This window comes from Halichoerus grypus, chromosome 7, assembly GCF_964656455.1.
Source record: "Halichoerus grypus chromosome 7, mHalGry1.hap1.1, whole genome shotgun sequence".
Lineage (NCBI taxonomy): Eukaryota > Metazoa > Chordata > Mammalia > Carnivora > Phocidae > Halichoerus > Halichoerus grypus.
The window spans coordinates 60,988,632-61,565,347 of NC_135718.1; the positions used below are offsets into that span (position 1 = coordinate 60,988,632).

Consider the following 576,716-nt stretch of genomic DNA (forward strand, 5'->3'; position numbering starts at 1 on the left):
TATGCATGTATTTTCATCATACACTGTTAACTGTAGGGTAAAAATAAATTATAATGGCTACTATAATGTATAAACCATAATTAAATCTACTTCAATTTTCTAAGATCACAGATTTGCCCTACAGTGATCCTAACTAAACTGAATGAGTCTACAATGCCCATTTCCAAGTCTCAATGAGAGTACAAGAAAAAGGATGATGTGAATATTGGGCGCACTTTGTTTAGGGCTCTTTGGCTAAGCTGGGAAGGAGGTGGACTCTTCTCTGATACTCAGTGATGTGGTGCTGTCTCCTGGCTTCCTGGGACACCTACCACAACACTTGTTGGAGGGAAAATGGAAAGGAGAGAGACCCAAAAGTGAAAAATGAAGCCCCCAGTGAGAAGACTCTTGCTTCATTCAAGTAGAGGTGACTTAGTTTAGGGCTGTGGTGGTAATGATGGTGATAATGGTGGTAGAGATGGGAAAGAGTGAAGAATTTGGGATAGATTTTGGAGAATTAATAACATGTACCGATGAATTAGATTTAGGGGTTGAGGAAAAGGAGGAATCAAGGCCATTCTTTAGGTATTTACCTGAGCTGCTGGGCGGGTGGTGGTAGTGGTAACATTTATTAAGATCGAAAGGAACAGTTGGCTTTGATATTAAAGGGATGAAAATGAAGAGCTCTGTTTTATACATGACCTACTTCAGGTACCTATTAGCCATCCAACTAGAGGTGAGAGTTGGCATTTGGGGCTGGGAAGTCTGATATTTTGAGCACGTAGCCCTCTAAATATCAACTCAAATCCTTTGATATAAGATGTTCCCATGGCATGATGACTCTGGGAGAATTGAGATATCAGGTAGGAAAGAAGAGTTTCTCACCCATGAGTGCTTAAAGTAGAGACACCACGGCTGATATTTCCCACTGCTGGCTGTGCCTACTTGCCTTTAAATCACACAACACTTTAACAGTTGGCTTGGAATTTGAGGGTTGATCAACCTGGTTTCAGAGGGTAGAGGGCACCCAGATGGACCACTCAACCCTCTCTGATTGATGTTCTGAGTTCTGTGTAAATATTCTCGGAGGGTTTAGATTTTCCATATTGAATCTCTGTTAGGTATCATGGCATTTCCCTTTGTCTGGAGGAAGACAAGAAGAGATGTCAGACCTCTCTCACTACATATGTTTGGTTCATGATTATTTATTTATTTATATTTTTAGTAGGCTGTATTACCCACATGGGGCTCAAACTCATAACCCTTAGATCAAGAGTTTCATGTTCTACCTACTGAGCCAGCACGTGCCCTACGATTCATGATGCTCTAAATGATTGGAATTCACACATCAGCCAACTCCTCCTCTTCCAAGATGGTCTGCAATGATCTTCACCTCCTTGTATTTATGTCTTTGTGTAATCTCATCCTACATTTAATTAGGGCTGAGGGCTGCTCTGAGTTATCAATAGGCAAAGATGAATAATTTCTGAGGCTGGGTCATAACGGCATTGCAGCTTCCAACTTGTTCTCTTGGATTGCTCACTCTGGGAGAAGCCAGTTGCCATCTTCTAAGGACCCTCCAGTGGCCCTGGAGAGTTCACGTGGAAAGGAACTGAGGTTTCCCCCCAATAGGCAGCACCACTTCGCCAGTCATGTGAGTGAGTGCCCTTCCCTTAGAAGTGGGTCCTCCAGACTCAGGCAAGCCTTCACAAGGCTTCAGCTGACATCTGACTATAACCTCTTGAGGGACCCCCAAGTCAGAACCACATGTCCAAGCTGCTCTAGAATTTCTGACCCAGGGAAACTGAAAGATAATATTTATTATTATTATTTTAAGTTCTGGGGTGACTCAGTATGCAGTAATAGATAACATCCATCTTGTCCTTAAAAAGAGAGCATTGTTGTTGTTATGAACAACCTCATGAATAGAACTTTCTATTTTATGATGTTAAAAACAGGGAGAATAAATTCACCTGTGAATTTTCCAGAAGAGAAACAATGACACAATCAACTCACAGACTTTCTTAAATTCCAAGCTCCACACTAAGGAACCAATAAAGCAGAAGTTGTGATCATTTGTGGATAAAGAAGCCAAATAATCTAAATTTAAATTGTGGTGGTTTAGGAACTCAGCCTACATGACAAAGCACAAAAATATTTTGGATCTTTTGTTTTTATGTCACAAACAGTTCCAAAGTTCAGAGGAAGGAACTCTGGTGTTTCCTTTATACAAAGCAGACTGAGCTTTGCTATTTTATTTATCTGAGAGTGGGAAGTTATGTGATTTTGAATTCTGGGTATCAGTCAGAACTATTCACAGCAAATACCACCTAGGATGTAACTTCTAATCAAAACCTGCCAGAAAGTAAGTTTTTTTTTTTTTCTTGTTTTTTTTTTTCTGGAAACTTTTCCATGTTTAACAAGAATCTGAACTAGTAGAATTTGTTAAATCATAAGTTCATTTCCTGTGCAAGTCCCCCCAAAACTCAAAATGTTACACTCTGCTGTTTTTAAGAGTTGGGAGTCCTTTCTTAACTTCCAACGTAGTGTCTAAATGGCTAAATACTGACAATCCTGTACCATTTTAATCAGTTTCAAGTTTATTTTGCATCTATCACCACATTTGAATTTATTTATTTATTTTTAGAGATTTTATTTATTTATTTGACAGAGAGAGAGATCCAAGAGCAGGAACACAAGCAGGGGGAGTGGGAGAGGGAGAGGCAGGCTTCCCGTGGAGCAGGGAGCCCAAGGCGGGGCTCAATCCCAGGACCCTGGGATCATGACCTGAGCCGAAGGCAGATGCTTAACGACTGAGCCACCCAGGCGCCCCCGCATTTGAATTTAAAACCACCCTGTAGGTGGGCAGCTCATCCCCTTTAACAGATAAGAAAACTGAGGCTCAGAAAGATTATTCACCAGCCTCATCTCCTTGAACAATTCCTCAAGTTACTTTATCTCTGAGAAACTAGTGGGTTGGATTGTTTAGGACTGTCTTCCAGTCCTACATTTCCTTTATTCCACACGATTTGGCAAGATCAAGTCAGTGTGTGAGATACGAAAGCACAGACGTGGAGTTAGGTGGCCTGGATCTTTGCTCTACCGTTTGCTGGCCTTGAACACTGTGAGGGATCATTGAAACTTTCCAAATCTCAGTAGCCTTGTCCATAAAAGGGAGCTAACAAGATACACCTAATAGAATTATTTTGCAGGCCCAATGAAATGAAGCATGTAAGTCACTTACTTGCTCTGGAAACTTGATCTACTTACTCTCCCTGGGTCCCAGGTTCCCAGGCATAAAATACGGATCACAGGCAGGAAGCAAGTGCACTTTTGGTAGAATACAAGGGATGCTGCGATGCGCCGCCGCCCCCGCCCCCCCGGTTTCCCTTCAGGACTGCAGCTGCCTAGGGTTTGTCAGCTCACAGTGCTCATCTAAGTCCCTCTGGAGAATTGCTTGCTGCTGAAAGCAGCAGCCTCATCCAAGGTCGTGTCCCCTTCCCAGGAAGCATCTCATATCCAATGACTGTCATTTCAGGGCTATAAAGGACAGGCCCCCTTGCCTCATTTGGGGGGAAATAGGAAGGACTATCCCGACTCCAGAGCTCCTTGTGAGGTTGGCCAAGCCCCCTGTTAGGGCACAGAGCAGTTCAACCTCTCTCTGGACCCACTGCTGTTTCCTTCCACGCCCTCACAGAGGCTGTTTCTGAGAGCACTCGCCCCCAGAAAATTCTTGCATGTAAATTTCCATCTTAGACTCTGTTTTCTGGGAACCCAACCATCGTGTAGTAACATGACGATAGTGAGATAACAGATAAGAAAGTGCTTTGAAAACTGTAAAATTATCAGCAACAGTGGATACCACTTACCATAGCATAAGAAGGATTATCTAGAAAATACTGAACTGATTTTGTTTTTTCATTCTTCCCATAAATTGTGTTCCTCTGCAGCCATCTGATCATTGTGGCCCCAGAGAAGAGAAAGGGCAAATGTCGTCTTGCACACAAGTAGGATATGACATTAGGGTAGCACCTTTGTGCCAAGAAGGGAAAGTCTAGGGCCAGGTTCAGTTTCTGAAGAGGAGAGGAGAAATAAAAGGAGGGATTAAGGAAAGGAGGTTGGATGCTGGTATCCACAATTTACCCTCTTAGGGTGGAGTCTGTGTAGGGAGGTGATAGAAACATCCAGAGAGGTTCAGGTGAGACTGAGACCATTGCGGCTAGTGGCTTTCTCTTCTGGGACTAGGCAGAGGGAAGGTGAGCCATAGAAAGTGCTCCGTTAGCATTGTGTGGTCCTTGAGAGGGGAGAAAGAGCCTCGTCCCCCATGCTGTGCGTGTAGCTGGTGGAAAACAGGCAATGCAGAAACTTAAGCATGTCCTCCCCCTGCCCTAGCCAGGGAAAGGACAGGACATTGAGGATTTTGACAGGCTGGCAGAAGCCCAGGGCTGGGAAGAGGAGAAATGGACTAGCAAAGCACAAAGGCCTGCTGAAAATATGACAGGCTGACTTCAGGGAGAAATCTGGATGAGATAATGCCTGTCTGGAAGGTGGTTTGAAAATCGCACGGTGGTCAGGGAGGTTGGAAAAAAAAAAAAATAGCTGCCTGTTGCATTACAGAAATAAATGTTTTCCTTTAAAAAGTAATTATTAAAAACATAAATTTAGGGGCACCTGGGTGGCTCAGTGGTTAGGCGTCTGCCTTCGGCTTGGGTCATGATCCCAGGGTCCTGGGATCGAGCCCCAGGTCAGGCTCCCTGCTCGGCGGGAAGCCTGCTTCTCCCTCTCCCACTCCCCCCTGCTTGTGTTCCCTCTCTTGCTGTGTCTCTCTCTATCAAATAAATAAATAAAATCTTTTAAAAAAAACAACATAAATTTATAAGTAAGAGTAAAGTGACATATGTTTTGGTTTGTGGTCTGCTTATGTTCTATGTTTTAGAGATGTTACTTCACATCCTATTCATTTTTTTTTTTCTAGATTTTAAAAAAAATTTTATTTATTTGAGAGAGAGAGAGAGAGAGAGCACAGGGTGGGGAGTGGGGAGAGGCAGAGGGAGAAGCAGTTCCCCGCTGAGCAGGGAGCCCAGAGGAAGCAGGGGCTCGATCCCAGGATGCCGGGATCATGACCTGAGCTGAAGTCAGGCACTTAACTAACTGAGCCACCCAGGCGCCCCACATCCTATTCATTTTTTAACAGCATTAATGCTTTGGCCTTGCTATGTTCTATGTATTCTTTATTTGTAGCTCTGATAGCTTTCATTTTCTGGAAACTATAAAATTTTGCTATCTGTTGTATCCTGTGGTAAGTTTAGTAGAACCCATCATTAGTGATATAGAAGTTATGACTTGTTGCCATTTTCACCATAAGCTCTAGTTTTGAATTGTTTATGCATAACTATGGTTTTACCTTACATTGGGCTGAAAGTTGACAGAATTTCCGATAGCCTTTGTGAATGCTGACTTAGATTCAACATTGGGCTGAAAGTTGACAGAATTTCCGATAGCCTTTGTGAATGCTGACTTAGATTCATTATGTACATCAGAATCTTGGTTTCTATAAGAGCATGGGGCAAAAATTTGTAATCTGCTTTTGTATCTAAAAAACTTGGTTTCTTCAGTATAAAATAAGCTGGTAACTTATGTGAATCAGATGATTGTTTTTTGAAAACTTAGATTTCAAAAATAATTACTTATGTACAGTTGAATCATTTAGATATAATTGGAACATTAGCTGAGAATGTGATGCTTTGCTTTCTATGATTTATGTCCTCTAATTAAAAGCCTAAGAGAATAACATAATGTGCAAAATGCAACATGGCCAACATGCAGATTTTTTTCCAAACTGTATTAAGTAAAATAATTTGAGTGCTTATCTAATGAACCCTAACTCTAATAAATCAATAGATAAGAGATGTCTTTCATTTATAGATGTGTTCATATTTTCTCAAGGAATAAGGACTTCCAGTCATTAAATAAAGACTAAATAGTTAATTCCCCCAGCATCCAGAATTATAACTATGCCTTTCTAAGATCATTTGTGTGTAATGATATGTGTACCCTAAAAGTTTTATCTACAGGAAGGGGTGGTTCAAAATAATTTTGGGGAAAGTGAGGATGGTGTTGATTCTGTTCCTCTAACAAACCTTAATGGAAAGGTTTTTATAATACTAATATGGATTTAATCTGATTTCTTTGTTTTTTTTTTTTTAAGATTTTATTTATTTATTCGACAGGGAGAGACACAGTGAGAGAGGGAACACAAGCAGGGGGAGTGGGAGAGGGAGAAACAGGCCTCCCACCGAGCAGGGAGCCTGAGGTGGGGGGGGTGGGCTTGATTCCAGGACCCTGGGACCATGACCTGAGCCCAAGGCAGACGCCTAACGACTGAGCCATCCAGGCGCCCCGATTTCATTGTTTTTTGAATGTTAGACTTTTAAAACTTAAATGATTATATATGTGATCACTGTTTAGTGTCTTTATTGTTTTGTTTAGATAAGCTGATGCAGTTTTAATAAGGCTTAATGATTTTTAAAGATCAACTTTCTCTGCTATTGCTTTCAAAATCTAGTCTTGACCACGTGATTTTTTTTTTTTTAACACACAGCAATTTTATCAACTGCTATGAAAAGTCCATACTTGACAGATTGGGAGAAAACAGTAATTTGTGATGCTAAAATGTCCATGTGTTGATAATAAAAAGTAAAAATATTATACTGGTATTTATAGAATCATAAAATAATTTCTTGCCAAGGCTTTAATGTAGGGCAAATTTTGTATCTGGTTTTAGGCCATGATGTGGAAAGCAGCTAATTATAATTGCCTTAAATTATCTCTCCCAATGTAACAGAACAAAAGTTAATATTTGCATTTATGATTTTTAGATTAAGTTATCTATTAGGTTCATTATTAAGCTATTTTATTTAAAACAAAGAGACATACATTGAGAAGGGGTTATGTCTACAGAGGGCTTTTAAAATGTGCTATATTTCTGCAATGTAAGCATACATTTTCAATGCACACTTAAATAACAGTTAAGGAAATAAAACAAAGAAATGAAAAATTGTAGTAAAGTGCATGCTATCAAACTGAACCATTTGGGTGGTCTTGACATGTACTTTTGGTTGAATATAAACTTCAATGCAGTAATTCTTGAAGTGTAATTTTTATTTTATATATACATGCATAGACTAAATATAGCCAGAATGTACTCCAAATGTTAATAGGAGTTTTCACCTCAAGGCAATTGATTTTTATTTCCTTTTTTATATTTTCGTAGTTTCCAAATTTTTTATAGTGAGTGTATTAATTTTTGATTCAGAAAATGAACCAGTAAGTGCTAACAAAGAGCTTCAGAAGAACGACTGTCTGATTCTACTGGTGAAATTATCTTTGGGGCGCCTGGGTGGCTCAGTCAGTTAAGCGTCTGCCTTCAGCTCAGGTCATGATCCCAGGGTCCTGGGATCGAGTCCCACATGGGGCTCCCTGCTCAGTGGGGAGCCTGCTTCTCCCTCTCCCTCTGCCTGCCGCTCTGCCTACTTGTGCTCTCTCTTTCTCTATCTCTCTGTCTAATAAATAAATAAAGTCTTTAAAAAATTATGTTTAATAAGAAGACTGAAAACAGCCATGGGGAGACCACGGAGCCTGACATGCTATGGGGTGAGTCTGGAATCTTAAGTCCGGACGTTTAAGGAAAGCTAGTGAAGGATTTGCGTCTGACAAAGATCACTCTGGGTACGGTGTGAAGAATGGATTAGAAGGAAGTAAATGAGAGGCACAAAATCCACTTAGTAGGCAGATGCAAGGATGTGAAGGACAAAAGATGAAGTCTTTTTTTTTTTATTGAGACATAAACCTGTATCCTTTCTCAGATGCCCTGCCTGCCTCCTTCCTCTCTCTCTCTCTCTCTCTCTAGGTCAGAGCTTCACCTGTGCCAAGCTGCTGCTCTACTTTGGAAATCTGATAAAACAGCACATGTTGGGCATGGGATCTGCTTTCCTGGGAGCCACCAAGTGGCCAGATGATTCGACCGGGAAGAAGTTCGGGAGCATTCAGGGTAAACTTTCACCAATGACAAATGGAGCCAGGAGAGAGATCAGCAGATACCCTCCCCCTCTCTTGTAGACTAGTCGGAGATCTAGTTTCTCCTGTAACCGTTCCGGAGAAGTCTCATGCCTGCTGAGCGATAGTTATGTCATGGCCCAACAGTAACAAGTGTGGTAACACCGTGTGTCTCACTGGGGTACCTCTTCCCTTGCCTCATTCCTTTTTCCTCTCACTCTCACCATTCTGGGCTGGTGCCTCCTAAATAGACTGCCTCACACTCTGTTCCGGTAGCAGGGCTTAGCCTGCCTTTCCCAGCACTGTGACTGGGGAGCGAGTGGAGCAGAGGACAAAAATACAAGAGATATTTGAAGGTAGTATCGACACCAGTTTGGTGGCTGACCTCATATGTTAGGAGCAAGGGACAAAAGTGTATTTGAGATGACTTCTAGGTTTTCAGCTTGGACAACCAAGTAGCCAGCACTAGGAAAATTCCTAGCACATATTAAACCCTTGGCCAATATTTATTGAAAGAAGGATGCTGGGGTACCTGGGTGGCTCAGTCAACTAAGCGTCTATCTTTGGTTCAGGTCATGATACCGGGGTCCTGGGATCAAGCCCTGCGTGGGGCTCCCTGCTCAGCGGGGCATCTGCTTCTCCCTCTCTCACTCCCCCCACTTGTGTGCACGCTCTTTCTCTCTCTCAAATAAATAAATAAAATCTTAAAAAAAAAAAAAGGATGCTACCATAACTAAGGTAAAGACAACAGCAGGTATGTTTATTAATGAATCATATATAGAATACTCTCTAGGAGATTTTACCGGGACACTAGTAGGGGGTGTTTCTGATCCTTTTTTTTTTTTCTTTTAAAGATTTTATTTATTTATTTGACAGAGAGAGACACAGCCAGAGAGGGAACACCAGCAGGGGGAGTGGGAGAGGGAGAAGCAGGCTTCCTGCGGAGCAGGGAGCCCACCTGATGAGGGGCTCGATCCCAGGACCCTGGGATCATGACCTGAGCCGAAGGCAGACGCTTAACGATTGGGCCACCCAGGCGCCCCCCCGCCCAGATCCTTTCTTTTTTTTCTTTTTTTTTTAGATTTTATTTATTTATTTGAGAGAGAATGAGAGAGAGAGCATGAGGGGGGGAGGGTCAGAGGGAGAAGCAGACTCCCTGCTGAGCAGGGAGCCTGATGCGGGACCTGATCCCGGGACTCCAGGATCATGACCTGAGCCGAAGGCAGTCGCCTAACCAACTGAGCCACCCAGGCGCCCCCCCCCCCCACACCATCCTTTCTTAAGAGGCCCTGATACAGATCTGTATGAAAGAGTGATCAAGGCCCTGGGCAGAGTGGTGAAATGTTGAGCCCAGAAGAGTGCTGACAGACTGTTCACAGTTCCAAGAGACTTTATTCTTGTCGAATCTGATGTGAGCCTAGTCTGTTCCAGAGAATACAGCAGAGTTTAAACCATCTCCATTGTCCCCAATTCACAGAGAAAACAGGCACAGTTAGTATAGTGCTAAGTCCCGAAACTCTCTGTTAGGAGCTATTTTCATTTTCATGAAAACCCCAGAAAAACAGAGTGAAAGAAAAAGACTTCCAGAGATTATTCCCCTGGCATGCAGGTTTAGAAAAAGCATTGATACTTCTTCTGCAGGACTAACACTCAACTACCAAATAACAATATTATGTTATAGAAAAGCTGGCCAAGGAAAGCTTACAGAACCGAAGAGTAAGGAACATCTTTTGTTCAACTAAAATAGAGGGGATGACCCCCTGAAGGTACAATTTTTTGTGTGTGAAGTTAGGGAAATTTTGGCCCAAATGGAATTTATGCCTAGGCTAAATGCTAGAGTATTGTGCTTGACGCTAAAACTAAAATTACTAATTTAAAACATCATGGTGCTGGGTGTTTAGACATGCTAACTGTCTGCACAGCGTGGCCCCTGCAAAGCAAGTGGGAAGTGAGTTTGAATCCTCAATGCACCATGCTAGTGTGTGACCTTGGGCAACTTACCTTTTCAGTGCCTCAGCTTCCTTATCTGGGAAAGGGGCCAATAATACTGCCTCTGTATTAAGATTGTTATAATGATTACATAAATAATATTTGCAAAGTTCTCAGAGCAGTGCCTGGAACATAGTAAGCTATGTATGAGTATTTCTTTTTTTGAAAGAATGATGCTGGGGTGCCTGGGTGGCTTAGTTGGTTAATCACAGAGCAGTATCTTTTTTTTTTTTTTAAGATTTTATTTATTTATTTGACAGAGAGAGAGGGAGACAGAGTGAGAGGGAACACAAGCAGGGGGAGTGGGAGAGGGAGAAGCAGGCTTCCTGCTGAGCAGGAGGCCGATGCGGGGCTCGATCCCAGGACCCTGGGCTCATGACCTGAGCCGAAGGCAGATGCTTAACGACTGAGCCACCCAGGCGCCCCAGTAGAGCAGTATCTTATATTAAAGTCATTGAGAAGGGGTGAATCAAGTGCAGTCAAACATTTAAAAATATGTTCTCTTAAGAAATACTCATACAGGGGCGCCTGGGTGGCTCAGTCGGTTAAGCATCTGCCTTCGGCTCAGGTCATGATCCTGGGGTCCCGGGATTGAGCCCCAGGTCTGGCTCTCTGCTCAGTGGAGAGTCTGCTTTCCTTCTACTTCTGCCCCTCCCTGATGCTTGTGCTCTCTCTCTCTCTCTCAAATAAATAAATAAATAAATAAAATCTTAAAAAAAAAAAAAAGAAATACTGACACACAGCTTACTACGTTCCAGGCACTGCTCTAAGAACTTTGCAAATATTATTTATGTAATCATTATAACATCTTAATACAGAAGCAGTATTATTGGCCCCTTTCCCAGATAAGGAAGCTGAGGCACTGAAAAGGTAAGTTGCCCAAGGTCACACACTAGCATGGTGCATTGAGGATTCAAACTCACTTCCCACTTGCTCTGCAGGGGCCACACTGTGCAGACAGTTAGCATGTCTAAACACCCAGCACAGCACACTGATCGTACTATGAAAAGCACAGAGGAACTGAGAGGAACTGAGAAGAGAGCAGATTCGTGTCTCCCATCTCATGTTTATTTCAGTACATACACTTGCTGAGTAAAATGGTAAACTACCCACACTATTTACATTGTTTTCTTTTTCCCTCCCTGCTCAAGTGAAGTTTGATTCACATATTTATAGGCATGTAGGATTAAACTCCATTCTTATAGGCAAGATCCATCTTCGAGCAGGAGCCCATCAGGAACAAGCTCGTGAGATCAGGGAAGCATGACATTTTCTTGAGCTTACACTAACTGAGGGATACCTTGTTTTCCCACCGCTGTTCCGGGTGGAGACTTTGTATTCATCCATTCAGCAGTTATTTTTTAGTTGCCTTTTATAAGATAGGCACTGATTTAGACTGGAGATGCTCTTTTGAACAAGATCAACCGAGTCCTTACCCTCACAGAACATACATTCTAGAGGTCAGACAAACAATAATCAAGTAAACAGGTAGACATTTAAGAGATTTGATAAGAAATATGAAAGGAAATAAACTCGGGTAATTAGTGAGGGAGTGACTATGGTTACACTGCATCTATACTAAAAGGGATGATTCAGGGGTCCTCTCTTAGGTGACACTTGCCCAGAGACCTGAATGGATTAAGGGGAAGCCATGTGAAAAACCCAGTTGAAAACAGGGGAAACAGCAAATGCAAAGACCCCAAAGTAGGAGTTGGCTTGAAATTTTTTGAGGAACAGTGAGAAGGCTGGTATGACTTGAACAAGGACGAAAGTGACAGAGGATGAGGTGAGAGAATTAGGGGTCATTGGAATCCTACGGGCTGTCATTGGAAGTGTGGGTCTTACCCCAAATGTGATGGGAGCCTGCTAGAGGATTTTGAACAGGAGACTGAGCACATTTCATTTTTTATTTTAAAAGGACTGTTGTGGCTGCCGCATGGAGAATGAAAAGTAGGTAAAGGAGTGGTCACAGGGATAACAATTAGGAGGCTACGGCAGTAGGCTTGCCAAGAAACAGTGATGCTTGGACTAGTTGGTAGAATAGGAAATTTTAAGAAGTGGTGGGGTTTGCCATATATCTACATCCATAGCCATAACCACATGTATAAATTAGAGCGTCTGACAGGAACAGTTGATAGATTGGATGTGCAGTGTGAGGGAGAAGAATCTAGGGTGATGGGAAGTGGGGGGGAGTTGCATTATTATGAGGAAAATATCTCAGGGAAGATGATGACAGAAAATTGTATGGGAGACATTTTGAGGTAAAATGGGATTAGAGCTGTGAACATAAGGGCTATTGTCCTCCTTCTTTCTTGGGGGACTTTCTTGTTAACATGACAGGAGGCCCACAAAAGGGCACACTTTCCTCATTCAGTCAGAATCATGAACGCCCTCTGTTCCAGCCCATTCTGCTGGAAAGTCAGAGGAGTCATGGCCAAAGGAAGAAAATTCTATCTTTTTTGCAGGTGGTGGAAAAACTTACTAAAGGATGGATCTGTGTATATAGAATCTATGCTGTGGATATACTATAAATACATGTATTTGCTGTGGATATACTATAAATACATATATGTATGTACCTCCAATATTTAAAATAGATATACCAGGGGCGCCTGGCTGGCTCAGCTGGAAGAACATGCATGTGACTCTTGATCTCGGGGTTGTGAGTTCAAGCCCCATGTTGGGTGTAGACAGGACTTAAAAATAAAATTTTTTTTTAAATAAAATCTTTAAATAAATAAAATAGATATACCAATGTATATGATATAAATATATCCATCGTGTGCATAAAAATATGTTTGCAATTACCTGTTTATAGGTACTTTACCTTGCTTTACATACTGATCTGAGTTCCTACATCACCCTCCCTCATCACCCAGTGATGAACATTCTCAAGCCCAAAGCCTCTCAAAATCCCTTCCTTCCCCCTGTGAGGGCCCTGGGATACACAGGAAATATCACCTGGACACAGCAACCTTTAGAAATTAAAGAATGTTAGTGCAGGAAGGAAAGGGAAATCCAACCCCTTTGCTTTACAGTGGAGGAAACTGAGCCTGAAGAATTTAAGACTCAAATAAATTCCAACAGCTGCCTGTGTTCACAATAGCCTTGACTTTTTCACACTTATGTGTTATGTGCATCTAAAATATTTCTAAGTACCCACATTTTCATTTGGTACGGAGGGTGCCCTAATCAGATTCCAGATTAGCAAAGGGAGAAGAAGATGTGAAGAAAAGGAAAAGGAGGTAAAGAAAGATGGGTTTTGCACACACTTTCATCACCCTAGTGAAATTTTCTCAAAGAAGAGTGATCTTCCCTGGGAAGTGGTTTTAATGGGAAACCCAGAAATCAAATTCATGTTATAAAAAAGTCACATTATAAAGAAAGCTTATGGATCATTGTCATCATTTCATCTAATTTCCTCCTGGAGCTGTGACCAGAGTGTTGCAGGTTTTACTTGTTCAGCAGGGGTAAAGACTCATACTCTTAAAGGAGGCTACCTTTTCCAACTGCTCTCATTGATAGTGATAATAATAATACTGAATTCTCCTTATGCATTGGGCTTTGTGTTAAGCATTTGATTGCACTATCTCATTAATCCTCAATCCTTACACCATCCCTGTGCTATAGGTACAGTTACATTTTAAAACGGGGAGACGGAGGCAGCAGGCACTAAGAGGGAGAGTAACCTGCCACAGGCCACGGAGGTAAGCAATGGAAAAGCTATTACTTGGACACTGTACTCTGAGCACCTAAAAGACCGTATTCTTTTGACTGTTCTCAATGAAGCCTGGCAATCTTTGGGAAGAGGTAACTCTCTAAAGCTTGTCCAGTTTCAGCTGGTGACTAAGGTGGGACCAGAGCCCATTCATGCACTTTGCCCCTAACGGGGGAGAGTTGCCATACTTTGAAAGCTGCGAATAGAGTTACTTATTTTGGTGGAGAATACGCGATGACTGGGCTGTCAGATGAAACAGGTCCAACATCTTTTAACATTTTCCCTTCGGTTGTGAGTTTAGTTTAGGGTATTTTTCTCCTGTTTTTCTAAACTGTCACAAAACATTTGCGCCATGACCTGGGGGCGTTGTGACACCCTTATATGAAAATCTAAGGACAACTTGGATGAAGGAAAATTTTTAAGTAAGAACACAGTCTGCCTTCACCTTCGTTAAACAAATCGAATGGAAACAATCTGTTCAGATCGGAGCACCTTCGAAACAGCCCTGACTCCCTGGCAAACACCGTTGCTTAGACGTCAAAACTGCAGCGCGTACACAGACGTTCGAGGGGCGCGCCTGCCCGCGCCACGCAGCACAGGCACTCTGCAGGCTTGTGTAGCTCCCTCCTCCCCTGGTTAGGGACAGGGAGAAGGGAGAGGGTTAGAGGCGCACGGCTCGTTGCGGTCCCGGGAAGGTGCAGGGAAGCGGGGGCGAGTTGCTGCTCAGGAGGAAACGCCTGCGTCTTCGCGCTAGAGCGAGGAGGGAGGGGGGAACCCCGCCCTCAGTGCCCGTCCCGCGCACGTCTCTAGCCTTCATCCACCGTCTCAGCGCCCCTCCCCTTATCCCCCACTGTGGCTCCAGCACTCCCAACCGTTGCCTACCGCGGCCCCAGCACCCATCCCCCCCTCAAAATCCCCAGCCGCCCGGCTGGCCCTTCCCAGGGGCATCTCCCGAGTCCGGACCCCTGCTGCTCCGGCGGGGTGGGGGCGGGGAGGAGCTGCAGCCGCGGAAGCCCGGCCGTTCGCGGTCTTGGACTCCCCGGCCCCTTGAACATCTGGGTGCGGGGGTTAGCGTTCCAGATGTGGCTCCTGGGTGGCCAGATGTGCGCGCTCCTCCGCCCCGGGCCGGGCGGCCTGCGCGTCTGGACGGGCGCGTGGGAGGGGCTGGGAGTTTTCCCTCGGAGCCGACTTAAAAGCCGGCGGAACCTCAGCCCCCTGGGCCGCCCGCCTTGGCCTCAAGCGTTCCCCGACGCACTGCCAAACGGAACAAGTTTCTAACCCATCCCCGCTGCCTAGCAGCCCTCGGAACTTCTCAAACCAGCAGGGAAAAATAGAGCAGCTTTTGAGGATTCCCCAAAGAACAGCCCTGTGTTTTGACCAAGCGGGCGCAGCTCTTGCCGTGGGACTCCAGGTGCGCAGGCAGCAGCCCGCAGGTGTGGGAGCGAAGTTGCAGTAGGATTGCATCTGGGGCTTGCCCTAAAGCGCTCTTTGACCGGTTATGGATTCCATTTTTGAAGTTGGAGGTCGTCTTCCACCTGGTACAAGCAGTTCTGGACGGGAGAAAAGCCAAGTGAACCCTGTGACTCAAACCCCTTGGAATGTGCCTGGAATAGTAATGGGGACTTGAAAGGTTTTTATGGCCGGGGTAGCTGGTGGAGCCGAGGTTCCTGCTCCCGCAGTTGGCGGCCGGCCGAGGGGGGCAGTATTGCATTTTGCAGGGCTGCTGCATCTGCTAACTGGACAAAAATAGTCAGAACATCTGGTTTAAATCAACCACAAAGCATTTCCATCAGCTTAACCCACCGTCTTATGGAACCGACAGAGCAGGACAAGCCAAGTATCTTCCCGGTGCTCTTTTAACACTCCACTAATAGCTAAACCCAATCACGTTTTTACCGCTGGTATTTCTACGTGTCCTAACGCACAATTGTCGTGATTTTAATGTTGCAAATTAAACTTCCTTTTCTGAGGTTGTGTGTGGGCATGTGCTCAAGTATTTATATTTGCAAGTAACGTTCGGAATATGTTGCCTTTTATTTCTCTCTCTCTCAATTTATGTTGTTGATCGGTGAGGCCCTAGAATAGTAAAAAGTATCCCCAGGCCAACATATGGGTTGTTTACACTACTAAATATATGGCCGCATTTCCCTCCCTTAACGCCCTACTCAGAATTCCAAAGGCAAGTTGGAACAAAAGGAAAATGTGTCTGAGTGTAAAGAGAGAATTTGTGCCAAGAATTACAGTCACAGGGTAAATAACCTTGTTTTCTCCTTCATCAGTGGCCGCTACCAAATCCCGTTCTTGGAAGGGAGCCAACAGTCTGTCTGGTGGAGGGTGCTGCTAATTAGAGAGAGCCCATAAACCTCCCAGTCAAAGAGGGCATATGACCTTCCCTTCAAGTCTAAACAATAAAGCTGGCGAAGTGCAGACTGCGCTCAGCGCTGGCTGCCCTGCGGATTCCCTAAATAGGAACAGGATGAAGGCCAGGCTTAAGAGGTTACCATAGCTCTGCTCTCACACTTTGAGGAATCGGTCACTCCACTTCCCAGTATAACTTGTTTCAATTACTCTCTACAATCTATTTAGAGGAGAGCAGCTTGCAGAGAGAGCTCATTGTCTAATCTAAATGAGGAAGCAATTATTACTTGCTGCAGTCTAATGGGCTTTGAGACTCTTGGGTCAAATATCAACCAGATCTCATGTAACTGTACTTTGCACTTTGGAAGATATATCCTTTTAATGACAATTACTTATCCTTGCTTTTCCAAACCCCTTTTTCCTATTGTTACAATATTAAGGGTTTCCCCCTCTCCCTTCATGCTCCAGTGTCTCTTCTAATTTTAGAATGTAAGTTATGGTAAGGTAAAGACCACAACCTCTCCTATACATTGGTTAAATATTTTTTAAAATTACTTTTTCTTTTTAAATAGAGCACCCCAAGTCTTCCCTCCTTTGTCTCATTTACCTCCCTGGGAGCCCCCTGCAAGCTTTCCTTTTATACAACATGTTGTGAACTATAAATAATACAGTTCCACTTTCCTAGAACATATGGAAACTGTCCCCTGCTATATATACTAACTGTACTTGCTTTCAACTTAAAAGATTGAATAAAGTTCATCTCCTATGTAAAAAGGCATTTGGCCTTTTTTTGTGTGTGTTTTATTGGTTCCAACCCAATATGGAACAATGCATGAGAATTCTTGTGAACTGAGCACATAAAAGGGTTTACAAGGTGTGGTGTGAAGGGAGGAAGCCACAGAGCAAGTGCAGGTGGGAAAGGAGAGGAAGGAAGGAAGGAAAGCACTTCCTGACAGGATACTCCTCCCATTTAAGCTACATCCTCTCTTCAAATCTCTTCCTGTTTGTCTTAGCCAATAATTGATAGTAAATTATGTCTTTATTTTTCCTCTCCATTTGAAAAGCATCCTTCTTCTCTCCTTACTGAAGCTACGCTGAGTGAAATCTCTTAACATCAAATCACTCAAAAACTTTACTCCATTTAATCTTCTGAGAAATAATCTGAAATTTTTGTATAATACATACATGCTAAGAATCATTTCTATGTGAGCTGTTTAAATATTCTGTGATTGCCAAGATAACCAAGGGTAATGGAATTAACAAGAGTCTGAAGTCACGAATATTGTGGTTGGGTCCTAGGCTTATCAATAGTGAGTCCTGGAGGGTGCTTGGGTGGCTTAGTCAGTTGAGCGTCCGACTCTTGATTTCTGCTCAGGTCATGATCTCAGGGTTGCGAGATTGAGCCCTGCCTCGGGCTCCCCGCTCAGTGCGCGGAGCTTGCTCGAGATTCTCTCCTGCTCCCGCTCCCCTGCTAACATGTGCTCTTTCTCCCTCTCTAAAATAAATAAATAAAATCTTAAGAAATATATATATATATATATATATATAAAGTCCTGGTTTCTGTATCTGCAAAACAGGGTGATACCTCTTCCCAAAGTATGAAAACAAACTGATGTACAAATGTTAGTTATCATGACTGAATACAAGAGGCATTATAAGCCATGCAAAGTAGGAGTTTTTCTCTTCCAAATAAACCCCATGCTGCAACACTCCCTTTCTTTGTAAGATGAACTCATCAAACCCAAGACTTGTAATTTTTGCATTTAACTTTATATTTCAAGGTAAATATTTTCTTTTGGAACTTAAGAATACTGTAGTGGTTAATTTTATGTGTCAACTAAGTAGGCCACGGCATTCAGACATTTGGTCAATGGTTAGTCTAGATGTTACTGTGAAGGTATTTGTTTAGAGGAGATTAACATTTAGTTAATCAGTAGACTTTGAATAAAGTGTATTACCCTTCATAATGTGGGTGGCCCTCATCCACTTAGTTGAAGGCCTTAAGAGGGAATACCTTGGAACAGAAACATCAACTCTTCCCTGGGTCTCCAGTAAGCGACCCTGGCCTGCAGATTTGGGACTTGACAACCTCCACAATTGCATGAGCCAATTCCCTAAAGTAAGTCTCTCTCCCTCCCTCCCTATCTTTCTCTACATGCGCGCGCGCACACACACACATCTATTGGTTCCATTTCTTTGGAAAACTCTAATACAGACAATACTGTTGATTCTTGCCACTACCATGATCTGTTGTTAACACTCAAACTTAGAGTAACTTAAACTTAAAAATTCTGAAGGGGAAAAAAGTCTCTGCCTATTATCCCCAATTCTTTCTCAACACTTTGAGATAGCGTCATGTCAAAACACATTATAATTCAGCCAGATACTCTTAACCTGGCTCCATCAACTATTCTCACTCACTTTCTTCCCAAATTTAGCATTAAACAATGCTGGGAAGAGAAAAATTTCTCTCCCAAGGCTGATGTGCAAGACCATCTGCCCCTTTTCTTCTCCCTGCTCTCTTCACAACCTTCTCTTTTTGTATTTCCCAAAGACACCGGTTGAAAAGATAAGCTGTGACAGTTCTATGGGACTCAAGGTTGAGTCACCTTGAAACATTTGTAAGGCTACAAAAAATGTTGTAAGGTCTCAAGAACTTCTGCCTTAAATAAAGGTTATGCTCTAAGTATTCCAGGTGAGAGTTGGAGGGGAGGCGAGTTTAATAGTCAAATTCAGGATTTGGGCATACCTCATTTTATTGTGCTTCACTTAATATTGAGCTTTGCAGATATTACATTTTTTACAAATTAAAGTTGTGGTAACCCTGCATTGAGCAGGTGTATACACACCATTTTCCCAACAGCATTTGCTCAACTTTGTGTTACATTTTGGTGATTCTTGCAATATTTCAAACTCTTCCACCATTACTATATTTGTTATGGAGATCTGTGATCAGTGATTAATGACTAGCATTTTTAAGCGATGTTTTTAAAAATTTTTTTGTTATGTTAATCACCATACATTACATTAGTTTTTGATGTAGTGTTTGATTCATTGTTTGTGCATAACACCCAGTGCTCCATGCAGAACGTGCCCTCTTTAATACCCATCACCAGGCTAACCCATCCTCCCACCACCCTCCTCTCTAGAACCCTCAGTTTGTTTTTCAGAGTCCATCATCTCTCATGGTTCGTCTCCCGCTCCGATTTCCCCCTTTATTCTTCCCCTCCTGCTATCTTCTTTTTTTTTTTTTCTTAACATATAATGTATTATTTGTTTCAGAGGTACAGATCTGTGATTCAACTAAGCAATGTTTTTTAATTAAAGCATGTACATTGTTTTTTTAGACATAATGCTGTTGTACATTTAATGGACTACAGTAGAAGGTAAATATATGTCTAACACATTCATCTGCCTTGCTTTATTGTGATACCTGCTTCATTGCAGTGGTCTGGAACCTAGCTGGCAATTTCTCCGCAGTCTGCCTGTATATTTTGGACAGAGTCAAAAGCGCTTAGGACTGTATTGGATGTAAGAAGTAAGGAAAAGAAGGAACCAAGGATGAAAACCCAAACAAATAAGCAAACAAAAAACCTGCTCTGAGAGAAACCAAATGAATTATTCGATAACCTAGAAGAAATCCCAGCATAAATCCTCAAATAATCCAAACATTTTGTTTTTTTTAAAAAGCAAGAATTACTGCTTTTTGTTATGCTATCCCACTTGGATCCAGGCATTGTTGCTCTAAACAGCAGGCACTCAAGGAGTATTTCTACATGAAAATGATTGATGCTACTCTGATTTGCACACAAGGCCAATACACCATATTTTCCTTCTCTTTTGCCTTTAATCTGGGCTTGCCAGATAAACTAAGGCTAAGCTTGGCAATTTTCCTGCCCAGCAGTCTTTCAGTATCCTACACGCATAGACAGTTATCAATCTTGTGCTTTAAAATTTCAGTTCAAAGCATTATCTTATAAAAAGCAATTTAAAAAACACTACCAAAACCAGACCCTAAGGAGAGTGTTTCAAGGCTAGAATACTGATGGAGAGGTAAAAGGGAGGGAATGTTTTCCACGGAACAATGGATTGGTCTCTGACATGATTTTTGTTCCATGAATCTCTTTCTTAAGAACAGTGAACCACTTAAAGGGAGAATAAAACACTGCGGAAAATGCTGCAATTCATATATCCATTGTGTCCTTTTGAATTTTTATTTAAGTTTCTAACTTCTTTGGATCATCACAAGGATATACCTCCTAATAAAGATGAAAACATAACTCCATTTGGAAATACTTTAACACATTATATAGCATAATGAAGTAACACAAAAAAACTTTTTTAAACATAGGATTTCTCTCTAAAGCTTAAATGTGAGGCAGACAGACGTCTGACTTTAAAACAGATGGAACCCCAGAACATTCCCAGGATACATAAAACTGAATTTTGTGTTATATTTTATGTCTGAGACAGCTAACCAATACAAATTGATGGCTAGGGTTTCTGTACTAATTTTTTTTATATCTTCCCATTCCAACATCTGAATTTAACAATTCAGTGTTTCTTTTGTAATTCTATGACCATTCCAGAATGTATATGATTTTTTAATAATTTGCTCTGTGATTTGGAATCTTAAGTGTGTGGATACATTATCTATTATGTAATATGTACATAATACTATATACATACTCCATAATAAATAATATAAATTTATGGAACCCAACGTAGGTACTCTGACCTCTGACACACAAAAACAATACAAGCTGTCACTAATAAAATGAGTTTATTTTATATTAAAGTTTTCAAAAAACACATTTGTAAAATTACCCCCATACTAGGCCTCAAGAGAGCCTTTACAAAGAGTTTAAAAAATTACAAAACAGCTTTCTCTGAACTATGGAAGTACACAGATTTAAGAGGTGTTAGAGGAGAAAATGTTAATTCATGGTCAATTTTTATAAAAAGTTAATATACAACAAATCTGTAGGATACTACTAGAAGATTAAATCTTTAACCATTTAGAGGAAAAAGCTGTATTTTTCTTTCGGAAAGTTTTACTCTTACATGATGTTTACTAAGAAATATACACTGCATACCACAGTAACAATGATCTCAAAATTGCCTAATTGCTTTGCAAATGAATCGGCCTATAGGAACACGTAGGAAATTGCTTGTCGATACATATTAACTCTTTAATTTTCCTTATAAAAGAAAACCAAAATAAAAATTTAGTCCATTCCAATTAAACATACAAATTACTCATATTTAATAGGAAATAGCATTGGATTATTTTTAACACAAAAGTTCAAGTATTACAGAAGCTCAAACTATGTTATCAAAAAAGGAAACGAAAGAAGACATATTTATCTAACCAGTGTTTTACAGAAATTTGGAATATTTACATATTTTATAACACTGTAGGAATCTTTGGTGGTGACATATGGATTCAATTCCCTGAAAACACTTTAATAATTTTCTTCCATCAATCTGTGTAGTCAAGTATTTATAATTAGTAATGCTGGCAGTTACCACCTTCTAGCCAAATCCACATACATAGAGTGAACTGTGTGGAGGGAATCTTGTGCGGGACCTACATGGGTTTACATAATTAATTACTTAGCAATAAGACTTACTTCTGGCTCATTTTTTTATCCCAGAAAAAACATGGTAAACTAAAGAATAGATCAACTGTCACTTCCAAACAAACTCGGGGAACAGTTAATATTAATGCACAAGCTGAATGAATATATAATAAAATAAAACACCGGCTACAATTTCTGCATAAATTTTAACAGCTACCATTATATCGCCTTAAATAGGCTTGTGCAGCATCTCATGCGCCTTCACCAAATGGTGGCGTTGGGAAAACAAGGCACTGTGGTCGAGAGAGAAATTTACCTCTTTTAAAAGCAGTGGACTCAAAAGCAGAGAAACAAAAACTGACCTGTTCCACCTTAAAAGAGACAAAGATTTATAAGCTTATCACACAAAGTTCCAAGGAAAGGGCATGCTAAAACACACACAAGAGAAAAGCAGCAAAATGTCAGAAATGTAAGGAAAGGAGAGAAAGGAATGATGGAACAGCAAAGTGACATCCACTGCACATAAGGATATAACAGCAGAAACAGACCAGAGGAAGCACCGTGTGGAGAAGGACATGCGCCCTGTGCTGTCTTATTTGTGGAGAGGGATAAATAATGCTTCCAATTTAGAACAGTATTTATGAGTTTACTATAATTAAGGAATAGGTTTAATACTCAGATCAGACTTAGAAAAGATAAAATGGAGCAGAACAGCCCGCACAGGTAATGTTTTTAGATAGAGTCACTTACGTGACTTTGTCAGGCTACTTGAGATGACACTGCCTTTAGGCAGGAAAGACATATACGGTGTAGTATTTGTATTAATAAGTCTGGTACGAGGAAATATAAATAAAACTCCCTTCCAAGCATTTATAATCAGAATCCCTAGGAATTTTGAACACAAAGAGTTTTTCTCGAAACTCAAAGGCTACAAATTAATCAAGGTAAAGTAGATGAAGATATTCATAGAATTAAACTTTTGGAGAAAAGAAGTTGAGCGAATTTTTTCTTGATGTTATATATCAAGAATGTGAGATAGTCCAGAAAATGTTTTGAGACTTGTATCAAGAGCAATGTATTCATTAAACTAAGGTACTCTTAAACATTCTGTTCTCTGCCAACACTCTGAGGAGGTCCTGAATATACATCGCCAGCTGGTTTCATTTCTTAAAAAAGGTAGAGAAGTCAAAGATCTCACAAATCTCGCTCACTGCTTTTTCTTTTTGACAAACAGAACAGTCAAAGTAAATTATCTGAATTAACTGTACAAATTTGACTATGGATCATTAAAACCACCACCAGAAATAGAGACTTCAGAATGCATAGTTATCAATGCCACCTAAAAAAGCCTCCGTGTTCTGTAATTCAAAATCTCTTGGATTAAAAAAATATTTTTCTAATATCTATTCTAGTAGCTTCTAGTACATAAGATTAACATCTGTATTTTGCATTGGCACCTATCTTCAGGGAACGAACTCAGCCAGAAGACGGGAGATTTAAATGATTCTAGTCAATATAGATTTATAAATCAGCAGCACGTATCAGTGCTAGGCTTGTGAATGGACCAACTGTTGGGTAACTTCATGACCCTGTTTCACAAAAACTACTCTATTTAAATACTGAAAATGTAACCAGTGTTAACAGAACATGCTAAGTTCAACTATGATGTATGGAAAACTGGTTGATGTTTAAAACAGCTTCTCACCTACAGAGGAGAGAGTTAAAAATAGTTAAAGTTGAACAATGAGCTGTATTTTCATATTATTAGAATCTAATGAATTTAACAAATGAAACCCACAGGAAAAGAGATGACGAAATTCAAGGCATAAATGTGACATGTCGGGATGTGACAAATAACAATAAAGATAGTGTCAATAAAACTTAAATGTACAGTCGCAAATAAGTAAACAATTTTCAAGTGTGCAAAACTAGTCAGGAATAAAAAGTGCTATGTGGAGACCAGGCTTTCAAACACTTGTTTCGAAAACTTTCAGTCGACGGTGGAAAAACCAGAAAGTATTAAAAAAGTAAAAATTTAAAGGATATATAAAACATGCTGTTATCTTACATTATACCCTTGTCCTATCACTGCTGGATCAGAGGCCTATTTAATTACTATCCTCATGTGATAGAATATAAACGGAGGTAAACACAAATACAATAGCACAAAGGCTGATGTATCTTAAACCGTAAAAAGACTCAAGTATACTGTGGATTTGTGTTTCATCTTAATATCCCAGGCACTCAATGTTGTTGAGGAATTTGAAAACAGATAACACAATTTTCTATTATTTCTGAGATATATATACATATACATAAATAAGCTCTGCATAACTACCTTTCATAGTCTGGACATGGAAGTAATGGTGAAAGAAATAAAAGCTATTTAAATTGATGAAAATAAACCCTATCACCGCCACAATTTAAAGTATTACTTTAATGTGTAAGTCCTGAATGAATAATGTTAGCAAAAAAGTCAACGTGTTAGTGTAATTTGTCTTGGGATTCTTGAAGTGCAGATGACTAAAAATACACCTGTGGTCTCTTCTTCACTTTGTATTTTAGTGATCCATACCGTACCTGAAGAGAGAAACGTGTCATTGTTACAAATCAGATGATTACTTTTGAACTTAGATAGAACTGAATAGTTCATAATCACAGTAATAATTTTTTGTCTTTTCTAATATAAAGAACCAGTTATCCTAGAAGTGTGCTTCCAAACTCAGAAGACACCGCTGCTGACATACTGAAACATGGAGCTGGTACTCTGTTGGATATATGCTGCAGGCTATTATCGCTAATAACAAAAACATTAACTGTTGTTAGTTCTGCTCTGCCTGGTACGCCAATGGTTCCCGATGATCGGAGGCCATAGACAGACTGGATTCCTCCACTGCTTTCTGGACACAAAGACAATATATTATTATGGATAAACTTCTATTTAATCCTCATACAGGGTTGTTTCAAAGCAGAACTATGTAGTTATTTTTGTTAGTTGCTCTCTTTGCTTATGTGTAGGGCTGACACTGGAGTGCTCGTGACCACCGTATGACTTGCTCTAGGAGAAAACCATTTTCTACTCACAGGGGAAGCAGGGATTTACCATTTTGTAAATTTCCAGAGATCCTAATATATCTAATCTGAATAAAGAATTTTAAATGCAACTGCTGATCTCCCCCTCTGTTTTTCCCTTATGGATCATTAGTATCCTGAGTGATAATGCAGCAGGGAAAGGAATAGGAATCATTAGGAAGACAACTCTGTACCTGACTAACCTCTTTGCGGCCTTTCACGGTTTTCACAGATTTCATGCTTTGCGATCTTCGAAGCCCTTTGTGTGTTAACATCTCATCATCTGAGTATGGCCCCTCCGCTTCTTCATCAGTTTTCTCATCTCCGTCTTTCAGTGGAATTCCATAACCTAAACGAGCCGTCAAAACCAGCATGTTTTGGTTAAAGGACAGTGCTCTGTCTGAGTGCACTTCTCTGCCTGGTTTGCATTTGCCCCCACTCCTCTCCCTTCCTCATCTGGAATGTGCTTCCTTTTGTCATCAGTCTCTGCCCTGCACACTATTCTAGATGAAGCTCATCATTCATTGCTTCCAGGAAGTTGCCCCCGACCACTCCTATTTTTACTATGCATTTTTCAGAACAATTCAAAATAATTTATTTTTGAGTAGGTAACATCTTGTTCGAAACTCAAAGAGTATAAGCAGGTATATATTGAGACAGATCTCTTCGTGAACTCTAAACAATCTACGCAATTTTGTGTTTTATTGTGTTTGTCATTTGTGCCTTTGACTTTAATGAGAAATGAAGGGTTTCCGCCCACCATGCGTCAAAACTTTTGTCGAGATTGGGAACGGGAGGGTGAATTTAAGGAGTCAAATAATACCCAAAGGGGCTGGCACTTTGGGTGAGGTAAGTTCACCGGGGGCAGGTGATGGAGATGTTAAGCCAACACTGTTGCAGCTGCTGAGATACAACCCAGCTGGACGGCCTACAGTAATTAGACACACCACGGGCTGCGATGACAGATGTTAGTCAAAGAAAAGAACCAGCCTCAGGAAGGCAGCATGAGGCCGTGCGGGTGTGCCAACAGGCTGCTCCGTGTAGCTCCAGAAGACTTAACATTGGCCAATCTGCAAACATCCAGGTAGTCAGGCTGGTTACTGTCAGGAAGTCTGACAGCATTCCGACGCTGGGATTCACAGACAAGAACGCTCCCATTCCTGAAGCCGTGGTTCTCAAGCTTGGTAGACTTTATTAGTAAAGACTGATTAGCACACATTAAGAGTCACCTGGAGAACTTGCTAATACAAAGACTGCTGGGCCGAGGGTGGAGCTGAGAATCTACATCTCTAACAAGTCCCTAGGTGATGTTGGTGCCCTGGTGCAGGGCCTGCATTTTTGAGAGCCCCCGCCTGGATGGAGCAACACAGGGGCCCAAGTCTATAGCAAACCAGAGTGCTAGAAAAGCAGTCAGTTATAAAGACGAGGGTGAGGTTAGGTTACACGGCCCCATTAGGTTTCAAATTTTCCTTTAATAAGGATAAGGAGCATAAATATCTAAATCCTCAGGTGAGGAAGAAAGGAGTTTTCCCAGGTTCAGGAGGGGGCAAGGGATGGACTCCTTGCACGTGAAGAAAGACATACTGACTAAACGTTTATTAATCTGCTCTCCCAGGCCATGAATAACTTGAGACTCACGAAACAAACCATGAAGAGTTGTTAATAAGCTTCTTGGTCTCATAATAAGATACACACCTTTAATTGTATATTATGCAAGTACAATTTTATGCTGCCAGGCTTCCAGGCTAAAAATTGGAAGGATTTGGGAGTAGAATCTGTCATAATTTAGGCCAAGATGTTTTGTTCTCCTGCCTCAGTCCAAGGAACTGTGTTCTAGGTAGGAGAGAGCCCCTGCCGGGGGCTAGGGCAGGGGGGAGCCGCACTGTTTGCTGCGAGAAGGTGAGCGTGGCCCGGAGAGGGACTGGGTCAGTGGTCCTGGCAGGAAGCTCCTGATACAGTAGTAAGTGGAAAAAAAATGTACATACTGAAGCAGAGGAAAAACAATGAAACCATTAGATCTCTTGAAAGTGGGCTTTTAGGTGATTTTAAATTTTTTCTTTTTTTAAAAAATTTGCCCAATTTTATTAATTAAAAATTGTATTATTTTTATAATTGGGGAAAATAAGCCAGAAAAAAATTGTTTTTAGGTTGTCAATTCTAGATTTTTCTCTATCGCTGTTGCTTCCACAATATTCTCGACCCCAATAAAACTAAGGTAAAACGCAGAATGAGGAATCAAGGAAAGAGTCAGAAAGGAAGCAACTGTGACCAGAAAGTTCTCTAAGGTCACAGATGAAGCATAAGACAAACATGGCCCTTGCTATTTTAATCGCTCCTCACTTTATGAATATGATTAGGAATTGGAACTTCATTCAAAAGAGGATTATATATATATCTTACTTTCTTTGTTTCCTAATTTCAGGTAACAAATCTTGTTAGTTTTCTAATTATGGTTTCAGAGAAAGTGATGGTTTGATTCATTATTCTGCAAATATTCGAAAGATTCTATGTGTTTGGCAGTGTGCTAAATTATGGGGGATACAATGATGAAAAAGACACAACTGTCATTTTTTACATAAAGAAACAGTCCAATAGGGGAACCAGCCTTGAATGGGCATTACTGCAACAGATGCTATCAATCGAAGATAAGGATGAGGTACTGTGGGAGCCCACAGTGAGATGATTAACTCAGCCTGGGGGGGGGGGAAGTAGGCTGTGCGAGAGGACTTCCTGCAGGAGGTGGCGGGTGACCTCTGAGGGCTCGTGACTGTACAGCTGGCACGTGACGGAGTGGGAGAACAAGGCACCACATGCTACTGAGTTTGGACTCCATCAGAGAGCAACGTGGGGGCCACTGAAGCATTTCAAGCAGAAGGGTGACATGATTACATCTGGGGTCTTTCAAAGATTCTTTTTGAATCTTTTTTGGAATGCACTTTGGGGAATGAATCAGAAGTGGGTGAAGGCTGGAAGCAGGGAGGTTAACTGCAGTATGGCAGGTCAGAAATGATGGGGGTCCAGGGAGCAAAGACAGAGACAGTAGCCAAATCGGGGATCTATTAGAAGATGAAATTGACAAGTTCAACTTAGCAATTTATTCAGCCAAACTGTGCATCAAAAAGAGGAGTCAAGTCAAATACCTTCACTAAAACATGCATCTTCTATTCCACTTCAGAACCGAGAAATGAGTACATATGAACATTCTGCTGTGAGTGGTGGAAATGTTAATCCAAGTTGTCCAAGGACTCAGAAGTGTGGGGGACAGAAGGGAGAGCCGAGACGATGAGGGAAGCCCAGATTGGGTGCCATCCCGGAGCAGGCCCTCGGCGAGTGGGCTGAGTGCTTCACGGGACTGCCAGGCCCGGGCCAAGTGCAGCCGCTGCCGCCATTCAAAGTGGTGCTCAGGTCGACTGCTTTACATCACTGATCTACACTGGACAGAGCCCTCGCACGCAGATTCTTGAGGAGCAGTGACTGGGGACCCAAGGCTGAGGAGCCTGTGTGACCCTGGGCGCTGTCTCCACTTTAGAAACGGACCTGGGATTCACACAGCTCCTCCATCTTAGAGTTGGTATAGTTTAAGTTTCCCCCCTTATAGTAACAATAAAAGCCAACATTAATCCAGTACTTAGCAACCCACCGCTTTAAGCGGTTTCTACATATGAATCTAAGTGCGGAATCACAGGAAGTTTGACCTGGAAGGAGGCCCGGACCTACGTTAGGACACGGGAGTACTCGACCACCTATGAGCCGTGAGACCCAGAGTGAGTCTTGCCTCTCTGCAGGCCTGTTTTCTCGTACGGTAAGGGGGTGAGACAGATGAGAGGATGAACGCCAACTCTGACCTGGTCAAGCTGTGCGGGGTGTTATGTTGAGGGGGCCTGTGAGCCAGCGTGGGAAAGTGCCACGGTCCTTCAGCAATGGCTGCCACCGTGAGCATGGGAGCAGGCAGCAGGCAGGACACCCATTCGCCATCTTTGACTAAAGCATCGCTAAGGTTGCTACCTGCTCAAATTACTGGAATTCCTAGTTCCAGCCCAACCATACCACGAAGTGTAGCCTTTTTATAAATGAAAAAGAGAACCTTGGATACCTCATTTCTGTCATTGACTATGTAGTTAACCCCTGACAGGTATTTTAATCTCCTTATGCCTGTTTAATCATCCAAAAAATTAGGGGCGCCTGGGTGGCTCAGTCGGTTGAACATCTGCCTTCGGCTCAGGTCATGATCCCAGGGCCCTGGGACCGAGCCCCACATCAGGCTCTCTGCTCAGCGGGAAGCCTGCTTCTCCCTTTCCCTCTGCCTGCCACTCCCCCTGCTTGTGTTCTCGCTCTGTCAAAATAAATAAATAAAATCTTAAAAAAAAAAAAAAAAAGATGAAATACTTAAACTATGTAGTCATCTTAAGGATTAAATAAATATGTAAAGCACCTAAAGCAAAACAAAAAATATATGCTTTATTTCTTTATTTACTGGTATTGAAACAGAATATTGGGCCACTTTTAACTGATATGGGAGCAGCAGTATCTTTGCAGAAAAAATATTTCCACTTATCACAATGTGGTGTCCTTTCAAGGAATGTGAACATCATGTTCAAGGCGTCTATTTTCTTACAAAGAAGCATTTGGAGCGAGCTCTTTTTGCCATAGTGACAACATGCAGACTTAAATCACTTCATCAAAGTAGGACTTCTCTTGACCACTTAACCTCAAACCACTCACAGGAGGCCATGATGAGTTTTCAAACTGGATTCAAATTTCCAGATATTTGAGTTTGCTTGTGGGAACAAGCAGAGCATCTGAGGTAAATGTATTGATCACATGAAGCAGTAAACACTTTGCAATGTGGATGCAATTACCACACTGAAAAACTTACTATTTTTTCTTGAGGAATTCTGGAAGTAAATGAAATAAAAAATAATTCATGACATAAAAAAATGAGTACCTTATTTTTCAAAAAGAAGAGTACTGTTCTTTCTGATTTTGAAAATAGGTTGATTAAAAAAAAAATCACTCAAGTCCCATACTCAGAACTGAACACTGTTGATAATTTAGCAATACCCTTCCAGACTCTTCCCTATGTATACACATTTGAAAATTCAAATATGTTAATGCATTTCATCTATTTATTGTGTCTCTACAGCATAACACACATATTGTTTTATTGTTATTGTTTATTTCCCCATGATCTGGATATGTTTTCATGTCAGCAAGTATGGACTGACAGTATGAATTTTCATGGCTAATAAACCATGCTTCTGCTTAACCGTTTTTCTTAGGCATTTGGTTTGTTCCAGTATTTTGTTACTATAAGCAATGACATGAACGTTCTTGTACATACTTCTTTGAACACTTGTCTGATTATTTCTCTATAATATAGTCCTAGAAGTTTTTTGCTTAAGTTAAAGGGAATAAATTTTGATAATTATTGCCAGATTGTCATAAAAAAGGATTATTCCACTTAAATCTCTTAAAAAGTGAGAGTGTTTGTTTCCCAACATGCTTGCTGTGGTTATTTTAGAACATGTCCACAAATTCTGACACTTTTCTCTTCCTCCCTTAGATCTCTTTTTTTTTTTTTTACATCTTTTTAAAGGTCATCTTTACATCCAACATGGGGCTTGAACTCACGATCCCGAGATCAAGAGTTGCATGCTCCACCAACTGAGCCAGCCAGGCGCCCCTCCTCTTCCCTTAAATCTCGAGGATGTGTATAGGTACCTGTCTCAATAAACTGCCCTAAGGCAGAAGTGATGCTGTCTGATTCCTAACACTTCTCTTGGAAGACTGGCTGTGGGAGCTTTTAGCTGCCAGGTAAGAAGCCCCAGAGCTCTGAGAGAGCACGTAGAGAGACGTAGGGAAGGAGAGGCCAGAGAGGCCCCGCCTCTTTGAGCCATCCGCTGTGTGACTCTTCACAGCTAACATACCGGCCGTGTGAGTGAAGAAGCCTTTGACATTATGACTCCAGCCCTAGGTGCTGTCTCCCTGTGGCTGCATTAAGACCCTGAGCAGGAACTGCCTGCCTGAGCCCAGTCGCCCCCAGGTTCAGGAGTAAACTAAAATGACTGTGACTTTTTTTAAGGCCACTGTTTGTAGTTCGATATACAGAAATAGAGTACTAGAATAGTTACCAACACAGAACAGTGCTAATTAAAAAAATCCTTTTGCCAATCTGGTGAGCAAAAATTACTATGATTACCATTTTAATTTACTGTTTCTTTGTGAGGCTGACTGTCTTTTTCATGTATTAATTGGTCAGCTGTATTCTTTGGTAGATTTAACAATAATTGGCTTGCAAGAATTCTTTTTATGGTTAAAATCTGAGCCCTTTGCCTGTATCAGATGAGAATATTTCTTCTAGTTTGTTTTCTTATGGTGTGGAATATTTTCCCCTTATATGTTATACATTTTTTTTTATATAGAAAAATCTCTGAAGTTTTTCCTTTATGTCTTCTGGTTTTGATGTCATGCTTAAGAAGTCCGGCATATCCCAACGGTATAAATACATAGTCAGGAATGTCCCACTGTTCAGTGTCTTACATGTACGTCTTAACCTTTTAGGTATTTTGATGAAGGGCTTGAGACAGAGTTAGTGTAACTTCATTCCCTACCCCATCTTCTAAGTCTAGCAATTATTCTGACACCCTTATTTATCTGCCTTTCCCCCAGCGACCTGAAGGGCATCATCCTCATTTGATAAACTTCCATGTATATCTGGACTTGTGTTTACATAGACTATCTATAATTATCTTCTCTTCAACTATTCCTGTCCTGGAACCTTACTACTTTTTAAAAATATTTTCAAGAGAGAATGTTTTTGTTAAATTTCTTCCTTAGGGAAGAAAAGCTCAGAATATATACCATTCTGTAGGAAACTTGGAACTTGGGCAAAGTAATGCATATTAAAATTTTAATTTCATAACTGAACAAGTCCCTTTTTTTGTACTGCTACTACTTACTTCATATCTCTCTAATCTTAAGTTATTTTAATTTTCACGGCTTAAAATTTAACAGAAGAACTAAATAGCACCTTACTATCTTAAAATAGTCACATCATTTTAAGTTTAATAGATGAATATCATAAAGATAGCTATGGATTTTCATATTTATAATCATCTTTTCATTTAAATATCAGAATATCATTCTTAGCCAATTCTAAAGTATAATTATTAATAAACCGCTGATAAAGGACTCAGATAACTGGTCCAAATCCAGCAAAATATATACAGTAGACCCCATAATCAAAATCAGTATACCTAATTTTTAAATGTGTATTAAGAAAATGCCTATATTGGAAACTACTTTTACACTGTTAATGTATTGAGGATAATGGTTCAAAGTTCAGTGGTTCTCATTCTTGAAGATATTACTACCTTAATCAATGGCCAATGCTTAATTACTACCTCTTACGTAGCAGCCACCCACTTTGTAAAGTTATTCATTCTAGAGAGAACTCAGATGAAAGTTCACTATTTTTTCTATATAGGAAGGAACTGTTATTTTACTTCTCAAATTGGTTTCAATATAAAGGACGATTTTTAACCTCCCTCAAAAGAAAACTACTTAAAAAACAACATCGAATAGCCTTGTATCTTATGGACTTAACAATATATTAATAAGAAATGTCGTGAAGATCTTAATTTTTAGCTGAGCCTTGAACTAAAACTTTCTTACATGTGATAAAATGACTAAGGAGTGATGTCTTTTTATTTATGTGTATATATGTATTTTTTAAGATTTTATTTATTTATTTGAGAGAGAGACAGATAGTGACAGAGATAGCGAGAGAAAGCATAAGCTGGGAGCAGAGGGAGAAGCAGGCTCCTACTGAGCAGGGGGCCCGATGTGGGGCTCGATCCCAGGACCCTGGGATTATGACCTGAGTTGAAGGCAGACGCTTAACCGACTTAGCCACCCAGGCACCCCTATGTGTATATTTCTAAGATCAGAATAATTTGTTGAAGTTTTAGAACATATCACCTCTGCCATGCTCCTAATTTACATTAGAAATACCTACAAGTTAGTTCTTGAACGAGAATATGTTATTCCAACATATTTCCCATTGCAGTAATCCTATTTAGAAATGGAGTCATCCTTTGTCACCCACTTCAAACGTTTTATCTTGTGAGTCAATTATCCTTATTTGTTCACGGCATTTACAGTAAAGAGTGTTTAAAAAAAAAATAGTAAAGAGTGACTCCTTAGATGTCACTATACAGTTTGAGTTGAAAGAGGACTAATCACTCGTGCCAGGGTGAGGAGTGGGCGTGGCCACACCGAAGGCTTCTAAAAACTCATGATGGCACAAGAGGATACTGTTACTTTCTTAGTTGGATGATCTCTAGAGTCAACAAAAGGCAAGCATTAACTTTAGAGAAAACTGAGAGAAAGACAACTCCAGTTAAGTGTAAATTCACAAACATCAGCGTAAATCGTGTCTACTCAAATTCAGAGTTACCATGTATTATTTTAGTACCCACCTGGACTCAAAATTCCAATTGTGAAAGAAAAATATATCAAAACAAACAAGCACACCTGCTGATTCACCGGAGACTGATTTACTTTTCTTTTTTGTTTCTTGTAGAGGTTGGAATGGTCTTTGTCCCACAGGCTCATCGCCTTGGATAGCTGTTAGATCATGCATACTAAAACTTCGTAAACGTTCGGTTATTGCTCCTTGGCTCTATTTAACAGAGAAGTGATAGATCCGAGAAAAAAAAAAAAAGACTTTAAAATATTTCATATGCTTACATTTAAATTTCTCCCAACATTTTATCATGAGGCTGACTGATTTTATGAAACTTTCAGAAAAGTTGAAAGAATAGCACAGTGAACAGCCCTAGATTGTTTATAGTTTGCTTTATTTTCTTTACCACACATCTACCATCTATCCATCCATCAACCCACTTTTAAAGTAAGTTCTAGACATCAGTATATTGCACTCCCAAACATTTCAGCTTTGTAATTTGTTTTAAATGTAAAAAAAAAAAAAAACGTATGACGAGCGTACCCTCTGAGCAGACAGCATCCGTATTTTGCTCTCTCCTAAAACTGGCACTTTGGGGCTTATGATTTAGAAGTTTTTAATTTTTAAAAATTTTTTTAAAAGATTTTATTTATTTATTTGACAGAGAGAGAGAGAAAGCACAAGCAGGGGGAGCCCGATGTGGAACTCGATCCCAGGACCCCAGGATCATGACCTGAGCCGAAGGCAGCTGCTTAACTAACTCCCATGCGACACCCATGCGCCCGATTTAGAAGTTTTTAAGGTAAAAGACATACTGTTTAAATTTTTTTTTTAGATTTTATTTATTTATTTTATTTGAGAGAGAGAGAAAGAGCGTGTGTGGGGACGGAGGGGCAGAGGGAGAGGGAGGGGGGCAGAATCTCAAGCATACTCCCTGCTGAGCACAGAGCCAGATGCGGGGCTCCATCTCACAGCCTGAGATCATGACCTGAGCTGAAACCAAGAACTGGTAGCTTAACGGACTGAACCACCCAGGCACCCCAAAGACATACTGTTTTAAAGATAAGCTAAGTCAGGAGTGGTAATGACTCCACTTAGTACAAGGTACAAAAAAATAAAAAAAATTAAAAATTAAAAGCCAAAGAATCACAAAATGATATTTAGTTAATGAATTCACTATGTGGCAAGGCATATCTATTACTATGCAATTTGACTTTAAGTCTTTTTATTTATTTATTTATTTTAAAGATTTTATTTATTTATTTGAGAGAGAGAGAGAGAACGAGCAGGGGAAAGGGCAGAGGGAGAGGGAGAAGCAGATTCCTGCTGAGCGCGGGCCTGATGCGGGACAATCCCAGGACCTGGGATCATGACCTAAGCAGAAGTCTGATGCTTAACTGACTGAGCCACCCAGGCACCCCTGACTTTAAGTCATTTTAAAGCCTTAACAATATGATAGACACTGGGCACATGTGGGTATTTAAATTTAAATTAACTAAAATTAACTAAAATTAACAATTTAGTTCTTCAATTGCACATTTCAATGCTCACTAGCCACATGTGGCGAGTGGCGACTGTTTGGATAGCACAGAGAACATTTCCAACACTGCAGAAAATTCAATAGTTTTCATCACTGCCCAGCTCTGAAAGGGACATTTCTGAACTTTACAGACCTAACTACATTTCTTTCCCAAATATAAAGGAAAAATTAATTTCTAAATTACCGACTTAAAAAATTTGCATAGCATACAGATGACTCATTTCTTCTGTTTTAAAAATATTCTTCTAAAGGTTTTTTTACTCTTATTATTTCTTCTCACACATGTGAATTTATGATTGCCTCTAGTTAGAATTGTACTGTAGAAACTCATCCCTAATGGTGCAGCTCTCAGTTTCTAGATTTCAAAACCTGAGGCACTATAAACATTTGGACTTTACTGTATTTTATGCTGAAAAAAGATCTTGATTCAGCTACTCTGAGTTAGTGATATCATATTACGTTAAAACCAAATGCCATTTCTATACCCCACTTAGGCTCTGTATGTCTGCATTTTTTTTTTTTTTAAAGATTTTTTATTTATTTATTTGAGAGAGAGAGAATGAGAGAGAGCAAGCACATGAGAGGGGGAAGGGTCAGAGGGAGAAGCAGACTCCCTGCCGAGCAGGGAGCCCGATGCGGGACTCGATCCAGGGACTCCAGGATCATGACCTGAGCCGAAGGCAGTCGCTTAACCAACTGAGCCACCCAGGCGCCCTGTCTGCATTTTTTTTAAACTGTGAAAAGAAACTGTTAAAGGGTCTATATTCTCAATAAAAATAATTGGGTTCCACATGTCTTTATACATTTTTTTTTTTAATTTTATTTATTTATTTGACAGAGAGAGACACAGCAAGAGAGGGAACACAAGCAGGAGGAATGGGAGAGGGAGAAGCAGAGCAGGGAGCCCGATGTGGGGCTCGTCCCAGGACCCTGAGATCATGACCTGAGCCGAAGGCAGACGCTTAACAACTGAGCCACCCAGGAGCCCCTGTCTTTAAACATTCTTGTTATGGTTTAATCCATTATACTTTCTTCCTCTTAATCAGATATCATTTTAAAGATATAGGGGACAGAAGACATCAGAGATGCACTAGAAGGAAATGACCAGCGCCCATCTGAAACAGACCCTTTGTTTTCTCAGAACGGTCATTCTCTTTATCCCACCTTTGTATTTCTGTGCCCCCTCCCAGCAATTCTTGACTTTTTACCTTCTGCCAAACAGATGACAACTGGCATACACATCTGTGATGCCCGCTACCAGACTCAGGTGCAATTTCCAAGGTGGGCTGTGACTGCCAAACCCTCCCACTCAAGAAGGAACATCTCAGAATGCAAATAAGTCAAACTGCCACTGAATCAATCTAGCACTGTATCATCTACAAACTTTGGTATCTTTAACGAGTATGATCCACAAATTACTTAGAGCATACCTCACAAATGAACTCACACATTCTTGTCAGTTCCACTGTTGTGCTGTGTATACCCTGTCTACAGAGAAGGCATTTCAGAAACTAAAGGAGAGTGACTAATTTTAGGCTTCTCCCATTCTCCTAGTTTACTGACTGGTATGGCCCTGATAGTGAGCATTTAAGTAAACTAAATGTTCTTTTGATGCCTCTTCTTTTTCATTGCTCTTGACTGCTGGAGAGTTCTCCATAGACACTGGACTGCCAAAGCAGAGGCTGGGCAGGGAACTGCAGGTGTGGTCATGGGTTCACATAGGTAGACCACACCATCCACCAGGGGTTTGCTTCAGGTTGATTAAAGGTGAGCATTGACTAACCCTGAGGTATCTGGATTTTAATGGAGTATTATCAATATCCTCAAGGGTTCAAGGAAGGCCAAGTACTGTAGGGAACAGCGAAAGGGGGCTGTGTACACTCTTTGAGGACTCCCAACACTTCAACAGCCATTACCGCCTCAAAAAATTGGGTTTTCCACTGTATATTTTCTTTTTCTTTCTTTCTTTTTTTTTTTTTAAAGATTTTATTTATTTATTTGAGAGAGAGAGAGAGCACAAGAGGGGGTAGGGTTAGAGGGAGAAGCAGACTCCCTGCCGAGCAGGGAGCCCGATGTGGGACTCGATCCCGGGACTCCGGGATCATGACCTGAGCCGAAGGCAGTCGCTTAACCAACTGAGCCACCCAGGCGCCCTCCACTGTATATTTTCTTATGGGCCCAGAATAGAACGAATGTGGGAAGAGAGAATTAATACAGTATTGTGAACTTCAAAAACATTACATAAATTCTAAGTCTGTAACCACTTTATTTTTTTTATTGTTTTAAAGATTTTATTTATTTGACAGAGAGAGACACAGCGAGAGAGGGAACACAAGCAGGGGGAGTGGGAGAGGGAGAAGCAGGCTTCCCGCCGTGCAGGGAGCCCGATGCGGGGCTCGATCCCAGGACCCTGGGATCATGACCTGAGCCGAAGGCAGACGCTTAACGACTGAGCCACCCAGGCGCCCCAAGTCTGTAGCCACTTTAAAGTGACCAATGTGACCACTTTAAAGAAGTGTAATTATAAAATAATCACATTTAAAGGCAGACCTATTCCCTCCAATTTTTATATCTTCAGCACAAAAAACCCATTAACAAAGAAATTATGTTTAAAATAAAATGTTAAGTGGAAACCCCCCGCCGCTGACCTCAGAATTCTAAATCATATCCACAATATGGTTGCAAGTATGTAGTATGGTTTAAGCAGACAGGGAGAATATGCAAAAATGAAAACAGTATGATGTTGAGGCAGATGGGATGGGTGATTTTATTCTTTTTCCCAACAATTTTTTCAATATTACAAAATTAGAATTACAGATAGATGGTAAATTATAGATAGATGGTATAGTGAAGTTTTTGTTTTTTTAGATTTGGATACTGTTTATTATAAACTGGATAAGATCCTGATTTCCTTTCATTTCTTCCAATGCCTGGCTACAACTCTCCAAGTGAACATTTTCTATTTTTACAGTGAAGTTTTAATTGTAATGTGTGCACTGTAAGAATTTCTGATCTATTTCCTGCTCATTTCTCCTGTATCCAATCCCCTACTCCCATAATCAAAAGAAACACTGTTTCTCTATTTTGAGGGCACAAATAGGGCATTATAGTCACTTATCAGTAACAATGCTAAAATGTATTGAGGTTTTGCTTAAATTAATAATGCTTTATTTATTTTCTTCTATTTGGTTTATATAATATTAAGCCAAAAGTACAAGAAAAACGCAGAAAGGTTCTAGTTCGAAGAGGAAAAGATGTGTGGAAACGGCACTTTTGGTCATTAGTCAATAAGGAGGAAGAGAGTTCCCATCTACAAGGTAAGTCAATATTCCAGATTTTAGATCCCATTCTCTACAGAATTGTATGTACACTGCTTATGTTAAAATTGATCCTAAAAATCAAAGAGAAAATAACAGAAAAATTATGATGAGAACACAAAAATCAAAGTAATTAAGAACTATTTTGCAGAATATTTTACATTAAAACTGATTCTCAGTAGCAGGAGTGTCCTAAACCCTTCAGGTGACTCAAAATTCTTAGGGTTTGAATTTGGATAGGCCCAGATATCCATTTAAAATGGGAACACTTGTAGGAGCTGACTGGGTTGGGCCCTTGGGTTCAGATCTAACACATTCATGCTCTGGGAAAGATTCTTCAGCTGAGAAAAGGGACCTTGTATGTATGACTAATTCTAACTCTGTTACTCTCAAAGAATTCTGTCTTTGTTTAAATACTTCATTTCCTGGTTAAACACTACGTTAAAATTATTATATTTTGTGTTAAATAAGGGGAATTTACCATGCTTATCAGCATTTTAGGATAAAACATTCAACTGGGGTTCCTGGGTGGCTCAGTCAGTTAAGTGTCTGCCTTTGGCTCAGGTCATGATCTCTGGGTCCTGGAACTGAGCCCCAGGCCAGGCTCCATGCTCAGTGGGGAGTCTACTTCTCCCTCTCCTCCCTGCTTGTGCTCTCTCTCTCGCTATCTCTTTCTCTCAAATAAATATATAAAATCTTGAAAAACAAAAAGCTTTCAACCTATTCTCTTCATATTTTTAATTAAGAGTTTAAAAACAGGGGTGTCTAGGTGGCTCAGTCCGTTAAGCCTCCGACTGTTGATTTTGGCTCAGGTCATGATCTCAGGGTTCTGGGATTTGGAGCACCCAGTCGGGGCTCTGTGCTCAGTGGGGAGTCTACTTGAGAAATCCCCCCCTCCCCCGGAATGCTCTTTCTCTCTCTCAAATAAAAATAAATCTTAAAAAAAAAAAGGAACTTAGAAACATAATCAGTAGTCTTTGTAATCTTACAACCAATCTCCTACAGAATAATTCTTACTATACTGTTCAATAATGAATAGCCATTAAGCTCTATTTCTTGTTGATCTTTGACATATTACATTAAAATGCAGATAAGGTTAGTTTCAAGTTTTTAGGGAAATCTCCTTTTCCTCTAAGGACATTCGAGAATTAATCTGATTAAGCCCAGAATGGAACTGACTGCATTTGTATTAAGTGAATAATATATTTTAGTGGTTTTAAGATTAAAGCAATATATATTTATCAAAGGACATTTGTAAACAGAGGAAAATATGAAGAAGAAAATAAAATCATTTGTAACCCACCACACCAACACTGTCTATACATATTCATATATCCTTTTACCTTTTCTGACTTATACTTTTTTAGATTAAGCTTTCTCAGTCTCAGCACTATTGCTGTTTTGGGCTGGGTAATTGTTGTGGATCATAGGATGTTACGCAGCATTCCTGACTTCTAGCCCCTAGACACAAACAGCAGTGCCCCTCGCTGTCAGCTGTGATGACCCAAAATGTCTCCAGATGTTGCCAAATGTTGCCTTGGGGGCAAAAATCCCCTCCCAGTGAGGACCAACCACTGTTTCAGAGCCATAAGAGGTTTTAGAAATCAGGTGCTTATATCAATTTCTTTGATTTATAGGTGAGAAAATTAATACTTAGATATCAGTGCAGATGGTCTGCCCAAAATCTCATGACTAATGAGGGCAGAATTGGGCTAGAAAATGCAGGTAACTAGACTATTAATAAATTAAATATTCATTATAACATTCTGCTTCCTTAGATTGTAGGGAAAATAGTATGACCCTTCTTTCCATTGTCTGGACAAATGCATGATACAAAGCAGCTGAATATCCTCAAATCCTTTTACAAACAGAAAGCTATTAAAGCAGACAGCAAGATGTCAGGATTTTGACCTAATCATCGTCATTTATAGTTTATATTATCGTCATTTATAGTCTATTAGATTTTAGCAATTTTACCTGTAAGGCTCTAATTTCTGTGATAATTGATTTTTTTTTTTTTTAAACAGTATCTGCATTCACCAAGAAAAGGCTGCCAGAGAAAATTCAGAGATGGTTAATATGACTAACAGTACTTTTCTTCCTCTTTTATCTGTGTTGCTCATCTTAAAAAGCCACCTGCATTTCTCATGTGAAAGCTATGGAATGTTGAACATCCTCAGCAAAATCCTTGAAGGTCCTTCATATGTTTATGCTTTGCTCAGCCAAAATAAACTTGTACACTGACCTTGCGAACAGATGCCTGGTAATGAGGTCATAGAACTGAGTAACATTTTCAGAAAATTGCTTTATGGTGTAATAAATGTTCTGATTAGATTCCTATTTTCATCTTTAACATGCTCAGGTGGTTCAACCTGGGAATCCTAGTCAGGGGTATTACCGATCTTTAAAGGTCACAACCAAGAGTCCAATCATTTTTAGCCTGAAAGATATTTTTAACAAACTATAGGTTGTAAAAATCTTAAATTAATTCTCAAGCCTTACTATTGGCTTTCTTGAAGTTTCTCCTTAAACTTGACCTATTTCCTATTTCAGTTTCAATTTACTCATTAGTATAAGTGTCTGGTTCAGTGATTTCTTCCATCATAGTGCCTTTCTTTGACATCTCCAGAGATGAAACTAATTTCACTTACACGAAAATAGGCACAGTACAACTTGAGGCAAATAGTGTTAACGTAATGCTATGTTCAGCATATTTAATGACCATTTCTAATGAATAAAATCCAGGATGGCTGAAGCCAACATACACTGAGGATAGCAAGGGCTACCTCACACACAGTGATCTTGATAACAAAAGGACCACCACATCACAAACGAGAAGGGAAAGTTGCAAAATGAATTCAAATTATGGGACATGTGTCTGATTTGCAGTGGTAACTTAGATGATTCTTATGTTCTCTATTTCCAGCCTTTGAAGTGGGGAGGTGGTTTTATGATGCTAAATATACAGATAAAACAAACAATGAATCACAAAGAAGAAATGCTTTTATAGCCTTTCTGAAGGAAAGCATTTCTGTGAGCTAATGCTTATTTTAATAATGGGAGGGCAGAGGGAAAGCTCTTAGCAACCCAAGATGAGATACAATTTTCAGTTAATGAAAACAGACACTTAGCTAGAGAGCAGCCTGTGAGAGTAGGGACTGTGTCTATCTTGCCCACGGCTGCATGCCCGGCACCTGCCATATAGTAGGCATTAAACAAACCGATGTTGAACAAATACACAGGATGCTAAACACTGATCACAGCAAAGGAGAAAATAAAAATAGAAGAGGATAGAATGAGGATAAGATAATATAGTGGGGATTTCTGATTCCCCACATAGAGGGTATGGAAGTAGTAACCGTATGTCCAAGTAAAATAAATATCCCATGAAATGGTCATGGTATGTAGGAAGGTGTCTCACAGAATAGCAGGACTAGAAACGATATTTTAAGTGTTAAAGTGAGGAGGAGGGGCGCCTGGTTGGCTCAGTCATTAAGCATCTGCCTTCGGCTCAGGTCATGATCCCAGGGTCCTGGGATCGAGCCCCGCACTGGGCTCCCTGCTCCGTGGGAAGCCTGCTTCTCCCTCTCCCACTCCCCCTGCTTGTGTTTCCTCTCTCGCTGTCTCTCTCTCTGTCAAAAAAATAAAATCTTTAAAAAAAAAGTGAGGAGGAAAAACAGGATTTGTATGCTTTTCTGTTTCCCAGAACAATGTTCTAAAATGTCCATATTTTCTAAGCAATGTTTCAAGCTGAAATCTAATTTTTAGTTTTTATGCCATAGAATCATACTGAATGATGCTTTTAAATATGTAAAATTCAGAAAGCATCCTCTTGGGGGGTATAAGACCTGTACCAGTTGACCCCTGAACAACGTGGGGGTTAGGGGCATCAACTCACCGGGCAGTAAACAATCTGCGTCTAAGTTCTGACTCCCTTGAGATTTAACTAATATGCTTACTGGTGACTGGAAGCCGCACTGATAACACTTGATTAACATGTACTTTGTATGTCATATGTATTGTATACTGTCCTCTTATAATAAAGTAAGCTAGAGAAAAGAAAATGTTACTGAGAAAATCTTAGGGAAGAGAAAATACCTATATCCAGTACTGTACTGTATTTATTGGAAGAAAATCGGTATATAATTGGATCCAACAAGTTGAAACCCTTGATTGTTCAAGGGTCAACTGCACTTCATTTGTGAAGTCAAATAAAGTTAAATTTTATAACAAAAGAAAGCAATAAGCTTTCTTGTTCTCCTGTACACCCTCCTGCAGGCACCATTAAACCCTCTACTTTCCTGTCTGGCAGGTGAGGATTTTCTCTCTTCCAACTCCTTCTCTCCTTCCCCCACTTTCCTGATAGAGCAAAATCACAGTTGTTCAATCTACAGTCTGTATTCTCAGGATTATGATGTACATGCTGTTTGCTGCTGGGCCGAGTCATACTCCATTATTATATTTCCTTTCTTATATAACTTTATTTTCCAGAGCTAACAATTATCCCATTTTTTAAGTATTCATTTGATTAGTCGTCCTTTGCCCTCTGTCTCAACATTGCCTCCAGCACATTTTTCATAGTGTGTAGTGTGTCTTCTGACTGGTTGGAGCATGTACTAACTAGTTTAAGTATCATCCCTGCATAGGATTAAACCTATTAGATAATCTCCTCCCCGTGCTTTTCCCTGCGATCCCTGTCCTGGCACCCTGCACCCATCACATCCCATTTTGGCCAGGTGCACTCTGGACTTGCACGTTTGCACATTCATCCTGGGAAGAAGTCCTGTCACCTTCCTTCTGTGTTGGACCCCCTGTCTCCTAGATCCTGTGGGTTTCCTTTTTCATGAACTAGTCCCTAATTTTGGCAGAGCACATCTACCCTGACAAAGAACACACAGGAGGTCAATTTTGTGACTTTACATGCCTTAAAAAAAAAAAAAAAAAAAAGATTTATTCCAAGCTCACACATGACTGACAGCTTGACTCTTATAGAATCTGAGGGTGAAAATCATTATGTTTTCATGGATGGTATTATTCTTTGGTCTTCAAGCTTCCATTGTCACTATTTAGAAATTTAATTGCCATTCTGATTCTTGATCATCTGAATGTGACGTACTTTTTATCTTTGGAATCCTTAAAATTTTTTTCCTTCTTTCTCGTGTTTTGGAATATTCCAATGACCTTGCTCACAGCCGGTCTTTTCTTTTCATTCATTGCGCTGGGTACTTTACTTAGTGGGCCTTTTCAATCTAGAGACTCATGTCTTTCAGTTTTGTGAAATATAATTGTACCATTTCTTTGATAACTGCCATCTGTGGTCTCTTGTAGAATTCCTACTTGTTGAATATTAGATCTCTTGGATGCTCTTTTATAGTACATGTGGAAATCAGGCATGTATTTTCATTAAGCAAGAAATAAAAAGCAAATGAACTTTTTTAAAAATGGAAAACAGTTCTTCAATAAGATGAAAATTTTACTATTTAGTATTCGTTTATATCTATACTAATAAAAGAAAAAGCCTTTAAAAGCCAAGTAACAGGCAATCTACACTTCACTACAGTGCTGATAGTTAATAATCATTAATAATACAGTTGTCTTACATGGCTAGGGCTGCACAGTTGGTAAGTTTCCACTTAATTCTTAATGCAACACTTCTGGGTATATAATTTGAATATAATTTTGATTTTTAATTTTGTTGATCATATTAACTGTACTTGAGCCAAAGATCACTCTGAAAAATTAAGGATCATTCTGGAAACCCCATTTAACATTTGACATCCCTTCACCATTACTATTATATAGAATCACCACTTAATTAGAATATTTATTCCCATAGCATTGGTATTTTGGTTTAAGATAACCAAGTTGAAAAAGCCTAACTCAAAAGCTGGAATACTATTTAATCTCAATTTAACTTTTTTTTTTTTTTTTTTTTAAATTTTATTTATTTATTTATTTATTAGAGAGTGAGCAGGAGAGAAACAGCATGAGAGGGGAGAGGGTCAGAGGGAGAAGCAGGCTCCCCGCTGAGCCGGGAGCCCGACGTGGGACTCGATCCCAGGACCCTGGGATCATGACCTGAGCTGAAGGCAGTTGCTTAACCAACTGAGCCACCCAGGCGCCCTAATCTCAATTTAACTTAATAGCAACAAACTCAATGTCACTTGAGAGACAGAGAGGGAGAGACATGTATATTAACGTTCATTGGAGTTCTACTATATTTTGGCAACCACTGTGCTTTTGTACATCCTCTCACAGACAGGTATATTCTCCCATGTTATACATGAGCAACCGGTGAACACAGAGGTTAAGTAAATCACCAACAGTTATTTAGAAAGTCACACTCAGCATTTTCTGGATCTGAAGCCTGTTTTCTTTCCATATACTACAGACCAAAATCAATTATGCTACGGTATTTAAAATAAACCACATTAAATACTACATGCAAAGAAATCCAAAAGCCATAATGTGAGTTTTCACAGAAGGCATACATCTGATAACTTCACTTGCAAAACACAACACATGACATTAGTAACTGGCTAAAATCTCAAGTTTTAAGAACAGAATTTTTTCATGCCTTATTTTGAATAATCAGTTACCTCAAATTGGTCGAAGTAGGGGTGCAGGAGTAAGCCAGAAATCCTACCAAGATATTGCCATCGAGAGAGAAAGAGAGAGAGAGAGAGAGAGAGAGAGAGAGAGAGAGAGAGAAACACCAGAGACAGGGAAAGAAAGAATGGGTCATCTTTACTAAAGGTGATTTACTCAACCTTACTTTAAGGTTATAAAGTAGGAAAATTACGACAAAATGACATCTTCAGATATGTCTTTCTATATTAACTAGCTCTCATTTTGTGATCAATTAAGACTTTCAAAATATTGAGTAGTTACAAAATACATGCGTTAAAATGTTTTTTGAATTATCCCCTTGTTCTTTCCAGCTTTACAAAAATAAGCCGAAAGCAAAATTCTGCCAAAATTTTATAATGATCTGGAATATAAAGCCACCTGACTTTGTCCCTTGGCTTTAATGTGACACTGGGTAAAACACGGAACTGCACAGTTACCTTCACGGCTGCAGTGACCGCAGCAGTGGCTGCAAAAGCCAGTCCTTGCCGGCCGAAGCTGACCACCGTCTCGTAGCCCCGCTCCTTGGCTTGGACAATATAGTCATCTATCTCCTGGGGAGAGACAGACAGACTCACAGGTAGAAACTTTATTTGACAATAGTGTCAAGAAGCCAAAAACGACAACCCTCCCCCATGAAATGATAGTTTCACTCGTTTTATAGCACAAACCATGCAATGATGTACATTTCTAACGAACGATTTGTAGAAATAACTTATATATCTTACCCTTTCCTTGGAAGAAAGAAGCGGATGAAGGAATTTTCTATATATTAAACTTGCTCCTTTGGTATAGGGAGAGAGCAGCCACACGACAAAGGCAATCTTAAGCTCATAGTACAGGGGGAACCTAACAAGAATAAATTTGAAAAAACCGCGGATGAAACTAAAGTACAATGAGGAAATCTCACACGTGCGCACACACACACTCGCATACATGCACGCATGCACACAAGCTTTTAAGAAAGTTCAATCACCAAGTTAAGTTTTCACATGTAAAAGTGAGTGATTAACAAAAGAACTATGTTTGAATTGACTTAATTTCATTAACTACAGATGAGTTCTAAGCAAAGAGGAACCTGATTCCTGCAGAGATTCAGCAACTTCTAGTACAAGATTCTTCTGTTGAAGAGACCACAGGCAAGCTGCCAACGGACTGTAGCCATCCAGAGAGAACGTTAACAGCATGTACCCAGGGCGGTGAGGGGCACCCCCGACCCTTCCGCATGTCGGGACCTGACATCTGTCCACTCACCAGGGCTAAGCTTTACATGCTCCAAGGGCACAAAGTTACCCCATGAACACATCTCCTTCTCTTTCTCAGAAGCCCCCAAGAACTTCCCTTCCAATCTCATTTGGCCGGAAGTGCGACGCTGGGCAGACAATGATTCACTTGTAAGGGGAATGGAATTCCCATGCGGCAGACTGGGAATGAACGTTATCCACCCACGCACGCCCTTTTCCATGTGACTCTGCAGTGCTCTCTCTCCCTGTAGGCTGAGTACACTTCCTCGAGCAATGACTGCAGGTGTAGACATGTGACTTGCTTTGGCCAACATCATGGGAGTCTGACATATCCCATGCGCGCAGAAGCTTTAAATGCCCCTTGACTTCCTCACCCCGACACCCCCAACCTCTTGCTTTAAATTTTTACTTTCTGCCATGAGAACAGCTGCTTCTTCAGCCTTGGTCCTGAAATGAGAAGACACTTAAAACTGAGCTGAGTCCAGCAAAGCTGCAGCCAACCTTTTGCCCTTAAATAACCTGAGCAAGAAATATGTGTTTGTTTTTCTAACTCGCTGTGGTTAAAAGGTTTGTCCATTGCCACAGCAAAAGTGAACTAATATACCGTAGGGGACTAGCATTCTTGGGCCAGGAATTATTAAGATACGTGATATCTGAACAAATCTGGGCTCTCCTGATGAGGCAGAGGGGTACAGGGTGGTAAGGAATGACTGCTGTGGAGTCAACAAAGGGTCTTTGCCTGGTGCAGTTACAGAGGAGTTTCTGGACTTCCACTGTTCCTGGTAAACTTTTGCTACATTATTCGTTTTTTAATAATGTATATATGCTACATCTGCGATCAGGAAAAAATGAGGTCTTTAAAAAGAGAACCTTGAAACTTAAGAGAGACCTAGCATGGTTTGAAATCTGTTCTGCCCCTTAAAACCAAATAAAAAACCCTCCCCCAAAACTCCACACCAAATATTTAACAGGAAAATGAATGAGCTTTGGGATACAGTAAGGACAAGTTTTGTTTCAAATCAGAAGAGAAAGATGGGTGCAGACACAGAGAAGTTCATAAATGAGGGCAAGTGTTAAGAACATTTAAGTCTGATGACTTCTCTATTTTTTCTAGCAATCCAACGTGACCTAATGTGCTGTAAGAGTATGATGAGAAGAGCAAAGCTAGAAAGACAGTTTAAGGAGAGAACAGCAAATGTCTTAAACAGATGCAGGAGGGCATGGAGGTAGCGAGTAAAGGGAAAGCAAAGAGGTTCAAATCGATACCTATATGAGCAGCTGACTGATGTTCTGGGGGGCTGCCTTTGGGAGCCCAGGTAAAGAAGCAAAGTATTAAGTTCAGAGATTTTATTTTTTAATTTTTATATTTTTTAAAGATTTTATTTATTTATTCATGAGAGAGAGAGAGAGAGAGAGGCAGAGGGAGAAGCAGGGAGCCTGATGCGGGACTCGATCCCAGGACCCCGGGATCATGACCTGAGCCAAAGGCAGATGCTTAACCATCTGAGCCACCCAGGTGCCCGTTTAAAGATTTTAAAAGGAGGACTTCTCCAAGTGATGGTAAGGTTTAGATGGAAATGCACCAGTGAAATATGGCACAAGGAGATTCAAGTTGTTCCATTTGGTATTACTTCTTGGTAAAATGTTAAATCCTTGAGGATATAAACATGTTTTAATTTTGTCTCAGCTATTTGGAACAGAGCAGCCAAGGAGCTGGTGGTGAGTGGGCGTCCACGTGGATGCTGACGTCATCCGGTCTGAATGTTTGTAGTTGAGAGTTTTAAGGATGGGGAGGGAGTGCTAGAACCAGATGCTGTGGGCTTCAAAGGGGGAGTCATTTAGGAAGTGATAAAGAAAAATAGCCTGAAGTCATCGTGTGGAAAAAGGATAATGACTACCAAGTTTTTCTATTCCAAGATACTGGGACCTGTGTGGGAGGAAGGCAGGGAGCGACACATGGGGAGAAGAATGAGCTGCCTTTATCTGAGTGGGACCTGTAAGGAAAGTAATGTTCTTACAGGGAAACCAGATGAAGAAAATGAAACACTGGATAATTAGGTAACTTGATCAAATTCACTTGGTTACCAGCAAGAGCAGGGTAAGAACTCGGGACACCTGATACCTGATAAAGAGTCTATAGTCTGGCCCTTTCTCAGTGCTAGAACTTACCAAGCGACTGTTTGATCTGTTACTGTTTCAATCACAGTATAGAGAGCAAAAACAATCCAGTACATCATCCATCGGACCTGGAAATAATAAAAATGCTTATGAAATAACAGACTAACGTTATTTGCAACTCTGAATAATTACATATATATTTTTAGATATACAGCATGCTGGATCAAATGCAGAAGGTGATGGTTTAATTCTCAACAGATTTATGTCTGCGTTCCTCCTATCACTACATCAACAGTCTTGGGATATAAGACGAGAATCTAAGAATAACAAATCTCCACCCTGACACAATATAATGTAGGAATCTGAGTGAAATAATCAGAACAATAGGATATATTTTTCTTAAGTGGAGGAAAGTTCTTTAAAATTTCTTATTCTTACCTACATGCTTCTTTATGATGTCGATTAGCTATTAATTATATAATAACAGCATAATGATATGATCACTTTTAATCTTTATTAGTCTTCCAAATTTTGCATTCCTTAATTCTCAATATATAGAAACTGTTCAGGAACCAAAGAACGATCCTGTGTTTCTTACATCCATAAGGTTGGTACCCCAGTTTGGAAGTTGGTTAGTGTATTCTTTCCCCTGAAGCTCCTTGTACATCTGTAACCTCTCACACATCATTTCCTTCTTCTATCAACACCACAATGGTCACTGCAATCGGGTGAATGTTTGCGTCCTCCCCCTCAAATTTGTATGTTGAAATCCTAACCCCAAATGTGTACTAGGAGGTGGGGCCTTTGGGAGGTGATGAGGTCATGAGGGTGGAGCATGGAGTTAAGTGTTCTTCTAAAAGGGCCTCCAAAGAGATCTCTCATCCCTTCCACCATATGGGAACACAGAGAAAATGGCCATCTATGAACCAAGAAGTGGGTCTCACCAGACACCAGACTTGCCTTCATCTTGGACTTCTAGCCTCCAGAATAGTGAGAAATAAATTTCTGTTTTTTATAAGCCACCCAATCTACGGTACTTTTGTTACAGAAGTCTGAAAGGACTGAGACAGTTCAGGACATTTTTACTTCTTGCCTGGAATACAGCATCCTAACTGGTCCCTGAGACTCCAGTATCTCTTTGTATCAATCCTTTTCATAGAAAGCTGCCAGATTTTTTCTTGAACTCATTTCCCCAACTATACCTTTCTACTTACCTGAGCACATAGACTCTCTTCATCACAGGTTGGATTTTCATTAAGGATTAAAATCTCTGATCTTGCTCAATATTATAATAATGGCTAATATACAAAACCATGCCAACTATAGGTTAGGGATTGTACTAAGTGCATCACCTATTAAATCATTTACTCTCCACAACAATACTACAAGGAAAGAAACATAATTATTTCCACTACAGATAAGGAAATAGTGACAGAGAGGTAAAATGACTTGCTCAAGGTCACGTAGCCAGAATTTGAATCCAGGCTGCCTGACCCTGGATTTGGTGCTATTAATCAATTATACGATGTAGAGAAAGAATTTGTGAGGATTTGCTAAATGTGAGATCCAAGAATAACCACTACTTCGCTTGTTCTCATCCCAATGAGATGACAAAAAAAAAAAAATTTAGGTCTCTATAAATAGCTAGAAAATTGACCTAACTATTTAGTTTTAATATAGAAGCTTGTTTGGGTATTCCATAGACAATAGAAACTATAATTCAAGTGGCTTTTATGGTTTTCTCTTTACATGGACAATTCAATTCAAAATAGCCATGAATAACTTTTGAAGCAATGTATCATGAAACAGAAATAATACCAATTTATTCTAATTTATAGACTCCTGAAAGCTTAAAAAAATTTGCCCAAAGCAAGTAATAGGGTATATTATCTATATGTGAAATACAAGGCAACTGATTTACAATGATCATCTCAAATTAAAAAAGAACAAAACAGCCCAAATGTACTCTTTAATAAGTTTTTTTTTTTTTTTTGAACTTTTCATGTGTTCTCTTAAATTGCTCACTGCTGCCAATTCCAAACTTTTGTCCAAATATGGGGATTTTCTTCTAGGGCTCACATCCTATGTATATTCCCCCCTCCCTTTTTAAGGAAAGTGATACTCTTACATGAGTTGATTCACCCAGACCTTCCCGATCCAAACATGAACTCAGCACTTTTCCCTCTCAACTGTATTCAGAGGGTTAGCTTTCACCCCGATTGACTAAAAGCCTCCCTCTCCCAAAAAAGAAATGAAGAAAAAAGACTACAAACAGAATAATGAGCTTTTCCACAGCTACAAGGGATCTTAGAGGTGATGACATTTTTGAAAACTATACAACCCTTTACGGAGAAAACAGAAACAATCACAAGAGAAAAGCGCTCCCTCTGGGCCTCCTATTCCACCCACGGTGGGACTCTGGAGGAGACGCCAAGAAACCCGAGTGCTCCCTGGGCAGAGCTTGAAAACAAATAATACAGTAAACCTCTTACTATCTTGAGGGCCAAAATAAATAAGATGAACAAGGCCAGTGAGCTAAGAGATGGCTGGAGGAGGCACAGTCTTCCCTGATGCGAAGGACACAGCTTCTCAATGAACAAGGGGTGACCTTCAGACCCCTCTTGTCAGTCCTTGTCCCTCTCCTTGTACTCAACACAGGGATTTCAGCGTGACTATCATCTTTCCCAGGAAAGCGGAGGTTTAAATTTGGTTGTCTGTCTCATAGAAAGTTTAGGAAACTTTCAGAAAGGTAAAATAGTTAAGTCAGTGCTTGTTACTTTTCATTATTTCACTATTTCCTACCACTGTTACGACTGTGAGTTTCCAAATGGATAACAACTTCACAAGTAGTTGTAATTTACTGGTTAGCAGAGTAGAAGAGAGATAATGGGGACTGTATACATAGTTACTGGTGATACCCTGAATGACTAGTTCTCCAATGAATAAGAGCGGCTACATGTCCCACAGATTTTAAGGGCTTATTCAGTTTCCAAATGAAGTTATTAAATTAATTTTAAACCCCACAAAATAAAAGTGCTTTAAAGAATGTAATGTTTACCTCTTTATTTTTTTAAAAAGATTTTATTTATTTATTTGACAGAGAGACAGAGGGTGCGTGTTATACAAGCAGGGGGAGGGGCAAAGGGAAAAGCAGGCTCCCTGCTGAGCAGGGATTCCCAGGACCCTGGGATCATGACCTGAGCCGAAGGCAGATGCTTAACCAACTGAGCCACCCAGGTGCCCCATGTTTATCTCTTTAAAAACCCCCGTATACTTATTTAGGTTGTGAGACTATTTAGTAATGTCAAAAATTTAAAAAGAAGAAAAAGAAGGCAGCCATGCCATTGCCATTTTAGTTAAAACACAACCAACTATCCAATTAAGAGGGTATTCCTGGACATTTTCTTGGAGTATTGACAACAATTTTCTATAAGCAAAACTCCATGGTATAGGAATTTGTCTCTAATGAATAAATTCCTTGATAATCTGCTCTTAGGGATTTTTTGGTTGTCCTTATCAGAAATATGGACCTTAAATTATAATAGGCAGGCAATAATACTTAAATGAATGTAATGAGTGTGTGTTATTCGTGGGAGCAACCACAAAGAAAGTTAACCTTGAAAAGATATTGCTTTCTTTTTTCTATTAATGGATTTGCTTGGGATTTTATACCAAATGACTACTCAGCAGAGCTTTTATTAAAACTACACCTCAAGGCCACACAGCCTATGTTTAAGGTTCCAAGGAAATAGCAAGAAAGAAGTCAAGGTCAAAAAGGAAAAAAAAAAAAAAAAGAAAAGAACAAGTCACAAAACAATAGAAGTATAATTAAACGTGAAGATTAAAGATAAAATATTCTTTAGATCAAAAGAAAACATCAATAACAAAATGCAAAAATAAAACCAAAAATTGGTAGGAAAACAATCACACTGATAATCTTGAGAATGTATATAACCAAATATAATCACCTTTAAAATGTTATACAAATATAAGTAACTTAACTGGTAACCTTAATAAATTACAACCACCTTTTAAGTTGCTGGAAAAAAGGATACTGGCATTATCTTTATTTGTTAAAAATTTATGTTCTTGGGGAAAAAAATTCATGTTCTTGGGGAAGTAGAAACAAATAGTATACATTATCTTTCTAGTTCAGAAACAATTGGTAAAATCAGGAAACCATTGTCTAGGTATCTCCATGAGAACAACGAGTAATAAGAAAGCTGTACCCAACTCTTTCTTAAAAGTCTCTCTTTGGTCCCAGGGAACTGAATTATCCAACAAGGTGAAGCTTATTACCTATAAGCACTAAGATGGGCACACACACACCCTACTTTTGATAAATTTTCCTATCAAACATAATTTAAACAATTCTTAAGGACTCACGTGGCATCATTACGTATAACACTCACTAATACAACGGTAGCAAACCCTACTTACCTTATGTTATGAGAATAGAAACATGAATAGGATAGTTTCTGTCCTCAAGGATTTAACATTTCACTGGGGAAAAAAATGAGTAAAAAACTGTGATTTAAAAAAAAAGTGTTCTGCTGTTTTTACTACATTAGATGTCCTAGCTTCCAGTGTGAGTCAAGAGCACAAGAATCTGAGGAAAGCTTAATAAAGGGACTATTTATAAAGTTGTGAGCAAGGTTCAGGAAACCCAATAAAAGGCTACTGGTGTACCCTGGAGCTAGCAACAAAAGGAGCTGGCATTACCCCTAGATGTGAAGGAAGGAGGGAGGGCAGGGAAAAGTTTCCTGGAATCCAGAGAGGGCAGCTGTAGGGGAGAGCTGTAGCCGCAGGTAGACAGTCACAGTCAACCCACGGTGGCAGGGGAGGAAGGGAGGATGCTGGGAGGACAACCCTCTGACCTCAGGCTCATCCTGCCTTCTGATCTTCTGCAGAAGCTGCTCCTGGGCCAAACCCAAAGGGAGGCCAGAGGTGATGCAGTCTGTATGAATCAGCCTCCTGGGCCATAAGCAAGGGGAAATTCCACTGGAAGGGCGAATAAAAGGTCCCAGCACTACCTCGCCTGCCATCTCTTTGATCCACCCAGAATGGAAGTCTTTTCTCACCACTTCCACAGATCCCTCCCCAGCCCAGATGACCACCATCTCCCATCTGCATGATCCCCACAGCATCCTAACCGATCACCCTGCTTTCCTGGGTCTTTTCTGTATACAGCAGTCCGAGGCTCTCCTTAAAACAGAAGCCAAATCACGTCATTCCTCTGCTCAAACCTCTCTTAGGGCTCCCATCAGTATTCTTACCATGGCCTAGAAGACTCTGTGGATGTGGCACCTGCTACCTCTCTGGCCTCATCTGCTCCTCTTTGCTGTCCTGTTCTGCTTGTCACCTGGGCCCTCTTACTGGCCCTTGTGTGCGCAGATATACTCCTGCCTCAGGGCCTCAGTACATGCTTTTCGTGTTTTTTTTTTTTTTTTGCCTGAAATGCTCTTCCCGCAGTTATCCATGTGGATCACTTTCTCACTTGCTTCGGGTCTCTGCTCAAATATTTACCTGAGAGGTCTTCTAAAATATCAGTGTCCTCCTAGCTCCCTTATCCTGACTCATTTTTCTCTTTAGAAACATATCACATATCACTGACACATCTAGCAAATGTTTACTTTTTTTTTTTTTTGCCTTTCCCTACTAGAATGTAAACTCCAAGAGGAGAAAGACTTTTATTTTGCTCACTGCTGAATTTTTCCCTGTGCCCAGCATCAACAGAGCTCCATAAATGCATATTGATCAGTTGCTGAATGAATACGGGCCGTGCACAGCTCAGCATGCTCCGTTCTTTGAGGATTGCAAGAGGTTAGACCCTCAAGAGGAGATAGAGCAGGACGGGTGAGCATCAACTAGCCCTTTAGGAGACCTGGTTTTAAAAGAAAAAAAAAAGAGGAAGAATAAAAAAATAGCATGAAGCAAAAAGAAAGCGTGTTTACATTCTCAAGGATTGAAAATTTTACCAGCAAGATAAGAAGGTTCAAATGAAGAGAAAGCAGGTATACTTAATGGAACAAGATCCCACATGAGAAAGACAAGAATTAGATTAGGAAGAAGAGTGGGCTCAAGAAAGCAGGAGAGAGGCATGCTCTATACTAACAGAGTTCTAGTAAAACTGTTATGATCAGACTTAGGTTCAGATTAAGTTTAGGCGAGACTCAGCAAGAAAATAATATTCTAACATTTTGTCAAAAGACTGGCTGTGTTGGGAAGAGGACCAGAGCCAGGGACCTCTATCTTTACTCTAGAGGAGGAGAGCAGGTCACCCCTTCAGGCTGGGTGTGACTGTAAAGGAGGGTGGGTTGGAGGACAGTAGTAAAGGTTTGGACAAGCTGTTCATCTGGATGGGAAAAGCAGCAGCCTAGGGTAGAGATGTTCTAGATTATGAGACGAAGGATGGCCTCAGCTGCTCTGGAGGTGAGATCCAGGAGGCTGCCAGTGGTCTAAGTTGAAGACAGTGAAACAAGAGAGCTGGGAGGTGACAGCTTGCTGTCCGTCAAGACGCCTAACAGCAGAATTGTGGCTGTGGAGTGGCCCAGCCAGGGCTGGTGTCTCTCAGCCCCCCTTTGCAGGTAGGTGGGGCCATGCATCCAATTCTCCCCAGCAGAATGTGAGGTGAGGCTTTTGAGAAGTGGGTGTATCTCCCCCACAGGCTCTTCCCCCCTTCTTGTGGCCTGGGAGGGCAGGGAGCAGGGCAATGTTGGAAGCCATGTGTTGAAGGTAGGTAGAGTCCCAGTTCTTGAAGGATGGCATGAGGAGAATTTGTTGCCAAAATGAACACCCTGGACTGTTCTATGAGAGAGAGATACATTTCTATATTCCTTCAGCCGTTGCATTTTTATTACACATTATAATTATAGTAGCTTAGCCTACCCTAACATGAAAGGTTACGCTAAAGCAAGGCTGAAGTAACCACTGTTCCGGAATGAGGGAAGCATGAGTCCCAGTGTCCCAGTGCCATCATCTGCCATGTGTGACACGGTTAATGCCCTAGTTGGTGGTGAAGGTGATACCACCACAGCGATCTGGAAATGGGAAGAGGACTACCATGTTAAGAAATTCTGGTTGAGACACTTTCAGGGGACTCTCAGGAGGATCTGGAGGACAGGAAGCAGTGATGCTCTCATGCAGCAGATCGGGGAAGGGCTAGAGAAATACTATTTTAAACTACTCTTGTGATCCCTTGGCAAATGTGGTTCTGTCTGTGTGAATTTGTTCATTATCATCTGCCCTGTCCGTCTGTATGGCTTCAGTGGCAATCCCCTTCTATTTTCATTAGGCCAATAAATCAGATAAATTAGCTGGTTAGAAATATGAATAAAGTTTTAAAGTGGGTATATTCTGAGTGGGAGGCCAAGATATCCAAAGTATAAAGTACATAAAAGTCAGTGGGATTACTACTTGAAAAATGTTGTTTGATGCTCACTTTGCTTTGTTTTGTTTCCCAAGAGTATACCTGATGTTTCCTATGGTACCTGAAACAACATTCGCAAAGATATTTACTAAAAGAATTAATGAACTGGGCTAACTTATATACAAGACTGTACTTTCCATTCTTCCTAATTATTTGGTAATAAACCTCTTTTGAAAGTGGTCACAATGAACTGGTAGTCATATTTAAATCTTGGAACGCAGGGTGTCTGGGTGGCTCAGTCAGTTAAGCGTCTGCCTTCGGCTCAGGTCATGATCTCAGGGTCCTGGGATCGAGCCCTGCACTGGGCTCCCTGCTCAGTGGGGAGTCTGCTTCTCCTTCTCTTCCTGCTTGTGTTCCCTCTCTCGCTGTGTCTCTCTCTCTCTGTCAAATAATAAAATCTTTAAAAGAATAATAAATAAATCTTGGAACGCTTTATGTACTATCTTTTTTGTGACTAGAGAAATGTGAATATTTTAATTTACAATACATTATTTATAAGTAAAAGATTCTTCAAATGGAATCTTAGAATCATTTAAATATCAAAATGAATTTATATTCCAAGAAAATATACTCTTATAATTAGGCAAGTTCTTTTGGAGATTATGGAATCATCTGTGATATAAAACCATAGTATCTAAAATTACATTCTAGTTTATATAGTGCATGGATCAGATTAGCTTATTTAACAAGCCAGCACCTGCTTTATTATTACTCAAAATCCATAAGGCTTTTACAAAGCCTTAGCATTTCAGAAACCCAGACAGTCATGTGATGGTGTTCTTAGCTTTACTCTCTCAAAGGAATTAGAGGATATTTTAAGCCTGAGTGAATACTGTAAAATGAATATACCCATAGGCTAAATTTACTATCAAAAGACCATGCTCCATTTAATAGGTATGCATTTATCTACCCTTGATTGCAAAAGTAGGCCTCAGTTCATGATCTTTTAACATTTTTTTAAGAAAACAAGTTTTTATGATTTATATCCTTAGACAATGAAATTGACTGAAATCCCCAAACGAATAAAGCAAACAAAAAGTGAACAGCAACTGTGAAACAATCCTTCTGATTTCCATCACAGAAATTGAGAGCAATGCACAGGCCCTGAATATATAGGGGAATATCATGTTTTCGTGGAAGGAGGCATGTTGCTATAGATTTATGAGTCATGGTAATAGCAGTGATGGCATATTAATTAAAACATATTGGGGTGCTTGGGTGGCTCAGTTAGTTGAGCGTTTGGATTTTTTTTTTTTAAAGATTTTATTTATTTGAGAGAGAGAGAGAGAGAGAGAGCACGAGTGGGGTGAAGGGCAGAGGGAGAAGCAGACTCCCTGCTGAGCAAGGAGCCTGACGCAGGGCTTGATCCCAGGACCCTGGGATCATGACCTGAGCCGAAGGCAGACACTTAACCAACTGAGCCACCCAGGCGCCCCAAGCGTCTGGATCTTGATCCCAGCTCAGGTCTTGATGTCAGGGTCACGAGTTCAAGCCCTGTGTTGTGCTCCACGCTGGGTGTGGAGCCTATTAAAAGAAAAAAAAATTCTTTTTCTTTAAACTGTATCTTTATATAACTTATTCTCTCTATGCTAGGACCAGTGTGATATTATAACAACAGTGGTATTAACAGTATTATATATGTTAGAATATTGATATAAGTGCATAATTACACTTGCATGATGAAAAGAAAAATTATGTGATATATTAATTCGATAGATATTACTCAGGGCCTTTTAGAAACAAAGCCCTTTTACATGAAATAGGTATAAACCTGATGTCGAGGTGTTCCTACCACCAAGAAGCTTTCATGGGAGGGATTAGTAAAAGAAGACATAAAAGGATAAGAATTGGTGATAACCAGCATAATGTTTGCTCCACCATGTAACTACTAATATTTTATTATATGTTATTCATTTGCCTTGTATGAATTAAATTTCTTCACTTCCAAAGGAAAGCCTTCCCGAATTAACTCCTCCCCCTCTAAAGGTCATATATAATCTTTGTGCACCATCCTTTTTCTTTGTAGCATATCTGAGAAATGGTTTATATAACATCTACCCCTGCTGCTTAGAGTATAATAACCAACGGGGACAGAAACCATCGTGTTCACCATCATGTTGCCAGCACCTAGCACTCTGGGTCTGGTAAAGCAAGAACAGAGGAAGACTTTTGCTTAATAGTTTCTTTCTTTCCTTTTTTTTTTTTAAAGATTTTATTTATTTGACAGCGAGAAAGAGAGCACAAGCAGGGGGGGAGCAGGAGAGGGAGAAGCAGGCTCCGCGCTGAGCAGGGAGCCTGATGTGGGGCTCTATCCCAGGACCCTGGGATCATGACCTGAGCCAAAGGCCACCCAGGTGCCCCTGCTTAATAGTTTCTTAATTCTGGGGTCTCAGTCGGTTAAGCGGCTGCCTTTGGCTCAGGCCATGATCTCAGGGTACTGGGATCAATGCCCGCATCAGGCTCCCTGTTCAGCCAGGAGCCTGCCTCTGACCCTCTCCCTGCTATCCCCCCTCCCCCGCCACTCGTGGTCACTCTCTCTCTGTCTCAAATAAATAAATAAATAATAAACTCTTTAAAAAATTAGTTTCTTAATTCTAAGGTCTGGATTGATGCAAGACTCAAACAAGTAACTTTGGACTGCAAATAGCAGTTTGTAACATACAAAATAGTCTATTTTGTCAAAGTTGTTCTCAGACTTATCAGAGATTAAACAATTTTCCAACATTTCTTAATTTCAGATTCTTTGAATCATAAAGCAATTAATGCCAGTCTTTAAGAAAAAATGAAAAATTACATATGCCTAATGATTTCAATTATAACCACACTAAGTAAATCCAGATCATAAAATGCTAAAATATGCTTCATAGGGAAAAAAAAAAAATCTTTGCTGAGTCTGAAAAGAAATAAACATTGCTGAATTTCAGACCACCCAAAGAGAACTTTATTTTCTGACCATTATTATTCACTCAAGTCCATTCACCCAAAACATTCATTCTACACCACATTTCAGAGACAACAGAGAGACCTTCTAATATAGAATTCTTTAGAAATAGTATAGAGTTGAAAAGATTTCTCCCATTTCATTAACATTATGCAATAATTTGGTTACTTCATAATGATTTTTCCCCACTAAAAACAAAAAGGAACAAAATGTGAGAAATCAATAGAAAAACTCCCTCTTTTATCCAACCCAGATGGCTCAGTTATGGGATTTTTCCCACAGCTGTGCCAAGTAGAAGCATGCTTGAAAATAAGCTAGTTGAAGTTCAATCCAAAGTGAATAGAGACCATGGCTGAATAGAGTTCTTTTTTTAAAAAAGGGGCATGTGTTTGGGGTGAATACATGAGGCTAGAATTGATTTGGGCTTCCTCAACTTCTTCCCCCACTGCCCCATTTAAGACTATCTTAACTTTGTACAGCTCCCCCAAACTCAGATGTCTGGGGGTTATACTTTCAGATGGTGAAGCTGCTGCAACACGGTTTACCTGCAGATCCCGGGCATCACTGCCAAAGACCTCACGGATTACTTAGCCTGTAGGTTTGAAGGACTGTAACTAGAAATGGAAGCCTCTGTCACCCTACCTCCTTGGTCTTCCCCAGTGATTGTGAATCACAGAAGCCCCAAGTATCTCAACCCTGACCTCAGCAGTTTGAGGAACTTGAGAGAAGGCAAAAGTGCAAAAATGTTTAAAAACTAGGTGATAATTAATTTAAAAGGAGTGTTGGAAAGAAGATGTAAAAAGCAGGATCTGCTCATGGGAACTGTTCCCGGGAGCAGAATTTAGGAAGGAATGACCTCTTAGTCCAAAATAACTCTCTCCATCTTTACTGGCTGAGAATTCACAGTTCACTTTTTTATACTGTTTAAAGCACTATTGATTTATTTGGGATAATAAATATTTGTGAGAAAGACAGTTCCCTTAGAACCACACAGAATTTCTCGGGAGGGGCCCAGGGAGAGGGAGAGAATCTCAAGCAGACACCCTGCTGAGTGCGGAGTCCAATTCGGGGCTTGATCCCACCACCCCGAGATTGTGACCTGAGCTGAAACCAAGAGTCAGACGCTCAACTGATTGATCCACCCAGGTGCCCCTGAAATGCGCTACTTCTAACACTAAATTGTCACTCTACCTAAAAATAAATAAATAAATAAAAAATAAATGATCACTCTACCTTCTTCTTTCCCTAAGTGTTCCCAAAGCCTTGGCCCATCATGTTTCCCACGTGAAGTATTCTAAGGACTGGCACCATTCCTTAGGCACTGAGGTACCACCATTCCATCTATCTTCACACAGACAATCCCATCTTGCTATTTCCACAAGTGAGCTAACCTAGCTACTACCGGATAGGCTCCTTTCTCCAGGTGACAGGCAAGACTACGATGGACACAGAACAGGAAAAATTTCATTCTTAAGGTAAGATACACTCTTTTATATACAACTTGTAGTTTTATATTCTAGGCTCAACAGCATACTTTGAACGTACAGTAATCATTCAAACAGTAAGAATCAGCCTTTATACCACATGGGAGAACACAGTGTTCTTGAGAAGCAAAGACTGGTAGGAAAAAACTCCAGAAAGAATAAATCTCCGTCATGACTGAAAATGAACCTGGGATATCAAATTACTTCCCTTCAAAAGCCTGTGCAATCAACCTCACCTAGAGAACTGAAGTTCACATTTGCGTGAGTGGAGAGAGACAAGTGACAGGTCACAGGATACTTGGGGGTAAGAAAGGGCTGGCTGAGTGCCAGGGTGCAGGACAGCCAGAAGGCCCTGGGTAAACACAGTCAGAGGAACAAAGAGGCAGGAGTAAGGTGAAGAAAGGTGGATGATTCTGAAGGGAAATTTCACTGACGGAGGAAATTTTGTGTATGGCCAGCCCTACAACACAGGAATTAAGAGAAAGTCTAACTCAATATCCTTACCCTTATAATTATATCGTATAATTTTGTTAAAGTATTATTTTTCTACAAGACCTTCCAAGTTGTTAATTAGTCCATTTACATACAAATGTTTCTAAAACAAACTATTTGTTATTTGGTGTCCATCTGCATACCTAAACTTATATTAAAAAAGTACAGTGTGGTAAAAACTATTACTTTTCACAATAACATAAGATACCTCATAATTATTTTCACCTTGGCTGTAGATAAAAATTACTTGGGGATTAAAAAAACATATTTAGGGGCACCTGGGTGGCTTAGTCAGTTCAGTGTCTGACTCTTGATCTCAGCTCAGGTCTTGATCCCAGCCAGGTTCATGAGTTCAAGCCCTGCATTGGGCTCCACACTGGGCATGGAGCCTACTTAAAACAATAATAATGAAAGGATATAACATAATAAAACAAGTGTTAGAACTTCATTTAAAGAGGACTATTGGAAACCTTTGAAAATTAAAACAATATTTAAAAATAAAACTATTCAACTCCATCGACTTTTGTGACTTTTCAAGATCTTTTGAAGATTTTCTTCCCCATTTTACCTACAGAATTTGGAACTGTGGTTTTAAAAAAAAGGAATCAGTTTATATTTAATCTGATAGCCAACACACACCTGTCAGAATGGCTAATATCAACAACACAAGAAACAACAGGTGTTGGTGAAGCTGTGGAGAAAGAGGGACCCTCTTGCACTGTTGGTGGGAATGCAAACTGGTACAGCCACTGTGGAAGACAGCAGGGAGGCTCCTCAAAAAGTTAAAAATAGAACTACTATAATCCAGCAACTGCACTACTAGGTATTTACCCAAAGAATACAAAAACACTAAATCCAAGGGATACATGCATCCCAACGTTTATAGCAGCATTACCTACAATAGCCAAATTATGGAAACAGTCCAAGTGTTCATCGATTGATGAATGGATAAAGATGTGGTATATATACACAACGGAATATTAGCCATCAAAAAGAATGACATCTTGCCATTTGCAATGACATGGATGGAGCTAGAGAGTATTGTGCTAATTGAAATAGTCAAAGACAAATACCATATGATTTCACTCATATGTGGAATTTATTTATTTATTTACTTTTAAAAAAGATTTTATTTATTTGACAGAGAGAGACATAGCGAGAGAGGGAACACAAGCAGGGGGAGTGGGAGAGGGAGAAGCAGGCTTCCCGCGGAGCAGGGAGCCCGACGCGGGGCTCGATCCCAGGGTCAGACCTGAGCCGAAGGCAGACGTTTAACGACTGAGCCACCCAGGCACCCCATATGTGGAATTTAAGAAGCAAAACAAACGAGCAAAGGGGGAAAAGAAAAGAAAGAGAGAGAGAGGCAGGGGTGCCTGGGTGGCTCAGTCGTTAAGCGTCTGCCTTCGGCTCAGGTCATGACCCCAAGGTTCTGGGATCGAGCCCTGCTTCAGGCTCCCTGCTCTGCAGGAAGCCTGCTTCTCCTCCCACTCCCCCTGCTTGTGTTCCCTCTCTCACTGTCTCTGTCAAATAAATAAATAAAATCTTAAAAAAAAAAAAAAGGAAGAGAGAGAGGCAAACCAAGAAACAGACTCTGAAGTATAGAGAACAAACTGAGGGTTGCTGGAGGGGAGGTGGGTGGGGAGATGGGCAAAATAGGTGATGGGGATTAAGTAGTGCACTTGTGATGAGCACCAGGTGTTGTATGTAAGTGTTGAATCACTATATTGTATACCTGAAATGAATATTACACTGCATATTAACTGGAATTTAAATAAAAAGTTAAAAAAATAAAAGATGCCTATTGGAAACCTTTGTAAGTTAATACAATACTTTAAAATTAAACTACTCAACTCAATCTATTTTTGTGACTTTTCAAGACCTTTTGAAGACTGTTTTCTCATTTTACCTACAGAGTTTGGATCTGTGGTTTAAAAAAAGAATCAGTCTATATTCTGATAGCCAAGAGACAGACAAAATTTCATGTATTTGTATAATACAATTCAATATATTTTTGTAATTTTTCAAAAGAATTTCATCTTTTTACATTTGTATTATATTTCTGAAGTAACATCTCTCATGAGCTTTTATTTTTATTTTTTAAAGATTTATTTATTTCTTTATTTGAGAGAGAGAGAGAGAGAGACAGTGAGCGAGCTGTTCCTGCACAGTGAGGGTGGTGGCAATCAAGTGTTTTGGTAGCTGTAGCCTTTCTGATTTTCAGCTGTTCTATCACTGGGGATTGGGGTGGAGGTGGCTAGGCCTCCCTCCAATTTACTACTTAACAACATTTCCTTTAATGGAAACAACCGTTTCTGTCCCTGTTTTTAAAAAATCTATTTCCACTGGCACTACAGTTGGTCAAATTCTTCTTAGATATTAGCAAAAGCCCAAGTTAGCCTATTAGGTTTAAATGTTACTGTGAGAATTTTTTTTCTTTGTGTCTGTTTTCCAAAGCATTTGCATTGGAAGCTAGAAAAGGACAAGATAGCTGTGGTTGGCTAGCTATATCTTAGTGTGAAAATTGTAGGAATGCTTTTGTTGACTTCATAAAGGTCAAGGGGTACTGTAATTCACATTCTAAAATTTTTGAAGGAACTGTGCTAGACATTCATTACCACACACCTCAATTATATAACCTTATTTAAATTTAACACTTGTTTTCTAAAGTGGATTCATTGTAATGGTCATGAGATGATCATGAAGAAATTGGTTTTAGAAAACATAAGGAAGAGTATAAGTCACTTAATTATAACAGCATTAATTACTTCAGGAGTGAAATTACATACTGATATGTATTTAACATATAAGTAAACTTGGCATATCAAAGTTAGTTTATAAAAGAATATTCATCACCTACCTTAAGGTAAATGTAAGTAGATTTATTTATTTATTTCATTAAAGGATAATGAACTGTCCCAAGTGATTTTATTTAACTGTCCTAAGTGAAATTTGTGATTTTTATTTATCAGTACTTGATTGGCAAACCAAATAACTCAAGACAAGATGGATACACATGTATTCACTGTATGTCAGTTAAAATTAACTTTTAAAATGATTGTCAAAGATCTAAAAACTGGTATCTATTATTACTTTTTTTTTTTTTTAAGTTTTTTTATTTTATTTATTTATTTGAGAGAGAGAGAATGAGAGACAGAGAGCATGAGAGGCAGGAGGGTCAGAGGGAGAAGCAGACTCCCCGCCGAGCAGGGAGCCCGATGCGGGACTCGATCCTGGGACTCCAGGATCATGACCTGAGCCGAAGGCAGTCGCTTAACCAACTGAGCCAGCCAGGCGCCCTGGTATCTATTATTACTTTTAACCTATCTTCTATGCGAACACATTTTAAAAACCAATGTTAATGATAAAATAAGTCTTATTTGATATCACAGTGTATTTCAGCCAGAAGTAGTCCACTCACAAAGTCAATCTGGGAATCTGGGTAAAGATGATAAACTGAATTTAACTGCATCCTTACCACAAATCTCATTAAAACAACAGTAAAAGGGATGTTTTAAAAAGATATTAAGTCCAGAAGAATACAGAAGAGAAGACAGTGTCAAAATTTTTGGAGGTAGGAAGGAAGTGGATGAGTAGCAACTGACTCAGGGGGCCTGAAAAAACTGAATATTAAGCTGACAGTGGGAAAAACTGAGAAGCAATCCAACTTGACACCGCAGAGCTCCAGGAAGGCTCAAGAATTGGTGACACAATTCTTGGCCACTAGGGCAAAAGACAGGAAGAATGGCTGTTAAGTCTGCCTAAGGAGCAGGCAGGCCCCCAGATGCCCTCCCAATCTAGTGGTTTGGTGATGTGCCTCCTTCCTCCGAGAAGAACCTTGCGGCTGATTCTCTGGGAAGAGTGAGTCAGAGGAGCTCTGGATTTGTAAATCTCTGGCACAGTTGAGTAGGAATTAAGTTACAGTTTATAAATTAAATATTGAGAGCCCCCAACCCTTATTCTCTCACCAGAATGCTACCAACCAAGTACCTTTCAGAATGGAAGAATCTTCTCTGAAGAGTCTGACTTGCATGAAAGAAAATACCTAAAATTACAGATATTTTGATAATTTTCCAAGGAAACAGTTGTTATGGTTTGAACTGTGTCTCCCTCATATATGTTCAAGTCTGTTATGGACTGAATTGTGATCTCCCCAAATTCATATATTGAAGCCATAAGCCCCAAGGTGACTGTATTTGGAGACAGGGCCTTCATGGAGGTAATTAGGATTAAATGAGGTCATAAGGGGGCCCTCATTTGATAGAACTCGTGTCCTTATAAGAGACACTCACAAGAGCTTTCTTCACACTTGCACATAGAAAAGGCCACGTGAGGACACAGGGAGAAGGTGGCTGTCTACAAGCCAGGAAGAGGCGTCACCAAAAACCAATCCTGATGGCACCTTAATCTTGGACTTTCAGCGTCCACAACTGTGAGGAAATCAATTTGTGTTGTTTAAGCTCCTCAGTGTGTGGTGTTTTGTGATGGCAGCCTGATCTGACTAATACAAAATTCTAACCCCCAGGACCTCAGAATGTGACATCATATGGAGACAGGGTCACTGCAGATGTCATTAGTTAAGATGAGGTCATACTGGGATACAGTGGGTCCTGAATCTCATGTGCCTGGTTCCTTGTAAGGAGCAAAGAAGTGACTCTGAGTCACAGACACATGGGGGAGATGACCATGTGAGTGCAGGGGCAGAGTGTGAAGTGCTGCAGCTGGAAGGTAAGGAGCACCAAGGACTGGCAACCACCAGACGCTGGAAACAGGCAAGAACGGATTCTCCTCAACAAGTTTCAGAGGGAACGTGGCCCTGTCCACATCTCAACTATGCCCTTCTCACCTCCAAAACCATGAGACATAAATTTCTGTTTTTTTGTTTTGTTTTGTTTTAAGCCATTCAGTTTGTGGTATGTCCTCTCAGGAGCTCTGGAACAGATATAGTTGCCTCATCAGATCAGCCTACATTGAAGAGGACATTCAAGCCTCTTCATGGGCACAGGGCCTCCAGCCGGCTTGTGATTATCATACTCCAACATGAGCGGTGGACCAAGGACTATGAAACATTTGAGAAAATCAAACATGAGAGACAGGCTGAAACAAACAAACAGGAATTCAATGGAGAGACTAGGCAGAAAGAACACATCTAAAATACCATCATTCATAGACTCAGGCAAAAGGGAAGCTATTTTAAACAACATAAGAATAGGACACTAGAGGAAAAGGAACATTCATTGAATGAAAAGCGCTCTTAGAAATTCAACACACAGGAGTAGGAATTAAAAGATTAACTAAAGGGTTAGAAGATGAAACTGAGAAACCCATCATAAAACAGAGCAAAAAGAAAAAGTGACAGGAAAGAGAAGAAAAAAGATCAGAAAATTGCCTCTCACACAGCCTTCTTGGGAAGGATATATTTCATTTAAATGAGGAAGTAAAATAAAAAGGAGGAAAACAGGAGATTAAGAAATCTGAGGATCTAAAACAAGAGCCAGTCTGGAATATCTGATGGATGATAATGCACTGAGAAGAAATCTACACAACTGTGGAGAATTCGGGTCTAAATGCGCAGTAATAGAGAATAACACATAAGTGAAAAATCAAACAAACAATAAACAAGACAATGAAGAACACCAGGGAAAATAAACTACTGTGCAGGAAAAAAAAATGATAATGGTAGGACACTGTAGAGACCAAATGCAAATAGTGTTTTTATAGCGAAAAATACTATGTAACAGGTACTCTTACATGTCAGCTACTGATTTAAATGCTTTATGTTCATTAACTCACAGAATTCTCACAACCACCTGAGGAGGTACTACAACAGTTTTCATTCTACAGATATGAAAACTGAGGCACAGAAAGGCCAAATAGCTTGTATGACGACACAGCTAGTAATAGATAGGGCTGGGATGATAACCCAGCAGCCTGGTTCTAGGTGTTCTTTATCTCTTGAGTCTATTACTTCTTTCCAACTTGGCCTAAATAATGCAAATATTTAATACTGATCCAACCCAAATTACACTGTAATGACCCTGGGAGGCTATCACGGACAGGGAAATATGCATGTGTAGAGTGACACTGGGTAGCTACTATTAATCATCTTTAATAGAAAGAAGTCAACTGATAATGTCCATCTGAAAAATTAAGAAATAGCAATATAAGCCTGTTATTTAGATATGGAAATAAATACTAAAGGATTCAGATAAAAGAGCTGAAAGTAGTGGAGTCCAGAGAGAAACAGGGATGGGGAAGGTGGGGAACTGTTGTTTTTCATAATAAAAGCTTTACAAAACTGATTTTAAAATTATAAATAAGTACAGCTTTGATAAAAATAAAAACTAAATTAAAAGTAGATCAGAATGGTAAATAAACAGATAAGCATGTGGCCTGACAAAACTAATTTTCAAAAAATTCCATCTTAATCAGAGGGTTAATCTTTACACTTCCCAAATGAAAACCCTTGAATCAAATGACTATTTTTAATCCAAAATATGAAAAGATGGGGCACCTGGGTGGCCCAGTCGGTTAAGCCTCTGCCTTCAACTCAGGTCATGATCTCAGGGTCCTCCCTGCTCATCTGGGAGTCTGCTTCTCCCTCTCCCTGCTCATGCTGTCTCTCTCTCTCAAATACATAAATAAAATCTTAAACACAAAATGAAAAGATGCCTGGGGAACACTTCTTGACAATAAAAAAATGTATACTTTCTTTACTGTATTTTTTCCTCTTTTGTATCCACCCTAAAACTAGCAGACAACTTCAGATTTTACCAATTGAAAAGAACTATTAAGCTAGTATGTGGTGTATTTGTTCATTTTCAGGAAAAATTAGGTCACTTTCAAAACCAAGTCAATAGGGTTTTAGAGGGCTATTTCTAAGCCTTTAAAAGAGTAATCTCCTAGAGTTTTAACTGTTCTTTGTTCTTGCTCACAGTAAATCTCGGGACCAAATGTCTGATTTTGATTTTTTAAGTGCTGTCAGCCAATCTTTTCATTGCCACGTTCTCCAACATTCTTAGAATAAGAACACGGTTTCCTAGAAAAGCTACAGCAATTACACACGACTTGGAAGTAAACACTCTATTTTCAAGTCACGAGATGGTATAAGCCTAAAAAAATTTGCAAAACCATACTAATTCTTCAGTAAGTTTACATTTCAATTACTGCAAGGCTGAAAGACTTTAAGTAGGCCATATCAGCCACACTATACAGGAAATTATATCCTAGGAAAGCTCTGTTTTAAAAATAGGCAAAGGAAGAAAGGAAGGTTGCCAAAATACACAGCACTTTCCATTTGTTTTGATTTGAGCACAGCATCTGTTTTATCAGGTGCAATCTACTATTTGCAGGCTTAAGGGGAATGGTAGTAGTTAGGGTGGAAAGAAGTAAATTAATCTAAAATGTTTGCTTTCTGAAAACAATTTTGAAGTAGATATCAGTGGAATTTAGGTAATAACCAAATTCCACAAAGAAACTGAGCTTTGGGTAAGTCAGACTGGACTGACTACTCCTTAACCCAGCAGAATCAAAGCTGAGAAACTAGACCAATCCACTTAAGAAATGTACACTCTTCAACTCTTCTTCCTTTTCTTATTCTTTTTTTTTTTTAAGATTTTATTTATTCATTTGAGAGAAAGAGAGCACGAGGCAGAGGGAGAGGCAGACTCCCTGCTGAGCCGGAAGCCCAACACCGGGCTGGATCCCAGGACTTGGGAGATCATGATCTGAGCCAAAGGCAGACGCTCAGCCATCTGAGCCACCCAGGCGCCCCTTTCCTTATTCTGAATATTCCTTTAGTCATTCATTCAAAAAATACTGAGTACCTACTATATATACCATGTACTGTTCTAGGTAGGGGAACATAGTTAACAAAACAACAAAACTCTACGGAGCTGTTTCCGGTGGGGAGGACAAACACATACAAACAATATCAGGTAATATAAAAGGCTATTAAAAATATAACAGGGAAATCTGAAGGTTAACTTTGCTAAGAAACTACCATATGCAAAACAAAGCAAATGTGGATGGGATCACTATATATGAAAACTTGGTAACAGAGTTCTAGTAAAACTGTTATGATCAGACTTAGGTTCAGATTAAGTTTAGGCGAGACTCAGCAAGAAAATAATATTCTAACATTTTGTCAAAATTAAAGAACTGCCAACATTTTCAAAACCTTCTAACTCCATCTTTTTTTTTTTTTTTTTTAAAGATTTTATTTATTTATTTGACAAAGAGAGGCACAGCGAGAGAGGGAACACAAGCAGGGGGAGTGGGAGAGGGAGAAGCAGGCCTCCCGCCGAGCAGGGAGCCCGATGTGGGGCTCCATCCCAGGACCCTGAGATCATGACCTGAGCCGAAGGCAGATGCTTAACGACTGAGCCACCCAGGCGCCCCCTAACTTCATCTTTAATCATTTTGATCATAGTTGATTTAGATGCTTATGAGTCCTGTCCTGGTACTGACTGGTTAAGCGGCCTCAGTGCCCACCTTCTTAAAAAATATCCTTATTTTTGTGGCCCTGGAAGGTCTACTTTGGACGCACATCCACTGGCAGGTTGTGGAAACTTTCTACTTCTTTGTGAAGCTAGAATCCTCACCTACTTTTCTAAAGGTAGCATGGTAGCAGAGAAAGAATAAAACATTATAAACAAGATATCCAATCTGGTACCATTCCTGCCTTAATGATCCATGTGACCCTGGACGAGTTGATTTACTTCTCTGAGACTGTAATACTGAAATATTTTCCCTGCCTACTTTATTTATTGATTTAGAGTTGTAGTGAGGGCCAGTGAGATATTATGGTACACGGAATAATGTCTCCCTCCCCCAAAGATGTCTATGTCCTAATTCCTAAAACCTAAGAATATGTTAGGTTACATGGTAAAGGAGAAATCAGGCTGCAGATGGAATTCCGTTTGCCAACCAGGTGACCCTAAGATGGGGAGAGGATCCTGGTTTACTCAGGTGGACCCAATGTAATCACAAGCATCCTTGTAAGCAGAAGAGGGAGGCAGAAGAAAGAACCAGAGGGATGGAAACATGAGAAGTCTCAGCTCAACGTTTCTGGCTTTGAAGATGATGAATAGAACCATAAGCCAAGAATGCACGCAGCCTGTAGAAGCTAGAAAAGGTAAGGGAACAGATTTTTCCTTCGAGCCTCCAGAAAGAGTACAGCCCTTTAGATCCATGTCAGATTTCTGATCTCCAGGACTGTAAGAGAATACCTCTGGGTTGGTTTAAGCCAGTAAGTACGTGGCAATTTGTTACAGTAGCAATTAGAAACAATAATATATAAAAGTATTTTGAAATTGGTAAGAAATCATATAAATGCAAATGTTCTAATGTGCTATCTCAGCTTGGTCTCTCTAGCAGCCTTGACAGCAGATAACAAGGTCACCAGGTCTTCTGGGCTGCATCATACTTCCTTGTTAAAGGTAAATGCCCTGCCTTTTCTGTTCTAATGCCTGACCATTTCTGCTTTTAGGTTTCATTTCATTTGTGGAGAGATGATTACCATGTAACTATCAAACCAATGGCCTTTCTACCTCCCTAGTTTCTCTTCAACTACTCCTTATTCTGCTGTTCCCAAGAGGATGATAAGCGAACTTTTCAGTCACAATATTATAGCAAAATTATGGACAGATAATTCCTACTCTGTTAATGAGTTATTCGCTAAAAACTACAAGGCAATATGTGAAGTATATACCTAACTACACACATGTATGCATACATATGTATATATAGTAACATATATCAAGTTTTATAGTTTTTCCATCAGTTTCAATGTTACTGGATTCTCTTCCACAGGTTATCTTTAACTTATGAAGCAGAATTAAAATTTCAGGGTTAGACCATTCTTATTAATCCCAAACTTAGAGACAAATACAGTAATAAAAATTTGAGTATTAAGGGATTAAAACACACAAACCCATGTTTTTAAGTATCTAAAAATTAACACTAACAAAGTTAAACCGATGCACTCTAAGAAATAGATAAATACTTTAAAATGGTCAGTCCCTAAATAACACTATCTTTTTTGCTCTTTTACCATTAACTTACACATGACAGGCCTATTTCTTTCTTTTTTTCAAATTATTATACCTTCATATTTCTTACTGTTACTCCCTTTTTATTTTAGGGCATGGTATTTGTGTGCCCACTGGTAATATCTTCATATTACTACAGCTTCTCATATAAACTTCATTTTCGATTTGTACTTAATTTTTTTCCAATAAAATCACCCAGATTTAGAGGGAAGATAGGAGAATACCACAAATACATACACAAAGACACAGAGGCATACCAGTTATTGCATATCCTGGGTTTATAATGTTTTATAGGGGAAATACGTGCAAAGTTGAGAAACTTACCCTTGTATATTTCAATTGTAGTTAATTAGATTCAGAAAAAAAGATCTCCTTTAATAACAGTATGACAAATATTCCAAGTAAGAAGAAATGTTATCAGCTAGTACAGTTGACCTTGAACAACACAGGTTTGAACTGTGCAGATCCACTTATATGTAAATTCTTCTTTGATAAATATAGTACAGTCCTATAAATGTATTTTTTCTGCCCTATGATTTTTCTTAACATCTTTTCTCTAGCTTACTTTTTTTTTAAAAAAAAGAGCAGGAGAGCGAGAATCCTAAGCAGGCTCCATGACCCAGTGATCATGACCTGAGCTGAAATCAAGACTCCGATGCCAAACCGAGTCACCCAGGTGTCCCTCTCTAGCTTACTTCTAATGGAGTATTTAACATATATGTGTTAATTGACTGTTTACCTTATGGGTAAGGCTTCTGGTCAACAGTAGGCAATTAATAGCTAAGTTTTGGGAGAGTTAAAAATTATACGCAGACTTTCCACTGTGGGGGAACCCCTGTGTTATTCAAGCATCAACTGTAGAGGCTGATTTAAGAAGAAAAAAGACTGCAACTGTCAATAGTAATGAGGTATCTGTATATTTAAATCAATTAAAAAGCTATGAAAAAAGGAAAAAGGTTTGGGGTGAGAAAGAATTATGTTCTCAGTCTACCTATAAATTCACAGGCTAAAAAACAGATGCCCCCCCCAACTTCTTAAACTGGAACTTAGAGAAAATGAATAAGAGATCCAATTACCCATTTGGAAATCATACACTTACTCAAATGCCAACTGACAGTGAACTTTTTTTTTTGAAACCCTCCTTTGGAATTGTATTCAAAATTAGTTTATGAAGTTAATGAAGTTTAGTCTTTTTATTCATATAACATTTTTAACCAAAAACATTATCCCAGCTATTTCTAAAATAATGATTTTCTAGTCTTATATATCACAGATACATTAAGCTAGAATTAATCACTCATAAAACTATACTTACATATTCCTTCACGTTTTTGGTCTTCACAGCTTTGTATGAATAATATGCAGGATAAAGCATTCCAAACACCAACCTAAAAGTAAAAGTATGAGAAGACTAATCAAATACAATAATGCTTTTAACTACTTTCACCTAATACAAAAGTAGAAACTACATGGGAAACATACAATGGTGTATGTTTGTATGAATGCAAATTTGTGTGCAGACTAAATCCACTCAGAAAGCAAAGTAAAAATATTCTTTTTTTTTTTTTTTAACAAAGAGGATTTCAATATTCTAGGTACAGTATCATGGGGAAAAATTTATATTTTAAAAATCATCATTTAAAAAAACTTTCTCATTGTACACCTGAAACTAGTAACACCGTTAATTATACTTGAATTTAAAAATAAAGCCTTTGTCATCACAAAAAATGGTCTATGGTTCCTTGAATATTTGGAAAATGTAGAAAATCACCAAAAATAAAAATTGTCCCAACCCTACCAGAGAGAACTGCAGGCAACATTTTATTGTACGCAAATCCTACTTTTTGTCCACGTGTAATATTCCCAAACCTAAATATAACACGTGTGTACACACACACAACTTGTAATACAAAAGTGGTCCTTTACTCTGTTTTGAGACGTACGGGCTTCTAATGATAATAATGGTGCTGTCAATACTTGATATATTACAACATGCACTGAAACAGCTCTCTTTAAACATTTATAAAATGCCTAAATCATTAACAAGATTTAATTTAACACCATCTGTTAAGATTATTTTGCCAAATCACAGATCCAACAGATATGTACAATCACACATACCATGAAAGGACAGACCCAGAACTGGAACAACACCTAGACATGGCTTACAGTTGGCATTTTCAGGTAATACATCATGGAGTTTTTTGCCCTCAAATATTCTACAGTATGTATTCTTAATACCTTCATGACATTCCACATTGAGATTCCCTTAGTTTATTTAAATAATCCCATATAATAGGTTTTTTGTTCATTTCCAGGTTTTTTCGATTGCGCAGAACATAAAAACAGTTCTCTGCCCATTGATATTCACTTCCTCGTTAGGATGTTGCTGCTTCAAAGAGTACATACATTTTTATCTATCATCAAAATGCCCTCCAGAGAAGCAGTTCCACTTTACATTACTATACATGGCTGATCACTGGCATCATTATTTAAAAAACAAAGTTTGCCAGCTAAATAGGAGAAAAATTTTAATGTACATTCCTGAATACCAGTAAACATGATTTTCTTTTCAAGTGTTTACTGGCTTTTTGATGCATATGGTGTATGATATCCTGTTGTCTACTTTTCTGATCTATTTTAAAAAAATCTTTTGGAATAGTTTTAATTTTACAGCAACGTTGGGAATACACTATAGTTACCATAAACCCTAAATGTTTCCCCTCTTATCTACATACTGCATTAGTATGGTACATTTGTCACAATTCACAAACCAATATTGATATATTATTAACTAACGTCCATATTCTATTCAGATTGCTTTAGTTTTTACCTACCATCCTTTTTCTGACCCAAGATCCCATCCAGGATAGCACATTGTATTTACCTATCCTGTCTCCTTAGGTCCTCCTGGTTTAAAAAAAAAAAAAAATTCTCAGACTTTCCTTGGGAAATGACTTTGACAAGTTTTGAGTATTGGTGAATATCGGAGGAGATCCCTTTACTGGAATTTGTCTGATGTTTTTCTCATGATTAAACTGAGGTATGAATTTTTGGGAGGAGGACCACAAGAGGTGAAGTACCATTTCATCCTATTATATCAAGGACACACTATTGGGGCGCCTGGGTGGCTCAGTTGGTTAAGCAACTGCCTTCGGCTCAGGTCATGATCCTGGAGTCCCGGGATCGAGTCCCGCATCGGGCTCCCTGCTCGGCAGGGAGTCTGCTTCTCCCTCTGACCCTCCTCCCTCTCATGCTCTCTGTCTCTCATTCTCTCTCTCTCAAATAAATAAATAAAATCTTTAAAAAAAAAGGACACACTATCAACGTGATTTATCACTGTTGATGTTAACCTTGACCAGCAGGCTGAGGTAGTGTTTGTCAGACTTCACTGTGAGGTGACTTCTTACCCCAGCCCTGTCCACACTGTATTCTTGGGAAGGAAGCTGCTATGCACAGGCCATACTTGAACCAGGGAATTATGTTCCACCTTCTTGAGTGGAGTATCAATGCAAATTATCTGAAATTTTTCTGCACGGGAGATTTATCTATTCTCCATTTATTTATTCAATGATTTATTTATATCAATATGGACTCCTATGTTTATTTTACACTTTGGGTTTTAATACAGTAGTACTTCATTTTGCTGCTCAAGGCTTTGAACACTGAGATCTTTCAGTTCGCTCCTGTGTCCCTCTGACAGACCTATAATGGTGAGTTTTTTTTTTTTTTTTAACAATGTATTACTTTCTGGCACTATATAATGCTCCAGACTCATCCAATGTATATCCTGCATCGTTCCTAGAATCAGTCATTTCTCCAAGGGGTCTTGGTTCCTTTCACTGGAGGGTGGTATTTAAGACCAAGTTCTGGGTGCTATACATGCTGGTACTGGAGTGTTGTAGATTCTAGGTGCTTCTTTATTTTGCATATTAAGCAATTTTTGTCTAGGTTCTTGTTATCTTTTGATATTGTTTATAAGTTGTTTTGATATTGTTGTTTGATACTGTTTTGGTATTATTTACATATTGCTAAAAATACATGTTGAACTATGTTTGCTGGGCTGTCATTAAATAAATACCACAGAGGGGTGGCTGGGTGGCCACGGTCCTGTGATCGAGCCTCACATCAGGCTCCCTGCTCAGTGGAGAGCCTGCTTCTCCTTCTCTCCCTCTGCTTCCCCTGCTTGTGCATTCTCTCTCTGTCAAGTAAATAAATAAAATATTTTTTAAAGTTTTTTTTTAAAGATTTTATTTATTTACTTGACAGAGAGAGAGAGTACAAGCAGGGGGAACGGCAGGGAGAGGGAGAAGCAGGCTCCTGCTGAGCAGAGAGCCCAACGTGGGGCTTGATCCCAGAACCCTGGGATCATGACCTGAGGGAAGGCAGATGCTTAACCGACTGAGCCACCCAGGGGCCCCTATAAATAAAACCTGAAAAAAAAACAAAAAACCACAGACTGGATGGCTTAAGCAGTAGATATTTATTTTCTCATAGTTCTGGAAGCTAGAAGGCCAAGAGCAAGGTGTTGGCGGTTTGGTTTCTTTTGAGGCCTTTCTCCTTGGACTGCAATGGTCACCTTCTCACTGTGTCCTCACATGGTCATCCCTTGGTCTGTGTAACCTCCTCTTATAAGAACACCAGTCACATTGGATTAAGACACCTCAAAGACCTCATTTTAACTTAATCGCTTTCTTTAATCTTTTATCTCCAAATACAGTTACATTCTGAGGGACTGGGGGTTAGGACTTCATATGAATTTGGGGGACACAATTCAGCCCATAATACCTATATTTATGAAGTTTTATATTAAATAGGTGTTTGTATTTAATATTAAATAAGCTTTTTCTTACACTGAGAATGAATATCTATATTTCTATATTCTTTGTTCATTTATAGTTTATTTTTTGGTGGGGGAGGGATAGTAAATACCTGTTGACTTTGTTATTCCTCACAAAAACGAACCCTGAGTTTGGGGCTGTTGTCACCAGCTCAAAGGAATACCAAGTCTTCTGCTGGGGATTTATCTTCACCACTGGAAGCCACATTATTAACAATCTCTGCCTTACCTAACAACACTACCCTGTGAAGGCTACTTTAGCAGAAGCCAATCCACAGACTCTGGATACAGGATTTTTAGCCTAGCCACAGAACCCAGGGCTTTACGATTTAACACATGGCAACCCCTAAAAGGCACAGGGGTCATCCAGCCTAGTGAGTTCTGAGAAAGCAATAACCAAAACACAATTTCCAGGTCTGCTGTGTTCATCCCCACTGCTGACACAAGGTACAAATCCCACAGTTAGCCGTCATAGTTCTAGTTTACATATTCGAGTTAATTTCAGTCCACTTAGTATTTCCCTTTAGAATTTGGATACAATCGATTATCTTCTATAGTCCCATGTCCTCTTGTACCACTGGATTTAAATTCAACATGACACTCTTCATTTCTGTCACTATATGATCTTTTGACTCCTCCTTCCTCTGCTATACTTATCTATCCAATCTCTAACCCAGTCCTGTTGGTTTTTCCTTGGTGAGAGTCCAAGAATCTATCTTCCTATTTTATTTTCAAACCCATGGCCAGTGATACATTTAGGCTCATGCCATCTCCTCTGACTTAACTGTATAATTTCCTAACACAAGCCTCTGGCTCCAATGTCCAATCAATCTTCCTAATATACCTGCTGCACTGCCTTGCTTAAAGACTTCAATAGCTGGCCTCCTTACCGCCTTGTTGACCAGCCCCTGTGGCGGCCCATCAGAACATAATTTGAAAACCTCTTCCTTATATAAGCCATCTGTTCCAACATGGTTTCCTCAATTTGCCTTTTTTTTTTTCTTGCTCCATTAATGCCTTTTTTCCTTCAAGATCTACCACTTCTCCATAGACTTCTAATTGTTTTGAATTTTAGAATTTGTCAGGATTAATCATTTTGCCTTTAATATATTCTAGATTATATTTTTTTAATGTAACTGACTTCCAAAACATAATTTTCTCACATATAGTAAGGATTTGGTACTAGTTGATACTATGCTTATAGGTGCGGTGCTTTGCTTTATTTTTTAACCTCTGTATTGAATAGAATCAGTCAAATGAATAAACACAATATCCCTTAACACCTAACTCTTGTAAGAGTAGAAAACAATAATGCATTTCATTTGGAACATGGGAAAGATTAAATGTCTTAATAAACAGTAGGACAATTTTTAAGGACCACCACGATTATAATTTATTACTGCTCTAATGTGAATATTACGGAGTAATTTATTACTAACATCTGTAATCTTTTCTAGGTGTTTTTTTTTTCTGGTTTATTTTCTTTAATATTGAGTCTTACTCTGGATGTTTGCAACCTGGGAGGTCGGGCATAAAGCCAAAGCATGAGCACAGTGTATAAAATCAAGTAGTTTATTTTAAAAGGCCACCTACAAGATAAACTCATGGTTTGTAAAGAAAGTGTTTGCTACAAATAAAATTCACCTATAAATTTGAATACTGTTTCAGTTATAGAGGCAGGAAGAAATAGATACTCATTTCCTCTTAATCTTTTTTCTGCCTAAAGAGTGAAAACTTTGCCAAAATACTCATAATACCTTTCCCTCCCACTAAGGTAAAGTTTTCCATATGTACACTGGCTATACTGAAAAATTTATACTACTTTAAAAAGAAATTTTATGCAAATGTATAGTAGAGATGGCCCTTGTATCATATTTTATATATGAGAAATACTTGAAATGGCTATTTTCTGGACAGATGTTCAGACATAAATCTATCCTTCACCAAAATTGTCTTAGAGAAGAACAGTATTGTTCAAAGATGAGTCTCAGAAGCAACGAGTAAGAGTGCTTTTAGTACTAGAAGTAATAAAGTTCTTAATGCATAAAAGTTATCAGTATTTCATTAAAAACTGATTAAAGCTTTTCCTAATTAAGATTCTAAACACAGCTTACTCTAGAATTTTTAGAAGATGTAAAAGAGTAAAGAAAAGAATGACAAAATCAGTAGTAATTCCATTACTGAATGAACCATCTTTTTTGTTAAATGCTATTCCATACATTTACATATATTACAATTTTTATCAAATGTTCTCAAGTCTGACCTGCCATTCTCTTAACTGCTTTAAAAACCTTAAAGTACCAATAAAAGTTTAATAACAAAACTGACCAAGGGTTAATCTACATCTAAACAAGTTACAAAACACTAATTCTAAGGATTTAAACTTTTATTATTGCCTTTCTTTTAAAAAATGATTATGAAATATTAGTCTACGGTATAGAAACAGAAGCGTATTAATATAATCCCCCTATACCTATCACCCAGTTTTAAGAATTACTAACATTGATCCTTAACATTTTGGCATTATCTTTTCCAGTTTTTTCTACAATATCTTTAAAAAAGCACTATTTTAAAACATAATTAACATATTTAAAGACAATATTTTAGGAACAATATTTTATAACAGAATTAAAATATAATTAAAACATAATTAACTGACATCTTAGAGCATATAGATTTTCCTGCCCTTTCACTAAATGGGATATTATGAGCATTTTCTTACATCTTTACAAATCCTTAAAGAATGTCATTTAAAAACTGCAGGGTAGGGGCGCCTGGGTGGCTCAGTCGTTAAGCGTCTGCCTTCGGCTCAGGTCATGATTCCAGGTCCTGGGATCGAGCCCCACATCAGGCTCCCTGCTCAGCGGGAAGCCTGCTTCTCCCTCTCCCACTCCCCCTGCTTGTATTCCCTCTCTCGCTGTGTCTCTCTCCGTCAAATAAATAAATAAAATCTTTAAAAAAAAAAAACAAAAAACAAAAAAAAAACTGCAGGGTATAATATTCCCTCATATGGATGAAAATCATTCAAATCCTTTCCTGTGTTTACTATTTTAATGAATGCTATGATGAACAATCTTTCTATGATTACTTATAAGAGCAATTTTTGACATTTATACGAGGCAGGATATTAAGCACTTTTCATATATTGCTGTAATTCTCATAGTGATACCCAGAGATAGGTACTATTTTCATACCTATTTTACAGATGTGAAGACTGAGGCTGACAGAAGTTAAACTAATGTCATACACCTTGTAAGTTTATTGTCTGGATTCAAAGCATGCACTCTCATTCCAAAATCCATATTTAAAAATCAGTGTTTGTTTTCTAATGACATCCTACAAATGGAATTAACTAGGTCAAAGGGTTTAAAATTTCAAGGGTTTTGTTAACATTACCAAATGTTCTTTAGAAGAGTGGCATCAATTTATATTCTTACAGGGAAATACTCATTTAAGGACTACTTTTAATAGGATTAGAAAAATCAAACAGATAGTAGGCATGACTACACAGATGAACTGTGTTTCTAAGATATGGCTTAGAACAATCATGCAGTGTATCATTACTAAAAAAAAAAAAATCCCAAAACATTATAGCTAATGATATTAACATTTCTGAACTATTTTAATTTCCCTTAAGACTGTCTTTAGATAATAAATTCCCTCTTTAATAATATAAGAGAATTTAAATCGTAGTTTGTTAAAAGTAAATGCAACAAATAGCTGATTGCCGATAATCTAAACTATATAATACTAATGGGTAAGACAATGCTCCTATAGGAATTACTTGGCAAATTCTTCTTATTCCACTGCTTTTAGAATCATACTCCCAAACAAACAAATAAAAAATAGTAATGATAGTGTTCTATTAGACTAAAGAACTAAAAACAACTCAATGAGACTAGAGATAAACTAAAATGGGATACCAAATATTAAGATAACAAAATATAGAATCAAAAATCAGAATGATGAAAGACAAATGGATGAAGCTGTTAGGATGAGTCAGTGACAGTTAACATAGATACTGTATACACTCTCAAAGAGCAATACAAAATACAACACTCCAGGCCCTTATCAAAGACTATGGGGGTGAATGGCTGGCTTAGTCAGTACAGTGTGGCACTCTTGATCTCAGGGTTCAAGCTCCACGTTGGATGTAGAGATTACTTAAAAACACAATCTTAAAAAAAAAAAAAAAAAACTATAAACCCCATTTGTCTGTAATCCACTTTACATTAGAAACTGACTGAGACCAGTGAAATTTACATAAGATAGCCTGATCTAAGGATGGCAAAAATGCAGAAGTTTCTCTGCTGTTCTTCATTCCTGTGACCCAGACAGATAGCCAGTCATTCCCTATACTCCCCTCTGCTGACACTGGCCTCAGAATCCTCTTCAACACAGCACCATAAACTCACTCACACCAACAAAGGACAGGAGCTGAGTAGGCTTATTTGCCATGGTTTGTCATCCTTGTTCTAAATCTTTATTCCTTTAGGTGGTGTCATTCCAAATTTGAATCAAGCTTGATCACCTGTTTATATTTTATGAAAAATAGGAGGATAACAGTTTAGACTGTTATACCTATCTCCTTCAGGAGAAAAGTCATTTCAACTGAGATGCTTTTTAATATCACATTCTTTTTTTTTTTTTTTTTAAAGATTTTATTTATTTATTTGAGAGAGAGAATGAGATAGAGAGAGCATGAGAGGGTGGAGGGTCAGAGGGAGAAGCAGACTCCCCGCTGAGCAGGGAGCCCGATGTGGGACTCGATCCCGGGACTCCAGGATCATGACCTGAGCCGAAGGCAGTCGCTTAACCAACTGAGCCACCCAGGCGCCCCAATATCACATTCTTATTTTTTCTTGAAGTACAGGAACCAGCCATATGAACCCCATGGCTATAAATAGTAGAGGAACAGTGTTCAGGGCATTGTCTATTAGTATCCCTATATATGAATTTTCACGTATGAGATTTACTTTGGAACTCAGTACAATGCAATGTTTAGCATTCTTTGAGAAAATGATGACCTTCCTTCCCTCTAATAAAAATATTATTCCCTCTCTCTCCCCACCCCCCACTGATTGCCAGGAAGCTCAGAAGCAAAATCTGTTCTTCAACTTTATCGATTATGGTGAACTTTAAGACTGGCATATTTGTATTTACAAATTATGACTTTCTACTTTGCAATTTTCTTTCTAGCAGTAACTCTTATTTTTCTTTACATTTTCACATATATATTTGGCAAAAGATTTCTCAAATCATTTCAAAGAATGGAACAGCATATAAATTAATAGTTAGAATATAGTAATCACTGCTCTTTTGCACAAAAGCAGCTTGAAGGTGCCAGAGAACCAAGAAAAACATTTTTACTTTAGGTAGCTAGTAGCTAACAACCACTGGTGATTCCTCAACTTAGACACACATCAAAATCACCTGGAGAGCTGCTGCTTTAACACTGTTTTTTTGTTGTTGCTCATAAATTTAACATAGGTAACTAATTGAAAGAACATAAGAATGCAAATGCAAAGTAAAAGTCTTCCTCAATTTTGAAACACTCTAGTTCCCCAAAGATAAGCACGGAAATAGTTTCTTGGGTATTCTATGGTAAAATAATTTGAATATATAAAACATTAAAAGCCAACAGTAAATACTCAAACTCCTCATTTTCTAGTTATCTTACTACATTTTATATGGTCTTGGAAGTTATTTGCATCTATTGTGTGTATATGGTGGAAATGCTCTTTGTGGCGGGTCTCTCTTCCCAGCTCCACATTCAGTGACCTCACATTGGTAGCTTGAAATAGGCCATTACTGTGGGGAGAATTTACATCAGGGAAATTAGCAAATGATAGGAATCAGTCCTCTTTCCCCCAGTAGTTAAGCATTAGCAGCACACCAGCGCTTATGTGTTTCAGTCAAGGGAAACTAGAGTATCAGAAAAACCATGAAACACCGTATGTACAGGGAATTCACAGAATTTGCTGGAACAAAAAAAGGCAGGTTATTATGGCAACCAAGTTTATAAAGGGCTCCATGCGAGATAGAGAAAAAGGGCAAACGTTTTCTGCCCTTTATCACAATTCACTTTAATTCTGTTTGAATATTAGGTCTCTAATCTTAAAGACTCTCGTGAATTTTCAAAATAGGATCAGAATCTTAAAGGATAAGGTATCCTAGAAACCATGTATCCTACAACAATGCCTTCTTAGGAACTTCAAATAAAACAGATGTGAATAAAAGGCAAATATAATCAAGCTGTCCTTAGAGAACTTAATTTCATTGATTGTGGAATCCTCTGAGGAATCCTCAAGCCCTTCTGAACTATTTTTTTTTTTTTTTCCGAGGGAGAAAGAGATGGAGAGAGCATGTGCATGGAGGGGGGCAGGTGTGCAGTGGGAGAGGGAGGGAGAGAATCTTAAGCAGGCTCTACATTCAGCCCGGAGCCCCATGCGGGGCTCGATCCCAGGACCCCAAGATCATGACCTGAGCCAAAAACCAAGAGTTGGACTCTTAACTGATTGAGCCACCCAGGCACCCCTCCTTCCGAACTATTTGAAAAGCATCCTCTACAAATGGTTTAGCTCCCAAATGTGTCTATGTATAAGAACCAATTGGGAATGAGAATCTTTGGAAGTGGGGGTCCAAGAATTTGAATTTCTGAGTTCTGCATCTTCAGCAAACCTAAAGTGTGACAATATTCTTAGTTTGGTTTTGGATTAAAACTGGTTATGATTAAGCAATGTGCTGTCAGTATCGTATGCTGGTTTTGGTCTAACTGAATATTTTAAAGAAATGTGAAAATAACAATAGGTTATCTTGACTTTTACCAAAAATCTATCCTTGCTCAGACACTAAAATATAAGAGATTGTAAGGGAAAAGAGAGTTATAATACACTAAAATTTAATATCTAATAAATATTAAAATATTTAAGTTTAATCTTTGAAAATAATGAATTTATGCCTGTTTAAGGCCAAATGATTGCAACTAGTGCAAGGGCCAATAATAACACACTGTACCTGTGTATATTCTTCCTACTTGAGTCATTATGCCGCTGATTAAGCTGCCATTGTGGAGCTGAATTTTGCACATGATCACTGCCAAAATAAATACATAACTTCCGTCCTCCACAAATTTTGAGAAAGATCTGTTGCTAAGAATTTCTGCTAGTAGAGAATTCCCATTCCGTAAAACAACAGTGAAGTGGCCATCAGGTAACGACAGTCTTGAAGAAAATTATGAAAATTACATACAGAAACAAAAAAATCAAACCCATGAGAAAACCCGAAATCCTGAATTCTGTAACCAATGACACAAGTTTAAAACTGCCAAGGAGAGCTAAAGACAGTAAAAATTCCTTTGAAAGACCTTATGCATGTTTTAATTATAGTCATCAAGCACTAGGAAGCTTGGAATTTTCATGTTGTCAGAGCCGAACTTCTAATTTTACTGCAGAGCTTCTCATTTCTACTCTAAAAGGAGAGCTAAAGATAACAGTGGGGAAAGAAATTGGTCCACAGCAGATCAGACTTGTACTTCATCCTCTCACTCTCTCCCCTAGCCACCCCCATCCCCCACCACTAGGGCCTACTACGTGCTAGACCCAAAGGAAAGAAAAATGTTGAAAAACTATGCTGAACTCAACAGAGTACATTACAGAACCAGGGGCTGGAAACCCTTGCAGCCCTCAAGTAACCTTGCATCCTGTGGGCAGAGTTCCACAGAATGTGGGGACCATCATCTGTTAGTTATGTGAACCAATCTCCAGCATTCTCCAGTTTACCTGGTGTCACTACAAATCAACTCCTAGATGATAAACAGAAGGCTCAGAGACATTAAGGAACTTCTGAATTAAGCATCCAGCAAGCATCAAAGCCAAAACATAATAAGCACAAAACTTCTGAATTGCTTGCAATGGGTTATACATTATATGAAGTACAAAGTGTTGTTTGCTCTAAAGGGAAGAGCACAACTCTTAAAATTAGAAGTTACCTAAGTAATTGGGACCTGCCAATACACTACTGTCATGTGTAAAAAGATGTCTGAGACCCATTTTTTGATTGTGCACAAAGTCTACATGGAGGAATACCACCATCTTTAGTCAACATTTACATGCTCTCCAATTCCTATGAAACTGGTTAGGTGCCTATACTAAATGGGGTTAAGAATTACTCTCGACCATCTGACCAACCCCAGACTCCTGAGTTAACTCTGAACTCAGAGGAATTGCTTTCTTCATTTAGCCTCTTCAGCATAGGGTATGTTGAAACCCAAACGTAGCATTAACTCTGTGGACATTAAAGATAATAAGAGTTCAGTTGCAATCTAAGGTTTAAAAAAAGCTTCTGGGGAAGAAAAAATAACACACAAACCACTTTTGAAAATGCTGGGAAATTTTTCTCTTTTAAAATACATGCCCCTCACAAATAAATGAGTAAAGAAAGCCATAAATCTGGACTCTGTCTTGGTCTGTGCAGTTCATTGGGTACCACATGACTATGAAGTGAACTTCCCTGAACTGAACGCAGATCTAAAAGTGCTGCCAAGTCCTCCCATCGGACGCTTCCGTGTGGCTTGGGTTGCATGGCAGTCAACTCCACTCACCTCACAGATGAACGTGTCAACTCTTCCAGGCCCCACCCACCCTAATGGGAATTTAATATTCTCCTTTAAAATCATCTTAATTCCTCTCCAGTGCACAAGACCAGGTATCACTGATGACATACTATGCGCTAGGCACTGCATCTTCTAGCACTAAGGATACATCTGTCAACTCTCCATTGCTTTTTTTCTTTTTTTGTAAAGATTTTATTTATTTATTTGATAGAGAGAGACACAGCGAGAGAGGGAACACAAGCAGGGGGAGTGGGAGAGGGAGAAGCAGGCTTCCTGCAGAGCAGGGAGCCCAATGTGGGGCTCGATCCCAGGACCCTGGGACCATGACCTGAGCCGAAGGCAGACGCTTAACGACTGAGCCACCCAGGCGCCCCTCTCCATTGCTTTTTAATTAAAACTAAATTTGCAATGATTTGGAAATCAAAACATTCCACTTTCATATTTCTTAAACCACTTCATTTCATTTGTTCAAATCTTTCTAGTACCTACAGTATCTCCAACTTAGTGATTTTTTTCCCCCCTCATGCCTTACCCTAGAGCTAGAAGTCTCCCTCTTTTTAGGGGCACCCTACATGGTATGACCGCTCATTAATGAGGTTGAAAGGTTTGGTCTCCTTATTTTTTATAGCAAACAATTAATAGAAATTTTAATGTTCCGGTTATTTTTGTAATTTAAACGTAAAAGAATTAAAAACGATTTTTTTATGTTCTCCTCTCTTGGGTGGTCAACTGATTAGAGAATGTCTAAGCCCTTTTTTTGTATAGGAATATTAGAGGGGGAACTTTATACTATCTTGGGCAACTCACCAACAGAAAAGGAAAGCAAACATGTGCCACAAGAACTACACCACCACCTAATTTAATCCTGACATCAGTAATTACAGCACAAAACCAGCATGCTGGCTGGTTGGTACTACCAAGCCCTCGGCCTCTTTTGAAACATCAGACGTTGTTTCACGAAAAGCAGTTTTGGATGACCCTACTGCCATTTTTGAGAAATGTTATAGTCTCCACCAACTGACTTTGCTGATTTCCCTCCTTAAAAAAAACATACCGAAGTGATTAAACAAAGGGCAGTTGATCTAGCCATTGTAAAGAAAGGGGCGTTACAATTCCTCCTCAAGGGAATGTTGTATGCTAAGGAGACTGAAGAGAAATGACGAATGCAATGTGTCATCTTTGATTGGCCTTCTGCATTAAGAACAACAGGGCAGCTACAGGAGGAATCATTAGGGCAACTTGAACAATCTGAATATGAACTGTACTTTAGGTGTTAATATCTCATCAATGTTATATTTTTTAGGTGATATTAGTCCTGTGGCTATATAAAAGAATGCCCTTGTTTAGGAGACTTAATAATTAGGACTGAGTGTCACAATGTCTTCAACTTTCTAAAAAAAATTTTTTTAAAAAAGATTTATTTATTTATTTATTTGACAGAGAGAGAGACACAACGAGAGAGGGAACACAAGCAGGGGGAGCGGGAGAGGGAGAAGCAGGCTTCCCATGGAGCAGGGAGCCCGATGCGGGGCTCGATCCCAGGACCCCGGGATCATGACCTGAGCCGAAGGCAGATGCTTAACGACTGAGCCACTAAGGCACCCTAAAAATTTTTAATATAGATTTAGATTTACAGAAAAATTGTGACGATAGTATAGATAATTCCCATCTATCACACACGCAGTTTCCCCTATTAGAATCTTATATTAGAATGGAACATTTGCACAATTGATGAACCATTAATAATACACTAGTATTAATTAAAGTCCATACTTCATTCAGATTTGCTTAGTTTCTACATCTGTCTAGTCTAGGATACCATCTGGGATCCCACCCCATTTACCACATTACATTTAATCATCATGTCTCCCTAGCTCCTCAGAAAGTTTCTCAAGCCTTTCTTATTTTTGATGACTTGATAGTTAGGAGTGCTGGTCAAGTATTTTTTAGAATGACTGTCAGTTGGGATTTTTCCTTTGTTTTTGTCAGAATTTGATTGGGGATAAGGGTTTTTGGTGGGTTTATCACAAACATGGTATGACATCTTCATCACATATCAAGAATATGTTCAATTAGGGGCGCCTGGGTGGCTCAGTCGTTAAGCGTCTGCCTTCGGCTCAGGTCATGATCCCAGGGTCCTGGGATCGAGCCCCGCATTGGGCTCTCTGTTCAGCGGGGAGCCTGCTTCTCCCTCTCCCACTCTGCCTGCTTGTGTTCCCTCTCTCACTGTCTCTCTCTGTCAAATAAATAAATAAAATCTTTAAAAAAAAAAAAGAATATGTTCAATTAGCATGACTTCATCACTTATGACGTTAACCTTGATCACTTGATTGCAGCAGTGTTTGTCAGGAAAGTTACTAAACACCCCCCTGAAACCCTGCCCCACTTCCAATACCATATTTTTTGGAAGAAAATCACTATATATAACCTGCTTATGGAGTGGCAAGTTATGTTCTACCACCTTGAGGGCAGAGTATCTACATACATTATTGAGAATTCTCCTGCATGGGAGATTTTCTATTTCCCCCATTCATTTATTCAATCATTATTTATATCAGTATGAACTCATGGGTATTTATTGTACACTTTGGGTTCTATTACAATAGTGTTTTATTTTGTTGCTCAAATTGTTCGAGATTTGGTCATTGGGATCTCTTTCAGTTGGCTCCTATGTCCCTTTGACATACACCACCATTGTTCTTATTTTTATCTTTTTTGAGCACTTCGTTACTTTCTGGCACTACAAGATGGTCCAGGCTCATCCTGTATACTTTTTGTCCCATTCCTAAAATCAGCAGTTTTGCCAAGGAGCCCTGGTTCCTTTTATTGGAAATGTTTGTGAAACTAAGATCTGGGTGGTGGGCATGCTACTACTAGAGTATTATTATTATTATTATTTTTTAAGATTTTATTTATTTGAGAGAGAGAGAGAGTGCGAGCACACAAGTGGGAGGAGGGGCAGAGGGAGAGGGAGAAGCAGACTCCTCGCTGAGCAGGGAGCCCACAGCAGAGCTCAATCCCAGGACCCTGAGATCAGGATCTGAGCCAAAAGCAGACACTTACCTGAGCCACCCAGGCGCCCCCTTACTAGAGTATTATTGATTCTAGGCCCTCGTTGTCTATTTTATATCTTAACCAATATTTTTCTAGTATATTATCTTTTGATTTTGTTTATGAATTTTGTTAATATGAACATGTTTATTTGTGAACCTTTATATTAAATAAATATGCACTTGTATTTTTGTATTTTTTTTTTACCTTTTCTTATAGCGAGAGCAAGTAAACAGCTCTTTTTAGTTCATTTACAGTTTATTTAATTTCTCGTGGTGGGGGAATGGGCAATAAATCCCTGGTGACTTTGTTATCACTCACAAAGATGAACCCTGGGTTTGAGGCTGATGTCACCAGCTCAAAGGAATACCAAGTCTTCTGCTGGGGATTTCTCTTCACCACTGGAAGCCACATTATTAACAATCTCTGCCTTACCTAACAACACTACCCTGTGAAGGCTATTTTAGCAGAAGCCAATCCACAGACTCTGGATATAGGATTTTTAGCCTAGCCACAGAACCCAGGGCTTTATGATTTAACACATGGCAACCCCTAAAAGGCAGAGGGGTCATCCAGCCTAGTGAGTTCTGAGAAAGCAACAAACCTTAAGAACTGAGGTGTCAACCAAAACAGTTTCCAGGTCTGCTGTGTTCATCCTCACTGCTGACACAAGGTACAAATCCCGCAGTTAGTCGTCATAGTGCTAGTTTATATATTCGAGTTAATTTCAGTCCACTTTGTATTTCCCTTTAGAATTTGGATATAATCAATGTATTATCTTCCATATGCCTTACAACCCAGTACCACTGCATTTAAATTCAACACAAAGTTCTGGGCACCTGGGTGGCTCAGTTGGTTGGGCGACTGCCTTCGGCTCAGGTCATGATCCTGGAGTCCCGGGATCGAGTCCCACATCGGGCTCCCTGCTCAGCAGGGAGTCTGCTTCTCCCTCTGACCCTCCTCCCTCTCATGCTCTCTGTCTCTCATTCTCTCTCTCGCAAATAAATAAAAAAAAAAAAAAAAAAAATTTAAATTCAACACAAAGTTCTTAAAAAAAAAAAAACAAACTTTTAAAATCCTTATTTTATTCCATAAATTATAATTATGATGATGATGTTCTTTTGTAAAGCTGAAGACCTTAAAAGACATTTTGTATTAAGTTGCCATGAAAAAGTCTCTTTATATTGTTAGTCTGGAGTGGTTCAGCTCACTTGGTCTGTCCAGATTTGGTAGCAAGATAGTATTTTTCTTTTTTTTAAATGCTTCTTTCCTTTTTTTAAAAAAAACTGAGGTGTAATTTATCTAAAACATAATAGTTTCAGATATACAACATAACAGTTTGATACTTGCATATATTGCAAAATGATCACAGGAAGTCTAATTAACACAATACATAGTTACAAATTTTTTTTCATGTGATGGGAACTTTTTAGATCTACACTTAACAACTTTCAAATATGCAATACAGTATTATTAACTATAGTCAGCATGCTGTACATTTATATCCTCATGACTATTTTAGAACTGGACAATTGTACCTTTTGACCCCTTTTACCCATTTTTCTTTTTTTTTTTTTTAAGATTTATTTATTTGAGAGAGAGAGAGAGAGAGAGAGAGCATGCACAAGAGCCCAAGCAGGAAGGACAGAGGAAGAAGGAGAGAGAATCTCAAGTGACTGTGCTTAGCACAGAGCCCAACATGGGGCTTGATCTGACGATTGTGAGATCATGCCTGAGCTGAAACCAAGAGTTGGATGCTTAACCAACTGAGCCACCCAGGCGCTCCCCCTTCCCCACCTTTACCCATTTCTATCATGGATCTTTGACTCCTCCTTCCTTTCCATCCAATCTGTAACCCAGTCCTGTTGGTTTTTCCTTGGTGAGAGTCCAAGCATCCATCTTCATCACCTATTTTCAAACCAGTAGTGGTCAGTGATACCTTTAGGCTCATGCATCTCATCTGACTTACTGAATAATTTCCTAACACAAGCCTCTGGCTCCAATGTCAGATCAATCTTCCTAATATACCTGCTGCACTGCCTTGCTTAAAGACTTCACTAGCTGGCCTCCTTACCCCTGCCCACCAGCCTCTGAAGGGGCTCATCAGAACATAATTTGAAAACCACTGCCTTATATAAACCACATGTTCCAACGTGGTTTCCTAAATACGCCTCATGTATTTCTGCTTCAGTCTGGGGAGTGTGTGCTTCCAGCCTGCATGCCTCCCTCCCTCATCTTTCCTCTTCTCCACATGGTCCTCCCTGCGCTTATCTGTCACCATCCATTCCAACAGGGAGAAACATTTAATGGTTTAATTCCAGTAAACATGCATAATGGTTTCAAAATTAACCCGTACTTTCATGGGATACAACTTGACCAACTAGAGTACAGTGCCACTTACAGTTCTTTTTTACTTTAGTTTTACAGCCTCCAATTATTTCCCAAGTTACTTAGATCAGCACCTCTCTCCTCCACTCCCTTCAACAAAGTTGCGTAATACATTTATATAGATTATTTTGTCACATTTAGCATCCCATCCCAATTCCTCAGTCTCCTAAAATGATACTCTAAAATTTGCATTAAGGTTACTTTGTGCTGTAAAGTTGTATGAGTTTTGACAAATGTATAATGTCATGTATGTAAAAGTTCTACTGCCCTATTAAAACCCTTGGGAGTCATCTATTTAACACACTCCCCCCAATGCCTGACAACCACTGCTGTCTAAAATCTCTATAGTTTTGCCTTTTTCAGAATATCATACAAATAGAATCATATGGTATTTAGTCTTTTCAGACTTGCCTCTGTCACTTAGCAGTATTCATTTAAGATTCATCCATGTCTTTGTGTGGCGTGATAAGCTCATTTCTTTTTATCCTTGTAGTGTTCTGTTGTACGGATATCCGTTTGTTCATCCATTCACCTAGCAAAGAACATCCTGATTGCTTCCAGCATTTGGTCTACTATGAGCATTCTTCTATGAGCATTTGCATTTGGTTTTTGTGTGGACCTAAGTTTTCAATTCAGTTGGATAGATCTGTATGAGCATTACTGCTAGATTCTATGGTAAGATTATGTTTAGCTTTTTCATAGCCAAACTGTCTTCCAAAGTGGCTGTACCATTTTGCATTCTCACCAGCAATGGATGGGAGTTTTTGTTTTGCATCCTTGCCAGCAACTGGTGCTGTCAACTTTTACGATTTTAGATATTCTAATAGGTGTGTAGTAGTATCTCATTGTTTTAATTTCCATTTCCCTAATGACATATGGGATGTAGAGTGTGTCTTTTCACATGTGCATTTGCCATCTGTATATCTTCTTTTGGTGAGGTATCTGTTCAGTTCTTTTGCCCATTTTTAATTTGGGTTATTTATTTCCTTGTTAAGTTTTAAGCGTTCCTTGCATACATTTTTCTCTCAGTCTGTGGTTTGTCTTTTTATTCTTTTAACAGTGTCCTTAGCAGAGCAGGTTTTTAGTCCAATTTATTTTTTTCTTTCATGGACTATGCTTTTGGTGTTGTATCTAAAAATTCATCAAACCCAAGGGCACCTAGATTTTCTCTTACATTTTCTTTTGGAAGTTGTATAAAAGTTTTGCATTTTACTTTCAGGTCTGTGATCCATTTTTGAAGTCATTTTTGTGGAAGGCATAAGGTCTTTCTTTAGCTTTTTTTTTTCCCCCCCACAAGGACATGTAATTGTTACATCACCATTTGTTGAAGCAACTTTTAAAGGTTCAGTAAAACCAAGAGTAACAAAAACCTGTTGCTACTGCAGAATTACAGTGAGAGAAGGGGAGGGGTTAAGGGAGGAAAGAGGAAGAAAGAAATAAAGCAACTATGACAAATTGTTAACAAGCAGTGATTCTAGGGGCCCCTGGGTGGCTCAGTCTGTTAAGCAGCGGACTCTTCATTTCAGCTCAGGTCATGATCTCAGGGTCTTGGGATTGAGCCCTGCAGGTGGCTCCACACTCAGTGGGGAGTCTGCTTGAGATCCTCTCTCTCCCTTTCCCCCTGCTCACATGTGCGCTCTCTCTCTCAAGTAAATATTAAAAACAAAAAACAAAAAACAAACCAGTAAGTGATTCTAGGTGAAGGGTAAATGGGCATTCCTTATGCTCTTTCAAATTTTCTGTAGCTTTAAATTTTTCTATAAAAACAATGAAATAATTTTACAAAGAAGGTAGGGAACAATGAAATGCATTTTAGAAGTATTTTCATTAAGTTCTTTATTTCTCAAGGGGTTACATTTCAGTTATATAAAAGATTGTAATTATGTACAAAACTGGATTACCTAAAACTGAATTTACAAACTCCATATTCCTAAAGAAAAACACAGAAGAGGAATAGTAACAACTAAAGTCAGAAATATTTAAAATATTTTATATTAAAAAGTTCCTACCATAATTGTGGATTTATCTGTTCTTGTAGTTTAGCCCATTTTTGCCTAAATACATTCTCTTGTAAATATGTAACCAGATTTATTATGCTGTCTGAAGTCTGTCTTTTAATTAGAATTATTAGTTTATGTATGTTTATTGTAATTCTGATTTATGCTTAAATCTAACATCTTCTTCTGTACTATTTGTTCTACTTGTGTTCTCTCTCTTTTTTCTTTCTATGGAAGGATTGAGACCTAATTCTCTAGTTCTTGGTTTCTAGCTTTATGGTATTAGACTGCCTACATTGGGTGTTAGTTTTGGTCCCAATATGAACACGAGATTCTTATGTTCCCAACAGAACATGAGTTTACTGTTTTAAGCTCTTTTACCATAAGCATCAAATAATGTTAGGTACTCTCAAGTATAAGCAGTTTAGGTGATTAATTTACATAATTCATATCAGGTACAAGGAACTCCCATCTCTCAGCTCTATCTTCTAGCCCCAAAAGTGCTTGATAGAGACTGATAGAGGCCTTGATGGGCTTTTGGCCTGTGAGCAGTCTATACTTCCTAGTCACCTCAGTGGTGGGTGGGTGGGTATGTGTGGGTGTGTTTAAAAAGATTTTTAAAATTTATTTGAGAGACAGAGTGCTCGGGGCGGGGTGGGCAGAGGGAGAGGGAGAAGAAGACTCCCTGCCGAGCAGGGAGCCCAATGCAGGGCTCAATCCCAGGACCCTGAGATCATGACCTGAGCCGAAGGCAGACGCTCAACCGACTGAGCCACCCAGGGACCCTTCAGTGGTATATTTTGTTTTCTTTTAAATAACTCCAAAGGCATTTTTTTGACTGTTAGAGGAGATCACCATCAGACATTTCTAATTTCCAGCCATTATATAAAACAATACTTTTTTTTTTTTTAAGATTTTATTTATTTATTTGACAGAGAGAGACACAGCGAGAGCGGGAACACAAGCAGGGGGAGTGGGAGAGGGAGAAGCAGGCTTCCTGCAGAGCAGGGAGCCCGTGTGGGGCTTGATCCCAGGACCCTGGGATCATGACCTGAGCTGAAGGCAGACGCTTAACGACTGAGCCACCCAGGTGCCCCCAATACTATTTTCTTTACATAATATTGATAGGTTTTAAAGTTTTTGATTGATCATATTGCTAGCTAGTATTTTCATCTTATTTATAAGAATACTCATGACTTTAATAGCTTTCATCACTGGTACTTTTAAAAACATATCATAAAATATTTTATCTAGCCTTTTTTCATATTTTCAATATGAGGGCCCATCATAGTTACATTTTTGTCTACCAGGCTGCTCAAAATGAAACTCTAAACTGCTGTTTAAATTTACAGAGGCTTTGCTCTGAAAAGATCAGAACAATCCATAAGGAGAAAGGAAATCAGTCTCTATCAGGCACTTCTGGGGCTAAGAGATGGGAGTTCCTTGTACCTGATGTGAATTATGTAAATTAATCACCTAAACTGCTTATACTTGAGAGTACCTAACATTATTTGATGCTTATGGTAAAAGAGCTTAAAATAGTAATCTCATGTTCAGGGGTAGACTTTTTTTTTCTTGAAATGTACAACCATTCAAATTTTAGGCCAAATTTGAACAATTTCAATTTCTAGTCAATCTTAAAAATTTAATAGTATATATATATATATATAAAAAAACCCACTTGGAAGCTCTAATTCTTTTCCCAAAGATATATAAAGATGATAGAAATGCGGTTCAGCATTACATAATGTTACCACCCACTCCAGAAACAGAAATGAGTGCCTAGCAACAGTAAAGGGTCATCTCAGGAGAGTGCGGATTGCTCACTGGAGCATTCTAAACACAGATGCTTTTCTATCCTTATCACTTCCAGTCCCCACTAATCACACGCTGGTTACCTTGGATCCCAGGGCCATCTCATGAAAACCTTCCTTCTGTGACCATTAATAACTGCCACTCAGGGCAGCCTCTACCTTTAGGTTACATTCTTGAAAAAAAGACAAATTTCGAAACATTATAAGAAAATATGCATTTTGTGTATAGAATAGTCTCTGCATTCTTCTTCCCCAGAGATAATTCCTTTAAGATAGGAAATGTTCATTTTCATGTTGGTATTCTTTTTACCTGGCCCCTCATACCCCCAGGGCTGAAGAGCAAGGCCAAAGCACCAATTAATAACAAAAGGTTTAGGCAGGAGTGCGCCTAGTATTGCTGATGCTCATGGTAGGAGAACTCTTCTTGAAACAGTAATCTCATGTTCAAGAATTGGTTTATATTTTCTCTAAATAGCCGTTTTAGTATAATTTGAACAGTCTCAATTCCTATTCAATCCTAAAGATTTAGTAATACAAATAAAGACCCCGGAAGCTCGATTTTTTCCCCCCAAATATATATGAGGAGGATGGAAATGTGGTTCAGCATTACATAATATTGCCACTACTCCAGAAAGACAAGTGAGGGCACCTTTACCTATGTTTATTGGCTATTTGCATGTGTCCTCCTCCCCCTTGGTGTGAAGTCCCTTGTTCATTTTCCTTCATATAGTCTGAATATGAGCCTTCATATGTTACAAATATTTTTTCCCACTCTGCCCTTTATTTTCACTCTTAATCATGCCTTTTCATGAAAACTGTTTTAGTCTACTTTATCATTCTCAGTCTTTTCCTTTATGACTCATGCTTTTTGTGCCATTTGATTACTTTTCCTTATTTCCAAGTTGTAAGGATATTTTTTTATATTATCTTCTAGAAACTTTGTTTTACTTTTTACCTGTATTGAAACTGGAAATTTTGTGTATGGTCTGAGTTTGGGGCTATGATTATATGGACATATGATATCCAATGGGCACAGGACCATTACTGAAAATAAAAACCTTTCCCCACTGCTCTGTGGTGCCACTTTGTCACAAAATAAGCATCTACCTATGTATGGGACTCTTTCTAGATCCTATGTTCTTTCATTGGCTGATATTTGCCACAACATTCCATTGTCTTAATTACTGTAGCTTTGGAATCTTGATACCTGATTAACTCATCCCACTATTAATATCTGATCATGTATGTCATCTCACAATTTTTGCTCTTTGCTCTTTTAGTTCAAGACTGTCTTGGCTACCCTTGGTCCTTTGCATTTCCATCTTTGTTTTAGAGATAACTTGTCAATTTTCTTCACTTCTCTAGGTATATTCATTCCTTAAGTGAACTCAATTTCATCACTTTGAACATCCACAGCCAATCTGTCAAGCAATCCTTTGGGTTGTGTCTTTAAATCTAGAATCTGATGACTGCTACCAACCTGGTCCAAGTAACCACCCATCTCTCACGGGTTTATTAACATAGTCTCCTAATGATCAAACTTCCATCCTTGCCCCTTTACAGTCTATTTACCATGGTAGAGAAATCTTTTAAAATAAGATCTGGGGGCGCCTGGGTGGCTCAGTTGGTTACTCATCTGCCTTCAGCTCAGGTCATGATCCCAGGGTCCTGGGATCAAGTCCTGCACTGGGCTCCCTGCACAGCGGGGAGTCCGCTTCTCCCTCTCCCTCTGCATCCCCCCTTCATGTGCTCTATCTCTCAAATAAATAAAATCTTTAAAATAAGATCTGATAATGTCACTCCTGTGCTCATAACCCCCTCAATGGCTTCCTGCCTCCCTCAGAATAAATTCCAGTGTCCTTAACAATGGCCTCCATCTCTTGCTGCAGTAGGGCTCTGCCCTGCCACACTCACCTTTTGCTGAGCACAACTCTAGCTTGGGGCTGGTACTGAGTCAACTCTCTTCCTGAGAAGCTCTTCCCCAGGATCAGAATGGCTCTTGTCCTCACCTCCTTCAAGTCTTTGCTAAAATAAATGTCAACTACTCACCAAGGCCTTCCCTAACTACCCTATTAAAAATTCCAAGTCACCCTGAGACTAAATGGAAACTACCCAAACAAGATGCTTTATCTTTTAACAAATATAACATGATAAAGTAGGTCCCTTAATAAACGTAAGCAATTTTATTTTTTTTTTAAGATTTTATTTACTTATTTGAGAGAGGGAGAATGAGAGAAAGAGAGAGAGCATGAGAGACAGGAGGGTCAGAGGGAGAAGCAGACTCCCTGCTGAGCAGGGAGCCCGATGCAGGTCTCCTGCGACTCCAGGATCATGACCTGAGCTGAAGGCAGTCGCTTAACCAACTAAGCCATCCAGGCGCCCTAAACGTAAGCAATTTTAAAAGGCAAGTTTTATTTTTTTTCAAGTATCCCTTTCAATCTTCCTTGTATTTGTTAAAAATAAGACAGTCATTGGGGTGTGTGGGTGGCAAAGTTGGTTGAGTGTCCCACTCTTGGTTTCAGCTCAGGTCTGATCTTGGGGTTCTGGGATCAAGTGTGGAGTCTGATTGGGTTTTTCTCCCTCTCTCTCTGCCCCTTCCCCCCTCAAATAAATAAAATTAAAAAAAAAAAAAAAAGACCAAAAAAAGACAGTCATGGAGATTGACCTGACAATGATAACTACCACAAAATTGCAGAGGATAGTTCCTTCTGCTGGCCATTGATCCCAGGGTTCTTTTGTTTCTTAGTTTTAAATTTTAATGTGTGGAGAAAGGTCTAGGTAAATCAAATGGTCTTGGCTTTAGTGGCATTTGACTAAACTCTAATGCATATAAGGAGAATTGGGACATCTTTTCCAAATTTTGAAGTATTATTTTTTTCTAGAGCAGTTTTACCAAATACTACTTTTAAAATTTACTATGTAATATTTGACCTATACTAGAGTACATATAATATATATGCAAGTCTGAAGTCCAACAATGCATGTGAACCGAACCCCCAAATTAAAACGAGAGCATTGCCAATAACATCCCATCTACCTCCGCACTCCTTCCCTGTCTAAAGTGCTCTGACCGCCCTTCTTAATTCAACACCTTGCAGGTGCTGCTGCTGTTGCTCAAGCTTACTGTTTCCTTCCCTCTCTCAACCTGTTCTTCCTCATGTTTCCCATCTCACAAAATGGTGACACCTCCCACTCAAGTAATCCAAGCTAGACATCTGAAATTCCTTCCTCCTCGTTTTGTCAAATTCCACCCCCCAAATGTCTCTTGTATCTGTTGCCATGTCCCAAACACCTACCTCAGCCTTAATTCTGACCCATTTTATTTTTCCTGGGGACCACCTGTCCTCCTCACTTTCTCCAGGCTCCCTGTTAATATCATTACTTAAAATCTTTTACTGCTTTTCCTTGCAATAAAGAAACAACTCCTCATCAGGCTATCCAAGGTTAGATCGAATTGCTGTAAGTCTTTTCACTTCTCTCGTCTCATCTTTGGCAACTCTGTGCTCCAATGATATTGAACTACCTACTTGCTGCCCCCAAGACAGTCACGTTGTTTTGTTTCTATGCCTTGGCATACTTTTCCCCTCTGACTGGGGCCTCTTCACAGGGAGGATCACTTCAAAGAGGGAATTGAAAGACTATTTCCTCCCAGAAGATGTCCTTGCCTCCTCTAGGGGAGGAACCCCCCCTCCCCGTTCTCACAGCATCTTGTGCATGCTTGATTTGGCGCTACTAACAGTGCGACTTTTGGTAAATTATGAACTTTCCTGTGCCTGTTGGCTTTTCTGTAAGATAGAACAGTGACTACTTTGGGAGGATTAAATGAGATACGCCACAGGACAATGCCAGGCACATGGTACATAGTCCACAAATATCACTTGATTGTTCCACAATAGTATGTTCACAGACTTTCCCTCCTGCTGTCTGTGTGTTCGGCATTACTTTAGGACAAAAACTGCCGAGTTTAGCTCTTCATCCCCAAGGCCTAGAACACTCTGATACATGGTAGGTACTCAATAAATATTTGCAGAAAGAATAAAAATAAAAAACATCTTTACTGTACACAAAAAGGCAGAATGGAATCTTTTGTACGCAGTCTAAAATACAAATATAGCTCAAGCTGAGGCCAGAAAATGGAAAAGTGACAGAAGAAACTGATATAGTGCTATTCAATCTGATGACTGTATAATTTTCTTTTATGGCTTTAAAAAAAATCAATGGCCATTTCAGATTAAAAAATTATTACACCTGGGTGGCTCAGTTGATGAAGCATCTGACTTCAGCTCAAGTCATGATCTTAAGGTCCTGGGATCAGGCCCCCCAGTCTGGTTCCCAGCTCAGCAGGGAGTATGCTTGTCCCTCTCCCTGCTCTCTCTGTTTCTCTCTCAAATAAATAAATAAAATCTTAAAAAAAAAAAAAAAAGAAAATTATGACAGCAGTAGCATTTTTTTCCTGGTGGGTTAAGTATAATTATCACTTAAACATAATATATCAGCAATTTTAATTCTCAATTTGACACACATTATTTATCATAATTTATTAAACCATAAAGTCAAAAAAGCAGTGGGAGAGAAGTCTAATTTCCTTCAGTAGCAGAAGTCTTAATGTCAACATACATATACAAATACTCATATTTCCCAGTGTCATTATATTCATTTGGATTGGTAGTTTTCCTCATTTCTGATTCATCCCTATTTTGTGAAGAACATTTATACTCAACTTGTTTAAAATGTATCTGCTTCATTAAAAAAAACTCTTTTCATAGAATGTTTTTGTTATTGACTGATGGCCAAAGATTTAGTATGTATCTATTTCCCTTATTATTATTATTTTTTTTTAGTTTCCATAGCAGCACACTGAACTATACTTTAAATACCACATAGCTTTCCTCAGGGAAGGGATATAAAAGAGAAGATGGGCAAATTCCAAAAATTTCTTTTTAAAACACATACACACACATATCAGCTACAGAGAAACTAGATTCACAAAATGAAAACTCCAAGTACTGTTTGGTAGAAACAGTATCATAAATTGTGCGCCCATATTTGTCACTCAGAAAAAAAAAAAATCACTTCTAGAAAATTAAATTCTTTTCCACCCAAATGTTTAAACCTGTTAAATAAGGATTTTCATAAGAGATTTCTTCTTTAACAATCAAAGTAACCTTCTTAGTAAGCGAAAAGTTAGCTACTATACTAGTATGAGTCATGACCACCTAAGAATTGACAAATTACCTATTTTCCTCTTCACTTGAATCAATTCCACTTTCTTATTGACCAAATAGAGGCAACTTAATCAAATCATCCTAGAATCAGTTTATGAGGAAAAGAAAAAGTATGGCTTGCCTACGGGGGAAAAAAAAAACTGTCAGTTAAATACTTAAAAGATGACACCTGTAAATTTTGTTATCCTACCATTAAATTGAAGACATTAGGTCTACTAGTGCTAGGAAAAAACTCTAATGCACCAGAATCCTTCTAATACATGAAATAGCTTTACAAAAGAATTCTAAACAATAGCAACCGCCATGTGATCATAACATTAGAAAAGATTAAAGAAAGACAATTTCCCTTTTCAGGTGGAACAAAATCACGATAATGCTTTTTTCTTAAGCCATTAAGTTTTGGGGTGGTTTGTTACGCAGCAACAAATGACTGAAAGCAGCAAGGAATGCCAGGGGGCCCTGGTGTAGTGAGCACAGACTCCTGAGGGCATGGACGTCCGTGTGAATCAGTATTGTTTAGTGAATGGCTGTGGGGCACTGGTGGGCATAACGAAGCCCGGAGAAGGGGGGCATCAACAGCACCAGGCACAGAGCAAGAAGACTGGACAACTGCAGCAGCGACTGACTCTGCGGTGGCGTCCCATCCTCTTGAATGTAGCCAGAGAGACCCGAGGTCTTACCTAATTTAGATGGGCTAGGGTTAGCAATCTATTAGAGTCAGGGTCAACTGTTAAAGTGACCTTACTTCAGGTTCACAAATTGGTGGTGAGAGAATATTAAAATGTAAAATAAAACTAAACTAGTCTATTTTTCTTCATCTTTCATTTCTTTATAACTCTAATGACATTTTTTACAGAAGGGTTACCACTCTGTAATACTCATTAGTGCCTTGCTGTAATGCAAACGGACTGTTTTAAGGGGCAAGGACGAACAGTACATTTCTGTATAGGCCCATGTCAGTGTAAAAGACATTCACAAAGACGTGCCTCAAAGCAACCTAAGTTAATGAAGAACAGAATTATCTCCATTTTAGGGATGAAGTAAAGGCATACTACTATGGTTGACCCTCAAACAAAACGGGTTTGAAATGGGTGGGTCCACTTACATGCGGATTTTTTTCGATAAATACAGTACAGTACTGTAAATGCATTTTCTTAATTTTTTTCCTCTAGCTTCCTTTATTGTAAGAATATAGTATATAATGCAACATACAAAATATGTGTTAATTGATGGTTACTGGTGAGGCTTCCAGTCAATAGTAGGCTATTAGTATTTAAGTGTACGGGGAGTCAACTGTTATACACAGATTTTCGACTGTGCGGTAGTCAATGCCCCTAACCCCTGCATTGTTCATGGGTCAACTGTACTAAGGAGTGATGTCACTTTTAGTGACTCAAAAGGGTAATGATGATGTGAGGTTGCATTTTACAAAACTCCAAAGTCTGTAAATTAGAAATGACATAAAAATATTGATATTTTTACCTTATACACAAAACCTGAAATGTGTATCCAAAGAATTATTATAATTTCATAGTCATTGTAAAGCTGGCTGAAGAAAGGAACTGAACATTGTTTTTATAGTGCTGGCAACAAGAAATATCTATCCTTTGTTGAGACCTCATTATTATGAAATCCTGCAGAACTCACACTTGATGTAAAATGCTACCAGGTGAACTCTAAATAAACTAAGCACCCAGTGCTGTCCCCAGTCTAACTGGAGTTTCTTAACCTTTAAAAAATACTTTTCTGTATAATAAACGTTAGTATAAAGGCCATTAATTTCTGTTAAGTTACACTGGTAGGTGGTTGTACTTCTCTAGCTAACACATATTGCTATTTGGGTTTAAATGCTACCACTTAAAAGATTTCAGTCTTGGTTGGTATTAAAAGTTGAAATGAAATAAAGGCATTAATTTTTCTGTGGGAAATTGTATTAAAACTAGTCTTTGATTTAAAGAATAGGTTATATATTTTAAAGAGCAACATGCTTAAAGAATGTTTTTTAAATAAAAACATTCTCAAAAAAAAATGATTCATAGTTTTAATAGAAACATCACCAAAAAGAACAAAATAATCTAAAACTCACCCCCAGATTTATTCCTCAGAAATGATCAATAATAACATTTGATGATCCAAATATCTCTTTCAGTATTATTAGTGGAGAAAGAAGATTGATAAAAAAAAAGTATATAAAATGGAATCTTAATATACATATCATTTAAAATAACAATTTTGCCTAATTTAAAAGATGATAAATAAAACTGAAGGAATAAACATTTTATTTAAACTGCAGAAACGTCAGAGCCTCAAGTAATCCTTTGATTTTAAGAAAAGGATTAGCAAAGGCTGGTGCTTCAGCTCTGCACAGCATCTGTCCTTCTCCTATGAATGATGAAATTTGCCTTGAGCTTCTCCCATCTTCCCCTGGCCTCCAGATTTTCATTACCTATTATAATTTTAGCCAATTACAACACAATTTGATCTACAATATTAATACTATGGATACTTTAAAGGCATGGAATGATTTTGATGAATTTAAAAATAAACATAAATCCCCACACCAACAAATTTTAAAGTGATCTTTTTAAGGCAGTCTAAAGTATGTACTGCTGCAAATGTGCTATTTAGCCAATCTGACAAATGTGATATTTTGCTGTTGGCTAGACTTTGTTTCACATGCTAGCTGGGAATATGAAATGCATTTCCAAGGTGAATTTCATGAAGCACTACTATAGAGAATGCTGTAATAAAATCCAGACATTCCATCCACTACATTCCTTTCCTCTAATACTCCTGTAATTCAATCTAAAAAAGACCAAGCAAGTCTGTCTGGCTAGATCACTGCTTTAGAGACCACTAATGCTGCTTATTGCTAAGCTTCAGATATTTTCTGGGTACTCAAATATCCTGAAATCACTGAAAACCAAACTAAGGATATTTTACAATTTTTCTCTCCTTGTTTTAAAATGGTAACAATCCAACAACTCAATTCTGTGATGGTTTCCTGACACTACTATTTCTCAAAATCCTCACTAGGTTTTCTCTCTCATAATCTCTAGTGTGAAGATTTTCAAACCTGGTTGTACATTCTAATCACCTGGGGAGCTTTTAAAACTAAGAATGTCCAGGTCTTATTCCAGATCAATTAAGTCAGAATCTTTGAGGATGAGGTCTGGGAAAGTTGTTTTAAAAAGCTTTTAAATACCATATAGTGCCTTGTGAGTTTTCTAAATGAAGAATCCAAGGCATCTCTATGTCAATAGATACTCTTAATTAAACCCATGTTCAGAAACAGTGAAAATAATTTTATTAAAATTTTTAAGAGGTGAAATTATCATTCTATCAACCATATTTCTCATAAATAGCATCCATTTTCAACATTTGTAAAGCTATAGAACTGCTCTTCTGGCTCAATGCCGTATTTTTTTTTTTTTTAAGGTTTTATTTATTTATTTGACAGAGAGAGAGACAGCGAGAGAGGGAACACAAGCAGGGGGAGTGGGAGAGTGAACAGGCCTCCCGCTGAGCAGGGAGCCCAATGTGGGGCTCGATCCCAGGATCCTGGGATCATGACCTGAGCCGAAGGCAGATGCTTAATGACTGAGCCACCCGTGTGCCCCCAAAGCCGTAATTTTAAAGTATCCCATCATACAAAACTTCTTTTTAAAGGGTAAATAAGGTTAGGAAATCTTGTCTGGTTTATTGGGAAGTTTTAGGATTAGTTTGAAGGACTGACTGACAAAACCTTAGTAAAACAAGAATCTGGCAAAGAGTAAAAGGAATAAATGGTCACTGATTTCAGAGCTCATTTATAGGCTAACTTCGTTTTCTTGTTTGTTTTTTAGTTTATCCCAGCTTTCAAATCTTTTATTGTTTATATTAGGAGTTCATTTTATTTCATGAATTTCCAATCATGTTTCATAAGAAATGTTCCATAATAACCCACTTCATTTATCCCCCTAGTGCATGCTTGGGTTTTGAGCAGTATTCCTGCACTTGTTACAGAAGCTGATTGATTCCTTTTCTGATTTCCTTCTTCTTAAACCATTCTCACAAAATCCTCCAGGATTCCTCACTCAAATTGGCTAAAAGTCCTCACGTTAAAAAAAAAAAAAAAAGTGTTATTCAAACTAAGTTGGCCACCATGTTGGTATTTCTGGGAGACTGCAAGGGTAGTACAGAACTACGGATAACTTTTAAAGTTAAAGCTAATAAATTTATTTACTTTGCATTTCCAAACTAGAAATCTCTGCACACAAATCTGCAAATCTACTAGCTAATCATCTCCCAATCATGTTCCTGAGATGCTGCATGGTTCTGAACGTCTAACTAACCAAGTGAACACAGCACATGGATGACAAGGGAGCGAGGGGAAAGCCTAACAGGCCAAATAAATCCTGGCCATCAGTGGGTGACAGATGTCTCAGCCAGATCACCCCCACAGCAATGCTGACCACATGGAAAATACAAAGCTCTCTCTGATTTTCCATTTTCCTCCTTTTCTATAAATGAGGCTCAGCACGCCTAAGAAATCAGAGCTACATGTTGGTATAAAATGTTACTATTAGACATTATTTCCCATTGATAGGTTCAGACCCATCCCAGATTCTAGGACTAACCTCACTTCCTTTGCAATAGTGGGGAATTGCTCTGAAACACATAAACTGGAAGTTAATTTAGCCATTAGGGAGTTTCAAGTAATGTAATATTTCTGATCAACTAAGCTCTTCAAATGGACAAGCAACATCGTTAGGAATACAAAGCAGACTACAGAGTTAAGACTATTATTCTACGTTTCATCACTAACACTCTCTTAGGTCTGTTTTAGTCTGGAAGTAGCTATAGTGAAGGCACATGAATTTATACATTTTTCAGACATCGAGTTGCTTTTTATAGCAATATCCCACATATCAAATGGATAGACAAGAAAACCACTGTCATCTGAAAATAAGTGAGGGGAAAAAAAAAGAAAGCTCTTAAGTATTTATGTACCTACTTCTAGAACCTCAAAAATCCTTTGGATATGTAAGAAATTGGACATTCTTCATTGGACTCATACCAGCTTTGAGAAAAAGGACTACAGAGAGCCTGCCTGGTGATTTCATAGGGGTTCTGGCCTTCTGTTCACAAACTCTTCATGACAGGTGCAGCCCCTTCCCTCCCTCCATCTGGGGCCTGGCTAAGCACTAAAACTGGCCTCTGCACCAGCAAGAAGCATATGGGCTGGGACAGGGGCAGCATCTCCTTTCTAATGGTATCAGCTCCCCGTTGTCTAAGCTTGTCCCTTTAATTACTGTATCTTTGTCCTGACTTACTGTGTCAAGCATTTCTTCTTCTTCTTTTTAAGATTTAATTTATTTGAGAGAGAGAGAGAGAGAGAGAGAGAGAGAGAATCCTCAAGCGGACTCCCCACTGAGTAGAGAGCCCAACGTGGGTCTCAATCCCAGGACCAGACCCTGAAGGTCATGACCTGAGCTGAAATCAAGAGCTGCCACTTAGCTGACTGAGCCACCCAGGCACCCCAAGCATTTCTTTTTTTCTTTTTTTAAAATATTTTATTTATTTGACAGAGAGAGACACAGCGAGAGAATGAACACAAGCAGGAGGAGTGGGAGAGGGAGAAGTGGGCTTCCCGCGAAGCAGGGAGCCCGATGCGGGGCTCAATCCCAGGACCCTGGGACCATGACCTGAGCCGAAGGCAGACGCTTAACGACTGAGCCACTCAGGCGCCCCACCCCAAGCATTACTTAAATGTAATAGTTGATATGAAGAAAATATGACACATACTTCTAAGTTATGAAGCACAATGAAGTGAACCAGTCATCCAAAATCAAGGCAGAATACCACCATTATCATTGCTTCTGAGCTTTTTCCTCTGCTAGGGTATTCCCTCAGAGGTGACTCTGATCCTAAAATTTGTGTTTCTCATTCTCTTTTCTTTTTGGAAGAATAGATTTGCCATATATGTATATATCTCATATATTGTTCAGTCTTACCTTTGTTGGGGTCTTTATTTTTTTTTTTAAAGATTTTATTCATTTATTTGAGAGAAAGAATGAGAGACAGAGAGCACATGAGAGGGGGGAGGGTCAGAGGGAGAAGCAGACTCCCCGCTGAGCAGGGAGCCCGATGTGGGACTCAATCCTGGGACTCCAGGATCATGACCTGAGCCGAAGGCAGTCGCTTAACCAACTGAGCCACCCAGGCGCCCTGTTGGGATCTTTAAAATGGTAACCTCCTACATGTAATCCCATCTGGCTTGTTTTTCTTAAAAAACAAACAAAAAAAACCTCACTATAATTTCCCTAACAGTCATCCATGTTGATACTTGTAAGTGGTATCTCATTCAGCTTTACTGCTGTGTAATATTCCATTATGTAAATATAACCAACATTCAGTTACCCAGTCTCCTCTCCATGTAAACTAGTATTCTTGGTAGATTCTCCCTTTAAGAACTTTCCTATGAATATCCTTGTAAATGTCTCCTGCTGCAGGTAGAGGAACTGCTGGGTTACAGGGTATATGAATGATGAACACTGTAAGTTTCCAGAGCTGTTACATCTTCCTCTCATGCCATTCCCAAAAAATGTTGCTCTGCCCATCCTTGCCAACACTTGGCATTTTCAGACTTCTTAATTTTTGCAATGTAGAATGTGTGAAATGGAATTTCAATGTGGCCTTAATTTACATTTTCTTGAAAACTAATGAGTTTTGTGATTCTTTTTATATGTCTAGTTGCCATTGGTTTCATCTTCTAGGAGATGCCTTTTACTTTCGTCCCATTTTTTTTTTTAGATTGCTAACTTTCGTATTGATTTTAAGGAATCCTTTACATCTTCTATTATACTTTGTCATATATGTTACAAAACTGTCTGCATGCTTCACCCTCTCTGGGCCACAATTCTAGTGCTGGCTTCCATTACACCTTCCTTTCCAGCCCCCAAACTACTGAGGAATTGAGAAAACAGCAATATGGGTTTCCAAATAGAGTTTTAAAACACATATCCTAAAAAAGGATATTTAAAATAATGGGGTTTTTCACAGAGATTAGCAAAGATAAAATTGTCAGGGATGGCACAGGTGGAAGAAATACACACTCAACTACCACTGTTGAGAATGTAAAGTGAATCTTGATCTTGTTAAGGGTGGTGATACATGAGTATACATATTTGACAAAACTCACTGAAATTACTGCATGCAAATTCTATTACACAGGTAGGTGGTATGGCATACTGGCTCAGGTCTGGTTCTAGAGTTAGACTGCCACTTCACTCTGTCACTTAGTAAGTTACTTCGCTTCTCTAAAGCCTCGGGTTTCTCAATGGCAAAATGGGGTAACAGCAGTATCTGTATTATTAGGGCCGTTGTGAGATATAAATGAAATTGTGTGAAAGTGCTTGGAATAATGCCTGATGGAGGAGCAGTGTCAGATGTATGTTAGGCTGCATTTATCAATCATTTACAGTCTGTTGTAGGGTCTGAAAAGTTCTCTACCAAATCATAACCGTAATGACATTCTCCTATATTTTCTTCTAAAAGTTTAAATATTTTAGTTTTCACATACAGGCAGGTAGTCCACTTGTAATTTATTTGAGTTTGCTGTGAAATAAGGATGTAATTTCATTCTTTTTTCTGAGAGATAACCAAATTTATTGTTACCCATCCTTTCCCACTGATTTTGAATACTACTCTGTCACATCAGATTTCCACACGTGCTAGGTTAGTTTCTGGATTCTTGATTACGTTCCCTTAAGTTTATCATCAATCACTGCACCAATTCTACATTGTCTGAATTCCTACAACATTATAATCAATCTTGATATATAATAGGACAAGTCTTCCTTCCTTGTTCTTTACAGCTGTCTTGTTGATTGCTGGGGTTTTGCTCTCTCCTGTGAACCTTAGATAATTAGATTCCATGAAAACAAAAACAATAAAAATCCTGTTGGAATCCCACTGAATTTATAGATTTAGTTTGGAAGAACTGATAATCATTAGCTAATACTGATCCACTAGCATGGGCTATCCATTTAGATCTTCTTTTAACTTTCATGTTTTACAACTTTCTTTATAGTTTTGTCCCCAGTGTTACAGACTCTATTAACAGGAGAATGCAATCTGGGTACATTTACTGTCATTACTGACATATTTGAACCCATTTCCTGCATCTTTTTTTGATCCATATGTCCTCCATCCCCTGTCCTCTTTATTTTGGTCTTCTATATCCCAATAGCCTCCTTTTTCCCCCCTCTGTTGGTTTGGAAACTATAGATAAATAACCTTTTAAATTGTTGTATCTCTGCATGTGACTAAGGCCATACCGTTGTCTCCTTGCCTTTATTGACAGTGAAAGGAAAAAGAAGAACTAGAGAAAAAGGTGAGAGAAACATAAAGGGGAGAACAAGAGACAGTGAAGGCGTACTTTGAAGTGGGGAGCGGAACTGAACACTTGAAGGAATGGGGCTGCGTGATTTCCTTCCTCTTTTACATTTCTTAGTCATTCCAGGTAACCAAGGTCTGTTTTTATTGTAACTATTACTGTTAAAATGGCTTACCACTTTTGTTTTTCTGATTAGTTTTAGGTGAACTATTTTAGTTAAAGCACTACAAAAACTTGTCACTAGCAAAAATTTAAGGTAATGGGCTATAGATCTACTGGAAGACGGTACATTTTCTTTCTTAAACTTAGGAGACCATTTGAAACAAAGCAGTATTTGCATCATGTGTCACCACATAAAATAATACAAGACTTAAAATTTAAAAATTCCTAAAAAGTATGTAATCATGATAAGAAAGCATAAACTGTGTGTGTGTGTGGGGGGGGGAGTTTATCTCCAATTCGTATTTCTATCATTTACTTGGCAAGGAAAAGACCAGATATCCTTTCAGAATATTTTTACACAAAGCTTTCAGGCCACTTTTCTCACATAATTTTATTTAACACTTTAATGTTTTCAGGTTCTTTAGGATTTACACACTTCTAAGGCCCTTTTATATGGATCTAGGGGTGTATCTTTAAAGGGTACTTTTCCCTATCCATTAATGATCCATTAAACACCTTAAAACCACCATCATTTCTATTTGCAAGATTAACTTAGGTATATAAAGTGAAAATTGAAAGGACTTATATTTCAGAAAACCAGAAATAAAAACTAAGGTTGATGAAAATTAATGATTTAAAAAAATGCAAATAAACAAATACTGAACAAACAACAACTAGGTTTGTTCAGCAATACTGAGATTAGTTGGTGTCCCCAAAAGAAAACAAAAACCAGGAGGCACAAAGCAGCAAAGAACTGATCATGGAAATTATGACCTCCATTAGACAAATATCACCAAGTTCTCTTCTGTTCTCATATCTGCACTATCTTTAAATCCACACTCAAGAATGCCTACTGCCCACTGTTTGGGCCTCTGGAAGTTTAAACACAGAAAAGAGGGGCGCCTGGGTGGCTCAGTCGTTAAGCGTCTGCCTTCGGCTCAGGTCATGATCCCACAGTCCTGGGATCGAGCCCCGCATCGGGCTCTCTGCTCGGCGGGAAGCCTGCTTCTCCCTCTCCCCTCCCTCTGCTTGTGTTCCCTCTCTCGCTGTGTCTCTGTCAAATAAATAAAAATCTTTAAAAAAAATAAAAAAAAATAAAAAAAAAGAATAAACACAGAAAAGAAGTCAGTTTATCCACTTTACAGTTTTGGTGAAAGTGTATTCTAAATTTTGGGACTCCTAAAGATTGGTGATTAAAGTTTGACGATGAAAAAGTGTCACATTAGCAGAATCTTTAGCATATAATTTATTCAGCACTGTATACATTCATGTTATTTTTTAATGCCAAAGAACACCATTTATTAATCATTGCTGATATTCACATAATACAAGGATAATGTATTCACTTATTTAAATATCCAAGTTTTTTTTTTACACCTTAGTTTTTTTTTTTTTACACCTTAGATTTTTATTTTATTAAACTTTCTGAGTATAGTTGACACACGATGTTACATTAGTTTCAGGTGTACAAGATGGTGATTCAATTCCTCTACAGCTTATGCTGTGCTCACCACAAGTGTAGCCAACATCTGTCACCATACAACCCCATTACAATACCATTGACTATATTCCCTATGCTGGGCCTTTTATTCCTATGACTTATTCACTCCATGACTGGAAGCCTGTCTCCCACTCCCCTTCACCCATTTTGCCCATCCCCCCACCTTCCTTCTGTCAACCCCTCAGTTTGTTCTTTGTAAATATCTAAGCAGTTTTATTAAATACAAAATACTTCATAGCTTCTCACAGAAAAGTAATTTATCTATGGCTCTCCATAGGAAGCATACAAGTAATATAGGCAAGATCTTCAGTGAGGGTTCTACTCTCCTTTTCCTGCCCCCAGTGACGGAGAACACACTGCTCTCATGAGGTTGTCAGTGTCAATGGTGAACAACTCTGGGTATTAGAAAGCTTTCCCTTATATACTAAAATAAAACTGTCTTCTCTATAACATCCACCTATTGCCCTAACCTTATATCCACAGTAAGGGAAAAATCACTACTGTCTCTCCATGTGACAACCCTTAAATTAAGACAGTTATTTTCTTAGACATTAATTTTTCTCCTTTTCTCATCTAATCCCTAAAACTTCCCTGGCATTTTAGTTTTTCTTAGGATATGTAAAAGAGATTTTTTTTTAAACATTTCTTTCTTTATTTTTTTTAAAGATTTTATTTATTGGGGCGCCTGGGTGGCTCAGTCATTAAGCGTCTGCCTTCGGCTCAGGTCATGATCCCAGGGTCCTGGGATTGAGCCCCGCATCGGGCTCCCTGCTTGGCAGGAAGCCTGCTTCTCCCTCTCCCACTCCCCCTGCTTGTGTTTCCTCTCTCGCTGTGTCTCTCTCTGTCAAATAAATAAAATCTTAAAAAAAAAAAATAAAGATTTTATTTATTTATTTGAGAGAGAATGAGAGAGAGAACACGAGAGGGGAGAGGGTCAGAGGGAGAAGCAGACTCCCTGCTGAGCAGGGAGCCCGATGTGGGACTCGATCCTGGGACTCCAGCATCATGACCTGAGCCGAAGGCAGTCACTTAACCAACTGAGACACCCAGGCGCCCCAAAGAGATTGTTGCAAGCTGAACTGCGCCCCTCCAAAGACGATATGAAGGAGCCCTAATCCCCACTACCTCAGAATATGACCTGATTTGGTAATCACGTTAAAATGAGGTAAGTAGTGTGGGCCCTCACCCAAAGAGATTTACGTTCCTTATAAAAAGGGGAAATCTGGACACAGAGACCTTCACAAAAATGAGGGCAGAGATGGGGGTGATGATCTATCAGCCAAGGAATGATAAAGACTGCCAGCAAACCACCAGAAGCTGAGAGAGTCTTGGAACAGATTCTCCCTCACAGCCCTCAGAAGGGAACCTATTGATACCCTCACCTTGACTTTTAGCTTCCAGAACTGTGAGACAATAGATTTCTGTTAATCAGGCAACCCAGTTTCCTGTATTTTGTTATAACAGCCCCAGCAACCTAATACATTTCTCAGAAATGTGACATGATAAAAAGTTAAGGAAATTTTCCACAGCAGAATGCTTGGTTTTGTTTATGGGTAAGAATAATTCTTTCCTAAAATAGACTTACCATTACTTGGAAACATAAATGCTCTCAGCAGTAATATATTTGAATACTTCCTGAAATTATGTTTTGAACTACTGGTTAGTACAAACCTATTATGTTTAGTTTTTTCCTATGACTTTTGCTTTCATGATTTCTCCAGTATCTCTGCTTTTGCAGAGCTGATAAAACTGTTGACAGTAAGAATAGAAAATACTGGTAACCCTTGGCTCTTTGTTCAAATCCTAATACCTGAACAACTTATTGGACCAAGAAAACTATAACCTGTAAACTACACTTTATTTACAAATTTAGAAAATAAGGAATATAAGAGTTGATGGGCAGAATATATGATTATATAAATTATTTTCAAAGTATACTGTATCAGCGATTTTCATCAATTTTGGGAACTTCTCTGTAAATACTGAAATAGAAATTAATTTTGAAATACTAAAAAAATTTAAGATCAGCAACAATATTTCATATAGAAAATTCTTAAGCAAGAGATATCCTGAGATGCTTATGAATTCCCGAATATCATTATAGCCTGTAATTTCTCCCACAAAGTACATTGGAGCAGCAAACAAAGCCATTTTCAAATGGAAATGCTGAGCAGACTGTGCCTTGTAAGGGATCACTCCAGTTGAACTTTTTGTAATGATGGAAATGTTTTACTTCTTTGCTGTCCAATAAGCTCGAATGCCTACTGAGCAGTGAAATGTGGCTAGTGTGACTGAGGAACTTAATGTTTAACTACCTAAATAGCCACAAGGGTCTAGTGCCTACCATATACATTTTTTAAGATTTTATTTTTTATTTTATTCATTTGAGAGAGAGAGAAAGAGACAGAGAGGATGAGCAGGAGGAGGGGCAGAGGGAGAGGGGAAGCCAACACCCCACTGAGCAGGGAGCTCCAAGAGGTGTGGGGCTCCATCCCAGGACCCTGAGACCATGACCTGAGCCAAAGCCAGAGGCTCAACCAACTGAGCCACCCAGGTGCCTGTTGCCACCATACTGAACAGCACAGCTTCTAGGTTCATTCCCTTCCATACATATTTTTCTTCTCTTTTCATTTAACACAGTAGTTCTCAGCCAGTGGCAATTCTGCCCACTAGGTAACATATGGCACTATCTGGAGACATTTTTGGCTGTCATAACTGGGAGGTGCCAATGGCATCTAGTGAGGAGAGGCCAGGGATGCTGTTAAACATCCTACAGTGAACAGGACAGGCATCCCCAAGAAGTGATTATCCAGTCCAAAATGTCAAAAGTGCTAGATTAAGAAGCCTAGACATATTTAAAAGATCTTCAAATGAAATTAAAAATACTTTGCATATCAATATGAATGGCTGTATAATATTCTAACATTAGCTAGTCTGCTCTTAAAATCTTTTGCCACTGTTCAATATTTCCATCTCAACTGCTGTTTTGTCTGTCCACAATCTCTTAGCAAGTACACTACTTCAGTCATAGTGGCCTCTGTAAATTTCACATGCCTGAAGCTGATAACTTTACTTCAGTAATAGGGATAAGTATGCAGAAACCCTTAACTGTTTTGTAAACATGAAGACATTTATAACACAGTAACTTTTACTTTTAGCCTTTCATTTAACTTCAGAAATACATGAAAGGGCTAGTTTAGTGCAAAGGCATAATCGATGACATAAAGAGTTCATGTTCTGCTAACAAAGACTCAGCAGTAATCTTTTTCCACTCGACAAAACAGTAATATATTTAAGATATTTAAATTACCTATTTATGCCATTATTATTGTAAGATACCCTTTATTTGAACATTATAATCTATACCAAAAGCGGAGAATAGAAAAATCTCCATCCTTAAAGGGTTCAAAAATCCAGTGGAAGAAGAAATAGTTAATATAGCCACAGTCACAAAAAGTGAACAAAGGCAAATTGTTTCTGAAATGAAGGCTCATAAAGGAATCTTGTTGGAAGTTCTGGCCTATGCAATGAAAACAAGACCCAATAGTTTAGGATGTGTTTTCTGTCTTAACGAAGGAAACAGAAAAGATGACCTCTTACAGGGCGTTCATGACAAATTATATTTTTTAGATTTTAACATGTTCAATTTCCTTGAAAATGTTGCTCCTATTTACCTTATTTCTCATTGCCTAACTGCAATTTCTGTAAGTATCCTATTCTTAGATGCAACTCCTAAACATTTCAGTTATTCACATGATAAATCTCATCAAAACTGGAAAATAAAATCTACCTTAACCTAATTAAAAGATGATAAATTTAGCCATCACTGAGATTTTATAACCATTTAAAAGTATGTAAAGCACATATCAAGAAAGAAAAATATCACTTATAAATTGTGACTGCCCTCAAACTTCCACAAGGATTTAAAAATTACTCAAGATGTTTTTCATTAATCCTACATGATCTTAACACACAAAAGGGAGAAACAGGATGCTATTACAATAATGCATTTAGGAGATGATGCTAGCTTGGACTAGAGTAACGTAAGTAAAGCTGGTGAAAACTGTGGGGATCCTGTGTATATTTTGAAGGTAGAGCCAACAAGATTTGCTGTAAGATTCAATGCAGGCAATGAGAGAAAAACTGGAATCAAGGATAATCCCAGGGTTTTTGGCCTGACCTGCTGGAAGGACTAAGTTGTCATTAACTGAGCTGGTTCAGGCTGCCAGGGGAGCCAGACTGGGAAGGAAATTCAGCAGCTCAGTTTTGGATATCTTAAGTTCTAGATGACTTTCGGATGTTTCCAAGTAAAGTAGGCACCTGAAAATATGTATGATTGAGTTCAGCACAGAGGTCTGGGTTGGAGATGTGAATCATGAAAGTCCTCATAGAAAAGAGAAAAAAAATCTTGGAACTGAGCTCCTGGACCTGCCAACTTTAAGAAGTCAGGCATGTGGAGGAATGTGGCAAGGGAGACAGAGAGGGGTGCGGCCAAGGGAGTTATGAAGAATACACAAACAAGGTTTCTTGGAAACCAACTGAAGAAAGCACTTCAAGGACAGAGTGAGCAACTGTACCAAAAGCTCCTGATAAGTTAGATGAGGACCAAACAATTTGGTCACATGGAGGTCACCTCTTGACCTAGAAAATGGCAATTTCAGTGGAGTGGTTGGTGGCAAAGCCTACATGATGTGGGTTCGAGAGTGACTCAAAGGAGAGGAAGTGGAGAAAGTGTATATAGACTGTTCTTTTGAGGAGTTTTTACTTTAAAGGGGGGGGAGGTGAGAAATGGGATAATAAGATGAAAAGTAGGCTGAAAGAATTTTTTGTTAAATGGGAGAAATAAGAGCATGTTTGCTGACAAAGATCTAGGAGAGAGGGAAAACATGCTGGAAAGAAGGGGGAAAACTGCTGGAGCATGGTTTTTAAGGTACGTAATTTAGACTTTAAAGACACCCATTAAATATAACCAAAGAGGATCAATTTACTTCTGCCAGATAATAAAATTATGGTAAAACAAATATAAGTGTTATTAATGTAAAAAGGGAAATACAGACATATGGAATTAAAAAGGCAGTCTCCAAATTAATCCAATTCTATATGAGAAAGTAGTACTTATCAAATATCTAGAGTAATTAGTATTCTATATTTAGAAGTGAAAAAGAAATCACAAGGTAAAAAAAAAAGTTGAACTGTAAACTATAAATTCTCTTTACAACTAAAAAATAGTATCTAAAGAGAAGTGTAGATTGAGAAATATTTAAATCAAATAAGACTTAAGGTTAAGTAAGGAGCTCAGACAAACAAATTATCAAGTAACCAAGAGATAAATGGGTAAAGTACATACAGACTATTTGTACAACAGCAGATACAATAAATATCAGGACAAATATTAAATCTTGCTAATAGTAAAATGCAAAAGAAAACAATGAGATCTGTTACTAAATATAAAACACCCAAATCTGGCTACACTGTGAGACAGACAGTAATCATACATTGTTCGTGGCAATGTAAAATATTAACATCCTTTTGGATAGCAATTTGGCAATTCATATCAATAGTCAGAAAAATATTCATACCCTTTGACTCAAATACTCCCCTTGGATATTCAGCCTAAGAAAATACTTAAAGAAAAAAGTATATATAAATGATGTTCACTATAGCATTATAATTATATTAACATTAGTTATGATAATGAAATACTAAGAATGATCTAAAAGCAAAATTAAAAAAAATGAATGGCTATGAAAATTATGAATTTTGGGCTGATCACAGAAGAGATAAAATATAATTTCAGAGAACACAGAAGATGCTTACAATATAGTAAGAATAATATAAAACTTTTTTTTTACTATACTCTAATTACAACTATGTCACCTACAACGAGACAAAGAAAAATGTAAACTGAAAACAGTTTAAACATTCAGTATGCTGGGATTGTAGGGGAATATGTTCTTCCTTGTTCTGATAACAACTACTAATACTCACTGAATACTTACCATGTGTCCAATGCTGGACTATAAACAATTTTGTATATGGACACATTTAATCCTATGGGTAGGTTATAGCCAATAAATGGCAGAGCTGATATATGAATTCAGGCAGTCTTTTATCCTGATCTTAACCACATGATATATACCCAAATTAAGAAATGTTAGAAAAGTGGGATTTCTCTCATCCTGTTAAGTCATGTTTCAAAAGGTAAGGTATAGGTAATCACAAATGAACGAAATATCACATGGTAATCTCAGACTACTATCCCTTAATAATTGCTAACTAACTTTTCAATCTTGCGTGCAAAGTTAAAAATGACTTTAAACAGAATGGAAAAACAAAACAAAATAAAACCATTTCATACCATTACAGAATGCTAGAGCTGTACAGGAAAGTTTAGATTACCAGATCCCTTTACCTCTACAGAGAAAGAAACTGAGGTCTCTAATCAGTGAGGGGCTAACTCAAGGTCATTCAGGTGGTTAATATAACTAAAGCTAGTTCTAAATTCCAGGTTTCTTGATGATAGCCCAATGGTATTTCTTTCTATACTATCTTATTCCCCTCCCCCATAAAAAAAAATCTATATCCATTATGTTTTAAGTGCAGAATAAATGCCTGGCAGCACATCTGGTGTGTTTTAGTTAAACTAATCTCTACAATAGTTTTAATAGTGGTTTAATATTATAACCACATTAAGAAGAAGATGGTGAGAGGCGCCTGGGTGGCTCAGTTGTTAAGCGTCTGCCTTCGGCTCAGGTCGTGATCCCAGGGTCCTGGGATCGAGCCCTACATCGGGCTCCCTGCTAGGCGGGAAGCCTGCTTCTCCCTCTCCCACTCCCCCTGCTTGTGTTCCCTCTCTTGCTGTCTCTCTCTCTGTCAAATAAATAAATAAATTCTTAAAAAAAAAAAAAAAGATGGTGAAGCTCAGATGAGTGTAGCACATTGCCCAGCAGCATGCAGCTATTAACTGGCATCCAGATCTGATTCCAAAGCCAGTGTTCTTCCTCCGATATCTACCACAAGGTCTGGGGAGAAAGGGCTCATGCACACAGGGAGCTCTGGTTATGGAAGTTCCTTGTGTTCTCTGCCCATGCCACCAAAGGTTCACATTGAGAGAACTGTCTGATCTTTTTTCGGCTCAGGACTAGCTGGCTGTACCAGTGGGTTAAAAAGAATGTAAATAAATTCTATCTCCTGGCATGAAAAAAAGTTTCCAAGTGTGTGCTGATCCTGGGATTGGGCTTTTGTGTCCCTTTGGTACAATCAAGGGAGTAGAAAACATTTAGTGCTTAGAGACTGAGAAATTGAGGAGCATAGGGGCAAAATATAATGATGCTTGTATTCTTGACAGTTGTGCTTTCTAGTATCCTAATGGTTCAATGGCTCATGAAATACAATTCCATGACCTTTTTTCTCCCTCACATTTTTGTTTCTTTTCTTCTGCCTCACACTTCAAATTCCATAGATTCTAGCACTGCAGGCTTTAATCTCTTCTCTCCAGACAGGAAGGCCCCTAAGTGGGCTCCCTGTCTTCAGTGTTTCTTGATTTACAACCATCTCACTCAGCAAGGGAGAGAATCTTCCAAAAGCAAAGCCACCACTGCCTAACAAAATTTATCACTTTTTCCTTAAATTCCTTGAAAACAGCCCTACTCTACCTTTCCAGCTCTCTCTCTCTCTCCAGTCCTCAAGTTCCCTGTAACTAATCTGGGCTTTCCCTCCTCTGTGCTTTGGCTCACAATGATCCCTTTATCTGGAATCCTTTACTCTTTCATCTTTGGCTGTCTAAATTCAGACGGTCCTTTAAGGTCCATCTCAAATGTAATCTCCCTTGTTTTTTCTGATTCTCCAACCAGATATCATTCCCTCCTTATCTAACCCCTATAGCACTGGGTGTAACTCTTACAAGACTTGACATTGTCACCTGTATTGTAGGTATCAGTGTATCTGAACTGTTCCATTAACATCAACACTGTGTTACTAACTTTTGTGTTATAGGTAGCACCTAGAAAAGACTTTCATATTTACAATCAACGATCAAAAACAATTTGAGTTGAGTCATGCAAAGTACTTCACAATTTTCCGTTAAAAAAAGAAAATTGGTCAAAGGAAACCAGAGCTAAAAAAAAATAGTACAGCTACTTAATGGGGCACTTCATTTTCTAGGTGCAGACACAACACTTGATATACATCTACTAGGTCAAGAAAGGTATGCCTGTATTATGTAAATGACACTCAAAGGCTTAAAAAGGCTAAAAAAAAAAAATCTGAAGACATCTGTAGTATGCTTTTATTTCCCGACTTTTAGTTCTGTACGGATGAACGCAGGAAGCTCTGAAGCTTTAAATCTAGAAACTGTAGGGAGGTAGGACAAACTTCATTAAAACAATCAAATATAAATTCAGAAGGCTATTGCAAATCAGCTTGAATAGTAAATCAGGTTGAACAGAGCTATTAAGTGACTGATTCACTCTCAAATAAAAAAAACAAAACTCGCAGAAAATTTAGCTCCTTCTTCCCAGTGAAAAACAAAATTTGAAATTCTGGTAATGTTATTTTTTCCACATTCTAAAGCTAATCGGAGAAGCCTGCTGCCTCACAAAAACATTTCATAAAGGTACTGAGGTAATACTACTCCTACAGAGATCATGAATAATGAATCGACGGGCCCCTGGCTGTACCCACGTCATTGTTTACTTTGTGACTTTTTTTTTTGAAGAGCTGGGGGGTAAGGTGAGGAGGATGGGAGAAAATCAGTTTAAATTGTAGTCAAATACTTTTGGTGGAGTTGCGGTGTTTTGTTTTGTTTTTTTCCTTATGGACCTGTAGCACTTGTTGATAAGAGCACAATGAAATTAACCGATAATTTGAGAAAAGGCAACAGGCACCTGCAGCCTCTCAATCACTTAGCAAACATTTCAGACAAGATAGGGCCAAATTCTGCGATCTGGGCGAACAAGCGGGTGTCACCATTCCATAGGAGCGTCTTTCTAGGTAAGCTGTAAATCTTGGGGCAACTGGGACCTCTCCCAAGGATCTGAGCTAGGAGCGGTCTCAGGTTTTTAGACAAATCTCTCCTCCTACCACACGTGACCGAATGGCATTTGGCCGCCTAGAGAAACACCGCACCGCACCAACCGCGGGATACAAAGGCTCAACGCCGCCGCCGCCGCCGCCGCCGCCGCATCCTTTGGAGGATCGCTGGGCCTCCCGCGCTCAGCGTCTGCGGAGCCTGCGCAGGGCGCCGCCGCGAGGCGCGCCGCTCCCGGGCCCACAGGGCGGTGCCGCGCAGCGCGGGGAGCGGGAGCGGGAGCGGGGAGCGCGCGCCGCCTGCTTTGCGCGCCCGCCCGCCCAGCGCCTCGGGAGCAGGGCCGCCGCGCCGCACGCAGCCCGGCCGCGCCGCAGCCGCTGCCGCCGGGCCTTCGTCCGCCGCAGGGAGCCCCGCAGCGACGTGGACCAGGGTGAGGAGGCCGAGGGCCCCCAGCCCCCGGGCAGGCCCGAGGCCAGGCCAGCCCACCCCAGCCCACCTCTACCCACCTCTGCCCAGGCCTGGGCCTTCCCCTCTCCTAGCCCCTGCCCCTCCCTACGCCTTCCCCGGGACTTGCGCGGGCGGCGGGGCGTCGTGAGCTGCACTTACACCACGGCTCTGGAGATCATCCAGGACACCATCTTCCCGGGGGCTTGGACCCCACCTCGGGGGCGGGTGGGCGCCGAGCGTGGCGGACCAGGCCGCCAACGGCAGGCCGCGCGCTCGTCGGCTCCTCGCGCTCCCCGGGGCCGCGCTGGCGCCCTCGGGAGCCGGGCCGGGTGTATGCGCGCTGCGGCCCGAGCTGCGCGGCGGTCGGTCCCCCGCCCGTCCCCGCCCGTCCCCGCCCGCGGCCGAGCCGCCGCCGAGCCAGCCGGCCCCGCCCCTGCACTCCGCTGATAGGCGGCGGCGGCGGCGGGGCGCGTCGGCCGAGGCCGGGTCTGGGCGGCTGTGGTCCGGGGGCTGGGCGGTCTGGACCCCGGCCGTCGCCGGAAAGCTTCGCGGCCCCGGAACCCTGCGCTCGAACCTCCACCTTCCTTTTCTTTACATCCCTGGGACGCCCACCTGGCGTGGAGGGGAAGAGGGGATGGCGGGAGGCTGAGGCAGGGGACTTGTGGGGAGGGGTTGTGATTATGTGTGTGTATGTGTGTGAAAAAATATCAGGAACTCTTATGTCCGATAGACTCCTCTGAATCAGGCCCTAGAATCTGGGGAAGCAAGATTTTGAGATGTGTGTAGCCATATCCGGTGTCTCCACCGTTCACCGAGGCCCAGCGTCCTGGGCATCCTCAAAGTACGGCATTTTAAGGGAAGCGTCGGGAGGATCCTCGCACAGGCCTCGGTGTATACCGGGAGTCTCGTGGTGCGTGGTGCAGTGCAGGGAGGGGGCAGAGGAGCGTGGCTTTGGATTTCATGTTCGCAGCAGTGGGTGTATCGATATCACTGTTCTGGGCCTCTCAGAGCACCTTTGCCATCACGACATCTGCAAAGCCTGTTTTACGAACACACGTCTGAGCCTGCCAGATATTCAAAGTAAAAACTGGGCCTGGGATTCCTGACCTGCTCTGTTATTTACAGTTTTCTTTTTTGGGGGAGGTTGGGTTACTGCTTACTCCTTGCAGTTCTTGCCGATAGCATAATTTCAGGAGATAGGATTTAAAAACAGTTTTTTGGTGGCAGTACCAAATTGAGAAACTGATCTTCAAGTTTAGTCTTGTCTTTTTTTTTTTTTCCCAGTTCAGAGGACAGTAAAAGGTAATTCTAATATTCAGATGGTACAAAGAATAAAGGATGAAATGTCGGCTTCAAGCCTTTAATTAAAGTCCTAGAAATTAGCTTATTTTGTGACCATGTATTCTTTTTGTTCCTCAGTTTCCCCATAGTAAAAAGGGACTAATAATACTGTAGCTTACCTCTTGCCTTCCAGAGTGACATGAGGCACTGTTAAATAACATGTTTAGGAAGTTCTCCAACTTACTTGGAAGAAGATTGAGGGCATATATAAGATTATTAAGTTCCCAGGTTCAATAAATTTAGTAATATTTTTATTAAGACTTGAGCTCAGAAGTTGCTTTCTACTTTAGGGTTAGGTTCTTTTTGTTATTTACTCATATTAAGAATATATGTTTTAGTTTCAGGGATCTCGTTAATGAAAATTTGTAATTGTTTGGAATCTTTTATTTTTGGCTATTCAGCATTCTTTGGGGATCAGGTGTGTCACATAAGCACCAGTTTTCTGGAAAACTCTCTTGCCCAATAAAATTCAAACTCATATGAATAGCATTTAAATCCATCCATGAACAGGTCCTGAGATGTTGTTATAGCCTGAGTTTTTACTGCCTTCCCAACCCTTTTGGACCCCTACCCTTTCCCTAGCTCTCTTCTCTGAACCAAGTTGCATCTACATGCCCAGCACCTTTGCCCACACTTCATTTTTTCTTTAATAATTTACTCTCCATTCTCTACCTATCAGAATCTTTGTTTTTCAGAGTACTATGCCATGAGGATGTTCTTGATTTTCCCCAGTGAAAATTATTCATAATTTTTCCTAGGCTCCCATAATTTATTAGTTGAATTTCTATTTAATGTCTATTTCATTCTGCTTTATATTATGGCTATGTTTTACTGATGTCTAACTTACTGGATGGTAAAATGTTTGAGGACAGATACAGTATATTAGGTATCTTTGTGTTTTCCAAGTCTGTAGAATAGGATAATTGCCCAAGGAAAGTTTGAAAAGTTTGTTAGTACAGACACTCTTAAGTATTGGAGCTTTATGAAATTTCAGCCATGTACTGTAGAAGTCTCTTAAAGATGTCTTTCTTGTGTTCTTAATGTGGGGGTCATCATTCTGAATATTATTTCACTGCATTGACTGTAATATATGTCTTCAGGGGTTGCAGAGATATTAGGACTGTTGGTTTCTCTCTAAAATGTCCCTAGGCTGCTGTGTGTTAAATTTCATTTTGTATGCTTATTTTGTCTTCAGACTCTTCCATATTCATATCACTTTTTGCTGTTCTCAATCTGGAACAGCCTCCTTCTTTATACATTTCAATATGCCATGTGCTGGAAACCACCTGCCCTGTGCTAAGCACATGTTGTTGAATCAACCTTTACAACCCAAAAAGTGTAGGTAGTGTTTATCCCCATTTGATATACTGGAAACTGAGGTTTTGAGCGCTCACTGCCAATGACCTTATAGGTCATAGGTGACCCAACTGGAACTAGTCCACGCTTCCTGAGTGTTCTTGACATTATACTGTGATAGTCGAATTGTGACTAAGGAAGTGGGTCCAGATGGGGAGTGCCCTCTTGGAGGAAGTTGGGAGGCAGATTTTTTGTTTGGTGGTGATTGGGGCTAATCACTAGCATTTAATGGGTGGGGACTAGGGATGTTATACTTTTTGCAATGTGGGGGCTATCCCGAACAAAGAATGTTCCCATATTATTTCCACATGCAAATGTTGTGTGAAAGGAAGATTTGTTTTGTTCACAACTTGACCAAGAGTTGTTTTCAGTTTTGGAAAATTGTATTACAAACCATTTTGCTGTCATATTCATGTACTAATTACTTTTATATGTCTTCTAGTTCAGTTTTATTTCAGGATTAACATTGAAATACTTATAAATTATTTTCATTTTCCTTTTACATTTATATTTAGGGTATATGGCTTTGCTTGAAGTTGTTTGTAAGGAGGACTGTTATTAATTTCATTTCAGGGTGATAATGCAGAAGTTGGAAAATATTTTATGGAGGGGAAACACTGAATTTGATAAGGTTGAGAATTGTTAGGCTAAATTCATCTGATGAATCTCTTATGGAAAGTTCCCAGATTTTAGTAGTAGGTGTTTCTTTTTTTTTTTTAGACAGACTTGATAGTTCTATTCTCGTAATTTACATTTGTAATTACAGACCTTTGGTCAAAGAAATAGCCAGCCCCACATGATTTGGTGGGCAAATACTTTCAAACATTTAAAGAAGAAATAATGCTAAATCTTAAACCAAGCATTTAAGAAACAGTAGATGAAAGAACGTTCTCCAACTCAGTTTATGAAACCAACATTACCCTATCCAGAACCAGACAAGGGCAATTTCAAAAAAAAAGAAATGAAAAAGAATATCACAGGGCAATGTACCTCATGGATATAGATGTGAAAATCCTTAACAAATACTAGGCAAGCTGAATGCAGCAATGTCTAAAAGATACAATATACAATGACCAAGTAGATTTATCCCAAGAGTGCATGTTCAGTTTAACATTTGAAAACAAGTGATGTATGTAGTAGTAGGTGTTTCTAATCTGTGTATTGGGCGGGATCTTGGATGGTAGAGATCTTCTAGTAGGTGGCCATTGAAAAGTGCTTCATGATGTGAGGCAAGGCTCTAGAGACTTGGGAGCAAAGGAAATACATTACCTGCAGCCTAGAAGCTTTTAAAGTGTTGTCTCATTTGACGTATTTGAGATCACTTGTATAGAAAATAGAAAATTATTTCTACTAAATTTTTTTTTTTTAACATATCACTAGTATTCATTTGTTGTGCTGTGGAGTGCTTCCTTCATTGTATTATGTGAAGACACTTTTCTGTGGGTATTGAATTTAACATGGTGGGAAGCAGCATATTTAGGGCAAAGGACCTTCTATCAGACCTATTTCTGCTCTCGATAATGTGATGTTTGGCAAGTCAGTCTGTTTCCTTTTAAATAGGGTTGATAATGTTATCAAATGCAAGGGGTTTTAAAACTTAAAGCTAATTAGAGACTCTATTAAAAGAATTGCTTTTTCTTCTACATCTTCACTTAGTGTTCTACATCTTCACTTAGATATGTAGATTGTGCATCTTGTACATGTTAAAGGAGTTCATTTATTGGAAAAAAAGAGAGAGTAGGAAAGTACCTAGGAGAGCAGGTACTGAGAGCAGAATTACATGGTACAGAGATAGTATCTAATTTGTGTAATTATTGAGTATGCCAGTGGTACTAAATACTAGGTCACTTTCCCCTTCCTACTGGAGGAGTATTTTCAAGTGCTTGAAAATATTTTTTATTTGGAGGAAGGCTAAAATTAAATGAGTCTACCTTAATAGTTATTTAGAAATTAGTGTGAGGGAGAGGATCCTAAAGAGAATGACTTAAAAGGTGAACCTATTCTTTTTCCATCTCCTGCTAGATGAGTATTTCTTTTATTTTAGCCAGTTTGCCATACCATAGTATTATGGTGACTACAGAGGTCAAATTTGCCATCCGACATTGAAATAAAATTACAAAGAAAAGTAATATTCAAAATACAATAATCAGATTGCAGGAGAATGGAAAGATTAGATTCTGAAGAAGATGAAAGCAAAATATGTCTGTGATGGCTGGATCTAGGGAACACCCATAGTAAGGAATTGACAATATCTGAAGTTCTTATACATTTGAAGTAGTAGCTTTACTTACGATAATTAAGGATTTATACAGAACTTTTTTTCCCCTTCAGGTCATTTGTTTGACCGTGTTAAATGGCAGAGAAACACGTAGCGTCAGCCATATTTGGGGCACTTTCGCTATTCATTTAAAATAGAATAGATTAAATCATAGTTCCTAGTTTTAAAATTGAGGTAGATCCATGATTTCAAGTATTGTTCAGGTGCATACAGGGGTTGTGGTGTAATTTGCAGAAAGCTGAAATATTTGATAATTCCACCAGGTATATTAAGCAGACCTTAACAAATTTTTTATTGATGTTTTTGAGTGGTAATTCAAAGCACATGGAATAAAATTCACAAAGGTAAACAATGAAGTTAGTCTTTTACTGCCCATCTCCAGCTATTCAGTTCCCTTCACAGGCTGTCTGTGTTGCCAATGTTTTGTTTTTGTTTTTGTTTTTTGCAAAAGCAAAGTCTAGAAACAGACTCAACTATTATATATAGGCATTTAGTCTAAGATAAAGGTGGAATTTTAGATCAGTTGAAACATGATGGATTTCTTTGGTAAATGATTTTGTGACAGCCAGCCATTTAATAAAACCTGAAGACAAAGTAATTCCTGATGGATAAGAAATGTAAACATAAAAACTAAAAGTGCCATAAAAATGCAAAAAGAATATATACATGAAGGTAATATGATCTTGATGGTGGAAAGGCCTCTCAAACCATGTGATAAAATCAGAAACCAAAAGGGCAAATTTCATAGACTTGATTACATAAGAATTTAAAACTTCCTGCTTCCAAAAACGATATAAATGGGATTTCAAGACGAATGATAAACTGGGAAAAAATATTTGTAAAGCCAGACAAAGGGTTAATAATCTTACTATATAAAGTACAACACAACAAAACAAATAAAAAAACATTAATTAAAAATATAATCTCAAAACTTGGAATCTCTGGTTTCCAGTCTAGTATGTAAAGAAGGACCTTAGGAGTTGCCACTCTATCCTAACAACAAGTAAAAAGCTGAACTAAAAAAATCAACTCTTAGATTCTTCAGGGAAATGAAGTGACAGGGTAAACTGCTGCCCTGAAAATTGGAGTGACAGGAAGATACAGGGAATCATAGCTTACTAAAGCAGAAACCTCTGCAGCAACCAGGGCCCGGTAGGAAAACCTAAACTATAATTGATGAATCCGGAGGCTCAGTGTGAACAACTCTGAGAGTTAGAAACTGCAAGAGAATCTAGTCATGGGGGACATCCACACTTTGGTGAGTTTTACCTCCAGGAGTTCTATCAGGTCCTCACAGTTAATATTGGAGAAAAATACCCTGTGTTTTCTAGCAGAAGGAGGGGAAAAGGAACCATTTCAAAATAAACCAGAGTATTCTGCTTTTCTTAACAAGACAGGCTCTCAGGAGAAACTGTTTTACCAGAGCCTAACCTAAGTGAGGGAAGGCAAATACCCAACATCAACCAGCTCTAGTCTTCCACCTGGGGTAAGGGAAAAACTCTATTTGAGCTCATCTAGCCATACATGTAGGGAAAGGGAAATACATAACCCCTGCTATCCTGTCTCAACTCTGGGGAGTTGGAAAGGTAGGGACTGAGAAGCATTGATGAAATTCACAGAGCTCACTGAAACACTGACACCTAATCATAGGACTGGAAAATGCCTCCCCCAACCACCACCATACCACTACATTGCTAAAGACGTATTTACCACAGTTCTTTAACCAAGTGTATCATGTCTGCCTTTTCAACAAAAAATACAAGGCATACTAAAAGACAAAAAATACAGAGACTGAGCAATTATCAGAACTAGATTCAGATATGGAAGGAATGTTGGAATTACCAGACCAGGATTTTTTTTTTTTTTAAAGATGACTAATAAGATAAGGATTTTAATGGAAAAAGTAGACACATGCAAGAATAAATGGATAATGTAAGCAGAGAGGTGGAAATTCTAAGAAAGAATAAAATAAATATTAGATTAAAAATACTTTAACAGAAACAAAGAATGTCCTTGATGGGCTCATTACTAGACTGGACACAGCTGAGGAAAGAATCTCTGAACTTAAGGATATGACAATAGAAAATTTCAAAATTGAAGAGTAAAGAGGAAAAAAAAAATTGAAAAAAGCAGACCAGAACATCCAAAAACTGTGGGACAACTACAAAAGGTATAGCATACATGTAATGTGAATACTAGACGGAGAAAAAAGGAAGAGAAGCAATATTTGAGGCAATTACGACTGAGAATTTCCTCAAATTAATGTCAGACACTAAATCACAGAACCAGGAAGCTTAGATAGAGAATACCAAACAGAACTATCATTATAACTGACATCTACAGACTACTTTATCCAAGAGCAACAAATTAACATTCTTCTCAAGCTCATATGAACATTCATCAAAATAGACATCATTCTGGGTCATAATTAAAAGAACAGATATCATACAATATTGGTTCCCAGACCAGAATGAAATTAGACTAGAAATTAATAACATAAAGAGAGTTGTAAAGTTCCCATATATTTGGAGATTAAAAAGCATATGTCTAAAAAACACATGGGCCAAGAAAGAAATCTCAGGAGATATTGAAAAATGTTTTGAATTAAATGAGAATGAAAATATAACTTATCAACAAAAGCAGTGCTTAGAAGGAAATTTATAGCATTGAATGCATATACTAGAACAGAAGAATGTTCTAAAATCAGCCATTTAAGCTTTCATTTTAGGAACTAGAAAAGGACAAATTAAATCTGAAGTAAGCAGAAGAAAAGAAACAGTAAGAATTAGAGCAGAAAACAGTTAAACTGTAAATAGGAAATCAGAGAAAAGCAATAAACCCAAAAGCTGGTTCTTTGAAAAGATCAATAAAATCAGTAAGTCTCTAGCCAGGCTAACTTAATGAAAAAGGAGGATACAAATTATTGATCAGATATGAGAGAGAGGACATCACTAAGATCCCACGGATACTAAAAGGATAAGAAATTCTATGAACAACTCCATGCCCACAAATTTGATAACGTAGATGAAGTGGATCCATTCCTTGAAAGTTACAATTTGCCAAAACTCACACAAGAAGAAATAGACAATCTGAATAGCCCTGTATCTGTTTTAAAAACTGAATCCATTAATAACCTTTCAAAACAAAGCACCAGGCCCAGATGGGTTCATTGGTGAATTCTACCAAGCATTTAAGGAAGAGGTTATACCACATCTCTACAGTCTCTCCCAAAAGATAGAAGGAGAGAGAATAATTTCTATTCTGTGAAGTCAGCATTTACCCTAATACCAAAACCAAAGACATTACAAGAAAACTACAGACCAATTATCTCTCATGAACATAGATGAAAAAAAAACCCTCAAAATATCAGCCAGTTGAATCCAACAATGTGTGGAAAGAATTAGACATTACAGCTAAGTGGAATTTATGCCAGGTATGCAAGGCTGATTCAGCAATTGAAAATCACTTAATATAATCCATTACATCAACAGGCTAAAGAAAATCACATGATTACAACAAAATCTAACACCCATTTGTGATTTAAAAAACTCCGTAAAGTAGATTTGGAGGGGGAACTTCCTCAACTTGATAAAGAACATTTACAAAAATCCTACAGCTAATATTATACTTAATGGTAAGAAACTAGAAACTCTTTACTAAGGTCAGGAATGAGGCAAGGATGTCCCTTCCCACGATTGCTTTTCAACCTCATTTGGAAGTCAGAGCTAATGCAGTAAGGCAAGCAAAGGGGAAAAAAAAATTATACTGATTGGGAGGAAGGGAGGGAGGAAATAAAACTTTTTGTTAGTGGTTTTATTTCTACATGATCATCTATGTAGAACATCTGAAAGAACTGACAAAAAAAATTCCTGGATTAGAAATGATTATAGTAAGGTTGTAGGATACAAAGTTAAGATACAAAAGGTTACTGCTTTCCTGTATATATACCATCAGTGAACAAGAAGAATTTGAAATTGAAAGCTCAATACCATTTACTTTAATGCCCCCTCCCCAAGTGAAATACTTAGGTATAAACCTAACAAATTACGTGTGAGATCTGTAAGAGGAAAACTAAACTCTGAATGAAGTCAAGGAACTAAATGAGAGATATTCCATGCTCATGGTTAGGAAGACTCAATATTGTCAAGATGTCAGTTCTTCCCAACTTGATCTATAGATTCGATACAATCCCAATCAAAATCCCAGCAGATAATTTTGTGGATATTGACAAACTGATTCTAAAGTTTATATGCCAAGTCAAAAGACCCACAAATAGGCAACTAATTTTTAAAGGGGAAGGACTGTCAGAGAACTGACACTCTCTGACTTCAAGATTTACTATAGGGGCGCCTGGGTGGCTCAGTCGTTAAGTGTCTGCCTTGGCTCAGGTCATGATCTCAGGGTCCTGGGATCGAGCCCTGCATCGGGCCCCCTGTTCTGCGGGGAGCCTGCTTCTCCCTCTCCCACTCCCCCTGCTTGTGTTCCCTCTCTCGCTGTCTCTCTCTCTGTCAAATAAATAAATAAAATCTTAAAAAAAAAAAAAGATTTACTATAAAGCTACATTAAATCAACACACTGTGGTTTTGGCAAAAGCATACACAAGTAGATCAGTGGAATAGAACAGAAAGCCCAGAAATAGATCCATATAATTATAGTCAACTGACCTTTGACACAAAGGAGCAAAGACAGTGCATTCGAGCAGATAGTCTTGTCAACAAATAGTCCTGGTACAATTTGACATCCACATGCAAAGAAAGGAATCTAGACATAGACCTTATGCCCTTCACAAAAATTAAGTAAAAATGTATTATAGGCCTAATTGTAAATTGCAAACCTCAAAAACTCCTAGAAGATAACCTAGGACCAACCTAGGTGACCTTGGGTATGGCGATGGTTTTCTTAGATACAAAACCAAAGGCATTATCCGTGAAAGAAATAATAAGTGGGAATTCATTAAAATAAAAATAAAAACTTCTGCTCTGTGAAAGACACTGTTAAGGGAATGAGAAGATATGTCACAGACTGGGAGAAAATATTTGCAAAAGACACATCTGATAAAGGACCATTGTTCAAAATATACAAAGAACTCTTAAAACTCAAAAATAAGAAAACAAAACCTGATTGAAAAATGGGCAAAATTAGTGAACAGACATAGAACCACATAAGATATACAGATGGCAAGTGAGCATATGAAAAGATGTTCAACATCACATGTCAAGTCATTAGGGAATTGTAAATTAAAACAAGATGTTACTACATACTTATTAGAATGGCCAAAATCCAAAACATTAACAACACCAAATGCTGGCAAGGATGTGGAACAACAGGAGCTTTCATTCATGCTGGTGGGAATGCAGAATGGTGCAGCCACTTTGGAAGAAAGTTTGGCAGTTTCTTACAAAACTAAACATACTCTTACCATACGATCCAGCAGAGCCAGCAGTCACACTCCTTGGTATTTACCCAAAGGAGCTGAAAACTTATGTCCACACAAAACCTTGCACATGGATGTTTAGATCAGCTTTATTCATAGTTGCATAAACTTGGAAACAACCAACATGTTCTTCAGTAGGTGAATGGATAAAGCTTGGTACCATTCAGGGTCAAAAAGAAATGAGCATCAAGTCATGAAAAGACATGGAGGAAACTTGAATGCATATTACTAAGTGAAAAAAGCAAAAGGCTGTATACTGTATGAGTACAACTACATGACATCCTGGAAAAGGCAAGACTGTAGACAGTAGAAAGATTGATGGTTGCCAGGGGTTAGGGGCAAAGGAGATGGATAGGTAGAGCACAGAGGAATTTTAGGGCAGTGAGACTATTCTGTAAGTTACTACACTGGTATAAATATGTCATTATACATTTGTCCAAACCTGTAGGTAATCTATGGATTTTGGGTGATAATGATATGTCAGTGTAGGTTTCATCAGTTGTAACAAATGTACCACTCTGGTGGGGGATGTTAATAGTAGGGAAAGTTGTATGTTTGTGGGGACAGAAGGTATATAGGAACTCCTGTCCTTTCTCCTCATTTTATGTGAAGTTTATTAAAAATGAAGTTTATTTGTTTATTTTTTTTAAAGATTTTATTTATTTATTTGACAGAGAGGGAGAGCACAAGCAGGGGGAGCGGCCCGCAGAGGGAGAAGGAGAAGCAGGCTTCCTGCTGATGCGGGGCTCGATGGTGGGGCTCCATCCCAGGACCCTGGTATCATGACCTGAGCCGAAGGCAGTCACTTAACCAACTGAGCCACCCAGGCGCCCCAAAAATTAAGTTTATTAATGAAAAAATAAATCTTGGTAGAAAAAATGTACAAAGTCTATCAACAGGCAATTTACAAAAGCAGTACAAATGGCCAGGACATATTGTAACCCTAACTAATCTAGAGATAGACATGGTCCAAGTTCAAGGCTGGGTCCTGTTCAGGAAGCATAGTTCAACACCAAAAGTTATTAAAAAGGAATTCCATTTGTTCTCAAAGAGCATTATTGGGAATTTAAATCATAACCAGATTAATAATTCTTACAGGATCTCTTCTCCCCTCCCCATTTCTTTTATGGCCCTGAATCTGCTTTTTACTGGTCTGGCAATAAAGTTTTTTTTTCAAATCCCAGGTAACAAGGCCACTTCCCCCTAACATTTTTTGTTTTCTTTATTATGTTGATCAACTTAGTATCAGCAAGTCATTCCTTTTTAGGAAGGGAAAAAATAAGTGGAGGGAGTAGAGCTGTGGACATTCACATGTTAATACATTTTTCCATGTCACACTAAGGAAGTACTTTTGGTTTCACTGATTAAGGAAATCCAGATAAAAATTTTCTTATTGCCAAATTAGCAAGTATTAGAGTGTTATTGCTTAGTGTTGGTGAGGGTGTGTGGTACTCCCAAGTCTCTATTGAAATTTTTGAGGGAGAAATTGCACACGTTTACTTTTTTAAAGATGCCAGATCTTTATTATTGAGGTCCACTTCTAAGAACTAGTCCCAGGCCTTTTGGTTCTACCTGTGTTATGAGGCGGCCCATCAAGTATGTGTTTTAAAGGTATTTTCGTTTTCTCTGTTACATTCTCAAAAGTGATTTAGATATCCTGTATCTCAAAATTGTTTTTACAACCTATATTCAAATCATGTGTGATGCTTCTGAAAGGAACAGATTCTCAGTTCATATCCCAGACCAACTAAATCAGAATCTCTGGGTAGGGCCCAGGAGTCTTAAACAATCTCACAATAATTAGATATAAAATTAACTAACTAGTTATAATTTCAGAGCCATTTTTTCAGACTCTAAAGAACTGCTGCTCTCAAGCTCCAGTCCCGTCTAGCTTTAACCCTGGAAGGACTTGACCAGAATGCTTGTCCATTCCTCATTCTTTGAGTTTCTCTTCTCCTTACCTCGAAGTTCCTTTATATCATTTACCATCCTCCTCTTATTATTATTATTTTATTCTTGGTACTAAGAAAACATGTTACCCCTTGAGTGCAAGGAGCCCTTGATCCATTTTTACACCTCTTTCCAGACACTGTGCTCTTCCTTCCTTCTCTCCGTCTCTACTACTTTCCCTCCTTTATTTCATGCTTTGTTTTTGAGATTATCCTGTTATTTGTGACTGTAGTTCATGGATTTCCACTACTATGGAATATTTCATTATATGTATATACAACAATGTATTTTTCGTTCCATTTAAGGATATTTTGGATTTTTGAATTTTTTTTTTTGCTGCAGCTGCTTATCAAGGTTTATCTAAGGTATGTGATGTGGAAAGCATCATACTTAAAAAATAGTAGACATTTTTATGATTATCATCCTTTTTACTAGGTTTTAAGCTTCTTGAAAGCAGGAATTGGGTCTTATGCATCCCATCTAGCATTGCCAACCTTACATAATAAAATAGATAATAAATATTTGTTTCATTGAGTTAAATTTTGTTTTTTACTCTTCATGTAACACCCTCTTGAAAACTTAGCTTTCTCAAGCTTCGGATCTCTCAAGAGAACTGTCGATAAGCTACTTAGGCATTTATGATACATGAAAATTGCATAAAAATATCTCAGTAACTTGATCAAAATAAATATACATTAGCAGGATAAATGTGGAGAATTCTTAGTTCTTGTTTGACAGTTTTAAATTGGTATATCCTTGAGAAGTCTTTTAAAATATTATTAGTTTCTTTTTCTGCAGATGGAAATAACCTCTAGTAAGTTATGTAATATTTAGGGTTTACAAGAAGCTTTTCATTTTAGAGATCTAGGGTAATATGAATAATGTAATCAAAAATTCTAGCACAGAAAGGAAATCACTGTATTTTTAAACATTAAGGAGTGTTTGGCTTTATGATATGTTTTTATCATAGGACTTGTGCTATAATAATAACAATAATAAAACCTATTGTTAATAGGGCCATATTGGTGCTACAGTACTATGTTGAAAAGATTCTTGAGAGAAGTTCTCTCATGCTTTTTATTTACTGTCCTAGGCTTGGCCCAGTGGCTTTATAGTCCAGTTCACACCAAGCACTGCGCCAAGGAACCTGGGTTTATGAACCAAGCTCTTTCTTGTTTAATAATTTAGACCTGGGCAAGTCAGTTGATTTCATTTGACTTCTGTTTCCTCATCTGCAAAATAAAGGTAATACCTTAGATTGCTTGTCTTTGTAAGATTCTAGGGTAATACTTTAGGCTGCTTATCTTCACAGGTTCTTAAGAGAATTACTATAAGGAAATGCAGGAAATCTCTTTATAAAATGAACACTGAAATGGGGATAGTGGATACTATCTTTAGTAAAGGTCCAGCACAAATAGTATGGCCTTTTGCAGTGGGATAACGCTGAATTTGGGAGAAGCATACTGTTATGTATGGGAAAAAGAACGTATGTGTAGATAATGACCACAGCCCAGGGTAATGTCCCAGGCAAAGAACTTTTACTGATTTTGAAGAAATTTGTAGGAAAGAGAGAGATTGCTTTGTTTGGGGGAAAGGAGTCAGATGCTTTCGAGGATGATACTTTGGTAGTCTTGTACCAGTAGAAGGGAGAGAACACGGGCAGGAAATCTTGGAAGTGCAGTGTAAGGCTGACAACAAGTTGAAGTACTGTATTCGAGAAGCAGATCCTGGAGAGTGTGTCCATCACTGCCATGCTGTCCCATAATATGAGGAACCCTTACAAGGACATTAAGCAGGTTGAAGGATAGATTTGAGGAAATACTGAAGGCAGGGTGATCAGTCCCAAGGATATTATATTAATCTGGGGGAAAAATGATCAGGGGCTTAACCATGGGCTCTTAACCTGGGGTTTGCAAATTAGGTGATCTTGGATAGAAATCAAGAGGCCATGAACTTGGTGAAAAATTACATTTTTTCCTGACTAACCTTTCTCTGAAATTTAGCTTATCCTTCAGTTATGAGTGTAGGAAACAAACCACAATAATATTAGTAGTACTTTTAACTTTTTGCCAATAGAAATCTCACATTTTTCTATCACATTAAAGTTGTTGCAAACATCTTGTATTATTGCTTACACCACCTGTCATTACTCTGAACTTATGGTAGTTATGAGATCTGCTATGAGGTCTTTATTATTTAATGAGTTGGCAAAGAAGCATATATGGTGTTAATCACATTTTTTTACTATTTTGATAACTGTATTTCAATACAGTTGGTTTATTTTGTAATTCCATCCTTTAAAATTTATTTTTAAACTAAAACATTGAGTCCAAGCTTCATCAGATTAGTAGAGTGGTCTATGGCACAAAAAGGTTAAGAACCCTTGGTAAACTGAGGCGGTGTCTCTTCCAGAATGTACTGGTACTTTGTCATTTTTGGCAAGTTTGAGTCACTGTTTTATTTTCTAGAATAAAGTGGTCAAGTAAATGATCCATAATATCTCTTCCAACTCCAAAATTCCACTTTTACTTTCCTCCTTCAAGCCAACATCTTCCATAGCCTTCCCCAGCTCACTAAATTACACAGTTGGCTTTTCCCTTCATCAAACCCAACATCTTCTCTAGCCTTGTCTTCCCCACCTCCCTGAAAGACATCACTCTCCATCCAGGTCCTCAAGTCAAAAACGAGTTATCCTTTCTTTTTTTCGCACCTCTTATACCCAACATACCATCAAGTCTTGTCAGTTGTACTTCCTAACTTTCTGAATTTGTTCCTTTCTATTTCTACCACCTCTCTCTGCTGCACGATTGCAGGACTTGTAATGGAGCTCCCTATTTCTATTCTTGACCTGTAACAGTCTGTTGTCTGCATAGCAATGAGAGTGGTCTTTTTAGTCCACAGATGATAGGAATTTGTTAACTGCCTAGAACCCCTTCCAGGGGCTTTCCTTGCACGTGGATTAAAGTCCCTTTGTGAGCTGGCCCCCTGCTTGTCTTCTGGCTTCATCTCATGACACTCTCTTCCTGGCCTACTAAGCTTCAGCCATGCTGGCCTTTTTTTTTCTAGTCCTATAAACATGCCGTCTTTGTCTTAGGGTCTTTGCATTTGCTGTTCCCTGCTCCGGAATGAGTAACTCTTTTCCCTAGATTGGTTTCTTAATGCTATTCAGATTCCAGGGTGCCTTCTTTATTTATCACCCCAATAACCTGGATCATCATTCCAATTCTCTGCAGTACCACTCACTATTGCTGTTCTTATTGTCTGTATCTTCCTCTACTTAGAATGTGAAGTCTGTTAGAGCAGAAACATTGTCCGTTGTTTTTACTGTTTTATTCCCAGTACCTACAATAAATATGTACTGAAAAACTTTGGACTACATTAAGTCTTAGTGTAGTCCCAAATAGTCATTCATTAAGTGCTATGAGACTATTCAAACTGTCAAGGTTTCAAAACTCAGAAGGCTAGGGATATTTTGAAGAATGAGAAAATGTGCCCAAAGCAACTAAAATGGGGAATAAGGAAGAGTTAAGAGTTATTGATGATTTGATAATGTCATCATATAGCAAATAAAAATAACTCCTAAAGATTCCAAGGAAATGAGTCATAAATTATTTTATTCAGGGAGCTGGGGTTGGGGAGGTTGTGAGGTTAGCTGTGTAACATCCTTTAGGATTTTGAGTGTGTAACTAACCATAAAAGCACAGAAGTAATGATTTTATACATTGGGTGTGATAACTATACTTCTTGTCCATGGGCTGCCCAGCATTTTATGGAGTATACCTAACCCAGAATCAGCCATAATATAACAATCATTTATTTGTTTGTTTGACAGAGAGAGACATAGGGAGAGGGGGAACACAAGCAGGGGGAGCGGGAGAGGGAGAAGCAGGCTTCCCGCGGAACAGGGAGCCCGATGCGGGGCTCGATTCCAGGACCCTGGGATCATGACGTGAGCCGAAGGCAGATGCTTAACGACTGAGCCACCCAGGCGCCCCTATAACAATCATTTTAGAGTGTCATGGTAGAGTGTGGCTTGTAGCAGCTCAAGTGGAACTAACAAGGAAGCAGAATAGGGAAAACAGAGCGCTGTGAGGCACAAACATGTGCACTGATGGGATTAGATACTTCTTAATCTGTCAGAATGATCCGGATCCCGGGCGGGGGGCTAGGATGGAGATTCAGGGATTTGCATACACTGAGCAACCACCAGGAAGTTCAGTAGTTGAAGAAGCTGAACTAGGCAATCAAACAGAAGGTAAGTCAGTCAGCTAGTAGCCAGGAGAATCAGAGGAAAAAAAAAAAAGGAAGAAACCAGGTAAATGAGAGAAAGAATTGCCCAGGATTCACAGTAAAGAATAAATGTTGAGTCAGTGTCAGCTGCCTTTAGTCAGCTCATCCTACTGAGAGCTAATCTCAGAGTTTCCTAGCCTGCTTGTGATAACAGAAAGCAGCTGCTGGATGATGAGTGTGAGATTTGGAGGGAGGGAGGGATCAGAGTGAGGGTGGAGCAGACATATTTCTGGGTTAGAAACATTTGTTTGGCAGAGAATCAGATGTTGCTAGATCCATCACAGATCATTGAGGTCATTTGGTCCATTGTCTCCCCAAATTTTCATACAAAAGATCAAATTGTTTTTCCACTGTGAATCCCATATTACAAAATGTTTTTCCTCAAAGCCTTATTAATAATTTGTTTCCTCATTTTTTTTTTTTGCTTCCCCATTTTTAACCAAGGACTGTAATTAGAACAGCATATGCTACCCATACTGAATCGACATAAGTTCACCTAAAGGCAAAAAACTCCCTACAATTTGTAGCTAACTTGTAGCTAAATGGTTGTTTCATTTAGATTTTTCAAATATTAAAAATGACCTGTGACCTTCAGATTGAGGGTTTTGGAGCTTGGCCATTGAAGTCCTAAATTTATTTCTCATGTCCTTTGATTTCAAATCTTTGTCACTTAGAGCAGTGCTTTTTTGCATACGTTACTTTGCTCTGAGACTTAGTTTCTCCATCTGCAAAATGAGAATAACAATAATATCTACTTCAGGAAGTTATTTTGAGGATCAATCACCTGAGATAATGCCTTTCATCACTGGCATATTGCCTGATACATGGTACGTACAACCTCAGTAATTATTAGCTTTTATTCTGTTTTTTATAATTGTAATTGCTATTTAGAGCTTTGCAGCTCAGTTTCCTGGAATTGTATTTGTAGGTTTTGGATTAAAAGTTTGATCTTTTTATCCCCAAGAATTGATTCTCTCTCCTTTAACTCTGAGAAAAATGGAGTTGAGCAAAGAATTTATTATATTGGCAGTTATGGGTGGGTGGAGGGAGAATTGAGGAGCTGGCAGGTTTTTAAAGCCTCCATCCTATACAAAAAAAAAAACAACCCAAACAAACAGCTGTTCTCCATTCACTGAGCACAGGATGAGAGGAAACAGGCTTCAACTTCAATAATAAGTGGATTACTGAGATGACATAATGAGCTGCTGGTGATATTTTAGAGGTCACCTTATGTCAAAGTAAGAAGATAGATAAAATTTGCAAATTGACAAAATTTGTAAAAATGCCTCTGACCTTAAGTGTCTATCATGCATTCCATTTTATTGCAACACATTTCATAATTGGAATCACTATGAAGATGACTGTACATAAATGAATAAAGTATACTTCCTTGGTAGCCATTGGCATGTTATTTTAACATAAGAGGAAAAGTATTTCCCTTTGAAGTTATAGTTCGGTCTTATTTACTAATTTTAGAAAAAGATTATCAAGTGGTGAATTTGGCTGGATTTTAAATACTAAAATGTAGTCTTTCCCCTCTCCCTGCCTCCTTTTCTCTTTCCCTTTTCCTCCTAGTGCCACCACTAGTTTGTTCTCATGGTGATTTTGCTGGAGATTTCATAAAAGAATCACCTGGCAGAAATAGTAGTACTGTTCTTTATAAAATAATTTTTTACCTTGAAAAGAATCTTAGATTTAGTACCTTCTGAGAGTAAGTATAGGGAGAAAGCTGGAAAAACTGTGACACAGTTTTTTAACTTTATTTTTTTAAAAAGATTTATTTATTTATTTTAGAGGAGATGTGTGCATCTGTGCAGCATGCACAAGTGGGGGAAGGGATAGAGGGAGAGAAACTCTGAGGGGGCTCCCAAAGCGGGGCTCGATCTCACGACCCATGAGATGACCTGAGCCGAAACCAAGAGTCTGATGCTCAACCAACAGCCATCCAGGCACCCCAGTTTTTTAACTTTAAAATAAAAGCACAATTAACATCAGTACCATTGGTTTTGTCTTTTTCAGTGAATCACTTCTTTGTCTTCTGCAATGCCTTTGTGGGTAGTATAAAACTTAATGATATTGTACAATTAAATTTCATGCCTTTCTGATTTTTATAACTAAAATGTTATAAACTATTCATAACATCCTATAAGGTGGCGTTGGAAGTAAGCTGGTAATATAGGCCCATGTGTTCTGATTAAGGTACAGTGTCCAGCAGGTCCAGGAGCTAAGACCTGAGTTCACACTCTGACCCTACCTCTTATTGACTGAGAATCTTGGGCAAGTTAATCAGTTTTTTTAGTCTTTTCATCCTTATTGCTTCTCGGCCTTTTGGCTAAGATCAAGTGTAGTCTTTTCATCCTCATGCATAAAATGGAATTATGAAATCTATCTCATAGGAATATATTGATTCATATGTGCTAGAATTCTAAACCGCTATCCAGAGGGGAAAAGTGTTGTTTATTTTAAAAATACATTATGTTAACTAGGTTGGTGGTTCTTTACCAAACCACCTTTGATAGTCAAATATTCATTTGTTGTGGACAGTTCCAAATAACACATGAATTATATGCCTGGCCTTTATTACCCCTAGTTAAACCTAAAATATGACTAATTAAGGCTACTTTACTTAATAGGAATATGTTTAAATAGTCTAGGTACAGGAAAGACTACTAAACATTAAGTAGTAAAGTTCATTGGGGTGATAGCATTATAATAGGTAAAAATGATTTGTAAATGTCACAAAACATTTTAAAATACAGGGTGCAGGGGCGCCTGGGTGGCTCAGTCGTTAAGGGTCTGCCTTTGTCTCAGTTCGTGATCCCAGGGTCCTGGGATTGAGCCCTGCATCCATCGGGTTCCCTGCTCGGCGGGGAGCCTGCTTCTCCCTCTCCTTTGCTGCTTATCCTATTTGTGCACTCTGTCTCTCTCCCTCTTTCTGTCAAATAAATAAAATCTTAAAAAAAAAAATACAGGGTGCAGAGTTTCACCTAAAACAAATGATTCTACTTAATAATTGTTTTTTGAGGTATTTTAACATGTCTCCTTCAATCTCATATCATTTATTAATTTGCTTTTCAAAAACTGTCATAAACTATATTTCAGAAGTTTGAATTTATAAATTTTTAGGAACAGGGCTTGAGGTACCCAAGGGCTTGAGATTTAACCCTGAATTTTTTTTTGGTTGTTGTTGTTTTTTAGGTTTTTTAAAAAAGATTTTATTTATTTATTTGAGAGACAGAGTGTGAGTGTGTGTGGGCGGGGTGGGGGGCAGAGGGAGAGGGACAAGCAGACTCCCTGCTGAGCAGGGAGCCCAATGTGCAACTCAATCTCAGGACCCTGAGATCATGACCCAAGCTGAAGGCAGACACCCAGCCAACTGAGCCACCCAGGCACCCCTGAATTTGTTTTTAATGGATTTGATTTTTCCATTTTTTTCTTAGTATTTGCATGTGTAGCCTGCCTTTCAGCCTTGGAAAGGATACCCTTTAGTGTTTTCTGAATTGCTGTTTTCCTATAATATATTACCTGTAGAGACAATTCTAAATTCAAGTCTTTTTCAATTAACATGAAGGCCAAACTTGACATTAGTACATGGGTGTTGAATCAGTCTTACCTGTAGATTTTACACAAGTTTAGAAGTTCTGTTGTCTACTGGGGTGCCTGGGTGGTACAGTCAGTTGAGCCTGTGACTCTTGGTTTTGGCCCAGATCATGATCTCAGGGTTGTGGGATTGAGCCCACAGTCGGGCTCTGCCAGTTGTGCACAGAGTCTGCTTAAGGCTCTCTCTCCCTCTCCCTTGGCTCCTCTCCTGCTGCTGCTGCAGTGTATGCTTGTGACAGTTTTATCTTGGGAACCATTTAACTCCTATCTGTCTTTCCTCACGGTGTGCTTTCTAATCCCAATATTGACAATGTACTTTAAAGGTCATTTAAAGGTCATTAAGCAATGTAGCTTAATGATTAAGAGTGAGGATTTTAAAGTGACTGACACAGTGTGAATTCTGCCCTCACCACTCTGACTCTGTGATCTTCAGGCATGTACTTTCCAAGGCCTCTCTTAGGGTCTTCACAGAATTAAATTAGCTATTGTTTATAATGTGCTTATTATAGGGCCTGATGCAAAATGGGTGCTATTTTTTTTATTATTGCCAAACTCAGTGACAACTTTATACCATTACTTGATTGTTTAGTCTCCTTGACTAGTTTGTAAACTTGTTAAGAAAAGGAAGGAGGTATAGTTTCTTGGTGTATATGCCATTCTTCCTATTCTGGTATTTTGTATGTAAAGATATCTTTCCTCAGTTGAGCTATTTGTTTCAGCTGTTTGAGACCTGAATGTCCAGGAGGTAGTAATTTTTATAGTTTTGTTTAGACACAGATTAGAATTTCTCATGCTAGGGAGCCTGTGTGTAGGAGTGAGTCACTAACCTAGTGAGATGAGAACTTTACCTAGAGTATGTGGGGACTTTCTGCTCTTTTTCCCAACAGTGCATAAGCAAAATTAGGTTCCATCATTTTATGTCCAGATTTGGGGATTTGCAAATGTCTGAGAGATAACCTTTCTGTACCTTAAAGCCCACTGTACTCAGTACATATTTATTGGCTGATCTCTCTCCAAGGTGGAGAACAGTTTTACTGCACCTTTGTACGGGACTGCTCAGAGGGATTGGTTGCTTTGAAATTTAACAGAGGTTTTGGGGTTACTTTTTTTTTTGTTTTCTGAAGGCTTTCATTTTTTGAATCCATATCATCGGAAGGGTACATTTAGAATCAGTTTTTTTTTTAAGATTTTATTTATTTGACAGAGAGAGACACAGTGAGAGCAGGAACACAAGCAGGGGGAGTGGGAGAGGGAGAAGCAGGCTTCCCGCGGAGCAGGGAGCCCGACGTGGGGCTCGATCTCAGGACCCCGGGATCATGACTTGAGCCGAAGGCAGCCGCTTAAACGACTGAGCCACCCAGGAGCCCCTTGAATCAGTTTTTTAAAAAAAATTTTCTCTAGGCTTTTATCCTGAGCTTTTTCTAAAGTATGCTACTTCCTTACCTTTTTACTAGGTACTTAGAGCTTTTCAGTCAGGTTGTTATTCCAGTGATATTTTCCCAGTTTGCAAAGAAAGCTTGCACATCTTTAGAGCAGAAAAATGACTTACGTCATTCATAGTGATTTATCTTTTTTTATACCATTTATAGACTTTTATTTTTATTTATTTTTTTTAAAGATTTTATTTATTTATTTGACAGAGAGAGACATAGGGAGAGAGGGAACACAAGCAGGAGGAGTGTGAGAGGGAGAAGCAGGCTTCCTGCGGAGCAGGGAGCCCAACGTGGGGCTCGATCCCAGGACCCTGGGATCATGACCTGAGCCGAAGGCAGACGCTTAACGACTGAGCCACTCAGGCGCCCCCCATTTATAGACTTTTAAAAATGAGAACTTTGTTAAGGTATAATTCACATACCACGTAATTCACTCAAAGCATCAATTCTGTGGTTTTTAATGTATTCACAGAGCTGTGCAGCTATCATCACAATTATTTTTATTTTTATTTTTAATTTTAATTTTTAAATATTTTATTTATTTGACAGAGAGAGACACAGTGAGAGAGGGAACACAAGCGGGGGAGTGGGAGAGGGAGAAGCAGGCTTCCCGTCGTGCAGGGAGCCTGATGCGGGGCTCGATCCCAGGACCCTGGGATCATGACCTGAGCCGAAGGCAGATGCTTAACGACTGAGCCACCCAGGCGCCCCTCATCACAATTAGTTTTAAAACATCCAAATAAAAAAAAAATCCAAATCATCCCCCAAAGAAACTCCATACATTTTAGCAGTCACTTCCCATTCATATAAATGGAATTATGTAATATGTAGGGTTCTTTTTACTGGCTTCTTTCACTTAGCAAAGTGTTTTTAAAGTTCAACCATTTGTAGCATGTATCAGTACTTTATTCATTTTTATTGCTTAATAAAATTCTGTTGTATAGATATATACAACCTTTTATTATTTTTATTTTTTTAAAAGATTTTATTTATTTATTTGAGAGAGAGAGAATGAGAGAGAGAGAACACATGAGAGGGGATAGGGTCAGAGGACGAAGCAGACTCCCTGCCAAGCAGGGAGCCCGATGGGGGACTCGATCCAGGGACTCCAGGATCATGACCTGAGCCGAAGGCAGTCGCTTAACCAACTGAGCCACCCAGGCGCCCAATATACAACCTTTTATTTAGTCCATTTATCAATTGATGGACATTTGAATTGTTCCCACTTTTGGGTCATTATGAATACTGCTATGAACATACATCTACAAGTTTTTGTGTGAAAATATATTTTCATTTTTCTTGGGAGATAATTACTTTTATAAAGTAAAATAAAGAAGTTCTAAAGGAAAAGAAGTTGTGTGCTGCTTTTAGAAAAATCTTTTGAAGATATTTAAAAATTCTGTATCCCTTTTATTCCCATGTATTAGTTAGCTTCTGCTAGGTTTGCTGCACTAACAAATAACTTCAAAATCTCAATAGTTTACAATAGTAAAGGTTTGTTTCTTATGTTACGTGTTAGTTGCAGTTGTCTGGGGCTCTGTTCCACCTCCTGTCTTTTCATTCCAGAATTCAGGCTGTATTTGGGATATGCTATTCTGGTGGGAACATGCATTAAAAACCTTTGCTCAAAACTGGCATATGTCACAATTCTGCTCACATTATTTGGCTTAGAGAAATCCTGTGACAAACCTAACAATCGGGAAGGGAAATACAGTCTCACTGTAGGTTAATCACATGGCAAGTCACAAGGCATGAGGTGGGGATATATAGCCTTCTTACATGGAAGGAAGCACAGATGATTGGGAGCAGAAATTCAGATTATCACACCTCAGAAGAAAATAATGAAACTTATGGAGGAAAGATGAGAGGGATGGAGGTGAAGCTGCTGAAACACCCTGTCTTTTGAATTCAAGCTCTAAGGTCAGGAAATAGTGAACTTTAACCAACAGTATCTAAAAGTGAGCCACAGACCCATGCAAGAGGATGAGGATGTCACATGTGTTACATGTGATGTAATTTATGTAAGAGATGACTTACCAGAGAATAGAAAAGACTTCTCTTTCTTCTTAAGACTTCTGGGAGCAGTCCTTTGACCAGTCCCATTCCTCTTCTGACAGCTCATCATACAGAAGCTCATCCTCCTCTTCAGGCACTTCTTTGTTACCCTGTCACTTGGGAAACTGAACCAGAAAGAAAATTGAACGAAACCTATTTTCATTCTACCTACCCATTTTTTCTTTTTTTTTTTTTTTAAAGATTTATTTATTTATTTATCTGAGAGAGAATGGGGGACAGAGAGCATGAGAGGGGGAGGATCAGAGGGAGAAGCAGACTCCCCACTGAGCAGGGAGCCCGATGTGGGACTCGATCCCGGGACTCCAGGATCATGACCTGAGCCGAAGGCAGTTGCTTAACCAACTGAGCCACCCAGGCGCCCTACCTACCCATTTTTTTCTGATACCCCTTCCCGCTATAGGAGGCATCAAAAGAGCTTTTATTGATTGTCTTCTAGGTGTCCTGTACTTCCGACAGAGATTTCCTGACTTGAAAATTCTGAGATGGGGCTCACTGAAGTGAAAGTAGAGAGGGTCTCAAGTCCCTCCATAAATACATACTGTGCCTCCCAGCCCAACTATCTATTATTACAGTAGTTCTCAAAGTATGGTCCTGGGACCAACAGCATTAACATCACGTGGGAAATTGCTAGAAATTCTTAGGCTCCATGGCTGTGGGCTAGCAGTCTGTGTCTTAACAAGTCATTTTGATACACACTGAAGTTTGAGAACCACTGTATTATTTTATGCTGTCCACTACCCACCCCTGTTTTTAATCAGTTTGTCCTCTCAAGCCCTTCCCTCCGTGCTACCAGTATACTTCTCCTGTCCCAGGACTTGCACCATTTTTTTTTTTTTTCGGTTTTCATTATGGAAAATTTGGATATATAGAAAAGTAGAGAAAGTAAGGCATCCCCTTGTACTCAGTAAGTAATTTCAGCAATTATGAACGCATGGCCAGGACTGATTTATCATTACTTTCACCAATGCCTATTTTGCTTGAGATGATTTTGAAGCAAATCACACCAATTATTCTGTAAATATGTCAATAAATCTCTATAGAAGGTAGGGCTGACCTTCCTTCTCTCCATAACCAACATACCATTACTTTTCTCTTCCAAAAGAACCAAAACAAAATCAGAATCTCTTAATATCATTAATATCCAGTCTTCGTATTTCCCCAATTATATATTTTTATCTTTTAAAAATGTAGTTTGTTGGCTTGAATTGAGATCAAAATGAGATCTGTACATTGTTCTGTCTCTTAATGTTTTTTAATCTCTAAATTTCTCCCCCCCCAAATCCCTTGTACTTTTTGTTGAAGAAATTAGGTTATTTATCTTGTAGCATTTCCCTCAGTCTTGATTGTGTTGATTGCATACCCATGGTCATTTAACACGTTCCTCTGCCCTTGTGTTAGCTATAAATCGGTAGTTAGATTTAGAGGCTTAATCAAATTCAGGTTTGAGTTTTTTTTGGCACAACTATCTCAAAAGTTGTATTGTGCCTTTCCATTAAGAGGCATTTGTATTGTGTCTTTCCATTAAGAGGCATTTAATATCTGTTAGCAGCCATAGATCGATTACATGGATCCATTCACTAGGTGTTGCAAAATGATATTCTTTTTAAAAATCATTTCTTCCTCATACTTTATAACTAAATATTTTTTTATTTTTTATTATTATTTTTTTAAGATTTAATTAATTTATTTATTTGAGAGAGCGAGAATGAGAGAGAGAGAGAGCACATGAGAGGGGGTAGGGTCAGAGGGAGAAGCAGACTCCCTGCCAAGGAGGGAGCCCGATGCGGGACTCGATCCTAAGATTCCAGGATCATGACGTGAGCTGAAGGCAGTCGCTTAACCAACTGAGCCACCCAGGCGCCCCTAAATATTTTTTTAAAGATTTTATTTATTTGACAGAGAGAGAGAGACACAGCGAGAGAGAGAACACAAGCAGGGGGAGTGGGAGATGGAGAAGCAGGCTTCCCGTGGGGCAGGGAGCCCGACACAGGGCTTGATCCCAGGATCCTGGGATCATGACCTGAGCTGAAGGCAGACACTTAATGATTGAGCCACCCAGGCGCCCCTAACTAAATTTTCCCTGGTCAATTACTTATTACCCTGAGGTAAAATTTAAATGTGAAGGATAAATGCTTAAGTATTTCCTTTATTTATCTATTTTCAAATGAATGAATTGGTTTCTTGGGATCCTCCAAAGATGATAAATTAATTTTAGATTAATATTTAATGGAAATTTAGATTAAGATTTTAAAATATTAATTCATGGATTTAAAGATATTTGCTATTTCAACCCATTACTCTACTGATGCTCAAATTGGCCAAAGTTTCTTCAAGTTGGCTAGTATATCCTATAGACATGATCCTAGTAGTCCTTGATTGACTTCTCATTTTTTGGTATAAAATATCCCGGGATCATCTTGTAAATGTGTTGACCCAGACCAGGAAACAGCCACTTGCTTAAAGAACGTTGGTACTTAGAGACCACAATCTGGGTGCTAGGGGTGCTCATTGCTATTTGGCTTTTCAGTGAACAGATTTAGGAAGTGAATTTTTTTAATGCATAGGCACTGTGCTTGATACTTGGACAAATAGATCTAAATAATCCCTGTCATTGTTAATAATAATTAAAACATGGTGTTATGAATGCTAAAATGTTTGGCTTTTGGTATGGAAGCATATAGGAGGGTTGTTTCACGTAGAGGGAAGGTGGGGGTGGGGGGTGGTGTGTGTCAAGGAAGGCTTCCTTAAGGTGATAGCACTTGATCATAGCTTTGAGGAATAAAGTGAAGCAGAAATACTTTCAGAGGTTGTCTGTTTAGGTCATATATTTGATATGCCTTTGTCTTCCCACCAGTGACCTGACCAGGATGAAATTCATTTTCCTTTGCTGGAAATTTGACACTTACAAGCATTCACTTTGTCTCCAGGTTTTCTCTGTCAGTAATAATATAGTAATACTGCAAGAAATATCACTTTGTGTATACTCTTGTGCATTTGTCATGTATTTGATAGGACAAAATTCTTAGAAGGGCAGTTACAGAGTTCAATATATACATTTTAACCTTTGTTATAGATACTGCCAAATCACCATCAGAAAAGGTTATAACAATTTACAGCTTTTACCAACAGTACACTAGTGCCTATTTCTTCACACCTATGATAGTGGAATCTTAAAACTCAGTTTTTTCATTTGTTATCAGTTGTTTTGATTCTTTCCCAGAATATCAAAGGAAGCTCATTTTGATATGTTTGCTTCTTTTCTTTTCTTTCTTTTTTTTTAGATTTATTTATGTTAGGGAGAGAGAAGGAGCGAAAGTGAGCAGGGGTGGGGGGAAGGGGAGAGGGAAAGAGAAAATCTCCAGCAGACTCTGCGCTGAGCAAGGAGCCTGATATGGGGCTCAGTCCCACAACCCCAAGATCACGACCTTAGCCAAAACTAAGAGTAGGTTGCTTAACCGACTGAGCCACCCAGGCACCCCTGTTTGCTTCTTGAAGTACAAAATTAATATATGATTTTTAATTTAAATATTTTTAGTACTTTGGGAACCTAGAAACTTATTTTATAATGGAGCTTTCTTTTTTTTTTTTTTTAAAGATTTTATTTATTTGACAGAGACAGAGATAGCGAGAGCAGGAACACAAGCAGCGGGAGTGGGAGAGGGAGAAGCAGGCTTCCCCCCGAGGAGGGAGCCCGATGTGGGACTCGATCCCAGGACCCTGGGATCATGACCTGAGCTGAAGGCAGACGCTTAATGACTGAGCCACCCAGGCGCCCTATAATGGAGCTTTCTAATACTTTACTATGGATTAATAACTTTTCATGTTTTGTAAGTAACTCAAAGTCAGGATACCCAGAAATCATATACCCTTGTTTCCCACCAGCTGCAGGAAGAGAAGGCCTCCTGATTTCTCTCTCTGTCTTTCGTTTTTTTGTTTTGTTTTTTGGAATATGATCTGAAGGTTTGGGTTGGAAAGAAAACATTCTTCTTTATTTTTATTTTTTTATTTTTTTAAAGGTTTTATGTATTTAAGAGACAGAAAGTGAGTGAGCAAGAGAGAGAGCATGAGTGGGAGGAGGGGCAGAGGGAGAGGGAGAAGCAGACTCCCCACTGAGCAGGGAGCCCAACATGGGGCTGGATCCCAGGACTCCAGGATCATGACCTGAGCCGAAGGCAGACGCTTAACCGATGAGCCATCCAGGTGCCCCAGAAAGAAAACATTCTTGGGGTGCCTGGGTGGCTCAGTCGGTTAAGCGTCTGTCTTCGGCTTAGGTCATGATCCCAGGGTCCTGAGATCGAGCCCTGCATCAGGCTCCTTGCTTAGCAGGGAGTCGTCTTCTCCCTCTCCCTCTGCTGCTCCCCCCCTGCTTGTGCTCTCTCTCTCGCTCTCTGTCAAATAAATAAATAAATAAATAAAATCTTAAAAAAAAAAAAAGAAAGAAAACATTCTTAAAGTAGTTTGAGAACCTTCTAATTTTACCAGCTTCTTTCTACCTTTATATGATTTTATTACCTCAGTTTATGGTGGCCATGTGTGGGGTCTGTGAAAATGGCTAACCCATAAATTAATTTACACGTGAAAGCAGAACATTTGTGTTCTTTTTTAGGTGCTGTTGAATTTATTATCTTAATAATCTGTACTTTGATAAATTATATGTTTTGTTTGTCTACTTAAATATGGCCTGTGATTCTTATATATGTGTCAATCCAGATTTTAATAGTACTGTGTCTGTTTAAATTTTTCTGCTTTATTTATTTTTATTTTTATTTTTATTTATTTTTTTAAAGATTTTTATCCATTTATTTGACAGAGAGAGACACACAGCTAGAGAGGGAACACAAGCAGGGGGAGTGGGAGAGGGAGAAGCATGCTTCCCACTGAGCAGGGAGGCCAATGCAGGGCTCAGTCCCAGGACCCTGGGATCATGACCTGAGCCGAAGGCAGACACTTAACGACTGAGCCACTCAGGAGCCCCTAATTTTTTCTGCTTTAAATACACAATTTCATCAGGTCTCCGTACCCGGAGAATTTTTTGGAATTATGAGTGATATTGAGAAAAAGAAGATCAGGGAAAGAATAAACGAAAAAACGGGAAGAAATTGAAGAAATCCAGACAATTTAAGATCATCCTTTTTTCCCCCCCTTAAATGAAAGCTAACACTTTTTCATCTGACACTTCTCTTAAAGATGCAACTGTTATCTAGACTTGTATTTTAGTCTGAACCTCACAGCTAAAATAAAGTGTAAACTTTAATGTTAGGGTTATTCAGGCAAAACTGTGGTAGGTTATTTGAATTATTTTCAATTGCCTTGGTCCACCTCCCCCCAACGTCATTTAGGACTTGCCACTTTGAGCTTGATTTTTCTTTTTCTTACATTTTTAATGACCTTAAATTAGCCTTTTAAAAATGATCTTTTAAGTCTTTTTTTTTTTAAAGATTTTATTTATTTATTTGAGAGACAGCGAGAGAGCGCGCACAAGCAATGGAGAGGAAGAAGCAGGCTGTACATCGAGCAGGGAGTCTGATGCAGGACCCGATCCCAGGATTTTGGGATCATGACCTGAGTCGAAGGCAGCCTCTTAACCACCCGAGCCACCCAGGCGCCCCGATCTTTTAAGTCTTTATCATATATTAGAAGTTTTCTTCTCGTGATTAATTTTGTCAGACTTTGTTCATATCAGAAGGAATCTTTGTATTTGGAGATTCAGCTTGCCTTTCAAAGAAAAAGTGAGAATTATTCTATGTTATTTAAAAATACTCTATAAGGGCAAGGAATTTCTGCTAGGTTGAATTTTATTTTTCTTTTTTAGTTTAGAATGAATTATCTTTTGTGGTGACAAATAACTGTTTCTGAGGCTGGCAAGAAAACTCCCTCTTGGGACTCTCATAGAAGTGTTGTGGCAGCAATCTGATCCAGCTGCTTAGAAAGTGCTCTGAAAGTTGCCTTATTTGTCTGGAAAGAGTCTGGAACCCAAACTTGGCTTTTTCCCCTGAGGAAGATTGTAGCTCTAAGCCGATATGGGAACAACCATGAGAGATTCTCTGGTGACTGTGTGAAATAGAGTAGTATCAAGACATAAATTTAAATTTGTGCTCCAAAGCAAATTTTCAGACACAGTAAGGAAGGGGCTCTTTATAGGTAGGTTTGCATAGTATTTATATTCATATTCACCTTCTTAGGAGACCAAGAGGAAGGAGAGGAAAGAAAAAGGAAGTCTCTCCTTTTTTTATTCTTTGCTATTTTTTCTAAGCAGTCCACAACCAAGCTGTCTACTGTATGAGAGTCACTGTTTAAGAAAAGGAGGGTCAAGAGTATTGGTGCAGATTCCTTCTTATTAAAAAATAAAATTGTAGGGGATGTCTGCCTTCGGCTCGGGTCATGATCCTGGGATCCTGGGATCGAGTCCCCACATCAGGCTCCTTGCTCAGCGGGGCGTCTGCTTCTCCCTCTGCCTGCCACTCCCCCTGCTTGTGTGCTCTCTCTCACACGCAAATAAATAAATAAAATCTTAAAAAAAAAAAGTGTAGATCTTTGTATAATATTTTAATGAACACTAATTACCTTAAATTAAAATATGCTAAAGTACACCATCAAATTATTTTGAATCAGTTTAAGTGGAGCAGAGAAAAGGGTCAATAATTTAAAATCATCGGGGGTCGGGAGGAAAAGTATTGATGAAAAAGAAGAGCTATAATAATAAAGCAAGATCAGAAAGACAAGAGGAAAGAAGGAAGTAGAACAGTTAAGGAAAAGAACAGTTCCAGTTTTCTACATCTAATGTGTCGGTTCCTTTCTGCCAACTTTGGGGCTGCCCTGTAGAGAGGCCCACATACTAAGTTTTGTGACTTTTGGGCAAGGTAACTTAATAGCTCAGTGTCTCAGTTTTCTTATTTCTAAGGTTAAGTACACTAGTACTTTATCTGTAAATTGCTCTGTAGAGTACCTGGCAGGTGATAAGTGCTCAGTAAATGTTAGCTATTATTATTACCATCACTGTTGTTGTTGTTATCAGTACCTTCTATCATGTATTCAACAAAAGTGTTTATGAAGCTACTGTACTGGAAATTGGGGATGAAACAAGATGAGGTCCCTGTCCAAATGAAGCTTCCATTCTTGTGAATGAGACAAATACAAGCTAGTAAATAAGTAATTATAGGTTGTGCTAAGTGCTATGAAGGAAATAAATAGAGGCATAAGAAAGGAATAGTAACTGGCGAGGTTACTTTAGGTGATGGTATCTGAGAAGGCCTTCTTGAAGAGGTGGCATCTTAGGCTTGAAGTTTGACAACGAGCCCATTAGGTCAAGAGCCTGGGGAAGTGCATCCCAACAAAGGGGAGCAGCACATACAAGGCTCAGAAGTTGGAGGCAGCTTGGCCCATTTGAGAGACAAACATGAAAAAGGGTGCCTGGACCACATAAAGCAGAGAACAGTGGTCTGAGAGAGTCCAGGGCCCCATCCTGCTGTTTTCCTCAGCAGGCTCCTTCTGCTCAGTGCGTGTTGCCTGATGTCCCGAGGGAAGATCACCCCTGTGCACACACTGGAACTGGGGTTAGAGGACCTCCAGAGCTATCCCTTTCAGATTGATTAGAAAGCCAGTCATTTATTAAAAACTCTAAAATTTCAGTTCCAAACTTTTTTTTTTAAAGATTTATTTATTTATTTTAGGAGAGAGAGCACAAGCATGAGGGGCAGAGAGAGAAGTAGAGAGAATCTCAGACTCTGTGCTGAGTCCGGAGCCAACATGGAACTCGATCTCAAGATCCTGAGATCACGATCTGAGCTGAAACCAAGAGTTGGATGCTTAAGCCACTGTGCCACCCAGGTGCCCCTCAGTTCCAAAATTCCTTAAACTCAACCAGTTATTACTGGTTGTTTCAGAAAAGACATGGATGGTTTGGCTTTAGTTTTTTTCAGTTTAATCTTTGTTCTTTTTGGTTGTGCTGTCCATGGCTTCTCATAATTACGGGGTTAAACTTATTAATGGTTTTTAAATAACTTTTATTTAAAATTGTATTTTAGGGGGTGCGTGGGTGGCTCAGTCGGTGAAGCAGCTGCCTTCAGCTCAGGTCATGATCCCAGGGTCCTGGGATCAAGCCCCGCATCGGGCTCTCTGCTTGGCGGAGAGCCTGCTTCTCCTCTCCCTTTGTCTGCTGCTCTGCCTACTTGTGCTCTCTCTCTCTGTTAAATAAATAAATAAAAATATTTAAAAAAAAAATTATATTTTAGGATGATGGACATTAAGGAGGGCACTTGATGTAATGAGCACTGGGTGTTATACGCAACTGATGAATCACTTTATCTCAAACTAATAACACACCAAATGTTAATTAATTGATCAAAAAAAGTTCGAGTCTAAAGAACTAAAAATGTTTAAAAAATTATATTTTTTACAAGAAGTCATGATAGGTAAAAACAAAAACAGGAGAATAGAAAGAGGAGGCGAAAATCAATGGGATGGAGACATAAAAAATATTAAAAATTGATACAGAAATGTTTTGCATCAAACAGAATAAAATGTGTTTCTCCTTGTCTACTGTGAGTCACTTGTTATCTGTTTTGGGGAATTTCTTTTTTTTTAAAGATTTTATATTTATTTGACACAGAGAGACACAGCGAGAGAGGGAACACAAGCAGGGGGAATGGCAGAGGGAGAAGCGGGCTCCCTGATGCGGGGCTTGATCCCAGGAGCCTGGGATCATGACCTGAGCTGAAGGCAGATGCTCAACCAACTGAGCCACCCAGGCGCCCTTTTTTTTGGGGAATTTCTGACAGAGGAATAGTTAAAAAAGTAGTTCAGCTAAAATTTTTTTTAGTTCTTCAGGCAGTTTTGATCATCTAAATTTTTATTTTTCATGTTATTATTAAACATTTTTAAAAACTACTTTTGAAACCAGGGCATTAAAAAAAAAAACACTTCGGAAAAGTGGTTTTACTTACTTAGTTTTGTATTTAACCTTAATCTTAGGAGAGAATCCCAGGTTTCAGGTAAAAAGAAAATGAGACCAATATATTTGTCTGTTACGGACTTTTCAATTGAGTAGGATGTCTTTATATGGTAAGGTAGACTTATAATTAGGGTTTTTTTTTATGGTTTTGTATTGGGTATATTTTGCGTAAGAGGATTGTATCCTTTTTTGTTGTTATATTTAATTATCTTATTTATTTTATCTTTTTGATCGCTATCACATAATCATAATCCTTGGCCTACGGAAAATGACCAAGTTGAATTAAATCCCCAAACTTACATGTAATCTTTAAACTGTGTTGTGGAATGCTCAAAAATATTTTACTATAAAAATTAGACAGGGTCTTCTGTCATATTTAATATAGAATATATTGCAAATTATCTCGATGCTTTTAAAAATGTAGATAAGTTTGACTATTTCATTACGTTTGGTAGCCTAGTTTGTAGCAGAAGGCCATAAAGAAGTGTATTACCTTAAAAATTTAGCCTGCTTCTAGAGAAAAAAATATTTATTCTAATTGTAAATATTAGTTTGTCTTTTCCCAAACCTCCGTTGGCTTATACAGTTAATTTTTGATAAATTCTTTAAGGTGTTATTCTTTAGGGTAACACTAATGGCTTTTTGATCATCACCTTGCCTAACTGAAATTTGGCTTTCACGTCTTCTTATCATGCTTTTTTTTCAGGGTCATGAGGCACAGTGTCAAGTCTTCAATGCCTAGTGCCATTTCTAGAACATTCTTTATCTTCCCTCTTGTGACAATTCTTTGTTCTTGAGGTTCATGCCCCCCAGTCATACTACTTTCTTCTTCATTACAGTTGTCTGTGGATCTCCATTCCCTGAAGGACAGAGTTCATTTACTGTCTTGTCTTTTATTCTTGCTGTCCCTTTGTCTTCTGCATCCAAGTGTGTGGCTCATCCAACAACATAGTTTCTCGTTTGTTGACCTCATCTTGAGCAACTTTTATTTCTACTTTATTTCTTCCACTTATTTATAAGGACAAATGGTAGTTCGTAAGTCACCTTGAATGTTCCAGCTCTGAAATACTGAATTTGATCCCACACTGATCACAGCCTCCTATCCTTCTAGTTCTCTCACCCAGTTATTTCCACTACATCTTTATCTTTTTTTATTTTTATTTTTAAGGAATCCAGAATATGATCTGTCTTCCATCTACCTGTCAGGCTCCTCACACACAGTTTTTTTTTGTACTAGCTACAAATTCTTTTTTTATTGAAGCATACTATACACACAGAAAAGAGTATTATGTTAAATATGTATCTCAGTGAATTTTCACAACTGAACACACTTGTATAAGTAGCGCCTAGAGCAAGAAACAGCATGTTACCAGTGCTCTAAAGGCTCCTGAAGCTCTCCTAAAACACCCACTCCACTTTCTCAACTTCCATAGGGTAAACTATTTTATAGCATAACTATAATGTATCTTTAGTTACCAAATTATGGGAAAAGAAAAGTTAATCTCAACTTATTTGCATAAGACTCTATTCCTATTTTCTCTGTTTATTGCTGTCTTAATTAAATGGTTGTGATCAATTCTGAGAATGTGCTCCTGCTGTAGTGTAAGTAGTATTGTCTTTAAATACAGGACAGCAGGTTTTTTTTTTTTTTTAAGATTCACTTTCAACCCATTTTGAAAAGAACCTGGGCTTAATGGCTTTTCATGGAAATGTTAGGATAGTCACCTCTCTCTTTTTTTTTCTAGTGTGCATTTTATATTTTCTTTTAGGCACCATAGTTCTTTCCCACACTGGCCTTAATCTGAGATAGCTTTAGAACATTATTGCTTAAAATACCATTTAAAAATGCTGTTTTCTCGGCTCTAGGGAAGCTGCACCTGGACTACTCTTCTTGTCTGATGGGTCCCCACTTTGTTGTTTGAAAGCAGGGCATACTTCAGGGGCCTTCTGTCTAATTAAAGAGATGTTCACATATGAATTCATGCCGTGACTGTGATAAAGTACTGATATTATCAAACAAATGTGTGCAAACATATAAACCCATTTCTACCCCTCTCTTTAAAAAAAAGGTCGCACCTTCTAATATGTCAGTTCCTAAAAGTGGAAATTTAGAATCAGATCACTGTGGAGTGAGTCCCAGCTCTGTCATCCATGTTCTGTGACCATATGCACTTCCTTTCATCTCTCCATGTCTATATCTGTAAAGTGGGAATAATACACCTTTTTTTATAAATTTTAAGCAAGGAATAAATGATATAATGAATGTGACATATACTAGCATCCTGCTTGTTTCACAGTGTCACAGTAAATGATAGTTTCATCTCCTTTCTTACTCAAGGTTGAAAACTGTCAGAGCCTTTGTCACATTATTTCTAGATAACTCTAGTAGTCTTATAAATGATCTCTTTGTCTCCTACTTTCCCTGCCCTAATTCATCTTAAATGCTTGCCCCTGCAGATCTGCCTTCCTGAAGTATTACTTCCATCTTTCCTGTTCCCTTTTTTAAAAAAATCAGTAGATTTCTTGGCCAGTAGTATAAAGCCTGGCATAGAAGGACTTCCTAGATTGGCTCCAGAACTTCTGACCTTATTATCCATTGCTGCCTTTTCTAGGCTAACCATTTGTCTCCTTGGTGCACTTAGATTTTCCGGCCTCTGTACTTTACCCAGTAGGAATGTCCTCTCATTGATGACATGTCAGCGTTCAGGCATTTCAGATACAGAGGCCATTTTGCCCTTCCCATTGGTGATGCTCTCCAAGGCTTCTCACATACTAAAATTTTTCTTTACCTACCTTCATAATCTGTCCCCTTGACCAATCAACTGTCTTTAGTTCTCTTGTCTTGTTACATTTCTGTTGATGTGCCTAGAAAATCTGCCATCCTGGATTGTTCCCCAGGGTTTCACACCTGTTAACGCTTTGGACCAGATAATTCTTTGTGTTGGGAGGCTGTCTTGTGCATTGTAAGATGTTTAACGGCACCCAGTAGCAAGCCCTTTCCTGTATCTTGTGACAACCAGATTGTTTCCTGACATTGCCACATTTCCCAAGGGGACAGAATTGCCCATCCTGTCCATTTTTGTTGAAAACCATTATTCTAACTATATGCCTTAATTTGCCTTTTCACCTGTATTCCCGATGAAAAATCACATGGGTCATGGTTACCATAAATTCATAGTTTCTGATTCAGCTGGGGCCTTAATTGTGCCTGGCAGTTCTTTAATACTTTCCTGGATTATTTCAGACCTTCTTTATTCTCCTCAAATTCCTATCTCATTGCCTTTCTCTTAGTCTTAGTGGATGACTTTGTCTTCTCTTTGAAGAGATAAGAAAATAGAAGGTTTTAAATTTGTCCTCCCTCAATTTTGTGATACCGTGAGCTTATCTGAAATTGAATTCTGACTCCTACATTTAACTAATTTTGTGACCTTTGGCAAGTTAGCCTTTATGTGTCATTTTCTTCACCCATCTCCTGGCAGTCATGAACTTAGCATAGTGCCTTTCCCATAGTGTCAGATGGTGATGGGGGTTAGGAAATGTCAGAGCTGGGGAAGAGGGTACTGTTATATATGGAGTGCAGAGAGAGCTTCACGTTAGAGTAATATTTGGGTAGAGACCTAGGTAAAGTGAGGCGTGAGCCACATAGAGTTATTTGGAGAAAGGACTTTAAGAAATGTGACTATAATATAACTTGAGAGAGAGAATAGTAACTATAGGGCAATGAGCAGTTAAGGGAATGAGTGGGTGGTTTCAGTTTTAGATGGGAAAGACACGAGGATTTCTAAATGCCCATAGTAAGGTGTCATTAGAGGGGGAAACATAAAAGTTACAAGAAGAAATAGAATAAGCTAACTTACTGCAACAACCTCTTAATTATTCTTCTCTATCCATTTTCCATGCTGCGGTGGATTAATCATTTTAAACGCAAATCTGATTCCATTACTTCCTTGCTGAAAGTCCTTAAATGTCTCCACTTGCTAATAGTCTAAAACCCAAACTTTCATAAGATCATGGCCATTTGGTTGCTGCTAACATGTCCACCCTCAGCTCTCACTGCTCCATATCTCTCGCCCTATACTCACTCTGCCCCCAAATACCCCCTGCCCCAATAAGTGTTTCAAGCTTTAGTCATATTGTACTGAATTTCTCTCAGTTCCTCAAATATGCCATGTTCTCTCAAGCTCTTGTTTTTACATTTGCCTGAAATCCTTTACCTTTCTCCTTCTTTGGCTGACTTTCATTCATTCTTCAGGCTTCATCCATCCTATTGTTTCTTTCTGATCACTGCTTCAACTCGAAGCCTGGGTTAGTTGCCCTTTCTGTGTGCTGCCATTCATCTATCCATTTAATATCTTCTCTTGGATTTCTCATACCTTAACACCAAATGGTAAAGGTCTTTTTACTTGTTTGTATATCCACAGCTACACTGTAAACTCTGTGAAAGTAGAAAACATGTCTTTCCTGTTTACTTTTGGATCCCCATGCTAGGCAACAGTGCTTGGCATATGGTAGGGCCTTGACAAATGTTGAATAAATAGATTTAATTTTTGGTTAAAATGAAAAAAACATTAATCCACTTATATAACACTTAACAATTACTCTGTGCTAGGCGTGTTAAGTGCTATGGGGGATTCAAAGATCCTCATCACTGCTTTCAAAATGCTTCTGGTCCAGTTGTGGAAGTAAGACGTGTACAGTGATGTTTTTTTAAATATGAGTTCTCCTAATTTGAAATTTGAGTAAATTTCGATATATTTGTAATACCTTTTTGTCAATTGTGAGAATTTTATTTCTAGGATAAGATGTTGCTCCTCATTATTCTACGTTTAACTGTCACAGGCGCAGAAAGAGAAAGACATTGACCTTGAGAAAGGGAGAGCAGATAACTTCTCTCTCTTTTTTTCTCCCTGCTACTATTTTGTCCTGTTTAAAGATTTGTGAGGTGGGACGCCTAGGTGGCTCAGTTGTTAAGCATCTGCGTTCAACTCAGGTCATGATCCCAGGGTCCTGGGATCGAGCCCCACTTCGGGCTCCTTGCTCAGTGGGGAGCCTGCTTCTCCCTCTCCCTCTGCAGCTCCCCCTGCTTGCGCTCTCTCTCTGACAAATAAATAAAAATCTTAAAAACAATTAAAAAACTGAACCTCAATTAAAAAAAAAAACAAAAAAATTCAGATTTGTGAGGTAAAATAAGGTTATAAAAAATCTGTGTTATTTGAGGGTAACCCAAAACAAGGGAATTTTGAAAGAACAAGTATGGAAAGGGGAGAGCACAGAAGGTATTTCAGGAAGTGCCTTGGGCACTTTCCCCTGTTTTGTTTTGTTTTTTAAAATATTTTATTTATTTATTTGAGAGAGAGAGTGAGCAAGAGAGAGAGAGCACAAGCCAGGGGTAGAGGCAGAGGGAGAAGCAGACTCCCCGCTGAGCAGGGTGCCTGACCTGGGGCTCGATCCCAGGACCCTGGGATCATGACCTGAGTCAAAGGCAGATGCTTAACTGACTGAGCCACCCAGGCGCCCCTCCTCTGTGTTTTAAAAGTCTTTATACTAACATTTCCTTTTAACAACAATAAAAACGACAAAAACATAACATTTCCTGAGCATTTACTTTGTGCCTGGCACAAGTGCTAGTTGTTTTACACGAATTATTTCACTTAATCCTCACGAGGCCAGTGTTTTTGATATCCCTTTAGAGGATATACTTCTATTCCTGGATTTTTCTTTTTAATTTGAGCAAAGAAGAACTCATTCTGAGTAATTTTTTTTTTTTTTAAACCATTCACATCTGACTTGTCCTTCCAAAGAATGAGGGGAGAGGAGAGCAGCATGAACCCTAGCTTTGTCCTAGTATAGTGAGGATCCTCAAGGCTTTGTAGGAGTGGGGCCAGGAAAACTGAGGAAACTCGTTTCCTTTTTTTCTCTATTTTTACCACAAATCTGGCTATTGTAGGAAATAAGTCATTATCTCCAAAGGCCAATACAAATTAAGTGCATAGTAATCACTGTAATCAATTTTAGATATACAAGTTGGTATGGATTTTTTATTCTTGCCATTATATATGTATGTCAATATAAGTTGCAAATAAATATAAAAATAAGATTGTCATTGCTTTCATTGTTTTGATCCAGGTCTTAACGTTTTTCAACCCTATTTTCCCATAAAATCTTGAGTTCTTCAACTACAAATTCTTCTATCACTAAGGCCACTGTGAGGTTCAATTAAGTGCTGTGCTCGTTCTGAGGAGAGGGGGACTAAACATTAAGAAAAAGCTATTGTTCATTTAGAAAAGTTAGATACACTGAAAGTTGTATATTCAGAAATTTTTCAGTGAGGAAAAGCTGTACTATCTCAAAAGATAAGTTGTCCATTGATTGTTTTGAAGTGCTGGTTGGTAGGATCATTCTTTCTGGTATAGAGCATGTGAACACTGGTGGTGGTGACTTGCAATCCAATCCTGATTATGTCACTTACTAGCAGCACCTCTTAGTGATGTTATTCTTTCTTAGCCTCAGTTTCCTCATGTTAAAAATTGGACACATTAATACTTCTAAAGAATGTTGTTAGGACTAAATGAGGTAATACATGTTAAATGCTTATCACAGGCTTAATAGATCTCACATGCTGATAAGTCTTAGCTGTTCCCTTGCTGAAGTACTGTGTTTGTGATTGGCAATATATTGTGTCTGGTTTAAAGGGAACATATAATTAACATTTTCAATCCTAATGCCTAAGGGGAAAATTTTAAATGAATCATAGTTTTGAAAAATGTATTAAAGAAGAATTACATCCTTTTGGTTTCTGCAGAGAATCAACTAAGTGTAAAATAGACACCAGCTGCAATCCTATTTGCGAGTATTATCAAGATAGTAAAATGCATTGTCGGTTGATAATCCATCTTTTTTTTTTCAAGGAATAGGCCCAAAAGGGGGAGAATAGTGGGGAAAACTTGGTTGTTATTATAACTCCTGTTTGTTAAAACTGAAATAACTTTTCTCACAATCTAGAGCAACTAGGAGCAATTTTGCCCCTCAGGTGTCGTTTGATAATGTCTTCAGTCATTGTCACAAGGGGATGGAGGAGTAAAGGGTTGAGAGGGGAAGGTGCTGCTCACATCTAGTGGGTCAAGGCTAGGGATGCTGCTAAAACATCCTTTAACACCCAGGAGAGCGCCTCCTCCCCTGAAGAATAATCTGTCTCAAAACGTCAATACTGCTGAGGCTGAACCCTTTATCTAGATTTAGGCATCAGCTTACCTGGGAGCTAACATTAGGATATGTTATGTGAATACTTTGTAGAAATGACTGGATTGTTTTAATGTGTCATGCTTTATTTGTAACTGAAATAGTGGTTTACGTTCTTTAAATTGTGTTAGTTTTCATGGAGGAATTAAACTAGCAAATTTCTTAGGTAATCACTTCATTGTCTTCCTGAGGAATAGTAAGAAACAGTCCAGCTCCCAAAACCATAAGATACCTGGGAATAAATCTAACCAAAGAGGTAAAGGATCTGTACTCAGAAAACTATAAAATACTCATGAAAGAAATTGAGGAAGACACAAAGAAATGGAAAAACATTCCATGCTCATGGATTGGAAGAACAAATATTGTGAAGATGTCAATGCTACCTAGAGCAATCTACACATTCAGTGCAATCCCCATCAAAATACCATCCACTTTTTTCAAAGAAATGGAACAAATAATCCTAAAATTTGTATGGAACCAGAAAAGACCCCGAACAGCCAGAGGAATGTTGAAAAAGAAAAGCAAAGCTGGCAGCATCACAATTCCGGACTTCCAGCTCTATTACAAAGCTGTCATCATCAAGACAGTATGGTACTGGCATAAGGACAGACACATAGATCAATGGAACAGAATAGAGAGCCCAGAAATGGACCCTCAACTCTACGGTCAACTAATCTTTGACAAAGCAGGGAAGAATGTCCAATGGGAAGGGCGCCTGGGTGGCTCAGTTGTTAAGCGTCTGCCTTCGGCTCAGGTCATGATCCCAGGGTCCTGGGATCGAGTCCCACGTCGGGCTCCCTGTTCGGCGGGAGGCCTGCTTCTCCCTCTCCCACTCCCCCTGCTTGTGTTCCTGCTCTCGCTGTCTCTCTCTCTATCAAATAAATAGATAAAATCTTTAAAAAAAAAAAAGAATGTCCAATGGGAAAAAGACAGTCTCTTCAACAAATGGTGTTGGGAAAATTGGACAGCCACATGCAGAAGACTGAAACTGGACCATTTCCTTACACCACACACAAAAATAGACTCCAAATGGTTGAAAGACCTCAATGTGAGACAGGAGTCCATCAAAATCCTAAAGGAGAACACAGGCAGCAACCTCTTCGACCTCAGCCGCAGCAACTTCTTCCTAGAAACATCGCCAAAGGCAAGGGAAGCAAGGGCAAAAATGAACTATTGGGACTTCATCAAGATAAAAAGCTTTTGCACAGCAAAAGAAACAGTCAACAAAACCAAAAGACAACCGACAGAATGGGAGAAGATATTTGCAAATGACATATCAGATAAAGGGCTAGTATCCAAAATCTATAAAGAACTTATCAAACTCAACACCCAAAGAACAAATAATCCAATTAAGAAATGGGCAGAAGACATGAACAGACATTTTTCCAAAGAAGACATCCAAATGGCCAACAGACACATGAAAAAGTGCTCAACATCACTCGGCATCAGGGAAATCCAAATCAAAACCTCAATGAGATACCACCTCACACCAGTCAGAATGGCTAAAATTAACAAGTCAGGAAATGACAGATGTTGGCGGGGATGCGGAGAAAGGGGAACCCTCCTACACTGTTGGTGGGAATGCAAGCTGGTGCAACCACTCTGGAAAACAGTATGGAGGTTCCTCAAAAAGTTGAAGATAGAGCTACCATATGATCCAGCAATTGCACTACTGGGTATTTACCCCAAAGATACAAATGTAGGGATCCGAAGGGGTACGTGCACCCCGATGTTTATAGCAGCAATGTCCACAGTAGCCAAACTGGAAAGAGCCAAGATGTCCATCGACAGATGAATGGATAAAGAAGATGTGGTATACATATACAATGGAATATTATGCAGCCATCAAAAGGAATGAGATCTTGCCATTTGCAACAACGTGGATGGAACTGGAGGGTGTTATGCTGAGCGAAATAAGTCAGTCAGAGAAAGACATGTATCATATGACCTCACTGATATGAGGAATTCTTAATATCAGGAAACAAACTGAGGGTTGCTGGAGTGGGGCGGGGGTGGGAGGGATGGGGTGGCTGGGTGATAGACACTGGGGAGGGTATGTGCTATGGTGAGCGCTGTGAATTGTGCAAGACTGTTGAATCACAGATCTGTACCTCTGAAACAAATAATACATTATATGTTAAGAAAAAAAAGAAGAAGATAGCAGGAGTGGAAGAATGAAGGGGGGAAATCGGAGGGGGAGACGAACCATGAGAGACGATGGACTCTGAAAAACAAACTGAGGGTTCTAGAGGGGAGGGGGTGGGAGGATGGGTTAGCCTGGTGATGGGTATTAAAGAGGGCACGTTCTGCATGGAGCACTGGGTGTTATGCACAAACAATGAATCATGGAACACTACATCAAAAACTAATAATGTAATGTATGGTGATTAACATAACAATAAAAAAGAAACAGTCCAGCTGACCCATTCTAAAGATGATTTTCATTGATTTATAGTTTTTTTACTTTAGATTTTATGGTTACTATAATTTTGAGATGAGTTCCCTTATGAAAATAGTTACGTAGACTGGAGATGTTGAGACTTTACAAAATGATCATAGGTTATGTTATGTTAATCACGACCTGAGCAGAAGGCAGATGCTTAACGACTGAGCCACGCAGGCGCCCTTGTAACTATATTTTAAAATTATTAATAGTACTGAAGGAAGGTTGAATGCATTTATCCTATAACCATTGTGTTCACAGCTTTCAGTGCTAGTGTGCTAGGCTTTTGAGTTGTCCTGGCTTGTAAAATTACATATTAGGCTGTTTCCAAAGGATTCATTATTGCCCTCATTGAATATACACAGTTGGGATCTGAACTTGCTTCAGAAGATGGGCTCTTTTACTTCTCGATTAAATTTGACTCCTTCGCAGCTGGATCATTGGCCATAGAAAAATGCTCTCTGATTATACAGCCTCTAGAATAAAACTACTGTTTTTTAAGATGATTTTTTAAATTGTCAAAGAAACAGATACACATTTTTTCATAGTACTTTTCCACGGTCCTGTGTTTGGAAGATCCAGAAAAATAGAAGAAGAAGAAGAACAATAACAACAATAAAATCTGGTAATCCTACTACTAGAATGAAACCATTGATACTATTTAGTCTTCTAAAAAATCTTTTATCTTTTTGGTTACTGGGATCCTCCTTTTCTTAATACCCCAGAGGAGAAATCTGCAGTTCATTTTTGGTTAGTTACATTGAGTAAATCCTGATAATTCCGTGTCTGCTCTGGTTCTTAATTTGTCCAGCCCCCTCATCTCCTGACTCATTCCTTTTCACAGTCATTGTGTGGATATTAAAATAGTCTTCTGTACTTGGTCGTTCTGTTTCTGTTGTCTTTCCTCTTTTATTCTTCACATTATTAGTAGGTTTATTTCTCTAAAAACCAAATCTGATCCTATCACTTGGCTTAAAAACATACTGTGTCTCTAAATGCTTTAAAGAGAAAGTGTGGGCAACATACTATAGCATACATAATGTGTTAGTAGCGTTGGAAACGGTGGTTTCATTTATAGTGGCCTCTGACTATATTATATATGTGACTAATACCACACAACTTGATTATCCTCTAGATGCATCCCATATTTCCAAACACCGGTGTTCTCTTTTGTGATAGTTCTTCTGCCTTGAAATCTTTTTTCTTTTTACCTTTCCGCAAAAATGCTTCTTAACTTTCAAAACATAACTTGGATGTCATCTTTCCTGGGAAGCATTCTTCAGAATGGTCTGGTGTCCAGCTCAATTCTGGGGACCGGTTGGAATAGGGTCCCCTACTCCTCCACCATCTTTCCCCCCTCTCCTGGGAAGCATTCTTAAAATGTTAAGATACAATTACTTACTCAGGTGTTCCAGGGGGAACTAATTATACTGCTTTATAACACTTGCCCTGTTGTATTATACTTAGTTGTATATGTTATGTACATTTCTGCTTTCATTGTCGGTTAAGGGAGGTATAGATGCCCTGTGATTTGGAATCACAAGATGCTTTTGACTTTCAGAAGGTAATTCTAGGGAAGCAAATTTTGTTTCTCACATATGACTTTCACCTTTTGCTTGAGATATTTTATTATGTTGCCTTTACAGTTTTTCTACCTACCATATGCCTATAGTGTTCTCATTGACTTCCTGTATACATCCATGCTTTATGCCAAAAATATCCAAAAGATTTTCAAGAAGTTTTTAGGGCAGTGAGGAGTGTTTTGAAATTTGCAAAAAAAAAAAAAAAAGTCTAGGTCACACCCTTCAAATTGCTTTGGTTCTCCTTTTTTTTTTTTTTTTTTTTAAGATTTTTTATTTATTTATTTGAGAGAGAGAGAATGAGAGAGAAAGCACATGAGAGGGGGGAGGGTCAGAGGGAGAAGCAGACTCCCCGCCGAGCAGGGAGCCCGATGTGGGACTCGATCCTGGGACTCCAGGATCATGACCTGAGCCAAAGGCAGTCACTTAACCAACTGAGCCACCCAGGCGCCCTCGCTTTGGTTTTCTTGATGCTGCTAATTGTCAGTCTCTGAAAGTGGCCCTATTTTTGTTAAATTACTCCGTATATCTTTTCAGTGCTAAAAGTTCACAATACTTCACATTAGCATTCAGGAATCTGTCCAAAGAATTCCAAATATATTATCACCATGTCTATTTCCATAGAATTCTGCAAGATAACACAATTTAAAAGTTAGAAGGACAAAAAGAAATTGATAGTAATAAATAGGTATTATAGCTTTGGAAGGTGCTAGATCACCAATTCATTATTTTGAGAATTTATAAATGGAAAAGAATCAAGAATTTATACAGTTTTTCCTGTATAAACTGTATTGTAAGACAACCAAATAGTTAATTAGGTAAAGTCTTTTTTAGAAGAATTCCAGATAATAAATGCAGATGGAATGATAGAATTAGCAAATCCCATTTGGGCAACCCCTAAGTAAATAATGGAGAATGATCATTGAGTGAATCAGGCTGGCAACACTTGAATACAGTAAGCAATATGAACATCACTTTAAGTGGGACAGCAAGACATCATGTGTGTCCGAATGTGATGGATTGGGAAAGTACATGTATTACCCATGGAGTATTCTTGCCAAAAGGTATGAATCACGTCTCTAGATCTTATTACAGTTTACAGGAAATATGGGGAATGGAGGAATATGTTAACATCAGGAGGAAATAGCTAAATTTAGGATGTGATAAATTCTACAGGACAAATCACTTGTTGTTACAGATTAAAGGAGATTTAAAGAGATATATTAATCAGATATAATGTATGGTTCTTGGTTTTGTTCCTGGTTTAGAAAAGCCAACAGTTAAAATTTCATTTTTGAGATGATTGAAATTTGAATATAAAGTACATATTAAATGATTTTGAGGAATTGCTAATTTTGTCAGATGTGTTAATGGCATTGTAGGGTCAATTTAAAGAAAAGGCTTTAAATGATAGTGATGTATTCTTTACTACATATGGGTGAAATGATACGATGTCTGGGATTTGCTATAAAATACTCCAATCCTGCCTCCCCCCCAGAAGAGAGAAAAATTGTAGAATGGGAGAACTGAGATAATGAGACATTTCTGAGTTACGTGGGCATTTGCTCTACAATTATCTCCTTACTTATGTGAATGTTTGAAAATTTTCAGACCAAAAGTTAAAAAAATGAAAACCTAAAAAATGTGTAGCATGAAGGTTTCTAGCAACCTATGTAGGAAGAAAGCTGGGTCAATAACATAACATAGTGTCTATATGATAAAAACAAGCACCTGCTAGGGAAAAGCATGATTCTTCCTATTAAGACCAAAATGTTTTCCTTCATAGTGTTCTTGAGGACACCATATAATATATTGTTAAAAGCATTTAAAATTACATTTCTTCTATAAATAGAATCTATTTTTTTGTAGCGTTCATCAAAATGGCTAGTGGAACACCATCCATGGTTAATTCCAGTGAAACCAGCTTTATGGCAAACCATTATGATATATTTTAGAAACCTTACTTACTCCAGGCTGTGTAGGGTTCCCCAGTAGAATTCATTACAGGTCTTATTCCTCTCTTTTAAAAGCTTAGAGAAATAGGGCACCTGGCTGGCTCAGTCCGTGGAGTGTGTGGTGCTTGGTCCCAGGGTCATGTATTGAGCCCGATGTTGGGGGTAGAGTTTACTTAAAAAAATAAAAAATAAAAACTACAGAAATAAAACAAAAACTTAGAGAAACATAAAAACTTCCTATCCATTCGTCTTTCCTCCCCTCCATTTCTGTTACGACTTCTTTACCTAGCCCTCTTTTGCAAATTAGTTAATATAATAGATACATTTCCTTATAGCTCTTCCAGTTGGCCAAGAAAATTTTATTGAATTTTGTTTTCTGTGGTTCGTCTTAAAAACAAGTCTTTTTAAATGTAAAAGTGTATTAAAATAGGCATTTAAAATATTGTAGCCATTTATTCCCTCAGAGATATTGATATTAATTCCCTTTCCCTCTCCCCAGAGAATCTGTATTAGAGTGACTAGATGGACTGTATAAAGTATCCTGCGTACAGTTCTCCATAAACATTGTTTTATGTGGAGCTTTCCTGGGTATTGCACAGCAGTGAATTTGAGATATTTCCTGGCAACTGTCTGAAATACAGATCATCTCTGTAATTGATTAAATTTGAACCATTATTCAGTGAAGCTATGTTAAAGTTTACATTCTTTTTTGAAAATTGAAATGACTAACAAGAACAGGGCATTACCTCTAATTTGAGATGAGCCAAGGGAGTGCCTGTGGATAAAGCCAAGACTCTAGGAAATAATCTTAATTACTCGTTTAGTTTTCTATTGCTGTGTAACAAATTGCAATAGCAGTTTAAAACAACACAGATTTATTATCTCATAATTTCCATGGATCAGGAGTCTGGGCGCAGTTTAAGCTGAGTCTTCTACTTAGGGTTTCACAAGGCTACAAACTGAAGTGTTGGCCATGGCTGAGGTTTCACTGAGGCTCTGGATCTTCTTCCAAGCTCACATGGTTATTGGCTGAATTTATTTCCTTCTACTGGTAGAATTTAGGACAGCTTGCTTTTTCAAGGCCACAGGAAAGTCTCTGACCTCTAGACTCTCTTTTAAAGGGCTCATCTTTATTAGGTAGGTCCATACAGGAAAATCTCCTCTTTGATTAATTGAATGCCAGTTAGGGACCTTAATTACATCTGCAAAATCTTTTCACCTTTGCCATTTGGAATAATATAATCGTGGGAGTGATAGCCCATTTCCTTTGCCCTATTCCAGTGGTTAGAAACAAGTTGCCAAGTCCCACTTAAACTCAAAGAGAGAGGATTATACAAGGGCATGGGCCTTGGGGGTCATTTTAGAATTTCTTGCCTACCAGTATTATGCTATTACCTGTTGTAAAACATTTTTTTGTAGCTTATTTTGTTTGTTATTATACAGAAAACATTAATCAAAAATTGTCACCCCATAATCCTGGTAGCCAATGTATCAAAATGTTTTCCTTTGCCTGTGTGCATGCATAATTTTTATAAAGTATGATAAAGCAGAGATACAGTTTTCCATTGCTTTTCACTTAGCAAGGGCATTTGTCTTGTTGCTCACATAACGTTTGTATATATCATTTTTAGGAGATGAAATTGCTTCAGGTGAATGAATCTGTTATTACTGATTGTCTTAGGTTAATCAAGGTATAACTCACAAACAGTAAAAATCATTGTTCTGTGAGTTTTGATAAACACATGTATTTGTATAACTATCATCACAATCAAGAAAGAATGTTATCTTGTGCCCCTTGGTAGACAAGCCCTCCTCCCACACTGCAGACCTTGGCAATCACTGATCTATTTTCAGTCTCTGTAGTCTTACTTTTTCAGCCATATCATATAAATGGAATCATAAACTTTGTAGCCCTTTAGGTTTGGTGGCTTTCACTTAGTATAATGCATTTGAAGTTGTGCGGTAAAGGAATAGCATTCCTGTGACATAATAAGAAATACATGTTGGGTCTTTGTCCCTGGTTCCTTGTACAGAGTTCCTAAAACCCTTGTAATTTCCTGAAAGGAGCATCTTTTGTTATTCATAACAAACCATTTTTAATCATTCCTGAGTTTATACTAATGAGGTTACTCTTGATGGGCCCCTCGATAGCTTCAGGATGGTAGTTGGTTGCCAGGATGATAGTTGGGTGCCACATGGTTGCTAACCATGTGATTAGAGGGTTGGCACTTTCAGCCCCACCCCTTGACCTTCATGGAGGACAGAATGGTTGGCAATTGAGTTCAGTCGTCAGTGGCCAGTGATTTAATCAATTGTGCCTATGTAATAGAGCCTAAATAAAACCCTTTAAACAATGGGGTTTGGAGATCTTCACAGTTGGTGAACATATCCACTTGCTGATAGGGTGGCATAGTCCAACTCAGTGGAAACCAAAGTTCCTGTTCTTAGGACCCATATGGACCTTGCCCTATGTACCTTCTCATCTGGGTCTTTGTTTGTATCCTTTGTGATAGATTGGTAATAGTAAAAAAAAGTGTTCTTTGGAATTTTATGGGCTGTTCTAGCGAATTAATGAACTGAAAGGGGGATGGAGTTTCATCTCCAACTTGTAGCCAAGTCAAACAGAAGTATGTGTAACCTGGGGACCCAATACTTGTGACTGCCATCTGAAGTGAGGGCAGTCTTGTGGGACTGACCCAAAAGCCTGAGGAGTCTGATGCTGACTGAGTTGTTATTGTCAGAATTGAAATGAATTGTAGGATGCCTGGTGGTATCGGGAGAGTTAGAGAATTAGATGGTGTGAGGAAAAAAACTGATACATTTGGTGTCAGAAGTGTTGTTTTGAGTAAAAATACCTCAGTTGCTCAAAGAATAGGCAACTCAGCTGCCTAAGGTTTGGCCCTTGCCCATCTCCTGGGAGGTAACCTTTAAGCCCTTGGAATATCCTGCCTGATAAGAGAGTCTTTGCTTACTTAAAGGCCTTTGGCCACCTCATGTCGTCTATGCTGACAGTGTGGCTGACAAGGTGGTGGAGACTTTGTGCGGTGTGGTATCAGCTTGACCTCTGGGGGAGTTGGAGGCTAAGGTCAGCTGTGCAGATGGTCAGCCCTACCTACATGTCAGACCCCTGATAAAAATGCTCGACACCACGTCTCAGCTGCGTTTCCCTGGTTGCCAGTACTCCATGCATGCTGTCATACATTCTTGGGGGAAGATGTAAGTGCTATCTCTGCAACTCTGCTGGGAGAGAACAACTGGAAGCTTGGTTCTCCCGGACCCTGTCCTATACCCCTCTTCCCTTTACTGGTTTTAATCTGTATCTTTTTGCTATAATAAACTGTGACCATGAATAAAACGGCTCTTTTGAGTTTCATGAGTTTCTAGTGAATCATTGAACCTAAGGATGGCTTTGGGGATCCCTGAACTCCAGAGGTTCATCCATATTATTGCTAGTATCAATACTCAGTTCTTTTTTATTGTTGAGTAGCATTTGAAGTTTGTTAATTCTCCAGTTGAGCTGGTTGTTTCCAGCTGTTGACAATTATAAATAAAATTGCTACAAACATTTGAGTATAGGTTTTTGTGTGAACATAGGTTTTTATTTCACTTGAGTAAATAAGAGTCGGGTTGCTGGGTTATATGAAAAGTGTCTGTTTAACTGTGGTAGAAAGTACTAAACTCTTTTGCAAAGTGGCTGTACCATTTTGCATTCCTCCCAGCTACCACACTATGAGAGTTCCAAGTGGTTCTCATACTCAATATTTAGTATTGGCAGTTTTATTTTTCTTTTAGTTTTAGTCATCCTGGTAGATGTGTAATAGTATCTCACACAAATAGTTGTGCTTTGCATTTCTCTGATGACTAATGATGTTGAATGTCTTTTCATGTGCTTATGATGCCATTCATATATCTTATTTGATGAAGTGTCTGTTCAAATCTTTTGCCCATTAAAATTTTTATTATTGAGTTTTGAGAGATCTCTAAATATTCTGGATACCAGTCTTTTTATCAGATAGGTATTTTGCAAATATTTTCTCCCTGTCTGTAACCATTGGAGAAGAGTTTTTAATTTTAATGTTTAATTTTTAATTTTATAAATTTTATGGATTTTTAAAAATCTTTGCCTAACCCAGTGTCATGAAAAATTTTTTATGTTTTCTTCTAAGACTTTTTTAGTCTTATATTTTACATTTAGGTCTATCATTTTGAGTTAATTTTAGTATATGGAGTGAGATATTTTAGGGGGCACATGGATATCTAATTGTTCTAGAACCACTTGTTGATGGGGCCATCCTTTCTCCCCTGAACTGCATTTTTACTCTTGTCAAGAATCAGTTGCCCATATGTATGTATGGGTCTGTTTCTGGACTCTATTTTTTCTATTCATCTATTTATTCTTTTGCTGATGTCATGCTGAGTTGATTAATGTATCTTTATAGGATAGTCCTGAGATAAGATAGTATGAGTCTTCCAATTTTTTCTTTTTAAATTGTTTTGGCTGTTCCAGTTCCTTTGCCTTACTTACTTTGTTGATTTTAGAATCAACTCATTGGTGTCAACATAAAAAATAGCTGTTCTTTTGATTGAGATTACTTTGAATTTGTAGATGAATTTGGGGAGAACTGAGTCTTCAAATACACGCTCATGGTATATCAGTCCACTTATTTAGGTCTTCATTCATCAATACTTTGTAGTTTTTGGGATGCCTGGGTGGCTCAGTCGTTAAGCGTCTGCCTTTGGCTCAGGTCATGATCCCAGAGTCCTGGGATCGAGCCCCGCATCGGGCTCCCTGCTCCGCGGGAAGCCTGCTTCTCCCTCTCCCACTCTCCCTGCTTGTGTTCCCTCTCTCGCTGTGTCTCTCTCTGTCAAATAAATAAATAAAATCTTAAAAAAAAATACTTTGTAGTTTTCAGCATAGAGATCTTTCACATATTTTATTACATTTATACATGTTTTTATGTTTTCTGGCTCTATTATAAATCGTACTGTTTTTAAGTTTGGATTTTCCTTTTTTTCCCCCAGTGTATAGAGATATAATTGATGTTTGCATAGTGATCTTGAATCTTGCAACTTTGCTAAACTCACTTATTAGCTCCAGGAGTTTTTTTTGAAGATTCTTTGTGAATGGACATAGACAATCATGCCATTTGCGAATAGAGGCAGGTTTATTTTTTCCTTTTCAATCTGTATGCCTTTTATTTCTTTTTTTCTTATCTTGTTGCACTTTCTAGATCTTGAGTGTGTTATTAAATAGGAGTGGTGACAGCTGATGTCCTTCTTCTGAATCTTTAGGGGAAAACATTGAGTCTTTTATTATTAACTATGATGTTAGCAGTAAGTTTTTAGTATATGCACTTCATCAGGTTGTATAAGTGCCCTTCTATTCCTGATGTGCTGAGAAGTTTATCATGAATAGGGGTTGGATTTTCTTAAATGTTTAGTTTTTGCATTTGTTCATGCCATCATATTTTTCTTCTTTAATTTGTTGACCTGATGAGTTATACTGATTGATCTTTTAATGTTGATTCAACTTGTATTCCTGGGATAAATCCCTACTGGTTGTGATATTTTATCTTTTTTCCAAGTTACTGAATTTGATTTGCTAATATTTTATTGAGGATTTTTGCATCTGTGAAGGGTAATGATCCATAGTAGTTTTTTTCTTGTGATTCCTTTGTCTGATTTTGTTTTCAGGGTAATGCTGGCCTCATAAAATGAGTTGGAAACTGTTCCCTCCTGTTCTGTTTGTGTAGATTTTCTCCCACTCTTTTTCCTATCTAGTTTCAGCTTTGATAATCTCTCTTGACCTATATTCAAGTTCATTGATTCTTCCTCAGCTGTGTCAAGTCTGTTGCTGAACCTGTCAAAGGCTTTTTAAAATTTTGTTACTGCATTTCTCATTCTTTAGCATTTCAGATTGACTCCTTTAGCTTTTCTGTTCAACTCTTGTAGTTTCTACCTATGATATTTGCCATCTGATCATACCTATTTGTTTGCCTCTTCCATTTGATCCTTCATTATTAATAATTATTTTAATTCATTGGTTGATAGTTCCAACATTTTAGTTATGTCTAAGTCTGCTTCTGTTGACTATTTTGTCTCCTGAGACTATTTTGTCTCCTGACTGATTTGTTTGCCCTTGAAATTTTGTGTAGCTTATAATTTTGGGAGGGTGAGGGTGGTTTACCAAAGGAATGATGCAAACAAAAGAATTTAAGGAGATATTTTTATACAATTTACAGAAAAGGTAGTATAACCTCAATATGTATGCACTACCTTGGAGACCAGGGAAATCACCCCTGTGGCCAGGCTTATACTTTTTGATTGAATGCCAGCCATCATTTGCAGGATAGTAGAGATTGAAGTATATAGTATTTATGTTAAGAAAGGGGTATGACTCTTGTTCTGCTAAGTTGTTTGAGTTGTTTGTGCATGGGGTTGAATCAGTCTTGCCTGGAGTTGATTGGGTTTATGTGGGGTTTTTTTCCTTGCTTTGGTTACATGCAGTGCATCATCAATTTTAAATACTTGTATCATCACTTTGTGCTTAAGGGTGGGGGTTGATTTGCTGAAAAGTTTTAACTTAATGTTTTTTATTTATTTTTATTTTTTAAGAATTTATTTGTTTGACACAGAGAGAGACAGCGAGAGAGGGAACACAAGCAGGGGGAGTGGGAGAGGGAGAAGCAGGCCTCCCGCTGAGCAGGGAGCCCGATGCGGGGCTCGACCCCAGGACCCCGGGATCGTGACCTGAGCCGAAGGCAGACGCTTAACGACTGAGCCACCCAGGCGCCCCTAACTCAATGTTTTTTTATTCCATCTATATCTTTAGGCCTTACTTGTACATCTGTACTTCAGAGAGGCTCTGTCTGTGCTCTTTTGTTTTTTCTCTGTACTAGAAGCTGATTTGCCTCGCAGTGGTGGGCATGGAGCATATCTTTTGTCCTAGACCAACATTAATTGTAGCCAGGCTCTGTTTCCCTCTCTTCCTAGTAATCCCGCTTTTTCCCCACTAATAGTAGACCTCTATTGTTTGGGGCCAGGGTATTTCCTGTTCCTCCATCAGGGGTAGGTATTATCATCTAATTTTGAAAGAATTATAAAAATTTGAATTATAAAACTACTAGAAGAAAATATAGAAGAATACCTACATATTTTCTAAGCATGACTTAAGGTTGAAACATAAACTAGTATATTTGTATAAAATTTTAAAACTTATAAATATTAAAAGCAAATTGCAAGTGGGGACTTAAACATCCATGTAAATTTAGATATAAAATCAAATGAAACAATTGATTTTAAGGTAATTTTTGCAATTAGAATAGCTGAAAAAAGGACTTTTAGGTATTATAAACAAAGAATATAAAGGCATGCAAGGTAAAGGTTTTAGATATGAAGCTTATTTGTAATTTAGAGAATCTCAAAAATTCCTCCATTTGAAGTTAGTTCTGATAGATTAATATGATAGCTTTAAGAGCAAATTTGGAGAGCAAAGGAAGCAATTCTGCAATGCTGTTTAAAAATTGTTTAATTGGGAAGTCCTTTGGTCTGTTCTATTTGTATATATGTATTAATGATCGATATATTTATCTTCTGTGAGACCTTTGAGATAGAACCTTTCTGGCCAAACACATTTGTTTTCCTAAAGCAAGATTACTTTTGTCAATCCTTGAACATTTTTCAGCTTTGAAACTACCATGTGACAGGAGAGGATACTTTGCTACTTGATGAATTATTCAGAAGTCTTAATTGCAAGCTTTTAGGAACCTTAAAGATTTTATCAGCCTCTACATGTTATATATTATTCCTAGGGAAGCAAAGTGGTTTGTTCAAAGTTAGTGGTAGAAGTAACCTAGACTTGTTTGACTCGTGCTCTTTGATTATACTATATTACATGCCTGCTAATTTCTAATTTTCTACATTTGGGATATACATCTTAAAACATCCATTTGTAAAGGGCGATATGGAATGGGAATTGACCAGTTTTAGCCTAAGTGTTTGTGTATTTTGTGAAAAGTGAAGTTGGTTAGCCTTTTGAGTATTTCTCTTGGCCATTTAATTTTAGGTAATATAGAAGTGTGCCCTGGAGTAGCAGAATGTTTGGGGGATGTTGATTTCAATTTTAAGTTTGTAGTTAAGGTCTTTTTTTTGAAGTCTGGTTTTCATATGTGTCAGTTTTGATTTTAAGGGAAAATTCTAAGGCCTGTCCTCCTGTGAGCTTCTGTGAACACAGGCCTTGGAATTGGAACACTATTTTATACACTCTCTTTAACTGAATAAATAAATTATCTGTAGTACTGAAGCATATGTGGAGCTAGAAGACAATGCTTTCCTTTATATATAAGGAGTAATTTATTTTTACTGCATATTTATGTTTTGTAGTATGTTATAGATCTTATTATATGTAATCATGTGGCTTTTTCTAGAATGTGCCAAAGAAAAGAATGACTAAAGATTCCCTATATTTTACTGCTAGGTCTTGTTTTGTTTCTTTGAAGCGAGATGCCATTAATTTGAGAAATGTGCCTCAGAGCTGTGTGTTCTTGATCATAAAGTTCCTTCATTATGTAGAATCTAGCTGCATCTTTGGGGAAGAACATTGATGGAGTATTGATAGCATGCTGAGGTTTTGAGTCAGTATTTTTAGCTTAGATTTTACTTTGACTTTCCTTCGTTTATAGCTTAAAGGTAGGAATAGAGGCTCTTTTCCTTAATTTTCATGGACATGAACAGAAGCATTCTTTAGGACTTAAAGCTCTGCTACAACTAACATGTGGCTAAGTAAAATCTTATAACAATAGGAACATAACCCTTTAGGAACCTAACCTGTTCATATATGAAAGAGCTAATATAATAGTTGAAGATGCAAAATGCAGACTGCCATGTAGCATGTTTTAATAGTAGTTAATAGTTGAAGCATTTATGAGAGGGATGATGAAAAAACAAAAAGTTCTGTGGGACACCCTGGAAAGACCTTGCTGAATGCTCAATGGCAGCTGTTCATTTCCTTCTTGCTTGTAGCTCCTCATTCAGCAGATTAGGAACATTCCAATGTTTTTTGCATTCTTTCTAAATTTAAAAATTTTTTATCATTAAAAATTAGATTTAAAGTTTCAGTTTTTTAAGATTTATTTATTTGAGAGACTGAGAGAGCACGAGCTGGAGGGGCAGAAGGAGAGGGAAAGAGAATCCCAAGCAGACTCTGCTGAGCATGGATCCCGATGTGGGGCTCATTCCTACCACCCTGAGATCAGGACCAGAGCTGAAATCAAGAGCCAGGTGCTTAATGGACTGTGCCACCCAGGTGCCCCTAAAGTTTCATTTTTAAAAGAAAATGTTGAAAAAAAGTGGTAGGTTCCTGTGCAGACAGAATATAAATTGGAAGCTGGGTAACAAATGCAATTAAAAGGCCAAGTGGAGATTGCTTTTCGCTCTCTTCCCTGTCCTTTCTACCTTTCTTTCTTCATTTTCTATCCTGCTCACTCCACATGGCATTAAGAGGACACTGAGGAAATTATGTTTGTACGTTGGCTTCATCAAAGACATTATTTGAGATTGTTCTCTTTAGAATACTAAGAATAGACGGATGTTTTGGATATATACTCATAGGGTCATTTTTGGGTTTGCCTCAGATTGGTCATTTGGTAATGCAATGAATATTTTTCCTGTGAATTGTAACTCTTTATCTGTGTCTGTTCTTTAGAAATGATCCCTAGGAACAACTGTGCTTTTCTGGGAACCCCAAGTTTTATGAAGGCTTTATGTTGTACCTCCATAATGAAATGAAATAATGTGTAGAAGCCATTATTTTAAAGGCAATGAATAACTCTGTAGGAAGAACAAGAACTCATATTTATGAGTCTTGATTTAGAGATTCAAAGTTTCTCTTAATTTGGTTGGATTTATAAAAAGGTACATTTTGTTATATTCATTAATTGATTTGATGCCATTTATAGAGTATCTACTCTGCACAAAGCTTAGTTGATACTGGGAGTATAGTTGTGGAAAAGATACAATGTTCTTGCCTTTATTGGAGCTTATACTCTACCAACTGGAGACAAATATAAAACAATTATACAATAAATGGTATAAATACAGTTGTGATAAGCTCTAAGACAAATGGAGAATGTTTTGAAAGTCCGTAATGGGGGATTCTAAGGCTGGGAATCAGAGATGGCTTTCTTTAGGAAAGTGACATTTGAGTTATGTTATCATTATCATAAATTTGATCAAGGAATTCAGTTTAAATAAGTGTTTGGGGGGGCGCCTTGGTGGCTTAGTCATTAATTGTCTGCCTTCGGCTCAGGTCATGATTCCAGGGTCCTGGGATCCAGCCCCGCCTGCATTGGGCTCCCTGCTCAGCGGGAAGCCTGCTTCTCTCTCTCCCACTCCCCCTGCTTGTGTTCCCTCTCTCGCTGTCTCTCTCTCTCTCTCTCAAACAAATAAATAAAATCTTAAAAAAAAAAAAAAGTGTTTAGGGAAATACTTAAATGGAAGTTATTTAAGGTTTAGTGATAAACACAGCAACATAAACTTATTTCCATTCTATTCTTGGTCTTCCACTTGTATAATTCAGTTGAAATTTTTGGCTTCTTTCCTTTTATTTTTTTATTCTTATTTTTGATTTTTAAAACTTTTATTTTTCGCACCTAGAAGAAGTACTTTATTAAACATATTACCGTGGCTTCCTTCATTGTAATATTGACTTTAACAGTTCCTAGATGTGCCTGTATATAAAGACTAAGACCTCATAACCCAATCCAGTCATTACCCTTGACAATTAAGAAAAGCCTCCAGGTTATAATAGATTTGAAAATTATTTTGTTAAAATGCACTAAACTTATCTTTTATGCCATTCTGTTGATGCTTCCTTAAACAAACTGAAGCATTCTATTGTCTCTTTCCACCTACACTGTGAGCTACTCAAAGACAGGCCCTATCTCTAGAACCTTGCAGGATGTGAGACACATAATAAGTGCTAAATAAACAAATCAGTTATGAATAGCCTATGTTAATAAGGAGGTGGCAACTTGGTGACTGACCTTCATGTTTCTTTTAAGTGACAATTTAGCATAATGCAGACTGCTTTGGAATCATAAGGCCTAATTTTGAATCCCAGTTCCTGAATGTGTATGCTTAGGCGAGTAACTTCATCTTTTAAATAAATAAAGTAAGATTATAGGTATAAAGTACTTAGCTTATTAGTGTCTGAGGCATAGTAAGTGTCCTATAAATGATGGTTAATATTATTATAAGATATATGCACTAAACTTTTTTCCCTTTGTGTTTTTTTATGTTGTTTATAATAGACACTTATAGTGACACAAAATACTGGTATTTAAGAGAGTAGATAATTGGCCAAATCACAAAGTGAAAAATTTATAGCTAGTAGACTGCTTATTGAAACTAAACTTTATGAACTACTAATTATTGATAATTAAGTGGGTAATTATGACCCTTATCATTACAGTGAATACATATCCTTCCTTTGTAGGTCACGTTTTTTAAAAAATAAAACATTGTTTTTATGAATAAATTTTTTGTGGATTTTTAAAAAACAATAATCTCACAGTGTGTCTTTTATATAAAGATATTTGGGGGCGCCTGGGTGGCTCAGTTGTTAAGCACCTGCCTTCGGCTCAGGTCATGATCCAGGGTCCTGGGATTGAGCCCCGCATCGGGCTCCCTGCTCCGCGGGAAGCCTGCTTCTCCCTCTCCCACTCCCCCTGCTTGTGTTCCCTCTCTCACTGTGTCTCTCTCTGTCAAATAAATAAAATCTTTAAAAAAAAGAAGTTAAAAAAAAAAGATATTTGATGTATGAGGTTTGCTTGAATTGAGGGGGGTGTATGTATTTAATGTACATATTACCTGTGGGGATAGAAAAAGTATAAGATCTAGTCTATGTTTTCAATTTTTCAGCTTCTGTAAGTAAACTTAGTCATTTTAAATACTTTTGTGTCACTCTCTGCCTCTATAGTGAAAAATTCTATAACTTTAAAAAAAATCGACTAGTGCATTTTCTGAGGATATTTATAAAAGTAGAGGATGTAAAGGAACTAATTGAACAAACAAATATTCTAAGGTTTCAAATCTGACTTTAAAATTTATTTTAATTCCATGTTACTTAGAGTTATGATTTGCTGGCAAAACAGTATAAACAGTCCTTGAAACAAAGCAAAAAATGCCGGCAAGCAAACAAAAATCCTTTAAGGCCTTTTTATTCTACATTTAAAAAAAATATACTTCAAGTTTCTCTAAAAGCAAAATATCTACAAATTCGTGTTTTTTTTCCTTGTAATTCGTAGTCATTGGCCAGAGTCAGGGGATTCATAGAATAATATTTAGAATGCAGTACTAAGAATATAAGACATTTGATTGAAAAGGTTGTGAAGATATATGGCCTTCTGCACTTGAAATATTTTGATTGATTTGGTGGATTTACATGCTTTTCAGAGCACTTCCAAGGATAGCACTCAACATGTAGTGAGGGCTCTTAGGAGTCCATTTAGAAATTTACCTATAAAAAGTGAAATCAGGTGGCAGTTTTATGTAAGGCATCCCAACAATCAATAATCCAAATATATAATTTAGTGAGTGGGATTTATGTAATAAGAGTGTTATTTTCATCTCTTAAGTGACTATTTATATTTTCTCACTTGCTCCTAGAATATCACTGAGACTAGGAAGCAGGCAATTTTCGTAACAATTGTGTCGTCCTGAAGATGACAAAGCAGATCATTGATAATTTGGTATCAATGCAGATCTTATTTTTTTCTCCTTCCATATGTTAGGTTATTTTCACCAGATTATTTTACTGGCTCCTTAATTCAAGTTGAGATTTTAGAAATCTTAGTCTGTAGTTCTCAAGATGATTAAGTATGCACTAAAAGAGTGGGCCTGGAAATAAAATTGCATAAGTGAAATTAAATTTTTCTTTCAACTTGTCAGTATGCATTTCTGGACATGGTTTTCCTTTATCTATTACAATTTCCTATTTGGTCTTTAGCAGAATTAGATCATGATGATTAAAACCTGTCTTCGTTGTAATTTTCTTTTATAACCTATTTGCAGTGGCCATGTTTTTTCTACTTAAAACAACTCTGCTTGGGTGTTCCAAGAAAGATGAAAGCCTTAAGTTTATTTTAAACATTCAGATTACTAATGTAAACTCCTTTAAAAAGGTAATTTTGGGGAGGGGGGTGCCTGGGTGGCTCAGTCGGTTAAGTGACCCACTCTTGATTTTGGCTCAGGTCATGAACTCCAGGTTGTGAGATAAGACAGCGGTTTGGGTCCACACTGGACGTTTAGCCTGCTTAAGATTATCTCTCTCTCTCTCTCTCTCTGCCTCCCCACCCGCCTCTCTCTCAAAATAATAATAATTTTTTAAAAGGTAATTTTTTTGGAGTAGAGGTTTAGGAAAATCTCTAAGAAACCAAAGTTTATTTTTTTAGAAACCAAAATTTAGAATAAGTTTTCATTGGGCTAGAAGGATTTTTGGAGTTGATTATGATCATTAGTGGCCCTGAAAAACAAAACAAAACAACACGGGACTGGGATTTTTAAAACTACCTTTTAAAAACACTGTAATGTATGTCTGAAATTGAACTGCTCACAGACATGTAGAAGATAGCTTTGTTTTAGAAGAATTCAAGGATTGGATCTGTATGTGTAGGGACTACAAAGTCCTGTTGTGATTGGACGGGAAGTAAACATAATTTATTTTACTGAATTGTGATTGGCTAAAAACCTTTTCTTTCCACGATGGTCTCTAATAACTGAATCCGGAGCCTTTCCCTGTTGTTGTTTGTTTATGATTAGTGAGTATGAGGTATGTGCTAGTACTGAAAGAACTCAAATTGGCACAGAAACTAGATTTTAGGGACATTGACAGAAGCCCTCAACAGGGCGTTTGACATTTTTACCACAAAGCAGTAGCGAGGTGTAAGTCTCTGAAGAGTCCAACATGTAATTAGTATTGTTGCAAACAGGAAGGATGAAAGGATGACAGTGTTTTCTTCATTTTCATTTGGAGTCGTTCACTGTTCTGCAGTGACTGTTTTCAATGGAAAGTGTTGCTCTGCTTTGCTGCTAGGGCTGTTGTTTCAGGCGAAATTTGGGCTACCTCAGGTGGCGGGCACCATGTGTTCTGAAAAACGTCGCTCTGGAGATGCGGGGTTTAACTGGAGTTTATTTTGTGACCCAGGGTGGAACCAGCACGATTCACTTTCGCCTCCACCCCTTCCCCCACAAACACTTTTGAGGGAGCGGCGAATAGCGAGGTGACCCTCAAATCCTCTTAATGGTGTTACCAAGGGAGAGCATTCCTTTCTCCCACCCCGCTCCTTACTTCTTAGCCTGGCTGGTCCCACAGCCCCCTTGGCAGCGTCGTCGGGCACTACTTTCCGTCTGTGGTGGTTCCTCCGACCCTTTCCCGCGGCTCCCTGCCCCCGCCCGCGCAGGCGGAAGGAGACGCACGGCGCTCACAGCCTGCCAGTGGATGGGGAGGCGGAGTAGTACTGTCCACTGCGAGGTGGCGGCAGTGGCTGGGGCTGCCTCAGGGCCTCCGACGGCGACGAGGGGTGTGGGGATTTCTGTCCGTTTCTCTGTGTGTGTGTGTGTGTGTGTGTGTGTGTGTGTGTGACTACAGTCAGAGGCTGCTAGTCGGGGAGTCTGGGGGAGTGTTGAGGACTGAGAGACCGAGGTCGCTGTGCCCTTCTGGGCAGAGCGTCCGGTGCGCCCCCGAGTCCGCACTCGCTTGCTCGCGGGGCTGCGGCCGTCCCCCAGTCCGCTCTCCTCAGCATGGGCGGCCGGTAGGAGCAGGGTTTCACTGGTTCCCTCGCAGTGGAGGAGGCAGCAGCCGCTTCAGCAGTGATGGCTATGGCGGTGGAGACGCGGCTGGAACTGGTGGGGAAGCGGTTCCTGTGTGTGGCGGTCGGCGAGGAGGCTCGGCCGGAGCGCCGAGAGAGTGGACGCTGCTTGCGGGGCTGGCGAGCGGGGGTCATCCGAGCTGTGTCACACAGGGACAGCCGCAATCCGGACCTGGCGGTAAGAGAGCGAGTGCCCCTCAGTCTCCCAGCCCACGCCCGCACTGCTGTCTCTGGCAGCACCTTGTCTGGTTACCTCTGGCACCTCCCGCAGCCCAGCCAGCTGGCGGTCACGCCCCTCTTTGGAGCCGTCGTCGGCTTTGCACTCGTCCCCTGCTGGGGTCTCCCATCTCCTCGTGAGTAGTTTCCCCGGTGGGAGCGGTGCCGGAGCGGGACCCCCGGGGCTCCCGCACAGGCCCCGCCAGGCCTCTTGGCCGCTGCCTGGGAGGGGTTCAGCGCCCCCGCAGTGGCCGTGGAGACCTTACCGAAAGGCGGGGCTGTGAGCCAGTGCCGCTGGGGCAGGTGGGGGTGGCGGACAGAACACAGACCACTCATGGCGGTAGGGGGCCATCTTCACCAACATCTCTTTCCTTGAAAAAGTCTTACTGGTGCAGGGGTTAGAGACTTAAAACTTAGGCAGTAAAGGTTGCTGAGAGGGAGGGAGAAAAGGAAAGAGACACATCTATGGTGTTTCAGGCTGTCCTGGGATTCGTGTGTATTTTCCAGGCAAAGGCTGTGTGAGTGGTGGCATCTTGATGAAACCTCTTTCTACAGATGCTTGTATTTCTAACTGGAAGGGATGAAAATGAAAATTTTTGATTTGGAGGGTCATAGAATTAACCCATCCCTCCCTCCATTCCTTCCTTCCTTCCATTTGTTTTTTTTTCCTGTGGGGTTGTGGATTTTTAGAAAGTGAATAGTGTTTTAAAAATCATCCTGGGTTTTATACAATTTTAAATGAAGCAAGAAGTATTATAAATTAAAATGTTATGCCCTGCCGAACCTTAAGGGTCTTTTTCTTTGCTTTCTTTTCCTTTCATATGATACTGCCAATATTTTCTTTCAATAATGTAGGAATGTGCACCATTTCGAGACGGGATATCCTCTGATAGTGTTCCAAGGACATTTTCACTTGGGGACAGGTTGGAAGGGGTGGAGTAGAGGCTAGGCATTGAGTAGTCTTCTCAAGGTTGATTTGCGAGTACATAATCCACGAAATTTATTGGTAGTGCCTTGGGGTATTTAATTTTTTACTGAAAACTTCAAACATGGTAATATTTTCTTTCCTTTTGTGTATCTGCAGTTTACATTTCCAAATTCACTTTAATATCTATCTATACATGTGCATACCTATTTTAATATTTTTCTTGGTTTCCGACTGCTTTTGTAAATCCCTGTTTCATGACTGTAGTCAATGATATGGTTTCATTGGGCATGTACTAATGTTGACTTGATATTGCAAAATAGGCTTGTTTTGCTAATAGGTATTTCTAATAGGAAATAAGCAGAATAAAGGTGATTTTGAAGATTTTGCTTGGTTATTCTTACTGGAAAGAAGAAAAAGCAAATTTTAAAAAATTTCTCATCTTAATGGTTCTGCAGATCGTGTCAATTTAGTAAGTTTTTTTGTGTAAAAAGCATATGCTGAATTTATCTCTCTTCCTCTTATTGTGGTACGATGATTGTCTTGGCTTTTGTGTGGAAGCTAGTTGGATTATAGTTTAGCATTTTAAAATTATTTCAGAGCAAACCTGGAATGATATTTTGTTTTCCAGAGTATTTTGTTTTAGTAGATGAATGAAAATTGGGAAATAACAGTTTTAAATTATGAGTATCACTTGTGACAGTCAAGTTATCAAAATTAAATATATTAAAAACTTTCTTGCATGGAAATTTAAATGATATAAAGAATGGATTTATGTTTATCACATTTGTAAAAGGCAAAGTATTAAGCTGGGTATTTAAAAATGAAAAGTATATGTGGATGGTGGGAGAGACTAAAAAGAACAGGGATGAATTTTCTCAGGTGATGGAAATGTTTTGTATCTTGATAGTTATAGGGGTTTATGTATTAAAACTTGAATTGTGCACTTAATAGCTGCTTTTCACCATATACAAATTTTACATAAAAATGCATTTTGAACCATAACTATGTGAACCTCCAGCAGTTTCTCCTAATTTTAAAAAATTAATTTTATTTAAGTAGTCTTTACACTCAACGTGGGACTCGAACTCACACCCCCAAGGTCAAGGGTTGCTTGTTCCTGGGACTGAAAAACCAGCCAGATGCCCCTCCAACCATTTTCCTTTGTCTACAAGTCTTTATTTGAAAATTTTTTTATGTGGTGTAACTTGAGTTTTTTCAGCCTAGGACCTACAGTTTTAGAGTTATTCCCAAACTTTCTTGTTTTTTTTTTTTTTTTTTAGTTCATATTCCCTAAATTAAATGAAATGAAATGTAGAACAGGTTAGCATCAATATACTGTAATTCCCCTTTTAGACTTTTTTTTTTTTAAGATTTTATTTTTAAGCAGTCTCTACACCCAAGGTGGTGCTTGAACTCCTAACCCTGAGATCAAGAGTTGCATGCTCCACCGACTGAGCCAGCCAGGCACCCCTTTTAGACTTCTATTACTGCAGAATAAATTTTAAAGAGCTTTATGAATTATATGAAAAATGATGGTATAACTAGGGTATTTTTGTGTTTTTGTTTTTTTTTAAAAAAGTTAAATATATGTAATTTAGAACCTGCAAATGTATTTGAAATCTTAGTTGTATGTATTTATGGCACATGATTTGAAAGGGTAACTATCAGAACTTGAAAATAGTTTAGGGAATACTTTATCTCAAAAGTTAATCATTCTTATTTTTGATCTTATGTTTGAAGAGTTATGTGTATTAATGTTCTGTCACTGCTGTTAATTAACACAAGTTGGTGTTAAACAATACAAATTGATTATTTATAGTTCCGGAGATGACAAGTCTAACATGGGCTAAAATCAAGATATGGTAGAACTGTGTTCTTTTCTGAAGGTCCTAGACAAGATCCATGTCTTTTCCTTTTCTGGCTTTTAGAAGTATCCCACATTCCTTGGTCTAGGCACCTTTCCCTCTGATTTTCTTGCCCCTCCCTTCTACTTTTTAAGTGCCCTCGTGATAATATTGGGTTCACTTCAATAATGAAGAATAATCTTATCTGCGAAAATTGATTTACTTTTTGCTTGTTTTACTTCTCATCCATAACCTATCAGCCATTTATGTATGTATGTATGTATGTACTTATTTATTTGTTTATTTATTCAGCCATCTAGTCATCTACCCACTCACCTTAATGCTTAGGGTGATTGCATCATTATTTCAAGCTAACTCTGTTTAAAGTGTATTTTTTAAAAATATGTCAGATTTTTCAATACACAAAAGGAACAAAAATTGTATTTTGTTTCATACACCAAACACATATATTTGCTTGTTTGTTGGGGGATTTTCTGATGGTCACTTAGTGACAAGATTTTAAACTGTTCTAAACTGTGTACCTGCAGATGAAAGTTATTTTGCAGATCTTATGGGTCTTAAATATAAAGAAAATTTTCGTGTTTAGGAAGTTTAAAGTGACCTGTGATTTTGTTTATAAGGAAGCCTTTTCCATTTTTAGTCCTATTATGTTTTTGCTCAGCTATATTTTCATTTAAGTTTCATGTTGAGTTGGTAACATTTGATTCCCTTATAAATTTTGTTAGGATAAGTCTTTAGGTAAGTCTGAAATTTATAATGGTCCTGCGATATTGATAATGCTAATTTCTGGTCTATTCACAATGAATGAATGAGTGAATGATTTTTACTTCGTTGCTCAGTATGACCTGGATGAGTTAACCATCAGGAAAATTGGTTAGCTGGTAGGTAGAAGGACTTTTATGTCTGATTTGAGTACATAGACTATTTTTTTCTCCTCTCTTGAATTGTTGTAATTGGTCCCAAAAGACTTTGGTATAGTAAGAGGAGTATGTAAATTGTAGCTATCTGTGGAGGCTATGGTGGTACGTTGTAAACTGTGCATTTCAGTTTTAACCACTAACTTAGCTTGTTTTAAAAGAAGGTAATCACCCTATAAATGGTGTCATTTGTATGTTTCTTTGTAAAATTAATTAAATAAAGGTATTTTTCCCCCCTCTTTTGACCTGTCATATATATGTTCTGGCACATGATTTGGTTCCATTAATTTAAAATAGAGACTTTTTGGGGTGCCTGGGTGGCTCAGTCGTTAAGCATCTGCCTTCAGCTCAGGTCATGATCCCAGGGTCCTGGGATCGAGCCCTGCATCGGGCTCCCTGCTCAGCGGGAAGCCTGCTTCTCCCTCTCCCGCTCCCCCTGCTTGTGTTCCTTCTCTCACTTTGTCTCTCTCTGTCAAATAAATAAATAAAATCTTTAAAAAATAAAAAAATAAAAGAGACTTTTTAAGTTTATTTAAAATTTAATTTTATTAAATTTTTTAATTTAATTGAACTAAAGACATTTTACCGTGAGAACTCTGTTCTTACCTTCATATAGTGATATCATTGCATCTGAAAGTAAAAATGTCCAGATATTTCAATGTAATTGAGAGCATATAGGCTATGTTTATAGATTTATTACTTTTTGACAATTTCAAGTTATGTACAAAGAAGGTCTTCAATTCTCAAACTCATACTCATATTCTTTCCCCTTACATGTTTATACAGTATCTAGTATTTACTTAGGTGTTCACTGAATGATAAATAAATGAATGTCATAAATTTCGTGAATACTTTATACTAACCATCTCAATTACCTACTACTATTTACTATAAATTTTGAGTATTTCTTTTTTTCTTTTATGGTTTTGTATATCTTGGTGGTTATTTCCCCAATATCTATTATGTGTTTGACTAAACCGTGGGTCATGGTATTCCTTAATCAGGTAGTTGAATTCCTCTGGCTACAATAATTAGGTACAATCAGAATGAAGTTAAGTACAGTATTGTGTGGGTGTGATGCTGAAATTGCCGTAGCCATTTCCCTGCTTTAAGGTCAACCAGTTTGAGGACAAAGCTGACAAACAGATCAGATTGTTTTCTGAAGCCTAAATACATTGTTGGATTTTTCACCTACGGGATTTTTCATTTTGGAAGAGTAAATTTATTTTATGTCTCTTTGTTTTGTTTTTTCTGTGGAACTAAAAGCATTTTAACTGATACACATGGTAATATTCCATTCCATTTTTTTGGAAAGCACATGTAAGGAGCATTTTCATGACATTCTTGTCTTCTTTGTTATTTGATGTTAAGATGTTTATACCGTTGTCATTAACTTCAATGATGGTTTTCAGGGAGGATGATATATTCTGCTTTGTGTCTTGATGTATCCCAAAGCTTTGAAAAATTGTTTTAATGCATGTAGGACATAAATCTAACTTTCTAAATAATGAAAAATAAGAAAGAACATTTGAATTTTTATGTCAGGAAGAATCTATAAGCCCCTTATAGTTAAAAAGAAATTTCAGGGGGTGCCTGGGTGGCTTAGTCGGTTACGCGTCTGCCTTCAGCTCTGGTCATTGAACCCAAGGTCCTGGGATTGAGCTCCACGTTGGGCTCCTTGTTCAGCAAGGGAGTCTGCTTCTCCCTCTCCCTCTGCCTCTCCCCCTGCTTGTGCGCTTGTGTGTGCACTCTCTCTCTCAAATCAATCAATAAAATCTTTATTTATTTTTTTAAAGATTTTATTTGTCAGAGAGAGAGCACACAAGCAGGGGAAGAAGCAGGCAGATGGAGAAGCTGGCTCCCTGCTGAGCAAGGAGCCCAATGCGGGTCATGACCCTAGCTGAAAGTCAGATACTTAACCCACTGAGCCACCCAGGTGTCCCAAATAAAATTAAAAAAAAAAAAAGAGAATAGAGAAAAGAAAAAAAGAAATTTCAGGAAAGAGGTATCATTAATATTTCAGAAATTAACAAGAAATTAACTTTTAGTTTTTAGGTCATATACCATAAATGTTGTATATTTCTATTCTGTGTTTTTGTTGGCCAGATAAATACCTATCAGTATACTCTTCTTTATCCGTAGTTCTGAAATTCACATAGTTTTGTACTAACAGAATATTTTAATGATTCACTAGGAAAACCTGACTAAATGAATTTTTTAAAAAGTGAAACCTAATATGAACTGAATAGTCTTGTTTTATGAGAGAAATATTAATGTGCTTAATTTTAGGGTGCTTAGAAACTCCACAGGTTTACATGCAACATAGGTACTTTTACATGTAATATGTATGTCATATATGCACTGTTAGCATATTCAACTATCACTATATATGCCCTATATAACTTTATAAAATCCAGCAAATTTTGAACTCCACAACCCATCTAGTTGGAAGGGTTTGAGATTAGGTATTGTTATTTAAAAATTAATACTGATCTTTTAAATTTATTTTTATTTATTTATTTTTAGAGAGAGTGCATGCACGGGAGGGGGAGGCAAAGAGAGAGAGAGAGAGAATCTTTTGTTGTTGTTGTTGTTGTTGTTGTTTTTTACTATCAAAGGAGAGAGAATCTTAAGCAGCCTCCGCATGCAGCATGGAACCTGACATGGGGCTCAATCTAATGACCCTGAGATAATGACCTGAGTGGAAATCAAGAGTTGGACACTTAACCGATTGAGCCATCCAGACACCCCTATACTGATCTTTTTTAATGGTGGTGATTTAATGGTAATAGATGTTAACTAATTTCATTTGTTTCAAGATTTGACAATGATTATATTTCTGCCTGATGTTCAGATAAACAGTTGTTTTCAATGTAGATTTTTAACAAACATATTTTATTTGATAAAAAGTTCTTAATGTGATAAATCTTTAAGGATTACATAATTTGCCTTTATGATTGTTTACTAAAATATTAAAATGTTTCAAAATGTTGAAACATTCTTTGAAATTATCTAACTGGATGGAATCTTTAAAATTTTTTATATTGTAGCTATTTTATAAAATTATTCTAGTAAATCCACTGATGAAAATCTTGTGTTTATTTTATAATGTAGAACCTATTGATTTAATTATGGAATAAGTGGTTAATTAGTAGAAAACAGCTTAAAGTTTTGAGCTCTAACACAGTCTAGTCCACATTACTTAATCAGTTGGAACTAGGAGTCTTATAGGAATTTGTTGAATTTGAACAGGGTAGACAAATGCTTATACCTCTTATTAAAAAGTATGAGTACAGTGAAATCTGACTTTTGGGGTTTATTGGCTAGTAGATCACTTTAGAATTAATAAAAGTTTTGGATTACATATTTCTTAATACATTACAAATTTCAGGTACAATATTTCATCTGTATTCATTCAAATGAGCCTGACGAAACAGGTCTTAATAGAATGTCTTTTGAAATTAGTTTGAAAAAACAGGAACTGTGTATAAGTGTATATAAATACGTGTTACTGATCACCATAAAAGACCTTAAGTTTCATTGAAATATTTCTCAAAAGTAGTTTTAACATTTCACTTGATTTATAGTTTGGGTCTCAGTTTTCTCATTTATCTAGTCAGTGAATGGAATTAGTCTAGACTAGTTTTTACTGTTCTCTAATTCTAGAATTGTGATATTAATAGTTTCTATCTGGAATGTCCTGGGATAAAGTGTTTATTAAGCAGAAATAAATTTCAGATCCCTCCCAAAAGCTCCTAATTCTGAGTTAATGAAATTTTTCATTATGATATACCTTGTACTATATTACATGGACCACAATTCCTTACTAAAATAATGTGATTTCTATTTAGTGTTTTTTTGGATGCTCAAGATGAGTTCATAAGATTTGAATTTTTGTGATTATAGAAGTTGAGGTAGAATAAATATCCCAAGGCTACAATATTAGGCCTTGAAATAATTCAATATGTATTTTCTCATACACTTGGAGGTGTTTATCAGCTGTATTTAATATTTTTTAAATTTTTTATTGTTATGTTAATCACCATACATTACATCATTAGTTTTAGATGTAGTGTTCCATGATTCATTGTTTGTGCCTAACACCCAGTGCTCCATGCAGAACGTGCCCTCTTTAATACCCATCACCAGGCTAACCCATCCTCCCACCCCCCTCCCCTCTAGAACCCTCAGTTTGTTTTTCAGAGTCCATCGTCTCTCATGGTTCGTCTCCCCCTCCGATTTCCCCCCTTCATTCTTCCACTCCTGCTATCTTCTTCTTTTTTTTTTTCTTAACATATATTGCATTATTTGTTTCAGAGGTACACATCTGAGATTCAACAGTCTTGCACAATTCACAGCGCTTACCAGAGCACATACCGTCCCCAGTGTCTATCACCCAGTCACCCCATCCCTCCCACCCCACCCCCCACTCCAGCAACCCTCAGTTTGTTTCCTGAGACTAAGAATTCCTCATATCAGTGAGGTCATATGATACATGTCTTTCTCTGTTTGACTTATTTCGCTCAGCATAACACCCTCCAGTTCCATCCACATCATTGCAAATGGCAAGATCTCATTCCTTTTGATGGCTGCATAATATTCCATTGTATATATATACCACATCTTCTTTATCCATTCATCTGTCGATGGACATCTTGGCTCTTTCCACAGTTTGGCTATTGTGGACATTGCTGCTATAAACATCAGGGTGCACGTACCCCTTTGGATCCCTACATTTGTATCTTTGGGGTAAATACCCAGTAGTGCAATTGCTGGATCATATGGTAGCTCTATTTTCAACTTTTTGAGGAACCTCCACACTGTTTTCCAGAGTGGCTGCACCAGCTTGCATTCCACCAACAGTGTAGGAGGGTTCCCCTTTCTCCGCATCCCCGCCAACATCTGTCATTTCCTGACTTGTTAATTTTAGCCATTCTGACTGGTGTGAGGTGGTATCTCACTGAGGTTTTGATTTGGATTTCCCTGATGCCGAGTGATGTTGAGCACTTTTTCATGTGTCTGTTGGCCATTTGGATGTCTTCTTTGGAAAAATGTCTGTTCATGTCTTCTGCCCATTTCTTAATTGGATTATTTGTTCTTTGGGTGTTGAGTTTGATAAGTTCTTTATAGATTTTGGATACTAGCCCTTTATCTGATATGTCATTTGCAAATATCTTCTCCCATTCTGTCGGTTGTCTTTTGGTTTTGTTGACTGTTTCCTTTGCTTTGCAAAAGCTTTTTATCTTGATGAAGTCCCAATAGTTCATTTTTGCCCTTGCTTCCCTTGCCTTTGGCGATGTTTCTAGGAAGAAGTTGCTGCGGCTGAGGTCGAAGAGGTTGCTGCCTGTGTTCTCCTTTAGGATTTTGATGGACTCCTGTCTCATGTATTTAATATTTTGATGAAAATATTCTATAGTTCAAATTGACTAAAAGGAATGAAATGCTACTTCTTTAAATGATTAGTAATTTGGGGCACCTGGGTGGCTCAGTTGGTTAAGCGGCTGCCTTCGGCCCGGATCACGATCCTAGGGTCCTGGGATCGAGCCCTGCATTGGGTTCCTTGCTTAGCAAGGAGCCTGCTTCTCCCTATCCCTCTGCTTGCCACTCCCCCTGTTTGTTCTCTCTCTGTCTCTGTGTCAAATAAATAAATAAAATCTTAAAAAAAAAAAAAGATTAGTAATTCACAGACTTTCAAAGTAACAACAACAAAACAAAACAAAACAAAAAACCCAAGCCCCTTTATTGCTATAATAAATATTCTCCCTGGGGTTCCTGGCTGGCTCTGTCCGTAGAGCATGTGACTCTTGATCTTGGGGCTATGGGTTCAAGCCCCATGCTGAGTGTAGAGATTACTTAAAAGTAAAATCTTTAAAAAAAAAATTCTCCCTGAACCTTTGCTCTCTTTTGATTTTTGTTAGCCTCATGATTCAAGTCCTTTGGGGACTTCTTCCTTTCCTGATTATAGTTTCTCCCATCATCTTAATTTAGTATTAGAGATTCAGTCCTTTGCTTACTGGTTTCTTTTGTCTTGTTTGTTTTTTAACTCTTGTTATTCTCTTTAGAGAATTTACTCGTACTTGCTGCATCACTAGTCACAAGTCTGCAGCTTAAGCATTGGCCTTCTATTTGAATCCACCATCTCTACCTTTTTTTTAAGATTTTTATTTATTTATTTGAGAGAGAAAGAGTGAGTGGGAGCACAAGTAGGGGAAGCAGCAGAGGGAGAGGGAGGCTCCCCACTGAGCAGGGTTCCATCCCAGGACCCGAGATCATGATCTGACCCGAAGGCAGATGCTTAACCAACTGAGCCACCCAGGGCCCGTCTACCTTCTTCTTTGATGACTTTACATGAACGTCCCATCTTTGAGTATATATAATGTTTCTAAAGTGTTAATTTATTACCTTCTTTTGAAATTAGTGCCCCTTTTGAGACTTGACTTGAAGTAGACTCATACTGGCTTTAAAACTTTCATTCACTTTCACCTTTCCACCGCCTAGAATGTCGGTATTTACTGAGTTCTGCTAATTTCTTCCTTCAAATTGCAATCTTCCCCCCTTTCTGTGTTTTTCCCCCCCAATTTGTATTGCCATTGGCTATAATTTTTATTGCCCTACACGTATATTAAGTGGTCTTTTTACTTTCAAGTTTCTTCCTTTTCTAGTCTGTTCTATGCAGTAGACAGATTCCTCATACTGAGTTTCCCATTAGCTCACTTCAGTAGTTTTTCTTTTGCTTTTCCAATAAAGTCCAAACATCATTACCCTAGTGTACTTCTTCAGTCTTGCCCCTATCCTTTGAAATTTAAAATTCACTAATCTCTTACGCAAACTGTTCATGGTGTTAAGTGAAAGTCTTGTTGGAATTTAAAAACTATTATAATCAACTGTTTATGAAATCCTAAAATGCATTTCATGTTTACTTTCAAATGTCATTTGCCGATGAAATTTCTGATGTCAAACTAATAGGCATATTCTCATTTGTTAAAAATGGTATTACTTTTTATCTTGAGAAGTGCCAGTAGTTCATTTTTGCTTTTGTTTCCCTTGTCTCTAGGGATGTGTGTAGTAAGAAGTTACTATGCCGAGGTCAAAGAGGTTGCTGCCTGTGTTTTCCTCTAGGATTTTGGTTGTTTCCTGTCTCACATTTAGGTTTTTCATCCATTTTGAATTTATTTTTGCATATGATGTAAGAAAGTAATCCAGTTTCATTCTTCTGCATGTTGCTGTCCAGTTTTTCCAACACTATTTGTTGAAGAGATGTTTTTCCATTAGATATTCATTCCTGCTTTGTGGAAGATTAGTTGACCATATGGTTGTGGGTCCATTTTGGGGTTTTTTGTTCTGTTCCATTGATCTGTATTTCTGTTTCTGTGCTGGTACCAAACTATCTTGATTACGGCTTTGTAATATACCTTGAGGTCTGGAATTGTGATGCTTCCAGCTTTGCTTTTCTTTTTCAAAATTGCTTTGGCAAAAACTTCTATACAATGAAGGAAACAATCAACAGAACTAAAAGACAACCTACGGAATGGGAGAAAATATTTGCAAATGACATATCTGATAAAGGGTTAGTATTCAAAATCTATAAAGAACTTATCAAACTCAACATTCCCCCAAATAAATAATCCAGTTAAGAAATGGGCAGAAGACATGAACAGACATTTTTCCAAAGAAGATATCCGGGTGGCTAACAGACACATGAAAAGATGCTCAACATCACTCATCATCAGGGAAAGACAAATCAAAACCATGATGAGATACTACCTCACACCTGTCAGAATGGCTAAAATTAATAACACAGGAAACAACAGATGTTGACGAGGATGCAGAGAAAGGGGAGCCCTCTTTACACTGCTGGTGGGAATGCAAACTGGTGTAACCACTCTGGAAAACAGTATGGAGGTTTCTCAAAGTTAAAAATAGAACTACCCTGTAACCCAGTAATTGCACTACTAGGTATTTACCCAAAGGATACAAAAATACAGATTTGAAGAGGCACATGCACCCTGATGTTTAGAGCAGCATTATCAACAGTAGCCAAACTATGGAGAGAGCCCAAATGTCCATTGATTGATGAATGGGTAAAGAAGAGGTGGTGTATATGTATATGTACACACACACACACACACACACAATGGAATATTACTCAGCCATCAAAAAGCATGAACTCTTACCATTTGCAAAGATGTGGTTGGAGCTGGAGTGTATTATGCTAAATGAAACAAGTCAGTCAGAGAAAGACAAGTACCATATGATCTCGCTCATATGTGGAATTTAGGAAAGAAGGCAGATGAACATATGGAAAGGGGGAAATGAAAAAAACAGGAGAGGGAAACAAACCGTAAGAGACTCAAGGATACAGAACAAACTGAGGGTTGAGAGTAGGAGGTGGGCTGGGCATGAGCTAAATGGGTGATGGTTGTTAAGGAGGGCATTTGTTGTGATCAGCACTGGGTGTTAGATGTAAGTGATGAATCACTAAATTCTACACCTGAACCAGTTTTACCATATATGTTAACTAATCTGAATTTAAATAAAAACTTGAAATTAAAAAATGGTATTATTTTGGTGTTGTATGAACTGACTCAAATGAGAAAACCAACTCCTAATCAAATTATATATATATAGTATTATTAGTTATTCTATTTGTTTTTGAAAGACAAAATCCAATTTAACAGCATTTTACACAATATTCATAAACCTGGAAGTACCACTTTTCTTTGATTTTAAGATATATATATTCCACATTTTACTGTTTTTGAAATTAAGGCACAGCTTATAAGTAGTTCACATCAAAAATGATTTGTTTACCACTGTTTGGAATATCAAGTGACAATATACTGGTGGTAGTCTGCCTGCAAAGTATGTGACCTTGTGTAAAACTTTATAGCCTTAGTATCCCTTTAAACTCTTAAAAGTTTTTGAGGGTCCCATAGAGCTTTTGTTTTTGTGGGTTATATCTATTGACATTTACTGTATTAAAAATTAAAACTGAGAAGTTAGGATATACAAGTGGATACTCCATTACCTGTCAGAACAGTGCTATCACGCTGCATGTAGCCTGTAGGAAATTGCTCATACACTGATGAGAGAGTAAGAGTGGAAAACACAAATATAAGTATTATGAGAAGTTTTAGCCTTACTAACCAACCCTTTGAATGGGTTCAATTACCCTTGAAAACTTTTAGTGAAGAGACCTGTTCGTCTATTTCATTAGTTAGAATTATGTACACTGGTATAATGGCAGGTGCTTAAAGTTTTAGTTGAATTTGGCTTCTTCATCATCATTTCAGATATCTTTTACTATTTGCTATGTTACTACATTGCTGTGAACATTATGTATTTTAAACATAGAAGATTTCCCATCACACACCAGAAAATGTAGAACAGTAGAACATGCAGTAGAAACCCACTCCCTATTCCTAGAATAGATTTTAGAATTTTTCGAAGCTAGGAGAGGTCTGTGTGACTAATTCATGTGTTGTGAAAGACTGTCATTTAGGATCTGAAACATCTGATCCATCTGTCAAAATTATTAGTTTAAGTATGATTCAGAAAACATCTTTAGGCTCAGAGGAATGTCAAAGAAGGAAGTAGCATGGCGATGTGTGGATAGTTACACATTGCCGTTTAATGTAAAATAGCTTTATATATATTGAATATAGGATTTATTTCCTCCCTAAATTGTCATTGCTAAGATTAAATCTTGTCATCAAGGCAATATAAGTACTAAGTAAGATATTCGACTTTTGAAACAGTGTGTAGTTAGTTGATAAACTGTTCCAATGTGTTAAATGGCACCATACTATTATTTTGGTATTTTTTTTCAAAGTCATATGATGAAACTATAGATCATATTTATGGTGGTTTTCTTATTCCCTAGAATGTGTAATTGCCTTAACATTCAAAATTTCTTATATATTAATACAAAAGTGAATCTTTTAAGGGAAACCATTTTATTTTACATTGTACATGTGAAGAAAGGGAATAAATAATATGAATGTAGACTGTATGTGTCCCATCTTTCCATAATAATTTGAAATCGATAAACACACATATTTATGGAAATAATTATTAATTTCCCTTGAAATATAATGTTAAAGCTGTAAAAAAGGGAAAAGGTAAATTTGCTTATTAAGAGAGCTAACATAATATCGCATTAAATTTGCTTCTGAATTTCTTAGCTTTTATAGCCAAAATGAGAGTTATGATGATTAAAATACTGATTTTCAAAGTGATCTTCACTAAGCCTTACTTACTGGCTTTTTGGATTGCTTTCTGAGGTCTGTTGGAAAAGTGCAATGGTTAGATGGTTCAGGAGAAAAGGAAGTAGCCTGAGGATACTGAATTCTGGTCCTTCAACCCTTCAGTTAGAGCAGCTTTGATTTTATCATTTTTATTTAATAATGACTTTTCAGGTAAAAAAATTAGGTTATACAGTTCTTTTATCAGGGAGAAGAGAGTATGCTATTCTTAAAGAGAAACTTTTCCTCATAAATTCTGAAACTGGTAGCTATGCAAGAGAATTAAGTAGTATACAACTTTTGCTTTTTAAAGATTTTATTTATTTATTTGGGAGAGAAAGAGAGCGCGCGAAAGCACGAGCAGGGGGTAGGGGCAGAGGGAGAGGGAGAAGCAGTCTCCCCGCCGAGCCAGGAACCCAACACGGGGTGCTCAATTCCAGGACCCTGGTACAATGACCTGAGCCGAAAGCAGGTGCTTAACCACCTGAGCCACCCAGGCGCCCCTTCAACTTTTGTTAAAGACAGTGAATATTGTTATAGCAAATTAAGAACTCTTTTTTAGTAATTAAGGATCAAAGGTATAATTATAAAGTGACACTTGATGATGTATTTCTGCAAGAGATTAATGTGGTCTAGGTATGTAATATTTTAGTGATTAGTGGAACCTGGAGAAGATCTTAATACTTATTTAACTTAGTGTAATGTTTTAAGGTTCATCTCTGTGTTAGCAAGTTTTAGCATAACGTCACTCATTTTTATGACTGAATAATATTCTCTTGCATGTACATACTACTTTTTCTTTATCCATTCATCTGTTGATGGACACTTGACAACTCAAGTTACATCTTTTGGCTGTTGTGAAAAATGCCACTCTGAACACTGGTGTACAAATATTTTTCAAATTCCTACTCATTCAATTCAGAAGAGGAGTTGCTGAATCATATGATTCTATGTTTAGTGTTGTGAGGAACCACCATACTGTTTTCTTTAGCAGCAGCACCATTTTACCTTACCACCAGCAATGCATGTGGGTTCCAGTTTCTCAACATCCTAGTCAACACTTGCTCTTTTCTGAGCTGTTGTGTGTGTGTTTAAATAGCTATCCTAATGGGCATAAAGTGGTATATTATTATGGTTTTGATTGGCATTTCCCTAATGATTAGTGATGTTGAACATCTCTTCAGGTACTTATTGGCCATTTGTATATCCTCTTTGGAGAAATGTTTATTCTGGTTTTTTGCTCATTTTTGAATTAGGTTGATTGTTTTTCTTTGTTATGGAGTTCTTTATGTATTCTGGATAGTAATGCTTTATCAGAATGATGATTGGCAGTTATTTTCTCTTGTTCTCTGGGTTTTCTCATACTTTTGATAGTGTCTTTTGGTGCACAAAAGTTTTTAATTTTGATGTAGTCAATTTATCTTTTTTGTTGCCTGTGCTTTTGGTGTCCTATCCAAGAAATCACTGCCAAATCCTGTGCTCTGAAGCTTGTGTGTGCTATGTTTCTTTATAGTTTTAGCTCTTGTGTTTAGTACTTTGATCCATTTTGAGTTGATTTTTTAATATGGTGTAAGACAAGGATCCAGTTTCATTCTTTTGCATGTAGTATAGTTTTCTCAGTACTATTTGTTGAAAAGACTGTTCTTTTTTCATTGAATGGTCTTGGCACCCTTGGTAGAAAATCATTTGACAGGGTATGTGAGGGTTTATTTCCAGGTTCTCTATTCTGTTTCATTGGTCTATGTGTCTATATTCCACTACCACACTGTTTTGATTGCTATAGATTTGTAGTAAGTCTAAAATCAGGAAGTGTGAGTCCTCCAGCTTTGTTTTCATTTACAAGATTGTTTTGGCTCTTTTGGTCCCTTGAGATTCCATATGAATTTTAGGATTTTTGTGTTTCTGAAAAAAATGGCATTGGAATTTTGATAACTGTATCAAATCGTAGATCCTTTTGGGTAGTATCAATATCTTAATATTAAATTTCCAATCCGTTGAACACAGCATGTCTTTCCATTATGTCTTTAATTTTTTTCAGCAACATTTTGTAGTTTTCAATGTGTAAGTCTTTTGCCTCTTTAGTTAATTCTTAAGTATTTTATTCTATTTAATTCTATTGTAAATGGAATTGTTTTCTTAATTTCCTTTATATTTTACCTCATTGTTAATGTATAGAAATACAACTGATTTTTTCTCTTTTAGAGAGGGAGTAGGAGTAGGGCAGAGGGAGAGGGAGAGAAAGAACTTAAGCAGATTCCATGCCCAGCGCAGAGCCCAACATGGGGCTCAATCTGACAACCCTGAAATCATGACCTGAGCCAAAATCAAGAGTCGGACACTTAACTGACTGAGCCACCCAGGTGCCCCAAAGTGCAACTGATTTTTATGTGTTGATTTCATATCCTGCAACTTTGTTGAATTCATTTATTCTAACAGTTTTTTTAGTGTTCTACATATGTGATCATGTCATCTGCAAAGATAATTTTTCTTTTCAGTTTTGTCTTTTTTTTTCTTGTCTAATTTTCTATCTACAACTCCCAATACCATATTCAGTAGAAGTAGCAAAAGTGAGCATCCTCATTTTTGATCTTAGAGAAGAAGCTTGCAGTCTTTTACCATTGAGTATGATGTTAGTTGTAGAATGTTCATATGTGGCTTTTATTATGTTGAGGTAGTTTTCTTCCATTCCTAGTTTGTTGTGTGTTTTTGTCATGAAAGGTTGTTGAACTTTGTCGAATGCTTTTTCTGCATCAATTGAGATAATCATGTATGTGGTTTTTCCTTTCATTTTGTTACTGTAGTGTACATTACATTGATTTCTTTATGTCAAATCATCTTGTATTCCAGGAGTAAATCCCAGTTGGTTCTATGTATGACAGTTTTTATTGTATTTAATTTAAAAAATAATTTTGTAATTGTAATTTTCCCTCTTCTCCCATAAATATCCTGGTGTAATTTTGCTTGGAACTGTATACAATTTCATTATAGACAAATTTGGTAAGAATGAACACCTTTCCATTATTGAGTCTGTAGTACAAATAAGATGGAATATCCCTCTCCCTATTCAGTTTTTTTTTTTTTTAAGTTCTGCAGTGATTTTCTTCATGTAGGTCTTGTATTTTTTGTAGGTTTAATTTTTAGACACTATATATTTTGATTTTGAAATGTATGTGGACATATTCTAAGTCATTAATACATAACTTTATAAATGACTGATTTGTTTCCCTAAGCACAATTTTTGGACTGTCTCCTCTCTTTTTCTGTGTGCGTGTGTGTGTGTGTGTGTATTTAAAGATTTTATTTATTTATTAGAGAGAGAGGGAGAGAATGAGCAGTGAGAGTGGCAGAGGGAGAGGGAGAAGCAGGCTCCCCACCAAGCAGGGAGCCCAACGTGGACTCGATCCCAGGACCCTGAGATCATGATCCTAGCCAAAGGCAGACACCCAACAGACTGAGCCACCCAGGTGGCCCACCCCCTGTGTATATTTTTTGCTTACGTAGAGGCTATATGTAAGAAAATATTGTAAAGAAAAAGTGAAATGATAATACTACTAGCATCTTAAGCCTTATCTTGCCTAAGGTTTTCAATAAACTGTTGAAGATGTTATTTCCTTAACATGCCTTTCATTTTATAATTGTAATCAGTGGGAAAAGAAAATTTACCTTATAGAATTTCCTTTTAGATTAAGTGTATAGCAGTTCATCTTCAAGTAAAATTGTATCACAAACTTCTATGTTCAAAAATAAATAAAGATTACAGATATTTTGATAGTGGTTATTTACTATTAAAAAAAGTACATACAAGAATCCTTTAAATTTTAATTTTTAAAGTGTATTTAAATGATTTCATAAGGTATCAATTCCTTTTAGACACTACTTTTTCAAAATGCTATATTTATGACATAAAATTACAGTCTGTTAGGGATGGCATATGTATAGACATTATATAGGCTTTTTAAAAAATCTCCTCCGCAATTAGACTCTATTCTCAGTTGATTTTTCACGTTATATTTTATTTATTTATTTATTTATTTTAAGATTTTATTTATTTATTTGACAGAGAGAGATACAGCGAGAGAGGGAACACAAGCAGGGGGAGTGGGAGAGGGAGAAGCAGGCTTCCCGGCCGAGCAGGGAGCCCGATGCAGGGCTCCATCCCAGGACTCAGGGTTCATGGACCTGAGCCAGAGGCAGACGCTTAACGACTAAGCCACCCAGGCGCCCCTCACATGTTATATTTTAAAAAACTTATTTAAAAAGTTTCTTAAACTTTGTTTAATGAAGGTTTAACCTTCCTTAGAGAATAGGAAACTGACCTATGTATACTGTAATTTTTTTATATGTTTTTTTCAGGTTTTAGTATTTTGAACCTTGGTAGAGTTGAGGAAATAGAAAATCAAAATGTATCCGTTGTAAATAAATGGTTATACTTTCTGGATTCTTGACTGAGATAATTACTTGTAAAATTTTTAAATGTATGAGGAAAATGTTTAGTTTTATTAAAAATTCAAAACATTTAGTTTTACTAAATGCAGTAAGAGTGAAAGGATCATAAGTGCAGTAGGTACTGATTTATTGTCTAGTCTTTGTCATTACAACTTTTTTACACAGGACAAAATTTTAACTGTTAGTCTTCTAAAAATAAAAGTTATTTTACCAGCAAAAATGGGTTATTCAGGAATAGTAGACAGTTGCAATTTGGAACATGAAAGTTATGGCAAAGCCATAGTCAAGTCCAACAAAAGAGAGCAAAGTTATTTTGTGGAAAAGGAGGAGGAAGTTGGGAGGGTTGTTTTGAACTGAAGTCTCTTGGAGAAAAGCAAGAGTTCAAGGTGATGACAATTTCTCATTGATGACAATTGCAGGGGTAGTTGATTTCTTGTTGGAGGTACAATATACATCTTTCTCTTCTGGAGCCTGTAATTAATGATTCTTCCTCTTTCAGGATTCTTCTGTTGGGGTCTGTAATTGACCTAGTGGTATGGCTCCCCTTTCTGTCCTCATACTCCACTTTAATGAGGTTTCACTTTATTAATTTTCATATGACAAAACTTTTATTCAGACTTTGTTCCAGGGAAATTTTTCTATTGTTTTAAAGCAGTTTGACTTTGACAAAATTAACAATCAGTGGACACTTTTAAAAACCCTTAACTTTTATCTTAATATCTTCCAAGTGATCTTTTTTCTATTGTAGTAATACAACAAATATAGGTATTTTTCCCTTGCACCTTACCCCATTTAACCTATCAGAATTAGATGGACAGTGCACTTATACTACTGACTCTTTTTAGTTGTAATATTAATGCCACAGAGGCATAGAAAGTCAGATTATAATCTATTACCTTTTTTATTTCTGTCCTTCAAGATAATGTGAGATATTTTGATTCAGGTTAAAGTTAGAGTGCCCTGACGGTTAGGAAAATGTACATTCTGGGTGATATTTGCTCACTTAGTGCTGCAAAAGGAAATGAAAGAGGTTGGGAATATATTGACTTTGATTATAGGAAAAAGGGGGGGAGGGTATTAAAATCTATCTTGTACCCTTTAAAATTAGGGTTTTTTTCTTCCTCTGTTTTGAAGTCTTCCAGATACTATACCATAGTCTCCTTTTGACTCTGGTGAAGAAGAGGAGGGGTCTGAGAAGCTTTGTGGAAATAATGTGGGGCATGAACTGAGTTGAGGTGAGGAAAGCTGTAAACCTTTGAGAGCTTTTGTGATGTGCTGTGCTCTATGGGAGACTGTATAGGGTCAAGTTTAAGAAACTTGCTTGTTAAGAATGTGACCATTAACACTTAGAGTACCCTATTTCTGTTGAGTTTTTGGGAAGACCAGTTTTTATTTAAAAGTTGATTATATCTTGTTTCTCTGTTTATAAAATCTTATAAATATTTTGTCCCTAGAGTTCTACCAATCCCTTGTAGATAACCTGGAACATAAATGTAATGGTAACAGAAAAACTGTGTTGCAAAGGAAAGAATTTCCTGGTGTTTGGAAGGAAATTGGAATCCCTACTTGGTAAAGAAAGTGATCTGTACTGTATCCTTGGCCCTTTGACCATATAAGGTATATGATGTTAGGCAAACTGTTCCCAGTTTCTTGGCTCCTGTTATCCCTTGAACATACTCTAGTAAGCTTTTGGCCCCTCCCCCATTACTTGAGGGAAACTGCTGTGATCAAGGTCACAGATGACCTGCTACTTTCTAAATCAAATGTCATTTCTCAGTCCTCTTCTTATTTGACCATATAATATGGTTAATCACCCTCTCATCCTTCAAATACTTTGCTTATTTTGATTCTAGGACATTATGCTCATGTAATTTTTCTCCTACCTGTCTTGCATCTCTTTACAAGTTTTCTTTGTTTCCTCATTTCTACATCCTATTAAGGGCTCAGTTCTTGGACCTTTTTTCTATTATATCTGCACTCCTATCCCTGTTGATCACATATGTTCCCATTACCTTAAATAACCATCTGTACCCTGGTGACTCCCACATTTATACCGTAGTCTAGACCTTTCCCTTGAACCCCAGACTCATTTTGGAACAGTTCATTGATGTTCTCCATTTGAATGTCTAATGAGCATCTCAAACTCAACATGTCCACAACTGAGCTTCTGATTCTAACCCCCTAAACCTGCACTGTTCTGAGTTTTCAACATACAGTAAGTGGCAGCTCCGTCTTTCCATTTCTGGTCCCTTGAAGCCCTCCTTGACTGCTTTCTCTCACATCCCATATCCAAACTGTCAGCAAAGTCTTCTTGGTTCTACCTTCAAAATACATTCATTTACAACACATTTCACCTCTTTCATTACTACCCCTGTAGTCCAAGCCATAATCATCTTTTGCCTAGATTTTCTAGTAGCTTTTAGCTAGTTCCAGTACCCAGCTGGGGTACTAGTTACTAGTTACTAGTAAAAACTAGGTACCTAACTGGCCTCCTGATTAGTTCTCCTTTACACATAAAAGTGCCTGTAGTAGGTAGTCAGTCAAATCATGTCACTCCTATAATCAAATACTTTCAAAGACATTTAAATTGATTCAGAGTAAACGCTGAAGGCCTTATAATGGCTTCAGGGGCTCTACATTATATTTTGCCCCCCATCAGCCCACTTTGACCTCCTCTTCCATTACTCTCTGATTTATGTGTTCTTTTCCAGCCACAGTGGCCTCTTTGCTGTTTCTTGAACATTCCAGGTATTGTCCTCCCTTGTGGCCTTTACACTTGTTTCTCTTCCAGGTAGGTCTGTTCAGATGTCAGTATGCTTGCTTATTGTGCTCTTCTCTGTTCACCTTATCTAAAATCGACCCCTTCCCTCTTTCCTCAACATTTTCTATCTTCTATCCTGCTCTACTCACCTTGTCTCTAATTTCTATCAGACTAAACCTTTTACTTATTTTTCTGCCCTAGAATTGTGATGAAACTGGTTTTTGCTTATTTTGGTAACTGCTGTACTCCTAGTCACCTAGAACATTGCTTAGCAGCTAGTGTGTGTTCAATAAATAGATGTTTAATTAAAATACAAAGAAATGTTAAAATTTTCTGAAATTTAACTCTCATCCTTTTAGATACATTTCTTTATAATGAAAAACCTAATGAAGTCAATAAAAGAATTTTTTAATATGCATATGTAGAATCAGAACACTCTCCAATTACTGTTATGCATTGGCTCTCATTAAATGTTGAATAAATAAATACCAAGTATTTGGCAGTATAATGTAGTCAGCATTGTTAACTTACCCAAAATTTAAGAGGTGAATTTACTCTCAAGGAATCTGTACTTCTAGTGGAGGAAGATTATTAACATATTCAACTTTTGATTTATACTACAGAGTATAGTAGTAGCATAATACAAAGATTAAGTTAGTCACCAGTGACCACAATCATGCCTATGTAATGAATCCTCCATTAAAAACTCCTAAGCAGGGTGCCTGGGTGGCTCAGTTGGTTAAACGACTGCCTTCGGCTCAGGTCATGATCCTGGAGTCCCGGGATCGAGTCCCACATCGGGCTCCCTGCTCAGCAGGGAGTCTGCTTCTCCCTCTGACCCTCCTCCCTTTCATGCTCTCTGTCTCTCATTCTCTCTCTCGCAAATAAATAAAATCTTTAAAAAAAACAAAAAAAACAAAAACTCCTAAGCAATAGGGTTTGGAGAGCTTTTGGGTTGGTGAACACATCAAGGTGCTGGGAGGGTAGTTACCTAGGAAGGCGTTAATTCCATCTCCCCTTCACCTTGCTTGCCTTATGCCTCTCTTCCATTTGAGTTCCTCAGTTGTATCTTTTATAATAAACTGGTTATAATAAGCAGAGTGTTTTGCTTATTTCTTTGAGTCATTCTAAGAAATTGATGAAGCTGGGGCACCTGTGTGGCTCAGTCGGTTAAGTGTCTGCCTTCCGCTCGGGTTGATCCTGAGGTCCTGGGATCGAGCCCCGTGTCGGGCTCCCTGCTCAGCCGGAAGTCTGCTTCTGTCTCTGCCTGCTCTGCCTGCAACTCTCCCTGCTTGTGCTCTCTCTCTCTCAATAAATAAATAAAATCTTAAAAAAAAAAAGAAATTGATGAAGCTAAGAGGGGGTCATGGGAGCCACTGATTTATAGTGAGTGAGAAGTACAAATGCCCCCAAACTTTTGACAGGTGACTGAAATGATAGTCTTGTGGGACCAAGACCTTGAACCTGTGGAGTCTGATGCTATCTCCTGGTAGTTAGTGTCAGAATCAAATTGAATAGTGGGACCCTCACTTGGTATCAGATTGTTGGAGGAGTGGTTTTGGAAAATACACCATGTACTTGATACTAGGAGGGGAAAAGTCACTCAACAATTAAGGGTTAATTATATGATAATATTAAGTGCTGTAGAAATTAAGATAAGTGGCATTATTGAAAGTGTGCCATTATTATATTTTCTATGATAGGAAGGCCTCATAGAGGAGCTGGATTATAAAGGATTGGTAGTATTTGTGTTTGATGGAAAGACTACATTCCAGAGAAGGGAATTATGTGAATATTGCATTGGTGGGGGGCAAGAATAAGTTTGGTATGGAAACAAAAAGACTTACAAATTTTTATGTCATCTTTTTTAAAACCTTCTCTTCATTCTGTACTTGATTATATTTTAAATTACTGGGCATATACTTTATGCTCACCATATACATAACATTCTACTGAGTCACAAGAAATTAGTTTATTCTTTTTAAAAATTTTAAATTTTAATGGCTCCTTGAAATCAAATCTAGTAAAAATCCAAAAGGACAAATATGAGAACACACACACACACACACACACACACACACACACAACTGTCTTTATGTTTTTGTCTGTGCATGTAATGTAGTTTTAAAACTATGTTGTAACTTCTCTGTATCCTAGGTTTATTAAGAGTGACTTACATCCATTATGAGGAGAGAAACTAGGAGCAGCTTTTATGGCATGTCAAGCACTGCTTTTTTTCTCTCTCACAATCTAGGACACTCTGGACGTGTTCATGATGATCTTTAACATAGCTAGGGAAAACCTAGCTTTCTATTAGATCAGTCTCCCTGAATCTTTGGACAATATTTTTGGTTGCTTGTCTACATTATTTTACTCAAGTGTTTTCTTGTTGGTGATCTCACCAGTTACCTTGACCAGTCATCATTGTCTATGTATTATATCATCTTAGGTATGATGCCCAAAATAGTGCTTAACAAATAATAGGTGCTAGGTGAATATTCTTGAATATATAAAATGTTGGGTAGATTTATTCACCCAGTTCTCCCATGCTTTCAAAGAGAAGAAGAGGAAATGAGAGAAGCAGAATAACACCTATATATTAAAGGTGAGGTGACTAAATCCATAGCATAACTGAGGCCAAAGAACAAGAAGAGGTTAAAACAATGAGAATAAAAACAAAGGAAGAGAGTCAAGTACTAATAGTAGTACAAAAGGGGCAAAAGTCAGTTTTTTCCCACTACCACCTTACACTGGAGCTAACCTTTGAACTGGCAGCTGGCTACTATGTGATTTTATTGAAAATTGGGTGATGCTTGCAAAAGGAAAACTGAAAGAGAGCTTTTAAGTGAAACTTTAGAGATAGGAGAGAATGCAAAATGAGATGATTGAGAGAAGGAGGACTTCAGAATCTAAGGCAGGAAGAAGGGAGCAATGATTGGTTCATAGTGGTGATATTAGTTTCCACTTAACATAGACACCCTTGCTATGTGCCAGGCATTATGTTAATGTTAAGCCCTTTATATCTACTAACTTATTTCATTCTTGTATTAACTTTATGAGTTAATTACTACTGTTATTTCCACTTTACAAATGTGGCAGGCATTTTCTAAACATTAAGCACTTTACACCTATTAACTTATTTCATCCTCATACTAACTTTATGGGTCAATTACGGCTGTTATGTCCATTTTACAAATGTGGCAACTGTGGATATAGAAGTTCAGGAAATTGCTCAAGGTCATACGTATTGTAAGTGATGGTTAGTATTAGAACCCAGGCTTTGTGATTCCAGAGTCCACTTTTTGCATGTTAATGATGCCTCAATAGTAGAGTCCAGGGAATTCTTCAGGAGTTACAGAATGAGGTGTTTGCCAGGATTCAGCTTAAACCACATACAAAAGGAGGGTCACCTGAGCCGATGGATATTAAGAGAGCTTTTAGTTCGTCAGCACACATAATACTGTTTTCCACTCTGCCATTTAGTGTTTGTCCCTTTTGCCTGCAGTTCCTTTGTTTTATTTTTCTCCTCTTCATTGCCTGTTTAATTTCTACTGTATTTTTAAGGCATAGCTCTTCTAGGAAGTATTTCCTAACCCCCCAACCCCCATTTTCCCTCATCCCTGGTTGAGTAAGGTGACTTGGAACAGGTCTTCTTTATAACTATTATCTGTGTGTGTCTATGAAAAATGATTTAATCTCTCTTGGTTTTCTAAGGTATATAGAAAGTGTCATTATTTTACCTAAAAGTGTCATTATAAGAATTATGTAAAGCACTTACCACAGTGCCTTTTATGTTCCTTTTACTAAACCTAGTTGTGCATGTAACACTCTTTGGGGGACTACAGTAGATGGTGTAATAATAAAGGACAGTAACCTTAAGGTTCAGTCTTTAAGGAAGATATCTTGAATGAAAAGATACAGCAATAGAGTGGCAAACAGATTTAGTTGGTCACTGGGTTACTGTGATAGACCATAGAAACTGTAAAAGCTGTATCTACTATTATTTGGTAAATGCTCAGAGAATGCATTTTAACTTTATTAAGTAGAAACTTCTGCAGGACAAGAATGTAATTAGAATCTTAAAAGGTCTTATAAAAATCTGAATGGTTGGATGATTTTTTGTAATTATCTGCTTATACTTTCTTATTGGTTTGAATAATCCTTTATTAGCAGATTATCTTTAAGATCATAATAATTCTGATCCTTTCTCTGTAGTGTGCTCACCTTTCTCTTTGTTTGTACCTTGTGAATTAAGGTTGCTTTCATATATCACTGTCACCTAAGGTAAAATCATTGCATTTTATTCCCTTGCTTATTTCTGGTTAGTAGTAGTACCATCATCCTTGTAGTTGGTAGAGAAATTAAGTAATGCCAAATTACTTAAAAAAAAGAGATTGTGGGCCAGCAGTATTACAATATATATATATTACAATATTGTATTACAGTATTACAGTTTTACAATTTATTAATACTGTAATACAGTCTTATATAGTATATAGATACGTATATCACTGATATATCAGTGAAGTGATTTTCATGACCTATAAGTAATTTTTTATAATTTTTTTGTCTTCATATATGTGGTAGCATTAGATATTTGTCAATTACTTACCTGAGTAAAAGATTTTAAGGTGGCTCTTATTAAAGATAACTATCAATAAGATTGACAGATTACAAATAGGACATTTTAAAAAATCCATGTGAACTCAGATGGGCTCAATATAAATATACCCCCAAACTTAGATATATGAACTTAGTTGTTTAGTTTAATACTGAAATTTGTTATACGTGTGCAGACAGTGAGAAAGAGTCAGGGATATATTGTAGGCTAGAAATTTTTATTAGCTAATAATGAACAAATTTTGAAAGAATGATTTTCTGGGCTCTAAAGAGTTAAAAAATAAAAATCCTTTTCCTTTAAATAGTATGTAATGCCATAATGAATGGTGTCATTTATAATGGTTTTGTCTTTTATGTGGAGTTGTTCTTCATATGGCTTTTAAAAAATAATAATTCTCAATAAAAGCCATAGACATAACATTACACCATAACTTACTATATTATTTCCATAGAGAAAAAAGTGATTTAAAGATCCAGCTTATAAAATGATAGTTTTGAATATGTAGTAATAGGGTAGGGTTGAGTAATTTATCTCATAATTGAAGACCATTTTCTGTACTATTTTCTTTGAATATCACTTGTCTGCTCATCTTTGACAGGCGTTGGGTAGCAGTTAAAAATTGAAGTACAGGGGGTGGATTCTAGAGTTAAAATGCATTAAACAAATATTTATTGCATGCCTTGTACATATCAGGCACAGGGCAGGGGGTTACAGTAGTTAGAACAAAATGTTGTCCTTATGGAAATTAGTTTACAGTAGGAGAGACAAAAGATAAAGATGATAAATAGGTATGCTAAATAGTATGTAAGATGGATAAATACCTGAAAGGAGAATAAAGCATGGAAACTGAGGAGGGTGGAGGTGACATTTTAGGTAAGATAGCCAGGGAATGCCTCCATGAGAAGGTGACTTTTGAGTGAAGACTTGAAGGAAACAAGGGAACTAGCTAGGCAGATATCTAGAGTAAGAGTATTTTAGGCATGGAGAAGAGCAAGTACACAGTTCCTGAATGGGGAGAGGCCAAACTTATTTGAGGAGCAGTGAAGGTAATATGGCTAGAAAGGAGTGAAAAGGAGAGAGTTGGAAGAAGTAAGACCAGAAGGGCAACAGGATGGTAAGGAGGCACTTTTTGAAGGTCCTTATAGGTTATTGTAAGGATTATAGACAGCCTTTTCTCTGGGTGAGACAGGAAGGCCTAAGTGACTTGGTTTCAAAAGATCACCTCTGCCTGCTTTGTTCAGAGTATACTGTTGGAGTATCTGACAAGAACAGAAGCAGCAGTTAGGCACTTGTAATGTTCCAGTTGTAAGAAATTATGGTAGCTTTGGACCATGGTCATTAGCAGTGATAAGGATGGTGAGAAATGCTCAAATTCACATTTAGTTCAAACACAGAATTGATAGGATGGGTTGCTGAACTGCTTCTGATGTGAGAGAAAGATAGGAGTTACAGATAAGGTCTAAAGTTTTGGGCTCCAGCAGCTGGAAAGATAGAGTTGCCGTTTCCTCAAATGGGCATTGATGGTGGAGGAACAGATTTCATGGTCGTAGTGGGGATACTAAATTTGATCTTTATATATGTCAAGTTTGAGCTATTTATTGAACATTCAAATGAAGTGTAGGCAATTGGTTAAATTGTTGTGTCTATTAGTTTAAGAGAGAGATCTGATTGGGGAGTCTATCTGGGAATATTCAGTATATAGATAGCATTAAAAACTATGAAAGTGGATGACTTGATGTGGAGAGTGAATGTAGATAAAGATACCTAAGGATTGAGACCTGGAGTAATACTTAAAGGTTAGGTAAGAAAGAAGGGCCAAGGAGGTAAGGAAAACCAGGAGAAAGTGATGTTCAGAAAGCCAAATGGAAAAAAAAGTTTGAAAGGAGGGATTTATCTGTTGGTCAAGTGTTATTTAATATTTCTTGTAGAGCAAGCCTGCTGATAATGAATTATTTCAGTTTGTGCACATCTGTGAAAGTATTTTTCCACCTTTTAAATAGTTTATTTATTTATTTATAGTTTCTTTTTACGGGATATAGAATTCTAAGCTGATGGTTTTTTTTTATTTTATTGCTTCAAAAATGTTCTGTTGGGGGCGCCTGGGTGGCTCAGTCGTTAAGCGTCTGCCTTCGGCTCAGGTCCTGGGATCGAGCCCCACATCGGGCTCCCTGCTCTGCGGGGAGCCTGCTTCTCCCTCTCCCGCTGCCCCCACTTTGTTCCCTCTCTCGCTGTGTCTCTCTCTGTCAAATAAATAAATAAAATCTTAAAAAAAAAAAAAATGTTCTGTTGTCTTCTTATTTTCAGTGTTTCAGAAAACAAATTACATTCCTTTGTACATAACATGTCTTTTTTCTCTGGCTGTTTTTAAGATTTTCTGTTCATCAGGGATTTTAAGCAGTTTAGTTATATGATTGACCTTGGTGTTGATTTCTTTATGTTTCTTGAGGTTGACTTTAATTGAGCTTTTTTGATCTGCAGGTTTAGTTTCCATCAAATTTGTAAAAACTTTTGTCCTTAGTTTTCAAAATTGTTTTTCTCCCTTAGTTCTCTCCTTCAGGGAATCCAATTAAAAATATATTATTCAGCTTTAAGTTGTCCCACAACCCAGTGATGCTCTTTTTTTCCCAGTCTTTTCCTACTCTGTGTTTAATTTCATATAGTTTCTGTTGCTTCTTGTCTCTCCAATTTCACTAATACTTTCTTTTGTAATATCGCGTGTGTTCTTAGTCCCATCCAGTGTATTTTTCATTTTAGACATCATAGTTTTCTTCTCCAAAATTTCAGTTTGAGTTATTTATTTTAAAAAATACCTTGTTAGGTATATACATAAAGTGTTTGTTTAATCTTTTAACTTCTTCATCACGTGGAATATAGCCATTAAATGTTTAAATCTCATGTACTAATTGTCTACTAATTTTACCATCTGCATCCCTTTTGGGTTGTTTTTGATTGAATAATTTTTTTCTCTTTATGGGTCATATTTTCTACTTCCTTGGATGCCTGGTAATTTTTTTAAAAGATTTATTTATTTGAGAGAGAGCGTGTGCACGAGTCAGGGGAGGGGCAGAGGAAGAGAATCTTGAAGGAGATTCCCTGCAAAGTGCGGAGCCCACCCTGGGGCAGGGATGGGGGCAGGGGGTGGGGGAGCGGGGCTCTATGACCTGAGCCGAAACCAAGAGTTGGGCGCTTAACCATCTGAGCCACCCAGGCACCCTATGGATGCCTGGTAATTTTTGACTGAACGCCAGACTTTGTAAATATTACCTTGTCATATACTGGATTTTTTTGTATTCCTATAAATATTTTGGAGTTTTTTTTCTGGGATGAAGTTAAGTTACTTGGAAACAGTTTGATCTTTGGGGTCTTGTTTTTAAGACTTTTTTAGTTATAGAGTAGTTTTTAGTCTAGGGCTAATTTTTCTCCAATACAAGACCTCACGAGTACTCTCTCAATGCCTTATAAATTGAGATTAATCACTCTTACTATTGGGAAGAGGAACTGTACCAGGCTCATATGAGCTGTGGGAATTCCCCTCTCTAATCCTCTTAGGTTTTTGTTTTCTCCTACCTTTGTTTAATTTCTTAAAGCACATGGGCTGTCAGACCTTATTTAGCTCAATGCTTAGGGTGCTACTTTGGTGATCTTTCTCTTGGTGGCTTTTTGCTCCCTGGTGTTGTGTCTTGCAACTCTTACACCTTGGCCTGCCTGAATTATCAGCTTTATGTCCTCAATTTACAGAAACTCTTAGGCTCCATGTGGTTTTCTCCTCCTTTGCATGATGGTGTGTGACTCTCTTCAGTAAATAAGCTGGTATAACTGGAGAGGTTATGTAACCTGTGTCCCATTTTTGAGAATTCATTATCCTTTGTTGCCTTATGTTCACTGTCTTGAAAATTAATGTTTTACCTTTTTTTCCTCTGGATTTTTAGTAGTTTCAGACAGGATGATAAATGCAGACCCTATTAATTCATCTTGGCTCAAAGCAAAAATGGGTTCATTACATTTTTAGGTTTTTGCCATTAAACTATTTATAAAATGCATGTAGGAAGTACTTAATATATATTAGCTCAAAGGTTGCAAATTAGTGGCTTGTAGAAGTGTTTTACTGGTTTTGGGGCGCCTGGGTGGCTCAGTTGTTAAGCGTCTGCCTTTGGCTCAGGTCATGATCCCAGGGTCCTGGAATCGAGCCCCGCATCGGGCTCCCTGCTCAGCGGGAAGCCTGCTTCTCCCTCTCCCGCTCCCCCTGCTTGTGTTCCCTCTCTCGTTGTGTCTCTCTCTGTCAAATAAATAAATAAAAAATCTTAAAAAAAAAAAAAAAGTGTTTTACTGGTTTAAATGTCAAATTAAATATTGAGGAATTTAACACAAAAAGTTGGATTTGGGGGTTCTCTTAATGAATTGTACACTCTAGTAACATTGTGTCTGAAATTGTGATTTAAGCAGTTAGCTGGAGCTGCAAAGTTTCCTGCTTTAGTCAAGGCATACCTTCTTTAGATTGTTAGTTCCTTTTCTCTATTTTAGAATTCACTTAATTTATGTTACTTGCCTTGCTTCCAGTAGAGTTTGAGTTTGAGGTCTGTTTCAGTTATCCATCATGATTGTGAATGATACAATTGAATTAGTATATCTTCTGTTACAGTCAAGCCATCATTGTTGTTTTTTGATTTCCACATACTTATCAAAGTTAAGCTCTTACTTGAGATCTTTATATTTAGAAAAGTATTTTTATTTTTATTATTTATTATTATTTTTATTGTGTTTGTAGCCTCTGTTGTTTGATAATCAAATAAGAGTTCAGGTCAGTTAATGAGAGCATCACCTTTTCTTAATCAAGTTTCTTAGTGTAAGAAAGCATGCAGTTAGTTTTATGATTGCCATGAATTTAACTTAAGAGATGCTGATGGCATTTTAGAAGGCATTTTCTTAGGTATTCAGAGTCTGTGTATTTCTGTTTTGAGGTATAATTGAAAGCTCTAAAATTCGTAGCTGGCCTCATGGCTTTTGTTTTTGTATTAGAACTTGCATCTGGGGGCACCTGGGTGGCTCAGTCAGCTAGGTGTCTGACTCTTGATTTCTGCTCAGGTTATCATCTCAGGGTGGTGGGATTGAGCTCTGAGTTGGGCTCCGAGCTCAGCTCAAAGTTGGCTTGGGATTCTCTCTCTCTCTCCCTCCCCCTCTGTTCCTCAGCCTACTCTCTCTCTAAAATAAATAAAGAAAATCTTAGAAAAAAAAAAAGAGCTTCCACCTGATCCTTTAAAGCTTTTGTACCCTTCTATCTCATAATATTTTTTTTTAGTGCCAGTTATTATATGGGTATTGGGGATGTATAGATGACCCCTCTTCTTGGAGAGTTTAGAGGTAGTTTTAGTTAGAGATTCTTGGAGAGTTTAGAGGTAGTTTTAGTTAGAGATTGAGTTTGGTTTCACTTAACCATAATTCCAAGTAACAGTGGTTAAACAAAATAGGTATTTAGTTGTCTGTGTTTTAACAAGAAACCTAGAAGTAGACATTCCAGGATCGATGTGGTCACTTAAGGATGTTGCTTTTGAAGATAGGGCAGTTCTCTCAATCTTTTCCTCAGGGACAGTTACAACATAGCTGATGCTATGCCTTGCTCCGTATAGCTCCAAACAGAAAGAAGGACAAAGTGGAAAAGGGCAAAAAGGTTCATATCATCTATGTTTGCCCCTAGTTAAAGATCTTTCTAAGAAACCTCAGCTCAAGTTACCTCAAATCTTACACATATATATCTTATTATCCTGAATTATGTCACATGGCCATTTCCAGGAGGCTGGAAAATTTAGGATTGGCCTTTATTTCCCCTAACAAAATTTGTGTGCTTTTGGAAAGAAAGTGAGGTGTATGGATATTGGGTATACAACCAGAGGTTGTGGTACTTTGGGAAAAGCCTCTTACAGCTATAGGCTGGACCATCTTATTTTTCATAATGGTGCCGCTTCTGGCACAATAAACTAAATATATCATTCTTTGGTGTTTCAGTGCATTAATCTTACCCTTGTTTTTTCCCTATTCTTTTTTTTTTTTTAATTCTCTTAACCTCTTCAATAATTAATTTGGTCTTTTAGAATGGAATATAGTGGTAAACCTTTTTAAATGTTTTGTTGAAGGGTTGAAAAGTGATTGTTGTTTGTAAATCAGTATGCAGTTGGTCCTTAACATGGGTTTGAACTGTGCAAGTGCACATATATGTGGATTTTTTGATAAATACAGAACAGTATTATAAATGTGGTTTTCTCTTCCTTATGATTTTCTTAACATTGTCTTCTTTCTAGCTTACTTTATTGTAGGAATACAGTATGTAATACATATAATGTACAAAATATATGTTAATCAACTGTTATTGGTAAGACTTCTGGTCAATAGTAGACTATCAGTAAAGTTTTGGGGGAATCAAAAGTTATACATGGATTTTCAACTGTGTGGGGGTTGGCACCCTAACCCCTGTGTTGTTCAGGGGTCAACTATATAATTTATTTGAATATAATCTTTTATTTGTCTGACTTGTTTACTCTTTTAGGGTTCCCAGACCCAGTTCTTAGAGGGACACCTGGGTCGTTCAGTCTGCCTTTGGCTCAGGTCATGATCCCCGAGTCCAGGGATCGAGTCCCATATCAGGTTCCTTGCTCAGCGGGGAGCCTGCTTCTCCCTCTGCCTGCTGTTCCCCCTGCTTGTGCTCTCCCTCTCTGATAGATAGATAGATAGATAGATAGATAGATAGATAGATAGATAAATCTTTCTAAAAAATGGGAAAAAGTCTTGAATAGACATTTCTCCAAAGAAGGTAGTATAATAATAGCGAATAAGCACATGAAAAAGTCCTTGATATCTTTAGTCATTAGAGAAATGTAAATCAAAACCACCATGTACTACCACTTCACACTAGGATGGTTATAATTTTTTAAAAAGCAAGAAAAACCACACATAAGACAAACCAAAAAAACCAGAAAATAACATGTGTTGGTGAGGCTGTGGAAAAATTGGAACTTTCATATATTGTTGGTCGGAATGTAAAAAATGGTGCAGCCAATATGGAAAACTGTTTGGTGGTTCCTCAAAAAGCTAAAGAGAATTACCGCATGACTCAGCAATTCCAGTCCTTAGGTATATCTCAAAGAATTGAATGCTCAGACTCAGCAGATACTTGTATGCCCATCTTCTTTGCAGCATTATTTACAATAACTATAAGGCAGAAACAACCTAAATACCCAACAAAAGATAGATGGATAAATAAAATGTGGTAATAGATTCAGTGGGATATTACAAAGCCATGAAAAGGGATGATATTCTGATACCTACTACAACATGAATGAACCTTAAAAATATGCTAAGTGAACTAAGCTGTACACAAAGGGACAAATATTATGATTCTACTTATGTGAAATATTTAGAATAAGCAAATTCATAGAAACAGAAGGTACATTAGAGGTTACCTGGTGTTGAGGGGAGAGCAGATAGGGGAATTACTGCTTATGAATAGTTTGTTGTGGGACACCTGGATGGCTCAGTCGGTTAAGCGTCTGCCTTCGGCTCAGGTCATGATCCTGGAGTCCCAGGATTGAGTCCTGCATCAGGCTCCCAACTCAGCGGGGAATTTGCTTCTCCCTCTGCCCTTCATCCCACTTGTGCTCTCTCTAGCTCTCTCTCTCAAATAAATAAAATCTTTTTTAAAAAAAGGAGTTTGTTGTGATAAAAAAAGCCTTGAAAATAGATAGTAATGATGGTTGCACAACAGTGTGAAAGTAATGCCACTGAATTATAAACTTAAATATGGCTAAAATGACAAATTTTATGTTGTATCCTACAACAAAAAGACAAGAATACCTTTTCACGAAACTGCCCCATTTTAATATGCAATAGCAAAATCTTGTATTTTTTGACTGTTTTTTATGACCAGTATTTTAATTACCTTCCCAGGTTTCAGTATTTCTTTTCATGGTAATCACATTCAGGGGGCATATCATTGTCCAACTGCTCTCCATGTAGGGTGGCAGTTGGGTACAATATTTAATCTCATTTGACTAGTTAAACTGGAGAAAAGGGCTTAGACTGAATAAAAAATATTTCAGGTAGAGGGAATGTTGTAAGAAAAGTGTGGAAAGGATAAAATAAATCTATTAGTTGTTATGTTAGGGTGAGCAATTAGCAAGTGTTTCTTTTAAAATATTAATTTGTTGCAGTTAAAATAATTTTATTTAAAAAATTCTTTTTTTATTTTTTAAAGATTTTACTTATTTATTAGAGAGCCCAAGCATGTGGAGCGGCCGGCAGAGGGAGAAACAGGATCCCCGCTGAGCAGGGAGTCCGACCCAGGGCTCAATCCCAGAACTCTGGGGTCGTGACCTGAGCTGAAGGCAGACACCTAACCAACTGAGCCACCTAGGCGCCCCTAAAATAATTTTATAATAAATGGTTTCTACCTCCTCCATGGTACCCATGGTGACACCTGTCACCTTCTATTTTTTTTTTTTTTTTACCTTTCAAAATATAAAACATAACTATATTGATCTGCTAGGGCTGCCATAACAAAATACTGTAGACTGGGTGGCTTAAACAACAAAAATTTATTTCCTCATAGTTCTGGAGGTCAGAAGTCCAAGATCATGGTGTTGTCAAGATTGGTTTCTGGTGTGGGCTCTCTTTCTCGTATACAGATGTATACCTTCTTGCTGTGTCCTCACATGGCTTTTTCTCTGTGCTGATGGTGGGTGTGGAGGGGTCTGTTGTCTCTTCCTCTTTTAAGGACACCAGACCTGTGGGATTAGGGCCCCACCCATATGACCTCATTTAATTAACTTCTTAAAGGTCCTATCTCTGGGCGCCTGGGTGGCTCAGTCTGCCTTCAGCTACGGTCATGATCCCAGGGTCCTGGGATCAAGCCACACATCGGGCTCCCTGCTCCGCGGGGAGTCGGCTTCTCCCTCTTCCTCTGTCTGCTGCTCCCTCTGTTTGTGCTCTCTCTCTGTCAAATAAATAAATACAATCTTTAAAAAAAATAAATAAATAAAGGTCCTATTTCTGAATATGGTCACATTGGGGATTAGAGCTTCAACATCAGGAATTTTGAAGGTCACGATTCAGTTCCTAACAATAACACATACAGAAAAGTGTACAAAGTAGAGATTGTATAGCTTATTTAATTATGTAAAGCAAATGCCTGTGTAACCACCCTCCATCCAGATCAAGGAATAGAACATTGCCAGTACTCAAAAGCTCTACCAGTTCCACCCCCTAGTCATCATAACTCTTTTCTTCTACCTGGAAGTAATTGCCATCCAGATTTTCATGGCAATAGGTTTTTCTTGCTTTGCTCTATAGTTTTGCCATTGAAGTTTGTGTCTCTAAACAGTAAGGGTCTGCCACTTTGATGTCCCCACTTTCATTCTATAGTGTCTACCTTTTTTTCCCCATTAGTCTCACCAGAGGCTTATCAGTTTCACTAATCCTTTCAAAAATGCACATTTTGGTTTTGTCAATCTTCTTTATAGGATGTTTGTTTTGTACTTTATAAATTTCTACTCTGATCTTTATTTTCCTTCTTTCATAGAATGCCTGTTCTGTGATTTTCTTTCGAATTTCTTGCGATGGATTCTTGATTGTTATTTCCCAGCCCTTCTTTTTTTTTTTTTTTTCCGGAATTTGTTCTAAACACACGTGTTTGGTGAGTGAGGGTGACAGAAGGTGGAGAAGGTGCTGTACACAGCTGGTAGAGGCTTGGAGGCTGGACGCCACATCGACAGAGTCCGCCCAGCAGGGAAGCCCGGGCAGCATTCTGGGGCCTGTAACACTTGTTCGGTGGGCACACCGGCGGGGCGGGGGGTGGGGCGTCTCGTCCATGGCTCGTAGCGCCCAGGCGCCCTGGAGGCTCCCTGGCCTGAGGTCCTGGGCGGCGTCAGCAGGGGCGCCTGGGGTCAGCTCACATCATTGAGGGCCTTGCGCGCAAACTCGGGCAGGACGAAGGCGGCCTGGTGCACGTCTGAGTTGTAGTACTTCAGCTGCATCTGTGCTTCTGTGTCAGAGGCTGCATGGGCTTCCGGAAGTCTGTGCTGGGATTTTTGCTGCACAGCACCAAGCCTATCTGGCTGCTGGCGTAGGTGGGGATGGTGCAGTACGCATAGGCCACCACGAGGAAGAGCGACTTGCAGAACTGCCCCATCTGCTTGATGAGGTCCAGGTGCAGCCACTGACACTCGCCCTGGCAGCAGAGGACGCCATTGTCCTTGAGGGCCGTCTTCATGAGCTGGTAATAGGACTCCTTGAAGAGACTCTCTACAGGGCCCATAGGGTCTGAGGAGTCACTGATGATAACATCGAAGGCATCCTGGTTCTGTTTCATGAACTCAAAACCGTCGCCCACGTGTCAGGTCAGTTGGAGCTGGAGTAGCCCACGGCCATGCCCTGCAGGAACTTCTTAGAGACCTGGATGACGTCCTCATCGATCTCACACTGGACCACAGACTCCACGGAGGAATGCTTCAACACCTCCCGCAGGACACCTCTGTCCCCACCCCCGATGATCAGCACCTTGCGTGGGTTCGGGTGGCTGCAGAGGGGCAAGCTGGCTATCATCTCCTGGTAGGAGAACTCATCCCTCTCCGTGCACTGGATGACGCCGTCCAACACCAGCACGTTGCTGTAGCTCTCACTGCGGAAGATAAGGATATCCTGGTACCGCGAGTGCTGATGGTGTAGCAGCTGCTCCACCTGCAGCGACAGGGCTTGGCCGGGCCACAGGCTGCACGTCTCGTGGAACCAGCCCTCGTGGATGTCAGCGGGGACGAAGGCGCGGGGCCGTTGGGGCGGGGCTCCATGGTGGGCGGGCGGGCGGCACGGGGCGGGCTTGGGACTGCAGCCTCTTCTTTTTTAATACATGCATTTAAGCCTTTAAATTTTCCTTTTAGCAGTTCACTAGCTGCATTCTACAAAGTTTGATATGTAGTACGTTTGTTGGCATTTGTTTTCACAGGAATACTTTAATTTTAGTTCATTTGATTCTGCTGGTTTTTCTTCGTGTTGCCTTATCTTCTCATGCGCTTGGTTTTGTTTGTGTGCTGGGCTCTTTATTTGAAAAATTAGTTGTAGGAATAATTTAATGTTTAGGATAATACTGTCTTTTTCCATTGAGAATTTGTATTTGATTCACCCAGGTACCTGGTGACAGTAGTCCAGTTAAGTGTCTTATTCTAAGTGTCATTTGAGATTTTCTGACCGTCTTTACTCAAAAATTTTCTGACCGTCTTTATTACTTCAGACCATGCAAGAAGTGTTTTAATTCTGGGTCACTCTTGTTCCCAAGATATAGCCTTTCAGAGTTCTGAGCCAGTTAGGGGAGTTACCATGGTTCTTACCTTTGGTGGACTCTAGATTTGGACTTTGTTAGAGGTGGCCTTAGGGAGACCACCATGTAACTTTGCAACTTGGTGTATTGCTTGGATTTTGAACTTCAGGGCAAAAGTAGCTGACAGTGCTCCATCTGTCTGTGGGTTTTTTACCTCTTCAGGTTCTTGGCTCAATAATCCTCTCTATCTTGTTAGCATTAGCAGTCAGCTTTAAAAAACACAAACTTGAAATGTATTTTATCTAGCATTTTAATTGTTACAGAGATGGTGATATGAATTATACAGAAAGCAGAAATTCCTGCATGGTATTTTGATTATTTGTTTACATACACGTCTTTTAGTTAGAGGTAGCTTTTGCTGTTTATAACTCCACTCCTGGCAGTGCCTGAGAACGTAAGTACATAGAAAATATTGAGTGGTTTTAGCATGGCTTTAAAAAATATGTGGGGGGAGCCTGGGTGGCTCAGATGGTTAAGCGTCTGCCTTCGGCTCAGGTCATAGTCCCAGAGTCCTGGGATCGAGCCCTGTATCGGGTTCCCTGCTCCACGGGAAGCCTGCTTCTCCCTCTCCCACTCCCCCTGCTTGTGTTCCCTCTCTTGCTGTGTATCTCTCTGTCAAATAAATAAATAAAATCTTTAAAAAAAAATAAAAAGTATGTAGACAGACTTTCATTTTAGCCATCAAAGAAAAATGAGATGAACTGTTTAACGACTTTTCTTCTAATACCTTCAGTACTAGTCTTAATAAGTTTAGATGTTATGCTATTCCCCGTGAGAAACCATGGAGAGATTTCTGAAAAACTGTTTAATGCTTTTTAAATGTTGTTAAAGGAAGATTAATTTGGAAACTGTGTGCCAGATAGATTAGATAGTTTGTTAGGATGCATGTTACAGATACCCTTTAGTATGGCAATTTTCTAAGTGTGATCCTTAGAGCAGTACAATCAGCATCACTTGGGAGCTTATCTTTTTATGATGATAATATTCTTGGAAAATACTTAGCATAGATCCAGTATTAATCTTTCTTGGAATTAAATTATAATCCTATATAAAATAATGAAGGTTATTAGAGCAAAATTATAATCTAAATAGTTGAGTTCATTGAAAAATAAAAACTTGTCTGTATTAGGAAGATGGTGTAGTTCTAACTTGACCACACTTGTTAATTCAGTTGTTTTGCTGGGATTAGATTGTTTAAGGCCCAACTTTCCTTAACAATAGTCTTATTAGAAGTAAAATCTCTCTGAAACTCCTGGATGGCTCAGTTTTAAGCATCAGACTCTTGATTTTGGCTCATGTCATGATCTCAGGGTGGTGAGGTTGAGCCCTGCTTGCAGCCCCTTGCTGAACAGGGAGCCTGCTTGGGATTCTCTCTCTCCCTCTCTCACTCCCTCACATGCTCTCTCGCTCTCTCTTTTTTTTAAAGTTCTCTATTTTGCATTGTATTGTAATTTATATCTACAATATGATGGAAGTTCCTTATTAGTATATAGTATAATCACAAGCAGGGTTTTATGATTCATCTATTTCCTAGTAGCTTTACCATATTTTTAAATGAGAAAAGATTCCTGTGTTACTTAAAAATATTAACATTAAGCTTTTAAAAAAAAAAAGCTTCAAGTAGTCACTTGATCATTTATGTTTTGCTTACTAATTTTCTGAGAGTCTTTTGGCAAAGTGTTTTAATCTAAGATTTAAAACTGCCCATAATTGTGTAGGCTTATATAAAAGGGCACATTTTTATATTTAAAAATGTTTCATCATTTTATAGCTACAGTGTAAAACTTTGGCAGCAATTTGAGTGTTTAACACATAGAGTACTTTGAAGGGGAAAGTACTTTAACTTTTAATTTTAGCTTTAATATACTTTTCTAAAGATTTTATTTATTTGAGAGAAGAGAGAGAGAGAGCACGAGCAGAGGGAGAGGGAGAAGCAGACTCCTCGCTGATCGGGAAGCCTGATGTGGGGCTCAATCCGAGGATCCTGAGATAATGACCTGAACTGAAGGCAGATGCTTAATTGACTGAGCCACCCAAGTGCCCTAACCTTTATTTCTGTTCTTAAAAAGAAGATCCAATAAAGTAGTACTTCATAAATATGTACATTGACAATGCTTCTTGTAATATTTAACTATAATTCTTTGGTAACCTGTTGTGTTTCATTACTTGTTTAAACAATTGATCAAGTTTCCTTAGTTGTAGAGTATGAAATGTGTTCAAGGTGATTTGGATCAAAAATTTTTTTCAAAGTAACTGACATCATCAGTCTCTATGATCATAGAAAAATCTGAATGTTTCTATAACAAGTTTAGTTTTAACCATATAACTTCTTGTAAACCCAGTCATCTTAATGTGAATTAGTTGCAAAATGAATCACTCTTCACTGAAATAAGTGGCCTGCTATTATGTTTTCATACTTGTAAAAAAAAAAACAAACCTATAAATACGTATCATTACATTTAAATTATTCTTAAAATTTCATTTAGATGTATAGTGCTTTTTTGGAGTGTGAAATTAAAAAATTGATTATATAATTTTTTACCAAATGGAAGGTATGAAGTTTTATATACACACTTCATGGACATAATAAGCATAATTTTAAAATAAAATGCAAAAAGAATATTATAACCATGTTTTAAATGTATGAATTCTGTGGGGGAGGAGATAGACTTTGTTACAGTTTATTACGAAGCTAGGGTTATATTTTATTACTTATGTAAAATAGTGTTCTGTTTAGCTTCTTTTAGTGCTAGGAGAATTGTGTAGTTCCATTGATTGCTTCCATGCAATGGAAATCTGACCTTCAGCAGATGTTTGAGAAATTGCCAGCACACCATGATCAGATGACTAGAGAGTTTTCCCCCTTATTTGACAGACCTTTAGGTGTAGTAATATGCCAAAGAAATTTTAAACTTTTTTTTTGTAATATCAAAAGTTTTCTAAAATATTAAAAACATTAAAATATTGACAAAACAAGATAGATTATTTTTCTCAAATCATTGATTACAGTTCAGGTGATTTTTACATGTTGACTTATAAAAAATACACTAAGAAAATCATTATTGTTGAGTGAATAATATTTTACTTTCTTATTGAAAATATCTTTGCCTGTAAAATATCATTAAGGGTTGAAGTAAGTAATTTTTTTTCTTGGTCATATTTTTCCTTGTGCAGTTTAAACATTGCAGGTTTCTCTTATTTTAGTGTTCTTATCTAGTTCTTATTTAATTGTAAGTATCCTTTAAAAATATGGACTCCTTTATAGAAGTTAAGTGTATGATGGAATATTTATCTTCTGTGGAACTCCTAGCTAGGAGCAAGATGCTGCACAATTGTGTTAAAGCCTGTTCTCAGGACAGTATTTTTAGAGGATGTATGAGATTCAGCTCTATAGTTGTGGGAGTTCAGCATGAATACTCTGAGCTCTGTTTTTTTCAGTTTCATCCATTGAGTATACAGGAAGGCAGGGGAAGGGGAGTGCCTTGATGTTTGAAAATCAAGTAATGGGTTAAGTACCAACAGTTGCTAGACTGGATCTTTCCCTGCAGGTGCTGCTATTCTACAGGGCATCGCAGTTGCTTTTTATTGTGTGAGATGTGCAAAAAAAGATTTCATTTTAAGGAAAGTTAAAGTAATACAGTCTTTTATAGTTCCATTTTATGGTTTTGTAATAATTAGGTATGCCTTAGGTTTATATACTGAATTAGTTCTTCTAAATTTTTATGGTTTATGATTAAGTTATTAAATTATCAGTATGTGCTTATATGTCACCTTGAAAAATAAAAAGATGTTATTTTAAAGTCATATATTCAATGATTCAGTATCAGGAGTTCCAAGAACATGCTAAACCAAAACTTAAAAAATCAAACGTCTGTGCTATAGTTTTGCTGAATCAACATGAACCAAACTAATGGCCATATCCATTGCACTATAAGTGAGAACCAGCTTCATGTTTGTATATGAAATCATTAAAGAAAACAATATAGATCATGATTCCTCCAGTGATGTCATCATATTACGGTAACCTTTCATATTACTCCTTTCTTACAAAAGTCATGTGTAAGGTTTTATTAGGTGGGAAAGGTTATATAATTTATAGCAAACTGGTGGCTTTAAAATATATAGATAGGATACTAAAGTTTGTTTATTTTTAGGTCACTAAAGTTTATAGGTAAAATTCTAATGAGGTATATCTGATCTGTCTATAATACTGTGATATTACATACTAATATTAAAGTTTTAGGTAAGTCACTTTATGTGAAGAAAAATTGTGTTCTTAAGTGAAATTTGGTAAGTAACCATATTCTTACTTATACCCACACTGCTACATTTACTCATTTTCAAAAGCAGTGGAATGGAGTTGTATTTTAAGAGGGAATTAGGTTGTAGAGTTGGCAATAACAGGGAAAAAAATGCATCTAATCAAATTAACTCAACTTTTTATTTTTCTTCATGGATGTGGAATTTTCATTGCGTTTGTAATTTTGAAATCCTAATTTTCATCACAAAACTTTGTGACTGTCCTCCATTCAGCTTTTAATCTGACTTGAGGGAGAAAAGTTTAAGTGCTTGCTGAAGTTAAAAGAACTGCTTTACTTAGATTTCTTAGCATTCTTCTCTCGCTCTCTCTCTTATCCAGGCACAGGCTTGCATAGATCCTCTACCATTATCTCCTGATACCATTTTTTGTCTCCTAGCAAAGCAGGAAAAAATAGGTTCAGCATAAGGCAGCTGTGAAGGACTTTTCTCCCACCAGCAGGGAGTTTAGCTATTTTACTAAATAAATCTAAGATTTACTCCTTCCCAGTAGTTGCAACTGTTTACATAAAATGTTCCTACAATATGAGATTGTGTCTCTATTTTGTAAGACTCTGGTGAGGAAACTCATGTTAAAAATCTATACATATTAAGCTAGAACACGTTCATTTAAAAAATGTTATTTAACAGAGGTAAATTTATTTCATCCTTAACATATTTAAGATGGCAAAACATAAATCAAATAACCTATTTTGGTATTCAGCACCAAAACTGTTTAAGTCCCAACAGTGCTGTCAAATCAAAATATTGAAGAGTGCTTGTCTTTGACCTATTTTTCTATTATCTCTTTCATGTAAATACACAAACACATATATTGAAAGATGAGACTAAGTATTTGGAAATTATGTATCTTTCAGTGTGCCTGGTTACAATGGGTTAAGTCTTAAGATAGCTCTGAACTAGTAGTAAGTCTTCAATCATAATTTATTTAGCAAGTTTCTGTGATTATTATTTTGATAGTGTATCTTTGTGTTGTGGTCTTTTTCTTCTTTTTTAAAATTATATCATCCAGAATATACACTATTCTTTAGTTTAAAAAAATATGTTTTTATCTACTCATGTAACTACCACCCAGATCAAAATATAGAATGTTTCTAACACACCATCCTTACCCAGTTACCCCTTCCCAGTCTATACTGCTCCTCCTCTATTCCACTAATTCTGTCACTATGGATGAGATTTGCCTATTGTTGAACTTCAGGGGCACCTGGGTGGCTCAGGCTGTTAAGCGTCCAACACTTGATTTCAGGTCAGGTCATGATCTGGGATTGAGCCCCACATTGGGCTCCACACTCAGTGTGGAATATGCTTGAGATTCTCTCTCTCCCTCTGCCCCCCACCCCCTGCTTGTGTGTGTGCTCCGCTCTCTCTCAAAATAAATACATCTTCAAATAAGTGGAATCAGGCAGTGGCTTTTTTTCTTTTTTTAATGCAGTGGCTTTTAAACCCTATAATATCTGTGAAATTCCTGATCTTAGTTTTCCAGGGCTGCAGTAACACATCACTGCAAACTTGGTGGCTTAAAACAGTAGAAATTTATTTTCTCAACTCTGGAGGTCAGAGTATGAAATCAAGTTGTTGGCAGGGCCACGCTCTCTCCCTAGGCTCTAGAGGAGGAGAATTTTTTCTTACCTTTAAAGGGAAGCATGAGGGGCGCCTGGGTGGTCAGTTGTTAAGCGCCTGCCTTCGGCTCAAGTCATGATCCCAGGGTCCTGGGATCGAGCCCCGCGTTGGGCTCCCTGCTCGGCAGGAGGAATTGGTGGAATCTTTAGGGTTTGCTATATATATATATATATATATATATATATATATATATATAGTATCATATCACCTGCGAATTGTGAAAGTTTGACTTCTTCCTTACTAATTTGGATGCTGTTTATTCCTTTTTTTCATCTGATTGCTGTTGCTAGGATTTCCAGTACTGTGTTGAATAAAAATGGGGAGAGTGGACATCCTTTCTTGTTCCTGACCTTAGGAAAAAGGTCTCATTTTCCCCCATTGGGTATGATGTTAGCTGTGTGTTTTCTTTTTTTTTTTTTAAAGATTTATTTATTTTTATTTATTTATTTTTAAAGATTTTATGTATTTATTTGAGAGAGAGAGACACAGCGAGAGAGGAAACACAAGCAGGGGGAGTGGGAGAGGGAGAAGCAGGCTCCCCGCGGAGGAGGGAGCCCGATGTGGGGCTCGATCCCAGGACCCTGGGATCATGACCTGAGCCGAAGGCAGACGCTTAACGACTGAGCCACCCAGGCGCCCCAGCTGTGTGTTTTCATATTTATTATGTTGAGGTATATTCCCTTGAAACCTACTTTGTTGAGGGTTTTTATCATGAGTGGATATTTACTTTGCTAAATGCTTTTTCTGCATCTATTGAAATTATCAATCATATGGTTCTTATCCTTTCTCTTGTTGGTGTATTGTAGCACATTGATTGACTTGCTCATCTTGAACCACTCTTGCATCCCAGGAATAAATCCCCTGATTATGGTGAATGATTTTCCTTCCCTCCCCCCCTTTTTTTTTAGATTTTTTATTTTTAAGTAAACTGTATACCCAACATGGGGCTCAAACCCACAACCCTGAGATCAAGAGTCACATGCACTACTGAGTGAACCAGCCAGGTACCCCTCAGAATGATTTTCTTAATGTATTGTTAGATTTGGTTTGCTAATATTTTGCTGAGGATTTTTGTATCTATGTTCATCAGGTATATTGGCCTGTAGTTCTCTTTTTTTGTGGTATCTTTATCTGGTTTTGGTATCAGGGTGTAATGGCTGACTTTGTAGAATGAAATTGGAAGTTTTCCTTCCTCTTCTGTTTTTTGTAATAGTTTGAGAAGGATAGGTATTTAACTCTTCTTTAAATGCTTGGTATCATTTAGGGTGCCTGGGTGGCTCAGTCGGTTGAGTGTCTGCCTTCAGCCCAGGTCGTGACCCCGGCTTCCTGCTCAGCAGGGTGTCTGCTTCTCCCTCTACTCTTACCCCCTGCTCGTGATCTCTCTCTCTTTCACTCTCTCTCAAATAAATAAAATCTTAAAAAAAAAAAAGGTGTTTGGTAGAATTCACTTGTGAAGCCCTCTGGTCCTGGACTTTTGTTTGTTGGGAGTTTTTGATTACTGATTCAATTTTATTGCTGGTAATAGGTCTGTTCAGATTTTCTATTTCTTCCTGATCAGTTTTGGTAGGTTATATGTTTCTAGGAATTTATCCATTTCTAATAGGTTGTCCAGTTTGGTGGCGTATAAATTTTCATAATATTCTCCTATAATCCTTTTTTTTTTTTGTGGTTTCAGTTGTTATTTCTCCTCTTTCATTTCTGATTTTGTTTCATTGAGTCCTCTCTCTCTTTTTCTCTCATGATTCTGGCTGGAGGTTTATCAATTTTGTCGATCTTTTAAAGAATCAGCTCCTGGTTTTATTGTTCTATTGTGGTTTTTTAAGTTTCTATATTATTTATTTGTGCTCTGATCTTTATTATCTCCTTTCTTCTGTGGGCTTGGGTTTTGTTTGTTCTTTTTCTTAGCTCCTTTACCTGTAAGGTTAGGTTGTTTATTTGAGATTTTTCTTGCTTCTTGAGGTAGGCCTGTATTGCTATAAACTTCCCTCTTAGAACCGCTTTTGCTGCATCCCAAAGATTTTGGACTGCTGTGTCTTCATTTCATTTCTTCCCATGTAATCTTTCATTTCTTTTTTTATTTCTTGGTTGACCCATTCATTCTTTAGTAGCATGTTATTTAACCTCTAGTTGTTTGTGCTCTTTCCAGGGTTGTTTTTTGTTTTGTTTTGTTTTGTTTTGTGTTTTGGTGATTGACTTCTAGTTTCATAGCATTGTGGTTAGAAAAGATGCGCGGTATGACTTTGATCTTTTTGAATTGTTGAATCTTGTTTTGTGGCCTAATACATGATCTCTTCTGAAGAATGTTCTAGGTGCACTTGAAAAGAATGTGTATTCTGCTGTTTAGGATGGAATGTTCTGAATATATCTGTTAAATTCATCTGGTCCAGTGTGTCATTCAAAGCCAGTGTTTACTTGTTGATTTTCTGTTTGGAGGAAGGCTGGCCTGGGAGGATCCACAAAACGTGGGTGGGCGGGGCATGCAATTTTAACAAGGTATGCACAGGTCTTACTTAGGAGGGGTCCTCCACCACCCGGCTGAGATCCCACAAAGCACAGGGGTCAGGAGATGCAATGTTGGCAGGTTTGCTTTGGTCTTCCAGGTGAGGGACCTGCAGCTCCAGGACTGAGGCAAGTGTGACTGTAAAGGGCAGATCCACCAAAGTCTGGGGGGCGGGGCTTGGTGTAAGCAAGTTAAGTAGTTGAATGTTGGTATTGTGCTGGTTCCTGCAGGTGGCTGTGTGTTTATGCTGGTGGGCGGAAGAGGGAAATAGTGCCTGCCAGCTCCTTTGTTCCTGGAGGAGTCTCCCAGTGATCTCTTCTCCTTTGGGACAAGCTCTCAGATTAGTAAATCACTCTACCTCCCATATGCCCTAGGCATTTTTCAGACTGCTGCCACACTATATCTCTGTGGTTATTGTGCTTTTTAATGGCAGGTACTCCGCTTCCTGTTACCCTCCATGCTTTCCAAGAACTGAGCTGCTCGGTTTTATAAATTCTAGGCTTTAAGTCCCACTGATTATAAGAACTAAGGAAATTCGGCCCCTCTAGATTTCAAAGCCAAATGTTACGGGGATTTGTCTTACCCATGCAGGCTTCCCAGTGTCATAGTCTGTTTCTCTCCCTTCTCCACGCCAGTGGGTCCCAGACGGTCCTGCAGGCTGTTTAGCTCCCCACCCGTCTTGATGTGGCCTCTTTTTTACCTTTAGTTGTGGAGTTTATTCTGCCAGTCTTCAGGTCACTGGCTTATTTACACTGATGTTTGTGTTACCTAGTTGTATCCATGGGAGGAGGTGAGCTTAGGGTCCTCCTACTCCTCCATCTTCCCAGTTTCTCCCAGTATATTGTTTTTCTTTAGAAAGAAGGTGCTAACTGAAGGAAGGGCAGTATGATATGTTGGAAAGATTATTAGAAGTTTGGACTACTAATCTGTAGTCCTGGCTCTGTTATTAACTACGTACATGTCTTTGGATCCTTATGGAATATGTCTCCAATTTTTCATATGGCCCTTGGTATTTGCAATGATTGTCAAATTCACAAATACCATCAGTTTCATACCTGTTCACCTACCTTCCTTTCCTTCAGGAACACCCTGAACTTTCTTTTTTTTTCTTGGTACATTTTTTTATTTTATAAATGTTAGCCTATATTAGACTAAGTTGAGATTAATAAAAGATGTGTTGATTTAAGAGAGATTCATAATTGTGTTGAACTTTGGATGCTTTTTTGTTCATTTACCAAGTTCATTTCTTAAGTTCTTGTTTTTTTTTTAAAGATTTTATTTATTTGACAGAGAGAGAGAGAACACAAGAAGGGGGAATGGGAGAGGGAGAAGCAGGCTTCCCGTGGAGCAGGGAGCCCGATGCAGGGCTCGATCCCAGGACCCTGGGATCATGACCTGAGCCGAAGGCAGACGCTTAACGACTGAGCCACCCAGGCGCCCTATTAAGTTCTTTTAACAAGTAATTTCCTATGCACAGAAGCCATGAAGTATGTGTGATTAAATTTGTGCCTGGGTGAAGTAACCTGTTGTTTTATGTGCTAGCCTTTTGGAGTCATTCATTAATAGTTAAACATATTAAATCTGGAATAGGCCTACTGCTCATTGATTTCTCTGATAGATATTTGATAGTACTTCCAGGCATTCAGAAAGGGGGCTGTGAGACTTTTTACTGTTTCCTGAGGTTAAGACTATTCCTTATGTGATCTATTTTTTTTTTTTTCACTTATTCAGACAGTATTTTTTTTTTTTTTAAAGATTTTATTTATTTATTTGAGAGAGAATGAGAGACAGAGAGCATGAGAGGGAGGAGGGTCAGAGGGAGAAGCAGACTCCCTGCCGAGCAGGGAGCCCGATGCGGGACTCGATCCCGGGACTCCAGGATCATGACCTGAGCCGAAGGCAGTTGCTTAACCAACTGAGCCACCCAGGCACCCCAGACAGTATTTCTTGATGATGAACTGTGTGCCCAGTACTGTGTTCCTAAGCATCCCAGACAGTTCCATCATTCTTAGAGCATTCTGTCTGTAGTGTTTTTATATGTAAGAAGGTTTCAGTTATAAGTGAGTCCTCGATGGCCATGCTTTTGAAATGCTAACAATAGTTATTAAACTTTAGAGATTTCTGAAATTAATATGCATGAGAGGAGGGAACATTAAAAACAAACATATAACAATTATGTTTCCAAAATATCAAGAGTAGATAAAAATGTAAAAACTAGATAAACTTGTATCCTACCATACTTACAATACAGTTACAATATTGATTAGATGGATACCTGATGTTTGTATTATCATAAGTATATAAACACTATTTTTGACTACCTACTTTAGTATATACTGACTTAATTTTTTGAAAAATATTTTATATATTATATAATAATGGTCTTGCATTTCCTCCCTTTATTTAGTTTTCTATATACTTGTCACTAATTTAATCCCCAAATTATATAAAATCTTTTCAGTACATTCAAGTATGTATATTAGGTATCCTGTCCATTTTATCTTCTTTACGTAATCTTTCCTGGAGACTTTATAACTGTACTCTCCAGACCTCTTGTGATCTTGTTTTGCCATCATACTGGTGATTCCCTTGCCTCTTTTTTTTTTGATTGGATTCTTTTCCTGGGTTCCATGTCTTAGTGGAATATATCATTTAGTAATCTCTTTAAAAAGTATTGTCGGGGTACCTGGCGTGCTCAGTTAGTAAATAATGCAGCTCTTGATATAGGGGTCGTGAGTTTAAGTCCCATGTTGGGGACTTAACTTACTTAAAAAAAAAAAAGTATTGCCCCCAAAAAAGATACTTTTTTTTGATGGCCTGTTTATTTCATTGATTTGTAATTTTTTTTAAGATTTTATTTATTATTTTTTTTCCCATTTCCACTGACCATTTATTTTAATCCTGTGCTACAGCAAAGAATCCAGCTACTCAACATTAGATGCATCCTGGGTCAGGTTTCCATCCTGGTACTTCCTCCATATCTTTGGACTTTAGAGCAATTACTCTGATTTGGGCCAAGATAATGCCGCAGACCAATAAGATTTTATTTTATTTTATTTTATTTATTTAAAAAAAAATTTTTTTTAAGATTTTATTTATTAGAGAGAGAGCACGAGACTGGGGTGAAGGGCAAGGGAGAAGCAGACTCCCCGCTGAGCAGGGAGCCCCGATGTGGGACTGGATCCCAGGACTCTGGGATCATGACCTGAGCTGAAGGCAGACGCTTAACTGACTGAGCCACCCAGGCACCCCTTAAGATTTTATTTTTTAAGTAATCTCTACACACAATGTAGTGCTGGAACTTATAACCCCGAGATGAAGAGTCACATGCTCTACCAACTGAGCCAGCCAGGTGCCTTGAAAGGATCTGTATTTAAGCTCAAACTTGACACATATCTGATTGGATATAGAATTCTGGATTAGAGATTGGAAATGATTTTTCCTCAGAATTTTGAAAGCATTGATCTAATGTCTTCCAGATTCTGGTGTTGCTTTTAAGAAGTCATGCAGTTTTGCTTTTTAATCTTCTATATGAAAGAAGAAGGTGGGATCTTCTCTTTTTGTTCTTTGAAATTTCACAATGACATTCCTAGATCTCTTCATCTGAATGCTTATTAGCTTTTTAGGAGTTGCTTTTCAGTCTGGGAACTTTGAGTTTCAGTTCTCGGAAGTTTTCTTGAATTATTTCTTTAGTTCCCTCTTTTGTGTGTTTTTTTCTCTCTCTATCAGAACTTTGTTTTACGATATGGGACCACATTGGTCCTCTTTCTACAATATTTTTTTTCTCCCATATTCTTTTTGTTGTAGTTGGAAAATTTTACAACTTTATATTCTAAATCTTCTATTGAGTTTTTTCATTTCTGCCATCATAGTTTAATTTCCTAAAGTGTTTTTGTTTTCCAGCAAAGTTATTTTTTGATAGCTTCCTATTTCTGTATTTTGATTGTTAAATTTATCTTATTGAGAATAATAATATTAGGGTTTGGCGGGGGTTGTTGTTGTTTTCTTCTCCTTTCAGAGTCTTCTTGTCTTCCAGTCACTTTTTTCTCTGTGTATAATTTAGTCTAGAAAAATTTGGCATTTTTCTCACATGAAATGTATGATGATTCTGACTACTCAGATTTAATAGCTTTAACACTTAAAAAACACCTGGGGAGCTCTGAGCAACATGGGCAGGGTTTGTTGACTGTATTTTTACTGTTTGGAGATCAGACTGCTTTTTTAGGGAATAACTAATGTCTGTATTTAGGTGTCTTTTATGTTAAACTGGTCAGGTTTCCCAGAGATATCTGCCAGTCTTTTCCCTCTCAAAGTTTATACCCATTGAGGTAAACAAACAAACAAAACTAGGCATTGCAGGAGGGGTTTGGTTCTTTGTAACTTTCACTTGATTTTCCTGTTTCAGTAGCAGTCTCTGTCTTCAACTTGCTTTAATATGCTCCCTTATTCATAGACCCTCCAATAACCATTTCCAGGGGAAACAAACCTCCGTTTCTCCAAAGTGAAAGAGGAGGCAGTTGCTAGGCTAGAGCCAAGGAGAGATCTGTGTGTCTAGCTGCTGCTTAAACATACTAATATTATTTTTCTTATTAGTGCTTTCCCCTGAACTAATATTAAACCATTGTGGGCTTCTGGGGCGCCTAGATGGCTGAGTGCGATAGTCGTCTGACTCTTGATTTTGGCTCAGGTCATGATCTCAGGGTGGGCGTGGAGCCTCCTTAAGATTCTCCCTCAAAAAAAATAAAAATAAAAAACAAAAACATAATAAAAAAATGAATAAATAAAGAACCATTGTGGGGGGGGGCGCCTGGGTGGCTTGAGTTGTTAAGCGTCTGCCTTCAGCTCAGGTCATGATCCCAGGGTCCTGGGATTAAGCCCCGCATCGGGCTCCCTCCTCGGCGGGAAGCCTGCTTCTCCCTCTCCCACTCCCCCTGCTTGTGTTCCCTCTCTTGCTGTCTCTCTCTCTGTCAAATAAATAAATAAAATCTTAAAAAAAAAAAAAAAAGACCACTGTGGGCTTCTGTGTTGTAAATTGGAGTGTTTATCAGCTTTCCCAAATTCTGGCTTTAGCTTAACCTTCTTTTATTTCATGAAGTCAGCTACCACTGCTATTGCTGTTATTTAATATTAGTTGATTCTGCTCATTTTTTAGTCTGTTGAAATTTATTGGAGTCTTCATTTTATCATCCAACATGTTAATTATTATTCTTAACTTTGCATCCTGTTGAGTCAACTGAGTATCTTGATTGAAGTATGAGGTTCAAGCCCTGTGGATTACTTTTGAAGACATTCAATCGCTTTTACTTTAGTTCTTGGTTAATACTGTAAATTGTGTGTATGGTTTTTTTTTTAATCCAGCTATGAGTACCAAGTTATCCTATATTATTAATGAGCTTATATAGTTTTTATTTTATTCCTCAAAGTATGTTCAGGATCTTTCCCTACAATATTAGAATTTTAAAAATCTAGTGTATTAGTTACACTAGCCTCCCTAAAAAGAAGAAATTTATCAATAAAAAACTTAAGATCACTGTAGTGAAATAAAATTTGCTCTTGGTATAACCTTTTTTCTTTTTTTAGTGCTTATAAGCCAACTTACAAGTAATCATTTTTGTACTTTGGATATAGATCAACGTTAATGGATCGTCAAGAGCCTTTTCAACTCAAAGGGTCTTTGATACATAATTTTCTAAGAAAAAAGTTTCTCCATTTCCCAAATCAGTGCATTTTAGAAATTATTTTCTTATGATGTTTTACAGATTATACACATTAGAGTTGCATGTCTAATTCAGACCTGTGATTATTTAGGCTCTGTAGACAAAAACTAGTTTACAAAGTTAGCTAGGTATTCTCTTACTGTCGTCTTTTCTCATTTCAACTTCATTTACTTTTTAACTATGTTTCTTCTACCTTTTCCAGTTTTCTACTCAATTCTCCTTGGTGGAGAAGATGGATGCAAAAAAGGAGGTGTGAGTAGTTCTTTATTCTCTCTGCATCTGTTAACATTACATCATCTTTCCCATGCAGTATTCCTGTTTCTTCTTGGTTCGTCCTCTTACATTTATACAACCAGTAGGCCTGTTTGGTTTTCCTTTGTATCACTTATAAAATTTAGTCTATTCTGAAAATATTATAAGTAAATAAGGTTTATGATATTAATTCATAAATATCTTTAGTTACATTTCCCTCCTTCCATTATTTATATATGTCCTTTTAAAATCTGACATCAGAAAACTCTATATTAGCCATATTGTTTCACTCACTCATCAACTTCATTTATTCAGTCCACTGACATTTATTAAGTTCCCAAAGTATATCAGGCCCTGAGAAATAAGATATTGATATTACTTTTACTATTAGAGTTCATACTTTCATAGGTAATATCTCCTCCCATTTCTTATTAGAATTATTCATATTTATATAATTAAAATTGTAACTTTTGCTTTTTGGTCTCCAATTCACATTGTTGAGTACGCTTTTCTTTTTTGGAGCTATGTGTGGTATTATAAAAGTAGATTTAGGTTTGAGTTCTGGCTCTGCCAAATGTTAACTGTGTAATGTTGGATAAATCACTTAATCTTTCTGGATTTTACATTTCTCAGCTATAAGATGTACTTAGTATCTACTTCATAGGGTGAATTGAGAAGATTTAGATGTTAAAAATGAATTGAAAGGAGTGTATGTATATGTACTATATAAACTTCTTAAATTTAAGGAGCTATACTGTGGTATTTTTATAAGGATTGCTATCTAGATATTTACTGCAATCTTTTTGAAATATGGTTGTAAGCCTCTTTGGAAATAAGAACTGTATCATATTGATCCTTATCCATTGCAACTAGTAAATAGCAATGACTCATACTTTTGGATTGAATTTCCTAAGAAATGGACTTAAAACAGGGCTTAATAAAGTTCCTATATCTTTTCATATATATGTACTACCTCTTGGTCACAATTCTGACATAACAGTGACAAATATGTGTACACCTGATAGCATAGCTTCAAAATACCTGAAGTAAAATTTTACAGAATTACAGAAATTACATATAGGTAATTTTGCAGTCATAGTTGAAAATTTTAATACCCTTCCTATAGCAGTTGGTAGAATAACTACATAAAAAGCTAGCAAACACATTGAAGATTTGACAAACATTCTCGTTCATCTTGATTTAATTGATATTTATGGAACACTACACTTCATGCTGCAATAATACACTTTCTTTTCAAGTACACATGGTATATTTATCAAGAGACCATATGCTGGGTCATGAAATAATTCTAAATAAATTTAAAAGGATGGAAATAACACAAGACTATGTTCTTGGACCATAGTGGAGTTAAATTAGAATAATAAAAGTATGATGTCTAGGAAAAACATTCAAATGTTTGGATATTAGACAATACCCACAATTTGTGGGTCAAAGAAGAAATCACAAGGGAAATTAGATGTCATTTCGAAAATGAAATGACACACATATCAGAATGTGTAGATGCATCTTCAGGGTTTAGAGAGAAATTTATTTCTTTAAATGCTTGTATTAGAAAGGATGGAAAATAAAATCAGTGACCCAGGGATTTACCTTAAGAGAGAAAAATAAGAGCAAATAAAACTCAGCTATGAATATGGCAGGAAGTAAAGATAAGAGTAGATCAATGTGGGTCTCCTGGGTGGTTCATTCGGTTAAGCATCCAAGTCTTGATTGCGGCTCAGGTCATGACCTCAGGGTCATAACATCAAGCCCTGTGTTGGGCTCCACGCTGGGGGTGGAACCTGCTTAAGATTCTCTCTCTCCCTCTCCTCTGCCTCTCCACCCACAACAAAGAATACATCAATGAAATAGTCTATAAAAGGGAAAAAGTGAACAAAACTATACAGAGGTAATAGTTTTCACCTGTCAGATTCTTCCTCATTTCACCTTTCCTTTCAAATCGGCAGCATACTACCCATTTGGTGAGACTGTGGAAGATAGGCACTTTCTCACAGCTTGTCTATTAGAATACAAAGTAGTACAACCTCGTATATTGGGAAATTTGACATTATCTAGCTAAATTAAATATTCATTTACTCTTTGATCTAGTAAATCTCACTCCTGGGGATATATCCCAAATATAGAGTGGCATAAATACAAAATGACATATGAACAAGGCTACATTCATTGTAGCACTGTTTGTAGTAGCAAAAGACTGAAAGGACACAAGTATTAGGATTCTGATTGCATAAAATATTTATTATTATCCAGTGGAGTATTATATGGGTGTAAAAGCAAATGAAGAGCATCTTTTATGCCTTGATAGCCAATTAATATTATTATGCAGTAAAACTAATAAGGTACAGAAAAGTTCATAAAGTATGTTACTGTTTAAATATATTTGTATATATGCACATTTCTAATTTTATTTTTTTTTAATTTAGGAATTAATAAAAAAAAAACTATTCCACTATAGGGAACTGAAATAGAAGGAATAGCTAGAGTTCTGCAAATATATCTTATTTTCTAGGTGTGATGTTGAAACCATGTAAATGTTTTACATAACTCTAAAACAAGTTTTAGTTATTTAAAAAACAACCCTAAAAGTGAAAGCAAAATGAAACAAAGAAGCCTAAGTGGTATAATTGTAGGAAGGAACTATTTTAAGTGACTTTAAAACACCATAATTTGATTATACATGCCGGGTGGATTATACCCCGAGGACAGAAGAATAATATAAAAACCTTAAATGGTTTTCATTAATCGTAGTGTTGTTATTATTATTTCCAAATTGTTGTATATATATTGTGCAACAAGGGAAATGATTTTAATTATGTTGGTGACATTGTATAACAAGAATCACATATAGTATGGGAGAAGAAAGAGAAATACAAGATCACAATTTTTAAACAATCTGTAGAATTTTATTTGGAAGTATCAGTATAAAGTTATACTAACTTACCACAGTAAAAGGTGTAGATAAAATGCCAATTCAGGAGAAATGAGCACTCCTTAGAACCCAGACTGTTGTTTCTGAATGCTGTTTCCCATTGAAAAGTACCAAAGTTCCTTGGGTTGGGTATATGGTTGATTTCAGGTCTGGGGCAAGAGATGGACAAGATGATCCTGGGATATTTTGTTATACCAGAAGCAGGAAAGCTATTAAAGACTACTAAGGTCTGTCTAAAAGACTCAGAAACTAATTGAAGAGGCTCTCACTGGCCAAAGATGGGGAAATTTGACAATAATAGAAATAAACAACTGCAGTAATTTGGAGCGTGCTACATTTACTTAAATATAACAGTTTATAATGATCCCTCCCCTAAAAAACACATTCTCACTGTTTACCATTCTGGGAGGTTAAAATACTAACTCATTTCAAAAACTCATAAAAACCAAGTGTTTATTCTTCCTTTTCTAAACAAAGTACTTCTTGGAAACCAAAGATTTCATGAGAATTTTCACTTACTAGATATATTACAGATACTAAATAATGAAGGCATGATAAAATTAGAATGTCATTTCTTTGCAGCTCTCAGTGAAATACTGCATTTAGGCATTGTTCATCGTTGGCTGCTATTGTCTGTCACAGATACAAGGCAATACGCATATGCCCCTTGATGAAACATGGTACCACATATGAGGTTGTCTTCTCTATGAATTCTGATTTTGATTAAGACTCTAAATTCCACAATTACAGAAAATTACAAGGACAAGAGGAACATGTTTAAAAATGCCTCAGGGGTATAGTCAGCAAAATACAGGTAATTGAAGACTGCATGGGACAAGTGACTTCACTTTTTTAACAAAGACATTGCAGGAGGAAAAGAGGTAAAACCTTCATGTCAATGAGTTCCAGTAAGTGGAACTTATTATGATCTTAATTTGAACAAACTGAAAAGGAAAAAAAGGTCTATGCTGGGAAACTTGAATACTGACTGATAATATTTTTGCAGAATTAATATATTTTTTAATTGAAACAAGATTGACCATGAGATAAAAATTGTTAAAGCTGGGTAATGGGCACATGGGAATCCCATTATGTTACTGTCTCTACAAAAAAATTAGATTTTTCAAAATAGCTTTTCATATACAGGCATACCTCAGAGATACTGTGGAATCAATTCCAGATCACTACAGTATAGTAAATATTGCAATAAAGTGAGCCAAATGAATTTTTTGGCTTTCCAGTGCATATAAAAGTTACATTTACACTGTACTGTAGTCTATTAAGTGTGTAATAGCATTATGTCTAAAATAAACAATGTTCATGCCTTAATTTTAAAATCCTTTGTCGCTAAAAAATGCTAACCATCATCTGAGCTTTCAGCTAGTTATACTCTTTTTGCTAGTAGAGGGTCTTGCCTCATTGTTGATCGCTGCTGACTGATAAATAGGGTGGTGGTTTCTGAAGGATGGGTGACTATGGCAGTTTCTTAAAGTAAGATAATGAATTTGCTACATCTATTGACTCTTCCTTTCAGGAAGGATTTCTCTAGCATGTGATGTTGTTTGATAACATTTTATAGTAGAACTTCTTTCAGAATTGGAATCCGTCCTCTGAAACCCTGCTGCTACTTTATCAACTGAGTTTATGTAATATTCTAAATCCTTTGTTGTCATTTCAGCAGTCTTCACAGCATCTTCACCAGGAGTAGATTCCCCCTCAAGAAACCTTTCTTTGCTCATCCATAAGAAGCAACTCCTCATTCATTCAGTTTTATCATGAGATTGCAGCAATTCAGTCCCATTTTCAGGCTCCACTTCTAGTTCTTTTCCTGTTTCTACCACATCTGCAGTTACTTCTTGAACCCCTCAAAGTCATCCGTGAGGGGGGGAATCAACTTCTTCTGAACTCCTGTTAATGTTGATGTTTTGACCTCTTCCCATAAATTACAAATGTTCTTGATGGCATCTAGAATGGTGAATTCTTTTTTGGAAGGTTTTCTATTTACTTTGTCCAGATTCATCAGAGGAATCACCGTCTGTGGCAGCTATAGCCTTATGAAATGTATTTCTTAAATAAGACTTGAAAGTCAAAATGACTCCTTGATCCATGGGCCACAGAATGGATGTTATGTTAACAGATATGAAAACAACATTAATCTTGTCCATCTCCTTTAGAGCTCTTGAATGACCGGGTGCATTGTCAATGAGTAGTAATATTTTAAAAGGAAATTTTTTTCTGAGCAGTAGGTCTCAACTGGGGGCTTAAAGTAAAGTAAATGGTGTTGTAAACAGATGTGCTGTCATCCAGGCTTTGTTGTTCCATTTATAGAGCAAAGGCAGAGGAGATTTATCATAATTCTTAAGGACCCTAGGATTTTCAGAATGATAAGTGAGCATTGGCTTCAATTTAGTCACTACCTGCATTAACCCCAAACAAGAGAATCAGCCTGTCTTGAAAGGTTTGAACCCAGGCATTGACTTCTCTCTAGCTGTAGAATACGTCTTAGATGGCCACTTTGCTGTTTTGCTTACATGAAAATCTGTTGTTTAGTGTAGTCATCTTCATTAATTATCTTAGCTAGATCTTCTAGAAAACTTGTCATATTCTTCTAGATAAGTTCTTGCTGCTTCCTTCACCTTGTACTTTTATGTTATGGAGATGGCTTTTTTCCCTTAAACCTCATGGACCAACCTCTGCTAGCTTCAGACTTCTGCAGCTTCCTCACCTCTCTCAGCCTTAATTAGAATTGAAGAGAGTTAGGGCCCTGCTCTGGATTAGGTTTTTTTTTTTTTTTTTTTTTTTAAGATTTTATTTATTTATTTGTGAGAGAGAGAATGAGAGACAGCACGAGAGGGAGGAGGGTCAGAGGGAAAAGCAGACTCCCCACTGAGCAGGGAGCCCGATGTGGGACTCGATCCCGGGACTCCAGGATCATGACCTGAGCCGAAGGCAGTCGCTTAACCGACTGAGCCACCCAGGCGCCCCTGGATTAGGTTTTGGCTTCAGGAAATGTTGTAGCTGTCAGGGAATGTTGTAGCTGGTTTGATCTTCTATTCAGACTACTACAGCTTTCTTCATATCAGCAGTTAAGGATTTTTTGCCTTGATATTATTCATGTGTTCACTGGAGTAGCACTTTTAATTTCCTTCAGAGATTTTTTCCTTTGCACTCACAACTTGGCTAGCTGGCACAAGAGGTCTAGCTTTTGGCCTGTGTTGGCTTTTGGCATGCCTTTCTAGCTAAGCTTTATCACTTCAGGCTTTTGATTTAAAGTGAGAGAGGTGAGTGACATTTTTTCACTTGAACACTTAGAGGCCATTGTAGGCTTATTCATTGGCCTAATTTCAGTATTATTGTGTCTCAGGGAATAGGGAGACCTGAGGAGAGGGAGAGAGATAGGAAAATGGCTGGTTGGTAGAGCAGACAGAACCTACACAACATTTATTGATTATGTTCTCTATCTTACATGGTGTGGTTTGTGGTACCCCAAAACTATTAATGCTAGTAACATCAAAGGTCACTTATCGCAGATCACCATAACAAATGTAATAAAATGAAAAAGTTAGAAATATTCCGAGAATTACCAAAATGTGACAGAGACCTGAAATGAGCAAATGCTGTTGGAAAAATGACATCAATAGACTTGTTCCACTCTGGGTTCCACAAACCTTCACTTAGTTTAAAAAAAAAAAAAAAAAGGCAATATCTGTGAAGTGTATAAAATGAAATATGCCTGTATACAAAATGAGAGCCATTAATCTAGCATACTAAGTAGTTGAAGAATTATTTATGAACTTATATTGTAGGTTTCACTCTATTGTGGTAGAGCCATAGATTAAAAGATGAGATCAGTAAATAATAGTGATTTTCATTTGAAGGACTTTGTTGTGGTAATTTATTAAGTTCAGGAATTACATTTGACCTAATAAGAATTAAGAAATCAAAGCAATTCTTATTAATAAGGCTTGATAGAAGGAAAAATCCATTCCCTGAATTTGCTGAAAAAATGCATACATTTGAATCCAGTCTTGTAAAATCTTCTACTAAAAATAGAAATTTTATGAAATGGAGATACAGTATGCATACTAGCTGCTCCTCTCCTACAACCCCCCCCCCCCCCATCCTAGGGTAAGTCCTGAGGTGTAGCGGAAGACATACTTAATACTCTGTGCTCCAGTGCCCCCTTGTGCCTATTACGAAAGGCACCAATAGTTTCTACTGCAAAAATTGGGATATACATTCTAAGAGCTCTCTGGAAACAAAACATTGCAAGCTTATAGATAGGGTTCCATATTGTAAACTTTCTGGGCCCAAGAATTATGTCCTTTTGATTTCAGGATATGATCTTCTATTAATGCTTTCTCTTTCCACAGAAGCTGCTTCATTAGCAGTTACATGGCATTTGGGAAGTATGTAGTACATGTATATTTAATCTCAGTTTTCAGTGTTTTTATTTTATTTTTATTTTTTTTCAGTGTTTTTATGTATCTTTCCTTACCCTTACCTCCCTTTTAAAAGTAAAAAAAGGCAAGTGTGGAAATGGATATGTCAGAGGACTCGCTAAGAAGGGTTTTTCCTTCTCTCTCAAGGAAAAAGAATCCTGGGATCAATCTGTGCCATGATAATGTGGTATAACTGTAGACATTTTTGGCCTGCCAGCATATTAGGAGATAGCCTACATTTGAAGTTGCCATCTCATTCTTCTGTCCTTTACCCTTAAAGGCATATAAGACTTTGTAGTATAATTCCAGTGAGTATAATACTATTATATCATTGCCTTTAGGAGAAGGGAGTGGCTTGGTTTTTTATGATGATCATTTGTCCTTCTTTTTCAGTTAAATTCTCTACTTACAGCTTGTTTTTTTTTTTTTTTTAAGATTTTATTTATTCATTTGAGACACAGAGATATAGAGAGAGAGCATGAGCAATGGGAGAAAGAGAAGCAGACTCCCCGCTGAGCCAGGAGCCCGATGTGGGGCTCGATCCCAGGACCCTGGGATCATGGCCTGAGCCGAAGGCAGACGCTTAACCATCTGAGCCACCCAGGCACCCCTTACAGCTTGTTTTTTTTTTATGTTATGTTAATCACCATACATTACATCATTAGTTTTTGATGTAGTGTTCCATGATTCATTGTTTGCGTATAACACCCAGTGCTCCATGCAGTACGTGCCCTCTCTAATGCCCATCACCAGGGTAACCCATCCCCCCACTCCCCTCCCCTCTAGAACCCTCAGTTTGTTTCTCAGAGTCCATAGTCTCTCATGGTTCGTCTCCAACTCCAGTCTCCCCCCCCCACCTTCATTTTTCCCTTCCTACTATCTTCTTTTTTTTAACATATAATGTATTATTTGTTTCAGAGATACAGGTCTGTGATTCAACAGTTTCACACAGTTCACAGCGCTCACCATAGGGGTGTTAAAGTCCCCCACTATTATTGTAGTGTTGTCGATGTATTTCTTTGCTTTTGTTATTAATTGGCTTATATAATTGGCTGCTCCCACGTTAGGGGCATAGATAGAATTGTTAGATCTTCTTGTTGGATAGACCATTTAAGTAGGATGTTGTGTCCTTCCTCATCTCGTATTATAGTCTTTGGTTTAAAATCTAATTTGTCTGATATAAGGATTGCCCAGCTTTCTTTTGGTGTCCGTTAGCATGGTAAATGGTTTTCCACCCCCTCACTTTCAATCTGGGGGTGTCTTTGGGTCTAAAATGAGTCTCTTGCAGACAGCATATCGATGGGTCTTGTTTTTTTATCCAATCTGATAGCCTGTGTCTTTTGATTGGGGCGTTTAGCCCATTTACATTCAGGGTAACTATTGAAAGATATGGATTTAGTGCCATTGTATTGCCTGTAAGGTGACTTACTGTGTATTGTCTGTGTTCCTTTCTGGTCTATGTTGCTTTTAGGCTCTCTCTTTGCTTAGAGGACCCCTTTCAATATTTCTTGTAGGGCTGGTTTCGTGTTTGCAAATTCCTTTAGTTTTTGTTTGTCCTGGAAGCTTTTTATCTCTCCTTCTATTTTCAGTGTTTCTTAATTAGAGTAAAATTTACCTTTTCTTTGGTCAGCAGTTCTGAGGACAAATGCATAGTGATGTAACTATTACCACAATCAACATGTAGAACAGTTCAATCACTTGGCCACAAAATTTCCTTTTGCTATCACTCCTTTGTAGTCAAACCTTTAAATCCCTTCCATTCTTCTTAACCCTGGACAACTAATAATTCTCAATCGTTCTTGTTTCGACTTTCACTGAATGTCATATGAAGAGGATTATACAATATGTATGTAGCCTTTTGAGTCAGGTTTCTTTCAGTTATCTAAAAGCATTTGAGATTTATCCATATTTTCGTTTGTTCCTTTTTATTGCTGAGGAGTATTTCATTATATGGGCGTACCATGGTTTGTTCCTCCATTCCCAATTTGTGTTGTTTCTAGCTTTTGTCTTTTAAAAATAGAACTGCTATATGCATTCATATTCAGATTTTTGTGTAAATGTAAATTTTCATTTCACACGACTGAAATTTTAGCCACTCTAGGTATGTAATGGTATCTCATTGTGGTTTTTATTGGCATTTCTCTAACGACTAATTATTTTGAGTATCTTTTCATGTGCTTATTTGACATCTGTATATCTTCTTCGGTGAAGTATCTGTTCAAATCTTATCCCGTGGTTTTTGATTAGTTTTCTTTTTGTTGAATTTTTTAAGTTTTTTGTATATTCTGGACACTAGTCTTTTTTCAAATGTTTTATTATAGTCTGTGGTTTATTCTTTCATTTTCTTAAAGTCTTCCACAAGAAATTTTTTTTTTAAATTTTGATGACATCTAATTCATCACATTTTTTCTTTTATGGTCTGTGCTTTTGAAATCCTTTCTAAGAATTTTTTGCCTAACCCAAAGTCAGGAAGAATTTCTTCAAAAAGTGTTACCTTTTATGTTTAAGTCTGTAACTATTTGGGTCTAATTTTTGTATATAGTATGAAATATGGATTGAAGTTCATTTTTTTGCACATGAATGTACAATTATCCCAGCAGCATTTGTTGAAAAGAATATCTCCTTTGAATTGGATTTTCATTTGTCAAAAATCATTTACCAGTTTTATATTGATTCTGTTTCTAGATTTTATTGTCTTGTATTGATTTGTGTGTCTATGTTTTTGGCAATATCACACTCTCTTTACTATATTACTATAGCTTTATAGTGAGTCTTGAAACCAAACAGTGTGAGTCCTCCAACTTTTTGTTGTTCAAAATTGTTTGTGCCCTTCCCATGTAAATTTTAGAGTCTGCAAAAATTCTACAGGGATTTTGATTGGAATTGCATATAGATCAATTTAGGGAAGAATTTACTTTTTAATATTGAGTCTTTCAATTAATGAACACAGTGTATCTGTCCATGTATTGGGACCTTCAGTTTCTTTTATCAGTGTCTTAACAATTCTCACATACATATCCTAAACGTATTTTAAATTTCTCCATATATTGTCTATTTTTTATTATCTTAAAATACTGCCAGCTGTTTTGATTAGGACCAGGAGTATGCAGCATTATACATGCTCTTCCCAAGACTCCAGCAATCAAAGAACCTCTCTCAGGTTTCTGGGTTCTGGTGCTTAGTCTCAGCTTCAGTCAGAGGTCATTCTTTATCAAATTAGATTACTGGCCCGCCCTAATAGAAAGAATCCTTTGTATATTTTTTACTTCTTTTAAGGATATAGGTATATTTAGTCAGTATATTTAGTCAGAATATATATACAGCCTCAAAGGTACAGATTTTTTTTTTTTTGAGATAAGGGATATTCCTCATATATTTTTCTCATATTTTTAAACTCATACTTTTATCTGCAAGAGGGAACTAACCTTTACAGTTGAAGGAAGGTAAAACCATAACGGTAACCAGGTTACCATGGCTCAAAAAAAAAATGACTCCAAAAGAGTTATAATAGTGAATTCAGTTCCCCACCACTTGAGACCAAGCCAGTTCTGTTCTTCATTCCTTATTTTCTAAATTGGATCAGTACCATTAACTGACATAATTTAGTTGAAAATATACAAATAATTTCAATATAGACTACTAAATGCATTGGTAGACCCTTGAGTGCATTGCAAGATGATAGAGACCAGTGGCTCAGTTCAAGTGATAGAAAATTGTTTTTGAGAACCAGACTTCTGAAGTGTTTCTTGAAGCCAGGAAGTTCAGAGACCTGATAAGAGACTATGTAAGGTTCAGGTTGAGTTGAAAAAGAGGTGGACTGCAGATACTGAGTGGTATCCTTAATCAGTATTTGCTGAATGAATGAATGGTTGGTAGACATTATAAATGGAATGCTTAAGGTAAATGTGAAAGCAGGGACAGAAGGAAATAATAGATTGTTAAAGATTTCTGATGGGGCGCCTGGGTGACTCAGTTGGTTAAGCGCCCAACTCTTGATTTCAACTCAGGTCATGATCTCAGGTTGTGAGATCAAGCCCCATGTGGGGCTCATTGCTGGGTATGGAGCCTGCTTAAGATTCTCTCTCTCCCTCTCCCTCCCTCCCTCTCTAAAAAAAAAAAAAGAAAAGAAAAAGATTTCTGAGATGGAGTAGTTCTGGAGGATGATAAGGTCTAGAGAGATTATATAAAAGTGAAAAGTCACTGTGGTTGAGAAATTCAGAAAACTTGGAGGCTCAGTTATGGTATTAAAACTGTGAATAACTTAATAAAGGGAAACTTTGTCTCTTTTTAAAACAGTATTTCATCTCTTTTTATTTGATCCCTTTTGACTCCTGTTGATTGTAAAAGAATTTCTCAGTGAAGAAATCCTTGATATAGTCAAATAATTTGAGTACCAAAAATGGAAGTAGTTGATCATATCCCTTTCTGAGGCTCTCTTCTATCCATTGTAAAGGTTAGGATATACCTAAGTGGAGATTCCATAAATCATCTGTCCTATTTCAGAATAATCTTGGCATGCAAGATCCCCTGAAATGTAAGGCCAACACAAGTATGACTCTTTCAAGTAGATTCTAGGCATTATTTTTAAATACTAATAAGTTAAAAAAAATGAAAAAGGCCATCAGAATGAAATAACTTTTTATTCAGTGTCAGAATTCTACTAGTATTTAATTAAATACTACCAGTATATATTATTAAAAGGTAATTAGACCTTCTTTAATACTTCTGTACTTTTTTTTTTTTTTTAAGATTTTATTTATTTATTTGACAGAGAGAGACACAGCGAGAGAGGGAACACAAGCAGGGGGAGTGGGAGAGGGAGAAACAGGCTCCCCGCTGAGCAGGGAGCCCGATGCGGGGCTCGATCCCAGGACCCTGAGATCTTGACCTGAGCTGAAGGCAGTCGCTTAACCAACTGAGCCACCCAGGCGCCCCAATACTTCTGTACTTTCAGCCAAGTGCAATATTCAATACCTGAATTTTTATTTGGACAGTTATACATGGTTTTTCCTCCCAACCTGAGGTCTGAAGACAGTGCCAGCATAAAGTGTTATAGCAAGTATTGGGGAACAAAATTTCAGCCACCAGGTTCTTGAGACTTCAGTAGTACTTAGGCATTTAAGTCATCCAATATTATAATTTAACAAATTTTTTGTTGTGGTACTACAATATCTGCTGTCTGAATAAGGACATGTATACTAAGGTCAAGCACCCATTTTGAGGTAGATATTTATTTTTTCTATTTCAGAAAGAAAACTCTTGAGATTCCAAGTCTTTTTTTTTTTTTAATTGAGAACTGGGGCCTACCATTTTTGTCAAGCATTTTAGACAATTAGAATTACTCTAGGCTAAGGAGAATGACCTAATTATGTTTCATTCCTATCATATGCTTTGCCGATTTTATACTTGTTCAGGGATAATAGGTGTGACTACAAAGGGCCATTGCAAAGCCAAAGTTAGGTGTCTCACCCATATATGCTGTGTGCCAAGACACAATTGTTACCACAGATCCTTGGTGCTTAGCTAGGGGAGATCGTGTGGACTTCCTGACATCTCAGTTTCTTTGATCTTCAGTTGAATCTGAAACCATACAAATTTCCTGGGCCGCCAAATTGTCTTTCACATGTTTTTGGGAAGAGAGAGCTCTGTGTGTGTGCGTGTGCATGCGCGCGCACGTGTGTGTGTGTTACGTAGACATAAAGAGTATAACCTATGGAGAAAAGATCAAAATGTGGACCACACCTTTGCTTATTTGACCTAGCTTTAGGCCCTCTACCTATATTAGGCTCTAGAAAATCCATTGCTGGATCTGTATTAAAATGTAAAGACAAATTGTTGTACTTTTGGAGCTAACTAACTTTTGGCTTCAAAAACAAGGCAATAGATTTATAATTCTACTTCTCTTTCCCCATCAAGGGTACTGTGGCTATAGTTAGGTTTTATTATGAATAATGTTGAGTCTTAATGGTTTGTCTATACCTTGCATCCCTTGGATTCTTTAAGGATATTGTATTAGTTCCTTAATGTATGTAAATGTGCATTATGAAGGGCATTGACCTGCATAGAGCCCCTGTTCTGTAGTCATTTTCCATCCTCAGTTCTTTTCTTTTAATATATGAACTGATTATAAACCTTCTTGTGACACTAAAATCTCATTTTCACACAAGTAACTTGTTTCCTGATTACTTTAAATGAATGCATTACATGCAATATCACAGCCCATTTTTATAAAAAGAATACACTTTCTTTTTTTTAATTAATAAGCTTTATTTTTTTAGAACAGTTTTAAGTTCGCAGCAGAATTTGATGGAAAGTACAGAGTTTCTGTTTACCTCACCACGCTCAAACCCCTTCCAGTTTTCCCTTATTATTAACTTCTTACAACTGATGAGGCAATACTTATGTGTTACTATTAACTAAAGTTCATAATTTACATTATGGTTTACTGTTTGTGTTGTATAATTCTGTGAGTTTTGACAAATGCGTAGTGTCATTGGTCAGCCTATAAAGTATCATATACAGTTGTTATATTGTCCAGAAAAATCCCCTGTGCTCCAAATATATCCTCTTCCCCACCAGCAAATCATTGACAACTACTGATCTTTTTGTTGTCCCCTTAATTTTGCCTTTTGCAGAACTTCATATGGTTGGATTATAGTATATAGCCTTTCAGAGTAACTTCTTTAACTTAGCAATATGTATTTTTATGCATTCATGTCCTCATGGCTTGATAGTCTTGAGAGTCCATTTCTTTCTTTCTTTCTTTTTTTAAAAGATTTTATTTATTTATTTATTTGACAGAGAGAGCACAAGCAGGGGGAGCGGCAGGCAGAGGGAGAGGGAGAAACAGGCTCCCCGCTGAGCAAGGAGTCCAGTGCGGGGCTCAATCCCAGGACCCTGGGATCATGACCTGAGCCGAAGGCAGACGCTTAACCAGCTAAGCCACCCAGGCACCCTGAGAGTTCATTTTCATTTCTTTCTATTGCTGAGTAGTATTTATTATATGGATGCACCACAGCTTGTTTTTTCACCTGTTGAAAGACATTTTGGTTGCTTCCAAATTTTGGTAATAATGAATAAAGCTGGCAATAGATATTATAGAATATAAGTATTAGCCATTTACATGAGAGTTTTCTAAGATACATTTCTGCATCATCTTAGATGATTATTCTGGATATAAATTTAGACTTTTCCTGTGTCATTCATAGGAGAGATAGACATTAAATGTATACAGACCTATTTCATTTGTGTCAGATGGTGCAGAGACAAGATATATGTTGCTATGAAAGTATATATAGAAGGTTTTTAACCTTTTACATATAGTTTTTAATTAAATACCCATTGAATATTGAATTATAATATGATGATACTATGTTAGGACCAATTTTGAGTCCTAGGGTAAAAGATTTTCTAAAGTCTTTGTGAAACTTTTCATAGTTCTTAAGAGTACAATGGAAGCATGTCCTAAGAGTCTCTCTCCCTGTTTTGCTTTTATAATCTGCTTTGCACTTGGAAACTAGATAGTATAATTTATCCTTATCTGTATACTAGTGTCAGTGCATTCTAAGTGAAGATGAGATGATTCACCTTTGGGTAAAGTACATTTGCCTTTAGTGAATAGAATTTGTAACATCTTTCTTGACTCATTAGGAGCCTTTTGGCCATATTCATTCTACTGTATTTCAGATAGATAGTAATACTATTACCTACATGCCAATATTATATTTAGAACTCAGTATTCCCTCAAATATATTTGTTTCTGCCTAAAAATACACTTTTTTTTAGTATTTAGTTGTCTTCATTAATAAGTAGCATGTTTCTCTATCTCAAATAATAACTGTTTTATAAATACATATTTGAACAGTTACATCAAGAATCAGAAGCATATTTTCATCTTACTAATTTGTTACTAATGCCCAGTACTGGGTTCTTCGTAAATAATATAAACAAAGGGCATTTACTACTACTTTACAATATTATAAAAAAATCTTTATTTCTGTGGTAACTTTCTAAGAAACCTATTGCAGAAGGTAAATTGAAGGAATTAAAAATATAAAAGCTAGAAACCAGATGTAATTTTTAGTAGTGTGAAAATCAGAAACAAATACCTGATTTTTTATGTAAAATATCAAAGAAATATGTTTTACCTGTGGCCAGCTCTTCTTTGAAAAGTTATTTAACTGGGGGCGCCTGGTGGCTCCATCGGTTGAGTGACCAACTCTTGATTTCTGCTCAGGTCGTGATCTCAGGGTCCTGGAATCAAGCCCCAGCATGCTCAGCGGGGAGTCAGCTTGAGGATTGTCTCCCTCTACCCCCCCCACATGTGCTCTCTCTCTCTCAAATCTTTTAAAAATGTTTTTTAAAAAAGAAAAGTTGGGGTTCCTGGGTGCCTCAGTCGTTAAGCGTCCGTCTTCGGCTCGGGTCATGATCCCAGAGTACTGGGATCCAGTCCCACATCAGGCTCCCTGCTCAGCGGGAAGCCTGCTTCTCCCTCTCCCACTCCCCCTGCTTGTGTTCCCTCTCTCGCTGTGTCTCTCTCTGTCAAATAAATAAATAAAATCTTTAAAAAAAATAAAAAGAAAAAAAGAAAAGTTACTTAACTGGAATAGCAAATCTGTAAAGAAGAATATCAGTGATGGTTTTGCGTTGCCTCAGCTACCAGATGGATTAACTGCCTATTACATTGTCTTATTAGGCTCAATTAATGAACGACCACATGGCTATGCCCAGGAACATGGTATAGTCCCTGTTACATACTGTGGAAGGAAAGTCCCTAGTTCTTTTCCGCAGGCAGAAAAAGAAGAACTTGATATTTTTCTAATATGCTATAATATTTAGAAAACCTCCTAATGCAGAGGAAGGAGGTGGAAATGTTCATCCTTCTTAATTCATCCTCACCACTGATTTTTATCATATTCCAGTAATTTACAGTGTCTTAATTGTCCAATCCAGTGGGTTTTTTTTAAATTTGTCTGTAGCCTTTGAAGATGTTAACTTGCCTCTTCATATGAAACTTACCTTCTTGATTGGAATAGTACCTTCTCTACAGGTTATACTTTGTTTTCCTTCTCAGTTGTGTTCATTTGTTTCTTTTCCTTTGGTAGCCTGTAAGTTTTGAGATTTTATATGCTTTTATGTTCTTTCCTATGAATTTCTCATTCTCCACATTTTCTCTAATCCAAATTTCATTTCCTATAACCTAAACCCAGACAACCTTTGCTCTAGGTAAGTTAGAATATTCTGAGTGTGCTTGATTTTCATGCCTGTAAACGTAGTATTCCCCCCCCTTTTTTTTTCATCTGTGAGATCCTGCTTATTTCTTCAAATCCTACTTAAATGTCACTTACTGGGGCACCTGGGTGGCTCAGTCGTTAGGCGTCTGCCTTGGGCTCGGGTCATGATCCCGGGGTCCTGGCATCAGGCCCCACGTCGGGCTGCCTGCTTGGCGGGGGGCCTGCTTCTCCCTCTCCCACCCCACCTGCTTGTGCTCTGTCTCTGTCAAATAAATAAATACAATCTTAAAAAAAAAAAATGTCACTTACGTCATGTAGATTTTCCCAGTTTATCCAGGCTATATTTGTTACTTTCTCCTCTAAGCTATTAAAGTAATACTCTGCATATTTGTATTATCCCACTCATTACACTGATTTATCATTATTGAATGTCTATAGCCATACTAAACTATGAAATCTTAAAATCATAAATGGTACCTTATTCAATCTTTTATTCTTGTGTCCAGAATTACGGCTGACACATAGTAGGCACTCAAATACCTTTTCAAGAATTGTAAGCATGTGTGCATGAATGATTGCATGAAACAAAGATGTTTTAAGAACATATTTATAGTAATATATCAAAATAGGAACTGAATGTCATTTTTTATAGCCACAGTATATATTTGAGTAAATTGCAACATATATTTTTACCACATACATATGAAAACAAATGGTTGTAAAGCAGTTGGTAAATAATATATGTAATTAGAATCCTAGAGATCAAATAACTTATCCTAGATATTAAGAATTTAAATAACATCAAAAATATCAATGTTTGGCAAAACAGGGAGTAGAATCTATGAATTAGGGTTATTTTTTGACTCTGTCAACAGTGTTTGCCATAGACAAGCTGTTTAAAAAGACTTCTAAATTAAAGTCAGACTTTATCAGTTTTTGCTCAGTTTTTTATGTGTTCAAACATTATTCTCTAAAATGTGTAAGTATTTTGGTAGACATTTTACCTTCCTGATTGTGAATTTCTTAGAGCCCAACCTGTAATGGAAACTACACTTTCAAATTCTATAAATAGGATAATTAAATGGTATGTATTATAATATGCACATTCATTTTTAAAAAGTAAAATGTGAGTAGATATATTTCACAAATAAGTTTTTAAATCAGTTATCTTTTACTAAATTTAAGTTTTTCCATAGAAATAATGTTTTAAACATTGTTTATATTCTCTAGTCAGCCAGCCTAAAGTACATTGATCCCACAGAAATAAGTGAAGTGTAATATTAAAACCACATGTTGTAATATTATTGTAAAATATTATTCTGCTCTTTTATTCTGCACCTGTAACATTGTTTCATTGGAATTATATATTCTAACTTTAAATGGATGATTTTAGGAATACTTCTTTTCCTGTCTGTCATTCCTCTTCTCAATTCTTTTACAAAAGGAAGGAACAAAGCCTCTCGTACCTGGGACAGAAATATCTGAAAGGAGTGACTGGATCTGGAGTCAGTAGCAGTAATAGTGGCAGAAAAGATTTGTTGGTTGGGTGATTGAAAGTACAAATTTTCAAAACTGTGGAGCACTCGCACTGAGTTTAAGAGGCTAATAATCAACTGCTAGGAAAGAGAAGTCAAAAGCTAATATATACTTAGAAGATGATTGATATTCATGTTGTCTCATAAGATTTCCAACTTACTTTAAAAATTACTCCTAGGAACTGGAATTATATATACATTATGGGAGCTTCAGTATTTGACCTCTTTTCTATAAAAACAGTATACTTAGTATAATCTCTAATCATGCCTCAAAAGATCAAAACCAGAATTTGAGCCTTTTTCTAAATAAATTATGTTGGAGATTTATTAACAAGCATTTGTAATATGTAGGACTTTGCATTTAACTTGGATTTTTCTTCCTTAGATTTTTTAGTTGCTGTCCCTCTCCTTTAAACTCTCTAGTTACATCCTCATATCTTCAGATTTGTAAACTACTCTTAGGTATCCCTTTTTTCATAACCTATAGAAAACCTTTCTTCATTGATTTACTCTCATGCTTTAAAAGCATTCTCAGAATTTGAGTTCCTGGAAGGTTTTTTTCCTTTTTGTTTGGGCAAGCTGCTTCTCTCTCTCTTTCACTTTTTCAAATGTCTTGAAATTACTCTTCTGTCTGTCAAGCCGCCTTATGCTAAAAAACTGAACTGCTGATAGTTTTCTTCCTCCTGAGCCATTCAGCAGTTCTTAGTTTGTTTTGTGATGCTATTGAAAGAAACAGAGAACTAAACGAGGTGTTTTCATTTGTGTATCATTATTTACATTAATTGTCTAAAAGGACTTTACCGTGTTATATTCTAAATCTGATAAATTTAATGCCAGATTTAAAATTTATTTTTTATAGATTTTACTATTTATTTATGAGAGAGTGAGTGGGGGGAGGGACAGAGCGAGAGGGGAAGAGACAATCCAAAGCAGACTCTGCGCTGAGCGGAGCCAGACGTGAGATCACAACCTGAGCCAAAATCAAGAGTCATGTGCTTAATGGACTCAGCCACCCAGGCGCCCCCACCCCCACATTTAAAAGTTTTCAGTATTTGGGAAGAGATGACCAGGTTTTGGGCCCCCCACCCCATTGGTTATCACCAAATTATTTATATAGATTTGTAGATGGATAAATCTTATGGAAAAACTAGTCCATTTTTCTCCCATATTGCTGTTTTATAGAGCAATATTCTGTGAGGTATCTCATAATTGGAGATTTTATGGACAAATGGGGAAAATCTCATGGTATTATCTCTCTTATTAATAATGGACAATGAACATTGGCATTATTAAAAACCTTGAGAAGACTTCTGATAAAATTAGACATTTGTAACTTACTAGTCCATGATTGTTCATAACTTATCTGGCTTATGTAATGCCTTTTTATATGAAAAGAAATGATTCTATAATGTAGACTATAGTTTGAGGAATGTTAATATAGTCTAATGCTTTTATTTTTAACACAGAAGATTCTTTAGAGGCTAAGTTGTTTTAGCCCATCACCATTCTCACATGACATCATGCAGATCACTCTTACTATTAGAGTGCATAAAAAGGTGAGGCCCATGGTGTACCACGCTGGTGTGATAATATTAGTATTATTATTGATACCAAGGTAAAAATAACAATTTGTTTTTATCACTTGATTTTATAGTGGCAATAGTTGTGTAATTTTAATTTTCTTTATAAATATCAGTGAAAATAGTATATTGTGAGAGAATACAAGCTTTCTTAGTTATTGGTCATTGTTTTTATTTCATAGTTCTAGGAAAATAGGGATTTTCCTAGGACCTTTCAAAAATTTTGTGATAATTATTGATGAATTTTAGCTCCAAAAATGCCCATCATAGTAATCTGAAATATTTTTTCAAATTGGTACATAGTAGATTTTTATATAGCTAATATTTTTACTGTTCCCACATTACCTTTCCCAAATTAACTGCATAACATTTGCAGATAAAGATTGTGGCTTACTGAGAGGTCCTAAAATAAAGTGGCAGGGCTGAAATTACAATTTAGATAAAAATAATAATTCTCAGCTTTAATATGCTATTATTTTGGTATGTGTAAATTGAATGTAGGTGTCCAAGTGACCAGAATCCATTTGCCATTTTCAAGCAATCAAGCTATGTAGGAGAAAAGAGACATTCTCCATATAGATGATAATTGTGTTTGAAGAGTTTATTTTTTATTTTTTATTTTTAAGATTTTATTTTTATTTGAGAGAGCATGAACAGGGTGGAGGGAGAGGCAGAGGAAGAGGGAGAAGCAGACTCTCCACTGAGCACTTAGGAGCCAGATATGGGACTCTATCCCAGGACCCCAAGATCGTGACCTGAGCTGAAGTCAGATGCTTAACTGATTGAACCACCTAGGCGCCCTGTGTTTGAAGGGTTTCAAGGTTAGGTTAATTTTAATGGACCACATAACAGAAACTGCATCACATGACTGCTGCTTATACTTCCTTCATCTTGCTAGTGGTTCTTCTGACAGTCTAACAGCTTTTCTTTCAGTGTCTGCTTTATACATACATAAAACAGAGAATTTGTGCATGTTGAGATCTGTTGTAGAAGACATGTATTAAAAGAGATATGTGATAGTCTTTTAATTATCTAGCGACCAGTTCTTCAAAATCACTGTTCTGTATCTTGGGCTAAAAAAAGTATTTACCACATGTTCACTATGAAATAATTATTTTTAATGATTATTTTGCTGAGCCTTTTTCTCAGATCATATTCACTCTTATGGTAATCACCACAATATCCATAGTTATTAATTCTTGATGTATATCTCTTATTTCTGAATTCCCAGTGTTCATAATGATAGGCTCTAATATGCAATCAGAAGTGTTTACTGAGTGAAATCTTCCTTTTCTTTTTTTCTACATAATTATGAATGCAGTGATTAATTAGTAAATGAAACAACTGTATTCATGTTGCATTTAGGACCTTTTTTCTTTTCTTTTCTTTTTCTTTTTTTTGCAAATTAGTCATTTATTCATACTCATTATATGTTTTACGTGGTGCTGGGTTGTTAAAATATTTGCTGAGCACTTTAGTTTGTTAGGCACCATGCCAGATACCAGAGATGCAAAAAAAAAAAAAAAGATGAAGGCATACTAATCCTTACCCGCAAGGATCTTGTATCTTTAGTTAGTAAGAAGGAAATAAGCAGGCCGAAGGACCCAATAGAGGTGAACGAGGTGGGAGTCAGTATAAAGTAACATAGAACTAAACAACCAAGTGAGTATATACAGTGTTTTTGGTAGGTTTGCAGATTGATGGAAAGAAACTATGCCTCCCCAAACCTCACCCCACATACATACCAATACACCATAAGGGTAGATTAGTTACTCATTCAGTTAGCCAAGATACAAAGTCTTACCTTTATTGGTGTAGAGAATCTAGCATGAGCACTGAGCATCCCTGCATGTCCTTGCGAGATATACCAAGCATGGGAAACCCTGACCACTCTTTACCTGGGCCATTTCTCAGAGCTGTGTTTGCAGTGAGCACCAATGAAGTATGAAGTAATAACTTCCTCCAAATAGCAGGCTTGCTTCTATTTATTATAAAAGGGGGGCCCCTCCACCCTCTCCCGGCACAGATCTGTGACACAGCTGTCTGAGTGCATAGGTGTTCCTCTTCGGGCTCTGGGCATCCTTCCTCGTGGGTCTTAGGAGGCATGAGGGGTCAACACAAGCCACACACTTTCACTTGGCTGTAAGTAATAAAGTCCTGGGAGACTCCTGTCTTTTGCCAGAATCCATGAAACAATAACAGGCTAGCTTATTTTAGTGTCTGTCTGTCTATCTAACTATTGACATTCAAACACTTCACTGTTTTGATAATATGAAGGTAAGTTGGCTATACAGCAAAGGAAAAGAATTTCATTTCTTTGTCCCAAGGGTCCTAGTAGATTCCTAAAACTGTCAGTGACACTGTCCATGCAAGATCAGCCATGAGTTTAGAAAGTTCACTTCATGCTGAAAACTTTAATTCTGTTATCAAGGGTTTTGCATCTGGAAGAATATACATTGAATTAATGCCATTTATGATAGGGAAATGTTTAAAACCTTGGCTCTTCAGGTTCTTGACTGAAATATTTTGTCAGTAAGACCATATTATTGTCCATGAAGGGAAAACAAAGATAGCACTCAGGTTTTCCTGAGCATTGCCTCTGCTTCAGTTTTCTGTAGTTTTCAAAAGCCCATTTGCACCACAATTTAGTGATTACATACTCTTACAAGATTTCAAGTGGTAGAGAAAATGGTATAGTTTGAAACTTTGCATAACATCAGGTGGACCTCAGCTCAACCCCTTAGGATGCATTTTTAGAAGAAGCCAACAGTTTTGTTGGCTCCTTCCTTGACTTGGGCTCCTGCTCTGAGTTGGCATAGATAACTAGGAATAGGTGTTAACTCCTTGAACAGTGTATTCTTCTTTCCCAATTCTAACAGGTAAGTATATCTAACTAGCTTCCTAATGAGCAGCAGCAGAAAGACCTCAAAACCAAACATAATACCAGTTTGTGTCCATGTTTAAAAGTCAGCAATTTCAAGAGTCAGGAGATACTTAATATTTACTAAGTACTTTGCATGTATGCAGCACTGTACTGGATACTGTAACAGCTTTACCCTCAGTGAGTTTGCAGCCATAATATAAAAATAAGAATATAGGGCAGAATCTGATTATATACTACATAAACTATATGAAAAATAACTGCTTGTAGGAGTTCAAAGGTAAGTTTGAGTGAAAGTGGGGGTTATAAACATTCTGGAAGAACTTCGGTGAGGGGAGAAGAACAAACAGGATTTAAATGAGGGGAAAGTGAAACACTTCAGATGTAAGAGAGCAGAAGATGGGCGGAAGAAGAAAACAAGAATGCCTCCAACAAAACTTACAGTGTGCTAGGGAAGACAGCTCTATGAAGAGAGCATCTTAGGTAGTGAATGAAAAAGGATGAAAGTGGGAGAAGGGGTTGAATGAACGGGTGTAAGAGAGTCAGCTTCGGTTTTCCAAATATTAACATCCTTGTTTCTGTTTTAGAGGAAAAGCTTTCAGGCTTTCACCATTGAGTATGCTGTTAGTTGAGGGTTTTTCAGTATTACCATCATTGTGTTGGAGTAGCTTCCTTTTATTTCTAGTTGGAATATGTTTATCATGCAAAATGTTGAGCGTGTCAAATGCTTTTTCTGTGTCAAGCAAGGTGATCATGTAGTATTTTTTCTTCCATTCTGGTATATGGAGGGTATATATGGTATATTGCACTGATTGACTGTTATATGTTGAACCATACTTGAATTGCCACCTGTCTCTGTAAGTAAAGTTTTATTGGAACCAAGCCAAACCCATTTGTTTACATATTATCTGTGGCTGCTTTTGTACTATAAAATCAGAGGTAAACAGGTATGACAGAGACCATATAGTTTGCAAAGCCTAAAATATTTAATATTTCCCAACCTCTCCTTCTAGAATCATCAGTATCCACATAGTCTTTAGTATGTCTTTAGTAGATATCAGCCAGTCTGTACTAACATTGCGTAATTTGCTTTTCTTAATAAATGTATGGTTTATCTTCTTGATATACAACAAGTAGGGAGTTCTAATATGGTTAATGAGAAAGTTAGTTAAATAATGATTTTAAGAGAAATGTCAATTCAAATAATGTATTTGATAATGTCTTTTCTAATTCAACTTTGTGCCTTTATTTTAAAGTAACCTACTTGGGGGCTCCTGGGTGGCATAGTTGGTTAAGCATCCAACTCTTGGTTTTGGCTCAGGTCACGATCTGAGCATTATGAAATCAAGCCCTGCATGGGGCTCCGCGCTCAGCTCAGAGTCTCCTTGAGACCTCCCTGTCCCTCTGCCCCTCCCCCCCAGCTCTCTCTCTTTCTAAAATACATAAATAAGTCTTTTAAAATACATATATATATATATCTCACATTCTGCATTGCTCATGGAGTTTTACGTTTTTTCTTTTCTATAGGTTTATGTGGAATTTGATGATCTTGAATGGGATAAACGAGAGTGGGTTAAAGTATATGAAGATTTTTCAACTTTCTTGGTGGAATACCACTTAATCTGGGCCAGAAGGATCGACCCTAGCCAGACTCAGGGATCAAAGGGCAAACAAATTCAGTGGCCTGCATTGGTAAGATCTATACTTGTTTCATTAAACATTCTCAGTTGTTTGATTTAAAAGAACAGGAACTGAATGTAAGTTCAGATTTGTCTTGGTGATCATAGATTATTCCTGAAGAGGCTCTGAAGTATCTGGCAGAAATATCAAAATTTGGCTTTTATTTTGTTAAACAACTTTATGTGTCCTTTTTGTTAGTACTCTTTTAGCATATTTAGCCTAGAAATAGTTTAATCTATCCAGTTAGGAGAAACATATAAATTGGATTAAAGGTTACTAACAAATAGTTGACTAGTTTGTGTGTAATGTGGAACAGTTTTGTGAGATTGAGACTTTGTAGGTAGATAATAAGAGGATACTTTTTTAAAGCATTCAATAGCATGTAATTTTCCTTGGTTTATTAAATTTAATAAAAATTGACTGAATTCATTGTGGATGATAGTAGATATTTAATGTGAAATTATATGTTCACCTAATAGGTAAAATTACTTCATATTAGAAAATGTCTATTTAAGAAATACAGATTTCACAAAATTCTCAGCTAGTCTGAAGAGTTTTGTAAAAGAAACATACTAAGGAAGTCTGGCTGGCTGAGTCAGAAGAACACACGACTCTTGATCTCTGAGTTGTGAGTTCAAGCCCCATGTTAGGTGTGGAGATTACTAAACAAACAAACAAACAAACTTGGGAAAAAAAAAGAAACATACCAAATAAGATCGTTCTATTAGGAAGAAAGCCGTATCTGTTTAACCATTGGGCAGTATATGTTTGAATGAAATAATTTTCTTATGCTGATATCAAAGAAATATTTTTAAAGCCATTAAAACATTATTTCAGGTATTTGGTATAAATACCATGAGAGTAGGTACTTTCAGATTTTTTTCAACATAAATTAACTATTTACAAGAATAGTTTTTCTTGTTAATAATTGTAGTACTTACACATTTTCTCTTTTAGTGAGTTAGACCTTTAAAAGTCTGAGGATATAAGTGGTTAAAAAGAGAATGAAATGAACTAATTATATTTTTAAAAGAAAATATGTTTAATATCAAAAGATGGAAGATGATATCTTTGAGCTATAGTTTTGGTAAGATACTTTGAATGCTCTAGCAAAATAAGATAATTTTATCCATGATAGATTTTTTTTTTTTTTTTTTTTTTAAAGATTTTATTTATTTATTTGACAGAGAGAGATACAGCAAGAGAGGGAACACAAGCAGGGGGAGTGGGAGAGGGAGAAGCAGGCTTCCCGCGGAGCAGGGAGCCCGATGCGGGGCTCGATCCCAGGACCCTGGGATCATGACCTGAGCCGAAGGCAGACGCTTAACGACTGAGCCACCCAGGCGCCCCTATCCATGATAGATTTTAAGAAACATTTGTTGGATGAATATATTGAATTGTTAATATGAAGATTTTAAAGCCATGACTAACATGTTTTTTTATTTTATAAAATTTAACTCAAAAATTGGTTAAAACTTGACATATATGTGAATTTTGTATGAAAAGCCTCAAAAGCAGGAAGCAGTAACAACAATATCAGAAAGTATGCCTCAGTATCATAGTTAAAGAATAAACAGAACTTTAGAAAACCTTTGCCCTGTCTTAGAGATAATTATTAAAATCAAGGTGAATTCCTATATATATTCATAAATTACTGATTTTGGAGAAAATAGAAAATATTGTTTAATAATAATTTTTGTCATTATTTTAGAAATTTATTTCTGCTGAAAACCTTTTAACCTCATAAAATATTTGATTATGTAACCTCTTTTTAAAATTCAGCTTATTTTTTCTTATACAAAAAAAGGTACACATTAAAAAATTGGAAAATGCTAAATGGTTTAAAGTAGAAAATCATGAATCATTCTATTTTTATCACCAAGCATGACATATTTTGACATATTTTCTTATAAAGTATTTCTCTGCTTTTTTTTCCACCGTAGAATTAAAGAATTTTTTAAAAATATGGTAAATATGCTTAACATAAAATTTTCCACTTTAATCATTTTTAAGTATAAAGTTCAGTGGCACTGAGTATATTCACATTGTGTATAATCATCCATCTACAGAACTTATGCCATCTTGCAGAACTGAAACTCTATACCCATTGAACAGCAACTCCCCATTCCTTCTTCTTCCCAACTCCTGGAAACTACCATTTTATTTTCTGTCTCTAGGATTTTGACTACTCTAACTACCTCAATAGAAGTGGAATCATCTGGTATTTGTCTTTTCGTGACTGGCTTATTTCACTCAGCATTAATGTCTGCGAAGTTTATTTTTATGTTGTAGCCTGTATGAGAATTTCCTTCCTTTATAAGGCTGAATAATATTTCATTATGTATGTACCACATTTTATTTATTCCTTTGTCTGTTGAGGGACCCGTATGTTGCTTCCACCTCATGGCTATTGTGAATAATGCTGCTATGCACACAGGTGTACATATATCTCATTGAGACCATGCTTTCAATTCTTAGGAGAATTGCTGAAGAAGTGGAATTGCTATCTGGTAATTGTATTTTTAAAACTTTTGAGTAACTGCCATACTGTTTTCCACAGCAGCTGTACTATTTTACATTCTTGGCAATACTTGTTCATTTTAGTTTTTGATAATAGCCATCCTAATGGGTGTGAGGTAGTAGTACTTCCTTGTGGTTTTGATTTATGTTTCCCTAGTGATTAGTGATATTGAGCATCTTTTCTTGTGCTTATATGCTATTTGTTTATCTTCCTTGGAGAAATATCTATTCAAGTTTTGTCCATTTTTGAATCAGGTTGTTTTGATTTGCTTAGTTCTAGAAGTTCTCTGTATATTCAGGATATTAATCCCTTATTAGATGGAATCTGCAAACATTTTCTTCCATTCTGTGGTTGACTTTTTACTCTGTTGACAGTGTCTTTTGATGCACAAAATTTTTTAATATTCATAAAGTCCAGTTTATTTTTTTGGTTACCCGTGCTTTTGGTGTTATGTCCAAGAAATTATTGCCAAATCCAAATCATGAAGCTTTTATTGTATGTTTTCTTCTAGGAGTTTTCTTGTTTTAGGCTTTATATGTAGGCCTTTGATGTATTTTGAGCTAATTTTTGCTTATGGTATTAGGTGAGTGTTCAACTTCTTTCATTTGCTTGTTGATATCCAGTTTTCCTATTACCATTTGTTGAAAAGACTTTCCTTTTTCTTTTGAATGGTCTTGGCACCTTGTGCAAAAATTATTTGACCATTTATTCAAGTGTTTATTTCTGGGTTCTCTATTCCATCAGTCTATATGTCTGTGTTTATGCCCGTACCACACTATTTTGATTACCGTAGCTTTGTAGTAAAATTTTATTTGAGAGATAAAGAGAGAGAGTGCATGTGAGTTGGGGGGGAGGTGCAGAAGGAGAAGGGGAGAGAGAATCCCAAGCCGTCTCCTCACTTAGTACAGAGCCCGATGGAGGGCTCAATATCATGACCTGAGCCGAAATCATAAGTCAGCCGCTCAACTATGACTGAGCCACCCAGGCACCCCATGTAGCTTTGTGTAGTAAGTTTTGAAATCAGAAAATGTGCATACTCCAACTTTATTCTTTTTCAAGACTGTTTTGGCCATTCAGTGTCCCTTGGAATTCCATATGAGTTTCAGGATGGATACTTCTACTTCAGCCTGAAACTTTGGGATTTTGATTGAGGTTGCATTGAATCTGTAGATTACTTTGGGTAGTATTGACATCTTAAGCCTTTCAGTTCATGACCACAAGATGTCTTTCCATTTATTTATGTTTTCTTTAAATTTTTTTAGCAGTGTTATGTAGTTTTCAGTGTACAATTATGTCACTTACTTGGTCAATTTTTAAGGAATTTACTCTTTTTGATGCTATTGTAAATGGAATCAATTTGATAATTTCATTTTCAGATTGTTCATTACTAGAATGTAGAAACACAACTGATTTTTATGTGTTGATTTTATATCCTTTTGCTTAGCTGACGTCATACTCAATTGTGAAAGACTGCAAGCTTTTTCCTCTAAGATAGGGAATAAGACCAAGAGGGCACTTTTCTGGTCAACATAGTATTGGAAGTTCTAGCCAGAGCAGGTAGACAAGAAAAAGAAAAAAAAGGCATCTAAATTCGAGAGGAAGAAGTAAAGTTATTTCTGTTTGCAGACGATATGATCTTATATATAGAAAACCCTAAAGATTTTATGTGCCTTCCCATGTATTAGAACTAATAAATAAGCAGCAGGATATAAAATCTCTGCTTTCTAATAATAGTTTTAGCTAAGACTGCATTAAAATTGTAGATCCTGCTTTTTTTACTTGATATTTCAACATATTCATTCCTCCTCACAAGTAATAATTTTAACAGTTTTTAATGGCTAAATAATATTTCATCCTATAATGATCCATTTCCCTAATGTTTGGTATTGTTCCTAATTTTTTCATGATTATAAATAACTGATAAATATTATTGTGATAAATATGTAAATCTTTGCATCTCTGATTATTTTAAAAATTTAGATTCATAGTAGTAGAATTACTGGTCAGAGGGTATGAACTTGAAAAAAATATATAAAAATCTCCTGATACTCTCCACAAATACTTAACTGCCATTGCCCCCGGTCAGTGTGTGAGTGCTTTCATCTTCACCCTAATCCTAATCCCCCACCTCACTCCCACCCCTGCAAACATTGATTACTTATTTTCAGACTGTCTTGTTTTTAAAACCCAGACATTTAAAAAAGGATTTTTACAACTTGAGTACAGAAGTGAATGTTGTAATTTTTATATCTGCTAATTTGATATCTTAAAATACTGTTTCATTGTTTTAATTTGCATTTCTTTAATGGGATGAATATTCATATTAGCAACTTGTATTTTTGTGATTGTCTTTTTTCAATTACTTATTATTAGGATTTTGTGTTTTTCTAATATTTGTTATAAGCTTTATTTATATTATTAGAGATACTATAACCCTTTTGTATTTGCCTCATGGTTTGCTCAGCTAATTTTATGATAGCAAGACTTTTTGAACTGTTTGTTTATATTTAAAGGACATCTATATAATGAGATATCTTCCTTAATTCAGACAATCAGGATGTGTTTTCCTTCCTTTCTTCCTGTTTCCTTTCTTTCTTTGTATTAGGATGTAAAAATTAATGGAACAAATAATTGAAATGACAATGCTTGGTATACTTTAGCAAATAATCATTTTAAGTTTCATAAGACTTCTACAAACATTTATGTTTAGTACACATAGCTGAGATTGTATTTTTTCCCTGCTGTTCATTAAAATGAGGCTTATTTAATGATATCTACAAGCAGTTGTTATGAAATTCAGAATTTTTAAATTCATATAGCAGAATAAAATACTATATCTACAAATTTGAGAAAGTTTAGGGTTACATATGAGATGGCAATAGAATTAAACACAGTGGCGGGGGAGAATTAAACAGCAGAAACTAATATTTTTTAATTCTCTACAAATTTAATGTTTCTAATTCTGTGTACATGATACTTGCTTTCATGTTCTTTTGTACTTAAACATATGTTTGTATTATCCTCTTTCTAGTTGTTTCACCCCTCGTGTGGTACCTGTTAAATATTACATATTGGTTATATTGTCTACTTATTCTAAGAAATCAGTAGAAACTGGCAGTGTACCTGCTGGTTCTTGAAATCATGACATAACAAAAAAAGTCCTGTAGTCTCATTAACCTTTTCTAAAGTTTATTTTAAAAATTTAAAAATTAAAACTTCAACAAAATATGGGATAGTATAATACCCAGTTCTCTGGAATTGTCTTTTCATCTTTCTTCCCAGTGTATCAATAGCAAAACATACATTGGAGCACCACCTATGTAACATGCTGAAGTGGTGTCTTTTTTTTTTTTTTTTTTTTTTTTGGTTTGGTCCTGTATGATCAGGGTACCACCTGAGGCTATTCTGATGATGAAAGCCAAGGTGTCTTACATTTTTATGTAAGTTACTTAATATATTGTTAAATTTCATTTTTTTAAGTAAAGTAAAATACTCATTAAATCACATTTATTTGCACCAGGGAAAGAAAGTGTTGGCATTCATAATTGAAATCAACGAATAACCTACCTAACTGGATTAGGGCCCTGGCTCCATCTCCTTTAGGAAAACCTTCTGTGGGGAGTGGGGCTTCGACCCTAACCCAGCTGGGCTGTAACACTGCTGCATTTTCTAAGGGACAGAGTTTTCTACTACTTTTCTGCAGGCTCAGCCTTCCAGATCACCCCAACCAGAATTAATCTCACCATCCTGTGTTCCTGTAGAACTTTGTTTGTACCTCTGTTTTAACAACTGGCACCTCTGCTTTGTATTATACCTATTTGTTTGCATGTCTGTCTTTCCCTACTAGATTGTAAGTTCCCTGAGGACAGGAATCATGTCTTAGTCATCTTTGAATCGTTCCTAGAAGTCTAGCACAGTGCTTTATCTATCTTAGACAGTGAATAAATTTTAAAGTGAATAAATTTTAAAGTGATGAATTTATTCTATCTACCCCAGCTAGTGAAAAAGAATGTTATTGGGAATTACAGCAAGTTTTCTGGCTGTTACTTTACACTAAGATCAAATGACAGGAAAGCATAATCAGCCAGTTGTGCTAAAAATATGTAAGTTAGCAATTTTAAACATGGCAAGTAGTTAAAGACAAATAATAAAAATGCTTATAATAGATGCCCTCATTCTAATCAAATACAAATATGAGATCTTAAATTGTCATGGAGGAGAGGAGGGGATGTAAAATTACCCAAAATGGGTTATTTTTAAAATGCAGAAGGAAAGAACTTATAACTTTATTGCCAACTAAGTATTCTAATCTGTAATAATTTATCTAATTTTCTGGAGTGAGTTTTAGGAAACTCAGACTTCTCCTTCTTCCCAGTGCAACTTTTCAACTTCATTAGATAGATTATTCTGGTTTGATCAGGAATTGTGATCAGATTATAAATATGTAAATGTTTATCAATATATTGCCTTTAGATTATTTGCCTAGTGAAAGTACTTTTTAGTTGTTCTCTGTTCTGAAAGAAACCCTCTCAAATTAGAATAGTAGAATTGTTTGACAAAACTTGAGTGCCTACCCTGTGCCAGATACCGTGGTAAGCACTGTATATATATACTGGTAAATAAATGATATTCCTTGGGGCACCTGGCTGGCTTAGTTGATAGAGCATGTGGCTCTTGATCTGGGGTCATGAGCTCAAGACCAACATTGAGTGTAGAGATTGCTTAAATAAATTAACTTAAAAAATGAAAAAATAATTAGAATAGACTTCACTGTTCTTTGGGACAAAATACCTTTATATCTGGCTGTTTCATTGCCGAACTTTGTTTTTAGATTACGACCTCAACCAAATTTTACTGAAATGTAAACCCATGCCACATTCCTACTGTGAACTGAACTTTGAAATAAATTCATTTGAAGAGTTTTTATATATTGATAATTGAGTTTGCAGAGTTAGAATTATTAGTTTTACAGTTCTTTGGTAAATAATGAAGCGTTAGTAGAGACACCATATCTTCAAGGTTATTATTTCCCTGCAAAGTAAAACACTTTATGAGATCAAATTATGTGTAGTAAAGTATCAAACTTTTTAAATGATAAAAGCTAATACTGACAGACTGCAATGAATGAGCACATCTATCCTTTTCTTGTGGGTCATAAATGATACTATTTTGGGGGAAAATATTTTGTTGTAAGGACCATAAAGAGGTTCATCCTCTTGATTCATTAATTCTTCTCTCAGGAAATTATTTTTACAAAACAATTTTTAAAATAAAAATTAAATTCAGTTCAGCTAATGTTTATCAGACACCTTATGTGAGCAAGACAGTGTGCTAGGTCTGCAGATACAAAAAAGAAAGGCAAAATGTTATATGCAGAAAGATGTTCATTATAGTCCTATCACAATTTGTAAATATTGTTAAATTAATCAGATATTATGCAGTTTTTAAAAATTATAATTATGAATACTTTAGAGAAGCATGGACAAATAAAATTCAAGTAAAAATAATCTTGATTATAGTGGTGTCAAAATTATATACTTAGAAAGTATTACCAACTAATTAAAATCATTTTTTAGAAAGATGGGATTATGCCTGACTAAAAATTTGTCTTTTCATTTTTTTATTATTATTTTTTTAAATATATTTATTTATTTGACAGAGAGAGACACAGCGAGAGAGGGAGCACAAGCAGGGGGAAGTGGGAGAGGGAGAAGCAGGCTTCCCGTGGAGCAGGGAGCCTAATGCGGTGTTCGATCCCAGGACCCTGGGATCATAACTGAGCCGAAGGGAGACACTTAATGACTGAGCCACCCAGGCGCCCCTAATTTGTCCTTTCAATAGAAACAGTTATGATTTCCCAAGAAATTAGAAATTTATTATAATGACTTTATCATGTAGTTTTTATTTTGGAAATGATTTTCTTCAAATGAATTCTTTTAGATTTGTCTTCTGTTAATATACTTTGACAGCTACTTTTTAAGTTTTGTTAATACAGCATTTTTAATATCCTTAATAGTACAAAGAATTAAAGCTTTCTGGGGCGCCTAGATGGCACAGTCAGTTAAGTGGCCAACTCTTGGTTTCTGACTAGATTTCCTGGTCATGAGATCAAGCCCCATGTCAGACTCCATGCTGAGTCTGCTTGAGATTCTCTCTTCCTCTCCCTCTGCCCCTCCTGCTCATGCTCTCGCTCAATTGCTCACTCTCTAAAATAAAGAAATCTTAAAAAAAAAAAACAAAAACCCTTTCTAATAAAAATAACAATTCAAACAACAAAATAAATATAATGAAGCTTTATTTAAGGTTTGTTTTTAACTCCATCTGAATTACTATTTGTTCATAGATTTACATGGCTTGATGTGACCTTAGAGATGTTCTAGTCATAGATTTAGACAATGTATTTATTGAAAAAGAGAACCTTAGTCATCTAGGAATGCAGTGTGATATATTAAGAATGTAAGTCTTGATGTTGGATTTCCTCCTTCAAATTCATACTGTGCCATTTGTGGTTAATATCAGGATGAACCTGAGTTATTTATTCTCTGTCTCTCTGTCTTCATAATAGTAGTACCTACCATATAAAGTAATTATGAAGGTTAAACAGCAAAGTATATAAATAAAAGCCTTAGTATAGCACTGCAGTGAGTTTTGCCAACTGTACAGTTTTAGGGGAATCCCCAGAAAACCAACTTCTCTTACATCATTTGTAAGTTTGAGGGTTTCCCTAACCCATTTGCAGGCTTGGTAAGTCACTAGAAGGACTCCTAGAACTCACTGAAAACTGGGATGCTAGTGTCTACAGTTTATTGCAGAGAAAGGATGAAGATTAAAATCGGCCAATGGAAGAGATGCATAGGGCACAGAGTATAGGAGGGGTCCACAACATGGACTATGAAGTCATGGACATCATTCTGTCTTCCCAGCCACAATGTGCAACACTACACAGAGTTTTTAACAATCAGAGAAGCTCACCCAAGTCTTTGCTGTCCACAGTTTTTGTTGGAGCTCAGTTTACATACTGTCTACATACCTGAGCTGTAGTCTCTATTTCCTCCTGGACATCGGACTAATACCTATAGTTATCACTTCCTCTAGAAGTTGTAACTGACGATACTGAAATGCCCGAAGTCCCCATCATAAATCACATTATTAGACTGTTCAGTGGCCAGAGTCCTCAGGCAAACAAAGACCTTATCAAGCAGGACATTCCGAAGGCCTAGAGATCACGTCTTAGTAACTGACATCTAGGCCAGATCTCTTGGGTAGAGATGCTTCTTCACTATACGGGCCACTCCCTTGCCTTTGTCCTGTACTCTCCTACAGCAAAACAGTCATATTTGTCTGGCTATCTATACTTCGTATAGCATTTATATGATGGTCATAGCAATAGCAACATTATCAATATGCCCAACATTTGGAGGAGCTAGTGTGGAGTAGGAAGAGATATAAGTAAATAGTTAATCTGACTTATAGAGCCATTTCATACATTTTCATATTCTTGTACTAATTTTGTTACTCATTTACTCCCATGATTTACTGCTATTTGTAATTTATGATAAACTTATAACTTGATAAACTTATTTAGCATAGAAATTAACTGATGGCTAGCTAAATGTAGTTTTTTCTCAGGCCATTCTTTTTCTATCAGCATTGTATTCTGAGAAGGCTTTAACTCAATCTCCTGATACATTTGATTATCACCAGTATTATTTTTAGATTTTTTTTTATAAGTTGTGAATCTTACCAACAATGTCATTGTTACATGTTGGTTACAATTGCAGTATGTTCATAATACATTTCAGTTTCATTAAAGAACAGATTAGTCAGAATTGCAGAGGAATTTGCCTCCTCAACAGAATTAACTCTTACCCATATATAATTGTATTAGTTACAGTTGGCCCTTATTCTGCTATTTCTGGGTTCCAAGTCAGTTTTGAATAAAGCAGTTCACCCTGTCTCAGTTCACAAGCTTGTACTAAGACTGGTTCCCACTGTGTGTTGTATATTGTAGGACCCACCAATCTCCTACAGGGAGGACACAAGAAGTATTCAGAATAGTTCCTGCCTCTATTAGGTTATACCGCAGGGTGTGTTTTATTTTGATCAGTCGTGGGGGTAAGGGCAGTCATACATAGTTCATCGATGTATATTACAGGTGCCGCAGAAGAACTTCCATAGGTTTGGAGGTCCATAAGATCCCCTTAGGTGTGCCCCTTGAGCCTTAGCATCTAAGATGGAGGACCATTGTCCTATGGCTACTCGAGCCTCTGTATTAAAACTGTTCAGAGGCACCTGGGTGGCTCAGTCATTAAGCGTCTGCCTTCGGCTCAGGTCATGATCCCAGGGTCCTGGGATCAAGCCCCACATCAGGCTCCCTGCTCCGCGGGAAGCCTGCTTCTCCCTCTCCCACTCCCCCTGCTTGTGTTCTGTCTCTCACTGTCTCTCTCTGTCAAAATAAATAAAATCTTAAAAAAAAACAAAAAACAGTCCAGAGGCGCTTATAGGTCAGAGTATAGTTCTTTCTTGATGTTGGGAATGTTTCTTGAGTCTGCCTGACCCATTTCACTGCAACCCCATTATCTTCATAGGCTGATTCTCATCCCTTGCTTTTTCCTCCTGGAGGAGAACTCCCTCTAATCTGCTTATTCTCGTTAGTACGTCTTCTTCTTCTGAATGCCACTCCTCATTAAAAGCAAATTCATCTTGTCCTACAATGACTTAGACCAGTACCAATATCCTCTAAAGTCCTTTTCTGTTTTGTGTGCCTGTGTTGTTTAATCCACCATGCATTTTATTATCACTGTGTACTAATAGAGTACAGTTGGGATACATCTTTTTTACTCTAAAATGTTGGGTCCCTGTACTAGGATTAGATGAGTAATCACACCTAGATGTAATTTAGAGTGTGCCATAAAGCCTCCCATAGGTCTTGCTCCTTGTCTCAGGACGGACAAAAAACCCACAAAAATGGATGATATAAATTTGTGCATAGTATACTGTGGCATGTTGGATATGCCACTACTATGTTTTTTGTGTTATCAACAGGGACCCTTTTTTTAAGCATTTGGTCAAGTTATTTAGTGATCAGTTTGCCAGAAGTTATATACCACATGGTCCATTAGCCCAATAGGACCAGTACCCAGAGATTCTTTCCCAGTGGTATCCTTTATAGTAGATATAGCCTGAAAAATAAGAGTTGAAGGATACTGGCACTTGAGAGTCCTGTTCACAGGGCTGTTGTACAAAGAATTTGTCTAGCTTCCTTACTATACTATTTGAAATTAACTTGTGTAGTTTAGAGCATTCTTGCTGGTTCCCACTTAACCTGTCCAGGCACTGTTGCCCTTAAAATGGCTTTATAAGCCTTCTGTTTTATAGTGCTAAGTAGGAGAAACCTTCCCCAGTCAGGCATAATAAATAATCTTTGTAATACTTTCAGGTAAAGGAGATGCAACTACTTTACATAAAGTCTGTTCAAACAGTCTCATTGTCATCTAAATGTTTTACTTAATCATATTAACCTTTACATTTCTATATCCTGTTAATCTAACTGTAGCCTCCATTAGGATTTCACCAGTAGATTTATATCCTTGGTACCTGGGGCTCCCATAGCAAGGAATCCCAGAAACATCTTTTTTCTGTCCTATTTTACCCACTTAATGTGCCCCTGATCTTTGGACCCCAGCTGGGGTTTGGCCAGGGGACTCAGGCATTCTCATCTGTAATCTTGTTTAGATTGTGGAAACATTAGCTCAGAAAACTTGAAGTTCCTCATACTCATCTTCCCCTTTCCTGGTTCTTAAGGTTATCTCAAACTTAGAGTGAATAAAGCAGATTTATTTAGGGCTCATTAATGTTGGGGAACCTAACAGTTCCTCCTGTCAGTTCTCCCAAACTCTAAGAGTGCTGCAGTAAGATCTTTGTTTTGATATCCATCAATGTCCACTTCAATCATCCCATTTCTTTTTTTTTTTTTTTAAGATTTTATTTATTTATTTGAGAGAGAGAGAGACAGCGAGAGAGGGAACACAAGCAGGGGGACTGGGAGAGGGAGAAGCAGGCTTCCCGCTGAGCAGGAAGCCCGATGTGGGACTCGATCCCAGGACCCTGGGATCATGACCTGAGCCGAAGGCAGACACTTAACGACTGAGCCACCCAGGCGCCCCAATCATCCCATTTTTTAACAGCCATTGAAAGATTCTCATTCAGCAGGGATGAGTCTCTTGACTCTTGCCTTTCTCTTTCCCTGTTCTCTTAAAATCTTTATTATCTGTTATTTCAGCAAAACCTCCCCCTACAGAAGCAGATCTGTGACTAGTGGCTTTCGCTGGATCTCGCCAAAACCCAGGCTTGGCTCAGCATCAGGCTCTGCCCCATCACTCTCCCTTACTTTTTCTCTTTAGCTCTTAGAGATAACAATAATTAAGAGATTGTATAGTTAGTTCATTTTTAAAATTTTGCATTTCTTTATATATCTAGTGAGCTAACCCCTTAGGACTTGGATCCACCATTTCTAAATTCCATTGGTAAGTTGTATTTCTAGTAACTGATCACAGTACAGTTATAGTTCCATACCATGGATCGGCCCTGTGGCCATACAGAAATAAAGGGTTTGTCATCTCCTACCCTGTCATTCTTTTTCTTCCCAAACCACACCATTCAGTTGGTTAGCATTTATCTTGCTGATACCAGCTGCAGTGAGTTTGGCCATCTGTACAATTTGAGAGAACAGTCTCCACAAGACTTCCCTCATTTCTGACACCATTGTTAAGTTCAGGGGTTTCCAAAAACCACCCTCAGGTTTGATAATTTGCCAGAAAGATTCACAGAGCTGACTGAAAACTGCTATACTCATACCCACAGTTTGTTACAGAGAAAGGATACAAATTTAAATCAGTCAAGGGAGGAGTCCTAGGTTACAAAGTCCAATAGGGGTTCAAACATGAAGCTCCTGGTCATCTTCTCCTATTGAGTCATCAACAGTATTACCTCTTGGGGCGCCTGGGTGGCTCAGTCGTTGGGCGTCTGCCTTCGGCTCAGGTCATGATCCCAGGGTCCTGGGATGGAGCCCCGCATCGGGCTCCCTGCTTGGCGGGAATCCTGCTTCTCCCTCTCCCACTCCCCCTGCTTGTGTTCCCTCTCTCACTGTGTCTCTCTCTGTCAAATAAATAAAATCTTAAAAAAAAAATAAAATAAAATATTAAAACAGTATTACCTCTTTCCAGCCATAGTGTGACACTGTGCAGATTAATGCCAACCAGGAAAGCTCCATCAAGCCTTTTGTGTTCATTGTTTTTATTGGGACTTGATCACATACTGTCCACATGACTGACCTTTAGTCTTTAGCCACTCCCAGGGGGTCAGACTCATACCTTTATAGTTATCACTTCTATGGAGGTTACAGCTGATACTGTGTGGCCCAGAGCTCCCATCATAAATCAGACGGTTAGACTGTCCATTGGCCAAAGCCTCTAGGCAAATAGACATGCCTATTAGGCAGGACATTCCAGAGGCCTAGAGATCCCCTCCCAGTAGCCCAGGGCAGAGGGCAGACTCCTCTTTGGATTAGGTTAATTCTTTACTATACGAGCACATATATGTAAAACACTTTATAAAAGTCTTTTGTTATGGTGTTAATTATCATTATTCAGTTTAATGTCCTCCCTTTTCCAGCAAGAAAAAGGAAGATCTAGGGTAATTATGTTAGCTGATGTGTTTATATTTATTTTCAATTTAGTTAGCACAACTGGAAATGGAACCCCAAACTCCTATCTCCAAGATAATGCTTTTTCTTCTATAGTAGAACATATATTCCCTACCAGTTATTGAAACTTACTGAGAAAAATCACGGGAATAGCATTTGTATTTTTCAGTCAGCTTAGTTTCAGGAAAAGTCTTAGAAGGAAAACAACTTAATACTCATTTCACTTTTTTTGGTAAAGATTTTTATTTGAGCTAGAGAGAGCACGTGAGAAAGTGGGGGAGGGGAGGGGCAGAGGGAGAGAGAGAAAATCTCAAGCAGACTCCACTCTGAACACAGGGCCCAGCTTGGGGCTCAATCTCATGACCCTGAGATCATGACCTAAGCCAAAAATCAAGAGTCTGATGCTCAATCGACTGAGCCACCTAGGTGCCCCAGTAATACTCATTTCACTTTATTCCTGATCAGATAATTTAAGGCCTTGCAGATATAACCAAGAGTAAACTGAAAACTTTTGGTCAGGAAGTCCAGAGAGTAAGGAGAGAGACAGATATGGAGGTAGAAAATGAACCAATCAATGATACAATAAACGTTTATAAAAATGGGAGAAGTGGGAAAGCTGTAACTAGCTTGGCAAGGGAGCTAAGAAAAAGCTACACAGAGAATGATCCTTGATGTGATTTTAAATGCTGAATTGACATTTTCTGATTGGAAAAGGGTATAGAAGTCATTTTGTGAAAAAAGAGGTTCAGATTGGGAAATCCCAAGAATTTATGCCAAGCTGGAGCATAATTTATAGTAATTGTGGTGGAGTGGCAGAAAATGATGAAGTAAGGAAGAGCAAGCATAGAACAGACCATAAATAGTTTTGTGTTACAGTAAAGATTTTGGACATTTCCTCTTGTACAGAATGGAAAGTCATTGAATCACAACATGTGGATTGAGCACTTATCTATTTTAAGTAGATTACTGTAGCAGCAGAATGAAGTGATGGGAAAGAGACTAGGAGTTTGTCATTTATTGTGTTTAAATAATCTAAGTGAGACTTGGATAAATGTACCTGGTGGAACACGTTTATCTTCATTCCTCCAAAATTGCACCAAAATAACAATAAAAAGTTAAAAAGGACAGAGAGAACAGGCGATAACAGTAATAAGATATTAATAAAGTTTTAGGATGTAGAATGGATGAGAAGCCAATGACCCACTTAATGAGATTCAAGAAAACTGAAACATAAATGTCAGCAGAGAAGCTGGCAGATCCCAGAAAGTTTCAAAAATTGGAGTACCGTATGCTTTGCATAGTAGAAGTAATTGATGGGGCTAAAAATGGAGGGTAATTGACAGGTGATATGAAGAGAAGTAGCCTCTCAGGACCTTCCCCATATTCTCAGCCAGGCAGCCAACCCTTCTTACCTTATGGGAAATGGGGGGATACATTCTCTCGAGAATCTGAGCACCAAAGGTTTTGGCTTTAGCAGGACACTTGCATCAATATTTCTGGTGTGACAGGATAGGACTACATGATAATCCTTTTACTAAGTGCCGCAACTTTTTTATTTTCCTTCAGCTCCTTTTTCTTCATTCTGCACTTTGAATATTGCTAGCCTAAACCCCTAGGGAAATGATTAGAGAATTGTCTTCTCGGGGAAAGTGAAGGTCCCCAGAGAAAAGAGCAACAGATACTGTTAAGGATCCTCCAGCAGAATGGTCAAATTTCCACCCATTCAGTCTATCGTGAGGCCCACTGGAAATCCTACTAAAATCACGGCAAACCTGCAGTGATACTCACTAAACTAAGGTCACTCAGTCATCTGAGGATCACCAGTCATCTGAGGCCTGCTCATAGTTTTAAAATTATATGTAAATTGTATATTACTGACCTAATGAGATTTGTGGTTAACTTTTTGCCTGAATGAGGGCAACATTTATGCACTTAAATGTATTTAGTGTAGGCACAGGACCTGATAACAGTTACTGAGTTAACTATGAATGAATGAATGACACTTTAATGTGGTTATGAAGTGAAAGGAATTTCTTGTTTTCAATGTTAAATCTCTTCTTTCAAACTAGTAATTTTAATATATCAATATTTCTAAAATCATATGAAAAAATAATTGAACTTATATTCCAAATACCTTAATTTTTTTTCTAGGTTTGAGTACCTTTGACATGTAAATCTAAATTTTTTCTAATCAATAATTTTGGATTTTGCTTTCCATGTTTGTTGACTGGGATCAAAATTGAGCAGCATATGCTTATTGAGTCATAAATTTAAGATGTGCCATAAAGTTGGAAAGAAACCAACAAAGCAATTATGTATCAAACCCCAGAGGCATTTCTTCTTTTATCTGTTACTTTGTTACTCCTAACTTTAGTGTGCCGAGTTGTAGGTATACAAGTACCAAGTTACGTTGTTTCTTAAGACATTAAAAGAACTCATTTAATATTAAAATCAGAAAAGTTGTGGGAAAAGAATCAAAAATAATTATGATTTTAAGGCACTAGCCACAGTTAATGCTGAAAACAATTTTTAACATTTGAAATCATCAAAAGCAATTGAAAAGTGTTTAAAGGAGACTATTTTTATACAAATGTGAGTTTTTCCCTTTTAAAATCTTATTTTTATTTAGATTTAGATCAGTGGGACATTATATATTTCTGAATTTGCACAGTTAATTTTTTTTCTTTCTGCTTTTTTCCTCCTTTTCTAACCCTAATCCATGATCTAGCTTACTTTTTTTGTGTATGTTTTAGGTTGTTGTCACATTTCAATGTTTTAACCAAAAATAGCAGTTAGTAGCAATTAATTAGAATTTGTTTTTCAGAATAGTTAATTTTTCTCTGTAAGGGTATTCATATTTGGTAGGCCTTTTTGTTTTTGCCCTTTTCTTGAGCCACAGTGAGTTATTATTCTCAGGATATAATTTATGAAAAATCTCTATATACTAAAATTACTTTGGAATCATTTACTTGATTATTTGATCTTTCCATTACAGGTATTTCCCGTATCTATTCATCTTTTTTGTTATGTTTGGAATTGCTATGGATTTTCATTTTGTTGCTCTTATAATTTGAAGCAGCCAAAAGCAGCTAGCCATGTAAAATAAAGATGGGAGACTGTTGATTCTGTTTTCTTCCTGTCCAGAAATGTGGTTGCCATGTCTACCATGTGTTCTAATTTTAGAACTTTTTTTTCAGCTTTTGGGGGGAAAATGTCTGCCTTGTTGAGCAGTCTAAAAATGCTTACTTGTTTACATAAGTAGATTCTCTTTTCTGTATATATACTTTTTCTTTTAATTGATAAATGGTTACAAATAACGTAAAATGCAGCAGCATCATATATGTGTTGCATGATAATTTCATTCATTCAATAAATATTTTTTGCCATTTACTGTGTGCTAAGCATTATGCAAAACTGTGAATCTTAACAGTATGATCCTTGCTGTCTGACAGTTATTTAACTGCAATTGTGAAGAGTTCTATGAAAAATAAATATAGATTGGGGTGCCTGGCTCACTCATCTGGTGGATCACATGATTCTTAATCTAGGGCTTGTGAGTTCAAGCCCCACATTGGGCATAAAGCTTACCTAAAAAATAGATATCTTTTCTGATACTGTTTTAATGTATTTATATTTACCTTTTGAAAACATGATTTGTATTATGTTTTTATTATTTCATTGCATGTAATAAATAGTATCAGTAACAAAACATTATTTTTGAAGGCTTATTACTAAGTTCCAGGCATTTTTTTCAGTGTTTTGCCTCATTCATTTGAGGTACTTTTATTATCCCTGTTTTGCAGATCAGTAAACTGAGACATATAGTTATATAACATAGGTCAGAAGCAACTGTGTATTAGGAATTTTAAATAATTGTGAATTACAAAAGGTTAAAAGTGATAATTTTCTCTCGTTCTCTTCTATGTATTTCCCATAGGTATCTGTCATTAACCAGTTGTTACATGTCCTTTTAGATTTTCCTGTCCCACTTTTCTTCTTCCCTTCTTGGTAAACATGTATATTTTTTCAAAAAAAATCTTGATTTAAAGCTAGAGAATTATTATGCATGTGAATGAAATGTGATTTTGATATCGTAAGGTGATAAAGTTGAAGTGGATATATGAACCATGAAAGGTACCTGTCAAACCATTTAATATTTTGTAAACTGGGTAAACTCAAAGATGGTTGTGCTGATCCTGGAGCTCAACTAGGGATTTCTAGGAATAGAATGATTTGCAAGGTCTTTTCTGTTCTTCAGGGAAGGGCTAGGGGTAAAATATATGGAAGTAATCACTTTCAGAATGAAAAAAGGAGGTCTTACCTTTTTTGGTTGAAGAAATAATTACAGATTTAGAAATATTTTTATCATTTGAAATGTCTCTGTCTCCCACTTTTTAGTGAGTAAAGCCAGGAAATCTCTGGTATTCTGACATATGTTGTGTTTGCAGACAAATGTTGTCTTCTGTTTTGTAATGTGTGAAGTAGTGGTAAGGAATATGTATGTAGTAGTGGTATGTATGGTTTGGATAAAATCTTTTGCAATCCTTTTACTATGATACAGCACTGCTATGTACTACAATATAGATTGTGTAAATCTGATACTGTTATAATTTTAAATGTGAGATAAACCGTTTTTAAGCTTAGTTTTTCCTCTTCTCATTGAAGTACAAGGAGTCCTCTTTTAAATATAGTATATTTGAAGAACATATGAGTAATTTTGGAGTACCAGATGAGTTTTATTTTAGAAAATAGTGATGCATGTAGCCTGCTATTTCTGCTGAATTATTGTTTTATTGGGCTTTCAATCAGCTAGTCTTGAAACTTCATCATTCTGTAGTCCAAATAAAGCTGGGTGTGCTTGCCTCTTAACGCTGTACCCATATCATTATTTAAAATAAATGCACGTGAGCATATACTATCTTTTTTGAGTAAGTAACTGGAGAAGTTATGACAGAATGCTGAACAAAACTACAAAATCTTTACCTGTCTTTCTCCCGAACCAAGAGCTACTCTCACACAGCTGTTCCTCAAAAAATTCTTTTTTGCCTGTTCCACACCTTTGAGCTTTTTTACCTCTTCCACAAACTACCTGAATCTTTCTTTTCCAGGAGTACTGCTCTGTGCTCTTTCTTGTGTACATCAATTTAGGCTCTGTTTCAAGGTTTTTGTAAATAGTGTGAGGGTACTGGGGATTCCTGTGGTGATAGAATAGTTCCAAATCATGGTTGTGGTGGTGGTTACATGAAGATACACAGAGGATACAGTAAAATCGATTGTGTGTGCATGTGCACACACATGCACACACAGATATGAGTGCATGTAAAACTGGTGAAATGGGATTTGCAGTTTGTATCAATATCAATTTCTTGGTTTTGACATTATCCTATAGCTATACAGATGTAACTATTAGGGGAAACTGGGTGACTCTGTACTTTTTTTCTTTTTTTTGCATTTTCCTGTGAATCTATAATTATTTCAAAATAAAAGAAAAAAATAGGTCAGTGGGATGAGAACACATGTAAGAGAAATTAGAGAAATACTTCGTTTTTCATTTGTTTTTTAAACAAGATTTCCATCCTCAACAAGGTGTGGAAAGGCATTTACTTTTCATTTAAGTAGATTAAAATTTAAAAAATAGCCATAAAGGTTATTGATTCACACAAACAGCTAAAAGATTAGGAAGTGATAAAAATTATGGAATAAACTAAAGAAAATTCAAATAAAAATACTCCGGATAAAGGTGAAAAAAGTAAATGTAAAAGATTACTAAAATAGTTATTTTTTAAACTAGAGGAAAAGTGAAATATACAAATTTATGTAAAAGTGTTCAACATTCTCAGTTGTAATAAAATACAATTAAATTCAGAAAGCTTAAAAACATATATAAAATGGAGAAAATGGTCATCGGGGCGCCTGGGTGGCTCAGCTGGTTAAGTGTCTGACTCTTGATTTCGGCTCAGGTCATGATTTCAGGTTCATCAGATTGAGACCCACCTTGGTCTCCACGCTCAGTGGAAAGTCTGCTTGAGATTCTCTCCTTCTGCCCCTCTCCCTGCTCGTGTTCCCTCTCTCTCTCTAAAATAAAATAATCTTTAAAAATAATGAAGAAGTGGTTAATAATAAGAAAGATCCAGGGGCACCCGGGTGGCTCAGTCAGTTAAACCATCTGCCTTCAGCTCAGGTCATGATCTCAGGGTGCTGGGATCGAGCCCTGTGTCCAGCTCCGTGCTTGGTGGGGGGTATGCTTCTCCCTCTCCTTCTGCCTTTCCCTACTGCTTGTGCTCTCTCTCGCTCACTATCTCTCAAATAAATAAATAAAATATTTTTTTTAAAAAGATCCAGCTAGTTAGATATAGTAGCTAATGTAATATAATCAGAAATTTAAAAGTTAAATGGAGAAACGATGTCAAAACAATGAAAAAACATGAACGGTTTTAGGACAAGGAAATTAAAAATACAGAATTTCACTGGCATAAAAGAAAAGTCTGGTGACCACCTTTCTCATATCTCTCACTTAATGATATGAGGAAGTTCTCCACTGCTGGAACAGTTGATTCATAATGATCTTCTTTAAGCCGTTTGTTGCAGTCGTGGTTGTGTAACTGATTATATTATACTTTATAATTAATTATATTTATATTTATAGTTAGGCTCCTGATTACTATAAAATATTAATTAGGTAATGGATTTAGAAATAATCCCCAATGTTCTTTGGTTCCCAAAAGGAGAACAATCAATTATTATGAATATATTTACCAAGTGAGAATCTAATTTTTCACCTGCTTTGCTTAAATTCCTTCAGCATTTTCTGATTAATCTTATTAGGAAGAAGACCAAACTTACCAATTTATAAGACTTTTAAATGATTTTGCCCCTCTAACTTTATGAACTATCGACACCCCTGCCCCCTACCCCATTGTTCTTCATAGCTCATCCGTGTAATTTCCTTTAAGTTCTAGAAAAATAGCATTTTTTCCTATATTTCCATATTTTCTCCTGTCTCATGCCTTGCATATAACTGTTTTCTCTGCTTAGAACATTTTACTATTTAACTCAACTCGTATCTCAAATATTACTTTATGTCTTCATGGAAGGGCTCTCTAAACCACATGGTTTAAATTGAGGAAAGTACTTAGTAAATTTTCCTAATTTCATTTATCACAGGTATAATTTTATGCAATTATTTGGTGAATGTCACTCTTTCCTACTAGAGTCTATGTCCAGTGAAGACAGGGTCATGCTTGTTTTTGTTTGGTATTGTAAATTCTCTCCTCGATCAGTGGAACTCTGAATTAGACTTAATATAGACTTCATCACACCTTCCTCTCTTTATCTATATATTTTTTCACTGTTTTACTGCTTTTTCACTGTACTGTATTTCCTCTGATCTGACTTCCAGTTTACTTATTCTTTTCAGTGTTTTTTAATAAGCTTTTATCCATCTATTGTCTTTTTGAAAATTTTCAATAAATCTGTTTTTTTATACTTAAAAGTTCTGATTGTTTTCCACTTCTGCTTGCCTTTTTAAAAAACAAAAATTGTTTCCTACACATATTTCTAAACTTGTCTTTTGTTTAAAGATAATAGTATTCATAATTATTCTGTGTTAACTTGTATCCGTTAATTATCATGTCTAAAGTTTCTCCTATTTGTCTCTGCTGGTTCTCAGTAATTTTACCTTCTTTTCTTTCTTTTTTTTTAAATTTAAATTCAATTTAGTTAACATATAGAATGTTACCTTATTTTCTTGTATTCAGTTAACTTTTTACTCTTCATACCACTTCCCCCTTTTCCAGGCTGAGATGGTTGAGGGAGTTTTGTGAGGATATTTTGATGCCTAGAATGAAGGTAGCTTTCTCCAGAGAGGATTTGCCATTGAGTGTACTGTATATTTGGGCTGGCACTGTCATGATGGTCTTAGATGTTTTTAAATTTAAAGCTTGAAGTTTTTTGTATCACTAAGGTGATGTGAATGAATCCATATGAGGGCTGATTTGTAGTTACAGCTTCGAAGGAATTTTTTTTTAACTATATTTGCTTAGTACCAACCTAGTTTTCTTTGCAGACCCAAGAAGTGAAAAGGGGAAGTTTATTCTTATCTCAAGGTATGGTTAGTTACCCATTAATGGTTCCGGGTTTAGAAGGGGTGAGTTAGCCTTCTTGCTTTGAGCAGACTCTGGCTTTTGTGTGTTTGATACTCTTTCCCTGGAATCTCAAATTTGTCTCCATTCGGCAAATGCTCTTAGGGTAAAAGTCCCTATTTTTAATATGAAGACTTAAAAGTAAGTGAAAATGTTTTCTGGGAATTGCAGACACAAAATTAGTGTTGTCCTGATTTAATACATATATTGGAATTATTCACATGTAGATAATAATTGGTTGTGAGTTTTAAATGCCTTTGCTTATATAGAACCTTTCAATAAATTCATGGCATATGTTGGTACCATTGCTATGCAAATTACTCGACTTTGAAAAGTAAAAAGTTTTGAAACAATTGTTGGTGTATTTGTGGGAATTTTTTTGGATATTTGTTAATCATAAGTGAAATGGTGGAATAATTTTCAAGTTAGTATATCAGGTTAGATAATAAGGTTTTAAAATATATGGAAAAGAAACATAAGAAATAATTTATTGCAGAAAAGATTAAGTATTCATTTGTGGAATTCCATTGAAACAAATGGAGAAATCTTTTCGGATATATAATAAATAAAAATCTTTTTATTCTTTTTGCATGATTTTATAGTAGAAATTTTTATTGACATTGTAGGATGTTTATGACATAGAAGTAATAAGTGCTTTCCTTGTTAGTTATAAGCCAGACTGCTTTTTTCTACTTTTGGGAGGCAAAATGTTACGGGTTCTTAAACCCTGCATTTTTAAATAATATATTTATTTTGAGACTTTTTACCTACCGTCAGTTCTTACCACCTGAAATTTGTGAATTATTCTTTTAGTGAATTTAGGATATTATTAAATTTATTACCTTTCCCCTGTACCTACCAAATGCTGTATTCTTTCCATACTTAATTGCTTATGCTTAGCACTTCCAGGAAATACTGTATATTTTTAAATATCTCTGTTCTTTTTTTTCTTTTTTTTTAAAGATTTTATTTATTTATTTGACAGAGAGAGAGACAGCGAGAGAGGGAACACAAGCAGGGGGAGTGGGAGAGGGAGAAGCAGGCTTCCTGCCGAGCAGGGAGCCCAATGTGGGGCTCGATCCCGGGACCCCGAGATCATGACCTGAGCCGAAGGCAGTCACTTAACCGACTGAGCCACCCAGGCGCCCCATCTCTGTTCTTTTGTTCATGCTTTTTCCTCACCTGTAAACGTTCTCACCTATTTCTGCTTATTAGATCCATGTAAATTTGGAGTAACTCATATACCTTCATTTCAAGAATTCTATCAGTTTCGGTCAGAGAATCCTCTTCATAGGTAAAACTTATAAAAATGTTCAACATTTACATGAGTCCTTGAGCTATATATACCTGCCTTTCCAAGTACTTTGAGAACAGAAATTGGTGATATTTTATTAATATTTTTTATTTCCCTTTCCACAAGTATTAGAGCGTAGTATCTTGAACATCATTAACATATAGTATATGACAACACAAAAATATTATTGATAACTTTTTGCCCCATACCAGACATTGTGTAAATCACCTTTGTATCATCTAATTGAATCTTTACAACATCCTTATCATGTACATTTTGCATATGAGGTAACTGAAATTTATGATGTAAGCACCTTGCCTGTGGATTTGCAGTTTTTGAGTGGCAGACCTGGGATTAAAACCATGGCTATTCTGACCCAAGGTCCTTGTATTTAACCAGTAAACTTCCTAGAAGTGAATCATACCTATGGATTAAAAAGCTTCTTGTTAGTCATGTTGTAAGCTCTGGGCCAGTCTCAGTCTACACAGCTAGTACATCTCCATAGTTTCATGATCTGTGGAGATGACACTTACAAATTCTCATGGGTGACTCAATGGTACCTGCTTAGGATGTGTCTTGGTCAAATGTGGAGACTTTTTGGTACCTTGATGATACTTGAATATTTTCTTAACATTGTTATCATTGGTAAGCAGTATTTGGATTTCTTTGCTTAAAAAATGGATAATACTGAGTAAGTTTTATTTTATTTTATTTTTAAGATTTTATTTATTTGAGAGAAGGAGACAGAGAGCAAGCATGAGCTGGGGGGAGGAGGGCAGAGGGAAAGGGAGAAGCAGGCCAGGACCTCCGGGATCATGACCTGAGCCTAAGGCAGACACTTAACCGACTGAGCCACCCAGGTACCCCAATACTTAGTAAGTTTTAGATCTTTATTTTTGATAAAACTTGAAATATTTGTTTTTAATATACTAATTTCAGGATAAATGCCTTTGGCTCGGATTAACATAGTTTCCTTATTGAAGAAAAAAAATTTTTTTTTTTACAAGAAGACAAAGTTGAAGGTGACAAGAATCCAGGCTTTATTATAGCTTAAAGAATAGAATGTTTTTGTTTCCATCCCCTGACTAAATTTATAAGCAGAAGAAAAATTGCATGGCACCGTTTCTGGGTTTTACTGCTTTCTACTTTCTTTTCCTGTTTTATGCCTTGAGGAGGTGAGAATTGTGATAAGGTGTTGTCCATTTATGAAATATATTTTCTCTGTTCAGTTGTACATTTTTAGCTACTCCACCAATAAATGCTGCTGTGCTGAAAAAATGGAGTTTCCTGATTTAAATTTAGTAACTTTCATTTGTATACTAATTATAGGCAGGTTAAGTCTTGGAGTTGCCATGCTTGAACAAGGCCTTTTGGGATCTCACTAAGGTTAATGTTATACTGGAGATAGGCAAGCAACCTCAGCTAACTCCCAGTAAGTCCTGTTTCTCATTTACAGTTGTATAAATCATTAACATTTTCTTAATATAGTTTCACATAAACACTGCTGATGGCCTTGAAACCTAAAAATGTGAGTGTGTGTATAACATTTCATTGCAGGACTTTTATTTAGCCTTATATTTGACATTTCATTTTTATTCTTAGTACTTTAAAGATAATAATAATTGAATATAATGTAATACTAATTTCATAGCAGTAAAAAAAAATGTGGAGTTGTACTTACGGTTTTCTATTTTTTTTTGCAAAGTAAGTGTAAAATAGGTGAGAAAATACATAGGCTTATATTTGTTTATTTACACATCAAGGAACTTGACAAGGCTACAAAAGAAATCATTAATCGTGGCTACCTTCATGTGTGTGTTTCAGATGGGGATCTTTGGAGGAATAGATATAAAAAAAGGGGAAAAAGGAATGGAATATTCTCTGTATATGGTTTTATGTATTTTGAGAACTATTTGAAAGTATAGTCTTTAAAAATCTTCAAGCTACTTGTTGACCTCTGTGCCTTTCTTTAGCTGCAGTGATCCCAGGGCCCTGGGATCGAGTCCCACATTGGGCTCCCTGCTCAGCTGGGAGTCTGCTTCTCCCTCTCCCCCTCCCCCCTGCCTGTGCTCTCTCTCTCTCATGCTCTCTCTCTCAAATAAATAAAATAAAATAAAATAAAAAACTTACTTCCTTTGTTTCTGATTGAATGTTCATATATGAAAAAAACTTCAATCAGGGATTGGATTAAAAAATCTATATGCTTGTATAAAAATTTAATTTTCATTTCTTTTATTTCTGTTTTGTGGAATTATAAAAGTTTATTGAAAATGTCACCCACCGGAGCCAGCTTTACTGTTGGCATGATGATATAGTTGGTGTGCCCTATCATGCAGAAACACCTAAATCCTGAAAATTTTGGACCTACCTCTTTTCCTCAAAACTAAAATTCTCAGTAACAGATGAACTTTAAATTAGTTTTTAAAATTGCATTTTAATTGAGTTAAATTATGAAGAAGGGAAAATATACTGTGACACTGAGTCATACTCTATGGTATTTAAAAATAATAGCAAAGTAGAAGGAAATACAAATAAACTTGTTTATTACAGGATTTAATGCCTCCTCTTCATTTGATTTCTCTTTTATTTTTCTTCTTGCATGGTTTGATTTGGTTGTTTTTCAGCTACTCAGAGAAATTTTATAAGTGGTATGTAATTTCAGTTTTTAAAAATGGCATTTAGGGGCGCCTGGGTGGCTCAGATGGTTAAGCATCTGCCTTTGGCTCGGGTCATGATCCCAGAGTCCTGGGATCGAGCCCCACATTGGGCTCCCTGCTCAACGAGGAGTCTGCTTCTCCCTCTCCCTCTGCCTGCTGCTTCCCCTGCTTGTACACTCTCTCTCTGTCAAAAATATATAAAATCTTTAAAAAAAAATAAAAATAAAAATGGCATTTATTTCCTGATTATAAAGTAATATCCATTCTAGATTTTCGAAAGACAAAGTTGTAAAGAGTACAGTAAGTCATCTTTAATATTTTGAAAAAAAATAACTTATTATGAGTTAGATCCATTTCCTTTTAGTCTACATATACTTTTTTCTACTTCCTTTTTTTTAAAAAAAGATTTATTTATTTGAGAGAGAGAAAGCACAGCAGGGAGGAGCAGAGAGGGAGGGAGAGAGAAACTTTAGCAGACTTCCACACTGAGGGGGGAGCCTGAATAGGGGCTTGATCCCAGGACCCTGGGAGCATGACCTGAGCCAAAACCAAGAGTTGGACACTTAACTGACTGCACCACCCAGGTGCCTTTCTACCTCTTTTATGTAAAAGTAAATAGCTTTAGTAAGGTAAAGTAAAGCTATTTACTTTTATAAGTACTTGATTACAATTTCTGAAAAAAATTATTGGAATTTTAATAAACATATACAGTAAAATTCATTTATTTTTTCACATATAGTTTTGTGAGTTTTGGCAAATTTACAGACTCATGTAAATAACACCACAATCAGGGTACAGAATGGTTCCCTCACTCTCAAAATTTCCTTGTGCTGCCCTCGTAGTAAGGTTGTTTCCTACTCCTGATTCTGGAAACCAGTGAACTGTTCTTCATTTATAGTTTTGTTTTTTTCAGAACATCATATAAATGTAATCATATATAATTCTTTCAGGCTGGCTTCTTTCATTTAGCATAATGCTTTTGACATTCATCCGTGCTATTTCATGTTTAGGAGTTTGTTACTTTTATTAATGAATATTCCATTGTATAAAAGTATCACAATTTGTTTATGCATTCACCCATTGATAACTTTGGTTGTTTCTAGTTTGGGGAATTGTGAATAATGCTCCTAAAAATGTTCAAATGCACATTTTTGTGTGAATGTAAATTTTTATTTCACTTGGACAAATACCTAAGAGGAAGATTGCTGTGTCATATGGTTATGGTGATGTTTAATTTCATAAATAACTGCCAAACTATTGTCCAGAGTTGTTCCATGTTGAATTCCCACCTGAAATGTTTGAAAGTTTCAGTTGCTTTTTTCTTCACTAGATATTTTCAGAGTTGGATTTTGGTGATTTTAGATATCCTCTCAAGTGTGTAGTGGTGTATCATTGTGGTTTAATTTGTTTTTCCCTTATAGTAATGGGTGTTGAGCTCTATTAATGAGCTCATTTACTGTCTGTTTTCTTTGGAGAAGTCTCTGTGCAAATCATTTGCTCATTATAAAATTTTTATGTTTTCAGTTTTGAGAGTTGTTTTCTTTAAAAAAAACTTTGGATATAAGTCCTTTTTCAGATATGTGACTTGCAAATATTTTCTCCCAGGTTGTAGCAACAGTTTTTAATTTTTGTGAAGTCCAATTTATCAAGTTTTTGTTTTTCATTGATCAGAAATTTGGTGTCATACCTAAGAACTATGTTTAACTCATAGTTACGAGTTAATTTTTCTTCCTGTGTTTTCGTTTCGTTTCTTTTTTTTTAAGATTTTATTTGAGAGAGAGGGAGACACAGACTCCCCACTGAGCTCTGAGCCCTACTCGGGGCTCGATCCTAGGACTGCTGAGATTATGACCTGAGCCAAAGTCAGACGCTTAACCAACTGAGCTGCCCAGGTGCCCCATTCCTATGTTTTCTTTGAAATATTTTACAGTTTTGGGGTGCCTGGGTGGCTCAGTCGGTTTTGCATCTGACCCTTGGTTTCAGCTCAGGTCATGATCTCAGGGTCATAGGATTGAGCTTCCTGTTGGACTCCATGCTCAGCAGGGAGTCTGCTTGAGATTCTCTTCCTGCCTCTCCCTCTCTCACTCTGCCCCTCCCCCGCTCACACGCACGCTCTAAATAAATAAATCTTTTGCAAAATATTTTAAAGTTTTAGATTTTCCATTCAAGTTGAGATATTGATTGGAGTACAGCAGAGATATAAAGTATATATATATAGATAAAATCTTTATGCTTAGTATATTATTTGTATATGTTTTTGCTCTATTAATGACATTAGAAAAACTAATGAAATCACCAGCCAACTTCAGTAGTACATCATTAGTTATATATTAGCTTAAGTTGAAATCTATAATTTATAAATATGTATTCTTTGTCCCTGCTTCTACTCCAATCATTAAAGCAGCCTGGGATTTTTTTTTTTAAGATTTTATTTATTTTTTGAGAGAAAGAGAGAGAGCATGAGCAGAGGGAGAGGGAAAAGCAGGCTTCCCTCTGAGCAGGGAGCCCGACATGGGGCTCGATCCCAGGACCTTGAGATCATGACCTGAGCCGAAGACAGACGCTTAACCGAATGAGCCACCCAGGTGCCCCTGGAATGTTTTTTTTTTTTTTTTAAAGATTTTATTTATTTATTTGACAGAGAAACAGCGAGAGAGGGAACTCAAGCAGGGGGAGAGGGAGAGGGAGAAGCAGGCTTCCCGCTGAGCTGGGAGCCCGATGCGGGGCTCGATCCCAGGACCCTGGAATCATGACCTGAGCCGAAGGCAGACGCTTAACGACTGAGCCACCCAGGCGCCCCTGGAATGTTTTTTTCTTAATTTCTACTACCTTCTCACCATATATATATATATATGCAAGTCTTTTTTTTCTTAATGTATTTTACTTTTTTAGAGTAGGCTCCACGCCCAGCATGGAGCCCAAGGCAGGCCGAATGAGCCACCCAGGTGCCATGCACATTTTTTAAATTTAATTTTTAATTTACTTTATTACTTTTTTACTGACATATAGTTGACATGAAATGTTATATTAGTTTCATAGTGATCCTACAGTTATGCACATTATAAAATGCTTACCACAATAAGGGTGGTTACCATCTGTCACCATGCAGGGTTATTACAATTTTATTGACTGTATTCGCTACTGTACTTTTCATCCCTGTGACTTATTTTATAACTGGAAGTTTGTACCTTTTAATCCCCTTCACCTGTTTTGTCCATTGCTCCATCCCCTTCTCCTCTGGCATCCACCAGTTTGTTCTCTTGATATATGAGTCTATTTCTGTTTTTGTTTGTTTTGTGTTTTAGATTCCTCAGATAAGTGAAATAATACAGTATTAGTCTTTCTGACTTATTTCACTTAGCATAGATCCTCTAGGTTCATCCCATGTTGTCAAGAATGTGACATCGTTTAGTTCTTTTTTATGGCTGAGAAATATTCCTCTGTGTGTGTGTGTGTGTGTGTGTGTGTGTGTGTGTGTGTGTGTACCACATTTTCTTTATCCATTCATTTGTCATTGGTCATTTAGGTAATTTTCAAATCTTGGATATTGTAAATGCTGCAAGACATAGGGATGCATTTTTTTTTTTTAAAGATTTTTATCCATTTATTTGACAGAGAGAGACACACAGCTAGAGAGGGAACACAAGCAGGGGGAGTGGGAGAGGGAGAAGCAGGCTTCCTGCCTAGCAGGGAGCCCGATGTGGGACTCGATCCCAGGACCCTGGGATCATGACCTGAGCCGAAGGCAGACGCTTAATGACTGAGCAACCCAGGCCCCCCAGGGATGCATATATTTTTTTGATGTGTTAGTATTAGTGTTTTCTTTTCTTTTCTTTTTTTTTTTTTTTTGAGGGGTGTTGAAATGTCCAGCAGTGGAATTACTAGATTATATGGTATTCTATTTTTAACTTTTTGATGAACCTCCATACTATTTTCCATAGTGGCTGCACCAATTTATAGTACCACATTCATATGGTCAATTAATCTATGACAAAGGAGACAGGAATATACAACGGAGATAGGATAATCTCTTCAGTAAGTGGTGTTGGAAAAACTGGGCAGCTACATGAAAACAATGAAACTGGACCACTTTCTTACACATACACAAAAATAAACTCAAAGTATATTAAATACCTAAATGTAAGATCTAGAACCATAAAACTCATAAAAGGAAACATAGGCAATACTCTCTTCAACATTGGCCATGGCAACATTTTTTAGATATCTCTCATCAGGCAAGGGAAACAAAAGGAAAAATAAACTATTGGGATTACATCAAACTACAGGTCTTATTTCTTAATAAATAAATTTAATTGGGATTCTATTTCCTGATCACTCACTTTTCTTAATCTTATGTCTAAGAATAATCTTATATCTAATATATTAGAACAGGGGTTGGCAAACTTTTTCAGTATAGGGCTAGATAATATTTTAGGTTTTGCTGGCGGTATGGTCTCTGTTGCAACTATAGGCAACATGTAAAGAAATGAAAAGGATTATGTTACAGTAAAAGTTTATTTACAAAAGCAATCCTTGGACATTGATGCCTGGGTCCACCTGCAAAGGTTCTGATTCAGGTGATCTGAAATGAGATTCTAGCATCAGGTTAAAAGCTACCCAGGTGATTCTAATGTGCATTTAAGTTTGAGAACCACTGATTTAAAAGATACTTTTTTTAAAGATTTATTTATTTATTCATTCATTCATTTATTTATTTATTTATTTAAGAGATAGAGCACAAGCAGTGGGGGAGGAGCAGAGGCAGAGGGAGAAGCAGACTCCCCGCTGAACAGGGAGCCTGATGCAGGGCTCCATCCCAGGACCCTGAGATTATGACCTGAGCCTAAGGCAGAGGCTTAACCAACTGAGCCATCCAGGCACCCCTAAAAGACACTTTTATGTAGAATTAAGTTAACAGAGGGGAGCCTGGATGGCTCAGTCGTTAAGGGTCAGGTCATGGTCCCAGGGTCCAGGGATTGAGCTCCACATCTGGCTCCCTACTCGGCAGGAAGCTTACTTCTCCCTCCCCCACTCCCTCTGCTTGTGTTCCCTCTCTTACTGCGTCTCTCTCTGTCAAATAAATAAATAAAATCTTTAAAAAATAAAAAAAATAAATAGAATTAAGTTAACAGAAACCTTGTGAATTTAAACATGATAGAAATGTTTATATTGATTCAGTTCTTTTCAAATATAGATAAGCCAAAAGAATCTTTGAGGGCTATCCAGTACAAATTTGAAGGCCCGGTATGTTTCCTTTAATTTTATTGCCAAATCTGACACTTTTAGTGCCTTCAGTCTACCTTTCCTATTCAAGAAAACACAAAATTACAGGAGTTTTTCATAAGATCCACTTAACACTACACAGTTGCATTGCTGCATCAGACCGTCCTTGTTCTAGGTTAATTATTAGGCCAAAGCAAAAATTGATTTTAGACATGGTAGTGACCTTAAATATAAGGGCATAGAAAAGTGTCTGGGGAGATTAGAAAATGCTGTGTTCCTTGAGCTATTCAGTTGGTATTACATGTAATACAAACAAAAAGAAAATAGTAATAATTTTCCTTTAACAATATATTTTTTTTTTTTTTAATTTTTTAAAGATTTTATTTATTTGAGAGAGAGAGACAGCGAGAGAGGGAACACAAACAGGGGGAGTGGGAGAGGGAAAAGCAGGCCTCTCGCTGAACAGGAGCCCGATGAGGGGCTTGATCCCACGACCCTGGGATCATGACCTGAGCCGAAGGCAGACGCTTAACGACTGAGCCACTCAGGTGCCCGAATATATTTTATTTAATACATACAAACATTAATTACATTTCATAATCTGCTTATAAAATATATGCCAGCCCCCAGAATGCCAAATGCTTTCCTGTTATTTTGTAACTGTGCTGGAAATTATCTTCCTTGCTAAACGTAACACATACTCTCTGAGAACTGCTCCTTTCCACTTTCACTTTGGAGAACCTCAGTGGCTTACTTTTGTACTGCAGAACCTGCCCTCTTTCTCCATACTTCATGATTGGATCAAGGATGGACACCTACTCTATATAGTGCTAAACCCAATAACAGGTAAATTTGGAGTAATGTGAGTGGCCCTCTTCGAGTAGGTGCATATACAAAAGTTCTCAAGTTTTAGTTTGTCTCTAAAGATAGAATGAAGCCTCAGCTGTATAAAGAAAATCAGCAATGAGAAAGATGAAGAGAATGAAGAATTTTTAACAACTTTCTAGGGGTAGGTATAGCCTTGTGGGATCCAGATTTTTTTTCTTGCTTTTTGGTTTCTGAGATACCTTTGTAATCTTATAATTCTGCTTTTATCCTCATGCTTTTTGTTGTTTGTAATAAAAAATACTTTGTGTCATTTATACTACACAAACTCATTCCCATTTTTCAGGTGACTGGCTGGAAGAAACAAACTGGTTCTTAAAACATCTGCATCAAATAAGGAGGAAGTCATAATACTTCAAAATGAAAGCGAGTAATTACAGTCTTTTGAATTCAAAAGATCAAGAGAGAATTGAATGACTTATGGAATAGTCCAATTTTTCAGGACTCAGATCAGAGCTATCTCCTTTTTTTTTTTCTTTTTAAGATTTTATTTTATTTATTTGACAGAGTGAGAGATCGTGAGAGCAGGAACACAAGCAGGGGGAGTGGGAGAGGGAGAAGCAGGCTTCCTGCCTAGCAGGGAGCCCGATATGGGGCTCAATCCCAGGACCCCGGGATCATGACCTGAGCCAAAGGCAGACACTTAATGACTAGCCACCCAGGAGAGCTATCTCCTATCAAGGTTATGTTAAGTCAGGTACCCTCATGCCACTCTTGGCACCTCTGTCTTACTGCATTTGTCTCAGGGTATGGAAATTATTTTTACTTTTATTTTTCCTATAGCCTCTTAAGAAAATACCATAATTAGATTGCATGTGTTATACACAGTAAGCTTTTTTCCTAAAACAAAACTCTACTTTAACCTGTAGGTTTGCTTTCTATACCTGGACGCAGTTTTGTAAAACTTTTATCTTTTGAAAACAGTCCCAAACTAATCCCAAATCCTCCAGGTTCTCTTCTAACCCTCCATTTTCATGTATTCTCTTTTTTTCCACTATATTTACTCTGCCCTTTTCACTTAAAATCTTACTGTCTTTTATGTAGGTGGTCAAGGAAAGACTGAGAAGTAGATGAGGCCCGAATTGTTAGGAAGGTATAGAGGCTAGATGCCAGAGAACAGTTAAGCGTTAACTGTTTTTTTCCCCCTCATTTCATCATTCTCTGCAAGTAGACATTATCATTATTTTATCATACTAGCCTAGCATAATGGTTGTCATTTGGTAGGTATTCAGTAAATATCTTTTTGTTGTTTGATTTGGCATTCAAAATGTGTCCTTTATTTTTATTCTTATAGATGTATAATTCACATTCAGTAAAATTCACTCCATTTAATTATATAATTGGATACAGTTTGGCATAAAATGTTTTCATCACCCCAAAAAGTTCCCTCATGACCCTTGTAATCAGTCCACCTACCTGACCCCCAGATCATAGCAAGCGCTGATATTTCTGTCCCTATTGTTTTGCCTTTTCCAAAATGTAATTCTACTTACATTATTCTATTTTCATATTCTACTTTCATATATATATATATATGTATATATATATGAGAAACCTTTTGTGTCTGGCTGCTTCCATTTAGCATATGCTTTTGAAATTTGTATATAAAGGGGCACCTGGGTGGCTCAGTCGTTAATCGTCTGCCTTCGGGTCAGGTCATGATCCCAGGGTCCTGGGATATAGCCCCACATTGGGCTCCCTGCTTGGCAGGAAGCCTGCTTCTCCCTCTCCCACTCCCCCTGCTTGTGTTCCCTCTCTCAATCTTTAAAAAAAAAAAAAAGAACTTTTTATATATATATATATATATATATATATATATATATATATATATAATCAGTAGTTCATTCCTTTATATTGCTAGAAAGTATTCCAATGTATGGGTACACCACAGTTTGTTTATCCATTCACCAAATAATGGATATATTCGGGTTGTTTGCATTTTGTCTGTTATAAATAAAGTTGCTATGAACATTCCAGCACAAGTCTGTGCATGGATTTATTTTCATTTCTCTTGGATAGATACCTAGGAGTAGCATTGCTGGGTTGTATGAGTGCATGTTTAACTTTGTAACAAGTTGACAAACTGCCAAAAACTGTAGTTAATGATGAGCATATTTTCATGTGTTCATTTGCTTTTAATGTACCTTTTTTTTGGTAAAATGTCTGATTAAATCTTTGCTATATTTGAAATACACTTTTTATTTCTTAGTAATTTAGAGTTGCAGGAAAGTTGCAAGTTGGAATAAAGAATTTTGGACACCTGGGTGGCTCAGTTGGTTAAGCTTCTGCCTTCGGCTCAGGTCATGATCCCAGAGTCCTGGTGATTGAGTCCCATGTTGGGTTCCCTGCTCAGCGGGGAGTCTGCTTCTCTGCCCTTCCCCTGACTGGTGCTTTCTCTCTTTCTCTCTCTCTCAAATAAATAAGTAAAATCTTTAAAAAAAAAAAAAAATTTTTTTTTTACCTTATACCCCTCACCCAATTTCTCTCATTGTTAACATTTTACATTTCCATGATATATTTATCAAAATTAAGAAATGACATTGATACATTACTATTAACTTGACTTTCTTTAGATTTCACCAGTTTTTACATTGATGTCCTCTTTCTATTTTAGGATCAGTTCAGGATACTGCATTGTATTTAGTTGCATGTTTCCCCAGTCTCCTGTGGTTTGTGACAGTTTTCCAGAAAGTGTTATGGACTGAGTGTGTGTGTCCCCCAGAATTCATATTTTGAAATCCTGACCTCCAGAGTGATGGTAGGAGATAGGTTCTTTGGAAGATGATTAAGCTTTTAGGTTAGGCTCCAATCTATTGACTGGGATTAATGCTCTTATAAAAGCAGCCCTGGAAAGCTCCTGTCCCCCTCCACCATGTGAGTGAGGACATGGTAAAAAAGACACCATCTATGAACAGAAGTACAGACACTGAATCTGTCCACATTTTGATCTTAGGCTCTCCAGCCTCCTGAAGAGTGAGAAATAAATTTCTGTGGCTTATTTATTTAAACTAAAAGCAAAACCAAAAATAGTTCACCCATTTTTCCCACCCTTCATTCCTGCCTCTGGCAGTCACCAATCTTTTCTTTGTGTCTGTGGTCTCATTGGATTTTTTTTTTTAGATTCCATTTATAAGAGAGAGCATACAGAATTTGTCATTGTTTTCTTATTTCACTTATCATAATGCCCTTGAGATCCATCCATGTTGTCGCAAATGGCAGGATTTTATTCTTCTTTATGACCAAATAATATTCTAGAGTGTGTGTGTGTGTGTGTGTGTGTGTGTGTGTGTGTGTGTGTGTGTGTGTGTGTATGCGTGCCAGTTTCTTCATTTATCCATCCATGGACACAGGGCTTGTTTCCATATCTTGTAAATAATGCTGCAGTGAACATGGGATGCATATATCTTCTTAAGTTAGTGTTTTTGTTTTCTTCAAAAAAATACCCAAAAGTGGAATTGTTGGATCATATTTTTTGAGGAACCTCCATCATGTTTTTCATAGTGGCTGCACAAATTTACATTCCCACAAACAGTGCACAGTTATTCCCTTTTCTCCACATCCTCACCAACACTTGTTATTTTTACTCTTTTTGTTAATAATCATTCTCATAGGCATGAGGTAATATCTCATTGTGGTTTTGGTTTATATTTCCTGGATGATTAATGATGTAGAGCATCTTTTTATGTACTTGTTGGCCATCTGTATGCCTCTTTTGGAAAAATGTTCAGATCTTCTTGATTGGGAGTTTTTTTGTTTTTTAGTATGTTGAGGGTTGTTTTGCTGTTAGGTTGTATGGGTTCTTTATATATTTTGGATATTAGCCCCATATTAGATATATGATTTGCAAATTTTTCTCCCATTTAGTAGGTTATCTTTTCATTTTGTTGATGATTTCTTTTTTTTTTTTTTTAAGATTTTATTTATTCATTTGAGACACAGAGATAGAGAGAGAGAAAGCACGAGCAGGGAGAGAGGCAGAGGGAGAGGGAGAAGCAGGCTCCCCACTGAGCCAGGAGCCCAATGTGGGGCTCGATCCCAGGACCCTGGGATCATGACCTGAGCCGAAGGCAGACGCTTAACCATCTGAGCCACCCAGGCGCCCCTCTTTTTTTTTTTTTTTTTTAAGATTTTATGTATTTATTTGACACAGAGAGAGAGAGAGAGCACCAGCATGGGGAGAGGGAGAAGCAGGCTCCCCACTGAGCAGGGAGCCCGGTGGGGGACTTGATCCCAGAACTCCGGAATCATGACCTGAGCCGAAGGCAGACCTTAACTGACTGAGCCACCCAGGCGCCCCATTGTTGATGGTTTCTTTTGCTGTGCAGAAGCGTCTTGGTTTGATGTAGTACCACTTGTTTATTTTTGCTTTTTGTTGCTTTTTCTTTCTATGTCCGACTCAAAAGATCACCTCCAAGATCTATGTCAAGGAGTCTTTTGCCTATGTTTTCTTCTAGGAGTTATGGTTTCAGGTCTTACGTTCATTTCTTTAATCCATTTTGAGTTAATTTTTGTTTATGGTGGAAAGTCATGATCCAGTTTCATTCTTTTGCGTGTGACTGTCCAATTTTCCTAACACCATTTATTGCAGAGGCTGTCCTTTCCCCATTGTATATTTTTGGCTCTTGTCATAAATTGTCCATATATGCCTGGATTTATTTCTGTTTCAAAGCTATTAAGAGTATGGTATTTTTGTTATAGCAGCATGAACAAACTGACAGTCTTACACTGTTTTTCATGACTTTAGTCTTGAATTACTAATTTTGCACATTTTTTTTTTGTTCACTTGTCTTACCGAGTTGTAAAAGACCTTTTTATATCCTAGGTATGTGTTCTTTGTCAGATACATATTTTGAATTTTTTAACTATATTATTTTCATTTTTTTACTTTCTTTCGAAGAACAGATGTTTTGAGTTAGATGAGGTGTAATTTATTAATTTTTAATTATTTTTCATTTTCATTGTTTGGGCTTTTGGTGTCATCAGAAGTCTTCTCCCTAACCCGAGGTCAGATAGGTTTTCTTTTAGAAGTTTAAAGTTTTTGATTTTACATTTAGGACTACATTAGAAGGTAAGTTTTGTATATGGTACAAGGGAAGGGTAGAAATTTTCTGTTCTTGGCATATGAATGAATGTCCAGTTGTTCCAGCACTGTTTGTTGAAAAGACTTACCATTTTTCCCTTGAATTTCTTTGGCATCTTTATTGAAAATCAGTTGACACATATTTGCTCTATATCTATAATTGCTCTATATTTGGATTAATAATAAATGTCTTGATTTGAAGTAATAGCATGAATTCGATACTACTCAGTAATCTTACCCTAGCTTATCACATCTCCTTTTTCTGTTACATTGTTATTTTACTGGCCTCATTTTTATTTTATAGACTTTTTTCCTCCCATATTAACTATGTTCTATATAAATGAGAGTTAAGAATAGTTATAGTTTGCTTTAAAAAAAATAACTCTCGGGGCACCTGGGTGGCTCAGTCGTTGGGCGTCTGCCTTCGGCTCAGGTCATGATCCCAGGGCCCTGGGATCAAGCCCCACATCGGGCTCCCTGCTCCATGGGAAGCCTGCTTCTCCCTTTAAGAAAGAAAAAAAAATAAATAACTCTCCAGTACCAATTATGTACCTCAGGAAGTATAGCATTTATCAGTGCAAATACACAACTTTCCAATTTCAGCTCCCACTCTTCCCTCCAATGAAGTGCCTATTTTGTCACCTCTGATGTATCCTTGAATAATGTGTTTCAATCAGCATCTTTTTGAACTTTATATAAATGTTATAAATACTTGCTTATTTTGTTCAGCATTGATTTTGTTTTCATCCATGCTCATGAATGAATGGCCTCTGGGGCCATGTGATTGCTCTCTTTTTCCTGAGCAGTCCTGTGGGGATTTGGGGACAGAGACTGGGTCTCTTGAAATCCATTCTGTTTCTGCTTTTCTTTTCAGTGGAATCCTTGTAAATACATCTGCAGTCAAAGATGAGTTTTCTTCATACTTTCCTTAGGAGAACACCTCACTGTGTGCAGGGATAGAAGAAATCAGAGAAATCATAATCCACCTACAGGTGGTGAGCCTGAGATACAGAGAGGAAAGGAGCTGGCCCAGGGAAACACAGCAAGGCATTTAGTTTCTCCCAGTTGTAACATGTTGTACAGTTATAGTTCAGTATCACAGCCAGGAAATTGATACAGTTGCCAACTTTTTCAGATTTCAGTTTTCTGTGTGTATGTTTTATGTAATTTCATCACTTGTGTAGATTCATGTGACCACCACCACAATCAAGATACAGAAAAGTTCCATTGCAAGGGTCCCACATTCACCTTTTTATAGCCATGACCACTCACTCCCCAACCCTGTGCAGTCACAAATCTATTTTCTATCTTTATAATTTTAAAGATATAAATGGAGTCACACTATCTTTTTGAGATTGCCTTTTTCATTCAGCATAATTCCCTTAAGTTTTATTCAAATTGTTATGGGCATCAATAGTTTGTTCCTATTTATTGCTGAGTAGTATTCCCATGGCATAGATGTTCCACAGTTTGTTTAATCTTTCACCTGTTGAAGGACATCTGGATTGTTTCCAGGTTTTGCTCTTAGGAATAAAGCTGCTGTGTGAACATTCATGTACAGGTTTTTGTGTTAACATAAGTTATCTTTTTGGGGGGATCAGTGCCTGAGAGTGCAATTGGGAGTAATATGACAAGCACATGTTTAGTTTTATAAGAAGTTGCCATATTCTTTTCCTGAGTGGTATACCATTTTTCATTCTTATCAGTAATGTATGAGTAATCTAGTTTTTTGCATCCTTGCCAGTGTTTGAAGTCATCGGTATATTTTTATATTAGCCATTCTAGTATGTGTAAAATAGTATTTCACTGTGTTTGAGTTTGTATTTCTCTAATGACTAATGATGTTGAGTATCTTTTGATGTGTTTACCATCTTTATATCCTCTTCAGTAAAATGTCTGTCCATGTCTTTTGCCCATTTTGTAATTAGATTGTGTATGGATTTTTTTATTTTGTTTTTTTTACTGCTGTACACTTTTATTCATTATTATGGAAGTGATTGCATATACTATAAGGTACTACTAAAATTTCATTTTGGATAATCAGTTGTCTCAGCAAGATGGAGTCCATTCTTTTCCTGCCAATCTTGATGCCTGCTTTTGTCATTTGTTTCCATATATGTTTATATTTGGAGGTTTTTTCTCTTTTTTTCTTTTTCACCCCCCCCCCATATTACTAGTCTAATAACACACAGACTTCATTATTATGGCTTTATTTGTTTGGGTTTTTTTTTTTTTTTTCCTTTGCAGTTTTTTGGTTTTAACTTTTTTCCTTTCTTTTAAGCCATTTTTTCTCACGCTGTTTTGTTACTATGGCTTTATAATACAACTTGGTATCTAGTGGGACATCCCTCCATGTACTTATTCTTCAGGAATATTGTACTGCTTCTTGTCCTTTTGTTTTCACATATACATTTAGAATCTTGCCAAGTAAAGGTAATTTGAATCAACTCTGCTATTGAGAACAACCATATAAGGTGAACCAAATAAAAATAAGTAATTTTTTTTTTTTTAAGAAATCAGACAGTTGCCAAAGCTGTGAAGAATTATGGATCCAGCACTCTGGGGAATAAAAAGCCAATACACTGAGACTGATTTTTGAGGCCTTCTTTCCCCCTAATGGTGTACAAATTCCTGAAAAGGCCACTGAGAGGTTGAGAAGCTAAGCAATTGTTTTGTCATATTTACTGGACTAGGGAGACAAAAGTTGGAGTTCAGGACCTCTGAGGAGAGAGCTCTTTGCTAAACTTCTTTGGTTTTATGTTAAAACCTCAAGGGTCTATACTCTAAATCAAGGTTTCTCGGTTTCACCACTATTGATAGTTTGAATGAGATAATTCTTTGTTGTCAGGAACTGTCCTGTGCATTGAAGGATGTTTAGAAGCATCCCTGGCCTATACTCAATAGATGCCAGTACCAACCCCTCACCCCCACTGTGACAATCAGAAGTATCTCCATATATTGCCATATGTACCCTGGTTAGCAAAAACAACCCCTATTTAAGGAATATTGCCCTAAATGGTATACTTGGATAAACCAGGCTTTACAGGGATTGAAGCCCATTTTGAATTCAACTCTCAATCACTGATTGGATTAAGATGATCTGAGATATACTAGTTTCTTTTGCTTTAAGCTGCCTTTCAAAAGGAAATGTTAGTCTACCCCAGAAAAGATAATATTATCAAAGCCTCAACTTATCTCTTCAGTTTCTCACAAATAGTCTCTGACATTCAAAATCAATTAGAAGATCTGTATGCAGCCTAAAAGGATACAAGATAACACCTGATGAAAAACCAAGTAAAAAAATATACAGCAGAAACAGATGAAGAGAGGATCCATAAAATATAATAATTAAAACTCCAACTGTAAAATAAATATATATTCAAGGAAATTAAAGAGAAGATTGAACCAAGGAAACATTCTAGAACTCAAAAATACCACATTTTAACAGCAGATTATCTGGTCAGGTTCACAGTAATCACTGTTTTTGTTTTTATTGCAATTACATTAGTTTAGGAAGTAGTAACATCTTTACTCTGTTGATGTTCCTATTTAGGTCTGTGTTATTTTCTGCATTGACTTAAGTGTTCTTTAATACCTTTTAGTAATTTTATGCATAATAGGTTTACATATCTTTTGTTAGATTTTTTTCTAGATACTTTGTAATTTTTTTTTTTTAATTTTACTTTCAAAACTATTCCAAGAGATAGAGGAGGAAGGAAAGCCCCCAAACTTATTTTATGAGGCCAGCATTACCCTGATATCAAAACCAGATAAAGACACTACAAAAGAGGATGGCTGTAGGCCAAAATCTCTCATGAACACAGATGCAAAAATCCTCAACAAAATATTAGCAAACTGAATCCAACAATACATTAAAAAAATCATTCACCATGATCAAGTGGGATTTATTCCCAGGATGCAAGGATGGTTTAATATTTGCAAATCAGTGTGATACAGCACATCACCAAAAGAAAGGATAAAACCATATGATCATCTCAATTGGTGTAGTAAAAACATTTGACAAAGTACAACATCCACTCAGTATAAAAACCCTCAACAAAGTAGGTTTAGAGGGAACATACCTCAACATAATTAAGGCCATATATGAAAAACATATAGCTAACATCATACTCATTGGGCAAAAAAAAATGAGACCTTTTCTCCTGAGGTCAGGAACAAGAAAAGGATGTCCACTCACCCCATTTTTATTCAACACAGTACTGGAAATCCTAGCCACAGCAACCAGACAACAAAAAGAAACTAAAGGTATCCAAATGGTAAGGAAGAAGTCCAACTTATATGATTTGAAGGTGATATGATACTATATATAGCAAACCCTAAGATTCCACCGAAAAAACACTACTAAAACTGATAAGTGGATTCAGTTAAGATCACAGGATACCAAGTCAATATACAGAAATGCACTGAATTTCTACTAAATAGTAATGAAGCAGCAGAAAGAGAAATTAAGAAAACAATCCTATTTACAATTACACCAATAATAAAATATCTAGGAATAAATTTAACCAAAGAGGTGAAAGACCTGTACTCTGAAAACTATAAAACATTGGTGAAAGAAATTGAAGACCACACAAACAAATGGAAAGACATTCCATGTTCATGGATTGGAAGAACAAATATTGTTAAAATGTCCATACTACCCAAAGCAACCTACAGATTTAATGCAATCCCTGTCAAAATACCAACAGCATTTTTCACAGAAACTAGAACAGACTATTTATATGGAACCACAGGGACCCCAAATAGTCAAAGCAATCTTGAAAAAGAAAAACAAAGCTGCAGGTATTACAATTCCAGATTTCATATTTTATTATAAATAAACAGTAATCAAAACAGTATGGTAATTGCACAAAAACAGAGAGATCAATGGGATAGAATAGAAAGCCCAGAAATAAACCCAAACTTACATGGTCAGTTAATCTTCAACAAAGGAGGCAAGAGTATGCAATGGGAAAAAGACAGTCTCTTCAACAAATGGTGTTGGGAAAACAGGACAGCTACATGCAAAAGAATGAAACTGGATCACTTTCTTACACCATACACAAAAATAAACTCAGAATGGATCAAGGATCTAAATGTGAGACCTGAAACCATAAAAATCCTAGAAGAGAGCACAGGCAGTAATTTCTCTGACACTGGCCATAAGAACATTTTTCTAGATATGTTTCTTGAGGCAAGGGAAACAAAAGGAAAAATAAACTATTAGGACTGCATCAAAATAAAAAGCTTTGGCACAGCAAAGGATACAACTAACAAAAGTAAAAGATAACCTACTGAACGGGAGAAAATATTTGCTAATAACATATTCAGTAAGGGTTTGTATCTAAAATGTGTAAAGAACTTACACAACTCAACACCCAAAAGTCAAGTAATCTGATTGAGAAATGTGCAGAAGACATAAACAGACATTTCCCCAAAGAAGACATACAAGATGGCACATGAAAAGATGCTCAGCATCACTCATCCTCAGCGAAATGCAAATAAAAACAATGAGGTATCATCTCACAGTGTTCAGAATGACTAAAATCACTGTGGGTAGGAATACAATCTGGAATAGTCCTGTGGAAAACAGTATGGAGGTCCCTCAAAAAATTAAAAGTGGACATACCATATGATTCAGTAATTCCACTACTGGGTATTTACTCAAAGAAAACAAAAATACTAATTGGAAAAAATAGATGCACCCCTGTGTTTATTGCAGCATTTTTTACAATAGCCAAATTATGGAAATAGCCCAAGTTGCATCCAGAGATGAATGGATAAAGAATTGGCAGGAGTGCCTGGGTGGCCCAGTCGGTTGATCTCAGCTCAGGTCTTGATCTCATGGTCCTCAGTTCAAGCCCCCGTGTTGTGCTCTACACTGGGCAGGGAGCCTACTTAAAAAAACATAAATAAAAATAAAAATAAAGAATGGTATGTATGTATATAGATACACACAATGGAATATTATTCAACCATAAAAAGAATGGAATTTTGCCATTTGCAACTACATTGATGGATCTAGAGAGTATAATGCCAGTCAGAGAAAGTATAATACCATATGATTTTACTCATATATGGAATTTAAGAAACAAAACAAAGGAACAAAACAGAGAAACCAAGAAACAGACTTTTAACTATAGAGAACAGATGGTTACCAGAGGGGGAATTAGGTTGTGGGATGGATGAAAATAAGTGAATGGATTAAGAATACACTTATCTTTTTTTTTTTTTTTTTTTAAAGATTTTTTCTTTATTTATTCATGAGAGACAGAGAGAGAGAGGCAGAGGGAGAAGCAGGCTCCCAAGGAGCAGGGAGCCCGATGCGGGACTCGATCCCAGGACCCTGGGATCATGACCTGAGCCGAAGGCAGACGCTTAACCGTCTGAGCCACCCAGGCGCCCAAGAATACACTTATCTTGAGCACTGAGTTATGCTTAGAATTATTGAATTGCTATATTATACACCTGAAACTAATATAACACTCTATGTTAACAATACTGGAATTAAACAAAAATAATTTTCTAATAGATGCAATTGAATGAAATTAAATTTTTACTTTTGTATCCAACAACCTTACAAAATTTTCTTGACTTTCAACAAGAGGATTTATCATCTGCAAATAATGACAGTTATTTTTTAATCTCTTAAATTATTTTTTTAATTTTTCCTGTTTTTACTCACTTGGACTGCCATTTTATGTTGAATAGATGTGATTGTGGGTTTGTCATCATTAAAGTTGGTCTTTGCTGTAGATGTTCTTTATCAAGTTAAGGAAATTCTCTTGTTTTGCCTGATTCTTTTTTTTTTTTACTTTTTTTTTATTACGTTATGTTAATCACCATACATTACATCATTAGGGGGTTTTTTGGTTTTTTTTTTTTAAAGATTTTATTTATTTATTTGACAGAGAGACAGCGAGAGCAGGAACACAAGCAGGGGGAGTGGGAGAGGGAGAAGCAGGCTTCCCGCTGAGCAGGGAGCCCGATGTGGGACTCAATCCCAGGACCCTGGGATCATGACCTGAGCCGAAGGCAGATGCTTAACGACTGAGCCACCCAGGCACCCTGCATCATTAGTTTTTGATGTAGTGTTCCATGATTCCTTTTTATCATGCTTAGGTGCTGAGTTGTATGGAATACTGCATCTATTGACTGTCTTTTCCCTATATTAAAAAATTAATATATAATATTGCTTTCCTATTAATTTTTTAAAAGGAATTGATTTTGAGGGGCACCTGGGTGGCTCACTCTGTCAAATAAATAAATAAAATCTTAAAAAAAAAATAAAGGAATTGATTTTGAGAAGAAAAAACATAGGGCAGAGAGGTATGAAATAGGAAATAAATATAAATGCAAGCTGTTTTGCTACTTTTTTTATAACTACAACAAATGAGTAGAGAGTGACCTATACAAAACAATAGAGAAATGGCTCAAAGACTGAGGTGTTCCTTTAGCTAAGGCTGAAGATTTCAGTGACTGGTATTGGGAGTTTATGCTGTAGTCTTGTTTTTGGATGGATCACTGGTGCAGAAGAGTCCATGCTTTTAACCAGTTTTAAACAGAAGAATGACTATTTGGCCCCGGTTGAAGTAGATGAAGTTTGGTTTCATGGGTGAGGTAACTACCAAAGTTTCCCCCATAATGCAGTGTCAGGTGGAGTTGAACTTCTTGTCACACTATTTTTTAACATGGGCCACAGTGTCCTCTATATTATATTTCTCCAGTGTCTCAGAAGTATACTCCACTGAGTCCTTCAACATATTGGCATTTTTTTTTATCACGGCTTTTCAGTCTCCTTGTGAAGCGGGGGCTGTAGTACTGCCTACTTTCACTTGGGGGAGGGCTTGGCAATGCCCGGACCATGAGGCCCACTGTTGCTAATCAAAGCTGTGGTTCATCTCACTATTGTACTGTATTGAGTGACATTTATAAAATTTTCTAAGAGTAAGCATCCCTAGGTTTCGTGGGTTAACCCAGATTAGTTGTAATGAATTATCTTTTTTTATATTGCTGACCTGAGACTGCCAATAACTTTTTTCAGAAATTTTTTCATCTGTAGTTCTGAGTGAGATTGGCCTGCAATTTTCTCTACATTGCATCTGTAGTTCTGAGTGAGATTGGCCTGCAATTTTCTCTACATTGTTTACTTTTGGTCTGAAGCTTATGCAAGACTTATTTTTTTTTTTTTTAAAGATTTTATTTATTTATTTATTTGAGAGAGAGAATGAGAGAGAGAGAGAGAGAGCATGAGAGGGGGGAGGGTCAGAGGGAGAAGCAGACTCCCTGCTGAGCAGGGAGCCCGATGCGGGACTCGATCCCGGGACTCCAGGATCATGACCTGAGCTGAAGGCAGTCGCTTAACCAACTGAGCCACCCAGGCGCCCCTTATGCAAGACTTATAAGATGAGCTATGAAATACTCTCCCCTTTTATTGTGGAAGATGTTTTAAAGATTGAAATTAAAAGTTTCTTCATAGTAGAACTTAACGGTAAAGCTCTTTCAGCCTTCAAGCTGAAGGAAAGTGATTCTAGAGAAAAGCATATAAGTGCAGAAAGGAATGAAGAGTGCTAGAGGATTGTAGGTAAATACTAAAATACAAAATTTAGATAAAAATAAAAAATGCAGGTGAAGTATAAAGTATTGCCTTTAAGAAACTCTTTACTGTGGTCTGTAGAGTTTAAATCATAAAAGTAAAATATATGACAGTAATAGCACAATAGGTGATAGAGTGGGTTAATGAATTAAACTGCTGTAAGTTGCATTATTCTTAAAATTATTAATTAAACTGTGCTAATTATGGTAGGTAATACTAATTCAGGAATTTTTTGGTAATATGTTAGGGTAACCACTAAAATAGTTACTAACATTGTATAACTTGAAAGTGAATAAGAGGGCAGGTGATGTAATGAGCACTGGGTGTTATATACAACTGATGAATCACTGAACTCTACCTCTGAAACTAAGAACACACTGTATATGTTAATTGAAAAAAAAGAAAGTGGATAATGTAGGGAAAAAATGGAATAATAAAACATTTGACTAATCCAAGATGCATTTAAAAATAAGTAAACAGAGCAGATGGGACAAGATAAATAATCAGAGGATCGACCTAAACCCATTTATACTAGTCATTGTATTACATTGAAATGGACTAAGCAATTCAGGTAAAACCCAGTGATAGGCAGGCTAAATAGAGAACAAAACCCTGGGCGCCTGGGTGGCTCAGTTGTTAAGCGTCTGCCTTCAGTTCAGGTCATGATCCCAGGGTCCTGGGATCCAGCCCCTCATCGTGCTCCCTGCTCAGCGGGAAGTCTGCTTCTCCCTCTCCCACTCCCCCTGCTTGTGTTCCCTCTCTCGCTGTGTCTCTCTCTATCAAATAAATAAAATATTAAAAAAAAAAGAAAACAAAACCAACTATATTCTGTTTATAAGCACCATATTTAAAATACAAAAAAGGTTGAAAATAATACAGTGGAAAAAGGTAAATTATACAAAGACTTCACTAAAAGAAAGTTTGTGTAACTATATAGATATTATGCAAATAAAGAATAATATTACTAGAGATAGGGAAACATTTTATAATATTAAAATGGTCAGTTCAATAAGAAGCTATAACAACTCTAAATTTATACACTTTCATTAAGATTAGCTTCAAAGTTGTTAATGCAGAGACTGAAAAACCTAAAAGGATATAGATAAAAATCCATAATCAGTTTAACATATTTGTTCCATAAAGTGATGGTACAAGTCTAGAAAAGAGTAAGAATATTGTCATTGAAGAACATTAATCAACTTGACCTAGTTAACATATATAGGACATTCTCCACCCTAACCCCCCAAAGGTAGAATATACATTATTGTACTTAGGAAACTAGTTCATATGCTGGACCATAAAGCAAATCTCACAAATTATCTCACAGATTTCAAGGAATTGAATTTAATGTAGCATAAATTCTGTGGCCACAGTGAATTATATTAGAAATCGGTAGTAGAGAGATTACTAGAAAATCCCCCAAAATACTTTGAAAATAAGCAATATGCATATATATATATATATATATATATATATGTATGTATGTATGTATTTATATTTTAAAGATTTTATTTATTTATTTGTCAGAGAAAGACAGAGCACAGGCAGGGGGAGCAGCAGGCAGATGCAGGACTCGATCCCAGGACCCTGGGATCATGACCTGAGCTGAAGGCAAATGCTTAACGGACTGAACCACACAGGCATCCCAATAAGCAACATTTTTTTAAATAATCTGTGGTTTGGAGCAGAAATTGCAATTTACTTTAGAAAATATTTTGAAGTAAATGAAATGAAAATATATTTCATAACTGGTGGTAAACAGTTAAACCAATGCTTAGAGGGAAATTTATAGCTTGTAATGTATATGGAAAGAAGGTTGAAAATCTATTTCTATTTCAAGATGTTAGAGAACAGACAGCAAATTAATAAACCAAATAACTATAGAATGAAGGATAGGGGCACATTGGTGGCACAGTGGGTTAAGCCTCAAGTCTTGGTTTCAGCTCAGGTCGTGATCTCAGGGTTGTGAGATTGAGCCCCACTTCGGGCTCCATGCTCTGTGCAGAATCTGCCTAAGACTTTCTCTCTCTCTCCCTCTGCCGTGCCCCCTGCCCCCATGCTGTCTTTCTCTCTCTCTCTCTCTCTCTCGCAAATCTTTTTTTAAAAAAAGAATGAAGAATATGATAAAAAAAAAATAGAAGTAAGCAAAATAGGAGGGCGGCTGATTGGTCAGTTGGTAGAGCATGCAACTCTTGAACATGAGTCATGAGTTCAAGCTCCACACTGGGCATAGAGCCTACTTAAAAAAATTTTTTTGGGGGCGCCTGGGTGGCTCAGTCGTTAAGTGTCTGCCTTCGGCTCAGGTCATGATCCCAGGGTCCTGGGATTGAGTCCCACATCGGGCTCCCTGCTCTGCGGGAAGTCTGCTTCTCCCTCTCCCACTCTCCCTGCTTGTGTTCCTTCTCTTGCTGTGTCTCCCTCTGTCAAATAAATAATAAATAAAATCTTTAAAAAAAATTTTTTTTTTAATTTACTTAAAAAAAAATAGAAGTAAGTAGGAAACAAATGTATAAAAGTAAAAAATAAAATGCCAAAAATTGGTTATATCTGCAGATATTACAGATATTAAAAAGTTACTAGCAAACTATTTTGTACAACTTAATGTCAGTATATTTGAAATTTTTAGTGAAATGGACAGATTTCTTAAAAATCAGATGTTAACAATGGGCGCCTGGGTGGCTCAGTTGGTTAAGCGACTGCCTTCGGCTCGGGTCATGATCCTGGGGTCCTGGGATCGAGCCCTGCATCGGGCTCCCTGCTCGGCTGGAAGCCTGCTTCTCCCTTTCCCACTCCCCCTGCTTGTGTTCCCTCTCATGCTGTCTCTCTCTCTGTGTCAATTAAATAAATAAATAAAATCTTAAAAAAAAAAATCAGATGTTAACAAAATATACACAAAATGAAATAGAAAATTTTTTTCTTTTTTTTTTTTTTAAGGCTCTGCATGCAATGTGGGACTTGAACTCACAACCCTGAGATCAAGAGTAACATGCTCTCCTGACTGAGCCAGCCAGGAACCCCTGAAATAGAAAATTCCAATAATCTTTTATCTATGAAGAAATGTAGTCCACAAACCTTTCCTGACTATATGGGTGAATTTTCCTAAATATTTAAGAAGAAATATCAGAAATACTTTTAAAGAATAGAAAAACAGGAAAAATCTTTTCTAGCTCATTTTATGAGCCAGCATAACATTGATAACAAAACCTCAATAGCATATTACAAGAAAGGAAAATTGCAGGCTAATATATAGCATGCACATAGAATGCAAAAACCATCAAAAGTACATTACCTAATAGAATCCAGTGATACATTAAAAAATATATAATGCAACATGAACAGATGAGTTTATTTCAGAAATTCAAAGCCAGTTTAACATTTGAAAAGATAATGTGTAATTAATTAATAGAAGAAAGAAAAAAAAAAACCTGTGTAATAGAAGAAGAAAAATGTTTTCATAAAATTCAATACTCGTTTCTGATTTTTTTTTCTAATTGAGAAACTAAGAATAAAGGAACCTTTATTGTGATAAAGGATATCTACACTAAGTCTTCAGCTGTTAACATATTTAATAGTGAAATATTGAATGCTTTTTCACTGACATTTGGGAATGAGACAAGAATGTCCAGTGTCATTATTTACTTTCAACAGTCCTTGTATTATTCTATAGGTTGTTTAGAGGATATGTGATATGTTCAAATTTACAGTGTTAATGTGAGTAGCGCAGTTAGAGTTAAAACCAAGATCTAACTCTCATTGTTCTTCTTCATGTGATTTTTAGGTCTGCTGTGGGTAAATAAAGTGGATTGATATTGTGTAGTATGATGGGTACTGCCAAGTTTATGAACATTAATAGACAAACAACTTACAAATTATAACTTTACATTTTGTATTGAATTTATATTGAATTTTTAAAGAAGCCATTATGCATGTTCATAAATAAACTTTATCATTTTTCAAAGATTACAAGCGTTTTTAAATTATAAAATTTAACGTGAAATGATTAAGTATAGAGTTACACAATATTTGTGTTAAAGGGACCGGGAAGAGTTTAAATTCAACTGCCTCTTCAGACAGATGGGGTAACTATTCTCCTGTTGTATTTCCTGTGCACTCCTCTGCCTTATAATTTTTCTCCTGTGAGAAAGAAAGTTATCATAGCTGTAGGGTAATTATTCTTGGGGATTTTGGAAGAGGCAGAGAGGGTGCCAAAGTCACAATAGTTAAATATGGCCAGAGACACCTTTCTTTAAGGAACATTAGTTTGGGGGGTTCTCTTAGTAGTTTCTCTTGTTTATTAATTTTAAGAACTAATTTAAGGCTCCTGTACAAATTAGGATATATACATTCTAGACTTACAGGACTTTTTCTTTAAACTGTTTTTCTTTTTTCGGTTAGAGACTGAAATGAGTTTCCACCAAGCTGTCTCCAGAAAGTAGAGAGGTTACCCTCCCCCCACCCTTTGATATAAACCAGGACAACAGAAGTGATGATACTTTGAATATAAAGAGCCTGAGGGAGAGCTGTAAAATGAGTCACAGAGGAGTTAACAGCACCAGTGCTTGGTGTACTGTTCAGACAGGCTTTAAAGCACACTGTGAGACTCTTGGCCCAACTTCCAAGAGGAAGGAGTTAAGAATAGAAGGATCAGGGTGGTAGCAGAGGATGGGTACTAATTAGCTGTCCTTTCCCATCATTCTAGCTGGTTGCAAAAAAGACAAATCTTTCCATTTAACCATTACATCTTGTAACTATAACTATTTCTTAGACAAATTGAGACAACAATGGTATTTTCCTATGCTAAAGTAGAAAAATATAGTAGAGAAAAGAGAGTACATCTCTGTGAAATAAGGGAGAACTAGAAATATGGTGGATAAATTTCATAATGTATTTACTTTAGTGGTTTTAAATAGCAAGCAGAACTTTAGACATCCAAATTTAATTCTCCCCAGTGTACTAAATAGGTACCTCTTCATTATAGATCTTCTTACCATGTTCTTTGTTAAAATAGTGAAACCAACTAAGACAATTTTAAGGAGAAAAAGTACTTGAATAAAGAAATTTGGAACAGGATCCCAGCAAGATATGAGAACTATGCTTGGAGGCTATGTGGGAGCCAATATAGATGCAAAATCAAATCACAAAAGTGGTTCCATGTTGGACAAAGACACTATAGCAATAATATTGATGCTTATAGTAGCCATACATCTTGGTTTTTCTTGGTAATAATTTATAGTTCATTTCAATCTCAGAAGTGTCCCAGTTTGGACAATAAATTACATGGTCACCATTCTGGTGTTGGAACATTACTACCTCTGGAAAGCACATAAAGATGTTCCTACTTCCAACACTCTTGCCAGCATCGAGTTTACCTTACCTTTGCTTCTGCCCACAAGCAGGCTGGCTGGCTTGCTTTCCCTCCCTCTGTCCCTCCCTTCGTTTGTTCGTTCATTCATTCATTCATTTTATTTTTTAAGTAGTCTCTACACCTAACATGGGGCTTGAACCTACAGCCTTGAGATCAAGAGTTGCATGCTCTATCAGCTGAGCCAGGTGCCCCTCTCCCCGCCAGCCCCAGGCTTTAGATTCAAATGCTGGGGCAGATTTGTCTGAATGATAGCATGTAACTACTAAGGAGTCTGGAAATGTATCTGTATTTTCCAGTTTTTATAGGTAAGAGACTGCCTGAAAAGGGGGGTTTCCCCAAACATAAGAAAGACTTTCATAAGCTGGGCAGTCAAAGAATGCAGATATTGAGTATATTATGCTTCAGTGATTGTCCCATTTTACTCCTTTCCTTTTGGTATATTCAGTGCTCTCCTCTTCCTCTTGGGCTGGATAGATCTATTAAGCAGTTATTAAAGTGAGTTATGTATCTGCTCAAAGAGAATGTTATTAAAAGTATAAACTAGTTTTGTTCTTTTTTTCCCTATAAGCAAGGAAACTCCACTGGGATGAAGGAAATAATATTTGGCATTCTCCCATCTTCATTATGTGAAAAAATAACTTGTCCCATTATAAAAGATAGAGAATTAATCTTAATAAAAAGCTAAAAAGTTGAAAGATTATTTGTTCAAATTTTTAAAGTTTGTGGAGTTCATGTAGCATGTGTAGTCAACCCTTAAGCATCTCTAAAACTGTGTCATTACATCTAGGTCTGTCTTGGCAATACATACTTAAATTTTATCTGAATAACCTTTAGAAAAAATACAGGTCGTAGTTAGATCTTTTCTAAAGAGCTCCAGATAAGCTTTTTAGAAACAGTATTTCTGTTCATTTCTTTTGGTTTTGAATTTTTTTTTGCCTGGATAGAAAGAACACTTGGGTTATTGGTTAGACAACATGGATTTTATACATCTTAGGAGTTTATATATCTTTCAACTTCTTTCAGTTTTACTTGTCCCAGTTTCATTGGAAGTTGTTATGATTAAGTAAAATAATGAATGTGCAGGGTTTCTTTTAGGTTATCAAATACTTTTTAAATGTGAAGTGTTTCCTTATTGTAGTAGTTAGACGTGCAGAATGTCACTAAATATACTTTCTGTCTGGGAGAACAGGGTGGATGCCCCTGGCCCATCTGCTTACTGTTCCTCACATATCTAGAAAGAATGAGGGAATCCACATAAGGATGCCTCAAGGAACAGGATTGCCACTATAAGAGGATTACTATAAAGAATGATGGTGGGAACATCTGGAATGCACAGTAGGTAGAGTATATGACTCCTGATCTTGGGTTGTAAATTCAAGCCCCACGTTGTCTGTAGAGCTTACTTTAAAAAAAAAAAAAAAAAAAAGGTGGATTTTCTATGACTTTACAAAACATCTTTGTAGGATTTGAAAACTGAGGGGTTAGGGTCTAATGCAGAGGACACTAATTGGGAATTAGTTCTTCCAAGGTCCTCTTTATTTGCATTCTTCTGTTGTGGGGTTCTTCCTGTACAGTGTTCTCAAGGTCTCCTCTACAGGATTTGTGTAAAACCAAGGAGTCATGGTAGCACCTTGATGATAACATTGAAACACATTGTGCTGAGAACCTTTATGATAGTTGTCTTTTGTATTCTAACCATTATCATTCAGATTGAGTTTTTCATTCTTTTTTCTTTATTTGTGCCCTAGATTTTACTAAATATCCCAGGAAGTAACTCTAGGGATAGAGATGTAGAAGTCAATGGAAAATTAACAAATACATGATTAGGATTGAAATCTGGGTGTGTAGTTTTGAAAAGAACATTGCTTTACCTTGTGTTTTTAGCAAATTACACAGGATTTAGTCCTTAACTCTTTTTTTTTATTTAAAGATTTTATTCATTTGAGAGAGATAGAATAAGCAGGGGGGAGAGGCAAAGAGAGAGGGAGAAACAGACTCCCCATTGAACTAGGAGCCTGATGTGGGTGGGGCTCGACCCCAGGATCCGGAGATCACGACCTGAGCTGAATTAACCATCTGAACCACCCAGGTGCCCCTAGTCCTTGACTCTTTATCTCCTTATTTCATAGGAATATGAAGGAATATAAATAAACCTTATCAAAAACCTTGGAAGTTGTTTCCAGCCTTCTCAAGACTCATTTCCCAGTTTCAGAGGCACATTCTTCCAGAGTTTACTTTCTTTCAGATTTCTTCCTCACATAAATGCCTTCTACTTCCTTCTCCTAGCAAAACATAAAGTTGTTCTTTCCTCCATGTTTCTTTTCTGGAAAGAACATTGTTTCAGAACTTGTAAATTCCTAGGTGAGGTTTGAAATATAAGCAAAGTAAACTACTGAGATTAAAAAATTTTAGAGGCATACGTGCAATACCATAATATCTTACCTGATCTTAAAAATGAAGTCAGGGAGGCGCTTGGGTGGCTCAGTCTTTGAGTGTCTGCCTTCGGCTCAGGTCAGGGTCCCAGGGTCCTGGGATCAAGCCCCACATCGGGCTCCCTACTCAGCAGGAAGCCTGCTTCTCCCTTTCCCACTCCTCCTGCTTGTGTTCCCTCTCTCACTATGTCTCTGTCAAATAAATAAATAAAATCTTTAAAAAAAAAATGAAGTTGGGGACGCCTGGGTGGCTTAGTTAGTTAAGTGTCTGCCCTCAGTTCAGCTCATGATCCCAGGGTCCTGGGATCGAATCCCACATTGGCCTCCCTGCTCAGCTGAGACCCTGCTTCTCCCTCCACCTGCCACTCCCCCTGCTTGTGCTCTCTCTGTCTCTCTCTCTCTGACAAATAAATATATAAAGTCTTAAAAAAAAAAAAATGAAGTTGAAAGGCATTACATAGTAACCTGCTAACTTGATAAGTACATAGTTAACATAAACCCAGATGCATAGATTTTATACCATTCTTACATGGTTAATAAAGACTTTAAGATAGTTTAGATATTTCTATCCAATAAGGATTTTTTTAAACAATTATAATCATTCAAATTCCATATCACAATGAAAATGCCATGTTTTAAAAGAAATTATATTTGGAATTAAGTTTCCTTGTAACTGAATATTAAATGGGATATTTAGCTTTATACAGTATTGCAAAGGCCTTTATTTCTTGCATTTCATTGCTCCCACTACTAGATAATCATTATTTTTGGATAGATATCCAGTTGGTTGTCTTATAAATTTTGTTACCAAGGTTGAAGCCACCTAGAACAACAGTCTCATAGCAACATTTAGAGGCACTTTGTCAGACTGCTGTGCTGACCTTATCCTCTGTGAGGTAGTGTCTCCATTTTTCTGGGTCAGTTTGTCTTTGTAAAGGACTAGAACTCCTTAGCCTAGGGAACAAGATTTAGAAACAAAAGAAACCACAATTTTAAAAAAAGATCTTGGATTGTACTTAGCATATATATAGATTATAGTAACCTGTGTTAATTAATATTTTAATGCAAAAAAACATAAAATTGATACAATTTGATTTATTAAAGTGACAGCCAAATTAGGTTTTTCCACTAAATCTGAAAAGAGTAAAGCAGTCTTTTTTATTTTTCTTTTAATTTTTTTAATTTTTTTTTTAAAGATTTTATTTATTTATTTGAGAGAGCGAGAGAGAGCACATGAGAGGAGGAAGGGTCAGAGGGAGAAGCAGACTCCCTGCTGAGCAGGGAGCCTGATGCGGGACTCGATCCCGAGACCCAGATCATGACCTGAGCCGAAAGCAGTTGCCCAACCGACTGAGCCACCTAGGCGCCCTCAGTCTTTTTTAAAGAAACTTGTTTGAATACAAATTTATATTCAGAAGGACTAGCAAAGACCATGTTGTATTGATTTCTCCTTTATTAAAACTTTTGATGCCAATAAATCAAATTTGATGGTACTGAAAAGTGGTATAGGCTTTAGGATAATGGAATGTATAACAGATACCTCTTCTTGGGTCAGCATCTAATGAATTCTTTGACAGTAGTCTTGTATCAGTACAGTCCCTGAAGGTTATTTAAGAGTGCTGTGAATCACTTAGGTTCCTTCCTTTGCTTTTTATCAGTATACAAAATAATCTCTGATTTTAATACATTTTATTTTTTTAGTTGTCTTGAGAAATGGCTTTTGATTTCATTTTGATATTTGGCTTTAGAAGTCTATCTTTACAAATTAATTTTGCTGAGGGGTGCCTGGCTGGCTCAGTCAGAGCATGCAACTCTTGATCTTAGGGTTGTAAGTTCAAGCCCCACCTTGGGGGTAGAGATTACTTTAAAAAAAACAAAACCCTTTTTTTGGTTTTGTTTTTTAAAGACTTTATTTATTTATTTAGAGAGAGATAGAGCATGAGTGGGGAGAGGGGCAGAGGGACAGAAAGAATCTCCAGCAGACTCCATGCTGAGCATGGATCCCGACGTGGGGCTCAATCTCAGAACCCTGAGATCATGACCTGAGCCTAAATCAAGAGTTGGACGCTTAACCATCTGAGCCACCCAGGCGCCCCCCTGCCAAATCTTTAAAAAGATTTTTTTTTTTTGCAGAAAAATGTTGTACTTAAATACCTAAAATTCAATTGAGAAATGACATCAAGGTGAAGTGACCTTTAAACTTTTTTTTTTTTTTTTAATTTTATTTATTTATGAGAGAGAGAGAGCATATGAGAGGGGGGAAGGGTCAGAGGGAGAAGCAGACTCCCTGCCGAGCAGGGAGCCCGACGCGGGACTCGATCCCGGGACTCCAGGATCATGACCTGAGCCGAAGGCAGTCGCTTAACCAACTGAGCCACCCAGGTGCCCCAAGGTGAAGTGACCTTTATATACTTCATTTGCAAGGATTGAAAAAAGTCTAAGACAAAATAATAAGTGCTCAAATGAAAAGATTGTCAAGAGGCATTTCCTCATTTTTATAGCAGGATACTTGTGTTCTTTTCTTTTTTACTTTTTTTTTTTTTTTTTAAGGTTTTACTTACTGGGGCGCCTGGGTGGCTCGGCGTTAAGCGTCTGCCTTTGGCTCAGGTCATGATCCCGGGGTCCTGGAATCGAGCCCCGCATCAGGCTCCCTGCTTGGCGGGGAGCCTGCTTCTCCCTCTCCCACTCCCCCTGCTTGTGTTCCTGCTTTTGCTATCTCTGTCTCTGTCAAATAAATAAATAAAATCTTAAAAAAAAGAAGATTTTATTTGTTTATTCATTTATTTATTTACTTATGTGACAGAAAAAGAGAGAGAGCACAACCAGGGGGAGTGGCAGGCAAAATAAAAAAGGGAGAGGGAGAAGCAGGACCCTGGGATCATGAACTGAGCCGAAGGCAGACGCTTAACCGACTGAGCACCCAGGCACCCAGGCAGTGTTCTTAACACTCTTAGCTTTCTGCCTCCTAATTGTCAGTGGATTGCAACTAATTGGGAAAATTTTACAGGGCATTGAGCTCACCGCAGGATGGTAGTAGCATTTTTATTCAATGAGATTTATCCTTGGGAGAAATTTCTAGTAGCAGTATTTTTGCCCTTCTGATACGCAGGAAACAGATACTGTTTCCTGCATAATACACAGTACAGATACTGTGTTTTAGCTGTAAAAACTGCATTATGTAACTCATTATTTTAAAAAATGTATGTCTTTTAAGGCAGGTAGTTTTTTGTCACTATAGATGGAAAATGCTAAGAATCCTAAACCTTGTGAAACGTAATTGAAATATAATGTGTTTCTGTATATTGTCTATTTATAAACTTCTTGAACCAAAACCAATGCCTCAAATTAATTAAACGACCCTCTTTTTAGCAAAGTTAAAGTATATCAAAACTGGATTAGACATTTTGATATGACTATTTATTAGACATTTATTAGATTGTGTTACATCTTAAGCACATGTTATGTACTTGTAATACAAAAGATGACAAGATATGTATCAATGTCCTCAAGAGATAGTCTAGAAGGGGAAACATTTAGTTTTCAGTGAAAAGTATTGCCATATTTATGCATTTATATGTGTGTGTTGACTTACAATTTTGTAAACAAAAAATTATATCTGATATGAAACAGCCATGAATGACATTAAGCCCTCACCAATAAAAATTTAGAAATAAGCCAACACTTAATTTTATACATGTTCACAAATATAATATTATTTAAGTCATTTATGAAAATGTCCGTATATGTATTTGTAATAAACTTGGAGCAGAAACTTTTCTTTTCCTGTAAGTGTTTTGACTTATTTTTTATTATGAAAATTTTCAAATATACACAAAATCAAGAGTTATCAACATACATTTTTATTAAGCCCCTCAAATCTATTTGTTGGTGCTTACCTAGATATCTCAGCATTTTCATTACTTAAAAACTTCAGAATACTTAAAAAAAAAAAAGCCCCTTGGTTTAAAGAGCATTGGCGTGGCTCCTGGGTGGCTCAGTTGGTTAAGTGTCTGCCTTTGGCTCAGGTCATGATCCCAGCGTCCTGGGATCCAGCCCCACATGGGGCTCTCTGCTCAGAGGGAAGTCTGCTTCTCCTTCTGCTCCCCCACTTCCCCCCTCCCCCGCTCATGTGCACATGCGCGCTCTCACTCTCTCACCAAAATAAATTTTTAAAATCTTAAAAAAAAAAAGCATTGACAACACAATGAAAATCTGAAACGTGGAATCTCTACTGCATCTTTCCTTAACTTTGTGATTTAGACCAAGTCATTTACCTTTGTAAGCTTTTTGAGCTTTTCTTTTGGTGAGTTTCTTCCTTATTTGAAATTTGGGGGTATATAACTAGTGCAAAATTCACTCTTCTAAGCACGAAAAGGCTTTAGGTACTTGGGGGAAAAATATATATATATACACATACACATATCCATATATGTATATCTGTCTGTCTTATGGCAATAAAGTAACTTTTTGTTTGTTCCATCCTTTAAGAAATTGTTACAGTTGGGGCGCCTGGGTGGCTCAGTCGGTTAAGCGTCTGCCTTCGGCTCAGGTCATGATCCTGGAGTCCTGGGATCGAGCCCCACATCGGGCTCCCTGCTCAGCAGGGAGCCTGCTTCTCCCTCTCCCTCTGCTGCTCCCCCTGCTTGTACTCTCTCTCTCTTTCTCAAATAAATAAAATCTTTAAAAAAAAAAAAAAAAAGAAAGAAAGAAATTGTTACAGTTGATGAAACCATAGTTGTATAGGCTTAAAATTCATGAAACATAGAGATGTGTCTTGGCTCCAGATATTATTGTATTTTTATAAAATTAGTCCTTTTTCAGGTTAGAGGCTCCCTGGTATTTTTATAGAATCACTGCATAAATTAATACAGTGATTACTAACTAATCAATTGCTGTCATGTTTAATTTTCTTTAAACATGACTTTCACTGTGTTGTTACACTTTTTCTGAAACCTTCAGATTTCTACCTAGTACCCTTCCCTATCAATTACAAACTTTTCTTAGTTGTCACCTATTCATGTTACACATTGTTCTCTCATATGGATCATTCACTAACTACATGGGATATATGGCTTTGGTTGCACCAGAACAAGCAATACTCACATCTCTGCCTTCTTATATATTGCTGTTATCATTTAAAATAATATTTTGCAATTCTGTAACAAACTTAGCAGTTAATATGTACAAGCTACATGGGATGAGCACACTTACAGTGTGTTAATTTACATAGAATACGTAGAATACATGTATTAAGACATACTGGAGTGATGGGGAGAGCTGTGATATATGGCTCCTAAAAGCTTGGAAATATGATAGTTCTGTGAGATTTAAACTAATAAACTTCATGCTAACCAAGGATTATACTTAGCTGTCTACAATAAATGGAATATTTTTATGTTAATTATAACTTATTAGTTGTGTAAGTTAACTATCAAAAAGATACTTTAGGGATTTGGAAGATAGGACTAAATTGTAATCAGAATATGGTAAGCAGATATATTATCTAGTCAGTTGTATTTGCTCCTATTGAGAGATTGGAAGGGAAAAAAAAATTCAGTTTAGGTTAAAATAGATATAGAAAGGGGAAATACAAAGAGCCAAAGTTGACATTGCCATTCCAGGCACTGTCTGCAGTAGAGATCACCCTGTTTTACTATTGTGGCTGATTATTCATTCATGTTTATTTTACATCATTTGTGTTTATCAAGTAAACTTTTTATTATAATTTGATTTTTTAAGTAGCTTTTTTTTTTTTAAAGATTTTATTTATTTATTTGACACAGAGAGAGAGGGAACCCAAGCAGGGGGAGTGGGAGAGGGAGAAGCAGGCTACTCGTGGAGCAGGGAGCCCGATGTGGGGCTCAATCCCAGGACCCTGGGATCATGACCTGAGCCGAAGACAGACACTTAGTGACTGAGCCACCCAGGCACCCCTCTTAAGTAGCTTTTCTAAGGAAAAGATTACACTGTTGCTCACCATGCATTCCATACTGAGAGGTAATGTTAATCATTTTTAAATAATAAATTTGCATTGTTCTTTGTATCACAATCAATGAGCTTGATTAATGTCTGTCCCAAAGAGGAAGATGTATTCTCAGTGTGCATACAAGAACACATTTCTGAGTTTGTAACACTGAGAATTAGACTGTGCATTTTGGTCACTTTGCCAGCATAATGAACACCCGTGATGGCTTAGGGAGATAGCCAGCTGGCATTGCATGGTAAAAATAAGTGTTTGGTTTGCAGTCCTAAAATATGTATGGAACCACAAAAGACCCCAAATAGCAAAAGCAATCTTAAAAAAAGAAAAGCAAAGCTGGAGACATCACAGTTCCAGACTTCAAATTATATTATAAAGGTGTAGTAATAAAAACAGTATGGTACTGGTACAAAAATAGACACACAGAGCTATGGAACAGAGTAGAAAACCCAGAAATAAACCCACAATTATATGGTCAATTAATCCTCAGCAAAGCAGGAAAGAATATCCAAAAGGAAAAAGACAGTTTCTTCAACAAATGGTATTGGGAAAACTGGACAGCAACATGCAAAAGAATGAAACTGGACCACCTCCTTACACCATACCCAACAGTGATTTCAAAATGGACTAAAAACCTAAATGTGAGGGGCGCCTGGCTGTCAGAAGAACATGCAACTCTTGATCTCAGGGTGTAGAGATTGCTAAAATAAATAAATAATAAAATAATAATTTAAAAAAAGACTTCCCAAATGTGACACGTGAAACCATAAAAATCCTAGATGAGAGCACAAGAAACTTCTTTGACAAAGGCCATAGCAACATTTTCTAGATACATCTCCTGAGGCAAGGGAAACAAAAGGAAAAATAAACTATTGGGACTACATCACAATAAAAAACATCAGCACGGCAGAGGAAACAATCCGTAAAGCTAAAGCAGCCTACAGATTGGGAAAAGATATTTGCCAATGACATATCCAATAAAGGGTTAGTATCCAAAATAATAAAGAACTTACACAACTCCACACCCCCAAAAACCAAATAAACCAATTTAAAAATGGGCAGAAGACATGAAACGACATTTTTCTAAAGAAGATATCCAGATGGTCAACAGACACATGAAAAGATGCTCATCATCACTTATCATCAGGGAAATGCAAATCAAAACTCTAGTGAGCAATCACCTCACATCTATCAGAATGGCTAAGTCAACAATACAAAAATCAACAGGTGTTGGCAAGGATGTAGAGAAACGGGAACCCTCTTGCACTGTTAATGGGAATGCAAACTAGAACAGCCACTTTGGAAAACAGTATGGAGGGCGCCTGGGTGGCTCAGTCATTAAGCTTCTGCCTTCGGCTCAGGTCATGATCCCAGGGTCCTGGGATTGAGTCCCACATCGGGCTCCCTGCTTGGCGGGAAGCCTGCTTCTCCCTCTCCCACTCCCCCTGCTTGTGTTCCCTCTCTCGCTGTCTCTCACTCTGTTAAAAAATAAAATCTTTAAAAAAAAAAAGGAAAGCAGTATGGAAATTCCTCGAAAAGTTCAAAATAGAACTACCCTACTATCCAGCCATTTGCACTACTTGGCATTTACCCAAAGAAAAAAACATGAGTTCAAAGGGGTACGTACATCCCTATTATTTATAGTATCTAAGATACGGAAGCAGCCCATGTGTCCATTGATTGATGAATGGATAAAGAAGTGGTATACGTAGGTACATATATATCCATTATATATATATACGTGTGTATATATATATATATATATATATATATATATATATATATATAATGGAATAGTACTCGGGCATAAAAAAGAATGAAATCTTGCCATTTGCCACAACATAGATAGAGATGGAGAGTATAATGCTGAGTTAAATAAGTCAGAGAAAGACAAATAGCACGTGATTTCAGTCATTTGGAATTTAAGAAACAAAACAAACTAGCAAAGGAAAAAAAAAAGAGATAAACCAAGAAACAGACTCTTAACTATAAACAAACTGATGGTTACTAGAGGGGAGGTGGGTGGGGGTATGGGTGAAATAGTGGATGGGGATTAAGGAGTTCACTTGTCCTGATGAGCACCGGGTAATTAAAATAAAAACACTGCAGCAATCTAAGAATTTTATGACTCTGAAAAAAAAAAAAAAAAGAATTTTATGACTCTGACAATATGCAGTCTAACTTGAAGTTTTTCTCAAGACCTAATTGAACTTGTCTTTTCTTTTAAACTTTCTCTGATTAAATTTACATGCAGTGATTACCCAGTATAAAATACCACCCTGAAAATCTTTATTCTCCCTAAATCCTGTATTTTTCTGTAAAGCATTTATCACCATCTGATATATCTGTTTTTTTACTTGTTTGTTTATTACCATTTTCTCTCCACACATACACCCATACACAGTAGGACTGTGAGCTCCATAGGTCAGGATTTTGTTAATATATTGCTATATCTCCTTTACCATTACCAGTGACTGGCACATATCAGGTTCTCGAGAAACATTTGTTGAATGAATGAGTTTAATTCTCAATCTCCCATTCCTCCGAGCTTCTCTGTTTATAGAGTGTATTCAAAATAAAATGTTAATTTTTGTTGTGTTTGATGTGTATAAATTTTGTTGTCATCACCTTTAGAAACTCCTAAGGCTAAAGGCCCTATTTTGTACTATTACTGCCCCCACCCCAGAGTTTTATTATGCTTGATAGTCAAGTTTGGGCTCTTGACAGCTAGGATATGAATTTGACTTTGGGCTCAGCCATTTCCTTAGTTTTATGAAATTAGGCAAGTTTTCTGATCCTGTGCTAAAAGTGGTATCGTTTTAAGAATGTACTAGGTAGGGGCGCCTAGGTGGCTCAGTCAGTTAAGTGTCTGCCTTTGGCTTGGGGCCTGATCCCAGGGTCCTGGGATCAAGCCCTGCATTGGACTCTCTGTTCAGAGGGGAGTCTGCTTCTCCCCTCCTTCTGCTCCTCCCCCTGCTCACGCTCTCTCTCTCTTGCTCCCTCTCAAATAAATAAATATCTTTAAAAAAAAATACTGAGAATGTACTAGATAGTTACTTGAGGACATACAAGATAGTTTCCTTGAAAATTGAGAGAATGCATAACATGGTCCATCATCCTATGTAGTAAGCTTAATAAAATGTAGCCATTGTTATCTAGATGATGAAAGCATTTATTCATTCCTTTTTTTAAAAAAACAATTTTATTTATTTGAGAGAGAGAGTAAGAGAGCACAAAAGGGAGGGTCAGAGGGAGAAGCAGACTACCTGCTGAGCAGGGAGCCCCACGGGGGGCTTGATCCTGGGACTTGGGATCATGACCTGTACCGAAGGCAGATGTTCAACCAACTGAGCCACCCAGGCACCCCTATTCATTTGTTTTGATTAGTTTATATTCTTGTTTATATAATAATTTTCAAAAGGAAAAAGTCTCTACATCCATCATCTCATTTTATATAACATCTAAGTACACCACAGGTATACGAGAGGTTATTTTTAGTTTTTTCTTCCTAACCTTCTTTATTGTACTCTTATCAGTGTGATTTCTGTTTTATGAATGAATAACATTGTTTTCCAGCTTGTGCTTCAGGACACACCAGTGCAATCTCTAGGCTTAGTTTGTTGTAGCCAGCAAGCTTCCCTGTGTTTTGACTCTGGCACCTGTCCTTCATGACTATTGAGTACAGTTTTCTGATTTTCCTCTCTTGGTATTCTCTCATCGCAGCCCTACTTGGATCTTGGCCAAGTAGCCATTTCTATCCTGTTCTTTCCTTAGTATTATCTAATTTTTATATACATGTGAATTTTCATACATATAGAATATATTTTTCAGAACCCTTTTTCTCTAGTAGGAATCGCATACCATTTTTATGACTGGGTATGGAAACATATATTCTGTTCTCAACTGTGCTGTGGCAAACCTAGAAATTTTTACCAGTTTCAATAAATGTAAAAGATTAGGAAACACTAACATATCCTGACTTTAAATTCTTGTGATTTGTAGTTTAGAATCTAGCAATGTTAAAATCTTCATACTAAGTTAGTGGGAGTTCCCTCCCCTATGCTATTTTTTCTGCCTTTCTCTCAGAAGAGTACCACGTTTCACCTATACTTTCTAAGTAAGAGATTGGAGGGAGGTTCCTTCTTGTAGGAATTTCTAATATTTCAGAGAAGAAATACTCTGTGACACTTTAGAGTCCTTCACTAAAACAGTCAGCAGTTTACCTAATCATTTTTTAGTGAGGCTGACACCCACTCATTTTCCAATAGATTTTTCATTCTTTTATATAAACTAATAGTGAAGGAGTGCTGAATATTTGAGACCTTACCAACATGAGAGAGAACAAGCATAGAAAAAAAATGATAACCAAGAAATTGCAAGGAGCCGTTATGAAAACTTAAGGGGAAAAAATATACTAGAGATCAGAAAATATTTCATCATTAAAAACAATGTACTGGTTCAGATTCTTATAAAGATGTTCAAGTAGTGTGACTGTTGACTTCCTCACCCACGATCAGCTTCAGCAGAGTTATAAGGAAAACTAAATGGTGAAAGAGGGACAGTTTTGAACTGGTATGTGGGATGGGAGCTTTGTTTTGGGGATGGAGGCATCTTCCTTTGGCTTTGGGAAGAAAAATAGGAAATGAACTATTGGAGTTCTGCACTTGCTTCTCCCCTTTGAACCCAAATTGACTAATCCTTCCATACCTGCAGTGTCTCAGAATTCTTGTGCTGGTATCCTCAGGAAATGAAATCAGAACGGTGCTCTTTGCCTCTTAGGGGATGAGAAATATGGGCTATTGCCTCCCCACCTCATATTTATCAGATTCCTTGTACTGATAAATTATAATCTAAAGAGAATCTCCCTTTCATGATATTTTTCCATGTAAACAAAGAGTAAAGCTCCTTTCCCAAGGAATTGTTTTCTGGAAAAAGGAGAGATTGACTAGTTTTCTGCTGCCTGAAACTCTTTACCTTAGGTGTTTTCCACCTCAACATCCTGAGCTTACTGGGCCTCACAGAGGCTGTTGTCTGGCATTCTTCCATATGCATTGGTTTGAGTGAGTTTTCTTGGAAGAAAATGAGCAAACAGGCCAAAATAATAAGACATTCCAAAGAAAAGAAAAGTAATGTACTCAGTAATAGATTCTGTTTGTAGTAGAACTACAAAAATAAATGAAGAATGTAAAATTATCCTAATACTTATGCTAAAAATTTGGGGAGGAAGAAAGATTAATGATACAAAACAAAATGTAGAGACACCTGGGGAGCACAGTTCGTTAAGCATCTGCCTTCGGCTCAGGTTATGATCCCAGGGTCCTGGGATCAAGTCCTCCATCAGGCTCCCTGCTCATCAGGGAGCCTGCTTCTCCCTCTGTCTGCTGCTTTCTCTGCTTGTGCTCTCTCTCTCTTTCTGACAAATGAATAAATAAAATCTTAAAAAATATATAAAGGAGAAAAAATTATTCAATATAAAAAACAAAATAGCTGACATGAATACAGAAAATATGATAAATAATAATAAGTCCTCTGAAGAACAAAATAGTTAATTACAAGATTAGAGAGTGAGATTATCTCACAGGAAAAAGAAAAAAGGAAAGTACAAGGAAATTGGAAATATAAAGGAAAAATTGAGAGATACTGAGGACAAAAATAAAAGTATTAATATTTAGATGATAGGAATATCAGGAGAGGAGAAAAGTGATGAGAAAATATTTGAAGGAATAAAGGGGTAGAGTTTCTGGAATTAGAGAGTGAGGGGAAGAAGGGATGAGTATTTCCAGATAAAAAGGGCCCACAAAGAGTCCAGAGAGAGATAATGAAAAACCCACAACACATTAAAGTTAGATGTAGAACTTCTAAAGGGAAAGAAAAATCTAAAACCTTCCAGAGATGGAAAAGAAAGAAGTCACAAGGAAATGAGGAAGAATTAGATTTACATCACATTTTTTCAAACAGCAACTCTGAATGCAAGCAGAAAATGCATTAGTATTTCCAAAAATTTGAAGGGAAGAATTTGGAAAATTTTTATGTGTCCAAACTGTCATTCAGATATAAATTCATAATAATAAATGTTATTGTGCATATTAGTCTTAGAAAGTCTGCTGCGTAAATTCTCACATCAAAATTAGCTTTAGGGGCACCTGGCTGGCTCAGTTGGAAGAGCATGCGACTCTTGATCTTGGGGTCAAGAGTTCAAGCCCCATGTCAGGTATAGAGATTACTTAAATAAATAAAACTTAAAAAAAAAAAAAAGGTTCTACAAAATAACCATGTAAAAGTGGTACTTTAAAAAAAAATAAAAATAGCTTTGGATGAAAGTACTGAAATGAACAAATGTATTTTTTAAATGCTGAGAAAGATAGATGAAGTAAAGCTACTAACACACTTGGTAAAGTTTTGTTTTCCTCTTTAAAAAAATGTACCTAGTACCAAAGAATAGAGAAGATGTGTTCATGCAAACCTGAATTAAAAGCCTAGCTAATACTTTTCAAACTATGTTGAAGGAACATTTAAAAAAATTTTTTTCAGTTTCACACCTAACTTTTATGTATTATAAAAAATCATATGCATTGATGTTCCAGCAATGTCAAATTGGTGTAAAAATTTTTTGAGGTATATTCTTAGTTCCTGTACTTCATGGATCTGTAACAGGCTCTTCCAACAGGCAAACTGTCAGTAGAAATATGGAAGTAATGGCAGAAATGAAGTGGCAGACAAAGACATTAAAAAAGTATTATAAATTTAATATATACAGGAATTTAAAGGAAAAACGAACATAGGAGAAATCTAAGATACATAAAAAAAGAACCAAATGAGGGGCGCCTGGGTGGCTCAGTCGTTAAGCGTCTGCCTTCAGCTCAGGTCATGATCCCAGGGCCCTGGGATCGAGCCCCACATCGGGCTCCCTGCTCCGCGGGAAGCCTGCTTCTCCCTCTCCCACTCCCCCTGCTCGTGTTCCCTCTCTCGCTGTGTCTCTGTCAAATAAATAAAAAATCTAAAAAAAAAAAAAAAAAAAAAGAACCAAATGAACATTTATAGATAAAGAATACAGTAACTAAAATGAAAAAGTCATTGGATGGGCTTAACAGCATATTAGACATGGCAAAAGATGAGATCAGTGACCTTAATGTAACAATAGAAATTATGCAAAATGAAGCACAGAGAATAAAGACCGGGGAGGAAAGAAAAAATAAGTCTTAGTGACCTGTGGAATGTTATCAAGCATTCTAACATATGCTTAATTAAGTTTTAGCAAAGGGTGGATAGGGAAAATATTCATTGAGATGATGTTGGAAAATTTTCCACATTTGGAAGAACATTTTAAATAGGCAGATCCAAGAAGTTCAAAGAATCACAAACAAGGTAAACACACCAGAAAAAAAACCCACTCAAAAATCAGATACCAAGGCACATTATAATCAGTTCCCTGGAAGTGAGTGATAAGGAGAAACTGCTAAAAGCAGCAAGTAAATAGACCCGCTATTTCAGAGGAACAAATATAAGAATGACTGCAGACTTCTTACCAGACAACTTGCAAACCAATAGGCAGTAGAATAAACTTTTTAAAGTACTGAAAGAAAATTTTAAACCTAGAATACTTAGAGAACCTGAGTGTTTCATCATTAGCAGATATGAACTACAAGAAGTGTTAAAGGTCATTTGGCAAGAAAAATGATACCAGGTGAAAACTTGAATCTACATAAAGGAATGAAAACTGCCATAAATGATTAATTTTTTAGAAAACAGAATTTTTATGCTTTTTTTTAGTTTTTGTTTTTGTTTTTTTTTAAAGGCCATTGACTGTTTAAAGGAAAAATAATCTGTTGGTTTACGGATAAGTAAAATTAAGGGATGTACACTAACATAAGTACAAAAGAGAGTAGGAAGGAGTGGAAGTACACTGTTGTACAAATCCTGCATATACATGAAGTGGAATATTATTTGTAGGTAGACTGTAGTAAGGTAATGATGCTTACTGTAAACCATATTATCTTCTAAAATTCACTATTAGCTTTTGTTTTGTGAATGGGTTGTTAAAAAATAACGACTATTTTAAGAGCCAGGGATAAGGTACATTATCAGAAATTTTATTTTATATATATATATATTTTAAATATTTATTTGAGAGAGAAAGAACATGAGCGGGAGGAGGGGCAGAGGGGGAGAGAGAAGCAGACTCCCTACTGAGCAGGGAGCCCAATGCAGAGCTCCTCCCAGGACCCTGAAATAATGACCTGAGCCAAAGGCAGATGCTTAACTAACTGAGCTACCCAGGTGCCCCTTTATTTTTATATTTTGATATTGTCAAAAGAGCACATTTCCTTAAACCCAATCCCTCCCCTCACTCCTCACCGCATCCCTAAAGAATTTTATAGTCTTTAACTTTCATTTCTATAACATTATTATGTTTATTTTTTAAATGCAGTATGCTCAGAGCCCTTGAATAGCTTTTCTCTTTGTTATATACTCAGTAAGTGGCAAAACCACTATTCAAATACCTTGTCAGTTTAGCACCAGTTTATTTGTACTCCTTGTGGCCTACCAAACTGTTGCAAGAGAATGCTTATGCTAATAAGAAAAGCACTGAGAGGGGCGCTTGAGTGGCTCAGTCGTTAAGCCTCTGCCTCCGGCTCAGGTCATGATTCCAGGGTCCTGGGATCGAGCCCCGCGTCGGGCTCCCTGCTCCTCAGGAAGCCTGCTTCTCCCTCTCCCACTCCCTCTGCTTGTGTTCCCTCTTTCGCTGTGTCTCTCTCTGTCAAATAAATAAATAAAATCTTTTTTAAAAAAAAAAAGCACTGAGAAAGCAATCATCATTCTTATATGCCTTTTATGAGAAGATATTCTTGACTTCCTTTTCTGCAATTTGAGTTTCTAGGTTTTCAATCCTATAAGCCATTCTGAAATGCTGCAAGGTAGAAAAAGTTGGTGTGAGAAAAATAAATTATTGTCTTAGAATTTTTTTAAGGAAGTGATTAATTAGCAGAAGAATTAAGTATAAGGAGAATAAAAGAGAGAAAACTCAGGAGTTGACAGTATTGTTAAATTTAGAAAGCTCTTCCTGCTAAATCATTTACTTCACGTTTTACTTCTTGTAACTTCTAAAATATAACAAAGATTTTTTTCTATTTGAAAGCTTATACTTTGAATATATTCAGTTGAGTCCTTGTATGAAGATATTTTTATTTAGATTTCTTTATAGGTTAAGAAAAGATTTTTAGCTCAGATTAGGTTAACTCTATTCACGTTGTTTCAGGATTTTGACATTGCAAGGTGCACGGATAGTTTTTTTTTTTTTTAATTTTTTATTGTTATGTTAATCCCCATACATTACATCATTAGTTTTAGATATAGTGTTCCATGATTCATTGTTTGTGCATAACACCCAGTGCTCCATGCAGAACGTGCCCTCCTCAATACCCATCACCAGGCTAACCCATCCTCCCACCCCCCTCCCCTCTAGAACCCTTAGTTTGTTTTTCAGAGTCCATCGTCTCTCATGGTTCTTCTCCCCCTCCGATTTCCCCCCCTTCATTCTTCCCCTCCTGCTACATTCTTCTTCTTTTTTTCTTTCTTAACATATATTGCATTATGTGTTTCAGAGGTACAGATCTGAGATTCAACAGTCTTGCACAATTCACAGCACTTACCAGAGCACATACCCTCCCCAGTGTCCATCACCCAGTCACGCCATCCCTCCCACCCCACCCCCCACTCCAGCAACCCTCAGTTTGTTTCCTGAGATTAAGAATTCCTCATATCAGTGAGGTCATATGATACATGTCTTTCTCTGTTTGACTTATTTCGCTCAGCATAATACCCTCCAGTTCCATCCACGTTGTTGCAAATGGCAAGATCTCATTCCTTTTGATGGCTGCATAATATTCCATTGTATATATATACCACCTCTTCTTTATCCATTCATCTGTCGATGGACATCTTGGCTCTTTCCACAGTTTGGCTATTGTGGACATTGCTGCTATAAACATCGGGGTGCACGTAGCCTTTCGGGTCCCTACTTTTGTATCTTTGGGGTAAATACCCAGTAGTGCAATTGCTGGATCATATGGTAGCTCTCTTTTCAACTTTTTGAGGAACCTCCACACTGTTTTCCAGAGTGGCTGCACCAGCTTGCATTCCCACCAACAGTGTAGGAGGGTTCCCCTTTCTCCGCATCCCTGCCAACATCTGTCATTTCCTGACTTGTTAATTTTAGCCATTCTGACTGGTGTGAAGGTGCACAGATAGTTTTAATGTTTAGATTTTCTGGAGTAAATTAGTGAGAGATTAGAAATATTCCTTATTACACTCATAATATTCCTTATGAGCAGTTTTGTTTGCTTTTTATTTTGTTAAAGAATTAAAATTAACCTGGCTTTTGGGGCGCCTGGGTGGCTCAGTCGTTAAGCGTCTGCCTTTGGCTCAGGTCATGATCCCAGGGTCCTGGGATCGAGCCCCGCATCGGCCTCCCTGCTCAGCGGGAAGCCTGCTTCTCCCTCTCCCACTCCCCCCTGCTTGTGTTCCCTCTCTCGCTCTCTCTCTCTCTGTCAAATAAATCAATTAAATCTTTAAAAAAAAAAAAAATTAACCTGGCTTTTAATAGATATATAGCTTAATAATTCAAGTTTTTTCAAAATCAGAAGGAAAAATTAGATAAATAGTAAAAGCTTACAATAAATAAGAAAAACCTAGTAAGGGGTGCCTGGGTGGCTCAATTGGTTAAGCGTCTGCCTTCAGCTCAGGTCATGGTCCTAGGGTCCTAGGATCAACCATGGCATTGGGCTCCCTGCTCAGTGGGGAGTCTGCTTATCCCTCTCCCTCTGTCCCTTCCCCCAGCTTGTACTCTCTCTCTCTCAAGTAAATAAAATCTTAAAGGGGGGCGGGGGGGCGCCTGGGTGGCTCAGTCGTTAAGCATCTGTCTTCAGCTCAGATCATAATCTCAGGGTCCTGGGATCGAGCCCTACATCGGGCTCCCTGCTCCGAAGGGAATCCTGCTTCTCCCTCTCCCACTCCCCCTGCTTGTGTTCCCTCTCTTCCTGTCTCTCTCTCTGTCAAATAAATAAATAAAAATCTTTAAAGAAAAAGAAAAACCCAATATACCATTATGTTCATATGGAGCAGCTTTGTCATCTTAACAGTTTGCCATAGTTGCTCCAGATCTTTTATATTTGAATAAAAGTGTTCCTCAGGTACTTCTCCCTAATCCAGTTCTCTTCTTTCTCCATAGCTAATCACTATCGAAATTTGTTGTTTCTAATTCTTGTATGTGCTTCATTCATAATAATATGTGGTATTGTTTTTGCATATCTTAAACTTGACATACTGTATATGCCATTCTGTAATTTGCTTTTTTCATTTAACTTTGTTTTTGTGATTTAGTAGTTTTAGTTTATTTATTTTAACTTACATATAGTATTCAGTTATATGATTCTTCAAATTTATTTATCCATACTCTCATGAATAGTATTTAGGTTGTTTCTTATTTTTCTGTTAGAGACAGTGTTGTGGTGAACATTTTTGGTCTTACCTCCATGGTGAACAGTGAGACCTTTATGAGGGTATATTTCTAGAAGTGTTATTGTTGAGTTTAGGGCATACTTATTTTATTAGACATTGCCTAAGTGCTCTACAGAGGCATTGTCTTCATATACTTTCCCATCAGCTCTTTTTGAGAGTTCCTATTATTTTACATCTTCATCAACATTTAATATGTCAGTCTCTATAATTGCTGCTGATCTCATAAAATACCATCTTAATGTTGTTTTCATTTGTGCTTCATGGATAACTAGGAAAGTTTAATGTCTTTTCATACATTTGTTGACCCTTTAGGCTCCTTTTTACAGTCACTTCTCCAGTATTTTTTTCCATTGTTCAATAGGAGCATGTTTCTTTTAAAAGATTGATTAGTAGGCTCTCCTTGTATATTCTAGATCCTTATCTTTTATTGGTTTTATATTACCTGTGTCATCTCGCAGTAGCTCATTTTTTCATATGTGTTTATAAGTTTTAGTGAATAAAATCTTTAGATTTTAGAGTAGTCAATTTTGTGTATTTTATGAGGCAAGGATCAAAATTTTTCCATATACTGTATTAGTTTTCTAAGTAACATTTTTTTTCTAAGCAACATTTATTAAATCATCCCTTTCTACAGATTTTCAATGCAGTCTCTCTCTCTTCTTTTTTTAGGACTTTATTTATTGGAGAGAGTGAGAGACAGACCACAAGCAGGGGAGAGGGAGAAGCAGGCTCCCCACGGAGCAGGGAGCCTGATGCGGGTCTCAATCCCTGGATGCAGGGATCATGACCTGAACTGAAGGCAGACGCTTAACTGACTGTGCCACCCAGGTGCCCCCAGTGCAGTCTCTTTTATTTATTTTAAAGATTTTATTTACTGATTTGAGAGGGAAAGTGAGAGAGCACACGAGTGGGGTGAGGGGCAGAGGGAGAAGCAGACTCCCCTCTGAGCCTGATGTGGGACTCAATCCTGGGACTCTGGGATCATGACCTGAGCCAAATGCAGATGCTTAACTGACTGAGCCACCCAGGCACCCTGCAGTCTCTTTTATTTATTTATTTATTTTGAAAGATTTTATTTATTTGTTAGAGAGAGTACAAGCAGGGGAAGCAGCTGGCGGAGTAGGCAGAGGGAGAAGCAGGCTCTCCGCTGAGCAAGGATCCCGATGCGGGACTGATCCCAGGACCCTGGGATCATGACCTGAGCCGAAGGCAGATGCTTAACTGACTGAGCCACCCAGGCATCTCTTTTAAATAACAAATTTTCTTAGTGAATAAGTGTTTTTCTGATCCCTCTAATCTGTGCCAATTAACATTTCTTGCACCTGTAGAACACTATCTTCAGTGTTGTAGCTTTACTCTAAGTCTTCTTACCTGATGAAGCATGTGCTCATATTTTGTTGTCTTTAAGTTCTATCATGGCTATTCTTGGCAGTTTGCAAGTTTAGCCTGATATGTAAAAGAAAGAATTCCTTGGGGCGCCTGGGTGGCTCAGTCGGTTAAGCATCTGCTTTTGGCTTGGGTCATGATCCCAGGATCCTGGGATTGAGCCCCATGCTTCTCCCTCTTCCTCTGCTGCTCTCCCTGCTTGTGCACTCTCTCACTCTCTATCTCTGTTAAATAAATAAGTAAAATCTTAAAAAAAAAAAAAAATAGGGACGCCTGGGTGGCTCAGTTGGTTAAGCATCTGCATTTGGCTCAGGTCATGATCCCGGAGTCCCGGGATTGAGTCCCACATCAGGCTCAGTGGGGAGTCTGCCTCTCCCTCTGCTGCTCACCCCACTCTTGTGCTCTCTCTCTCACTTTCCCTCTCAAATCACTAAATAAAATCTTAAAAAAAGAAAGAAAGAATTCCTTTGAGATTTTTGTATTAGAATTGTATTAAATGTTATATATATTAATTGAGGGGAAATGTCTGTTTTACAATATTGAGTCATTTCCTCCATGAATGGTATATGTGTCCATTTATTTACAGTCTTGTATTATGATTTTAGATAGAATTTATAGTTTTTTCCATAAAGGTCTTCCTAATCTTTTGATAACTAATTCCTGTGATCTTCTAGAAGTTAATTGCTATTATGAGTAAAATCTTTTTATCCTATACTTTATAATAGATCCTGATATACAGAATGTCTGGGAGACTTTCTGAGCTCTTTCAAGTGTCCTAATAGTTTGACTAAGAAATTATGTTGGACTTTTTGCCTAATGACCATTTTATTCTTCTTTTTAATGCTTATACTTTTTTCAGAATTTCTTTTTCTTGTCTACTGTGTTGACTAAAACCTGCAGGTCTGTGTTGGATACAGTCATAGCAGGCATCTTTATGCTGTTTGTAGTAGGCATCATTATGTCATTCTTGATGGTAATGGGAATACTAACCTCTATGAGGAAAAGGTTTGCAGTACCTTTAAAAGTAAAATATAAATACTGAGTCAGCAGTGCTTTTTCAGCGTTGTTCATGTCATGGCATATATAGAAAATGTCACATTTGGGGGTGCCTGGGTGGCTCAGTCGTTAGGCGTCTGCCTTTGGCTCAGGTCATGATCCCAGGGTCCTGGGATCGAGCCCCGCATGGGGCTCCCTGCTCCACAGGAAGCCTGCTTCTCCCTCTCCCACTCCCCCTGCTTGTGTTCCCTCTCTCGCTGTGTCTCTCTCTGTCAAATAAATGAATAAAATCTTAAAAAAAAAAAAAAAGAAAATGTCACATTTGTATAGCACATTGAAATAAACTAAGGCAGCTTCTTGTAATTGGGGTTCCCATTGCCTTAGGCCTCAATCACCTATCTCAAAGGCTAAATAGAGCAAAATCAGGGTTACTACCCTGTTAGGTATTGAAGGCATTGTAGATGGAAATCTCTGTTCTAATGTTTTACTATTAAGAGTGATATGAGCCCTAAATTTTACATAGATACTAATTTATTAGTTTAAGGAATTCCTTGTTTCTTATATTGCTTAAATTGTTTTTGGTTTTTGTTCATAAATGATTATTGAACTTCATCAAATGCTTTTTTTGAATATACTGAGATAATTATATAGTTTTCTCCTTTAATATCTTAATATGGTGAATTACATTCATAGAATAGTCTTTGCATTCTTAGGAGAAGCCTGCCTTGAGCATTTCTAGATCAATTTAACAGAAAATTTTTTTATTTATCTGAATCATCATGTTTCAAGCTCAGGAAATGTAAGTATTTTTAAAATTGTGAAATGTATTATAAAAATAAAAACATGTATAAACATGTTTATGTAATATTTTATTTACATAAATTTAGAGCATTGAATGACCTACTCTTTAGTTGTCATGCAGTTTAAAAAAGCAGAACATTACCATTGTTCCTCAGTTGCATTTCTTCCTCCTTCCTCACTTCAGAATGGGTAACTAGTGTCATGACTTTTGTGTTACCGTTCCCTTGCTTTTATTTATAGCTTTATAACCCGAGTATGTATCCATAAACGGTTATTGTTTAGTTTTCAAAAACTGAGTAACAGATTTAACTCTATGGAGCATAATATTGCCACTACTGAATTAAGGCTTCCAGAAGAAGATACAAGCAGAAGAGTTTGTAGGTCATTATGTGACTTCACAGTCTCTTTTGAAGGAGATCATAATGACTCACTCATAAAGTGAGTAGTAGTGAGTGGTGGAATCCTCTTTACCACCACTGAGGCATCTGGAGGGCCCTTACTAGTAAAGATACTATATAGAGTGTAGTCAGAGGGAATGGGAATGGGAATCTACTTCATAATTCTAAACTCACTCCACTCACTCTCTCTCTCTCTCTGAAAGAAAGAATTTATTTTTGGGGCGCCTGGGTGGCTCAGTCATTAAGCGTCTGCCTTCAGCTCAGGTCATGATCCCAGGGTCCTGGGATCCAGTCCCACATCGGGCTCCCTGCTCAGTGGAGAGCCTGCTTCTCCCTCTCTCTCTGCCTGCCACTCTGCATACTTGTGTTCTCTCTCTCTCTGTCGAATAAATAAATAAAATCTTTAAAAAAAAAAAGAAAGAAAATTTATTTTTAAGTAATCTCTACACCCAATGTGGGGCTCAAACCCCAAGATCAAGAGTTGCATGCTCTACCGACTGAGCCATCCAGATGCCCCTTGTCTTTTTTTTTTTTTAAAGATTTTATTTATTTATTTGACAGAGACAGAGATAGCGAGAGCAGGAACCCAGTCAACGGGAGTGGGAGAGGGAGAGAAGGCTTCCCGCCGAGGAGGGAGCCCGATGTAGGGCTCGATCCCAGGACCCTGGGATCGTGACCTGAGCCGAGGGCAGACGCTTAACGACTGAGCCACCCAGGCGCCCGCCCCTTGTCTTTCTTAATAATAGTTTGTCTAGGTATTTAATTCTAGCTTAAAAATAAATTTTCTTCACTAATTTGAAGATGCAGCATTACATTTAAAATCTACGCCAGCTGTTGAGATGCTTGAGGACATTCTATTTCCTGATCCTTAGTATGTCACTTTTTTTCTTTATGGAAGCTCACAGAATCTTGTTTTTCCCAAAGATTCTAAAATTTTTCTGTGAGGTTTCTTATTATCAGTTTATTTTCATCCATTGTCGTTATGCACTTTTAATCTGGTAGCTTACTTTCTCAACCCTGGGAGTTTTTTTGTTTTGTTTTGTTTGTTTTGTTTTCCCCCCTTTGATTTATAGCTTTCCCTCCCTTTTTTTTTTCTGTTCTCTCCTAAAATGGATGTTGTTCCTTCATTTTTCTCCTGGCTCTCTAATATTCTCTCCTCTATTTTTTATTTCTCTATTTTTGTTGTACTTTCAATTTCTAGTTTCCTAGTAAGTAAATTTCCTCAGGGTGCCTGGGTGGCTCAGTTGGTTAAGCATCCAATTCTTGATTTCAGCTCAGGTCATGATCTCAGGGTCCTGGGATCGAGCCCCACATTGCGCTCCATGCTCAGTGGGGAGTCTGCTTGGGATTCTGTCCTTTTCCCTCTGCCCCTCCCCCTGCTCGCACGCACTCTCTCTCTCCTTCTAATAAATCTTTAAAAAAAAAAAAAAGAGTAAATTTCCTCAACTTTCCAACTTATTTTCTTTTATAGCATCTTGTTTTTGTTTCATGGATATCTTACTCTGAGAATATAAATTTTGGTTTTGTTCATGTTTTGGTCTTTGTTCTAGTCTCTATTTCCTACATGTTATGCTTTTCCTTTCATCTGTCTATTTATTTATAGACTCTGTCTTTTAAGTAAGAGGCTTTCAAAGATACCAAATATCACTGGCTGGCTGCTCATGATTGAGAAGGAAACCAAATTGCTGACTGGAAGTTTCAAGTGTATGGATACAGTTTATCTATTTTGAGCATATTTATTGGATGGTAATCTGGGAAGACTATTTGTGGGTCAAACTCCAGTGGTAGGATTTTCAGTTATTTCTCAGATTGGTTATTTTCCCCAGGGAAGAGTCACTCTCCTGCATATATGGTAAGGATCCTAACTTGGAGAAGAAGGCTGGATTCTCTGCCTTTAGATATTAATATGTATATAGTCACTTTTCCTATTTTGGTGTGGACAAGAGGGTAAAACCCAAAACTGAGTTTGTGTTATTTTTGTCCAGTGAGATTTGTTTTAAACTTTTCAGAGAATGAACTTTCAAGACAACATATCTCCCTAGTACATGGAGTCATGGAGGGGATTGAGGGATCTGATTGTTTTCCTAAATAGCTGTCACTGACATCCTTCTTACTTTATTAGCCCTTTACTCCTTTTACCCTCAGTTCCAGTGTTACCTGATACTGCCAATTCTTAAGCTTTTTGAAAGTTCTGTGGTGTAAAATAAGTTGGTTCTCACCTTTTTTCTCTCTTAGCCTGGAATTTAGCTTTCTCTGATCTAAGTCCATTTCCTTTCTAACTTTAAAAAGGTCATTGATTTTTCTACCTCTTACCCTTTTTTTCCTATCCTTCTAACGTATTTTTCCTTCTCCTTAGAAGGAAAATGATTTAGTGTTTAGTAGAGTTTTCAGGAGGGATTGAAATTAAATTCATGTATATAATTCTCCATCTTAATCCGGAAGCCTAAACCTACTTTTTAATTGTCCTACTTATTCTTATTATGTACAGTATTTATGATGAAGTGTTGAAATATCCTGAAAAGGGTAATACTTAGGTGTTCTATATATTTTAAAAAAATAAAACATTAAGAGTATTAATTGGGGCACTTGAATGGCTCAGTCGGTTGGGCATCTGCCTTCAGCTCGGGTCATGATGCCAGGGTCCTGGGATTGAGCCCCGCATCAGGCTCCCTGCTCAACAGGGTGTCTGCTTCTCCATCTATCCCTCCACCCTGCTGTGCTTGCTCACTTGTGCACATGCTCTCTCTCTCTCAAATAAATAAAATCTTATATTTAAAATAAATTTAAAAAAAATAAGAGTATTAATTATTTTTGTGAGTGTCAACATTTATACTTCCCCTTTTGGAATAAAAACTAGATAACAAGAAAGGACATATTAGGAAAATTCAAATGAATCTGCCAAATTATTCACGTGAATACCAGTCACTATAAAATATTGAAATAAAGAAATTTTGTATTCTTTTCAGATAATAGTAACTAAGAAGTAATGTCAGAAAAAATATTTTTTTTTATAAAGATTTTATTTATTTATTTGACAGAGAGACAGCGAGAGAGGGAACAGAAGCAGGGGGAGTGGGAGAGGGAGAAGCAGGCTTCCCGCCGAGCAAGGAGCCCGATGCGGGGCTTGATCCCAGGACCCTGGGATCATGACCTGAGCCAAAGGCAGACGCCCAACTGACTGAGCTACCCAGGTGCCCAGAAAACTTTATTTTCATTAAATTACTTATGGTGCTGTAAAGTTTGATTATAAGCATAACAGTATGTCTTTGAGAAAGACCTTCTAATAAATTCAGTTAATTCAGGGATGCCTAAGCCATGAAAAATGAAGAGGAAAATGACTGACCAGACTGAATGATGATTCTTATAACATATTGGAAAGTACTTTTGTTTTATATGGTAGTGAAACCACCCACGAAATTTATCTATTTATGGTGGTGCTTAAATGAATATTTGGAAAACAGAAAAATATTTTTCTGTTAGCTAAGTAATACATCTGATATTTATTAATATTAATAGGTTATTGATATTTAAATTTCTTATACTACCTCTACAGGCTTAATGGTGGGGACACTTAAAAGTCATTGCACTTGAGGGGCGCCTAGCTGGCTCAAACAGTAGAGCATGCAACTATTGATCTTGGGGTTGTGAGTTCAAGCCCTATGTTGGGTGTAAAGATTACTTAAAAATCTTTAAAAAAAAAAAAAAAAGTGGGGGGTGCGCCTGGGTTGCTCAGTCCTTAATCGTCTGCCTTCGGCTCAGATCATGATCCCAGGGTCCTGGGATCGAGCCCCGCATCGGGCTCCCTGCTCATAGGGAAGCCTGCTTCTCCCTCTCCCACTCCCCCTGCTTGTGTTCCCTCTTCTGCTGTGTCTCTCTCTGTCAAATAAATAAAAAATAAAATCTTTTAAAAAAAAGCTTAAAAAAAAAAAAGTCATTACACTTGAATATATATTTTCAAAGTATATTGGATACTTTTAAGATTATAAAAACGTGGAATAGGTAAGTCAAGGTATATATTTTATAAAAGAGTAGTCTTATCTCACATACAAGTAGTCCCTACAAAGTTTGGGGATGTAAACTGCAGAAAAAGATCCAAAAAATTATGTCAAAGTCAAGACAGAACTTAGTCATTAGTGCATCATTTAAAATTATTTATTTTACTCTTTACTATTAAGAGAGACACCTAACAGTTTTTATGTAACACGATATTCATGTTGTTATCCCTTGAAGTAAACGTAGAACTTATGCAGTATCCATTACCTAAAAACGTGTTGCTCTGCATATCAAAGCTCAAGTACTAAGATAGCCTTAGCCTATTTGAAGAATAAATAAAAGGGAAGAAGAAACAAACTGTTGTGTGACCAAGTCCTTTTTTTCTTTCGGTCATATAACATCCTACCCCAAACCCCTACTTCAGTGGAGGCTAGAATTGTTTAGTGTGAATTTTACTCAGGATATAGTGACTCATTCTGAGATTTTGCTCAGAAGACAAAATTCTGTGGTGATGGCATGTACATTGCTCACTTTTTTTTCCTATATGGGCTCCCTGCAGTTTCACTAGAACTTTATTTTGTGAAGTATGTTAAATGATAAAACACCTGCTATATTAGCTTGGTAGGGCTGCCATAACAAAATACCAGAGACTGGGTGGCTGAAACAACAGAAATTTATTTTCTCACAGTTCTTGTGCTAGAAGTCCCAAGATAGGATGTCAGTAGAGTTGGTTCCTTCTGAGGGCTGTGAGGAAGGGTCTGTTCCAGGCATCTCTCTTTGACAAAAATGACTGTCTTCTCCCTGCATCTTCATATCATCTACCCTTGGTACCTGTATCCAAATTTCCTCTTCTTATAAGGATACTAGTCTTACTGGACTATCTACAACCCTTATGACCTCATTTTTAACTTAATTACCTCTATAAAAACCCTGTCTTCCAAATATGGTCACATTTGGAGGCCCTGGGAAGTAAGACTTAAACATGAATTTTTTAGAGGGTATACAATTCAGCCCATAACACATGCTATTACAAAAGTGTATCTTCAAAATAGAGGTTATATCTGTCTGAGAAATGAAGTAATTTATTAAAATGTACTTGAATATTATTATAATCAATGTGAACTTAGTTTCCCTATTATCAGAAGCATGGTTTTGAAAGGGAAGCAGCAATGAAATCTCAGCAGTAGTTCTGGGTAAAGCCAACTCCCTGTTAAGTAGATCCTTTCAGAGGCAGCTTGATAATCATTTTTTTGTTGTAGGAACTGTAGCCAAGAAATAGATTAGTTCAGTACTGTCCCAATACTAGACACTCTACAAATGCTTAAACAGAGGATATTTTGCACTTATCTTTACCCAGATACCTTTGTCTATAGGATACCCACATCTTTTTTATTTTTTTAAGATTTTATTTTTAAATACTCTCTACACCCAACATGGGGCTCAAACCCACAACCCCAAGATCAAGAGTTGTAGGCTCCACCAACCGAGTCAGCCAGGCACCCCCAAGTCTTTCTTTAGTTAGGTATGCTAAACAGCTAAGGTTAATTGTTAAGGAGTATAGGAAAAGCTTATTACATGAGAATTTGGATAGAGATTTCTTACCATGTTTGAATCCTAACTGACTGTGGTTTAAGTTTTTGCATAAAAATGCCTCTTCCCCCCCCATTTAAATGAATAGCTTGATCAATATTAAAGATGTTTTTAGGGGTGCCTGGCTGGTTCAGTTGGTAGAGCATGTGAGTCTTGATCTTGGGGTCATGAGTCTGAACCCCATGTTGGGGATAGGGTTTACTTTAAAAAAAAGATATTTGGGGGTGCCTGGGTGGCTCAGTCAGTTAAGCATCTGCCTTCGGCTCCAGTTGTAATCCCGGGGTCCTGGGATTGAGCCCCGCATCGGACCCTCTACTGAGTGGGGAATCTGCTTCTCCCTGTCCCTCTGCCACTCCCCTTGCTTGTGCTCTCTCACTCTCGCTCTCTCTCAAATAAATAAAATCTTTTTAAAAAATAGATGTTTTTAGAAGATATCTTTGAGAATAAAGTAGAAGTGATTTCTTACTTCATACCAAATATATATACGGAGTATCCTTTACATTATATATATAAATGGAGTATACTTTCAAATTCTGTTAAATATCCTTTGCCAATAGATTTTTCATACAAGCAACTACTATCTGTTGTTTGGAAGTTTTTCCACCTTAACTCAGGACTCAGTGTTTTTACTAGACAGACTGCTATCATAGTTTGTATTCTTGTTGTGATTGATGCTACCAATAATAAAAGTTGATTTTGCATTGTAGAGAAAAGAAACTCACATTTAGAGTTATTCCTGTCAACCTAAAAAATAGTTTAATATGTGTCCTCAAATAAAGTAATTGAGTACTTTTCCATTTTGAAGTTTAACAGGCAGCTGTGGGTTTGTTGTTTTTGTTTTTTGTTTTTAATTCCTGGCTCTGAATCCTAAATTCTCATTCCCTCAGATGTAGCCAACAATCTGGATATGCTTGTGTCTAAAAAGTACAGACAACCTTCTGCCTAAACTTCCCTTACCAACTCCTGATACCTAATATGAGTTATTTTTTTTAATATGTTACTTTGATTGCATTCCTGATAATGGCAAAGGCAGTAGCTAACTATTATGCATATTTAAGATGGTTTCCAGAAGTTTGAAATTTTCATCAGTTTGGCCTTTCAGGGTCATAACAATTAAGAGATTTTATTTAGAGATTTATTTAGTACCACCTATATGAAGGATATTCTAATAGAATGATGCAGCCAGGAATTACAAAGATGAGTAAGGCGAGATCCTTGCTCAGACAAGTACATTAATTACTATAATTCAAGGTAGAGTAAGATTAGTGCCAATAGAGTGTATCATTTCTAGCATCAGTATATTAGAGAATATGACTTCTCAGGGATTTCCTGGCTGTTCTTTCTGAAACTGTTCTTTTGTTACCAGAAAAACTCCTAGTAAGAAATTAGAGTACTTTGTAATATAATCTAATGATAAAAAATATATATGTGTAATCTAATGATAAACAGAATTTTTGGCTTAGTGAAGTCAAATAACAAGCTCTTACTGACTGCTTTTCTGGGCAGAGCACTGTTTTCTACTGTGACAAGTTTTGAAGAAAATATGTTGTTGTTTTCCTTAAAGATTTATTTATTTGAGAGAGAGGGCCAAGTGCAAAGGGGGAGGGGCAGAGGGAGAGAGAGAGAATCCCAGGTAGACTCCCTGTGGAGCTTGGAACCCGACTTGGGGCTTGATCTCATCACCCTGTGATCATGACCTGAGCCAAAATCAAGAGTCTGATGCTCAACTGTGTGAGCCACCGAGGCACCCTGAAGAAAATATGCTTTTAAAAGGACCTGCTTTCTTTTTTTTTTTTAAGAATTTTTTATTTATTCATTTGAGACAGAGAGATACAGAGAGAAAAAGTAGGAGCAGTGGGGAGAGGCAGAGGAAGAGTGAGAAGCAGACTCCTTGCTGAGCAGGGAGCCCGACGTGGGGCTCGATCCCAGGACCTGGAGATCATGACCTGAGCTGAAGGCAGACGCTTAACCATCTGAGTCACCCAGGCACCCCAAGGACCTGCTTTCAAAGAGTTTATAGGGTATTAATCTTAGGTGCATGAAATACCTTATGAACCCAAAAAGCAACGTAACTGTATGGACAAATAACATGATATGAATTAAAATGTGCAAGCTCTAGCTAATAATTTTGGACTGATCAAAAGCATGAACAAAGTACAGTAGTTCCCTCTTATCTGCAGGAGATATGTTCTAAGACCCCCACTGGATGTCTGAAACTGCGGATAGTACTGAACCCTATGTTATTTACATATTTGTGATAAAGCTTAATTTATAAATTGGGCACAGAGATTAATTAACAACAACTGCCAAAAAAATAGAACAATTTTAACAGTATACTGTAATAAAAGTTATGTGAATATGGTCTCTCTCACAATATCTTATTGGACTGTACTCACCCTTCTTGTGATGATGTGTCTCACATAAAATGCCCACAAATGAGATGTGTAGTGGATGATGTATATAGTGTTAGGCTACTATTGACCTTCTTACCTCTCACTGGGGCACCTGGGTGGCTCAGTCGGTTGAGCATCTTCCTTCAGCTCAGGTCATGATTCTAGGGTCCTGGGATTGAGCCCCACATCGGGCTCTCTGCTCAGCGGCGAGCCTGCTTCTCCCTTTCCCTCTGCCTGCCGCTTGTCCTGCTTGTGCACGCTCTCTCTCTCTGTTAAGTAAATAAACAAAATCTTTAAAAAAAAAAAAAGGGATCATTTGCTTCCAACTGTGGTTGACCTCAAGTAACTGAAACTGCAGAAAAAGAAACCATGGATAAGGGGGGATTGCTGTGTAATGGAAGAAATTTTGAATTATACCTTGGTACAGGTATTAAGCATGAGTTTTACTCTAAAATAGTTTGGAGAGTGTATCTCAAACTGTACCCTATAAAAAAAATCTAGTGTTCTAAAAAAAAAAAAAAAAGTCTCTCGTTCAGTAAGATGGGGGAATACCTCTCTCCCCTAGGTGATTTATTCACAATAAAGTGAGGTTAATAGATAAGGAATCCTAGGCCCAAAGATTTTTAAATCATTAGGCCAAGAGTTGGTCAGTTAGGGATTGCGATAATTGTATTAAAGCATGCATAGTAAATGTTACAACATAAATTTTTTTCCTTCTGGCTTTGAGTTTTAATAAAGGTTTATAAACTTTAGGAAGAATATGGATATTTAACACTTTTAGTTTCTAAGGGGTAATTATTATTAAAAAAATTTTTTTAAAGGTGGGCAGTTTTTTTTAAGATTTATTTATTTTAGGGAGAATGAGAGAGCGTGCGCGCTCACATTAGCAAGCAGGGGCAGAGGGAGAGAATCCTCAAGCAGACTCCCCACTGAGCTCAGAGCCTGTCCCTGGTCTCGAGTCTCAGACCCATGAGATCATGACCGGAGCCCAAACCAAGAGTCTGATGCTTAACCAACTGAGCCTCCCAGGCATCCCTCGAAGGGGTAATTATTATTTGAATGTGACTTAAATCTACTTATTAAGAAGCCATAATTGTGGCTAATTCCAAGTAAGTCCTGACCTGACAAATCGCCTCATTACTAAATCTACCTAGTACTAGAAATTTCACTCTTGTCTAGATGTGGGACTGGTAGTCAGACTGCAATAGTCACAACTTGATAAACATTTAAAATGATGAATTGATTTGATTCTCATATGTGATTCATAATAGAAGTAAAAATACAGTTACATGTTGTAAAGATTGCTTTTCACTTTTTGTCCAGTCTTAGCAGTCTAAGAAGATAAACATACTTGGGGGCTCTTAAAAGAGGTTCTCATGCAAGGGAAAGCTATAATGAGATACCATTTTTCAAATACCACATTAGGAAAGATCAGAAATTTTGATAGCATCTTTTTGGAAAGGGTGTGGGGAAACTGCCACTCATTCATTGTTGGTATAAGTATGTATAGATATAACCTTTAAGGAGAGCAATTCTAGTTTTAACTCAGACATTTTTTTCCCCTAGGAATTTGTTCTACAGTCTTCATGCATTTGTGGGAGATGTTCTTTTTTAAAGATTTTATTTATTTGACAGAGAGAGCACAAGTAGAGGGAGAGAGAGAGAGAAGCAGGCTTCCTGCTGAGCAAGGAGCCCGATGTGGGACTCGATCCCAGGACACTGGGATCATGACCCAGGACGAAGGCAGCCGCTTAACCAACTGAGCCACCCAGGCATCCCGGGAGATGTTTTAAGTATGGGCTTCTTCTTGTGTGTAATAGCAGAAGATTGGGGACAGCCTAAATATCTATTAAATAAGTTATGATATATCCATCCAGAAGAATGGAATGCAGCCAGCCATTAAAAAGAATAAAGTATCTTTGTATATACTGATAAAGAATGGAATGGTTTCCAGAATATAGTAATTTCTTAATTTAATTTTTTATTTTATTTTTTAAATTTTAATTCCAGTATAGTTAACATACAGTATTATATTATTTTCAGGTGTAAAATAGAGTGACTCAACAGTTCTGTACTCAATCATGATTAAGTGTGGGGCGCCTGGGTGGCTCAGTCGTTGAGCGTCTGCCTTTGGCTCGGGTCATGGTCCCGGGGTCCTGGGATCGAGCCCCGCATCGGGCTCCCTGCTCCGCGGGAGGCCTGCTTCTCCCTCTCCCACTCCCCCACTTGTATTCCTGCTCTCGCTATCTCTCTCTGTCAAATGAATAAATAAAATCTTTAAAAAAAAAACCATGATTAAGTGTATTGATAGTAGGTTTTTTAAAATACACTACAGAGGGGCGCCTGGGTGGCTCAGTCGTTAAGCGTCTGCCTTCAGCTCAGGTCATGATCCCAGGGTCCTGGGATCCAGCCCCACTTCGGACTCCCTGCTCGGCGGGAGGCCTGCTTCTCCCTCTCCCACTTCCCCCGCTTGTGTTCCCTCTCTCGCTGTCTCTCTCTCTGTCAAATAAATAAAATCTTTAAAAAATAAAAAAATTTAAAAAAATTTAAAAACAAAAATGTACTACAGGGCACCTGGGTGGCTCAGTGGGTTAAGCCTCTGCCTTCAGGTCAGGTCATGATTCCAGGGTCCTGGGATTGAGCCCCGCATTGGAAGGCAGATATGCTCACCACTATACCACCAACGCCGGCTGAGCCCCGCATTGGGCTCCCTGCTCAGTGGGGAGTCTGCTTCTACCTCTCCCCCTCCCCCACGACTCGTGCTTGCGCATGCGTGCTTTCTCAAATAATAAAATCTTTTCAAAAATACAGTACAAAGTATATAGAATTTTTTTTTTTTTTAGATTTTTTTTATTTTTTATTTTTTGAGAGAGAGAGAATGAGAGAGAGAGAGCATGAGAGTGGGGAGGGTCAGAGGGAGAAGCAGACTCCCTGCCGAGCAGGGAGCCCGATGCGGGACTCGATCCAGGGACTCCAGGATCATGACCTGAGCCGAAGGCAGTTGCTTAACCAACTGAGCCACCCAGGCGCCCAAAGTATATAGAATTTTTTAAACCATTTGTTTTACATATGGTCTGTATATTACGTTTAAGTATGCATGTCTGAATATGCATACAGTATCTCTGGAAGGAAACATAAGAATTTGTTATAAAACTTGTTGCATATGGGCTAAAGAAATTGGATGTGCTTACCTGGATTGAAAGGGTAACTGGCGTTTCCCTGCATATATTTTAATTTTGTGTATCCTGTGTTTCTAGAGATAGTGATTCTCAAGCATTTTCCTTTATTGCCCTTTGTGTATTATATGCTTTAGTCACTATTAAGGAAATTTGCTGAGGTCTTTAAATTGAGTATGCAACCTTTGTAGATGGTTCTTTCTTAATGTTGTTTTCTTAGGTCTCAGTTTTTACCCTGAAAGCGATGCTGTGCTGTTTAGGTGATCTGCCTTTAAGATTTAGAAAAGAAAATGGTAAAGATTTTGTTCATGTAAGAGGAATGGTTCTATAAATGTACTCTTCCTGTGATGGAACATTTTCCTTTTTTCAATTTCTCCAAACTATATTCTCTTTCCTGAAGTAGTAAATTTGAAAAATGTACAAAATTGTTTTTTGTCTAGACAAAAGAAGGATAGCCTCCCATTCCCTGTGGTACAAATATTTCATCAGTAATTTTGTTGTGCCTTTGATCACAGTACTGAATTATTATTTTAGGGGGTAGTTTGTGGTTCTGAAACCAAACATCTATATGAGATAGAGTCCTTAACCTTGGCCTCGTTAGTACTATAATTAACATAGTTTTCCAACTATATTGAACTAGCATATTACCTTAGATTTTTGGTTGGATGTTGTATTCACTGAAGCCTGATAATGGCCTAGTGGAGTAGACATTTAAGAAATTTATTTAATATATACTTCTGTGTTTCTTTAGAAAATGCAGATCACTGGCAATTCTAATAGTACATACCCATTAACTCAGACATTCCACTTCTAGGAATTTATTGTACAGTCTACATATATTTGTTAGAAATAAACTAATATTTGGGGCGCCTGGGTGGCTCAGTCGTTAAGTGTCTGCCTTCAGCTCGGGTCATGATCCCAGGGTCCTGGGATCGAGCCCCACATTGGGCTCCCTGCTCTGCGGGAAGCCTGCTTCTCCCTCTCCTACTCCCCCTGCTTGTGTTCCCTCTCTCGCTGTGTCTCTCTCTGTCAAATAAATAAAATCTTTAAAAAAAAAAAAAAGAAAGAAACTAATATTTTATTTAAAAATTATGGACATCAGTAATAGGGTGGGTGTGTATTTGTAGGGTCTTTGAAACAGAGGTGAGCTCTGTTCAGCTGTGAAGTATCTATTTTAAAGTGGACTTGCCAATATAGTATAATAGGAAATCTAGTTTTAGTGTTTAAGAATATAATAATTCAAAGATCTTAATATTTTTTAAAAAGATTTATTTATTTGTCAGAGACGGAGAGGAAGTATGAACAAAGGGAACAGCAGAGGGAGAGGGAGAAGCAGGCTCCCCGCGGAGCAGGGAGCCCAATGTGGGACTGGATCCCAGGATCCCGGGATCATGACTGAGTCGAAGGCAGACACTCAACCCAACTGAGCCACCCAGGTGTCCCAATAATTCAAATATCTTAATCTCTAAACTTTTTCCATATTGCACAATTTCTGGAATGGTTCTTAACATTATAGATTGTCTAGAATATGTATTAGGTATGTAAATCATTGATCAATGATTTTAAAAGATTAGAACAAATAAAGCTGTCTTTAAGTGGTGTAGAGAGACCACATAGAAATGCTTGGAGGGTGCCTGGGTAGCTCAGTCGGTTAGGCATCTGCCTTTGTCTCGGGTAATGATCCCAGGGTTCTGAGATCGAATCCCACATTGGGCTCCCTTCTCAGTGGGGAACCTGCTTTTCCCTCTCCCCCACCCCTTTCCGCTGCTGGTGCTCTCTCTTGTGTGCTCCCTCTATCTCAAATAAATAAAAATCTTTAAAAAGGAAAAGAAACATTTGGAAATATCAAAAGATATTTTGAAGCCTTCACCCCTGGTTCTTGTGAATGTGCCCTAGTTGAAAACTGGGTCTTTGTAGATGTAATCAAGTTAAGATGAAGTTATTAGGGTGGGCCTAAATCCAATACAGCTAACATTCGTATAAGAAGAGAGAAATGACACAGATACACAGAGATGACAGAAACTGGAGTGATGCATCTGTAAGGCAAACAACACAAAAACTGCAAACAACATAGGAGGAGACAAGGAAGAAACTCCCTTACAGGTTTTAGGAGGGAGCAATGACCTGCAGACATCTTGATTTCAGACTTCTTTACTTCTAGAACTATGAGCCAATAAATTTCTGTTGTTTTAAGCCACCCATAGTACTTCATTACAGTAGCCATAGGAAATTTAAAAAACAGAACTTTAAAATATTTTGTTTTTATAATTTATAATTATAAAATTTGTAATTATAAAATGTTTTGTAATTTATGTCATATATTCTAATATAATGTCTCATTTTTAATCTTTCCTTTTTTTCTGGTTTTCTTACCTTCTCTTATTTCCTTATTTCCTTTGCCTTTTTCTTTCTGTACAGTTGACCCTTTAACAACATGAAAGTTGGGGCACTGACACCCTCCCGTTCAGACAAAAATGTGCTTGGGACTCCCCCAGAACTTAATTACTAATTGCCTACTATTGCCTGGGAGCCTTAATAACATAAACAGTTAACACATATTTTGTATGTTGTATGTATAATAACTGTATTTTTATGGTAAAGTAAACTAGAGAAAAGAAAATGTTTTAAAAATTCCAAGGAAAAGAAAATACATTTACAGTACTGTCCTGTATTTATTGAAAAAAAGTCCATGTATAAGTGGACCCATGCAGTTCAAACCCATGTTGTTCAAGGGTCAACTATAATCTCATTCTCTTCTCTACCTGAGGCTGTGTCGAAATCCTTTCATCCAGGTTTATCTATCAGGGCTATAAACTGAACCATTTTTTTCTTCAGACTGTGAAGTCTGTAGTACATGGGCATGATGAAACACTGAATCAGTCACCAAAGATACAGCACTGCTTGCCTTCATGGTCCCTAATAGTCTTTGTGAGAAACTTGGGCTCGATAGTTTTAGAGCAGTATAATGGACTTGAAAAAGTCATCTTGTCCAACCTTTTCATTTTGCAAATAATGTCTGTGAAAACTTTTAACTTAAAAGTTAACATTATTTGTTGTTATAAAAGTGTACTTTCCACATATGCACAATTTGTTCAAAATTACTAGTACGGCTTTAACTCTTCTGTGATGATAACTTTTCTGTAATTATAGCTGAAATAGTACCTCTAACCAACCAAACTTTTTTTCCCACTAAATTCAAGAATGACTTAAACCTAGTGACAGTTGAATTTTTATGTCAGAAGTATATTATTTCAGGGGTGCTTGGGTGGCTCAGTCAGTTAAGCGTCTGCCTTTGGCTCAGGTCATGATCCCTGGGTCCTGGGATTGAGTCCCGCATCGGGCTCCCTTCTCAGCAGGGACCCTGCTTCTCCCTCTCCCACTGCTGCTCCCCCTGTTTGTGCTCTCTTGCTCTCTGTGAAATAAATAAAATCTTTAAAAAAAAAGTATATTATTTCATAGGTGAGAAAGTTAGATAAGCTTCATTTAGACGTGAGTTATAGTGCTGTTGGCCTTGATTTCAATGTTAGTGATTCAACAATGTATTAAATAAGGTGTCTTGAAGCAGAAACACACATAAAAGAAGGTTATGTATTGATAGGTTGATTAAAATGTGACCCATAGGCTTGCAGGAACATACTCTTGTATTTCCACTAGGAGCAGTGTGGCTCAGTATTTGGTAATTCAGTGTTTGTAGTAACTTCATAGACCAGAACTACTGCAAATAGTAACAATCAGCTGTACTTACCAATTGTACTTATTAACTAAAACATTACAAAATTTGTCCTCGGACACTTTGGAACTAATTTTTTCTTGATCAACAGGCTAACTGGTGAACCTATATGGATTCAGTGCAAGAAAAGAATCTATGAGGGGCACCTGGGTGGCACAGTTGCTTAAAGAATCTGATTCTTGGTTTTGGCTCAGGTCCTGATTGGCTCAGGTCGTAATCTCTCAGTGTCATGAGATCGAGCCCCTGCATCAGGCTCCTCACTGAGCACAGAGTCTGCTAAAGTTTCTCTTTCCCTTTCCCTCTGCCCCTCCCTGTCTCACAGTCTCTCTTTCTCTTTCTCTCTCTCAAATAAATAAATAAATCTTAAAACAAAAAAAGAACTGAATTAATACAGTGAGGAAGGTCAGAAAAAAGGTACCTAGATGTGGCAATTTTCTGCGTGTAGATAATACTGAAAACCATGAGATGCTCAACTGGACTTCAAAATGATAGACTTAATCTTCAGCCATATCCATATTTAAGTGTTGAAAAGAAGTGGAGCCAACTGGGAAGATGGCAGAGAGTCAGGAAGAAGCATCAGAACATGCTATTTTCAGTCAGGGGAGGAATAAGTTCTAACAACATTAATGTAACATGCTTCTGAATACTGAAAAAAGACTGGGATTTGCCAATAAATGGGCCATTACTTTGAGAGAACATTTTGAGGAGAATGTAGAAATAGAAGGGTAGATTATATTGGTTTATAAAACTAGCGTAACTTGAAGATTTTATCTTGAGGCCCTATTTTAATGTCAAGGAGTGTGTTATGTGAAGTGTTTACCATAAAGGAAGGTAAATGACCTCTGAAACAAATAATGCAATATATGTTAAGAAAGAAAAAAAGAAGGAGAATGTAGCAGGAGGGTAAGAATGAAGGCGGGGAAATCAGAGGGGGAGAAGAACCATGAGAGACGATGGACTCTGAAAAACAAACTGAGGGTTCTAGAGGGGAGGGGGGTGGGAGGATGGGTTAGCCTGGTGATGGGTATTGAGGAGGGCACGTTCTGCATGGAGCACTGGGTGTTATGCACAAACAATGAATCATGGAACACTATATCTAAAACTAATGATATAATGTATGGGGATTAACATAACAATAAAAAAAATTAAAAAAAAATTAAAAAAAAAAAAAAAGGAAGGTAAATGAATGTTAAGTATTACCAGCTATGTTGTAGCACTGAGAGAGTGGTAGTAGTAACCATAAGTAGTAACTAAAAGAAACAGGAGAGGTTTTCACTTCAGAATATGGCTGGGAAAGTATTGATTGTTGTTTTTCCGCCCCTCCTGGAGTGACAGCTCTGTGAAAGCAGGAGATGTTCGTCTGGTTCTATACAGTGCTTCTCCCTGGATATTGGTTGGTTGATTTGATAGCTAGATGGATAAATATAATAGGGTGACCAGGTTTTACTTTATTTGAGGTTTTATGGCAAGGACAGGATTTCAGTAAAAGGTTGAGGGAATCATTTATTCTATGGGATTAGTTTTAAAATAACAATAGTGGAGATGATTATTCCTGGTTAGGGGGTTAGAGTGTATGATCCTGCTGGAAAAGATATCTTGGCTCGGCTGGAGGTAGACTTCGGTTCTACAGAAGAGATTAAAAATGGTGAGTGATCTTATGTTAATAATGAGGGACTATAAAGTGGATTTGGCATTAGAATGTTTGTGGACTATTAGCATGACATATGATGTTTTTCCTGTCTTAATTACTCCCACAGACTTAAGTAGATCCTAGGGCCATTCAGTCTGTGGGAATGACTACTAGGATGACTTTTTTTTTTTTTTTAAGATTTTATTTTTAAGTTATCTGTATACCCAGTGTGGGGCTCGAACTCATAACCCCAAGATCAAGAGTCCGCACACTCCACTGACTGAGCCAGCCAGGCGCCCTGACCACCAGGATGACTTTAAAACAATTCTTTATAACAAGTTATTAGGAGTGCAGTTAAAATACAGAATGGAAATATAAATATTTTATGTCTATACATATTTTCCCTTCTATTCAGCTTTCCCCCTCTCTCACACAAAAAAAGAAAAAAATTTTTTAGAAGATTAGTTTCTAAAAGGTTTTAGGAGCATCTGGGTGGGTCAGTCGGTTAAGTGTGTCTGACTCTTGATTTCAGCTCAGGTCTTACTCTCAGGGTTGTGAGTTCAAGCCCTGCATAGAGCTCCACACTGGGTGTGGAGCCAACTTTAAAAAAAAAAAAAAAGAGGCTTTATTAAACTAGAGAAAAGGGTAACAAAAGTAATGCAAAAGTTGTCATTCTGATTTTGGTTTTTCTTAATAAATAACTACTAGCATTTGGAAATGATCCCACAGATCATATAACTGATATATTTAATATTCTTTCTCAAAACTATCTCCCAAAAAAACATACTTCATACTTGTCATTCTCCTTGTCAGTTCACCTTGTCAGTACTCTCATGAGCTTATAACATAAATTTCTACAGGAATTCCTTATTTATTCATTTTTGTCTTTTTATTGCAAAATGAATTCCAACCCTGAATATAAATGATTTTATATTAACATCAAAATTGCAAGAATTTTATAACTGTGTACGTTCATCTTTTTCATAAATAAGTATCTCGGGGGAATCATGTATATTAGAGATGGACAAATACCATTAGGTCATTTTGTTTGTATCTTACAGTGGGATAGTCTTTCCCTATAGTATAACCTCAGTAGCTTTTGCTCAACCAGTTTTAAACGTTTTCCGAAATTTCATAAATTTTCAGAGTTTCCTTGCATTCTAATTCATGCCTGTAGACCATCCTTTAAGGATATTTTGTTAGTGTTAGCCTAAACTTTCTTTTACTGCTTCCTAGAACATTTATGTAATTTATGTAATTTCAGTATTATCCTGTTTGTCATCTCTTTATTTGAAAAAGGCTATATTATACATATTTGATTTTGTGCATCTACTGTTAATCTTTCCTTTTAGATATTTTTCTTTGATTTTCATACTCATGTTTCTTAGAATTTTTGCTCTGTAATCAGGCTTTTGAATAATGAATGACATTTTGAAAATGCCATGGTTTTTAAATATTTGTGACATCTATGATTTTATTTTTTTAAAGATTTATTTATTTGAGAGAAAGAGAGCACAAGTGCACACAAGCAGCGGGGCAGGGGCCGAGGGAGAGGGAACCTGACACAGGGCTGACCAGAGCCTAAGGCAGACTCTTAACTGACTGAGCCACCCAGGTGCCCTGACATCTGTGATTTTATATTTGGGTAATATTATAGTAAATACTGCTATGTTAAAAGCTATGTTTAAAAAATAGTTTTTAAGTTTTTATTTTAAAGTAATTTGTACACCCAATATGGGGCTTGAACTCACAATCCTGAGATCAGGAGTTGCATGCTCTTCTGACTGAGCCCCTAAAAAATTTTTTTCTTAAATATTCAACCAGTAGCCTACAAACTTTAATATCAGCTGCAATAATATTTACTTTAGAATTAAGGAATTTGTACAGTCTCTTGGAACTTTATTATAACAGATTTAACTTATAAATACATTTATTTAAACTATGAATAAATAGCAAATACCATCCATCAAGGAGCTTTAGTCACTATTCGTGAAAAGCAAGGCACTGCTCATTGTCTTAATTTATAAGCCAGAGCATTGCTGCTATTGCTAAAAAGAGAGAAGAAATATTTCTAAAGGTTCTTACTGTCCATCAGTTGTTTTTTTGCTGTTTTAGTTAACATTTCTAGCCATGAATTTACATTGTGGGTTTTGTTTCTTTACTTCAAATCATAAACAGTTTTTATCATGTGCCTAGAAAATGAGTAATTAGGTAGTAAATTACTTATCTTCCAGGAGAGAAAATGTTTAGTTTTCTCTTATGACATTCCTCTATGAATAAACCAAATGAAAGCCTTTTTACATGACTACCAAAAGAATGAACTGAGAAGAAGTACAATGATTTAAACTTCATTAATTCTGAATTTTTGATAGGTGAGCTAAAGTTTACTAGTGTTATATAGGAAATTACTCTGATATAATATACTTTTTATGTTCACTAACTGACAAAGTCTCCCAGAAGCTCTGCAACAAAAAGACCCACAGATCATGTTAAAATACTGGAATTAAGAGTTGTTAAATCAGTTTTAAAATATATAGCAACAAGTAAGGGGATTAAGAGAATGAGAAGACAGGCCACTGACTGGAAGAAAGTGTTTGCAAAAGTACATATCTGATTAAAGACTATCATCGAAAATATACAAAGAACTCTTAAAACTCAACAATAAGAGAACAAACAACTGATTAAAAAATGGTCCTGAAGAGACATCTCACCAAAGAAGATTTATAGGGGAGCCTGGGTGGCTCAGTCGTTAAGCATCTGCCTTTGTCTCAGGTCATGATCCCAGGGTCCTGGGATCGAGCCCCACCCACATCGGGCTCCCTGCTCCGCGGGAAGCCTGTATCTCCCTCTCCCACTCCCCCTGCTTGTGTTCCCTCTCTTGCTGTCTCTCTCTCTCTGTCAAATAAATAAATAAATAAAATCTTAAAAAAAAAAAAAAGATTTATAGATGGCAAATATGCATGTGAAAAGATGTTCAACATCAGATGTCATTAGAGAATTGCAAATTTATTTATTTTTTAAGATTTATTTATTTGAGAGAAAGAGAGTGCACAAGAGGGGGTAGGTCAGAGGGAGAAGCAGACTCCCCATTGAGCTGGGAGCCCGATGCGGGACTCCATCCTGGGACTCCAGGATCATGACCTGAGCCGAAGGCAGTTGATTAACCAACTGAGCCACCCAGGCGCCCCAAGAGAATTGCAAATTTAAATAAGGAAATACCACTACATACCTACTAGAGTGGGGGCAAGAATCCCAAAACACTAATAGCACCAAATGCAGACAAGGATACTGAGCAAAAGGAACTCTGATTCATTGCTGGTAGTAAAGTGAAGTGGGTATAGACAGACACTTTGGAAGACGGTTTGGCAGTTTCTTACAAAACTTGAACACTCTTACCGTATAATGCAGCAGTTGTGCTCCTTGGTATTCACTCACATGAGTTGAAAACATGTTCATACAAAAACCTGTCCCTGGATGTTTACAGCAGCTTTATTTATAGTTACCAAAACTTGGAAGCAACCAAGGTGTCCTTCAATAGGTGAATGGATAAAATATGGTACATCCAGACAATGGAATATTATATGAAACCATGCAGAGATGTAGAGGAACCTTAAATGCATGTTACTAAATGAAAGAAGCTGGGGTGCCTTGGTGGCTTAGTTGGTTAAACATCTGCCTTTGGCTCAGGATTGAACCCTGAGTTGGGCTCCCTGCTCAGCAGGGAGTCTGCTTCTCCCTCTCCCTCTGCCCCCAACTCCTGGCGCCCCCATCCTCTTTCTTTCTTTCTCTCAAATAAATAAAATCTTTAAAAAAGAAAGAAAGAGAGAGAGAGAGAAAGAAAAAGAAGAAAGAAAGAAAAGGAAAGAAAGAAAGAAAAGGAAAGAAAGAAAGAAAGAAAGAAAAGAAAAAAGAAAATCTATTATAAACTTTGTAAAGAGAGGCCCCTGGCTGGCTCAGTTGGTAGAGCGTGTGACTCTTGATCTTGGGGACATGAGTTCAAACTCCAAGCTGGGTGTTGAGCTTACTTTTTAAAAAAAAGATAGATAGATAGATAGATAGATAGATATAAAATTTTGAAAAGAAAGAAGGGGAAGGATATGAAGTTGATGAACACATTCAGGATATGGTACAGTTGCGATGAAAGGATCATAATTCTGAGACATACCAAGTTCTTTTGTCCTGTCTATGCAACACAGCCTTCCCTGCTGATAACATAACTATAAGGACCAGAGTTGGATATGAGCCTGGGAACTCAGCCAAGGGAAGGGGCCTGGAATCAATACATGCTTATTTTTGCAGGAGTAAGTAAGCCTGGTCACAAGTGGGTCACAAGTGTTATTTGCCAAAGACCTGCTGAGCAGCCATGCCTTTCATCTTTTACATTTTTGGCAGAGGTTGTATAAGGCCATAATGGGAATCACCAATGAATGACCATTTAGGGGTGACATCTGAGCTTAATGATTAGATTTACTTGGTGTTTCCGTATATTCTCTTTCTGTCTGTTCTTTTTTTGTGTCTACTGTGCCACCCTGGGTGCTTGCTGTCTATACTAACCACATCTTATGAGTTTCGTGTTTCCCATTTGTTGTTGTTGTTAGCTAGAACAGAGTTGGATATTATCCAAAAAAATACAACGTACATTTACAGCTATTTGTTATGTCATATACCTCCTACCCATAAGTAAAATTCTTACGTAACAGTGATTTTAGCCTCTAATACACTTTTGACAAATGTTGAAAACTCTTATGTTCTTAAATGATTTAGAATTTCAAAACAAATATTTTTTCAAATTAAAGCCCTGACAGATTTGAAAGTGTACCTACAATGTCTTATACCCTGGTATCCTATATAAATAAACACCCTCTGCATAAATGTTTTCTTTCTGAGATATTACTGCATTATAAAGTAGCTCATTCCATTACTGGGCAGCTTAAATTGTTACAAAGCTTTTCCTAACACGGGACCAAAATATGGTTCTATGTAACTTCCATTAGTGGACCTAGTTTATTTTTTAGGCACCAGTTCTTAGATCTGTTGGATCAGGGACTCCTTTGAAAATCTAATAGAAACTATCAATAACCCTTTTTCCAGGGGAAAAAAATGCTTATATTCACAAATTTTTATAAATAATTTCAAGGACTTTCTGGACTCCATAAAGGCTTTCGCTTTTCTTTCTTGCTTGCTTTTCTTTTTCTTTTTTTTAACCCAGGTTAAGATCCTCTGCTCTAGAACACAGTATGTTAATTTTTTCCTATATATTAAAGTATAGTAAAGACCTTAGGCTAAACATTTCCAATTCCTTTAACCAGTATTAATACGACTTGATTATAGACAGAACTTCCACTATCCAGATCACCTGTTTTTGTTTATATTCTAATGTGAATATCTTTCTGAATGGGATGCCTGTAATTTTCATGTGAAGTGATCTCAATATATTGAGACTGTTACTTAACATATTTGGAACACTCTATAATAGCATTTTTAGCATTCACACCACAGTACATTCTTGCCTCATAATGAGTTTCTGTTTAGCCTCATCTTTACATCATCCAAAATCTCTGGGACAATGCTTAACACATTGTAGATGTTCCAGTGAATATTTGTAGACTGAATAAAACTTCCTAATCCTTTTTTGCATCCAAAGCTGCCAAGCAAGTTTTACCACATATTATACTAATGTGTGCTTGTGAGGGATGGGGTGGGAGTGTGTGTTGCACCATACTTAAGTAGTAGCTTTTTGGAACCTAAAACTAGAGATTTAACATTTACTCTTGTTAAATTTCATTGTGTAAGAGCAGTTCCTTTGTTATCTCGATAAGTACCAGGGAAAATAAAATATTGGTAATTCTTACTTTCCTATGTTTAATACCATGCATAGTGAGTAGGTAGCACCTTATAGGTGCTTCACAAATGTTCGTTAAGTAATGAGTAATAAATGGCCATGAACTTGTAGTTATCAAAGCGTGTACTTGGAGAGTTTGATTCACGAGTAGTAGGTGTTTTATGCTTTATATATCAAAATGAGTAACATTTTGAATGTATTTTTTGAAAGATGAGCACCTTAATTATAACGTCATGTGTATTTTCTAATTCTAGATGTCAGGATAGGACACTTAACCTTAGTCTCCACCCCTACCCCACACCCCAAAATAGCTACAATTGATCATATGTGATAGAAACGTTCATGGTGTAATTTTGGGCCTTCAACTCCTTGGGCCACAGTCTTGAGCCAGGTCATTCTGAGTTCATAGTTCATGTGACCTGGGAAATTTTTTTTTTGCTTCACAGGCAATTTTAATCAGCTTTGAAATCTTTTGTTGAATGATTAACTATACTTCTGGCTCTTCATATCTTCTCTTGAGGCACTTCCTCTTTGTTCCTCCTACTATGAGTAGAAAGGGAACAGCAATGATTGGAAACCTCATCTTTTTTAAGCATCAAGAGGAAACTACCTTTGTGGTTATATTGTTTACTGTTTGGGCTGTGTTTTCTCTTTCTGTGTAATCTAGGGAAGCAGCATTGCCACTTTCTAAGCCTGCTGCTTTAATTGCTTGATATTTTTAGGAAGGGAAGGCTTCTTTAAATAGTTATCTCTCTGCATAATTTGAAAGAGTTTAGCCTCTCCTAGCCCTAGGTTACTTGAATCTGAAAACCTGATGAGTGAAATTGATCTCTGCATGGCTCAAATATCCCCACATTGAGAAGGAACAGCTTTCCAATGTAAGCTATTTAAAGATCCTGTGCTTCCTGAGAAAGTAGCAGGTTAAGTTAGCAAACTGACAAGGAGACTGATCTGATCTATCATGAGAATGTCTGAGACCTGGCCTGGGGCATTCTGTCCTGAGATATAGTCACTGTTGGCCAGGTGTTCTCAACCACGATTTGTGGTTCCCAAAGCTGACCGAACCTCAGATTTAACTCAGCATTTTAGAACTAAGGATTCCTGGGCTTGTCCTGTGTTCTCTTATGTGATGTTCAGTCAGGTGCAGGCGTAAGAGGAAACCATAGGAGAGGCACAGGAAAACAAAGTTTATTATACTCATAGGTCCTAGAGAGATAAAGTCACTTTGTGCCAGAAGGGAGTAGGTTCAACCAAGTAGGTGTGTAGCCAAGCGGAGAATACAAGGACCTGTGGGTTAGTGCCTTTGTTGGTGTGTCAGGTTGGAGTACACAAGAAAAGGAGCAAGGGGATTTCATTGGTGTGTTTGAATGTTGTTACTAGGTCACAGTCGGGGAGGGCAGGAAGGAGAACTTGTGGGCCAGGGGCCAACCTTATCATCCTGGTGCACCTGGTCACCTGGGTAGGATAATTAGAGCTTGTGGGGATGTTGAGGCAGCAGGGGAAAGATTTAAAAAATGAAGTTTTAAAAATGTTTACAAGTACAGTACCCCATCCTCAGAGTTTTTGTTTCAGTAGCTCATTAGTGTTAAAGCTTAGAAATGTATATTCTTAGGTTCTCTCCATGATCTTGGAAACCCCTGAAATTGTGATGCAAAATTATGTATTTTCATGTTTCTGAGGGAGCTATAGCTTTCATCAGACTTTGAGAGTTCCTTGACTCCAAAAAGGTTAAGAACACTTGCTTTGGGACACTTGGGTGGCTCAGTCGGTTAAGTGTCCGACTCTTGATTTCATCTCAGGTCATGATCCTCAGGGTCGTGAGATCGAGCTCACCTCCATGCTGAGCTTGGATCCTGCTTAAGATTCTCTCTCTCCTCTCCCTCTGCCTTTCTCTCTCTCTCTCTCATTTAAAAAACAAAAAGCACTTGCGTTAAATCACTGGGTCTCAAATTTTACAGTGCTTCAGAATTACTCAAAGACTTGTTACAACACAGGTTGCTAGACCCCAGCCCTGGAATTTCTAATTCGGGTAGTGTGGGGTGGAGCCTGATAATGTGTGTTTTTAACTAGTTGCTTATTATTGCTGATGCTGTTGGACAAGGGGCTGCCCATGGAGAACCACTATTCTAGGACTTTGCTAACACCACTCTGTGCCTTCAGCATCAAGCTCTGGAAGCAAAGGGAACCTTTCAGAATTTCTAACCAATTAATACAGTAATAAACATAATGCACCATAACAAAGCTCCATCTAGTGTACCACTGTTAAGAGAATGGTAAAGAAAACTGCTTTCTGGCAAAGAAAGTGGCAATGGAAAGTATACAGGCATTTTTAGTTGACCCACTCATTGATGAACCTGTTTCATAAACAATTGCTTTTCTATGTAGCATTTTTTCCTATGAGAGTAGAAAACTTCATAGTTCCATGACCACTTAAACTGTTCTTTTTCTTTAAATAATGTAACTTTTGGGGCACCTGGGTGGCTCAGTCATTAAACGTCTGCCTTTGGCTCAGGTCATGATCCCAGAGTCCTGGGATCAAGCCCCGCATTGGGCTCCCTGCTCGGCGGGTAGCCTGCTTCTCCCTCTCCCACTCCCCCTGCTTGTGTTCCCTCTCTTGCTGTGTCTTTCTGTCAAATAAATAAAAATCTTTAAAAAAAATAAATAAAAATAAATAAATAATGTAACTTTTTAAAGTATGCTCGAGGTGCCTGGTGGCTCATTGGGTTAAGCATCTGACTTTGGCTCAGGTCTTGATTTCAGAGTCTTGGGATCAAGCCCTGAGTTGGACTCCCCACTCAGTAGGGAATTTGCTTGTCCCCCTTCCGCTCCCCCCGACTCATGTGCATGCACACGTTCTCTCTCTCAAATAAATAAATAAAATCTTTCAAAAAAGTAAAAATAAAGTATGCTCATGTTCTCCAGGGCCAGGTAGAATATAGTTCAAAGTTAAAACATTGAAATATAAATTGACCTAAATGTGCCGGGAAGCAGGAAGTATAATCCTAAGGAATCCTGAAATTAGGATAACTTGTTCTACTTTAAGAATCTCCTGTAGCAGGTGGTTAGGTTATCAGTGCAGTGAAGCTTTCAAATCCCCAAGGAAAAAGCAACTGTTTGAAAAGCTATAAAGCACTACTAAATCCACAGGAGTTCCAAAGTTTATTTGCGCAGACTGCTTCCAGGCTGTCTGAAACTTTGAAGGAAACTAAGATCCTGGAAGGAATCTTGATTATCCATGAAGAGTCTAATTTTGAAACTTTCTTCTCTCTACAGACGTAAACTTAAGCAAGGCTTCTGGGCATCATTAGAGGGCCTCAACATTTTCTTCCCAGTTAGTCTTGGGATTTTTTGTAGCCTCATCCTTTAGAGGGAGAGTCCTCAGTGAAACAGGAACTGACCTGAATTAAGAAAACTTAGAGCTTTAGAGGGGAGGGACTTTGTTTAAAGGAAGTGTATCAAAATCGTATTAGTGGTTATTGACATGAGATTACATCTTCTCTGTACTCATTTGCAATATAACTTTTGTTCCAATTTTAGAATATGTGCTACCAAAGTGAGCACATAATATAACTTTCAATTATACTACAACATGTCATAAAAGAAGAAAAGTTCATTTTAAATGAATCATTAATTTGTTGATAATTGAAAGAAAACACTTCAGTATGAAAGTCTTTATGTAAAGTTTTCTCTTTCATTTTAGTTTTTTTAACTTGCATCGCAGTATTTTGATATATCATCACTGTCAAAATGGTGGCATAAATTAACAATAATTAAAGAAATATGGTTGAAACTTGGGTAATTTTGGGGCGCCTGGGTGGCTCAGTCAGTTAAGTGGCTGCCTTCTGCTCAGGTCATGATCCCAGGGTGTTGGGATTGAGCCCCGCATCAGGCTCTCCACTTAGCGGGAGTCTGCTTGTCCCTCTCCCTCTGCCCCTTCCCCCCACCTTGTGCTCTCGCTTGCGTTCTCTCTTTCTCAAATAAATAAATAAAATCTTTAAAAAAATAAAAGAAACTTGGATAATTTTGATATTAACCATATTTTAAATCTAAGTGGTACTTAGCATACATGATCATCACCACCTAAAAAGCAATAATTTTTTAAATAAGTAAAATAATTACCATATCATACTTAATGGAAATTGTGAATCCCCCTATTAGTTGAAAAATTCAGCTTCCAGATTGTTGCTGACATCATCAGAGTTTTTGACAAACAAGGAGGTAATGGGGAAATAATTGTAGAGCCTTGTTAAGTTGTGCTGCACAAGAAACAGATGTTTGCCATACGGAAATGAACAAAACCAGTAAAGAAATAGATATTCTATTCAGGTTTCCAAAAGTACAAACGGTGAAATCATTAAGAAAATTGGAAAATACACATTTTTAAATTAGTTTTAGAACAAAAAGTCCAGGAAATCAGTTATATGCAAACATATTAGTATATATACCTTACTTTCTGAGGATGGTATGCTTGTCAGGATTCGAGACTGTAAGACATATTTTCTTTTAGCTTAACTTTGAATTTCTTCTGTGATTTTTTATTATTATCCTTTTAACACATGCTTTGCATTTATGGTTGGGTTGATTTAATTTTGTAATATTTCTAATTCCCACAAAACTACATTTGCTTTTTTATCCTAAGAGATAAAGGATCTGTGGACTACAGAAATCCCATACCACAGAAGTCTCCTATGTAGTTTTATTTCTGCCCAATGGAACAAACCTTGGTTAACTTAATTTATTCTGATATGGGAGAAGTTACTTTTTACTTTTAATTCTGCCACCTTATCTGAATAATACATGAACATTCAGCAGGATTCCTTTTATGCTTTCATATATGCAAAAGTAGAAGCAATGTTTATGAAAAGTTTGATTTAATCTTCCTTATCTTAACTTTGCTCATAAACATGAAGTAAATGGCTTAAAGAAGACAGTATTAGAATCTTAGAATTTGAAAGAATCTTTAATATTTTAAAAATCACTCCTTGCCAAAGCCAGAAATGGGATCCTTCAATGACAGACTTGTCAAATGTTCATCCAGATTTTTCTTAATTGCTTCTAGTTATTGGACGCTCAGTACTTCATAGTAAATCGGATTTGATATGGTAATGTTTAATTATTAGAAATTTTTTAATTCTTTGTGCTGAGCTAGAATTGGCCTTTGAAATTTTACTTATAAGGTCCTTTCCAAATTATCTAACACTTTAAATAATTGTAAATAATTATTTGTCCTTCTCCTCTTCTCCAGGCCAGACATTCTCCATTCCTTTAAATGCTCCTAATAATCCATGATTTTTAAATGTCTTTGACACATCTCAGTTTGTAATTGTTTCTCATATTATGATTCCCCAAATTGAACAAGATATTCAGAGTTAGTATGACCAATGCAAGATCTCAAGGGACTATTGCCTCTCTTTTTGAATTGTTCTGTCATTTATTAATTCGCAAATAAAGATGGCCTTCATGTAATAGTGTATAAGACAAAAGATAAAATTTAGAAGCAGTACAGGTACAGGTTAAATGTATAGATTAAAAACAGTACTGTTATTTAGCATTTCTTTAACCAGCTTCAGATGCATCAAAAACTGTCATCCATATTTCATTGACTTTCCTATTGCAGGTTGTCTTGATGAAAGTAACCTTTGTGTTTATTAAAATAAAATTATTTTAATTAAAATTACTTTCAGTGAGTATATTTGGCTCTTAGTAATCACTGTGTATTAGTTTTTTTCATGATTCTAATTATCCATCTTGGAGTTTTGCTGGAGTTCAAGTTTACTAGCATGCAATTTGTTTCTGAATTGCCCCTTTCCTCCTTTATAAATATCAATAAATGCCTGTCTGTAATATCTTGATAATGCCTTGATTTGTGTTTTCAAAGACTATCAGTAGTGGCTCTGAATTTGTATCTATCAAGTTAATATGCTAACATGTAATTTATTTGAACCCATCTAAACTTGGGTTTTTAGTTAATAAAAGCATGACGATGTTCCTGTTTTTTGTAATAATAGAAAAGTGAAAAAAGGTCAATATATCCAGCACTAAGAAAATGCGTAATAAAATTCAGTGCTTATTTACTTGGTTTTTATTAGGTAGCTATTTAAAATAATGGCAATGTAATAAAATGAGTTTTAAGATACAATTTATAAGCTGCTCATTTTCAATTTTTTCTTGAAATTTGGTAACAAATACACTTGTGAAAAAAAGGCGCTAAAAGTCAAATTGCTTTTTTTTTAAGATTTTATTTATTTATTTGAGACAGCACAGGTGAGGGGGCGAGGAGGGCGGAGAGAGAGGGAGAAGCAGACTCCCTGTCAAGCAGGAAGCCTGATGGGAGGCTGGATCCCAGGACCTTGAGTTCATGACCTGAGCCAAAGGGAGAAGGCAGACACTTAAAATGACTGAGCCAGTTACTTCTCGACTGGCTGAGTAAATTGTTAAAACCAGGGGATCCTTTTTACCCGTTTCTTGGTTTTCCACATTATCTCTAATTATGTTATTTATAAGGAAAACTAATTTTGCTTCTTTTTTTTTTTAAGATTTATCTATTTATTTATTTATTTGATAGAGAGACACAGCGAGAGAGGGAACACAAGCAGGGGGAGTGGGAGAGAGAGAAGCAGACTCCCCACTGAGCAGGGAGCCCTATGCGGGGCTCGATCCCAGGACCCTGGGATTATGACCTGAGCAGAAGGCAGACGCTTAAGGACTGAGCCACCCAGGTGTCCCTGATTTGGTTTCTTAAAAAAAATCCTCTACTATCCTTTACCGTTTAGTTTATTTTTAATCTCTAGTTTACACTTGCCATATTAAAAATAATTTCCTTGACAGAAATAACAATAACAAAATAGGACTTAAACTTTCCTTTTCTTTTTAACCATTAATGGTTTATCATCTTCCCAAGTGTTCTTTTTAATGAACACAGCCTTAAAAACCCTTTCATGTTGAGTTGCTTTTTTTTTCCTAATCCTGCTTATTTCTTCTTTCTGAAAGGTGACATAAGTGTTATTAAAGCATATTAAAAATGTCTAAATTATTATGTTTTACCCTTTTTTCCTCAGGTATATGATTTTGTAGTTTGTTCTAGACTGGTTTCATTTTCCTCCATTTTATGTTCAAAGTTTAAAGTTTTATTCAGCAGATGGCAAAACACTTTGCTCTTTGCCACCTCATGCCAACAAGCATGAAAACAATACAGTTCTTTCACGCCATCCTAAAATGTAAAAATCATTCAGCTATGAGTTAGGAAATCCAGGTTCTAGTCCCAGGGCTTCTATAAACAAGGTTTTGGACAAGAAAATTCAGTCACTTATTCTCTTTGAGTGTCAATTTCTTCATCTGTAAAAATTAAATTATTACTCTCTAAAGTTCCATTTCCCTTTTTAAAAGAATTATTCAGTTTTTTCTCATTCTCTTTTTTTCCCCCTATGATATGAAAATCCACCTTTATTTTACACTAAATGCTCATAGTTATCTGATGTTATTTAGGGACTTTCTAAACTATCCATTGATGACTGTTGATTCATGCTCCAGTTTCACTCTGTTGTATTATTTGGAGCATTGAAATGTAGTATCTGTTAGGCTAGTTCCCTTTCATTGATTTTTTTTTTTCTTTTTCTTTCTTTTTAGAACTTTCCTTATTATATTTGCTTTTCCATAAAATTGATTTTTCTTTTTTTAAAATTTATTTATTTGAGAGAGAGAGCACACAGAAAGAGAGAGAAAGGGAGAGGGAGAAGGAGGCTCCTGCTGAGCAAGGAACCTGATGTGGGGCTTGATCCCAGGACCCTGGGAACAAGACCTGAGCCAAAGGCAGACACTTAACTGACAAGCCACCCAAGTGCCCCCATAAAATTGATTTTTCTAGTTCCAAAATATTATTGGTACTTTTATTGAGGTCAGATTAAAGTTATGGAATAATTTATTTAAAAATTACATTTTCATTGTTGACAGAGTTTTAAAGGAAAATATCAGGTATTCAGAATATTATATGAGCAAGGGAAACAAAGTAAATGATCAAATATCACTTTATTAATGAATTTTGAGGTATTTATATCTAAAGTAAGTAGTGATAGTACTTATAGTGGTTTTGAAAGATGTGTCGATAACTTAGGAAAGGTTAAGCATTTAATTCTAGTCCTATTTGGCTTTATGTGGTGACAGGATATAAGAATGATAATGTCCTAATAATGGTATAAAATACAGGTCTAAATATACAGTTTCGAATTATTTATTTATAGAAAGAAAAATTGGTTATCTTAATGGCACGCACCTGCAAACTTTTAGTGACAGAAGAGTAAATGGAACCTCATAATACTGGGAGGAAAGAAGTCTATCTAATCAGGGAGATTCTGAAAGAGAAGACATAGAGCTGACAAACTGAGAACTACTCTAGAGTAGAGTATGTGCCTTATTAGTATTAAGAAAGCCTAGAAGGAGAAAATAAAACAAAGGAAACTGAATTCAGCCATATGCTTATTGAAAAATAGGGTCTATTCGCATAAAGTGTTTTTATGTTGTTTTAATATCCTCAGTAGTGATTTTTCTTAGCTCAACTATATATCATTAAAATCTGTAAGGTTTAAAGAATGGACACATTCTGTTGTATTCCCCTCCTCTGATGACGGAGTGTGATATCAAAGATATAGTGAAGAAAGGAGGGAAAGGAACACTAATTCTCCCAATTATTAATTGAGTTCTTAACAAAGTGTAATTTTTTATTTCTATGATAATTGGAGTATCTGTTCCCTACTAAAAGTGTGGAATGTATGCTAGGGTAGGAATTTGGTTGTTTTTCCTCACCATTGTATCCCCAGGCCAAGCATAGTGCTTGGTACATAAAAGACATCCCATACCTGTTGGTTGAATGAATGTGCTGCAAGCTTGAAGGAGGTAAGAAAGTTTTAAAAATCCGCAAGATTCATGTCATCTGGAAATCCTTGTAGAACTCAGTCTATTCAAAGTAGGAAACAGTGCTACACAATCTTTGCAGTCCCTGGAGGTTCTGCACAGATTCATTTTTGTGAAGAAGTTAATCCTTTGGACATTACCACAATACAGTAGTTACACATGTTCGATTGTATATTTTCATAGATTACAGGTTAATAGAGCATATTGAAAAAATATTTTCAATGAATCTAGTTAGCCTTCACATAGGGCCATATCACGTTGAAATCCTCTGAACTACTATTGTTCATCCTCTTTTCTTAACTTTATGTCTACAAAAATATTTAAAAGTCCTAAGCCATTGAACTTAGAGGCTTTTGGGTTTTTTTGTAAAATCTATATACTTGGAGAAATCACTTGTTTCTTTAGGCTTCTATATCTTTAAAGATAAATTTCTTTCTTTCATGGCCCAAGATAAATGGAACCAAAATGCTCATTTATTTTAACTCTTAATTGCACATGTAAGGTTCTTACATTATTGGAAGAAACAGATTTTCTTTAGCTAGCCATACCGTGTTGCTTTCCTTTTAGTCTCTGTTTACTTTCTCACCTCTGTTGATTTATTCAGCTTGTAACCTAGAAACCAGCTAAAAAGGAAGGAAGTCAGAGATGTGTATTTCAGGGCAGTAACTGGAGTAGTTTCCTCTTCCTCTAGCCTGGTTTAGCTGCCAGAAAAGACTTTTTACCCCCTACCCTCACCCAACCCCCCCCCCCCCCCCCCGCCAATAAAAAGAAAGAGAAAGGGAAAGAAAAGAAAAATTAACAGTAACTATTCAGCTTGCTTCCTTAATCCATTAAATTATAAGCCATAAGAACAACCAGTCTAAAGGACTAAAATTCTGCTCTCAAAATGGTGCTTTTTGCTGTCTGAAAGGTGGTATCTACCATCCCTAAGGAGTTGTAAGAACAAGAGAGAATTAAGGAGACTTGATGTAAAAGCTGAGCAACTTATTATGCTTGCTACCAAGTGGGTTCTCTATATTGTTATTTCACTGTTTTTATTTGTATTAGAAATTTACCAGAGTACCAGACCAAACTCACATTCATATATTTTTAAAATTTTTTAGAAATATTTAAAAAGTATTTGTGAAGCTCAATTTATGAAATAAATATTAAAAAGGTATTTATGGCTTTCAACTAGTTCCATCTTTGTGCTCTCCTCATTTTCATTAAGAATTGACTATATAAGTATTTCTTTTTTAATTTAATAATTTAATTTAATTTAATTTAATTTATTTGAGAGCGAGAGAACACAAGGGAGTAGCAGAAGGAGAAGGAGAATCAGGCTCCCCGCTGTGCTGGGAGCCAGCCATGGGGCTTGATCCCAGGACCCTGGGATCATGACCTGACCTAAAGGCAGACACTTAACTGACTGAGCCACCCAGGTGCCCCTATATAGTATTTCTTTATAATAATGGAGAAGAATTTTAAATCAGCCATGATGTAGTATGAAATAAAAATGAATGTTTTTTCTTTATTGATACTACTTATTTTGATTTTTAAAAAATTACTGCATTCTGTGTCACTAGGAATATATAAATATTGTGGCATTTGGATTGTTAGCTAAGTGTAGTTCTATTTGCTGTTTGATTCTGTAGGGGACTGATAGTACTTGAGGAACAAAGACAGCTGTTTTTAAGTGTATATCATATAGTCATACTTGAATTTATGTGAGCTTGTAAGATGAATCCTGTGAAATATTAAACTCATTCTCTAATGTACAATAAATTATAGAAATGTAGTGTGGAATGTACTGAAAATGTGCTGTTTCATAATATAATAGCCTGCATCAAGCATTTGATGTTTCTTTGTTTTCTTTGTTGTTTGGGGGTTAGAATAAAGCTGCCATATTGACCCAGTTGTTTTTTTCTTTTGTATATTATATGACATTGTGAATTCTTTTATTTCCATGTATGTTTTACACTCATGTCTGAAGTGATTATGAATGAATTATTGAAATGGTGTGTATGATGTAATATTCACTTGAGTTATTATTTTTAAAAATATTTGTTCTAAAGTTACATTTTAGTACCATCAGTGTTCTAAAGCTATATCTTACTAACATTCTTAGAATAATCATTATCCATCTCTCATCCTTAAAACAAATAAAAAGATTGAGATTTTTGTAGATACAGTCCATCATATATACTAAGTTGAAAATATCTTTTCAGTGGTTAACCTGATGTTTCTGTGAAATGAAACTGATACATCTGGAATAGGTATAGAGAGACAGGGCATTGGCTGGTGGCTGGTTTTTCTCTGAAATGATTTGATGAATTGGTTGTGTATGTGATATTAAAAAAACATGAATTTTTAGGTTTATTAAAATTGAGATTGTGCATTGAGTCATATTTATAAAAGACCATTCACATCATTTAAAAATAGGTAAATGTTTTCTTACACTTACAGATATCTAGCATTGTTTTTTCATATTCACTGCATATATTATACATACAACACACATTTAAATCTAGACTAATCTCATTTCAGGTGCTCAGTACCCATGTGTAGCTAGTGGCCACCATATTGGACAGCACAACTCTTGAGGTTAGAAAGAAGTTACAAGCCTATGTTAGGTAACACATCAGAAAAATACATTTTATTATAGATTTTTTTATAACTGAATTGTGTAGATTAAATTTTTTTTAAAGAATAAAATTGTTTCAGGAGTATTTTTTAAAATCTGCCAAAGTAAATATCACCAGTTTTTCTTTTGAGTAAAGTGTTGTGGTTATGTCATTTGATTTCATTTGGACTGTTACTCCAAAAATGCTTTTAAGTGTTTTTTTCCTGAGTTTTTTTTTTTATATCAGTATATTTTTAGGGACAAATGATTAAACTAAAATAAGGACTTTAAAACACACAAAGTATTTTCAATAGTTGGAAGTTATGCTTCATTTTTGCCAACTTGAGAGATATTTACGTATTATTTGTTTTCTGCACTTTCTCACCTTGGTAAATCTGGAAAGCAAAAACTTTGTATTTGTATTTGCTTTATTGAAAGAGACAGTAAACTTGAGGTCTCAGTCTCACCACTAGTCTGTCTTTGTCTGTTGTTAAAATTATGAGCCAGTCTCTATGGCCGCAGCCAAATGAGTAATCACCAGTAATGTGACTCGTGCTGGAAGTGACTCCATCAGCACCTGTGACGGGGGATTAGTTACAGTTTACAGAGCACCGCCTCTTCCCTTCTCTCAGTGTGCCCTAAGCCAAGTAGTCTTTCTCATTTGGGTGTCTGCTCTGTTGGAAGCTACTGCAGTGTGTTTCCACGCAGACAGAGTACAGTGGGGAAGGCTTTCTCTAGCTGATGGATGGCTGTTCTCTCTATTTGGAGTATCTCACTGGTTATGTAAGCGACCTCGGGAGAAATTATCCTGACCCAGATCGGAGGATGCAGTAGTGCTTCAGCTGCAGGATTTCTTAGTCGTTAACACCACAGTGCTGATGACAAAGAGCGAGTTGTAATCCTCATCACTGCCAGGCTGAGCCAGAGCAGACAGAAAATCGTCATTTGCTCGTCGGAGACTTGTTAGGTTACAGCTCTGCTTCGTTTTGTGGTCTTGGCTTTTCTTCCTATACAATGACGACGCTGCAAGTGAGCTCAGAAATGCTTGGTTTGAGAGCCATTTGCCTGTGATTTTTGAAGACTAAAGAAGTATTTAGGCTAGATAAAAAATACTGCTCAAGAGTGAAATGGAAATGTCAGCTACTTCTTGACCTTTAAAGCTGTGTCGTGGATTTCTGAGATTTTAAGATACTTTAAAATTCTAAAGAACAAAGTACGGTTTGTATTTTTCTGCTTGCTTTTTCTTTTGTCTTAATTTACATTTGGTTTTACTTCTCAGCCTTAGGAATTAAGGTCACTGCCTTTTATTGATCTAGCCTTAGTGTTCTTAGTTTTAAGAAATTTTAACTCTTTTCATTTGTTCAGAAAGGATTGTGTGTGTAGTAATTTCATAACACTGTAAAAAGATTAAAAACTAGAGTTTAATTGTTTAAAGTATTACAGCAGAAATGTTTCAGATTAGGGTTTTCAGAATATAGTGTTTTAAGGGAAGTGGGGGTATTTGTTTTGTGAGGGTTTTTTTGTGTGGTGTATTCCAGTCCCCACCCCCAACTTGTTTTCTAACAGTATCGTGTTTTTCAATAGACCTGCTTGGGTGGGAATTTGGACTTTGTTCTTTCAAGTCACTCCAGTCTTTTTTTTTTTTTTTTCCCGTAGACTAAACCTTGACTTCTAAAATGTTGCTTAGTTTTCTGCTTCAGTATTTTCCTTTAGTGAATTTTATATCAGATTTTTGTAGTTAATGAGCATGATTTTTTTTTTTAAGTTGGAAAAGGAATTGTTAAATGTTAACTGGAGATTGTTAGAAACTCAGACTGCAGACATAAACTCCATGAATTTTCAGTTAAATGTTAAATGTGAGCTTTAACATGGTTTGTTTGAGCAGCTGAGTTATGTTTGAGAGCTGTAGCTGATTTATTTTAAAAATGTTTTTTTGAGGAGGGCTCATCTGTTCTCCTCTTCCTCATGTGAATGGAATGTGGTGCAGCATGGAGCCCCAAACAGGATACAGTTGTTCTAAGCATTCTTCCTATAGCGTGGTGTAGGCCCTACTAGAAATTCAGGCTCTCAACTATTTATTTTGGCTTTAGACTATTTTTAAAGTATGGTCAGACAAAGGACCTTGAAGAAACTGTTAATCCATTAATAAAATTGAAAAACTTTTTTTTCAATTATGAATATCAATTTTAAATTAGTAATTTTTATTTGAATTTTCAAAGGCTGTTTTCAGCATTGGAATAATAGTCTTTTTGTGATTAGGGCCATATTCTACTGTGACTTTCATCAGATGGTAGCTCATTGCTTCCCCTTAGGCTGTGGAAGTTCCTCATAGAATGATGTATCTTTAGTGTCTTGAATTACTTAGTTATGCATGAGTTCTACTTTCTTTACATTCCAGTACACCTAGACCCATGAAATATTTACTACAGATTCATCATAAAAGCTGTAGGATCTGTTCACTCTTATTTAAATATTTATGTTTTTATTTTTAAGTTAATAATAGCTCTTTGAGATGTGTTCAACTTGGATACAAATATGAATAATGGTTGTATCGTTGATTTGCCACTTTAGAAAGTCAATATGTGTTTTAAGTACTTAGTTTCATATGTTGTTTGTCTAAATTTAATTTTCCATAAAGTAGTAATAGTCACACATTTTCAGGGTTGTTTATTTAATACATATTGAAACATTTCTTCAACAAGTACTGTAGAAGTATTTATAAGCTCTTGCTGGGAACATATTTGTAGCTTAAATATAATTGCACATTTTAAAATTTGCACATTGGGCCCTATTTGCTATTTTAAGAGCATGATATACTCTTGACCTCCATTTGTACATGGTTATAAGTATTATTGTATCAGAAATAGCCTTTTATAAACTAACCTTTAACATTTCTGATAGCTAAATTCTCCCGGTGGCTTTCAATTAGTTATCTTAAAATGAGAAATTCTTTTTTATTTTAGCCTAGAAACTAAACTAACTCAGTAATTTAAATTATGATTAGTTGGCTTGTTAAAATTTACCCTTAGAACTCTGACCTACCTTAAAAAGCAGAGTTCTGAGAGGATTTCTTCACAAGAACGTTTTTCATATTATAAAATGACTAGGTCTCATAGGATATGCAAACCACCTGTATTATTTGCATAAGAAAGAGGCACTCAGACAGGAGTTTACTTCTTTTTCAAATCCTACTTAATTGAATTGTACCTTTAGCCACTTAGATAATAGCTTTTGTGGACCTTTTTGTTAACCTTTACGAGTTGACCTGACATGGTACTGTTTGAAAAGAAATAGATCATTTGAATAAAGTTCAAGAATTAAATCAAGTCTTCTTGAAAAGGTGCCAGTGTTTTCTAGTTTACTAAAAACTAAACAAATATATAATATGAAGAATATTACGTATATCATGTCAATCACATACTGGTAGACATTTTAAAGTCTAAATTAGATAAATGATCTTGAAAACTTCAGTCACTTATTAGGTAAAATAATATTTTATGAAATAATTTTAGGAATTTAGTCTTGGCAAATGGAAAATTCTAGTTTGCAATAGTTGCAGGAGATAGCTAAGTAATGGGGGAATGTCTGTTTTGAAAATGTAATTTCTCACCCATTAAATAAGAATACTCCTGATACATATGTAGTACTTAAAAGGTTAGCCTTAGGACTAGGGAGGGAGGAACTTACTGTGGTTAGATTTTTCTAATCATAAATATCGAAAATAAGTGGGGATGTAAGAGAATTTTTTCATGTTACATTAATTTAGGAAAGAAGATACTATTTTTAAGTTCATGGTATAGTATAGAAATAAGGCATGTTTAAAATGCTTCTCTATTCTCATGTGTTTAGCTTTTTCAAAAACACTGTTACAGACTCCTCAATAAATCGAAAGCTTTAAAAGGAATTTCCTAAATACAGAAATTAACTCCTTAAGAGCCACTCTGCACTAAAGAGCTTGAAAAGTTTTTACCCAGAGTACGTATTAGTTGTGATTAGCAAGATGTTAGATTTCTTTAAGACAATAAGAGAAGGGGGAAACACAATGGCTTTGAATCTCCTGGGGATTTGTACTGTCCCTGCCAAAACAAAAGCTTTGGTTTGTATCCAAATGGTCACACAAGTTGGCTTGTAGCAAGAAAGATTTCTCCGTGTTATATAGGTCATTTATAAACTAAGTTGGTTTTTAATTCCATTTTCCAAGCTTAGATTCTTAAGTTTTTAGAAAAGTACCAGGGACGTGACACTTGCTTTTTATTCAAGCTGCTTCTGCTTCGAAAGTGTGACAGTAATTAAAAACTGCATACATTGTACCTTTGTTTCCTTCCTTCCTCTTCCTCTTCTGCCTCCCTCACTCCCACCCCACCCCAAGATACGGGTATATAGTCCTTTATGTAAAAGATGAGGGAGTCTTCTTTAAAATAACCAAATGGCCATGGATCCCCACCTCCCAGCACCCATTTTTGGTTTGTCTCTTCGTTTGATTTTTAAAGTAGCAGAAATCTGGACTGAGAGGTGGGTTTTGTGTAATACTTCATACCTCCCTCTTTTCCTGTTCCCTTCCCCCATGCTGTTCTTACTGAAGCAGCTGGATTTTTATTTGTGCTTGGGGCAGGGGCGGGGGTGGGTAGTGCACGGGGTGGAGTTAAAAGACCAGATGCATCCTGATCATTTAAAATCCTTGATGTGAATGAGCTAGCAAAAAAGTAGTTCTGTGAACTATACCTGCTCTGTTTTTATAAAGATTGATACTTAATAATTTTTTAAAAAAAGAGTTGGAGTAAATATGCTCTCCTACCCAGTTGACTTTTTCAGAAACAGTTTCTCTTTTATTATCTTAGAAATTTTTATACACATGTATATTTGATTAAGTCTCTTTTCAAAAATAAACAACTTATAGATCTACTTCCTTCCTTTTTAATATAAAATATTTTATTGTATGGATAAAAGCATTTAGATTATAATATGAAAATATTGGTATTCTAAAATATCTATGATAATGACATTTATACATTGTATTCAAATAATACCCTTCGTATTTGAGTATAAAACCCAGAAAATAACCATTATGAATTTTTTTTTTCTCTTACCAGACTTTCAAACCCCTGGTTGAAAAAAGCATACCCAGTTCAATCACTGCGGTAGAATTCCTTGTAGATAAACAACTGGATTTTTTAACTGAAGATAGTGCCTTTCAGCCCTACCAGGTAAGCAATTTTAGGTTGCTTTTAAAAGTTAGCTAATCTTTAAACTTCAATGACATTCTTTTAAATATTCAGTTCAAGCTAACATCTAGGTGTTCAAGGAACCCAATGCATTCAATAGATTTTGATTATAGGATAAATGGTTAATTTATCCAATCAACAGATTTATGTACTGAGAACTTTCTATGAACTAGGCAGCATTTTGTTACTGGGAATACACAAGTGAGCAAAATTAAGTAACTGCCATTATAAATACTGTTCATCATTAGGAAATAACTGGTTAGATATTAGTATAAATCACCTTTGTCTCCAGCTCTAAAGGTTAAGAATTGGGTCAATTAATGTAATTAAATGAGATTAGTGTTTACTGTATGCATACAATAATAGTAGTTCTTTTTTCTTCTTAAGTGGGAAGTTTCTTTTAGATTGTCATTAATTGTTCATTTTCTAAATTTTAGTTCCCAGATGCAGTTTAAGTACAAATACATTTAATTGGAAAAATATTTTCTAGATTTAAATCATGTGAAGAAACTCATCAAAAATAGTAGGCTAAATGAATTTTTAAATTTCTAGTGAAGTTCTATCAGTTAATTTTTTAAGGTAGAAGTAAAAATGCACAGAAGTTTGTTTTCTTTGTATATTTGGATTTCAGATTGAGTTAAATGTCTTTCGTACATTTTTTACTTAAGTGTTTTAAATAATATGGTAATTGCATTGAAAGAAAGAATGAGTGAAATAGTTTGACTTTAATGGAGCTGAAAGTCAGCATCCTATTTCATTTCAGAATAGTTACTGTTTTCCGAAAATAAAATATAGAGGCATCGTTTCCATGGAAAGAACAAGAGCTTGAGTTAATGAGCAATGATTTGTTGTGTGTGGACTTATAATACTTAGGGAATTAGAGCAGTTATATGCCTCTTCTGTTAGATCTATCAAAATGAGATGATAGTTCCCTGAGTTAAATGTTATTTTGAAGTCTACATAGATGTGCTTTTGTCCTTTCACATTATTTTTCTTATTTCATTAAATGGCCTAGTTTTTGTACTGTTAGCTTTTGTTCTTTCTTTACAGTATTTATAACTAAAAATTCATAGCACGTCCCAGTTTAATATTGAAGGTGTTAGAGCTTTTCCCTCGGGTTTTGTTTTGTTTTGTTTTTAATTGTGAATGCCATTTAGCGTACTATAGGCCTTATTATAATTTGTTTCATTTCTGACCGTGTTTTAGTGGGAATTAGACTGGGTGAGTCTAGGTAAAAGCAAAGGAACCTTCCAACCCTTAATGTTTTAATTTTGTGGTTGCTGATTAGCAGCACTCTGGAAGTTTCAGCTTGGATTTGATTTAGAGAAGTGAAATCATTATGTAGAAATTACTTTTAAAAATAAACTCTTTTGCCAGGTGGCCTAAAACTCCACAACATGTTTATTAAAATTATAATGATTGAAAGAATGTGCTAACATTTTATAGGGTGTTTTGTTTTGTTTTACATTTTAAGCTTTTAGATTCTGATAGTTCTGTCATTTTATTTAAAAAATAAAGGCACAAGAGCTAAAGTCTTACTTGATTTTTGAATTGTATGATTGTCTTTGTTAGTGAGCCATCTGCATTGCTCAGTTAGTATAAGCAGGTTGATCTCTGGCCTGAAAACTATTCTATCTTCTAAAGGTGAAGTGATTCTCTTGACATTTTAACCATTTGTCTTTCACAAATGTGAGCTCTCAGTTCTAGAAAATCAGAAGGAATTACACTAACAGCACTTGATTTAGGGAGCCAGTATACCTTAATTTTAGAATTTCTTAGGAGTTTTAAAAGTAATTAGATGGTTTGCAACAGAGCTTTTTAATATGTATTTTAATATATTTAGTTTCTTATTAAGTTAGAAAAATATAAGGATATTTTCTAATATAGACACCTATAAATAGACACCTATTGTAACATTTTGAATGAAAATGTACTCCAGAGACCTAAGATGGCTCAGTCTAGTTTTTCAAATTTATTTATTTAAATGAGTTTATGAAATACAGCTACATTCTTGATAAAGGAAACAATTTTAGAGTTCATGTAATTAGAGTGGCTTTATCCCAGAATGCTTTTCTCTAACTACTTGTCCAAACAGTACATTAAATTCCTTGGCATCTTAAACATGGCAGCTGTTACTGGCATAGATTTTGTAAATAGTGTCTTGACATATCTCAACTTTAGGGTAACCCTATGTAAGTCAAAGGGAGTTCAGGGAAAATTGAACACATTTTTTAAATGCTCTCCCTGTTTTTTTCACTTCTTTAAATTTCATGAGGCAATTTCTTCTGAATCTAGATGTTAATTATCCTTTGTAGACTTCTTAAGTGTGATGGGGGAAAGCAGCTTTCTTCGTTAGAAATGGCCTTTGTGTATAGAGTGATGGGTACACATAACTTTTGTTTTAAAAATTCACACAAATGCTTTACTATGAATCTAAGAAAATGTTTTTGTAGTGGGAATTCCCACCTACCATCTTTCTCCTTGGTTCTCAGCAGTTCTGTAGTAGTACACCCCCTTTAATTTCCTTAATAAAGTTGTACAGCCCTATTTTTTAATATATCCAAATAGTATAATATTGTTAAGGTAATGGTTAGGAAACCATTGACTCAGGATTAATACAGATCATTTCACTTTTAGGTCACTGCTTTGAATCATACACTTACCTCTGATTTCAATGCATTGAATATCAAATGCCATGTATTAAACTTGATCTGATCACTTTTTTAGGTGGCATATAGTTGGGAAATTGGGGTGCAATCATCATTGTTACAGTTTTCAGTATTTTGGAAGGAAAGTTGAATGAGGAGAAAAGCCAAACCAACATTTTATAGATAATATAATCAATGTATATTAATTAGGTCACTGAAGCAGCTTGGTATTGTTAATTCTGTTTTTTCCTTCCTTATGCACACAAATGAGTTTCTGCTTCCTCCTTTTAGATTTCCTGATCATGCCTGGCTGTAGTTAACTTTCTTTGAAGTAGAGGGGGAAGGGAAGAGAGAGGAAGTAGGAGGGAACTCTGCAGATTCTACTATGTCTTTCAACTGACTGGGAAGAAAGAGGGAAAATAAAACGACAAATTATTGATTCTGAAAGGTGGCTTTTATAGTTTGGAGTTTTCTTAATTACTATGATTTTTGTGGTATTGTTTCTTTTCTTTGGAGCATGATTACAGAAATTTTAAAAAACTTTTCATTAAAACTTGAAGTTTTGATCAAGTTAATACAAAAAACAGTTTGGTAATGAAATATGAACATTGAACTTTTAGCATGATTTTGAAATCATCTTGTTCTGAATTTTGGCTTCTGGCCATGCACACACCTGCAGTTTTCAGGTTGGTTGCTTCATAGAGGATATAGAAGAGATTATTATTTCTTACCTGAAAATTGTACATGACTCATATCAACAAATCTGGGTTGGTCTGGCTTGTTAGTCCAGTATTTTCTAGGGATCACAATTCTCTTTGTTTTTAAATGTAGTAGAGGGATAATACAAAGGGCACTAGTTTAAAAAACCATTAGAGACTTGAAGCAGAATGTGCTTGTTCAAACTTATGCCTTATGTTTATCTTATTGTATATTAAAATTCATTGTAGTATTGAGATATATTCCCTACTATAAGGTAGAATCATTCTAGACCTGAAGGAATCATCCTTTTTAAAGTTATGGGTCATAATAAAGTGATACAAGCTTAGAGATAAGACCATTAATTCTACAGTTTCTATCATCATAGAATATAGACATTGAACTCCTTTACTAAATATTAGATATAGTACTCCTGTGCTATGAATTGCTGGTTGAAGGAAAAGGGAACAGGTGGAACAAACCTGATTATTTTCTTAGTACCTGGACTAAAAATTGCTTAAAGACTTGAACAGAGAAGAGTCTTAAAATATTTAGTGAATGAGGGCACCTGAGTGACTCAGTCGTTAAGTGTCTGCCTTCAGCTCAGGTCATGATCCCAGGGTCCTGGGATTGAGCCCCGCATTGGGCTCCCTGCTCCACGGGAAGCCTGCTTTTCCCTCTCCCACTCCCCCTGCTTGTGTTCCCTCTCTCGCTGTGTCTCTCTCTGTCAAATAAATAAGTAAAATCTTCAAAAAAAAATATTTAGTGAATGAATGTGTCTGGACTTCATCAGATCTGTGATCTCATTTCTGTATTCCTCGGTGAGAAAGTTGTTTTCCCTGTTTCAGTCCATTTTGACCCATAAGTTTCACATCATTGATGATATAAATTTATTGGCTGTGGTTTCAGAATATCCCTAAGGTAGTTGTTGCCCAACACATCTGGTTTACTAAAAATAACTCTAACGAATGCCTAGGATAAATTACCAGTAGTTTGGGAGTGGAGTGTAGCAGAGACCTGTATTTTTTCCTTCTAAATTTTTGTTATTGTCCTGTGGATTTTGGAATTGCTTCACAACCAGATTGAGATAATGCAGTGTGAGGTGAAATTTAGTCCCCAATCAACCAAGGTGAACAATTAACTACTGGTTTGGTTGTTACTAGCCAGATGTTGTATTTTGTTGAATTAAATATTTGATATAAATGAGCCACTGACAAAAGTTTAAAAATCTTGTTGGTAGTCATTCATTTTCTGAGCAAATTTGTTCCCCAGGGTACTATGGTGGGACCACTAATAGTTTACAGAAGGAAGTAAACAGAACTTCATGTTAGTTAGTATTGCTTTGATGGGTAGAGAAAAAACTTATTTTTTAAAGTTTTCTTTATTTTCACTTCACTTTGGTGTAGATCTATCATTTTAAGACTAATATTCCTGTAGAAGAAATGGGATTTTGACTTGGTACAGGATTTATTAGTATAGTTATGTAAATGTTTCTGTCCCTGAATTCCTCTCAGATTTGTTCTCTTCCTGGTATCAAATTACTATTTCCCATTAATTTAGTTAACTAAAATAAATAAATAAATAAATTGACTTCCAGATATTGCTCAACAAATTGTTGTTGTTTTAAAGAAATAAATTAGATTTTTAAAAAATGATAACTGAACTTTCTATAAAGACATATGTTTTGGGGTGCCTGGGTGGCTCAGTCTTTAAGCGTCTGCCTTCTGCTCAGGTCATGATCCCAGGCTCCTGGGATTGAGCCCCTCATTGGGCTCCTTGCTCAGTGGGAAGCCTGCTTCTTCCTCTCCCACTCCCCCTGCTTGTGTTCCCTCTCTCACTGTGTCTCTCTCTGTCAAATAAATAAATAAAATCTTTTAAAAAAGAGAGGTGTTTTATAGGAATTTATAAGAAACCCTGGAAGCATGCCTTTTAGGATATGAGAGTGGAACACACCTATACCCCCAACCCCCAAGAATGAGAGCTTTTGCAGTGTGGTTGAGACAGGGAGGAACAGGCCCAGAGCAGAACAAGAGGCTAGAGCTCTTAATTTGTGTTCCATTAATTGTTGACTCACTTGATTCTTCCCCAGAAGGGAGTCTTTAAATGGAAATTTTATGCTTAGACTCTACTTCCCTTTGACTTACGCTTAAAATTTTTTAATGTCTGACCTTGGAAATATCCCAACTGACTTCATTCATTTAACGTTATTTAAATTCTGTGGTTTCCCTATGCACAGCATCCTGCTAGGTGCTTATTGGTTTAAAAAATTAATATACTAAGTCATAGTACTTATTTTTTCCCAAGGACTTTATAATTCAGAACAAGAACTTATATTTAAAAATAGACTTGATTTAAGGAACCAAAAATACATAGTGAAGAGTAGGAATACGAAGAAAGGAGAAATCAGTAGAGATTGAAATGGTTAAAGTCTCATGAAGGAGGTAGAACTTGAATGGGATTCAAACATTTAAATGATGAAAGTGAAAGAGTAATGTCGGACAGGGGCGCCTGGGTGGCTCAGTTGGTTAAGCGACTGCCTTCGGCTCAGGTCATGATCCTGGAGTCCCTGGATCGAGTCCCGCATCGGGCTCCCTGCTCAGCAGGGAGTCTGCTTCTCCCTCTGACCCTCCCCCCTCTCATGTGCTTGCTCTCTCTCATTCTCTCTCTCTCAAATAAATAAATAAAATCTTTAAAAAAAAAAAAAAAAAAAAGAAAGAGTAATGTCGGACATTTGGCAGGAGGGTCGGCATGATCACTGAGGAACAGAGGTATATTAAGAAATAGAATATCAGCTAGAGAAGAGAGTCCAACTTTGAATAGTAGACTCCATACTACATAAATAAGTACTATGGGGTCAGATAAAAGAGGAAAAGGATTGCTAAGTACAGTTATTAAGTGAATTTTTTATCTTGTAGGCCAAATGAATCATTGGAAAATTTGAAGCAAGAAAATAACAAAATTTCTATATAACAGTGGAATCTGATTATTATAATACATGAGAAGCAACTAATTGATTGGGTCTTCATTCACTAGAGTCTTTTGTTCTAAGAGAGAATCAGTATAGCATAATGGTTAAGAATATGAGTTTTGAAGTCAATTCATGCAGACATGGTTTCAAATCCATGTTATTTGCTAGCTATGTGACATTGGGAAAGTCTCAAGCATTCTAAATAAATGGTTTCCTCATGTATAAGATAAAGCTGTTGTCTACCTCAGAGTTGTTAGGAAGATTAAATGAAATACTATATTGAAGAGTTATTAACTACATACACAGCTCAGTAGAAGATACCTATTTAGACAGGTTCTGAATTTCTCTTTTTGTAAATGGTATCTTAAACCTTTTTGGTGGATATTTGAAACTCCTTTCTCTTCCTATCATACATACATAACCATTGGTTATTTGTCTTCCACCATCTGCACTTCTTACTTTTAATAATCTGTCTTATTTGTTGTCTCTGGAACTCTTGCCATTTCTTTCTACAGCTGATTCTAGGTAATTTTTTGCTGTCTATACAAGCCATGATCAACGCTCCCTCCCCCACCAACCCCTTCAGGGAAGTTTATTTAGATAAGATTCAATTGGTGACTTCTTAAATTATTATTTTAAGAAAATGGTATTGGAAAAGATGCAGAACCCTCTCGTGTGATACTACCCTTCAGAAGATTCTTTTACTTTTTTTCCACAGGGAAAGTCAAAGGTTCCATTTGCTGCTGATAGTTCTTTTTATCTTAAAAAGCATAAGTGTTATTCAGCAAGTTACAGAATTATTTTTCTTTATTTGGCTCTGGTGAGAGGCCATGTGGATATAGTACTATGTTTTGGAAGACCTGTAAGCATGGAATAAGAGTTGGACTATATGACCTTTGAACTTGCTTCTCAACACTAATAATTCTGTGAACTTGCTCAAGGTGGAAAAACAACCATTTCTGACCAATATTAACCTAAACAAGTTAATCCCTGACTAATTATTTTAGTCTCAGAGATAAGAGACATTCGACCTAACTCTAGGTTTATTTCAAAAGAGAGAACTAATGAGTCAGGCGGTGCCAGATGCAACTCAAAATGGTTCAGGTTTAGAACAACAGAATTGTTTGTATTAATAGTACTTACTAAGAGAGCTCTATCTTTCAATATCTGTTTCTGAATTATATCTTAACAGAAGTTGAGCACATTCTCAATTAGTCCTTCAGTTTTTGTATGCATCTTTTTCCATTTCGTTTTACATTCATATTAGTATTTGATTGAAATTTAGAGGTGCCTTGTTGCCATAAAGTCAGTGAAAATGAGAACTGTGAAATTGTGGAATATACACTCTGCCAAGAGTGTAAAAAAATACAGGATCATAGCCATAGCTGTGAACTGACTGTTGGTGGATTATTGGCGTGGTAGGATCAGCATCTGTGGGCAGGCATTGGCCTGGGGGTGGTCTAGAAGATGAGGCCAGAGCAGGAAACTGCTGTTGTGTAGTACTTGGCTTTACTCCAATTCTAGTCAAAAGTGACAGCTTGCAATAGTGGAGCCAAGCTGAAGCCTAGAAAGTAGGATGGACTACAAGAAAAGGGAACCAGTAGTTAAAACAGTCATTGTACTTCCTTATTTAAGTAGGCTTTTTTAAAATTTAAAGTTGGTACATAATGTTTTAATATTTAGTAGTTTTGTGCTACATTCTGTTTAAGTTCTTTTTTTTTTATGTCCCACCTACCTGATTTTTATATCACCGTAATTTCAAAATAGTTATAAAATATGCTTATTAACGTTCTACAAATCAGGTATGTTGATTTACCCAAATGCATATCTCCTGGTATTAAAAAGGGAGTTCTTCATTTGTAAAAATTGGTTGCAAAACTTGGTGTGTTGAAAATGTATCTATGGAGTCCAGGAACATGTTATTTTGACTGAAATTTGGCCCAAGTATGAGCTGTTCTGCAATATTCAGATTAAAAACATTTATAAGTCACAGTCTGCAATAGTTCTCTCTTGGTCCTAAATCTGCTATGATCATATGCTGAAAAATCTGCCAGTCTCTTTGTAATTTTTTGTGACTGCTGTTATGAATTTAAAGTATGTGAAATTATGCTTGTAGACATCAGATTCAAAAGATTTAAAGCCATCTCAAGTTACCATTGAGAAAGATTTTCTAATTTCTTTCTGCCAATCAAAATAGGTTGATATTATTTATTCCTCTTACCCAATTGCAAGTTCTTACTAAAGCATAGCCATATTATTTTAAAATCTCAAAATTAAAATTTTTATTTCTTAGTGTGTTAATGTTTTATATTTGTAAAGCTTGACAATTTCCAAAATATTTCCATGTGCATTATTTTAGTAAATCCTTGTGTTATCCTTATGAGTAAAACAGATTGTATTATCTTAATTTTTTGTAATGTTTTCAGGGTATATAAATTTATTTAATTCACACAAGTCTCTGAGAAGTCTAACTTACAAATGCATAGGTAGCAAAATAGAAACCCACTTAAACTAGCTTAAATAAAAAGGTGGGGGGGGTATTATAAAGATACAATAGGCACTGTCAGGGATAGCTGTAGCAGAAAGTACAGCTGAACCTTATTTGGAATAGAATTAGGAACTAGAAAGTCAGGAACTCAAGTCACATATTCCTTGTTCCCCTCTTCTTCAGTGTCCTTTCTGCAGACAGGTTTCTTCTGCTTACTCATAGGTTTTGCTTCTCATAATACTAGTTTTCATGTGACTTTTGTGTGTCATTGTCGATTCGCCCACCTGCCCCTCCCCTTACAAGAACTTTCAGATCTAATATTTTTGTTTATTTGTAAATGTAGAGATAGAGAGTGCAGGAGAATGAAAGTCTAAAAGTGGAAGATGGAGGAAATATGAGGAAGGGAGAGACAATATATGATAGCAGTTTTTATGGGCAAAGAAAGTGAAGTTTAAGGAAGTTGTGACTTGGCATCTAGGTTCATACAGCTAGTGGAAGTGAGCTAGCATCATTCTTTGTTTGGTATTTTGTTGTTTTTCTTAGAGTTGACATCTTTCCTAAATATAAAATTAAATTTTTCCTTAATTTTATTGCCTGCACAATTTCCCTAGACTTTTCAAACACTGGCATCTAGCTGTACTCCAAATCTGTGCATCATTTTCAGACTCAATTTGTTCCATAGGCCGAGAATCCAAACAGATTAAGACATTTTGCACTCTCCTCATTTTCTCAGCTACCTAGTTTTTTTTTGCTGTGCATACAGGTATCCTGAATCCTAGATTTACTCAAGGTTAAAAGTGAAAAGTAATGGAGTCCTTGGGGCACCTGGCTGGCTCAGTGAGTAGAGCATGTGACACTTCGGGGTCATGAGTTCAAAGCCCCATGTTGGGTGTAGAGATTACTTAAAAAAAAAAAGTTTTAACATGGAGTCCTTTTCAGACTCCTGCCAAAAGGATTGTCTCTAAAATCCAATTCTTCTAAGCTTCAGACTCAACACAAAACAGCACTAGCCCTTAGTCAATAAATAATAAGGATTGGGGGCTGTTCATTCATATATTTGAGGGCCTTCTGTGTTGTATTCAGGAATACAAATAACTTGCTTTCATAGAGTTTATAATCTAATGGGGGAAGCACACATAAAAAAATGTAAATGTAAATATAGGCAAAATGTAGTCCGTAGCAGACACCAGAGATGTGTACAGAATCCACCCTGGTTGTGGGAGAGGTAGAAGGGATGCCCCCATTCTTAGAGTAGGTGACCCCTAAATTGTCTCAGGATGAATGTAAATTAGCTAAGTAAGTAGGACAGCAGGGCTCGATAAGTGCATGAAATCAAGTGGATAAGCAGAACTTGTGTTGGGTGGTCTACTTGCATACCTAACCATACCTTTCCTGTGAAAGTGAACTGATGATGAGAAGGAGCTTTTTAACCATTTTCATTTGGGTAATCCACCTGACTGATCTCAAACTCATTGTCCTCATGGAGTAGAAGAATAATGGATATTTATTTAAAAAGAATCAAACATTACCATTTTAACCACTTAAATATATACTTCAGTGGCATTAAGTGAATTCACAATGTTGTACAACTATCACCACTAGCCATTTTCAGAACTTTTTCATCACTCCAAACAAACTCCATTCCTTAAACAGTAACTCCCCATTTCCCAGTAACCCCCTCTCCCCAGCCTTTGGTAACCTCTGTTCTGCTTTCTTGGTCTATACTTTCTTTGCCTAGACTAGTTACCTCGTAAATGGTATCATAAAATATTTGTCCTTTTGTAATGAACTTATTCCACTTAATGTTCTTAATGTTTCACTTAATGTTCTTAATGTTGCAGCATGTATCAGAATTTTATCTTTTCTGTGGCCATATAATTCATTGTATGTATATACCACATTCTGTTTTTTCATTCATCTGTTGATGGACATTTAGGTCATTTACACCTCTTGGTTATTGTGATTAATGCTGCTGTGAATATTGGTATACAAATATCTGTTTGAGTCCGGCCTTTCAATTCTTATGGGTATATGCCTAAGAATGGAATGGATGAAGCATTTGGAAATTTATGTTTTACTTTTTGAAGAATGGCCAAACTGTTTTCCACAGCATCTGCACCATTTTATAGTCCCACCAACAGTGGTTCCATATCTGTAAGAACACTTGTTATTTTCCATTTTCTTAATAGCTATCCTAATGGGTGTGAAGTTCTTTGCCCATTTTCGAATTTAGTTGTTTGGTTTGTTGTTGAGTCCAGGAGTTCTGTCAATCCTTTATCAGATATAGATGCTTTCCAAATATTTTATCCCATTCTTTGGGTTGTCTTTTCTCTCTCAATAGTGTTTTTTGATGTACTAAGTTTTTAATTCTGATGAAGTCCGATTTACCTATTTTTTGTTCTGTTGCCTCTGCTTTACTATTCTATCCAAGAAATGTGTACCAACTCCAACATCAGAAAGAATTTCCCCTGAGAGTTTTGTAGTTTTAGTTCTTACCTTTAGGTCTTTGACTCACTTTCAACTAAATTTTTTATAGGACATAAGGTTAAGGTCCAACTTAATTCTTTTGCATGTGGGTATCCAAGTTTCCCAGCACCATTTGCTGAAAAGAATTGTCCTTTTCCCACTGAATACTCTGGGCACCCTTGTTGAAAATCAGTTGACCATTTATTCTAAAATCTCATTTCTGGGCTGTCTGTTCTATTTCCTTAGTGTGTATGTCTGTCCTTATGCTAGTACCACACTATTGATTACTTGGCTACCACTTTTTTTTTTTTTTTCACTTTTCTTCAACTGTATAATTTGTCTAAATGATTGTTAACCCTAAAGATAAATCATATTTAAAGTATACTTTTCTGCCTAACTGTTGAAATTTTCTGACGCACCTGATCAGTCTTTTTGGACTGTAACTCCTGTCATGTAAATTATTAGACATGGACTTTCCTTGTAGAGAAAGTATGTTTTTAAGATTCAAGAAAAAAAGATCAGTGATGGATGAACTATGTAAGATATAGTTATTTATTCATTGCTGTGTGCCAGTCACTTTGCTAAGTACTAGGAATTTAAAGACAGAAAAAATACTTGGTTCTTTTTTCAGGTCAGGGGGAGAGACATAATTATAGTAACATGCTGAAATTCCTAAAATTGAGATATGTTCATAGTGTTCTGTGCTGTGGACTCAACTGATGCAGTAAATACAAGATATTTGCCTGTTTCTTTTTCTTAGTTTTTTTTCTTAGAAGACCAGGGTTTAGAAGATGGGAAAGAGATAAGGAAAGCTAATATTATTTCTCAACAGAGTACTGTAGTAGGATTCTCTAGCAGAACAAAACCAGTAAGAGTGTGTGTGTATGTGCATGTGTGCACACATGCATGCTCCAAGAAGGAGGTGGAGGGAGGAGTTTTCAGGAATTGACTCATGTGATTGTGGGGACTGGCAAGTCTGAAATCCACAGGGCAGGCCAGCAATCTGGAAGTTCTGGCAAGAGTTGATTTTGAGTCTAAAGACAGTCTGGAGGTAGAATTCTTTCCTCTTTGGAGAACATCATTCTTTTTTCTTAAGGCATTCAACTGATTGGATTGGGCCCACATATATTATGGAGGGTAGTCTGCTTTACTCAAAGTGTACTGAATGAAACATTAATCACATCTGAAAAATACCTTCACAGCAACATCTAGACTGATGTTTGACCAAACAGCTGGGCACTAGAGCCTAGCCAAAGTAACACACAAAATTACCAGTCACGGGCATTACTGATATTTGATTGTTTGCTTTGTAGTGAATTGTAGGATGGTAGGCATCTCTGGCTTCCGCACAGTTAAGTGTCTTTACTACCTCTTCCCAGTTGTTATGCTAATGGAAGAAAAACATTTCCTTCCCTCCTCTTTATTTAGAGCTATTGGGCTGTAGATTAAGACAACTGGAAAATTTAGAAAATGGCCTAAATGTGAGAAAGTATCATTCCTTTCTGAATGTTACCATAGTTCTGCTTCTTCTTGAGTCTCGAGAGTATGAAGTTTTCTGGTGGCTATGACTGGTTCCCTACCAATCCAGTTTCATTCCAGATCACATTCTTACATCACTCACATTCTCTGAGACATAGTTTTTTGATAAAGATTATTAATCATAATGTGTAATATTTTTCCATCAGATTTGCAGTTAAATAAGGGTACCTATATATATCTCAAGTATATAGGTGATGTAAAATAGTAAAGGATTAAAAGAATCCAGTGTTTTTCTAGATATTCTTTGCTTGAGAGTCAGGTACTCTACATGGCAATAACATGTTATTGTTCCCAATTAATAACCCTTCACCCCTTTGCCATTTATGGAATAGCTATTTCTGGAAATAGAAAATTCTGTAAAACAGGGAAAATAAAAAATCTAGATAGGTAAGGCCTCTTCATGCATGTATAGACTTCAGACTTACAGCCTTTCAGACATGATATCCAGTATGTGGACTTCAAAAACACAATACCTCAGAAGGATTTCTTTTTTTTTTTTTTTTAAGATTTTATTTATTTGACAGAGAGAGACACAGCGCGAGAGAGAACACAAGCAGGGGGAGTGGGAGAGGGAGAAGCAGGCTCCCTGCTGAGCAGGGAGCTCGATGCCGGGCTCAATCCCAGGTCCCTGGGATCATGACCTGAGCCGAAGGCAGACACTTAAGGGCTGAGCCACCCAGGCACCCCAGAAGGATTTCTTTTTTAAGATTTTATTTTTGGGGCACCTGGGTGGCTCAGTCAGTTAAGCGTGGACTCTTGATTTTGGTTCAGGTCATGATCTCAGGGTCATGATATGGAGCCCCATGTCAGGCTCCATGCTCAGCACAGAGTCTGCTTGGGATTCTCCCTCTCCCCCTCCCCCCGCTTGTGTTCTCCTACTCTTTCTCTCTCTCTCTCTCTCAAATAAATAAATAAATACTTTTTTAAAAAAGATTCTTGGGGCGCCTGGGTGGCTCAGTCGGTTAAGCGTCTGCCTTCGGCTCAGGTCATGATCCCAGGGTCCTGGGATCGAGTCCCACATCGGGCTCCCTGCTCCGCAAGGAGCCTGCTTCTCCCTCTGCCTCTGTCTCTCTCTCTCTGTCTCTCATGAATAAATAAATAAAATCTTAAAAAAAAAAAAAAGATTCTTTTTAAAATAATTTCTGCACCCAACATGGGGCTTGAACTCATAGCCCCAAGATCAAGAGGCATATGCTCTACCGACTGAGCCAGTCAGGTGCCCCCAGAAGGATGGTTTTTAATCTTTTTTCTCCCACATCCACTTCTGTTTTCAAGGAATTAAGCTCCATCACATACTAATGATTCCTTCCAATGCTTAACAAAGCTCATTGCTGAAAATTTTTCTTAATGTTTACTGCACATGTGTTATATCAGTCAAGCAAATTCGCGTTAGTTGGTATCATCTGACTGGCATGTTGTTGTGTTGTGGAATATTATGAGACTCTGCTTTGGCCAAAAGTGTAGTTAATTAATGATGTGTTCACTACCAGCATGGTAAAGGAGTGGGTAGAACGACTGGTTTGTTTTTATTGGTCTGGATCACTTCCAGGGTATCCCTTTCCCATTTTCTCTTATTCACAGATAGACATAAGTATACATTATTTGTACTAAATTTTTTATGAATGTGGTTTGGATGATGGCACAACGTGGGTAACTGCCTTTTGCCCCAAAACTCCATGAACTTTACAGTATCTGATTTAGTGCCAGTATTACTAAAATCAGAAATAGTTCACAAATGAATCAAATTTAAAAGTAAAGAAGAATCAAAATCAGCATCCAACAGTTAAATGAGTTACCAAAGTTTTTGAAATTCTCTTTTAAGATACGTAGTCATTTGCATACATTCACATATATAAAATATATCTTATTATGGAATTTTGGCTCTTTGAGGGGAGGAAAAAGTTTACATCTATTAAAGTATCAGACTTTGGTAGTAGCACAACAGGCCAATTTGGACTCAGAGCCTAACTCTGCTGCTTATTCTGAAATGTTGGGCAAGGCATATAACCACTTCAGTTTATTTTTCATATATAAAATTAGGTATGTAATACCTGCCTCATGATAGTGTTGTCATTGTCTATGAGATAATAGAAGAACATTATGCCCTATAAAATTTGGGTGATAAAGAGAATAAATGTGGTAGGAGTTCAAAAATAAATAGGTCTGGTTGGGTAAATCTCAGTTCATGATATGTGTACTTTCAAGAAGCCCATTAGAAGTAACTTTTTTAAACCCTAAGCAGACAAAATAGATCTTATTCACAGACTTTTACCACTTTACCAGTGGGTTGCATATTTGGTGAATTTCCTGTATTCTAGTTTTCTCTTCATTTTTTTCCAGCCAAGATACTTCTCCTGTGGTATATTATTTCAGCCATTCTTACTAGCACCTTAACTCCCTTATGCCTTTGTCTTTCTGCCACATCTGCCTTTTAAATTTCTTAACCTGGAAGGAACAGTCCTATTATTTATCTTCTCCATTTTTTATACCCGAGAAATGCACTGCCCATTACTGGTAGCTGCTAGTCACATGGGGCTATTTTAAGTAAAAGTAAATTTAAAAGTTCATCAGTCAGACTAGCCACATTTCAAGTATTCAAATAGCCATATGTGGGACAGTGCAAATACATAACATTTCCATTATTACAGAAATTCTTTGGGAAAGCCTTGCCCCAAATGCTTAAAAGCTTTTAAGACTAAAAAGCAGGAGAAAATAACACCCAAGTATTTTGGTGTCATTGTATTGTCTCTGATCTCAGCTGATCCTTTAGTACCAGTTGGCATCCTTTTCTATGCTCCTTGAGTTTTCATTTCCTGAAACAGTTATTTTAAATTATCACTATTCTACTCAGCTTCCTCCGTTTCTCTTAGTAGAAGACCTTTCTCCTGGAGCACAATGGAAATGGAGGTTAGAAGCAGGAACCCCCTTAACTTCCTGTCCTTAAACCTGTTTTTGCACCTCTCCTTACCTCCTTTTCTGTCTCAGAGATGTGTTCCTTTTTTCAGTTTCCTGATTCAGTTTTACAAATATTTATTGGGCACCTGCTATGTCCCAGGTACTATTTCTGGTAGTTAAGGTGCAACCATGAACAAAACAAAACAAAATTCCTTGCCTTCATACAGCTTACCTTGTAGTGAGAAGAGATAGCAAGCAAAGTAACTAACTATTCTGGTGTATTAAAAGACTGTAAGTGCTATGGAGAAAAATAAAACCTGATAGGAAGTGTTAGCTGGAACAGAAAAATAGAAAGAGCCTAAAATGAAAGCATTCATAGAATAGCAAGAAGACAACTATATAGAGATTAGTAGGAAATGAAATAAGAAAGGTAGATAATGACTTTGTTTTTTGTTCCGGTTAAAACTGAAGTGGAAGCCTTTGGAGGTTTTTGAGCAGAAGTGTGATGTGATAAAACTTTTTTCCCCAGATAATTTAAAACATACAGACATAGAATAGTAAAATGAATTCCCATCTACCTGTCATCCAGCTTTAACAATTACCAGTTAATGGCCAAAATCATTTCTTCTCACTGTTCCTCGTGTATTATTTAATTTTTTAAAAATTTTTTAAAAGATTTTATTTATTTGTCAGAGAGAGAGAGGGAACACAAGCAGGGGGAGCGGCAGGCAGAGGGATAAGCAGGCTCCCAACTGAGCAGGGAGCCCGATGCGGGGCTCGATTCCAGGACCCCTAGGATCATGACCTAAGCCAAAGGCAGACGCTTAACCAATGGAGCCACCCAGGCATCCCTCCTCATGTATTATTTTAAAGCAAATTCCATATATCATATTATTCATCCTTAAATGTGTGTGTACATATGTAAATTAAAAAGTATTCACATATAGTGAATTCTAATTATTCATAGTAATGTTCTAAAAACTTACAAGTTCTCAGTAACATCAGGAATGATAGAATATCATGTTGTATATATAAATAAATATAAATAAATGGTGGTCCCAGTAGATGTCATTGAGCAGATAAAACCCATGTGTTCTACTGCCTGCTGTACTAAGTTTCAGCACTCAGCTCTTGTCATTCTTCCCAATCCTTCTGTATGCTGGCTAATGGCATGACCATGCTTTGTCAGTCAAATAGACACCTGGGAACGTTTTAGGTTCCTCATTGGCAATTTTATATTGGCCTCCAAAAATTGCTGATTCTGCCTCTTAGTCACTGTGTGCATCCTGTCCTCCTCATCTTAATTGTAAAGCTTTCATTCTCACCTAGCCTAGACTATTACAATCTCTCCAAATAGAGTGGTTAAGTCTTCCTACTTGCCTAATCTCCTGTCCTCAGTCCATACCAGTGTACTTACACTTCTCCACATATGTCATGTTGTTTCATCTGTCTGTGTCTGCACCTTCATTTCCCTCTGTTTTGAAAGTCCTTCTTTTCTGGGTGCCTGGGTGATTCAGTCTGTTAAGCCTCTGACCCTTGATTTCAGCTCAGGTCATGATCTCAGGGTTTTGAGATTGAGGGCCCCCCCTCCCAGGTCAGGGTCCTTGTTGAACGTGGAGCCTGCTTAAGATTCTCTCTCCCTCTCCCTTTGCTCCTTCCCCCTATTACCTCCCCTCCCCTGCTCTTGCTCGCTCTCTCAGGAAAAACAAAATAAATTTATTTTTAGAAGTCCTTCTTTTCTGATCTCCCATAACATGGCAGGTGTCCTTGAATCTTTGAAGTTCCAACTCAAAAATTTTTGAAGTTCTAGGTATCCATGCTTTTCTCAAGTCCCAGCTCTTGTGTGATACCTTTCCCAATAAACCTAACTAGATTATCTTTCCCACAGTCTTTGTCTCACCTTTCTACCCTATGTAAAACTCTGTTTTAACTTGTATTGCAGTGAATTGTGTGTTAATCTCTGTTCCAACAGGCCATTAAGATCCTCGAGGGTGTAAACTCTTATATGTATTGCCAGTCTCTTGGCACAGAAATAGACACCTGGTGTCCAAAATCTTATTGAATGAAATATATTCCCTAACATATTTTACTCATAAGGGAGCCTCTTAGTCCCACACTAAGAAACTATTTCAAACATAATTGCGTCAAGCTGTCTAAGCTGGTTCCCCTTTTCACAGCATATGAGAAGCCAAATGTGGGATGATGGTAGATTGGGAACTTGATAGCACAAGAGGAAGATACAAAAGAAACTAAAAAGTAGTTACAACTCAAATTTTGTCTTTATGGGCTGCGTTGGTATAGAGGCAACAACACTTTATATCAGTTAATAATTATGATTGAGTCAGAATAATCAATGATGGTGATAACCATGAGTATTGATGAAAAGCTTAAATTGTTAGTATGTTATTTAGTGAATGAACTCTAGAAATACTTTCATTCAGAATTAGTAGTATTTTGATAAATTTTCTTATTTCTATAAGTTACTTTTTAAAACTTCCTTTTTTGTAGACAAACTGTTGAATGTTTAACACACGTCGTTCAGTGTATGTTCTCTTCCCTTTTCTAATTAGTTTTTCTAGATGAGCTAAACAATGATTGGAAATCATTCTGAAGTTAATTGTGCCATATTGTCTTCCTTAACAGTACTAGGTAATTAAGATGTTCTTGTGTTAGGATACTTTGGAGCTGTAGTTTTAACTTCTTCCTTTTTTCTGAATAACTTAACGCATTTCTCATGTATTTGTATTTACTCTACTAGATGCTAATGAATGAACAGATGGGTCAGATGATAAAAGACTAAATCCTACTTGGCAGATCCAAGTCTGTCAAGTTACAAGTTTTGTTGATTATATCAGTTTGCACTGGATTTCTGAGAAGAGAAGTAGAATAGAGTAGTTCTTCAGGTTTATAGTTTATCATATCCATAGCTGGAAATAGTAGAAATTGAAAATAGTGAAAGTCAGCTCCAAATAGTGTGTGGTATGGTATTAATTTTGAAATTACATCCTTTGTATTTTACACTTCTTAAATATTTTATTAAAGTTAATGTTTGCTCTGTATAATTAGTATAGTCACTGGCACAATTGTATGTATACTCCAGCTTAGTATTAGTTTGTACCTAGGAATTATTTTTAGTAGAACACTTATTTAAAAATATTATGCAAGCATACAATTTTATTTCCTCCTTAGGTTGAAATCCCTGTCTTCCCAGGAAGGAAGAATACAAGGTAGAGTGAGACTACCATAGGTGGAGTGCTCATTCAGGACAAGGAAGTTGGGGGTTTTTTGTTTTGTTTTATTTTTTTAAACATGGGCTGTTCTGAAAGAATATTTTCAGTTGCTACTTTGGAAAACATTAAACAGTTCCTAGGCCTTCCTGAGTTTGTTCAGTTGTAAGTTTGAGGAAGCTGCAGTTAGTAAATTGTGGTTGGCAGATGCTGTAAGCAGGTGACTCAGTAGGTTGAACTCATGATGACTCAACTGCATAAAAACCATGCTGATAAATAGCTTGAAAGAAAAATTGCCTTCCAAACTTTTGAACTGCCATAAAAAGTTCAAAACTATTATTAAAGGTATCACAAAGAATATTAACATGTGGCTTTAGAAGGAAACACATTTTCCTTCAAGTAGTTTTAAGAGTTTTATTGTTCTGATTTTTGCTCTGTAGTAGATCTGAAAGGACCTTACACCAATGACACTTATTAGCAAGTTGTAGTTGAAAATGCAGAAATCTTGCAGGTCTGCATAAAGTTTATGCAAGAGAATACTTCTTCGAAAGGTCAGTTTCAGCTGGGAGATTAGCAGAGAAACCCAAATGGTAGTTGCTGTTGTTGTTGTTTAATTTTATTTTTAAGTAATCTCTACATCCAGTGTGAGGCTTGAACTCATTACCTTGAGATCTAGAATCGCATGCTCCACCAACTGAACCAAGCAGGCACCCCTTTTAATTAATACAATAAAAATAATTTAGTTAGCTTTTTTATTTAACATTGATATAATTGAACAAATAAAGCAAGATATGTAATCATTTTCTTATGTTTTGATGTAATAGGACATGTATATTAATATAGTATATCCCATTTCTAAAATGCTTTTGGATGACTTGATAAATTAATTGTATCTGATAAATCATATTCTGTTTGTGATATCCATTCCAAATCTTAGAATACCATATTCCTGTGAACTAATCTCAATTTAGCAAACAATTTTCTGTATTTAAAATAATAATTTGGTTCATTGGGGTTTCTTTCACTTTTTGTGATCATGTTACTACTATAATAAGTAAATTTTTGGAAACCCAGTAGAGAGTATAAAATTTTGATTCTAGAAGTGCATGGATTGGAAAAAGGTTAAGTGGGAAGGGCTTTGACAATAGGCAAATTAATGAATTTGCCTTCCGGCCATGTGATTAGGGGTAAATTACCTAATCTTTGAATATTTTTTCTCATCTGTAAAATGGGGAGAATGTCAGACTAGCAAAGGGGTTGTTACAATTAAATGAAATTAACATTTCTGGCAGTACTTTCCATTAAAAAATGTTTTTATTGTTTATACTCACAAGTAAATATGCTTATTCTTAAATTGATATTTTTTAAAGTCTGAAAATAAGTTTGTTGCATAAATCATACGCAGTTAATTTAAGATACAGTTATATTGAACCTAAGGATACTGCTCATCTAGGATGATTGAAGAGTGATAATGCCAACAGTTCAGAGTCTTTAAGTTTTAGTTGTGTAGTGTTTTGAGAGATAACAGATGTGACTGTCATCATACTGTCTTCATTTTGGTTAAATTCAAGTTAAGTTGCAAACCCTATTATTGAGCTTGTTTCAGGAGTGGCCATATAGAGATGAGTTTGTAAGAGTGAAGGGGCAAGCTGGCCCAAGATACATAAAATAGTAAACTTTACGAATAATTGGGAACTGAGGAAGTTTGGTTTTGTGTTCATTATATTCTTAAATTGCTGTGTTGGCTCAATACTTTAAAAATAGGCATTTAGGGGCACCTGGGTGGCTCAGTCATTAAGCATCTGCCTCGGCTCAGGTCATGATCCCGGGGTCCTGGGATCGAGCCCCGCATCGGGCTCCCTGCTCGGCGGGGAGCCTGCTTCTCCCTCTCTCACTCCCCCTGCTTGTGTTCCCTCTCTCGCTGTGTCTCTGTCAAATAAATAAAAATCTTTTAAAAAAAATAGGCATTTAATTCTCTAGCACAATATCTGAAATACCACCTCAAGTTTCTGCAGTGAATATAAAATATCTATTTTATTTTACATGGGTGCTTTCTAAATTACCTTGTTTATTTATTTATTTATTTATTTAAAGATTTTATTTATTTATTTGACAGACACAGTGAGAGAGGGAACACAAGCAGGGGGAGTGGGAGAGGGAGAAGCTGACTTCTGGCTGAGCAGGGAGCCCGATGCGGGACTCGATCCCAGGACCCTGGGATCATGACCTGAGCCGAAGGCAGACGCTTAACGACTGAGCCACCCAGGTGCCCCTAAATTACCTTTTTAAAAAAGTCATTTATTTGTGTTTTTGTTCTTGTTAGTTTTTTTCCCCTGAACGTTCACCATCAAATGCATTGTAAAGTGTTTCTTTGTACCACAACCTCTCAATTAGTGGGGAAAAAAAGTATTTCCTCTAGCTCCATGAAATTTGAATTTTATGACAATATTTATCAAAAATATATTGAATTAAAGATTTTTATTTTTAGGAGTGCCTAGGTGGCTCAGTCATTAGGCGTCTGCCTTCGGCTCACGTCATGATCCCGGGGTCCTGGGATCGAGCCCTGCATCGGGCTCCCTGCTCCGCGGAGAGCCTGCTTCTCCCTCTCCCACTCCCCCTGCTTCTGTTCCCTCTCTCACTGTCTCTCTCTCAAATATTTATTTGACTGTCTCTTTTTTATTTATTTGACAGAGAGAGACACAGTGAGAGAGGGAACATAAGCAACATACTATAAAGTTTTTTGAAAAAAGTTTGCATAGGAGTGCCTGGGTGGCTCAGTTGGTTGAGAGTCTGACTTTTTTTTTTTAATAAAGATTTTATTTATTTATTTGACAGAGGGAGACACAGCAAGAGAAGGGAACACAAGCAGTGGGGGAGTGGGAGAGGGAAAAGCAGGCTATCTGCGGAGCAGGGAGCCCAATGCGGAGCTAGATCCCAGGACCCCGGGATCATGACCTGAGCCGAAGGCAGACGTCTAACGACTGAGCCACCCAGGCACCCCACACACATATTTTTATAATAGATTTTGATAGTAATGGAACACATCACTCATTCTGTAATGTTTTCCTCTTCCTATGTCATAAGCTTCTTTCCATGTCAGTAAGTGTATGTCTGCAGAATCATTTTTACTAGCTGTACTGTGTTCTATTTGTATATGTATCTGACCAACTAAAAAACTGTTTTTCTGTTTTAAAACACATAGACTCTTCCTGTGCATGTATTATTTTGTTATTCATTTATTTTCTTAGATTCCTTTAAAGTTAATTGTGTGGACGAGTATGTATTTTAAATGTGTACATAGGTATAAATGACCTTATGTTTTACAAAATCTCACACTACAGTAACAAAGATTTGGGGGGAAATGGTGTTGGTGTAGATTGTTCAAAGCTAATGCAAATTTTGAATAAGGAACATAAGCAATAATCTTCTAACAGTTTATTCCTAATAATGTTAGGTAAATGTAGTACTTTAAGGAAAAGAGGAAGGTTGCTTGATATTAAGAATGTGTAAGGAAGAATTAAGATTGCTGAGTTAAGGTATCAAAAGCAAAAGAAGATTGGGGCAATCTAATAATATGAACTTCTGAGTCATCATGTGGTCACATTAAAAACTAAGAAAGTCGAATTGGATGAGTATTATGTCTAGTATTATGTTCAGTTTTATTTGTGTACTTAGCATTCAACCACTCATACTAGGCAGTGCAAAAAAAAAAAAAAATGGCATGTGAACCAGCATTACTTCTGTGTTATACTAACATCGTTCATCTATTTTTTCCACGTCCCTGAAAGCTAATTTGAGTTACAGAAACACCTATTGTTTCAGAATAAGATGTGTAGTTAAGCCACCTTTCAGAAAAGTTTGTCTCCCATAATTAGTGTTTATATATGTAGGCCTTTAATTTTTGCCTTACCAACCCAGTGTCATAAATTTTCTAACTTTTCACAATTGATCAGTGAAAATATTAGAATACATTTAAATTTTGTGGTTCCTGAATAATAGTGAAATGGACTTGTTTTTCAGAGTTTTTCTCACATTTTTTGTGCCATACTTTTTTATCATTAGCCCTTATGTCTAGTTGGGTGGTACTCCTTATGATGTGTAAGAACTTTTTACATATAAAAGAATATTTATTTTAATATTATGCTAATTATAGTATTATTCCCAGCTTGGAACTATCAAATTTTATTTTCACTTTTTAAGAAAATACTTTCGGGGCGCCTGGTTGGCTCAGTCATTAAGCGTCTGCCTTTGGCTCAGGTCATGATCCCAGGGTCCTGGGATCGAGTCCTGCATCAGGCTCCCTGCTCAGCAGGAAAGCCTGCTTCTCTCTCTCCCACTCCCCCTGCTTGTGTTCCCTCTCTCGCTGTCTCTCTGTCAAATAAATAAAGAAAATCTTTAAAAAAAAAAAAGAAGAAGAAGAAGATACTTTCAAATGATAACTTTATGAAATCAACTGATTCGGCCAGTAAAATTTTATTGACTTACTGATTACCTGGTTAATTCTAGGCAATTGAAATAAAACTATAAATGAGAAGCATCTGAAGATGCTTAGTAAATTCAAGGAAAAAGACAATATTTTAAAACAAGGTGATATTAAGGGCATCTTCAAGACTATGAAAGAGCACTGAGGATATAGCAAATAGTTGTCCAAAGTTAATCTTTCAGGAAAGATTTGTCTTTTTTTTCTTGTCCTTTGTATTTTTTCTAATGTCATTCACATATGCTCTCTATTAATAAAAATTAAAAGGAAAGGATAGTATTTAATCATAACTCTACCACCAAGACATAGCTACCATTTTTGACACATTTCCTTCCAGGCCCAGGCCTTTAAGTGTCTGGGGGATTATTTTATTTAGGACCTTTTTATGGTTTGTTTTAGAGAGGGAGGTCGGGGAGAGGTAGAGGAAGAGAGAGAATCTTAAGCAGGCTCCGATGCCCAGCCTACAGAGAGCCCGAGGCTGGGCTTGATCTCATGACCCTGAGATCATGACTTGAGCCAAAATCAAGAGGCGGATGCCTAACTGACTTAGCTACCTGGGTGCTCTATTTAGGACCATTTAGATCTGGGGTCAGCAAACTATAGTCTGTAAGCTAAATCTGACCCATTGCCTTTTTTTACTACTTAAAAACTTAAGAATGGTTCCTTTTTCAGCTGTTGGGGGGAAAAAAATCAAAGGAATAATATTTCATGCTGTGTTAAAATTAATAGGAAATGCAGATTCTAATGTCCGTAAATAAAGTTTTATGATAATTTTTTCTATAGTCACATGTTCATGTGTTAATCTATGGCTCCATTTTGTGCTAAAATGGCAACATTGAGTACCAGAATATTGCTGCAAAGCCCTAAAATATTTACTCTCCATCCCTTTACATAAAAAGGCTGTTGATCTCTCACATAGATTCTTTTTTGTTTTTTAAGCTTAACTTTAACTTGGCTTTTTTGTTTGTTACTAAAAATTATGTTAATGGCAATATAATTCCCACGTTGAAAGTACCATTTTTTTTAATTCCCTAATGTCTGACATTTAGATGTTTGATTTTTTTCTTTTTCCCTATGTAAGTGCCGTGGTAAATCTTTGTCTGCTTTTTGCATTTTCTTTTTTTTTTTAATTTTTTTATTGTTATGTTAATCCCCATACATTACCTCATTAGTTTTAGATGTAGTGTTCCATGATTCATTGTTTGTTGCTTTTTGCATTTTCATAGAAGAAAAATATTTTTAAGTAATCTCTACACCCAGTGTGGGGCAAGAACTCACAACCCTGATATCAAGAGTTGGATGCTCCACCAACTTAGCCAGGCACCCCAGAATTTTTTAGTAGTAGAATTACTGTATCAAAATGCATAAATACGGGCGCCTGGGTGGCTCAGTTGGTTAAGCAACTGCCTTCAGCTCAGGTCATGATCCTGGAGTCCCTGGATCGAGTCCCGCATCGGGCTCCCTGCTCGGCAGGGAGTCTGCTTCTCCCTCTGACCCTCCCCCCTCTCATGTGCTCTCTCTCATTCTCTCTCTCTCAAATAAATAAATAAAATCTTAAAAAAAAAAAAATGCATAAATACGTAAAATTATAACAAGTTAGACATCCACTGACGGATGGTAAAGTTACTACAGACCAGACAGAACAGGGATATGCAAAGGCAAGAAGATACTAAAGGAAGGTAGTATAATGTAGTAATTGAAAGTGTGAACTTCAAGTCAAACTTCTGCCGTTGTTCAAATCCATATACCACCCCACCATTTATGACCTGAGTAACCCTGGACAAATCCAGTCCACCTCTGCCTCGATTTCTTTTTTTCTCCCCTAAAGATTTTATTTATTTATTTGAGAAAGAGAGAGGGAGAGAGAACAGAAGCAGGGGGAGGGGCAGAGGGACAAGCAGACTTCCTGCTGAGCTCAGAGCCCAACTCAGGGCTCAATCCCAAGACCCCAGGACCATGATTTGAGCATCATAAGGTTATTTTGAGAATTAAGTTTATCACAGTGTTCATTTATAGTAAATACTGATGAACTCTGCAAATAATCTTTAGAATAATTTAGTAAAGTAAGTGTTCTTGAAAATGTTGTATTGGGCGCCTGAGTGGCTCAGTCTGTTAAGTATCTACCTTCAGTTCATGATCCTTGAGTCCTGGTATCAAGTCCCACGTCAGACTCCCTGCTTAGCGGGGAGTCTGCTTCTCCCTCTGATTCTCCCCCCTCCCGTGCTCTCTCTCTCTCTCTCTCAAATAAATTAAAAAAAAAGAAAACGTTGTATTAATCTCTTTCTAGTTAGAAAAATAATGTTATTGTGATTGTATTTGTGATCTTTTGAGGCAAGATACGGTATTTTTATTTTTTTAAAGATTTACTTATTTTAGAGAGAGGGAGAGAAAGAATGTGCATGCACACAGGCGGAGGGAGGGGCAGAGGGAGAGGAAAAGAGACACTCTCAAGCGGACTCTGTGCTGAGCGTGGAGCTGGATGCTAGGCTCAGTCTCAAGACCCTGGGATCACAACCTGAAACCAAGAGTCAGATGCTCAACTGACTGAGCCAGCCAGGTGCCCCAAGATATACAGTAATTTTAAAGCTGTATCCATTTACCTAGGTTTTCTTTGGGGAAATATTTTAATTCCAGTATATATATATATTCAGACCAATAATGATAAAAAATTATGTTACAATACTTTCATTTTTGTGAATTTTATTTCCGTTATGTTTATTGTGATTTGAGATTTGTCCTTTGATTAGACATGAAGTCTAAAGCTTGATTCTATTTTATGTAGTCTATTTCTTTTTTAAGATTTTTATTTGAGAGAGAGTGAGAGTGAGAGACATCACAGAGGAAGAGGGAGAAGCAGACTCGCCACTGAGCAGGGAGCTTGATGTGGGGCTCAATCCCAGGACCCCAAGATCACGACTTGAGCTGAAAGCAGACGCCCAACCAACTAAGCCACCCAGGCACCCCTTATTTAGTCTATTTTGATAGTACTGTTGTTATAAGCAGTTTTTTTTTCAGTGAAAATGATTATATTCTTACACCCAGAGAGATATATTTGATAAATAACATAAGTTATCATTATGCTGTGAAGAGTTTGAAAAACAGTAATGCTTGGGGTGCCTGGCTGGCTCTGTCAGTAAAGCATGCAGTTCTTGTTCTTGGGGTCATGAGTTCGAGCCCCACATTGGGTGTAGAGTTTACTAAAGAAAAAAATTAATAAATATTTTTTTAAAAAGGAAAAACAGTAATGCTGTTCAGTATATTTTAGTTTATACAGATAAACTGGACACATTTTTAACTATAATGAGTTAACTAAAACTATGGCAACCTTTTCTGAGTTGGGATTCTATTAAATGTACAGTTTGGGGTTTGTTTTTTCTTTTGTATTGATAATTTTTGGTGAAAGCCTTCAGGCCAAAGTCACTTTTGCAAATCAGAATATGTCAAAATTAGCTAATGAAGGAAATTACTTAAAATGTTCAGTGGAAGTAGACATCACTGTAGTTAGAACCTTTCTCACTTTAAATGACATTTACAGTAACATTTGAATTTCTCAGAATTATGAATTGCCAGATATTTAAACAGAGGAAATATTTTTTAAGTAAACAAAATGAACTTTGAAATTCATTTAATGATGAAGGTATATATAATGAAAATATTGGAATGTTGTTTCACATTATCATATTTCAGTTGTTACAAATTTGGGCAATCATGAAGACTAGAAAAACATAGAATTTATAACCATACATGAAATTAAAAAAATCTTGACTTTAAAAATTTAGAATCTTTTCACTGTTTTCTAATTTCTCACAGTATATACTGCTCTTAAATTAATTTTACCATTTCCTTTTTAGTTATTAAAGAAGCATATAATGGCAGATAGTACCAAATGGAAGTTTCAAGGGGAGATTCCTAAAATATTTGGATTGATCTATAATGATTGGTTGCTTACAGTGGCAAAAAGCATCAAGGTAGATTTTTGAGGATGATTCTTCTCACCCCGCACCCACCCCTTTCTTGGTTAAAACTCTGGAATCGGGCTACATTCAGGGTTTTATAGGTAAAGGTATATTATGTTATCATTGCAAAGAGCCACATACAGTTGTTGTATTATTATTTTTTTTAACATTCACTCAATAAAATTGCTTTTCTAAAACTAGGAGCCAAGAGATATGGTAAATATAGGCATACATAGGAGATCCTGCAGGTTCAGTTCCAGACCACTGCAGTAAACGGAATATTGCAATAAAGTGAGTCATATGATTTTTATGGTTTCCCAGTGCATATAAAAGTTATGTTTACACTATACTGTAGTCTAGTAAGTGTGTAATAGCATTATGTCTTTAAAAATGTCAGTATACGTAACTTAATTAAAAAATACTTTATTGCTAAAAAAATGCTAGCCATTGGGACACCTGGGTGGCTCAGTTGGTTAAGCGACTGCCTTCGGCTCAGGTCATGATCCTGGAGTCCCAGGATCCAGTCCCACATCGGGCTCCCTGCTCAGCCCGGAGTCTGCTTCTCCCTCTGACCCTCCCTCCTCTCGTGCTCTCTCTCTCATTCTCTCTCTCTCTCATATAAATAAATAAAATATTTTTTAAAAAAATGCTAGCCATCATGTTTGCTTTCACCCATATGTAATCTTTTTGTTGGTGGAAAGCCTTCCTCGAATTTGATGGCTGCCAACTGAACCCAGTGGTAGTTGTTGAAAGTTGGGTGGCTGTGGCAGTTTCTTAAAATAAGACAACAGTGACTTTTGCCATATTGACTGACTCTGTTTCATGACTAATTTCTCTGTAGCATGGAATGCTGTTGGATACTATTTTACCCACAATGAAACTTTCAAAATTGGAGTCAGTCCTCTCAGTTGGAGTAAACCCTGCTGCTGCTTTATCAGCTGAGTTTGTGTAATATTATAAATCTTTGTTGTCAACAGGCTTCAGAGCATCTTCACCAGGAGTATATTCCATCTCAAGAAACCACTTTCTTTGTTCATCCATAAGAAGCAATATCCTCATCCTTTCAAGTTTTATCATGAATTGCAGCAATTCAGTCACATCTTCAGGCTCCACTTCTAATTCTCTTGCTATTTCCACTACATCTGCAGTTATTCCTCCACTGAAATCTTGAACCCCTGAAAGTCATCCATGAGGGTTAGAATCAACTTCTTTTGAATTCCTGTGAATATTGATATTTTGGCCTCTTGTCATAAATTATGAACGTTCTTAATGATATCTAGCATGGTGAATCCTTTCCGGAAGGTTTTCTATTTACTTTGTCCAGATTCATCAGAGGAATTACTATCTATGGCAGCTATAGCCTTACAGGATGTATTTCTTCTTTTTTTTTTAAAGATTTTATTTGACAGAGACACAGCGAGAGAGGGAACACAAGCAGGGGGAGTGGGAGAGGGAGAAGCAGGCTCCCCGCTGAGCAGGGAGCCCAATGCGGGGCTTGATCCCAGGGTCCTGGGATCATGACCTGAGCCAAAGGCAGACGCTTAATGACTGAGCCACCCAGGTGCCTCACAAGATGTATTTCTTAAATAATGAGACTTGAAAATCAAAATGACTCCTTGATCTATGGGTTGCAGAATAGATGTTGTGTTAGCAGGCATGAAAACTACATTAATGTACATCTCCAGAGCTCTTGGGTATCCAGGTGCATTATCAATGAGCAGTAATATTTTGAAAGGAATCTTTTTTCTGAGCTGTAGATTTCAACAGTGGCCTTAAAATAACAAACCATGTTGTAAACAGATGTGCTGTCATCCAGGCTTTGTTCCATTTATAGAGCACAGACAGAGTAGATTTAGCATAATTCCTAAGGACCCAAAGATTATCAGAATGGTAAATGAGCATTGGCTTTAATTTAAAGTCACCAGCTGCATTAGCCCTTAACAAGAGCATCAGCCTGTTCTTGGAACCTTTGAAGTCAGGCATCAACTTCTCTAGCTATGGAAGTTCTAGATGGCATCTCCAATAGAAGGCTGTTTCACCTACATTGAAGATCTGTTGTTGATTGTAGCCACCGTCATTAATTATCTGAGCTAGATCTTCTAGATAACTTGCTGCAGCTTCTATATCAGACTTGTTGTTTCACCTTGCACTTTTATGTTATAGAGATGGCTTTTTCCCTTAAAGCTTATTTACCAACCTCTGCTAGCTTCAGACTTTTCTTCAGCTTTCTCACCTCTCTAGGCCTTCATGGAATTGAAGAGAGTTAGGGCCCTACCCTTGGATTAGGCTTTGGTTTAAGGGAATGCTGTGGCTGGTTTGATCTTCTATCCAGACCACTTAAATTTGTTCCGTATCAGTAATAAGACCATTTTGCTTTTTATCATTCATGTGTTCACTGGAGTAGCACTTTGAATTTCCTTCAAGAACTTTTCCTTTCCATCCACAGCTTGGCTAACTGTTTGGCATAAGAGGCCTTACCTTTCAGCCTGTCTCAGTTTTTGGCATACATTCCTCACTAAGCTTAATCATTTCTAGCTTTGGATTTGAAGTGAGAGACAAGTGACATCTTTTCACTTGAACCCTTAGAAACCATGGTAGGGTTGTTAATTGGCCTGATTTCAGTACTGTTGTGTTTTAGGGAATAGGGAAGCCAGAGGAGAAGGAAAAGAGACTGGGAGTGGCTGGTTGTTAGAAAAAGTCAGAACACACACATTTATCAGTTGCATTTGCTGTCTTACATGGGTGTGGTTTGTGGTGCCATAAAACAGTTAAAATAGTAACATCAGAGATCACTGATCACAGATCACTGTAACAAATATAATAATAATGAAAAATTTAGAAATATTGCAAGAATTACCAAAACGTAATACAAAGACATGAAGTGAGCAAATGCTTTTGGAGAAATGGCATCAGTATAGATTTAGTCGAGGCAGAGCTGCCACAAATCTTCAATTTCTAAAGCACGGTAAAAATGAGGCATGCATGTAAAACGATTTAGAAAGATTGGTAGGTTATTTTAATCAGAACAGCTTTTAAAAGGGGGCATTCTAGAAGGGTGATTTATTTTAATATATATTATAATATATATTGTAATGTATCGACAAGAAGATTGTTAAGACTATGGCAAAAAAACTTTAGAAGAAACAGTATAAAACTAAGCCTTAAAGTAGAAGAAAGATTCTATTTTTTGTTTTATGTGCTTGTAATTCATAAAATAGTCACCACTTCTGGATTCACTGCTGACCTCAGGCTTGCTCACAGATTTCTACAACCAGTCAATGCCTTTATTGTGTTTGGCAAGAATTTCTTAAGGCTACCCAAACTATTTGCAACAGGTCATTGCTTCTAAAGCTTGCATTTTTATTTTTATTTTTTTAAAAGATTTTATCCATTTATTTATTTATTTATTTTTTAAAGATTTTATCCATTCATTTATTTATTATTTAAGAGAGAGAGCATGAGCAGGGGGTAGGGACAGAAGCAGGCTCCCCAATGAGCAGGGAGCCCTACGTGGAGCTCGATCCCAGGACCCTAGGATCATGACCTGAGCCGAAGACAGACACTTAACAACTGAGCCACCCAGGCGCCCCAGAAAACACTCCGTTTTCAATCTTAACTTCTAACCAGAGATTTTAAAAATGCTTCCCTCGTATGTTTATGGTCCTGTAAACTACCATTGTGAATATAACTCAGTGTTTCAATTGTATTTACATTTTTCATTTCATGGAAAGGATAAAACATTTAGTTCTAGGATCCTATACTGTTTGTAAAGCCGAACCTTCTGGATATTAGATAATTTGTTATTTTGTTAAGTTCTTAGGTTTAAATGATGATGCTATGAGAATGGATGGTATTGAAAACATGAAAGTGTGGAAGAAAACTACGGTGGTGTTTTCATTTTATGCATAAACTTTTTTTTTCTTTTTAAGATTTTATTTATTTGAGAGAGAGAGAGAGCAGAAGCAGTAGAGAGGGAGAAGCAGGCTGCCCATCAAGCAGAGAGCCTGATGTAGGTCTCAATCCCAGGACCCTGGGATCATGACCTGAGCCGAAGGCAGATGCTTAACCGACTGAGCCACCCATGCTCCTCTGCAAAGACAAAATAACTTGCCCATTGACCTGCTGGGTATTGTCTTAAATGACTTAAAGTCATCAGTTATCTTTAGGCCACAATGTCTGATAAAAATACTTACAGAAAAGTTATTTTTAAATTTTTTTAAGAAGATTTTGTTTATTTATTTGAGAGAGAGAGAGAGCACGAGCAGGTGGCGGGAAAGGGAGAAGCAGGCTCCTGCTGAGCAGGGAGCCCCACATGGGGCTCTATCCCAGGACTGAGCCACCCAGGTGCCCCAGAAAAGTTATTTTTAGAGAAAAAAACATAATATACCAAAACAGTTCTAATTTTCTTTAAGCTGTTGACTGAAATTGGTTTGTTTGGATCAATGTAGGATAAAGAACATTCATCACTTTATTTTTTCTATTTTTGTTTCTAAGTAAAAATAAAACTAATGATGAGAATATTGCTTAAAAATATATATTTAAAAATTATAAATGTTGGAGTTCGCTATTTTCCCTTATCCAACAGAAGCATTTTTTAGCCAATAAAAAATGCACCTAAATGTCATTTAAAATTTCTGAACATCAATCCCATTTCGAGAACTATTTACCAATTAATAGTATGAATTGAAAACAGAATTTCGTTGTATTGACTATATCATTTCTATTAAGAAATTATTAAAAATTAGATTTTTCTTACATGGTTTCAGAACATAAATAGTTTAGCCAGAATGAGCGTGTATCACATTATTTCCTTGATTATATGAATGAGGCAAGAATAGTATGGATAATAGAAAATGTTAGCCCATTTTCTCTTTCTGCCATTCGAATCTTTATAATTTTGTTTTTGAAAGATAGAAATTCTTTTATTTATTTATTTATTTTTTTGGTTTAAATCATAGTCTCGATTCTAGGCTTCTGAATTAACCAAAACCAACCAGGAATTATGAAAACATGTACACCCAGGACTTAATTACCTATTGACTTTAATTATGTAAAAATTTTAAATATCTTAATATATATGTAGAGAAATTTAAAAATTCTTAATAAATCAGACATATGAAGCATAGGATTTTTTTTTAATTAAAACAAAATTTTATTCTCATTCCAGTACTTTTTTCGGGAAATATGCACATAAACAAAATATAAAGAAAATCCATCTCTGTTCTTTGCCTGGAAGTAAAATCAGAAATCTCCGTAGTAATTTTCTTCTCTACCTTCATATTTCAGTAGAAATTGTATTTTAACATCTGCCACAATTTATTATTTCACAGGAATATACAAACCACACTGATCTTTTACTTGGTGTGGACACAAACAGAATTCACATTTACAGCATCAGATTTTTTTTTCTTCCAAATCTTTTTTTTTTTTAATGCTACCTATAAGACATACACTTTTTTTTTTAGTTGACATATAATGTATTATTTGTTTCAGGGGTACAGGTCTGTGATTCATCAGTCTTATGTAATACCCAATGAAGCATAGGATTAATGTTGGAACACTATCTTTAGGGAAATTCTCATTTTTTGATGTGGATGGTATCAATCTTTATATTTGATGAGTATAATCCTCATTGACCTAAGAGAATAAACCTTATCTTTCAAAGTGGGTGATTTTTCTGCTTCAAAACCTGATACATTATTATATTTGGAAGGCTAAACATAGTACAGGAGGGTGCCTGGGTGGCTCAGATGGTTAGGTGTCTGCCTTCGGCTCAGGTCATGATCCCAGGGTCCTGGGATCGAGTCCCACATTCGGCTCCCTGCTCCTTGGGACAAGCCTGCTTCTCCCTCTGCCTCTCTCTCTCTCTGTGTCTCTCATGAATAAATAAAAATAAAAAAATAAAAAAAACCCATAGTACAGGAATATATCAGGGAAACTCATTTATTTGTGAAAGTCTTAAAAAATAGTTTATTTTAATATACTATTAATTTAATATAAATTTAGTTAAATTTATACTATTAATTTAATATAGTTAATATACTATTTAAAAATAGTATATTTTTTCTTTAATTATTAATGAAAGGATTTGGTCATTGAGTTATTTTCCTGTGCTCATGAATATATATATTCATAACATATATGTGTGTATGTGTATATATGTGTGTCTGTATATGTATGTACATATACGTGTGTGTATATAAAATGCAGCCATTTATAGAAATAGAGTTTGTAGTCAATTTGCCATCAAATTGCATTGCCTTGATTAGAAGTTTCTAATCTTGCTTTGTACCAGTAATTTATTTTTTTATTTTAAATCATGGGTAGGCAGACTACCACCACAAGCCTGCCTCCTGTTTCTGTAAGGCCTTTTACTTTTTTTTTTTTTTTTTCATTTTGCTGGTAAAACATTTAGGCCTTTTGCATTTTTAAACAGGAAAACAGTTCAAGAAGAATAATATGTCATGACACCTGAATATTCTGTGAAATTCAGGCTTCATAGGATGCCAGTAAATAAAGTTATTAGAACACAGCCATGCTGGTTCGTTTATGTATTGTTTATGGTATTCTTGGCAGCTTTTGGTACTACAATTCAGAGTTGAGTACTTGGAGTAGAGACAGTATGACCTTCAAAGCCTAACTTACTTACTCTGGCCCTTTATAGGAAAAGTTGGCAAATTTTTTTGCCAATCCTTGGTTTAAATAATGAAAATATATGGAAGCTCTCATTGGTAGATTTAATTAAACTGCAGATGGTTTAGACAACTGCTATTTGAAGATCTTTGTAGTAGCTCTCAGACTAAGTAGGTTTCCTGTTCCAGTAAATCCTTACTAACAAAGTGGATTCTTTTATAAGTTATACAAGAACTGCTATGATAGCAGTGGGAGTCATTCTTGACCTATATGGACTTAACATTCACGTTTTTAACTGTTAGCTAGTAACCTCAGGGATCTAAGGACAAGCAATCATTTGTAGTTTTGTTGAAGCATGAATTTAAATTATGACTGTGGGAAAATGGCGTGGCAATGCGTGTTTAATCACCTAACTTGACATTCAAGATATAGGTAGTTACTTTTATGAATAACTCTTAATAAAATACAGTCAAGTGTGATTTTTTATGGGGAAATTTATGTAATATGATGGGATTTAAGAGGTCATCACAAAGGTCAAGGATTTTATTGCAGGGAGAAAAATCAGTCCATTACTAAGCCACATATCAATATCAGTTTAAAAGCAGGTATCATTGTGTATCAGAAATTGTCCAAACGGAGAGAAAGCCGGTTTTGAGATACTTCTTGTATTCTAAAATGAAAAGTGCTATCCTTGGGGGCACCTGGGTGGCTCAGTCGTTAAGCATCTGCCTTCTGCTCAGGTCTTGATCCCAGGGTCCTGGGATTGAGCCCCACGTCTGGCTCCCTGCTCAGCGAGGAGTCTGCTTCTCCTTCTGCTCCTCCCCCCGCTCATGCTCTCTCTCTCATAAATAAATAAAATCTTTAAAAAAAAGTACTATCCTAGGGGCGCCTGGGGGTGGCTCAGTCGTTAAGCGTCTGCCTTCGGCTCAGGTCATGATCCCAGGTTCCTGGTATTGAGCCCCTCATCGGGCTCTCTGCTTGGTGGGAAGCCTGCTTCTCCCTCTCCCACTCCCCCTGTTTATGTTCCCTCTCTCACTGTCTCTCTCTCTCTCTGTCAAATAAATAAATAAAATCTTAAGAAAAAAACAAAAGTATTATCCTAGATATCAGTTAGGATTTTAAAGCAAATCTCTGACAGCTATTAAGCCAATCAGCTCAGTCACCTAGATAGAAACTAACAGCTGGTATATTATTCTCTAATTCAAGCCTCTGTGGGCTCTTCTGTCAGTAGTTACATCCAGAGTTTATGTGACATAAAGAAAATATTTGTTGAACCAGTAAGAAGTACTTTGTCATGGTAAGACAGATCATTCCCTTATTATCTTAGAAAATTTGTTACATATATTATGAACACTGTCATAATATTCCTATCATTAAACCTAGTCAGACATATCTGAATACCTTAGTGCCATAATCTTACTTTTTTATACTATTGTAATTGTTAGTTTTTTCCTTTGATCTGGAATGGAGTAGAGAACCACTTAAAAAATAAGGTTAGTATAGTAGTCCTACTATCAGAATACAAATTCTAACCTGATTTTAATTTTTATATTTTGAGAAATGCTTTTTTTTTAAAGATTCCATCATATTCTTCTTCATACATGAAAAAAATCGTGTTTTTTTTTTTTTTTTATCTCAAATAGTAATTTAGGGCAGTGTTTATCTAGAAATACAGCATTTGAGAATTTGTAGCTCATGACGAAGTCACATTGCCAAAGAGATTATATTCTCTTTGATGCTTTCTGATTGTAAGATTGCATGAGTTTAACATCCTAAGTGACCCCTGTCATATGAGTGTTAGATGGTTACTACCTATGGAATCTCACATAACTAATGTGAGGGGGGTTACAGCAATATAACTTCCTCCTGATGTTCAGTTCTTCACTTTTGACCCATTCTGACTAAATAAGATAAAGTCTTTTATTTCTTTTACTGCCCTTTACTTCTTACATATAATGTGAAGAAATGTATCAAATTTTGAAAGGCAGTTATAGTAAACAGTCTAATTCATTCCTTTTCATTGTACCAATTCAGGGGAGAAAGAGTAGGTGAAAGGAGCCTGAGCTCTTCAGAATTATAAAACTAGGTTCAAATGCTAGGTCTTTCCATCACATTCTGACTATATAGCCATGGACCTCTCTGTGTATAACATGTAAAATGGGCATAGTAATTTAGGCCTCAGAAAAATGTTAAAGAAATTGATTGTATGAAAGCATCTAGCATGGTATCTGCCATAGTAAACATGCGCACTAATGTTAGCTGTTGTTATATACATTAAGGTGCCCCAGTAACGTTCAATTAGAGTTAACCTCTATCTTTGTAAAAGGTGAACAGCATACAAGTGAACAATAAAGGTAGTCCAAAACCTCACTTAAGGCATTGTTTAAAACTTTTCCATGTTTTCTGTATAAGCTTCTAGTAAAGCAGATCTTGCTTACCTGATTTTTTTCCCATTAATCATTTGCTGGAAGTTATAATTCGCAGAATAATACATTGGATAGAATTTATGGAGAAGAGGAGATTCACAGAGGGTGCTATTGCTTCACTGTCTGGGTGATTTGTTTTGGGGAAATTGAAGAAATACATATTATTTCAGTTAATATAAAAATTATGTGTGTAGGTAACTTTTAGCTACTGAAAAGTGAAGTATTGTGTGGTTGATTTTTTTAAATCTCATACAAACTCGAGGCACAGCTGAAGTTCTTTATTAATCAATTGTATTCCAAAAGATAGTAAATATTCATATTAATAATATTAATTATAGATCCTTAGTTTCTCTTCTCTGTGACTTTGCCTTATAGCCTTGTATCTGATTTTTAGCACTTTCACAAAATCATTCAAATCAATAAATAGAAAAACAAACCCCACCTTATTTGTCTACCTGGTAGCAACTCTTAGAAGATTTGATCATTTATCCTTTAAAACGGGAATGATGACTACAGCAGAAATACCTACAGAAGCGTCTGGGTGGCTCAGTCAGTTAAGCATCCAATTCTTGATTTCTGTTCAGGTCATGATCTCACAGTTGTGGGATTCAGACCTGCATTGGGTTCCACGCCCAGTGTGGACCCTGCTTGAGATTCTCTCTCTCCATCTCCCTATGCACCTCCCCCCCATTTGCATGCTCTCTCTCTCTCTCTCTCTCTCTCAAATAAATAAATAAATGAAAAAAAAAATTTAAGGAAATACCTAAACTTACAGAGCACTATTCATAAAGAAGTACTTCAGCAATAATGTGACTATCATAACCAGACAGTATGTTCGGGTAATTTTCTTGGGTTTTAATTGATTTAGTAATACCATAAATAATTCAGAATTGGATGTCTTAAGAAAACTAGTTTCAGTTATTTTTTAAAAGTCTTACTAGGAAAACGTATTCATTAAGATGGAAAGAGGCAGATATTGGTAACTGCTTTATAGATGAGGAAATTGATATGTAGAAGCTTGAACTTCTATAAGGTCATTTCAGTAAATACATTCAAGTTACCAGTTTTGTTTTGTTTTTTTTTTGTTTTTTTTTTAAGATTTTATTTATTAGAGAGCAGGAGGGGCAGAGAGAGAAAGAGGAACAGACTTCATGCTGAGCAGGGAGCCCGACTCAGGGCTGGATCCCAGGACCCTGGGATCATGACCTGAGCTGAAGGCAGTCGGAGGAGCCTACAACTCCTGATCTCAGGGTTGTGAGTTCAAGCCCCATGTTGGGTGTAGAGAGTGCTTAGAAATAAAATTTTAAAAAAGAAAAAAGAAAGAAAATGAATGGGTCATTGTTGAGGAGGTATTTGTATGTTTAATGATCTTGGATATATGGCCCATTATCTTAACTTTTTAAATAAATAATATATAAATAAACGTTGAACAAATTTTTTATCCCAATAGGGTTTATTTTTTTTACATAAACTACACCAACATGGGGCTTGAACTCATGACCCCAAGATCAAGCGTCACATGCTCTACCAACTGAGCAGCCAGGCACCCCTAATTCTAATACTTTTAAACTGTAATATTTCAATACAAGAGATTGGTTTTATAGAGCATACTTGTACCTATCTACAAAGTATTGTCAGTGCTGCTTTAACAGCAGTTTATTAATGCCTTCCACCCTAGAGTATAAAAGCTTGAGAGCAATAGACCGTAGTAAACTTAGTATATAAGTTAGCACTGACACCCACATGATTTTGTGGTTTTCTAGACAAGTGCCCATCTTTTTGCCAGTTAAATATCTAGGGTAAGAGAAGAGTGGTTGTAATAAAGGTGAGTGTTTAGGGAAGACTCACAACTACAGAAACAAAACCAGAGTGCAAATGTTTGAAGGACTATAGGGTAGGAAAGTGATTGTTTGACTTCAGGTAGTTAAGCTTGGATCTGTGTGTGGAAGTTAAAGAAAGATTTTAAAAGAACTTGATAGCTGTCAGAGCTATCTGGAAATTGTAATGGTTTTCCTTGGGAAATAGAATGTTTCCTGTGTTTTGTCTGTCATAGACACACCTGGTTTGCATCGTTTAGAGTCTGAACTTTCCATTGTATTTTCTGTTTCTAAGATGAAGAGGTTAACTAAGTGTGCAGTGCATTCATTATTAAAGGAGTGTGGAGAAAAGGGATTCTAGAAAGTTTCTTTACCAAAAAGAACGTCATGGACATTTTCCCCCCAGATGACAGATTTTACCTACTTTTGTATGTTACTTTCCCACTGCGGTATTTCCTTCTGCAAAGTATACAACATTTCTGTATATTTTCCAAAGAATATAGTTGATAACTTTGAAGTCCTTTATTTCTTCCTCTTGGTGTTCACTAGGTATAAATGAAGTATCAGAGTATTTACCACACTATTATTGTAAAAATTCGTAGTAATCCCTTACAGTAGTGATGAGATGAGAAGGAAAAGCTTTATTTAGATAAACTAAAATTTAGAGTACAAGAGTGAAGTATGACCTACATGATTAGGGGTCCTTCTTTGTACTCTTCAGCCACTTTTTGACATTTCCAAATTGCCACATTATTTTAATTCACCAGATAGAATTCCCTTCATTTAGCTCCCTTCTGTTCACTGGTTTCCATGATCTGCCAGTCCACTTTTATAAGGGCCGCCAATTGACAGTGCTGCTTTGTTGTTCTTCCCAGCTCTACTCTAGGGCTCCTGCCGCTGATCTCAAATGCAGGAGCAGCAGAGGTGCTTTGAGAGAGAGAGAACAGAATGTCAAAGAGTCCAGCGGGGGACCAACAGATTGTGGGAAACCATGTGACTGTGTGATTCACATCTCCAAGGAGAGAGAACCGGTTGTTTCTGTGTCTAGATCCACCCTGTTATGAGGATAATACCATCAATAATGTAATTTTAATTGCCTGGATGCTTTGACACTGGCTTGAAAAAATAAAACTTAGCAGTGAAGTTACTGGTCAGATGAGTTTGAGTAGAATTGAATTCTATGACATTTAAATCAAGATAGTGGATAATGACTTCTGTACTTTAAAACTCAAACATTTTAGGCATTATGGGAAGAGAGGGAATTTATCTATGTGTATATGTATTGTCACTAAAATATTCAACTCAATTCTTTTGCTACCAACCTTAGATGACCTGATGCTATTTGGTTTGTATTGCTTCTCATCGTGAAACCCTTAAAAATGTGACTTATCTAAGGCCACACTTAAAGTTAGAAAACACATTAGTAAATTTCAGATTTTGTCTTTAGGACATTGTTGTCAAGGATCAACTCTTACCATGGGTTAATTTCTTATGCTCTGTTATTATAGAATTGCTAATGAACTATAACTTATGAATTTGTGTTTTTGCATACATTTAGATGAAGGAATTTTCTTCAATCCTTAGAAAATATAGGAGGGAAAGTTTGTAACATTAATGTTAGGACAGCATAACATGAACCTTTCTTTTAATCTGTAATTCTAGGACGACATAGACAGCCTAAACCCAGTTCTCAGGGACAACCCGCAACTTCAGGAAGAAGTGAAAGTCTGGGTAAAGGAACAAAAGGTTCAGGAGATTTTTATGCAAGGTAACTATTTTGAAGTTATGCATTAAGGTTTTTTTTGGAACTGGGCAGTGTTTGATGTTTGGTTTTGGTTGTTCAGTTACATGCAATGTTGATAGAAGACCCAGTTCAATATTTTGAGTTCCCAGTCCAGGGAAAATAATAGCAAAATCATAATTTCAGTATAAGTCAATAACTTCACCAGTTTATTAACTAATTTGAGCTAAATGACTGGCATGAAATTATAACCACACACAGGTGTTTTGTTGATAGGAAAATTTCCATATTACAGAATACAGTTAGGTGTGTCCTTCCTGGAGAAGGAAACATTGTTTGCAGTAGAGGATTGCCCAAAGCCACAATTGATTTCCTTTGAAGAATGCTGTTAGTATCTGATAAAAGTGGCCTATTTCAGTTCAGCAGTGACCATAATACTAGTTTTAGTTTTGTTTCCCTTTTTTAGTAAGTTATAAATTTGTCTATAACATGTGACTTTCAAACCAGTAAGGTTTTATATAATTTCTAGTGATTTCTTTTTCTGCCAGTAGAATCATATATTGTAAGCTTTTTGTGAAATTGAATTGAAACTGGGAACCAGTATGATGTGAAGTATTGATGTTTTGTTGAATGCTTTTAAAAAGGAATTTTGTTGTAAAATACCCATATTCATCCCAGTCCTCAACTTTCATGTCATTTAATTTCAGCATTAATAATCTCTAAGCTGTGGCTCTTTTGCTCTTTTGTTATGGGTATTTATAGCAGCAGATCATCTCATTAAATTCTTCTTAGGCTAAACATTCTTTAAAATTTAATATAGAGAATATGAAAAATACACAGAAATAGAATATTTCAGTGAACTTCCATGTGTCTGTCTTCCAGCCCCAATAACTATGATCCTGCCCCATCCACACTACTGTTTACTTCCATCAAATTTCAGACATCACCAAATTCTATTTTTAAACAAAGCCACCATTACCATTATTATGACCTCAAAATTAATAGTTCTTTAATATGAAATACTGGATACTCAGATTCAAATTTCCATTTGTTTCATAAATACCTTAAATGATTTCTAACAGGATTGACTGATTTTTATTATTATAATTCATTTATTTTAAATCGGGGGACCTAAAAAATGTCCACAATTTAATTGGCTGATATGTCCATCTCTTTTTTTCCTCCTTCCCTTGCAATTTTTTGAAGATACCAGGCTAATATATATATATATTTAGCAACTTTTGTTTCCTTATCATATTCTTAGAGGTGAAAAATTGAGGTAGTATAGTCCCTGGCCATCCTAGACAGAATTATTATGTGAGGCTGACTCCAAGTTGTGTTTTGTGGTAGGAATAAGACAGTTAAGAATTGAAAACTGTGCTAGTGGAAATTGAAAATTGGTCATGTTTGGAGTTAACTCTATAAGCTTTTGCTATATTACATTTTTAGAGTCTTATTCTTCCATAGTTAGAAAAGACTAGAGTTTGTATAATTGGTTATCATGGCTCTGAATATATTTAATTTATAGGTCAAATGGAATATTTTCTATACATTTGCTAATTGACTTATTTTAGGCTGATACTGGCAGAGATTTTTTTTTTTTTTTTGAAACTGGCAAATAAATATTAAACCATTAATTGGTATGTTAAATGGCTTATAACTGTCAAAGAAAGCATCAGCCTAGGAATCAGAAAAATAAATTCATTCCTAGCTCTTTCACTTAAAATTTTATTTAACCTATCAACCTCACTTTCTTATTTTTATAAAAGGGAAAATAATATGAATTGAAGAAGATTAAATAAGCACTACCACATTTTGAAAGCACTTTGTAAATTGTTCATGTATAATACTATCATCAAGGTGTACCAGTTTCCACCCTACTCCTCACAGTTCTTGTTAAACTTTCAAATATTTGATACCATTTTTAGTACCTGAAGTGAAGAAATTTTTATCTCCCATTATTCTCTTCTGTGGAGTGACTTTTGTTTTGATAGGCATATTTAAATATATGCAGGTACATATCTTTTATTATTTAATCCTTCCCTTTAAAAAGTGAGTTTAATCCAAAAGTACAAGACGCTATTTTTTTATTTAAAAAGCATTTTAGTGCCGTATTTATAATTCACTTAACAGTCTCTATATGTTGTAAGACTTTGGCAGCTTTTTCTAGCTCTCACAGAAGAATTAAAATTTATAGTTATTATGGTAGAGTTTTGGCAACTTAGAAAACTCAGATATTGAGTTCCAAATTACCTTTCCATTTCAGCCAAGTAGTAGTCCTCTATGTACCCCAAACCCTTTAAGTAGCTTTGTAACCTTATGACTTTCTAGACCACTCTAACTTTACATTTTGTGCTTAACTCATGATCCTAGAAACATTCTTTCTGACTTAAAGTACTTTATTTCGATTGAGTTAGGAAATACATGTGTAGTAGAGTGTGTTCAATGATAACTTCACAATGATCTGGCTCTAAAGTATGTATATATCACTTCTAATACATTTTTTTGAAAACTGATACTTGAATAGGATATTACTCATATATCACAAAGCTCATGTTTCTCCTAAAAGGTAGTCCTTCAATGAAAATGTCTCCATTTAAGATACCCCTATTTCTTGTGTGTGTGTATGTGTTTTTTTAAGGTCCTTATTCATTAAATGGATACAGAGTGAGAGTATATAGACAAGACTCTGCCACCCAGTGGTTTACTGGCATAATTACTCATCATGATCTCTTCACTCGCACCATGATCGTTATGAATGATCAGGTAAATAGTCCAACTAATATTTTTGGAGAGATATTAATAATTTAGATATTCCATGCCTTCCAAATAATGGTTCAACAGGTTGACACTAAATAATTTTCATCTCTAGGTATTTTTTGTAGTCATACACTCCTAATAAGTTTAAATGTATCTGATGCTAATTAGAGGTCACTTTAGGTCATAGGGAGATTAATGATAACAAATTTTAAGAATGATTAAATCAGTCCCTGAAATAGAAGCATCAAACTCTAGTTGATCAGCCTTTTTTTTAATCCTTAGGTCACCTAAAATTTTCTTTCTTAAAATCTCATTTTTCTGTCTCCGGTAATAAAAATATTTCCCAAATGATTGCTTTTCAGTAATGAAAACTAATGCACACTACGATAGGTCTTATCAAATCAAGTTTCATAGTTGGTATGCTCCTTTAAGTTTTATGGTGAGTATTAAGGACACAAATTTCATATGAAGTTTTAAAGAACAGTCTGAATGTCTGTTATTTAAATCTTTCAAAGCTGTGGTTTATTTACCAAAAAAAAAAAATTACACCTTCCAAATTGAGTGGATTTTGGAGGGTGTATGAATGAATGCCCCGTTAGAAACAATCCAAATGCTTTGGGTTAGAATTTTAGCCAAAATGCTGGATAAATTATATTGTTTAGTTGTATTTAGTTTTTCCTAAAACGATGACAAACTTTCACTTCTCAGTGAAACTTAGAATTGCCTTTTGTTTTTGAAGGAGTTGCTTCTTTAACCTGTCTTTTTAAAATTATTATTATTTGTGTCCATTTACCTAGTTTTTGTCATTTTCTTCTTCTTAAACTCTACTTTCTTAGTTTTATTTTATAGCTGGTTTTTGGAAATTACTTCTTTTTAAAATACATTTTATGAGTTGGTATTATACTCCTGATTAATTCTTATCCTTACTTTTATACCTAATGTTATATTGACTAACTGATTGGATTTAATTTTTGTTCTTGTTTTGTGTCATGGATTAGGTACTAGAACCACAGAATGTCGATCCTTCTATGGTTCAAATGACCTTTCTAGATGATGTTGTTCACTCTTTGTTAAAAGGTGAAAATATTGGCATTACATCACGGCGAAGGTCTCGTGCCAGTCAAAATAGCAACGCTGTTCACGTATGTATGTTATTAGTGATATATTATTATAAAATATTTTTCCTCAGATTACTTAGGATCAGGTAGTAAATAATCATTGTTAAACTGGTTATTTTTTTAGGGTCATTATACACGTGCCCAAGCAAACAGTCCCAGACCAGCAATGAACTCCCAAGCTGCTGTACCAAAACAGAATACACACCAGCAACAGCAACAAAGAAATATTCGTCCAAGTAAGAGGAAGGGCTCAGATAGCAGTATACCAGATGAAGAGAAGATGAAGGAGGAAAAGTATGATTATATAGCACGAGGAGGTAGTACTCATTTTTCTTTTTAAGGGAATGAGAATAAATAAAACAAAAATACTTATAAGGTGTACTTATTTAATATTTTAATTATGAAAAATAAAACTGTTCCTTTTTTAAAATTTTACAGAAAATCCTAAAGGGAAAAACAAACAGTTGATGAATAAAAGAAGGAAACCTGAGGAGGATGAAAAGAAACTAAATATGAAAAGACTACGAACCGACAATGTTTCAGACTTTTCTGAGAGCAGTGACTCAGAAAATTCAAATAAGAGAATGATAAATAATTCCTCAGAGCAGAAGCCAGAGAATGAGTGGAAAAATAAAAACACTTCAAAGATTAATGGAGAAGAAGGAAAATCCCAGAATAATGAGAAGGTAGGAGAAGAGACACTAATACTAGATAGCCAGCCTCCCTGGGATCAAATACAGGAAGATAAAAAACATGAAGAAGCAGAGAAGCAGAAGTCTGTTGACTCTCAGCTTCAAGAAAAAATGATTATTCATTCATCAGAGCAGGCCACACTTTCTGATCATAATCCTAATAATGATTTACTTCTTAAGGAATGCAGTATGGAAAAAACACATACAGTGGAATTATTACCAAAGGAGAAGTTTGTATCCAGACCACCCACACCAAAATGTGTTATTGATATTACGAATGACACTAGTTCAGAAAAGGTGGCTCCGGAAAACTCAAGTACCTTTGGCCTTCAGACACTTCAGAAAATGGATCCTAATGTTAGTGATTCAAAACATTCTATTGCAAATGCAAAATACTTGGAGACAGCAAAACAAGATTCTGATCAGAGCTGGGTCAGTGATGTAGTTAAAGTAGATTTAACCCAATCAAATGTTAGAAGTGCTTCCTCAGGAAACGATCACCTGAATATGGAAAAAGAGAAAAATCAGTATGTCTCTTACATGTCTTCTCTAAGTGCAGTTTCTGTCACGGAAGATAAGCTGCATAAGCGAAGCCCACCCCCAGAGACAGTAAAATCTAAACTTAATACTTCAGTAGATGCTCACAAGACAAAATCGAATCCCTCACCTGAAGTTATTAAACCCAAAATTACCCATTCTCCTGATTCTATAAAGTCTAAGGCCACTTATGTGAACAACCAAGCTGCTGGTGAGAGAAGACTAGCAAATAAGATCGAACATGAGTTATCAAGATGCAGTTTTCATTCAGTTCCTACTCGAGGCAGTACATTGGAAGCTACAAAGAGCCCGCTTATTATTGATAAAAATGAGCATTTCACAGTTTACAGAGATCCTGCACTTGTTGGGTCAGAAACAGGAGCTAATCACATTTCACCTTTCTTAAACCAGCATCCCTTTCCTCTTCATTCTTCATCCCATAGAACCTGTTTAAATCCAGGTACCCATCACCCAGCCTTAACTCCTGCACCCCACTTACTTGCTGGATCATCCAGTCAAACTCCATTACCTACCATTAACACACACCCTCTGACTAGTGGTCCACACCATTCTGTTCATCACCCTCATTTACTTCCTGCCGTGTTACCTGGAGTGCCTACTGCCTCCCTACTTGGTGGCCACCCACGACTAGAGACTGCTCATGCCAGCAGCTTGAGCCACTTAGCGTTAGCACACCAGCAACAGCAACAGTTGTTACAGCACCAGTCACCTCATCTTCTTGGACAAGCCCATCCTTCTGCTTCCTATAATCAGCTTGGACTTTATCCAATTATTTGGCAATATCCTAATGGAACACATGCATACTCAGGACTTGGTCTACCTTCTTCAAAGTGGGTTCACCCAGAAAATGCAGTTAATGCTGAATCTTCATTAAGGAGGGTAAGTTACAGTGTGGTTTGCCACATATCAATATATACTTACTAATCACATTTTATTATAATAAAATGTGTTGGAATTTTTCAAACACTTATTTTTCCAATTACGGTGAAACTTTTGATACTTTGTAACTTTGGAACCATGGAAGCTGAAATCTCAGAAAAGCCTATTTATTTTAAAAAGCCAATTTAAAGAAGTAAAACTTCTTAGATTGCTTTTGACATATCTGTTATGAAGAATGTCTTCATAACTAATTATGGTACCTATCTGTAATTATTTTGCTCAGCTAAATTCCTAGAAGTGAAATTTGTAGATTAAAATTTATATAAAATTGTAAGGCTTCTGATACATATCATCATCTTACTGTTTTTTTAAAGTGGGTGGGAAGAGGGGGAGAGAGAATCTTAAGTAGGCTCCATGCGCAGCACAGAGCCCAATGCAGGGCTTGATCTCACAACCCTAAGATCATGACCTGAGCCAAAATAGAGTTGGACACTTTGAGCCACCCAGGCTCCCCATCATCAAATTATTTTTAAGACAGATTGTTATATTCACCAGTTAGATATATTGATGGTCTGTTACAAGCTATGATTCTCTGAGGCCCTTGTTCTTGTAAGGGTGCCTAGGTTGGAGACTTCTGGTATTTGGGAGTAAAGTTAGGGCTGAGATCCTGCCAACATCAAATATGAGGAATGTTGTGGAAGGTGGTGGTATAGAGAGCTCTTACTCCTTCATGAGCTAATGTGGTTTCTCTAGCCAAATTTGTTTTCATACTAAGAAATGATTGTTGAGGAGCACCTGGGTGGCTCAGTCAGGTAAGCATCTGCCTTTGGCTCAGGTCGTGATCCCATGGTCCTGGGATGGAGCTCCACGTTGGGCTCCCTGCCCAGTGGGGAGTCTGTTTCTCCCTCTCCCTCTGCCTCTGTCCCCAACTTGTGCTCACTCTTCCTCTCTCTTTCTCAAGTAAATAAATAAAATCTTTAAAAAAAAAAAAAAATGCCTGGGTGGCTCAGTTGGTTAAGCATCTGCCTTCCGCTCAGGTCATGATCCTAGGGTCCTGGGATCGAGTTCCACATCAGGCTCTTTGCTCAGTGCAGAGCCTTCTCCCTCTGCCCCTCTCCCTGCTTGTAGTCATTCTCTCTCTCTCTCTCTCTCTCTCTCACACAAATAAATAAAATCTTAAAAAAAAAAAAAGAAAAGAAAAGAAAATAAATGATTGTTGAGGGCATTACCACCCCCATTATCAAAAATAGTGAGAATCGGTGTCATAAACTCTAGGACACAACTTAGTTGTTGGTGCAGCCCAGATTGCTCTTCAAGTATCCCCCCAGAATCTTTTTTTTAAACACTATTTATTTTTATTGTGGTAAAAAGCAACTAACATTAAATTTACCATCCTAATCATTTTTAAGTGTGCAGTTTAGTAGTGTTAAGTATATTCACATTGTTGTGCAACAAATCTCTAGAACATTTTCATCTTGCAAAACTGAAACTTTATACCCATTAAGCACTAATTCCCTTTCCTCTTTCCCCCATTTCTTGGCCAACCACCTTTCTACTTTGTTTCTGTGATAGATAATTCATTTGATGGAATCATACAGTATTTGTCCTCTTGTGGCTTCTTTCATGTAGCATAATAGCTTTGATGTTCATTATATGCATGTACCACATTTTCTTTATACATTTGTCAATGGACTTTGGGTTACTTTCACCCCTGGACTATGATGGATAGTGCTCCAGTGAACTTGTGTATTTTTGACCTCCTTCTCATTTGAGCAAGATGTACAGTAAATATGTTGGGGGTGGCAATTTGGAAGGTAATGCTAGTGAGCTTCTCACTTCAGAGATAATACTGCTTATGTAGAGCCTTGGTAATAGATGCAAGGGTGGTGTTCCTCATGCCAAAAGTTTGTCAGAGGAATTGTTATATTCTGGGTAGCAGCGATGACAATAGATTATAGTAATGAGTCCTTTCTTGATTCCCAAGTTGTGATTGTTGCCCTTGATGGAAAGGGGCATCAAATGGTTAGTGGTGCAAGATAGAGTTCTAACAGTTTTGAATGGTATTTTGTATGGTTTAATCCCATAACAAGTATCAACTCTTTTAGGCTCCACTTCTGTATGAGCTTTGGCCTTCTTTAACACAATCACCAGTAAACTGCACAATTTATTCTGCACTAGTGTCCCCATATTCAATGCTGGCAGGATTTCAATTCTAGAAGAATTGTGCTTACATTGATCCTGATCCATAAGCTTCCCATGTCCATTCTTGATGGTGCTATTGAACTTGTGGTAGGTGGAATCTTACTGGAACGTTATGTAGTTGATGTCAATGAAGAGTCACTAATTACTACAATATCCTCCTTGCCATTATTGAAAGCAGGTCTGGTGACCCTAGTGCCTAATACGTCCACATTTTTACTCTGACCCTTCACTCTCGTGTCATGAATGTTAGGTGCAACTGATACTGGACAAAGACAGGCTAGAAGAATACATGAGCTGGCAAATAGTTTTGAGTCTTCTTCCGTAATTTCCCAACCCTGAAAAACCAATCTAAGTAACTGTTAGAACTGGCTTGGGTAGGATTTTCTCTCAGTATATGTCATTCTAGCCTCCATGTATATAAGGGCATAAAATGTTTTATTAACTGGTCATAAACTTATTAAACTAAAAACAAGCATGTGAAATTTTCATTTGTTATGTAAAATTATAAAGGAGTATATTTAACATTTTGAGCAAAAATGAAGATCTCTTAACCCTAATATTGTGAGAAATAAAGAAAAAATTAGGAAATACTTTTTAATGATATAGTCAAAAATTTATCATTACCGTAATTGATTGCAACTTAATACTTCTGGATCATGTAGAACTGAGGCCTTTTAAACATATTTGAGGGGTGCTTGGGTGGCTCAGTCGTTAAGCGTCTGCCTTCAGCTCAGGTCATGATCCCAGGGTCCTGGGATCGAGCTCTGCATCGGGCTCCTTGCTCCACGGGAGGCCTGCTTCTCCCTCTCCCACTTCCCCTGCTTGTGTTCCCTCTCTTACTGTGTCTCTCTCTGTCAAATAAATAAATAAATAAAAATCTTTAAAAAAAAAATATTTGAATGATCCTTATGCATGTGTATATATATATTTTTTCTCTAATGTGAGATTTGTGCTTTATAATATATATTTTTAATCTAAGCAGTTTTACAGCAGCATGTTTTTGGTGTGATATATTGCTTTTGCATTATCACTTTGAGATGTAAAATTTACTCTCTTTGTTAAAACCAAAGGGGATTATATTTTCTCAATATTGCCTCAATGTATAACTCCACAAAGTATGTTCTGAAAAAATGTCAGTGTATCATAGTATGGAAACCATCCTTAAGCATGTAATTAGAGAGTTTTAAATATCAACATAGAGATCAGTGTCACCAAATATTCAGAATGAGAAAGGCAGCATATGGATATGGAAAAAATTAATTTTATTGCACTTCCACACCTCCTAAGTTTAATGGTCCAACAGTGTTTTATAGCTTATAGTGAAACACGGAGTACAAATGGGCTTTGAAAATATAATCTTCTGTCTATTCTAAGTAAATTGTTACATTGGAAGAAGTTGTTTATTTTTGACAACAAAAATTGGCAAATGAACTTGATATCTCTGTTTCTGGTTGCATGTACTTTAAGAATAACAAATTCTGGTTTTTGTATTAGCAATATGCTTTTGGTATTAGAATGACTGGAAATCTGATGAACTAGGCTTTCTGGGGCGTCTGGGTGGCTCAGATGGTTAAGCGTCTGCGTTCGGCTCGGGTCATGATCCCAGGGTCCTGGGATTGAGTCCCACATCGGGCTCCTGGCTCAGCGGGGAGCCTGCTTCTCCCTCTCCCTCTGCCTCTCTCCCTGCCCATGCTCTCTCTCTCTGTATCTCTGTGTTTCAAATGAATAAATAAAACCTTTAAAAAAAAAAAAACAACTAGGCTTTCTGTACATTTATAAGTTAAAGGCAGTGTTTCAAGATCTACAGTCAGTAAAATAAACAACAAATTTTTGGAAATTACTATTTTGATGCTGATTGATTTTCTCCATCATATGGAAAAATCCATATAATTATGTTATTTATTTGTCTGAGTACTTTTCATAAGATGCATTTAGAAGAAGTCACATGCTTCGTAAATATGCATTATAGTCCTGCTATGATATTGTGTTTAGCTTTTTCTAGTAACTGAAGTCTGATATATATATATATATATATTTTGTTAAATAGAATTCTCCCAGTCCTTGGTTACATCAACCCACCCCTGTGACCTCAGCAGATGGTATTGGATTACTTAGTCACATTCCTGTCAGACCTTCCAGTGCAGAGCCTCATCGGTCTCTTAAAATTACAGCACATTCCAGTCCACCATTGACAAAAAGTTTAATAGATCACCATAAAGAGTAAGTTCACTAATGCTTAAAACTTAAAAATACCTTGTCTTTTATAGTTTTTCTTAATTCACTTTCTAAACAGGTAATTTTAAGTTAATAAACATCTTAAAAGTAGGCTTTGAATAAGTACTGTTCTTTCCATTTTGATATATCTTCTGATTTACTCAGGAGTATTAAAGTAAATGCAAAGTGGGTGCCTGGGTGTCTCAGTCGGTTAAGCGGCTGCCTTCGGCTTGGGTCATGATCCCAGGGTCCTGGGATCAAGTCCCGCATCGGGCTCCCTGCTTGGCGGGGAGTCTGCTTCTCCCTCTGCCTCTGCCATTCCGACCCCCCTACTTGTGCTCTCTCACTGTCAAATAAATAAAAGATTTTATAAAAAAATAAAGTAAATGCAAAGTTGTGTTTTACTTTCATAATATTGCATAGATGCTATCTTCATATCATGCAAGAAAAAGTTGTTACAGAAACCTTTATGTTTATTTTCTTTACAGAGAATTGGAGAGGAAAGCTTTTATTGAACCATTACGTTCTGTTGCATCCACATCAGCAAAGAATGACCTGGATCTAAACAGGTCACAGACTGGAAAAGATGGTCTATTGCATAGACATTTTGTGGATCCTGTACTGAATCAATTACAGAGACAACCCCAGGAGACTGGAGAGAGATTACACAAATATAAGGAGGAACACCGTCGAATCCTTCAAGAAAGTATTGATGTAGCTCCCTTCACAACTAAAATCAAGGGGCTTGAGGGTGAGAGGGATAATTATTCCAGAGTACCGTTGTCATCTTCTAGCCCTAAAAGCCATGTCATCATCAAACAAGACAAAGATGTAGAATGCTCAGTATCAGATCTTTATAAAATGAAGCACTCGGTGCCTCAGAGTTTGCCTCAAAGTAACTATTTCACTACATTGTCTAATAGTGTGGTCAACGAACCACCAAGGTCATATCCATCCAAAGAGGTTTCAAATATTTACACTGAAAAACAGAGTAATTCTGTTGCAGCAGCAGCTAATCCTCAAACTCTGACTTCATTTATATCATCTCTTTCAAAGCCTCCACCTTTAATTAAACACCAACCAGAAAGTGAAGGTTTAGCAGGCAAGATACCAGAACATCTTCCCCATCAAATTGCTTCTCACTCAGTAACAACTTTCAGAAATGATTGTAGGAGTCCTACCCATTTGACAGTTTCTTCTACAAATGCACTCCGGAGCATGCCTGCTTTACATAGGGCACCAGTATTTCATCCACCAATCCACCACAGCCTGGAAAGAAAGGAAAGCAACTATAGTAGTCTTTCCCCTCCAACTTTAACCCCGGTCATGCCTGTAAATGCTGGTGGGAAAGTTCAAGAATCACAAAAGCCTCCAACTCTAATTCCAGAGCCAAAAGACTCTCAGGCAAATTTTAAGAATTCTTCTGAACAAAGTTTGTCAGAAATGTGGAAATCTAATAATAACCTCAGCAAAGAGAAAGCTGAATGGCATGTGGAGAAAAGCAGTGGAAAGTCACAGGCTGCTATGGCATCTGTCATTGTACGTCCACCATCTAGTACAAAACCTGAGAGCGTGCCAGCAATGCAGTTAGCTTCCAAAGATCGAGTTAGTGAAAGATCTTCAACTGGGGTAAATCAAACAGATTGCCTCAAACCAGCAGAAGCTGGAGAGACTGGAAGAATCATTCTGCCAAGTGTGAATTCAGACAGTGCTCACATAAAATCTGAAAAAAATGTCCAGGCTGTCTCCCAGGGCAGTGTTCCCAGTTCAGTCATGTCTGCTGCAAATACAATGTGTAATACCAAAACGGATGTATTCACATCTGCTGCCACTACCACTAGTGTTTCCAGCTGGGGTGGTTCAGAAATAATTTACTCTTTATCAAATACCATTTTGGCCTCTAAATCCTTAGAATGTACCTCTTCAAAAAGCGTCAGTCATTCAGTGGCTCATATACAAGAATGCAGGGTCAGCACCACAGCTCCAGTTACACCAGCCAGTAGTCAGACAGGAAGTGCTGTTCAGCCCAGCTCTGGGTTCTCAGGCACAACTGATTTTATCCATTTAAAAAAGCACAAGGCAGCATTGGCTGCAGCTCAATATAAAAGTAGTAATGTCAGTGAGACTGAGCCTAATGCTGTGAAAAATCAGACATCTTCAACCTCCCCTCTCTTGGATAGTACTGTAGTCTGTAGTACAATAAACAAAGCAAACTCTGTAGGAAATGGGCAAGCATCCCAGACAACTCAACCTAACTACCATACTAAGCTGAAAAAGGCCTGGCTTACTAGACACTCAGAGGAAGATAAAAATACTAATAAAATGGAAAATTCAGGGAATTCTGTATCAGAAATTATTAAGCCATGTTCTGTCAATTTAATAGCCTCTACATCTAATGATATACAAAATAGTGTGGATAGTAAGATCATAGTTGATAAATACGTAAAAGATGATAAAGTCAGTAGGAGAAAAGCCAAAAGAACTTATGAATCTGGCTCTGAAAGTGGAGACTCAGATGAAAGTGAAAGCAAGTCAGAGCAAAGGACTAAGAGGCAACCTAAGCCAACTTACAAAAAGAAGCAAAATGATTTGCAGAAGAGAAAAGGTGAAATAGAAGATGATTTAAAACCCAATGGGGTTCTCAGCAGGAGTGCCAAAGAAAAAAGTAAATTGAAATTGCAGAGCAACAGTAATAGTGGTAAGTTAATTACTTTTTTTTTATCTCACGTAAAATGGGCTGTACGTGAAATAATGGTGTCTTTCTCAAAAGATTAATGAGCTAACAGGCATCTTTTGACTTTGTTTGCATGCCCTAGTCTATTGTATGTGCTCATTGACCTCATTTCTGCATTTCCCATGTACCCGTAAAAGGAAATGAGAGACCTATCTCTCCATATTTAATAGACTTGTAGATACATGTTTTACTTAGCATTCATATTGACAAAAAGCCAATGTGTTACTTAGTAGTTACTCAAAATTTTGACCATGTCTAAGAACTGTTAAAATGCAGTTAAAGCTATCACACCAAAAGAGGATTCCTAATAATTAGGTATTTGCCTTTACCATGATGTAGTTGTAAAAGAAATCCTATTCACGTGTACTTCCTTTAAGTCACTTTTTTAGAAGAAAATTGCTTGCATTAGTATGGATGTGGCCTATTTCTCATAGTGACATTTTTAGAAGAAAATTGCTTCAGTTAGTGTGTTTGTGGCCTGTTTCTCACCCTTTTCTCATCTGGTAACAAAATTGAAGGCTTATTGAGATTACCTTCTATTTAACTAATATTGCTACTCACACAGGAAGTTCTTAACAATGGGTAAAAATTAAATAAAAGCAAGGGATTATGGTTTTGTATGCTCATTTCTATATTCAAGAAGAATTTTCATAAGTAAAAGTTTCAAAACTGAGAATATTTACATTTCATTTGTGGCCTCAGCAGTGCAAAATAAGTGATACTTGCCAGTAGTATTCACTACAAAGGGTTTCTATGTTTTTACTCTAGAAGTAATTTTTCTCAGTTTGCTTATTTCTTTTTAGGTATGTTGCACAATGCAGAAAGCACTTAATAGTTTCACTATACCTGTGTATTCATCCACATACAATATATGAAATATTGACAATGTGGACATTCAAGAAGTACTTTCACAAGCATTTGGATGCTTGAAGGTTCTTATTTGGGCCTTTTCACTGAATGAGGTTTTTTTCACATGCCTGTGTGGAAACCAGAGGCAAAGTGAAGGAGAGAAAAACAGGAGGATGGAATCATAGAAAAGGACAGTCAGAAAGTGAAAGACCGAAGGAAAACAAGCTCAACTAGAGACAGAGAGGCTGACAGACTGAAATGCAAATATAGTCAGAAGAAAGAGAGGGAGATTGACATCGGAGGATACTGGATACATGCCATTTATTTGAGTATTGGATTGTGTACAGTGTTGTTTTTTTCTTTCTTGTGTGTTCTACTTCCCCAGTGAATTCTTAAGAGCCTTAGTGTGGTTAGTAATTGTTTTCTTTTCTGTTTCACATAACATTTCCTTTGGTGTTGGGTATACAAATACTTGAGTTAAATTTACAGAAAATGGAGATAGGAATCTTCCAGCTTTTAACACTTAGAAAGCTCTTGTGAAGTTAAATTTATAAAATTAACTCTTAATGAAGTACATATTCTGTTTCATTTTGAGACCAAATGTACATGTTCCCAAGAGTTTGAAGACAAAGACTGAAATCAGTACTTTCCCTCCAAGTTGTGACGCCTAGTTAAATCTCTTCCCCGCCCCCCCCCCTTAGTAGTTAACAGTTAACCTCAGAGAGGGTATTCTAAGCCCCATCTAATCCCAAGTCCAAAATAATAATAAGTGACTGTTAATTGTCATCTGTTAATTATGGCCAGAGTTGTCTAGGCTTTGTTCTGGCTATCTAGAAAAGTTCTCTAAGTTGGGAGTTTATGAATCTAGCTTCCAAACTTTGAGTGGATTATCTATCTCGTGGATTAAATATGACCTTTATTTTTTTAATGCTCATTGGGGTTGTCCTTGCTCATAGTCAAAAAGAGTAAGTTAAGTTTATACTTAGAGAATATAATGTGATTACATACACTGTAATACATGTGTTAATTATATACATATAATGCTATAAAGAAACTTGTGTTTCTTAGTACATTCTAAAGCCAGGTACAATAGATTTTATCTGCTGTTTTGGAATGTCTTCATATCTGTTGTCTTTTCATAACGATAATTAAAAGTTGGCTGTTTTTCTGTGACTAAATTCTTACATAATTTTATTTTATAAACTGAAATTGCCTATCAAACTTCTAAGTCCTGTGATAAACAAAAACAGTGGTTTTACTATAATCAGTTTATTTCTATATCTCAAAAAATATTTTTATAGGTGATGGCATATCAGAGATTAAAGGTTAGCATGTATTTGTTTCCTGTTTTCTTCCTCCCTAGTTTTCTGTTGGCTAGAGCAGCTGTTTGGGGATTTGCTAATAAATTGAGAACTAAGGTTGAAAATATTCTGATGGTAAGAGAAATACTAGGTATTTTTTGTTGACTAAATATCTTATTCTCAAAGTTTAGATTTTAGATGTTGCCAATAAATTAGATATATAGAATTGAAAAATAAAGTTATTTTATTATACAAATACTATTATAGTAATATTAATAAAAGGAGTTAGTTACCGTCATGTGTGGCCTAATTTAGAAGCAAAAATTATAATACCAAAAACTGTCTATATGACCTGGGCCAAGTCTTTGTAATTTATGCATTCATTTAAATTTAAAAAACAGCTCTAAGTGTCTGTTTTGTGTTGCAGAATTGAGATTTGCTTTGAAATGTCTGGTTCTTTATTCTAATACTGTTTAAATGGTTCACAGTGGTATGGTTATCCATACTCTTTGAACTGTTCCATTACCTGGAATGTAAAAGCATATTGGTTAATAGTTGTTTTCTAGTCAAAATAGATTGAATTTAGTTTATTCTAAGTGTAATAAATAAAAAAGTAAATAAATGATTGGAAGCAAGTGTGCCAAGTAAAAATTTATGAGCGGTGTACCATTTTTGTTGTTCATTCTGACTTCTAAAAGCTCTGAATTTTTTATACTTCTATAGGGGAAATCTGTCTTATATGCAATGGAGGAGAATTAAAACCCTTTATACAAGGCTTCTGGAAACATTTTATTCCATAAGTGGTTTGTGTGCACTTAATATGTCTTTCTTTAGTGGATTAAGCCAAATGGCTTGCCCTAAGTTAGAAATAGAAGAGGGGGAAACATGTCATTGTAAAGAACCAGGCAGCAGTCCTAAAAGGTCTTAATAACTGGAAGCAGATTTTAAATGGACCATTCTGGAGCTTAAACACAATACTTCCTATGTTAAGATACGTTATCTTGCTGTCATTGTACTACTTACACTATCAGCAGGTAAGTGATAGTGGGAGCTCTTAGAGGTTTGCTACATGTTTCTTCAAGAAATATATAGTCCCAGGAGAATAGTTGTACTGCCTCTTCTCCATCACGCCTGAGTGATTGAAAACACAGGGTAGGAAATATCTTTTAACATGATAGAAATAGCAAATTATGTAAATCTCATACCTGACATACAGATACATTGTAAGTATACTTTTAAGAGTTTGATATTTGCTTGTCCCAACATAGGTTGTTTTTAAATAAACATGCTTTTAATTTTTTAATCTGCTCTGTAGATGAGTGATTACTTGAGCCAGTGTTATTACAACAACTAAGTTCAAGTTAATAAACATGATGGAGCAATGATGTAGAGTATAAGTAAATAATTTCTTTTCTTCAAATGTTAGTCATTTGAGGGTTTTTTTTCCTTCAGACTTCTCTGATGCTTTTCTTTCTACCGTCAAAAAGTCAAGTTAATACTGGCTTTTTTATTTTCTTCAAACCCTTTTATTTTCTAAAAGGTACTGTTCCATACAGTAAATTGAACCAAATGGAGGGCATCATCCTGAGGGAAAGATACTAAGAGAAATAGCTTACCCCTCTTCTCTCAAATGTTGGTATTATAAAATTACCACTTAGCTTGTCTTAATGAGACACACTTACCTTGGAGAATCAGATTAAATATTTCAAAACAATACCAGTATGTTTGAATTAACCTGTAGTTTCTAAAAGTATTAACTTTTGGTATTCAGTTCTTCGGGTGAATCTTGAAAGAACTTTCTCCTACATATACCAAATTCCTGTGTAGAAGGGCTATATTTTTAGCTATAGATCACATAGAAAATGAATGATTCCTGTGTTTGCTATTATTACAAATATGAATATTTAATATATAAAGATCTCAGTCAGCTGGAAGATTTACTCAGCTCTGCGTTTCCAGTGTACTGACATAAGAGTTCATTTGATTAATAGAAAGTGAGTAAATAGAAATGCTGCTGTGGACTTTCTGTTAAAGTCCTAGAACTATTAATGAGGACCTAGAACTATAATGTCTTTGCTTCTTTTTTACAGTCTTAATATATTGTGACAATTGTGTACTTGTCTTGAATTTTATCTCAAGGAGTGTATGTACTTTTTTAAAAAGTTGTAATCTTGCTAATAATTTCCTACTGGTTTTACAGCTGGCATCCCTCGTTCAGTATTAAAAGATTGGCGTAAAGTCAAGAAGCTGAAGCAAACGGGGGAATCCTTTTTACAGGATGACTCCTGCTGTGAGATAGGGCCTAATTTGCAAAAGTGCCGGGAATGTAGACTTATTCGGAGTAAAAAAGGAGAAGAACCAACTCATTCACCAGTGTTTTGTAGGTTTTACTACTTTAGACGGTAAGTGAAAACACATAATTGGGGAAAAGTATGTTTATTGGATATTGGAAATTATACTACCATTCTGAGGGTCCCTTACAGAGGTGGAAATGAGTCCTTTGAGCTTCCCTATTTCTGAAACATTATAAAAGAGTATTAAACTTTTTTTGTGGTAAATTTAATAATAGCTAACTATGGGACTAAATTCATAATTCATATTGTTATTTGTGTTAATATGGCCTTTCTCTTCTGAGAGATTTACTCATCCTTAATGAGAAATGTTATTATTTTTTCTAGAAAATAATAGGAAACAGCAATTTGTTTTAAGAATTTTTTTTTTTTTTTTTTTTTTAAAGATTTTATTTATTTATTTGAGAGAGAGAGAATGAGAGAGAGCAAGCACATGAGAGGGGGGAGGGTCAGAGGGAGAAGCAGACTCCCTGCTGAGCAGGGAGCCCGATGCGGGACTCGATCCAGGGACTCCAGGATCATGACCTGAGCCGAAGGCAGCCGCTTAACCAACTGAGCCACCCAGGCGCCCCGTGTTTTAAGAATTTTTTTAAAGTTTATGTACTTTGACCAAAACAGTGTTGGATTTATATCTGTATATTAGCTAGAAATCACAAATAGTCTGTAAATGTAGGTAAACAATCTAGGCATTAAACTAAAGTCATTGCATTACAATGGACTACCCATACTTTTGTTAAACATATAGCTATGAAAATATGAGTTATGAGAAAAAGGATGTCAGTACCATGTCATGTCACATTTCACAGGTTTTGTAGTAAGTATAAAAACAGCTTGTAGTTGTTACTATCCTACATACTACTGTAATATTAACATTACTAAATAATTCTTCAATACTAAAATCATATATAGACCTGTAAGTTCATCACCATCATCTTCCTAAGAGATTAGGAGACACTTTGCTCTAGTAAATATACCTATGCTCGTGGCCCAGTAGAGACCCCAAGAAATGTATTGGTAGGAACAGAACAGGTTCTGTTTCTTATTTTTACTTCAGGGGCTTTTTAACCAATAATCCCCAAAGGACAGACAACTTTAAAGAATAGATGTAAAAGGTTGTACACATGGAATTGCAGAAAAGATGAACAAGAAATCAAAGAAAAGTTAGTTGGAGTGCCTGGGTGGCCCAATCATTGGTTTCTTGATTTCAGCTCAGATCATGATCTCGGGTCATGAGATGGAGCCCCGTGTCAGCTCTCTGCTGGGCGTGGAGTCTGCTTAAGATTCTCTCTCTCCTTCTCCCTCTGCCCCTCCCCCCATCCCTCTCTCAAGAAAAAAGGGGGGGAAAGCAGGTTTGAAGGAAAGACATGTTCAGATAGAGATAATAGCACAAAGCTGAAGTAAGATGATGGACTATAACAAAGGGAGAAATCTGGTTTAAAAAAAGAAGGAAAGGTTTTAGGTAATAAAAGTATGAGAAAAGGGGGTGGTAAAAGGAAATGTTCTTGGTTTCCATCGGAAAAATAAAGAATGAATTGTAATGAACTGCCGATATCCCCTGATTGAGAGTAAAAAGGGTAAGTACTATGATAACTGAAAAATAACCGCCAACAAAGAAAAGAATGGCAATTTTGCCTTCCATTTACCCTAAAATTTTCTGAATTGAGTAGTTACATGAATTGGATGTCAGAAGCTGAGAGGAACTAAGCACACATAATTGGGTTCCTAATAAACTTTTGAGAATTTCATCCTTGTTCCTCTAAGTCATAAATAGTCATTTTAATTAATGAAAACAATGTATCTGTACTTGGCATTTTTTTTAATCCTCCCAGTGAAAGTCTTGAGGTGATTTAGGGCAGTTTCTTTCCATTTATATATGTATGTATGTATTTATTTAGAGGAAGAGGGGGTACAGAGGAAGAAGCATAGGGAGAAAGAATCTTAAGCAGGCTCCTCGCCCAGCAAGAACCCAACGCGGGGTTTGATCTCAGGACCCTGAGATCATGACGTGAGCTGAAATCAAGAGTCGGACGCTAAACCAACTGAGCCACCCAGGCACCTCAATTTAGGGCATTTTCCACTTAAGAGGTTCTTGATTTAGGTTATGTGTAAAATAACAGCATTACTCTAGGCAGCATTTGGCCAGCATTTTAACTCTTGTCCTCATCAAACACTTGGATTATAGTTTTCATTTGATTGAAAAAATCTTATTTCTTGAAATAACCTAAAATTGGTGCTGCTTATCATTGCCATTTGTGTAACACTATGGGAGTCATTTAAATTTGTTAAATTTAATTAATAATTAAAGTATGTGTGTATATGAAAGACTAACCTATTTTCTTATTTTTTAACATATTTATGTGTTCATAATATAAAAATGTAAATTAATTATAAATTTACAACTTTATAAAACTGGACTTCTGTCTAGGTATCTAATCCTTTTATGTTTTAATATTTCAGATTGTCATTTAGTAAAAATGGAGTGGTTAGAATAGATGGTTTTTCTTCTCCTGACCAATATGATGATGAAGCTATGAGCTTATGGACACATGAAAATTATGATGATGATGAACTAGATGTAGAAACTTCAAAATACATCTTGGATATCATAGGTGATAAGTTCTGTCAGTTAGTAACATCGGAAAAAACAGCTTTGTCCTGGGTGAAAAAGGATGGTAAGGAAGTTAAATATACAAATGTACACATTTCATTTTAAGAATTTCTCTTTCAAGTATACTTAATGGGATTAAGTCCCTGAATTTTACCTGGTCTCATTGATATTTAATTTTGATGACACTTTTTTACGTACAGATGCACCTATACGTACTTAAGGTAACATATTTTCCAACTGAGGTTGTAATGAATGGATTATCAGTTCATGAACTCACAATAACATTATGCAGTTTCTACCATTATGACATATAGTTAGCGTCATAGGGATATTTCAGAAGTGAAATGGGGAAATTTCAGCCTTTGCCTGAGAAAGACATAGTCCATACCAATTATTTAAGTTTTTAATCTGCTGTGGTTCATCACAGTCTTTAGAGTTAGATGGATTTGTATTTTTGAATCTCAGATTTACTACTTTTAACTGTATGACTGTAAAGTGGAATAACTATCTCATAGCTTTGTTTAGAAAGTAGTTAATTATATTTACATATGTAAAGCACCTAACATTAAGTACTCTAAATGTTAGTATGTTAGCTTCTTTTCCTCCCTTTCCCTTAAATCAGTGGTTTGTCCCTCAAGGGATGTGTAACAATGACTGGAGACAATTTTGGTTGTATAACTGCAACGCTGGGGGGAGGTGATAGAGTACTAGCATCTAATGGATGGAGGTCACAGATGACCCTAAATATTCTACATTGCACAGAATAGTCCCTCACAACAGAGAATTATTCAGTCAAAAATCTTAAAAGTGCTAAGGTTGAAAAACTCCATTAGATGTAAATCTTCTGAAGAGAATTACTAATTCAAGAAATTGGTTGATCTTTAGTTAATACATCCTTTGAAGTTCTTGGTTTGCTTTTAAATTTTTGTTTTTGTGTATTTCAGCAAAAATTGTGTGGAAAAGAGCATGTTTGCCTTTAAATTTTTATTTTTCTGTATTTCAGCCAAAATTGCCTGGAAAAGAGCAGTGAGAGGAGTGCGGGAAATGTGTGATGCATGTGAAGCAACATTGTTTAACATTCATTGGGTCTGCCAAAAATGTGGATTTGTGGTCTGCTTAGATTGTTACAAGGCAAAGGAAAGGAAGAGTTCTAGAGGTTGGTTTATAACTCTATATAAATTGAAATTTTTATAATGTTCATTTTCTTTAGGGTCACTCATCTGGAAAATGATATGTGTGTGAGGGTTTTTTATTTTTCCCCTGCTTTCCTTTATTTTGAATATATTACATTAAAGAAGTTTTGTGAAGTTTATTAATGGCCAGATTTTCTAGAATAAAAACTGCATCTACATCCTTTTATCCTCATTAGAAAGATCCACCCTCTCATTTCAAGCAGGTAGTTGTGTTGTTTTTGTTTTTAAGATTTATTTATTTATTTTAGAAAGAATGAGCGGGGTGGGGGTAGGGCAGAGGGAGAAGCCTCAAGTAGACTCCTTGCTGAGCATGGAGCCTGACATGGGGCTCCATCCCATAATCCTGAGACGAAATCAAACGTCAGACATTTAACTGACTGAGCCACCCAGGCACCCCTCAAGCAGGTAGTTCTTTAATGTAGCCCAGTTTAGGATAGGCTTTGCTACTTTCAGATTCCAGTTTTAGGAGCCCGAAGTCCATTCTAGAACCTGTTAATTACATGGTCATGCACATGAGTCATTTAAATTTCATTAAATTTCATTAAAATCGTATGAACTGATTTTTCTAAATAATTGGTCCATAAAGTTCTTTTTTTTTTCCTTCAAATTTTTATTTAAATCCTAGTTAGTTAACATAGTTAACTGTATAACCAATATTGGTTTCCGGAGTAGAATTCAGTGGTTCATCACTTACATGAAACACCTGGTAATCATCACAACAAGGGCCCTCCTTAATATCCATTACCCATCTAGCCCATCCCCTACCCTCCTCCCTCCATCAACCCTCAGTTTGTTCTCTGTCCTTAAGACCATAAAGTTCAAATCAAAACGTTCAAGAGTATGCTTCCATCAGTATCATTTATCCCCTAGTTCTTTGAGAAAGAAGTCTTTATTACATATGAAAGTAGTCTCTGAAGCTGTTATTTCTAATTTCTAGATTAAAATGGCACAAAAACAGGTGTTCTGCATGTTAGTACAGTTGGAGATAATATAAAATGTAAAAAGGAAGTAACTAAATTCACCTTTTCTCATGCTAAAAGTGTTTTTAGAAAAAGTTTATCCAAGGCAAATTTGGAAGTAGCTTCCTAATACTGGTAACCTGAAATTTTTCAGTAATTTGTTTGGGATAAAGTCATCATGAACTGAGAGGATTCAAATTGTGGAAGTATTAGAAGTAAAATCATGTTTAGTGATAGAAACTGTTTAATGTCTAAAAATGATGCATGTCATTTTCATATCCAGGTAACTCTTTTTCAGAATTGTATATCAGATAGATAAATTATGAGTTAGCCATCAGTATCTTTTCCACTGGTAAGGTTATGAAAGCCTTTCTAACTCTTTTTCTTAGACACTGAGCACTTAACCAAAAAGACCCCTGTAGTGGGACATATTTCCAAACATCATGGCTGTGTGTTTCTGAGATATGCAAAAGATAGGAAATATGAGTAAAATGTGAAACTGTAGTAAGGAATGCATTCTAGGGGCTCCTGGGTGGTGCAGTCAGTTAAGTATCCGAATCCGACTTGGTTTTGGCTCAGGTTATGATCTCATGGGTTGTGAGATCCAGCCCCACTTGGCCTCTGCAGTCTGCAGAATCGGCTTGGAACTTTCTCTCCCTCTGTCGCTCCAGTGTACATGCGTGCATGCACACTTCCCCCCACCACACACACCGTAAAATAAATACATAAATATTTTTTTAAAGAAAGGGATGCATTTTAGGCATTTACTATCTTCAAAATTATAAAAATATATTTGGATATTTTCTGTTAATAGGATTGGCTGCACTGTTCATCACATGCATTTTATATTCCTTTTTCCTGGCTCCATATTACTTTTGTTTTCCCTTTGCCTAATTAAAAAATTAATTTATCACATTTTGCTATATTGTATGCATATATATATAAGTATGTAGCACTTTTTGAATAAGATAAGGTATGTATAATAAACCTAAATAGTTATGTTGTTATTGATATTCATAGTATTATTAATTTTTTTTTTTTTAAAGATTTTATTTATTTGATAGAGAGAGATACAGTGAGAGAGGGAACACAAGCAGGGGGAGTGAGAGAGGGAGAAGCAGGCTTCCCGCCGAGCAGGGAGCCCGATGCGGGGCTCGATCCCAGGACTCCGGGATCATGACCTGAGCTGAAGGCAGACACTTAACGACTGAGCCACCCAGGCGCCCCCATAGTATTATTAATTTTTAAAAGCATAGTCTGTCAGTCACTGTATCTTTTTTTTAGTATAACCTATATGCCTTAAGTTGTATTCTGTTATCTATATATCTATTTCACTGTTAAATATTGTAATAAAATCATTTATAGGTTGTTGCTTTATATAGTGGCAATTAGCATAAGTGTCTAAAATATAAGCAGTTAGAAAACATTTACAGGTTACTGTGTAGGCTCTGGAGGGGAAAGTTAGTTTTTTGTTTTGTTTTGTTCTGTTTTTTAAAGATTTTATTTGAGAGAGCAAGAGAGCACAAGCAGGGGGAGGGGCAGTGGGAGAGGGAGAAGCAGACTCCCGGTTGAGCAGGGAGCCAGATACAGGACTGGATCCCAGGACTCTGGGATCATGACCTGAGCCGAAGGCCAACTCTTAACCGACTGAGCCACCCAGGCACCCCTAGTTGGAAAGCTTTTAAAGAGGGCGCCTGGGTGGCTCAGTTGGTTAAGCGACTGCCTTCGGCTCAGGTCATGATCCTGGAGTCTCCGGATTGAGTCCCGCATCGGGCTCCCTGCTCAGCAGGGAGTCTGCTTCTCCCTCTGACCCTCCCCCCTCTCATGTGCTCTCTCTCGCTCTCTCATTCTCTCTCTCAAATAAATAAATAAAATCTTTAAAAAAAAAAAAAAAAAGGAAAGCTTTTAAAGAAAACCAGTTTTAGACACTTTAGACTGGATTTGAATTTTATTTAGTCTGCAGCTTTTCATGAAATAATAGTTGTAGATTTTTTATGCTGAATAAAATGAGCTTTCTGATATTTATTGCATCTATTAACAGCTACAACATAAGTAGCTATCTGTGTCATCAAATTTATAGAAAAAGATATCCTTGAGATCAAGATAACAATATTTTTCCTGTGTATTATTTGCCTCATGCTATGCCTTAATATGTTTACAACTCCAGGTATGGAGCCTTGTTTGAAGGCACTAATAACAAATATTTTGTATAAAATAGCAGCTTTTTAACATCCCATGGCAGTTCCTCTACATGTCTTTAAAGCATAAAAGGAAAAGAGCAGTAGCCTCAAATTTGTGTCAGTTTCTGATGTACTAAGATCAGGCGACAGCCCTGTTGGGCACAGAAAATAGTGAAGAGATAATAGGGGATGAGCGACAGAGAAGCTAAAATCAAATAAGGAAGATAGAGGTAACAAATACATTAATGACAATAAATAATGGTAATTTTAGAAAAGGCTAAATAACATATCAATTTTGTACCTTGTTTTTATAAAGTTATCAGAATGATGGAACTGTCTTATTTTTAAAAAACCGAACATTTGAAGCCTACCATTGACATTTTATATAATTGTGAAGCTTTTGGGACACCTGGGTGGCTCAGTTGATTAAGCATCTGCCTTCGGCTCAGGTCATGGTCTCAGGGTCTTAGGATTGAATCCCGCATCAGGCTCTCTGCTCGGTGGGGGGGGGGGGGGGGCTGTTGCTTCTCCCTCTGCCTGCTGCTCCCCCTGTTTGTGCTTTCTCTCTCTGTCAAATAAGATTTTATGTATTTATTTGACAGAGAGAGACACACATCGAGAGAGGGAACACAAGCAGGGGGAGTGGGAGGGGGAAAAGCAGGCTCCAGAGCCCGATGCGGGGCTTGATCCCAGGACCCTGGGATCATGACCTGAGCCGAAGGCAGTTGCCCAATGACTAAGCCACCCAGGCGCCCCTGTTAAGCTCTTTTTATACAAACCACCAATTTTATAATTATAAAACCATGACATATAAAAATAAATATGTTGTAATCATACAGATAAAGAACTGTATGCTTGGATGAAGTGTGTGAAGGGACAGCCTCATGATCACAAACATTTAATGCCAACTCAAATTATACCCGGTTCTGGTAAGTATAAATGCAAATTATTTACTTAGTAGTGTAATAACTCTTGCTTGCTCTAGATTATTTAGGAGTATGTAGGGGTATAATGGAATGGAGAGGTAAGGTTTTTCTAATCTTGAATTGTTTTTGTTCAGTTCTTAGAATCTTCTATGTAATAAAGCTAGCAAGGTAAGCCCAGCCCCAATGATGAAGAAAGCCAGAGGAACCATTTTAGAGGGGGAAAACTAGAGTGTAATGAAAATGCTTATTAGATTTATGATATTCTCCCCTTTTTGAGCATACTGAATTTTTAATAGTAGAGGTAAGAGAGAAAATAGAGAACATGAACTTGGCTGAATGATCAAACCTGAAATAGAAGAGATGGAAAAAAAAAAACGGAAAGAAAAGTGAAAGAACACAAGAAAACCTGCACAAGATAAACAGGAAAAATTTTATGATCTTAACAACTAGGGGCAATCCTTTTATTAACCACTATTATTTTTTGTAGTTTTGACAGATCTTCTAGATGCGATGCACGCTCTTAGAGAAAAATATGGTATTAAATCCCATTGTCATTGCACTAACAAACAGAATATACAAGTTGGAAATTTTCCTGCAATGAATGGTGTATCTCAAGTGAGTACAACTTTCTAATTATTCCAATGAAATGCATGGTTAAATTAATCAGCTTTGATATTTGAAATCCAATTTAGGACTTGTGTTTTGTAAACTTATGTTTTCTTTGTTACTGTATAAATATAACTACTACTTTTAACTCTGAATAATTGAAAAAGTAGTATTTTAAAAGTTTAATTGTTCTACCTTTACAGGTTTTACAGAATGTTCTTAATCACAGTAATAAAATTTCTCTGTGCATGCCTGAGTCTCAGCAGCAAAATAACCCTCAGAAGTCTGAGAGTAATGGCAACAGCAGCCCAGGGAGTGACGTAAGCACAGACAGCAAGTTAACTCCTCCAGAATCCCAGTCACCACTGCACTGGTTAGCAGATCTTGCAGAACAGAAGTCCAGAGAGGAAAAAAAAGGTGAATATAATTAAGTGTATAATAGAGGACCATAATATAACTGACAATGTACATTAATATGTAATATTCACTTATTACAATTTACATTTGTCTTTTGCTTGCATTATGAATGGTTTAGATTCAGGAAAACATTTGTTTTCTGTTGTTAGGAACTCACCTTCCTATGATTGTATCAAAATCAGTTAGAGAATCATTTGTGGATGAGCATATCATTAAAGCCACCAGGGCAGTAGATTTGTAATTTAAACTATACTTTCTCCCTGTCTTAGCTGTAGCATTTTTCATTTGTGACAGGTGCAAACTCAGCTACATGTGTAAGATATTGAGGAAGGCCTTTTCATATTCAAACTGTTTGACTCCATTTTGAAGGATCTAACCCATCCTCTGGTGTGTGTTCAGGTGAATAAATCACTAGTGCTACACTTTTTACCTCTCACTATCAAATGTAGGGTCCCGGTTTTTTCTGTACTTTAGCAGCATGCTTAATTTTATTTGAATTTTGTAAATGTTGTATTTCAGAAAACAAAGAATTTGCCCTTGAAAAGCAAATTAAAGAAGAGAGAGAACAAGACAACCCTGATTCTCCAAATAGCAGAACATCACCTCCTGTGTCCCAGAATAATGAACAGGGCTCAACTTTACGAGATTTGCTGACCACAACTGCTGGCAAGCTCCGTGTGGGTTCTACAGACGCTGGCATTGCCTTTGCCCCAGTGTATTCAATGGGAACCCCAGTGAGTAAGATGCCAGATTTTTGGTTTTCATATGGACCTTAAATTTAGATTTGGCTGTGAACCACACAAGAAATAGATGCAAATGAAATAAAAGACACTTATTACTAGGCATGCTCCCAATTGCAGTATAAATCTCATAGCTTAAAAGCTAGAGATTTGGGTTTTCCCCCCCAGGTGAAAAAGGTTGGGGGAGAGGCATTTAATGCCAGAAGAGCCCTAAGAGTCTCCTTCAGAATTTGAAAACAACGTATCCTGTAGGGGAAATAAATCACATGGTTAATGTTTTGTTACTAAAAATATTTAGTAATCAGTTTTTGTTTTAATTATGCACCAGAAGAAAATGAAAAAACAATAGTTGTATAGGTAGGCACAAATTTTTAGTGATCTTTAAAAGTATATGGGAGATTCCACCCATCTATCTCCTCTGCACTAGTCCTAAAATAATACAAAGGGCCACACTTACAGTTTCTGGGGACCTGGTAGTTTCTCACATAGAAGACCACCAAACTCTGGTTCATATCTGTTAGGAACAGCGTAGGGACTATAGATGTATATTCACTGACATGATTACATATTCTTGAAGGCACATAAAATGTTTGTGTTGGTTGTTTGCTATGTTAGGAGTAAACCAGAGTGAAAGTTTAAAGATGTATACATTTCCTCTTAATATATAACTTTTTCCCTAATAGAGTGGTAAAAGTGGAAGGACTATGCCAAACATTCTTGATGACATAATTGCTTCAGTTGTTGAAAACAAAATTCCACCAACTAAAGCCTCTAAAATAAATGTAAAACCAGAGCTGAAAGAAGAACCTAAAGAGAGCAGAAAATCACCCATGGAGGAAAACAATAAATTGTACAGTGATATACCACATTCTTGGATCTGTGAGCAGCATATTCTGTGGCTTAAGGATTATAAAAATATTAATAATTGGAAGCTTTTCAAAGAGTGTTGGAAACATGGACAAGTGAGTATTTTAAGCTAATTAGTGAAACTAAAACTGGTTGGATAGGAAGAAAGGGGAAAGATAGTACTTAACACATTTGGAAGTAAGATCAAAAACAAAAAGGTTAACAGAATTACTGTTTCTGAATTCTTATTTTTTGGTCAGATTTATATGAATTAAAAGGGAAGCACTGATTGATGTTATATTTTTTAGCTATCAGTCAACAGACTTTTAATAAAGCCATATATTTTATAAAATTTGGTACTTCCTTTTTTTACATTTGCATCTTAGTCCAGTTAACAGATTCATATCTACAGAAGCATTTGCCTCAGACTAACCAAAAGTTATGTAGATGTTTTTGCCTTTAATGTTCATCCATAGAACATTTTTTTATACATTAGTTCATCAGATCTTGAATGACATTATTTCATTCTGTTCAATGATGAAAATGATACTCTTTGACCAGAGTTTTCATAGAATGTTTGAGACACATTTCAGAGGGCAGTTTATTACATTAATGCAGAAATTGTGAACAAAATTAAGAATTTGCATGATTTAGTATTATGTTGTTTTTTTCTTGCTTTCTGGAATACATCGTTTGCAATTTTATTTTACTTTCTTCATTGAACAGATAGTTATTGAGCTCCTAATAAAATCTAGTCTTTGTGCTGGCCATTAAGGATATAAAAATAAGTAAGATGAGTAAACTTTAGTGCTAGTGGTTCTTATTAATCTTTTTAGGTCACTAATCCTTTTCACGATGTGAAGAAAACTTGGTTCCTTTCTCCCCAGAAAAAATTCATACCCATGTATCACACATACACAATATTTAGCTTTTTATTTCCTTTTTGTTGTTGTTGTTTTTTCCTTTGTTTTCTCGTTGGCTCCCCTTGAAGCCCTGATGCCATTGGCAGGTCATAATTTAGACCACTTGATTTGGTATGTGCTTGAGCTGTCAAGTAAATATTTTAATAAGTACGTTAAATATTCTAAGAACTTTGTTAAAGTGCTGTAAAAACCCAAAAAAGGGAATGACTAGGCTAGAGTACTAATTCAGAAATGCTAGTCTGAATTGATGCCTCAGGGGTTAAGTGAAATTTTTCTAGATGTGAACAAGAGGTTGGAAATAAAGAGCATCGGGTGCTTGGGGTACTGTTAAGTAGTTTTGTTTGGAACATAGATAAAAGAGTTCTGTGGGAGAATGGTGAGAAATGGTAGTTAGGGTTATGATTATGAAGGGCCTTTTTTTTTTTTTTTTTTTTAAGATTTTATTTATTTATTTGAGAGAGAGAGAATGAGAGAGAGTGAGCACATGAGAGGGGGGAGGGTCAGAGGGAGAAGCAGACTCCCCGCTGAGCAGGGAGCCCGATGCAGGACTCGTTCCAGGGACTCCAGGATCATGACCTGAGCCGAAGGCAGTCGCTTAACCAACTGAGCCACCCAGGCGCCCTATGAAGGGCCTTTGATTATTACACTAAGGAGTTTGAATTTTATCCTGTAGATGATAGTTTTAATTGATGAGTCAAAGTAATCAGATTGACATATTAAAATAACTGACAGCAAAGCAGATTGGAGTTGAATTAGAAGAAAATAAGGCTGTAGGCAAGGAATCAAAATAGGAAGGTTTCCAGTATTTTGCGAAGATGATGATGATGGTAGCCTAAGAGTTCTGCTTGAGAATATTCTAATATGCTAGCTAATTTGCCCCTCATTTTTTTGACAATATGACTACCATTAGAAAGCGTGGCATAGGGCTGGATAGGAGTATTACTGGTTAGCCACAATACGGGCTGGGAATTAATATCTGAATTGCCAACAATAGTTAATTAACAGCTGAACCTATTTTTTATAGTTGGATATATTATTAGCCTGTTGAAGGGAAGTTTAATGGAGTGGTCCCCCAAGTAAGTAGTTAACTAGATTTAAGGTGATTTTTGTTTTTCTTTTCTTTTGAGATATCTTTTGTGATAAGAACCCTAGCTAGAGGTTATTCTGCTCTGTGGTTCCTGAAATATAATTATCTTAATGAAGTTTAAGATGACTTAATAAATAGTGTATTTTACAAGAGAGTCACAACTTTCTTTGTTCTCTATATCCCAGACATTTGCTTCTTTTATAATAAAGGAATTTAAAAAACCCAAAACCTTGGGGATAGTATATCAGATTGTTGTAGAGGTTTTTTTACATCGGCATTGGAGTTCTAGAAGCTTTTTAAATCTTCAGTTGTTAGTTTTGGGTTAGATAGCCTTGAGGGAATTCAAATTCATATGATTTCAAAGGAGAGATTTACTTTCAGGGAGTCAGCCATTAAGCTTGAAATTTAATATTTTGCCTGGTTGTTTAATATTTTTATTTATCATGATCCTTATGGAGGTAAAGAACGTGTGTATGTGTTTTAAGTGATACAAATTATGTTTTAATCTCAAGGACTATATGTGTTCTGTTAAAATCTTATTATATCTATCACACATATAGATACATAAGTAGGTTATGTTCTAGCTTCAAAAATTAGTCTATAAATAAAGCAGCCAAAAATCCATATTTATACTACCTAGAACTGAAATTTTTAATCTAGTCCTTTAAGACTTCTTTCCTGAAAATGTACTACATGTTAACTTTAATTTTAAAAAATGGCAATCTATTCTACATGGCATTCTCTCTTACTCTCTTTGACAGTATATTATGTCCATCTTTTCAGGTCAGGGACTATTTTCAGTAGTCCCTTTTATTTTCACAATTTGTCATTAGTCCTAAAACTTAACATGTTATCTGTTTGTTGTATATGTGTATAAAATCAAATTTTGGAAGTGTCCATATACCTTTTAACTTATCGATCTGTCTATTTATTTATTTATAAGCCTGCAGTGGTTTCTGGTGTGCATAAGAAAATGAACATTAGCTTGTGGAAGGCGGAGTCAATTAGTCTTGATTTTGGAGACCACCAAGCTGATCTCCTGAACTGCAAAGACAGCATTATTTCGAATGCCAATGTTAAGGAATTCTGGGATGGTTTTGAAGAAGTTTCAAGTATGTTGTTTTTTGTTTGTTTTACTGTTTTCTGAAATATATCCCCCCAAAATTATAAATTGCAAATATGACTTAACAGATTTTTAATCTTTGAAACTTCTATATTACTTTAGCTAATAAAGAAGAGACAAATACTTGGAAACAAGAGACTGGGTCTTATTCCTTTGTTCCACCCCTAGTTTCCTTTGACCATAAATAAGTTATTTAAACTATGTTTCCTTATATAGGGAATATTTTTGGCAACCCCATAAATCTCTGAGAATTATATGTTATGTAAAACACTTAGAAAATTAAAAATAAAAATGTTAAGACTAGTTTCAATAACAATTGTAAACAGATTTTTAAAGAATATTTTTGCAGTATTACAAATACCTAAATACATAAGGAATAAAAGTCCTAATACTATATAAGTACATAAGAAATTAAACTCAATAAGCAAGCATTCATTAAATACTTCCTATACAATAATCATCATTCGTTTTACATTTCTTCCTTCTTCTCCAAACATTAATAAAAATTAAAAGGCAGAAATTACCTTTTACTAATGAACTGCATTCTTTATAGAACGACAAAAAATGAAAAGTGGAGAAACAGTTGTTTTAAAATTGAAAGATTGCCCTTCAGGAGAAGACTTCAAGACTATGATGCCAGCAAGGTATATATTTTTAAAACGTGTTATTTTAACGCTTGGGTTTTTGAATTTGAGCTGAGATTATCCCCAGAAGTAGGATAAGGAACTACATATTTAACCTTCAGGCATTTTCCTTGCCAATTAAAAATAAATTAAGAACAAAACCCAATCTCTGTATTCTCAGTAGGATAAAGTCTTTATGTTAGGGAAGTAAAGGAAATAATGCTAATATCAAAGGATGTGGGGTCTTGTTTAGGACCTCCCTTCTCTTTATGCTTTTAATTTGCTATGATTAGAGAAACAGAATTGCAGTTTTAGTCAGTGTCACTTCTGTTCTGTGCTTGTCCTGGTGTTAGGCATTCATTTAAACTGAATGAAGTCAAGGGAAGTGTTACTTGTCAGAATCCTTAAGGAAAGGTTGTATTATGTTTTGAACCACCTGAAAATTTTGTATATGAAAGCACCTAAGAATGTTAATCTGTATTCAAAAGAAGTCAATGTTGTTATTCTTCAGATACGAAGATCTTTTAAAAAGCCTACCATTGCCAGAATATTGTAATCCAGAAGGAAAATTCAACTTGGCCTCTCATTTGCCAGGATTTTTTGTACGCCCTGATCTAGGACCCAGGTTGTGCAGTGCCTATGGTAGGTATATATTTGCATTTCCGTGAACTTGGAATTATATGAAATTTTAACTGCTGTCCAAAGATAAATTGTCTAGTGATTTTTAGGCTCTACTAAATCCATTTTTTAGTAATCCATTGAAATCTTTTTTCTATCAAACAGTATATTAGATATTAATAGCCAATATAGTTAAGTACTTGCTAATTCCTTGCAAAATATTTACATTTTCTAGTAATTTTATTTTTTATGGAAATTTCTTGGGGAGCAGGCTTTAGAACAAGGAAACTAAAGCTCAAATTACAATTAACAAATTTTCCTCATAGAGCTGATTTTAGGGGGACTATCTAGGATATGTATTCAGTCAAATAAAATTCTATTTTATACACAGGTGTAGCTGCTGCTAAAGATCATGACATAGGAACAACAAATCTCCATGTTGAAGTTTCTGATGTTGTAAATATTCTAGTCTATGTTGGCATAGCAAAAGGAAATGGCATTCTCTCAAAAGCAGGTAAAGAAACTTGAATAGTGGTTTTGGGGATGAAATTGAATAACCACACACACTAGGACTTATTATCTGGAATGTCAGCCTCTGAGTAAACAGCAAAGATTGCAGAAAGAATTGCAGTGGATATAGGGATATTCTGATCTTTATTACTTTAAGAGTGCTTGATTTACCTGTCTTTTTTCAATATAATAGAAATTTTAATTTTTTTTTAAGATTTTATTTATTTATTTGACAGAGAGAGAGAGACCGAGTGAGAGGGAACACAAGCAGGGGGAGTGGGAGAGGGAGAAGCAGGCTTCCCGCGGAGCAGGGAGCCCGATGCGGGGCTCGAACCCAGGACCCTGGGATCATGACCTGAGCCGAAGGCAGACGCTTAATGACTGAGCCACCCAGGCGCCCCTAGAAATTTTAATTTTAGAAATGAGTATTTTTATTTGCTCCTTTTCTATCTTTAATTGTTCTGTTTGTGAAAACAAACTGCTAAGCTTACTTTATAAACACTTTATTGGAGAATAGAAAGTGGGTCCTGGGGTTCTGAGATTGATTAGATTTGGTTTGTGCCTCAAACATTTTTCATTTTTTCCCCCTCTACTATCAGAGAGAGAAGGGATCTTTTCTCCTAAGTAGATGTAACCTTTCGGGGCGCCTGGGTGGCTCAGTCATTAAGATGTAACCTTTCTATCCATTGTATAGGTTTTAGATTCCATCCTCTGGATTTCTTTCCGAAACCTTGTTCCATCTGCTATCCCCTTCTGTGTAAATAGGTCTTTAACTTTTCCTCTGTGCTGGTTATTTTCTTCAGAGTAGAAGTACACTCTAGACTATTCCTTCTTTCTCAGAAGAAAACTTTCAAAACTAGACTTCCTTGCCACCATCTATCTATATAGCTCCTGCCTTCATAACAAATTCTTTGCTCTTTGTCAACTCTTACTCACATTTCAGCTCATTTCAGGTTGGCCTTAAACCTGCTGCCTCACTAAAATTACTATTACTGCGGCCCTCGCGAACATTCACGATTGGACAAGTGGTTTCAGTGGTTTCTTTCTGGTTGTCTTACTGCTTGCCCTCTGAAATAAACAGCACTGGTAATGACTGCCTCTTCTTCACATAGTGCCCTTGGCTTCTGCTCCCCTACTTCGTAACTAACTTCACAGAATCCCAGGCTTTCCTCGACTCAGGGAATTTTTCTTTACCTTTTCTAGTTTACATGTACTTTATGTGAAATTCTATGCATGACCCAACCACCACATACCTCACCAGCTCTGTATCTGGAGCCAAGAATGTATCTTGAACTTAGTGACTAGGTGCTGAGGACATGGGGGTTCCTACAGTATTCACTCTACTTTCCTGTGTATTTGACAGCTTCCATAAAACACAACCTAAATTCCCCCCAAACGAGAAACTCATTTTTATACTGTTTCTCAGCTTCCTAAATTGACACTTGATTATAACTGATAAACTCTTTGCCTCCCCCACTCCCAAGGATTTGAGACTCAGGCACACTTGGGTTGTAGTCCCAGCTCTAATACAGAAATGTGTGACTTGTGGTTCGGATTACTTATCTTTTCAAAGCCTGTGACGCCACAGAGTTAATTATCTCTTTTGTGACTCATTGCACTTTGTTCAAATCAACCCCTATAGCATTTGTTCTTTTTTTTCATTATTCTTTATTATTTTTTTAAGATTTTATTTATTTATTTGACAGAGAGAGACACAGGAAGAGAGGGAACACAAGCAGGGGGAGTGGGAGAGGGAGAAGCAGGCTTCCTGCTGAGCAGGGAGCCCGATGCGGGGCTCGATCCCAAGACCCTGGGATCATGACCTGAGCCGAAGACAGACGCTTAACCAACTGAGCCAGCCAGGCACCCTGAAAAGCAGTAAAATTTAAAGGAAAAAAAAAATTGGGGAATCATTCTGAGGTTGCCAATTTATAATTTTGTTAACACATAAGATTTGAGAACTGAACCAGTCTTTGGATACCTTTTGTATTCCTGTGATTGCATTTACCACACTGTGTGGTATTTTTATTTGCCTACATTTATTAATACTCTCTTTTACTCGGCTAGGTCTTGACTGGGTCTTTGTTTCACTCTAATCCCCAACATTCTAGGACAGTGCCTTGCATACATTGTAAACAATGTCTGAATAAAGAAATCCTTACAACCAACTTTAAACATAAAAAAGAATTTACTGTTACAAATTAGGAAACATCTGATGTGTTCTTTGTAGCAAGCAATAAATTTCTTTTACTCTCAAAAGAACATTTCTTTAAAATGTTCACTGTAGTTGGGGCACCTGAGTGGCACAGTCAGTTAAGCGTACAACTCTTGGTTTCCACTCAGGTCATGATCTCAGGGTCATGAGATCGAGCCCCGAGTCGGGCTTCATGCTGAGCTGGCGCTTGCCTGCTTTGGATTCTCTCTCTCCTTCTCCCTCTGTCTGCCCACCCCCCCGTAAAATAGAGGTTATGATCCTTGCCTACCTTACTAAGTAGTTATTAGTGGTCATGAAATTTTTTTGTAAGTTAGGAAATGCTGTATGACTACAAATCATTATTACGACCACCCCCTTGGGACAGGAAAAAAGTTGGTGAAGTTTGATTTAGAAACCCTTGAGTTTTTAATCTCTTGTTCCCTGGTTTGCAGAAAACAAATGATCTGGGAAAGTTACTGTTACTCTGTCCCTTGTTACGCATGGTCAGTGTTTTCTGTTCTGTAACAGTTTAATTGGGTTTACTTCCTCTTTAAGAGTCCTGATCTAGTCAGGCACTGTACTGCTCTCTGATAGATCAATTCTAGGATACTTGGCTTTCTGGTGGTTTTTAATGACCAATTTGAAAATATACTCCTATGTTTCAGGAATACTCAAGAAATTTGAGGAAGAAGATTTGGATGACATTTTAAGAAAACGATTGAAGGACTCAAGTGAAATACCTGGTGCTCTGTGGCATATTTATGCAGGGAAAGACATTGACAAAATAAGGGAATTTCTTCAAAAGGTATAAATTTAGGTTGCAAATAGTTTCTCTCTCTACCTTGAGCAAGGACTTAGTAATTTTTAATGTAACTTCATTTAGCATTCAGGAATATAAGATCATTAGGTAATTTTTACTTCAAAAAAGGAGGGGACTTCTTACTGTTGCTGAAAGTCAAAAGCTCCTTTCTCGTGCTCCTTTTAAAGCCGGCTTTTGAATGGCAACTTCTCAGTTGCTAGTGCTCCCATGTCTCCTTATAGTAATGAACTAATCTGTTAATGAGTCAGATTTTACCCTTGGTGAAAATTACAGGATATAAAAACTCATATGTCATAGAAACATCTAAAGAAGATAGGATCTTTTTTTTAATTTGATTAATAGTTTTGGCTGTTGACGTAGGCAGTAATTCTGCTCTTAACCACATCAGTTGGTCTGTTATACTTATTTGAATAGACTGAAATTTTGACTAATCGTACCTTTAATTTAGTTGTTTGACACTGAATGAAACTGACATATTAATTTAGAATGATTAGTTCAATCCTTTACTCAAATATTTGTCAAATCTGCAATTACAGGGATTTCTCGCAAGGGACCATCATTGCTGCTTTTCTTATTATGCTTCATTTTCTTTCAGAGTAGACTTAAGGTTTGTCTCTGTTCAGTATGAAGTGAAGGAGCTGTAGCTCTGTACCTACTATCTTATCTCAGAATACCTACTAGTATTTTAACTTAAAATATTATAAATTATGCTTTTTAAAGCAGAATGATTATTTCACTGGTTAGTTAAAGGGTCCCTTGAAATTGATTTGTCAAAGATTAGAGGGTTAGCAATATAAAGGTATTTATCTTTGTCCTTACATTTTAAAAAAAGCAAGATCAGGAAATGTTTAAGTCCATACATATGGATAGTTTGGCTTTTGACAAAAAAGCTACTAAACTAAGCTTTTCCTAATCTCTGTGCTATACTTTTGAAACGATTGTAAAGAAGAAACCAAATGGATGGAAACTTCATGGTGGATGGAAGGGGTGAGAAGGTGGTAGTATGAGCCACTTTATTAACAGCATCTCAATGTGCAGCATTGTTTTAATATCCTTTGGCTTTTCAAATTGTTGTAGAATATCATTTTCTTTAACTTAAGCACATGCATTGTTCCATAAGATTCTAAGAACAAAAGATGGTTATTGTAAAGAAAATTGGAATTTAACTGAAGAGAATTTACCATTTCCCTTACTTAAAATTGAAGTGTATATTTTAATTTTAATCCATATTGCAGATTTCAAAAGAACAAGGCCTTGAAGTTCTACCAGAACATGATCCGATACGTGACCAAAGTTGGTATGTGAATAAAAAGCTCCGCCAAAGACTACTTGAAGAGTACGGAGTCAGAACCTGTACTCTTATTCAGTTCCTTGGTGACGCCATTGTCTTACCAGCAGGAGCACTTCATCAGGTACAGAAAAACTTATTTCTCACACCTCTGCTACTGAAGGAACCAATATTGAAAAAGAAGTTGTTCTGATAAATAAGAGAATGACCTGCACCCAGTTTGCTTTCATTAAGAAACCACTAAAATAGCTTTCCAGTGCTTGAAGAGATCTAACATAATTAAATGCTTTGAGAACTTGTTTCAGCGGGAGCCAGATTTCCATTTTTATATTGTTTCCAGTTTAGTGGATCAAAATCTCATTTTTAAGACTTTTGAAGGGGCGCCTGGGTGGCTCAGTCGTTAAGCGTCTGCCTTCGGCTCAGGTCATGATCCCAGGGTCCTGGGATCGAGTCCCACATCAGGCTCCCTGCTCGGCGGGAAGCCTGCTTCTCCCTCTCCCACTCCCCCTGCTTGTGTTCCTGCTCTCTCTATCTCTCTCTCTGTCAAATAAATAAATAAAATCTTAAAAAAAAAAAAAAGACTTTTGAAGGAGGAAAAAGAGAGATACTATATATTCAGTTCTCAGTAGTGAGACTTAACACTTAAGTATTAAGACTTAAGAGATCACACATTTTCTAAGGCACTAAATTGAGCAGAATGCAGTGTTGGCTACACCATTCCATAATTCAGGGTTTTAGTGTAACTCCTGCCTTGTTAGTTTGCTAACATAGCAGTAGTGTGTCCAAAGAAAGATGATATGTAATTTTTATAGCTATTGATCCACAAAATTTAAAAACTAAAAAAAAAAACACATTATCTTTGTTTCTGTGGCTTGACTATGTGGCACCTGGAAAAAAAGCATAGAATAGATAGTGGGCATGGAGGATTAGATTAAAAGCATACAGTGGATTCCTGTAAATAGACTGGAGCTACCACAGACCAGCTTAGCCCTCATAGTAACAGAGTATGCAGAGGAAACCCAAAAACCCCAAAAGCTAGTTTGCCTCAGAATTGGTTCCCCACCTTTTCTACCACCTGGTAGTTGAGATGTATCTGATATGTGTACTTTTTTTTTTTAACCAAGGAATGTTTTCCACATTTTATATAACTATATATGCAATTACTGCCTGTTCAGCATTGTGACACCATCATATAACAGCACAAATATTCCTTAAGTGATAATAGTTGCTTAGTTTTTTTTTTTTTTAAAGATTTTATTTATTCACTTGAGACACAGAGATAGAGAGAGAGAGCATGAGCAGTGGGAGAGGCAGAGGGAGAGGGAGAAGCAGACTCCCTGCTGAGCCAGGAGCCCGATGTGGGGCTCGATCCCAGGACCCTGGGATCATGACCTGAGCTGAAGGCAGATGCTTAACCATCTGAGCCACCCAGGCGCCCCTAGTTGCTTAGTTTTTAACATGTCAAGCTCAGGGTTAGATTTACTATTCTTAGATATCAAATAGTATTTATGACAATAAAATACAAACATCATAATAAATATACCTGTTTCACTACAGTAACTTCCTGGAGGAAAAAATATATTAAATGTATTAAGTTTAATACATTATTTATGTTAAATTGTTTTATTGTCCCATGGTCTTACCTGATCATTTCAGAGATGTTGTATCATTTATGATTCAAGTTCCCACATGCCATTTTTTTGCCTTCTAGTCTCTTATCAGAAAAGAGCTAATCTGTATCAAAATGTAAAATACCCTCAATGGAGCGGCCTATTTAAGAGAATAGTACATTTTGTACTATTTTGTAAATAGAATTCTTTGATAATACAAAACAGCTTCCCTTAAATCCTTATATATTTATCCAGTATCTATTTTCTTAAAGTTAAACTGGACAGGGCAGTTTTTTAAATTGAGGTATAATTTTAATGTGCAGTTCTGTAAGTTTTGACAAATATATAGTTAGGTAACAACACAACAAAATACCATACACTTGCATCACTCCTAAAAATTCCCTCCTGCCCTTTTTTAGTCAACTTCTCCCATCTGATATTCCTACAACTACTTATGTTTTCCTCCTATAGTTCTGCCTTTATTAGAATGTCATATAGTATGTAGCTTTTGAATCTGACTTTTCTTGTTCAACATACAGTACATTCGAGATTCATCCATGTTGTTGTGTATACCACTGGTTGGATCCTTTTTATTGCTGGGTAGTTGTTCATTATATAAATATAACAGTTTTTTTTAATCCATTCACCAATCAAAGAACATTTGGGTGTTTTCTAGCTCGGGACAAATAATAAGTAAAGCCACCAAAAACATTTGCATACAGGTTTTTCTGTGAACATCGATTTTCTTTTCAGTTTGATAAATACCAAGTGATGGGATTTCCCGGTCATATAGTAAATGTATGATTAACTTTACCAGAAACTGCCAGGTAGTTCTCCAAAGTGATTGTACCATTTGCTATTCCCCAAAGTAGTATATGTGAGTTCCATTTCCTCTACTTACTGTCAGTTTTGTTTTTAAACATTTGAGTAAGTGTGCATTGGTATCACATTGTAGTATTAATTTAATTTACTTTTCCTTAATAACTAAGTATGTCTAGCATCTTTTCATATGCTTATTTGCCATCATCTATATATCTATTTTGGTAAATCTGTGTGTTCAGATATTTTACACATTTTTTGCAGTTGGATTTTCTTTTTTCTTACTGAGTTTTGAGTGTTCTTAACTACTCTACTTTATAAGCCCTTTATCTGAGGGGTGCCTGGGTGGCTGAGTCGTCAAGCGTCTGTCTTCGGCTCAGGTCATGATCCCAGGGTCCTGGGATCGAGCCCCGCATCGGGCTCCCTGCTCTGCCGGGAAGCCTGCTTATCCCTCTCCCACTCCCCCTGCTTGTTCCCCCTCTCGCTGTGTCTCTCTCTGTCAAATAAATAAATAAAATGTTTAAAAAAAAAAAATAAGCTCTTTACCTGATATATGCTTTGCAAATATATTCTCCAGGTCTGTGACTTGTCCTTACATTTTTTTAATGGTGTCTTCCAAAAAGAAGTGTTTTAATTCTGATGAAGTTCAGGTGATCAGTTTTTTCTTTTATGTATCATACTTTTATCATATATCCAGAATTGCTGCCTAGTCCAATATAGCAAACATTTTCTCTTACATTTTCTTCTAGAAGCTTTATTGTGGTTAGTCTTAAATTTAGATCTGTAATCCAGTTTTAGTTAATTTCTGTACATTGTGCAAAGTATGGACCAAAATTCTTTTTTCTTTTTGAGGGGCAGGTATGGATAGTTTAGTTGTTCTAGGCTATTTTCAAATAATTTTTATTTTGAAATGTAATACAGTGATACAGTTTTTAAGAGTCTGAGTAGTACAAAAGGGTTCACAGTAAAAATTCAGTCTTTTTCTCACCTTTGTCCCCAGTTGCCCTCCTTCAGAGGCAATCACTGTTTATCACAGAGATTCCATGCCATGGAAATGTCTCTCTGCTGTTGCTTTTTTGTGGGTAGAGACCCATGTTTTCTCAAAATAGTAGGTGGAGTGATCTTGTTAAAAAGTTTAGTTCACATAACACTGCTCAAAGCTTCACAAGGCCCTAAATGATTGGTGTTTGTATCCTGTCCATGTCTCCTGTGTACGCATACACGCAGCCCCCTTCACTGCCTTTCTTCCCTACTTCCCTCCTCCTTACTTCTCTCTGGCCACCCTGCCCTCTCTATGGTCTTCACATACACCATGCAAGTTTCCACCCCAGGGCCATTGTGCTTGCTAATCCTTTGGCCTGGAATTCTTTTTTCAGGTATCTGTAAGACTTGCTTCTTCACATTCTTTAAAGATTTGTTTGCTCAAATGTCACCTTCCTCAGTGAGGTCTTCCTTAACACCTTAGTTTTAAAGTGCAAATTATGTCCCCCAATTCCCTGTCATCCTCCTGCTTTATTCTCCATCTTGATCATCACCTTCTAACATTATTCATAATTTATTTACTTTGTTTATTGTCTCTTAATCCCCACTGGAATATAAGGTTCACGAGGACAGAGTTTTCTGTGTTTTTCATTGCTCTCTCCTATGTTTAGAATAATGCACTTAAATATTTGTAAGTCCTGACAGCCTGAAAATATGTTCTCATACACAACATATTTTTGCACAAGTACAAATGAAAACAAAGTTATGACTTTACATGATTTATATATATTGTGCTCTTTGTACAAACATGTAAATTTTGGCCTCTTATATGTGTCTTCTGGCTACTTCAGAAAGTTTACTTAGGTTGGAATCTAACTTCCAATTATGACTATATACGTAAGTACATAGGAAAACATGCTTTCTTTTGAGATACATAGAAATATCACTTAGATTCTAGAGAGCAAATTTCATCATAGATTTCTAGAGTATAAAAGATATCATACTTAACTATAGCATGTATAACCTAGATTGGCAAATTCTATTCTGAGCTCTGCTACTAACTTGCTGAGTGTTCCAAGACCACTCTGCTGCATATTTTGGCATAGACTTGCCAGCTATAAGCACAAAAATTTCTGTCTTCTTTTCCTTATGTGGTGTGATAATGACAGCATGGTTATTTGTATTCTGTTGAAAGGGTGTTGTCCATGACTCAGAAGTGATGATAATGTGGTTTTGAGAGAGAAGTAAAAGGAAATAAGAACTCTGTTCACAATATTAACTTGGATTTGAGATGTATTATTATTTACAGCTTACTTAGTCCTTAGAGGTCCTGAAACTTTTCATTGATGACTTCACTTCCAGTAGACTACAGGTAGCCCTTAAAATAAACGCAAAGTCTAAGTTAGTGCTTTTCGTGTGTTAGCATACATCAGGATTTCCTAGAAGATTTGATAAAACACAGATTGCTGGACCCTACCCCCAGAATTTCTGATTCAGTGGGTCTGAGGAGGGACCTGAAATTTTACATTTCTAAGAAGTCCCCAGGTGATGCTTATGTTACTCTCTGAGGACCACACTTCGAAAATCATTGCCAATAGAAAGTTCTTGCAAACCCAAGGCACCTGTCAAAAAACGGTTTTGGCCAGATATGATACATTGCATTCTTTGGTTTGTCAGCAGTGAGCACTTAGAGAAGCCACCCTGAGGGAAAGTATAGCCACAACCCTCCATGTATTAAGAACAATTGCAGGCTTACTCTTCTGTTGGCAAATGTGAGTGAATCTGTGAAACCCCAGTTTATCACTGGATAGAGCAGGTGGACCCTGACCTCCAGGATTTACTTTGTCTTAGCTCTAGTACCCTGATGTTCTCAGTAGCCTTCATTTTATTTATTTATTTATTTATTTATTTATTTATTCATTCATTCATTCATTTTAAAGATTTTACTTATTTGAGAGAGAGCATGGAGAGGGGCAGAGGGAGAAGCAGGCTTCCCACTGAGCAGGGAGCCCAACACAGGGCTAGATCCCAGGACCCTGGGATCATGACCTGAGCCGAAGGCAGATGCTTAACTGACTGAGCCACCCAGGCGCTCCAGTGGCCTTCATTTTAAACAGCAACATTTTTTTTTTTTTTAAAGCCACAGAATCTTTAGGATAAATTTGTCCTTAACTGTTTATCTTAATTGATTATGTTTGGTCATTCATAGTTTATAATATTGCTGAGTTATGAATTTTCTGCATTCATAATGCTAAAAGGACTTTAACAAAATCCTTCACTCTTACAAGAACTTAAGTTCTCTTCACAGTGTCAAGATGACCTTCCTACTGTGAACACAAAAAGTTACATTATCTTAATATTACCTATTTATAATTACAGTTGATCCCATAGGCAAGTATGAGTAAGACAGTCTGTCAAGGAAGTGAAATGTAAATGAATCAAAGATAGCTGAAAAAGATTAGTAGAATGGGAAGTTCAAATGGGTTCTGCTTTTAAGACTGAACCTTGTCTCTTCAAACTAACCTGTAAGCCATAAGCCTTTGAGCAAAATATTATCAAGTTGAGGTCATTAGCATAATAGTATTTTTAAGCACTAATAAAAGTCACAGTTCTAAGACTGATTTTAAAGCAACCGTGAACTGGCAAAAACTGACAGAATCAACTTTTTTAGAACTCGAATCTAATCCAAATTTACATCAATTGGGGGACTGTTTAGTGAAGAAAAGGGCAGCTGATTTGGGGCATTTAAGGAAATCTCCTACAGGTCACTGGCTGACCACTGAGATAACAGAACAGAGACTTCAGTGATCACACCCAGCAAGGAACACAGCCTTTGCAAGAATAGTGTGGAAAAGTCACAAAAGAAATGGATGACTGCAGCCTTGTCCAGCAGTCAGCAGCTACCCTGAGGCAGAGAGAGAATCTGATTTCCAGTAACCACATTATAATATTCAGGTGTCCAGTTTTCAGCAAAAAGTTGTAAGACATACATAGAAACCATAAAGTATGCCTATTCATAGGGGAAGACAATCAGCAGAAACTGTCCCTGAGGAAGCCCAGACATTGGACTTACTAGACATAGACTTTATATCAGCTGTCTTAAATGTACTCAAAGAGCTAAAGGAAACTGGTAAAGAAAATCAGGAAAATAACATATGAACAAAATTAGAATATCGATGAAGAGACAAATTATAAAACAGTAGAACTAGACATGCTCAAAGAAAGGTACATGCCAGAACTTTTGAAGGACTTAATCCCCATGGCATGTTCACATAAGTGAAAGACATAACAAGACAGGACATTTGGAGACTATGCTGGTGTGACTGAGTTAATATAGGACCATAAAGCATCTGTTAGACAAGATGTTACAGGAGCTGGGCTCCTGTTGGCTTGCCATTTGTTGGCTGATTTATCTTGGAACAGGCACTGAACTTCTTATCCATGGTTTCCTGCTCTGTGAAATAGAGCATCTGTTCTAGAGACACATAATGAAGATCCAGGGAGACACTGTAGCAGTGCTGAAAATGTGAGGCATCACTGTGTTCATCCTGCAGAGGAACCAACAACCTAATGATTAAAGGAAGAGAATGTTTATATATGCTACCAAGTTACCAGTAGAGGGACAGTGCTTGACTTAAAGAACTCTGCAGACTTGAGCAGCTGTTCAGGTAGACATTATGCCCAGAGGAGGAATTTCAGTGCCTTTGGAATCCGTCACTCTGTTGTTAGATTTTTTTCACCGTTCTTTATTCCCCGCTTATTATCCTCTTCTCATGCCTCCAAATTAAACTTACTTTCATCTTTTTAAAATTAGGATTAGTGTAGGGGCACCTGGGTGGCTCAGTTGTTTGGGTGTCCAACTCTTGATTTCAGCTCAGGTCCTGTTCACAGGGTCGTGTGTCTGGCTCCGCGCTAGGGTGGAGTCTGCTTGTCCCTCTCCCTCTGCTTCTGCCTCCCTCTCTCTTTCTCCCAAGTAAATAAATAAAATCTTTTTTAAAAATTAGAATTAGCGTAAATGCTTACTTTTCAGTTATTTCTCCTTTCCCAGGAATTTTATGATATCCTTTCATATCACTAGAAGACAACCTAGAATGTCATATAATGCACATTGGATCAGCTTGGTCCTTCTGTGTCATTATACTAAGCGTTAATAGAAAACAATTCCAAGAAATAGGGAAGTACTGAGTCAATTTGTACATGGTGTACAAATAATAGATAAGACTATTGACTGGTTTCTTGTGAAAACCATTTAGTTGAGGAGGGACAACTATTGAAAACAGTTGTACTGATGCCACTGGAGCCTGGAGGTATACTTTAGTTGGTTAATTTGAAAGAAAGGCACAAATAAAATCCTAGGGTAATTCTAAAACTGTTGTGAGCAATAGATCTATCTGGAACTACAGTTTTCATCCCCGGTCCTCACAAACTAAATTTCATTTCTTTTGCTTTCATCTACTTTCTGTTGTAAAAGTTAACAGTGAGGGGCTCCTGGGTGGCTCAGTCGCTTAAGCATCCAACTCTTGATTTCGGCTCAAGTCATGATCTCAGGGTCAAGGGAGCAAGCCCCGAGTTGGGCTTCATGCTCAGCTGGGAATCTCCTTGAGATTCTCTTCCTCCCTTTGTCCCTCTGCCCTTCCCCTCCTCTCTCTCTCTCTCTCTCAAATAAATAAATAAATCTTAAAAAAAAAGTTAACAGTGAAATGACCCAAATGCTGAAAGCCAAAGGAGCAGCAACAAACATCAGATTGTTTGCACTGAATAGTAAAGCAGATACTTTCCAGTTAGCTTTTTTTTTTTTTAAGTAACACCAAAAAGTCACCTTGACTAAATTGATAATTTAGGATCTGATTATCAGCCTCTCTGAAGGATTCCTGGAAAAGTTCTGTTCTTTTAATCATTTAAAAATATTCCATTTATATGGGGCGCCTGGGTGGCTCAGTCTTCGAGCATCTGCCTTCGGCTCAGGTCATGATCCCGGAGTCCTGGGATCGAGCCCCACATCGGGCACCCTGCTCCGCGGGAGGCCTGCTTCTCCCTCTCCCACTCCCCCTGCTTGTGTTCCCTCTCTCGCTGTGTCTCTCTCTGTCAAATAAATAAAGTCTTTTAATAAATAAATAAATAAATAAAAATATTCCATTTATAAAGTCCCTCCACATGAAAGCTTTTCAGTGATGTAACTCTCATAAAAGTATGGTGTCTGCTTTGAAATGCATTTGATGTTTTGGAGAAAATAAGTTCTCTGGTATTCCTGCCTCCTAAAGTTGAGATTTTACTGTTTTTGTTTTGGGGATAGGTACAGAATTTTCACAGCTGTATTCAGGTAACTGAAGACTTTGTGTCTCCAGAACATCTTGTACAGTCATTTCATTTGACACAGGAACTGAGACTTTTGAAGGAGGAAATCAATTATGATGATAAACTCCAGGTAAGAGATGAACTTTCTGATGAGCTCCTGCTCTGCATGTTTTTTATATTCAGAAATAGGATACCTGCAGAACAGCTTAGTTAATCACTACCTAGTTTGTCACATTTGATTAACAAGCACAGGTTAACAATATGCATTTAATTGTATGATTTTTAGTGGCCCTTATCCTAACTTGCATTTTAACATTTTTTAAATATGACATCTGTTTTTCTTGAATTTGGCTTTGTTTCATTAAGAAAAAAAAATTTTTAATATAGCAATTTTCATTTGTTACTTTATCTCCAGCTAAAGTGATTAGAAATACCAACATCTCTTTCAGGTTAAAAATATATTGTATCATGCAGTCAAGGAAATGGTGAGAGCTTTGAAGATACATGAAGATGAAGTAGAGGATATGGAAGAAAATTAGGTGTGGTCCAGTTTGATGTTTTGAGGCCATTGAACTGGAACTACTTACTCTAGAACGATGATATGTATGCACATTGACTTAAGCTTCATAAAACCATCAGTGCCAAGAAATTCTCTTTTGTAGTAATTACTTGTTACTGATACCGCAGCAGTATAGCGTACGTCACAGCTCCTGTGATTCAATGTTAGTTATGAAAACAAGCTAAATTTAAAAAGCAGCGCTTATAGCTGTTTTTGTATTATAGTGTATATGATGTTTGTGAAAATGCCAGATTTAAAATGATGTATTTATTTTTGAAAAAAAAAAACCCACAAAATTCTATGCTATATTGTTGATCAAGTGTAAATGTGACCTTGTACAGTTTAATAAAATAACTGATATTTTTCACTACATTGAGACAGTTACTGTGAGAATAGGACACAAACACCAGCTATTGCCTGCATTTGGGAAATTGCTGAATCGCACAGCATTCATGTCATAATCAGAAAATTACTGCCAAATAATTGTAAAATTTGTAAAATATGAAGTATATAAAGTAGATACTAAATACGGACACTTCAATATTTTGTTGAAGCTATTGACTGTACAATTAAACATTTTCAAAAGGTGTAATTTATTTAAAATTGTCTCATTTTGGTAAAATTTATGTGAACTTTTAAAGCTAAATATTAAACTTAATATGCTATGTAAATATATACATATATACATTTAATGATGTATTTTTTTAAAACATTGGCTTGCTTTTATTTGTTAAAAGTGCAAGTGTTACATATGGCTTTGTACATTAAAGTTGAAAGGGGTTTTACATTTTCCATTAAAAGGACTTTATCAGAAAATGGCTTGTTCCAGCGTTCTTCCTCTTATGACACACATTCTAATGGGGATTCATCATCATGATGACCAGTAGCATTTACTTATGATACAGCATTCTCTTCTGGAACATTTCTCCTTTGTTTTACTCTTAAAAGTTTCCAGCTTTTCTGTAGATTTTATGAGCCATCATCGCCTCTTGACCTTTTGGCTAAGATCAGGTGTAGATTTTATGAGCCATCATAAGTGTTTCAGCTTACTTGTCCTGTGGGCCAACTAAAGAAGGGAATACAGGTAACTCCCATTTGTTGTTTGTGAGCACATTTTCATTGAAAGAAGAACCCATAAATGAATTTTTAAAAAGCCATGATTATGAGCGTGTATGATCAACTTCAAGTAAGTGTTTTTCATAGCAGAAATAGCTGATAATAGAATTTTGTGGGTGGGAGGAAGGCAGGGGGAGCAGTGGTGGGGAAGAGGCTAAAGTCAGCCAGCCTCAGTTGAATATGAGCTCTACTTGGTAATTTGCTTTAATTTGAAGTCTTGGTTTTAATAGCTGACTATTACCAGAAAAAGGAAATGATTCAATTACCATTCTACCTCTACACTATGCACAATGAATTGGGGTATAGCAAGTGGCCAAGATTCAGATTCAAGTTGGTTACCAGTTGGTTGCTTTGAGGTTCACAGAGCCCTAACTATATGAATGCTCCTGGAAATACGTAGTCCTCCACTGACACCTGCAGGATATTTTTATTTTCATCTGAAAGCACATACTTTAAAAGAAAAAAGTAGCCCAAGTTGTGACCTTGCAAGTTGCTTAGTTTTCATCCTCTTGTTTATATCTATATCCATGTGAGCTATTTATTATATCACCTTCCACTCCAGGCAGCATTCAGCCAGGAATGTGAGCAGTTACATTTCACATTAATGCCCCACATGGCACAAGAGTTAATGGGATGGATGATGACTACTTGGCTAGAAAAATTGGGCTGAGGAATAGTTCAAATGATTATGTGAACCTTCTTTTGTAAGGTTTTGACTTTTTATTTATTTATTTATTTATTTTAATTTTTTATTTATTTATTTGACACAGAGAGACCACGAGAGAGGGAACACAAGCGGGGAGTGGGAGAGGGAGAAGCAGGCCTCCCGTGGAGCAGGGAGCCCGATGCACGGGGCTCGATCCCAGGACCCTGGGATCATGACCTGAGCCGAAGGCAGACGCTTAACGACTGAGCCACCCAGGCGCCCGTAGTTTTTTACTTTTTAATACTGTTTTTCCCAAAACATGTTTCATTGCATTTAAATGGTACTTTTTGCTTAACACTTTCAAAAGTCCTATGTGATTTAATTTTGTTGTCAAATTAATTTCAAGCCCAAGATATTAATTCTGGAGTGGACTGCCTGCTGGTCCCTTAAGTCTGCCAAGAACCCAGAGTCTTATGCTGATTTTCTTCCAAAAGGTTTGGCTTCTTTGGCTGTTGTTTGAGCCACCTTTTTAACCATCCTACGACCCCTACAGAATAGCTGTGGCTTCTTTCAGAGCAAACTCATCTGATAAGAGTATTCTATCCATGGTCTTAATTCCATGCTAGTGACTTAATTCTTGGTAAGACAGGGTGGAGAGAATGGACTATAATGCTTACATCATTAAAAGGCGTTTGACTTTTTGGAAGACTGGGAGTTGTGTTTGCTGCCTGTTGGAGCAGTTCCTCTGACCATTTACCTTGTTCCCTCCACCCTTTGGGTTGGCTCAGATGCTTCCTATATTTGAAACCATCTGAGCATGTCTGTTCCTTCCTGATAGCGATAGAGTAAGTAGTAAATGTGTAGAATAATATGAAAAGCTTCAAGGAGACTTTATACAGGGAAACCTGTGCTGAATATTTAGGTCCCTCCCATTTTACCGTAATTTGGACCTGAATCTGAATTCCTTTTCCTGACCAATGAATTACACGAGTCCAAATCCATTTCTCTTCTGCCAACACATTCTGGGATTCTAACACCCATAAAATGTCTAGTTTCTTGTTACTTCCCTTTGGTGGATGGAATATGAGTTTAATGATACCTGTGTAAGATTAGTGAGCTTCAGAAGAAAAATGTGCTCTCATACCTTTGCCTGTTCTGTGTGTGTACACGTGCTATCGATACAGAGATGTAAATTTAGCATGTTCTATCTCTAGATGCCAACCTATCAGAGATATTCTGCCAGACCGAATCAGGAATGTTGGCCATGGAAGAAGAAAAAGGAAATGATTCAATTACCGTTCTACCTCTATACTATGCACTATGGATTGGGGTATAGCAAGTGGCCAAGATTCAGACTCAAATTATGACGTACCTGGTTACACAGTAATCTCAGTAGTGACACCTTGAAACTATATGAAAGTTATAGGAACTGAGTAGTATATGTACTTTGGCTCTCAGAGTAATCAACCTGATTCTTTTAATGAAAGCAAAGTGACATCAGAAAGCTTGCTGCTTGTGACAAACACTGTGAAGTGGTTGAAATAGGGTTCTATGAAATCAGAGGGAAAGTGGTAACACCAGATGTGGATGGATGGGTGGGGCTCAATACCATCATGAAGGTTCAGGTGGTGCAGTTTTCTGCATTAAGTTTTTCTTGCAGACAAAATTGTCCCTTAAGCAAAAACACAAAATGCACATCATGCTCAAATTGTTCCCTATAAATTTATGTTGGGACAAATTTGCACTTTCAAAACAATACTTAACCGCTGAACTGACTGTACAACAAAAGATTCTTCAAAGCTTTGAGCCAATGAAGCCATAGGATTTCAGAAACAATTTCTAGTAAATTAAAAATTTGGTACATCTGTTGAATTGTTTATCCCATGACTGGGTGCATCATTTCACATTCCCTCCCAGAGGAGAAATGAAAGTAGCTATTGAGCCCAGTAACTAATGGTTATGTGTTCTAAAAGAAATGTATAAGCTCTAGAAATTGTAATCATGGGAAATTGTGTTCATCCCTTGTTAATGGAACTTCTGAGGAAATACATAGGACATATTGATCTATCATAGTCGGCTTTCAAGTATGCTGAGTTAGGAGTTCACATTTGGTTCTAAGTATTCCATTCACGTCTTTCCAACCATTAGCAGTTTCTTGAATTTTTCAAGTCCAGCTTTTACTCCTCATCTTCCTGGTGTTCAAAACATTTTCTGTGGTGTTAGTGAGCTCGGTGTTAACTGAACAGGGAGAAGGGTTTATTTAAAAGGGAGCTAGAGGGGCGCCTGGGTGGGTCAGTCGGTTAAGCATCTGCCTTCGGCTCAGGTCATGATCCCAGAGTCCTGGGATCGAGCCGCACGTCGGGCTCCCTGCTCAGCGGGGGCCTGCTTCTCCCTTTCCCTCTGCCACTTTCCCCGCTTGTGCTCTCTCTCTGTCAAATATATAAATAAAAGATAAGGATGACCATTAATTGAATGAAGCTCAAACCATTTTTGATTGTTAAAATACCTCAGGAGTCTTAAAAATTGCTTTTTTATTTTTCTGGATTTATCAAGATATGTACCACCAAGTATGAAGAATTGGGGGTAAATGGGGGTACTTACAGTTTCCCCAGCTAGAGATGACCACTGTTACTGGTTACTTGCCACAAATCTTTTCAATGTGTTTTTTCCACTTCACAATCATGTATTATATAAAAATTGGTATGCTGTTTGGGTTTTTTTTTTTTTTTTCAATTGTTACTATGCCATCCTAACTTTTAAACTAAATATTTCTAATAGCTTTATAAATCCACAAATAGATTTGCCACCATGGAAAGACAATGAAAAATAGCATTTACAAATAACCACAGATAGGGGTGCCTGACTGGCTCAGTCGTTAGAGCATGTAACTCTTAATCTTGGGGTAATGAGTTTGAGCCCCACATTGGGTGTAGAGATTAATTTTAAGAAATGTTTTAAAATAATTTTTAAAAAAATTAAAATAGCCCAAGATAAGTCCAAATCTCTGTCTTGAGTTGTGAGCCTATACATTCTGTTGGCAGTCTTCCAATAAATGAGCCTACATTTTAAAAATTCAACAAATACCTAAAGTATTATATTCAACCAACATTTTAAAAAATTTTATAAAATTTTAATTCCATGATAGTTAACATACAGTATTCAATTAGCTTCAGGTGTACACTATAGTGATTAAACAATTCTATATTCAGTGCTTATCATGAGAAGGGTACTCTTAATCCCCATCACCTACGGCACTCATCCTCCCACCCACCTCCCCTCTGGTAACCATCAGTTCTCTAAGTTAAGAGTCTGTTTTTCAGTTTGTCTCTTTTTTCTTTGTTCATTTGTTTTCTTAAATTCCGCACGAGTGAAATCATATGGCATTTGTCTTTCTCTGACTTATTTTACTTAGCATTATACTTTATAGATCTATCCATGTTGTTGCAAATGGCAAGATTTAATTCCTTTTTATGGCTGAATAATATTCCATTGTATATCTATACCACATCTTTATCCATTCATCTATAAATGCAACTTAGGCTGCTTCCATAATTTGGCTATTATAAGTAATGCTGCAATAAACATACCCGGTGCATATATCTTTTCAAAGTAATGTTTTTGTACTTTGGGAGTAAATACCTAGTAGTGGAATTACTGGATCTTAAGGGTAGTCCAATTTATAATTTTTTGAGGAAAGTCCATACTGTTTTCCACTGTGACTACACCAGTTTGCATTCCTACCAGCAGTACAAGAAGATTCCTTTTTCTCCACATCTTTGCCAACACTTGTTGTTTCTTGTGTTTTTTGATTTTAGCCATTCTTTGCAGTATGATGTGAAGTGATACCTGACTGTGTTTTTTATTTGCATTCTTCTGATGATAAGTGATGTTGAGCATCTTTTCCTGTGTCTGTTGGCCATCTTATGTCTTCTTTGGAGACACGTCTGTTCATGTCTTTTGCCCATTTTTTAATTGGATTATTTGTTTTTCTGGTGTTGAATTGTGTAAGTTCTTTATAGATTTTGAATACTAATCCTTTATCAAATATGTCATTTGCAAATATCTTCTCCCATTCAGTAGGTTGTCTTTTAGTTTTGTTGGTTTTTCCTTTGCTATGCGGAAGCTTTTTATTTTGTTGTAGTCACAATAGTTTATTTTTGCTTTTGTTTCCCTTGCCTCAGGAGACGTACCTAGAAAAATGTTGTTACAGCTGATGTCAGAAATTACTGCCTGTGCGCTCTTCTAAGATTTTTATGGTTTCAGGTGTCACATTTAGGTCCTTAATCCATTTTGAGATTATTTTTGCGTATGGTGTAAGAAAGTGGGGTCCAGTTTCATTTTTTTGCATGTAGCTGTCCAGTTTTCCCAACACCGTTTGTTGAAGACTATCTTTTTTTCATTGCATATTCTTGCCTTTGTCGAAGATTAATTGACCATATAATCCTGGGTTTATTTCTGGGTTCTCTATTCTGTTACTTTTTTTTTTTTTTTTTAAGATTTTATTTATTTATTTGACAGAGACACAGCAAGAGAGGGAACACAAGCAGGGGGAGTGGGAGAGGGAGAAGCAGGCTCCCTGAAGAGCAAGGGAAGCCCAATGTGGGACTCGATCCCAGGACCCTGGGATCATGACCTGAGCCAAAGGCAGGCGCTTAACGACTGAGCCACCCAGGCACCCCTCTATTCTGTTACATTAATCTGTGCATCTGTTTTTTGTGCCAATACCATACTGATAACTACAGCTTTGTAGTATTTCTTGAAATCTGGATTGTGATATCTCCAGCTTTGTTCCTTTGTTTAGGTTGCTTTGGCTATTCAGGGTCTTTTGTGGTTCCCTGCACATTTTAGGATTGTTCTGGTTCTGTGGAAAATGCCGTTAGTATTTTAATAGGGATTGCATTAAATCTGTAGATTGCTTTGGGTGGTATGGACATTTTAACAGTATTTGTTCTTCCAGTCCATGAGCATGGAATATTTTTCCCTTTGTTTGAGTCATCTTCAGTTTCTTTCTTTATAGTTTTCAGAGTACAAGTCTTTCACCTTCTTGGTTGAGCATGTTCCTAGGTATTTTATTACTTTTGGTAATATCATAAGTGGGATTATTTTCTTAACTTCTTTTTCTGCTACTTCATTATTAGTGTTTAGAAATTTCTGTATATCAACTTTGTATCTTGTAACCTTATGAATTGATTTATTAGTTCTAGTAGCTTTTTGGAGGAGTCTCTAGGATTTTCTCTATATATCATGTCATCTGTAACTAGTGAAAGTGTTACTTCTTACCAATTTAGATGCCTTTTATTCCTTTTTCTTGTCTGATTGCTATGGCTAGGACTTCTAGTACTAGGCTGAATAAAAGTGGTGAGAGTGAACAGGCTTGTCTTCTTACTGACCTTAGGGGACAAGCTCTCCATTTTTCACCATTAAGTATGATGTTAGCTGTGGGTTTTTCATAAATGGCCTTTTTTATGTTGAGGAATATTCCCTCTAAACCTACTTTGTTGAGGGTTTTTTTTTTTTTTAATCATGAATGGATATTGTACTTTATCAAATGCTTTTTCTACATCTATTGAAATGATCATGTGGTTTTTATCTTTTCTCTTGTTGATGTGCTGTGTCACACTGATTTGTGAATATTGAACCCACCTACATCCCAGAAATAAATTCCACTTGGTCATGGTGAATGACTTTTTTTTAAAGATTTATTTGTTTGAGAGAGAGAGTGTGTGCATGCATGGGGGGAGGGGCAGAGGGAGAGAATCTTCAAATAGACTTCCTGTTGAGCAAGAGCCCTATGCAGGGCTGGATTTCATGACCCATGAGATCATGACCTGAGCCGAAACCAAGAGGCCAACTCTCAACCAACAGCCACCCAGGCGCCCTGGTGAATGACTTTTTTTAAAATGCTTTGTTGGGTTTGGTTTGCTAATATTTTGTTGAGGAATTTTGCATCTGTGTTCATGAAGTATATTGGCCCGTAGTTCTTTTTTGTAGTGTCTTTATCTGGTTTTGGTATCAGAGTAATGCCGGCCTTATAGGATAAATTTGGAAGCTTCCTTTCCTCTTCTATTTTTCTTGGAACAGTTTGAGAAGAATAGGTACTCACTTTTCATCAAACGTTTGGTAGATGGCACCTGTAAAGCCATCTGATTCCATTTCATTGCCAGTAATCGGTCTGTTCAAATTTTTTATTTCTTCCTGATTCAATTTTGGGGGGTTATATATTTCTAGGAATTTATCCATTTCTTCTAGGTTGTCCAATTTGTTGGCATATAAGTTTTTGTAGTAGTCCTTCATATATAATCCTTTGCATTTCTATAGTGTTAGTTATTTCTCCTCTTTCGTTTCTGATTTTGGGTCTTTTTTTTTTTTTTTAATGAGTCTGGCTAAAGGTTTATCAATTTTGTTGATCTTTTGAAACAACCGTTCCTGATTTTATTATCTGTACTATTGTTTTTTGTTTTTTGGGTTTTTTTTAGTTTGAATTTCTTTTATTTCTCCTCTCATCTCATTTCCTTCCATTTTCTGGTTTTGGGTTTTGTTTGTTCTTTTTCTAGCTCCTTTAGGTGTAAGGTTAGGTTGTTTTATTTGAGATTTTTCTTGATTCTTGAGGTAGGCTTGTTTTGCTATATACTTCCCTCTTAGAACTACTTTTGCTGCATCCCAAAGATTTTGAACCATTGTGTTTTCATTTTCACTTGTCTCCATGTATTTTTTAATTTCCTCTTTGATTTCTTGGTTGACCCATTCATTTCTTAGTAGCATGTTATTTAACCTCCATGTATTTGTGTTCTTTCTGGATTTTTTCTGGTGGTTGATTTCTAGTTTTACAATGTTGTGGTTGGAAAAGATGCATGGTATGACTTCAGTCTTTTTGAATTTGTTGAGACTTGTTTTTTGGTCTAATATGTGATTGATTCTGGAGAATGTTCCATGTGCACTTGAAAAGAATGTGTATTCTGCTGTTTTAGGATGTTCTGAATATATCTGTTGGATCCATCTGGTCCAATGTGTCATTCAAAGCCACTCTTTCCTTCTTGATTTTGTTTGAATGATCTGTTCATTGATGTAAATGGGGTGTTAAAGTTCCCTACTATTATTGTATTACTGTCAATTACTTCCTTTATGTTTATTATTAGCTGCTTTGTGTATTTGGCTGCCCCCCCCATGTTGGGTGCATAAATATTTATAATTGTTATATCATCTTGTTGGGTTGTTACATTTATGATTGCTATAGTTTTTGTTTTAAAGTCTATTTTATAAATATATATTTTTAAGATTGTATTTATTTCAGAGAGAGAGTACAAGCAGGGGGGAAGGGGCAGAGGGAGAGGGACAAGCAGGCTCCCCACTGAGCAGGGAGCCCGATGCGGGGCTCTATCCCAGGACCCCGGGATCACAACCCGAGCCGAAGGCAGATACTTAACCAACTGAGCCACCCAGGTGCCCCTAAAGTCTATTTTATCTGATAGTATTGAGTTGAGTCAGACCAGGCATTTGCCAGAGATGCAGTAGCACCAAACTGCGGGCTGCTTTTCCTGTGTTGTCCCCTGAAAAACTTTCATTGGTGGGCGGGGCCTGCAGTCAGACCAGTGGTTTGCCCCCAGCCCGACTAGTGTGTGTGGTTATTTTACCTTCTGCCCAGGGCAGGAGTCACTTTGGAGGGGTCCTAGTCCCTGTTGGGACTGCTTGCCCCATGCCAGGCTTGTGGCTCCTCTATGAATAGGCTCTGGCCGAGGGCATATTGGAGGGGTAAGGTCCGCAGGAGAATGCAGGGGCCGGGTGAACGGTGTTAGCCAGCTTTGCACAGGTGTGCTTTGGGAGGGGACCTGGAGTGGAGGCCTGGCTGGAGGGGGCATGTCCCAAAGGGCGTATGGGGGGCGGGGCATACTGTTAGCAATTAGGTAGTGAGTGTTGGCACAGCGCTGGTTCCTGCAGGTGTCTGGGCTGAAGGCGAGGGGGGCGGGGGGAGGGGATGGCGCCCACCAGCTCCTTGGTTTCCAGAGGAGTCTCAATGATCCCTGCGCCTCCATCATGCACTCTCAGATTAGTAAACAAATCTGCCTCCCATGTGCCCCAGAGGTTTTCAAATTGCTGCTTCTGTGCTGTGTCTCTGCAGGGTTGCTTGTAGTGCTAAGGGTGGGGACTCTGTTTCCTCTCCCCTCCTGGCTCTCCCAGAGCTGAGCCCACTGATTGTCAAAGTTACGGATTTAAGCCCTGCAGATTGTAAGAACTCACGAAATTATGCCCTCTGGTTTTCAAAGCCAAACATTTTGGGAATTTGTCTTCCCCGTGCGGGTTCCAGCGCCTGGGGTGCTTGTTCTGAGGGTCTGTTTCTCTCCTCTTTGGCACCCACAGTTCCCTCCCTCCCATGGACAGTCCCACAGGTCCCTTTAGCTCTCGACCACATCGCCACCCTTCCTACCCTCTTCTCTGCCTTTAGCTGTGAAGTCTGTTCTGCTAGACTTTGGGTCATTTTCTGGGTTATTTACACTGCTGTGTTACCTAGCTGTACCTGCCGGACAAGGTGTGCTTAGGGTCCTCCTACCCTGCCATCTTCCCCAGAAATCTCAATCAACTTTAAAGTATGGAACAAAGGTCTTTCTAGAACTTAACATTACCCAAAGTGTTAGGTATTTAGGGGCGCCTGGGTGGCTCAGTCGTTAAGCATCTGCCTTCGGCTCAGGTCATGATCCAAGGATCCTGGGATTGAGCTCCCCATCGGGCTCCCTGCTCAGCAGGAAGCCTGCTTCTCCCTCTCCCACTCTCCCTGCTTGTGTTCCCTCTCTCTCTGACAAAATAAAATCTTAAAAAACAAAACAAAACAAAAACCAAAGTGTTGGGTATTTAAATAAATGAAAACTACCTAAAAATGAAAAGGGTCCTATGACCCATATCCCGCTCAATTGCTTGCTGCCTCCGTAGTTTAGTTTTAACCCTAAAACTAAAGGGTTTGGGGGCACTCCTCAAGACCAGGACCTGATCCTGACCCCCTCACTTTTAGGAAATGAAAGGACAATCCGCATGAGCCTCCACCAAATTTCCTCATGTGTCTTGCCATGATAGGATTCTGACCAAACTTACAGTTCCTCTTTCCCATTTCTGACTCCATACTTTTGTTCATGCTGTTCTCTATCAAGAAAGCCATTTCCCCATCCTCTGATCGCCCTTACTTCTCCCGTGAAGGCTACACTAGCTACTTTATAGTTTTAGGGGCAGAAGGAAAGATGGCCTGTGTTAAATATCTGGTGCCTGTGTTCAGATTACACAGATTTGAGGATTTTTTTTCTTTCTGTCTATACATATCTACAAATGACTCTTGAATATGAGAATATTTACTAAATACTAGAGGAGTATTTAAATATGAGGCATTTACTTGTGACCAACTGAGGGTTTTTTACCTCTGCTGCCCACACTCCCTTTGACCAACATGAACCAGAAGAGTTTCTCACCGCCCACTAGATGGCACTGCTTACTTGTTCAGCGGTGACGCTTAAAGGCTACTGTTCCAACTGGGACAAAGTAGACAAATCTTGAAGACACTCTCCTTTTCTAAACCATGCCACTTGCCCCTGCAGAGGTCTCCAATTAGGCTACACTGGGACTACGACAAAATATAACAGTGATCACTTTTAGTCTTCACATCTATAGCCTACTGGTCTAAAATGACCCAGTAATAGCTGCTATTATTAGAGTTTTTAAGCCCTTGGCTCTTCAAGTATTATAAGCATCCTAAGGCTGACTGCCCCAAGCTAGTATTCACCTTCATCTTCTAAAACAACAAAACTTTAATCACGACTCCCCACAAATGAAAAGGGACACCACCGAAAATGGAGATGAGGCTTTCTACAATTGAGGGTAGAGACAACTTTCGGCTTCAAACAACCCTCAGGAAGCAGAGTAGCTGAGGCCCAGGGATACCGTGTGTGCCTGCAGAGAAATGTGAATGACCAGGTCACTGAGCCCAAGTAGGGAAACTGGCCAAACTCGGCCTCGCATGGCCCTGGAAAGACAGCACGGGACTGCTGGGCCACTTCCCTCCTGGCTCTGCTCCGACGCTGGGAGAAAACTTCACCTAAGTCAGAACCTTCTGAGCCTCAATTTGTTTCATTATCAAGTCGGCTTTAAAAATTATGGCACACAAAATATATTAAAAGAAGCAGTACCTACAAAGTGTTAAAAGCAGAACATAATGGATTTAATATTTTGAATTGATTTAGAGACAAAGTATTTTTATTATCTCAATAACCTTGATAAAACATGAGGGACAGACAATGGCTCTGAAGGAACGATCTTGAAAATATCTTGTTTCCTCTTAAGCATGGTTTCCAGGCAGGAGGCGCGACCTGCGGTCACCATGGTGGGATAGCTGAGACTTCCTACATACCACTTAGTTTCTGAACGAAATGTCTGTTGTCCTTCTGTGAAAAGCTGACAGAAACTTCCCGGCCTTTCTAACATGCAGCTGGTTATCTGTGGTCGACAGCGAGAGGCCACCACCAAGTTAAGTTAGGACAAGAGCCCGCTAAGAATCCCGTACAAGCAGAACGCGTTGTCATTCCGTGGAAACAGGCTATTCCTAAATCCCACTCCGCACCTCAAGCTAAACGAAGACCCAGGAACACGGGGAAGCCCGGCTGGCAGCGGGGCCATGTGCCGAGAGGCTGGGTCTTTCAATTAAATAAAACAAGGGTTTTTTATTTCATTATCTACTCTACGGAAGACACCGCGAGACTGCTGCAAAGCTGCCAGTCATGCTGGTCAAGAGGCACATACGTTCTATAACAGATTCAAGCACAAAACTCAACCAGATAAACCAGATACGAACTAGTGCGAGAGCTTCAGAACAACAGTAGAGCCGAAGTCCGCGAAACGCGCACTTGCTCTGGAGACGCTCAGAAGGGGGTCCTGCCGAACAGGTCCAAGTGCCAACAGTGAGCGGAGGGCGGGCGGCCAGGGCACGCTGGCCGGGGGAGAAGGGATTGACTTAGAAAAGGTTCAGGTCAAAATACAGCAAAGCTCAGTTCCGGGAGAGAAATGGTGAGCTGCGTGAGTTTCTTTGGGGCACAAACTTTTATACTTTTTTTTAAGCAGGCTCCAGGCCCAGCCTGGAACCCGACGTGGGGCTTGAACTCACGACCCTGAGATCATGACCTGAGCTGAGATCAAGGGTCAGAGGCTTAACCGACTGCGCCACCCAGGCGCCCCAGGGGCACAAACTTTTAAAATCGGAAGTTTTGTGAGGAAGGTTAGGCAAGCAAAATATTCTGAATCTGGGATATTACAACACTGAGACGGACAAACTGACATAACTTTAACAGAATTGAAGTCTTTTAAGAAGCTAGTTTATTTTTGGTTTCACCCGCAGCAGGATGAGACATGAAAAAACGTGGCCTCCGCAAGCTCACTTCCATCTCATCCTCCTTCTGCCAGTTTCGTCGCCAAACGTGTGAGCGCAGTCCTACCCCTCGGCCCCACTGTCCCTGAGGTCAGTCTCGGAGGCAGTGTGGGGTCCGTCCGTCTGTCTGGCCCTCCCACAGTTCCACATAGTGAACAAAGTCTAGGCTTTAAACACACCCAGTGGCCTGTAGCCACGCATTGCGCTCAGGTTGTCCTCCTCTTCCTCCCTCCCTTCCGGCTCCTGGATGGAACATCCGGGACTCGGCGGAGCAGGGGGCGCGGGGGGCGCGGGGGGTGCGGCCCCGGGTACAGCCGCCCCCTGCCTGCGCACTGTCCGTGCGGCTGGGCAAAAGGGGGCACACTGAAACCTCAGGGGCTCCCTCATTGTCCTTCAACCCCCGTCGCAGGGGAAACGGACACAGGTCTTTAACAAACGCAAGGAATCACCTGGCTGAATCTCTTCAAGGGCATATTCAGGACTGACAACAGAGGAGCCACCCAAAACCTGCTTGTCAACTGCCAACCACATTCAACAAAGGTATAAAACACAATTACTTTATTGACTTCTTACAATCAAACACTGCCAACTACCATCACTTCCACTCATGCATCAGTAAAGGATATTTCCTTAGTACTTTCAAATGATACATTTAAACAATAAACAAAACAGAACTTAAAATGCACCCTGATTAATTATGTAAACTGGTAATTTAAAAAAAAAAACATAACAATTTGGTTCCTTTCTTCATAAAATGGAAATTTAAATATTTCTCCTGATAGTCTTGAGGTTCTCATTATGTCATGAGTAGTGCAAAGTGTGGCGCACAGAGTTTCAGCTAGAAAGGTGTGTCTTACACACCTTACTCAACAAACGAAATGTGCGTAACAAAATGCATAGAGTCAATGCATGATAGAAAGCATGTTTCAAATACAAGGTGGCCCCTCAGGCCGCCATATTATTTAGGTTTTGCATTATCATTTATGGCATTATAGATTAATTATACATAACAGACTTTTATACATTTTAACCCTGAAGATAAGAAAAATAACTGTTGCTTGAAAAAGTTATTCCAGGTAGCCATTTGGTTTGTATCAGGAGAGAGGGAGCCCCCGGGAGCCTGGTGTCTGGCCCGCCTGGAGTCCTCAGCGCCCGGGCTCCGCCGCACACGGGACGCGTCACAGTGAGCGTTTCCCGGCCCCGCGGGCCTCCCCCACCCCCGGCCTGTCTCTGCTATCGCCCCCCATGTGGTTTTCCCTTTTTTTTTTCTGGATGAACTGTATTACTCTATTATTTTGTCTTGTCTTCTCAGCTCTTGTATGGCCTTCCGTTTCAATTATTCATAAACCCTTTCAGAAGATCCTCCGAGAGCTCCATAAGGGGAAGCTCCGGGGACGGGAAATCCAGGGGCGGGAGACTGGGTATGGGGATGTCCTTGGCTCTCCCCGCGCTCGCGGCCAGGCTCTGCCAGCCGGACGAGGCCTCGGCGGTCTCGGGAGGCGGCGGCAAGCTCCACAGCTCCGACTTTTCTACGAAGTCAGCATCCACACCCAGCTCCTTCTCTACTGCGCCCTTTAGAAGTCTGGCCTTCTCGGCCTTCAGCTGTTTATTTTCCTTCCTTAATCTTTCATTCTCAGCCACGAGGAACTCCACGTGCCTCTTCAAATCGGCGATCTTGGTCGCCTGCTCCTCTATGACTGTCTTATCATCTTTGGGGGCTCTGCTTCCGACGCGCGGCTCTGCCGGCTCACGCTTCTGCTCAAGTAAAAACAGGAGTGTGTCTGGGTCCCTGTCAAAGACCCCCTGAATTTCAGGCAGACGCTTCTCCGCGGAAGGGCCGTATTTCTCGGAGAGAAGGGGACTCTGGCTCTCGGCGTCCTCAGAAGAGGGCCTGGGAGATGCCTGCAGCTGGGCGGCCGCCTCCCTGTCTGTGCTCTGCTGGGCTTTCAGTCTCTCCTCCCGCTTGGCCCTTTTCCACCTCTCCTGGATGAGGAGCAGCTGTTTCATGTGGCTATCCCTTTGCAATTCCAGTGACAGATGAGCCTATTACAAGAAGGAAAGGGATCATTTAATATTTAAGTCTCTTTAGTAATATCCAATGAATATAAATCCCAAGATCCTATCCTCCTTTCTGAACAACTTTGTAACACTTAAAATTTACATACCATGTTTGCTATTCAACAGAGCCTCAAATTTTTTCAAAACAAGTATTATGTCTCAGCTGGGCCAGAGGCCACTCCCACCCACAGCAGTCACGGCCCCGCCACAAAGAGGGTCCCTGCAGGCCACAAAGGGGATTACGGAGGACTGCACCTCTGAGCCCCACAGGACATCTCCTACATAAGGCCACTCCGTCAAGACCAGGAGACGAAGGTGAACTCCCTAACAGAAATAAAGACAGTCAAAATAAGGAGACAGAAGAACACATTCTAAATGAAAGAACAAGACAGATCCTCAGAAAAACAATTAAATAAAACAAAGATGAGCAATCTACCCCATAAACAGTTCAAAGTAATGGTCATAAAGATGCTCACCAAACTTGGGAGAAGAATGGATGAACGTAAGTCTTCAACAAAGAGAGAGAAAATCTCTCTACAATAAGAAAGTACCAAGCAGAGCAGAAGAATACAATAAACAAAAAATACACTATAGGGAATAAACAGATTAGATGATACAGAAGAAGAGATCAGCCATCTGAAAGGGTAGAAATCACCCAAAATCAACATCAAAAGAAAAAAATTTTTTGGATGAGGATAGTTATTTAAGAGACCTCTGGGGCAACAAAGCATAATAAGAAAACTTGTATGAAGAAATAATTACGACGACTGCAATAGCCAAACTATGTAAAGAGCCCAGATGTCCACTGACAGATGAATGGACAAAGAAGATGTGGTATATATATATATATATATATATATATATATATATATATATATACAGCGAAATACTACTCAGCCATCAAAAGAATTAAATCTTGCCATCTGCAATGGTATGGATGGAACTAGAGGGTATTATGCTAAGCGAAGTCAGTCAGAGAAAGACAAATACCATATGATTTCACTCATATGTGGAATTTAAGAAACAAAACAGATGAACATAGGGGAAAGGAAAAATAAAATACGACGAGAACAGGGAGACAAACCATAAGAGACACCAAACTCTAGGAAACAAACAGGGTTGCTGGAGGGGAGGTGGGTGGGGGGATGGGGTAATTGGGTGACGGGCATTAAGGAGGGCACTTGTGATGAGCACTGGGTGTTATATGCACCTGATGAATCACTAAATTTTACCCCTGAAATTAAAAAAAAAAAAAAAAAAGGAATAGAGCTTTTTAAAAATAATTTTTATTTTAAAACAAAACAAAAAAGAAATAGCTGAAAACTTCCTTAACACGGGGAAGAAAACAGACATCAGGTCCAGGAATCAAAAAAAGCCCCAAACAAATTTAACCCAAAGAGATCCATACCAAGACATATTATAATTAAACTGTCAAAAATTAAAGATAAAGTGAATCTTAAAAGCAGCAAGAGAAAAACAACTAGTTACATATAAGGGAATCCCCACAGGATTATCAGCTGGGTTTTTGTGGGGGTTTTTTTGGTAAATCTCTTTCCTCACCTTTGTAACAACATCTAATTTTTAAGGTGGTTTTATATCATTTCTGTACAGATCTCTGCACTCTGGTTTAGATGAAAACTATATAACCTCAACTATAAAATAACATTGGGATGTTATTAATTATATAAATCAATTTTATTTTATTTTAAGATTTTATTTGTCAGAGAGCGAGAGTGCACAAGCAGGGGGAGCGGGAGAGGGAGAGGGAGAAGCAGGCTCCGCGCCGAGCAGAGAGTCAGACATGAGGTCGATCGCAGGACCCCAGGATCATGACCTGAGCCGAAGGTAGACGCCTAACCGACTGAGCCACCCAGGCGCCCCTAAATCAATTTTATTTTCACCATCAAAATGACCATGTTCTATCAACAGCAGTGTAAAGTCCGCCACCACCGAACTGCAGCGGCAACTGGGAGGAGCAACATGGGAAACAGTTTGGCAATTTCAGAAATGAGAACACTTTTCCAACGTACATGAGTTCCATAGAAAGACCAATGTGAAATATTCAAATACTAGAATAAAACAGAACAAGCATCCCATACTGTTCAATAACTGAACACAGCTACTCTTTCTTCGGCGACTGAACCAAGTGCAGGATGCAATAGGACAGTGATCACGGACAAGTTTTCATAATTTCAGCACATTTCATTCTCAGTTTCTGGAGTAGAAACACAGACTGGAGAAGTGTCACTAAGGAGGAGGGGGACCAAAAACACCCTAGGAGAGTTGACCACAGACCACGTGGTACAAATTTTAGGAAAGTGCAAAACTCCTGCCTGGAAGTGTGTTTTTCTGACCACCACTGTGAGGAAGACAGTGCAAAAATGTGATCATCTATTTTTCCCCTAAGGTCTTGTTAGGTCTTCTAACATCACAACCCTATTCACACTAACAATACTAGAGTCCTAACAAATAACATCAATTACGGTATATGGAAGGAAATGGAGAACATGTTTTATTTGCCTGGTACTCTGTTTAGGACCAACTAAGGCCCTGGTCATTGACACGATCTCTCCTAAATGCCGGAAAGGCTCTGGCCTTTTAAGATAAATGCTCTGGCTGGTGCTCATGTCTGCACAAAGCATGCCGGCAAGTCCCTGGGTCCCCATGCCAAGGACAGAAACCCCTGGCGGGGGGGGGGGGGGGGGAGGAGGGAGAAGGCTGGCTCTCTCCCATTCCTCCCAAAGGGGAGCGGCCGTGGGGCCTCAGCAGGGCGCCCCGTGACCTTCCGAGGCCAGCCCTCTGTGGAGCCGCCACAGAGGAGGCTCAACCGGGGCAGATGTCACCTGCCGCACGAAGACCTGGAACACGAAAGGTGTCAGTTCTTCCCAAATCGCTATACAGGTTTAATGCACTTCCATCCACATCACAGCAAGATGCCAGTTACGAAAGGGGGGAAGGCTAGGCCTCTGGTGGTAATGTTACAGTGAATCCTCTGCCAAAGAGATGTGTTCAGTTATTGAATCCTGAACCCTAAAAATTAGATGTTGTTACAAAGATGATCCAATCCAGTTAATGAATCCTCTGCCAAACAAGAGTAGCTGTGTTCAGTTACTGAACAGTATGGGATGCTTGTTCTGTTTTATTCTAGTATTTGCACATTTCCAGAATCAGGTGGATTCTAAGCAAAAGGTCTGCAGGCCAGGAGTGGCACAATATATTCAAAGTGCTGAAACGAATCAATAAATACCCAGCAAGGCTATCATTCTGAATTGAAGGAGAGATAAAAGAGTGTCCCAGACAAAACAAAAGCTAAAGGAGCTCATCACCACTAAACCAGTTACAAGAAGCATTAAAGTGGAAAAGAAAAGACCAAAACTAGAAGTAAGAAAACACATGAAAGAAAAAATCTTGCCAGCAAGGGAAAACATAGAAAAGGAAGTGGACCAACCACGGATAAAGCTAGTATGAGGGTTAAAAGAACGAAGTTGACAAAATCTACTATAATTAGTTAAGGGACTCATTAAATAAAAAGGTATAAAACAGATGTCAAAAACATAAAAACGTGTGTGCGTGAGGGTGATAAAGTGAATAAAAATGCACTTGCTTTTAGAATGCATTCAAACTTAAATGACCACCAACCTGAAACAGAGAGCTATATACATGCAATCATATAGGAACCTCATGGTAACCACAAATCAAAAATCTGTAACAGACACAAACAGAAAGGAATCCAATGATAACACTAAAGAAAGTAAATCACAAGGGAAGAGAGCAATAGAAGAAAGGAATAAGAACTGCAAAACAACAAGAAAACAATTTTTTAAATGGCAATAAATACACACCAACCGATAATTACTTTAACTGTAAACAGACTAAATGCTCCAATCAAAACAGGTAGGGTGGTTGAGTGGATTAAAAAAAAAAGGACCTACATACATGTTCCCTACGACAAACTTACTCCCAACCTAAAGACACACGGACTAAAAGCGGAGGAATGGAAAAAGATATTCCACGCAAACAGAACAGAATAAAAGCTGCGGTAGCAATACTTGTATCAGGAGAAATACACTGTAAAACAAAAGCAGTAATAAGAGACAAAGGAGGGTGTTACACAATGATAAAGGATCAATCCAACAAGAAGAAAACACCTGGAAACATTGATGCAGCCAACACAGGAGCATAAATAAATACATAAACCTAAATACATAATACCTAAATACATAAAGCAAATATTAACAGACCCAAAGGGAGAAACTGACAGTAATAGAGTAACAGGGATCTTTAATACCCCACTTACACCAAAAGATAGATCCAGACATAAAATTAGTAAGGAAACATTGGCCTTGAAAGACACATTAGACCAGATGGACTTAAATCCATCCAAAAACAACAGAATACACACTCTTCTCAAATGCACATGGAACAGTCTCCAGGATAAATCACATTAGGCCACAATAAATTTAAGATTGAAATCATTTCAAGCATCTTTTCTAACCACCAGAGTATGTAACTAGCAATCAACTACAAGAAGAAAACTGGAAAAAACACAAACACGTGGAGGCTAAAACATGCTACTAAGCAAGGTCAATAAAAAGAAAAATCAAAGAGGACTCCAAAAAAAGACATGGAGCAATGAAAACACAACAGTTCAAAGACTACAGGACACAGCAAAAGCAAAAGGGAAGTTAAGAGTGATACTGATGACCTCAAGAAACAAGAAAAATCTCAATCTAACCTTTCAGATAAAGGAACTAGAAAAGGAAGAAGAAAGCCCAAAGTAAATAGAAGGAAGGAGATAATAAAGATCAGTGTGGAAGTAAGTGAAATGGAGACTTTAAAAAATAGAAAAGATAAAAGAAACGAAGAGCTGGTTTTCTGAAAAGACAACAAAATTGATAAACCTTCAACAACACTCATCAAAAAAAGAGGACACTTACATATAAAATCAGAAATGAAAAGAGAAGTTACAACCAATACCACAGAAATACAAAGGATTATGAGAAACTACTACAAAAACTTACATGTCAACATACTGGACAACCTAGAAGAAATGGATAAATTCTTAGAAACATATAACCTCCCAAAACTGAATCAGGAAGAAATAGAAAAATTTAACAGACTGATTACTAGTAACTGAACTGAATCTGTAATCAAAAATTCCCAACAAGCAAAGATCCAGGACCAGATGACTTCACAGATGAATTCTACCAAACATTTTTTTTTTAAGAGTTAATACCTATCCTTCTGAACCTATTACAAAAAATAGAAGAGCTAGGAAAGCTTCCAAATTCTGTGAGGCCAGCATTATCGTGATACCTAAACCAGACAAAGACGCTACAAAAAAGAAAATTACAGACTAATATTCCTGATGAACACAGATGTAAAAATCCTCAACAAAGTATTAGCAAACCGAATCAACAACACATTAAAAGGATCATCCACCACACCACAATCTAGTGGGATTTATTTCAGGGCTCCAAGGACTGTCAATATCTGCAAATGTATCAACCAGATAATACCAGGTTAACAAAATGAAAGATAAAAATCATACAATCATCTCAACAGAAGCAGAGAAAGCATTTGACAAAATTCAACATCTATTCTTGATAAAGAAGCTCTCAACAAAATGGGTTTAGAGGGAAGATGCCTCAACTTTTATAATAAAGGCCATATATGAAAAACCCACAGCTAACATCATACTCAATGGTTAGAAGCTGAAAGTTTTCCCTCTTTAGATCAGGAACAAGATAAGGGTATCAGCCCTTGCCACTTATTCAATGTAATACTGAAGTCCTAGCCCCAGCAATAAGAAAAAGAAATAAAAGGTATCCAAATTGGTAAGGAAGAAATAAAATTGTCACTATTTGCAGATGACAGAATACTATATAGAGAAAACCCGCTAAGAAGCCACCAGGAAAGGGGCGCCTGGGTGGCTCAGTCGGTTAAGCGTCTGCCTTCGCCTCAGGTCATGATCCCAGGGTCCTGGGATCGAGCCCCGCATCGGGCTCCCTGCTCAGCGGGGAGCCTGCTTCTCCCTCTCTCTCTGCTGCTCCCCCTGCTTGTGCTCTATCCCTCTCTCAAATAAATAATAAAATCTAAAAAAAAAATTAAAAAAAAAAAAGAAGCCACCAGGAAAGTATGAGAATAAATGATTTCAGTAAGGTTTCAGGATACAAAATATACAGTAATCCATCATGTTTCTAAACACTAGTATCAAAGTAGCAGAAATTAAGAAAACAATCACATCTATAATTACATCAAAAAGAATACCTAAAAATAAATTTATAACCAAAGAGGTGAAAATGACCTACACTCTGAAAACTAAGACATGGATGAAAAAAAATTAAAGATGACACAAATAAATAGAAAGATATACTACTAAAATGTCCATATTACCCAAAGCAATCTACGGATTCAATGCAATCCCTATCAAAATACCAATGACATTTTTCAAAGAACCAGAATAATCCTAAAATTTATATGGAAACACAAAAGACCCCAAATAACCAAAGCAATCTAGATAAAGAACAAAGCTGGAGGCGCCTGGGTGGCTCAGTCGGTTGAGCATCTGCCTGGTCATGCTCAGGTCAGGATCTCAGGGTCCTGGGATCAAGCCCCAAGTTGGGGGCAGGGGGGCATCCCTGCTCAGCAAGGAGTCTGCTTCTCCCTTTCTCTCTGCCCCTCTCCCACTCATGCTCGCTCCCTCTCTGCCTCTCTCACAAAATAAAATCTTAAAAAAAAAAAAAAAGAACAAAGCTGGAGGTACTATACTCCAGATTTCAAGCTATACTGCAAAGCTATGTAATCAAAACGGTATGGTATGGCACAAAAACAGACACACAGATCAAACAGAACAGAACAGAGATCACAAAAATAAATGCACATATAGCTAATCTATGACAAAGGAGGCAGGAATATACAATGGGGAAAAGATAGTCTCTTTAATAAAACTGGCCCACTATATGCTAAAGAATGAAATTGGACCACTTTCTTACACCACCCACAAAAATAAACTCAACATGAATTAAAGACCTAAATGTGAGACCTGAAACCTAAAATTCCTGGGAAAAAACATAAGCAGTAAGTTCTTTAACACTGGTCTCAGTGATTATTTTTTGGATCTGCCTCTTCAAGCAAGGACAACAAAAGCAAAAATAAATGGGACTACATCAAAATATAAAGCTTTTGCATAAGAAGGAAACCATCAACAAAATGAAGAGGCAACAACCTACAATATGGGAGAAGGTATTCACAAATGATGAATCCAATAAGGGGTTAATATCCAAATATATAAAGCATTCATAAAACTTTATGAAAAAAAAATCCAACTAAAAAATGGGCAGAAGACACGAATGGACATTTCTCCAAAAAAGACATCCACATGGCCAACAGACCCATGAAAAGATGCTCAACATCACTACCCATCAGGGAAATGCAAATGAAAACCACAATAAAGTATCACCTCACACCTGTCAAAATGGCTAAAATCAACAACACAAGACACAGCAGGTGTTGGTGAGGATGTGGAGAAAAAAGAACCCACAGCTGGCGGGAATGCAAACTGGTGCAGCCACTATGGTGGTTCCTTAAAAATTTAAAAATAGAACCACCATAGAACCCAGTAATTCCACTACTAGGTATTAACCCAAAGAAAACAAAAACACTAATTCGAAAAGATCTCCGCACACCCTACGTTCACTGAAGCATTATTTACAATAGCCCAGATATGGAAACAACCTAAGCTGTTTCTATGGATAGATGAATGGATAAAAAAAGATGTGGTGTATATAAACAGAATATTATCCAGCCATTAAAAAGAATGCGATCTTACCACCTGTGACAGCATGGATGGACCTAGAGGGTCTCACACTAAGCAAATAAAACAGGGATAAGATAAATACCATATGATTTTACTTGTATGCGGAATCTAAAAAGCAACTGAACAAACAGAAACCGACTCAAATACAGAGAACTGGTGGTGGCCACAGGGGAGGGGGATGGGTTGATGGACGAAATAGGTGAAGGGGATTAAGAGGTACAAACTTCCATTATAAAATAAGTAAGTCATGAAGATGAGAAGTACACCACAGGGAATCCAGTCATTAATACTGGAGTAACATTGTATGGTGAGAGATTGGAACTATACTTATGGTCACCACTGCCTAATACACAGAACTGTCAAATCACTATGCTGTGCACCTGAAACTCATGGAACACTGAATTATCAACCAAACTTAAAAATAAACAAACGAATAAATGAATGGCAGTTGAGGAAGAGAGAGACTCAGGAACATGCCCAAGGTCACAGAGCCAAAAGGCAAAGCTGAGGTGTGGACCAACCAGGGCAGGAGAGCCCCACTGTGGTAGTTTTAACACATGTCTATAAACTTTTGAACAGTCCTATCAAGAGACGGAGTCTAATACCCTCCCCTCAAACCTGGGTGGGCCTTTGTGGTCAATTCAAGGAACAATGCAGAAGAAGGGATGGTGCTGGGAAACTTTAACTGCCATGTGGCCAGGTTACAGAGACCAGAAAGAGGAGGAGGAGAACGATGCTGTGCTGAGGAGCCCTAGCTGTCTCAGGCCATGCTAAGTCTCCCCAGCCCAGCACCGGACGGGAGAAGCCACCTTGGAGATGACATCATCAGCTGCCACCATCTGACTGCATGAGAGCTCCCCATCCCCTCAACTGACAACTGCCCAGCTGAGCCCAGTCAACCTGATTTGTGAACAAATGCCTATTTAAAAAGAAAAAAAAACCAAAAACCTTTATGATAACACAAAAACCTTATGATCTCCTTCCACTTAATGAAGAGTAAATCATCATCATGCCATATAGTTAATGAACTTACCTGTGTGTGAGCAGCTTCATGTGAAAATCTAATAACTATGCTGCAAGAACCGTATGAAATGTTTGTGTGTCCTCAACATCGCTGAAGTATTCATTTACTGTGTCTGACACCATGTGCAAGGCTTGTGTGGAAGCAGTCTACCTTTACATGGGCATCATGATGAAGTTTTCTTACTGTTTTATGACCTTGCTTTCAAAGAATTACATTACCATTTGGTACGCCTCTCCCGTAAACAGGAGAAACCACATATTAGCCTATCATCACAGGTAAGTGGGTTTTTAAAGATGTAACCATATTTCCAACACTGTATTATGAATATGACTGTAATACTATACATACTATACATACAATACCATAAACATTCTATAATGAGTGAGTCATACATTAGTGTTTAGGCTAGTCTACCATAAAGCAACCATATTGCTGCTTCTTCGTTATCAGTGCATGCATTGTTTGTTATACCTGCAAATAAATGAGTTCTTTTCACATTTTCATTTCTGATGTCTCATGTCAGTAACACATGTAACATCTACAGTACTGATGTCGGTAGTAACAGACAATTCATCCCGTAAACAGACAACAGAAACTTTAACCTATATAGAGTCGACAAATACAGGACTGTACGCTAAACATATTTTCTCTTTCTTGTGATTTTATTATTTTCTTTTTTCTAGCTTATGGCTGTATAAGAATACAGTATATAATCATGCAACATACACAGTATGTGTAATCAACTGTTAATGTTATTGTTAAGGCTTCTGGTCAACAGAATATCAGTAATTAAGTTTTGGATGGGGGGAAAGTTTAGGCAGACTTTCGACTATTTAAGAGGCTGGCACTTGTAAGCCTCAAGTTGTTCAAGACTCAACTGTATTTTCCACATTTTCTATGCTGAACGTGTTGTCAATGAGTATTTGTGGAAACTTTCTGTTAACAATTTTCTACTTGTAAAAGTAACATATCCACAGTAAAGTGTGTGGGGGGAAAAAAGCTTTAATATTTTGTTTAAAATGCTATGGCCTTCTGTTAACCATACTGGGTGCTTTAAAAAAAATTCTAAGTGAGAAAAACAGTGGTCTAAAAAATAATAATAATGACAATGTGATTCAATCAGAATTCTATTCTGATATGATGTTTTAAAATTTTTTAAACAAAAAAGCAAAAACAAAATAACTGGGCCTTTCTATCTTAGATAAGCTAACTTTTTTATTCATAAACAAAACCCCATTCATTCAGAAAGTCAGAAGTCCTTTCCAAATCAACATATTGAATAAGAACTTTTTTGAACAACCCTACCCCTGTGAAATGCCATTTGTACTAAGCTTAAAATTAGAAAACTTTCTTCTTTAGATATTCATTCTACAACTAGTTAAGATCTTTTTTTAAAGATTTATTAGAGAGAGAGATGGGGGGGAAGGGGGAGAAGGAGAGAGAGAATCTCTAAGCAGACTCCAGGCTGAAGAGCCCAGGGTAGGGCTCGATCCCAGGACCCTAAGATCATGATCTGAGCTGAAATCAAGAGTCAGACGCTTAGGGATGCCTGGGTGGCTCAGTCGGTTAAGCATCTGCCTTTGGCTCAGGTCATGATTCCGGGGTCCTGGGATCGCGTCCTATGTCAGACTCCTTGCTCAACGGGGAGCCTGCTTCTCCCTCTGCCTGCCGCTGCCCCTGCTTGTGCTCTCTCTGACAAATAAAATCTTAAAAAAAAAAAGGGTCAGACACTTAACCAACTGAGCCACCCAGGTGCCCCAGCTAAAATCCCTTTTTATTACCAGGGGTTCAGGAGGCTCAGTGCATGTTTGTATTACATGGCTAACATGAGCAGTTCTATACCAAGGGAAGAGCACGGAATAGAACATAACTTTCAGGTTCTCTTGGTTCAGTTTGAGGAAGTGGTATTTCTTCCCTGCCCGATGATATCCCCTAAGGATCTCCTTAATTCAATTAGACAAACACTACTGAGTATCTCCTATGTACCCTGCCACTTTTATAATCAGAAAATCATCTTTGGATAAAGGTATTTTCAAAACCTAGGTAGGCCCTCCCCAAACACAGAAGAAATTTAAAACCGTTGGTGAAACAAAATTTAAAGGTACCAGAACTGCTTAGTAATTCAGGAAAAGACAAATTCAGATTTAAATTATTTTTGGCATGCAAAGGGAAGGCCAACTGGTTTCCCCCTTGGCCAGACCTGCTTACTCTCTGTGAGCTAATGCTCAGGAGAGGCCCTAGAAGTCTCTAAGGAACACATCTGGTGATCTGAGATCTAGGAGTAACTAAGAAAAAACAGAAGTTTCTGCATGCCATGTCTGGGACACTGATAGCAGCAGTTCACTGAGTTTTAATTTCTGAAGTACTCTTCTCTTGTCCAACTTATGTATTTTGGACTACAGTGTTTTGAGAGGGGCGCAATACTTTATTTTACACACAGTTCAAGTCTCCATAAGAAAATCCTTCTAACCCTTATCACAAATAACTAAGAAATTGTCTCACCTGCTCAGACTGTGTGAGCTTCATGGCTTCAGAAAGATATGCTGGTTAAAAAAAAAAAGGCACATTAATATGAGTGTCATAATCTTGTAATCAACAGGTCAAAGGAGAGTTTTAGTACTCCTAGGACAAAAAGAACTGGTTTTAGAAGCAATTCTGCTACATAGTTATCCTGTTCCTGAACAGAAACAAGGTGGGGATTTTAAGACAGGATTCTTAACTTCTCCAAGAAAGAAGTCAGTGGTAACCAACTGGAGATATTCTCTACCCCATTTTGAAGGGGTTTTTCTTCAAAATCCTTGTAGATTTCATGATTAAGAAAGTAAAGATGGCCGAATTAGAAATATAGAATCAGGAAGGATTAAAATTAAACAGGAACCTATCAAAACCCTACTACTCATTTTGATCACAAAAATATCAAGAGACTGATTATTAGTGTCTTTTTACCCACATGAATACCTGGACTATATTATTTTGGCCTCCTATAGAACTACTTTTATTGAATTATTTCTGAGCTATCCCATCAACCTACCATGAATCAGGTAGTTAAGAGCCATAAGAACCTGCTGACTTATTTATTGTAAGCAAGTTGCTGAGGATAGTATAATGTCCTTTATGAAGACCATTAATGGTAATTCAATAAACTTCTCTCTGACCTTAGGATCAGTTCCTAGGTGACTTAATTTACTTGGATTTAAAAAGTCACTGTAAAAATCCCTAATTTTCCTCTCTGAGCTACCTTCTAGAAAGCTCAAAGCCAAGTTCTCCTTCTATCAAATAAGCAAGAACTCATGGTGCATTTTGTGAACTATGCTTCCAGGCACTCCTCATTTTACCTTTCTGTGGCTTCCTCATCTGCTTATTTCTAATTACATTTTATATTTTGCTATATTCCTCTCTAAGGCCTTTTACATACTGTGGAACAAAACGGTATAAATGACAAGTAATATAATAATAGATCACGCACAGTCTCCATTTTTTATTTCTTGCTTACTATAAACTTTTCAGTGTCTCTCATCCCTACATTAAGTTCCTTTTTGCCTTTTTGCAGATACTACAAGGCAATGTTTCTGTCATCTTAATTCAAATATTTTAAATGGTTTTGTTGTCTGCCAGTTTCTATCATAGTCTTTAAGATACAGATTAACTGGATGGTCTCTCCCCAACAGAAAACAGTTGGTTCTATAGCCTTTGCTCTAGCCATACTTATATTTTTTTCTCAACTTTTGCCCTTTATTCCCATAGTAAGTCTGAATAGCTGCATACAGACTATTTCTTTTTCCTTTTCTTCATGTTTAAGGCTGGTGAGACATTCTATCTATTGCTCTGATACAGTGTGGATGAACTACCCTAAACTAGCTATTATGTCTGCATACATTTGTGTCCCTGTGTGAACTAGTTTGCTTTAAATCCACTTTATAAACAAATGGAACGGTTTCATAAAACCAGGCTTAAACCAACTGGACTGCCCTTGTAGAACCTTGAAATCCTAACATGACAGCAGAGGATACCCAAGGACACGGAGTCCCCAAGTACAAAAGAATCAAACAAGAGTCACACTGTAACTTAAACCATGTCCCACGCTTCAATTTAAAATTTGGGTCTTGGGGTGCCTGGGTGGCTCAGTCGGTTAAGCGTCTGCCTTCGGCTCGGGTCATGATGCCAGGGTCCTGGGATCGAGCCCCGCGTCGGGCTCCCTGCTCAGCAGGGAGTCTGCTTCTCCCTCTCCCTCTGCCTGCTGCTTCTCCTGCTTGTACACTCTCTCTCTGTCAAAAATAAATAAAATCTTTAAAAAATAAAAATAAATAAATAATAAATAAATAAATAAAATTTGGGTCTTAAGGGGCACTTAGCTGGCTTAGTCAGTAGTGTGTGACTCTTGATCTCAGGATTTTAAGTTCAGCCCCATGTTCGGTGTAGATCACTTAAAAACAAAATCTTAAAAATATGTACTTATAAATAAAATAAATTTGCTCTTTTTGCTATTTGTGAAAAAAACGAAACCCACTTAGGGAAGTGGACTGTGTAAGACTACAAGTAAGAATTCTAACGACTGAGCCACCCAGGCACCCCTAACCACGTCAATTTTCAACTCCACTCTGAAACACAAGGCTATTTTTTTTTTAAGATTTTATTTATGTATTTGACAGAGCGAGAGAGGGAACACAAGCAGGGGGAGTGGGAGAGGGAGAAGCAGGCTTCCCGCTGAGCAAGGAGCCCGATGCGGAGCCCAATGCAGGGCTCGATCCCAGGAATCATGACCTGAGCCGAAGGCAGACGCTTAATGACTGAGCCACTCAGGCGCCCCACAAGGCTATTTTTAACCAAGTCTGAACTCCAAATCAAATCAGCTCAGTGGGATTAACTAATCACACTTAAAATCTGTCTCCCTAATTAGAGCTAATGGGATCCAAAAGGCTGCCTTTATCTTTTCTACTCCTGAGAATGTGGCAGAATGCAGATACTGAGAAAGTAGGAAGGGGCGTGTAAAGCCCAACATCAATATTAACTCCTCAAATAAAGACAGGGATGTAGAGGGTGTCTGGGTGGCTCAGTCGGTTAAGAGTCTGCCTTCCGCTCAGGTCATGATCCTGGAGTCCCTGGATCGAGTCCTGCATCGGGCTCCCTGCTCAGCAGGGAGTCTGCTTCTCCCTCTGACCCTCCTCCCTCTTGTGCTCTCTCTCTCTCTCTCAAATAAATAAATAAATAAAATCTTTAAAAAAAAAGAAAAGACAGGGATATAGGTTAGGAATGAAGGAGACCTTTCTCCCTTTTATATACTCAGAATCTCCTACTGCTCAATGCACAACATATGCTGGTCACTCCATTGTATTTTATATACATGTAACCACAACCACTGCGGGTTATCTAATCAAAGGTATTATTTCAGTGGCATTCATCCACAACATTTTTTAAAAATATTTTCTTTATTTGACAGAGAGAGAGAGAGTACAAGCAGAAGGAGTGGCAGGTAGAGGGAGAAACAAGCTCCTCACTGAGCAGGGGTTCGATCCCAGGACCCTGGGATCATGACCTGAGCCAAAGGCAGACCCATAACCGCCTGAGCCACCCAGTCACCCTACACAATACTGTTTGTTTTTTTTTTTTAATAGTGTAGTACATTGTCTTTTCTGTAAGGTGACTATAAATTTAACAGTTTGATTCACAACAAAATACGGTTTATGAAAGATTTAAAGAGCACTAGCTGCCAAGTTTAATTTTGTATAAAGCTCTCCATGAAACTCACCATAAAAATTCACAAAGACTTACAGGGTACATATTAGGCCCTCAGCCTTACTGCTGAAGGGGTACACTTCAGTGGCAAAACTAATTCTTTTAAAAATAAGACTTGAAATTTTCTCTGAAAATCACGGGCATGTAGGCAAAAATGACTGACATAAAAGAACTTAGTCAAACCAGTATCCACCGTGTGGTCTGCAGTCCAGCACTAAGGCAACACTGGAGGGTACGCTCTGCCAAAAAACAACATGGTTTTAATCATCACAGTGGCCTAGAAAAAAATAGTGTCTTCCTCGCTCTAAGAAAGGTGGCCTATTTTGAATGCAGCATGAGTAAAACACTCCCTCCCCGAAGTTTTTAGGTTTGTTAATCAGCCAACAGAAACCAGTCTTTACGTAACAGACCCCAAAGATCTATTTCTGAGTTCAACATATGCTAAACTGCAACTGACTGGGATAAAATAACTGTTTGATAAGAAGTCATTAATTCTAAATTTCATACCTAAAAGAAAGCGATCATCAGCATGATACCATAGGCACGAATGTACAGATGAAATATTCAGAAAGAAGCTAAACAAAGAGTATTACCAGCATCTTAGAAAACAAATTCAATGAAAACTAATCGGTTAAAATTTAGTTATTACTTTCATAACCCAAAAGGGCTATTTGAAATTCATTTTCCATAACAACTAAGATAAAGTGGCAGACTTCTTGCAATCACTTCTACCTTTAGGAATCTTTGGATTCAGAAAGCTGTGTCCAGAGTCATTTACCAATGTGGCATATGCAACCTTCATGGTTTAGGAAGACTAGGTTAGGAGGAACTAGGAAATCCAACATACTCACTTGAAAAGTAACCCAAACCGATGTCCTGGTGGGTCAGTAGTGTCAACTTTGTACATGCAGGGCAACACCCTATCATTACTACTGGGACTTTCATTCTGAATAACTTGTTGAGAGATGGCTGGAGAAAAGAAATTGCCCTCCAGTTTTAGACTCAGTATTTCTTTAGAAGAATACTCACCTGAAGCCTTTGTGTGACAAGAAATAGCCTCTTCGTATTTCCCTGCAGCTAATAAACGATCTGCTCGTCTGCTCTGTTGATGAGCCTAGAAGACAAACATTCCCAAATTCCTCTGAATTATATAAAAAGATATGACTTAAAAAATTTTTTGGGGGGCGCCTGGGTGACTCAGTTGGTTAAGCGTCTGCCTTCGGCTCAGGTCATGATGGGATCGAGCCCCACGTCGGGCTCCCTGCTCAGTGGAGAGCCTGCTTCTCCCTCTCCCTCTGCCTGCCTCTCTGCCTACTTGTGCTCTCTCTCTCTCTCTCTGTCAAATAAAATCTTTAAAAAAAAATTTTTTTTTTTTGACAAGATAAATGATGCCCTTTTTTGACACACATCAAACCATTACAGCTATATCGGTAAGAAATCTAATGGATAGCTCCTTGAGCTGTAGCATCTGAAAGGATTGGCAACTTTTCTCAACTCTACCAATAAACCATTACGTTTCACACCAGGCACTTAACTACTTCAGTGACTCACATTCTTCCACTCTTCAGAGATTAACCAAGAGTTACAATCACAGATTGCTACCTAAAATGTGTATTTACTTGATTTTTAACAACCTTTCAAAACAAAAGTCATCTTGTGGATCCTTTCACTAGTTTGTATTGTTCAACAACTAAAATCAGGAAATTTCCAGAAAAGTCAAGCTTCTCTTGTATCAACTCATTCTTCCCTTCCAACATTACAGTTACTATTTGTTTTTAAGATAAAAATTTGCACACTGTACAGTTGAAGAATTAACTATACAAAAATTTTTTTTAAGATTTTATTTTTTTATTTGACAGAGAGAGACACAGCGGGAGAGGGAACACAAGCAGGGGGAGTGGGAAAGGGAGAAGCAGGCTTCCCGCCGAGCAGGGAGCCCGATGCGGGCCTTGATCCCAGGACCCTGGGATCATGACCTGAGCTGAAGGCAGATGCTTAATGACTGAGCCACCCAGGCACCCCTGACTATACAAATATTTAATATTACAGTGATTTCTTTTTCAGGTACCACTGACCACAAAACAACAAACTCAGAACTTCCGAAAGCAAATGACTAAAGTGCCCCCGAATGTAAAGGAAAATCGATTAATAAGTAGTCACTGGCCTCTTCGCATCTGTGCTACACTTTATGAATTCCTACAACTTTATGTATTTCCCTTTCTGACATAAGGATGTCCAGCAGACTCCTAGGGGCCACATATCTCACCTAAGGTTATACAATTAGCAGCAAAGAAGAAAGAAATGATCAACTCAATTCTTCTAGTATATGTGCTGCCGAAGCGAGCACTCAACTCAATTCTTCTAACTAGTGTAGTTTTCCTCACAAACTCACAGATGATTTAGCAAAGCTTCTTAAGAAAGAAGTGAAAAGCACTGTACACTCAGGTCCACAGCAGCATTAGTCACAGCAGTCAGAACATGGGATCAACAGATCAAAGAGGAACAAAATGCGGTATATAGATATATACACACACGCAAGGGAATTCGTAGTCAGCCTTGCAAAGGAAGGAAATTCCAACACATGCTACAACATGGATGAACTCCGAGAACATTATGCTAATAATAAAATAGAAAATAAGCCAGTTACCAAAAGACAAATACGTATGATCCCACTTATATGGGTACCTAATGTAGTCAAACTCATCAAAACAGAAAGTGAAATAGTGGTTGCCAGGGGGTGGTGAGAGAAAAGTGAGGAGTTGTTGTTGAAGGTGTAGAGTTTCAGTTTTGCAAGGTGAAAGGTTCTGGAGACCTGCTGCACGATAAGTGAATATACTTGCCGCTATACTGTGCACTTAAAAATGATAGAGTATATTTTATGCTATGTGTACTTTACCACAATTTAAAAAAATTTTAAGTTTATTTACTTTTTCAGTAATCTCTATACCAAATGTGGGGCTTGAACTCAGGACCCCGAGATCAAGAGTCACGTGCTCTTACAACTGAGCCAGCCAGGCACCCCTTTACCTCAATGTTTTAAGAAGGCAAAAAGCAAATCTGTACTGTCAGGTGTAAAGTGGCTTAACTTGAATGTTTTTCAAAAACTGTGCCACAGATGCCTCACAAAAATACTTCAGAGAATCAGTTTTGCAACTGAGATTAGAAATATTCTGGGCATGTTTGCAAATCATGCTCAATCTAAAACAGAGGTGAAGACAAAAGTAGAAAACAGCCCTCCTGGCAATGCCTGTTGTTTACATTTTCCCTTCTATTTTTGGAAGGAAGACACAGCAACACTCTTTAAAAGCAAGATCATCCATTTCAACTGTTTCAGAGACTTTTATTCTTCAAATAATAACTAAACTTTCTCTCTAAGCCTCAATTTATTCCTGAAAATAATAATGGGTAGAAGAAATGACTATATGTTCTGAGCACAGGAGTATTTTATAGTACCCAGAAATGATACAGATCTTTTGGGAAGAGACTATACATGAAGAAAGCTAAGTTATGATCAACGCAGTTTCTCTAAGTAATGTGTTCTGCTAATATAAAGCAACTGGCACTCTATCAACAAGGCTCTAAGTCTAGGTGGTAAAAGAAAAAAAGAAAGGGGTGAATCTGCAGGTGCCTTAACCTTTCTGAGCTTTGCAAGAAAAGCCATACATAAGAGACAAACCTGCTCTGAAATTCCAAAGTACCTCCTAACTGTGCATGGCAAAGTGCAGATCCATCCCTACCATGAACCCAGGGCTCTGGACTCAAGTTTTGGCTTTCCCACTAACTAGTTAAATTACTTCATTCTTCAGGCTCTGTAAAATGATAGACATGGACCAGACTGGTGCTTAAGTTTTAATGGAATACAAATCACCTGGGGATCTGGTTAAAATGCAGACTGATTCTGTAGGTCTAGAGCGGGTGCAGGTGAAGCAGCTGGCTCCGAGACACACTCTGAGAAGCAGGGATGAGATGCTCTCTGAGGTCACCTCGCTCTGATGCTGCATCTGTGTCTCTGATGACATTAACCACTTTCTACCTTGTACTATACTTATGAAGCTCCCTAATTCAACTTCAAGCTCCACAGTAACAGAATAAATTGTTTCTTGAACACCAAAGAAAAAGTTCTCAAGTGGTGAGAACAGTATCTCCTACTCCTCTTGAATTGACTAAAACCTCCCCATGTAAAGTCCAATCTCTGATCACTCTGCCAATTCACGAGTTACAGCTCATTTAAAAACACACACCTGGGGCACCTGGCTGGCTCAGTCATTAAGCGTCTGCCTTCAGCTCAGGTCATGGTCCCAGGGTCCTGGGATTGAGCCCCGCATTGGGCTCCCTGCTCAGCGGGGAGCCTGCTTCTCCCTCTCCCACTTCCCCCTGCTTGTGCTCCCTCTCTCGCTGTGTTTCTGTCAAATAAATAAATAAAATCTTTAAAAAATAAATAAATAAATAAATAAAATAAAAACACACACCTACTCTAGGTCATCTGGCATCATAGCAATCAAATTCCCTATTAAAAAAAAAAAAATACAGTTCCTACTAAGTTCTTGTTAGACACCCAGCAAGCCCAGACTCCATACAGAGCTTGACTGCTTAGGTTCAAATCTCAGCTTGAACACTTACTAGACACATGAAATTGGCTTTCTTAACTTTCTGCCTGAGTTTTCCCATCTCTAAAATGAGAGTATTATGAAAATTAAACTACTTAAAAGACAAGAGAAGCCTTGGCGGTACTTGCCATCAAGTTCACAAAGTAGTTGGGGAGACTAAATTGCTTTTTTTTTTCTAACTGAAGATATTATAGGAAATTTATTTTGGTAATACTTCTTATTTTTATTTATTTATTTATTTATTATTATTGATACTTCCTTTTTCTTTTTTTTTTTAAGTAGGCTCCATGCTGGGGCTTGAACTCACAACCCTGCGATCAAGAGTCGGACACTTAACCTACTAAGCCACCCAGGCACCCCAATACTTATTTTTAAAACAATTTTTAAAGATCCCATTAAGTTAAAATTAATCTCTTTAAATACCGTTCTTGGTAGAATCACAGCCATTAAACATATTAAGTCTATAAATAAGTTTCTTTGGTAATTCAAAATAAAACAGGAACAAGAAGCAACTGAAATGGGAATGTTGGTTGAGAGATTCTAAAAGCAGTCTGGGCAGTGATATATTTTAATTCTGATAACATGGGGGGGGGTTTTGCCAAGTATTTCAAGATGCACTGATTTATGGAAAAGGCTGTATCTCAGTATTTCATATTCATTAAGAAAGGGTAAAAGACACTCCAGGTCTTTATGAATGGTTTCACTAACCAGTCAAAAAATGTTTAAGCCAAGAATGCATCTATTTTGGCTACTAAACAAAACAAATTAAGCTTAAATTTTATTTATCTTTTTCTTAAAGTATCAATCCTGGCCAGGAAACTGTTAGGCGGAAAAAGCAACCTAACACTCTTCAAGAGCTTCAATTCCATTAACCCATCTTCATCTCCCTTGCTGATAAACAAATGAGCTCAATTTTTTGTCTGTTTTAACCCTCTGGATTTCTTATAAAAGTGTATATAAATCTTTCATAAAAATCAGTGTTTTCCAAAACAACAAAACAGAAACAGACTCATAAACAGAGAACTGGTGGTGGCCAGAGGGAAGAGGGGTGGGCTGATGAACGAAATAGGTGAAAATAATTAAGAGATACAAACTTCCAGTTATAAAATAAGTCACGGAGATGAAAAGTGCAATATAGTCAATAACAACATAACAACGTTGTATGGTGACAGATGGTGACTATTTATGGTGAGCACTGAGTAATGTATAGAATTGTTAAATCACTACGTTGTACACCTGAAACTAATATATGTCAACTATACTTCAAAATAAAATACTTCAAAATAAAAATAAAAAATTAGTCTTTTCTGTCCTGATTATCTTTTCCATTCTAATACATCACAGTTAACTAATCATTAGTAGTTGCTTCCCATAGGATATCTTCTTTTCTAATTCAGGTATAGTTGACATGTAACATTTTATTAGTTTCAGGTGTACATGACTTGATATTTGTATATATTGGAAAATGATCACTACAATAATTTAACATCATACACCATACATTACAAAAAACTTTCTTTTTTTTTAAGAGGTGGGGAGCAGAGGGAGAGGGAGAGAGAGCATCTTAAGCATGACCCTGAGATCATGACCTGAGCCGAAATCAAGAGTCGGACACTTAACCAACTGAGCCATCCAGTTGCCCCAAAACTTTTTCTTCAGATGAAGACTTTTAAGATCTACTATCTTTGCAACTTTCAAATACGCAATACAGTATTATTAGCAACAGTCACCATGCTATACATTATATCCCAGGACTTATTTATAACTACAAGTTTGTACCTTCTGACCTCCTCCATCTATTCTGACCACCCCCTCACCGCCACTTAAGGCAACTACCAATCTGTTCTATGAGCCTGTTCTTTTTTTTTTGCCTTTTAAGTTCCATATGTAAGTAAAATCACACATATCTGTCTTTCTCTGACTTACTTCACATAGCATAATGCCCTCTGTGTCCATTCATTTTGCCACAAATGGGAAGATCTCATTGTGTGTGTGTGTGTGTGTGTGGCTAAATAATATCCCAATGTATAAGTACCACATCTTTATCCATTCATCCATCAATGGAAACTTAGGCTGTTTCCATATCTTGGCTATTATAAATAATGCTTCAATGAACATGGGGTCCATATATCTTTTCAAGTTAGTGTGTTCATTTTCTTCAAATACCCAGAAGTGGAACTGTTGGATCATAAGGTAGTTCTATTCCTAATTTTTTGAAGAACCTCCATACTGTTTTCCACAGTGGCTGCACCAATTTGCATTCCCACCAATAGTGCACAAGGGTTCTCTTTTTTTTCACATCCTAGCCAACAATTGTCACTTCTAGCCTTTTTGATATTAGCCATTCTAACATAGGTAAGACGGTATCTCATTGTGGTTTTGATGTGCATTTTCTGATGATCAGTGATTTAGTTATCTTTTCATGTACCAGTTGGCCATCTGCATGTCTCCTATAGAAAAAGGTCTATTTGGGGTGCTTGGGTGGCTCAGTCGGTTAAGTGTCTGCCTTCAGCTCAGGTTATGATCCCAGGGTGCTGGGATTGAGCTCTGTGTCGGGATCCCTGCTCAGGAGGGTATCCTACTTCTCCATCACTCATGCTCTCTTCCTCTAATAAATAAAATCTTTAAAAAAAAAAAAAAAAAAAAAGGAATAATGTCTACTCAGATCCTCTGCCCATTTTTTTTTTAAAGATTTATTCATTTGACAGAGAGCACAAGCACGGGGAGCGGCAGGCAGGAGGAGAGGGAGAAGCAGGCTCCCTGAGGAGCAGGGAGCCCGATGAGGGGCTCGATCCCAGGACCCTGGCATCATGACCTCAGCCAAAGGCAGACGCTTAACCAACTGAGCCACCCAGGCGCCCCCCTTTGCCCATTTTTTAATTGGACTGTTCGCTTTTCTGCTATTGAGTTATATGAATTCTTGATATATTTTAGACATTAACACCTTATCAGATGTATGATTTGCAAATATTTTCTCCCATTCATTTTGTCGATGATTTCCTTTGCTGTGCAGCTTATTAGTTTGATGCAGTCCCACACAATTATATTTTCTTGATATTCTTTGTTGATTCAGTTATTTTCTTTGCTTCTCTATCAACAACTGTAGTAAGCAGATTCTGATGTAGCTCCCAATGACCCCTGCCTTCTGGTATTCACACGCTTATGTAATCTCTTCCCCTCTAATGTGTGCTAAACCCAGTGACTTGCATCTAAGGGAACAGAATATAGCAAAGGTGGTGGATGTTGTTTCTACAATTAGTTTACAAAAGACTGTCACTTTCATCTTGGTAGCACTTTCTCTCCCTTGCTCACTTTAATGAAGCCACCAGTCCTGTTGTGAACTGCCCTATGGAAAGGCTCACGTGGAAGAAACTGAGGGTAGTCTGCCAACAACCAGCAAGGAACTGAATCCAAAAGCTGATTACAAAGCCTTCAAGGAATTAAATCCTACCATCAACCATGTGAGTGAGCACGGAAGTAGCTCCTGACCCAGTGGAACCTTCAAATGGGACTGCAGCCCCAGATGACACTTTGTGAGGGCAGTCTTGAAAGACCCTATAGCAAAGGACCCAACTAAGCCATGCCCTTATTCCTGCCTCACAGAAATTGTGAGAAAACAAATGTGTGTTATTTTAAGCTCCTAAATCTTGGAATACTTTGCTGTATAAGTCATATATTAATAGTATGGCATCTTCATCTTTCATTGTAAGCTGCCTCAAACTCTATCTTGAAAATTTTTTCTTTAAGTAAACTCTACACCCAATGTGGGGCTTCAACTCACAACCCAAGATCAAGAATCACATGCTCTACTGACTGAGCTATCCAGGCAGCCCTAGAAATAGATGTTTACATAGGGAAAGCAGTGACTGGCCAATCCTCATGAGGTTGTGATACTTGTCACTGAGTACTAAGTATTAGATTTCATGATACTACAATCTCATATTAAAGTACTTTCTGGCATTTAGGGTTTACAATAAACTGATGTAATTTTGTTGAGAACCTCTTGAATTCTCATGGAGATTTAGATTTATGATCCAGCTATGAGGGAGTAGCTAGCATTGGCTTACCTCCAGCTGTAGACAATTACAAAGCTGGATACAGTATATAAAAAAACAGTTTACAGACACTGAACAAAAAAGTAACAGAAGGCTACATTTTCAAGAAAAGGGAAAAGCACAAGGTGAGAACTACATTCACCTGGCTTTCTTTCTGAGAGCACTTTCCAAAATGTAGTGCAGAAAAATAAAACCCAAGTAGACGGCAGTATCTAATTGGGAAGGAGGAATGGGGACTGGAGTCAAAAGGCTGGAATTTGAGGAGGGTCCAGGATTGGAGGCAACTGCAGTGAAGAAGACAACCTAAAAATAGGCATAAAAAATCCTCTCAGGGGACGCCTGGGTGGCTCAGTCGGTTAAGCGGCTACCTTCGGCTCAGGTCATGATCCCAGGGTCCTGGGATTGAGCCCCGCATTGGGGGGTCCCTGCTCAGCGGGGAGCCTGCTTCTCCCCCTGCTTGTGCTCTCTGTCTCTCTCTGACAAATAAATAATTTTTTTTTTTTTAAGTCCTCTCAGGTCCTTACCAAATGCCTAAGCTGCACATGCACAGGGTATAACTCCAGGAGGCCTAGCAGACACTGCGCAGACATTTCAGAAGCCACACAACACTGGAGAGACAGGTTGCAGTTTAGGCTGTACAGACTACAGTAACCTTGGTGAACACCAGAGCTTTCAGTTCAGACCCCAGGAAGGTCAGCCCTGGGACTAAGGATCACACTCTACGCATTATGGGTAAAAGTAAAATAGGCCCACCCTAATAAAGCCTAAAAACCAAATTTAGACTAGATCATGGTGATCTGCCTGTATTTTAACTGCCAACCAGAACAAAATACTCTTTAGAGGAAAATTCCTATTTCAGTCTCTACAACACATCATCCACAATGCATGACATACAATAAACTTACTAAGCATGTGAAGCAGGAAAAAGTGACTGATAATAAAGAGAAAGACAACGGAAACAGACCTAGAGATAATCCATATATTGGAATTCACATCAAGGAACTCAAAGTAACTATGCTTCAGATATTAAAGAAAATACGGAATGAGGACACAACAGATGAAAACTAGAGACGTGGGACAAAAGTTCTGTAAGAATTGGGACCTTGTCCCATTCACTGTTGAATGCCTGAGATCCAGAACAGTATCTGAGGAGACAGTACTTACTCACAGTTGTTGGGTTAGCTGGATGAGGGAATGAATGCTAAGTCGCATGGAAGGATGGGAGATTGATAAATGCTGACATAACATTACTGTATTTCAGAAAAGTATCAGAATAAAACTGCATCAAAATCTAAAATAACTACGCATATGTATATACATATATACAAAGAAATAATTGGTCCTTGGTGCACTTACTTCATTCACTATTTCATCCAACAACCAATCTCTAGAGCATTTTAACCAGAATTTTCCTACTCCCTCTTGAGTACAAATGAAAGCCCAATACTACAAAATGTTCTAAAACATTTACAAAAAGTAAAACAGCTTCAGATTTAGTAATGTCTTACTGTATGCCCTGCACAAATTCCTCCCTTGTTGAATCCTCCTCAGAAACAGCCAACACTTTACACATAATCCCACTCTGTTAACTGCTCTTCTTCCTAGGTAATCAAATAGGATTCTTGTGGAAGTTGCCATATTCTTATATTACCTCGTCCCCTGGACACCTAAAGAATTTGTTCCACTAGATTTTCAAGCTTAGGAACACAGAGTCTGTCAAGAAAGTTTTAAGTGGTTGTAACTAATGTGACATTCAGGAATTAACCAAATAATGTAAGTCTGCAGAGAGAAGTAAAGCAGTCAAGCCTGAAGAGGCAGAGGGAGAATCTGATTATCTTTGAGCCTCAGGTCCCGTATGTTCTTAGACCCACCTACACTGTAGCCCTGCCCTTCCTGCACCTTTCTTTTGATTCCAATAAATTATCCCTTTTGGCATTAGCTAATCTTAAGTGGCTTTCATCACCTGCAACCAGTGAAAATCCTAACTACAACTAGATTACTTAGTGACTGCCCCCACCAAGAAATACCTCCTACTTCCACATACTAACTGCTTTAAAAATACAGATTCAATATTGTCTTTTTTCCCAAAGGAAAACAGTATTACCTTCTATTACTTTTCATGTATTTATTTCCGTGCCCTTGGGGAAAGCTGTACGTAAAGATGACAAGAGGAACACCATAACAAACACGATACCAAAAAGGCAGAGGAAAATGTAATGTCCTCTTGAACCTTGTGGTAGGGTCTTCAATAGAAAGCAAAGGAGAAGCTGCATTTACTCTCCCTTCCCCAATAAATTCACTGTAAGTCTCCTACAGGCAAGTAGTATCTCCTAACAGTAAAGTAAGTACTGAATTGACCTGTCAAACTAATGTAATGTAATTATACTTACGATAACTGTTCAAGTGTTAGAGAAGTCCAAGACCTGTTTTTGATTTTAAGTCTAAGGATCAATTTCTCCCACATGCAGCTCTGCTGCATCTTTTTTCCTACTTCCTTTCCAGTGTAGCTTACTTTTCTTCAGAACTGCCACCATCTGCTGTGAAGACAAACTGTAGGATACAATCCACCAGTGAGTTGTGAAATCAATTTAGTGGGTCAAAACCAGCATTTTAAAAAACCTAATAGTAAATATTAGAGTAAATATTTAAGCTCTAATAGTAAATATTAGAGTTTAAAAAACCTAATAGGAAACATTATATAGTAAATAATAGTAAATATTACTCTAAAAGTTTTAAAAAATATTTGTAATAGTAAATATTAGAGTTTTGTTTTGGGTGAAATTTATGAGAGCCCCTGCATTTTGCACAACTTCAAGAGGCATATGCAAAATGTGGCAGCTCTGCAGTAATATATACATATGTATGTGTGTACTGGTCATTACATAAAAATCTTACTGTGGATCACAGTCAAAACAAATAGGCAAACACTGATCTAACAGTAACATCACTATTTTAATGAGAATCTTGCTTTCAAATCCCACTATCACATTTACTTGGCATTTCAATTCTTCATCAGTAAAATGGGGAAATATACAGCTACTAAGAAGATAAATAATACAGATGACCCTTGAACAACATTGGTTCAAACTGCACAGGTCCACTTATACGTGGATTTTTTTTTCCAGTTACAGTGTAGTATTGTAAAGTATTTTCCTTATGATTTTAGTATTTTCTTTTCTCTAGTTTATTGTAAGAATATGGTACATAATACATATACAATATATGTGTTAATCAACTGTTTATGTTATTGGTAAGACTTTCAGTCAACAGTAGGCTATTAGTTAAGTCTTCAGGGAGTTGGGAAAACTGGACAGCAACATGCAAAAGAATGAAACTGGACCACTTTCTTAAACACCATACACAAAAATAAATTCAAAAGGGATGGAAGATCTAAATGTGAGAAAGGAAACTATCAAAATCCTAGAGAACACAGGCAGCAACCCCACTGACATCAGTCGGAGCAACTTCTTACTAGACACATCTCCAGAGGCAAGGGAAACAAAAGCGAAAATGAACTACTGGGACTTCAAGGAAACAATCAACAAAACTAAAAGGCAACCTTCAGAATGGGAGAAGATATTTGCAAATGACATATCTGAGAAAGGGTTAGTCCAAAATCTATAAAGAACTTATCAAAATCAACACCCCAAAAACAAATAATCCCAGTTAAGAAATGGGCAGAAGACATGAATAGACATTTTTCCAAAGAAGACATCCAGATGGCCAGCAGTCACATGAAAAGATGCTCAACATCGCTCATTATCAGGGAAATACAAATAAAAACTACAGTGAGATATCACCTCACACTTGTCAGAATGGCTAAAATTAACAACACAAGAAGTAACAGGGGTTGGTGGGGATGCGGAGAAGAGGGGAACCCTCTTGCACTATTGGTGGGAATGCAAACTGGTGCAGCCACTCTGGAAAACAGTATGGAGGTTCCTCAAAAAGTTAAAAATAAAACTACGCTATGACCCAACAACTGCACTAGTAGGAATTTATCCAAAGGATACAAAAATAGTGATTCAAAGGAACAATGCATGCCAATATTTATAGCAACATTATCACAATAGCCAAATTATGGAGAGAGCCCAAATGTCCATTGACTGGTGAATGGTTAGAAAAGATGTGGTATATATATATACAATGGAGTATTTAGTCATCAAAAAGAATGAAATCTTGCCATTTGCAATGATGTGGATGGAACTAGAGAGTATTATGCTAAACGAAATAAGTCAGTCAGAGAGACAAATATCATATGATTTCACTCATATGTGGAATTTAAGAAAAAAAAAAACAGATGAACATAAGGAAAGAAAAAAGGAGGGAAGCAAACCATTAGAGAGATTCTTAACTACAGAAAACAAATAGGGTTGCTGGAGGGTAGGTGGGGGGTGGGGGGGCGGTGGACTAAGTGACAGGTGTTAAGGAGGATACTTGTTGTGACTGAGCAATGGGTGTTATATGTAAGTGATGAATCACTAAATTCTACTCCTGAAACTAACAGTACACTATATGTTAACTAGAATTTAAATAAAAACTTGAAACATTAAATAAATAAGACTATTAGGGTCATGGAAACAGAAATATTTAAGTTTATGTAAATACTGGTAAAATAACAGAGGCATATTTAAATTATGTTCTCATGTATTAATAATATTCTTTATGGGGGGGCGCCTGGGTAGCTCAGTCCGTTGAACGTTAGACTCTCTTGATTTCAGCTCAGGTCATGATCTCAGAGTCGTGGCATTAAGCCCGCATCAGGCTCTGCATTCAGCAGGGAGTCTGCTTGAGATTCACTCTCCCTCTCCCTCTGCCCATCACCCGCCCCACCAAATAAATAAATAAATCTTTTTAAAAAATTATTTATGATTATTGTTGAATATACAGAAAATGTGGAAATAATAAAGGAATATTCAGAAATTTAAGGAAGGTAGTAATGTTCTAAATAAAAATTGACAATATAATCATAAAAAAAGTCTTTGGAGAGTGAAAAGTTATACATGGAGTTTTTGACCAGACAGGAGGCTGGCACCCCTAATCCTCACATTGTTCAAGGGTCAACTATATGTGTAAAGTGCCGGATGCCAATCCTAGCACTTAGTAATTGTTGGATAAGTCTTAGTGCTCTACCACCTTTCCCTAGAGTGCTTCCATTGGGCCCAACATAGCTGTAACAGGATGAACTTGAAATTTTTTAGGGCAACAAGGAAGTGGTTCAAAACAGCCTCTTTTTTACCTTAAAGATTTTACTGCCACCATAAGTAAGATGGGATAATTATATAAGGCTCCGGGTATGTACAAGGCCATTCTCTGGAACACATATCTGATTCCTTGTCTTAGAAGAGAAATGACCACTCTAGAAGGAAGCTCAGTTACTCAACAAAACATTCTCGGCACTTAATAGAGCCAAACACATACAACTGTGGCCACATAGTCACATGGACCCTGTCCTTAAGAGTTTGCAGAGTACGTAAACAAAGCATGAGCAACAGTCATGTGTAAATTAAGGTCTGACATCACTTCCCAAATAGGCAGTAAACATATCAAAGAACTACAAATTATCTCATGCCAAGTTTTGACATTTGCTACCAGCACTCACTTTGACAAATTTAAATGGAAAGAAATGCCTAAATATACACTAAGTAGCTTTATCAGTTATAATTTTTCTATATTAAAAATTGACCAAAGAAAAAAAACTGATGAAACAAAACTTATTCAGTCCAAAGACTAGTTATTCCTCTGCCCAACAATGGAAATATGATTTAGTTTTTCTTTTGACCAATTTCAAAAACCAGAGAACTAGAACACAGTATCTGTATTATATATTTAAATGACTATTTTGAACCAATCTCTTCTGTATCTTAAAAATCTACCGCCAGGAAATAAGCACATAAGGCCCTTACTGCAAACCTTCCATAAGAGAATCAATACTAAAGCAAAGGCACTAATGACACAGAATCCACAATTCAATATAAATAAGGACCATACTAAAATGAAAATGGTGAGTACTGTACATTAATTCAGAACTATTGTTAGAAAAGGTCATGATATTAAAATAAGTTGTGATCCACCAATCTAAGTAATTACTTAGTTTCTCTCAGTCTAGGCTTATTTTTCTGTAAAACTGGGAAGCAATTCTTCCTAAATTCCAAGGATGCTCTGAGGACACATAATTATAAACCTAGGTACTGTAATAAGTCCTTATACAACAAATCTGGACTACACTATAATGTCATTAGAAAAAGCCTATATAAACTACTGGGATTTTCACAGGCACTCATTAAATCATAGCACTGAGAACTATTTCTCACGTTTAGTCAACTGGATACTAAGTTGGTTAACTGCTGACATAAAAAAAAGTGATAGTCTTAAAAAAACAACAACCATCTTTTAAAACTGAGTGACAAATTCAGAGGCCTCTCATTGGTACTTAGCACTTCATGATTCAAGTAAATGTTTATCTCTGTCCAACTGTTATCTTCCAATAAACAGCTAAGCTAGAACTCAGATCTTTCAAATCTCCAACGGTAAGAATTCAAGATGTCAAATTTCTGATACTTGTCCACGTATATTTTATGGCTGGATTGTGGAACTATGCTAGCCTGCTTGACAAGGCTCTAGCCAACATTCTCCTCTATAGAAAGATAATACTACTGTCACCATTTAACTAATTTTTCCTAAACTGGTGATTCTGCTGCTCCATCTACAACTGTCACCCAGCTCCAGTCTTCTCATAAGCTACCACACACTAGTGGGGCAGTTGGCTGGCATTATGTTGCAGCCTCTAGCCAAATAAAGTGACGCTAACTGGAACTGAACCAATGGTCATTTTGCAAGGACACTTGAACTTTGAAGCACTCTGTAAATTGCTGGTTATTTCTAATAATATTCCTGTGAAGTTTCAGTATTGAGCCATCTATTATATTTCACTGTAAACTATACGTCACCTTAAAAACAAAAAAAGTGCAAGATATGTCCCTGGTTTTTAAAAACTCACAAATCTTGTCCAATTCTTTTTAAGTGTAAACAACTCTTACCAATGGGGGCAAGCTCCACTTAAAACTGGGAGGCGCTTCTCAGAGCAGCTAACCTGGCAGCGGTTATTTGGGAACAACAGCTATAGGTCCTAGAATCTTAGGCTTTTCAAGCGCAGCAAGCCCAAGCCTTCATTTTACAAATGAGATTTTAAATTAAGAGCTTATGGTTTGATTACTATGATAGCTAACTCTTACATTGTACTAGGTACAAGGTACTGTTCTAAGCCCTTTACACCTATTTACTCCTTTAATCCTCACAACAAACCAGAAACAGGGTGAGGTCAACTAATTTGCCCAAGGTCACAGAACTATTAAGTGACAAAGCCAGAACTGAAATCCAAGCAGTCTAGCTCCTGAATCCTTATTCAAACCACCAAGCTCTACTGCGTCTCTATAGAATGGCTTAAATGCAGCCTAGGGCTCTTCCACGACACTAGGGTTCAGAGTTCCAACCTGAGAAACTAATTCTTCCTACCTCCCTTTCTCCAATGCCACCATCGCCCACTACCGCAAATAAACTGCAAACTTGTGACTCCAAAAGTTCCTCCTGCCTGTCTACAACCTTAAATAATCTGACTTCTCTATCCAAAATAGGTACCCTCTAAGAAACCGAAAGATGCAGTAGTCAGTCAGTAGTCAGAAAAGAACTTGTGTTGCTCGCTGCTGTTTTAATGGGAACATCTGAAATGCCAATAGCCTGTGAGCGAGCGCTTTTTCTGAGAAGGGCAAACACCTACCGTATTTTCATGATGCCTAAAGTGATGAAACGGAGCTAAAAACAGGGACGGCCCTCTTTTTTATCCAGCTGTCTCTAACTTATTCGAGAAGGGAGATTCTCAGTTTATGCATCTGAATGTAGATGAGAAATGGGTGGAGGGGAAAATGGGGGTGGCGAGTATTACTCCAACTCTCCAAACTAAGGAGGCTCAGACTTCAGACCCTATGTGTTAGAAGTTAAACCCAGCATTACACACCACTGCTGCCTGGCCGGCTTCAGTGCCCCTCCAGGCTGCAACGAGGTGGTTACGTGGCGCTTGGAGGCATTTCCTCCAGCCTGAAGAGGTGGCGGCTTTCCCGGCTGGTGGAAGCCCCTCGCTCAGGGCACTGCGACAAGGGGAGCCCCGGGGCGGCGGGAAGTGGGACGTGATAGCTTCCCGGGGATACCAAAGGGGGCAACTTCTGGGGCTGCTTGCGCGGAGCCGCTGGGGGACCACGCCTGCTCGCCTCCCCTACCCCTCAGGCCCACCCCCGCCAAACCCGCCTCCCGGCCTCAAGGGTCTGCAGCAAGCCGGAGACGCGACCGAACTCCTGAAGCAAGAGCTCCCGAGGGCGGACACGACCCTCTGTGGGCTACTCACCAGGTTGAGGGGTCCTTCCATTACTTCCATAGACCCCGGGGTAAGCGGCGGCCTGAGGAAGGGGAGCGACGGCGCCGGGGCACATGGAGGAAAACAGTAGTAAAGGGGGCGACGCAGCGGCGATGGCAGCTGCCCCTCTCCGCGCCCCGGGAGCCAGCAGTGGGCGCAGAGGGAGCAACAAACGCACCACTTCCTCCTCCGGTGGCGCGCCGCGGGCCCGCCCCCTGCGCCGCGGGCACGCACGCGTCATGGCGTCACACGTGGCTGGTTCAAGGTGGGAGTGAGGACCGGGGAGTGGGTGGGGCTCAGGGAAGGCGGGGCACGGACAGGCGTACACTTGCTCCTGGGCTATCTTTCCTCTCGCGAGAGGCGTGTCTTCAGCTTCTTGAAGTCTTCTCTGACGTCACGTGGGGGTGGACCGCCTTGTTGAAATTTAAGTAAGATGGCTGCCTTATGCTCTGGGCATCTCCCATTTTCTGCCCCCGTGAGTTTTCGCAAAATCCCTCTGCTCTGCTACACCTTCTCTTGCTCTCCCGTTCCTACCTTTATTCTTGCATCTGATTTTTTTCAAACAAAAAAACATCAGATTTGAGCAATGCTAAACCATGCGCTGGACTAGACCTCCACCTGGAGGGAGACAAACGAATGATAAAGGGCTCTGCCCTCTAGATGATAGCAAACTAATTAGGAAAGTGATATGGGTTACAAATAGCCAAATAGAATACTTGATTAAGCTAACAATTATATGCTAAACCACTCTGCTAGGTTCTTTCCGTCAAGGAATTCACTGACAAAAAATAATTGTGATTTATGTTGTAAAGGGAACAGATAGGAGCTGGGATAGAGGCACCATGAATTGGACGGCTTCAAGGAAATGAATTTGTTCAAAAGCCATGTGATCTTGAAAGAGGATCCCAAGCTTCAGGTGAGGCCCCAGCCTGGGCATACACCTTGATTGCATACTTGTGAGATCCTGGGCAAGGACTCACTGAAGCCACGCCCAGACTCCCAACCCATGGAAATTGTGAGATAATGAGTGTGTGTTGTTTTAAGCCACACATTTGTTATAAGGCAAAAAGAACAACAAACTATTACAGACCCCTTGGAGGTGGTAGATAAACTGTAAACGTGGGTGGTAAATCCATGTCACTGCCCTAGTGAATTTCCAGTGGCTGGCTGTGCAGTGGACCAGTTTAATAAACTTCAGTGACAGCTGGACAAGGGAGGAGGAGAGTATGATGTATTCAAGCACTCAACTGTGTTTGAGGGAAACTTCGGTCAGATCAGTAAAAGAGAGGACATGCTGGATGTACACAACCATATCCAAATGGTGACACAGACATTGCATCCACCAGCCCTAGTTTCTGCCACTTGCTGTCACCCTGTTGGCCCGCCTAGCCACAGGCTATGAAGAGCATGCTGGAGATGGCCATGTCATCAAAGGAAAAGGGCAGAGGCCTACAAAGACTTCAGAGCTCTCCAAGCTGATTCCTTTGAAAGTTGGGAAACTTGCCACTGGCTGTTTTTACTACTTGTAGGTTTGTATCCCTTCAGACACATGGACGACTTCTTTGCCTTTGGGAAAAGCCCATTTATCTCCTGAGACCATCAGTGGGGGGTTATAGAAATCCCCAGGCCATCATAGTTGGGAACACAGTGGACATTCCTACTATTGAGTCAGAGATGAGAAGAGCTCAGCACTAGGTCTCTGCTGCAACTCAGCAAGATGGAGCCAAAGGCCTTTGGGAGAACATTTATTTTATTTATTTTTTAGGATTTTATTTATTTATTTGAGAGAGAGAGAGCATGAGCAGGAGGGAGGGGCAAAGGGAGAGGGAGAAGCAAACTCCCCACGGAGCAGGGAGCCCAACCCAGGACCCTGAGATCCCGACCTGAGCCAAAGGCAGACGCTTAACCAACTGAGCCACCCAGGTGCCCCTGGAAGAACATTTAAAAGCTGCAAAGCTTTTTGTGCTTTCTGTGGCTCACCTGGAAAATGCATTTCATGTTAAAGAATCCATTCCTAAATGGGCCACTACCGATGGACTTGCCACATCGGAGAGGTTCCTTTGTTTCTCTAGAATTTACCACAAGGCATTCAGACATTCCTTGTATATTAGCTGCTCTAATCTCATACCCATCTATAGCATCATAATCGTCCAGTCTCTTCTTGAATGCTCACTACACCAATCCAAGAGTGATCTGTTGTGATCTGTTTTTAATGATTAGGGAATTCTTCCTTTATTTGAACTGTAATCTGTCTTCCTGTGACTGCCATGCCCTAAGTTTGTATAAATCCCTGTAACACCTATGTGTGAACACATGCACAGTCTGTTCCCTGCTATCAAAATGTAGTGTGCATACCCTTGACTCAGCAATTCCTACAGAAATAGTAGCATAAATATAGAAAATAAAGGTATGTGAGGAAGTTCACTGGGGCTTTGTAATAATGCTTTTCCTAGTTCTGGAACGCTCAAGTGAATCTAGAAGGACCACTTGGCAGAGACGTTGTAGAAGACATTGCTGCATCAAGTGGGAGCTTGAAGTGATGACCTCAGGAGTTTGTCCAGTTACAGTCCTTTGTTGTACTCAGTTACAGGAAGAGAGGAGAGCAGGCCCTTCTGGTCTCCTGCTCCATCATCTCTACCTTTGCTGATCTCTCCACTCCATAGGAGTTCCGTGGAGAAGGGGATCAGGATAAGGCCAGTATCGGGAAGCTTCACATGGTCCTTGAGGTGTCTGGGAGCCCCTTTGACTATGCTGTAGAAAAGGGAGTCCAGTATGCCTCTCACACCTGCTGTTCATAGACTTCCCAGTGAATCCATCCAAAGCACTGCCTCTTCTGTAGTCATGAAACCTACGGGCCCTGCCAAAGGGTCAAGAACGGGGGTAGCGGGGCACCTGGGTGGCTCAGATGGTTAAGCCTCTGCCTTCGGCTCAGGTCATGATCCCGGGGTCCTGGGATCGAGCCCCGCATCGGGCTCCCTGCTCCGCGGGAAGCCTGCTTCTCCCCCTCCTTCCTGCTCGAGCTCTCTCTCACTATCTCTGTCTCTCTCAAATAAATAAATAAAATAAAATAAAATAAAATAAAATAAAATAAAATAAAATAAAAGAACGGGGGTAGCAGCAGGGGCAGCAACAACAGTGCTGCGTGCAAGGTAGCAACCAGGTCTGCAGGCCCAAGACGGATCAACACAGCAATGTCAGGAGCAGCCAGCCCTAAGGGCCCAGGAGGATGAGGAGCCAGCACAGTTATGGCAGAATCATGTAAGTGGTTCTGGCAGGTGCTTTACACACGTCCTTGAAAGGTACTTCCAGACCTGATGCACAAAGAATTACAACAAGGTGGGGGAATTGTTTTGTATCCAAGGAGGGTGGCAGGTATGGGGGTGCTTCTAGCTGTGATTTTCTCTATTTTACCATGTCTGAGATCAGGTGATCTTATCGTCACGATGCCAGGTGGCAGTTAGTCGCGTTGCCTTAGAAAAAAACCTTTAACCAAGTTTCTTTCATTTATGTTTACCTTTTTATGTATACACAAGAGTGATATGGGGCAAAAATACATCTAAGTCTGAAGGACCAGCCTCTTTCACTACATATAAAATAAAAATTTAAGTGATGAAAACAATGGCTGCATTTCAGAGAAAACCAGTTTAAGGTGGCATAGTTGGCATGTAAGTGGATAATAACCCTCTTTCCTGTACTTATTCCGTATGAGGACTCATCTTCCTGCTTCATCGATCCTTGCCTTGAAAGGAACCGCCAAATCCTTCCCTTTTCCAAGTTCATCATGAACAAAAAGTAACACTGCCCTTAACTATAGGGGCGCCTGGGTGGCTCAGTCAATTAAGTGGCCAACTCTTGGTTTCGGTTGAGGTCATGGTCTTGGGGTCTTGGGATCAAGCCCCAGGTCAGGCTCCAAGCTCAGCAGCAAGTCTGATCCAGGATTCTCGCTCTCTCTCTCCCCCTCTCTCTCTCTCCCTCTACACCTCCCCCCACTCTCTCACACACAAATAAATAAATAAATCTTTAAAGGGGCACTTAGGTGGCTCAGTCGGTTAAAGTGTCTGCCTTCGGCTCAGGTCATGATCTCCAGATCCTGGGCTAGAGCCCCGTGTCGGGCTCCCTGCTCAACGGGGAGTCTGCTTCTCCCTCCCCTTGCTCGTGCTTTCTCTCCCTCTCTCTCTCTCTCTCTCACTCACTCTCAAATAAATAAATAAGATCTTTTAAAAAAGTAAAAATAAAATTAAAAAAGGACTTCCTTTACCTTTAAGTGGAGACTATAGTTTTGTTTTTTTTTTTAAGATTTTATTTATTTATTTGACAGAGAGAGAGCACAAGTAGGCAGAGCAGCAGGCAGAGGGAGAGGGAGAAGCAGGATCTCCCCTGAGCAGGGAGCCCGATGTGGGACTTGATCCCAGGACCCTGGGATTATAACCTGAGCCGAAGGCATACGGTTAACCGACTGAGCCACCCAGGTGTCCCTAGTTTTGTTTTTTTTTAAGACCGAGCATGATGTTGAACAGAGGTAAACACTATCTCGCTTCAAGTTGATTCCAGTGCTTCACAAAGATTTGAATTTCTTCTTTTTCCTAAAACTTTTCTATCCCCATTTCTCAATAGCAATGGTTTAACTTTGTGTAACACTTTGCAGGGTTCCAAGCACTTACATGTACGCTTGCTCATTTAATTCCAACAGGCTCAAATTAGTGACTTGCCCAATGTCATAAAACTGGTAAATAGCTGAACTAGGTCTGAAATCTAGGTCTGTCTGGCCATAAGCCCAGTACTCTTTCCACTACAAGCAGCTAAATATCTACTGGAGTGACGTCGAGTGTTGGTAATAACAGAAATAGACTGTTAGGGTAACCCACTGTAATTACATAGGTTATTTTGGGTTTTCCTAAATTCACAGTCCTGAGTACCAAGAGATTCAAGCTAAAAAGGGAGTTGCTATTGTTAGTGGCTCTATTCTCCTCTGGGGTATTTGCCAAGAACTATTCACAAACCAGACTGGGCAGGAACAGGCCATGTGAGGGAGGGGGAGGGTAGCCCTGAGGTCACAGGCTCTAACTCCTTGGACTCTGAGCCAAGCTGTCCAGTTGCTTCAGCATGAGCCAGGATGAAGAGAGTCAAGTTAGGCAGGAGTCAGGCATTCTATTCAACAAAGTTCAACAGAGGGGAGGCCAAGAAAGTAGAATTTCAGGGCAGGTTTCTTATCCAGTAAGCTGATACCTGGGAAAAGTCAGTCAAATAAAGGCAGAAAGGCAATGATTCGAACAACTTTGTATCAGGTTAGTGTTTGTCAAACAAGGGAGCAGAAGAGAACTCTCCAAAATCCCAAAATGTCCTTGGACCATGTATCTGCTGTTGCATCAGCAGGGCTGCTTCGTCTCCATCTAGAAAAAATAACTTCCCTGTTTATTCGTGGTATCTGGCATGAGGGAAACCCTTTATATATATATATATGGTTTTTATTTTTCCTTTCAAAGTAACCTCTACACCCAATGTGGGTCTCGAACTTACAACCCTGAGATCGAGTCACATGCTCTACTGACTGAGCCAGCCAAGCGCCCCCATCTCTCTCTCTATTTTTTTACAAGCACTTCAGAACACTGAGGTATCTCTAATTAAATCCTCTTCAACCATTATAATCACCACCCCCGATTACACAGACCTCAAACTTCCAGTTCTACCTCTTGCTCTGACCCTTTGCTGCAAAATGCTGGCCCATCTGGACTTTGTTTCAAACAGAGGGGGTCACATATTGGGAAAGGATCATAGGAATCCTGAGATGTTAGAAGATAATAGGGTTTGGTTACTCTTAAATAAATATAGATGAGGGGAGACTTAGAAACGGAATGGTAAAGAAGAAATGATTGAAGTCATAAGGCAGAAGTTTAGAGATTGTTCTTCCTTATGTTTCTAGGAGAGATTTACCTCCAGCTTCCTTTTAAAAAAGTATTTCCCAAAGTTGTCAAGATTCGCAAGTCCATTGTTAATCTCTTTAGTCCCTCTGTGCCCATGCTTCCTGCTCCCATTCCACCTAAGCGACACTAGCATCGGACACCTCTCACCGACAATCCTGGGATGCCATGTGAGGGCTTCAGGGAAGGAAGGGGTCATTGCAAAGTAACACAGACAAAATATTCAATTCCTTAATTGAATATTTTACCTCTCGCTTTCACTGTACTCTTTACTTCTGAGATGGTCTTTTTCACGTCTTTATGCTTTCCCCACCCTTCAGGGAACTGGAAAACCCTCTGGGAGCTTCTCTTTTAAAGCCCTGTAGGCAAATGATTCCAAAACAAACAAAAAGTAAGGGAGGGGGGAATATGGGGAGGGAGAGAGGAAGAGGAGGGAGAGAGAAAGAGAGAGTGAGAGAGAGAAGAAGGAGGTGGAGGAGGAGGAGCAAGAGGAGAAGAGAAGGAAGGAGAGAAAGAAAGAAAGAAAAAAGAAAGAAGAAAGAAAGAAAAAGAAAAGAAGGAAGGAGGGAAGGAAGAAAGAAAAAAAAAAGAGGGAGAGAGGGAGGGAAAGAGAGAAAGAGAGAGAGAAAGAAAAAGAAAATATGACAAATTCATTATACTTTCTATCCTGATGTATTTACATCATATGCTGTTGACATCCAGTCCAGAAGCAACCGTGGGAAGAATGATGCAACCTCAGATGTGAGGACCTCGGGACTGTGGCCAGAGAATTTTCACAGCATACATGGAGGCTGGCCAGACTTCAACCTTGGCCAGACACTTAGGTTATTCCATGCTGAATTCTCTCTCTCCAGTTCTAAAACCTGCACAACTCTGACTGACTCTTACATGGCTTGACTGCCATATTCATCACACTATTCTTTTTCAGTTCAGGTTTGCGGGGGAAGGAAGAAAAGTAACTGGGGAAATAAACCAATTGGAGAATTTTTGGTCACAATGCTGAAATAATTTACAGAACTCTCTTGAATTTTTCAATTATCACAGAGCAACTACTACTTGATTAAATTGTAATTATTGGCTGTGTTTTACAGGAAGCATATTTTATAATTGTATAAACCATTAAAGCCTTTTTTGCATAGATGCACTTTGTATACCTCATATGAAAAATTTCAAATATATTGAAAATTATAATAGTATAATGAACATCCATATACCCAAAACCCTGTATTTAGTAGTTAACATTTTACCATATTTTCTCCATCTATTTGCTAAAATTTTTAAATTATAAACAATATATTACTTCCCTCTAATTACTTTAGTATTCATCTCTAAAAAATAAGAGCATTTTCCCTACTTTAATGTGACTTACTATAATACCTTAGGTGTGCATAATGGAAGTAACATCAGTTACTTAACATCAACCTATATCATAGTCAGAGTTCCCCAACTGTCCCCCAAATGCCAAAATTGTAGCAAGTCAAGATCCAATCAAAGTCCACACGTTGCATACGATGGTTATATCTCTTAATTCTCTTAATTTGCTTCAATCTAGATAAATCCTGACTCCGTTTTTTTTTTCATGACATTTACTTGTGGAGGAGACTTGGCCAGTTGTCCACTCTCCCACTCTATTTTTGATCATTGATCACACTGTCTTTTAAAATCATCAGATGTAGGAGTGCCTGGGTAGCTCAGTTGGTTAAGCATCTGCCTTCAGCTCAGGTCATGATCCCAGAGCCCTGTGTTTGGCTCCCCGCTTCTCCCTCTCCCTCTGCCTGCCGCTCCCCCTGCTTGTGCTCTCTCTCTCTCTGTCAAATAAATAAATAAAATCTTTAAAAATAAATAAATAAAATCATTGGCTATAGATATTAACTATACTTTCTTCACATATCACTTATAATAAGCCTTAAAGTAAATAAAATAAAGAATAGCAAATTCTGACTTTATAACCAAGAATCTTGTGCCACTTATTTTAGTGGGTCCTCTTTTTGTTGGGAAATAGCAGAAACCAACCTTGACTAGATTAAATCAAATGGGAAATTTAGCTGAACTTGTTAGTTATGAATTGCATTTTCCTGCATGTAATATAAAATCCCAGAGTAAAAATGACTTAAGTAAGATAGAAGTCTGTACAAGACATCTAGAGGAGAGCAGTCCAGGCCTGTCCTGGCAGAGACATAGCAGGGGCCCAAACTATCTCTCCACTGTACACTCAGTTACGTGGCTTTCATCTCAAGGTTAACTCTCAACCTGCTACCTCTTCCTTTGCTTTGATCATCCGTGCGCTCCAAAGGAGTAGTGCATCCTCAGGGACCATTCTCATCAACAACTTACACCTCTCCCTTTTCTTGGGGACCTCAGTGCTGATTTGAATTAATTATAATCCTTGGTTCATGACCAAATGTCATTAGTAATCCATGCATGGAACTTTCTATTTATTTGTAACTGATGTATTTAGAATATAATAAGTGCCCATGCACCCACCACTACTACAAAACAAAAGTAATATGAACATTCCTGTCCATGTATTTTGGAGCACATATGCATGCATGGCTGCTGAGCATCTATCTAGGACTAGACTAGAACTGCTGGCTCATGTGTGATGCGTTTATGTTCAGTTTTAGTAGATATTGCCAGTTTTCCAAAATGCTTATATCAATTTACACTAACCCTGGCAATGAGTGAAAATGCCATTTGCTTTAAATTGCTGTTGATACTTTGCATTTTTTGTCTTTATCATTTTAACCATTCTATTGATAGGTAGTTTGCCTTACCATTTAACTCTTTAAACTCTTTAAAAGTTCCAAAAGTCCAAAATCCAGTACACCTTGAAAACAAAAAGTTTTTGTATTACTCATTTGGTGGCAAGACCTCTCTTGAGCTATCATGAGACTATTTAGTCTTTCTTTATCCCACTTGGTGTTATGTTTACATGATTCATTGAAGATTTCTTAATGCATCCATTTATTATGAGATACTGCCCCAGTCTCTGTTCTGTGATATGGAGTAAAAGCACCATATTAGCTTTGAAAACTCAGAAAATTCTAAATTCCGAAACAGATTCAACTCTTAAAGTTTTAGGTAAAATTTCGTAGGTTATCATAGAAAAAGTATAACCTTGGAGTCAGATAAACTTGGGTGTCAATCCCACTTCATTCAACCTCTTGAAACTTCAGTTTTGTTTTTTTAACCTCATCTCTAAAGCAGGGATTGAAATAACTAGCTGATAAGGCTGTGAACATCCTTACTCGTATGACTCACACATCTAAAACTCAATATATTGAAAACTGAGCTCACCATCGTCCCCGCCCCCGACCATCTGTTTCTTTGTTCCCTATCTTAGGGCATGACACCAGCTTCCCACCCATTTGCCCAACTCAGAAACCTAAGCACCAACCTCAGTTTATTCCTCCTTTCCCAGTCCATTAGCAAGTTCCGTCAATTCTACATCCTGAGGGGTTCTCAACTCTGCATATTTCTCTCCATTCCCACTACCATCTTGCCTATTTTATTGTAACAGACTCCTAAGTTGTCTTCCTATCTCCAGTGTTGCCACTTTTCAGTTCACTCTCCACACTAGAGCAATCAATGCAAATTTGATTACGCCGCTGTCCTGCTTACACCCATTGTCTTCCCGTTGCTCTAAGACCAAGTCCCAGTTCTATCATGATTTCCCAGGTCTTCCCAGGTTGTCTGCTTACTGGGCAAACTACCTTTCATTCCGTAACTTGCCATATTCTCTCTGGTGCCCTGGTCTTTGACTATGCTTTACCTGATGTTTAAAGCACACTTTTCCCATATCCTATACCCGGCTATTTTCATGCAAACTTAAGACCTTACTTTGAATGACACTTCTTTCTGAAAAGCTGATCTGTTTTGGACTGAATTTTGTTTTTCCAAAATTCATATGTTGAAGCCTCAACCCTTAATGTGACTCCATTTGGAGATGGGGCCTTTAGGGAGGTTATGAAGGTTAAATGAGGTCATAAAAGTGGGGTCCTAACCCAATAAGACTAGGCTCCTCATTAGAAGAGGAAGAGACACCAGGGAAAAGCCCATGTGAGGACACAGCGAGAAGGCAGCCAAGGAGAGAGAAGCCTTAAGAGAAACCAATTCTGCCAACCTTGATCTTGGCCTTTTAGCCTCCAGAACTGAGAAAGTAAATTTCTGTTGTATAAGCCACTTGGTCTGTGGTGTTTTGCTGTGACAGCCCTAGCGGACTAATACATAATCCTTCCTCTGTCTTCTCAGGGCATGCTAGAATTCTTCCATTAGAATCTTCATCATGTGATATCGTAATCATCTGTTTTGTTTTCCATATCTCTGTATCTCCTTTTAGACTTAAAGAAGCTACCTCCAGGGCAGGGATGCATCTTTTTTGTTTACCACTGCAGCCCTAGCTCCTCACAGAATAGCTTGTGTGTCATAGACACTCAATAAATATTTTTGAATGAATAAATTAATTAATAGAATAACATATGTAAATGTTCTTGTGTGGTTAACAATAGATATTCACACTCTTTAAGTGTTTGTTATATCTTTTTGTTTCTCCTGTTTCCAATTGCTTCTTCCTATCACAAGCTCCTTTTCCCATCCAGTAAATGTAATTGCAGCTTGAGTCTACTATTTAAATTGAGACATGACCAAGCACATCTGAAGATTTTATAGGATAGACCCACCAACCATGTGTATGGTTGCGTTGTGTATGACAGGTTGCGTTGTCTCCTGAGAATCCAGCATGACACATTTGACTGAGGAATAACAAGCCTTGGTCTATGGGAGAAGGGACCCAAAGTGTAGTGTGATCTCAGTTACTAGGAGGGCCTACCAACCTGGTTCCATTCTAATATAGGTCAGCTCCAAAAGGGAGTGTACTAGTTTACTAGGGGTGTCATAACAAAGTACCACAGACTTGGTGACTTAAACAACAGAAATTTATCCATAATAGGGAGCTAGGCATTCACTTCCAAATTGCCATTGAATGTTGCAGTTTGGGTACCACACCAGGGACAGGAGCCAGAGAAACAGCATATTGCTCAGCAGAGGTGGCAGGACCCCCTGAGTGAGAAGGAAGTGGCAGTGGTGCCCAGCAAAGAGGGGCTAAACAGAAAGGGGGAAATGAAAGTTCTCAAGAACTCCCAGAAATACTTGAGGGAAATTTTGAGGAGCATCTTGGGTCCTATTCAAACAAGAAAGAGCTGCTGTGGTATGTTACTTTGGCATTTTCCAAGACTGTGAGCCCTCTACTATGGACTCCCTTCAGACAATGCAGTTTCAAACTTTGATGATCACCTTTTCAAAGATTCTAATGAAAATTACTTCTTTATCCTCAACCCATTTCCTGAACCTGGATATTCCACCTGTCCTTCATTTCCAGCTCCTGGCTTTCCTGTGTTAGTTCATAACTCCAACATTCTTTCATCTTTGATCTTCCCTTTTTCTCACTTCCAAAATCCAAAAACTTATCAATTGTATAGATTCTACCTCCATAATTTTCCTGAAGGATGCTTTCTTTCATTCATGATTCCTCACTGGTCCTATTAAATAGCTTCTAAATTTTTCTTCACGATGATGATGATTTGGCTTTGGCCACAATTAGCCCCACCTCACTCAGCTTCAGTAAAATATAGCTTTAGTCATAGCTGGACTTACAGCAGGACCCGAGAAAAATTCATAAGTATTGGAATAAGCAGGCAGTGAGACACTATAGAGCAATGAAAATGAGTAGCAGCTATACACATTATCATGGATGAATTTCAGTTAAGGGTGAGTAAAACAAATCACAGAAGAACATGGGTGATATAGTGTCATTTGCTGATCAAGTCATAAACAAGAACAAACAATGTTGTTTAGGGTACACATTTGGTAAAAGTGGAGAGGAAACCAATGTTAAACTCGGAGTTTAGGACAGTGGCTGTCTCTAGAGTGGGAAGAGGACATGTGATGGGGAGATATGTATATGGAGTCACAAGAGTGGGGAACTGATCTCTATCTAAGCAGAGTGATGGGGATGTGGGTGCTTACTGTTGTATTTTTTCCCATTTTACCATCTCTGAAATGAGGTGATCATACAATCGCTGTCAGCCAGGTGGCAGTTCTGATGAAGTTGTATTGCTTTAGAAATACTTTAACATGTATGAGGACTCATCTTCCTGCTATGCCATTCCTTGTTTTGAAGAGGAGTTCAAATCTTTTCCCATTTTCAACCTCAAAGAATGAAAGGTAAGAATGCCTTTAACTTTAAACAGAAACTAACTATAGATTTGTTTTTTTTAAGACTGAATATGGTATTGTGTGGATGGTAAGCATCATCTTGATTCATGTGTAAAATCTTTGACCCTGGAGGCAACCTTAATTACCTCCATTACCCGCCCCCCATGCCTCCCCCACCCCAGCGGCTCACCTAATATTTTGTGCAGTAGAGAGGTGAAATTCTTAAATGAATAAATTTCAATATAACTGAAACATGCTAAACGATTAAATGAAAGCTAAAATGTGCATTTAGTGGTCTATACCTATAGTTTTATTACAGGATTTCCTTCTCCTTTAGTGCCCGCTGTTCTTGGTCATGCCACTTGAAGAATGAAGAGGTAGACCAAAGAGTGGTGGGCAGCAAAGCAAAGTTTTACTGAGAGATAGTAAAGTGATAGTACAAAGCTTCTGAAGAGGGACAGGGGCCCGAGAGGGTTGCCCCCCGAGTTTCTCAGTCTAGGGTTTTTATGGGCTTGGTGGCGGGCTGTTTTAATCTAATTAACCTTCCATGTGCCCTGTCATCTAATCAGGTTTTTGTCATCTGTCTGTCATGTGCAAAAGGGTGGAGGCTTCCAGGATGGGTGTAAAATTCTTTTAAGGGTTGTTTCCTCTTAAGGGGCGGGGCGGGGGGTGGTTTGTCCTTGCCTGCCTTTCTACCAACTATCCTTCATCAGTTTCATGTTAAGACATCTCAAACCAGAATATATGCAGTTCCACAGGTGACTTATGGTATGTGCCAAAGATTCCCAGAGTAGGGGAACACTTTATTCATCGTCCTGCATTGTCAATCATTACTTGTGAATAAATAATTGAAAACATTATTTTATTTGTACCTCAGACTTTAAAAAACTAATTAATTGGCTCCAACTGATGCAGGCTGGCTGGGTCCAAGGACCCAGAGGGGCTCTCACAGGACCAGCCAAGAGGGTCCTTGGCTTCATGCAGGATGGAAATCAAACATGAGCCAAGAGGAAGTGAGAACAGAGTTTATTGAGGATACAGAAATGATATGGTTTTGGAATATAGGTGAAGTTCGGTGGGGTGGAGTCCAGAGCAGACGACCAAGAAAGAATTCTTGAGACATCTTTAGTGCAAAATGGTGGTTTTATTAAAGGACAGGGACAGGACCCGTGAGCAGAAAGAGCTGCTGCACTGTGGTCTTGACAAGTGGCTGATTATATACTTGGGAGTTGGGGGAGGTAAGGAAAAGGGAGGTTTCAAAAGAACTTTCATATGCTAAAGAGGACCTACAAGATAATGGAGGCCTTACCATCTTCAAGTTAAGGTTGTTTTCCCCTCTAGCAATGTATTCACATTAAGATAGTTGGGAGATCCCTGGAAGTATGTCACACTTGTCCCACCCAGGAGTCAGGGGTGGGGGAGGTTGCAGGGTGTGAGCTTGTGCTTTGTCTTCAGCTAGCCTTCTGCTCCCTTGTCAAAAGGAGAGCAGATACAGGGTGTCTGGGAGACTCAGAAAGAAAAGGAGACAGTCTTGTCTTTGCCTGGAGTCTGGGGATTTTATTGAGGACTGTAGTCTGGAGTATGCGTTCTCTTAGGCAACCAGGAACTGGTCAAAGACCAGGAACTGATCAAAGATGAGTGCTCAGGTGTCCTCCATAAGTCACTTATGCCCTAGAGTCAGAGTTCTTGGCGTCAAGGTGTATGGGGTTGGTGGTCTTGGAAAATGTTCATGATGACATTGCCCTGTCACTCTTTAGATGTTATCTATTGTGCTAGAAAACGCCAAAGAAATCATTAACTCCTTGACCATTACAAGGAGGACATACATTCAGGCATGTGTAAGGTGGGGGTGCAGGTCCTAGTGAGGTAGGAATTGGTTGCGGTTTGGAGCCAATGACCAAGAAAGAATTCTTGAGACGTCTTGGGTGCAAAAAGGTGGTTTTATTAAACCACGGGGATAGGACCTGTGGGCAGAAAGCTGCACTGGGGTCATGAAGAGTGGCTGATTATATACTTTCAAGTTGGCAGGGGAGCACAAGCCTCCCAGGTATTTTGGAAACAAGGTTTCCAGGATGGTGAGGGGGCTAGCTATTGTTAGGAAAAGTTCATTTGTTACTGTTTGGCAAAAACTCAGTCATGAGACCCTTCAGATGTATATCGGTGTGTCATATGCTTGGGGGATGATTGCCAACATATATCTAAGGGGGAGAGACAAAGGAAGTTTCCAAAGGAATTTTTATATGTTAAAGTAGACTCACAGGATCCTGGGGGTCCGGCTAAGATTGCCTTTTGCCCTTAGCAAAGTATTAACATTGAGGCAGCTGAGCGCCTAGACGAATGTCACTCTACCTGTTTTAAGGACTTGTCAGTGGACTGTAAGTAGTAAGGAAATTTAATTTTTCTTTTGCCTTTGTTTCCCACATCACTAGCAAGAGTAGAGGCTGTAAAAAAGCAGTCTTTTATATGTCTCTTCAGTTTCCCTGTCTCACAACCTCTTGTACACAAAACCATGATAAAGTTAATAGTTAATAGCAAACTCCAAAACGTTCTCCTAATGCTCAAACAACTGAATGGATTTGGTTTTGTAACTCTGGCAGAATGAGTAATTTTGGTTTTGTTTTGTGTTATTTTATTTAGTTATTTTCCATTTAATAGTAGTTATGGGAGATTTCTTCTTCGCGATAAGCAATAACCAAGGCATCCCCGGGACAAGGCTACACAGGGCGACACCATTCAGGGCTTGGAATTGTTAAAAAACAAAACTCAACTGAGTAAATTTGAAGGTCTAATTGGCTTTATTCATTGATTCATGAAGTGGGTTGCATCCCGTCTAGCAAGTAGAAAGGAGTTCTGAGGAACTGTACAAAATGGAAGGTGTTTATAGGCAGATGGGAGCAGGGACAAGGACCTCATAAACAAAAGAAAGGATTATTTTGGGCAAGGTCACCTTCCTTGGGGGAAGAGTGGAGATACACCATGGAGATTCTCTCAGGAATGTTGACCAGGAAATTCCAGACTGATTGGTATAAAATTCCGCTCCTGGGAGAGGCTAAAACTGCAATTAGGTTAGGTATTTAGTCTTGGTTTGCCGGCCCCTTGGGCTCAGCACAAGTGACTCCATCTTGGGCCTGCTGTTTCTTTCTTAACAGAATGTAGATTTTTACACTTGTCTCCAAATGAAATTACTGTTACACCCCCAGAGATACAGAAAAGACTGAGAACAGAAGGCATTTATCACACAATTTGAAATGTGTATCCCCTCCTGGATGCCATGCTTATAGTGCACTATGAATTAATTTGTTTTATGAATCTCCCAATTATCTTTTGAATGGCATGATTTAATTTGTTAGATGTGAATATTTAAACTATGTCCTATTTGGGGTGCCTGGTTAGGTCAGACAGAGGAGCGTGCAACTCTTGATCTCGGGGTCATGAGTTTGAGCCCCACAATGGAGGTAGAGATTACTTAAACAAATAAATAAACTTAAAAAAAACCCCAACTATGCCCCAATTTTAGGCCAGCTTTTAGCATGTCTTCATCATTTAATATGATGAGGTTTGGCCCTTTCTCTCTCATACACAAGGAGCCCTGTAGAACTACTGATTGGCTCATTTTGTTTGATACTGAATGAACACAACCTGTGTTGTAAAACTTACTTGGGCTCTCTGTTCCCTATTTCTCACCATCTTCACCTTGAGTGAGAACTAGGGTCAAAAAAATATTTCCAAAGCAGCATTTCTCTAAACACCATCTCTGAAGAAACTCAAATTCTTTCCAAATAGGTCTAGGAGTCCCCAATGCCTCAAGTGTGTCTCATGGGCTGAGATACTGGAAAGCAAATAAGGGACAATATGGATTATATGGCAGCTATTATCTATTGAATGCTTGCTATGTGTCAAGGCTACACAAGTCACAAGGAAAGGGGCAGTCCGGACAAAGGCAGGAGACATTCTCCTGTCCTTTGTAGAAACTCTGGGGAAGGAGAAGTCTTATCGCCCACTGACATCTGATTAAAACTTGGCCTTAATAGAGAAGATGTGGTACATATATACAATGGAATATTACTCAGCGTCAAAAAATGAAATCTTGCCATTTGCAACGACATGGATAGAACTAGAGGGTATTATGCTAAGTGAAATAAGTCAGTCAGAGAAAGACAGTTATCATATGATCTCACTCATGTTGAATTTAAGAAACAAAACAGAGGATCATAGTGGAAGAGAGGAAAAAATAAAACTAGATGAAATCAGAGAGGGAGACAAACCATAAGAGACTCTTAATCATAGGAAACAAACTGAGAGTTGCTGGAGGGGAGGGAGGTGGGGGGATGGGGAAAGTGGGTGATAGGCATTAAGGAGGGCACGTGATGTAATGAGCACTGGGTGTTATATAAGACCGATGAATCACTGAACTCTACCTGAAACTACTAATACATTATATGTTAATTAATTGAATTTAAATTAAAAAATTATGTACAGAAAGGAAAAAACAAACAAACAAACTTGGCCTTAAAGATCTTCAAGGTCTTGAGGAGAAGGCAGGAAACCAGAAAACGTAATTTCAAAGTCTTGGGTGATTCTCCATGTTGGAAGTTATAGAAACCTGAAGTCACTTTTGTGGCCAACTACCTCCTGATTGGGAACAATTCTTCTGATAGGTTGTTAGTCCTAAAATGGAAAGTAAAGAAACTTTGCTGACATAGAGACATTTTGAGGAACTCCATTTCCCGTGACTGACATCTGCTTTGGGAGTGACAGTGGTTTTAAAATGTTTTTTGTGGGGAAGGCTTAATTGCATCTGGGAGACGAGTAACCTTTGAGGGGACTGCCTTTTAGCTGAGAGGCTAGGAGCACACCCGGTCAACCGCCTGTATTCATACTATCCTTGTGTGGTAGCTTCTCTTGTTACTTTCCAAAGTAACTCTCCTCTTCAGACTTCCTGCACCCCCCCACTCTTCATTGATGACCTTGCTTCAGACTTTACCAGGAAAATAAAAAGAAAATAGAGTTAATCATCTGGGAGTGATTCCTTTAAACCTCTTCCTTTCACCAAATCTGTCAATTTGCCTTCAGCTGTACCTTCTCTTGCTTCCTTCTCTGCAGAAGAGTCCACAGATCCTAAGCTATCAAATCATGATTCTTACCTAATCCTAATCAAACCTCCACTGTGGCCCATATGAAGCGACCTGCCTTAAACCAGACTCCAAAACCTCATAAATGTTCTGATTTTGCCCTCCCCACTCTGAGACACTTAGACTCCGCAGGCAGTGCTCTCCCTAATCTTGGTGAGAACAAACTTACCTTATCAGCAACCAGCTTTTCCTCAGGAGAGATGAATGGCTCCCCTCTCTCCTAAGGCACTTGGCTTCTACAATTAGCCTTTCTCTTCTGCATTATTATTCTCTTTCTCTCTACTGGGTCAGCATACAAACCCACCCATCCTTAAATGCCCACTTCCTCCCACCTGTGTCTCTTCTAACTTCCAGCACTTTACTGCTTCCCATTGCAGTTACATTTCTTTAAACACACACACACACACACACACACACACACACACGATGTTTTAAATAATATATTCACATGCTTCAAAAACTCCAAAGGCAAAGTCTCCTTGCTAGAAGCATCTTGTATGTACTTGGAGAGATATACATATTGAAGCATCCAGTAATAATACCATAAGGCACACACTGTTCTTTACCTTTCACTAGAAAACAGATGCTGGCAGTCTTTCTGTATCAGAGCAGAAAGATCATAGTCAAACTTCTGGTAGTTTTTGTCTAACCTTTCTAACCTCCCATTCTCTCTCCAATTCATTCTAATGTGGCTTCTGTCCCTTCCAGTGAAATGGCTATCTTCCAAATCACCAAAAATCTCCACTTGCTAAATCTAAATGTTGCTGCTTCAGTCTATAACTGGGGTGCAGGGGTGTAAGAGCACCTGGTGCCAGGGACCCACACAGATCAGATTTGGCCACTCACTGCTGACAAAATCCAAAGGCAGAGAGATGGGTGGTTGTGATAAAAGAAAGGGATTTATTTCATTGATGCCAACACTCGGAAGACAGAGGACTAGCATCTCAAAGACTCTCCAAGTGATGAAAATACTTCTAGATTGATTGACTGATTGATTGATTTAGATTTATTTATTTATTTATTTATTTAAGAAAGAGAGAGAGAGAGAGAGAGAGCACGAGCAGGAGGGGCAGAGGGAGAGGGAGAGAGAATCTCAAGCAGACTCCCTGCTGAGTGTGGAGCCAGATTTGGGGCTCAATCTTATGACCCTGAGATCATGACCTGAGCTGAAACCAGGAGTCTGATGCTTAACCAACTGCACCATGCAGGTGTCCCACTTCTAGATTTAAATAAGGAAAACATGGAACAAAGGTTGTGGGTACCTTCAGGTGGGCAGTGAAGGTCAGGTCAATCATTGTCTTGGGGTCAGTCACAAGTGGGCAGGGGCTTTGCTGGCTCAGGGCAGTCCCTATTCTTTTTTTTTTTTTTAAGATTTTATTTATTTATTTGAGAGAGAATGAGAGCCAGAGAGATCACAGAGAGAGAAGAAGAGGGAGAAGCAGGCTCCCCACTGAGCAGGGAGCCCAATGCAGGGCTCGATCCCAGGACCCTGAGATTGTGACCTGAACTGAAGGCAGATGCTTAACCAACTGAGCCACCCAGGTGCCCAGGACAGTCCCTATTCTTGAGGCAGTAGATTGGGTTCCCATCAGGGGGTGCTTTGCCCGCAGGGTCTTTTGCCTGAGTAAAGAGATAAGCTGGAAAGAAGAACTTATTCAATTAGGAAATACAGACTGAGGTCAAAATGGAGATAGCTGAAGTCCTCTTTCAAGTCCTCATCTTATTTCCCTCCTTGGTAACATTGGACATAGCAAACACCCTCTCCCTTTTATGTTTTATTGCCTTGCAGAGAAGAATTTGCTGCAAAGTAAATGAAGCATGGGCCATAGGGCCCCTCACTGGCACCTTCTCTGCCCAAGGACCTACAAGGAGTTCTAGCCATGTGTTCACAGGATCATGAAATCTTGTAAAATTTGCAAAGTACTTTCACTGCAATTAGTGAAGACCACTTTCTCTTTTCATTCTGATCTCCACTTCATCACTTTCTCCCTGCATTTAGGGACCCCACTCAGGGAAGTTGAGCTGCAAACACATTTAGTTAGGATCTAGTCACACCAGTATAGTGGTACCGGGGGTTGGGGGAGGGGCGGGAGCTCCAGGAATACGCATTCCGCCCACTTGGCCAACCTCTCACCCCAAGTTGTGACATGAAAATGTGGACCTGGGGTCATGTCATGACATCAACACGTCCTATGGCACCCTGCTCTATAGGCACTTAGGAGGTGGGGGCAACAGTGTTGGAAACAGAGTGAGCTGGAAGCTCATCTGTGAAAAAAATCTTCTAATCTTCAGACACATATATTTGCAAGCAGGGGAATTAGAGTTTCTTTGGCAGTTTATCAAATTAGAGGTCCTCTCCTATCAGGTATATGCTCGATCCTGCAGCATGTGCATTAAAAATGCACTGTGCTTGGGGAGGGGGGGTGGAGGGATGGGGTAACTGGGTGATGGACATTAAGGAAGGCATGTGATGTAATGAGCACTGGGTGTCATATAAGACTGATGAATCACTGAACTCTACCTCTGAAACTAAGAATACACTGTATGTTAATAAAAATGGGAATCATGCCAAACAGAATTTATCAGAAAAAAACTCTAGGGCAGGAACCTGCTCAGTACTGCAGTGAGTATACACATGTGTACAAGCCTGACAAACTGAATTGCATTTTAATGTACTTGCCACTTCAAAATCTGGTGGTTTCAGATGAAATGGCACCAAAATTGGCACCAGGAGAGTGAAGTGGTCTAAAGAAACTAGTGTTTCAGACACAAAATTCCTATACTTTTTCATCAATAAGTCAATGTATGTAGAATGAAAGAAATTTGGTTTCACAATTGCATTGCTCTATGCAATGTAGCAGCAATTTAAAACATATTTGAATTGCTCTTGTATATACATTCATTTTAGATCTTTACTTTTTGGCACTAGTGATTATTTCACTATTCAACTATGATGAGGAGGCAGTATCCTTGTGGAAGCCAAAAACATAAACTGAAAGAAAGAAAGGACAGGTGGAAGGTTTAAAATGCCCCACCCCAATTTTTTTATTATATTGCCACAGAAACTAAAGTCTCTTGTATTCAAAATCATGAAGATTAGGGAAAGATTCATGATAGCCAACAGAAGAGATAAAAATGCTTATGATAAATCAAAATACTTGAAACAGGAAACAGAAAACAGAAGAAGGAAGATGAAAGTAATAGTAAAGAAAAATAAACGTTGTACAGTCAAAAGAACACACAAACATCAGAAGCTGCTTCACTTTGATGAATTAACTGATTTTGGTAATTGCCATGATCTTTCATTGTGGTCTGCTATGAGGAACAACAATTTCATTCAACATTGAATAATGATAGAGTTCACTTTTTCCAAATTTTGATCTAATAATATTCACAGAGAATTCAACAGAACAGATCATGGGAAAACATATACTTCTCAAACAGATACATTTTATATACATTTAAAATGGTCAAGGGGGGGCCTGGGTGGCTCAGTTGGTTAAGCATCTGCCTTTGGCTCAGGTCATGATCCCAGAGTCCTGGGATAGAGTCCCGCATGGGGCTCCTTGCTCAGCAGGAAATCTGCTTCTCCCTCTCCCTTTGCTGCTTCCCCTGCTTATGCTCTCTCTCTCTCTGTCAAATAAATAAATAAAATCTTAAAAAAAAAATAGTCAAACTGCCATGAGAACCTGGCTAGCCTATTCTAAAACTAAAGGTTGCCTTTATTATTTTATTTGTAGATGGTTTTCAACATGATAGATTACATCAGATGGGTTTTTGAACTGGATAAATACACTAAGAAGTTTAAAAAGTGAAGTATATCTCACAGAGTGCTAGGACACCATGTTTACTTGAAATACTAGTTGACTCTTGAACAACACAGGTCTGAACTGCACAGGTCCACTTATTCATGGATTTTTTCTTTTTTTTAATAAATACAGTACTGTAAATGTATTTTCTCTTCCTTATGATTTTCTTAATAACATTTTCTTTTCTTTAGCTTATTGTAAGAACATAATATACAGTATATATTACATACAAAATATGTGTTATTGGACTATTTAAAGGTAAGGCTTCTGGTCAACATTAGGCTATCAGTAGTTAAGTTTTTGGGGAATCGAAAGTTATACACAAATTTTTGACTTCGTGAGGTTTGGTGCCTCCCAACCCCCACGTTGTTCAAGGAAGAACTGTATATGTAAGTCTAATAAAAATTCATTAAGCCACCTTCTTGAAAAATAACCACCCCCCAAAAAGTAAACAGGGAAAACATTCTGAATTAATCAGAATGCCATAAACTGTAGCAGGAGCTATTAAATTTTTAAATAAAAATAGCATTGGAAAAAAAAATGGCTTTGGAGGTCCTCGTGAAAACATTGTGTTCTTCAAACAAAGGTAGTTTTGTGGTTATCCCTGAACTAATTGCTGAATTCTCTTTTTGCATAAGAACTTGGGAAAAAATGTCAAAATAAAAGAATGAATGTGACTTCTCTAAAACCTATTAAAGACTAGTGAATCAAATACAGAAACCAGATATCCCATACTACTCTATTAGTTAAAGTCTGTATAGAGGAGTGCTAAATGCTTTCAGATGGTGATTGTTGTATTCTACATGAACAATAGAAACACCCATGAACAATTTTTAACTTCTCACTAACTAAAATCTGTGACTTTACTCAACAATTGCATTCATCTACTGAAAAGTATCATGGTCAGGTGTACTATCATGTAACTAGGAATGGTGAGAGCAAAGGGCTACAAGTGTTCTTTTAAAACATTAGTTATAGGGCACCTGGTTGCCTCAGTTGGAGGAATGTGTGACTCTCGATCTCAGGGTCGTGAGTTTGAGCCCCACGTTGGTCATAGAGATTACTTAAAAATAAAATCTTTAAAAAAACCATTAATTATGCAGAATTTTCTTAATTTGGGGGCGGGGAGAAAAAGCTGCCTTGGTAGTACCTGAAGTTATTGACTACTTCAGTATTTTGCAACGGTTATATTTTACTGTTTTGGTTTTCTCTCATATACAGAGCATTGTATTTATTTATTTATCTTCTTTTCAAAATTTTATTTAAATTCTAGTTAGTTAACATATAGGGTAATATTGGTTTCAGGAGTAGAATTTAGTGATTTATCACCTACATACAACACCCAGTGCTCATCACAATGCCCATCATCTATTTAGCCCATCCCCCACCCACCTCCCTTCTAGCAACTCTCAGTTTGTTCTCTACCATAAAGAGTCTTTTATAGTTTGCTCCCCCCTCTTTTTTTTCCTTCCCATATGTCTGTTTTTTTTCTTATATTCCACTTGTGAGTGAAACCATATGGTTGTCTTTCTCTGACTTATTTTGCTTAGCATAATACTCTCTAGCTCCATCCATGTTGTTGCAAATGGCAAGATTTCATTCTTTTTGATGGCTGGGTAATTTTCCATTGTGTATATATGGCACATTGTGTATATATGTTCATCAGTTGATGGACATTTGGGCTCTTTCCATAATTTGGTTATTGTAGATAATGTTGCTATAAACATTGGGGTGGATGTACTCCTTTGAATCTCATACAGAGCATTTTAAACAAACATGCCAACTCAGATTTTTTTTTAAAAGATTTTATTTATTTATCTGAGAGAGAGAGAGAATGCACGGAGCGGGGGGGGGGGGCAGAGGGAGAGGGAGAAGCAGGCTCCACGCTGAGCAGGGAACCCATTGCAAGGCTGGATCCCAGGACCCTGAGGTCATGACCTGAGCAGAAGGCAGATGCTTACTTAATCAACTGAGCCACCCAGGCACAACTCGGTGCTCAACAACCCCCTTAACAAGCCTCTGTCACGCTAATAATAACATCTAAGTCTTTGGCCTGAATGTCCTATGTGGTTTGACCTCTGCCCACTTTCCAAAGCCATATTCACCACACTCCTCACTGAATCCATGCTACTCCCCACAGTCTTTCTGCTCCTTGAGCCCTCCAAGCTTGTTGCATCACCGTAGTAAAGGTGCATCCAGTGTTCCTTCTGCTCAGAATGTTTTTCCCCAGTGGCTCTTAAAGAGTAGTTTCTTAGCAAGCCCTTCCCTAATCACTTATTCTAGTGGTTCTCCATCGGGTGGCACCAATCCCAAGGAGGTGTTTAGAAAATGTGTGGGGACATCTTTGTTAATCACAGGATTTGGGGATACCACTGGCATTTAATGGCAGGGTGGGAGGGGATGCCGGGGATGCCAGATGTCTGGCAATATGTCGTAGAGTCTTCCCAATGATGGATTGGCCTGCATACTGCACGACTTGGAGTATCTCACTTGTCATGTAGGGGAAAAACCTGTTTATAATTATGTGTACCAAGAACCCACTCCATAGACCCATAGATACCTAAACACTAAATATTTTTTTTTTTTTTAAAGATTTTATTTATTTATTTGAGACAGAGAGAATGAGAGAGAGAGAGAGAGCACATGAGACGGGTGAGGGTCATAGGGAGAAGCAGGCTCCCTGCCGAGCAGGGAGCCCGATGCGGGACTCGATCCAGGGACTCCAGGATCATGACCTGAGCCGAAGGCAGTCGCTTAACCAACTGAGCCACCCAGGCGCCCTAAACACTAAATATTTTTTTGCCTAGTTTTAACATCCACTAAAATTTCTAGGGATGCAAGTATCATGTAAATTGATGACAGATAATCGATTGTTTTGTTTGAGGCATTACCCAGAGTTGTTCCCTGTTTAGGTAAATCATGTCACTAAGGGCAATGCCAGTGGTATTTGAGTCACTTGTAACACTCCTATAATCATTGGGCATTTGTGGCTATTTGCATTTATGGCGACTCAATGTATGAATGCAAACATCTGACTGCCTCATTATATTTTCAAGCATAGTCATGTTCAATCATTTACATATTGGAATGCATATTTTATTATAAAATTATGTCTTCTTATTTTTCCTCTTTATTATAGTTGGGCATATACATATTTATGTACTATCTATATACATAATATGTATGAAGTATACCGTATCATCTAAGAATTTTATTTTAGAATCATAAATGTTGTTATATTTGTTCTGGATAGAGGATGTTGGGTTTGACAGGTTTGAAAGATACTGAATTAATTCAAAGTAGTTCTCCAGTCTCTTCCCATCACTTACGTTGTTTTATTTTCATCATAGCAATTATCACTAGCTAATAGCTTCTTGCTAATTAATTGATTATTTGATTGGTATCTGCCTACCCATTCTAGAATGTAAGCTCTGTGAGAGTATCAATCTTACCTGTCTCATATAATGTTTTATTCTCAGTGCCTAGAACAGTGTCAGGAACAAACTTGCCTCAACCAATGTTCTCCAAAGGATGGATGGTTGGATGGATGGATGGATGGTTGGACGGATGGATGGATGGATGGTTGGATGGATGGATGGATGGATGGATGGATGGTTGGATGGATGGATGGTTGGTTGGTTGGATGGACGGATGGTTGGACGGTTGGATGGATGGTTGGATGGATGGATGGAGAGGATGGATGGATAGATGGATGGATGGAGAGGATGGCAATAGTGTTTGTTTGCTTTTGGATTTGAGTCTCTCTAGTTTAAAAGATGATGATCAGAAACTGGCAGAAAGGCTAAATGAGATTCTGAGCACAGGGTAAAAACCATTTATGGAAGATTTTGGGATATTCTGGATGCAGACAGAACTGTTTTGGGGCTTACGTGGGAAGATGTGGCACAGAATTGAGGAAGAGACCATCCTCCCCCCTCTGCACTGCCCGCAGTGCTCCTTGGCGCTTGGAGGACTGGGAACTTTGATGGCTTCCAAAAAGTGTTGGCAAGGCTTCTGTGGTTTTAGGAGAAGCCAGTGATGTTGGCAAGTTGGAGCTAGAGCAAGAGGTGGTGGAACACCATTAAGGGCCTAGAACTACCATCTGGGTTGTAGGCATGTGTGAGGCTTCCCTTTGGGGATTTCCAGAAATTACTCATGTTGGGGGCAGGTACCTAGGGACTGGGAGGGAATATTTAGAGTCCTGGCCATTTCGGCAGTGAACTTAACTTTGACCTCTTTTTGAGTTTACAGGCTGATAGCACAAGCAAGGTACAGATTGCATATACATCACATTTTAAATCATCTAGATCTTTGATCTAATCTGTAAATATAGTTATAGAAGAGGCACTATTGAGTTACATGATAATTGTGTTCTCTCTTTCTCTTGTCCTTAATTTGGAGCCATCGGGTACAGTTGTGAATGTCAAGGGCACCCAGATGAGGGATCCTGTGGGAGTTGATATCCAGTCCTTGCTTCACTCACCAAACCCCATGCCCTGGCTCCTTTTGCCTAGAGGAGAAGTACTTTTTCTTAAGTGATGTGCAAATACTATCTGCTTACCAAGTCTTGGGACTGTGGCCCACCTAAAAGGACATTTTTTTTTATTTGCAGGAAATGTTTGCACGAACTAGGGGAATCCCTGCCTTAATTCTTCTGTGTGTTTGTTCCTTTTTACCTTGGGGTCTCTGCAATGATGTCTTATAGCACAGCAAAGGCCAAAGTGGTAACTGTGCCAGCAGCACATGCTAAATGAGGCCTGGTACATTATAGAGCTTCTCAAATGGACTTCCAAGCCAGAGTGCCTGGCTCTAAATCCCAGCTCTGCCACTTACTAGCCATGTGACCTTGGGCAAGTAATTTAATCTTTATGTGCCTTAATTTTCCCAATTGAACATAGGGATGATAATAATAATACTCCCCTATTAGAGTTGTGAAACTTAAAATGAATGAACATATGTAAAATGTGATGTCTGACCTACAGTAAACCTCATAGAAGGGTTAGCTATTAAGGTCTTCCTTTGGAGTGCCTGTGTGGCTCAGTAGTTAAGCGTCTGCCTTCTGCTCAGGTCATGATCCCAGGGTCCTGGGATCGAGCCCCGTGTCAGACTCCCTGCTCAGTGGGAAGCCTGCTTCTCCCTCTCGTACTCCCCCTGCTTCTGTTCCCTCTCTCGCTGTCTCTCAATCTGTCATATAAATAAATAAATTCTTAAAAAAAAAAAGTCTTCCTTCTTCTTCTTCTTTTTTTGAGATAGTTACAAAAAAGGGTGCTGTCCATGTGATCCCTATCACAGCAGCCAACCTCTGATATCAAGGCTGTCATGCACCATGCCCTTGCCTAGCAGAGCCTCAACTATCAACACAGCTAATACCAGCCCAGGAAGGCTCAGCCACCGCTGAGGCTGCTGAGGCCTGTGACAAGGGCGCCATCTTTAGCAGGGTCTTTACCTCTGTGACTTCAGTGTTTCCACACTCGGGGTTCTGTGCAAACAGACCCTGGGGAGATAGGATGATGGTAAGAGGAGGGTCAAAGAACAATCTTTCTTTCTTTCTTCTTTCTTTCCTTCTTTCCTTCTTTCTTTCTGTAGGCTCCATGCCCAAAGTGGGGCTTGAACTCATGTCCTCGAGATCAAGAGTCCCATGCTCTACTAACTGAGCCAGCCAGGGCCTCCAAAGAACAATTTTTTTTTTTTTTTTTAAAGCCTGGGTGGCTCAGTTGGTTAAGCATCTGCCTTCAGCTCAGGTCATGATCCTGGGGTGCTGGGATGGAGCCCCACACTGAGCTCCCTGCTCAGCAGGGAGTCTGCTTCTCTCTCTCCCTCTGCCCCTCCTCCTTGCTTGTGATCTGTCTTTGTCTCTCAAATAAATAAATAAAATCTTTAAAAAAAATAAAAGATGGGAGTTACTGGACTATGCTGTTGGGAATGATTGGGTTGGGAAGGAGAGGACGAAGACACAGAAGAGAAAGAGAATAATGCCTGGGGATGGAGGGTTTGGAATCTAGTCACCCTGGGCCTCAGAGAGGAGAAGAGGCCCCTTGACCCCTCTTATTGTAACAAGAAGGAATTTGACAAAGATGAACACAGGTACTGGAAGGTTTAGAGATTCAGTGCTGGGAAGATGAGGGCCCTGTAATAATGCCTGATGTCCAATGGTTTCTATTTTGTCACTGAAGCAAGAGGGTGTTTTCTTGGCTCAGCAGACCTGCATCCATCTCTTAGCAAACTTTCCCTGGAGCAGGGTGGCATGGTGGTCAAACATATAGGTCTTGTAGTCAGGCAGACTGGAATTTGTTTTTTTGTGTCTCAGGTGCACAGAATAGAATTCACCCCAATTCTTTTTTTTTTTTTTTTAAAGATTTTATTTATTTGACAGAGAGAGAGACAGCGAGAGCAGGAACACAAGCCCGGGGAGTGGGAGAGGGAGAAGCAGGCTTCCCGCTGAGCAGGGAGCCCGATGCGGGGCTCGATCCCAGGACCCTGGGATCATGACCTGAGCCGAAGGCAGACGCTTAACGACTGAGCCACCCGGGTGCCCGAATTCACCCCCGTTCTAATGATACACTTTCACTGTTAGTCCAGGCTGGTGCTTCACTGCTACCTCCTCTGTGTGCCCTTGGACAAGTAATTCATTGCTCGAGGTCTTAGTTTCCCCAACTGCACATCTCACCAACTACTAGTTTAACACAGAAGTCCTGGTCAATACTATTTAAAGAAAGGTATTTTCCCATTGCATCACTGAGCAAAACCCAACTGCTATCAAGAGAGACAACTTTCTCATTCCAGGACAGAGCAAAAGAACAAAAAGCACAGTAAGAATATAGAAAATCTAGAAACCTTCCCTTCACTTTTCATGTCAAGGCATGCATAGAATAGGCTGTGATGAGCACTGGGTGTTACACTTAACTAATGAATCATTGAACACTACATCAAAGACTAATTATGTACTATACAGTGGCTAACTGAACATAAAAAAAAGAATAGGATAATTTTGGGGGTGCCTGGGGGTTAAACGGCCGACTCTTGATTTTGGCTCAGGTTATGACCTCAGGATTGTGAGATCGAACCCTGCATCAGGCTCCATGCTGGGCACGGAGCATGCTTAAGATTCTCTCTCTCTCCCTCTCCCTCTGCCCCTCATCCCCCCTCTAAAAAAAAGTATGGTAATTTTGTATGAACTCTGGGATAAAACTGCAGACATGGGGGCACCTGGGTGTCTGCCTTCGGCTCAGGTCATGATCCCTGGGTCCTGGGATCGAGTCCCACATTTGGCTCCCTGCTCTCCTTCTGCTGGTCCCCATGCTCATGCTCTCTCTCTCTCTCTGTCTCTCTATATCAAATAAATAAATAAATAAAATCTTGGAAAAAAAAAAGGAAAAAAATAATGCAGACCTGGCCAGAAGGACCAGTCTAGATGCCAGGCCCCAGACCCTGTCTATCCCAAGACTTGAGGGGGATCAAGAGCTTCATTTCCCTGTAACCCTTTTATGGCACACCTGTTGGGAAGTTCTTACAGGAGAAGAGGTCAGTGAGGGCCAGATAAACTGAGAAGGGTTTCATGGGAGAGGTGTAGATAGAGCTTGGCTTTGAAAGGTGGTAGGTTGGAGGGACAGTATTGATGCAAAAAGACATTCCAGCAGAGGAAAAGACATGGAACAGGGCAGAGCAGTGGAGCGAATACTAGATCTGTGGGCTCTGGGGAGACCGAGGGCAGTGACAGATGACGGCAGGGTATCTAGGTTGAAAGGCAGCGGAATTTTTGTGCACTAGACCCAGAATAGAGAAATCCTAGAAATGATCACATTCAGGCTCAGGGAAGAAGGAGATGAATATTTTTAAAAAGTCTATGTGTTGGGGAGAACTGAGGAAATAGACACTTCTGTATGATGCTGGTGCAATATAAATGGTCTGACCTCTTTGGGGGAAATGTTGGCAGAATCTACCAAAATTACAAATGCACATATCCTTCGACCCAGAATTCCACTCTGAGGAATTAATTCTACATAAATAGGTATACATCTTGTATATCGGTATGTACAAGGTTAGAGACTGTATCATTTCTGTAATAGCAAAGGTTGAAAACAAGATTTGGAAACACTGAATATTCACTAACAGGGGCTCATTGAATAAATTATGGTACATCTATACAGTAGAATACTATATAGTTATAAAAAGAACAGGAGAGTCCTATGTACTTCATATTTTCAAAGATACGTTAAGTGGGAAAAGCAAGGTACGGGATACAATGTTTAAAGTGCTCATGCAGCTGCAAAAAGCAAGGGAAAGAAGAAGCGTGTGCATGTCTGTGTGAATGTGTGTGTATGTATTTATGTATAAAATAAAAGATTCATAAAAAATTAACATTGATTGCTTCTGAGTCAGGAAACTGGTTGCTAAGGGACAGGAGTGGGAAGAAAACTTTTTATAGCATATCTTATTCTTCTTCCAAAAATTTGAACTCATGTGGATTCATTATGTATTTAAAACTAAATAAATCAAAATTGAGAAAATCCCTTAGACTACTTAAAAAACCCACACAGCATCCATGATCCTCGATGCTCTAAGCGTGCAGGATACTTCCTACGAGAAAAAAAATTTTGACCAGTTTACTTCTTTTAAATCAGGGCTTTGTTTATTCTACTTTTATGAGTCTTCTGGATTCCTGTTTTCATATTAAATAGTCCAACAATGGTCACTTGGTTCCACTTTAATTCAAAATCTCTTAATATCATCTGCACTTAATTCACCATCCAAAAACATTTGATTGTGCTTATTTTGTACATGGATTTAAATGAATTGTATCATTCAAGCTTCAGACTGAAATACACTGTGTATGGACCTCACAGTTATTCACATCATTTAATTCTGTCCTTTTCATGTAAGTGCTCAATAAAGATCGAACAATAATGCTATCCCCATGTGTATTAACAAATGACCCTGGTGAAACTAACAAATCTTTTTGTTGTTTTCCTCCTTGAAAAAGAAATTGAAAATTGCCAAATGCACATTTTCCCCAGTTCTAAGTCTCTGTCTAACCACACCCTGTCTGGACATAAAAATGCAGCCTCATTCGAGTTTGTTATTGGTAAGTACTTCCAGACACCAGTAAGCAACTTCTTCCTGTCCCCTGATCTCTATCCCCCAAAAGAGAAGAAAACATTTTGGTAGAAGGCTCAAGTATTTTTAATCAATAATTGTGTCAATAAAGCAGATGTTCCTGAAGTAATACCCTTGATCAATACCTAGTCTAATCCCTTTGTAACAAAGGAAGAGGAAAGTTTCTCATAAAATAGGATGGTATCTCCATGGGAGGGCCCTGTTTAAATTCCACTATAAAGGAGTGCTAGACACAGCCTGCATTCTTGTTGTAATAAATATTGCTTGAAATATTTAAACTCTCTGGGCCGTGGAATTTTGTGTTAAAAATAGTTGTTCTTGTTATAGTTGTAGCTGTGTTTTAACAGACTGGTACATTTGCTGTAACTGCATGTTACTGCCCACCCAGACTGCACGAGTCCAGCTTCCTAAAGCAGGAAAGCACAGTCTCTACCAGTTCACCAATTAGTACACTGGGAAGAATACTGGAGGTTGATGGGCCAAAGGGATAAGATGGGTCATCTCTCCTTTCTACCAAAGGGAAGACAAAGTTGGGGCTTTTGGTAAACCAAAGGGAAGTTTTCAATGGCCCCAAAATACCTTTTTTAAAGTTTACAGAATCGGGCCCCTGGGTGGCTCAGTCGTTAAGCGTCTGCCTTCGGCTCAGGTCATGACCCCGGGGTCCTGGGATCGAGCCCCACATCGGGCTCCCGGCTCTGCGGGGAGCCTGCTTCTCCCTCTGACCCTCTCCCCTCTCATGCTGTTTCTCTCTCGCCCACTCTCTAATAAATAAATAAATAAATAAATAAAATCTTAAAAAAAAAAAGTTTACAGAATCCATAGGTCCAAGTAACACAAAGTAATAGGAAAGCAAATAAAGCATCAGAGCAAAGGCAGCAGAAGCTTTTCTGCCTTCTTTGACCACTATCAACCCCAGTGTAGGTTTTCAATGATTTTCTTTTTAAGCCAATAACACTCATTCTTATCTATTTTAACAGGAATATCCCTGCACATGCTCTTATGGAACTAATGTAGCCTATCCAGCATCATGAAGAATTGCTCTGGCATTCTTCCTCTGCTCAGCAGAGGATCTAATATCCCGGTTTCAGTACCAAAGCCTGGTGCTCAACTCCGTTCCCCTCCTCCCACCAGGCATCCTGAATAAAATACTCCTTAAACACAGAGGCAGCAAGAGGAACCCTTGAGCTGTTGCTGTCCTGTTCCCATGTAGTTTCTAAATATGTCCTCTAGGTGTCTTCAGTGACCAGTATTCGCAGAGATTTTTCTGCATGGGGGCCAGAACAAGTTCTGCAATCGCTTCTTTATAGCATTTGGATTATCAAGAATGAAGTATTTTGGATTCCATGTTTGTCTTTTGTGCAATAAATACTTCTGAACATTGAGAAAACTTTCTGCATTCATCTTAGGTAAAATACTGATCTCATATTTCTACAACGTGACTAGTCAGGAAACTCTCCTCATGTAAGTGGTTTAAATTAGGTTATTAAAAAAACCCCAAGTGGCTAAAGCAAACACACTTCTTGGGGTGCAGGGGGGAGATTAGGAGATAAAATGTGCAATTAGGAAAAATGTGACTCTAGTCTGAATTATGCAAATTAGTTGGCACAAAAGATAGAGTCTGAGTAACCGCCTCAGTGGGCTTAGGTTATCAGGCTGTGAGCTCCAAACTCTTCCTTTGTCATTATAAGTTTGGATTTGGGGAGAATTCTAAAATTACGTCAAGTAGGAAGATCGTGTTGTTCTTTAAACCTAAGGGAAAGAGTTTGAGGAGGGGGATGTGATTTGGACTTTGACAGGTAAATGTGGGTAGGGTCTCAGTGTACCTTGAACTAGGGAGTTTCTGTTGCAAGCCAGATCTATTGACTCTATTTGCAAGACTCTGTGATGTTAAGATATTGATGACCCAAGAGGCTTGCAACATCTAAAAATGTCACTTTCAAATAAGTTTCGCTCAAATATTTTTCAAATAAGTTCTTACATTCAAAGTAAGTAAGCAAGACAACTAATTTGCCATTATAATTAAAAGATAATAATAAAGCATCCCACGAAATCATTTCCTTTTGTTCCTTTGTCCCGAGAGCTACAGAGTATCAAAGCATTTCTTTTTTAAAGGTTTTATTTGGAAATGGTTTCAAACTTAACAAAAAAAGTTTGCAACAGTAAAGAGAGTTGCAAGGAACACTCTTAGATCTTTTATCCAGATTCACTTATATTTAACGTTTACACCATTTGCTTTGTCATTTGTGCCCCTTGATCTCTCCCTCCCTCTTTCTCTATATTTTTTTTCTGAACTCTTTAAGGGTAAGTTACAAACAGCATGGCCCTTTGCATCTAAATTCTTCAGTGGGTATTTCCTATGAATGACTACCGTACAGACATTTACTTCCTAAATTTCCATTGATACAAGGCTTTCTTTCCATCTGCTATCCATGTTCTGATTATTATCAGTCATCTAGTGATTTTTTTTTTATAGTATTTTTCCTCACCAGTGGATCCAATCTAGGGTTAGGTATCGCATGTAGTTGTCAAGTCTCTCTAGCCTCCTTTAATCTGGAGCAAATCCCACCACCTTTCCTTGTCTTTTACGATACTGACATTTTTTGAAGAATATAGTGGAGCCTCCCCTTTTAAAAATGAATATAACATTTCTCATTTTGTATTTCTCTGATGTTTCCTTGTGATTAGATTGAGATTGTACATTCTCAACCAGATTATTGCCTAGGTGATGTGTCCTTTCTGGACATTGCATCTGGAAGCATACAATGTCCATCTGTCTCTTGTTGGTGATACTAATTTTCATATCCTGGTCAAGATGTTGCCTGATTTTTGCATTATATAATTTACTTTTTCGCTCTCTCTTGCAACTGATAGGATTATGCAAATATCCTTCATCTCATTCAAAATTTCCTCCAAGATTTAACATTCATTGACAATTCTTTCTTAGTTTGATTTTAACCATAACAGTTGCAAAGTGATAATTTTCTAACTCCAGTACCACCTCTCTATTTAATATTTGGTCCTCTGCATTCTACTGTAAGCTAGAGACCTTGATTTTTATCTATCCATCATCTATCATTATTTTTTTTATCCTCTATCCTTATAATCACCATTATCATCTATGTATTTTTGGAATGGACACGAGTTCTTATTTATTCAATGGTTTAAAATTCATGATTGATGCTGGGACATTGATGCTCAGATTGTTCCAGATTTGGCCAGGAGTAGCGCATTCAAGCCAGCCTTGGTGTCCTTGTTCATTGTTTTGAGTACCTTCTTACCTCCTGGCCAGCAAGATATTCCAGGGTCTTTTGCACCTATCCTGTCCTGTCTCTGGAATCAGACATTTCTCTGAGAACCCCTAGCTCCTCTTTGTGGAGAGTTGTATTAGAGACCAAGACCTAGGTATGCTTGTTGCTACTGGGGACATCTTTGCCTCTTGGCCCTTTTAGTGTATAGAGCTAAGAAATATATACATTTATATATGTGTATGTATACACATATCCATGTTTATAATATGTATATGCACACAGATATGCATATAAAAATACATATTTTAGAAATCACAGTACCTCCAATTCCAGCACAGTTCTATAGGATTCTTTTTGGCTTTCTCCCGTCTCATATTTGTATGTCCCTTCTACAATGAGAGTATGACTCTCAATAATATCAACCCATTTACTCATTTTCAAAGCATTTTCTTTTTTCTTTTTTTTTTAAAGAATTTATTTATTTATTTAACAGAGATAGAGAGTGAGGAACAGAAGCAGGGGGAGCGGCAGGCAGAGGGAGAGGGAGAAGCAGGCTCCCTGCTGAGCAGGGATCCCGATGTTGGGCTCGATCCCAGGACCCTGAGATCATGACCTGAGCCAAAGGTAGACGCTTAACCAACTGAGCCACCCAGGTGCCCAAAGCATTTTCTTTTCAACCTTTCATATATGGCTTCACACCCAGAAGACCATTACTTTTGAAAAGTTTGTTGTGTATACTATAAAGAATAATGCAAAGACAAATTTCTAACCATTGAACAAAACGGTAAAAAATGGAAAACTCTGAAAATTTTTTTCTTTCAACATGAAGGACTTTGTAAATCTGTAGTACCAGTTCTCATATAATTTCTTAACTTGGAAGTGGTTGAGTGGGACGAACCCTTTGAGTTAGAGAGAAAGGCAGAGTAACCAGCCGCCCTGTACTATATAGGATCAGGTGGGTTTTAAGTTTCTCGTCTCGTGTGACTCAGTGTTCTCCAGTGTGTTTTCTTTTATGATGTGGGACAGGAAGAAGACAAGAGGAGACTGAGGCAAGAAGTAAGCCAGCAGCCGTGGTGAGAGGACTGGCACTTGGAAGTACCAGTTACAAGAATGGAGCTCACTGGTTCTGGTCTCTGCAAATCAGTTTTAGAACTGTACCCAGACGGGCCTGCATCTCAGTCTAGCTGGCTTTTTGGGACAGGGTCATAGAAGAATTTCTTGAAAAGAAAAGACTGTATCATTGCTGAAAGTGACTTCCTCTTTGAATTTTTAAAATGAGGGCACCTGGGTGGCTCAGTCAGTTAAGCCTCTGCCTTCAGCTCAGGTCATGATTGGGATCGGTCCCGCGTCAGGCTCCCTGCTCAGCGGGGAGTCTGCTTCTCCCTCTACCCCTCCCCACTGCTCATGATCTCTCTGTCTCTTGGATAAATAAATAAAATCTTAAAAAAAAAATGAGAATAGACTGCTTTCAGTTTAGAATACTGTGGGAAAAACCTCTCTGAAGGTTGAGAACTGATTAAAAGTGGCCCCAGTACACTTTCAGCCCTTAAGATTCTGTTATCCTATGAATGAAGAGGTAACTATATCAATTAGTGAGTTAGTTTTGCAATTGTCTAATTAAGGTGCAGACATTCCTGGAGTGATACTCCCTTCCCAGGGAATTCTCCTCCAGACTCTCATCTATAACTACTCAAGTGTTTGGACCTTCCTGTTCTTATAACCCTTCTGATTCTCTAGCTACTCTCCATGTGGCAGGGAGACATCAGGGAGGAGTCACAGTAATTCTGATTTGACCAGTTCTAGACTCAGTACCAGGTAGGTCCTAGCAATTCTCTCTTCTTTGGATGGGCACTCCCTTTCTGTGCACACCTCCTTTCCCCTTGTTTGCCTAATTCGACTTTCTTGTTATCTAGTGTCTTTTCTTCCTCTCATGCCTCAGGTACCAATTTGCTTCTAAACCATGACTGATGGACAGCATTCCCCAGTGTGGCCTCTATTCATTCTTAAATTTCACATGACTTAACTTGATACGGAAGATCCCCATCCCCTACTCCTCAGAAAGAAAACTTTGTTTTGGATTCTTCAGGACAGGGCTCCCATCTGCCTTGAAGGGAATCGTAAAATCCTCAGTGAGTCTGAGATAAGGAAAGAGAGCTAAAGATAACCCCACCCGGCTCCCCCAAGTGTCTCTGAGGAACACTTGGATTCATTTATTCCTTCACTCAGGGGCACCTGGGTGGCTCAGTCATTAAGTGTCTGCCTTCGGCTCAGGTCATGACCCCAGGGTTCTGGGATCAAACCCCGCATCGGGCTCCCTGCTCAGCGGGAAGCCTGCTTCTCCCTCTCCCACTCCCCCTGCTTGTGTTCCCTCTCTCGCTGTGTCTCTCTCTGTCAAATAAATTTAAAAAATCTGAAAAAAAAAAATTAATTCACTCATTACTTATTGAGCACATAGTATGTGCCAGGCAGGAAAGGGACAATACGTAGTAAGTAAGTAAGTGCAAAAGTAAATGAATTAAAAACAAGATAATAAAAGTCTGTGGTAAATCTTAGGAAGGAAATAAATAGGATGATGATACAAAGTATAATTGGGGTAGAGGTTTCATTTCTTAGTCTTTACAAAAGGAAAAAAGACCCAGAAAGGTGGAGATAATAGACCAGAAAGGGAGCGTCCTGTCATCTGATCTCGCTCTATCTATTCAGTTATTTTCCATCAGTGCCTTCAATGCACTCTTTTAATCAGACGTGTCTCATTTTTCTGAGAAAGTCCCCCTTCACCTCTGTCCCTGGGCCATTGCGCTTTTGGGATCTCCTGTCCTTTCTTCAAATCCATGCTGTCATCCTAGAGCTTGGTCCTCCCTTGGTTCACTCACTCATTGACAAAGCCCTCCATGATTGCTCGAATTCTTCCTTCCTTCTCTTAGTTTTATAGCGCTTGAAAGTTTATCGCACAATTTTAATTATATATTGTCTTAATGCATTTGATATTCTCACCTACTTTCGTTTTGTCTCTCTGATCTTGAAGCCGGGGACGATGCCTCCTATTTGCTTGTTTGCTCAGCAACCCTTGGGTGTCCAGAAAGTGTTAATTCTTACATACGAGTTTTATACTTGGCAGATACTGATTGGTTGAGGAGAATATTGGGCTGTTGCAGGCTAGTGGAAGAGCTACTTTACGGCCAGCAGGGCCTTGTCGTACACGTCAAATGGTGCTATGTACGTGGTTGCCCTTCTTCCTACACGTAAGGCTGGCTGGCCCTGCACTGACTTACCTCGCTGCAAAAAACTTTCTTCCAGAATGCAGCACCTGCCAATGACTTCTTCCTCACTTCCTGGCAGGATGTAGACCAAAACCCCAGACAAACCACAATTTGTTTTATTTAATTGTATCACTAGTCTTCACTGTTTCTCCTTTCCTCCTCCTCTCCCTCCTGCATAGATAACCCAGATCTTTAGAGCATAATTGGCTTCCACCAAAATGCAGTTATTACTCCTTGTGCAGTTGGAAGAGAAGGAGAATGGCATTTCCTATTTTGTTTTACTGTGATAAGAAGAAACATTCTCTGAAACAGGAGCCTACACAGGCGAAGCTACATTTTCCCATGGGTCATAACATTTGGGTAATCTGGTAGAGATATTGTTGACTGACACAGACATCAATTACTTGAAAGACAGCATTTTACGTAGCATGGGTTGATAAACCATTCTGTACTCTGTACTCTGTGAAGTATTATTTGCATTATACTTTAAAGATAAGTTAGAGAGCAATACCTATATAAAAATCATGTTATAGCAGCTTTTCCTTACTGTTTACTTGTTCTCCAACAAAGCCTTTCATGGTTGCTCCAATTTCTCGTTCCTTCCCTTGATTCTCTGGCACTTGAGATCTATCACAGTTTTAAGTCTATATAGTCCTATTTTGTTTGACATAAATTCTTCAAAATGATATTTATAGTCTTCATTTATTTAGTATTGCTTCATCGAATCCATTTATTGGGATTTTACATAGTTTCATACTTTGTCCAAATGAGAATATTTTGGTTCTGTGTCCTAAACACAGCTGCAGTCGACAATAACGTAGAGCTTGCGAAAGGGGAACGCATGTTCTGCTCAAGTGAGTTCTTGCTCAGTCAGGTTTTCTTATAATAGATATTTAGTCACTGCCCTTATGTATTGATTCTGTACTTACTATTGGAAAATTGGCTTTTTATCTCATTTCACAGAAAACCAAGCAAGGCAAGATTAAGTGATTAAATGCTAGGGCACGGGAGGGAAATGTTACAGATTTCCTGTGGCTACTATTGAAAACATTCTGAAATCGTGCCTGACGTATTGGAGGTTTGTTTGTTTCCTTCTTAAAAAGAGCTTGGATGTGAATGGATCCAATAGTGGAAGAGGCTCCCGCCACACCAGCGTTTCCAGCATGGAATTTGTGAGTGGGTGGGAAATGCTTACTTGCTATTTACCTGCCTTGCACTGCCTTTGACACACATGATGAGCCAGCGTCATTTGACTGTCACCTCCTTAGGAGGCAGGATTCTTCAGCCCACACTCTGCTCGGCACTGACTTCTTCTCTGTGCATGCTTTGTGTCTGTATTTTTTGCCCAGACTGTGCATTTTGAGCGAAGCACCAACCCAAGACAGGCTCCTCAGCTTTGTCATTGTAGGGAGACCGACAGAGCCTCCCACACAGCGACACCCTCAAAGGGAGGCAGGGATGCCAGTTCCTTTGAAGAAGCATTTCTTAAACAAAAGGGATTCCCCTACGCGCTGGTGCGCCCGACAATTGGTTCTTTCCCACCACATTGGGCAGAACTCACAGATGGGGGGCGGCCTATTTGTACTTATTAGGACATATGTTGCCAAATAAATAAATAAATAAATAAGTAAATGTTTTAGACCTCTAGGCTCTGGCTCTAACTCATTAAGGGTTTAAGTTGCAAAGATGCAATTACGGGTTTATAAACAAGCTCGATGTGTTTTAGAAATAAAACAGGTGGGTACCCAACATAACAGCTCTGGCTAGTGCACGGGCCAATATTTGTTAATTCAGATATACCACAAGTCAAAGTGCGTTCTCTGAAACACGATAGAGCCGTCTGGCCAAAGCCAGAGATACCAGTTGGGACGCCTGGATGCGTGCCTTCCACATATTGAGTATCTCTGGTAGTCTCTGCAAATCTGTGCTGCTGGAGAAGCCCACCGCAGAAGTCTTCCGCTAAGAATGGACCCAAACTACCAGATCAGTATCAAACTAAACTTCTCTGCAGGCCTCCTGGGGAGGGAAGAGCCCATGGGCAGCCCAGAACTCTAGATGAGACTGCTCTGGTCCTACAACAGTCCTATAATCTGACCTATAACCCTAAGTCCAGGTGGGAACTCAGTCAGTCGTTGAGGGGGTGCGCTGCTAAGGGGGGAGCCGTGGTTCTCTGGGCTTTCCTCCGTGTGTCAGCCCACATTCTGCTGGCTCCCCTCCCCCGATGGAAGCTTCATTGAATGCACTGAGACAATGGGAGGCCCAACCCTTGCCCACAACAGCTCCCACCTGCCACGCAAGGTGCTCGATGAGAGTCCCTCGGGGCCTGGCTGGAAGTTGGCGCTGCCCCGGCAGGCCCAGACGCTAGCAGCTTGGGAGAAGGTGTACTCATTCCGGGGGCTTTCCATTAGTTGTCTAAACTGGTTCAGCTCTCCAACTCCATCTTACTTCTCTATTTGTTTTTTTCCCTTCCTTTGGGGCACGTATTCTTCACCTTGACGGCCAACTCACCTGCAGATTCACAATGTCCTTGCTTACGTAGCTCCCTTCACAATAGCTTTAGATTCTCAAGAAGCTTAACCAATTAGTAAGGTACTTTTTCCCATTCTCAGAAAATACCTTCGGAAACATTTCTCTAGTTACTACTGTGTCCCTTGCCTTTTGTTTTTTTTTTCTTCTTCTTCCTGATGGACTCTTCTGGTCCATAGATGCTTTTTACAAGTGATGGCAGATATTCAGTGGGCATGTCATTTAAGTTGTGCAGGACACCTTTACCTCCTTTCCCACATCCCACCCTGGGGGCCCAGGGAATTGGACCTGTCTTCCAAGCTGTGGTGGAAGATGAGAGGAAATCAACACTCTATTCCCATGATTCTGTTCCTCTTTCTCCATTTTGGGCCTGGTTGCTGATTTAGGTCCATAGAGAGGATAATTTGTGGAATTGTTTTTGGTAGACCAGAGGAAAGGAGATGGAGCCAAGACTCAGCCTGTGGTTACATGACAATCCACTGGCTGAGCGAGGCGGCAACATGCCCAAGGGTGGTAAGGAAACTGCAGCTCCTTCTAGGGAGATAAGAACCAGAATGCATGGTGAATTCCCCTGGGTCAAACTAAAGGCAGAAGGATGGGGAGAACTGTGTGAAAAGCAAGATGGCGCCTTTGTCTAAATATAGTATAGCACAGAGGCAGTGATACTAACATTAAAACAGACTTTGGTGTTCTGATCAGGGCCACCTACTCATGTATTTCGGTTTGTGCTGAACACCTAAACACATGGGAGGCTGGATCAGTCTGCCTATCTCTGCATTTTTACACTGGCTTTCACCAGAGAACCCAGGTGCTCAGACTGCACCCAGTTGGATGACTTGCCCCCTCCCAAAAACCTGGCAGGGGCCCAGGCTAAACATGACAGTAATGTTTGAGCAAGAGAGGCTCCACCCCTGCCCAGGTCCTGCCTTTACACCTCCTTCCCCTCCCAGCTGAAAGCAGCTAGGCCCCTCAAGGGATCAAGTGAACAATCGGGTCAGCTTCTGATAATGAGATCTTGGGCTCCAATAAGAAAAGAAGGAAACTGAGATTAGCGCTTAAACACAATCTGTAGCGCTGTCTGGTGGCCTCTGCATGTTCATTGACTGCTCACTGACACTGGAAGGAAAACCCTGGGCAGAGATGACACGACAACCTGGCACAGTGATGTGGGGAAACACGGATGAGGGTGTGTTCTTTTTATCACACTGTCCAAAGGATGGCAGGGAATAGGAATGGCTGGCCACCTGGTGTAACTGGCACTAACCCTGTTTGGAGGGTTCCCACCAGGGCACAATCTGGCAGCATTTCCTCAGCTTCGTGATTTTTGTCATCCTGGTGCACAAGCTGCCCTGTTGTTTACTTACTAGTTTCTAAAAACATCTACCTACTTTTGAAACATAAATATTCTCCTTTCGCCTTGTCCTAAGCAATGATACCCATGAAATCACTGGTTCGATATTTTTTAATGTACTTTTGAGTAAAAATGTAACTGCAAAATAAGAGATAAAATAAATAAAATGTATAAAAGTAAAATAGAAAGTACTGATTCATGAAGCACCTAAAATTATTGGAGTACCACGTTTTAGGAAAACGCACAAGATATGTTGGCTTCAGAGGACAGGATATACTTGGTCAAGAATGTTGTCCTGTGTCAATGTGAGAAGATTGAAACTGAGTTGATTCCATATTTTTTCTTAAGATTTTATCTATTTATTTATTTGTTTGTTTGTTTATTTGAGAGGGAGGGGGATGGATAGGGGCAAAGGGAGAGGGAGAGAGAGAATCTCAAGCAGACTCGCACTGACCGGGGAGCCCGACACGGGGCTCGATTTTACAACCCCGAGATCGACCTGAGCTGAACTCAAGAGTCAGACGCTTAATTGACTGAGCCACCCAGGTGCCCCAATTCCATATTATTATAACATGAGATTCAAGATTCCATTCTTCTGGTGTAGAAGGAGGAAGAGGAGGAAGAAGTAGAAGTAGAGAAGGTGGAGGTAGAAGAGGAGAGAGAGAGAAAGGAAAGGAGAAGTACACATTTGGCTCTTAGGAGGCTAGGTAGTTGCAAAGCATGGATTTCACTTCGTGAGGCTAAGGTAAGAAAACATTTTCATAATCCTAAAGACCAATACTCGTTGCTTGTGGCACTAACCCTGACCAATCCTATCCCAAGTTGGCAGCAGTGTATAGGAAGGCTAGGCCGGGCAATCCTGAAGCGACCCAAGTCTTCAAAGTCTTGGTGGCTCAAAGCGAGCCTGCTGTAGGTTACCTGGGTTCTCTGAGGCATCTTCCTTCCAAGGATGAGTCAGAGATCCGATCATGTGGCTTTGCTACCTCAGCACGTGGTTGCCAGAGTTACCACAGGAGAGGAGCAGCCCCTGGAGAGTCACACAGGGCTGGTTCACTGCCCAAGCCCCAAAATAACCTGTGTAGCTCACATGGCCCTGCGTAGCAACGAGAGGGACTGGGACGAGCTTTTTCCTCTGAGAGTCCAGGAAGGTGAGGAGAACAGGATACGGATGAGCACTGGAAATCTCTACCACGAGTAAGAAGAATACAGCTTTTAGAAGCTGACCGTCTGTCTTACCGCTCACAGTTATGTGTTTCTTCATACGTAACACCAGCACAAGGATGGCCACGTTGTGACTTTGCCGTGAGGTTAGGTGAGATATCACCTAGAAAGTGCCCAGGGTTGTCCAACTACTACCTAGTTAATCTGGACAAAAAAAGTGTGGTGTGATAGAAATAGCAAGATTGCTTCTGGGGGCGCCTGGGTGGCTCAGTCGTTAAGCGTCTGCCTTCGGCTCAGGTCATGATTCCAGGTCCTGGGATCGAGCCCCGCATTGGGCTCCCTGCTCTGCGGGAAGCCTGCTTCTCCCTCTCCCACTCCCCCTGCTTGTGTTCCCTCTCTCGCTGTGTCTCTCTCTCTGTCAAATAAATAAATAAAATCTTTAAAAAAAAAAAAAAAAAAAAAAAAAAAAAAAAAAAAAAAAAAAAAAAAAGATTGCTTCTGGGAGTTGGATGCCAAGCTAGGACTTAATTCCAAGCCCCAGGGTGAGGCCTCTGGTGTTAGACAAAGTGCCTGCCCCCCCAGCAAATAATAGTTCTCCTTGCCTCCCCTCCTTGACAAGACTGATGGAGGCAGTGTTAGGTTCTAAGTTCCATTTACAATGTTTTTAAAACACTGTGGTAGAAAATACGTAACATTAAATTTAACATCTTCCCCCATTTTCAAATGTAGAGTTCAATAGCCTTAAGGATAGTCACATTGTTGCGCAACAGATCTCCGGAACTTTCTCATCACACAAAATTGAAGCGCGACCCATGAAACATGAAACGGCAAGTCCCCACCACCCCCTCGTCCTGGCCCCTGGAAACCACCCGTCCACTTTCCATTCCTATCACTTTGTCTGCTTTTAGAAACCTAATGGGAGGGGAACAATGACAACAATTTTTAGTTAAAAACCATGATTAGAAAACAACAAATCTCCATAGATAACAAATGTGCCCCTCCTTCACTACAAATATAATTCTTGAGACCGAGAAAGGGAATTACAGGATCTGTGACGCTGGGAGACTTGATGGATCTAATGTCTCCTCTGGTGACTGTAAAGCAATTAACAAAACACAACTGTGGAAGTTGAGATCCTTATATTTCCTCATAAAATTCACTTCTTGTGCTTAATCTGTTACTCTCAGTAGTGAAGTTTGAGAGTCATCAATATGACAGGACAGCAATATTGCCTCATCAGTCATGATTTACTTAATGTTTTCTGAATTTAGTAATATTTGATTAAAATTTAATGTGAACATATCATATCATGCCATATATATTATTGCATCCATTAATCAGGTAACTATAGTAATGAAATGCCGGAAGGTTGGATGAAAAAGGAGCTAAAGTCTTGATATATGTTTGACATAATTCTGTGAGTGATTAACCAAAAAAGAAAAAAGTCAGTCATACAAAACTTCATTAATATATATTACTTTTACAATCATCTATGTATCATCAGATATTTTTAACCTTTGTTAAGCTGGATTTTTAATTTACTTAAAGACACTGAGTATTAATAACCATGAAAGATATACATTGTTCCATTGAATCACAAGTTGACAGAATGATTCATCGTTTACTCTAATTTTTTTTGTATAATGATGTGTGTTAAAACATTATTTAAGTTTTTCAATCAGTTTATCATGGGGGAAATAGCACATAGTCAGCATATGGCTGTGCAAAATACTAATTTAAATATCATATCGTATTTCTGTCATCTTCAACTTCCACGTCATTGACCATAGCAGGTGATCAGTGTGACAATGCATAATTTATGTTTGACACAGGTTGGTTTTTGTGTACAAAAATTCTCTTTTCCCTATTAAAACACTGAAATTAGTCATAACTTGTTTCCTTTAATGCTGCCATTTTAATAAACTAATAAATGACCAATTGCTATGTAAACATCTATCTGCCCTGTTCATCAAAATAGTTAAGGAGGGGTTTGCACTTAAAGAAGTAATGAATAGAATAGAAAATTATTTGCAAGATGGTTTCACTTTGATGTAATGGAGGAATGTTGATTATTTGAACACAGTTTTCCTCTTAGTTGTTCTCTTTTTAAAATTCTGTCAAATTGCACTTTGTTCACTCATTCGTTTATCACATTTTCTTTTTTATTGAACACTTCTCTTGATAGGCATTGTGCTAGGCTCTGGGATGCAACCTAAACTGATATGGTCCCTGGTTCTGGGTAGCTCACAATCTAGTGATGAGCAGAAGCTGACACAAATGCAAGCAGGGATGAGCTCCAAAATGGAGTCTTCACAAAGTGCAGTGGGACACAAAGAAGAGTGTTGGAGGGAACCTGGTGGAGTCTGGAGAGCTGCCTTGTGTGGATACTTGGGATGTAAATGAAGAGTTTCCCAGACACACAAATGGAGTGCAACTGTGGGTGAGGGGCGAGGATGGGCAGATTCTAGAAAGAACGAACAGCCTGTGCAAAGACTCAGAGGCATGAGAAAGCATTTTCAGGAAGAAGAAAAATTCACAAACCTGTCTCGATCTAGTATATATAGTAATGTATACTCTGGTGTGATAGAGATGTCAAGATTACCTCAGGGTGCTGCATGCAGAGCGATGCCTTCTTTCCAAGGCCTAAAGAATTGTAGCTCGGAAAATACTACCCAGAAAATTAACTTTAATTTTCCCCTGAAATGTTCAAACAGAGTAATTATAGATGGAATCAGGTTGCCTAGGACTATGATATACATCGCAGCTAAATTCTACCTTAGTAGGGAACCCATCCTGAGAAAGTAGATGTGAAGAAGGGCTTTAAAGAAAAGGGACAACTTGACTCCAGGGGTGTTGGAACTGGAATCGTTTCTAGGATAGGACTGATTCAGAGTTAGGAGGTAATGGAGTTAGGAAAGAAGGAAAGTGATATCCAGAAGGAAAGATCAAACCTGCCTGTCGTATGTATCCGAAATGCTTGACCCTGTCCTTGGGAGTGGGAAGTGGCTCCCAGTTGGAGATGAATGCTTTTCATGGTTGGATGAGTCTGGTCCATGGTGAGGTCAAACATCATTTTCAGTGACTTGTTGCAACATTCATGATTAATGTTGATTTATTACTTGATCATTGTGTTATGTAAATAGGCGGCAGTTTTTTTGTGTGTCTTGGTGTGATGCTGGTTTAATTGAGTTTGGGAATGGGGGGAGGAGGTGGGAGGTTCCAGGGTTAATACTGTTAGCTTCTTCCTCAGTAGCAAACTCTTCTCATGATGGATGAAACAGCCAAACTGTTAATGGAATTCCATATGGAAAAGAGAGGTTTTATTATGGCAATCTTATGACAGTAACAGAGAAAGATCTATAAACTAAAGAAAGTTAGTTATAAATGTTACCATGAATCAAAAACTGCAACAAAGCATATGCTAATTTGCTGACTCCTTAACCAAACTAAAATTTTATTATTTGATTCAATAGTGAGCTTACTTAAACACAGACATACACGGACACACACACACGCACACGTGTGTGCTGTGTGCAGAGACAATTTAAACAAGAAGCAAACTTATGTATTTTCCAAAATGATTGAAGTGGAAATGAAATGAAAATGGAAAAGCCCATATTTATTATACAATTTCTATAATGAAAATGGAACTGTTTTATAATCAGGAAAAATTAATTAAATCCAGATTGAACCAGTACTTTATTTAAGTATCTAGTTCATTATCTGGAAGCTTCTACTGGGGATTTGAAACTCAAAGTGGAAACAACTTTCATATTCCTGAAGGAAACACTCACTTCTAGGATTTACTTGGTCCCAAGAACTACAAGTGATGAGAAAAAGAATCTCTACCCTAAGGTTTGGAGATTCTGAATTGACACCTGAGTTTCTGATGACCAAGGAATCTTCCCTATCAATCTGCCTTGGCCTGTGGAGCTGCTGATCCAGAGTGTGGGAGGTGAGTAGGACAAAGCCTCTTCAATTGTGATCAGATAGCTGTTCACAGAAAGGTCTTCCCAGAGTTTGCTGTATAGAAAGCACAACCCACACATCATCATTATTCATTCTTCCAGCTTAAGAGGCTTGTTTTTCGCAGATGTGCCCTTCCTGTTTGGCATTTGTAACTGTGGACTGTTGTTCAGTTGAGGAAAATGCGTCATCTAAATATGAACTGAGATTTCGAGCTGATTCATGAACACCTTTTGTTGAGTGAGACATAAAAAGGAGTATCGTTGCCCAGAGTGAGGTATGCAGCCTGGCAAAATTTTACTATGGTATGCCACCCCAGGCAGGAAGGGAGGAGAGGGCAGCTGGTGTAGGCAAGGGAACCCCTCTCTCAGAAAAAGTAAAATATGAGTGATAAGAAATTCCCTAGAGAAAATAAATGGACAACATGCTTTAGCTTCCATTTTGCTTGTGTACACACTCTATATTTCTCTGGGAGCTTTTCCCACAGAGATAGCGGCATTATTTTTTAAACCAACTCCCCGATTCATTCTTTGAAGCAAATTAACCTTCCTCCTATGCTTTGATTCAGACATTTGTTTTAGGGAATGTTGTATCTACTGAGGCAGTAGAGAGCTACTGACTCACTCAAACTGACAGGAGGGGATCTTGTAATTACAGGGGATATATTCATTCATTTAACATTTATTGAGCACCTATTGTTAGCTAGGCAGTGTGTGCAATAAATGTTTGTGGAATTGATTTCTTGCCACTTCCGCGACACTTCAAACTTCCTGTGTCAGTTGGTGAAATATGACCCAAACAAATTTGGTCTGGGGGTTCCGAGTCCAGGACTTTGTGACCATTAGAAATCATGGAGATATTAACAACACCTCAAGGAATATAATATTTCTACCAGGCTGAACATTTGCTCAAAGTTGGTCTGCGAGCCATTATCAGAGAAAATGAGATCATTCTAATAAAGGACACATATAGTTTCTTTCTTATGTCTTTTACTGTTTCCACAGTGAATCATCATCATCTAAGTTCACATTTGCATTTCACCAACTGGGAGGAACAAACACTGCCCTCTTATTTCTAACCAATGTTTTATAGCAATGGTCTAATTTGGTCAAAATTCTGGGTCTGACTCCTACCTGTATCTCAACTCTGTGACCTTGGACAAGTCACTCCTTCGAATCTCAGTTTCCTTAACTAAAAAAAGAAGAGAGATTAATATACATGGAATGAGATGATGTTTATAAAAATCGTTTAAAACCTGTGGAGCTCTATGCAAATGCACGGTACAGTAAATTTAAAAAGGTTAGCTTAAAATCAATTAAGTCAAAGGCAGGGAACAACTTTTGGTTGTTTTATTTATTTTGTTGTATCGAACCCCTTAATCCTTTCCCACTTAATTAGAATCTCCTGGATGCTAAATTCTGAGATGAAATTAATTACTGGTTAATACCTGAAATTCCACCTCAAAATGTGGTTGTCTCTGTTCAAATGCAAGTATACTTGAGCTGGCTATTAGTCATTTACACCTTAGTATAACTGAGAAGAGATTAAGAAGTTTATTTTAAGGGGTGTCTGGGTGGCTCAGTCAGTTTGGTGGCTGGCTCTTAATTTAGGCTCAGGTCATGATCTCACAGTCCTGGGATTGAGCCCCGAGTTGGGCTCTGTGCTCAGTGGGGAGTCTGCTTGAGGATTCTCTCTCCTCCCTCTGCTCCTCCCCCTGTTCATGCACTCTTTCTAAAATAAATGGATATATCTTTTTTTCCCTTAAGGAAGTTTATTTTAAGAAGGGACATAGGTTGAACACCCCTAATGGGAAGCGGAAGAGTTGGAAAAGATATCCACATTCCCTTAAGCTGTAATTCTGAAATCTTCAAACCACAGGATTTTTTTGTAACTCATTTAGCAACAAAACCTGCCCTGAGTGGATATGAGACTGTCTAGATTCCTTATTTTTCCCACTTAGTATGATTGGATGTTCACATGCTTTGCTGCAGAATATAAGTGGGTTTGACTATAGGGTGTTTTTCCCAGGCTCTGCTGAGGATGTATTGTAGCATATAGCATATGCACAAAATAGAAAAAAGTTTCAATTCCAAAAAACACCGGGCCCCAGTGATTTCATTGAACCTATGCAAATATTTTGTACTGGCTAGATTACTTCCATATGATTGTCTAACCCAACTGAGTCCTTTTAAAAGCTTGCCTATTAGCAAGAGAAATAAGCCAAACTGTACATAAAATTAATGTCCCCATGGAGTTATAAAGAACATAGTATTAGCTTTCAACGTGCCCCATTTTACCTACTAGCATCTATTTACTTCTTTTGGGGGGGTGAGGAGGAAGGGGTGAGGGGCAGAGGGAGTAGGGAAGAAAGAATCTCAATTAGACTCCCCGCTGTGTGGGGAGCCCGACTTGGGGCTTGATCTCAAGACCCTGAGATCATGACCTGAGCAGAAATCAAGAGTCGGACGCTTAACTGACTGAGCCACCCAGGCACCCCATCATCTAGTTACTTATATTGGCCTTTTTATTGCATATCCTCAGTCCTTTGGCTTCTCTATTATCTGTGTGTTCCAATTCACAGTTTTTTGTTTTTTGTTTTTACCTTCTAGACTTTGATTTATCTCTGAATTCTGTTTTCCCTGTGTCATTGGCCTGCCTGGATTGACAGCTTCATAATGACAATATCACTGGAGAGATCATGGGACTCTAATGCTGATGTAGAGAACTAGGCAGTGACCCTCACTGGGAGCCTGGCCCTGAAGCTAATCCCCAAACATCACTAATCAGTATTAAGGGCACCAAAGTAAGTGTTTAGTGCCTTATGGCCTTGCTTCTCAACGTGTGGTTCCTGGACCAGTATTGGCTTCCCCTGGGAGTTTGTGAGGAATGCAGTCTCAGGCCCCACCCCAGATGTTCTGAACCAGAATCTGCATTTCAATAAGATCTCAGGCTATGTTCATTCACATTAAAGTCTGAGAAAACCTGTTCTAGACTAGTGTCCCCACTATGCCTAGCCTGATCGCAAGCTGCTTGCTTTAGAAGTTAATTTCCATTAAGAAATTTCTAAATATTTGAAACAATAAAAAACATTTCTACATTAATTTATTTTTATGAGAAGAAGAAGCCTCTGTCTTTTTCTCAGGATCATCAGGCAAGTAAGACTTCTAAGAAAACTCTTCTTTTCTTTTAAAAGTTGTATTTTCAGTGTCAACTACTCTTTTGTAAACTTTTGAACGGTAGAATTCTACCTCTCATGACATCACACTTGTAGGTTTTGATGAAGATCAATGATTAGTTTTTACTTTTTAATACCCAATTCACCAAAACCTTCATGTACGTATAACATTCTACCTGTTCTTAAAAAGGTTTTAAGAAGGCATATACTCATCCCTCCCTTTCCTCTGCTTTGTAATTACAGTTTGCCCAGAGGTACTCATAAGGAATATTTTATTTTATTTATTTTTAAAGATTTTATTTATTTATTTATTTCTTTGGTGGGGAGAAAGAGAGAGAGAGCGTGCGTGCACAAGCTAGGGGAGGGGTACAGGGAGAGGGAGAGAGAATCTCAAGCAGACTCCACGCTGAGCGCAGAGCCCCACACCAGACCAGATCTCAGGACCCCAAGAACGTGACCTGAGCCAAAACCAGGAGTCTGCTGAGCCAACCAGGAGCCCCGTAAGGAATATTTTAAAATAATAGTTTATTTTATTTTATTTTTATTTTGTTAAGATTTTATTTATTTATTTGACAGAGAGAGAGTCAGTGAGAGAGGGAACACAAGCAGGGGGAGTGGGAGAGGGAGAAGCAGGCTTCCCGCTGAGCAGGGAGCCCGATGCGGGGCTCAATCCCAGGACCCTGGGATCACAACCTGAGCCGAAGGCAGACGCGTAACGGCTGAGCCACCCAGGCGCCCCAATAATAGTTTATTTTAAAAAACTGACTCTTTTCCTGATTTACAAAGCCCCTTGATTAAAAAAAAAATAACTCACCTTAAAATAATCAATATATCTCACAACTAGTCCGTTTTAAAATCTCTAGATTATTATATATATATTTCTTCTCAACATTTACTATAGTCCCTTTTGCTGAATCACAGGTTCCTGCTCGGGTGGCATAATTTGTAAGCAAACCAGTAAACCCCAATTTATCATTTTTGGGTATAGTCTTGGGCTTTGCATGTAGGAGCATAAAAATCCAAAAGCTTCAGTGCCTTTCCTTAGGGGAACTTATGGTCTACAATGCAGACTGAAATGGCTGTGTCATGAGGAGAGTATAATACTTGTTATAAAAGCACACACAGGATACCAGGAGACTCTGGAGAAAGGAGAGGACACATCTGGTTTGTGTGTGTGTGTGGGGGGGGGGAGGCTAGGGGCACATCTAGTAAGTCTTTCATAAGCGTGAACGTTCACCACACAAACTTTTAACTTTTTTTATGATTAAAAATATAAGGAAATCCAGCCCTGCCTACATGGTTGCTGCTGTTTTCTTTTTGTCTTCTACTTTCTGCCTTCTCTCTCCCAGGATGGCCCTTGGAAAAGGGGAGGGAGGGAGGGAGAGCGGGCACTGTTTGCTGATGGCTTTATCTGGGTGGCTCCCGAGACCCCAGGGGCTGGTGTGCCCCATCGCCTTCCTGACCCACCCGGCTTGTGTGTCTACCGTGTAGACATGGTCTTTGCCATCAGGTGGCTTCTCCTGGCCTCCCCCATCCCGCAAGTCGGAGACTCCCTGTAACACAGTGCCCGTGCTGGTCTTCAAAGATGGAAGTCTTGACTTTCAAGAAGGAAGGAGATGAAACAGAAGGAAGCCAGGGGGTGTGGGAGGACACTGCAGACCCACAGGAGGAGGCCAAAGGCCACTGACCTGGACTACTTCAAATGGGGCAACTATGAAAATAAGACTCTTTATAGTCTTTCAGTTACTGGAGACCTATGATATATATTCCATTTATCATATAGATCAACATAATATCTTCGCTTGCCAGAGTAGTAACTAAATTTAGTCCCCCGGGTTTTGGGGGGCAAAGAGTCAGGAAACCTGACTTCCGGCTGAATATAAGCCATTGCCTGGCCAACATTAACGTCCCTGTCCATTCCTCTCATTGATGGTGTTTGTGTGCAAGCGATAACTCCTGACCATAACATCATCTACAAGTTCTTTGAATTTTCTGGCCAAAGCAATCTCCTTAAACCCAATGCAGTATAGGACAATGTTTGATGGTGAAACATGAACCTCTGGTAATAAATACAAGGGAAGCAGAATGCTTCATCAGTGAGGCTGCTTCCAGTTTATCATGGAATTCTTGAATGGCTGGTATCTATACATGTGTTGTGTTTTTATTATTCATAGAAAAATAGACCCATTGAAATATTTGTGGAGGCCAATCTTAAGCTGTAGTTGTTTGTATGACACAGGAAAGTGAGTTTGCAAAACCGTAAAATAAAATACTTGCATCATCCCATTTTTAAACATTTTAAATGAAAACAGATTTGGGAATGGAAAATTTATATTTCCACAAAATATTGGAAATCCAAAGTCTAAACTGTTTGACTAGAAATTGTGAATCATAATAAAACCAATTCTCCCCCAAAACCTGACCTATTTGGTTTGGGCTATGCAGTATAATTATATATTTATACACCCCAGAATCCTGCCTGACAATTGAACATTCAGAGCAGAAGCATAAAAATCAGATTGGAAGCTAATAGAGAGTTCCTTTCTCTTTGCAAAAGTTTGCTGGGTCAGGCAGTGTGGGAAATCTTACAAGGCTCACGCTCTCTTCTTATTCTAAAGAGAAGTAAATGGCTTCAGAGCCCTTGGGCATTCTTTGGGAGGAGTGTGGTCACAGACTTTCAAAAACTGGGCTTTTTTTCACCATGAACTTGTTTGTTAATCCTCTTCCAGTCTGTAAATACGCCCCTCCCCCTGTTTCCCTGAACAAATTATGAGCTAAAAAGCTGTTTAAGGAAAGATGCTTTACTCAGATAAAATGAAAAAAAAAAACCCAAAAAACAAAAAACAAAACCCTAAGTGAGGCACTCAGTAAACATAATGGGGCAGTGGGGCTTCTAGGCAAGTCACCAAACCTTCCTGCACCTCAGTTTTTCCATCCGTGAAATGGGGGTAATAATACACATTCTGCTACCTCACAAATAATTCCTTGAGACTATTTCCATGAGGGACCAAGGAATCTTCTAGCAGAGAAGTGAGGGCCCTTCCAAAATGAACGCATGTGTGTTCATTCATTACACCAACACCGTATTGAGGGTCTTCATGACAGGTATGTGGACTGTTCTGGGGACATAACAGTGAGACGATGTACTGAACTATCTGAGCAAAGCAGAGTCAAGGCAGAATGTCTGTTGGCCTAACGTGTATGGACTTGTGCCTGATTCCTAGGGAGAGGCGCTGTGACTCAGAAATAACTACGATTGTCTGAATATGATCTGCATGGTCCAGTGGGAGACCTGCTGTAGGATTCATGGGACAGGGAGTGGCCCTGACTTCTGGGGCATCAGTGCCCCCATCCATTGCAGAGATAGAAGCTCTTAACCGGGCTTTTGGGACTCAGGAGCCTCCACCATGGCCACAGGGAGCTGGAGTAATAGAGACGTCTCTGTTCAGGCTGTTATAAGAAATATGTAGACCGAAGGGCTTAAATAGCATTTCTTTCTCACGCTGTGGAAGCTGCAAGTCCAAGATCAAGGTGCCGGCAGCTTTGGTTTCTGGTGTGGACCCTTTCCCTGCCTTGCAACTTTCTCACTGGGTTCTCACATGGTGGGGATTGACAGAGAGAGAGAGATCTGGTCTCTTTCTCTGCTTATTAAGGGCCCAAATTCCATCATGGGGGCCCCTCCCTCATGATATCATTTAAGCCTAATTACCCTTCCAAGGCCTCACCTCCAAATCCCATCACACTGAGGATTAGAGCTTCAACACATGAATTCTGGGGGGACACAAACATTCAAATCCATAATAGGAGGGAAATGGCAGGCGACCCCCAGAGCTACAAGCCCCTGAGATCCTCTGGGTGGGATCCTGTTGTGAGAAACCACTGCGGGTGAGCTTTCCAGGGAATGGTGGTGGGGCCAAAACAGTGAATGAGCTAAGAGCTGGAGAGATACTGTTCTTAATGTTGTGGTGGCTTGCCCTTATTACTCCTGGGGCCGTGGCTGCGGCTGTCCTTACTGGGGCTGCTACTACCGCGAGTCCTGCTACTACACATAGACGACGGCGATGACAATGACGTCTCTTTAGGCACAAGGAAACATTCTCCGCCATAGTAGTAGTGACAGTACTGAACTTGAACCACAGCTGCGGAAAATAGGAGAAACAAAAATCAAACTAATATGTGAGAACTTGTCTTACAGAATTATATCAGATATCTCACTGGAAGTGATATGTGAAGCTCAGTCAGTATTTTCATGGTTGACACCGTTAATCATGGCCTTTTTAAAAATAATAAATCACTGGGGCGCCCGGGTGACTCAGTCGTTAGGTGTCTGCCTTCGGCTCAGGTCGTGATCCCGGGGTCCTGGGATCGAGCCCCGTATCAGTCTCCCTACTCCGCGTGAAACCTGCTTCTCCCTCTCCCACTCCCCCTGCTTGTGTTCCTTCTCTCGCTGTCTCTCTCTCTGTCAAATAAATAAAATCTTAAAAATAAATCATTACTCTTTAAAAAAAAAATAATAATCATTACTCTTAAAAGATCCAAAATGAATTCTTGATTTTTCCTGATTATCTTTTTTTTGGCGGGGAGGTGAATATGTTTTCATTCCTTTTTTTTTTAAGATTGTATTTATTTATTTGGGGGAGGGTCAGAGGGAGAAAGACTCCCCGCCGAGTGGAGAACCCGATGTGGGTCTCGATCCTAGGACTCCAGGATCATGACCTGAGCCGAAGGCAGTCGTTTAACTGACTGAGCCACCCAGGTGCCCTGTTTTTGTTGTGTCTTTACTGCAGCATACATTTTCATCTACGTGAGAACATTGTTTTGGTCTATTTTCTTGATTGTCTGAAGTGGCCGGCTGGACTTTGTACAATCTGGACAGGATGACTGCTAGGATTGGACTGGGCTTCACTCGTGGAGGTGCAGTTTGAGGATTACCTAGAACTCGCGCCACTGAGGACTGAGGGGGGGATGTGCTGTTCAGGGATAAAGCCACGTGAGAGAGAACGGTAACCCTCCAAAAGTATGGAAAATTTCATTAACAGACTGATGCCCTGAATTCAGACATTAAAAAAAAAGGGGGGGATCAGTATTTACTATCTAGGCTCCGGATTATACTGGTTCTCTCAAAACTATCCCTTGGATTTTAAATGTTTGTAGTTCCCATAAACCATATTCGGTGTGAAGACTGGAGCTGGGTCATCCTAACTGACATTGTCTGTGAGAAGACATGACTGTATTCTCACACGTTGTTAAGGCATTTATCCTGCTATCTTGGAACCAGGGATTTTCTGTTTCTCTCTCCCACTGGCCTCTGCATCTCTGGCATCCTAGCACCTCCTGGCAGAGAACTGGGGTTCTGTAAACGTTGGGTGAATGAATGCTCACCTATCTATTCTATCATCACATATATTCTGTTGTGTCTCGTTGCAGTTCAGATGCTCTGAATGAGTAATATTTAGGACACAAAATAGGCAGATTTGGTGATTCATCAGATGTGAGAAGAAAGAAAGAGTGAGAATGAGATCAATCAACCTCGGATGACACTTAAGGGTCTGGACTAAACAATCATAAGCACTTTGAGTGACATTCATTTAAATAGGAAATAAGAGGTGAGTAGTATTTTGGGGAAGAACAATGAGGTTTATGATTTCTATGGACAGATAAGAAAACTGAAGTTTACAGAATTAAATCTCGTGCCTGAACCCAAACAACTAAGTGGCAGAGCAAGGATTCAAGCCTAGGCAGTTATGCAGCTGCCCTGACAGCTATTATTAGAACATTTCTTAATCTTAGGCCCTGCCTACCTGCCCAGGAGGAGGCACGCATTTCAGCCAAAGCAGGCTGACTGGAGAGACTGAAACGTCTATTCCTCCAGCACTGAGCACATCTGTGAGCCCAACCGGTTGCTGTGATCGAGACACGTCAAGACACACCAACATTATTAGTGTTAGGTGTTTTAAAATACCATCAATTTTTTTTTCAAAGCAAACATCTTGAGAAATTATTCCTAAATATCAAAGTGAAGAAAGCTATATTTAGTAAAGGTATTGATTAAAAATATTAGTAAAGAAAATGGAAATATCCCATGTATGCATGTATATATGTGTATGGGTGTTTGTGTGCTTGTTGCTCACTTTCTAATTTTATCATCAAATTTTCTTCGTTTATTTTATGGGGGAGAATTTCATGTTATAGGGTAAGAATTTATAAGTGCTTAAAAGACTTCCCAAACTAAAGGCAACTCCAAAGAATTTTAACAGCAACATTGGTCATTTCATTGTTTTTATCTGTAAACTGACAATATCATTTAATAATACTTAATTCAGAGGACTAAATGAGATAATATACTTAAAATGCCCAGAACAATTTCTGACACACAGTAGAAACTTGATAAACTTTAGCTCTTGTTATTGCTAATAGTTTTTATTTCCCTTCTCCATAACTATCTATTGAATACTGACTCTGTCCAAGCTCAAAATCCTGATGTGCTTAAAACATTTTCAGGAAAATAAAGGTTCAAAAAATTTATTCTGTGAACTTATGGTAAGAAAAGGGTTTTAAAAATTATTAACATTAGATGAAAAAGATGTTTTTTCTCTAAGCCATGTTTAAGATAAAATTTCTAATCAGGCATCACCAATCACATGCCATGACTGGATAAAAATTCACTTTAAATTTATATGTAATGACATACATTTATTTAACAGGCTGTGAATCACATATTTATTTAAACAATAGAAAACTTTACAAATTCTTGTATTTAAGATATTACTTTTTAATATCCTTGCATTAAAATGAAAATGATTACTTTTTAATATTACTAGAAACCACCCTATCCCCAATTGTAAAGATATATTTCTTGTGTGATTTTATTATATGCTTAATAATAGTACCTGTGAGCTCAGATTTCTTTTGAATAAAATTGATTGGAAACAATATCTACCCTAAAGCATCTTTAATGTCATTATAGATGGGTAGGAGTAAATTAAGCGGTATTTAGGCACCAAAGTCTTTAATTTCATTGCATTTGAGTAGGAGTTAGACATTATGAGGTCCAATTAAAAAAGTCGCTAATGTTTTTACATCTGAGTAGGAGTAAATTAAACAAAATCACTCCTGAGCTGCTAATATCATTTTAATTGAATGTCATTCAGTTTCTCACTGCTGTTACAACACTACAGATAATGAGGCTGTTTCTACAACGCATCTGAGACTCTAGGGCTATGCTGCTGAAAATAAAGTTATAGGTTAGGAGATGACAAGGCAAACACTGGGACGTGGAAGAAGAAGGCAGCCGATGTGTTGAAAGAGGTGACATCCTGTTTGATGACATGACCTACATATATTAAAACTACTGGATCAAGAAGCCTGAAAACCTGCGGGCTGCAAGTTGGATTGTTACTCTTGCAGAACTGGCTTTGGAAAACTACATCTTCCCCGATGATGAGATTTATAGATTCTGAAAGCTAGAAGCACTAATCCCATTGATTTAGCCACCATGAATTATTCATAGAGTTTGATTCAATGGAGAATTTGAAGTTGAGACAATAGTTAAGAAAGGCATCTAAAATAATAGAGTGATAACTTTAAGACAGTCAAAGTAATACAAACGTTAAATAAGGTTTCTTCTGTACCTAAGGTTATTATTTGACACCTTGAAAGATTTTAATAATTGGAGGAGGAAAAATTTTAAAAGGAAATCCAGATTTGGTGCATAAGCCATACAGCAATACTACTATTAATAATATTATTATTATTTACATTAAAGTTTACCAAGTGTTGATTGGGGAAGCAGAAGATTTATTAATGAAAACTACTATTAATCCTTTCAAAAATTAAAAAAGTTATCAAAGAATGTTTATATACATAGTACATTTATATATTTAAATATACATTTATGTACATTCACAAATTAATGGCTTATAATGTAAAACACCTGTTCCCTCTACTGCCCCATTCAAAAGTTGTTAGTCGAACCATCCTAAATTGGGAACCGTCTGTATAAAGAGCAAATGACAAATGTCCTTTGGTAGATCAGGTAATTGTTCCCGGTTCTTTACACCCTCTCTATAAGAGGAGTGTGCGTTATCCACTCTGCCATGAGACCTGGCAAAGCCTCCAAGTAAAATAGGTGAGTCAACATCCTGGCCCTGTTGATATTAGGATTGGCCACCTGACTTGACTTGGCCGATGGAAAGTTAGCAGATCTGGTGAAAACAGAGGCTTTAAATATGCACTTTGGCTTGGCCATCTGTGCTTCTGTCATCTGTCTTGGACATAAGCATGTCCTGAGATGACTCTGGTCCCAGAATGAGAGATATGGAACAGCCTGTACTCGTGTAAGCCTGAAGCAGGGCTTCCCCAGCCAACCTGCGGGCACACAGGAGAAATGGGGGCTTGCAGTTTAAACCACTAGGTTTTCTGTGATCGTTTAGAATACTATGATGGAGGGCGCCTGGGTGGCTCAGGTCATGATACTGGGGTCCTGGGATCGAGCCCCACATCAGGCTCCCTGCTCAGTGGGGAGTCTGCTTCTCCCTCTGCCCCTCCCCCTGCTCTCGCTCTCTCTCTCTTTCTCTCGCAAAAATAAATAAATAAAATCTTTAGAATATTATGAGGGAAATATAGTCACCAATAAAAGACTTTCAGAAATAAATCAAGGAAATGCTCAAAACCTCAACTGAAATGAGCAAAAAACCAAGAATAGATTAACCTCTTTCCAGCTCTAATTCTCTTTCTTTTGCTCTCGCTCGCTCCTGCTCTTACACACAGACACAAAACGTAAAATGCCAATCAACATATGGAAAAGTATTCAATTTTAGTAATAATCAAACTCAGATTAAAATATCAATGATCTATTCCGTAACTTCTCAACTTCTTACTGTAATACTCTAGATGGAATTACCGTTTCTTTTTCTTGCAATAACCAATTACCTGGGCTTCCCTGACCCATTCTGATTGTTCAATAATCTATTCTCCATATTGCAGAAAGAGGGAAATTTTCAAAATTCAAATCCAATCATGTCACCTCCATGCTAACCCCCTGGTTATATCTTGACCTTATCTCAAACCACTCTTCGGTATTCTAGTCATTTCCTATAGTACATGTATCTGTAATTATATTTCAATTTGCATAATTATTTGATCACTATCTATCTCCTATACCAAATTACACACTCCAAGAGATCAGAAACTAGGTCTGTTTTGCTTGCCAGTGTATTCCTGGATAGGTATTTTGTCTAATTAATTAATGAACATTATTATTTTGCAGTTAATTGAGACTGATGAAGCAAAGTTAGCACTTCATGTTGGCAAAGCTACAATAAAGGGGTGCCTGGCTGGCTCAGCTGGTAGAGCATGTGACTCTTAATCTTGAGGTCTTGAGTTTGAGCCCCACATTGGGCGTAGAGTTTACTTAAATCAAATTAAGAAAAAAGAAGTTACGATAAAATAAGCACTCTCAGGAAATGCTGCTAGCAGTTTAAATTAGTATTACTCTTCCAGGCAGAAATTTTATAACATATACCAGGTTTATACTTTTCATGACCTTTGATCCAGTTACTCCACTTCTAGGAGTTTTATGTCTGTCTGTCTGTATGTATGTATTTATTTATTTAAAGAGAGAGAGAAAAAGAGTGTGCACGGGCATGCACAAGTTGGGGGCGAGGGGCAGAGGAAGAGGGAGAGCGAGATAGAGAATCTTAAGCAGGCTCCATGCCCAGTGCAGAGCCCGTGTGGGGCTTGATCTCATGACCCTGAGATCATGACCTGGGCCAAAATCAAGAGTCGGATGCTCAACTGAGCCACCCAGGTGCCCCTCAGTTTACTTTTTTTTTTTTTAACAAAAGCTAGTTTACTCACTTGTGAGCTTTTAAATGCTTTCAAGCACGCTTTCTTCATTATTTTGTTTAGCTTTTCTAATTGTCCTCAGAGGAAAAGGTGGTCCAAATTAGATTAGTAGAATCCAAACACTGAAAATCATTTATGTTTTCTAGATGCACTGTTTTTCTCCATTTAAAAACCCCACCACGTTATTAATATCCAGTATTTTTAATTTGCTCTATTCAGGACAACACTAATTATGGCAGAAAGTTAATTACTGGAAGACCATTCATTAGATGATGATTTTAGTTGTCTGTCTTAAGGACGTATTTGGACATCTTGATTGTCCTTATTCATTTCCAAGTTATCCACCAGCCATATAAGTATACAAGTGAGATACACATTAGATGCTTTTATAGTGGTTAAGTCTATCCATTTTAACTAGTTAAAAAATATAGTTTCACCATTAGATGAAATTTTATTTATAAATGTTCAATCATCCTATTTACTAGCTACATTGTATGCATTTAAAAATAAAACTAAACTATAAAATCTGCTTTAAAGGCTATTAAATATGAAATCAAACCCACAATATGCTTAATAAACACTAATAAGCACCTACTGCATGCCAGGCAGTGTTCTGAGCAATGGACTTACAGTAGTGAATAAAACAGAATAACAACCATAACAAAACCCAGTATCAACAACCAAAAAAACAAAGCAAACCCAAGAATCTTTGCAAAATAAAACTTTTCCTTTGGGCCAAATTCAGTGGTCCTTATCATTCTTCCTAATTTGATGAGCTTTGTTTTTCTTTGTGTGTTTGTCATATCCTACAAGCTCCTTTCCAACCTTAGATATGCATAGATTACTATGTACAACTATGTCAAACACTGTGGACTACTCTTCTTCCAGCCTTGGATGAACCGTTAAGAAGAGCCCATAACTTTTATCATCAATCTCAGAGAATAAATACTTCTAATCATATTGTCCCAAGGACGGGCTCATTTCTGTCATTGATGTGTCCAGCCAGTGTCACAATGGACATCTAGAGCCTCATTTAAAGGTAAGAGCTCTCCCTTCCTTGCGACCTGAGCCTCCTTCAAGTCAGCAAACCTGTGGCTGGGAGGTGGATGTGGTTCGATTCTTCCATTTATTTCTACCTGTTCTCCTGCTCTCCCCCTCACCTGATTGTTCCTGGCTCTTCCTGGGTTGGATAAGGAGCTGGAAGATGAAAAGGACTTGGCACACACATAATTTAGTGATGGTGCCTGCTGGGTATGCAAGTCCCAGTGTAGTTTTCCTTCTCCCTTATTTCATGCTCTCATGGGTTCCTTGCAAGATATGCATGCCTGGAACCCTGTCTACATTTCCCATGGCATGAGAAAGTCCATTTTCCTGGCTTGTCACTCAGAATTCCTGGACTTCCCATTGTCCACCTCACTTGGCCACTTCATTCCTTGAGGAAGTCCTCTTAGGCAGAATTCAATCCAGCCGTGTGCTCATGCATTTTTGCTCTGCCATTGGTGTAGGTACAGTTTCCTTCCAATGCAGTCACACCATCCATTTACTCCCTAATCTCCAGGAGACACATTGGGCTTTTGAGTGGTTCTCTTGAAACTCTCCTTCTTACTTGGCTTAACTGAAGCACAAGCTCTTTCATCTTTCCCCTCATTGGGGGAGGGGGAGGGAATACACAGAAGACCAATAAATCTCCAAATAAATTCTCCTTCGTCCTTCATAACTTCAATCCTTTTATAGCCTTAGGTGGGGGCATGGGTTAGGGTTCTGCAAACTATTTTTAGCTACCCCTTTGGCAAATCCTTCCTAGATGGTCCAGCATCCAATTTGGAATGCCATGAGATTTGGCACTTATTGGCCATTAGGCACTATCCAAAATTAAGGCAGAAAGTGTCCTGTGTTAACATTCTGTTGCATTGACTATAAAGTATTTGTATTCTGGCACAGTGGGATGAAAAATATCACTAGTTATAGAAACTCATTGCACCTGCTTCTTTTTTTTTTTTCCCCTCTTTATCTTACAAGGGGAATGTCTTAGTTTATCTCTGGAAAGATAGATTTTTACTTATTTTAAAAAATAACCTGATGAACATCTTTGATTTAAAAAGGTGATTACAGCAGTTCTGCAAGGAGAAGGGGAAACACAGTATGCTGATGTGTTGTGCTCATCCAAGGAGAAGGGGAAACACAGTATGCTGATGTGTTGTAGGTGAGAGGAATCCTTGAGTTTCCTGGGAAAGGGACAGAAGGGGCCTGGAAAGGGAACTCTATGGGGAGCCTTGAAGCAGTTTGGTGAGGGAGGGCCCATAAGCCTACTGGGAGGTCCTGGCCCAAGGAGAAAGGATGATTAATGACAGGGATGGTCAAGGGAATTTAAACACAAGGATGCCTACCACTAAGTGCTGAAGGGTTTAGTGCCAAGCCTCTTTTGTAAGTAGGCTACAGATAGTGACCTTGTGTTAAGAGGTGGCTTTGGAAGTTAAAGCAAAACAGGTCTTGTGTAATTTTGAGATGATGTTAAATACAGGAAACAAGACTCTCTAGTGAGACCAAGTGGGAGCAGGAAATCGAGTGAGAGTTGGCCATGAGAAGTGAATCGTGGCGAGGACACTAATCTTCCCATAGTATGGGATGGGGGGATTGGGGCAGTTAAAATTCTTTTCATTATAGAAATTTTTTTTAAAAGATTTTTTATTTATTTATTTGACAGAGAGAGACACAGAGAGAGAGGGAACACAAGCCCGGGGAGTGGGAAAGGGAGAAGCAGGCTTCCTGCGGAGCAGGGAGCCCGATGTGGGGCTTGATCCCAGGACCCTGGGATCATGACCTGAGCCGAAGGCAGATGCTTAATGACTGAGCCACTCAGGCGCCCCTCATTATAGAAACTTTGAAAAACACTAAAAAATAGCAGTGAGAACTTGGTTACCTATCACTCAGTTTCAAAAGCCATTGAGACATTTTTAAATTTTTAGTATTTAAGGAAAAAGTGAGTTCATTAAGGATGAAGGACTTGTGACAAAAACAGGGAGTCCTCATCTGGGTTATAGTTGCAAAATGGGTGATTGGGAGGCTTCTTATAATGTTCTAGGAACAGCGGTGGAGTCAGTCCATTCACATATCAATAACTTTTTTTTAAAGAGTTTTATTTATTATTTGACAGAGAGATAGAGAGAGAGCACAAATAGGCAGAGCGGCACGAAGAGGGAGAAGGAGGAGCAGATTCCCCACGGAGCAGAGAGCCCGATGCGGGTGGGATCATGACCTGAACTGAAGGCAGCTGCTTAACTGACTGAGCCACCCAGGTGCCCCTATCAGTAACTTTTCTAGCAGGAGATCTGTTACACCTGAAAGACTTCTCGCATGAAGAAGTAATTCCGACATCCCTTAATTTTACGCAGTACTAACAATTTATTTGAGAGAGATCGGTGTTTGTTTATTTTGTCAGATGTATTTGAGTTATGTGTATATGTGCATTTGGCAAGGCATTAGAGTACACAGTAGTCTTAGAAAGTTACTCAATTTTCTCCAGGTGCATAGATTCCTGGAAAGTCACTGTAACAGTTAGGACGATGTCAGTATCCTAAAATTGGTCAAAACAAAAAAATACATTTGTTATCTCACATACCAGGAAGTCCAAGGGCAGAATAGTTTCAGGATTAATTCAGTGGTTCTGAATGTTGTCAAAGCTCCAGGCTCCTTTCATCTCTTCACTGTGTTATGGCCAGTGTTTTGATTTTTCCTTATGTTTCCTTCATGTTTACAGGATGACTGCTGCAGATCCAGGCATCATATCCTCACATGGCAGCACCCCCAGGAAGAAAGGGGAAGAATTTTTCCTCTCTTATGTCTTATTAGAGAAGACAGCCATTTGCAGATATACCCAGCAGATTTCCGACCAAAGCCCGTTGGCCGAGATTGAGTCACATTTTCGTGCCCTAGCTGCAAAGAAGGCTGGGAAAGAATCAAGTGTTTTAAAATTTATCTTAGATCGTAGGGTAGCTCTATTTTTAACATCATCAGGAACCTCCATACTGTTTTCCAGAGTGGCTGTACCAGCTTGCATTCCCACCAACAGTGTAAGAGGGTTCCCCTTTCTCCACATCCTCACCAATATTTGTTGTTTCCTGTTTTGTTAATTTTTGCCATTCTAACGGGTGTAAGGTGGTATCTCATTGTGGTTTTAATTTGTATTTCCTTGATGGCTAGTGATGTGGAGCGTTTTTTCATGTGTCTGTTAGCCATTTGTATGTCTTCTTTGGAGAAGTGTCTGTTCATGTCTTCTGCCCATTTTTTGACCGGGTTATTTATTTTTTGAGTGTTGAGTTTGAGAAGTTCTTTATAGATCTTGGATATCAGCCCTTTATCTGTAATGTCATTTGCAAATATCTTCTCCCATTCTGTGGGTTGCCTCTTAGTTTTGTTGACTGTTTCCTTTGCTGTGCAGAAGCTTTTTATCTTGATGAAGTCCTAAAGTTCATTTTTGCTTTTGTTTCCCTTGCCTTTGGAGACCTGTCTTGAAAGAAGTTGCTGTGGCCAATGTCAAAGAGGTTACTGCCTATGTTCTCCTCTAGGATTTTGATAGATTCCTGTCTCACATTGAGGTCTTTCATCCATTTTGAGTTTAAAATTTATCTTAGGAAGTGGGCTCTGCCTAAGGAAAATGTAGGTTGGAAATGATTATTGGTAGGCAACCATTGGTGTCTGCCACCATTATTTAGGGAGTAAATATGATTAAATAATGGTATTTAATTCTGTTGCATGCTAATATTCTTAGCACAAAATGATGCCAACATGATGCTGAACATGGTGCCCTTAAAGCTACTATGCAAGAGCAGCAAGTCCCCAAGTAATGCATGGTAGAGTTTTAATGATTGTACCAGGGAAGGTCAAGGTGTAGAGGAACAAACCCAGGGCTAGGAGTCAGAAGACTAAAGATTTAGACCTGGCTTTGGCCCTTTCCAGCCTGACACTGGTGCAAATAAATCCAATCTTAAAAGTCTTGATGTTCTTATCTGTAATTATCTGTGGAAGAGAGGTGTTTTTGGTTTGCCTTGAAGTGATTTCCCTTTATTTCAATAAGAGCACCTCAACTTTTCCTTCAGTGCTTGCTATCTTGGTAGGTCCGTTTCCTGCCCAGCTCTGGCCACAGGATGGCAGGGAATCCCAGCTTGGCCAACTAAATCCTTCTCTTGATTCCAGCTTGATTCAGCTACTGCCCTTGTTCCCTGCTCTACTTTAGAGAGAAATGTCTCAGATGTCTTTTTTCCTCTTCTCCCATTTTCTCTTGAACCCTCTCCCACTGGTTTTTTTTGCTCCCACCACATTATCTGAAGAGCTCTGGTTGCCAGCAGCCAACATATTGCTAAATTCAATAATTAATTCTATCTTACTTGGCCTATGGCCCTCGTTTGGCACAGAGTCTCTTGAAACATTTTCTTTGTTTGGTTTTCAGATACAAGTCTCTTCTGGTTTACTTCCCATTCCTTTGCTGAATCTCCCTCATGTCTCTGACCTGTCAATACTTATGCCTCTACATGTATTCTGTGGGCGAATTCATCCAATCCTATGGCTTTAGATGCCACTTTTGGAGTGACGACCACCATATTAATACCTTGGGATGGACCCTTCCCCTAAGTTCTGGATTTATATATCCAACTACTGCTCAGGATGTCCATGTGAATGTTTAGCAGCCATCTCAAATTAATCCACCCCAAATAAAATTCCTAATTCCCATTGCAATTTCCATGTCCACTACCTACCATATAACCTGTCCCACCTCATCATGATTAATACAAATTCCCCCTTCCCTTAGTGTCATTTTGACACCATCTCATTACTTTTCTTGCATTTTTTTCCTATGAGGTAGATTTTGAAAAATTAGAAAAATCTGGTTATTTTATTTTAAGAGAGGGAAGGGGGAGAAGGGGGAGAGGAAGAGGGAGAGAGAGAATCTTAAGCAGGCTCCACATCCAGTGCAGAGCTGATGCGGGGCTCAATCTCACAACCCTGGTATCATGACCTGAGCCAAAATCAAGAGTCAGACGCTTAAGTGATTGAGCCACCCAGGCACCCCTAGAATAATTTCATTAGTTTAAAAAGCTCTTTGGGAATTTTGATTAGAACTACATTGATTATATAACATAATTTGAAGAAAATGAGCATTCTTACAATAATGAGTCTTCCCTATTCCATTCACAAACCCAACACAGCTTGCCATTGGGATGCATTCCATTTTGATGGTCAAATTATTTGTCAAATAAAAATTCCTTAATACAATTACTTGATTTTCTTATATTAATGATCAAAATTTTGTTTGAATAGGGAGTAATACACCCATTTGTCTTTTAAAAGAGCTTCTAAATGTAAATTACCATAATGGCCATTATATTTTTTTAAAAAGCAAGCAAATATTCAATGAGTAAATTTTGCTTCTTTTATATTTATATAATATCTCCTCATAATGTCAGTACTTTTTCATGCACCTTTGACTCCTCTTTCTATTTTTTGTCTATTTCCAGTCAAATTTCATGTCTCAAGGAACCATTCTGGAATATTACTAAAATATTTCTTCCATTTCCATTTCTGGTGCCACTAACCTAACCCAAGCACTTGTTGTTTGCAAGCTTGGCTTAAACAATTATTAGTGCAGTTTTTCTAGTTGGTCCCCTACTTTCTTCTTTTTCTTTTCAGGCTGCCATCTTGTTCCCCCACTCCCTTATAGTCTTTATTTGTCCTTAACACTACTGACATGTTGGCTTTTATTTTTCTTTTTTTAAGTTTTTAAGTTCCAGTTAGTTGAGGTACAGTTTCAGGTGTACAATATAGTGATTCAACACATACAACGCCCTGTGCTCATTATAACAAGTGCCTGATCACCTGTTTCACCCATCCCCCCACCTACCTCCCCTTTGGTAACCATCAGTTTGTTCTCTATAGTTAAGAGTCTGTTTCTTGGTTTGCATAGCTCTCTCTTTTTTTCCCCCTTTGCTAGTTTGTTTTGTTTCTTATATTCCACATATGAGTAAAATCATATGGTCTTTCTCTGACTTATTTCCCTTAGCATAATACTCTAGCTCTATCCATCCATGTCCTTGCAAATGGCAAGAGTTCATTCTTTTTGATGGCTTAATAATATTCCATTGGGTATATATACCACCTCATCTTTATCCATTCATCAATTGATTGGAACTTGGACTGTTTCCATAATTTGGCTATTGTAGATAATGCTGCTATAAACTTCAGGGTGCATGTATCCCTTTTAATTAGTATTTTTGTATTCTTTGGGTAAATACCTACTAGTGCAATTGCTAGATCATAGGGTAGTTCTATTTTTAACTTTTTGAGGAACCTCCCTGCTTGTCTTTCAGAGTGGCTGCACTAGTTTGCATTCCCACCAACAGTGCATCCTTGCTAACACCTGTTGTTTCTTGTGTTGTTGATTTTAGCCATTCTGACAGGTGTGAGGTGATATCTCATTGTAGTTTTGGTTTGTATTTCCCTGATGATCAGTGATGTTGAACTTCTTTTCATGTGCCTATTGGCCATCAGTATGTCTTCGTTGGATAAATGTCCATTAATTTATTTTTAAATTTATTTATTTATTTATTTTTAAATTTTTTTATTTTTATTTTTATTTACTTATTTGACAGAGAGAGAAAGAGCACAAGCAGGGGGAGTGGTAGGCAGAGGGAGAAGGAGAAGCAGGCTCCCCGCTGAGCAGGGAGCCAGATGTGGGGCTCCATCCCAGGATCCTGGGATCATGACCTGAGCTCTAGGCAGCTGCCTAACCGACTGAGCCACCCAGGTGCCCCTTCTGCCCATTTTTTTAGTTGGATTATTCATATTTTGGGTGTTGAGTTTTATAAGTTATTTATATATTTTGGATTCTAACCCTTTATCGGATATGTCATTTACATATGTCATCTTCTCCCATTCTCTAGGTTGCCTTTTAGTTTTGTTGGTTGTTTCCTTTGCTGTGCAGAAGCTTTTTATTTTGATGTAGTTCCAATAGTTCATTTTTGCTTTTATTTCCCTTACCTCAGGAGACATAGCTAGAAAGAAGCTGCTATGGCCAATGTCAAAGGAGTTACTGCCTGTGTTCTCTTCCAAGATTTTTATGATTTCAGGTCTCACATTTAGGTCTTTAGTGACATGCTGATTTTTAAATACTACTTTGTATTGATGTGCTCCCTCTCACTAAGGCTTTAGCCATTCCATAGCATGGAGTCCTAGCATCCAATTTCCACATCTAGAGTTAAGAACAAAGACAACACACCAAAGATGGAGCTGTAGAAAACAGAAAAGAACCTGGGTGCTCGATGATATTGTTGAGCCCTGAGTCAGTTTAGCTAAAAATGTACAACTAACTAGACTTCTTGCTATCGAAGGTAACAATTTTCCTTACCAAATTGAGCTCGAATTTCCTGATATTTGTTGCTAAAATCACCCTACGTAATATAAGATCTCACACTAATGCTGGTTGATGGACAAGACTGCATGGAAGGAGCCTTCCTCAGTAGGTTCCTAGCCTGAATTAAGAGCAGCTGGTAATCAACTCATGCCTCTCGTGGGCAATAAGATGAACAGAGGGTGTGAACAACTCTAACAAGGAAACTTTGGAAGCCCCCATGTCACACTGGCCAGAACTGGGTCATGGGTGTGAGGAACAGGATGATCATGATTGCAGTGGTGCCAGAGGGTCAACTACAATGACTACATTTGTACTTCATTGAATAGATAGTGATATGTATTTGTTGATTTTTTGCTTTTAAGGCTCTTAAAATGTCTGATTTATAATTTCATAGCCTTTAAAGCTGGTAGCTTAGCACTGTCGTTCCCCAACACGGCTGTTTACTCATTGAAATCACCTGAAGAACCTAAACAAACAAACAAAAAACAACTGAGCAAACTCCCTTTCTCCCAAAAGATTCTGGTTTATAGATCTGATAGAGGGTCTAGGAATCTGTGTTTATAAAACATTTCTCAGGGTTTGGCAACTACTCCTTTGAAGTTATCTAGTCCAGTCATCTCTTTTGCACATTAGGAAACCTGAAAATGTGAGAGGTTCAAGTGACACGGGTGCTTTTCCCACTTTTCCAGATTTGGTAAGCAGGTACCAGTGAACATATCATCCAGCTGCCAGAACAAAAATTCTCTCTGGTGTCAGAGTCATCCTTGGAAAGCCTCAATAATGGATTCAATTTGATCAAGAACAACACACACACACACACACACACATACCCGTTTTTCTTATTTTTTCCCTCTTTCTCTTACAAATAAGAGATAAACAATATCAGCTTAATCGCTTAATTAAGGGATCTGGCTAGACAGAGTCTAGTTAAAGGAGGTTTCATTTCAATCAGAGCAATAATGATTTAAGTTTTCTGCTAGAGAAAGAGAGAGCAAACAAATTGCTTTTATCTATACAAATTGAATTTATCTCAGCAGCTTCCTCTTAGTTCTTCAAGAAGGAAATATAAGATTTTGCCAACTTAAAAAATACCGTAATTACTTATTTGGAACTAAGGTCATGTGGTTGTCATGCTTAATTGTGCAAATAGTGTGTCTTTTTTTTAGTCTCCCAAATCATTGGCAGCATTTAAGAAAAAGAATTCTATAAACCTTCCTGTGATATTTATATTATTTTCCAATTTAAAAATTTCTTTTCCTTCACAATAAAAGATTGTTTAAACTTATCAAAATCACTTTGATTTTACACCTACAATTGGAATCCTAACATCTCGATTTTCGACACTTATAAATGCTTTAATAGATACATGGACAGTAATTTAGTTTGACTTAAATGTAATAATCGAGCCCATTTTTCTAGGCTGACAAGATTTCATTTCCTAATGATCTTTTATTGTAAATTTATTTGATTTCCTTTAATATATTATCTCATTTCTCATCGCCTTTCCTTTAGAAAAAATATGAATAATTTTGTATGGAATTATGAAGACTTGGCCTTGAGCTGACAGCTCTGGGAAGCACTGAATATCTCCACCCTTAAAACAAATTACGTAGTTTGATAACAAAGTCCCAAGAAGAAGGGAACATTAGTTTATCAAGAAGTTATTCTAAAAGATGCTGGAACTGTACTTCCAAGGGCTCATGTTCTCCTTGCAAGAATGGAAACCAAAATAATTAAGCCAATCTGACTCCTTTTCTATATCTCCAATTGCCTATTTGAGCTCTGAGTATCCCATAGTCAATTCACATTCAACATTGGGTTATAAAGCCAAACTTATCTTCTTTTCTCCAAAATGGCTTCTCCTCCTAGATTTGTATTTACATTACATTTACAGGAATGATACCACCATCCATTCAGTCAGTCAAGCTGAAAGTTTCCAAGACATTTTGGAGAGCTTGCACTCTCCAAAATAGTCACCTGTCACAACGTCTTGACTTCCATAAATTCCAAATCATTCTCAAAACTGTCCCCACCTCTTCATTCCTTCCGCTGTTGCCCTCATGATTCTTGTCTGGGTACCCACTGCAACCTCCTACTCGGTTTCCCTGCTTCCAGTCTCACCCCACACCACACATCACCTGTGCTAGTGCGAGGCTAATCCTGAAGGGAATACCCATCTGACTTAACCCCCTATCTGAATACTCTTCATCAGTTCCCTAGTGCCTGCAGGACTAATTCCATGATCCTCAACAAGCCATATGAAACCTTTCAGGACCTGGTTCCAGCCTAGTTCTCCAACTTCATCTCTTGTCACTCCTTCCCTAGATCTGCTCTCCTACCCCAAATTCCTCTCCATCTTATATATATATATATATATATATATATATATATATATATATATATACACATATATTTTTTTAAGATTTTATTTATTTATTTTAGAGAGACAGAGAGCGAGAGCAAGTGGAGGGAAGGGCAGAGGCAGAGGGAGAGAGAGAATCTCAAGCAGACTTCACCCTGAGCTTGGAGCCTGATGTGGGGCTTAGTCTCATGATCCTGAGATCATGACCTAAGCCTCAACCAAGAGTTAGATGCATAACCGACTGAGCCATCAAGATATCCCTCTTCTCCATCTTTAGGGAGGAAACTCAAACACCCCCTCCTGTGATGATGCCCCAGCACAAGTAGTCTCAGTCCCCACCGCACTTCTATGTCCCCAGCTTGCCTCTGAGGTATTATTTACTCAATGCTGTAATCTGTCATGTCTCTCTCTCTCTCTCTCTCTCTCCAGACTGTAAGATCCTCAAGAGGAAGTACTGTATTCCACTCATTGTTTTCTCAGTTCCCGGTGTGATGTTTGGCATAATAATTACATAATGGATATTCACTGAATGAAGAGTTGAATGACTGAATAAGCTCCAAAGGGCTGTTTAAATTATTTTCTTTGGCTGGATGTTTTACTGTTGTGTCTGTGAAGCATAACTGGAATTTGCTATTTATTATAATTATGTTTGTTGAAATGGCATTTGATCTGGGTGTCACAACTCCATAGTAGAAAAAAATGCCAAAATAAGATAGCAATTTAGAAACCTACAGTTGTAGTATAAATGTAAGCTATTGGCAATTTTAATACGTTTTTGAAGATCTTATTGCAAAACCATATTTTCTTTCCCTTCCCTGCCCCACCCCTTTTGTAAACACCATATACATTTGTGTTTGTTTATGTTGTAGAGAAGCCTTCTGTACTGGTTTTCCCCCCAACTTTATTGAGATATAATTGACAAATAACACTATGTAAATTTGAGGTGTACAATGTGATGAATTGATACACATATATATTATGAAATGCTTATCACAATAAGGTTAGTTAATACATCCATCATCTTACATAGTTGTGTGCATGTGTCTATATGTGTGGTGTGAGAATATTAAAGAGGTACTGTCTTAGCAAATTTTAAGTATACAATACGGTATTGTTAACTATCATATGGGGTTTTGCAATAACCCTTCCCTTCTGCAGAATCAGGTAAGCATCCCTTCCATTACGCCCAGGATGTGAGGCAACTTGAATAAACACACGCAATTGAAATGCTGTAGGTATTTTTGTGAATGGAAAGAGAGCACCACTAAAATCTGCTTATTTACTTATATCCCATCTTGTTTAAAACAGACTTAAAACAGGGACGGCTGGGTGGCTCAGTTGGTTAAGCATCTGACTCTTGGTTTCGGCTCAGGTCTTGATCTCAGGGTTGTGAGATGGAGCCCCACCTTGGGATCCACATTCAATATGGAGTCTCCTTGGGATTCTCTCTCTCCCTCTCCTTCTGTGCCCCCCCACCCCATGCACGCATTCTCTCTCTCAAATAAATAAATCTTTTTCTTTTTTTTAAAAGATTTTATTTATTTATTCATGAAAGACAGAGAGAGAGAGAGACAGAGGCAGAGGGAGAAGCAGGCTCCCCGCGGAGCAGGGAGCCCGATGTGGGACTCGATCCCAGGACCCTGGGATCATGACCCAAGCCGAAGGCAGATGCTTAACCGACTGAGCCACCCAGTCGTCCCTCTCAAATAAATAAATCTTAAAAAAAACCAGACTTAAAAGATTTGATAGTGTTTAATATCGTATACACTCTTACTAAAGTAAAGCAGAAAATGCCCTGAATTTAGAAGTAGTTTCTTTAAAATATAGGACAAACATGAAAAAAGCCTAAAAACTACTTGCCCCTCATCAAGAAGCACCTTAATTTTATCTACAGTTATATCATAATCTTTTCCAGATCCACCCGATATTCAGCTGAGTTTGGAGATTACCTAATACCCACTTAATAGCTGAGTATGAAGGTTGAGAGATTTCTAAAAATGATAAATAAAATCCTTATTTTCTTTGGTTTTCAATTTTTAGGGTTGCCTTAAGGAAATCTTACATTTGAAAAACCAAAAGCAAAACTAGTTTAACTGTTATACTACAAATTAAAGAGTAGAAGAATTGTATACTTGAGAGATCCTAAAGGTTCAATATGGTTGTTTTGTATTTTTTAATTAAAATCTTTTATTTTTTTCACTGGCAATTTAAATATAAGATACATTAAATAATTCATAGAAGGACATTGTATATTATAAAAGCCTGGGGAATAACTGATATGGCAATAAAACTAATTTTTCTTCCTTTTAAAAAAAACAGCTCTCTGTTTCAAAAAGAAGATGGACGATGATTTTTTTTTTTAATATTTTTATTATCTTGGTATTCAAGGCCCTTCACAGTGTAGTCCTAAGTAAACTTCCTTGCTGTCAGCACACCTGTTCTTGGGAAAACTCACTGCTCCCTTCTTTGTGGCTCCATGGGATCTAACCACTCACCTCTCAGAGCACTCATCACCTCAGTCAGAATTTTCTAAATGCCATTTGACTGTCCAGCTAGGCTGTAAGCTTCTTAAAATTCTTTTTTTTCTTTTTTAATTGTTATATACATGAAATGCACTAATATTTAGTGCGCAGCCTGATGATTTCTTAAATTTCAACCTGGGTCAAGATACAGAACATTTTTAGCACCCCAGGTTGCACCTTTGGGCCCCTTCTTAGTCAACACCCCACCCCCACTCTTCTGACTTCCAACACAATAGATTTTTTTGGCTTGTTCTTGAACTTGATATAAATAGAATCATATTGGGTGTACCCTTTTGTGTCTGACTTCTTTCTCTCAACATTATACCTTTCAGATACATCCATGTGGTTGAATGTAGCAATAATTTATTCTTGCAATTGTTGTATAGTATTATATTATATGAATATTCCAAACATACTGCAATTTATTCATCTATTCTACTGTTAATGGATATTTGTCTTTCTAATTTCTTGTTATTATGAAAAAGCTGCCACAGACATTTTTGCACATTTCTCTGGGTAGATGGGTGCTCTCATTTCTCTTAGGGACATAGATAGAAGTGGATGTATTAGGTCATAGCATAGGCATTTGTCTGGTTTTAGTAGCTTAGTAAATACTGACAAATAAGTTTCCGAAGTGTTTGTACCAGGCTTTTGCAGGCCTAACAGTTTCTGTCATCTTTATATCCTCAGGGTTTAATACAATATTTGGCACGTAGTAGGTGTCTAGCAAACACTTGTTGAATGACTAGATGCTGAGATGTAGCATAGGATCCTCTGGTTGTAAACAGTGGAACTTCTACCCACGTTGCCCCAGATTACCTTATCTCCTGTGTGAAGCCATCACTTCGTATAGCTCACAACTGTCTTCCAAATCTCTTGCAGGTACATCTGCTTGGTGGACCCAAGTCATGTATGAGCCCCAGGTGCAAGGGCATCTGGGAAGTGTAGTTTTAATTTCCAGCCTTTGTAGTACAGGAAATGTGCCAGAGGGCTTAGAGACCATATGAGATGAGCCATTATGCAGATTCTGATACAGAAATGAAAGGTTGCGCTGGAAAACAAAACGAAAAAGACAGAAGCCAGGGCTTCTTTGGAGATCTAGATGACAGAAACCAACTCACATTTTTTTGAAGGATATCGTTCTTCCCTTGATGATAAAGATTCAAAATCTTGAAAAGGAGTGTCTGGTCAGCAAAGATCGGGTCACAAGCCCATTTCTTGGGCAGGAGGGGATTGGACTGACAGTTCCACTAAAATGGCATATAAGAGAGAAGTAGTTTGTCCAACTTTATCGACCCGAAATGGGATGCTATTGCCAAGATGAAGGGAAATGTACTTTGGGGCAAAACCCCCACGAATGCCCACTACAGGGTTAAATAAAATAAGGAGTGATAGTTTGAATATCAAATTACATTTCAGGCATTCTGCCTGAGAGCCAATATCCCCATGAATTATAGCAGTTAGAGACAAAGGGGACTTAGAAAGTTCATTGTAGTGGATGGAGCTAGAGTGAAATATGTCAGTCAGAGAACAGTAAACAACATACAATTTCCCTCATATATGAAATTTAGGAAACAAAACAGGTGAACATATGGGAAGGGAGAAAAAAGAGAGAGGGAAGCAACCATAAGAGACTCTAAATGAGAGAGAACAAACTGAAGGTGATGGAGGGAGGTGGGTGGGGGATGGGCTAGATGGGTGATGAGTATTAAGGCGGGCATTTGTTGTGATGAGCACTGGGTGTTATATGTAAGTGATGAATCACTGATCTACTCCTGAAACCAATATTTCACTATATGTTAACTAACTAGATTTTATTTTTTTTAAAGATTTTATTTATTTATTTGACAGAGAGAGAGACAGCGAGAGAGGGAACACAAGCAGGGGGAGTGGGAGAGGGAGAAGCAGGCTTCCCGGCAGAGCAGGGAGCCCGATGCAGGGCTCCATCCCAGGACCCTGGGATCATGACCTGAGCCGAAGGCAGACGCTTAACAACTGAGCCACCCAGGCGCCCCTTAACTAACTAGATTTTAAATAAAAATTTGGAAGAAAAAAGAAAGAGAGGTCATTGTATGGGGTCAAGTATATTATAGTATAATTTACGTACTGTAAACTCACTTTCTTTAGATGTAGATAGAGCACCACAATCAAGATATGGAATATTTCTTTCACCCCAGAAAGTTGCCTCGTGTCCGTTTGTGATCAATTCTCTCCTTCATCTCTAGTCTCAACCCCAACCCCTGGCAGCCACTGATTTGATTTCTGCACCTATCGCTTTGCCTTTCCCAGAATATCCTATAAATGGAAATATACAGTTTGTAACTTTTGAGTCTGACTTCTTTCACTTAACTGGAGACCAATTTGTTCAATGGTGTGCAATCTCTTTCCCCCTCCGCTAGGAACATTTTTTCCCCCCTAAACAAACTTTTATGCAGAAATTTAATACTTGAGACAGATAGAA

The 576,716-nt window shown here is 37.9% G+C and overlaps 3 protein-coding genes and 2 pseudogenes across 13 annotated transcripts; 2 read left to right on the forward strand and 3 right to left on the reverse strand.

Moving 5' to 3' along the window:
* Window positions 1-20,865: 20,865 nt before the first annotated feature.
* REEP3 (receptor accessory protein 3) lies at window positions 20,866-118,283 on the reverse strand. 2 transcript variants are annotated; one of them, XM_036086494.2, is made up of 8 exons: window positions 118,068-118,283; window positions 71,777-71,849; window positions 48,118-48,194; window positions 45,433-45,553; window positions 45,145-45,258; window positions 33,289-33,436; window positions 24,957-25,102; window positions 20,866-24,261 (listed from the first exon to the last, which is right to left on the reverse strand). In XM_036086494.2, the coding sequence occupies exons 1-8, from the start codon at window positions 118,097-118,099 to the stop codon at window positions 24,205-24,207; spliced, it is 768 nt and encodes a 255-aa protein (XP_035942387.1). In that variant the 5' UTR covers window positions 118,100-118,283; the 3' UTR covers window positions 20,866-24,204. The 2 variants fall into 2 exon arrangements, with proteins under 2 accessions (XP_035942387.1, XP_035942386.1); XM_036086493.2 differs by having other exon boundaries at window positions 24,948-25,102.
* On the forward strand, window positions 117,776-456,204 carry JMJD1C (jumonji domain containing 1C). Of its 7 annotated transcripts, XM_078077663.1 has the most exons (27): window positions 178,403-178,878; window positions 230,414-230,461; window positions 254,612-254,776; window positions 368,694-368,807; window positions 408,727-408,832; window positions 411,447-411,571; window positions 412,564-412,707; window positions 412,808-413,000; window positions 413,122-414,812; window positions 419,062-419,234; window positions 419,717-421,926; window positions 426,313-426,514; window positions 428,921-429,135; window positions 430,075-430,227; window positions 434,243-434,332; window positions 434,817-434,944; window positions 435,139-435,352; window positions 435,872-436,086; window positions 436,776-437,054; window positions 439,892-440,060; window positions 440,625-440,715; window positions 441,206-441,336; window positions 441,704-441,826; window positions 444,682-444,821; window positions 446,072-446,248; window positions 454,828-454,959; window positions 455,279-456,204. In XM_078077663.1, the coding sequence occupies exons 1-27, from the start codon at window positions 178,705-178,707 to the stop codon at window positions 455,366-455,368; spliced, it is 7,692 nt and encodes a 2,563-aa protein (XP_077933789.1). In that variant the 5' UTR covers window positions 178,403-178,704; the 3' UTR covers window positions 455,369-456,204. The 7 variants fall into 7 exon arrangements, with proteins under 7 accessions (XP_035942378.1, XP_077933789.1, XP_035942375.1 ...); XM_036086485.2 differs by lacking the exons at window positions 178,403-178,878; window positions 230,414-230,461 and adding an exon at window positions 117,776-117,891; XM_036086482.2 differs by lacking the exon at window positions 230,414-230,461.
* LOC118532095 (U2 spliceosomal RNA) lies at window positions 136,870-136,985 on the forward strand (annotated as a pseudogene).
* Window positions 214,521-215,527, reverse strand: LOC118532090 (spermidine synthase pseudogene; annotated as a pseudogene).
* A 12,884-nt stretch (window positions 456,205-469,088) lies between the features above and the next one.
* Window positions 469,089-502,467, reverse strand: NRBF2 (nuclear receptor binding factor 2). 4 transcript variants are annotated; one of them, XM_078077665.1, is made up of 5 exons: window positions 496,232-496,369; window positions 486,209-486,293; window positions 485,373-485,418; window positions 481,949-481,989; window positions 469,089-470,588 (listed from the first exon to the last, which is right to left on the reverse strand). In XM_078077665.1, exons 4-5 carry the CDS (start codon window positions 481,970-481,972, stop codon window positions 469,878-469,880), a joined length of 735 nt encoding a protein of 244 aa, XP_077933791.1. In that variant the 5' UTR covers window positions 481,973-481,989; window positions 485,373-485,418; window positions 486,209-486,293; window positions 496,232-496,369; the 3' UTR covers window positions 469,089-469,877. The 4 variants fall into 4 exon arrangements, with proteins under 4 accessions (XP_077933791.1, XP_077933792.1, XP_035942383.1 ...); XM_078077666.1 differs by having other exon boundaries at window positions 485,363-485,418; XM_036086490.2 differs by lacking the exon at window positions 485,373-485,418.
* Between the last annotated feature and the right edge of the window lie 74,249 nt (window positions 502,468-576,716).

Excerpts from the sequence above, each read along its gene's own strand:
- REEP3 (XM_036086493.2), bottom strand. The coding sequence starts at position 118,099 with ATGGTGTCCTGGATGATCTCCAGAGCCGTGGT. Across the intron at positions 45,259-45,432 it reads TTCTTTCTTCCAAGGAAAGG|GAGATAGATGACTATATTGT; the intron begins GTAAGATATATA and ends GTCTCTCCCCAG. Across the intron at positions 24,262-24,947 it reads GCCGCAAAGAGGTTAGTCAG|GTACGGTATGGATCACTAAA; the intron begins GTACAGAGTTGT and ends TTCTCTCTTCAG.
- JMJD1C (XM_078077663.1), top strand. The coding sequence starts at position 178,705 with ATGGCTATGGCGGTGGAGACGCGGCTGGAACTGGTGGGGAAGCGGTTC. Across the intron at positions 411,572-412,563 it reads TGATCGTTATGAATGATCAG|GTACTAGAACCACAGAATGT; the intron begins GTAAATAGTCCA and ends GTCATGGATTAG. Across the intron at positions 437,055-439,891 it reads AGTGTTGGAAACATGGACAA|CCTGCAGTGGTTTCTGGTGT; the intron begins GTGAGTATTTTA and ends TTTATTTATAAG.
- NRBF2 (XM_036086492.2), bottom strand. The coding sequence starts at position 502,324 with ATGTGCCCCGGCGCCGTCGCTCCCCTTCCTCAGGCCGCCGCTTACCCC. Across the intron at positions 481,990-502,239 it reads TGGAAGGACCCCTCAACCTG|CATATCTTTCTGAAGCCATG; the intron begins GTGAGTAGCCCA and ends TTTTTTAACCAG. Across the intron at positions 470,589-481,948 it reads AGCTCACACAGTCTGAGCAG|GCTCATCTGTCACTGGAATT; the intron begins GTGAGACAATTT and ends TTCTTGTAATAG.